General features: G+C 43.7%; 6 protein-coding genes, 1 non-coding gene and 1 pseudogene across 27 annotated transcripts; 6 read left to right on the forward strand and 2 right to left on the reverse strand.

Annotated features, from left to right (window-relative positions):
• The first annotated feature begins 24879 nt into the window (after nt 1-24879).
• On the forward strand, nt 24880-26030 carry LOC114509753 (glyceraldehyde-3-phosphate dehydrogenase-like). Its single transcript, XM_028528261.2, has one exon. It carries the CDS (start codon nt 24950-24952, stop codon nt 25949-25951), a length of 1002 nt encoding a protein of 333 aa, XP_028384062.1. The 5' UTR covers nt 24880-24949; the 3' UTR covers nt 25952-26030.
• A 16697-nt stretch (nt 26031-42727) lies between these two features.
• On the forward strand, nt 42728-58846 carry CEP20 (centrosomal protein 20). 9 transcript variants are annotated; one of them, XR_004902055.1, is made up of 6 exons: nt 42728-42808; nt 45808-46005; nt 49357-49441; nt 52435-52571; nt 55521-57343; nt 58235-58846. XR_004902055.1 is itself a non-coding variant. In XM_028521395.2 (6 exons), exons 1-5 carry the CDS (start codon nt 42781-42783, stop codon nt 57307-57309), a joined length of 525 nt encoding a protein of 174 aa, XP_028377196.1. In that variant the 5' UTR covers nt 42728-42780; the 3' UTR covers nt 57310-57343; nt 57868-58846. The 9 variants fall into 9 exon arrangements, 8 of the variants coding, with proteins under 8 accessions (XP_028377196.1, XP_035876792.1, XP_035876788.1 ...); XM_028521395.2 differs by having other exon boundaries at nt 57233-57343; nt 57868-58846; XM_036020899.1 differs by having other exon boundaries at nt 57233-57343.
• Nucleotides 53914-54017, forward strand: LOC114513954. The gene has a single exon (XR_003685890.1). It is a non-coding gene; the product is annotated as a U6 spliceosomal RNA (small nuclear RNA).
• Nucleotides 58847-64961: 6115 nt separating the features above from the next.
• On the forward strand, nt 64962-182497 carry MYH11 (myosin heavy chain 11). 4 transcript variants are annotated; one of them, XM_028520326.2, is made up of 42 exons: nt 64962-65102; nt 78526-78887; nt 92051-92207; nt 115428-115455; nt 129299-129401; nt 131057-131077; nt 133289-133381; nt 136073-136136; nt 138017-138115; nt 141487-141630; nt 144191-144286; nt 146437-146555; nt 147333-147485; nt 148415-148588; nt 149550-149723; nt 151191-151305; nt 151864-152057; nt 153487-153608; nt 153716-153785; nt 153950-154110; nt 155420-155528; nt 157211-157342; nt 157439-157645; nt 158767-158904; nt 159932-160055; nt 160395-160566; nt 162128-162340; nt 163504-163648; nt 166422-166628; nt 168087-168191; nt 168281-168433; nt 168665-168913; nt 170479-170691; nt 171017-171229; nt 171462-171623; nt 172044-172172; nt 172498-172586; nt 172952-173075; nt 173432-173640; nt 174555-174663; nt 174739-174911; nt 181902-182497. In XM_028520326.2, the coding sequence occupies exons 2-42, from the start codon at nt 78543-78545 to the stop codon at nt 182038-182040; spliced, it is 5946 nt and encodes a 1981-aa protein (XP_028376127.1). In that variant the 5' UTR covers nt 64962-65102; nt 78526-78542; the 3' UTR covers nt 182041-182497. The 4 variants fall into 4 exon arrangements, with proteins under 4 accessions (XP_028376127.1, XP_028376136.1, XP_035876793.1 ...); XM_036020900.1 differs by lacking the exon at nt 64962-65102 and adding an exon at nt 178964-179002 and having other exon boundaries at nt 78543-78887; nt 181902-182033; XM_028520335.2 differs by lacking the exon at nt 131057-131077 and having other exon boundaries at nt 65019-65102.
• LOC114503020 lies at nt 112041-113362 on the forward strand (annotated as a pseudogene).
• A 1153-nt stretch (nt 182498-183650) lies between the features above and the next one.
• Nucleotides 183651-221687, reverse strand: NDE1 (nudE neurodevelopment protein 1). 5 transcript variants are annotated; one of them, XM_028520347.2, is made up of 9 exons: nt 221590-221687; nt 214665-214790; nt 208521-208674; nt 203908-204056; nt 190176-190312; nt 188364-188543; nt 186906-186997; nt 185715-185866; nt 183651-184914 (listed from the first exon to the last, which is right to left on the reverse strand). In XM_028520347.2, the coding sequence occupies exons 2-9, from the start codon at nt 214748-214750 to the stop codon at nt 184821-184823; spliced, it is 1044 nt and encodes a 347-aa protein (XP_028376148.1). In that variant the 5' UTR covers nt 214751-214790; nt 221590-221687; the 3' UTR covers nt 183651-184820. The 5 variants fall into 5 exon arrangements, with proteins under 5 accessions (XP_028376148.1, XP_028376157.1, XP_035876796.1 ...); XM_028520356.2 differs by having other exon boundaries at nt 183651-185041; nt 221590-221685; XM_036020903.1 differs by lacking the exon at nt 221590-221687 and adding an exon at nt 221530-221553.
• Nucleotides 221688-225889: 4202 nt separating this feature from the next.
• Nucleotides 225890-269372, forward strand: MARF1 (meiosis regulator and mRNA stability factor 1). Of its 6 annotated transcripts, none has more exons than XM_028516520.2 (27): nt 225891-226019; nt 229386-229587; nt 231894-232589; nt 233321-233489; nt 234346-234572; nt 235856-235973; nt 240579-240751; nt 242195-242620; nt 242823-242980; nt 243058-243216; nt 244459-244600; nt 245292-245470; nt 246628-246708; nt 248970-249206; nt 249336-249455; nt 250164-250339; nt 252089-252309; nt 253050-253192; nt 253366-253499; nt 254616-254818; nt 255709-255936; nt 259143-259373; nt 261445-261657; nt 263044-263104; nt 263191-263289; nt 264915-265085; nt 266837-269181. In XM_028516520.2, exons 2-27 carry the CDS (start codon nt 229444-229446, stop codon nt 267079-267081), a joined length of 5154 nt encoding a protein of 1717 aa, XP_028372321.1. In that variant the 5' UTR covers nt 225891-226019; nt 229386-229443; the 3' UTR covers nt 267082-269181. The 6 variants fall into 6 exon arrangements, with proteins under 6 accessions (XP_028372337.1, XP_028372321.1, XP_035876800.1 ...); XM_028516513.2 differs by having other exon boundaries at nt 225905-226019; nt 242192-242620; nt 266837-269372; XM_036020908.1 differs by having other exon boundaries at nt 225905-226019; nt 231894-232043; nt 242192-242620.
• A 9115-nt stretch (nt 269373-278487) lies between these two features.
• On the reverse strand, nt 278488-378535 carry BMERB1 (bMERB domain containing 1). The gene is made up of 6 exons (XM_028517259.2): nt 378267-378535; nt 322330-322453; nt 289774-289847; nt 283727-283841; nt 282351-282433; nt 278488-280189 (listed from the first exon to the last, which is right to left on the reverse strand). Exons 1-6 carry the CDS (start codon nt 378370-378372, stop codon nt 280077-280079), a joined length of 615 nt encoding a protein of 204 aa, XP_028373060.1. The 5' UTR covers nt 378373-378535; the 3' UTR covers nt 278488-280076.
• Nucleotides 378536-406911: the final 28376 nt, after the last annotated feature.

Here is a 406911-nt window from a genome sequence, read left to right on the forward strand (position 1 = left end):
GTAGTTACATGGTTCTTCACACACACACACACACACACACACACTTTAAAATTTATTGACCTGGGTGCTTAAGGTTGCTGTACTTTACAAAAGTTATACCTTATATTAAAATTTAAAATAGAGCTGTAGCTGGTGTGGCTCACTGGACTGAGTGCTAGCCTGTGAACCAAAGGCTCCCCATTTGTTTCCCAGTCAGGGCAGATGCCTGGGTTGTGGGCCAGATCCCCAGTAGGGGGCACTTGAGAGGTAACCACACATTGGTGTTTCCCTCCCTTATCCTATGTCTAAAAATAAATAAAATCATTTTTTAAAGATTTTATTTATTTATTTTTAGAGAGGGAAGGGAGGGAGAAAGAAAGAGAGAGAGAAACATCAATGTACGGTTGCTGGGGGTCATGGCCTGCAACCCAGGCACATACCCTGACTGGGAATCGAACCTGCGACACTTTGGTTTCCAACCCGCGCTCAATCCACTGAGCTATGCCAGCCAGGGCAAAATCATTTTTTAATGTACATAGAAAATAAATAAATTAAATAAAAATATCATTGGGGCCGACCACATGCCAGACACTCTATTAGGTGCTGTAGACACAGCAGTGCACAAAACAAAGGTCACTGTCCCTGTGAGGAGGACACAGAGGACACACCAAACAAATGAGTGTACCTTTTCCCCCCACTTTAGTGAGAGGGAAGTCCTGAGAATTTGAAGGAAAAGTTCTAGGGGATTCCCAGGGAAGAGCCTCTACACTGGTTCAGAAGAGCAACACAACAAGCCATCATATGGTTGTGAGAAATAAAAGGCAGAAATAAAATAGAGTCACTAGAGCTGAGCTGCTAAATTCCTAAAACCAAGGAGGTTGAAGCCTAAGGAAATAGTTCTATTCTTGTTTGAACTATTCTAGGAACTTAATCGGTTGAACTCTCCAGTCCTGCATTAATACCTGGATACATAGCATTAGCCAAAAGGTCTGTTACATTTCTTTCTGGAAAATAAAAGACACATTTTTTCTTTCTCACCAAGAACTATTGATTTGGATATTTTCAGTATGTTGACTATCTTCCACTAGTGGATTCTAGTGGGTACAGGTCAGGGGTGCTGCTAAACATCTTCCAATGCATAAGACGGTTCCACAGCAAAGAATTATTTAGCCAAAATGTGAATAGTACCAAGAAACTTCACAGACCACTTTTGACAAGTTAAATCACCTTCACAGCACCTTCTCCATACAATGCACAAATCTTTTTTGGCATTTCAGTTGCATTTTTACCTTTCTTGAAATAATAAAGCATAATACACTGAAAATGTTGCGTATTTTCTTCCATCTTCAATATTAAAATGGCTGCACAAAATTCACCAATTTTGATAAGTTTTTTAAAAATGGACACTGAGAAGGACAATTCTGGTCAAGACAGCAGCATAGGTAAACACAGCTCAGCTCCTTACACAACCACACCAAAATTATGACTAAAATATAGACCAACCATTACTAAGAACTATCAGAAAGAGAGTTTAATGGAAGTCTGACAACTATGAAACTAAAGAAACCACCTCCATCCAGACTAGTAGGAGGGGTGGAGACATGGAATGGGCTGGTCCCATATCCACATGTGGTGGATAAAAATTCAGGAGGGATATCTCATGAGCAAGGAGTCCCTTTCCCATACCAGTCCCCCCAGCCCAGGGTTCCAGTGCCAGGCAGATAAGTCCCCATAACTTCTGGCTGCAAAAACCAGCAGAGATTGAGTCAGTGGAAGAAACTCTGGAGTCCCAAGCAGTTCACCCTAAAGAATACACATGCAAACTAACTCAGGTATACTCCCTCTGAGTTCCAGCACCATGGGGGTAGCAGCTTAAAGGCACCAGTGGCACACAGGGAGAAATTGAAGTGTCTGGCATCGAGGTGAGAGCTGAGGGACAGTTTTCTCCCAAACAGAAAAGCAGGTAGAGGCCATTGCCACTTTTCTGAGCTCTCCCCACATAGAGCCATAGAGCCAGCAGGTGGGTGCCATATCTGAGACTCCATCAACTTGGCTAATACTGTTTGCCCTACCCTGGAGATCCTCTGAGACTTCCATCTCACCCAACTTGGGAGCCCATCCAAACTATTAACCATGATTTTTCCATATCAATGGCTGAACTTGGCTCATGCTGCACAACTTTCTAAATCCTATCAAACAAGCAACAGTTAAGTGGCCCCCAGCCTAGCACTAGCAGCATCCAGCCTAGGTTCACAGCTTGGCTTCCCCTGGTAACCTCCAAGCCCAGCACAAGTAGCAGCCATCTCAGATGCTTTATAGCTCATGCAGAGTGGCCCTGGACAGAGCACAGGTGGGGGCTGGCCTCGGCCTGCACCATCCAGGGAAACCTCACAGCCTGCACAACCAGTGGACAGCTACAGATCACATTGGAGCACCAACACCCTGCACCTACGCAGCTGATCCTCCACAGAGAGAGGAGGTTCGTGGTCTGTGGTCACAGCCAATTCTTGCAGCTGACTGTCCTGGGTAAATCCCTCCCATTGACCTTCTAACAACAATCAAGGCTCAACCACAAGAGGAGGGTGTACTCAGCCCACACGAAGGGTGCACCTCAAGTACCCAGCTCAGGTGATAGGGGAGGCTGTGTCACTGGACCCTACAGGACACCTACATTAGGCCACACTACCAAGACATGGAGTCATAGCAGCTCTACCTAATGCATAGAAACAAACACAGGGAGGCTGCCAAAATGAAGAAACAAAGAAAAATGGCCCAAATGAAAGAACAGATCAAAACTCCAGAAAAAGAAATAAACAAAATGGAGATAAGCAATCGATCAGATGCAGAGCTCAAAACTGGTTATTAGGATGCTCAAGGAACTTAGTGAGGTCCTCACTAAGCATAAAAAAGATCCAGTCAGAAATTAAGGTAACACTAATTGAAATAAAGAACAGTTTACAGGGAAATAATAGTATGGTGAATGAAGCTGAGAATCAAATCAATGATTTGGAACATAAGGAAGCAAAAAACAACCAATCAGAACAATAAGAATAAAAAAGAAAAAAAATGAGAATAGTGTTGGCAGCTTCTGGGATGACTTCAAGCATTTCAACACTCGTATCATAGGGGTGGCAGAAGGAGAAGAGGAAGAGCAAGAAATCGGAAAGCTATTTGAAAAAAATAATGGAAGACAACTTCCCTAATTTGGTGAAGGAAATAGAAATAAACATACAACTCCAGGAAGGACAGAGTCTCATACAACATGAATGCAAAACAAGCCCACTCCAAGAAACATCATAATTAAAACACCAAAGTTTAAAGATAAAGATGGAATCTTAAAAGAAGCAAGAGAAAATAAGTTAGTTACCTGTAGGGGAGTTCCCATAAAACTGTATGCTGATCATCAAAAGAAACTTTGTGGGCTAGAAGGGACTGGCAAGAAATATGTAAAGTCATGAAAAGTAGAGACCTACAGCTAAGACTGCTGTACCCAGCAAAGACATCATTTAAAATCAAAGGGCAGATAAAGAGCTTCCCAGACAAGAAAAAACTAAAGGAGTTCATCATCACCGAAACATTGTTATATGAAATGTTAAAGGGATTTATTTAAGAAAAAGAAGAAAATCAAAATTATGAACAATAAAATGGCAATAAATACATACCTGTCAACAACTGAATCTCAAAAACAAGCTAAATAAACAAGAAGAACAGAGACAGAATCATGGATACAGAGAGCATTTTGATGGTTGCCAGGTGGGAGGGGGTTTCGGGGAATTGGTGAAGAGGTGAGGGGATTAAGAAGTACAAATAGGGAGTTACAGAATAGCCTTGAGGATGTAAGTACAGTACAGGAAGTAGAGTAGCCAAAGAATTTATACACATGACCCATGGACCTGAACAATGGTGGCAGGATTGCCAGAGGGAGTAGATGTATTGTGTGGAGGGGGGCAAAGGGGGAAAAACTGAGACAACTGTAATACTATAATCAATAAAATATAATTTAAAAAATAAAATAAAATGAATGCAGATATGACAACTGTCACAACATGATCTAACAAAATTGTTTTGAATGAAGTTAAAGACAACTAAGCATATTAGAGCCATTGTATGGAAAAAAATGAAACAAAATTTTTGGCCAACAAAATACATCAGACCTCCAGGTAACCCTCTGATTACCCAAGAAGGACTAAAGAAAGAGCGTTCATGTATCCAGACCTCCTGACCTCCAGGAGCCAGACCACCAGCCAGGCAGAGGATTTTCATCTCAGACCAGGCCAGAGGCTAAGAATGCAGGACTGATTCTTCTCAAGAGTGCCCTGTTTACTACTAGAACTCCTAGCTTTTCTTTCTTCTTCGGAACACTGTGTACTGCTTAGTTGTGTTTCCAGTATGCAGACTGCCTAAGGCCCTTAAAAACACCTTTATCATTTATTTCTACCCAAAGTCTCAGGCTCTCTTTGAGTCTGTTCCGGAGTTTCCAATTCTTTCTTTCAACCACGACAATGAATAATAACTGTCAGTGCTTATTGAGCATGTATGCTGTGCCAGGCACTGTGCAGCCTCACTGCTTGCCTGCCACAACCCTATGCATCAGGGACTATGACTCTTGATTTTACAGAGAGAGATGGAGACTCACAGAAGTTAAGGGCTCACTCAAGGTCACTAGCTGGTGGGTGGCAACATGGATTTTGAACTCAAGAGCCCTACTCTTCTCTGCTGAGTCCATAGGATCATCAAAGAAGGTCTTTGACAATGGAGAAACTGAGAGGCCAGGACTGAACTGATAGGACCAGGTTCCTTAAAGACCAGAAAGGCAGCCTCTGTGAGGACCAGCGGCTTTCCAACGGTGCTACTTGGCCCGTAGACTCTCCAAGGGTCATGTGCAAGGATAGGGTTTTTGTTCCTATTTTTGTTTAGCTTTTTATCATACGTACTTTCAACTGTAAAGAAAAGTAGAAAGAGCTGTGCTCTTTCTTTTTAACAAAGCTGTGCTCACGGCCCAACTTCAACAATTGTTACCACTTTGCCATTTTCATCCTTTCCTACACATATAAACTATATTAATTTCCTTTTTTGGAACCATTTCAAAGTAATTAGACTTCATGACATTTTACCCCTAAATATTCCAATTAAGTATCTCTAAGAGATCATGAATACCCATTACATCAGCGTCACACTTAACAAAGTTCTCTATCAGTCTAATACCCAATTTATATGCTGATTTACCCTATTTGACCAAAAGGTTTTCTTTGTTTTTTTTTTTAAAACTGATGTTTTCAAGGTGCCTGATTGTTTTTAGCCCAATCAGAGAAGCCCACCAGGGACAAGCCGGTATTCTGACAAAGCCAGAATCTTTATAAAGAAGGAGAGCAAAGGTCAGAGCAATTATGGGATGCCTTACCAAAGGAAGGGGGGAAAATCAGTTATCAGGGAATTTGGGGAAGGGTCAGGTTTTGGTGAAGTTTCTGAAAAGCAGGGTTTTGACGGGCTTAAAGGAAAACAGGGCTGTGAGTAAAGGGTTGCTGTCACTGGGACTAAAGAGTAGGCCCTGGGTCCTGTTTCCCTGAAACCACAAAGTTGAATAAATGTGGACCATTGTGTTCAGAAGCTCTGTAGTTGGGTTGGCAATCAAGGCAGCTTCTTGGTCTCTAAGTGACTTCGACCTTGCAGACGAGAGAAAGGTATTTCATTTGTGCCGATATAATTTCAAATTGCACCGTTTCTGATCATCTATGATTTTAGAGAATAGCTTACCAGTGAATGAGAAAGCAGCAGTTGCTCAGAGAAGCCGGACACTCTGGCACACTACAGCTGCAGAGTCCTTTGCGGCCAGCTTTACCTGTGCCTGTTACTCCAGCGTGAAACATAGCCCGGCTGTTTCACTGTCTCAGTCAGATCCAATTTCTATTTTCTCGCCATTCAGGATCATGCACTGCATTTAGTTGTTTTGTCTCTTAAGGGGCTTTTAATCTAGAACAGACCCCCCCCCACCTTTTTTTTGAAATTGTTTATTCTATTATAGTTGTCCTATTTTTTCCCCTCCCTCCCCTTTTTTTTCTTGACATTGTCCTATTGAAGAGACCAAGCCAGTTAGTTATACAGGAGAATATCCCACATTCTGGATTTCTCCTTTTGTATCTTCATTGGCATTGTTTAATTTATTCTTCTGTTCCCCATTTATTTTCTATAAACTTTAAACCTAAAGGTTTGGTTGGATACAGGTTAGTTAACATTCTTTCCAGAACAGGTGCTCTTAGCAAGGATGGTGTTAAGAGGACCTATTTCCATGTAGGTTCACCATCCATCCCACTCTTAGATATTTAACCAAGAGAAATGAAAGCAGACTCTACACAAAGACTTGCACTTGGATGAGTACAGCGGCATGATTCATCACAGCCCAAACTGGACACGCCTGAATCTCCACCAGCAGGCGAATGAGAAACAACTTTCTGTATATCAGTACACTGACTACTACTCGGCAACAAAAAGGGACTACACCTTCCAGGGCCTCTGAATCATTATGCTGAGTGAAATGAACTACATGCAAAGAACTACATATTGTATACAGTGACAGAAAGTGGGCCAGTGGCTACCTAGAGGTGAGGGTAAAGGGGGGTGTACTGCAATTGGGCATGAAGGAATTTTCTGGAATGATGGAAATTTTCTTTCTATGTCTTGGATGTGGTGGAGATTACATGGTCGTATACATTTGTCAGAACTCATCAAAGTAGATACTTTAAACGTGTAGGTTGTATCATATTAAATTGTATCTCAATAGAAGAGAAAAGGAGAGAATCTGTTTAGATCTCAGCTCGTGTGCCTCCTCTCCCCTAAAATGGATTTGCCTGAGAAAGTGCCTGAGGTCGAAGGTGCTCCCTCCTTCACCACTGTCCTTCCTCCACTTCACGAAAACAGTGCAGTGCTCCCCACTCATGCAGAAACATACTAAGGTGCCACACGTTACAGTGTAGAAACCTGGATGCCCAACAAAGGCTTAGTGTGAAATAACAATGTGTAGCTAGGAAAGAGAATTACCCTAAAGACTGGATAACAAATCCTTTTGCAGTTCCCATGGTTTCTATTTTGCTTTCAACCAACTTGAAATCACCTGCACTGCTTGTCAGGTGATGGATCCTTACAGACAATTTCTGACAATGGATCAGAATGTGATGTGTGGTGAATCAGAGGGGAGTTCAATCATGTATGACCTTGAATTACTTAGCTGTAACAAAATTTCCACTCTGGTCTCCTGTTTACGTGTAAAACATTTCTTACTATTGGCTTCTATAAAAACAAAAAATTGGAACAGTGCTTCTTCCAAATTCTGTCCCATTCCAGCAATAAGTAGTATTCATCCACAGATAAATAAAACTGGAAAACTACACAAAAAATAACTAGCCCCATTCAACTCATTAAAGGACTCTCTTAGAATAAGGCAGACTTTTTAATGTATAGCAATTACTAATCACAATGTTTTGATCAACTATACAATAATGATCTTTGTAATGATAATTCAGAAAAATTTAACACTTAGAGCCTTATGAATATAAGATGACTTTCAAAATTAGAGCCTTGGGAAATCAGGACATATATATATATATGACTTTATATATGCATTTTTGTTACACAGAAGTATGATCAGGTAATGTATTTTAAAAAGAATTTCAAGTATACTACAGTAGGATAGAAGTGTGTGGGTAAAGTGAAATGGAAATAAAAGTTCAAGGAGAAAAAAGAATGAGATAAAATTTCCAACAGTTAAGGAAATTTCTTGTATTTTTACCACAAAAATTTCCATATATTTTCATAATGTGTAACTATGGTCACAGATTTTTTTTTAAATAATGACAGTAGATATATTTAAAAGTGTGAAGTAAGGTCATATTCTAAAATGTTGGTATTGTATAATTGGGAAACTAGACTTTGCAACTATTTAAACTTAAACCAATTTTAGATGTCAACTTAAAATGTGCAAGGAAAGGACACATAGTTCTTAGAAACTCTTTTAGGAGAAACACAAGTGAAATACTTGAAGATCAGGAAACAGGACCATTTGTTTGTCTACTGAGCAGTAACTGTGTGCAAGGCAAAACGCTCAAGAGCGAGACCGGCAGGGCTCCTGCAGCTGGCACCTGATGAGTAACAAACAAGCGTAAACAAAGGAAAAGAGCCAATGTCCGAAACTGACTATACGTTGAAGAACACAATAGATGTAATAGAGAGCTCCTTGGGTGAGACGCAGTGTATGGGGAAGAGTGGCAGATGGGTTGGTCAAGGTAAGTCTCACAGAGGAAGTGACATCTGAGCTGAGACCTAAATGCCGCAGGTGTCAGCAACCAGTAAATCTGGGAAAGAGAGTGTCAGGCTGAAGAAACAAGTGCAAGACCCCATGGCGGGAACAAGCACGGTGTGTTCCAGGAATAGACAGAAGATGCTTGTGGCAGAAACGCGGTGAGCAGGAGAAGTATAGAGAAGGCAAGCTGGGGTCTTATAGGCTGTGCGGCATGGAGTCTGAATTTTATTCTAAAGATGATAGGAATCTTTTAGAATAGAGTTTCTCAACCTCTACCCTAATTAACATTTGGCCCAGATAATTCTCTGTGAAGGGGGTTGTCCTGAACCCTGTATCATTCCTGTCCTCTACTCACTAGCTGCCAACAGCATCCCACTTCAGCTGTGACAACCAAAAATGTCTCCAGACACCGCCAACCATCCCTGGGGGGCGGGGAGGCAATCCGTCCCTATAACGGGATATTGCACAGCCACCGGTAATGGCGATGCCAGGCTACATCTGATGAACAGGATGACACCCATGACCCCGCGGAGGCGTGGCATAATGAACACACTTTATTTCTGTTCCCTCCCATAACCTCCCTGAAACAACCTTCGAGGAATAAGGAAGGTCAAAGTTAATGAGGAAAAGGAAAATGGGAGAGGAAACATCAGCTGAACGGTGCCAACAAAATTTTAGAAGGTGGAAAGCAAGTGGTTAGCAAACCAGCAGAAGACAGAGATGGAAACAAGCTAATCCCTACCATGGAAGCCAGAGGCGGCTGGGAGACTGAAAAGTTCAGTTACCTGTGGAGGCTCTGATGAGCTGTGTGGAAGTCAGTATAGGGACAAGGTTGGGTTCTTCCCACCCCATAGAGCAGGTGACTACCTCTTTCTGAGCCGCAGCATAAGACAAAAAGTTTTAGAGAGTCTTTATTTGGGAAGGGGCACACGGAGGGTGGAATGAATCATGGAACTGAAAACCAGGGGAGTAAGGAGAGTGTACCTAGGAATGGTGAGATTCCCAAGCTTTTGAACTATGTGTATTTTTAAAAACCATGTGCACATATTTTTTCAAACAAAAAATAATTAAGATTTTTAAATCAGTATATCATCATTATTCAAACATTGAAACCATAAGAAGGTACACAATGGAAAGTCTCCCTCCCACTTCTGTGTTCAATCACATAATCCCAACCCTCTCCAACAGGTAACTGCTGTTATTAGCTTCTCATCTCTGCTTCCAGAATTCTTTTTTACCCCACCCCGTCCCTTCCAGAATTCTTCATACATAGGTCTGTAACGTATTATTTCCTGCTGGTATGGTCTGAATATTTGTGCCCCTCCCCCCACCAAATTCATATGTTGAAATACTAGCGCCTGATGTGATGGTATTGGGGGTGGGGCCTTTGGGGTGCTATGTGTAGAAAGCAGATGAATGAGAGTAATGCTTTTAGAAAAGAAACCTCAGAAGAGAAGAGCTCCCTGGCCCCTTCCACCATGTGAGGACATAGGGAGAACACAACTGTGCTGGGGCCTTGATCTTAGACCAGCCTCCAGAACTCTGAGTATAAATGTATGTTGTTTATAAGCTACCCAGTCCATGGCATTTTGTTATAGCAGCCTGAGCAGACTAAGACACCTCTCTTCTCAAAATAAATACCACAGACCCTGCATCTTTTTGACAAAAGTTTCTCCCAAGACTCCTTGCATACAAGGCGAGGACACATGGGCCCAGTGGCTGTGCTCCTTTCATCCAGAAGAAGCTGAGTCTGCAAATCCTACAAGTGCTGGTGAAGAGACATCTCTGAGGAGACGTTCTTCAGTGTTACACTGTGTTCTCTCCAGAGCCCTTTTTTTTTTAACTTTTGATCATCATTTATTAGCTTACAAAGAGCCAGGCTCTGTAATATGCTAAGCACTTTCTATACTTGGCCTATTTTGTCTTTTCACTCCTCCCAGCAAACAAGAGCCCAGGCAGCCATTGGTTATAGGAGGCACAATGCCTAAGGCCCTGATACTTCTAGAATCCCATCCAACTGTTGTAATTCTTTTAAACTCAGAGGAAAAAAAATAAATATAACCCTGCCTGTATTATATTCATCACTTTAGCAACACAATCATAAAATATAGTTTAGATTTCTTCTTTTTAAATGGAGAAATGTGGCCTGGCCAGCAGCCCTGCAAGGTGGGTATTATTGTCACATGATTTATTCAGGGGAGCAAACTGAAGTCTGAGAAGTGACTTGACCAGGCCTAGGGAACCTTAAAGCTCTCATGCTTGGCCACTAAGCTAAAAGGGCTCTTGATCAACACTTTACCTCCAGGGGATGTTTGTGGCTGGAGCTGGACATGCATGGAGATTTATCCTGGAAGAAGATTTAGAGGAGATTTGATACAGTCTTTGAATATTTCAGGGGCTGTCATGTGGAAAAAAGATTAGCCCTGTTTTCTATTGCTCCTGAGAATAGAATGGAGCTGGAATACTAGGTGGAGTGAGGCTGCAGAAAAGCAGGCTTTGGCCCAGTGATACAACGCACTTGCTGGAAGTAACGAGAACCCTGTCAGTGGTGATTTATCCTGAAAACCAAAAGGGGGAAGTTTGAGCCCAGACCCCGACAAGAAAATAACTGGAGAGGATTGCTGCCTTGGGATGGAACTTGGATGAAAACAAAATGAACTTTTATGCCCCTTTTAACTTTAAAATTCTATAGCTGCAAATATTAGTTCAGCAGTTTAGGGAAGTTGGGATCCTCCCCACCTCCACCCTGATTTTATCAGTCCTAACTGAGCTGTCTCATCCACTATTGGTGGCAGTATAAACAGGTACAGTCTTTTTGGAAGAGCCATTGGTAGTACCTATTACTATTTAGACTGTTCATACCTTTTGACTTAGCAGTTCTATATGAAAGAATCTATTCTATAATATAAGTGCACAAATATGGAAAGGTATTTGTCCAAGGGTGTTGACCCACAGTATGGTTGTAACAGTAAAAGTTTGGCGACAACCTAAGTGTCCCTCAGAAGGAGACTGGTTAAGTGAATGACGATACGCGGTAGACATGTCATGCACTGTATTAATGATCCAGGCTCTGCTGTAGGCCCTAAGGATCCAAACGTGAGCATGAGTGACAAAGCCCCCCAAGCTGTGGACGTCTTCCTTGGTGGGGAGGATGTCACCCAATAAGCAAACATACTTTGTGAGTAAATCACACTGTATTAGAAGTTAGTAAGGGCTGTGTTGAGAACTTGGGAATGTAAGGTAGAAGTGGGTTACAATTTTAAGTTGGGTTAAACCGTACCCAGAAGGCCCTAGAAGAACAATAGCTATTGTTCATTTTAGTCCTGCAGTTAACAAAAGCTCACAAAACATTTATCTACAAAAGATACCTAAAAGCATTTCAGCCTGCAAATGAAGAGTGGGAGGACTTGGACTCTGGTGACTCTTTTATCTGCCTCCCCTGAAAGGAGTCAAAACATCTCAGCTAAGGGCAAGGTCCCCTGCCTGAATGTCCTGTTTGCCTGGGCGCCTTTGTAGCAATCTGCTCAAATGTTTCCATCGCTTTAACTGTGGGTGGGATGCTCCTCAGCTCCCTTTTGTCCTTGATGAAGGCCTACAGGGCCTCCTCCATTAGGCAATGATGAAGCCTTTGATGTGGTGAGGTTCCTCCCTGGACAACAGGTTATTAGTCAGCAACTCCTTATTCTACGCATTTATTCTGAGTCTTGGACAGAGGCTGATGGGAGATACCAAAGAGAGGGAGGTGCTTGCTTTCCCCGACTCCAAGCAAGACTTAACTAGTTCCCTCATGGCACTGGCCTCATGAGGGTAACAGGCGTCTATTAACTGGTTTAGATGTCACCCGAAGCAGAGAAAGCAGCTCCTTCACAGGGACAAGAGAAAAATAAATTTCTACACAAAGCAGAAAATAACCACCCCAGAAGAGATCAATAAAGTCCCAAAGGGATGATGAGCAAAAGCTTCCCTGGCACCCAGGACGCTGCTGGTGGGCCTGGAGGAGATCCAGTTGGGGGTTAACACAGGAACTGGGGGATGGTGTCCTAGCAGAGGGCACAGCAAAGAAAAACATGTGGAGGTTGCTAACAGTGGAGCATATTCAAACTGTTCTAAGTAGTTCCTTTGTTTGAAGCATAGACATAAAGAAAAGAATAAATAATATAATAACGAACATTCACTCTGCTTTTACTATGTGGCTGCAGCATTGAAAACACTTTCTACTCCATCTAATCTTCACAACAATCCTGTAAGGAGGTATATGAGGATCCCATCTTGATAGGTGAGCAAACAGAGGCAAAGGTAGATTGATAATTTGCTCATTTGTAGTAAGAAATTTGTAAAACACCACTGCCAACAACAGTGATAAGCACGATAATCAGCTGCTATTGATTGATTGCTAAGCACTCCACTGAGCTCTGGACATTCTTCCTCCTCTGATCTGACCTTCACTGTCCAGATGAGGAAACTTAGGCTTGGGCAGGAGTAAAATTTTTGTGTACTATTGAAGCTAAGTTGTCACTAATTCTAACTAGATTGTTATAAATTAAGATGTTAATTATAATTTCCAAGGCAATTACTAAGAAAATAACTGAAAATGTAAAGTAAAATGCATGACAAGGGACTCCATGTGGCACACTAGGAAATATCTATCTAACATAGAAGAGGATGTAATGGAAAAATTGAGGAATAAAAAGATATGATATATAGAAAACAAATACCAGAAGTAAGTCCTTACTTATGAGTAATCATATTACATGTAAATGGATTAAACTCTCCAATTAAACATCAGATTGCCAGAATGAATAAAATAACACGAACTGGGCCCTGGCTGGCATAGCTCAGTGGATTGAGCGCGGGTTGGAAACCAAAGTGTCTCAGGTTTGATTCCCAGCCAGGGTGCATGCCTGTGTTGCAGGCCATAACCCTCAGCAACCACACATTGATGTTTCTCTCTCTCTCTCTATCTCCCTCCCTTCCCTCTCTAAAAATAAATAAATAAAAATCTTTAAAAAAAAAGAAATATACATTAAAAAAAAACACGAACCAACTATATGTTCACTTTAGATCCAGATCCAAAGACACAAATAGATTGAAAGTGAAAGGACAGAAAAAGATATTCCATGCAAATAGTAGCCAAAAATAAAGTTGGAATGGTTATATTAATATCATACAAATAAGCTTTAAATCAAAAATTGTTACAATCAAAAAGAGGCCAAAGAAGGGCATTATATAATCATAAAAGGGTAGACCCATCAAGAATATATAACAGGGTAGGGGTGGAGGGATTGTGGAAAAAAAAAAAAGAAAGAAACAAAAGAGACAGACAACAGTGTGGCGATTGCCGGGTGAGGGGGATGTGAGGGGAAGCAGAGAAAGGTATAGGGGGAATAAATGGTGAAGAATGGAAACTTGATTTGGGGTGGTGAACGCACAATACAGTGTGCAGATGATGTGTTGTGGAATTGTGCACCTGAAACCTGTATTACTTTGTTAACTGGTGTCACTCCAATAAAGTCAATAAAAAGAAAAAATAGAAGCTATAACAATTATAAATATGCATGTACCCAAAAAGAGCCCTGAAGTATATGAAGCAAAAACTGACAGAATTAAAGGAAAAATAGACAGTACAACTATTATAGTTGGAGACTTCAAAACCTTCAATAACAGATAGAACTACTAGATCAAATATAAGTAAAGAAACAGAAGAATTGAACAACACTATAAAGCAACTAAACCTAACAGACATATTTACAACATTCCTCTCAAAACAATCAGAATATACATCTTTTCTCATACACATGAAACATTTTCTAGGATAGCCCATATGTTAGGCCACAAAACAAGTCCTAATAAATTTTTAAAAGATTGAAACTACATGAGTATCTTTTCCAGTTACAATAAAATGAAACAGAAGAAAGAATGGAAAATTCACAAATATATGCAAGTTGAACATCATACTTTTAAACAAACAATGGATTAAAAAAGACTTCACATGGGAGATTAGAAGATACTTTGAAATGAATGAAAAGAAAACTACAATGCACCAAAATTTATAGCTGTAAACACATTAAAAATGAAAGAACTCAAACTAATACCCTAAATTTCCACTTTAAAGAATGAAAGAAGAAAACTTGAACTATACCCAAGCAAGCAGAAGGAAGGAAGTGATGAAGCTTAGAGTGAAAATCCACAGAACAGAGAATACAAAAACAATGGAGGGGCTCAACAAACACAAAAGTTGGTTCATTATTTGAGAAGAATAAAACTGAAAGACTTCCAGCTAGACTGACTAAGAAAAGAAGAGAGAAGACTCAAATGGCTAAAGTCAGAAAGTAAAGTGGGACAATTGCTACCAACCTTCCAAAAATACAAAAGAAATACTAATTGTATTCCAGCAACTGAAGTATCCTAGACAAAATGGACAAATTCCTAGAAACACACAAATTGCCAAAACTAAGTAAATAGTAAATGTGAATGGACCTATACTAGTAAAAAAGATTGAATTAGTAATATAAATTTTATTTTATTTATTTTTTTAATCCCCAATGAGGACTTTTTTTCACTGCTCCTAGAGAAAGAGAGAAGGGGGAGAGAGAGAGAGAAATATCAATGTGTGAAAGAAATCAGTTGCCTCCCATACCTGCCCAGACAGGTGATTATACACACCAGAACAGGGATGGACCTGCAACCTAGGCAAGTGCCCCGATCGGGAATGGAACCCAAACCCTTCAGTTACAGGATGATGCTCCCACCAACTGAGCCACACCAGTCAGGGCAGTAATATATAATTTTTAATTCCTATAAAGAAAATCCCAGGGCCAGATGGCTTCACTGGTGAATCCTACCAAGCACTTAAGAATTAGTACCAATGTTTCTTAAACTTTTCCAAAAATATAAGAGACCAGCATTACCTTGAAACCACAGCCAGATAAAGTCACCATGAGAAAAGAAAACTAAAGACCACTACTTCTTTTAAATATAGATGCAAAAATGCTCAGCAAAATACTATCATATCCAATCCATGGATTATACATCATGATCTAATGAGTTCATTTCAGGAATGCAAAGGTGATTCAGTATTTTAAAAGTTAATCATTGTCATATACTACATTAATAGAATGAAGAGGACAAAAGACCACAATGAACATCTCAACTGATGCAGAAAAAAGGCCTTTGATGAAATTTAACAACCTTTCATGATAAAGATACTCAACAACTAAGACTAGAGGGGAAATTTTCAATATAATAAGGGACCTATATGAAAAACCCACATGACCCCTGGCTGGCGTAGCTCAGTGGATTGAGCTTGGGCTACGAACCAAAGTGTCACAGGTTCAATTCCCAGCCAGGGCACATGCCTGGGTTGCAGGCCATGGCCCCCAGCAACCACACATTGATGTTTCTCTCTCTCTCTCTCTTTCTCTCTCCATTCCCTCTCTAAAAAAATAAATAAAATATTTTCTTAAAAAAAGGAAAAACCCACATGATAATGCAATGATGAAGACTTAAAGCTTCCCCCCTAAGACCAGGAACAAGACAAAGATGCCTGCTTTTTGTTACCTCTATTCAGCGTTGTAATTGAATGCTCTAAAATATTGGTTTGCTTGTTATTCAGGTATGGTGAAGCCAACAGATCAGGAGATGACTGCCATCGTCTTGAAAAGATAGTTTATCAGCTTGTCTTGGTTCATGCTGTAAACTTTGCTAAAATCTCTGAAAGGTCCACAAACCTTAAACAAGCAGCATCTGGCCTCAGTGTGCTCTGTACCTCTTGCTAAGCAGCCATAAGCCTGGCAGTAGTGGCAACTGGCCTCAGTTTGCAGCTTGTCCCTTCCCAGGCATCTCCAAACCCAACAAAACTGGCAAATATCTGCAGATCATGTTGTAGTTCATGCTGAGTGGCCCTGGGCAGGTCATGAACAGTAGCTGAACTTGGCTTGCACCTCTTGATAGGTCCCAGAGCCAGTGTACCCAGTGGACAGCTTCAGACAATGCTGGAGCACCACCCAACCACCTACAGGAACAATACACTCAAGGGGCAGATTTGGTGGACATCAGAGCCTGCTGAAGTAAGTCCTGATTCTTGGGTAGGGTCCATGCACAGGAGCTTCTTTACTGTAATCACAGCCTGTCTTTGCAGCCAACTGCCTGGGGGGTCCAATCCCCCTTGCCAGGGTCCAGCCTTGGCAGGGTCTCAGGGTTCCCGAAGGATGCACAACTCAGGAGAAGCGAATGAAGTGAGACACTGGGTGAGGTGCCAGAGGACAGCCAGGCTTTTTGGGCCCAACTGACTCACCGAGAAGAATCAATTTTTATTTTTATAGGGGAGGTTACACAACATTCAATGCATAGTGTGATTATTAAAACAGAAACAGTTATAGAAATAATTTTGAAAAATATAGAAGGTTTTACAGATCAGTCATGTTAAACAAAGAAATAACTGAAAAGTACAGGAGGTCCCACAGATCAACCATATTAAACAAAGGTTATTTTGACCAAGAAGGTCATTAATCAGATAGCCAACAAAGCTATATGGGCACAAACTTTCAGGTGCCAATTAGTTAGTAACTAAGTGTCTATTAAGATTCTAGGGATTGGTCTAAATTAAAAGGGTGCAAGGGGTGATTTATAGGTTATATAGAAATTAGCTATTGTCTGTTGAAGTTAGATTTGTCTAGGTTAGGTAACTGGTTTCCTGCCCAGGTCTTTTGATTTATACATCTTTGGGGACCATGTTTTGTATTCATTTCCATGTATTGAGATTATTATTTTCAAATAGAATTCCTTGCTTCTTTACATTCATGTCCAGGGTATGGGAGGGGTAGTGGCTCTAATAAACCTTAAGCTTTTAAGTGGTGACTCCTTAAGAAACATTCCTAGCAACAGCTTCCTCCAGTGTTCTGGAAGTTGGTCTGCCCATAGTTTAATTTGTCCTTAACTTCCCAGGTGGGGGAAATAGGCAGCATTAGGGTTGTTAGGGATTTCTATTCTGTGGTCAGCAAATTATTTCACACAGAATCAAAGGCATCATGCAGATTTGTTTTTATAATGCACAGGTATCTAAAAATCCCACCACCTATTGCTAGCAGGGACAGGCAGACAGGAAGAGATAGACAGGAGATCTGGCCACAGTCACCTGTGCTGTGCAAATGCATCTCATCTGACCTGACTGTGTCAAGGGTCAGCTGTTGCTCGGCTCCCAACACCCTCCCATTTACATGGCAATAGCAATCAAAGTTCAAGTACAACAGGAGAGTGCACAAAGCACACATGGTGGGGGGTCTCACCAGGAGATCCCCACTTCAGTGATGAGGGAGGCTGTGCCACTGGGCCCCACGGAAAACCTACTACATAAGGCTTCTCTACCAAGACTGGGAGATGTAGCAGCTCTACCTAACACATAGAAACAAACACAAGGAGGCAGCCAAAGTGAAGAGAGAAAAAAATGTCCAAATTGAAAGAGTAGAACAAAACTCCAGGAAAAGAAGTAAACAAAATGGAGACAAGCAAGCTACTAGATGCTGAGTTCAAAACACTGGTTCCAAAGATGCTCAACAAACTTAGGGGAGGAATAGATTGACTCAGTGAGAACTTCAACAGAGAGATGGGCAACATAAAAATAGAGATAGAAAACATAAATAGATCAGTCAGCAATGAAGAATACAATAACAGTAATGAATACACTAGAAGGAATCAACAGCAGATTAGATGAAGCAGAGGATTGAATCAGTGATTTGGAAGATAAGGTAGGAGGAAATACCAATCAGAACAGCAAAAAAAAAAAGGTCCCCCCAAGTGAGGACCATATAAGGAGTCTCTGGGACAACTTCAAGCACACCAAATATTCTCATCAGGGGGTGCCAGAAGGAGAAGAGAGAAAGCAAGAAACTGAAAACCTATTTGAAAAAATAATGACAGAAAACTTCCCTAACTTGGCAAAGAAAATAAACACCCAAGTCCAGGAAGCACAGATAGTCCCAAAAATGAACCTGAAGAGGCCCACACCAAGACACATCATAATTAAAATGCCGATGGTTGAAGACAAAGAGAATCTGAAAATCAGTAAAAGAAAAGCAGTTAGTGACCTACAAGGGAGCTCCCACAAGACTGTCAGCTGATTTCTTAACAAAAGCTTTGCAGGCCAGAAGGGATTAGCATGAAATATTCAAATTGATGAAGAGCAGGGACCTATAACCAATACTACTCTATCCAGCAAAGCTATCATTTAGAATGGAAGGGCAGATAAAGAGCTTCCTAGACAAGTAAAAGCTAAAGGAGTTCATCACCACCACCCCAGTACTAAGGGGCCTTCTTTAAGAAGAAGGAAAAAGGACCAAAAATATGAATAATAAAACAACACTAAATACATATCTATCAATAATTACTTTAAATGCAAATGGATTAAATGTTCCAATCAAAAGACATATGCAGCCTGAATGGATAACAAAACAAGATCTTTACATATGCTGTCTACAAGAGACTCACTTCAGATTTAAATGCACCCAGACTGAAAGTAAAGAGATGGAAAAAGATATTTCATGAAAATTGAAATTAAAAAAAAACCACTGGGATAGCAATACTTATACCAGACAAGAGAGACTTTAAAATAAAGGCTATTACAAGAGACAAAAAAGGACCCAGCAATTCCACTTCTGGTTATTTATCCAAAGAAACCCAAAACACTAAGTTGAAAAGACTTATACTGTACCTTTATATGTTCATTGCAGCATTATTTACAATAGCCAAGATACGGAAGCAACCTAAGTGCCCATTAATGGACAATTGGATAAAGAAGAAATGGTATAGCCCTGGCTGATGTGGCTCAGTGGACTGAGCACCAGACTGCTAAGCAAAAGGTCACTGGTTCAATTCCCAGTCAGGGCACATGCCAGGGTTGCAGGCCAGGTCCCCAGTAGGAGGCATGTGAGAAGCAACCATACATTGATGTTTCTCTCCCTCTCTTTCTCTCTCCCTTCTCCTCTCTCTAAAAATAAATAAATAAAATCTTTTTTGAAAAGAAATGGTACATATACATTATGGAATATTACTCAACCATTAAAAAGAATGAAATCTTGCCATTTGCAACATCATGTACAAATCTATAGGATACTGGGCTGAGTGAAATAAGTCAAACACAGAAAGACAAATACCATATGATTTCACTTATACATAGAATATAAAGAACAAAATAAATGGACAAACAAAACCAAAACAGACTCACAAATACAGAAAACATCTGATGGTTGCCAGAAAGAAGGGGTGTTGGGAAAAGGGTAAAAAAAGGTGAAGAGATTAGGAAGTACAAATTGTCAGATGTTACAGAATAGTCACAGGGATGTAAATTAAAGCACAGGGAATATAGTCAGTAGTAATTTAATAACTATGTATGGTGTCAGATGGGTACTAGACTTATTGGAGTGATGATTTTGTAAGTTATATACATGTCTAATCACTGGGTTACATGCCTGAAATTAATATTGAATGTCACCTGTAATTTGAAAATAAAAATTATTTAAAAAACAAAGTAAAACATTAACCTGTAAAAAGAAGATAGTTTACTATACTCACAGATCCCAAGATAAGGGAGCATGTCATGCCATGGTGATGGGAGCACACAAGAAACACTGGGGTTGGTAAGGAAGCAGGGGGTTAAGGGAAAACTGTGGGTTAGAACATTATTGGAGTTTGAAAGTGAAGGAATGGGAGACTTAGGGTAAGCAGGCTTAGGATTGGCTAGTTTAAATAATTTAGGCAGGGTCTGGGGGATAGGGACTGTCCCTAGGTCTCTGAACCTGACCCCTAAAAACTATAAAATGTTGCTGAAAAAAAATAAAGAAGGCCTAAATAGATAGAAGGACATCCCGTATCTATAGATTGGAAGACAATGTTGTTAAGATAGCAATGCAACACAAGAGCCATCTATAGATTCAGTGCCATCCCTATGTCCTTTTTTACAGACATAGAAAAGGCAAAACTAAATTTATATGGTATTGCAAGGGACCCTGAACAGCCAAAATGATCTTGGAAAAGAAGAAATTTGGGAGACTCCAACTTTGTGATTTAAAACTTACTACATAGTTCCTACAATCAAACATTGTGGTATAAGTGTTAAGGATAGACATATAGATCAATGGGCTAAAGTTGAGATTCTGTACACACATCTATGGTCAAATGATTTTTGACAAGAGTGCCAACCATTTATGAGGGTGGGGGAAATAATCTCTTCAACCAATGATCCTGGGAAAACTAGGTATTTACATGCAAAAGAAGGAGGTAAGGCATTGAGCTTACATCATATACAAAATGTAACTCAAAAGGGATTAACAACCTAAATATAAAAGTTAAAACTATAAAATACTTAGAAGAAAATCTAGAGGCAAATCTTCATATCTTGGATTTGGCAATGGTTTCTTAAATATAACACCAAAGGTGCAAACAATAACAATAAAAGTATGTAAATTAGATTTATCAGAATTAAACACACCTGTGCACCAAACAACACCATCAAGAGAATGAAAAGACTACCTACAAAGTGAAAGAAATTATTTGCAAATGATGTATCTGATAAGACTCAAATACTCAGAATATGAAAAGAACTTTTACAACTCAACAATAACAACAATAAAAAAACACAACAAAAACTCAAATTAAAAATGAGCCAAGACTTTGAATAGATATTTCTCTAAAGAAGATATTCACATGGCCAACAAGCACCTGAAAACAAGATCAATATCATTAGTCAATAGAAAAAGGCAAATAAAGACATACTGTGATGATCACACTGTAAGGTATATAAATGTAGAATCACTATGTTGTATACCTGAAACTTTCAACTATACTATAATAAACAAACACACACATAAGATGCCACTTCAGACACTATGATGACTATAACAAAAAGGAAAAAGAAAAAACAAGCACTGATAAGGATGTGGAGAAATTTAAACCTTTATAGTTTGCTAATAATTATATAAAATAATGTAGTCTCTGTGCAAAACAGTTTGACAGTTCTTCAAAAAGGTAAATATAGAATCACCATATGACCCAGCAATTCCAGGCCTAGGTATACACCTGAGAACTGAAAATACGTGTTCACAAATGTTCACAGCCACATTATTCATAATAATCCCAAAGTTGAAGCAACTCAAATATCCATCAGTTGGTGAATGGACAAATAATATTGTCTATCCTTACAATGGAATAGTATTCAGTGATAAAATGGAATTAAGTACTGGTATATGCTACAATTTGGATGAACCTTGAAAACATGCAAAGTGAAAGAACCCAGACATAAAAGGCCACATATTTTATTAATGCATTTGTACAAAATACCCAGAAAAGGCCAACCCAAAGAAATAGAAAGTAGATTGGTGCTTGTCAGATCTGGTGGGTGGGGGCAGGGGGAATGGAGAGTGGTTGCTTAATGGAGTGATACAAATGCTCTGGAATTGAGAGTGGTGTTAGTTACACAACATTGTCAAAGTGCTAAAGCCACTTAATTATATACCTTTATTTATGTATTTTTTAATTGTAGTAGTTTTTAAAAAATAGTTTGTTTATTTATTTTCAGAGAAGGGGAAAGGAGAGAGAAAGAGAATGAGAGAAACATCAATGTTCAAGAGAAATATTAGTTGGTTGCATCTTGTATGCCCCCAACCAGAGACCTGGCCTGCAACCCAGACATATTCCCTGACAGGGAATCGAACCAGTGACCTTTCAGTTCACAGGCTGGCCAGTGCTCAATCCACTGAGGCACACCAGCCAGGGCTGATTGTATACTTATAAATGGTGATTTTTATATTATATGGATTTTACCTCAATAAATTTTAAAAAATGAATAGAAATGGGACCCAATTCATAAAAATGGGATGTGAGAGAGCTTCGCTATATATTTCTAGGAAAATTCTGTATAAATGTTTTGCATAATGTTCTTGTAAATGTTCTATAGAATTTAATTTGAACCCAACTTTAATTTGACATTTAGACTATGTTGTTCAAGGGTCGAAAGTATTTGAAACAAAGACAGATGGAAAATACATTTTTAAAGTTCTCATTGTGTCAGTTTCTTATAAAAGATGGCCATAGGGATTTCTGGCCAAGATGGAGGCATAGGTAGACACAGTGTGCCTCCTCACACAACCAAAAGAAGGACAACAATTCAAAAACAAAAAACAACCATAACTAACAGAAAACCTAACTGTATGGAAGTCTGACAACCAAGGAGTTAAAGAAGAAACATTCATCCAGATGGTTAGGAGGGGTGGAGTCGGGCAGCAGGGTGGGGAGGACACATGGCACAGCGGTGGCTGGAGAACCAGTGCGGGCAAGGCAGTGGCTGATGGACCCAGCAAGGCAGCGGCTGGTGGAGCCAGCAGTCCCATATTTGTGCACAAATAAACTGGGAGGAACAACTGGGGAGCTGGATGGACCACATAACCCAGGGTCCCAGCATGGGGAAATAAAGCCTCAAACCACTGATTGAAAATACCTGTAGGTGTTGAGGTGGCAGCAGGAGAAACTCCCAGCCTCACAGGAGAGTTCGTTGGAGAGACCCACAGGGTCCTCGAACGCACACAAACCCACCCACACAGGAATCAGCACCAGAAGGGCCCAGTTTGCTTGTGGGAAGTGGGGGAAGTTTCCACTGAAATCCAGCAGAGAGCGGAGTAAGCGCAATTGTCCCTCTCCTACCCCTTCCTCACAGACAGGTCACAACACAGTGACCTGGGTTACCCCTCCCGGTGAATACCTAACGCTCCACCCCTCACTACATAACAGGCACGTTGAGACAAAAAAAAAAAAAAATGGCCCAAAAGAAAGAACAGATCAAAGCCCCAGAAAAAATACAAGTGATCAAGAGATAGCCAACCTATCAGATGCACAGTTCAAAACTATGGTAGTCAGGATGCTCACAGAATTGGTTGAATTTAGTTGCAAATTAGATGAAAAAATGAAGGCTACGCTAAGTGAAGTAAGGAAAATGTACAGGGAACCAACAGTGAAGGGAAGGAAACTGGGACTCAGATCAGCAGTGTGGAAGGAAGGAAGAAAGAAACATCCAACCAGAAAAGAATGAAGAAACAAAAATTCAAAAAAGTGAGGAGAGGCTTAGGAACCTTAAGGACATCTTTAAATGTTCCAACTCCAAATTATAGGGGTACCAGAAGGAGAAGAGGAAGAGCAACAAGTGGAAAAATTATTTGAACAAATAATAAAGGAGAACTTCCCCAATCTGGCAAAGGAAATAGACATACAGGAAGTCCAGGAAGCTCAGAGAGTCCCAAAGAAGCTGGACCCAAGGAGGAACACACCAAGGCACATCATAATTACATTAGCCAAGGTAAAAACGAAGGAGAGAATCCTAGAAGCAGCAAGAAATAAGGGGATGGTAACTACAAAGGAGTTCCCATCAGACTGTCAGCTGATTTCTCAAAACAGATCTTGCAGGCAAGAAGGGGCTGGAAAGAAGTATTCCAAGTCATGAAAGGCAAGGACCTCCATCCAAGATTGGTCTATCCAGCTAAGCTTTCATTTAGAATGGAAGGGCAGATAAAGTGCTTCTCAGATAAGGTGAAATTAAAGGAGTTCATCATCACCAAGTCCTCATTATATGAAATGTTAAAGGATTTATCTAAGAAAAAGAAGATAAAAATATGAACAGTAAAATGACAGCAAACTCACAATTATTAACAACCACACCTAAAACAAAACCAAACTAAACAAACAACTAGAACAGGAACAGAACCACACAAATGGAGATCACATGGAAGGTTAGCAACAGGGGAGTGGGAGCAAGAGAGAGGGGGAAAAAGTACAGTGAATAAGTAGCATAAATGGTAGGTAGAAAATAGACAGGGGAAGGGAAAGACTAGTATAGGAAATGTAAAGCCAAAGAACTTATATGTGTGACCTGTGGGCATGAACTAAAGGGGGGAATGTGGGTGGGAGGGGGTGGGCAGGTGAGAGGAGAGTGAAGGGGGGAAATGGAACAACTGTAATAGCATAATCAACAAAATATATTGAAAAAAAGATAGCCATATAGCTGATTTTCAGTCCCACACAACCCAGTATTCCCTCCCCAGAGCTGGACTAAGTGAATGCAAATTTGGTTTCACAGCTGAAGCATTTAGATACTTCAAAAGGTAGCATTACTGGTCTCACTTGGACTGCAGGGTCTAGTTCTAGCTCATAGGGCTCGTTGTCCTCACTGTATCCAGATTTCCTCCCAGAGGAGGCCAGTACTTTTGGGTGGCATTCAGTTTCTCTTTTGTCTCCAACTGATTGACTGTTTTTTCTGTACCACTTAATTTTTCCAACTACAAATAGAATAAAGGCATTATCCTAAAAAAGTGTTTATTATGCATTAGCTAATTGTAGCCACAACATTGCAGGTAGGTATTATTGCACTCTCCATTTTACAGATGGAGATGTCAAAGGCTAAGAGAAGTACAACAATTCACCCAAGATTATATAACTAGTTAGTATTCACACCCAGTTCCAAGGGATAACAGGGCTTGTGCAGATAACCAGGACCCTGCAACAGTGTCTAAGGTGGGAAATTAGCACTGTAAGGGGATCAGGGATGTGTTTTCAAGAATATTATCAAGAGGCTCTCTGCTCCTCCTGTTCAACAGGCAGCCGCATCTTTCTGCACAGTGCCAGCCTCAACCCTGAGACACGATGGTGAAGATTAGAGTGAACAGATTTGGCTGTATTGGGCGCCTGGTCACCAGGACTGCCTTTTACTCTGGCAAAGTGGATGTTGTCACCATCAATGACCCTTTCATTGACCTCAACTACATTGTCTACATGTTCCAGTATGATTCAACTCACAGCAAGTTCAAAGGCACAGTCAAGGTTGAGAATGGGAAGCTTGTCATCAATGGAAAGTCCATCTGCATCTTCCAGGAGCAAGATCCTGCCAACATCAAATGGGGTGATGCTGGTGCTGAATATGTTGTGGAGTCCACTGGTATCTTCACCACCATGGAGAAGGCTGGGACTCACTTGAAGGGTGGAGCTAAGAGGGTCATCATCTCTGCCCCTTCTGTGGATGCCCCCATGTTTGTGATGGGTGTGAACTGTGACAAGTATGACAACTCCATGAAGATTGTCAGCAATGCTTCCTGTAACACCAGCTGCCTGGCCCCCCTGGCCAAGGGCACCCATGACAACTTTGGCATCGTGGAGGGACTCATGACCACAGTCCATGCCATCACTGCCACCCAAAAGACTGTGGATAGGCCCTCTGTCAAACTGTGGTATTACAGACAAGGGGCTGCCCAGAACACCATCTCTGCTTCCACTGGTGCTGCCCAGGCTGTGGGCAAGGTCATCCTTGAGCTGAACAGGAAGCTCACTGGCATGGCCTTCCGTGTTCCCACCCCCAATGTGTTGGTTGTGGATCTGACCTGCCACCTGGAGAAAGCTGCCAAACACAATGACATCAAGAAGGTAGTGAAGCAGGCATCAGAGGGCCCCCTCAAGGTCATCCTGGGCTATACCGAGGACCAGGTGGTCTCCTGCAACTTTAACAGTGACACCCACTCCTCCACCTTCAATACCAGGGCTGGCATTGCCCTCAATGACCACTTTGTCAAGCTCATTTCCTGGTATGACAATGAATTTGGCTATAGCAACAAAGTGGTAGACCTTGTGGTCTACATGGTTTCCAAGGAATAAGAACCCAATGGACCACCAGACCCAGCAACAGGAAGAGACCCTCAGCTGCAGGGAAGTCCTTGCCCCAAATCTATCCCCCCCTGCACTGAGAATCTCCTGACCTCTGGTTTCTATCCTAGACCCCATGAAGAGGGAGGGGCTTAGGGAGCCCTGCCTTGTCATGCACCATCAATAAAGTTCACTGCACCCCCCCCCCAAAAAAAAGAATATTATCAAGAGCCCTAGCTGCTGTGGTTTAGTGAATTCAGCACCTGCCTGCAAACCAAGAGGTTGCCAGTTTGATTCCTGGCCAGGACACATGGCTGGGTTACAGACTTGGTCTCCAGTTGGGGGAGAGTGAGAGGCAACAGATCCATGTATCTCTTGCACACTGATGTTTCTCTCCCTTTCTTTCTCCCTTCCTTCCCCCTTCTCTAAAAGTAAATGAATAAAATATTTTTTCAAAAAGAGAGAAAGAGAATATTATCAAGAGACAACAAAGCAGGGTGACTACCCAGATGTAACCTTGCCAGGCTGGGTTCAAAACTGACTCTACCACTTCTGGTCAAGATGGAGGTGTAGGTGGACACACTTTGCCTCCTTGCACAACCATAAGAAGGTTCACAACTAACCTCAAAACAAAATACAACCAGCACTGCCAGAAAATAGAACTGTATCGAAGTCCAACAACCAAGGATTTAAAGAAGAAATATTCATCCAGACGTGTAGGAGGGGCAGGGACAGGGCAGAAAGGATGCCTTGGGGCTATGGTGATGCAGCAGTGGTGGTGGCTAGTGGAATGGGTGGTCTCCCGTTCAAGTGTGGTGTATGAAGACCAGGAGGGACACCTGGAGAGCAAGCCATCCCAGTCGCAGGCCAGACCACACAGCTCAGGGTTACAGCACCAGGAGTAGAGCCTCATAATTTCTGGCTGTAAAAGCCAGTGGTGTTTGGGACAGTGGAAGAAATAGCCAGTCTCTCAGGAGAGTCTGTTTAAAGGACTCACATGGCCCTAGAACATATGCAAACCCACTCACTCTGGGATTCAGCACCAGGGCAGCAGCTAGAAGGGTGCCAGTCACATATGGGAAGTTGGGAAAGTGACTGGAAACAGGGTGAAAGCCAAGCAAGTGGTATTGTTCCCTCCTCAACCCCTCCCCAACCTCTCCCCCACACACAGTGCCACAAAGCTTCGAAGTGGGTTGCCCTGCTCTGGTGAATACCGAAGGCTCCACCCCTTACAATGTAGCAGGTGCACCAGAAACAAACACAGGGAGGTCGCAAAATTGAGAAGACAAAGAAGTATGGCCCAAATGAAAGAACAGGTCAAAAATCCAGAAAAAGAATTATGCAAAACGGAGATAGCCAACCTATCAGAAGCAGAGTTCTAAACACTGGTGATCAAGATGCTTAAAGACCTCACTGAGTGTGGCAACAACATAAAGGTAGAAATGAAGTTTATATTAAGTGAAATAAAGAAAAATCTACAGGGAATCAACAGTGAAGGGAAGGAAGCTGGGGTTCAAATCAATGATTTAGAACATAACGAAGAAATAAGCAGTCGACCAGTACAGAATGAAGAAACAAGAATTCAAAAAAACAAGGAGAGAATTAGAAGATTCTGGGACATCTCCAAATGTGTCAACATGCAAATCATAGGGATGCCAGAAGGAGGAGAAGAAGAAGAAAAGCAAGAAATTGAAAAGTTTTTTTGAAAAATAATGAAAGAAAACTTCTCTAATTTGGCAAAGGAAATAGACATACAAGTCCAGGAAGCACAGTGAGTCCCAAACAAGTTGGGCCAAGGAGGGCAACACCAAGACACATCATAATTAAAATGCCAAAGGTTAAAGATAAAGAAAGTATCTTAAAAGCAGCAAGAGAGAAGGAGACAGTTACCTACAAAGGAGTTCCCATAAGACTATCAGCTGATTTCTCAAAAGACACTTTGCAGGCTAGAAGGGGCTGGAAAGAAGCATTCAAAATTATGAAAGGCAAGGACCTACAACCAAGACTACTCTATCCAGCAAAGCTATCATTTAGAATGGAAGAGAAGATAAAGTGCTTCCCAGACAAAGTAAAGCTAAAGAAGTTCATCATCACCAAGCCCTTATTACATGAAATGTTAAAGGGACTTACTTAAGAAGAAGAAGATCAAAACTATGAATGGTAAAATGACAACTCACAAGTATCAACAACTGAATCTAAAAAATCAAAAACAGAAACTAAACAAACAAATAGAACAGGAACAGAATCATAGAAATGGAGATCACATGGAGGGTTATCAATGGGGAAGGGTGGAGAACGGGGGAAAGGTACAGAGATTAAGAAACATAATTAGCCCCTGGCTGGCATAGCTCAGTGGATTGAGCATGGGCTGTGAACCAAAGCATCACAGGTTCGATTCCCAGTCAGGGCACATACCTGGGTTGCAGGCCACAGATGTCAGCAACCGCACATTGATGCTTTTCTCTCTCTCTCTTTCTCCCTTCCCTCTCTAAAAATAAATAAATAAAATCTTTTTAAAAACTTTAAAAAAGTAACATAATTAGTAGGTACAAAATAGACAGGGGGAGGTTAGAAGTAGTATAGGAAATGGAGAAGCCGAAGAATTTATATGCAAAACAAATGGGCATAAACTAAAAGGGGGAATTGCTGGAGGGAAGGGGGTGCTGGGCAGAGGGGAGTAAAGGGAGAAAAATTGGACAACTGTAATAGCATAACCAATAAAATATACTTAAGAAAAACAAAAACCAGGCCCTTTGATTCTACAAACCTAAAAGTGGCTGATTCAATTCCCAGCCAGGGCATGTACCTGGGTTTCAGGACAAGTCTGTGGTTGGGTACATGTGAGAGGCAACTGATTGATGTTTCTTTCACACATAGATGTTTCTATCCCTCTCTTTCTCTCTTCCTTCCCCTCTGTCTAAAAATAAATAAATTAAATATTTTTTTAAAAACACTGGCTCTACCATAAATCACCTGTGTGACCTTGAACAAGGTACTTGACCCTTAGCTCTGTTTTTTTCTTTTTTCATTTTTAGTTTTTATGTACTTATTTTTTAGACAGAGAAGAAGGGAAGGAGAGAGGGAGAGAAATATAGATGTGGGAGAGAAACATCAGTCGGTTGCCTCTTCCACATAACCAACTCAGACATGTACCCTCTCCAGGAATTGAACTGGTGACCTTTCAGTTTGCAGGACAATGCCCAACCCACTGAGCTACAATGGGTTGGAGGTCAGAAAGGAAAGGGAAGCCCTAACTGGAACAAAGACTTGGAAAATTGGAAGAGATATTACAGAAGGTGTCATCCTTACTGTTCATTCTATTCTAACATGAAAACGTCCTCATTGCCCTGGCTGGGGTGACTCAGTGGACTGAACGCCAGCCTGCACATCGAAAGGTCGCCAGTTTGATTCCACCCAGGCTCCATGCCTGGGTTGCTCACCAGGTCCCCGGTTGGGTATGTGTGAGAGGAAACTGATTAATGTTTCTCTCCTCTTTCTCCCTTTCTTCCCCTCTCTTTAAAAATAAATAAATAATAAAACCTTTTAAAAAAAGAAGTCCTGATTGTACGGATCGGTGAGATCATGACAACAACCACAAATTATAGGTTTATCTAGTCAGTCAGAATATTGAATAAACTGTCCACTTGCTAAGTGGATGAAACTGAAAACCTTGGACCTGGTATCAGACTGTTTGAATATGGCCAGGCATCTGTCCAGCTGTCTGACCTTGGGTTAGTTACTTTGCCTCCCTAAACCTTGGTTTCCTCATGCCATCGTTAAATCAGGATAACAATAGTATGATCTCTTGGAATGTTGTGAGGACTGCATTAAATGATGTATGCAAAAATGTTTCACACTGTATCTAGCATAGAGATCTGTACTTTCACAAATAAGACACTACTGTTTTTAGGATTGTGCCCAGGACAACAACCGCAAATTGTTGCAAATAAATTGCAAATAAAGATGGTAGCATTTTCCTTCTTAACAAATCTAAAAGGAATTCGAATTCCCCTGGGATTAGGACCTATCCCTTTGAATCAGCAGTTCAGATTTGGTTGCCATAGTTTCGAGGGCTGTGAATGGCATGCCACATTTTCAAAAGTTGCTTTGACTTGTCTGAAAAGATACTGTTTTTATAAACGGGCTGTCCCCAGTTTGTAAAATCCATCTCTGGATGTTTTCCATCTATTCTCCACAGCCTCTCGCTGTAGCTCCCCTAAGAAAAGGCACACTGACCAGGAAGAAAGTGACTAAACCTTGATAAGGGACATTTACTCTTTTGACCTCAACTCACAAACACATTTCAGCAAGAGTTACCTCAGGAATTCCCTAATTCCTTACCCTTTAGGTAATCAAGGCTTTCAATAAAGTTATGGCCTATTCCTCTATCAAAAAGAAATAACTACCCTGGCAGGGCAGCTCATCAGAGCATCACCCTGGTCCAAGGGTCAGGGCACATACAAGAACCTAACAAGCAATGAAACAATGAGTGGAACAAGAAACCGATGTTTCTCTCATTCTCTCTCCCCTCCTCTCTTTCTCTAAAAATCAATACATAAACTTAAAAAAAAAAACTGACCCAAATGGAGTCACTGTGCAAAGCTGTAGGAGGGTACAACCAGGGGGCCCCCAAAAGAAGGATTTGTAATGGGGTCCAGAACTCAAGGTGTCCAGGAAATATTAGAAAGATATATAGGATGTCCTCGCCCTACACCACAGGTGTGAGTTGGGGGAAGGGTCACAAGGAGCAGGGCCATAGAGAGCTGTTTTGCATAGGAACAGCTTGGCAACTAACCTCTGGTGTGGTCATTTAATACATCTATAACCTTTAACTGGTTGCATAGATATGTTAAATAGCTATGGCCATGCTCTAAGCCAGGGGGATGGAAGGAATTTCCCCCCAAGATGTAACTGGGAGGCAACTCCCCTTAGTTACAGCACCTGTGTGAGAGCTTGGAGATGATTGGCTCCACGACATGGGGCCACCCTGCCCAGACTCATGATGGCAGCCCAGTAAAGCTGGAAGGATATGGGAGTACAGGCAAGTGTAGCCAATTGTGGGAGGAGTCGGAAATGGGGCTGCAAAGGAAGATTGGCACGGGGATTTAAACCCAGACTCAGCAGCCATTGAAGGGAGGACCATGCAGCTGTGGCAGTGAGGAGAACCAAGCACTTTTGGCAGAGTGGGGACCCCCTGCAGCCATAAGAAGAATCACCATGCAGCTTTAGCTGGAGATCCAGGTGACAGCTGATGGTGCTGGGAACCGAGGGAGGCCTCCCAGCCGAGCACGGATTACTGGGAAGAACCAGGGGCTGCCTGAGCCACGGACTTCTATTTCTTTTCCTGAGATATGGTACTCCAGACTGGGCAAAGGGGGGAAGGAAGAACTGTGTGTGTTTGTGGGTGTTTTAAGGGACTTTGAGATTTTGATGAAGACATTAAGTCATTACTCTTAAGTCTGTATAACTTGAATAAATAATTCCTTTCCTTTTTACCAATCTCTAACATGGAGAGCTATAATTCTCTGGCTTAGGGAAAGGTGAACCTAGTACAGGGGGACCCTAGGAGAAGGGAGGATCAATTCAGTAGCATTCAGTAGCTCTTCCCTGGCGGCCAATCAGGGAAAACCATGGGAGACCACATGTGCAGTAGCTTTAAAGTAATACAACTACTGTACATGCACAGTAAAGCCCACCAAAACTAGCCAGGAAGGATCCGCCCTGTAAGAATAGAGTCCCTCCAGCCTATGAGGTCAATCTCTGCTTGGAGTTGGCATGCTCCCATGTTCTCTGCTCTAAACTCTGGGTGTTCGGTTCAATTCTTTGTCCCAATCACCAAGAACCTGGTTACCTGTACCCACCTGTCACAAAGCCACACAAAGACTTAATACCTAACCTAACTGCAATTTTAACCTCTCCCAAGAGGTGGGGTATGGAATTTTAAACCAATCAATCTGGAATTTCCTGGTCTGCACTAGTGAGGTAATCTGCCTAATACCACTCCTCTCTGCCCCTAAGGGAAGGTAAACTTGCCTGATATAATTCATTCTTTTAACTTTTAATCCCACCCTCTTTCTGCCTATATAAATTTTTACTTTCTACATGAGAATGTCATTTTTACCTGGTGAATCTGTTTTACTTTCTCTAAAGGACTGACATTAATATCCACTGCCTCCACCCCCGCCCTCCAAAATCCACTTTAAAGCCTCCCACACGACAGTGTTCCAATGTGAGAACTACGTATAAGCCACAGTGCAGAGGCTGGGACCTCTATCTCCATAGGTTCCATTCCTCAGTCTCTACAACAGAGAGAAGGGGCAGCTCCACCACTCATAGTCTAATCATTTTGGGCCACTTAGTTCTCTGAGTGTCAGTCTCAACTGTGAAATAAGCTGCCCTGCAGGACTTTATTCATTGTCATTCTATACATATTTGTTATACCAGAGATGAGCAAGATAAGCATAGTTTCTGTCCTGCAAAGCAGTCCGGTGTGGACATCGGACAGGAAAAAAGGAGTCAGAGATAGGCAGCTGCCACAGCCACGGTGCAGGGTGGGGCAACTCTGGGGAATTCCGAGGGTGGCTGTGTGCTTACTGTGCCTGCTGCTCTCCAGGTGCAATGCAGGGAACCTTCTTTGCTCTGGAATTGCTGACTGATGAAACACCCTCCATAACCTTGGTAAGTATTACAGTTCCGTGACTAATTGATTGAGATCAACACACAGGAAATTTATTAGAGAGGGTTCTTGGGAGAACACTTAGGGAGATGGTTTGAAAAAAGGGCTGAGAAAGTTTAATGGCTGCACAGTATTAGCCTACCCACTCAGGAAGCTTCCAAGTTGAGGGCATCCCAAAGAATTGTCCTAAATTGAGGTGAGAAGACCAGCCTTTATACCCCAACAGGAACCAGGTATAGAAGTGGTCTGCCCCCAAGAAGAATGCCTTGGGTATGGAAGCTTGGGGGAGGTTGGGTGTGGTACATTTCTACTGGAAAGTCTTATTTTATTTCTATATCCCTCCTTTCCCAGTTCCTCCCTCTAAAATAGATCTAAGAAGAGGAATCTAATCTAGCCAGGGAAGGTTTAGGAAGAAGTAAGATATAAACTCAGACCTGAAGAAGTAGAAATTAGCTAGGAAGGGAGAAGACAGAACATAAGGAAGTTCCTAGGCTGAGGGAAGAGCACATGCAAAGGCCCAGCAGGAAGGGAAGGAGGAGAAAGAGGACATGCCTCTTATTTCAGGATAAAATAGCTGAATATGGTCAGTGGATTTGGGGTCCAGTCCCAACTCTGCCATTTACTCAGTGTTCTTAAACTCTTCAAATCTCAGCTTCTCTGTAAATGGGGATGATAATAATACCTGCCTCCCAGTTGTTTTTATGGTGAGGTGAGATAACACATGCATCATAAATGTTGCTGTGTCTATTGCTCAGAAAATAATAATAGTTGATGTGTTTGTTAATAATACACCTCTTACCTAGAAAAATTAAAGAAGCATTTGGGAGTCAGCAATTTTTTCTTAGTAATCAAATTAGATAATTTAAGCTTGTGGACCATGTGGTCTCTGTTCTAAATCTTCAACTCTTGTAGTGTAAAAGTACCCACAGACCATGCATCAGAAAACGTGTTCCGGACCTCCAGCCAAGATGGAGGCATAGGTAGACACACCGTGCCTCCTCACACAACCAAGATAGTGACAACAACCATTTAGAAACAGAATAACAACCAGAACTGACAGAAAAGTGAACTGCATGGAAGTCAGACAACCAAGAAGTTAAAATAGACCCTTTCATCCAGGCCAGTAGGAGGGGTGGGGTCGGGAAGCCAGGCGGAGAAGGGCTGAGTGGCACAAAGAGTGTTGGGACTGGGTGTGTAAGACTGCAGGGGCAGATCCTGAGCACGCAAGTGCAAACCCCAACCCAGGGGTGGCAACCAGCAGGCCCAGCAAGGCTACGATTGTGAAGCAAGGCACTGAGCACAACCCAGGGTCCTAGCACTGGGAAATAGAGCCTTGGGGCACTGATTGAAAACACCTGTGGGCGTGAGGCGCAGGGAGAGACTCCCAGCCTCACAGAAGAGGTCATTGGAGAGAACCACGGGGTGCACAAGTCCACTCACACAGCAATCAGCACCAGAAAGGTCCAGTTTGCTTGGGGGAATCGGCAGAAGGGACTGAAATCAGCAGAGAGTGGAGCAAGCGCCATTGTTCCCTCTTGGACCCCACCCCCACATACAGCGTCACAACCCAGCAACTAGGGTGCCCCGCCCTGGTGAACATCTAAGGCTCCTCCCCTCAACGTAACAGGTGCAACCAGACCAAAAAAAAAAAAAAGAAAAGAAAAGAGAGAGAGAGAGAGAGAGAGAGAGAGAGGTGGCTCAAACAGAAGAACAAATGAAAGCCCCAGAACCCATCCTTTTAAGCAACTGAGAGATAGCCAACCTATCAGATGCACAGTTCAAAACACTGGTGATTCAGATGCACAGAATTAGTTGAATTTGGTTGCAAATTAGATGAAAAAAATGAAGGAAAATGCACAGGGAACTAATAGGGATGGAATGAAAGCTGTGTCTCACATCAATGGAGTGGACCAGAAAGAAGAAACAACCACACAGAAAAGAATGAAGAAATAAGAATTCAAAAAAATGAGGGGAGGCTTAGGAACCTCCAGGACATCTTTAAACATTCCAACATCCAAATTATAGGGGTACCAGAAGGAGAAAAGGAAGAGCAACAAGTGGAAAAGTTATTTGAACAAACAATAAAGGAGAACTTCCCCAATCTGGCAAAGGAAATAGACGTCCAAGAAGCTCAGAGAGTCCCAAAGAAGCTGGACCCAAGGAGGAACACACCAAGGCACATCATAATTACATTAACCAAGGTAAAAATGAAGGAGAGAATCCTAGAAGCAGCAAGGAATAAGGGGATGGTAACTACAAAGGAGTTCCCATCAGACTGTCAGCTGATTTCTCAAAACAGATCTTGCAGGCAAGAAGGGGCTGGAAAGAAGTATTCCAAGTCATGAAAGGCAAGGACCTCCATCCAAGATTGGTCTATCCAGGTAAGCTTTCATTTAGAATGGAAGGGCAGATAAAGTGCTTCTCAAATAAGCTCAAGTTAAAGGAGTTCATCATCACCAAGTCCTCATTATGTGAAATGTTAAAGGGACTTATCTAAGGAAAAAAGATTAAAAACATGTATAGTAAAATGACAGCAAACTCACAATTATTAACAACCACACCTAAAACAAAACCAAACTAAGCAAACAACTAGAACAGGAACAGAACCAGAAATGGAGATCACATGGAGGGTTAGCAACAGGGGGTGGGAGGAGGAGAGGGGGGAAAAAGTATGGAGAATAAGTAGCATAAATGGTAGGTGGAAAATAGACAGGGGGAGGTCAAGAATAGTATGAGAAATATAGAAGCTAAAGAACTTATGACATATGGACATAACTAGAGGGGGGAATGTGGATGGGGGAGGGTGTGCAGGGTGGAGGGGGATGGAGGGTGGGTAATGGGACAGCTGTAATAGCATAATCAATAAAATATTTTTTAAAAAGAAAGAAAACGTGTTCCAATAAGACTTTACTTATAGAAACAGGAAGCAGTTACATTTGCCAGTTCCCCACACTCAGATTATAAAACAGCAAAACAAGGCCCTGTGGTTTGAGATTTCAGGCCCCTTCACTATATACTCTTTCTCCACTTACATGGAACATTCTCTGTAAACATGAGTTACATAGATCTGCGCTGATTTACAAAATGGCATAGCAATAAAACAAAAAGTGAGACGCAATGATAGAATCTCCATTTTGTCATCTTAAGAGTTTGTGACTTCAGATTCCATGCAGTTCATGAACAGCCATTTTTCCATTTTGAAATGATCCTGTGTCAAGAAGCTGATGCTCATAACTTCAGTGATGAGGAAATATAATTGTCCTAGTTGGGTCTTGTTATGGGAGAAACTCCCAGAAATGCAGCTCTTCTCACCAATGCAGTAAAGAATTATAGATCAGTGTCTATAAGCACACAAGCAAGGTTTATTGGTAATCCATTCTTGTTCTCTTGGGAGAGAATGAGTCTAGCTAAGGTGGAGGTAGGTAGGTGAAAGGCATAGGTTCAGCGTAAAGCAGGGTAAGGGTGGCAAGGGCAGGGGTGGCAAAAGCAAGACAGCAAGAGCCTTTGTTCTGAGGATTTACATAATTGGTGGGGTGGGGGAGGGTGAAGTTACATATTGATAGGTAAAGATGGTGCTAGCTTTCCAGGACTGGGTGTGAATACCCAAAGGTATTAATGGGCTTCCTCCTTTAGGTACTATTGGCCCTTTCTGGCCTTCTAGGCCTTAGGATGAAAGCATAGTTTCAAAGGCTTTCTTTCCCAGATAATGGAAAAGATACACAGAATTTCAGGGACTATTGAGTCAGTGGGTGGGGCATGTATCCCTCCTCCTCCCTGCCTTGGTTTGCTATATATCCTTCCTAACAGTCTAACACAAAAAGCAGAATCTGAGACAAGGATTTACTCGCAAACAGTTTATTTTGAGAAGAATTCTGGGAAATTGGAATGAGGAAACTGAGAGTGAAAGAGGAAAGGAGGTGTAGCCAATGCAATGGTGTGTTGTTGAGCTGGTTACCACTCTGGGCACTAGGGCTCAATCCCGTTGGAGACTGTCAGAATGTACTGGGACGTGGAGGACCTAAACCATCACCTGTGCTGGAACAAAGAAGGTGTGAGTCACTGGCAGAATACCTGACCTCCAGGTTCCCTACTGAGGCATCGTTCCAGCTTCCTGCTGGAAACCAGTGAAGTCCTCACTGCCCCTCCCCTCTCCCTCGAGCTTTTCCCAGAAACAAGGCCCATAAATCTCTCAGACTTTCTTTCCCCCAATCTGTCATCCCTGACCAGAAGACACTGTCTTGCAAACAACTATATCCTGGACACCTGGGACAGATCAGCAGGGTGACTCACTCTCCCCAGAGGGTGTGCCACACACCCTTAAAAACCCTCCTACCCTTTCCTTTGCCACTGCTGTTTGCTTAGACTTAATCTGCCAGATTGCAATGTCCCACCTCGAATAACAGCCCTTAATTAGAGTTTTTTTAGCTTCCGGTCCTTTCTTAGCCACCTTGGCTACCTAACAGAGACCCCCTAAGGAACAATGTAGAATATGTGTCAAAAATGTCCACCTGAGGTATGACCTGTCCACTGATACCCATCAGTCAAGGGAGGTGTTAACTTTCTCACATTTTAAGAATGAAGCTTGTCGAGGTACAAAGGCAGTCAAGAGCACCTACACATAGCTCGTTGTGCACAGTAAAGCATGCACACAATTAGAAATTTGAATTGAAATTATCCTATGGATTGAAAAATGTCTTTCTCTAACCACTGACTCTTAGTCATCCAGTCTTCCTTCATAGGACCAATTTTTGTTTGTACTTTCTTGTATATCTTCTCAGAGGTAGCCCATGTATAGGAAAATAAATACTTAGTATTTCCCATTTCTTTAAATCATTGGTGACATACTACACAATGTTTACTGGACTGTGTTTTTTAAAATTTATATCTATGTGTTGACGGGAGAGACCTGGTTCTTCTTGCTGACGCATGTAAAGAATTACAGATCAGCACATCTATTAGTGTGCAATCAGTTTATTAGTGATCCATTCCCATGCAAGAGAACAGGACTAGCTAGAGTAGGGGGTTGAAGAGCAAAGGTTCAGGGCAAATCAGGGCAGCAAAAGTAAGAGGGACTGAAAACCAGGGTGGCAAGCCCCCAGGTGGCCTAAGTCCTGATATCCAGAGAGCCAAGGGCGCCAATAGCACCCCGAGCGCACCTGAGTCCCTCAGAGAGAGTGAGTCCTTTGTTCTGAGGACTTATAAAGTTGGTGGGTTAGGAGAAAAAAGGTACATATTGATTAACAGGTAAATGTGGTGCCAGCTTTCCTGGGGGAGGGTATGTGACTACCCAAACGTGGGTATGTGTGGGGGTCTGTTAGCCTAAATCCTTATCTTTTCCAGACTCTATTTGTTCAACCAATAAAACAAATATGTGACAGGAGACAGTTAACTAAAACTGGGGTACTTTCCCAAAGTTTTTTATGGGCCATAAAAAACTCCATAAGCATTTCAAAAGCACTCCATAAGCAAGTCTATAAGCATTAGGGACTTCCTCCTGAAACGGATAGTGACCAGAGTTTTTATATGAGCTTCTTCTTTGTGCACCGTGGATCCTCTCCCACAGTCTTGAAATAAAAACACAGTTTCAAGGCTGTCTTTCCCAGATAGCGGAAATGCTACATAGAATTTCAAGGACTTCCCTCCTTCCTTGTTAATGTAGTGTTTCTTGTGACGTTGGAACACCTGGCAATATTATAGGACCAAGCTCAGGACTGCTGAGTTAGCATGTGAAACGTCTCCCTCCTTCTCCCTGCATCAGTTTACTATTCATTCTACCTAAGTGCTAAAAAGGTGTTTCCTAGCAACCAGGATGCTGGGCGCTGGCCAGTAATAGCAGTGCAGTCTAAGAGTTCTTCCTATGCTGTCTTCTGCCTCATATGCATCTTGCTGACAATTACATACATGTGTTTAGAACTCCTTCTTCTTTGTAATGACCATGTAATATTTCATTTATGGCTCTACTTTAATTTACTTAACCAGTCTCTTTACTGATGATATTGGTATTTCCAACAATTTTTTAAAAGTCAAACTGATTGAAGTATACATGCAGTAAAATTTACCCACTAAGTGTACAGCTCTATCAATTGTGGGAAACACATACAATCGTGTAGTCACAGCCAAGATATAGAACACTTCCATCACTCCAAAAATTTCTTTCTCACCCTGGCCTGGTGGCTCAGTTGGTTGGAGCATCGTCCCATACACCAAAAGGTTGCAGGTTTGATTCATGGTCAGAGCACATACCGAGATTTTGGGATCACTAGTGGGGGTGTGTACGAGAGGCAACTGATTGATGTTTCTCTTACATGGATGTTTCTCTCCATCTCTCTCTCCTTTCCTCTCTCTAAGCATATCCTTGGGTGAGAATTAAAAGAAAATTCTCTCTAGTGAACCTTTGTAGTCAGCTCCCTTCATTCATCCTCAGCTTGGCAATCATTGATCTGCTTTTAGATCTTATACTTTGTCTTTTCCAAAATGTCACATAAATTGAATCATATAGGATGTAGCCTTTAAGTTTTCTTTTTTCCTTTCTTTTTCTGAGAGAGGGAGAGAAACATCGATGTAAGAGAGAAACATCAATTGGTTGCTTTTTCTTTTAAAAAAATTATTGGTTTTTATTTTTTTAATTCTCATCCAAGGACATTTTTCATTGCTTTCTTTTGGGGGGGGGGGGTGGGGAGAACATCAATGTGAGAGAGAAACATTGACTAGCTGCCTTCTCATACATGCCCTGACTGAGGATTGAAACTGTAACCTGGGTATGTGCCCTGACCAGGAATGGAACCAACTGAGCTATACAGGCCAGGGCTGCCTTTTCTTACATGCCTTGACCTGGGACCAAACCCACAACCCAGGCATGTGCCCCAACCAGGAACCGAACCAGCAACCTTCGCCCCACCCTGCGGGACAATGCCCAACCAACTGAGCCACACAGGCCAAGGTACGTCTTGTTTCTTTCACTAACACAACACATTTGCGATTCATCCATTTTGTTGCATTCATGGTTGCTTCCTTTTTATTACTGATTGATATTTCTTGGCGCATATAAAGGGGGACCCCCTCCAAAAAACAGAATTATTTTCTGGAGGACAGGCCCCTTGTACTACAGGCTTCCCCCACTAGGTGCGTGTTCTAGAAACCCATCTGTATCAGTGTACCAGCTGGCATTGTTGTGAGAGGCTTCAGTGAATTTTTCATGAAGATTTGTTCAATGAGTTTGTGCATTTCATGATGGGTGACTTATGAGCGCACCTACCTACACTGTGCTGAGTGCTCAGCAGTTTTTGACCAAAAACAGCCTGACCCCCATGCCTCACCCTCCCTATTCACCAGATCTCACCATAAGCGACATTTTTTATGTTTGTTTCCCCAGATGAGAAAAATTCCTTGAAGGGAAATGTTTTGCCAATGTGGAAGAGGTGAAACAAAAAACAGCAGAAGCACTAAAAATATCAAAATCAATGAGTTCCAAAACTGTTTTGAGCAGTGGAAAAAACATCTTGATAGGTGTAGTACATCCATCAAATGGAGAGTCACCTACTTTGAAGGTGACTGAAGTTGAAACATGTAAGAATACATACACAATTTCTTGTCCTGGCCAAGTAGCCCAAATGTTTGGAAGGTTGTCTCGATATGCCAAGGTTGTGGGTTCAATTCCCAGTCAGGGCACACACAAGAATCAGCCAATGAATATGTAAATTGATGGAACAATAAATCGATGTTTCTCTCTCTCACTCTCTCTCTAAAATCAATATACAAAAAATAAATAAATCCACCATTTTTAATAAATTAATTCTGTGTTTTGGGGGTCCTTCCTTGTACATCAGAGCTAGTTTATAACCATTCACCAAGTGGAAAACAACTTGGTGGATGGGTCATTTCCAGTTGTGGTAATTATGAATAAATCTGTTATTACTGCATACTGCCTTTTGTATGGACATAAATTTTTATTTCTCTTGTGTAAACACCTTGGAGTGGGATTTCTGGGTTGTATGGTAAGTACATGTTTGACTTAATAAGCAGTTACAAAACTGATTTTCAAAGTGGCTAATACTACTTTGTTTTCCCACCAGCAAGCTACAAGCATTCCCTAGCATTGGGTCTCACTGTCAGTTGTTTTCACTTCAGCCATTCTGACAGATAGATAGGCTTTCCTACCATACACGGTGCTACAGTGAATACTCTTATAGACATATCCTTCATAACTAGATGTGAATATATCCGTAATATACATTCTTAAAACCAGAATTCATGGATCAAAGGGTGTGGAAAGTTGAATAGGTATTGCTAAACAGCCTTCTGAGAAGGTGGGGCTGATTTACCCTCCTACCAGTGGGAATGGTAATACGTGTTTCCCCACATCCTCACCAACACAGTGTATTACCCAATTTCAGAACATGGTTCTAGATGAAATTTTATTTTAGATGATTGCTGTGTGAGTATCTACCTCATCGAGTTGTTGATGAGGACTTAAAGTAAAGCTTTTAGAGCAGTGCCTGCCACACACAGAGCAGTAATGACTGTTAGTTATTGGATGACTGCTACTACTAATCAATCCCATTTTTATCCCGGTGTGTCTGTCTCTCTGTCTGTCTCTCTCTGTCTGTCTCTCTCTCTCTCTCTCTCCTGAGTTCCTCATCAGTATATGCAGGAATGCTTTTCTCTGAATAGCTCATTTTGCCGTGTGGAATGTAGTTAATCCTTTTAAATCTCGGTAGAGGCTGGCCAGGAAGTTAGGCCTTGTGGATTTTAAAGAACAAGGAAGGATCTTACTAATGTAATGGCAGATCTGTGTTCCAGGTCAAAATTAACCTAGTATGGAACAGGAATGGATTCCTCTACTTTAAAATAGTTTTCAAACTTTTTGACTGGTACGCACTTGAAGAAGTACACCACAAATCAAAATACACATATATAACCCAAACAAAAATTTGAAAAAACAACATTGTTTTCTATTAATTCCATTCCATTTTATTGAAAATATGCTCATTGGAATCCACTAATTGATAGATTTCAGAAGCTACTATTGGGTTCAGGCCAGCAGTTTAAAGAGCACTGTTCTAGGACTGAAGTCATTGATACTGGCCTTCTTGGCAACACAACTGGAATCACAGACACACTCAGTTTTGGGGGCATTCTTCCCACGTTCCTTTGTCTTAACTACCTTCGGCTCCTGGAGCTTGTACATTCATCAGTGATTTTCACAAATAGGCCTTGGCCGGGTAGCTCAGTTGGTTAGAGCATTATCCTGATAACACCAAGGTTGTGGGTTCAGACCCGGTCAGGGCACATGCAAGAATCAACCAATAAATGCATGAATAAGTGGGACAACAAATGGATGCTTCTCTCTCTCTCCCTCAAATCAGTTTTTTTAAAAGTTAAAAAATTTTTTTAAAGTTTTTTTTAAATTACTTTCACAAATAACTCTTGGACTCCTTATGTATTTCCTAGTACTACTAACAGTGGTAGAAAACAGGCATTGAAGAGAAGAGGCCTGAATTCAAACCTCGCCACCACCATTTGCTGGTGATTTTGGTGAAGTCTCGTCAGTCATCAAAGATGCAGTTTTCTCCTGTGTAAAATGGGAGTAATACTAGAAAAATCAATGAACTAACCTGTGTAAAGCATTTAACAGTGTCAGGCTCAGAGTAAGTACTCATTAGAGTGGTTCTCAAGGTGTGATCCCCAGACCGGCAGCATTAGCGTCACTTGGACCTCACCCCGGATTCACTGAATCAGAATTTACTCCAGGGTTATCTGTTTTAACAAGTCTTCCTGATGTTTTTGATGCATGCTCAAGCTTGAGAACCTCAGGCTTAATATATGGTAATGAGTAACAATTAGTACTCGAGAGTGCAGAGCCCTGCAGCGGGCAGATCACGAAAAGCTTACTGAGCTAATAATAAAGTGAAGCACTAAGGTGCCAGTGGCACCCACAGGTAAAGGCTGGGACCTGCCTCAGTCCCCGGCTCCTCCTCCCTCTTCAGGGACCGCCTAGGGCGTCGGATGATTGTTGGGGATCCCCACCCACGCACCCGCGGAGCGCGTAGACTGAGAGGGGCGGGACTGGGCGGGGCGAGAGCTGTGTGTTTATTGGCTACAGGCCACGCCGCCTAGCGGGCTGCGCGTGCGCGAGGTGGAGGCGCGCCCCTGGCGGCCGTTAAAAATGGCGACTGTCAGCGACCTGAAGGCTGGTGAGTGAGAATGGGAGGCTTGCCAGGTAGGATGCATCTGGTCTGCAGCCTGTGAAAAGGATGGGACGAAAGGAGGATGAGCGGAGCAGTAGTCAGCTTTGCCGGGTGGTCGCTCTGTGGCGCCGGGGCCTGCGGAGCCGCGGAGCCGCGGCGCCAGGGCCCTGTGAGGGAAGGGGTTTCACAGGACAAATGTTTAACCGTTTTGGTGTTGGAGCAGGAGTCGCACGACCTGCAGGTACCTGAGAGGTCTGCAGTCCTGCACCTTGGTCTTCTGACGCATTTTTCTAGACCTTGACTGAAGCCGAGGCCTTGGCCAAGATCTTTCACGCAGGGCTGATATTTACAGCATCCACAACCATTTTTGGTGTTGGGCACAATCCTGAGCCATTTGGTTGTGTCTCCCACTACATCCTTACAACCTGGGAGGTAGTTCCCGATTTTCCGTCGGGAAAACTAGAGGTAGAAAGTTGCCTGGCTTGGCCTGGCCATTCTGTCTTTTTCGGAAAAGTCCCACAAAATGAGAGCCCTTAAGCTGATATTTGTACACCGTTAGTTTGGACGCAGATGTCCAGACAGGTAGTAGTAATGATAGTTATCAGTGACCGAACTTTATACGTCAGGTACTGCCCAGCCCATCTGCTATCTAACTGATTGCATGTAACCACCCTATGCCCATTACATAGGTTAGGGAATTGAGGTGCTGAGGGGTGAAATAGCTCACCCAAAGTGCTCCAGCTGTAAAGAGGCAGAGTGTGCGAACTAGATAACGCTGCACCGGAGCTCAAGTCTTAATCACTGGGTGATACTGCTGCTCCGTTAAAAACCAGTTCCAGTTTTCAGGGAAGGTGGGGCCTAAGTCAGTCAGTCATAGAGATTTGGCTGGGAGGGGTTGAGTGTCTTTGAATTGAACCACTGATGTAAATGTAGGCTTGTAGCCCTGGGCTAGTGAACAGTCAAAAATGGCACGCCATTATCCACAAGAACAGACTTAGCATGAACTGAAGAACCCTCTCCCTAGGAAACATGTCACACATGGTATTGAATACAACTTGAGAGGACTTGGAGACTTAGGGATATAAGCCAGATTAAGAACCTCTTTCTGAAGTTGTTATGTTACAGTGTTTTAAGCACAGTGATAGAGGGGAGGGCAACATAATACAGAACCCTGGAAGAACTTTGGGAATTAGGGCTCCCTACATCTGTGTAGGGCTTTGTGTTCAAGAGAAACCCAATGAAAATGTTTTATGAGCATTTACCTTTTTAAAGCACTTTCACATTTTCCCACTTCGCTTTGTCCTGTCTCTGAGAGGTAGAAGTCATGTTGGAGAAGATGACCGAGGCCCAAGTTGGTGATCTACCTCTGGGGTGGTGATGATATGTGCCAGGTTTCTTAAGTCCAGCTTCATTAAAGTCACTTCTCTGCTGACTTGGAGGCTGTGTTCTGTAAATACAGAGTAATTGGGACAAGGTCTTTGCCAGTGGGGAAAAAAGTATTTCCATGTAATTTCAAAGATGGAATTAGAGAACAGGGTTTCTTTCAGTTATGATCCCAAGAATATAAGGTTGTACCTTTCTTTTATGAGCCTGTTACCAAGTCTGATTTGGTGGTAACTGTGTACTTAACATACCTGCAGGAAGATTGAAGTAATGATTTTAAAATAAGGGGTAAGAAAGGTTAGAGTCTATCTAGATCTCTTTAATTGTATGACCAGGTTTTTGTTGTTATTTATCAAAGCTTAAAAAATATTTATGTTCCTGAGCTCCCTTTATGAATTTTCATTATTGTGTACTTATCTGGTGCCTTTGACAGGGGATAGCACATTATTCTACTATATTACACCCAGTAGTATGCAGCACTATATTATAATACTCCTAGGCAGCATTTATTGAGCTCTTACTGTGTCCTAGGCACTAAGGGTGAAATGTGTTGATTCTCTGGATTTGTTATTTAGTCATTAGGGACAATTTGAAAAAAGAAGGTTCCATACCCCTCCAAGGGATGGTGCCAGTTCAGCCCTATGCCTGTACTCTCCTTACTAGTATTCATTGTTAATCTCATTATCACAACTACTGATATTTGTAATAACAACCCTTGCCTATTAAGTTAGGTTACATTCAGCATATATATCCCCAATTTCTCAAGATGGCTATGATATACTCTGTGTTAGATTCCTAACTAGGCTTAAAATTTCAAACTCCTATTGTTTTGGGGAATTAACTCATAATTGTTCTTAAAAAACAAAAACAGCCCTGGCTGGTGTGGCTCAGTGGATTGAGTGCCAGCCTGTGTACCAAAAGGTCGCTGGTTCCATTCCCAGTCAGGGTACTTGCCTGGGTTGTGGGCCAGGTCCCCAGTTGGGGGCATATGAGAGGCAACCGATCAATGTTTCTCTCATACATTGATGTTTCTCTCCCTCTCCCTTCCCCTCTCTCTAAAAAGTAAATAAATACAATTTTTAAAAAACCCCACCTTTTCATTCAGAATGGGCCATTCCCCAAGAGTTCTAGATATCAAAGGTTTTTATATAAAATACAGTACACATCCTTCCTTTTATGGAATGTACTTGTAGTCTTTAGTCACCTTTCTAGACCAAAGGGTTTTAGTGATACAGAGCCTGTCTGCAGCGACAAACACTCTGGAAAATATATGAGACACTGGGGGTTAAGTTGAGGTCCCAGTATGCTGACTGTAGTTCTGTCCCCCCCTTTTTTCCTCACCGAAGAATGTGTATCAGACTGGAGCCTGTGTCAGTGACGATGTTGGAAGGAAACTTGAATTTGCTTAAATATATTAAAATAGTAAATCATTGAACTTGGGAACTTTATTCTTTTTACAAGCATGGCTTGCGATAGCTAATGTGATAATTGTTCAGCTCATCGCAGTGTTTAGATTGAAAGCTGCTGTTAGGACGTTGACCTTTTAAACCCTTTTCTTTCAAGTAAATCTAGAAATGACAATTTTTTCTACAATTGAAGCATTAATGTTTTATATTTAACAGTTTTAAAGGATACCTTGGAAAAAAGGGGAGTCTTAGGGCATTTAAAAGCGAGAATTCGAGCCGAAGTTTTCAATGCCCTAGATGATGAAAATGAACCCCGACCAACATTGTCTCATGAAAACCTTCTTATTAATGAATTAATTCGGGAGTATTTGGAATTCAACAAATATAAGTATACAGCGTCTGTCCTCATAGCAGGTAAGAGATTATTGTTAGTCATCTGAGACAAAATCTGCTTCTTCCCTTCCACCAATAAGAAAATATTTAGCTTGGAAATCTAATTCCATTATGAAACAGTGTCACCTGAGTAACTGGAACATAGAAATCACACAGGCTCTTTCCATTCCTTAAACAAGTTCTCATGAGGCTTGTATTCTAGGGGAAGATGAATAACTAAATAAGCACTTATACTAGCTGTATACTTTGAAAAATCATACATAATTTTTGATACTGAGAATAAATAATTGTTTATATTTTATCTTGTTTGCTGCCAGTCTTTTCTCCTATGGATATGCTTTAAAAATACACATTTAATGTGTGTATAAAACATGTGCACATATTCTTTATTTAAAAATATAAAACATTGGAGATAAAACCTCAAAATATTACTACTGTATATTGGTTAGGGATATGTACAAATGTACATAAAATCATGGTTTTTAATTTAAAAAGGTTTAGGAAGGTAAACTCCAAATTCATTCTCATGATGAGAGAGAGAGAAATGGTATTGGGGGTGGGGAGTTAAAGATAACTTTATCTGTTAAATTTTATTTCTTAAGAAAGAAAGTAAGAAAACTGGAAGGATATCCAGTAGTCAAGGTAGGCATTACTTCTGGGCTGGGGGTAGAAATAAGATTGGGAAGATGATCAAAAGCACCTTGAATATTGAAGGGGATCAAAAAAACCCCTGGAATTTATTTATAAAAAATTGTGTATTCTTAAATGTTTAAACTTCAGTTACCTTCAAATTGCTCTCCATGTGATGCATTTTGAACTCATCAATTTTGATGCTTTTTAGTACTTCTGATGTTTTTTTGTTTTACTTCTTTCCACATCGGCAAAACATTTCTCTTTGAGGAACTTTTTCATCTGGGGAAACAAAACAAAAACTCAAGGGGTGATCAGGTGAATAGGGAGGGTGGGTCACAGGGATCATGCTGTTTTTGGTCAAAAACTGCTGAATACTCAGCAGTGTGGGCAGGTAGGCTCATAAATCACTTATCATGAAATGGGCAAACGTGTTGAGTGTTCAAAAAAAATTTCACTGAAGCCAAATGCAGCCTCTCACAACAACACCAGTTGGTACACTGATACAGGTGGGTTCCTAGCAGGGGAGGCCTACCTGTCCTCCAGAAGATAATTCTGGTTTTTTGGGAGGTCCCCTCTCTTACAGGGTGGGGCAAAAGTAGGTTTACAGTTGTGACTATGTGAAAGTTTATTCTTATTTAATACATTTTTAAAAATCCTCACTCAAGGATATATTTATTAATTAAAACAATTTAAAAAAAATTTTAATCTTAGAGGGGAAGAGAAAGCAAAAGAGAGGTAAAGAAACATCAAAGTGAAGAAACATCAAAGAAACATTAATTAGCTGCCTTCTGTAAAGTACTCTGACTGGGGGCTGAACCTGCCACTCAGGCATGTGCCCTGAGTAGGAATTAAACTGGAAAACTTTAGAATTGCTGGACACTGCCCAACCAACTGAATCACACCAGCCAGGGTTATTGATTTTATAGAGAGAGGAAGGGAGAGAGGAACATCGATCAGTTGCTTCCCATAAGTGCCCTGACCAAATAGAACCTGCAAGGTTTTGGTGTACGGGATCATGCTCCAACCAACTGAGCCAGGTGGCCAGGGCAACAGAGTTTATTCTTGTATTATTATTTACTAATTATTGTATTATTTTCCATGTGAACAACTGTAAGCCTACTTTTGCCCTATCCTGTACATCCTTTGATTTCCTCATTTAAGTTTTAATTTGTGCTTTAAAACCATTTCATGTCTTTGAGATGTGCCTGGTCAAGGAAAAGAGATCCTGATGTAGATTTTGAAAGAGAGAATGAATTCATCGATGCCAGAACTTTCCATTACAGATCTTTTATTTAACATTAAGTATATATCTTAACTGAATAAAGACTGATGATTTTCATTGGTTTAAGAATCTTTAATCTCAGTATCTCTACTTTCCTCCATTTGTTACAGATGTCTACATAATACCATTAATACTCAGAAAAGAAGATTATGAAAATGTCATTCATTAGTTATCTTGGACTTGAGCTCCCCTAGAACGAAATATAGTGACAATAGTCAAGTTTCATGTTAAATGCCTTGGATTTTTTTTAAAAAATCTGAGGTATAAGTAACATCCAATAAACTTTACTTTTTTAGTATAAAGTTCTATGGATTTTGCCAAGTGCATACTGTTTGTGTAACTACCACCACAGTTGCAATATAGAACATTTCCATCACACACCCCCACACACACTTTTCTGTGCCCCTTTGTGGTCAGCTTCTTTGCCTACCCTTCACCCCTAGCAGCCACTGATGTGTTCTTACCTGTGCCTATCATTTGCCTTTTCTAGATTGTCCTATGAATGGAACCATATAGGATGTTGACTTGAGTTGACGTCTTTCCTCTTAGCATAATGCATTTGAGACTCAGTCATGTTGATATTTTTCCCTCCCTGTATAGTGTTCCATTGTGTCACTTGACAGACATTTGGGTTGTTTCTAGTTTTCACAGTTATGAATCAAATTGTCATAAACATTCACCAAAGGTTTTTGTGTGAAGATATGTTTTAATTTCTCTTGGTAAAGAGCTAAGGCTGGGATTACAGGGTTGTGTGTTTTAAGTATGTGCTTCCTTGGATAAGAAACGGCTCAACTGTTTTTCAAAGTGGCTGTACCATTTTTGCTCTACTACCAGCAAAGTATGAGATTTCCAGTTGCCCTGTTTCTTTGCCAGCATTTAATATTCGGGTTAATTTTATTTTTAGAATTAAATGGATATTTAATCCTAAAATGGGTATTGGTGCTGTTGTGTGTTTAATTCACAGGCTTCTCAGAAATAGATTTATGAAACCTAGTATTGTAGTTTAAATGTGGAAACAGTGTTTTCCTAACCAAGAATTAGTTATAAATGAATTTATGTTGAATTGTATTAAGTTATATATTTAACAAAATATTTTGGAAGTCATATAATCTTAAGTTGGATCTGCCATCATTATTTTCCAAATTTGAAAAATGTGTATATCTGGTGTGTTTCTTACCAAAGTCATACTTGCTTTTTATTTTTTAATTTTACTTACTGATTTTTTTTAAGACAGAGGAAGGGAGAGGGGAGAGAGAGAGAGAAAAAAACATTAATTTGTTGTTCCACTTATTTATGCATTCATTGATTGATTTTTGTATGTGGCCTGACCAGGGATCAGACCTGCAGCTGTGGTGTGTTGGGACGACATTCTAACTGACTGAGCTGCCCTGTCAGGGCCCGTATTTGCTTTTGAGATTCATAAAGATGCAGTATTTTCTTGATTATTTTTCCCACAGAATCTGGTCAACCTGTAGTTCCATTGGACAGGCAATTTCTCATCCGTGAACTGAACGCATTTGAAGAGTCAAAGGATAATACAATGTAAGAATATTTTAAAAATAAACTGTCAGATATTGTTGTTTTGGTCACGGTCTTATAGGGGTGGTTTTATTTTATTTTAATCCAGCAGGTATGTAGTTGGGTCCAGTGTGTGTCTAGCACTGCACCAAATTGAAGGTACCAGCAGTAACAGAGTCAGGTCAAATCCCTGTCCTCTGGAGCTAAAATTCCTGTGGTTTCAGAGGAGTGAACAGCCCTACCTCTTTCCAAGGGTCACTCTTTGCTTCTTGATTCATCCTTTTTTTTCCCTGATGCTTTTGCTTTATCAGCTATTTTTTCCCTCAGATTTAACTCTTCCTCCCTACTACTTCCTTCACTACAACTTAGAAATGTACTCAGATCTCTCTTCTCTTAAAAAAAAACAAGTAAAAAAAAACAACCCGATCAACTTCCAACCCCAGCCTACTGCTCAGTCTCCTTTTTACCACTGAACCTATGGAAAATCAACCTTCTCCTTTTATTTTATTGCCCGCTCTGTGATCCTCCCTGTATCTTAAAATCTCCCCTCACTGTTTACAAAAAACTATACCCTTAAAAAGAAGAGTAACCACTTTCTAGTAATTTCTTAGTGCTTTTCCTACTTCAATGTTTCTTAAACTTTTTCCAGAGGATCCCTACATACCCCCCGCCCCCACAAAAAAAATTGTATATAGGCACCTGGGAATATAGCTCAAAGATAGTCTTTTCCTAGCAAGAAATTTCTTGTTTTCTCTTTCAAAAAAGTATGAATTTTTTTCATTCTACTTCATGGTGTAGTTGTTTTACCATTAAAATGTTTTAAATGACATACCAGTTAAAAAGCTACTTTACAGTTTATAAACTTTTGTGTGAAATTATTCCAGGATCATATGCTACCTTTGTCCTGTAGTTTGTACCAAGTCTCTAGCACCAAGAATGGGAATGTATATACAAGATCCAATAGAAGTAAGGCTTCCTTGAGTGTGATTGGTAGGGTAATAATATGGGTGTATAGTTTTAATTTGAGCACTTCACCTAAAACGTCATATGGTGTGCTTGAGTATGATATAGTTATATTACAGAATTACCTGCTTATGATTTTGTAATAAAAGATTTTTATGTAATAACTAAGGGGCATTATTTGTGCCGGACCCCCTATATTTTCAATTTGAGAAGCTCAGTTTGAGTTTCTCCAGCATTTTATAATAATGACTGCACTCTTTCTTAAAACATTTTTTGTCACTTCTCTTTTGTGACCCTTTACTGTCTTGATTTTCTTGTCTCCCTAATGGTATTCTCAGTTTCTTTTTTAAATTTTATTTACTTATTTTTTAGAGAGAGGGGGAGGGAGGAAGAAAGGGGGAGAGAGACATTGATAGGTTGCCTCTCACATGCATTCCGACCAGGGACAGAACCTACAACCTAGGCATGTGCCCTGACCAGGAATCAAACTGACAGCCTTAGAGAGAAAACACCCAGCCAACTGAGCTACACTGCTCAGGGCTCAGTTTCTTCATTGGCTCCTTTGGGGTTCCTGTAAATTGTGGGCACGCCCAGAGTTTTGTCCTTTTCTTCTTGTCCCCTTGCCCATTTTTCTAAGTATTGAGCCTTTGATGATACCTCCATGCTGGGTGACTCACACAGTGAGGCCACAGTGCTGTAATGGCCTAGTCTCTGAAGTTGCACAGTGCTTTACTTAAATGTCTTCCTTGATTCATTACAGGTGAGTGTAGCCCACACTCAAGGGGAGGGCAATTAGGCACCAGCTGATTATCAGAACAAATATAAATTTAGAATGTTGAACTAAACTTAGGAAACTTCTAAAAATGTGAATTCCCACCTTTTAAAGGAATGTCATAATTTAAACTGTTTTACCTGCTAGTTAGTAAATAGATATCTCAAAAAGCATCAATTTATTAAATTGGATTCTCAATTATGAGGTTGGAAGCGAAGGAAAACATTTCTGTTGTACCTCTCTTTATTGTCAGTAGAGCAACTTCTCTTTGTGCAAGGGTACAATATAAACCCCAGGCAGTGTGTTATAAAGGAAAGAATATGGGACTTGGGGTTCAAGTACACAATTTACTTACTAAGGGAATCTCAAGCAGATTCTCTTTGAGCTGTGGTTTTCTCATTTTTAAGTTCAGGATGATGATTATGACACCACAAGGTGAGGATAAACTGAAGAGGCAAACATGTTTTGTAGCTATAAAATAGCTTTTAAAATATTCTTACCCAACTCCTACAGAGCTACATACCATTTAATATATGCTAGGTACAGTTCCAAACACTTGACTTTTATTAACACATTTAGTCCATAACAACTCTCTGAGGTAGGGACTATAATTACCCTCAATTATAGAGGAGGAAACATTTATGACATAGGCTGGGGACACTAAGAATCTTGCTGAGGTCAAGTGGCAAAGCCAAGATTTGAACCAGGCAGTGTGTCTTTTGGGATATAAGACCTTCTCTAGGCAAGGATTTGTTAACACCATAAGTGCTGATTGAATACCTGTTGGGTATCAGACAATATTAGGTACTGAGAAATTTTATTTTGGGCTTTGGAGCTTGAAAGCGAAATTCCTGTGTATTGATTGAAATCGTATTACAGTCAGATGAAGTTTAAGTTGTTATTTTCTTCTCTGAGTTTTAAAATGGTCTTGAGAGTTAAACAGTGCTCTTAAATTCTTTTTTAAGATTGTATTAATTTATTTTTAGAGAGTGGGAAAGGGAGGGAGAAAAACATTGACTGCTGCCTCTTACACACCCCCAGCTGGGGACCTGGTCTGCAATCCAGGCATGTGCCTCTGCTGGGAATCGAACCAGCAACCCTTTAGTTTGCAGGCCAGTGCTCAGTGCACTGAGCCACACCAGCCAGGACAGTACTCTTAAATTTTAAATCTAGTGAATTGCTTGGCTATTTTGGTGCCAGAGGCCACCTTTTAAAACACAGTTATTTTAAGCTTTTCCTATTTATGCAAATTTAATTGCTTTTGTTTTTCTTCCTGCCATAGACCTCTTTTATATGGGATTTTAGCTCACTTCTTGCATGGAATTAAGGATGGCATCCAAAATACATTTCTGAAAGGATCTTCACTTCAGCCTCCACATCCAAATCTTGGTAGACAACCTAGTGGAAGAAAGCAAATGGGTATGTGTTTTCTGAGATCTATCATTTAGCTATCAGCAAGTATATTTTCTTCTTAAATATTTTTTATCTTTGGAAGAGTTTTTCCTGAGCTTTTGAGTTTAATTCCATTTACATCTAATATAGTTTTAACCATTGTTATTTATCCTCCAAAAAACAAAATGCTTTTTGGAAAAAGAATCTTGGGGGAGGCAGGTGGATGACTGGACAAAATTTTAAGATATTATTTATGTACAGAAGTATTGAAAATGCTGATTTTCATATAAATTTGTACTTTCTGGAGCAGCTCAGTCCTTAGCATACTGAATAAATAGCTTTTTATTGAGTCATCAGATTTTTTTTTTTAAGATTAAAAAATGCAAAGTTGTTGAACACAGGTCAGAGGTTTATGTGTCCTCTGCATTTTCAGGATATGGTACTTTTTGTGTTCAGTGGTGGGTATCTACAACTAAAAAAATCTTAGGAGAATAGTCCACATTTCTTTAAGAATGTTTACTCTATAAATGAGATTTCAATTGCTTTGATTACATCAGCAATAGGACCTCAATTTGATAATCTGAACTAAATGGTTTAGAGCTCATTGTGTCCTCCTATGGGAGAGAGTTGATCTTTCTCTTTAAGGACAATCAGACAGCTGATTATCAAAACAAATATAAATTTTGAATGTTGAAATAAACTTTTAGGAAACATCTAAAATGTGAATTGCCTTTTGTAGTTTTCCGAGGCTTCTGTAGGCAATATTGATTATGTTAAATATTAGCTTAAGATCTGAAAGTTGGTGGCCTTTTTGAGGTTATTTATGACTTCACTAGGAGTTATCCTTCTACATATCTTAGAATTCTGAGCTGGATGGAACATTGGAAAGGAAATCACTCCCAGCTACTTAGTTTACTAATGAGAAAACCAAGACTAAGAGGTGAATGACTCATCTAAAGGTTGTAGCTGATCATTTTTAGCAGCATCAGCACCTCTGATTGCCATTCCTGTAACTTTTCCATTTAAAGAATATGGGGTTTTCCTAGTTCCTTTTCAAGGATTGGGTAAGGAACTGTCATTAGTGTCTGAAAAACCAAAACACAAGTACATGAATAAATCTCTAAACATTCAAATGATATCATGTAAAATGCCCTTTACCCTCTTCCCTCTTGCCTCTTCCTAACTCCCCAATTGCTCTGCCTTCTATAGAAGGTACCTCTGTTAGCAACTTGGTGGTTATTCTTCAGGACTCATTTCTGTGTATTTGAGGCAAAAGTAGGTTTACAGTTGTTAGTATGGAAAATAATACAATAATTAATAAATAATAGTATAAAAATAAACAGTTTCATGGACTCACACCTGTAAACCTACTTTTGCCTCACCCTGTATAGTAAAACTGGAACAGTACAGAGAGGATTAGCATGGCTCCTGCTCAAGGACAACACTCAAATTCGTGAGGTGTTCCAGATTTTTGTTCCTTTAGATATGAGGGAGAAATAAAGGCTTTTCCAGACAAACAAAAACTGGGAGAATTTATCACTGCAAGATAGGCATTACAAGAAATGAAAGGAGCTCTTCTACATGAAACAAAAAAAACAAGTATAAAAAATTTTGCGTTAAGATGACAAACAGAAGCAGGAAATTCCAACTCCTTTTCAGAATAGGGTATTAAACACTTAATTATAACACAAAGGTTAAAGGGGGAAAAGCATTTTTTAAAAAACCCCTTTGTGCTCCTTAGTCTCCTTGATGCCAGCATTCCAGTGGTGAGTGCTGTCTGTTCCAAAGCTCCCTCCTTCAGTGTATGTAAAAGCTGTGTTGCTAACAGTTAACGTTATGAGAATTTTATATAACTTCTAAACACTAATCTCAAAGAAAAATAGGCACTGGATAGAAAATGCAAGAATAGGCAGTGAATTGATATGTTGGGCCTGGGGAATGGGTATGGGTCATTAGAGACTGGAGAAAGAAACTTCACATTTGTAACCCTTTTCAACTTCCTTTTGAATTTTGAACCATGCGTCACTGCATTAGTATTTAAAAAATAATTAGACTTTATAATACAGGGGTATGCAAAAGTAGATAAGAACTCCATGCCAAAGTGTGCTTGAGTATAGCAAGTAGACAACAAGAATGTATAAATAATAAAGGCTGGCAGTTTGAGCACTTACAACATTGTGCCCAAGTGCACTGTGCCCCTGTGACATTCCTTTGAGTTAATAAAGCTATTGTGGTCATAACCTGCATGTCTTTTTCCTTACAAACTGTAAACCCACTTTTGCTTACCCCTTTATGCACACTCAACTGTACATGTTATTCTACAACTTGCTACTTTTTTACTTGTCAACATGTAGATCTACTTCTCCCTCATTTTCAACTTTGTGTAGTATCCATAGTATTGCTAATCATGCTTTACTGATATACTTTTGTGTTTTTTATTTTTTGCTTTTACAGCATTGCAGTGTAGCATTACTTCTTTGTTCACACAAGTATTTCTCGTGTGGATGCTTAGAAGTAGAATTGCTGATGCAAACCATATGTGTACTTAAAATAGTCTAATACTGCCTAATTTTTCTCCCAAAGGCCTTTACCAGTTTATGTTTACCACGAATAAATGATAACACTGGTTCCCCTATTTCATTGTTACCAGTGGATATTGTACACATTAACACTTATTAACACAGCAAACCCATTGCATTTGTATTTTCAGTTCCAGGAGGAGATACAGCCTTTTAAGAAATAACGTTTGTGACTTGTAAGCTTTTTATAATTAATCTCCTTAATGTTCCTGGCTAATGACTAATAAGAAAGTTATAGGTAATATAATAATTTCTTAACTGATTTCTCCGAGATGAAGGTCATGGATTAAATATTGGTAGTAATTAATATAAAAGATATCACAGTGAGCAAGGTGGAATGGGGGGGTGGAAAGAATGAGAGAGTGCATTATTTACTTTGGGTCCTTTCTGTATAAAGTGCCAGAGACATCAGAGACTCAAGTTCCAGTCAATGAAGCTTTGGGTGCCTATTCTGTGGAAAGCTCTGTGGAAGATTCAGAAATGAGGATGACTGCTGAACCAATAGAAGAACAGTGATTTTGCGAATTCTTTTTCTTGATCATCAAAAATTTTCTTGGCCTCTTTGTGCAATGACTTATGAATTGTTAGCCACAAACTGCATTATGTTCTATTAATATATTTAAGCATTCCATTTCCTTTTTCAACTCTAGTTTACTGTTTGAAGGACACTTAAGTTTTATTTCACAACATTGACAAGGTTATGATGTTGAAATAATTATTCTTCAGATTACAGTACCTTATCTCTACATAAGCTCATCCAGCTGAAATGTAAAACAGTAAACTTAAATTCTCTTTTATTTGAAAACAAGCCCAAAGCATGCCAACATGAAAGCACTTTTTTCAAAGTGCTGAAAAAAATGAAGAGAGTGTGTATAGACACATTTACCTTTGAAATAGTAGCCACTTCATCTATGCTGCTGCTATTGGTGTTTGTTGTATTAGAGGCAAAGTAGTTGCTATAGATAAAAGACCAGATACTTTATAATATACAAAATGATTATTAGCTCAACTTTATGCACATATGTGAAGAAGTACATCAATAACATACATTTTTTAATAATGCTTTTCTAGAAAACCTAAAATGGTTGTCCTAAAGATACTGTTTTCTTTTGTCCAGTAAAGCTGCCTAAAATTGAGGGAGATTGTTTTTCATGTGTGAACCAGACCTGTAGTAGTAATTACATTATTTCTGAGGATGACCAGCTCTGAATTAATAATACTGTGTGTATAATCAAATTGTCTTCAGAATTAGAAAATCCAGTATGTGTTTTTGGTGCTAAAATTACATTTCTAACAACTTGTCTAAATTTGTATTTTTCTCATGTTATAAAAAATATCATTAAAAAGTGTTATTTTTTCAGTTGTATTAAGTGGTTCACATTTTCTTAGGAATTAAGTTTGTGCATTTCATTGTTGTCACATTAGATACTAAATTTCTTCAGGTTCTTTTAATCTAGAACACTTCTGCCTCTTTCCTTTTCCCCCACATGACAGAAGAGATTGAGCAGAAGTGACCAGGGCCCCTTGTTTACTATTGTGGGGGCACAGTGGGTGGTCACAGGGCCTGTGGGCTCCTGAACTCTCATGGAACTTTATTGTTTTGTTTTTGGCTGAGGAACTTTTTCTACAATTTCTTGGAGAGTTTCTGATTTGGGCAGGAAAATGTAAACTGTGCTAGTTTTCTTCTTGCCACAAGAGGGTGTGGCTGGGAGGCATTTCTGAAGAAAGTTGGGTGGTTTTTTTTTTTATTTTAATTGAAGAGCTCTGAAATTCCTCAAAATGCTAATTAAACACCCTGTCCTTTCTTGTGAATTCCATTTGTTGCATGTAATGTAAGAGAAGTTTGTAGTGCTTACCAGTGGGATCACTCCAGGGGGTACTCTATTAAAAAAAAAAAATCAAGAAAAATTTTTGAGTAATTAGTCGCTAGTACTAAACATTTCTGATGTTTTTCAATAGTGTTTAAAAATTTGTTTTTTCATTGTCCAAAACCATCTAAAGAACTCATACAATATTAAATATTAACATCCTGAAATATATATAGCTATGACTGCCTACCGCCTATTTTAATTTGGGATAAGCATTGACATTCATTTCTGTTAATTTCAGATGGCCACCTAAGCAAAGAGAAGGGGAAAAATACTAATATTGAAAATCTTCATATTTCTCAAACTGTGAAGAGATGATATTTCCATTTGAGGCATCTTTTATCTTAAAATTGTATGTATTAAATAACTTATTTATTTTCTTGTTACCAAACTGCATCACTAATATTCATACTTTGTAGAAATTTGAGTTTCTGCAAAATATTTAGTCTTTCGTATTTTACTGCATTTGTGAATAAAAGCGAACTCTCTCATCTAGCTTTTTGGATTTGACTTGAAAGAAAATATATTGTTTTTAGGAAGTATTTTAAAGGTCCTTATATTTATGAGAAATGAAAGGGTTTTGTAGTACACTATACATTCTTCCAAAAATAATCCAGATCCTTATAGCCATATCATCTGCTCGTTAGCATGGTACATTAATTAAATTTACTTCAGGCTGGAATTAAGTAGGTTTGTAGAAAAATTCATGTTTTAAAAAAAAAGATCAAAGCCAGAAAAAAACTAAAATTTCTATAAAGTTATCCTTTTCTTTATAATTAGCTATTTTTCAGATAACCATTTATGATTAAAGTATCTGAATTACTACCGAAATTTGAACTTTGAAACTAGGTAACAATGTACTTTTTCTTTCCTTAGATCATTTTGGCTTCTACTGGAAGATTTAATTAAAATGTAGAGGGGGAACTAATTCTTTTAATTTTGCTGTAAGTAAAACAAAGAGTTTATTTTACTGCACGAAGAATGTGGAATCAGCATGAAGAGACAGGCTTTAGGAGAATGCTAGAAAGTACCTTTTAAAAGTTGGCATTGTTTAACCTCCATGTGGCCTTCAGTTATGCAATTATAAGAAGAGCTATGAAAGGACCAACCCCCTGATTCTTTGGGCTCTGAAAGTTATTAAATGTCCATTTTTATTCTTGAGATAGAAAAATAGTAAGAGCCATTGTAGTGTTATCTCTCACGTGCTATTTTGATACTTATTAAGGTATTTTTTTAAATGTAGAGTCTATAGACTGATTTCACTGAAAACTGACTGTTAATGGTAGGCACCTGAGTGGCAGAAGCCCTAGGTGTATTCAGAACACAACTGCATGGGTGCCAGAACGCTGACAACATTTAGCTTAGACTCCTCCCATAGGGATGGTGATGGGCTATAGTGAAGAGATCCCCTTAACTATACTTCACAAGTCAGAGGGTTTTGAGAAGCCCTGTTGGTGGGCTAAAATTACAATACATATATGAGAGAGAGAACTATTCCAAGGGCTTATTTTCATTTTCAAATGAAATCTGTAGTATCTGATTATAATTACTAACCCTATTGTATATGGGAATATAAATATCTGAATTTTTCTCAGAGGACTTGGTTTACATCCAAAGATGTTGGCAGTGGACACTAAGTTTACCTCAGGAATTGCAATCATGCAGCACTAGATTAAGAAAAAATGCTGGAGTTTAGCATTTTAGATACTGATAAAAATGACCAAAATAGAAACTAAACAGAATTGTCACATGTAGTCCACTGTAGTTTCATAAGCGTTATCCTATAACTTGTTTGTACCCAGGCAACTTTTGTACTTTTGATGTAACATGTAATAAAAAAACATTAAGCAATTCACCTTTGTGCAGAGGATGTTTGTATGATTGTTGTCATCAAAGGTGTTTACCAGAAGCTGGGGATGGCTCCCCAGGCCTTCCTTTGGGACCTCCAGCAACCGAGCTGTTGGAGAGTATAGAGTAAAGCTGAGGAAGGGGAGCTTTTCCTGGTGTATGTGCCGGCTCACCTTGGGACAGTAGCTCTTTGTAGAGTGGCAGTGGTGGGGGCTGATGGTATCAGACTCTGGGAGTGAGCAATATAAAAATCGGTGGGGCCATGTGTGGTTTTATTTAGTACTTTATTTTTATATTTGGTAAAGGGAAAAACCACCTACTTTCAAAATACTGTGGGATTATGGTAATCCACAAAGGAGGATCTTGGGCTAAGAAAATCCGCTCTAGAAATTTCTGTACTCAGCATTTTTTCAACACTGTCAATTCTTAGTCCAGTAATTTAAAAAAATGCATGGACTGAGACATTTAAAAAAATAAAGGAAAAGAAAGACAAATATAAATCCAGAGGACCCATCAAGTTATTCTCATAAACTAATTAGTACATCATTGCTGGTGGTTTTCATGGGCTTGTTGAGAGACGTTATCTTCCAAAAATGCAGGGGGAAAGTTGGATTTTCACAAAAATAGTATGAGTTGGAACTAAAGAGGGACTTGGGAAAAGCGGAAATTTAAAACTTGGGCAATCTAAACACTCATAGCAGGAGCGGAGGTGTCTTTGAAGATGATAAATTTGAGTTTAGCATATATGTTTGCATAGAATAAACTAATAGCTTTATAATTATGTGCAAGAACACATTTGTATATGACTCACATGCCTGTATGATTATGTAAAATCTGATGTGTTCTTTCAACCTAAATCCAAGTATACACGAAGGATTAACATTTGTGAGAATATGCCTTTAAAGGGATTTAGAACAATGCTTCCCAGCCACTTGGTATTTGATTTTTGTAATAACTTCTGCAAGGACTGTGTGGCCTTCATTATTTTTTTAAATGAAAGGTAAAACTACCTTTTAAAAAACACAGACTATATTTTTAGAGCAGTTTTAGATTCACAGCAAAACTGAGAGGAAGGTACAGAGATTTCCCATATACCCTGCTGGTTCTCCCACACATACATAGTTTCCCCCATCAACATACCCTACCAGAATGGTATACAAGGTCTGTCTAGAATGTAGCCAGCCATATAATATGAAAAACAGACATTGAAAAAGATACAAGATAAAGAAACATTGTACATAGGACAATGATACCTCAGTCCCCTTTAAAGTAGGCACCTTGGAACCTCACACAGTTCTCCCAATGGCCATCAGCTACTCCATCGTATTTTCCTGAATTACACTGCTGGTCTGAAATTTCTTTCCTTTCAAGGGGGATTTTAGTTTTGGGAAAAGCCAGAAGTGGCAGGGTGCCAAATCTGGGCTGTAGGGGGCTGAGTCACCTGGGTGATTTGATGACACGTCATTACTACCCAAAGTCTATAGCTTACTTTAGGGTCACGCTTGCTGGTGTACATTCAGTGGGTTTGAACAAATGTATAATGACTTGTATCCTCCATTAAGGTGTCATACAGAGTAATTTCACTGCCCTAAAAATCTCTTCTTCTGCGTATTCATCCCTCCCCTCAACCCCAGGCAACCTCTGATCTTTTTACTGTACCCATAGTTTTTGCCTTTTCCAAAATGTTTTATCATTAGAATCATACAGTATGTAACCTTTTCAGACTGACTTCTTTCACTTGGTCATATACATTTAAGGTTCCTCAATGTCCTTTCATGGCTTGATAGCTCATTTATTTTAGTGCCAAATGATATTCTATCACCTGAATGTACCACAATTTATCCATTCACCTACTGAAGGACATCTTGATTGTTTCCAAGTTTTATCAATTATGAGAAAGCTACTGTAAACATCTGTGTGCAGGTTTTAGTATGGATATTAGGTTTCAGCTTATTTGGGTAAGTTCTAAGGAACATAATTTGCTGGGTCATATGGTAAGAATATCTTCAGTTTTGTAAGAAACCGGAAAACTACTTTTTTGAAAATCTTAGGGTCCTTCCTGATAGAAGTAAAGAATGTGGAGTTACCAAGACACCAGCGTTGGAAATTGGTAATGAAGAGCATTGCAGGTTACTGCACAGTGTAACTTGTACCTGGAGAGGCATGGGTCTGTCATGAGTGAAACAGAAGTGCTTTGTGCAGGAGAGTTGTAGTGGAGCGGATCTCTCAGTGAGGAACGACGTCCCTTTATTCAAAGAAGGCAGAGTGCTGTGCGAACCTTGAGCTGGATGACTTGAGTGCTGATACACTTTTAAATACATTGTGAAGCACATGCAGGAGTAAACCAGTCTTGGACCCAATCTTTGATAATTTTAAAAGCTAGAGGGGATTACACTTTGGAGCTTTTTTAAGTCAGTGACAAATAACAAAGCTACCTGATAAAAAAAGACTCAAAGTGAAAAATTTCTCCTCTGCCATCTTGTTTCATGAGTTCAAGGGAAGTCCCATTACGTGGCACCCCACAGAAAAGACATGCCAGAGAAAAATGTACTCGAGCTCTCAGCTGAAAAAACATTTTTTAAAAAGTAACTTTTTGTGTCCCCCAATATTAAAATAACTGGATTTTTGAGCCATGAGGAATAAAACGGAGGTATCTGATTTAATTATTATAACTGCACTTTTGAAGAGTCAAACATCTGAGTTTCTGCATTAGACAGATATTTATAGAATGTTATGTGCACATACGGTTGTTCCTGAATACTTCTAGAATGTACCGGCAAGGTATGAAATGCTTTATATAAACCCTTCATATGTCATATTTAACAGCCCAGTAGGTAGTTGAGGCAAAGATTCTAACCATTTGTGCTTTTCCTTGAGAAAATGAGTTCAGAGAGGTTCGTGGATAATCCTAAAGCTGCGGGCTGGTGCTCAGCAGATCACGAGTTAAAAACCTCAGACTTTGCATCAGACAGGTGGGCGGGGTTTGAATTCCTGCCCCACAACTAACTAGCTGTGCTACCTTAGCCAGTTACTTAACTCACCAAACCTGGTTTCTTAACAGCAAAATGCATGGGCACTTTTTAAATTTATTTTTTATTGATTTTAGGGGGAGGAGCAGGGAAAAATATCAACAAGTTGTTCCACCCACTCATGCACTCATTGGTCATTTCTTGTGTGTGCCCTGCCCAGGGATGGAACCAGCAACCTTGGCATATCTGGATGATGCTCTAACTAACTGGGGTGGGGGTTAGGGGGGATTTTTTAAAGTACCTACTTCAGTAGGTGAGACAATGCAGTAAAATTCAGTGTTTCCTTACCAAGTTCTTTAAAGAATCAAGTGCAGCCCCTTGGAAAGTGCCCATGGTAATGCCTCTGGTAAAAATGCCACTTCTGCCCTGGCTGGTGTGGCTCAGTGGATCAAGTGCGGGCCTGCAAACCGAACGGTCGCTTGATTTCCAGTCAGGGCACATACCAGGTCCCCAGTTGGGGGCATATGAGAGGCAAGTGATCCGTATATCTCTGGCACATTGATGTTTCCCTCTCTCCCTTCCTCTCTCTCTAAAAATAAATAAGTAAAATCTTAAAAAATGTAGCTTCCTACTCTGAGGCCAAAAAGACAGCCTGCCCTGGATTATCTTTCCACTATGGGGCACGGGGGTAGGGGTGGAGAGAGGGTGGCAGTAGTGATCAGCTTAGTTTCCCTCCCCTTCCTTCTCTGCTCCAAGGCATTTCTGTGCGAATGCAGGGACAATTTCCATTCCTTTTAGAGTCTAACATTAAAAGGCACGTGGGGAAGCAGCCCATTCATCATTTTCTGAAGAACTTTACCCCTAGCTTCCCCGGCCAGCTGAATACTGTCTCGACTCCATGATTTAGACCCATTGGTGGACAGGGGGCTGGGCTTGGGTGGTTTTTTTGTGGGAGGGGTGGGGGTTGAAAAACAGGTGCTGGGAGGATGAGGAAGGACCAGGAGGGACTGGAAGCCTGTAGGCAAATTGAGGACAGAACAGGCTCTCACTCACCATTGTGTCCCTGAGGCCTGGTGCCACTTGGTTTCATGTTTGTTGGGAATAATAGCAACTAACAGGAAGCAACGTAAGATGTTCAGTTTACATGGATCATCTCAAGGACTCTTTACAAATAGCCAGGAATAGCTGATGTTCTTCCCATATTACATACAGGTAGGGAAACCAAGACAGGGTTTACCTGTTACTTGCCAATGGTCACAGGTAGAAATTGGCACTGGCAGATTCAAACTCAACTCTCCTGGGCATTTTCCTCTGGAATCTCTCCGGAGGTGAATCATGGCAATGGTGGGCTCCAGTCCTAGTGAGAGCTGGGGCCCTCCTCTGGGACTTCGGTTTTCTCATCTGCAAAATGGGGGTATTAATAAAGACCTCCCCCCATCACCTGCCTTGGTTACCTGGGGAGGGTTTGTGGAATAAGATGGGGAATATGCCAAGCACTGAGCCTCTCAAGGGTCTTCAACTCCTGAACCCTCTCCCCAAACCGACTGGCTGGAAAGTGGCTGGAACCCACGTGGGGCTGGGTCTCTGCGCCAAGCAGAAAGATCCCCTTCCCATCCCGCCTGGCAGGCGCTGCCGCGGGCCACGGGGTGAATACCAGGTGAGCTTGATGTTGGAAGGATGGGGTAGGGACAAAGGGGGTCTGCAATGCAGAGCTGTCATCTGCGGCCCCTCCCGCACGCAGGGCCCAGCCGGAGGCCTCTCTGCACCATATTTAGTCAGGGGGAGCGGGCAGCCCCGGGCTGGTATGCGGCGCCGGGAATTCCGCAGGCAGGAACCCGCGCCTGCCCTTTTTGGGTTGTCTCCCGCCCAGCGCCCCCAGCCCGCCCGCCTGCCTGCCTCGCCCGGGGAAGGCGGACGAGCTGGACCGGGAACTTCGGAGTCCGTGCCGAGCGGGGAGCGGGGCGTCCGGGCTGCCGCGGGTCCCCGGCCTGGCGTGGGGCCAGCCCACCACCGCGGCTTCCTTTTATGGCCTGTGTGCGTGCGTGTGACCGAGGGGAGAGAGACCGGGGAAGATGGAGGGCCAGGCAGAGGGAGAGGGAGAGAGGTTGCAGCCAGAGGCACAGAGAGCGTGAGACGCAGCGGAGGGACTCAGGCTGGAGACAGTGAGTCGTGTGAGAAACAGTGATGGACAGAGTGACAGAAAGAAACTGTGATGGAGAGACAGTGTCAGACAATGAATGGGGAGAGAGAAAGAGAGAGATAAGTGGTAGTGGTACGAAAAGGGAGACGTGCAGTAAAAATTTAGCTGCTTCTTTTGCAAGAATTTCTTGGGACAGATAGAGGCAGTTGAAGGGAACTTGCAAGGGGGCGAGGTCCCACCTGGGGTCCCACCGCATTGTCTTTCGATCCTGACGTGCACCTGGCAAATTACAGCACTTAATTATCACACACGTTTCAGCTGCGGGCACCGGGGACCTGAGGAGGGAACCGATTTGCCTTAGGTCACACAGGCAGTGAAAGGAGCAGCCGGGGATCTGAAGTGGCAACAGTGGGTTTCTTTTTTCTCGTGGGTGGGGGGTCGGGATGGCAAGTTGGGAAAAGTAAAAACTTCCTCTTCCCGCACAATTCCCAGCAGTCTAAGGCTTCTGCCTTGCACTTCGAAAAGTCCGAAAAATCCCCCTTTTCTACCCTTTGTGCAGGACAGCCTACTCCCTTTCCAAATAGCGCGGGCAAATAAAATAGGGAGTGGGGCGGGGACGAGTCAACTGGATCCCCAGGGATGGGAAGCGGTTAAAGCCCCTTCGGCTGAAATTGACCCAGGGAAGCAATTTTCAAGCATGCCCCATAGATGCTGGCCACTCGACCTCTTTCTCTAGGACCCGGAGTCTCGGTGATTGTCCCGGAGCCGGGGTGGGGAGGGGCAGGAGGTGGTAGTGGTGATGAAACACTTGTCCTAACGCTTTTGCGCGGCGTGACCTTGCCCAGAGCCTCTGCCTTGCCCCTGCTTATCTGCCCCAGGTGCGCCCTTCTCTGAGCGCCGCTGGTGCGCCAGAGGGCCTGGACAAAAGCCCCGCTTCTCCAGCCCTGCAGGGGGCGCTGCGGTTGGAGCAGTGCGGGACCCTCCCCCACTCCGCCCTTCTGGGCGGCCTCCCCCTTCCCACCCGCGGGTAGCTCCGGGTCTATAAAGAGAGGCATCTCATGTGAGCCAGGAGATTTGGACGCCCCTGCCTGGGAGGTGTACCAGATCTGAGCTCTCCATCCACCTTCTCCGTTATCTCCCACAGTGAGAAATCTGTAAGTAGTGTGGCATGGTGGGGGGCGGGGAGGGGAATTGGATCTGGGGTTTAAAGGTCTTCCAGGGCATCCAGTAGCTGGGGAGCAGTGAGGTGTATCCCTTGTCCTCCTCTTAGGGACTATGGTGAAAGGGTGTGGGTTCACAATTTTTATTTCTTTCTGTCCCATCACCTTAGATTTTCCCCAAACCAGCAGTGATAAGTAGCACTTTGAGGGTACTTTTGAAAGATGACAGACAGTGCCTGGGCCCAATTCCAGTTATACTAGATTCTCCAAAAACACTTAAAAATAAAGAGAGTGTTGCTATGAGGGAAATCTGGGAGATGTGCTTCCTTGCAAATCTCAGACAGAGGTCCAGCCTCCACAGCCAGGCTTCTAGCTTTTATTCTAGGCAGAAAAAGACTGCAGCAGAATGTCACTCAAAAGTCATTTCTATCACATAGTCACACCAAGTGTCACTTCACGTCGACTTGGAAGCACTGTTTAGTTCTGCTGATAAGGCATTAACTCAGTTAAAAACACGTAGGCACATATTATTCAGAGAGGGCAGTGTTTTTCATCAGTTCAGAGGATGTGCTTGTTGATAACCCGGGAGAGACAGGCTGGTTATGATCCAGTTCATTTATTACATCTCAGTTTCCTTCCAGACCCCCTCCCTCCAAACTTTAAAAATTTATCCAGGTTGACCCCAGGGGCCTCAAATACCCAAACCAATGCCAAAGTTGGCACTTGCCTCCATGACCTGTGGGTGCATTATGTAAGGTTACACTGGGATTTTTCACAAAGCAGCCAGTACAAAGTTACTGTCATGCCCCACAAAGTGGGCAAAGTAAGTAAAAGTGTGGCTACTGCCTGTTGTAAGTTTTCTCCTCGCACAGAGAGCTGGTGGGGATTTTGCTGCTTGAGGAAAGGCACCATTCAAAGCCACACCTGTTAAGCAGTAAAAGAAAATATTTAGAAACCAAGGACAGGGAGCAATTAGCTAGAGCATTAAGAACTCATAGACTAAATTGCAAATTGGCCAGGGTTTGGCAAAGGGAAGGCAGGACAGCTGTTAGCAAACTGCTTTACATAGTTTTGTTTGTTGCAGTCTTCTCGGGTTGTTTGGTTTTCTTAAGGCTCCTATTTAAGAGAGGGCTCTTAAAGATGCCATCTAATAACGAAAGTCATTAGATGGCAATGTAGAAAATAGGATATTGAACATCTGTGGAAGGAAAAGCGGTCTTTCCTCAATGCTTTCCCATTGAAGTCACTGCCAGTGATGGAGCACGCATGTGCCAGGCACTGTAGCAGTGCTCGACTCGCTGCATCTTATTTAATTATTGCAACCACCTTTTAAGGGAAGCACTATGATGCCTGATGAATATGCAAGGCAGCTGAGGCTCAGAAAGGTTCAGTAGCTTGCTCAGGGTGGCATAGCTAGCTGGTGGTGGAGCCCATGCCAGGGTCTGTCTGGCGCCAAGTCTCTACCCTTGACCCCACCATCTTTTTTTTCTTTATCATGAACAAAAACAGTTGGAGTCAGGCTTCTGATGGGACCAAACATTTCCAAGAAAGCGAGTGTTTGTCATCTCTTCGAAGGAAACATAAACTGACATTTTGCGAATTTAAAATAAAAGGCCCTATTTGTCCCCCTTGGCATGATAATCAACCTGCCTGATGACCTTAGGTGGGCTCCCATCCCAAGGGTCCAAAATATGAACTAGCTGGGCCTTCTTTGAGAAGCTTCTGAGGCCTGCCCTGTAAACACCATGTTTTTTTTTTTATTTTCGTGTCTGAAATAGATGTGTTATTCCGTACAAGGTAGTTGTTATCATTACTTTTCTGTGCGAGGGCTGAGATTGAGGCATACATGCCCATTTATGGTAGCGTTTTCCATGAGGCCATCCCTAGTGCCCTGGCAAATGAGCCTTGTATTGCAGCTTTGTTGGTTGGGACTCTGGGGATTTCTCTGCCCTTGTCCTTCCCGGTCAGGACTAAGTGGAGGAGCCGGGAGGAGAAGGCACTTGGGAGGAAAGAGGAATTCATTTTTCCTACTCCTCTCTTATTTGGGAGCTTTACTTGGGGGCAGGGGTAGGGATTGTCTTCTTTCCTCAGTACAATGGATCCAAGCAGGTGGATTTACACTTTTGGCACAATTGCGTAATTCTCAAATCAGATATAGATGAGATTTTTCTGGAAAGCCAAGTCCAGTTTTAAATTCATTGGAATCCTAGACTGTCACAAGCAAATTTAGGAATCATCAACCTTTAGAAGGTTTGGGCCTTCCTAAACCTCAGTTTTCCTATCTGTAAAATGGAGCTAATGAGGACAGCTATCAGTAGAGCACTTTTGCCAGACAACATGCTAAATCCTTCACAGGCATCATTTACAGTCTTCCCAACCACCTTTTGGAGTAGATGCTATTATTATGAGTGCTGTTTTACAAATGTGGAGTCTGAATAACTCGCTCAAGATAACTCGACTAGCCAATGAGGATTCTACAAGCTAGCTCTAACTCCAGAGCCTAAGGGATCACCCTGTTGGGAGGATTAGATGAGATAATGTCCATGAAAGGCTGAGCACAGTGCCCCTGGTCAACTCAGCAGATGGTTACCTACAACATATTGCACATGACCAGAGACTGTAAGGTCCTTGCTCAATGTGGCACAGCTGGTACCTGGTAGAACCAGGAAGCCTGTTGTGTGGTCTTTCCAAAAAGAAGAAATTTATTCCTAATTTTCTTTTTGTGTAATCTCTTTTTGTAAACCCAATTCTTACTTGAGCTAAAGGTGGTGAATGGAATCTTCCATTTTAATACAGCCACACTTCCTCGCCTGTGTCAGGAACAGTACAGATTCCAAGCTGTTGGCACACTTGTGACTCACTTTGGGTTAGTGGAAGCAGCATGTCTGGCTTTCACAGTGGCTCCTTCTGCTCTCTGAGGTCTCCTCCCTCTCCCCCTTCAAACACATTTAACTGTGGCCACACGATGGAGGTGAGGACGAGTCGGGAGAAGACGACCAAGCAGGAATCTGAAAGAACTTCGGAGTGGGATCAGAGATGCAGGAAGGAGTGAATGCTGCCTGTTGTATCTGCGGGAGGAAGTTAGGTGTCTCCGACTTACATCAGCGATTCAGGGGCTTGAGAATCAGCCCTCTTTAATGGCTCTAAGACAGGGCCATAGGGGACACCACCAGCTCACTTGTGTAGACGTGCATCCCCCCTTCACTGGTGGAGCATGCAGCCAGTGACGCAGGTGCTCAGAAGGGGCCAGCTTCTGAGACCACTAGGGTCATTATAGCCCTTCCCCACTCTCCAGGTAGAATGCCTTTCTCCCTGGCCCCATCCCCTCCACCCCCCATCTCTACACGTTATCGTGGTTCATGTATTCTGGTGCTTCCTTCTAAAATGTTTCTCTGTCAGATTTTTCTTTTACACAGATATGGGCATTTGTAAATTAAGTTTTTCCACATAATTATGTATTTTCCACATCTTTCCATAGCAGCACATTTTGAGGGTTTTCTTTTTTTCGGCTACACTACACTATTGCATGGATGGACAGCATCTTATTGAAATAACCCCTTATTGAAACATACCAGTTTCACTCTTCATTTCTCATAAACAGGATTCCAGGGAATATCCTTGGTTATCTATTTTTATCTAATTATGTCAGGTTATCTGCAGAATAAGTTCCCAGCAATACAATTGCTAAGTTAAAGACCAGGTATGCTTACAATGGATAGATATTGCTGAAGGGTCTCCTAAGGACTCTGTAAGTTTAGACTTCTAATGGTCACACAGGAGACCAGACATTGATTTTTAAGCTGTGCTGTGCCAGAGCGGTAAGACACAAAATACAACGGGGCTTTAGGGCCAGAAATGATCAGTTCTCTCTCTACCCAAAGCATCCTCCATAGGAGTTGTTAACACACCTCTTGCTAACCAAGCTCTCTTCGCAGGGAGGAAAAAAAATAATTTAGCTTTACTAATTAAAAGAACTGGCTTCTGGAGTTACTCTAAAAACAGTATTCAAATGACTTAGACAGATGTTATAAGGTAACGCTAAAGTAGCACATTCACCACTAACCTTTATCCTGTTAAGGTGAGGTCAGGCTTCTGTGGTAGGATAGGGGAGGTGATTTTGGAAGATGGCGAGGGGGTGTGGTTGGTGAGGAAGTGGCTGTCCGGCCAGGCCATGGACCAAAGAGGAGATTTTCTACTAAGAAGGGACTGAGTTTCAGACAGATTTGGATGCAAATCCTAGCTCCAACTTTTACAAGAGAAGGCCCTCAGTTTACTTTCTGGACCTTGGTAGCATTGTAGGAATAGTAAATAATGCCCACCTTGCTGAACACTTATGAGGCATGGTGAGATGATGTATATAATAAATTGCCTTGCCTGATACCCCATGAAGAGAAGAGTCCCAGTAACTATAACAGCTGTTATCAATAACAGATTTGGAGTCCCAGCTGCCTTGTAGGCATAGTTTGGGGCTCAGAGAATGGATGCACCTAGGGAGTCCAGTCCCTCTCCTGCTTCCCTCTGTACACTTGGCTCCTCCCACGCCTGGGCCAGGCCTTGAATTAATTTCTTCACTTCAGATTTCGGCTGGTGGGTTGTGTTCTAGAGCAGGTCCAGAGGCTTTCATTTTGCCTGTGTGGCATTTACAATGTGCAGTGATTTCACTGTTGGGGTGGGTGTTTTGTACCTAAATTGAGACTTCCAGATCTTTTGAAAATCTGGCATACAGGGCCCACATCCAGGGACCACATCCAGAGCCCTCAAATTGCCACCCTCTTTGGAGAGGGCGAGAGGGCTCTGCTCAGCCACCTCCAGCCTGGGTCACTTTCACTGTGCATTGCTCACCTGACCCTGGAGGCATTGGAGCCTGTGTTCAGAATCTTGCACCAGTGGCTTAGCAGTAAAATCCTGAGGTAGGCAGTTGACCAGGCCTCATGATTTACAAATCTATATTCTTTAGGCTCTGGAGTATTTTATTTTTCATTAATGCAGAATCAAAAGAGGCAAGGCCTTTACCCCTGAGTTCCTCTGGGGAAAATAAAACCAATGCTAAAACAAACTAAAGCAGCTGAACATTCTCAGTTGGTCCAATTTCAATCCTTTGGTCAAGAATCACAGATACTATAAAATATTAGAGCTAGACCAGCCCATTCTTTTCTTCCAAATGAAAAACCTAAGGCGCAGAGAGGAAGAGTGACTTGCTCAGAGTCACCCAGCGAGTTTGGAGGAGATCTGGGACTTGTAACCCTGTGGTCTTACAGAGGCTAACAAACAGCTTGTTTGTGCGCAAGGAATGAAGGAGTGCGTTGTTGGTGAGGAAGCCAGGACTCTGTGTGGGCCTGATACACACAGCTGGGTCAAACATCGTTAACGCCAACAGTGACGGAGTCCTTTGCTTTCATGAGAGTGTTCAAGAGCAGCCCTTGATCATGAAGTGTACTTAGTATTCATCAGTCCTATGTCGTAATCTGGATGCAGCCTTTCAGCCCCCAGAGCTGATGCAAGGCATGCGCAGGGCAGGGGGAGCAGAGAAGGGGCTTGGAGAGGAAGAAACAAGGTGTTGGGTGTCCTCCTTTAGCCTGGCCACCTGGGCAGGCGCTCCTGTCTGATCTAATGTGACCTTCCACAGTTGACATTCCAGGCTGGTGTTGACTAAGTAGCGACTGTCCTCAGCTTTGTTTTTCCCAAGAGAGCCTGTCTTTTTACTCTAAAGTGGTGGTTCTTGCTGGGGACAGTTTTGCACCCCCAGGGGAGGCAGTGTCTGGAGATGTCTGGAGACGTGACCAGGGGGAGAGTATGCTCCAGCATCTAGTGGGTGGAGACCGGAGATGTTGCATTGCACAGGACAGCACCCTGCCCCCTCCCTTCAAAGGATTATCCAGCCCCAGTGTCAATAGTCTTAAGATCAGAAAACCCTACTCTAAATTAAAGACCATAGCAGGGAGCAGCAGGCCAAGTTTTGCTTCCCTTTAGCGCAGGGGAAATTCTATCACAGGACTGTGGTCTCTGATCTCTGTGGTAATTTTTTAAAAATATACTTTATTGATTATGCTATTCTAGTTGTCCCAAATTTTCCCCCCTTCTCCCCCTCTGCCCGGTACCTCCATTCTCTTCAGCAATCACTCCCTTCGTTCATCTGCTGCAATTTCACAAGCTAGTTTTCATTCAGCTCTAGGCCACACCTAGTGCCTGATTGTCCACTACTCCAAATTTGGAAAACCCAAGGTTCTGGGTGCATGCTGAGGCAAGTCCTTAAATTAATAAACCTGCATTACCCAGGGCCCTCACACTGCCAAGTCCCACCGAGGACCTGTCACATGTGTGCCTGTATTTCCTTCAGGCCTCAAGGTCTCTGCGTGTTTCCAAGAAGGGAGACAAAACAGGAAAGATCTTTTTGAAAATATATTTTTGTGAGATTTCATCATAACTAGCTGTGCCATGATGGCCAACTTACTTAACCTCTCTGTGCCTCTGTTTCCTCGTCTGTAATCCAGCAGTAATGGTACCTCTCCCGAGGGTTTTGAGGGGATTAAATGAGATAAAGGTGGCAGTCAATAAAATTTAGCAACTATAATTACTAATATTCTATTATTAATTTGTTAGGCTTGCTGAATGCTCTCAAGGGCAAACCTGTGGGATTGCATCTGTGTTTAACGGGAAAAGAGGTCTGTGGCCACAGGTTTTGGGGAGCTCTGGGTTCAAAGGAGTGAAGTAGCTTTTTTTTCTCAGGCCCTGATAGGTGTTCTGCCTCCCCATGATGGAGAGGGGATATGGATTTGACCACAGAACTGGTTTTTTTCATTAAAGAATGTCTCACCCTCCCTGAATCCCACCCCATCCCCAAATATTCCAAGGAATTAGGGTTCCAAGGAGCACACTCTGGCAACCGCCTTCCTAGGGTGAAGCCAAGCTCCTCTTTCCTTTTCCTTCTTTCCCGTGACCAAAGCAGATGTCACACATCCTAACTGCCACAGGCATCAAAGTCCTGGAGGCAGGCCAGCTTCTCTCTCTCCTTTTCTGGATGGAGACCCACTCTTTGCACTTGATCTTGTTTGTGTTTCTGGATCCTGGATTAGACAGGGTTCCTGGCCATGGGGATTCCTGTGTTCTTTTATTTATTTATTTTTTTGGTTGTATTTTGTTGTTTTCCTGACTTTTAAGGCAGCTCACCAACATTGCACTGAGAAAGAGCCCATTGAGTTCTCGTGATGCTGGGAACAAATAAAACACTTGTCCTGACCCTCTTGAGAATAATCAGCTACCATTTAAAGACTTTTTATTGATTGAGTAATAATATAGCCATACTTAATACTGCTGAACTATACAAATAAATTGTTAAGGTGGTAAATTTTGTGTTCTGTGTATTTTAGCATAATTAAAGATTAAAAGGAAAAAGAAAGAAAACCAAAAATTTTCATGGAAGTGTTCTTTGTATCCAGAAAAGAGGCCCATACCTTGGCCGTGCAGCTGATCCGGTTTTCACAAAGTGCACACACCCACGCAGCAGGCACTCAGGTTAAGAAACAGGACATCGGCCCGCAAGCCTCCTCACGACCCACCCTTCCAATCTGACACCTGATGTGTATCACCGTCAGTTAGTTTGACCTGGTCTTGAACCTCTTATAAACAGAGTCACACAGTATATCCTTCCTGTATCTGCCTTCTCAAGTGTGTTTGTGAGATTTGTTTTTATTGTGGTGTGCAATTGATTTGGGTCCCATTTTGAATGTTTATCATGTGTTGTTATGTGCTAGGTGCCTTAAAGGATCAGTTCATTTATTGCAAATACTCCACTGAGCTTCTGATGAGCCCATCAAGCTTATGTGGGAGGCAGAAGAGTATAGTATGCAATGAGACCCGGGTTCAAATGCCAGCTCTGACACTTTTTTGCTGTGTGACTTGAGGTAGATTCCTTCCCCTTTCCGAGCTTTTGTTGTCATATCTGTAAGGTGGAGCGTATGGTAAAACCTAACTGCAGAGGCTGTGGTGATGTTACTTGGTGATCCTGCACGTGAAGGCTTTAGCCTAGGGCCTGGGAGGGTCCTTGAGTGTTAATGTCATGGTTGCTGTCCAGAACACTCAGCTCTAGGTTTGACATACAGGCCAAATGGGAGATGGTGCAACATTGACAATGCCTACAAGTGGGAGATAGTTTTAAAAAGTTTTATAGCAAACTTTTTCCTTTTAAGTAAAAATGTCAAACATGCAAAAGTAGGCAGAACAGTGAAAGCATTTATCAACACCTGAGCTAATTTCGTTTCCTCTCCAGCCCCTTTCATTTCTCCCCTGCCCTGTTTTGATATAAACCTCAGGTTTGTGATTTCCTCTCAGTATTTCCAAACCTCTCTGAAAGGAAAGGATTCTCTAAACAGATGAAATCACAGTACTGTTTTCCCACCAAAGAATTTCACAAATTCCCTAATATAAAATATAGTGAGTCAATGTTCAAATTTCTCTGATTATCTCATAAATTTAGGAGTGCTTGTTAAATAAAACTTTTTTTTGTGACAACTACATTTAACTCCTTAAAGCTTTCCCTTTAAGAGGTAGCTTTTAAAAATATATATTTATTTATTTATTTTTAGAGAGGGAAGGGAAGGAGAAAGAGAGAGAGAAAGAAATATCAATGTGTGGTTGCTGGGGGTCATGGCCTGCAACCCAGGCATGTGCCCTGACTGGGAATGGAACCTGCGATGCTTTGGTTCGCAGCCTGTGCTCAATCCATTGAGCTACGCCAGCCAGGGCTAAGGGGTAGCTTTTTAAAAAATGCAATATATACCTTTATTTGTGATTTTTGCTTCCCTGTATGTGTATGTGGGTGTTGGGGTAAAGGGAAGTTCTTTCCCTGCCTTTGTTAGTGCTAATCTTTTGTTGTACTCATTTGGCTTTTTCATTAGGAAACACTTCAAACATATGCAAAAGGAGAGAATGGTACGACACCCACCATCCTCTCTGTGGGTGCCTGGCATTCAACTTCAGTCGTTTTCATAACTGAAGTAATTTTCATTTCATCGCCACCAGCCTCTCATTTCTCTTATGTGTCCTAAGTCCTTTCTAATCTATAGGTTCCTTTTCTCTTCTCTTCTCTTCTCTTCTCTTCTCTTCTCTTCTCTTCTCTTCTCTTCTCTTTTCTTTTCTTTTCTTTTCTTTTCTTTTCTTTCTCTTTGTCCACTAAAGAAACTGAGTCATTTGTCCTATGCTTCCCCACTGTTTGGACTACATTGCATGCCCACGACGCTATTTAGCATGTTCCCTGTGCCCTGCATTTTCCATAAACAGGCATTAGATCAGGGGCTTCATCAGCTTCTGCACCCCATCTTCTCTTGCTTTTTGTAAGAACATTTCACTGGTTGTGGTAGCACTTCCTACGGCATCCCATCTGGGGACACATAATACCTGATCAACTCTTTGTGGGATATTAAGATTAATTAGTATGTGTAGGTGGTGCCAGCCTGGTGCATCCACTAGAAAGTTCTCCATCTGCTTTTCCCCAACTCCACGGGTCTGAAAGTGCAGACCCCAGACCAGCATCCATAGCCTCCCCTGGGAACTTGATAGACAAGTGCAAATCTCTGGGCTCATCCCAGACCTACTGACTTAGAAGCTCAGGGGATGGGCCCAGGCCTGGGTGATTTCACAACCCTCCATCATTGCCAAGGCCCATTATTTATTAGGGGTTACAAAATCACTGCATTCTGGCTTTAGTGTTTCATCTACATTTATTAGCTGGAATTCTACTAATAGTGAAAGTGGAGTAAGGGAAGAAAGCTGTTAGGCTTATTAAGTCACAAGAGAAATTAAAAAACAGTTTTTAATTGAATTTATTGGGGTGATATTAGATAACAAAAAATACAGGAAATATGATTGTTAAACCCAGGACAATGTATGTTCTCTACTATTCTTTATTTCTCTTTTTTGAGTAATGGAAGCAATTATCAGATTTAGGGAATGATTTGCTCATTTCTCTATCTTTTAAAAAAATGAGTTACTAGATCTGGTCTCCCAGGAGAAATAACCATTCCTCTGAGCAAATCAGCTTCTTGTTTTTATTAGTGCTATTTTCACTCCCAAACCAGAAAAGTAGGAATTGGAGCATCTGCCCCTCTAATTTAGCCTTGCAAAGTCCTCATTTCAGGACTAGCTCCAGGGCCCATTCATGAGTAATGGAGCTTACTTCATCTCCATGGGACTTGGGGCCCAGGCATGAGGATTATCTTGGTGAATTCAAAGGCACTGTGGATTGTCTTTTGCATCAACCACACAGCATGTCCTGGTGGCTGTACACCCTCACTCAGCCTGCACCTTAGTTCTTGGTGCACAGCAGCAGTGGCTGGAGGAGGGGAGATGGGGCCCGCTGGAGGAGGCAGGTGAGAGCAGATGTCGTCAGGGCAGGGCAGGGCAGGGCAACTTCTCCAGGTGTGGTCACAGGGTCTGGAATGGGCCACTGGATGGGCCTATAAAAAGCTTGCTGCCTCAGCACCCGCCTCGTGGACACACCTGAACAATAAGATAGAGAAGCTGCCATAAATGAGCTACCCCTGTGGAGAGGACATTTAATGACTTTAAAAAAATAAAAACAGGCTTCTCCTTGTCAGATATTTTAGTTACCCTGAGGAACAATTTGTATAAGAAAGATGGAATCACTGCTTTGGTCCCCACCACACCCCCACTTTCTCTACCAGTTTTCAAAATAATGGATTTGTTCCCTAGGATCTTACAAACATGCCTGTGAATTTTTTTAATCATTATGAGCTCATGGATTTGAACATTGTCACCTTTCAACTCTTCTGTATTCTTCTTACTGATATTCAAACTGTCCTATATTTGACCAGATAGAATCACAGTTTCATATTTTAGTATGCAGTTTTCTAGACTTTTAAAAGTGTATACACATACACATATAAACTTACAAGGAAGAGTCTATTATAAATATTTTAACCAGCTGTATTAATCTATATATAGTAGAGCTCACTAATTTAAAAAATGTCTCCACTGAGTTATCTGTCTCCACAGCTGTGCAGTCATGTAATCAGCATCGTAATCAGGGTACAGGACATTCTCAACACCCTGCAAGGCCCTTCGTGACTCTTGGTGGTCAGTTTCCTCTTCGGTTCCCGGCAACTAGGATCTGCTTTCTGTCACCACAGTTTTTGCCTTTTCCAGACCTCCCTTAAGTGGAGGAACAGAGCACATAGGCTTTTCCGTTTGGCTTCTTCCACTAAGCATAATGCTTTTGAGTTTCATCTATTTTATGGTGCAGTTCGTTTCTTTGTATTGCTGAGTATTCCATTTATATGTATTTTCAACTTAGAAATATATCCTAAGTATAACTGTATGGCCAACAGTTACCTACTGTATGATTTCATTTATATGAAATGTCAGAAGAGGTGGATCTTTGGAGACAGGCAGGTTAGTGGTTGCCAGGGGTTGGGGGTGGGACAGGGAGTGACCGGCTGTAGATGGGCACAAGGGAACCCTTTTAGGGGTGATGAGACTGTTCCAACATTTATCATAATAATGGATGCACAATATTTAATTTTATTAAAATCATTGAATTGTACATTTTATTTTTTAAATATATTTTCTTGATTATGCTATTACAATTGTCCCAGTGTTTCTCCCTCTGCTGCCCTCTACCCAGTACACCCCTTACCTCCAGCAATCCCTCCCCTGAGTTCATGTCTGTGGGTCAACATATAAGTTCTTTGGGTTCTCCATTTCCTATACTATTCTTAACCTCCTTCTGTCTATTTTGTATCTACTAATTATGCTTCTTAACTCCTGAACCTTTTCCCCATTCTCCCCTTCCCCCTCCCAGCTGATAACCCTCGAAATGGTCTCCATATCTATGATTCTGTTCCCATTCTGGTTGTTTACTTTTTTAGAATCAGTTCTTCCCTGGTGTTGAATCCCGGAGTGGGTGGGTTTGCATGCATTTTAAGATCATGCAGGACCTTAAAGCAGAGTTTCCTGAAAATCTGGCAGTTTCTTCTGCTGCCACAACCCTCACTGCTTTTTGTAGCCAGATGTTATGGGGGTTTATCTTTGGGGTGCTGGAACCCTGGGGTGGGATCACTTGCTCCCAAGGTATCCCTCTGAATTTCTATCCACCAAATGTGAATGTGAGATCATCCCATTCTGCTGCTGCCTCTCCCCACCACATGGTGTTTCCATGCCTCTCTGCCTATCTCAGTGACTCTGCCCTTCCTACCTGTCTGGATGAATGTGGCTTCTTTAAATCCTTGGTTGTGGGGCGTCCATACAGCTTGATTTTTCTGATGGTTCTGGGTATTATTTGTTTTGAGATTGAGTTCTAATTCTTTTTATGGTTGTTTGAGGAAGTGAAGCATGTCTACCTACACCTCCATGTTGACCAGAAGTCTGAATTTTAAATTTTCAATGAGAATGTTATAACTGGTAAATGACACTTTAATAAATACGACAGCATAGATGGAACTGGAAAGCATTATACTAAGCGAAATAAGCCAGGCGGTGAGGGACAAATACCATATGATCTCACCTTTAACAGGAGCCTAATCAACAAAACGAACAAGCAAGCAAAATATAACCAAAGACACTGAAATTGAGAGTAGGCTGACAGTGACCAGAGAGGAGAGGGGAGGGAATTTCAGGGGAAAAGGGTGGAGGGTTTGCAGGAACAAGTATACAGGATACATGGTCAATAATAAGGAGGGGTGGAAACGGGAGGGAGGTGGGGAGGGCTGGGGGGTGGCTTGGGATGGGGGAAAAGGCAGGAAACTGTACTTGAACAATTAAAATTTTAAAAATGAAAAAAACAAATAAGTGTATTAAAAATATATTTAGTAAACAAATATCCATAGCTGGAAGTTTCAGTGAATTATAGCATTCTATTGATGGGATGCTCTATGTTATTTAACAAGGCACCCACCCACTGAAGGCCATTTAGATTGCTGTAGGTTTGGCTGTTCTGAAAAGCACTACAATGTACATTCTTACACATCTGTTAGCACTTAACTGTTCCCTTAGGCTAGATTTCTAGAAATGCAATCGCAGGCTAAGGGGTATGCACAGATTTTAAGGCCCTTCCATCCTGAGGGCAGTGTGTGCAGGGGCCCAGCCTCTACTCTTGACAACACGGGAATTATCAATAGTTTTACTTCTTGCCTCTTAACCCCTGCATAGTATTTTGCCACATGAAAGTACCATGGTTTATGTATTTGGTGCCATGCTGATGAACAATAGGCAGTAGCGCAGATGTTTTTCAGAAGGGCCTGGTTGTTTCCATTCTTTGACAATGTAAACAGTACTGCAGGGGACATCCTTATACTTGGTCAGACGTTTCTTCAGACTGTGATTTCAGACATGGAGGGGTGAGGGCTTCGTCTGTTGTTAGGGCTTAGTTTTGGTCCAATTCTGACCCTATTGCCTTATTCTTCAGGGGACCAACCAGGCACCATGGCACAGAAAGGCCAGCTCAGTGACGATGAGAAGTTCCTCTTTGTGGACAAAAACTTTATCAACAGCCCAGTGGCCCAGGCTGACTGGGCCGCCAAGAAGCTGGTCTGGGTCCCTTCAGAGAAGCAGGGTTTTGAGGCGGCCAGCATCAAGGAGGAGAAGGGAGATGAGGTGATCGTGGAGCTGGTGGAGAATGGCAAGAAGGTGACAGTTGGCAAGGATGACATCCAGAAGATGAACCCGCCCAAGTTCTCCAAGGTGGAGGACATGGCAGAGCTGACTTGCCTCAACGAAGCCTCCGTGCTGCACAACCTGAGGGAGAGGTACTTCTCAGGACTCATATATGTGAGTATCTTGGGGCAGCCAGTCCCTTCTCTCTGGCTTCCTGTACTCCTAAGGGAAGAGAGAGGTTTAGAGATACGTTCAGGGTGCAGGTTGGGAAGCAAAAGGTCTCATTGAGGGTGGCCATATGGTGAGATAGAATCATTCAGACCTGGGTTCAAATCTCAGTCCTGCCCTTCCTAGTTCTGTGACATTGAACAGGTTATTTTACCACTTGAAGCCTCAGTTTTTCTATCTGTAGCATGGGGATAATTACCCTTTCCACGTGAAGGTGGTGCAAAGATTCCACATGATCACATATGCCAAGTGCCAAGGCGTATGGTAAACACTCAACATATTTCAGTGAAGTAGTTCTCTGCCCTTTCTCCATCTTGGAAATAAAGATCTCATAACCTCCTTGAGAAGGCTGCCCACCCTGGCAGCCAGCTGCGAGGGAGACATGGGGATCTGGCTAGGTTCTGTGGAGGCCCTCCCTGTCACAAATGGGAATGCCCAGATTGGACCTGGACCCAGTTGAATGTGCAGATCAGAGTGGACAGAGCTGCACTGTCCAATATGGTAGCCACTGGCCACATGTGGCTAACTAAATTTAGTTGTAAATTAAACATCAATATTTCAAAATTCATTTCTTCAGTTGTGCTGGCCACATGTCAAGTGCCCCACAGCCACCTGTGGGTAGTGGTGCCGCACTGGATAGGCCTAGTGTAAAACATTTCCATCGTCACAGAAAGCTCTGTTCGACTAGATGGTGGGGTTGGGCAACTCAGATGGCACAGATTCCTTGTGGGGCTGGACCAGCTTTCCACGACACAGAGGGGCGTGGTAGCCCTGTGATGCCAGTCTGGTGAGCGGCGGGTCCCCCAGCCCGCCTTTGTCTGTCTTCCCTCTGAGAAAGGGTATGCTAATCCCTTAGGCAAATTACCTAATTTCTATCAAATTTCACCTCCTGCTCTGCGAAATGAACACAAGGATAATAACAGCCTCACAGGGCAATTAATCTAAAAAGAAAGTACTTGGCATGCCTCCTAGCACCTTGTAGGTGCTCAAAATGCTAGGTGGTGGTGTTATTGCTGGCTCTGTTGTTGTTGCCGTCATCCTCGTTATCACCAGTCAGATGTTCTTGGCTCCTTTGTAAACTCGTGGGAACGGGCACTTCCATCATGCCCTCTGGTCCTGCCCTTTATATTTTGCCATGTGAAAATTACAAAAAGCCCTTTGTCATCTCTAAAAATGTCCTGCTGACTTTTTTTCCTAATTAGGAAAACAAGACACATTCACTACAGAAGACTTGGAAAATTTAGAAAAGCCCAGCAAACACAAACCACTCCCCTCAGATAACAGCTGTTAAGAAGTTGGTGTCATTGGTGTCTTTCTTTGTGACAGTGGTTCATGTTTGCATATTTAAAACCCTCTGCACGTCAGTGAGTGACCTCTTTTTTCCATGTACAAGTCAGTGCTGAGCATCCCACATCTCAGTCATAACTCCCCTGTCCCAACATCCTTTTAAGGACTGTGTAATCTATCCCATGCATGTACCATCCTTGCTTATCCATTCTTCTAATGGATAGTTCAGAGGGGGGTTCAGTGGCTTTAAAAAAAAAGATTTTATTTATTTATTTTTAGACAGGGGAAGAGAGGGAGAAAGAGAGGGAGAGAAACATCAATGTATGGTTGCCTCTCGCACATTCCCTACTGGGGACCTGGCCCACAACCCAGGCATGTGCCCTGACTGGGAATCGAACTGGTGACCCTTTGGTTTGCAGGCTGGCACTCACACCAGCCAAGGCTCAGTGGCTTTTTTAAGAGCCTTGGGAGAACAGGGGAGTAGCTCATAATTACATGAATTCCTCCTCTAATCCAGGTTCTAGCTCTTGCCATACTTTATCTGAATAAAAATGCTTGTCCCATGTTACAAGAGAGCAAGCTGAAAGGCTCAGGGTGCTAAAGGCCATCCTCACTTCCCTAGCTAAGCAGAGGAAGTCCCTTTTGTCCAAGGTACTCCTTTTATGAAAATATTATCAACCTGGGCTGTCAGTATGGGACAGTTGCTTCAAAGGACACCGGTTTGCAGGGAGCTGCAGGGAAAACTGGGCTCCTTCAGGACCAGGTCTCTCGTCTAACATGTGGCACCTCTGTGGAGGAAAGTTGAGGACAGGCCAATGCATGAATCTCACCTGCTGTCCTCTGACATAGTATTTGAGTCCAAAATAGAAATCAGTGAAAGAAAATGAGGGGTTTATGATGGTCCCAAGACCCAGAATATCTTCTGACAGCAGACTAAACACTGAATCAAAGCTTCAAATTCCTGCTATGCTTCTCTGGACAGATTAGATGAAAAAAGTGTTTCAGCCTCATGACCACATGCCTTCTCCTGTCTTGATCCTTTCTGGTCTATTTAATCACTTAAATAGAAACCGTTGCCCATGATGAAGAAAACAAAGAAGGGGAGGGCAAGTTACTCTGCCAGCACATGATTACAGAAGGCTAACACGTGGGAAGCAGGGTGATGCTAAGGCAGCTGGGCATGCCCAACTTTGAAACCCTTGGTGACGAAGAGAACTTTCCCCTCTGTTCTGTAAGGCTCACCTTAAATGATGCACTTTTAAGAAGGTCCTGGCAGTCGTCTTGTCCTCTGGGATCTGGAAGAATCTGTAGGAGCCAGAGGGTCCTGGCTCCTTATCTTAGAGATACAAATTTGGGGCTCAGCCATGTCCAGTGACTTGCCTGAGCTGCCGCAGCAGCAGTCCGTGGCACATGTGGGTCATGAATGTAGTTCTGACTCCTGGGCCAGCATTCCATTGCTCTTCTGGATGGGTCACTGGCTGGGTTCTCTCTGCCTGGACTATTTCATGACTATGGAGCAATCAGCTCTGTCCCTGGTATTGGCTGGGGGATAGGACAAAGGTTTCAGGTGGCAGGAGCTTGATGAAGATGTCGTCTTGCCTGTGCTGGTACCGTGCCAAGTCCCCCACAGCCCATCTCATCCATTATGATCCCTTGTGAGAGCAAAGCTTAGGTCCCACCCTGCCTATGCAATGACTGAGGTGGAGAGGTGGCGTGACTCACCTGGGAAGGGACCTGGGTCAGACTCAAGCCTGCCCCATTGTCAAGTGTGTGTGCTCTTCTCTCTCCTGCCCCCTGTCTTTGGGGTGCTGAGCAGTCACAGCACCCAGCCCTGGCCCCAAGGCTGCCTTTTTACTAAGGGAAGAAAGATAAGACACACTAGGTGCAAATATACAATGTGGATTCTGAAATGATAAATGGGTAAAGAAAGGGTGTTATATCCGAACAATGGAATGTTATTCAGCTTCAACAAAGAAGGAAATCCTGTCATGTGCAACAATGTGGATGAACCTGAGGACAGGAGGCTGTGTGAAACAAGCCAGATACAGAAGGGTACATACTGCCTGATCCCACTTATAGGAGGAATCTGAAACAGTCGCTCAGAGAATCTACGAGTGGGACAGTGGTTGCCAGGGGCTGGCAGAGGAGGAAATGGAATTGCTAATCAATGGGCATGGAGTCCAGTTAAACATAAACAAGGTGAATAAACTCTAGAGGTCGCTGTACAAACTGTGCCTACAGTCAACCACACTGTGTTGTGCACTTAGCATGAGATCCACCCTCTAGACCAATGTTTAAGTGTTCTTACTAAAAAAAAAATTTTTACCCTAAAACATGGGATCCTAAACTCAGTGCCTATGAATGGGAGTTGGGGAGTTTGTCAGTCTCCTGACATTTAAGGAAAAGTTTGTGCATAATGTACATTTTTTTGCTGGGCAGAGGGGGCCTTAGCTTCCATTGCACTTTCAAAGGAGCCTTGCTATCCCCAGGACAATGATGGCAGCTACTATTCATTTAACTTTTACTATGTTAAGAGTTTATACTAATGTATTATTATTTTCACTATTTTTTGTGTAAGAGAGATTTACTATTATTGAGCCCCATTTTTGCACATGAAGAGACTGAGACTTAGAAAATTTAAATAAATTGATGAGAAACAGCTGGGTCTTAAACCCAGAAAGGCTGGCCCTAGACAATTGCTTTTAGCTGCTGTCTCATTTAATTCTTCCAAGGAACCTGTAAGACAGTGGCTACTACTCCATTTTAGAGACCAGGCCACTGAAGTTCAGATGTGCTCAGTTGTCTCACTGCAAGTTGGTAGAGCTGGGGTTCAAATGAGATCCATCTGCCTCTAGGGTGGAGTGAGTACTTATGATGGCAAAGGGCCCTAGGGTGACAGGATGCTCAGAGCAGGTGATATGTGTGGGCTGGGGCAGGTGGGCATGGTGCCACAGGTGTCATTAACTTTGAGTTGGGCAAGCTTTAAGTGAACAGAAGGAAGGAATCAAACCTTTTATTATGATTTCTTGAGCACCTACTAGGTGCTAAACCAGAGATCACAAGCTATTGGCCCAGAGTGATTGAAAAAATTGAGTTAATTTGACATATCAAGGAGGAAAGAGAAAAGAAAAAGAAGGGAAAGGAAGAGGAAGGAAGAGGAGGGAAGGGAGGATCTCAGTTTCAGGCACTGCTTGAAATAGCAGAGGACCTGGCACCTCTGGACCCAGGCCACCAGGTAACAGTCCCTTTTAGATGGGCTGTGTGTACTCCATTTTTCTGCAAGCCCCACAACTCCCTGTCATCTCCCATAGTCTGGGGCTGTGTGTTGGTGGCCATTGATCACTATGCCTATCTTTTTTTCCCTCATACCTGGCCCATTTCACTCATATCTTACCTGCTTGGTCCATGTAGACAGTGGGACATTCCATCCTGCACTGAGCCTCTGGGATTTGGAACATGATCAAGAGAGCAAAGGGGATGTACCTTCCTGTTCACTGGGACTCCAAGTCCAAATTCCCCACCCATAAACCCAAAAGGAAGTTTTCCTTGTTCTGATTCCACTGTTCTGGGAAGACCATGGGGTAAGGAGAGGCATTCCTTCCAAACTCCAGCAGCTGATGAGGTTTTCATCTTAGACTCCTGGCCCAGTGATCTTAGCCTTCTCTGGAAGGAGTTTCTGCCCAGGGCCTCTGGGAACAAGCTGTGAGCAGAGGATTCCTGGGTGCCAGAGGGTCCTGGAGTGTGCAGAGAAAATACAATTGGAGGCTGCCTATTGTTGAGCCCATGAACCAGTTATCTATACCTTTCAAGTTGTTGTTGCTTCAAAAACCTTCTCCAGGAACACAAGGCATCTATGCAAATATCACAGGAGAATATTTAAAATAAGAAGCATGCATCATAAAATGCCAGGGCCTCTGCCTCTTTAAAGAGCCCCAACCCTATTCCCTGGAGTTACATCTGATTATTAGGGTCATGTACACATATGTACACATATAACCAATATAACCCCCCAAATCATTTCAGGTATTCCTTGCAGCTTCCTTTTCTCACCCAATCACATCTTGCGGCTCTTTCTCTGTCTTTTAATACTGATTTAGTCAGTTAAAATATGTTTTGACTAGGTACTACATGCAACCATTAAATAAAATAGCATGTAGATCAGCAATATGGAACTTGTGGTCAAGATAGTGGCATAGGCAGACATGGCTTGCCTCTTCACACACCCACATCAAAATTACAACTAAAACATAGAACAACAATCATTCAAGAATGTCAGAAATCGAGTTAAATGGAAATCTGACAACTATGAAATTAAAGAAACCTCATCCATCCAGACTGGTAGGAGGGATGCAAATGTGGAATGGGTTGGTCCCTCACCCATGTATGGTAGATAAAAATTTGGGCAAGATATCTCCAGATCAAGGAGTCCCAGCCTCACATGAGGCCCCCTAGCCCAGGGTTTCAGTGCCAGGAAGATAAGTCCCCACAACTTATAACCAGTTGCAAAAACCCGTGGGGATTGAATCAGTGCAAAAAACTCCTGGAGCCTCAAGCAGTTTCTCTTAAAGAACTCACACATGGACTCACCTACTCAAACTCACTCCCTCTGAGCTCCAGCATGGGTAGCAGCTTGAAAGGCACCAGTAGCATACAGGGAGAAAGTGAAGTGTCTGGCATCAAGTTGAGCAGAGGCCACTGTCCACTTTCTGAACCCTCCCCGCACAGAGCCAGTGGGCTGGTGCCATGTCTGAGACTCCACCAACCTGGCTAACACTGTTTGCCTCACCCTAGAGATCCTCAGAGATTCTACCACACCCAACTTACAGGCCCACTCAAGTTGCTTTTCCATATGAATGGCTGGTCTTGGCTTATGCTTCACAATTTCCTAAATCCTGTCAAACAAGCAACAGCTGACCTCAGTGAGCCCCAGACCAGGCACTAGCAACAGCCATCCTAGATTCACAGTTTGGCTTTGCCTGGGAATCTCCAGGCCCAGTACAAGTAGCAGCCATCTCAGATTACTCTATATATAGCTCATGCAGGGTGGTACTGGGCAGAACACAGTGGGGGATGACCTTGGCCTGCACCACCCAGGAAACCCCAGGGCCAACACACCCAGTGGACAGATGCAGACCACATCAGAGTACCACTACCTTGCCCCTGCACAGCTGATCCTCCATGGAGGATGGAAGTTGGTAGTCAGTGATCACAGCCAGTCCTTGTACCTGACTGGCCTGGGTAAATCCCTACCATTGATCTGCCAACAGCAACCAAGGCTCAGCTACAAGAGGAGGGTGTACCTTGAGAACCCAGCTAGGGGAGACTGTGCCACTGGATCCTATAGGACACCTGCTACATTAGGCCACACTACCAAGACAGGGAGTCATAGCAGCTCCACCTAATACACAGAAACAAACACAGGGAAGCTGCCAAAATGAGGAGACAAAGTAACATGGACCAAATAAAAGGAAAGATCAAGACTCCAGAAACAGAGCTAACCAAAATGGAGATAAGCAATTTATCAGATGCAGAGTTCAAACACTGGTTACAAGGGTGCTCAAGGAACTTAGTGTAGACCTGAGCAGCATAAAAAAGATTTAGTCAGAAATGAAGACTACACTAATTTAAATAAAGAACAGTTTATAGGGAAATGACAGTAGAGTGGATGAAGCCAAGAATCATATCAATGATTTGGAACATAAGGAAGCAAAAAACAACCAATCAGAACAACAAGAAGAAAAAAAGATCCAAAAAAATTAGGATAGTATAAGCAGCATCTGGAACAACATCAAGAAGTTCAACGTTTGCATCATAGGCGTTCCAGAAGGAAAAGAGCAAGAAATTGGAAATCTATTTGAAAAAATAATGAAAGAAAACTTCCTTAATTTGGTGAAGGAAATAGACATGCAAGTCCAGGAAGCAGAGAGAGTCCCAAACAAGATGGATGCAGAAAGGCCCACTCCAAATACATAATTAAAATGCCCAAGGTAAAAGATAAAGAGAGAATCTTTTTTAAAAAGTGTATTTTTAGGTGAGGGCTCCATAGCTCAGGGGTTAGAGCACTGGTCTTGTAAAAAGTGTATTTTATTGATCATGCTATTACATTTGTCTCATTTTCTTCTCTCCTTTATTCCCCTCTGCCCTGCACAACCCCTCCCACCAGCATTCCCCCCCACCTTAGTTCATGTCCATGGGTCATACATAAAAGTTCTTTGGCTTCTCCATTTCCTATATTATTCTTAACCTTCTCCTATCTGTTTCTACCTACCATTGATGCTTCTTATTCCCCATACCTTTTCCCCCATTGATTACCCTCTGTGTGATCTCCATTTCTGTGATTCTCTTCCTGTTCTAGTTGTTTGCTTAGTTTGTTTTTGTTTTTGTTTTTGTGGGTTTTAGTTTGTTGTTGATAATTGTGAATTTGTTGTCATTTTACTGTTCATAGTTTTGATCATCTTCTTTTTCTTAGATGAGTCCCTTTAACATTTCATATAATAAGGACTTGGTGAAGAGGAACTCCTTTAACTTGACCTTATCTGGGAAGCACTTTATTTGCCCTTCCATTCTAAATGGATAGAGTAATCTTGGATGTAGGTCCTTGCCTTTCATGACTTCAAATACTTCTTTCCAGCCCCTTCTTGCCTGTAAGATTTCTTTTGAGAAATCAGCTGATAGTCTTATGAGAATTCCTTTGTAGGTAACTGTCTTTTTCTTTTGCTGCTTTTAAGATTCTCTCCTTATCTTTAATCTTGGCTAATGTAATTATGATGTGCCTTCGTGTGTGCTTCCTTAGGTCCAACTTCTTTGGGACTCTGTGAGCTTCCTGGACTTCCTGGAAGTTTATTTCTTTTGCCAGATTGGGGAAGTTCTCCTTCATTTTTTTTCAAATAAGTTTTCAATTTCTTGCTCTTCCTCTTCTCCTTCTGGCACCTCTATGATTTAGAAGTTGGAACATTTAAAGTTGTCCCAGAAATTCCTGAGCCTCTCCTCATTTTTTTGAATTCTTATTTCTTCATTCTGTTCTGGTTGAATATTTATTTCTTTCTTCTGCTACAAATCATTGATTTTAGTCCCTATTTTCTTCTGTTCACTGTTGTTTCCCTGCATATTTTTCTTTATTTCACTTTGTATAGCCTTCACTTTTTCCTCTATTTTGTGACCATACTCAACCATATCTGTGGGCATCCTGATTAGCAGTGTTTTGAACTCTGCTTCTGATAGATTGGCTATCTCTTCATCACTTAGTTCTGTTTTTGGAACTCTGATCTGTTCTTTCATTGGACCATATTTTTTGTTATGGTGCACCTGTTACATAGTAAGGGGTGGAGCCTTAGGTATTCACCAGGGTGGAGCAACCCACCCTGTGGGTTGTATTATGGCACTGTATGTGGGGGAGGGGTCAGAGAGGGAACAATGCTGCTTGCTCAGCTCTCGGCTTTCAGTCACCTCCCCTGCTACCCACAAGCAAATTGGGCCCTTCTGTGCTGATTCCCAGGTGGGTGGGTTTGTATACACTCTAGGACCCTATGGGTCTCTCCAACAAACTCTCCTGTGAGGCTGGGAGTTTCTCCCACTGCCACAACCCCCACAGATTTTTATAGCCAGAGTTTTTGAGGCTTAATTTCCCCACACTTGAACCCTAGGTTGTGTGATCTATTTTGCCTGCAATTGTTCCTCCCAGTTTATCTGCACACAAATATAGAACCACCTGACTGGCCAGCTGCTACCTTGCTATGTGTCCTCTCTGCCCTGGCTGCCCATTTCTGCCCCTCCTACCAGTCTGAATGAATGTTTCTTCTTTAACTCCTTGGTCATCAGACTTCCATACAGTTTGATTTTCTGGCAGTGCTGGGTGGAGGGGGACAAAGGGTGAAAAATTGGGACAAGTGTAATACCATAATTAACAAAATATAATTTAAAAATAAAATAAAATAGCATCTAAAGGCATTTAGAACTTTTTATTTTATCCCCATTCTTCACCTTTCAGTTCCCCTCCTTAGAAAAACCATAGTCACTAAGTTCAGGCCTAGCTGATATGGCTCAGTGGATTAAGTACTGGCCTGTGAACCAAAGGGTCACTGGTTCAATTCCCAGTCAAGGCACATGCCTGGGTTGCAGGCCAGGTCAGAGCCCCAGTAGAGGACACATGAGAGGAAACCACACATTGATGTTTCTCTCCCTTTCTCCCTCCCTTCCTCTCTCTCTAAAAATAAATAAATAAAGTATTTTTTAGAAAAGGAGAAAAACCATAGTCACAAATTTCAAATGCAGCCTTCCAACTATATTTTATAAACAGGCAAATATATGTATATTGGTTTATGCAAACATATATATGCATTATATATGTTATTTTTAATGGCAGTTTGCCATAACTGGTGAACGTTTAGGTGATTTCTAGTCCTTTTTGCTATTAAAATGAAAGCTGCAGCAAAAGTGTGTTTTTGATGGACTATGTCTGTCCCTAGACAGAGATTCACAAAGTTGTGACATTGCAGTACAATTGGTAAGGAAAATGTAGTTACCCATCATTTTATAGATGGAGGAAAGTTGTCAACTCAAGTCATACAGGTAATGAGGGCAATGCTGAGACCACACCCAGGCCTGTGTGACTTCAAGCCTGAATTCTTTCCACCTCCCACCACTGTTCCTTATTTCTGCTGGAGCTGTGGGAGCAGCCCGTGCTCAGGGCTGCAAGGCTGCCCATATAAAGTGTCAGGGAAAAACTTGAGTCCTTTCCTAATACGGTCACAAGAGGGAAGCCCTGGGCCTGCAGCTGGGACCTGCTGGTGGTGGCACTGAGCCCTGAGATGCAGACTGGGACAGGGGAAGCTGGGATATTGAAACCTCTGAACTTGACCATCTGGAAAGGAGTTTGTGGGGACCTGTGGCAGACACACGGCCAACTATAGGTGGGCTGGTTCAGGCAAGGTTAACCATGGTTGAACACAGGAGGTGGAACCTCCAGATTCCAAAGCCCAACCAATCTTCCTCTCAGATCCTTGTACTTTGAAAAGGTTTGCTGAACTGAACAGAGGTTTGGATCTGCTTAGAAGCCTGGATTAAGTGCTTGCTTGCGCATAACTCTAGGAGGTGTCCCAGCAAACAGGAAGAGAGTAAGAGTCCTCCTTCAGAAGCTGGTGATAAAGTTGGGAAGGTCACGTGTTCCTTTTCTGTTTTATTCATTTTGTTAAGCAGATATCTACTGAGTGTCTGCCATGTGCCTGGCCCTGTGCTAGGTGCTGGAGTAGGATGGTGTGCAGCTCACAGTGAGGAGGTGGCAATTAGGCTTACTCCTGAAAAAGGAGATGGCAATGGCTCTGGGAGGATGAGGGTAGGGGGAAGGCATTTCAGGTAGAGGGAACAGTATGTGTGAAGGTTCCAAGGTGGCAAAGTTTACATCATCATGAAAGAAAGGGAGAATAGTATATGTAGTCAACTAACATTACTTGAATGCCTGCTCTATACCAAGCACTGTGTTAAATGCCTCATGAGTGCTATGTTCATAGATAATAGCAACCTTACGAGGGAGCTGCTATTACATCCCTCCCCATCTTGCAGATGAAGATAACTGAGGCTCAGGGAGGTTAAGAGACTTGCCCAGTGTCACAAGTCTAGAAGGAGCAGAATGAGAGTTCAAACCAAGTCCCCAGTACTCAGTTCTGTACCACTTACTATCTCCAGGTCAAAGACTTGGGGTAGTGTGGTTTGGGCTGTAAGTAACACCTACATTCTAAAAAAGGGCATGGCAGCTGGCAGTGGGTGTGGCCCTGAGTGGGGCACATGTAGAATTGAGACCTGGAGGAGGCATCACAGGGCCTGGCTGACCTTCGTTCAAATGATCAGGCCTTTCTTGGCACTTGCTCTGTGGGAGGCTGCATGCTGGTGCCCAGGACACAGATGACTAGGGCACACAGCTCCTGCCCTGAAACAACTTCACCACTCCCTCAAGAAACATGTACTGAGCACCTGCTGTGTGCTGGCCCAGTGCAAAGCCCCCGGTCACAGAGATGTAGGCAGCACTGCACCTGCTCCAGGGAAGACTTGTAATGTACTTACCTGTCAGCATTCATTTAGCAAACATTTAGTGAGCACCTACTATAAGCCAAGGCCTGTGCAGGAACTGAACAGGAAGAAGAGGAGGCTCCCTGCCATCGGATACTTGTGGCTGTTGTCTGTGGGTGGGTCAGAGGGTCTCCAGGCAGACTCATCGGGCTGGGTGTGGGTCCTGCACCCTCTTCACTTACCTCTCACCATCACTTTTTTGCTCCTTTAGGCACCAGCAACACTGAATTGCTTGCGCCAAACAGCAGACCGTACCCCTGCCCCATTTTTTACTTTTCCATCTTTGGCCTGATTCCTTTGTGTCCTTGCTACCCCTGAGCTGAAAACCTTCTTGTCTATTAAGACACTACAGGAAGCACCTCCCCCTTGAAGTTTTCCTGAGCACCCCCAATGTGAGTTAGGGCCCTGTTTTCTTGTCTCCCCTAATCTTTTGGGCTCCGTTGCTGCTCTTATGATGTTATTTTTAAATGTCCTCATCCCCCTTCTGATCTGTGGGCTCTTTGAGGGCAGGAGGTACTGCTGATTTATTTATCTCCAGCATCTAGCTTAGACCTGGTATACTGTAGGTGCTCAATAAACAGTTGGTGGATGTTTAGACATTCTTAACCTTTTCAAGGGAATTGTGAGAACCTATGCGATTATTTCCTCCCTTGCCACCTATCCTGTATCTTTAAAAATATCCCATCTACCACCTACTTCCTGGCCTATCACACAGGGTTGTCTCTTAGCAGATTGAACCCCCAGGGGTCCTCCCACTGTCCACTCAGTTGTAGCTATGACTGAAAGCTCCTTGAGGGCAAGACATTGTATTTTTTGTTTTCTACTACACCCTCAGAACCTTGCACAGTGTCTGGGACAGACACATTGAGTGGATGAATGGATGAATGAATGAATGAATGTTTGATTGTTTCTGTAGAACGAACATAAGTCGGACAGCCAAGTGGACAGTGCTCACACCTAGTAGTGAACTGTGCTGGGCTTGCTGCTGCCAAGGTCTCATTTAGTGACTCTGGTCAAGTTGCTTATTCTCTCTGGTGTTTGTTCTGAATGTAACCCCAAAATAGAATACCTGCTTCTCTTCCTTTAGTCACTTCTCGAGGAGTTGAAGGGAGGATATGCTTCATGACCATCAGAGCCTTGGGCAACACTAACACTATCATTTGGGGAAAGCAGCTCCTGTGGGACAGGTTGGAGCTTGTCTCCTGAGCTGCGACTTCAACCCATGGGAAGATGGGATGTACAATAGGAAACAGTAATGACGATGAGTCCCTTACACATGCACAGAGAGGGGGGTTGCCGAGTGCCTTCCCATCCCTTTCCCTGTTCTGATTATTTTCAGATGCTCCTATGAACTTGGTAGGGCAGGACAACTATTGTTTTAATTATGGTAAAAATCCATATAACATAAAATTCACCATTTTAACCAGTTTAAAGGGTAGAATTCAGTGGTATTTAGCACACTGTAGGTGGCCTAGAAATTCAGTCCTGCCTGCTGCTTCTCTTTCCCCACACTCAGCTTATCAGTGATGCCACAGAGTTCCCATTAGGGCTCCGAGCCTCAGTTTCCCCATTTCTAAAATGAATATGAGTGCATCTGCTGATAGTGCTACTGTGAAGATGGAGCAAGAGCATGGCACACAGTGGGGCTCAGTGAATGCAGGCTGTGATGGGTGTTGTCCTGCCCACATCCCGTGGGCTGCATGTACAAGCTCTGCTCCTTGCCATGTTCCGGAAGTAAGCTTGGGTTCTCTGTTTGGCAGACGTACTCTGGCCTCTTCTGTGTGGTGATCAATCCCTACAAGCAACTGCCCATCTACTCAGAGAAGATCGTTGAAATGTACAAGGGAAAGAAGAGGCACGAGATGCCGCCCCACATCTATGCCATCGCTGACACGGCCTACCGGAGCATGCTGCAAGGTGAGTTGGCCTTGAGGGTGCAGGGGAGGCCTGGTCACAGTTCTCCTTCTGGGGAGCCCACCAAGGGGCTTAGGGCCACCTCCAGAGACTGCTGCTCTGCCCAGGCCCCTCCTGTCCTGCCCACCTACTGTTCTCGCCAAGAATGTGGAGTTTGGCAGGCAGCACTGGGCGACAGGAGGGCTGTGACTGAAAAAGGGAAAAAAGCAAGCTGAACATCTGTGTTTGCAGCCAGGAGGGTGAGAGCGGAGAGCTTGGGCAAATAGGGGCATGCGCCCTCGCTGGCTCCAGCTCCAGCTCTCAGTCCCGCTGGCTGCCCGAGGCCCTGGCCAGGCCATTTGTCTGGAAATGGTATAATGCTCTCACCTTGGAAGGGAAGAGGATGGTACCAGCTCTGGGGCTGAGCCAACCAGCTCCAAATTCGCAACCAGGTATCATTCAGTGCCCGTGAGATTGTTGGCAAATGTCTTCTCCTCTCCAGCCTCAGTTTCCTCATCTGTTAAAAGGGGGTGATAGTATCCATCTTGCAGTGGGTTGTGAAGACTGTAAATGCAGGTTTTTCCAAACTAAAGACCTTTGCACATTCTCTCCACATTTATGTGTCATTATTATTAAAATTCATTGAGGTAAAACATATATATGGCAGAATATGTAAGTACACAAATTTAAAGTATCCAAACTAAAATTAATTTTTACATGACTGAAGTTGTGTCATCACTACCCAGACCAAGGTGTAAAATATTTCCAGAAAGTTTACTCAAGCCGCTTCCCAGTAATACCTCCTCAGCACCCCTAGAGTAACTGCTATTCTGACTTTTGCCATCATCAATTTTGCGTGCTCTTAAACTTCATATAAATTATATCCTTATATAATTAACTAAATATTTTTCTTATAAGCTCCCTCCCCCCAGAACCTATCTCAGACTAAGCAAAAAACAGCAGTAGCCCTGGCCGGGGGGCTCAGTTGCTTAGAACACAAAAGGTTGCTTGTTCGATCCCCAGTTGGGGCATGTATGGGAGGCAACCAATAGATGTTTCTCTGTCTCCCTCTCCTTCCCTTCCTCACTCTCTAAAAATCAATAAGCCTATTTTTGGGTGAGGATTAAAAAAAACCCCAGAAGTATACAATATAGTAAGAGCATGAATACTAGAACAGGTCTACCTGTGTTCAAATTCCAGCTCTGCCACTCATTAGCTGTGTGACCTTGAGCAAGCTACTTTCCCTCTCTGTGCCCCTGTTTCCTATTTATAAAAGAGGATTACAATAACCGTGACCTACCTGCTAGGGCTGATGGGAAGATTAAATGAACTATTGTGTACAAAGTGATTAGAATAGGCCTGGTACTTGGTAAAAACTCACTAAGTGTAAGTTATTATCATCATCATCATGCACATAACCTGATGTTGGACATAACCAGCCATATATATAAATTTTTTCCAAATACACATTGAAAATAATATATAACTATTAAAATAAAAAGTATTAATCTGAGTGGCACCTAGAATTACCTTGCCATTTGTGCTTCATGCAGTGCTTGATGTGGCAAAAGCTTGAAAAGTGGACGTTTGCTATTGCAGGGCTTCTTCACAGCCCCTATTTGAATAGGACTTTGGGTCAAGGCACACATCCCTTTGACACAAACACACACATTCACTCTTAGTTAATCTTCAGCACAATTCTGTGAAGTAGGGTTGATGTTTCCACCTACAGTTTACAGCAGGGACAACTGAGTCTCCGAACATGTCTGGAAACCCAGGTCATGACCAAGTGGGGCAAGTGTGGTTCAACAGTAAAAAAATCAACCAATATAATAGTGTAAAGAAGAAAAAACACCTGATAATATTAACTGATGCAGTCAAAGCATTTGCCAAAATTCAATATCAATTTATGATCAAAACTGCCAGAAAACTAGGAATAGGAAAGAATTTTATCAACTTGGTAAAAGGCATCTGCCAAAAAAAACTACATCTAACATCATACTTAGTAGTGAAAGTCAATGCTTTTCCCTTTACCTTGAGTAACAAGGTAAAGATGTCCATTCTCACTCCCCCATTCAATATTGTACTAGAAGTCCTAGCCAATGCAATAAGGTAAGAAAAAGAAACAGAGGCATCTCTAAACTATGACCTTTCCCTGTTCAATTCCTTTGGTCTTGTCTCAGCAAATTCCTCAGAGTTGAGCCCTTGCTTTTCTCATTAAAGTGCTTTGGTTACATAGTAAAAAGAGCAGCACCCAGCCCAGTGTCCATCAGTAGATGAGTGGATAAAACAACTATGGAACATTTACACAATGGAATACTACTTGCCGTAAACAAGAAAATTTTACCCTTTGCAACATATGGGTGGACCTGGAGAACATTATGCTAAGTCAAATAAGCCAGTCAGAGAAAGACAAACACCACATGATTTTACTCATATGTGGAATCTAATGAACAAACTGAACTAACAAGGAAAATGGGACTGACTCATGGATGGAGGGTTGGAGGACAGCTAGTAGGGGTGGGAAGGTTAGGAGGTGGACGGGTTAAGCAAAAAGGAAAAAGAACTCATGGACATGGACAGCAGTGTGGTGATGCTGAGGGGAGAGGAGTGTAAGGGAACTAAATAGTAATGGAAAAATACAATAAAGATTAAATAAAATTAAAAAATTAAAAAGCAAAAACTAAATAAAAATAGTAGCATCAATCTTTGGAGTGGGATGAGAGGGTTTTCATTTCTACAAATGGTTCTCGTCTAAGATATAGGAGTTCTCCTGTCCTTGCCCTTGCCAGAGGGCTACAGAAAATGTCTATGGTAGTTTTAAAGCTGAGCACAATTGTTATGTGATTGTTCAGTGTGACGAGTCCAGAGGTGGCAAACTGGTCCCTGGTGGTGGATCCAGCCCTCAGGTAAGTTTGGCTTGGTCCACATAGAGTTTTAAGGATATTTGAATTAGTCACTAACTTTTAAAAATTGGGAGAGTGTACCTAAACATCCAGGCTTCTAGGTTGTTTTGAAAATACAACTGGAATACCTGGCAACACTGGGCCTATGTTTCCCCAAGTCAGCCTCCTCTTTGAAGGCATGTGGGTTCTGCAGTTCCCAGCCCTCAACTGGCCTGGTGAACTTGTTTGTGTTAATTGCCCAGCCCCTGCATTTGACTTTGCAACCCTGGGGACCCACTTCTGGAAACTCCTAAGGGGAGGGATCCCAGGTGTGCCTAGGAGATACTCTCCCAGATAGAGGGGCTTAGGTAGAAGTGCACCCAGTTTCTGAGAGAGTCAGCCAGACCCCATGAGTACAGCCTGAGTCAGACCACTCCAGATAGAAGACTGCCATAACTTCCAAAGACCAGCTGATGGTGCCTCACAAGGAGGGTTGAGGAGGCATAGTCTCAGGTTGTAAAGTGTTAGGTATGTGTCTTTGTTTAAAAACTCCTTTGTGGTCTCCCTTTTATGTAAAAATATAAAATGGTGGTTCACACACCTCTTTGGGAAGCTGAACATCACAAAGTTACAGTGTATCATTTGGGGTGCTTTTGGTTTCAGGAAACATAGTGATAGGAATTCATTATCTTACATAACAAGAAGTCCGAAGATTGATGATTTCAGAGTTTGTTAATTCAGTAGCTCAAAAACTAATTTCTTTGGAATTTTCTTGGCTTCTTCCTCATGGTTACAAGGTGGCAGCCACAGCTCCAGATATCATCATGTGATAATATCCAAAAACATGGAGGAAGTGGAGGATTAAATTTTTTCCTGTGTCTCTTCTTTATCAAGGAGGAAAGCCTTTTTCAGAAACTCTTCAGCAGGCCCCCTCTTACATTAATTAGCTAAAACTTGGTCACATGACAACCTTTAAACCAGTCATTGACAAAGGAGACTAGGATGTTCATGACTGATTTGGACCATTCCTGGTTCTTTCCCAGAGTTGAGGGAATTCCTGCTAAGCACACTTCACCTGAAAATCAGAATGAAATAAAATTCCGTTAGCGATGGGAAAAGGTGTGTGTGTGTGTGTGTATGACTGGTAGGCACTGCCACAGTGTTCTTAAAAAATATGTGTATAACTTTAAAACAGAAAACTTTAATATTACATTTTTATTCTAGAAAAATTAAAGCATATTAAAGGAAAAGGGAACACACAGCACCCATAATTCTATCACCCAGAGATCGCCACCATTGACATTTTGGTATGCAACCTTTTATACACTGAGCTGAATGGCGTGAAATGAAGGAGGTTTTGAGTATCTGAAAATAACTCGTTCCAGAAAACGTATCACTTAAAACAGGGGCCAGAGTTTTACTGTCAGTACCAAGGAGGAAGAAGGTTTTGATAAGGCTTGAAAAATGACATTGCAAATTATAAACATAGTTTTATTTTATCTTACATGCAACGGGAATTTGGTGGTAATTGCTACAGGATGCTAATTTTTAGATTGAGTATAACATTAATTAAGGGTTGGTTTTTGTTTGTTTGTTTTTTATCTTATCTTTTTCTTGGAGAAAATCACGAGAAAGCATAATACAGCATTCTTCATATCATGCTTGATTTCTGTAAGAGGGTAATTTTTACAGGCTGACTCAAGGATCGCCAGTTTCCCAAGGTCTTTTCACATCTGCAGTGTTCTGCAGTCTCTCAGAACCCCCACTCTGTTATGGTTCATGATGACTCTCTGATACTTTTCTCCTGGCCTTTCCAAGCTCGCTGACTTTGTGAAACTCTTCACCTTCAGGAAAATGGGCAGTTTTGCGGGGTTGTCACTTTATTTTGTGTCTGTGTCGTGGTGGACGCTGACACTCAGCAATCAGCAAGGTGAAGCCATTGTGTCAGTGGGGGTGGTGGTGCCTTTGTGGGGTCTGATTCCTAAGTGGTTGGCTCATGGAAATGTATTTTTGTGCCATGATGACTTTTGCTTCATAGACAGCCTCCCAACTGTTGAGCAGTGATGACAGGCCCTCTGTTTTTATACATTTTATTCCTTTTCCGCTCTATGTTTTCCAGTCACAAAATTATCTAGTGAAACATAAAGTTACTTAGAAATCTTGACATGCTTTGAACCCCAAGAGAAAATGACAACCATGGGCACACAGGTCCATAAAAAAGATAAGCTCTTTATTTTTTTAAGATTTTATTTACTTATTTTTAGAGAGAGGGGAAGGGAGAGAGAAAGAAAGAGAGGGAGAGGAACATCAATGTGTGGTTGCTTCTCAAATGGCCTCCATTAGGGACTTGGCCTGCAACCCAGGCATGTGCCCTGACTGGGAATTGAACCAGCAACCCTTTGGTTCTCAGCCCTCGCTCAATCCACTGAGCTACACCAGCCAGGGCATTTATTTAGTTTAAGTGGTAATTAACAACTGCTGCATATGCATTCATTTTGGTGTTCTCTGGTGCTTTCTGGCAAACTTGTGATAATAGACTTTAATGAAAAAAATCCAAAGAATCATGGAGACAAATGTAAGCTTGGAAAAATTTTTTTCTTTTTCTTTTTAATTTTTTTTGTTAACACTGATACAGATGTTCCCAACCCCCCCCCCCCCCCCGCCCTCCACCACCACTACCACTTTGCCTGCCTGCACCCATTCCCCACCCTCCCTTCCCTCTGGCCCCCAATTTTTTTCTATGAAGTGGGAATTTTGTTTGGCCAAGGAACACATAGACCCACTTTGTGACTCCTTCGAGCAATGTTGCTGTCCCAGGCTGCAAAGTCACTGGACTGAGATCCACACTGGGCTTTCTGTCTGGTTGGAGAGGTGCCGCTAGCAGCTGTGGCTCCCTCCTCTGGTCCTGTGTGGAAGAAGAAAGGGTGTGAAGAGGTGAGGTTGGGAGGGGTGGATGGCACAGTTAATGAATACAGAAATTAATTACATGGACTTTAAATTCCCGAGACCCCATAAACTCCATCAGACCCTCAAACATCATCCTTGTCTGTTCATCATTGTCTCTCCAGCACATTTACTGGTACCTGGCATATAGTAGCTGCTCGGTTAGTATTTGTTAATGAATGAATGAAAAACTATTAAAGTTTTTTAAAGAAGAGAATGGGTCAGGATGGGTGGGGGGGGTGGTCTGAGAAGGATTGGGCTTTATAAGCCTTGAAGGATGGTTTACAAGGATGGGATCAGGAACTATGGGATGGGATGGTGCAGAGGTGAGAATGGGTGTGAAGATAACAGAGGCCAGTCTGAAGATGCTTACCTGTAGACTGCAGTGGGGAACTCAGTGCTCTAGGCTTAAGCCTTTGCTGCCTTGGGGGAGTTGGGAACATAGGAAGAGCTTTCTAAGACATAGTTCACTGACACCCCTTCCCAAAAGGAAACCAAACCCCTTAGAGGAGAAGGGGATGAGAAAAGTAGACATTTAAAATGTGTCATATCTATATGTGCATGTGTAAATTATGTCGTGTTTATTTTAAAAAAATATTCCCATGTTTTCTTGTTTATTTTTGGAGAGATAATGCATTCAAATTCAAAAGGTGAAAAATTTCCCCTCAACCCTTGTGCACCAGGCCCTGAGTTCACCTTCCCAGAGACAGTCATGGTTTCCAGCTTATTAGGTATTCTAGAGCGTGTTTTACGCATGCGAGCGGATACAGGTGTGATCCCCCCTCCAAAGGTGGCAGTCCACATGCACTGCTCTGCACTGGGCTGGTCTCCCAAGTCAGCGCCTAAAGAGGCTCCCTGTTCCCTTTTCAGTTTTCATTTTTACTAAGGTGTGCATGAAAATGATTTCAAGTCAAATAATTCCTCAAGGCTTGTTAAGAAAAATAGCCCTCTTTTGCTGCTGCTCTAATTTCCTCTTCTCCAGGGATAACCCATATCAACTCTTTTTTGCTGATATCTTAATCTTTCCCAATTTTAGGCATTACTTATCGACTTCTCAATCATGAAAGATTAGGGTTTAGCTCACTCACCTCCTTGCTTTGTCCTTACTGCCTCTTCCTGACACACACATGTGTGCACACAGACACACATGCCCCATCTCAGAAACTCCCAATATAGTTTTATATTAACTTTGACAGATTCTGTACTCTGGCCGGGGAGATGCCATTCACAGCTGAGCTCTGTACTTTCTCAGGATTACTTTTCCTATGCAACCTCTTCCTTTCCCTAGAGTTAGTAATTGTCCTTTTGGTCCAACTTGGTTTTCTATGCACTTAATCACAAATTCTACCCCCAGTTCTCCTTCTAAATGCATTACTCTCCTTTTAATATGTCCAGGAATATGTTGGGGATCCTACTGATATTCTTACCTTAAAGGCAATTGCCCCTGGGGCCTTCCACCTGCCCTGGGTGCCCTCTATGAATGTAGCTGACATCTGAGATCTTCCTTATCACCCTTGGAATTCCCTTCAGTGCTGTCGTGGTGGATCCCTGTTTCCCAGTTTCCATGTCTTCCTCTTGCTTGATTTTCCCTCTTGTTTAAACAGAGCCCCTTCTCTAGCAGTTTCTCAAGAAAGGATGTATGTGAGGCAAATTGAGATCTTATCTGAAAGATTTGATGCTTCCTTTATATTTAAGGGATAGTTCAGCTGGGTTTAAAATTGTAAGCATGAAAATAGTTTTCTTTCAGAACTTTAAAGGCATTGCGTCATTGCTTTCTAGCTTCAGTTTTATTTTTGAGAAGATAAAAACCAATCTGTGTCTTACTATGCCTTTGTGTGTGATGAGTTCTATGCCTCCTCCCTTTTTGGAAGCTTTCAAACTCTTGTTTCTCCCCTTAAGATGATGCAATTTGTCATGGTCTGTTTTAACCCATTGTGATGGAGACTCAGGGGACCCTCTTAATCTGTAAACTCATATCTTTAAATTTTGGTAAATTTTTGTGAGTTATTTCCTTGATGACTCATTTCTCTCTGTATCCTCTGTTCTATTTTTCTAGAAGTCTTCTTATTTCTATAATGGAACTCCTGGACCATTCCTATCATTTTCATCTCTTTCTCTTGTCTCTTTGTACTCTTTATCTTTTTTATTCTATTTTCAGGGCAATTACTTCAACTTTATCTTACAGCCCTTTCATTGAGTTTTTAATTCCTGCTATGATTTTTTTTAATTTCTAAGAATTCTGTTTCGTTTTCTGAATATTTCTTTCAAAAAAGCATTCCTTTTCCATGTAAGGGGATGTCCTTTTTCTTGGAGGATGCTTCTCCATGCATAGTTTCTCTTTCCTCCAAGGTGCACATTTTCTTACCTGTTTTAAAGTCTGTCTGTCATATTAGTGGCTTCTTCAGGTGTCTGGTGAATCTTGGCTCTCCATCCATCTGCAATGCTTTAGTGCATGGGCCCCCAGAGGTGAAGGAAGCGCTGTGCTGGCGGGAGGAGCTTGCTGCCGATGAGCTAGGCCATAGTGTGGTGGAGCTGGGCCATTCCGTTGGGCCGCTTCTGATAAGTCTTTCAGTCTTTTTTCTTGGACTAACAAATGCTTCAGAGAAGACTTGTGCAATCTTCTGTCTTCAGAATAAAGAAAGATCTGCCTACCAATATTTTTTGGGTCCATTTGAGAAGAGGATGAGGGTTCTAAACTATGGAATCTATACACTATTCTCTTTCTTTCAGTATGGTCTCTGATGCCCCCCAGGACAGAGATGCTTTATTTAACTCTCTCCAGAGACTAAATTTGCCTCCTCTGTGGACTGTGGCAGGCCAGTCGCTTGGCTTCAGGGAGTGTAGAAGATACCTGGAGTGTCTAGCAGCTTCTCCAACAGACTTTCAACCAACTCTTAGGTTTTCATGTCCTCCTTCACCCTCTCTTGCAGGGGCCCCAGATGCTAATTGCTGAGGGTGGGACCCGAGCAGAAGATTCCATGGTGGAAGTGGGTTGCTTTTCAGCTGTCCCCACTGCCAGCTTAGACTTCTTTCTTGGGACAGCCATTACCTGTCCTGCTTTCTGGCTTCCAAGGTTGTGTTGCTGGCCCCTCCTCTCCAGTTTATCTGAACTGATTCATGTGTTTTTGAAAAAATACCTTTACTGCCATTTTAGTAAGATTTGGGGAGGGAGGAGCACTGAAACCCTGTGTTAACCCTGCTGTCCTTCAATGGGAACTCCCTCATACCTTCTTTTCCAAAGAAGTGAATGTGAGGATAGTGGGTTTCATTGTGTGCTTCCTATACACTCAGGGCTTTACAGGACTATCCTCAGTGTGTCCTGATACAACCCTACAAGGCAGACAGGATCAGATTAGGATCTTTACAATGAAGCCCTGAAATTGTTGCGGTGCCTGCTTATGTAATCCAGAACAAAAACAGTACTAAATTATAAAGTCAGGAAGGCCAATAAAGTTCTAATTTTTCCCCATTACATTTACATTGATGGTTTTTAGGAAGGAGCAAATATGGTTGATGTTCCCTGCCTTTGTTTATGTGCATGTGGGCCCATGTTTACATGACTTGTCAGGTAATCCAATACTGGAGGCAGGTGCTGTTATTAGCCCTATTTTATAACTGGGGAAACTGACGCTCAGAGAGGTGAAGAACTTGCCGAAGTTCTTCGGCACACACATCAGTGTGAGAGCCAGATTTGAGCTCCATTTATCTGACTCCCAAGCCTGAGGTTTGCTAAGTTGGTCGGTCATGCTGAGCTGGTACACAGCGCCCCCTATGGACTTATGGAAGGCTGTTTGTTCCTGCAGGTCTGCCTTCCTACATCTCAGGGTATTGAAGGAAGGATCAGCACTCAAGAAGCTGGAGTTATTTAACTTCGATAAATTAGCATGATGAATGTGGATAAAGCACATTTTCCTGACAAGAGCCACCCATGGGTCCCTGGGATGGGGGGCGGGGCGGGGCAGTGGTTGTGAAAGGCGGATAAGATTTCATTCTGATGTGTTGAGTGGAGCTAACAGGATTTGTCGCCCTGTGCAAGATAGGGACAGGAGTGTTTTGTCCTCACCTAATTAGCACCAAATGGCCACTCTCAGGGGGATTTAAAAAAGAAACAACAGCTCCAGGCCTTTATCAGCTCAAGCTCTTGGCTGAACCCTCTCCAAGCTGGAGAGAAGTCTGGTAGGTGGGAGGATCCAAACTAATCTTTGCAAATTCCCACACCCAGCTGGATCCCTCTGTCCACGGTCCCCTGGTTCATGCTCACTGAACTCCATGCTCACGGAACTCCCCAGAGGCTGCTCATACACGGGGCAGAGAGAGGAAGGGCACTGATGCCTGACTGGGCTCACTGCTCTATAAGTCCCACGTGGCTCTGCCCTTGCTGGCACCCTGCAGGACAGCCTCCTCCTTTGACAGGTTGAGGACACTGAGGCTCAGGGCACCAAGTGACTTGGCCCCAGAGCTGAGTGTCATACCTAGAGGTATCACCTTTGGCCATCCTCGAAATGTTTTCTCTTCTCTCCAAGACCATGTGCTGTCAGCCCCATTTAAGAGCTGAGGAAACTGAGGCCCCAAAAGGCTAAGGAATTGGCTCAGCCCTTATCATTAGAAAGGGTTAAGCTTGGTCTAATACTCTGTCCAACTGCTGTCCTCTCTAACCACTTCACAGGCCTAGTTTTAGACGGCGGTCATGACAGCAATGGTGGTGATGATAATAACAATTACGGAGCTCTTGTACGTGCCATCGGTAAATTTTAAGCTCTTGGTGTAGCCGGTCTCATTTCATCATTTCCATAACATTGAAGAGTATGGATTTTTAGCTCTGATTTCCTTGCAAGGAAATGATGCTCTGAGGGGCAAAGTGTCTTGTCCAAAAGGTGGAACCAGCAAGTAATTCCAAGTCATTCGTCTCCAGAGACTGTGTCCACAGTGCAGCCCCAGGCAGGAGACCAGTTGCATGCTCTTTCTGCCTCTCGGAGGTTTTGCAGTAGCTGTCAGCTCTGTTCCGACCTGGTAGAGGTGAGGGGTGGTGTTGGCCCCATCTGTCTGGCTCAGTGTTGGTTGAGGCAAGGGGAGGGGCTGGTTGGTGCTCTGAGTGATCACCAGAAGCTCACACTCTTTGGCAGGAGATGATGAAGAGCCTTGTATGGACTGCCCATGGTGTCTTACACAGATGGATGGGGGAGAACTAAGGAGAATTCATTTTTAAAAATAAGCAGTAAATATTGAGTTGAAGAGGAAGGCATGTTTAGGGGACTGGATTCAGGAAGCTCTGGCTGACACTTGGTGAGGACATGTTTCTCATGTAATGCATGTATCCCAGCCTCCCTCTGTCTCCTCCCCACCTCAGAGGGCATCTGGCCCCGCAGTCCCTTTTTATTTGACTCTGTTGATTGAGGACCCACTGTGGGGGTCTTGTTGGGGGTACAGTGTGGGATGGTAGATATTAATCAAATCATCCCACAAATTCATGTGCTATGGAGGAGAGGCCCAGAGTGCTGGGAAGTGGACCCTTGGGGCCTGTCCTAGGCTGTGAGGACAGGGGAAGCCTCCTAGGGAGGTGACGTGTGAGCTCAATAAGGGAACTGATATGGGATCCATGAGGTTGTGGGCCTGGGTCAGGGAGAAGGGAGATTGTGACAGTGGGAGCTGAGTCCCAAGAGGCCAGCAGGACAATACTGGTCCCCATGTACCGTATGCCTTCTCAACTGGCTGGTCCTCTCTTAAAGGATTCCCAGGCCCTGTGTAGGTCTGGAAAGTTCTTACTGGGGTCCAGCACAAGCCCTCAGAGCATCTCTGCGTACCCAGATACTCAACTCTTCTGGGGACAGGAAGGTTAGGAAAAGGGAAGGGCCCTGACCTACAGAGCAGTGGTTAGGGCATGGGCTCTTGAGCAGGATTTGAATCCCAGCTCTGCCTCAGTCTCCTCATTTGCCCTGTGAGAATTATAACTGTGCCTTCCCCAGTTGTGAGGGTTGATTGAGACAGTGCACGGGGAACATGGTGCCTGGTCAGGGCAAGTGCAGCAGGCGTTAGCTGTCATTTGTCGAGGGTCTGAGGCTGAGGCCCAGCACTGACATCCACTTTGGGTCTGGAGCTGTCTGGCCATCTGCCCTTGGGTGCGGTATAGGTAGGGAGGCACATTCTGCACCCAGAGGAGGCTGTGTTCTTCATTCCTCACTGGCTGGGGCGGGGGGGGATAGCAGTGACCCACAGGGACATGGGATTTGCCACCTCCCTTTCACTGGGTCCCACAGCAGCCTGGCACAGGAAGGAAGAGAAGCAGTGAGCCTGGGTCTGTTCAGTTTTCTCCTTTTATGGTCAGCCTGCAGGCCTCTGGCTCCTCAGCCATAAACCATGAGCTGGTGTTTGGGACTGGGCCGAAATAGCTGGTCTGTGGGGAGCTGGCGTCTCCTGAGAGTCTTCAGGGCTGCTGTGGGGGAGGGCCCGCCAGAGCCCTTCATCTCCTCAAAGCTCACATGCAGAAGTGCACATCCGAAGCCAGACTCCCAATCCGGGAGAAGAAGGGAGGAAGGCACATTTAGGGGTGGGTGTGACACAAAGCCAGGGCTCTGGGCCCAGAAACTCAACAGACAGAGGCCATGTGGAGGATGTCCCCAGCTCCAGCCCCGCACAGCTCTGTTGGTTTCTTTCCTGCTCTGACCTGCTGCGTCCCAGACCCTGTGCTTGGGATGCTGAGTCTCCTCCGTGTCTCCTGGGGATGCCTATGCACCCTCCGGGAGGCAGCTCAGTTGTCACTTCAGCTGTGAAGACTTTGTCTCTCAGGGAGCATCAGAATGAATGCTACCTTCTGCAGCGCTTCGAGCGTGTCTCCCATACACAGTCAGAACCTCTCAGAAGCAGAGGCTAAGTAGGTCCCGGTGAACTTTGTGTTTCCTGGCACATGATAGGGCCCTGTAACGTGTTTGCTGAGTGACTCTGTGGATACAGGAACAAGGGTTTACCATGGCTGCTGTCTCAGATGCCTTTGAGAGAGACTGATTGATTCAAATCTACAAGCGCTTACTGAGTACCTGCTTACTGTACCTCATGTCTTATTCTTGGCACCTGGGATGACCTTGACCTTCAGGAGTTCATTGGTAAGTTAGGGGTAGCATTAAAAGCAGTTTTGTAACTGTTGGAAAATGAATAGATCTGTGTAAATTTTTCAGGAATCAGATTTCTTGATTCATAGATAGTATAAAATTGACTTAGTATTTGTTTAAAAAGCTTTATTATGGTATAATTTATGTACAATAAATAAATCCATTTTAGGCCTGGCTGGTGTGACTCAGTGCCGGCCTGTGAACCAAAGGTCGCTGGTTGGATTCCCAGTCAGGGCACATGCCTGGGTTGTGGGCCAGGTCCCCAGTGTGGGGCATAAGAGAGGTAACCACACACTGGTGTTTTTCTCCCTCTCTTTCTCCTTCCCTTCCCCTCTCTCTAAAAATAAATAAATAAAATCTTTTTTAAAAATTCATTTTAAGTGTACAATTCATGGTTATTTGTGAATTTACAGGGTAATGCAGCCATCACCATAATCTAATTTTATCTTTTATCATCTCAAAAAGAAATCTTATGCCCATTTGTGGTCACTTTTCACTCCCACCCCCGAGTCCAGGCAATCAGTACTGCCCTTTCTGTCTCTCTAGCTTCGCCTATTCTGGACATTTGATGTAAATGGAGAGTGAAGGATACAATATATGGTTCTTTGTGACTGTCTTCTTCTACTTAGTGAAATGTCTTCAAAGTTCATCTGTGTCATAGTGTCTGTCAGTGCTTCACCCCTTTTTATGGCTGAGTAATATTTCATCGTATGGATAAGTCACATTTGTTTATCCTTTTACCAGTTGATGGACATTTTATTGTTTTGACTTTTTGGTTATTATAAATAATTTTAAGTAGCGTAATTTTTCCTAAGATGGAAAAGAAAAGCTCTGTCATATGATGGATAAGTTATTGATTACCATTCCAAATAATCAGTACCCTTGCCACCTAAAAAGTATTGAGGTGAAACAATGATCACAGTGAGGTTAAGTCCCACCGTGGGGGGAACATTCAGACTATGGGATCCAGGGCCGCCATTAGGCCAAGAGGCACCTTTATAAAAGTAGAAAAAGACACCCCTTTCTCAAGGCACTTTCCCCCCATCTGCTGGAAGATTGTTGTAATAAACCTGCACACCAACAGTGACCAACATGAATGGTCCCTCCATGGAGTTACTCAGTGTACAACTTATACCACTGTCCCTGGCAGCCCAGAGGGGGTGTGCAGTAGAAAGGCCCCCAACTTGGCTCTAGGGCGCTACGGTGTCAGAGAAAGTATCACAGAGGAAGTGACTCTCATGATGCCATTTCAAGAATGGGTTAGGGCATGTGCCCCAAAGAACTGAAAACAGGCCTTCAAGCAAGAACGTGTACTAGAATACTCATAGCTCCACTTACCACTGCAGCCAACACATAGAAACAACCCAAGTGTCTACTGATGGAATATTATTGGGCCATAAAAAAGAATGAAGTTCTGAAACATGTTAGGACAGGGATGAACCTCAAAGGAATCGTGCTCACTGAAAGAAGCCAGACACAAAAGGCCATATGTTATATTGTTGTATTTGTGTGAAATGTCTAAAACAGGTAGATCCAGAGAGACAGAAAGCAGGTTGGGGGTTGCCAGGCATTATGTGGAGTCAGACTGGAGAGTGACTGCTTAATAGGTGTGGGGTTTTATGTTGGGCTGATGTGAATATTTTGGTACTACATAGAGGGATTAGCTGCACAAACTGGGAATGTAGTGCAGGCCACTGACGTGTTCACTTTACATGGTTCCTTTTATGTTATGGGAATTTCACCTCACTGGAAAAAAGAAAAAGAAAAAAGGGAATGGAGTAAGCAGGAGGAGAAGTGGTGGAGAGGATGCTTCGGGCGGGAAAATGCAGTGTGTGCAAAAACCGGTAGGGGGCGGCGGCAAACTGCTTTGCATGTTCAGAGAACTTTGCTGCCTTGTGTCAGACACAAGCTCGGGCTCAGGAAAGACCAGAGGTCTCCAGGAAATCAATTTCCAGGGCTCCACATGGGTCAGCAAGCAGTACCCGCACTGAGCCTTTCTTCTGCCCACAGTCAGAGCCTGTGAGCTTCCCACGCTGGGAGGCCATATGTTTCCGATGGGAATGTCCAGGCCAGAGGTCCCCCGGTCACTCCCAGCACAGAGCCACCCTGGCAGCTTCCAAGCCTCCCCCTTGAGCCTGCTCCCCCTCCTGGGGACCTGTGAGGAAAGGCCTCAGGACAAGCCTCTGACCCTGTAAATCTTGTGTGCTGTGGGAGGCCTTCCCAAGGTTGCTGGGAAAGCCTGCCTCTCTCCCCAAAGCAGGTGGAGCAAGATAGCTTATCCGTCTGTCAGTCTCAAAATCACTCCTTAAAATAGTAGAAGGTGTCTGGGCCAGCCCCAGGCATTCTCTGTCTGCCTGGGTTCTGATCACAGGGTCTCGGTTCCTCCATCCTCTTGCCCCTCTGGCCCTTCCTAAATCAGTCTTTAACTGGTTTTCTGTTTTGCTCTGTTCCCATGTAGATCTCCCTCTGGGTGGAAGGTGGAGGCACAAGTATGCACATTCCCTGGATTCTAGCACAGGGAGCTGCTGGCAGTGCCAACACACAGGTGCCTCCCACCTACAGGAAGGGTAACGCTGACTTCTGTCTCTCTCCAGTGTACTGGGGAGACGAAAGGTTTAATGTCTTCTTGTTTTTATCCTGAAGGAAGTGCCACCAGTGCACGAGTGTGGCTTTCTGAGGAAGGCGAAGCAATGCCGTGGCAAAAAGCAAGGGCTTCGGTGTCATGCAGACCCTGGGCTTGAGACCCAGCCTGCCACCTCCTGGCTGTGTGGCCGTGGTCATTTTCTAGAGCTGCTGTACAAATTGCTGCAAACTTGGTGCCTTCAAGCAACAGGAATTTGTTCTCTTACAGTTCTGGGAGCCAGGGGTCCGAAGTCAAGGTGTTAGCAGGGTTGCTTCTTTCTGGGCACTGTGAGGGAGGGTCCAGCCCACGCCTGTCTCCTGGCTCAGGTGTTGCCTGCGGTCCTTGGTGTTCCTCGGCTTGTAGACACATCACTTCCATCTCCACCTCCTTCGCCACATGGCCTTCTCCCTGTGTCACTCCCTCTTCTTTCTCTTATAAATGAGGACACCGGCCATCAACTTAGGTCCTACCCTAAAACCAGGATGATCTTATCTGGAGATCTTTAATTATGTTTGTAAGATCTTTATTCTAAATAAGGTCACCTTCTGAGTTTCTGAGTGGATATATCTTTTGGGGCCACAGTTCAACCCACTGCCATGACCTTGGGAAAGTGGCCTCACTTCTGTGCTCTCTTTTCCTCATCTGTTAAATGGGGCTGATGCCAGAGCCCACCTCAGGGGCTGCTGTGGAAATTCAAGGGGTCGCCATGTACAAGAGGGGCTTAGCCCAGACCCATGGTACAGTGAGTGGCGGCTGTTTCTTATCTCTCTTTCCTAAGCTTTATGGTTATAAAGGTATCCTCAGGAGCGATACAGGCTATTTTTATGTTGACCGTTTTTGGTGGGTTGAGGGAACGTCTATACAGACTCGTCGCACAAACACCACCGGGATAAAAGATGGAGAGAAAGTGAGTGTCCTCCCTTCCTGTCTGTCCCTCGGGCTCTGTCTGCTCTGTTGCCAGTAACAAGAGTGGGTTCATAATATATCTGACACATAGGTAAGTATTTGAGGGTGTGTGTGTGTGTGTGTGTGTGTGTTCTTTTTAAAGCATAAAAGGTATAATGAAATATTCCCTAACCTTTTCCATTGTAACTTAATGTATCTTGGAGAATGTTCTGCATCAGTCCATGAAGATTCTTTTCAATGGCTGCCTCATGTGCCTTTTCTTTGACTGTACCAGAATGTATTTCACTGGCCTACAGGTGGTAGGCTGGTTAAATGGCTTATTTCTGGTCTTTTGCTTTCACTGATGTTATTGCAGAGACCAGCTTATGTGTCTCTCTTTGGGCACACATGGGGGGATCCCTGCTGTGGGTGTTTCTGAGGGGTTGTGGGCAGCCCGGGCATCATAGCAGGGGCAGGGGGTGTGCGCCTAATGGCAGTCAATGCAGCTGGACTGGAAGACAGGACTGTGTGGTGATGGAGAGTTCCCTCCTCTGTCCTGCATGTCCCCATGGCCCTGCTCCCTGCAAGGGCCTCCCCTTGGCCATCAGCTCAGAGATCAGTCTTACCTGAGGGGCATCTCTCCACACCCCTGAACATGAGCCTCAGAGGCAGATGTCACCCAAGGTGGAAAAAGTAAGAGTGAGAATGAGAAATTAAATAGCCTTTTGGCTCATCTGCCTTTTGTTCTGAGGATGTAGCCCAACTGAATCATCAAGTCACCAGAATGTCCATCTGTAATCTGAGGGAAGAGACAGAATTGGTTGGAGGTGGGCATAGGATCCTTGGAGTTTCCCTGGTCATCTCCTTCATCTTGCCCCAGGGTGGCCTGATCTTCCTTATATGGTGGACATTCCCTGATCTAGACATGCCCATTACTGTCCTCTCTGGTCCCCAGTGAACACAGGCATTGCCTTCTCCCATCCCATTTATCCATCTATCCATCCATCCATCATTCCATCTAATCAATATAATTGAGCACCTACTATGTGCCAGGTACTAAAGCTACAATGTTAAACAAAATGGACAAGCCAGCTCTTCCCCGATAAAACTCGCTTTCTAGAGTAGAGAGAAGGCCAAATATGAGGTCATTCCAGATGGTTCTAAGTGGTGTGAAAGAAAGAAACAGGTTAATTTTCGGGTATGGCATGCACTCCAGTGAACAGAATTAAAAAGGCCTCTCTGGGAATAGAAGCCCTTGAGATGATGGGAAAGAATCAGCTATGGTAACAGCTGGGGGAAGAGTATTCTCTGTGAAGAGCAGGTAGCTGTTTAGACGCTGAATGTGTATGTATGTGTGGGATGGGGGGAGGTACTGGTGATGAGAGAGTGGTGCCAATGAGGCAGGCAGGTGGGGGACATCTTACCAGACCTCATAGGCCATGGCTGGGAGATTGAGGACCACCAGGACTCACCAGCTGGTTTTCTGACTTCGGGTGGTGGGCACCCAATGCAATATACAGACCATGTATCATAGATATGTATACTTGAAACCTATATGATCTTATTAACCAGTGTCACCCCAATAAATCGAATAAGAAAGAAGATTCCTCTACTGCAATGCAATACCGCCTCACACCCATTGGAAGGGCAGCTATCAAAAACCAGAAAGCAATGTGCTGGTGAGGGTGTGGAGGAACTGGAACCCCGGGGCACTGCTGGAGGGAATGTAAAATGGTGCAGCCACTATGGAAAACAGTGTGGCAACTTCCCAAAAAGTTAAGCAGAAAAACCATATAATCCAGCTGTCCTGATCATGTAGTCAAAAGAAGTGAAAGCAGGGATTTAACCGATGTTTTTACACCCATGTTCTTAGCAGCACCATTCACAACGGCTATGAGGTGGAAGCAACCCAAGAGTCCATCAACAGATGAATAGACAAGCAAAATGCAGTAGACTCGTACACTGGAATATTACTCAACCCTAAAAAGAAAGGTCATTCTGACACAAGGATGAACCTTGGGGATAGCATGCTAAATAACATAAGCCAGTCACAAAAGGGCACCTACTGTATGATTCTACTTAGATGGGGTTTCTACAGTTAAATTCATAGAGGCTGAATGTGGAATGGTGGTTGCCGGGGGCTGGGGAAAGGGAGAATGGGGAGTTAGTGTTTCACGGGTATGGCGTTTCACTCTGGCAGGATGAACAAAGTTCTGGAGATGGACGGTGGTGATGGTTGCACAACAGTGTGAATGTGCTCAGTGCCACTGCGTTGTACACTTAAAAATGGTCACAATGGTAAATTTTATGTTATGTATATCTACCACAGTGTTTTAACTTTACACGAGGAAAGGCTGCCCTGTGAGAATGGCGTGGGGCACAGGTAGAGCAGGGAGATGGGGGAGGAGGATCTGGGCCAAGAGCTGTGGTTCTTAGACCAGGTGCAGCAGCAGTGAAGCGACAAGTCTACAGATTTGAGATCCAGTTCTTGGGAAGCAGACCCTTCCATCCTGGAGGCCACTTCCTGCCCTGGTTTCGTTCTTCCCACCTTAGAGGTTAGCACAGCTGCTCCCCTAGCCTGGGCAGTAGTCCTCACTCCTTCCTTTGCCTGGTCCCTGCTGGCCTCCCCAAGCTGCCTGGTCCCCCAGTGCCTTCCTTCATCCCCCTGGAGCCTGAGCCCCTCTGGACCTATGTTCCATTTCCTGTGCACTGTCTTGGAAAAGCAGAAAGAGCCCAGGCTCTGACTCACAATGCTTCAAAACCCAGGTTGGTCATTGAAGTGTCTGTGAGACTTTGAGCTACCAAACCTCAGCCTCCTCAGCCCTGAAAGAGTCTGCATCAAAGGCCACACATGGGACGTGCCAGACAGTGTGTCTGGACCACAGTAGGTGTTCAATAAATAGTATGTGTTGGATTCAGATCCTGCCTCATCCATGTACTAGCTCTGTAATTGTGGGCGAGTTTTAAAATTTCTTTGTGCCTCAGTTTCTTCATCCATAATATGGAAATAAAAAGTATATTCCATAGGATGTGTGAGGGTTGAATGAGTAATACAAGTAAATGCTTAAAACAATGTGAGGCACAGAGGAGGTGCTAAGTGTTAAATACTATCATGTGGTAGTTTCGGGACCTAGCATAGTGTTGAATACCTGGTAGGTGCTATAAAAGTATTTGTTGAATGAATGAATGAGTCTATTTTTTCTGTGTATATTGAGCTTCTGCATCAAGGAGCTCATGTCTTCTAGGTTTGGGGTTGGCATTTTTCAAAGCTCACCAAGCTAAACTTTCTCTGTGTCAGGATTTAGGGCTTGGGGGCTAGGGTTCCAGGAGCAGGGGGATGTGGGGGACAGGACAGGATGCTTCTGTCTGTGACGGGTCTGTGGTTTTGTGGGACAGAGACACAAGCAGAGACAAGAGCACAGGGGCGGTGGTACTCTGGAGATGGAGCATTGCCTCTGCCTTGGGAATGGGCAGGAACCAGTGACAGCTCCAGAGTTTCTGGGAGGGGCTTGGAGGCAGCAGTGGATTATTTGAGGAGACTGGTGCGGGGGCTTATTTCTTTGAGTGATGTTGACTATCTGCGATAGTTCGGGAGTGCTGACAGAGACTTACAGTCAAGACAGCCCCTGGCTCCCTCACAGTGGGGAAGCTTCCTGGAAGATGTGTCATCTTTGAGACTGGGAGACCAGGAAGTAGTCAGGGAAAGAAGAGAAAGGCCTTCTATGCAGAGGGAAGAGCCTGAACAGAGACGCATGGGATGTGTTCAGGGGTTGTCTCAGGGGTGTTGTTAGGGTATTAAGAGTGAGGGAGGTAGAGGTGCCAAGGCTGGGGAGGTGGGCAGCAGCCAGTCATGGGAGGCTTAGGAGTTAAGTTAACATGCTCAGGAGTTTGGGCCTTATCTAAGGTCAGTGGGGAGCCAAGCAAAGACTTAAAAACAGTTCTTTAGCCTTTTGGTGCTCTCTGGGCAGCACCATGGTGGTAGGTGAGAACAAGCGCCTTATGAAAGGCTGCAAAAAAGGAGCCAAGAAGAAAGTGGCTGATCCATTTTATAAGGAAGATGGCTATGATGCAAAAGCAACAGCTTTGTTCAATGTAAGAAATATGCGAAACACACTAGTCATAAGAACTCAAGGAACCAAAATTGCATCTGATGGTCTCAAGGGTCTTTGTTTTTTGTTTTGTTTTGTTTTGTTTTGTTTTTGAAGTGAGGCTAGCTGATCCGCAGAATGATAAAGTTGCATTAGAAAATTCAGGTTATTTACTGAGGATGTTCAGGGCAAATCTGTCTGCCTGACTTCTAGGGCGTGGATCTTACCCATGACAAAATGTGCTCCATGGTCAAAAACAGGCAGACCATGACTGAAGCTCACATTGATGTTAAGACTACCCATGGTTATTTGCTTTGTTCATTCTGTGTTGGTTTTACTGGAAAATGAAACAATCATATTCAGAAGACCTCTAATGCTCAGCTTCAACAGGTGCACCAAATCCGGAAGAAGATGTTAGAAATCATTATCTGAGGGGTGCAGACAAGTGACTTGAAAGAAGTCAATAAATTGATTCCACTCAATTTATTGGAAAATATGGAGAAAAGTCTTGCCAGTCTATTTACTCCATGATGTCTTTGTTAGAAAAGTCAAAATGCTGAAAAAGTCTGAGTTTAAACTGGGAAAACTTATGGAGCTGCATGGTAGGGTTCACAGCTCTGGAAAAGCTACTAGGTGCTGAGGTTGAATGAGCTGATGGATCTGAGCTCCCAGACCAAGAATCTGTTTAAAATTCAGACATTTAATAGTGACAATTTAAAAATTCTATTTATAATTTTATTTTATTTGTTAAAGATTTTATTTATTTATTTTTAGAGAGGGGAAGGGAGGGAGAAAGAGAGGAAGAGAAACATCAATGTGTGGTTGCCTCCTGAGCTCCCCCTACTGGGGACCTGGCCCACAACCCAGACATGTGCTCCAACTGGGGATCGAACCAACAACCCTTTGGTTTACAGTCAGCGCTCAGGTCACTGAATCACACCAGCCAGGGCTCTATTTGTGATTTTTTGAAAAGCTACTTAAAATTTGCATTCCAAAAATTCACCTATTTTAAGTGTAAAATTCAATGGTATTCAGTAAAAGGACAGAATTCTGTAAGCATCATCACAAATTGAGAACCCCAAATGATCCTTTGTGCTCATGTGCAGTAACACCGTCGCTGCCCCTAAAACCCCACAGCAAACACTAATCTGTTGTCTCAATGGATTTGCCTGCTCTGGACATTTGATGTAAATGGAATCATATGATCATATGATATGTGGTCTTTGTGTCTGACTTCTTTTACTTAGCATAACGTTTTTGAGGGGCATCCAGGTTGTAGCACGAATCAGTACTTCATTGCTTTTATGGCTGAATAATATTCCATGGCATGGCTATTCAACATTTTGTTTATCTGGTCATCAGTTGATGGACATCTGGGTTATTTCCAATTTTCAGTCTTTATGATGATGTTGCTGGAAACATTCACTTGTAAATCTTGTAGGATATGTTTTCAGGGCTCTTGGGTAGATTCCTAGGAGTAGAATTACTGGGTAATATGGCAAGTTTATGTTTACATGTTTAAGAAACATCCAAAGTGGAAGAAACTTGGAGAAGGGTTTTACAAGATCGAAGGAGACCTTCGATCCTGAGGGGCGGAGCTCTGTAATGGTGGAGATGGAGCTGAGGAATGGTCTGGAGAAATGCTTGCTGCTTTGCCGTTGTCCACCAGTAGATATGATGCTCTGATTTCTCAGTTATGGTTGATTGGTTGATGATTAAAGGTGTTGGTAACTCTCCCCGTGTCCATCATAGAGGAGGAAACAGGCTCCAGGTCCTGGCTCCACCCTCTGAGGCCACTTTGTGAGATGATTGGTAATGCCTTCTTGATCACTTTGAATCTCACGATGCCCACTATATCTGCCAGGATTCTCTGGTAGTGAGCAACAGAGTCTGACTTGGCACCTAATCTAGGGAAGGAATTTGTGGAGAAGCGTCTGAGAGCTCACAGATGGGATGGGAAGACTGGGAGCCAGCCTCAGGAAATGACGAAACTGCTTGGGCTCAGGGGACAGGCTGTGAGACCCCCTCAGGGCTGTGTCCACCACTGTCATTCCCTGTCCTAGATCCAGCTTGGAGGACCTGATTGACACAGCCTGGGACCCATTCTTGCTTCGTGCCTAGGGGAGCTGGAGGGTCAGCCCCACCAAGACTGTACATGGTGGCAGGGGCAGGGAAGGGGTCATGTCTCCTAAAGGAACACAGGATGGTCTTCCTGGAAGAAGAGGGAACACTAGATGCTGGATTTAAAAAAAAAAAACCAGTGTCCACTACCCCATATTCCAGATGAAGGAACTGAGGCATGGAGAGGTTAAAAATTCTTGCCCAGGGCCACAGAGCTGGGAAGTGACGAAATGGATCCCAGTCTTTCTGGGTCCAAAGTCTGTGTTCTGTCTGGGACAGAATCTGGGCATAGTGGCTGTCCCAGGACCCCCAGAGCTGGTGGGGCTGGGAAGGTCACTGCCTCCTGAACAAGCCAGATTCTAGAATCTTTCTTTGGCTGCCCCCATGACCTTGGGGTCAGGAGGAGTATCTAAAAGAGCCCTGCTGCCCTCTTGGCTTTGGTCTTGTCTGCTATGACCTGGGCAATGAGCCCAGCTGACCCCTTGTCACCGTAGTGAGGCCAGTGTGCAAGGGCTTAGAATGGGAGGTCCAGGGGGCCCAGGCTCTCAGCCCAGAGCTACTGCTAACTCACGGCTCTCTTTCCATTCTGTTCTCAGATCGAGAGGACCAGTCCATCCTGTGCACGTAAGTGGAGCTGCTTTTTCTTCTGTTTTTCTGAGTTGAAATTCAACCTATTACATAAAGAAGAAGGTCTATGAGGGCAAGGCTCTTTGATTTGTTTGCCATCCCAAGCACCTTGCCTCATAGCTCATTAGAGAGTGGTGCTCCCTAGATATTTTGCTGAACAAATGCTCTTGTTCTGAGTCAGGCACACCTACATTGTCAATGATACCTGGTGCCATCTTGTTTTGCACGGCCCCCCACTTTTAAACTAGCATTTATTGAGCACTTACTGTGTACCAGGCCCTGAACTAAACACTTTATGTGCAGAATTGCATCTAATTGCAGATGCCATCTCTGTGGGTAAGGAAGTCTTGGCTTGTATTAAAAAGTGCCACTTTATAATTTCACAATTAACAACTATATCTGTACAATATTTGCTGTTTCATGTCATTGTTTTTGAGGACTTGAGTACATGGTCAGAAGATATTAACTCAACTTAGAATCATTCAGAGAATCTTCACCATTCAGGAAAATCCCTCCTGTGGTAGGCAGAATAATGCCCCCGCACCCCCCAGAGATCTCCACATCCTAATTAATCCCTGGGACCTGTGATTATGTCAGGTTACATGGCATTGGGGGGTGGGAATGAAGGTTGCAGTTGGTAGTAGGGTTGCCAGTCAGGTGACCTTAAAGTAGAGAGATGATTCTGGACTATTCAGGTGGGCCCAGTGTAGTCACAAAGTCATTAAAACTAGAAAAAGGAGGCAGAGGAAGAGAGTGAGGCAGTGATGAATGTGAGAAACACTTGGCCTAAGATTACTGGCTTTGAAGATGGAAGGTGTCTAAGGTGATGGGCAAGGTGGAGAATAGCTCTGGAAGCGGAACAAGGCAAGAAAACGGGCTCCCCCCTTGTGCTCCCAGAGAGAAACACAGCCCTATTGACAGCTTGGTTTTAGTTCAGTAAGATCCACGTCAGACATCTGACCCCCAGAAGTTGTGTGTGTGTTGTTTTAAGCCACTAAGTGTGTGGTAATGTGTTGCAGCAGCAAAGGGAGACTAATACACCACCCTATACCCACTCCTGCCACAACTCATTGTGTATTTAACAGATTTAATGGGCCAGGCCCCCTGATGAATTGTAGGCATGAACCAAAAATAAACGTGATCCCTCAAGAGGGAAGATAGCCACCAGGACAATTATCACACACGTCTCTTGTGTGCTATTTGAATTTACCATTTGACCCTGTGAAGGCACCACCTTTCAGAAACTTTTATAAAATACGTACACATTTTTTAAAAATCAGCCAGGTAACTCTGTAATTACAAACTATGAAAATATTGAAAATATGAAGAATGGAACATGTAAGGAACTAGGAAGATGCATAAATAGGAGGAGTTATAATAAGGAGAACAGAAAGTCTTACCCAGAGAAGTGACATTTCAGCAGAGATGACAAAGAAAAGGGGGAAAGAGTTTCCATCATGTGCAAAGGTCCTAAATTCAGATGGACCATGTTCTCTCTGAGAAACAGGTCTGTTTGTGAGAGAATGCCCCCTAGCAAAAGTTCTCTGGGGGAGAAGAGCCATTGCCAGACCTCTAGGTTGTAAACCCAAGGGCCAGTTGAAACCAAGCAAACACTGTTAATATGTGAAAAGGACCAGGTGTAATATAGTAGGGAGTCGTGGGGAGCGTGGTGAAGTGGCCCATTTGAGGGGGCAGCAGCTATTTCTCTCCAGCCCACTATTGCCATAGGGGAGTGCAGGCCCAGTGTCTCCAGACACCCCTACATTTCAATAGAAGCTGGCAATCTAGTTGTTTTTTTTAATGTGAAATCTCCAATTTTTTAACATTAATACCTAATTTGCATGAACACACACAGAGCACCATTCAGATAAATTCTATCTGTGGGCTCGCTTTGGTCAGTGGGCCACCTTGTTTACAACCCTTGTCCCAGAGCTTTGGGCCTGGAAGTATCCTCAGAGATATTTCCTGCCACACACACAGCAGTTAGTTGCAGGCATTGCAAGAAATTTTCATGGAGCATCTAAATCTGGAATGATTCACTTTATTTGAAATGAAAGTAGATTCAAGTCGGTCTCAGTAACAATGCTCCCTGTCATTCACTTGTATTCCAAATATCGCTTTGAGTGGGAGGGAAAAGGGCAGGGCGATGAACATGGTAGGGCATTGGATCACACGCAGCCAGGCTGGTTATGGCCAGTGTGAGTTGTGTGTCAGGGTGGCTGTGGCCCTGACAAGTGGGGTTCAGCACTGGGGTCTCAGTTGCACACGTCGCTGAGGAGAAACCAGCATGTTCTTCAGGAAGAAGACAAACACCTGCCTACCTAGTGCTGGTGAGGTCACTGCTGATGGACAATGTGTGCCAGAGTGAGGGCGAGAACGGGACAGGGGACCCTGCCAGTCCCCCCTCGGGGCTCGTTCCATGCCCCCCTTACAGTGTGGGTGTCTGGCCACGCCAAGCATGCTCTCTCTCCTGCATTGTCTGTGTTGCACACTCAGGGTCCCTGTGTCTAGTTGACGTTTATACACAGGTGGTGCAGTCCAGGGATCGTGCGTACAAAGCCATGGATGCATTACTTTAAGGCCGTCTTAAGGGATTTTTCAATGTTAACTTTCTGTGGTTTTGATGACTTATATGCTGTTAGTACCCAACCTCCATGTCAAAGAAGACTCCACTTCTCTGCTCATGTCTTTAGGGACAACCTCTCTAGAACCTAGGTGCATTCGTGGCAGGGGCCTTGGGATGTCAGTAGATCATGTCACTGAGAGACGGTAAAGTGGGGGTTAAAGCCACACCATCCAGGTTGCAGTCCTGGCTCTGCCCCTCACTAGCTTGGATCTTCAGCCACAAAATGTAACCTCTTCATGGCTCCCCATGCTCACCTATAAAGTGGGGAAGTGTGGGGATGAAAATGGTATTTGATTCCTAGGCCTGTTGTGAGGATTACGTGAATAGTAATATGTATATGTATATATTTAAATGAGTGTATACATGTATGTATAAATGAGTATATGTATACTTACATAAATGTGTGTGTGTGTGTGTATCTGACTAAGTATCAAGCTCTGTAAGACACCATACATGACTTACAGGGCTTGGCTTGGCTCTCAGCCAGGTGAGCTATTATTATCATGTGTGTCCTGGAAGAATAGAGGCAAAAACCCATGGATCAAGTTCAATCACCTCATTTTTCATAAAGGAGATCAGAAAGGTTAGGAGATTTTCCCAGAGGCACACAGCAAGTATTTGTAAATAGTGAGACTTGGAGCTAAATTTCTTGAGACCAGGTAAGGGCCCAGCCCTCCTTTGTTGGCCTTTAACAATGAGCAACAACCCCAACTGACCCCCGTCCCGCCATGGACTGTGGACAACAGGGACTGACGAATGGCTTGCATCCTCTGTATTTAGCGCATAGATTTAGGGAAAGCAGATCTGCAGCCTGCCTAGAGTAAAGAGAAAGAGCCAGCCTTGGGCAGGATTTGGGAGAAAAGTTTCAGGTGGGAGCAACAAGGGCCAAGAACCTGAGTTAGTGACACAGTTGCCTTTCGAGGGACAGAAGGTCCAAGCGGCTTGTGCAGGGAGAAAGGAGGTGGGTGGGAGGGTGTGGTAAGGGAGATGGTCATGCAGGGCCTGGCAGGTGGGGGAGAGTGTAGACCAGAGGTAGAACAGACCTCTGACCATTCAGGGAGGCCAGAAGTGCCCCTTGGGGGCATACATGCACTGATCCTCTCAGGTCTGGGGGTGCTTGCACAAGTCACCTGGACACAGCACTCCCCACTTGTGTCACTCCGACTCTGTGGCAAGAAACACTGGTCTCAGGCCATTGTCCTTTCCAAGGTAGGTGACTCAGGACACTCCCCCAGGGCCAGCATCAACTCTTATGAAACTGGGGCTTCTGAGGGCTTTGCATCGGGTGCTTCACTCAAGGGCTGCATTGCCTCCCAACAAGGCCCTCCCCACCATCCCTTTCATTCTGTCTTTGAAAAACCACTTTCTGGTAAAGGCCTGCAGGATTTTAAAAGGTTTTTTTTTGGTCATACAGCACAGTTTTACAAGGACACAGATATCTCAAGAGGGCCGCAGCTGTAGTTAGGGGGTAAGGCATGGATCTGGGTTCCATTCCTGAGTGTCAGCAATGTGTTCTTGGGCAAGTTGGTTAAGTCTGCAAGCCTCAGTCTCCTCATCTGTACAATGGGGATAATAATTGTTTCTGCCTCTGAGGGCTGTTGGGAGAATTGAAGGAGCAAGGCAGGGAAGAACTGAGCACAGTTCCAAGCACCTACTAGGTGCCCCATAATTGTTAGCTGGTGTTCCAAGGCAGTGGTGGTGGTGGCCAGTACTAGCTGCAGTTCTGCTGGGCCTTGCTTGTGGGAGGCTCTGTATGCAGGAGAGAAACCCAGGCTTAGGGATCAGAATGCCGGCTGTGCGGGAACCTCTGCAGGCACAGCTCTGGGGATCCCCGAGTTAGAGCTCTGTGAAGAGTCGAGTTGTTGTGCTAGAGACCATCTGTGACACGTTTCCCTCCCGTTTACACACATCCCTTTTGAATGGCTGCTAATGCTCCACGGAGCTATTGAACCACTTAACCAGATTCCAGGTGTTGGATTTGGGGGTCATTTTCAATTTTACCCTCTAATGATTTTTGTTGGCAGACCTTTTCCTGCAAATTCCTCTGCTTGTTTCTTTGAAGATAGGTTCCCAAGGAGCAGGATCACAAAAGCCAAGGCCGTGCGTGGCGAATCAGGGTCCTGCTTCAGGAGTTCCGTTTGAGGATTCATGTGGCTGACTTGGGCATGGAGTGGACGGAGCAGGACACGGGCTGTGACTCCCCAACCTCCTTTGCCTGGCACCGTGGTGATGATTTTGGCTGTATAGGCACATTATTATTAGATTAATAGTGCTCTTTAAATGCAATCACCTTTTAAGAAATGAAATCTTTATCTTGAAATAATTTTAGGTTTACAAAATATGTCAGAGAGAGTGCAGTGAGCTCCCATGCCCCATTCAAGTGTCAGTTTCCCGTGACATCACCATCTGACATCACCGTGGTACACGTCTCACAGTCGGGCCCCAGCACCGGTGCCTGACTACTAATTAAACTGCAGACTTTATTTATATTTCACTAGACTCCCCCCAGTATCCTCTTCCTGCTCCATGACCCCATCCAGAATACCACGTTCCATTCAGTTGTCCTGTCTCCATAGGCCTGTTTGCTGTGACAGATTCTCAGACTCCCCTTGTTCTGTATGACCTTGACCATGTTGACGAGGGCAGGGCAGGGATTTAGCAGAACGTGCTCAGTTTGGTTTGTCTGACGTTCTCGTCACTACTCAGGGTTGTAGGTTTTACAGAAGAATGGCGCAGAGTGAGGTGCCTTCTTCGTCACATCTCGGGAGTTCATGATACTCGCATGACATCCACGTGATATTGATGTGACCCATCACTAGTGATGTCAGCCTTCATCGCCTGGTTGGGGCTGTGTCTGCCAGCCTCTCTGCTTCAGTTTCCTTCTGTGGTGTCATCCAAGGTAGTGATGTCTGGGAAAATCACTGTTTTACCGTTCAGGTTTCCAGGGTGGGGCAAAAGTAGGTTTATAGTTGTTAGTATGGAAAATAATACAATAATTAATAATAATAGAATAAACTTTGTTTTCTGTACTCACAACTGTAAACTTCCTGGTGCCCCAGCCTGTGCATTTTCTGACCATGTGCTGCCTGAAACATCTCGGGTACCCCTGGTACGGGACCTGCCAGACCTCTGTCCCTAACGTGGCAGCACATCAGTCCCTGCGCACCTGGTTGAAGAGACCAATGACCCAGATAAGCCCCAGACTCTTGATGCCATGGCTTGTGTTGGAACTGGAAAAACCTGTGTTTTTTTTTAGTGTCTTGGCATTTAGTGTCTTGCATTTTATTTATTTAGTGTCTTGGCATTTGTGAGGCAGCTGGACCAGCCAGTGAGCTGGCAGGAGTGGAAACGCTCATTATGCGTCATCCACACAGAGGATGCTGAAGGCCTATGAAGTCCGAGCTGTACATACCTCTCTGTTTCAGGGTGGAAAGAGGGCTTGGTGGGTGGGGCTCTGGAAGGGGGTGTCAGGGAATAGTCTCCTCTGTCAGAGGAAGGGGCCTGGAGCTGCCCATTTGGGAGTTCGAAAGGGGTGAGAACCGTGAGCTGGAGGAGCAATGGAGGACCCTGTAGATTCTGATTAATATTTTGCTGTGAGAGTGTCTGGCTCTTCCCCCAAATGTCTGACCCATCAGTGCAGCCTGCGGTAGAAAGATTTCTGGGTTAGCTGGTGTCTACAGGAGTGGACCAGGTGACCAGGAGGTTTCCTGGTCTTAGTTTCTGGGGATCCTGGGCTGGCAGTGAGCCCACCCTGGGCCAGGGTCCTCTGCATGTTAGCTGACTCTTGGTTGAGGAAGTGAAGTGGTGGGGGCATTCGGGTCCCTTTCACTCCCAAGGAGTGCTGTGACAATACTTGGAGGCCCCGAGCAAGGCCATGTGAAGCTCCAGGACAGGCCAGATTTTCATTCTGGAGGCAGCCAGTGCCCCAGACAGAACAAACAGCACAGAGTCCCGGGCTGAGCTCTGCCACGTCCTCACGGTGTGACCTGCAGAAAATGCTTAGCACAGCGCCTGATAACACACACACATGTTCTTTTAACCTCCGACTGATACTTAGCATTTCAAAAAAGGCAACAAATCATGTTATAAACAGAGTTATCAACAGATATTAACTGTAACTGGCATTCTTTCTAGACTTTTGCTGCTCCAGCTTTTGCTATGTGTTTACAGTTGTGAATGACGAGTTCTGAGTTGAAGTGCTAAGGAGTTCTTATCGCCTTGCATGAAACTGGAGCCTGCTATCTGCTTCTCAAATGTGCTTTTCCAGCCTTTTTCCTCAATGTTCCTTATAACAAGCTCCCAAGGTCAAAAGGACAGACTTGGACAATAAATATTTATTCTGCACCTACTGGTGCCAGGAGGTGCTAGGCCCCAGGGGTCTTGGGGGTGAACCAGATAAATAAAAATTTTGGATGGTTATGGTTATTATGAAGATAGTGAAATGCACTGATGGAAGAGTTGGACAGTTTGTAGTTAGTTTGATATTGATGTATAGAGAAAACTGGAAAATAATAAAACAAGGTAATTATTCCAGAGAAAACTAAAGCAGGATAGAGGAAAAGTTACAGTGGATGAAGTGTCCCCACTGCGTGTAGTGTTTCTGTCATCTTTATAGTGCAAATCCCAAGTGCTGATCTGACCAGAAATAGTGTTTGTGACCAGATTACCTCTATGGGGAAGAGGCGAGGGTTGAATGGGAGCTGAATTCCCCTTCTCTGTGGTGAGAAATCAACATTTGATGCTTAACAGTGAACGATCAGAGCAAATGATGTGATGCCACTTCGGTGGGTGGTTGTAAATGCCAAGACAAGTTGCTGACCTGGTGCTTCCTGCCTTTCCAGCATCTAGAAGCCACCTACAGCCCTTGGCTCGTGGCCCCTTCCTCCACATTTAAAGCCAGTTTGTAGCAGCAACAAATCTCTTTCTCTGGCTCTCCAACCAGCCTTTTATAAGGACCCTTCTGTAATCACATTGGGTAACTAGGATAACCTAAGATAATCACCCAATCTCCAGACCCTAAATTTAATCATAGCTGCAAAGTCCATTTTGCCATGGAAGATGACGTAGTTTCATGTTCTGTGATTAGGATGTGGACATCTTTGAGAGGGCACATTATTTGGGCAACCTGAGAGCCAGGCCCATGTGTGAGCCACGTGTTATGTGCCAAGGTACCTGGGTAGAAAAATGACAGTGCTCATTTACATCTGTAGAAGAATAGCGTTGCTCAACCATCATCTATTGAGTGAATGAATTCAGCATGGTGGCAGAAGGGAGTAGGGTGGAATGTGCCTCACAGACAGCTTCATAGCTGTGTGGCCCTCCACCAGTGGCTTAACCTCTCTGAGATGAGTTTATGGAGAGGCTCCAAGGGTGAAGACGAACCCACCCTTCCCTCACTCCCAACACCTACATCAACACCAGGTTCTGCTTCCTCTAAAACAGCATGGTCTAGTAGGACTTTTCTGTGATGGCTGCTGAGCTCTGGAAACATGACTAATGTAGCCAAGGAATTGGAGTTTTATTATTTAATTTTAGTTCATTTAAATAGCCACCTATGACTAGTGGCTCCTGCACTGGACAGTGTGGCCTAAAATATTTCTCACCTCTGTCCACTCCTCAGATTCCATTGCCTCTCCCTAATTCATTTAATGTCTGAGCCTCAGTTTCCCTGCTTGTAAAAAGGGTTCAGTAGGTGTTCCACTGGGCGGCTGTTGCAGGGACGAAAGGAGTGAGTTCATGGAAGAGAAGAATGAGAAGTGAGCTCATGGAAGAGTTCATGAGAAGAATGCCACTGCCTGGTGGCCGGCACCCAGTAAGGATCAGCTGCTGGAACAGTGATCACTATGTACTTACTACATTGTCCCCCCTGTAATCTGGTCTGCGCCCTGCAGCTTGATTTCTTCCCCACCGGTTCTCAACGCCCATCCCCTACTGAAGTGGTTTCCTGTACTCACTAGAGTGGCATTGACACTTCTTACTCCGGCCTAGAAGGGTGTTTGTGATCCAGCCTAACCTTTCTTCCCTCATCACTCACTGCCGTCCTCCTCCCTCCGACCCTCCAGCTGCACCGGCCCCTTTTTGTTCCCACGTGTGTCCTGCGTTTCCTGACAGTGTCCCTTTGTCCCTGCTGCCTGGTGCTCTCTTACCTTGGTTCTTCCCATGGCACTGCTTTGCATCTTTCAGGGCCCAGCTCCTCCTCAGCTGTGCCATCAACAGCCGGCCCCTCGCCTCAGTACTCTCAATCCTGTTACCCTGATAAAGTGATAATAGCCACCTCAAATGGTCTTGATTATTTATTCATTTCCTTCTCTAGTGCCTGCCTCCCTCCTGGAATGTATGCTCATGGTGGAGGGGGACACTCCTTGTCTGCTGTCCACCAGCACACTGCCCTGCTCGTAGCCAGTTCTCAGTAATAAGGAGGCATTTGGCCAGTGTGAAAAGGCAAATCCCCAAAATCATTAAACTGTTATTTGAAAGTACATTTGGTCACCTCTGACCCACCAACAGCTTAGCTGTCCTTATTAAATTTTATCTTGGCCGTTGCTAAAATCAGCCAAAGTGACTTGAGGATCTACAAGTTGATAGCAGGGTATAAGCTTTTGGAAATAATCAGTGATCAAGGTAAGCCAGGTTGGGACTAACAGTTTGCTACAGGTGATTGGCAGCTGAGGTACTAACAATTGAATGGATGTCGTTGTTAGGCACGAGTTCCGTTGGTCCAGCGTGAAGTTCCTCCAGTGCGAACAAGTCTCAGGCCCTGGCTGCGGGACTAGTACATCGAGGGGCCCTGGGTCAAGAGAAAGCTGTGTGCTCACAGAGTACCTGTGTGTGCTGCATGGGAGGGGTTAAGGGAGAAGGAGTGTGGTGGGCACATGAGATTAGAGAACAGTGTGTGGGGTCTCCTAGGTCCTGGGAATGAGTTTGATCTTTAATCTAAAATGGACAGGAAAGAGCTGGAAGGCTCTGCCAGCACTCAGCAAACTCAGATCAGTGAGCCACATTTGGTGCCTGTCTGTATTTTTGTAATTAAAGTTTTATTGGAACTTTAGAACATGCCCATTGTTTATACATTTCCTTTCATGCTACAAAGGCAGAGCTGAGTAGTTGGGATAGAATGTGTGACACGCAAAGCCTAAAATATTTACTGTCTGGCCCTTCAAAGAAATGGTGTGCTGGCACCTGGCTTAACAGTGGGGAAAAATTATATAATTTATATTTTAATGATAGTATGAATTGAATGTTGAAGGTAATGATCTAAACAGAACATATAAGTATTAGGGGAAAATAGTAAGTAATAATATCTAACATCTTTGTGTACCTGGCTTTGTTCTAAATGTTTTATATATATATATTCACCTGTTTAATCCTTATAATAATCATAAGAGCTTTTATTATACTCATTTTATAGATAGGAAACTGAGACATGGGAGTAGTTCAATGACTTGCTCAAGGTCACACAGGTAACTGGCAGAGCAGGGGTCCGAACTCAGGCACTCAGGTCCTGGAGCTCATTGTGCTATTTTGCTTATTGATGCTGCAGGGGAAGGACGTGTGAGGGAGCTGGAGGCAGTATTCAGAATGGCAGTGCTTAACTGGGCTTTGTAGGGTATGTAGGAGTTGGATAGCACAGATGCCAGAAGACTTTGCCATCTGTAGGGGTGGGAATCACATGAGGACCAGGGACTGAACAGCTCTGAGATTCAGAGCCAGTTTGGCTTTACTATCAAGGACAGACCATCAGCTGAAATGAACTTGGGAATGGTGTTCAACCCTGGGAGCCAGCACCAGCTACTTAATTCATTAAGTTATGCAATAGAAAAATGCAGTGCCCCTTGTTTAAAAATCATTACAAATTTCGCCCTGGCTGGCGTAGCTCAGTGGATTGAGCGTGGGCTGCGAACCAGAGTGTCGCAGGTTCGATTCCCAGTCAGGCCACATACCTGGGTTGCAGGCCACGGCCCCCAGCAACTGCACATTGATATTTCTCTCTCTCTCTCTCTCTCTCTTTCTCCTCCCTTCCCTCTCTAAAAAATAAATAAATAAAATCTTTTTAAAAATCATTACAAATTTCTAGATGGCTATAAGGGCATTAATCAAGCACTGGACCCTCCTCGGGGAGATCCCTGTGGAACTGCCCAGGTCACACACCCGTAAAGCCTGCTCTGCATGGGGCTGAGGGCTGAGGAGCCACTGGGTAGCTCCTCCCAGCCTCTGGCACTGAACTGACTCAAAAGACTTGGTGGTATGGTGATTACAAGGCCATACAGCTGTCTATTGTCATGAATCCAGGTCTTCCTCCAGGAGGAGGGGCCTGGGCTCTAAATCCCCTAAGAAACAGGACAGAGGATTAGGGTGCTCAGACCAGGAAGGTATTTTCACCCCCAGAGTCAGAGGCCAAAAAAGCAAAGATGAATGTTTCTGAAGCAGCCCTGAGTACATCAATCTTCAGACACCCTGAGCCTGGAGCTTGCGGTGTTTTCTTTGGCAGAACCTCCCAGGACAATTTATTTTTATCAATAGAACTTGGAAACTGTGGAGCCAAGCAGCCCACATGGGGAGAAGCAGATTCCCAGAGCCTGTGTCCCACTTCCCCTCCCCTACAAGGTGGAAGACCAGGCCACAGTCACACTGTCGTGCCAATGTCTTCGTTGTGGAAGCGAGGAGGCAGGAGACATTGAGGGCAAAGGTGGGAAATGAGAAAACCGGGGGAAAGGGAAGACGGGCGGTACTGATCCCGGGGCACTGTGTGCTCTGCTGTCTCCCTGACTCTTGTCTTGGATCTGAATGGGCTCAGACCACCTACAGCGGTTGGCTACACTGAAATTGTCTCCTTCCTCCTGCTCTGGTCAGAGGCCGGCCCCTCCAGTTTGGGCAGACGTCTGCCAAGTGTTCTCACATTAGCCTGATTGAGTCATTCATATTTAGGTGTAAGTGACTGGGTGGCTTGGTTTTTTAGTCCCTGGTTACATTTTCAAAGAGCCTATTGAGGTAAGTGAAGGCACCCGGAATGTACGGATAACTCTTTGGTGAAGTGGTGTCAGAGCTTTGCTCTGTCTTTCCTGCATTCCACCCCCTTTTCTCACTTATCAAAATAAAATGTGAGCTCAGGCATCAAGGAGGCCCACGTTCAAATCTCACGCCTTCTCCTTTTCCTGTCTGTGTGACAGCAGGAGCAGTCAGAACCTAACACTTTGCTTCAGCTCTCTGAGCCTCAGTTTCCCTAGGTGGGTGACAGGGATAGTCAATAACTCTTCCCTTAGGTTGTCAGGACTACGTGAACAGATTTGTGAGGCCAATGCCTCATGTGGAATAACCCTTCAACAAATATCAATTCCTCTTCCCTCCCTTCCTCTGGTCCTAGAAAGTAAGCTCCTAGAGGGTTGGGCCTGTGTCATGAAATCACTCGTTAAAATGTAGTAAGAGTTCTGATTGCATTGGAATTAGAGACCTGACTTTCCAATTCTGCCCTGACCTTGCTGTGTGGCCTAGGGCAAGTTGTTTACCCTCTCTGGGCTAGCATTCCTCTTCTGTAATAACATGGATATGTCCTACCTTCAGGACTGCGAGTAAGAGAGAGAATGCATGTGAAACTCACAGGGTCTCTGCTCCCCCTTCAAAGTCCATTCTCTCCTTAAAATTTAAGAACAGTTTATTATTTTGGGACTTGGTTTTACCTCCCATTCCCATTTCACAAGGTGCCTCTGAGGCCATGTGGAATGATGTGGCCTTTGGGAATAAAGACCGCTGGGGAGGGACAGACAGTGCTGGAGACTTTTCTTTGTTCCTGGCGATCAGACCCTTGATTTCTGGACTGAGGGGCCTGTCGGACTGGATCCAGCAATTAAAGGCACATGCTGCTTCTTTCTTTCTTTCTTTTTCTTTTTAACCATGAGCAAAGTTATTAATGGGCTCTTGGCAGAGCAAATTAATTTTTTTACTTCCTAATTAGGAAGAGGAGCAGAGACCACACTAGCACTGGTGGCATTTGGTTCAGCAGGGAGAACCTTGAGCTGACCTCAGGGTGGACAAATTCTCTTCCAGACTTAAAAAAATGGTCTCTTTTCAGAATATGCCTTTCAGAATATTCAGTGAGCTCAGAAAATGAGAGAGTGTGGACAAAGAAAGTAAACACACACACACACACACACACACACACAGAAAATGGGAGGAGAGGACACGAAAGAAGAAGGTTGGGTTGAGGCCGTGTCTGTCCCTCTCGCTAGGAGTGGTGGGAGTCAGAGACAGGGTCTGAACTCTTGTGTGAGCCTTCAGATCCCACCACAATGGTCTCCAGTGGCCAAGAGAGGCAGATGGCTCAAAAAGGCCAGCTGGGTTAAAAAAAAAAATCTACCCTCATATTTTAGGAATACTCTTGATAAGACAGTGCCCTGCTAATCTAAACTTATCCGCCTTTTACACCTCAGCATGAATTACTTCCATGAGGTTCACCCTTTGACACTGAGCTAACCACCTGACCATCGAAGTAGGGTTCTCCGGGGGACAAAGGGGCTTCATCTGTCCAGGAGCTAATGGGATACCCAGTCTTTTTCTTCTGGTAGGGGAGTTTCTAAAGTTTTTACCGTAGGTCCCGACACCGTGAGAGATACTTATGTCCTTTCTGGAAAGCTGCCTCTTGCCTAATTTTTCCACCTCTAACAAAGCTGCTGATATCTTGTAAGTAGAGAAGTCTCAGTAAAACTATTCTGTATGAACCCTGAAGTAAAATCTATGGACTTGGCGATAATGATGTGTCAGTACAGGTCCATCGCTTTGACAAACGTATCTCGCTGGTGGAGGTGTTGAGCATCGGGGGTGGGGGTGTGTGCATGTGGGGGCACAGAGGGATGTGGGAACTCTGTGTACTTCTCACTCCATTCTGCTTTGAACCTAAAACTGCTCTAAAATACACAATCTGTTTTTTTTTAATTCCAAATAAGCCTAAGTTTGGACCTTGGTAGGAAAACTCTGGTTTTCTCTTTCACCCTTTTCAGCTGAATTCTTTTGTGCATACTCCCTCTTGGGAGTAGACTGAGATACTGGTCTGGGGTTTGAGGCCTAGCCTGCCGTCTGCCGCAGTGGGAATTTGGGCAAGTCCCTTCCCTGCAGATAGCCTCAGTTTCCCCATTTGGCAAATGGCATGGAGCTGCAGAAAGGCACCCACAGAACACCCATGTAGGACTATCTCCAGTGGGACACTGTCCCCATTTCTTTCAGAGGTGAGTCCGGAGCTGGGAAAACGGAGAACACCAAGAAAGTCATCCAGTACCTGGCTGTGGTGGCTTCCTCCCACAAGGGCAAGAAGGACACGAGCATCACGGTGAGTGGCAGTCTCTGGCTGGTGGCTGTGCCTTAGCAGAGGGGTGTCCGGGCTCATGGCCTGACTGAGCTGCGGACAAGCACTGTTAAAGAGGGCCAGGACTCAGCATTGTAAACACTCAGGTCCCTGTTTAACTGTCTCTTCCCCTGACGGCTCACAACAGGGATCTTTTTCTGCCTGGGGGGTGGCATTTGGGTCTGGGCAAGCCCTTGCGTCAGCCAGGGTCATCGTCTGAGGGATCCTGTTTTGTGAAATGGGAGGAGCCCTCTCCCTGCCACAGTGAGGAGTCTTGCTTTCCATCAGGGTTTCTCCACAGTGGCACCAGTGCTACTTTAGACCAGATAATTCTGTACTATGAGGCATCTTATGCACTATAGGGTGTTTAGCAGCATCCCTGGCCTCTTCCCACTAGATGCTGGTAGCAACTCCTCCCTCAGGGTGACAACCAAATATGTCTCCTGACACTGCCTGGTGTCTTCTAGGGGGCACAGTCACTGTGACTGGGAGCCATGGCTTTGTGGGAGTCTGTGAACCCCCTAGTGTGTGGCACCCCTGCCATTCCTCAACATGTCCCTCTGACAGGGCCCCAGGGGATGTACCGCTGTCACTCAGCATGTGAGCTTCGGTCCAGTGCCAGTGACTGAGCCTCTGTCCTGTGCCAGGCTCTGCCAGATGTGCTCAAGCAATGAGTCCGAGAAATGCTGTCATTCTAGGCACTGAGCTCCCAGACACATGGGAAACAGGGGGCATCGTCAAGTAACCATACAGATAACCCCATGGTGACTCAGTTTGATTAAGGGCTTCAAAGAAAAGGAAAAGCAGATTTCTAGAATGATCCCTTCTTGGGTCCATCCTTCTCTTCCTTCTCCTCCTCCAGCCCTGCCTCATCTGTCCCAGAGGAGGGGACAAGCAATGGGGCTGTTGAAGGACCTTTCCAGCACCTCTGTTGAGGGTTTGGGGCAGGAGAGATGGCAGAATGGAGGCCTGACAATGGGTTGGGTGTCATTGGTTCCTACTATTCTGACTTGCTTCTGGTGCTCAGAGGCGGCTCTGGAGTAGCCACGAAGACCAGCTTGTCTAGAGGCACTCAAAGGTCCAGGGTCGGCACTGGTGTTAGCTTCAGGAATCTCCCTCCCTCAAACAAATGCAGAACACCTAAGGTCTGGCATTTCTGAACTGCCTCTGGCATTCTGTAGAGTGAGAGACAGCCCCAAGGTTTGCGTGCCAGTTGACCACTGCTTCCCACAGCCTTTCCTTTCCCTAGAACAGTAAGAATTAGAAATAATACGACTTAACAATAATGACTGATCTTTATCAAGCGCACACTGTGGTGCTGAGCCCTTCTTTCTCTGCACATGTAAACACGGCTCAGACAAGATGTCATCTGATACGGCCTTAAAGATCCCACCGTGGCCCCTGCAGTTACAGACACCTTTGAAACATCTGGGTCTATAAGAGATTAGAAATGGGAGTGAGCAAAACAGAGGAAGAAAGAGAATCAAAGAGAAGTTGCTGCTGCCCTGGTTACCTTGGGGAATGCAGGCTGCCGGGGGCGGGCGGGGCAGGGGACTGAAATCATCTATTCTCCAGCTCCTGGTGTATGTGTGATTGAAATAACACTGACATTTGTTTTATACTGTATTGTTCAACCACAGCAAGGCCCATCTCTTGCCTACGTGAGTAACTGGGAGTGTTTTCCTGGTGTGTACGGGAGGCACGGAGTGTATTTAGATCTGCATGGTCCTGTTGCACCCACTGAGCCCCATAGTTGACAGTAGAGTGGGCTAGCCCCCAAGTTTCACAACCCAAACCAACAAATGCACCGAAATACTACTGTCCCGCGGGTGTCCGATGCCAGTGCAGGGCGTGGGGACACATTTGCCACCCACAGGACTCCCATGGGAATCCCTAGGATCTCCTCCAGCCTGTAATGGATTTTCCCAGTTCAGAATGAGTCCCCCACCCTCCCCACGAATGTGTCCACTACCTGGAATGCCCTAGGATCATCCAACCCATCTGGTTGAATGTTTCAGGATTATGTGGCCCTAAAGCTTCCCTGGCTTGACTGACAGTCAGTTAATGGCTCTGCTGTGGCATGCCTCCTTCCCTCCGCCCTGCCATCATCCCTGTACTTCTCCCTGAGCCATGTCCCCTATGCACTGGTGTGTCCTCATGCATGTGTGTGCAGTGCGTGTCTCTCTTTGCATGCTGATTGCTTGACCTGAGGCTCCAGAGACAGGAGTCTTGGGGTTTGCGATGCACTAGCTTTGGTGGCACGGTAAGGCCCCAGCTATGCAACACACAACCAGGTCTTACTTGGACCTCTGCATCTGTAAACTCATGTCTAACCCAGAGCTTCAGGGGCTGGCACATGGGTCTCAGCCTGGATGAGAGCCTCAGAGGTCCCAGTGCACTAGGATCACACTCAGTGCATCTTAGTTAGACCCTGGGCAGCAGTGCCATGGATGGGTCAGGAGAATCAGGATTCTGGTTGAGATCTGCTCCTGTGTGACCTCAGCCAAGACACTTAACTTCTCTGCGCCACAGTCTCATCCATAAAGTGAGCGCTTTGGACCAGATCCCCATGTTTAAAGCTCTCCTGAGAAGGACATTTTGACCCCACCAGCTGGAATTCCCATTCTAGAAAGGGAACTTTTTGTGAGGTATTGGGACCCCAAGTTTGTACTGACAAAAAGATCTTTTATTAGAGTTCTTCCCACTAGCCAAGGAAAGCCCATGACTCTTGTCATAAATTCCTACAAGCCACAGTTCCAGGAGATTCCACCTGTGGCTGGATTTTCACAGAGATAAGACTTCAGTTCCATCTTCTTTGGAAGCTGTAAAGGAGGAAGACGTGTGAATAGACACAGAAGTAAATAGTAGCTTCCTGTTTTGTCCATTAGGGACAGCAACACAATGTCCTCCTGGTACCAGAGGAATAGGAGGAAAATTGTGCTCGCTCTTTCCCCCTTAGAGCCTTCCCCGGCTTCTTTTTAGCCCAGTGCTACTGCCCTGAAAAAGGGGAGCAGGGGCATCAGCAGACAGAACCAGGAGGAAACCCTCAGAGCTCACCACTTCCCAGCGAGACCTGCAGGAGGTTGGACAGGGAGGCCTCTGGCTAGTCTGCAGCCACCGTTTTTTGGGGCTAGGCAAGGAGCAGCTCCTCGCTTCCCAGCATGACTTACCTCGTTGGCCCTTTCCTGCCACATTTAATCACATGACTGCATTTGTGCACAGGAGCCCCCAAGAGAGGGCCAGTGGGCTGTGTACAGTCTCAGCTGCATTTAACCTGATGAATGGAGCTCAGGCAACCTGCTTTGTAGCTTTGGTCTGCCGTCTGTTAAAAGTATTCCTGGTGGGTTTTGCGCATTCCTTACTTGTCTTGCACAGGAGCCCTCAGAAAACTAGTCCACAAAAGGAAAAATGGCAACTTAAGAAAAAAATTGCACTAAAACCATCAGGAGTGGCTTAGCTTGAAGACGGTTGCTTCTTAAACACAAACAGCAACAGGACTGCCTCCCATCAGCAGTAGTGCGGGTCTGCACAACTCCAGGAGTGCCACTCACTGTGATGTAAATGACGCCCCGGTGTTGGGCGATGCAGCTGTTCTGAGTGGCAGTGATATTGCATGAATGAGCAGGCCCCATCTAGGGAAAAGTGACCGTCCTAGGGAAGAGAAGCCCTAGCTACCAAAGAGCTCAGCCAGTTGCTTCTCTTCTGAAACCCTGGAGTAAGTCTGGACATTCGCATTGTGGTCTCAGAGCGGGTAGGTGATAGGATAGAGAACCTGTGGGTTAAGGGCTGAGTTTTGGGGCAACATCCATCTAGGGCAGAACTATCAGTGCTTGGGTCTCTTTCTCCAATAACTAGATATGAATGAATTTTAGGGTGAGCTGGAAAAGCAGCTTCTACAAGCAAACCCCATTCTGGAGGCCTTTGGCAATGCGAAAACAGTGAAGAACGACAACTCCTCCCGATTCGTAAGTAGCCAAGCCACATGGGTTTTCTGGGAAAGGCTCAGGTCCTATGGTGTCATCTCTTGCCTGGGAAAGCAGAGTCTGTGTTTGCAAGGGGAGTCTGGGATGGAAGGGACAGAGGCATACATCACACATTTTGCTCTGTGTTTTCAGTCCTGTCTTGACCTTACAAACCTACGGGGGCTCACTTCTTCCTTCCTTCCATCATTCACCAAATATTCATTGAGAATCTATTGTGAGATACCCTGTTAGACATTTGACATTCATGATTGATTCAATAAATATTTATGAGCACCTAATATGTGCTGGATACTTATATCCAATACTTATTTATTTGGCAAAACACAAATTGAGCACCTATTTGGTACCAGGCACATACATCCTTCATGAACATTTATTAAGCACTTGCTGTATACTGTCATTCTGGTAGGTATTTTTATATACACCATTATCTTGGTTTTTTAAATTTGCTCAGTTAATTTTTAGTAAGCACCTACTGTGTATCAGATACTGAACTAGGCTCACAGGACCATGGCAAACAGTTCAGATGTAATTACAGCCTTCATGAAGTTTGCAGTCTAGCTGGGGAGCTGACAGTCAACGAGGCAGGAGGTGCCACCTTCCCACACACGCTTCCACAGGCTTCCAGGGCCTCTCCTTTCTCACTAGGGCCTAATGGGCAGTTGGTGACACCCAGACAAAAATTATTTTTTTTGTACAAACTAAATGGTGGCTTCCATAGGAGGGTCAGAAAGATATGTTAAAGAGGGGATTCTGAGGAAACATTGAGGATTTTGGCAATATGAGGGATGCTGGTTAGGATGTCACATGATTGGGGTCCTCTGCTAACTTGTGGGTGCCCCTCTTAACTGTCAATCGCTGGGGTGGAACCCTGTGAAAAACTCTCTGTGGAGACCTCTGCTCAGCATTCCTGTGTCCTCCCTGCTCACACAGGGGTCCCCAGCCCTGCCCCCCTCAAGACCCACTTTTTATAACAAATAACTATGCAATGTCCACTTCCCTTTCCCAAAATTAGAGTTATAGGTAACATCACTTACTATGCACATCAGGTAAAAACGAGTCAGCATAATGACTTAACTGCAATGTGAAGGGGAAATAAAACAGAACAATTCATAATTAAAATGCAAATTTCAGCATATCAGCGCTCAGGCCTCAAGACCTAAGAAAACACAGTGAAGTAGTTGTACATTTGCATTCAATCCATAATCACCAGGCCTGTGACCACTGCAGGCACAGACGGAGACAGGGTGCCGGTGTCTGGGGATGTGTGCCTGGGAGGGGGTTCCAAAATGATGACATAGTCTTGGGAAAGCTCTCGACCAAAGAACAACTTGCTCTAGAGTTACATGGATGTGACATTCTTATATTAAAACAACATTTAAAATTTTTGCAAGTTTTTATCTGAAACAGGGTTAGGTTCTAGTAGAGGTCAGCTAATGCCAAACAGGTTTTCCACTCCCGTGAATGTTAGACAGCAGTTTTGAAAGTCACAGGGGATGAGAGCAATGCTTGGTGTCTGGGGTTCTCCTGGCCAGTGTAGGGTGCTTAGCATCCTTGGCCCCTGTCCACTACAAAACAGCAGCCCCCACCATCATGTGACACCCCAATCAGCCACTCCCCCAGATTTCCAAAATCCTCCTGGGAGATGTGCTGCCTTCACTGAGAAGCACTGCATGTTCGTACTGCAGTCCAGTACCACATTTCTAGACATCATAAAGGAGAGCACAGAGTTAACCCATAAAAGGTTCTCTGCTCGTGGGTGCCCATGCTTTCTTGGGAGGAAGGGAGAGGAATGCACACAGGACTGGCAGGTCCTCTGTTACAGTTGCAATGGCTTTGGCTGTCCCAATCACTCTCCCATTTACTTCCTGACGGAGAAAGTGTAGGGCTTTTGTCGAGGCCTGAGCAAGCCTAGGGGACGTGTCCACACAGGGGAACATCTCCCACCATTTAAATCATGGTGGGAGGAAAGGGTGCGATCCTTTGTCAGCTACTGAAAAAGCAGGTAAAGGGTGGGGCCACGGGATGGTTTTGTGGTTCATCTGAGGCAGAGGCAGGTACATTGGGCATCTTCTCCTGGGAAGGAGATCTGATGAGTCCCAGGGCCGGGCACGTGGCCCAGACCCACACACAGAGCCTCCCATGCAAGTCCTGCTTGGATAGTGTGGCTCTGGAGTCACCATTCATGCTCATTGGTTCCAAAGAGGGGGTTTAGTTTGCATCTGGATGAACTTGAGCCTGACTCATCATGGAGGACCCAGCATGTTTCTAGGCAGGTGGCAGATGGGGAGCCCTCCAGCCACTGGAAGTGACAAAACATGACTTCTCCTCATGGCTCCTCCTCCTAGGAGTGCTATTAGATTGGGCAGCTCTCTCGGCCTCAGTTTTTCCACCTTTCAAGTGGGAATAGGTATGATGGGCTGAGGGTCATTGCAAGAGCCAAGTGGAATTGACTTGTGCAAGTGTTTTGTAAGTTCCTGTGTTGCGGTGAGTCCTTGGATCATCCCAATTCAGAGACGGTGGTTCCCTCCAACAAGTTGCCCTGTGAGACTCTGAGCCTGTGGGGTTGCGCCAGCCCACATTCTCCCTGCCATCTCCTTGCCCACCTGTCTGCAGGGATGGGTGAGGGGCTGAGGCCCAGGAACTGACCATAAACTGTTTTCCTGTTGGCAGGGCAAATTCATCCGCATCAACTTCGATGTCACTGGTTACATCGTGGGAGCCAACATTGAGACCTGTATCCTTTGCTGAGCCTGGACCACATGGGAGCCCTGCCTAGCCAACCTCCTTCCCAGAGCCTGAGGGGGCCCAAAAAAAGGCATAAGAGTTGCCTCTCTGTCCCCAGACTCTTGGGTTTCTCCCAGAACAAATTTTCCTATGGGTCTCACTCCCTTAATAGCAGGCATTGTGATGTGGTGGTCCCTGGGTTTGAACCCCAAACAGCCTGCATTTCATTCTGTGTGGACCTCTCCTTAGCTGAGTGACCTTGGGCCAGTTACTTGACCTTTCTGTGCTTCATCAGTGAACTCAGGATAACAGTACACCTATCTCGTAAAGCTGTTGGAAGAATAAAGTGAACCAATTCACGTAAAGCTCTCTCTCAGAGCCATGCCAGATGTAGAGTAAGGGTTGTCCATTGTGTGATCTTCACTTCATCCTTTTGAAGCCATGATCCAAGGCCAAACCCAGGACCCCTTGTTCTCCTTAGAGAACTGATTTGTGACTGGCTGCAGCCCACAGATAGGAATTTGGCAGAAACAGAGCTTTCCCAGAGGAATGGTCATGCTGCAAAGGATGCAAAGAGCATCTCGTGAGACTCTGGCAGGTGAAGTGGAGGCAAGTTAGAAATTTCTGGACTTGGGGACCACATCTAGGGCTTAGTAACTGATCAGTACAGAAGCATTACAGGTGCCATTCAGGCTCAAGGACATTATATTTTCATGGCTTGTGGAGCATTTGTTTGGCAATGACAGGACCCGGGGGAGTGTTTTGGTTGCATTCTGGTGCTCTGGATAAGAGGAAGACTGGAATGGCATGGGTCTGAGTCCAGGTCTCAGCTCTGCCATATTAGCTGTCGGGCTTTGGGCAAGTCACTTCATCTTTTTGAGGCTCAGTTTTGCCACCTGTAAAATGGGAATGAACAGCACCTACTTATGGAGCTGTATGTAACTTGCAGTTAAATGAAATGATGTGCATGGCCCTTGGCATGGTGCTTGGCCCAAAGTGTGCCTCTGACACATGATGGCTGTGATATTATTGTTATAACCTTTTCTTAAGGGCCCACAAGAGGTGATGTGTACCCCTTTATTCCATCTGGTACAAGAGCCCAGTGACGAATGTGCCCTCCCCCACCATCCTCAAGGGTCTCCATGCTTACCTCCCCTACCTCCCACTGCAGAACAGCTCATCTTAGATTAATTAGCAGGGTGTGTTTACAGTCTCCCTTCCAAGGCTGGGTCAAGGTCACTCTGCCAGGGCTGGCACCCAGTCTCTGAAGCCCAGCCCCTTGGCTGGGGTAATTTGGCCACCACAGGCACCTAGCTTTGCCACTTCCTAGTTGTGTGCTCTTGGGAGATAATGTCCCTCCTGAGTTTTGTCCTTCCCATAGTTTCCCTGTATGGAAAATGCAAATATTATTCACACTTACTTCCTAGGATAGTTTGTGAGGGTTAAATGAGATAATGCATACAAAATGCTTTAAAATGGGGGTTACTAAGTCATAGAGGGGTAATTATTTTTACTCTGAAACATCTCAGGACAGCTCACTCTGCAGCAGAGTTGGTGATGGTTGTTGGGTCTTTGGCTCCTATCTTTTCATGCTTTTTCTTTTCCCTCCATTCCCCTCACTTTTCTCAGGGCTGGGGGACTGCCAGTGTCACCCAGTGGTCTCATTAAGGGACCTGAGTCAGAACTAGAGGGTCAACCTGCATGAGTCAGGCATGGATGGCTTGACTCGGCCACCTCTCGAAGGCTCCTCAGAACTCTCTGGAGAGTCTCTCCGGGTCCTGGAGATTTCCCCTCCAGCAGCTAATGTGACAGGGATTGGAAAGGAAGGTTGGGTTCCTGCAAAGGAAACAGCCACGGTATCCCCAGAATTCTTAACTTCTCCCAAACCAGATCTGCTAGAAAAGTCACGGGCGATTCGCCAAGCCAGGGATGAGAGGACGTTCCACATCTTTTACTATATGATTGCTGGAGCCAAGGACAAGATGAAAAGTAAGTGACCAGCAAGGGCGAGAGTTGGGAGATTTCAGCTCTCCCTTTCATCATAATCTGGGGTCAATTCATCAGCTCTTAAAACAGGGCTGACATCCTGCCAAGGGAAAGAACTGTGTCTTCGGGTGGTAGATGCAGCCTTTCTCATCTCCTTGCAGTGAGAAGTGTGCCTTTTTTTCAGCCATTCTCATGTACTGAGCACCTGCTATGTGACATGGTAGACATCCAGTCCAATTAGACATCAAATAACTAATCAAGTCCAATTAGACTTGAAGACGTCAGGTTCAATTGGACAATCTGTGTTCAATCTGTGCCTTCCAGGAAGGGAGAAAAACAGTTGCTATATTTGCCAGTTTATAAAACCTGCAAGTATATAAGACACAATTTTTTTTAAGAAATTTGGAGGGGAAGTGTAACTAAGCAATTTTTATTATACAAGGTCTGTCCAGAAAGTATCCAGCCATGTAATATGAAGAATAGAGGTTATTGAAAAACATACAAGAAACATTGTACATAGATAGGACAGTGATGCCTCAGTCCCCTTCAAAGTAGGCACCTTGGGACCTCACACAGTTCTTCCAATCGCCATCAGCTGCACTGTCATATTTTCCTGAATCTCATCAACAGCCTGAAATCTTTCCCCTTTCAAAGATGATTTTAGTTTTGGGAAAAGCCAGAAATCATGGGGTGCCAAATCTGGGCTGTAGGGGAGCTGAGTCACCTGGAGTTGCAAAAAACTCTGCACGAGATGTGATGCATGAGTGGGCACATAGTTGGGATGATGCTACCAATCACCAGTTGCCCATAGCTGTGGCCTTCTGAATCATCTGAATAGTTTCTATGGAGGAACATTCAAGCTTAATGCAAAATGTGATGCAGATCCGTTGCTCTACTCGCTCAGTCATTTTGAATGTGATAGCCACACGGTACACATGCTCACTCAGCAGCGTCTACCACCCCCGCTGACTAGTACAGTGAAGTCATCATTGTTCACACATGCACATTCCAGTCCACTCTCCTTGGCTGCCAGGTTACATGGATGTCACACAAACCATTCTCGTTATATTAACAATGGTGGACTTTTTCCAGACAGACCTCGTATATCTTTTGAAAGAGTCCTTGAAGTGGTTTCATAGGGCAGAGTTCAATAAACTTTCTGTAAAGGACTAAGTAATAAATCTTTTAGGCTTTTCGAAGACCACATGGTTTCTGTCACAACCTCTTGGTTCTACCATTGAACATAATGCAAAAACAGCCATAGACAATACATGAATCAACGGGCACAGCTGCATTACAATAAAACTTTATTTATAAAAATAGGTATACTGATCTTTGTTTCAAGAAATTATTTTTTGCATATAAACAATATACTCTATGCCATATTCCATTAGGAAATGGTATGTTCTAGACATGTAGTAATCTACTAATTCTTAAAAGAATATGTAAACCACCTGGCTGAAAAAAGAAACATACCAATGACTATAGGTACAGGGCATGGTCTACATTCTAGTACTAAGTCTAAGTCTAAAACTTTAGGAGAAAAGTACAAACTTAGCTTCCTACCAGTTTTGTGGCCCAGGGTTAGCTTATTTTGGTTAAGAATTAGGTGTGTTGCAATATGTCACCACTAGGGGAGGCAGCATTTGTTATTGCTTCTGGATGCTTGGTCTGGAGCAATTTTGGATAAAAAGCAGGATGCTGAATGGATGCTATACACCTGCAAGTAGGTAAATTCGTAGTTACAGTGCAGACACTGTGAGGTGGCCTGGGAAGAAATGTTCATGTCCCTCCTCCTCCTATTTAACATCAAAGTCACCAGCTTGGTGGTTTGGTAACCTGGGTCTCAGTTGTGTGTTCTGCCACTGGTCTTCCAGAAATTGGGCAAGGATATGGCCAACCACTAAGATTCCAAGGAACCGTTTGTATTCTTGCTGATAGATCTGGGAAGAGGTTAGGTTTTTAGAGAAAAGAAAATATTTAAAAATGTATTCATAGTCTGGATAATGAGGTCTTGGCAACAATGTAAATTTCTTGTGACTTTAATCAGGCATTTCAGCTAATCCAAGGGCTCCAGTTAACTGGCATCTTGGGTCAATTTAGCCTTGAGTTTATTAAGTAGCTTCCAAGTGACTTCCCCATAAAAGACCTTGAAAACAAAAGTATCTCACCGACTTCCCTCCAAAAGTATAATAAAATCCAGCCTAAAATCCAACCCAAAATCCATATAATTGGATTATCTGGAATAAAATCCAGAAAGTCCAATCTTCCAATGAAGGATACTTGATGTATTTGAGGGTGATATAAAAGTAAGAAAAACAGAAGCAATTATAAAATTGGGGGGAAAGGGGCAGTGGCTGAACACCAACAAAGATATATAACCATAATCTTACAAAAAATGATGTTAAATAGATATAGTAATATACACAGGGAGTTGGCAAATGTTTTTGCTAAAGGGCCAGTTAATAAATATTTTAGTCTTTGGGGACCACCACATGGTCACTGTTGCAACTATTCAACTCTGCCTTTGTAGCATGAAAGCAGCCATAGATAGTAGACAAAGAAATAAGAGTAGCTGTGTTTCAACAAAACTTTATTTACAGAACCAACCAGCAGACCAGATTTGCCAAACCCGATATAAACTTTGTCTATTGATTCAACTGGATATAGTTGGAGGAGAGGGAGGGTGGTGTGAGAGCTCAGTCTTTACCCACCATACTAGGAAGTCAACAGAGAATATATCAAATTTTGACATGTTCAGAAATATCCTATAATACACATACAAACATAATAATATATATTCTAAGCTTATCATATGTAGGGGTCATGGTAACTACCAGAAGAAACAGCTAAAAGAGATAAAAGCAGTTATTGTGGGGTAAGGTAGGAGTTGGAGAAGAGGTGGGACAGGGAATATATTTTTATTATAAACCTTTGCTAATAATTGATTTTAAAAATTTGTGTACAAGTATGATTTTATTTTATAAAATACAATAAATGGGTAAGTGAAGATTGACCTAACTTTTCAGACATCTCTGTTCCTGAAGGCAGGGTGCCTTTGGACAACTGAGATAAATGTGTCCCTTCTTCCGGGCAAATGCAGCCCCATGTCAGGGGTCGTGGCTTAGCCAGTGGAGTGAAGGCTGAATTTCAGCTGTCAGGTACCCTGGGGGAGTGTGCAACCTGCACTGCTATGTGAGGCCAGTGATGGCCGGCAAAGCCATCTATGAGATGCAGAAGGAAGGTTTTAAACCATCCAAGTCTTAGGAAAGGAAAAGAAATTATGATGGCCCACGCCCTTTACCAGGTTCCTGTCTGGTGTTCAAAGTAGTGGTGTGCCTTCCTGACCACACCCCCTCTTTCTCTCCATCCAGATGACTTGCTATTGGAGGGCTTCAACAACTACACGTTCCTCTCCAATGGCTACGTGCCCATCCCAGCTGCCCAGGATGATGAGATGTTCCAGGAAACCTTGGAGGCCATGGGGATCATGGGCTTCAGTGAAGAAGAGCAGCTGTGTAAGTCCTCACACCTTGAGTCTGGGGGCTGGCGGGAAGACCTGGATTCAAGCTCTTGGTTCCACTGGAACCAGGTAGGGATTCTTCTCTGGTCAGGATTCATTTCTGCTCTCTGAATTCCCCAAATGCTCAAAAAAAGAGAAGGAAAATGAGTATTACTTTAGGTGATTTATTGGTGTTTTTTAAAAGTAGTTGTATACATTAGGGCTCTTTCAGTTATAGATGACCCAAATTATCTTTAGCAAAAGGGAAAATGATTCACTCAGAGCTAAAAAAAATAGTTCAGGGATACTGGACTCAGGTACAGGGAGTTCTAGGGGCTCAAAGTATATCTCTAGAACCTGGTCTCTCGACAACATTAATTTTATGTAGGCTGTAGCTTCTTGGCAGCAACATGGCTGCTATAGCTCCAGCCCTTACATTCTTGGGTTTAGATCCAACAGAAAAGAGTAGAATGGATTTTCTATTTGAGTTCCTAAATGAAATCTGATTGACTCTTATTGGTTGCCCTAGGATGATGTTCATAAAGCTGAGCTATCATTGTAGCCAGGTTGTAGAAAGTTCTGGGTAGCTTAGGTCTCTGTTCCATTCCTGGACCTGGAGATAGAGAGGTAGTTGACTTCATCAACAACATGTGAGCAGCCCTGACCTGTGTGGCTTAGTTGGTTGGGAGTCATCCCACAAAGCAAAATCTCACCAATTTGATTCCTTGTCAGGGAACATGCTTGGGGTGTGGGCCCGGTCCCCAGTTCAGGTACATTCAAGAGGCAGCCAATCAATGTGTCTCTCACACATCAATGTTTCTCTTTTTTTCTCCCTCCCTGCCCCTTTGTTTAAAAATGAACAAATAAAATCTTTTAAAAAATAACATGTAGGCAGAGTATATGGGAGAGAGAATAATTGAGGTGGTGGGTTTACTTTGGCTCTTCCTGGAAAGACAGTTCTGATAACAGACCAATATTGATGAGTATCATCAACCAGTGACCAAGAAGCACATTTACCCCTGAGAATAGGACAGTTCAATGAGATACTCTTGGTCTCCACGGTGTGCTTCAAGGAACACTTTTCCTTCTGGGTTAGCTGGGCCCCGTTGTTCAAGGTTATTCTCCGTTGGGAACTCCATGGTGAGATTGTGGAAAATTTTCCTTCCTTCCCATGCCCCTTTGATGCCCCAGAACAGCGCTGGGCTGCTGAAATGCAGCTACAGGGAGGGGCGGTTCCTCCTGAGATAAACTGGGGCCCAGGAAAAGAAGGTTTCGTGGGTCATTTGACAAATGGACAGTGTTTGTGGATTTTGGCCAGGGCTGCACATCAGAATCCAATGTTAACAGCACCCCCTTCTGAATGACATGGTTCTCCAAGAATAATTCATTTTATTTGGGACATGAGTCAGTTTTGCTTCTAATCTTTTGCTTTAAAAAAATACAACTAACAAGTAAGTACCTGCTATGTTTAGCTACGTGCTAAAATCCCCCTCCCCTTTTGTAATGTACCATTATATCCAGTTTAATTTAAATAATAAAGAACTGGAACAAACTAAAATATTGATCTATGGAGGATTTATTAAGTTATTGCTTGACCTTATTAAAGAGAATGATGGAGCCATTTAAATTGTTTTAGAGAAACACTGGCTTTTGTGGAAATGCTTGTATTTAAAGTGAAGACATCAGGTGACAAAGCAGTGTGCTAGGCATTACCTATGCATCATTTCATCACAGCACACGAGGTTGCCATTGCCCCTGGTCTGCAGATGAGAAGTGAAGGGACTCGCTCAAGGACACACAGTGGGTTACTGGTGGAGCTAGGACTCACTCTCAGGGGTTGTGGACTGCCAAGCCCTATTTTATGACTCACTGTGCTCTGTTTTTGTCTTTGGGATGGTGGTTTTTGTCCTTTAAACTCTTTTAAAAATCTGTGTCAGAGTCAAGGTATGGGAACCAAGGTTACAGGGAGCCTGGTATATTATAAAATGCAGAGTCACATCCTTATCAATGACGCAGAATCCCACCCTCAGACATAAGTGAACAAGTGTGGCTGTGTTCCAATAAAACTTTATTTAGCCCTGGCTGGGTAGTGCTTAGTTGTTAGAGTGTCGTCCCAATACGCCAAGGTTGCAGGTTCAATCCCCAGTCAGGGCACACACAAGAATCAGACAGTGATTATACCAATAAGGGGAACAACAAATCAGTATTTCTCTTTCTCTCCCTCTTCCTTTCTCTTTCTCACTAAAATCAGTAACTTAAAAAAAATTTTTTTAACTTTATTTAAAATGGCAGGCAGTAGGCTAGGTTTGGTCCACGGACTGCAGTTTGCCCTTGCCATGCAGTGTGGTATTCCATTTTAGCACAAGGTTTTTAGCAGTTGTCTGAAAATGTTCTCCCCTGTCAGGGTTTCTCCCCCATTAGCAGGGAGCTGGGGTGTTGGGCTTTCTCCTGAAAGCTCAGCATTGACTCTGTTTGGGAGAAAGATGTGGGCCGTCCGATGACCTTCAGACTCCAAACCGCCAGCACACCTTGGTGTTGATGGCCGTGTCTTCTCCGCTCTTCTCCCCTCGCCGCAGCCATATTGAAGGTGGTGTCGTCCGTCCTGCAGCTCGGCAATATCGTCTTCAAGAAGGAAAGAAACACGGACCAGGCGTCCATGCCGGATAACACAGGTGCCGCCCGCCTCTGCCCAGCGACTTGGGTGACGGAGGGAGGGTCACATTTGGTCTTTGGTTGTTTTCCTGGGTGAGATGGTTCATGGTATTAACAAGAGCTAAACTGAGTTATTTTCACTGACTCCTCTCTCTCTCTCTCTCTCTCTCTCTCTCTCTCAACTTTTCACTGCTAAAGATCTATGGTGGGAAGTTCTGGAATCAGTGTGGGGGAAAAGAACTAATAGCTTTAGCTCAGGAAGGGTCTTTAGGGAGCACCCATTCTAAAAGCTCCCACTCATATGTCTTGTTTAACAAACAGTTTTCCCTGTGGACTACATGCCAGGCCCCGAGATACAGAGGCAAACAAGACAGGAACAGCCCCACTTCTTACAGCATGTGCAGTCTTGCCTGGGAGATGGTGCTCCAGCTTCCCTGCAAACCGAAATGCTGGATAAAACATAAGATGCCCAGTTACACTTGAAAGACAGATAAACAACAAACACTTTTTAATTTAGTATTGGAATTAAATTATAGAATTATAATATATTATAGAACATAGAATTATATTCCCAAATGTCACCTAGGACATACTTACAATCAGAAGTGTTAGTTGTTTGCCTGACATTCAAGTTTAACTCAGCATCCTCTATTTTTTTTTAATCTGAATCCGACAGCCCTACCTGCAGATGAGCAGTGTTTCACGTTCTGAAAAGGTCACCTGGCTACCACTGGTGGCTGAGCCAGGAGGATGACTAGGTCCCCAGCTCGCCTGCCTCTGCGGCCTCCACACGGGCCGCAGGCTGTGGGTTGTGTTGCTCTTGCAGCCCCTGGTCCTCCCCTCCCTTAGGCCTGCCAGCCATTCCCCACGCGCTCCACTCCGGGCCTGGCGAGTTACCCTCTGAGAGAGACCTTCAGGGAAAGAGAAGCCCCCAAAGCACCCTCGCACAGAGATGGGGGGAGATCCTAAAACCACTCCATTTTATCGCCCACCTTGCACGCGCAAACTATCGTGCAGCACTAGTCTTCATGTTGATGGGGATTATGTTTTAGAGAAAGCTTTTAGATGCAGAAATGCACATATTGGTGTCACAAGAACACGGGAGTCCAGCGTCCAGAACAGATGTTCGTGAATATTTTCTGATACCTCTTTGTCTTCAAAGCGAAGTGGGATGGTGCAGATAATGCTGCTGGCCCCTCCCTGTTCTCCCTGCTGGGTGCCCTCTCCTCCCTGCACCTCCGGGCAACCAGTGGCTCTTCACTGCGAACCTTCAGCCTTACATTTGTACTGTCACTCACTTGTATGGGAACAATGTATAGTGTTGCTCTGTGTGTTTTTAATTGAGATAAATGATGTCCCACTGAAGACATCATTCTTCAACTTGATTTTTTTTCTGTTCTTTACTCACCATTGTCTAAATCAGGGTTTCTCAACAGTAGCAACACCTACGGAGACAACTAAAAAATGTCTCCAGACTCGGCCAAATGTCTGTCCCATGGGGGCAAAGCCATCCCCCCTGAGAACCACTGGCCGAGAGAGAAGGAGAAAAAGGGAAGTCACTCCTTCAACTGCTATTTGGTTTTCCATCTTATGGAAATACCTTGATATGTTTGCTCCCATATTAATGGACATCGAAGCTGTTTCCAATATTGTATCACTACAAGCAATGCTGCAACCATATCTTGGAATAGTGGAACGAATATTTATTGAATAGTTAACTGTGTGTCAGGCACTTTCAATACCTTACCTCATTGAACCCTGTCATAGTCCCACAGGATACTGAGTAGGTGACTCTGTTTATAAGTCAAGAAAAACAAGACTCCAGGAAGCTGAATGGCTTTTCCAAAATCACGTGGCTGGGAAGTGGGAAGAGGGCAAGGGCTTGAACCTAGAACCATCTGACCTTATACCTCAGCAGGAGCACACCTCCACCCCACCCCTGTCATTGCCTCTTAGCAAAACACTGGGGTGAGGTTGCTAATGACAGCAGTTTTTAGGACTTCTTATGCTATGTTCACTACGATCATGCTCCATCTCTCAAAAAAAAAATACCACAAAAAAACCACAACCCAACAATGTATATACAAACCACAGACATCCCACATGATGTGCCTTTCTTTCCAAGGCTTCTCTTTGTGATGCACTTACTATGCTTCTTTTCTCCACCCAGCCGCTCAGAAAGTGTGTCACCTCATGGGGATTAACGTGACAGATTTCACCAGATGCATCCTTACCCCGCGCATCAAAGTCGGGCGAGATGTGGTACAGAAAGCGCAGACAAAAGAACAGGTAATGATGCACTTGCCATTTATTCCTGCAGAATCCTCCATCCATCTCTTCATCCATCCACTATCTACCCATCCATCCATTTGTGTATCTGTTCATCCATCCATCCATCCCTGCACCCATCCGTCCACCTTAGCCCATTCATCCATCATGTCTCCATTCCCCTATTCATCTATCCACCTGTGCACTTAGCCATCAGTTCACTTATCTTTCCATACAGGTAATTACACATCCATCCATTCATCCATTTATACATCATCAATCCATTTATCCATCTTCTTCCCCATCTGTCCGTATCTTTATTCCTCACCTGTCCAACACTAGAATATTCGAAGTCCATGTCAGGTTTTAAGAATACAATACTGACCAAGAGCTGCAGAGTCCTTCACTCATGACCTCATCCTGATCTCTTAGGTGTAGGGACAAAGTCTGACCTAAAAGATTTGTCTTTGGAAATGACCATGTACCCTTTCCGGAGGCAGGACTGACCACCTCCTGCTGGCCCCTGGGATGGAACAGGCTCCTCTCTGTTGCAGGTCTCTCTGCTGGGTGTTGACTTACCCACACGGTCATTCCGTAGATCTGACCACGCTGTTCCTTACTGATCCTTTGTGCTGGTTGCAGAGATGGTGTTGTTTCCTTGTTTGGCTATTTGTTGGTTTGTTTGTTTTTTAAGGACTTACTATAAGTAGGAGAAGAATAAAAAACCTGAGTCATCAGCTGGATTCTTGGGAAAACGCAGCCTGTGGGGAATGACTGTGCTCCCTTGCTCCCCCACAGGCAGACTTTGCCATAGAGGCTCTGGCCAAGGCCACTTTCGAGCGCCTTTTCCGCTGGATCCTCAGCCGTGTGAATAAAGCCCTGGACAAGACGCACCGGCAAGGAGCTTCGTTCCTGGGAATCCTGGACATTGCTGGATTTGAGATCTTTGAGGTACGGTTTGATGGGATGACAACAGGCATGGACTTGGCTTTCTGGGATGAAGAAGCTTCCCCTTGGAGAATTCATTATTTTGGAGGGAGGCAGGCAGATGGCTGCTGCAGGGTGGGAGGCTATCTAGTTTAGGTTAGATCATCGAGGGTGGATGAGACAAACTCAACAGGGAATGTGCTGGTTTGTGAAACGGAGAAGGCCGGAGGTCCAGCTGCATCCAACAAGCAGGACTTGATCTCCTGCCATCTCCCCCACCGTCCTCCACTCCGGCTCCATTCTCAAGCAGGCTACCCTCATGGTGGCCAGATGGCTGCCACAGCTCTCAAGGGCCGCTCAGCTACTGTGGCAGTTCCAGCCAGTCCCAACCGCTTCCAACAGTTCCAGTCAAAACCTTGGTATTGAGTCTCATCAACTCCTACTGGAGGAGGGCCGTGTGGTCACCTCAGAGCCAGGCACTATTTTGAGGGTCTTGCCTTCCTTCACATGGCTATGGGATCTCACTCCCATGGGTTGGGGGGAAGTTCTCAATGAAATGGAAAGTCTTGAGACTAACAGATCATCCAAAATCTATCTATATGGAATTACTCCTTCTTCAAGCCTCGGTTTCTACATCTGCAAAATGGGGAGTGATAGAGTATCCTACCTTATTATTCTTCCCACAAATCATTGTGCAGATGCAGGAGATAAGCATCCTTAAAACAATGTATAAGCAGACCCTGTGTGTGGCATGGGAATTGGTAAATTCTGCCAGCCCCTGTGAACTCTAGGCAGCCTTTGCTGGGGCCTAACCACTCTCTGGGTGCTGAAACGGCAGAACAGGCTCTTGTGGAAAGGGTGTCAAGCCCTGGGGCTCTCTGTTGGGGGGGACCCCGAGCCCTCTGACTTCATCCATGATGCTCACGGGGCCTCCCTCACTGTCCTGTGCTCAGGTGAACTCTTTCGAGCAGCTGTGCATCAACTACACCAACGAGAAGCTGCAGCAGCTCTTCAACCACACGATGTTCATCCTGGAGCAGGAGGAGTACCAGCGCGAGGGCATCGAGTGGAACTTCATCGACTTTGGGCTGGACCTGCAGCCCTGCATCGAGCTCATCGAGCGGCCGGTGAGGGCCCACGTCACACTCGCATGCGTGTGGCCTCTTGCAGTCGGCATGTGGACCCTGCTCTCTCTCCGTCTGTGCACGCTTCCCCCAGCACTGAGTCCTTGTGAACCCAGTCATACTCTCTCTTAACCCACATTACAAATCAAAGGTATTTTCTTCTTAAAGTTCTTCTTCCCTTCCTCCCTTGCTTCCCTTCCCCTCTTTCCCATTCATTTATTTCCAACGTCGGTAGTCTTTGTTTTGTTCACTGATGTGTCCCAAACTGGTAGAACTGTGCACATAGTAGTTGCCCCATAAACGATTGTTGAATGACTATTTGTTGAGTAGCTACTATGTGCCAGCCCCTCTTGAGGGTCTAGGGATATAACTGTGAATGAGATGAACTTGGTCCCTGCCCTCCTGGTGGAGTAGAAAGCAAAACCAGACAAATAAAGCAACTGAACTCCTGATAAAGCCAGCGTGGAGAACGATTCAGGGAGGCCTGTTTTGCCCAGAGAAGTCAAGAAACACTTCCCATCTCTGAGTTCAAAAAGCGAAGACCATCGCAGCAGAGGGAATGGCATGTGCAAATTAGGCTGTGCTCGTGACACCTTAGTTTAGACTGTCTCCCACAGGGAAGCACTTTGCCAAAAGGAACCCTGAGGTGCATTTATGTATGAAGCCGGAAGTGTGAAATCTTTGTGATGTTGTGGTGCTGCCCACCAGGGGGCAACAGCAAACACGTTCTGTTGTTGGTGCCCACTCTTGTACCAGTGCTGGTCCATTGGACACACAACTTGGGGATGTGTTTTGCCGGGAGGGGACCAAAATGACAAGGGCATAAATCCATCTTTAATATGTAGGCAGATATGGTAACAGAGCTCGGGGGCTGCCTGCACGTGGGTTTGGGTGGCCAGCTTTTCCTGGCGATACTGACGCCTAGGCGCCCGGGCTGTGCTCCCGCCCTTCTTGTCCTCCCCAGAACAACCCTCCAGGCGTGCTGGCCCTGCTGGACGAGGAGTGCTGGTTCCCCAAGGCCACAGACACGTCTTTCGTGGAGAAGCTGTGCACGGAGCAGGGCAACCACCCCAAGTTTCAGAAGCCCAAGCAGCTCAAGGACAAAACCGAGTTCTCCATCATCCACTATGCTGGGAAGGTACCAGTGGAATGTCCCAGAGCCCTCTCTGTGCCAGGGAACTCAGGAGGGATGCTCAGAGCAGGGATGCCTTAGGAATGGCAGAACCCAAAGGCGTCTGGTGTAAACCAAATCCCAAGCGAGGCCTGTTTATGGTTTGTCTAAGCATCTGTAAGGGAGAAGATACATACACTCCATCCATGGTGGCCAGGCAGTTCTTCTTGTACATACTCTAAATCCTTCCTGCTGCAAGTTAAACCCAACAGGAAGAGCCGGCCAGAAAAGAGTGACCAATATACCTAATTCTGGCCTCAACAGGAATCTCCCTTATCGTGGCCTTAGGTTTGCAATTGCCAGCCAGCTCTGTGATGGTTGTCACCATCGTCATTGTTAAATGCTCCTGCTCCTCCTCGTCATCATCATCATGCCATGGCTGTTAATGTGCAGGATCTCCCCCTGTGGCTTCTGAGGGCCCTGGATGATGTGGAAAGACTCGGCTTGGTCCGGCTTACAGAACCTTACAGTGTTCTATTGACTCTCCAGTATCCCCAGTGCATGATAGGAGCAGGCAGTGCCCTAAGCCAGGGGTTGGCAAGATACAGCCCACGCACCACCTCTGACCCACAGCCTGTTTCTGTGAGTCAAGTTTTACTGGCACACGGCCACACACACGTGGGTGCACGACATCATGGCTGCCTTTAATCTGTGACGACAGAGCTGAGTAGTTGTGAGACTGCACGGCCTACAGAATGAAAATATTTACTGCCTCGGCCTTTACCAAAAAACATTTGCCCACTTCTCCCCTGTACTCAAGGGGGCTCCTGTTCCTTTAGGTATCTAGAGGTGACGCTTTCTTTACCCCACTTTATGAGTGGTTTCTTTTTAGTCCCCTTTCGGATCAGGCCCAGCCATCACCAGAACAGCCTGAGTCCCATAATAACCCACTAGAGAGATCTTACTGGTTCCTTCCATTTCATAGTCACTATCATGAAATGAAAGCTTTGGCCATGGTTATTAGTCAGGCCAGGTATTATATATCTGTGTATCAAAATCTCCAAGTTACAAAACATAGGCTCATCATAGAGGGGAGAAGAGGTCTCCAAACTAATTTCAAAACAAGAATTGTTGTCAGGCTTTCTCTAGAGGCGGGGAGAACTTCGGGTGTGATGGAGGGTGTTTGCCAGCAGCAAAGCTCTTCCCCTTTCGGATGGCATAGGCATCATTCCAGACCCCGGAGGAAGGGGGCTGCCAGAGAAGCATTGTTGGGAGAATGCAAGGCATAGAGATGAGGCCTCTGTGCACAGGGCCCTTTAAATCCTGATCTGCTGGTCTCTTCACTGGAGTTTATGGATTCCCATCATGGCAGCTGCTAATGCCACTTCCTCTCTGACCTTGGGAGATCTGGAAGGGAAACAGGAGGACTTGGGCCCTGCCCTTAGTTCAGAACTGAAGCAGGAGCACCTGACCCTGGCGGGTGGTTCTTGGCAGGTGGACTACAACGCCACCGCCTGGCTGACCAAGAACATGGACCCGCTGAATGACAACGTGACCGCCCTCCTCAATGCCTCCTCAGACAAGTTTGTGGCTGACCTGTGGAAGGATGGTAAGGCCCTGCCTGCTGGAGCTGGACAGCTGAACATGCAGGGCCCCCCCCCTCCTTCCACTGCCCTGATGCCCACGCCTGCTCCCCAGAGGGGCTGGCCTGTGTCAGGCTGCAGGGGAGGGCAGGGTTGGCAGGTGCTAGTGACGTCTTGTTGACACATTCAACCACTTCCTGAGTGGTCACCTCTGAGTCCCTCAACCCCACACCTAGAACCCAGAGAGAAGGTACTGAGATCAGGGTAATGATGGAGGAAATAGTATCTGAGGCATGGTGAGTTAGAGCACCCCCATCTGGAGTCAGAAAGACTGCACCTCTGTCTCGTCTCTGTCATACACTTTCTGTCACTCAGGAGCTCTCAGGATTCCCCAAATAGATAATAGCTGGAGGCGATTCCACATGCCTCCCCTTCCCTATAGCTAGAGGAAGGGCCTTGGCGGCAGAGGAAAGAATGGGGGACCCAGGGTCTCTACCCTCCAGGCCTGGTTGTCTGGCCTGTTGCAAGGGTGGAGGGCCCCTGGGTAGGCCAGAGGCTGATGCTGCCCTTCATGTGCCCCACAGTGGACCGTATTGTGGGGCTGGACCAGATGGCCAAGATGACAGAGAGCTCGCTGCCCAGCGCCTCCAAGACCAAGAAGGGCATGTTCCGCACGGTGGGGCAGCTGTACAAGGAGCAGCTGGGGAAGCTGATGACCACGCTGCGCAACACCACACCTAACTTTGTGCGCTGCATCATCCCCAACCATGAGAAAAGGGTGAGGCGCCCACCGGTTCTGCAGGTTGTCACAGCGTGCCCTTGGGGCATCATCAGGCTGTGTGGGGGAGGGGAAGGCCGAGGGGATGGAGGGGCAAGAAGGAAGCCTGACCTTCTACCCCAAGGTAACCATCCGGCATGGGTGGAAGGTTGTCTGAATTTGGTACCTGTTCCCCATCCTGGAGGCAAAACAAGACAGGGAGGAAGGGCAACTGTCCAGAGACTTGCAGCCCTGGAATTACTGCACAGGGTATCAGTTACTCATTAACTCATTATTCCAGTTGATATTTACTGTGTTCCTACCTGTGCCAGGTGCTGGAATACAATGCTGGATAAATTGTCACCCTTGCCTGCAGGTTTCTTATAGCTTAGGGCAGGGATGCCCAGCTGGCAATGGTTGTGCCTGCTATCCAGGGGACATTTGGCTGTGTCTGGGCACATCTGTAGTTGTCATAACTGGGAGGGGACTGCTACAGGCATCCAGTGCATAGAGGCCGGGGATGCTGCTAAACATCCTACAGTGCACAGGACAGCCCCACAGCAGAGAATTGTCCTGCCCAGTATGTCAGCAGCGCTGACACTGTGGGAGATCCGTGGGAGAGGCAGGCACACAAGCTGGAATCCGTGATGCACTGTGGCAAATTACGGGAACTCCAAACAGCTGGGGCTCCCACTCCACCATCTCAGGGCTGAGGGAAAGCTACTTAGAGAATGTGAACTTGGAGTGGCATTATCTTGTTGAAGTGGAGGGCAGGGTGGAGAGGGCATCCTAGGCAGAGGGGCCAGTAAAACAAAAGTGTGGAGGTAATAAAGGATCTTGGCAAGAAAACACGAGGTAGGCGGTTTCACATTGCTGTGTGATGGTGTGAGGCAGGGGCTGGGAAGAGATGGAGCTGAATCGGTCATCAGGGGCTGGATCATGGGGCTCCTTGTGGGGTGGCCAGAGCTTGGCCTTCCTTCTGTGATACCACTGGGGCTTCTCAAAGCGGGGGGCATGTTATGATCAGGTTTGCATTTTAGAAACCAAATGAGGGAACGAGTGGACAGGACTAGGGGTGAGAAGATCAGGTGGGAGGCTGTGGTGGCTGTCTGGGCAAGAGAAGACCATGACAAGTGGACAGCAGTGATGATAGCCAGTGGAGAGAAGTGGGTGGCCTGGGAGATAAGTGGGAGGTAGGAGCTATAGAGCTGGTGGTGGACAGAAAATAAGGACGCGGGAGGGGACAAGGGAGCCCTCGGTTTCTAGCTACATGATGCTAATACCACCAAATACAAACGAGTTGTTACCTGGACCCTCACCTAGACCTCACCTGGTGCCTCTGTTTATTCCTGGTGGCCTGGTGAGAAGGGTCACCCAGGCCTGAGACTCGGGGGCCTGCTGCTCCCTGACTCCCAGACCTGGTGGTCCATTGCCCCTTCTGCCTCTGCAGTCTGGCAAGCTGGATGCGTTTCTAGTGCTGGAGCAGCTGCGGTGCAACGGGGTGTTAGAAGGCATCCGCATCTGCCGCCAGGGCTTCCCCAACAGGATTGTCTTCCAGGAGTTCCGCCAACGGTGAGCCTGCTGGTGCGGGCATAGTTAGGGTGGTGGGTGAGTGGGGCCATCAGAGGCAGGAACGAAGGACAAGCTCTCGGTTGGTGACTCCTGCCCTGTGTCTCAAGGTACGAGATCCTGGCTGCAAACGCCATTCCGAAAGGCTTCATGGATGGGAAGCAGGCCTGCATCCTCATGGTGAGCCTACCCCCACCCCTGCCCCAGAAACCCAGCTACAAACCTCCCAGGCTCTGGTGGCACTGCCAGGAGCTGCTTTGGAGGTGACCTTCCTCAAACAGGCTTAACCCCTGGCCACAAGGTACGGCTGAGAACGGGAATTCTTGTCCCCCTTCCTTCTATAGATCAAAGCTCTAGAACTCGACCCCAACTTGTACAGGATTGGACAGAGCAAAATCTTCTTCAGAACCGGGGTCCTGGCCCACCTGGAGGAGGAACGTGACTTGAAGATCACTGATGTCATCATGGCTTTCCAGGCCATGTGTCGCGGCTACCTGGCTAGGAAGTAAGGACCCGCCCACTCTCACCTCCCCACAAACACAGATGGGGAACACAATTTTCAGGAGGCTTTTTGGCCCCATGTTCTGATTCCCCAAGCTAAGAGGCCATCTGCTGTAAGATGCTCCCACAGATTGAGTGACCGCTTTTTCCAGGGCGGGGGAAGAAATGCTATGTTTTAATATGTGCACTAATATAAGAGCAGGTGAGAAGGAGTTAGGACCTTGGCTCTGGAATTTTAGATCTGAGTTCTCATCCTCGCTCCCCCACGTATGTGCCGATAGACCTTGGGCAAGTTACTCTACCTCCCTGAGCCTCGGGTCTCTCCCCTGGAAAAGAACATATTCATTCCTGCCTGGAATTCGTTCTGAGGAGTCAATGAAATACTGCCAGGAGAGGGTTGAGGACAGTGCCTGCTTATCATTAAGTGGCCGAGGAAAGAGCACTTAGCTGGACCTATAGCCTTATGTCCAAATGACAGGGTCTTGGGAGATCTGATACCCCTTCTGTTTTGGGAAGCCTGGGGGCCGTGTGAGGGTTAGACCCCTAAAATGAGAGCATGGGCTGGTGGAGTAGCTCTGTCCAGGGCGCATGTTGTCATGAGGTACGGATCACAGTCATCTGCAGAGCCCTGCTCGTGTCAAGCTGATTCAGTGCCAAGGGGACCCGGGATGGCCAAGGCCACACTGGGATGCTCTTGGTCCAGGGACAGACCTAAACTTAAGTTTCATAACTAACTTCTCCGTTGCCACCCTTCCCACCTCCAGACTAACCAGGGCAGTTTTATTCTCCAAGTTCACCCGCATACAAGATGGCAGAGAGGAGGGTGGTATGCACTGTCGTGTGGCTTCTCAAACCCAATAGCCCTTCAACAGTAAGAGTGCTAGTTCTATGTCAGTTTGGGACTCCTAAAATATACCCAGGAAGGAGCAGGTTTGTCGGCTCTGGGGAAGACCTGGCACGGCTGGGTGTGTGCAGCGCCCCCTAGGAATGGTGTCGTGCAGACTATTTCCCCGACGTCTGGATCACAGCTCTGGTTGCAGGGCATTCTGTGGGCCTTGGGTCTTCCACGCCCTCTTGCCTCCATATTACCTGAGTGGTCTGTGCCCAGACGATATACCTGGGCTGGTGCTCAGAGCTTCTGGAAGAAACTGAGCTGGAGAGAAGGGGAGAGTGTTCCTGTACAAGTCACAAAATCTCAAGTACAGGAGACATGCTTTGCTTTAGGATGATTCAGGGCAAGACGCTATGACAACACGGTGAGACTTGTGTTGTGCCAGCCAGGACTCCTCTCAGCTCCCTGTCCCTCTCCCCAGGGCCTTTGCCAAGAGGCAGCAGCAGCTGACAGCCATGAAGGTGATTCAGAGGAACTGCGCCGCCTACCTCAAGCTGCGGAATTGGCAGTGGTGGAGGCTCTTCACCAAGGTGGGTGCTCCGGGCCCCACCCACCTTCTCAGGACCCCCAGACCTGTTCTTCACTCCAGATGCTCTGGTTGTGGGACTGGAGATGGGTGACAGCGGGTGTGCTCCTGAGGACTTGAGATCAAACTGTGCCTGTTGACGAGTCTCCGGGCCAGTGAGGTGCATCTGAAGAAGGCCCACCTTCTCTGGCACATGGGTTACAGCCATGACCTTAACACAGGGCCAGAGAATTTCCATCACCACAAGGATTTCTCACAGCGTGCTTTTATAGCCACACCCACTGCCTTCCATGGCCACACCCACTGCCTTCCCTAGCCACCTTCATTTCCTTTCATAGTCCCTGGTAAGCACTGTCCATTTCCATTTCTAAAATTTTGTCATCTCAAGAATGTTATGTAAATGAGGTCATGCAGTGTGTCACCTTTTGAGACTGGCTTTTTTTTTTTTTTCACTTAACACCATTTTTGGGAGATCCATCCAGGCAGTTACATGTATCAATTGTTTGATTCTCTGGATATAACTTGTGCTTGCAGCATCGCTGCTGAAACATACCAATTGCGCCAAGACACGCTCTGTTGCAACAGACACGGTTTCCTCCTATGTGCCATTAAGTGTGTAAATCAGCACACATCTTTCTCCTTCAGCAAATATTTATGAAGCACCTGTTGTGCACCAGGCATGCACAGGTGCTGTGGGGATACAGCCGTGAACAGACAGCACAGGCTCTGGCCTCGTGAATATTCTGGTGGAGTGGGGGAGCAGACCATGAGCAGATACTCACAGGAACAAATAGATAATGGCAAACTAGGGTGAACGTGTGAAGAAGTCACAGTGTGTGTGACAGGGGCTTTCCTAGAGCCAGGCCGGGGCTCGAGCACAGGAGTCAAGAGTCAGCCCGGTAATGAACAACAAGGGCGAGCAGCTTTTTGAAATGTTCATCTTGTCTACAGCCATACCTCCCTGAACGCGGTCAATCTCATCTGAAATGCTCATCCCTATAGATCCAACTTCTTAAAAACTGACTTAAGAAAGCCACCTGTGATCAAGAAAATCAGGAATTAGAGATGTTTATTGTGGCCTGGTTTGTAACAGCAAATTTCCAATGTCTAGCCCAGACAGGCTGCTTACTTCGGTATGGCTCTTCCATTCATGTGGGTTACCTTGTTTTCAGTAATAAAAGTACATAACATTGGCAGCATGATCTCCAGTATATTTTTTTAATGTATAGGAAAAAAGACTGGAAGGAAATGCTAACAATGTTAATAATGATCTTGATAGGGAGGTGGGAGGTGGAGGTTTATTTCCTTTTCTCCCTGGAAGGAACCATAACAACTTGTAGCAGATGTGACTAAACAGGAGGAGGGGGAGTTTTCTCCTTTCATTGTACACCTTTTTCTGTTGCCCTAATATAGGGTGTCTCAACCTCATACTATCGATATTTCAAGGTGCATGATTCTGTGTTGCACATTCTAGGATGTTTAGCGACATCTCTGGGATCTACCCACTAGATGCCAATAGCATCCCCTACCCCAGCTGTGACAGCTGAAACTGTCTCTGAAAATTGCCAAATGTCCCCATGGGGTGGAGTAAAGCTGTCCCTGGCTAAGAAGCCCTGATATGATTTATTACAAGATGGTATCCCTCATGCCAGAAAAATAAATGATGGGCTGACTGTGTGTGTGCAGGTGAAGCCCCTGCTGCAGGTGACACGGCAGGAGGAGGAGATGCAGGCCAAGGAGGAGGAGCTGCAGAAGATCAAGGACCGGCAGCAGAAGGCAGAGACTGAGCTCAAGGAGCTGGAGCAGAAGCACTCACAGGTACTGGGCCGGGACCATGCCGGGCCGCAGAGGGAGGGCCAGATGCCTGCTCCTGGGGGACTCACTGGCTGCCTCCCACCCCCCACTGGCATGCAGCTGGCCGAGGAGAAGAACCTGCTTCAGGAGCAGCTGCAGGCAGAGACAGAGCTGTACGCCGAGGCTGAGGAGATGCGGGTCCGGCTAGCGGCCAAGAAGCAGGAGCTGGAGGAGATCCTGCATGAGATGGAGGCCCGCCTGGAGGAGGAGGAAGACCGGGGCCAGCAGCTGCAGGCAGAAAAGAAGAAGATGGCCCAGCAGATGCTGGTAAGGCACTGCAGTGGCCACCCCGGGTGGATACCAAGTCACCTGACCCTCACTGCAGGCCTGTGAGGTGCATTGGGGAGGTAGAGACCAAGGCTTGGAGAGGAATGACCATCTGCCCACACAGGTCCCCTCTAAATCCCACTCTGCCCCACCTTTCACGTGCTTTTGTTTTTTGTCCTAATAGCAATCTGTGTGAGGGGTAATTATATTGTTGCAGAACAAAACACCCAAAATAAACATTTATTTCACACAGTCAGGAATCTGACAGTGGCCTAGCTAAATGGGTCTGGCTCAGCATCTTTCATGAAGTTACAGTCAGGAGGTCAGCCGGGGCTGCAGTCATCTGAAGGCTTGACCGGGGCTGGAGGACCCGCTTCCCTGGGCCTCCCTGTATGGCTGTGGGCAGGAGGCCTCGGGTCCTCACCATGTGGGCTTCTCCGTGCGGCTGCTTGAGCATCTTTACAACATGGTGGCTGGTTTCCCCAAGAAGGGGCGAATCAAGAGAGAGAACAGCAGAAGAAGCCACAGTGCCTTTTTTTAATTAATTTTTTTCTTTTATTAATTCTAAAGAGATGGGAAGGGAGGAAGAAAGAGAGGGAGAAAAATATGACGTGAGAGAGGATCAGTGATCGGTTGCCTCTTGCCTACACCCCTACTGGGGACCAAACCCACAACCCAGGCATGTGCCCTAACTGGGAATCGAACCCGTGACCTTTCAGTTTGCAGGATGACACCCAACCAACTGAGCCACAGTGGTCAGAGTACCAGAGTACCTTTTATAATGCTGATGTTACACTCCACCATTTCTTCTAGATTTGGTCAGAAGCAAGTCACTAAGTCCTGTCCACACTCAAAGGGAGAGGAATTAGGCTCCACCTTTGAAAGGAAGAGTGTAATGTGGGGTTGCATTCAAAACCACCATGGTACCTACTGTCCCCATTTTACAGATGAGGAGACTGAGGCTCTGTGAAGCAAAGTGGCCTGCTCAAACCTTTGTTTCCAATGAAAGAAGACTGCAGAGCACTGGGGGTCAACAGGCCCATCCTCTGTGTCAGTCAGTTGCTGGGGCTCCATGAGAATGAGTTTTAAGCAAGGATGTCATTCTTTCTTTTCCCATGAAGGACCTGGAGGAACAGCTGGAGGAGGAGGAAGCTGCAAGGCAGAAGCTACAACTTGAGAAGGTCACAGCTGAGGCCAAGATCAAGAAACTGGAGGATGACATCCTGGTCATGGATGATCAGAACAATAAACTGTCAAAGGTGAGTGGAGCTGAGCATCTGCGTTCTAACGACAAGCTCACCAGGGACACAGATGCCAGATTATTTCCCTTTTTAGCCAAATAAAAGGTACTGAAGGCCAAGCAAAGTGACGAGATGGCGTCATGACGGCCATCTGGATGCAGGGCTGCCACGGAGCCAGTCCCGGCAACACCGTGACCAGTGGAACCCCCAAGTTGGGCAAAGGAGGCAAACATGCCTGAGACTCTGGGCCCTCCCCCACTTTCTCATGGACCATGTCCAGTTAGGAATGGGGTGACCAGCTGTCCTGGTTTGCCTCGGATGGAGGGGTTTGGGATGTGGAACGTCAGCACCAAAACCAGACAGGTCCCAGTGCAAAAGAGGATGGGTAGGTCACCCTAGCCAATTGCCTCTAACCGGCCCCACCGGGGACAGGCTCCTTTCAGTCCTTTCAGCTAGATGTCAGCAGAGCGCCTGCCACGAGCCAGGCCCTCTGAGGGGCCAGGGAATGTATGGTAGGGAGGACCATGCCCTTGTGGGGCTTACACTCTATTGGTACAGCAAATAGATCATCATACACATAACCATTAATTACCATTTGTGATCAGGATTCTGAAGGAGGTGTCCCCCATATTATGAGAAGAGAACTAGGAGCAGAAGTAGGTTATTCAGGGAAGGCTTCCTGGAGGAAGTGACCTTTAAGTGGAAACCTAAAGACTGAGGAGCAGTTACAGGGAGAGGGGGCAGAGGTGCATTCCATCTATGCAAAGGCCCTGAGGTAGGCAGGAAGAGCTGGCACACGATAGGAGGGGGAGGAGGGCCCCATTGGCTGGAACCATTGAAGTATGAGGGGAGGGGAGGCATGAGATGAGCAGTGGCCACCTTTTGGAAGTTAAAGCACTTCTCTTCACCATTTTAAACTCTAGTCTGTATTCGGTTATAACGGGGGCTTTCCTTTCAACTGTTCATCTGAAATTACTAAAAGTGAGACATAGATCCTGGAGAAAGAATGAAAACTAACAGTATTTCTTTTTCTTTCCCCCCAAAGGAACGAAAACTCCTTGAAGAGAGGATTAGTGATTTAACGACGAATCTTGCAGAAGAGGAAGAAAAGGCCAAGAATCTTACCAAGCTGAAAAACAAGCACGAATCTATGATTTCAGAACTGGAAGGTAAACCAGCTACCCAAAGAGGCTTTGAACCAGTATTTTAAAACCAGGAGAATCAGAGAGATTTTAGAATAGCAGATTATTCTGAGGATGATAAACCTTCTCCAGGCTCCCCTGTCACCCTTAGTTGACAAACGTGAATAATCAAAGGGGCTTTGCACCATCAGGACTGACTAGCCGTCGTTGGGATGGTGGCGCAGGCATGACTGCCACCAGCGAGGGAGGTGTGTGCGTGTGTGTGTGCGTGAATTTCCTCTGTGCGAGTGCCTGAGCAGAAAGGCCCATCCTCCAGGAGTCTTTCTGGTGGCTTCCACCTCCTGAAGGGCCCCTGGCTTTGTCTAGTGCGGCTGAAGAAAGAGGAGAAGAACCGGCAGGAGCTGGAGAAGCTGAAACGGAAGCTGGAGGGAGAGGCCAGCGACTTCCACGAGCAGATCGCCGACCTGCAGGCGCAGATCGCTGAGCTCAAGATGCAGCTGGCCAAGAAGGAGGAGGAGCTGCAGGCGGCCCTGGCCAGGTAGTGAGGCCATGGCCTGTGTGTTCCCAGGCCCCTGTCAATCTGTGGCAGCCCCAGTCTTCCTCTTCTTCCAGGCAGGCCTCCATCTCATGCAAGGCATCCCCAGGCCAGGCCTTCTAGAACACCGGAAGACCTGCTTGCACCTCCAGAGCCATGCCTTTGACTTTTCTCCCTTCCCTCCAAACTCATCCCTCTTTGTGTCTCCCATGGTGTCTGTCTTTGGATGCCTAGTCCTTTCTCATCCACACCCCAGTCCTGCATTCCCAGTTGGGCACGGGGCCCTTCCATGGCATCTCACACGCCACCTGTTTGAGGCTGGAATGACCCTCCTCTCCCTCAGGCCCTCCTTTGTGAACTCCAGTCTCCTCCCTGGCCTTTGCCCACCCTGCTCCTCCCACAGCCAGCAGGCAGCAGCCCTGAGAGTCTGCCAGCCCTTTGACACGCGGCCCTCCTCCCAGCTCCGAGCTGGCTTCACCCTAGTGGCCTCACACTGGGAATATTACTTGTTTGCTGTGTGCTAAGCTCTTTTTTAAGCAGTATCTTCACAGATACTGAGCCAGGTGTACTGCCAATTCTCTTTCACGGAGGAGGAGGAGGCTGGGCCAGGGGAGGCGAGGGAACGTGTGACTGTCATCCAGCTTTTGAGAGGCAGAGCTGGGATCCGAGCCCCAGAGCAGTCTGATCGAGTTCCCTGGCCAGCTCTGTCTGTGCTGCATGACACTTAGAGTGGTCGACTGGAAACATCGCTCTGGATCGTGAACCTGCTCCAAAAACTCTGCTGGCTTGTGCAGGAGAAGCCAGGTCTTTGCCTGGCTCTCACAGTGCCCACCCTCTGCAGTCTGACCCCAGCCCAGCCATTGTGCTTCCTCCCTGCTGCTGCCCCTTCAGTGAGGTAGCAGTCGCCGTGCTCACCTCGCCCAGCCCCGTGGAATCTTGCCTCTGTGCATCCCTCATGCTGCTCCCTCCCACCCGTCATGGGCACAACTAGAGGCCAACCCTCCCATGCAGCAGGAGGGAGCTCCCTCCATGAAACGCCCAGCTCCATGGCACTTGGACATGCTGCTCACGTCCCGCCTGACCCGTGCTCACTGCACCTTCCAGACCGGGCGCCCTGGCTTCCACCTGGCCCCACGCAGGGCCTGGCCCAGGGCCTCGCATGCAGCAGGCACTCACTCACTCACTCACTGTTTGAGCAAAGGGAAGAAAGAACAAACAAGTAGTTACCAAGGAGGAATAATTAATTGTCCAATGTTCAGAAAGCAACTATTAAGCCCTTCTGTGAATTAGGCACCGTGCTAGCCTGGGACCAGTGTTTTGCAGTCACACACGCACAGGCAACCGTGACCTATTTTTTGTCAGACGTTGAAACGCATCATCTTATGTAAATCTCCAAGCAGCCCAGTGCCACAAGAGGGGGTCCACTGTGTATTGGGGCTGTGGACAGAGCATGGTTTGGTGTCTGGAGCACTACTGCTTGGTGTCAGAAAACAATTTGGGGCATGAGTGAGACAGCAGAGGCTTGGGACCCTGGCGTCTTATTCCAGTGACCTCTCGCTGGCAGGCTTGACGATGAGATTGCTCAGAAGAACAATGCCTTGAAGAAGATCCGGGAGCTGGAGGGTCACATCTCAGACCTGCAGGAGGACCTGGACTCAGAACGGGCTGCAAGAAACAAGGCTGAGAAGCAGAAGCGAGACCTGGGGGAGGAGCTGGAGGCACTGAAGACAGAGCTGGAGGACACCCTGGACAGCACGGCCACCCAGCAGGAGCTCCGGTGAGGGGGCCCGCTGTCCCTCTGCGCCGATGGGAGGGCTGGTGTGGAAGGAGTGAGCCCCAGCAAATCCTAAGCTACCGGGTTCCGCAGGCCCTACATCCACTGTCCTGCTTCCATTTTCCTGTAACTGACATAAGTGCACTTATTTTTAATCTTACTGTTTCCCATCACAATAGTGGGACGTAGAGAATGATTTGAAAACTGTAGAAAAGCAGACACCACAAACATGCCCTTAGTTCCCCACTGTTAACAATACCTTTTGGGGTATTTCCTTCCTGCCCTTTCACATGTGTTCATATGTGTACACGTGTGTAAGTAGATTGCCTCCAGCTCCAGCTGCCAAGTGTGTGTATCTAAGTTTTGTGTTAAAGTTTTAAAATAACACCAGACTGTTTTTTTTTAATTTAAGATTCACAGCAGGTAATCACACAGACAACAAAACAGCTACAGGTCACCTGCTAGAAAATGAATGCTGTCTTTATCAAAACGAGGTTGTTTCTCATTCAATAAACACCCAAATGTAATTTGAGAGCATGTGTGTCAGGTGCTGTGCTAACATTGAGATTTACCTCCCACACTTTGGGGTTTGTGCTGCAGCGCTTACCTGTGCCCACAAGCCAGCACATTATTCTGTTCCCTTCCTACCTGGCCAACAGTACAGAAAAGCTCAGTGCAGTATTTAAAGGCATGGGCTCAGAGTCAGACTATTTCCTGTCCTACATACAGGAGTTGTCACAACACCTGGAAGCTGCTTACCTTCTCTTAGTCTAGTTTCCTCATCTGTAAAATGGAAATCATAATACATGTGCCTCTTAGGGTCATTCTGAATATTATGAGATGATGTATTAAAGAACTTAGGTCAGGACCTGGCATACAGTAAGTGCTCACTAAGTATGAGCGAATATTAGTATTTCAAGAACATTTTGCAATTCTTTCAACAATATTTTGTGTATTTGCTGGCCCTGAGAAATTCTAGGCAGGTAAGATACTCCTTATTTTGCAGCTGAGGAAATTCCAGGTCCAGAGAGGTTAGGTGACTCACCTGAGGTCACACAGCTAGGAATAGGTGGTGATGGGAACGTGGGCCCCGGGTCCTTTGCCCAGCACTGTCTGAGGTGAGCCCCATCCCACCCCAGTTGCCATGACTGTGTCTTCCTGTCCAGGGCCAAGAGGGAGCAGGAGGTGACGGTGCTGAAGAAGGCCCTGGATGAGGAGACGCGATCCCACGAGGCCCAGGTCCAGGAGATGAGGCAGAAGCACACACAGGCAGTGGAGGAGCTCACTGAGCAGCTGGAGCAGTTCAAGAGGGTGAGTGATCGATCTGTCAGTAGCTTCAGATGACTCCATACCAGGGTCTGTACTAAGACGAGTAACAGGCTACACAAGATTCTACTGATAATGACAGCAGCCAGCATTTGTGGCAAATAATCTTCACACCACCCTGAGACAGGTCCTGCTAAGCCCATTTTACACATGAAGAAAGACAATATCCTTGTATTTCATTTCCGGGGGAGAGTTTTTTAACTTGAGACATCCTGCTACCCTAACATCCGAATTAATTATATGGCCCTCAGTGCTGTGGTTTCCCCACATCCCTGCACTAAGTCCCCCAGAAACTAGACTAAATGGGTGCAGCTTTCCCTAGATGTGGTGGGAGTTTGCATCTGTTTAAGCAGCTTTCTGTGAGCTAGGTCACTTCCTCTTCATCAGACTCTCAACATCTGCTGTAATTCCACTGATATTAGCCGTTCCTTATGCAGCACTGGTTATAGGCCAGACACGGTTCCAAGATTTTACAAACACTCATTTAATTTTACCTGTGACCTCTGTAGATCTCCGGGCCCCACACTCTGAAAGGCGCTGTGCAAGACTGAGCTCCCCTCACTCTCCAAATGATTGAGGACACTTGTCCATATCCCCTGGTCACCTGTCACATGGGATCTGAATACCAATCTTCAACGTTTCATCAGGTCTTTAGATATTTCACACCAATGAGCTTTTGCTAATTACAACAACATATTTCCCCTTTCGATTGGCTTCCCTTTTCAATGTTCACAAGTTATATAATTTGCACCCAGATGGGCTATTCCCACCTTCTGAAATGTGCTCCAGGCAGCAGTGAGGTGTGTGTGTCCCCTTAGACTCTGCGGATGGAAGAGTGGGGCCCCAGGAAGGGTAACTGACCGTCCTCATGCCAGAGGGTCATCAGAGCGGGGCTGGGGCTGGAAGTCAGGCCCCCAGTTCGCGGCCAGGCCAGGCCTGTTTGGACTGACTCAGCTGCTAACGTCGGCAGCAGACAGCATCCGTTTCTGACTCCTGTGCACGTCTCAGGTGCGCTGAAAAAGAGCACCGCCTGTATTTTACCTCTAACGACTTTGGTACAGACTTGGAGCCCGGGTCCCATACAGTTGTTGAGAAAATTTTTATCATCATCCCTACCTAGTCTCCCCTTACACATGTGTGGTTCTGCCACAGTTTTGGGGTCTTTGGCTGGGCTAAGGCTTTAGGGGAGCCCAAACCCCCCAGGGTCCATGTCAGCCTGCACTGTTTCCCCGAGACGCACCTCGTCCCTGAGGTGCTGACAGCTCCGCTGTGCCTGGGACAGAGGAATGGCATCTCTGAGGCTGCCCAGACACTGCATGACACCTTCCTGGGGACTGCAGGAAAGCCAAGCATTGCTCTCTCTGTCCTTGGGACCCACAGATGTGGACTCCGGCCCTCGGGGTCCATGTGTTGTAGATGCGATAAACAAAATTCACACGGACTACAGAAGTCCTGTGGAGAAGAAGGGACAGCACAGCCACTCTCTGAGTGACAGACAGCCCCAACCCCTGCCCGGACAGGCTTTTATTGCTTTTCTGGGCACATTACATCAAAGATAGTCCTCATTTACTATGCACAGGTTTGCTTTAGGTGGTTACCTTTTACAGATAACAAAGGAGAGGAAGTTGCTAATTACTACAAAGAAAAAGGATATTTGCAAATGCAAAGGAAAAGGTGGTTGAACTGGTTACACTTGTCCTTAGGAGGTTTAGCATAGATTTTAGGAAGTTACTCTAAAGATATGCAGTAAACATTTGCTGCCTCAATTCAGGGTGAGGGAGCAAAAAGCAAGCCTCATAGCAGCCTAGATACAATGTAGGCCTGATTTCTCGAAAGCCCATCCATGGGTTTGGCTTCCTGTGTGCTGACTCGTACCTGTCAGTTTTCCCATAGGGCTGGGCTACATTTGCCACGCCATGTGGAACAGTTTCCTATAACCCACACACTTTTCTCTTGCTTCTTTCCCCACCCCATCCTCCAGCCCAGGAAAAAGCCCCCTCCATTCCGCTGCTTTTGCCCCAAACACTACTTTTTTTTCCTTAGGGAAATTGACATGCCTACAGGTGCTGGTTAGATAAAATGACTTTCTCTTAACTATCACCAAAAAAGCAGTGTGCATTTGATGATAAATGTGATATATAATAGGGAGTGGTGGGGACTAGGGCCAAGTGGGGTGTGGCTGCCCCATCTATAGGACCAGCTACTACTCAGAACCAGCAGATAACTGCCTTGGAGGAAGGCAAGACTCTTGCTCCCAGATATTCAGTTTGCTTTTTGGAAAATCAGAATTAGTGAGGTGTATGCAGTAAAATTCACCACTTTCAAGTGTATAGCTCAATGAACTTTGACAAATGTATGCATCTGAGTAATCACCACTGGTCATAATATAGGACATTAGAATATTTAACAGAGAAGCTGAAGTCCACCGTTTTATGACACTTCTTTATTAAAATGTTGGCAACTTATTTTTCAAAAAGTAATGAAGGGTCCCATGGGACACGACAGCAGGCTGGCTGCAGCCCACATGCGATGCCAGTTTGTCGGATGCCCTTTAGGAACACAGAATCCGAAGTCTCCCTGTGATTCTGTGTTCCCCAGCCTGCCATGTCCCTCCCCTGAGGACTGGCAGAGGTCCCTGGACCCACCTAGGGGAGGGGAAAGGACAGAGGCAGACTCCTCAACTACAGAGGTTCCCATCTTACAACATCCTCCCAGCCACGGCTGTAACGCCTTCCCTCCCCTCTGCTCCTTGGGCCAGGCCAAGGCCAACCTGGACAAGAACAAGCAGACGCTGGAGAAGGAGAACGCAGACCTGGCGGGTGAGTTGCGGGTCCTGAACCAGGCCAAGCAGGAGGTGGAGCACAAGAAGAAGAAGCTGGAGGTGCAACTGCAGGAACTGCAGTCCAAGTGCAGTGACGGGGAGCGGGCCCGCGCCGAGCTCAACGACAAGGTCCACAAGCTGCAGGTGAGGTGGCAGCACAGGGACACCTGTGTTGCCCAGTCTGCAAGGGATGCAGTGCTTCTGGCTAACCAAAGCCTCTCTTGCTGCAAAGCAACTCGGTTTCCTCTAGTTACATTCCCAGGGAGATGAGATGCTCACCCTAGCCAACGTAATCATTAAGAGCCTTCATCCATTCATTCTACAAGTGTTTACTGAGTGCCTGCTCTAGGCCAGGCATGTGCTCGATCCTGAGATACTGACGTAACAGTGGGGAAGAAGACAGACACTGTTCTTGCCCCAGGAGATCACTAGCCTAGTGGAGGGAAAGGCATTGATAATCACAAAAATGAGTATGAAAAGATGCTGGAGAGGGGTGGCACTTAATGTAATAAGTACACATCACAAGGGGGCCTGGCCTCTGGGAGGAGTCGGAAAGGCTTCCTGAAGGATGTACGGCCTGACAGACAAGGTAGACAGAACGGCACGTGCAAAGGCCCCCTTGTAAGTAGGAAACTAGATCACATAAGGCCAGCACTCGATCTAACAGGACTAGCTGGAAGAGGCAGGTTGTGGCCAGGTGACACAGGGCCTGCCTTCGAGGCCCTGTGACAGGTATATTGGTCTTTACTCTGGGAGGGGAAGCCATTGGTGGGTTTTGAGCTGGGGAATGACATGGTCTGTTTATCTTTGGTCTTATTTAGCTTTGAAGAGACATTTGGCCCTCTTTTCCCTTCCTGGGATGTAGCCCAACTTTTGATAAATATTTAATGTGCTAATAGCCAGGGGTGAGAGAGCAGGGGAAGCATTAAATATGATTTTTTCCACATGTAGTTGAGATCAGGGGTTTTGCTATCCTAATACAAGCAATGTCCTGGAGAAGTGGAGTCGAGATATTTATGTCCTCATTGTCCACATGAAGAGGACAGATGGTAGGCTGATGATCTCCAAAAGGACCTGTTCAGAGATACCAGGGGCGGGGGTAAAAGCAGAGAAAGTGGTAGAGGACTTTTTACCTCTAGTGTCTGCACCCTTCCTTTGGCCATAAGGGTCAGCAAAAGGGCAAAGAGTAGGTGTGAGGGAGAAAGGTGCTGGGGACAGGGCCCCTTGGAAGCAAAGGTGCCATCTGCTTCCCCTTTTCCAACTCTAGGGAGGGGGCGAGTCCAGAGCATCTCTCAGCATCTGGAGTGTTAGACCTACTGCTCCATCTTTGCCAACCTCGGCAAGGATCCAGGACAATTTCACAGAACCAGTACCCAGTCAATAAAGTCTGGGGCTTTAACATGTCCTTAGAACTGGGGTTCCCAACATGTAGGCAATGCCCTTCCCTTGGGGGCCACCATGATCAGGCCCCATGGCTCATGGGTATTTCTCAACCAATGGATGCCACAAGTGGGTGGTATCACGTGAGTAAAAAGTGCTCCTCTTACTGAAAGAGGATCCTGTTCTAGAGGTTCCAACTAACCACTCTTTTGGCACCCTCAGAATGAAGTAGAAAGTGTTACAGGGATGCTCAACGAGGCGGAAGGGAAGGCGATCAAACTGGCCAAAGATGTGGCATCCCTGGGGTCCCAGCTCCAGGACACGCAGGTGGGTATCCAGTCACGTCATCTGGAGGGACCTGGAGCACAGCCTTCCTGGGGGTGGTGCCCTGGGACTTTCATGTGTCCTTTCTGTAGGAGCTGCTTCAAGAAGAAACGCGGCAGAAGCTCAATGTGTCCACCAAACTACGCCAGCTGGAGGATGAGAGGAACAGCCTGCAGGACCAGCTGGATGAGGAGATAGAGGCCAAGCAGAATCTTGAGCGCCACATCTCAACTCTGAACATCCAGGTGCTGGCTGTGTGCCCTTGTTTTTCTGGGCCTAAGGCCTCCGGGGTAGATCAGGGGATCTGATTCATGCTGTAGCAGATTGGTGCCCTTTTGCTTGGCTCACTGGCTCCCCCTGCTGTTGAATTTCTTCAATGAGCAGAAGGTGGTCCTTTGCTTCTCAGGGTCTGGGGGAACGGGAAGGGAATCACTCACTGCCCTCCTCTCACCCCACCTCCAACCCTGCCATCTTAGCTCTCTGATTCAAAGAAGAAGCTGCAGGACTTTGCCAGCACCGTGGAGTCCCTGGAAGAGGGCAAGAAGAGGTTCCAGAAGGAAATTGAAGGCCTCACCCAGCAGTATGAAGAGAAGGCAGCTGCTTATGACAAACTGGAAAAGACCAAGAACAGGCTTCAGCAGGAGCTGGACGACCTGCTTGTCGATTTGGACAACCAGCGGCAACTGGTGTCCAACCTGGAAAAGAAGCAGAAGAAGTTTGACCAGGTAGGGGCTGCAGGGCCCTGCCCTGCTCACCGATGCTGGCTGGGAGAGTCGGGTCTGTGCGGCGTCCGGTGTGGCTGCTGTATCGGTGACCCTGCAGAGCTAGCGTGCTTCGGTGACCGTGAGACAGCAGGACTCCTAGGTCAGAGTGAGGAGAGTGGCAGTCTTGAAGGCTGTGACGTTTCCTGGTGCCACCACCACGAGGGCCATCTGCACACCCAGTCACATGCCTCAGTTTTGGGCCCCCAAAAGGAATGAGGTTTATTTATTTATTTTATTCACTCTGAAAGTAGTTATTGAGTGCCTACTGAGTATTCCAAGTAATTTAAAGTTTCTACCCATTAAATACTTTTCCCTAACATTTCATTACAAAGAATTGCAAGCACGCAGCGAAACTGGAAACACTATACAGTGAACACCTGTATCCCCACCACCTGGATTCGATTACTTAACCATTCACCATTCACCATACTCACTTTATCACATAATTATTTCTCTGGATGAACTCTGGATGACATCTCTGGATAAGATATGAACCTGTCATTCATATCTTATTTTTTGGATGCATTTCAAAGCAAATTATTGACACCTATATATACTTCCCCCTCAATACCTCAGCATCGTAGAGTAGGTTTTCTTTATAATATAATTTTGCTTCTTTTGAGGTAAAACTTACAAGAAAATGCACAGATCTCAAGGGTACACTCACTGAGTTCTGATACATGCATTTATACCTGTATGACCCAAATCCCTAAGTACCAACTTTTAATATATGTTACTTAGACTTAGTAAATAAGATTTGGTTTGCAAGTGACTCAGGGTTATCCTAAAAATCAATTGGAAGACTGTACTGGGAAGCGTGGGTGTTCTGAGTCCCCAGCTGGACTCAGAGTATGGGGCTCCTGACTGGCATGCCGACTCCCCTTTTCCACCAGACCAGCCGTCCCTTCTCTGTGCCGTCAGCTGGTCCTCACTGCGAGGGCCTGAGGTCCCTTTGATCACAGACCCGTCACACAGTGTAGGTGTGTGTGTCGACTGTGCTGTTGGGGATCCCCTGTTACTCACCTGTCTTTGCTGAAAGGTAGAAGTCTGGTTTTGGCACGTTACGTATATAATATGCTGCTCTCAGAAGGTGAGATGAACGTTAGTTTGGAGTGTTCTTTGAACTGCTTCTTCAAGCAAAGGGATAAGTGTGCACAGATCCACTGACACCCTCACCACTCCCCTGCTATCGCTCACGGGGCACTTTTGAGAGCTAGCTACTTGTGGCCATGAAACAAGAACAGAGTAATTGGCCTGCAGCAAGATTCAATGTCACTTTGACCTCAGCAGTATGTTCTAACCAACATGGGCAGCATTAGTACTTTCAAAACATCAGACTCAGCAGATGCTGGCTCTGCATTAGGTGACCTAGAAGTCAGAAAGCAAGCTCCATTATAAATGATTTCCACAGATTTCTGAATTATACCTACACCTAGAAAAATATGGCAGGGCTCAAGGCTTTGCAGTGATATGCAGCTGAACCTCGGCATGCCTAGAGGTCAGTCACCTCTTCTGTTGTGTTGTAGTTGTTGGCAGAGGAGAAAAACATCTCTTCCAAATACGCGGATGAAAGGGATAGAGCTGAGGCAGAAGCCAGGGAAAAGGAAACCAAGGCCTTGTCCCTGGCGCGGGCCCTTGAAGAGGCCTTGGAAGCCAAAGAGGAACTTGAGAGGACCAACAAAATGCTCAAAGCTGAGATGGAGGACCTGGTTAGCTCCAAGGATGACGTAGGCAAGAACGTAAGTCGCTCTTCATCATCCTTGCTTGTCTGCATTTCATCAGACGCCCATTCAGTCCACGGGGGCTTGGCTCTGTGAGTCTTTCACGTGAAGTGGTAAATGGGGATGGCAGGCGGTCCCTTGGGCTGGGGCAAAGATGGGGCCTGGCTGGGAACAGTAGTTGGGGCTGGGGTCAGAGTCAAGGGACCTGAGAGGAAGGCTCTGGCCGAGACTCCTGGTCGTCCATCCTGTGGGGGCAAAACCCATCTCCCTGACCCGAATGAGCTGCCTGTCCCTGTGGTTGCTGGGCAACCACATGTTCACAAAGTCAACCCTCATGTAAAAGGTCCACGAGCTGGAGAAGTCCAAGCGGGCCCTGGAAACCCAGATGGAGGAGATGAAGACCCAGCTGGAAGAGCTGGAGGATGAGCTGCAGGCGACGGAAGATGCCAAGCTGCGGCTTGAGGTCAACATGCAGGCCCTCAAGGGCCAGTTTGAGCGCGATCTCCAGGCCCGGGATGAGCAGAATGAAGAGAAGAGGAGGCAGCTACAGAGGCAGGTAATCCATGTCAGGGGAAGTCAGTGAATGGGGAACTGGGAACTGGGGTGGCCTGTTTCCTTCCTTCTATCGCCACTTCCTGGCCTTAGGGAGACTCTTCTCCTCTGCAACCTGGAGATGAGAAAAAACCCACCTTGCAGGTGGCTGTGCACAGTGAATGCTGGGTGGGCAGGGAGAGGACCTCCAGGAGGCGGTCCAGCCCAGCAGTGCACAATCTCTCTTCCTCGCTCAGCTCCACGAGTATGAGACGGAACTGGAAGACGAGCGAAAGCAGCGTGCCCTGGCCACTGCAGCCAAGAAGAAGCTGGAAGGGGACCTGAAAGACCTGGAGCTGCAGGCCGACTCAGCCATCAAGGGGAGGGAGGAAGCCATCAAGCAGCTGCGCAAACTGCAGGTGGGTGGTGGTCTGAGTGCAGGGTGCTGGCGTAGGGAGGGGATGCTCCCCCCAGGCTGGGAAAGTCAGGTCAGCAGCAGCGGGAGGACTCAGGCCTCTCCCTGCCACTGGTGCCTGTTCAGCTGGTGTTTTCTACCACCTTTGCTTCAGGGGGCTGTGTCCTGCCTGGGGTCGGACACTGTCATCAGGCATTTGGACAAAGCCCTCAGTTCACATCGTCGTTTCTTAGGCAGGCCTGTTGGGCCCCTCCAGAATGGCACCCCCTTATGACCACCTGGCCACCTAGGGCTGAAGGCAGCACCTGTGCAACAGGGACTCCCTGTGATTAATCACAGAAAATCCTAGGGGTTGGCGTGGAAATATAATTTGGGCAGCAGAACTTGGGTAAGGGCAGCTTGTCCTTCCTGTTGACTCACGCAGGCTCAGATGAAGGACTTCCAGAGAGAGCTGGAAGATGCCCGTGCCTCCAGAGACGAAATCTTTGCCACGGCCAAGGAGAACGAAAAGAAAGCCAAGAGCTTAGAAGCAGACCTCATGCAGCTACAGGAGGTAAAGCCTTCTTCTCACTCTGAGTGCCTCAGATGGGGCTGTGGTGGCAGCAACCCCTGGCATCCAGGTTGTACATCCACAGCTTTCCCTCCTTCATCCAGCCTTCCACATGGGGGGCCCCATAGTTAGGGCCTGGAATGACACCGGGTTTTCTCCGTTGACATGTCTGCAGGGCCTCCTGAGCTCAGAGGCGGAGTAGCCATTTCCAAGGGTGGCCACAGAGACAGCTGGGGGCCTGGTGAGGAGCAGGGTGGATTCTAGGGTGAGGGTCAGCCCTTCCCTGGCAGACAGCAGGTTTCCTTCCTCCCCACCCCCCACCATCCAGGATCTAGCGGCGGCTGAGAGGGCTCGCAAACAGGCAGACCTGGAGAAGGAGGAACTGGCCGAGGAGCTGGCCAGCAGTGTGTCGGGAAGGTATGAAACAGCACGGGGACAAAGGGGGATCGGAGACTCAGACAAGGGACAGGCAACTCACAGGAGAGCGTCATAGCCCCTCAGTCTCGGGGTTTTCACATGGTGGGAACAGGGGGCATCTGGGGACACCAGGGAGGAGAGAGCTGGTCCTCACCCCAGGCCTGGCTTTGCTGACTCCAACTGACTATGAGTCCAGGTTCCCCACTTCCAGCTGTGAGATTTCGGACAAGTCTCCACACCTCTCTGAGCCTCGGTTTCCTCAGTTATAAATGAGGTCAACCCTGAGGCACTGCTCCTCCAAGGAGAGGGAGTTTTCTAAGCCCGGGGAAGGCTGAAGGCCTCAGACACGGCTGTACTTCCCATAGGAACACGCTCCAGGACGAGAAGCGCCGCCTGGAGGCCCGGATCGCGCAGCTGGAAGAGGAGCTGGAGGAAGAGCAAGGCAACATGGAGGCCATGAGTGACCGCGTCCGGAAGGCGACACAGCAGGTGGGGGCTGGAGCAGGGCAGGGCTGCTGGGATGGTGGGCCTGGGCACCAGAACAGCACATGCCTCGGGTCCACCCGGTAACAGGCTGCAGTTTAAAACGTCCCGCTCTGGCTCAGGACAGGCATCGCAGGCTCTGTGTGCCAGGCTCAGGAGAGCAGGGACCCTGAGTGGCACTGGGACACTGCCTGGATGAGCTAAGTGTTAAAGGATGAGCAGGAAGAAGCTGGTGGATGGAGAGGGAGGGGGACTCCTGGGTGCAGCAGCCAACAAAGGCTGAAGACAGCAGGAGAAGTTGGTCAGTTCAGGGCACACCCCAGGCTTCTGTGTCCTCCACTCACCTCCACCCTCCTCCCCAGGCTGAGCAGCTCAACAATGAGCTGGCCACGGAGCGCAGCGCAGCCCAGAAGAACGAGAGTGCTCGGCAGCAGCTGGAGCGGCAGAACAAGGAGCTCCGGAGCAAGCTGCAGGAGATGGAGGGGGCAGTCAAGTCCAAGTTCAAATCCACCATCGCAGCACTGGAGGCCAAAATCGCACAGCTGGAGGAGCAGGTCGAGCAGGAGGCAAGGTATGGTGGGACCCACGCTCCAGTGACAGCCTGCCTGCCCGTGACTGCTGGGAGATGTCGGGGTCGGTTAGCCTCTCCAGACAGTGGTTGAGGTTATGAAATAGCCTCAGTGGTACCCACGCTGCGGCTGTACTGGGAGAACTGAGTGAGAACGCAGGACAGGGCTCTACCTGTACCTGGCCCAGGGGAAGCCCTGGGAATGTCAGCTGCCCCCAGTAAGTAGCATTCCCTGGAGCACATGTGGCTTTTCCTAACCTAAATTTGCAGGATGTCATGTTAATGATACACAAAAAGTCCAAATCAACAACCCATTTAGCACACAGATAGGGGGAGGCTTCTCAGTTTAGTGATGGGTCCCTGAGCTGTAAGTTCACAGCACATGGTGACCATCAGGTTGTAAGGATCCTGACCCATTCTCCTTTTCTGTCTGGTAGTGGCTTCACCGACAACTAATTCATACAATCCTCCCATTCAATGTGTGCAGCTGCATGGCTTTCAGTGTATTCCTGAATGGGTCCACCCTCACACAGTCAACCGCAGAACATTTGCATCCCCTCAGTAAGAAACCCTGTGCCTCTCGGCCACCACCCTCTATTTCCCAGCCCCACCCCCAGCCCTGAGCACCCACTGACCTACGTTCTGTGCCCTTGTCTCTTCTGGACAGTTTGTGTACACAGAAGCACATGAGGCCTTTATGACTGGCTTCGCTCACTGAGAACATGTTCTCAAGTTCACCCATGTTACAGCAGGTGTCAGTGCCTCACTGCTTTTTATGGACAAATCCTAGTCTTCTGTCTGACGGGTGTGTGGAATAAGCCCTGACTGGGAGCTCAGGAAAAGTGCCCAAGTGGGCAAGACGCTGGTCTGGTTTACCTATCGACTGCAGAACCATCCTCCTCCCTCCTTGTGCGCAGAGACAAACAGGCGGTCGCCAAGTCCCTGAAGCAGAAGGACAAGAAGCTGAAGGAGGTCCTGCTGCAAGTGGAGGACGAGCGCAAGGCAGCTGAGCAGTACAAGGAGCAGGTACCCTGACGCCTTGGGCCTCTCCCGGGATGCCTCCCACAAGCACCCCCTGACCCTCGGGCCTCTCCTCGACAGGCAGAGAAAGGAAATGCAAAGGTCAAACAACTCAAGAGGCAGCTGGAGGAGGCGGAGGAGGAGTCCCAGCGCATCAACGCCAACCGCAGGAAGCTGCAGCGGGAGCTGGACGAGGCCACGGAGAGCAACGAGGCCATGGGCCGCGAGGTGAACGCACTCAAGAGCAAGCTCAGGTGAGGTTGCCCCTCCTGGGGCGGGGGGCCGCTCTCTCAGGCTGGGCGCTCAGGTTGGCCTGAGATGCCCACTGTGACTCAGTGTGTCATCGAAAAAGGCTCCCTTTCCCCAAAGCCCTCGCTTCTTTCCAAGGCCCTTCCTGTTCCTCACCTTCCATGAAGGCCCTGCCTCTAGGGAGCTTACTGTCTGTTCTTCAACGACCTCCGCCCATCCTCCTGGTGAGGAGGAAGGAGGGCGAGAGGCAGTTTCCCTGAACCTTCTCTTCTGGCCTTTTCCTTCACCACCTTTCTCTAGCTCAGAGTTCCTTGGCACTCTTGATGTTTGGGGCTGGATTATTCTTTTGTTTTTATCGCAGGGACTGGCCTATATATGGCAGGATGCTGAGCAGCATCCCTGGTCTCTACCCACCAGCTACAGTGGCACTCCCAGCAGTTGTGACAACTGAGAATGTCTCCAGACACTGCCAGATGCCCCCTGGGGGTACAGTCAGCCAAGGTTGAGGACCTCGCCCTGACCACACTGAGGGCTGTTCTCTCTCCCGCACCCCTGTAATCTCTGGGTCTGAAGACTATCCCATGTCTGCGCAGGTGACCATCCTGCCGCTCGGGGCTCCTTCCCACCCCACTGCCCACCTGGTTCCCTAAAGGTTTAGCTCTGAGCTTCCTGCCACATTCTCTCACACCCCTCCAGCCTCTCAAGTCCTTGACCTTCAAGCATCTCATCACATGCCTGCTGCCACCTTCCTGTCTCCTGGGACCTTCATTCCATCTTCTAGCAGCCCCTATCGACTCCTTACCAGCATCTAGCCCACGCTCAGTGGCAGCCAGCAGCCTTTCGCACATCCTTAGTACCCTGGGCCCCTCCTGCTCTGTTGTCCTCACTTGGTTAAAACATAACCCTCATTTAACCCAACTTCCCGCCTTCAGCTCCAAGTGGTGTGAGAAAAGCTAACACTGTGCTGGCACTTCCCTCTGGGAATTCCCGATGGCTAACACCGAGGGACCCCCCTCAGTGCTGCCCGCACCTCAGCCTCCCACTGTCTTAGATACCTGCTTCTCCTCTTCCCTCTAAAATTACCATCTCCACCCAACCTCAGCTGATGACCTTACTTCCTATTTAACTGAAAAACAGAAACAATCAAGAAACAAAAATAAGCTCTGACTGCCCCATCAGCCTACCTCTGTGCAAATTTCTTCTTTTCCCCGTTTCTGTGCTGAACTACCCAGCACCTAAGGCCTGCCAGACCTTCCTCCCTGTTTACTCCAGGACGTTGCTCCAGAAATTCCCACCTTTCCCTCGTGCAGTGTCTTCCCTCTCATGGAGTCATTGCATCAGCTGAACAATGCTCTTAGCCTCACTCCCCTCCTCATCTTCACCACACGCTCTAGCCCCGTGGTCAGTCCGTGGTCCTCACCAACTCCGCAGCACCACGTGCTACTACTGTCCGTCACTCTCCTCAATGTACTTTCTTCACTGCGCTTCCGGGACACCAGCCTCACCTGCTTTCCTTCCTACTCCCTGGCTCCTTTCATGTCCCACACCGGTACCCCAGCTCCAGGCCTGCTTGCCGAGGGCCTGCCCCAGGGCGCCGTCTTGGTTCCCTCTTCCTGTCCATCTCCGCTCACTCCTCCCTTGGTGATCTCAGCCAGCCCTGCAGCCTTACAGTTCCGTCTACAGCTACTGACTCCCTAGTTTTTTCCTGGAACTCCAGACCCGGCTTGGCATTCCCATTCAGTATCTAATGGGCAGCTCACACCTTACAGGCCCCAACCCAAGCCTTGATTTGAACCTCGTCACCCCCAAACCAGCTCCTCTCCCAGTCCTCCCCAGCTCAACAAATGGAATGATAGTTGCCACTAACCCAGGCCACAAACCTTGTGGTCATTCTTTATATTTCTCCCTCCCTCATTCCCTACATCCAATCTATCAGAAAACCTGGTCCATTCCCTTAAAAACACCATGTATCAAGAAGCCAACCTCTTCTTGCCACCCTGGTCCATGCCACCATCTCCTCCCATCTACATAACTTCTGCAGCTTCTCACAGGCCTCCCTGCTTACGTGCCGTGCCCCTTACAGTCTGCTTTCAACACAGCCACCAGAGGAATCCTGTTTAAATAAAGTTGGGCCATGTCCCTCCTTTGCTTGGACCCTCCAGTGGCTTCCACCTCCCTCAGAGCCAAAGCGATGTCTTTGCAATGGCCGGTTCCACTAGGTCCTTCGGGATCTCTGTCTGCTGCCTCCTAAACTACTTCTTGACCTCTTCACACTCCGCTTCGGGGCCTCGGCTGTACCTGTGGCTGCAGTGCTCTTCCCCAGATCTCCCCCCGCCTTCAGATGTTTACCCATTTCTGCTACCCTCTCTACAATTTCCGACCCTACTCCCTACAGTTCTCCTCTCCTACCCCCTGTCACCATGTAACCTGCTATTTATTGTACTTATTCATGATCTGTTCTCACTCTCACCTGCAGGCCCATGAGCATAGAGCTTTTGTCTGGTGATTCATCCCCAGTGTCTGGGGTTGTGCTGGGCAGAGTAAAACTTCAGTCATTCAGTCAGAGATGTTCCTCTAACCTTAGTCATTCTCAGCCACCTTTGCCTCTTACTGCCTGAGCTATTGTTGACTTAATTATTTTCTTCAAAATGAACTGTGTTAATAATACATTACCACCCCTCATACTGTTAACACCAGCATCAATAGGTCCCATGCAATTACATACAGTGAAAACAATAGTGAGTTCTGGCCATTATGGCCACAAATTGACGACCTTAAGGCCTAATTCTCAGTTAAAAAGTAAGTGACAAAACACATGAGCACCAAATAGACTTTCTTTGACAAAATCAGACATATTTTAAGAGCTGAAAAGGGAGTACCTTTCTGATTGTACATTCAGTTATCCAATGGCATGTCCAGGAACCCTCTGAAATCACCTGGCCTGTAGACTCCAGACTTTGAGAACCACTGCATGAGACAAGGAGAAAGCCCAAACCCCTTTCAGAAGCCGGTTCAGGGTACTGGGATTCAGGAAGGAGCCCCAGCCCAGCATAGTGAGGGGCTTATGGGTCCCTGATGGAAGAGAAACCAGGCCTAATCTCTCAGGTCTAGCAGGGGCTTGGGAGCAGGCCCCAGGCTGGCTGTCAGTGGAGGAGAGCTGTCCTCACCACATGGACCCCCAGAGTACGCTCTGCTGGTGGTGGCGCTCCTCAGTGCTGGGCTGAGTGGTGGGAAGTCGTCAGCCACTCCCGCTCTCGCCCCTTTGCTGTCACTACTCCCGTTTCTCAGGACACGCTGCACACCCTGTGTCGGTTCTCCCCTAGACAACTGACCCTTCTCGGGCCACACACGCCTGTACTGAACCACTTATACAGTCCTAACGTGAACATACACAGAATGCAAGTTGAGGATGCGTCATGTTTTCTGCCTTCTCGGAGTCTCCTAGATGTACAAAAAACTAAAATCAAGCATAGCTTTTCTCCAAATGGAGCTTTTCATGAGGTCAGCAAGTCTAGCCATCTCCTCGGAGGAACTGCAAACAAGTTTCATAGTTGTATCAGCCAGGTAACTCTCCACACAAGGGTCAGCCTCCTAGAGCCTGACCAATGTCCCCATCATGTGCACGTCGCCAGAAGGGGCTACCCAAGGAGTCCATCTCTACCTTCTTGCTATAGGCAAAAAAGGCAACGAAGACCAAGTAATAACTAAGTGAGATTTTGCAGCAGGTTCTCTGTCTGAGACTCTGTTCCCACGTGGATCTTTCAACTAGCTTACGCACGTGCCTTTGCCTTCCTGAACAGGTCTGCAGAATGGGAGGAAGCCTGTTGTGCTCTTAAAAGCAGCTCAGGACAGAAATTTGCTTTTTCATAAAAAAAAAGTAGCTTGTCCTTTTGTGCAACAGCCTGGGCTTCAGGTGCTTCACTGGAAGGTTGACTGAAAAGGGCCTGTAATTATTTAATTGAAGCACATGCCTCCATGACTGAAAAGGCACTTAAATGGGCCCCCTCCTGTCCGTCTGATGATAACCAGCAAGGACTCTCTCCTCTCTCTGTTTCAGAGGCCCCCTCCCCCAGGAAGCTCTGCAGTGACTCACCAGGTATCACGCCTTCAGCTTCACTGCGGCTCCTATGTGTTACACTCAGTCTCCATTTCCTTTCTGCCCATCGCACCCTCCCTGCCCCTGTTTGGGCCCTTGCAAATTTCTGCGATTCCTGCAAAATCTGAAGGCTTAGGCATCTTAGTTCAAAACCGTCTTTCATCACAATGAAGATCAACACAAGACCTCATGTCTGGACCCATTCCCCTCCTCTACTTCTGCTTTGGCATGACATGGCACCAAATGTGTCCTTTTCACTGTGTGTTGACGAGAATTTAGAGGCTGTGTCACTTAGAGTGTTCTTACCTGCATAAGAGGGCCTCTCTCACACTGACTGTTAGGGCCTCTAGGCTGTGCTGTCCTCCCGCGTCCGGCCGAGACATTGCACTGCTCAGGCACGACCGCTCCACAGTGTGGGCACGTCCCTGGAGAATGGCTTCAGTTGGGCGGGTCTAGTTCACGGATCAGAATTAACAAAGCACAGGTTCATGGTACCCCAGCCCAGAAATCTGTCCCCCCTCGCTGGGCATTCACAGACTTATCTGCAAAGAAAGTAAGAGCTCCCCATGATGCCTTACAAGCGCGGGGGCTTTGTCAGGCTTCAGCACGGCCTGGCGCCTAACTGCATTTTCAGCGTTCAAGGGTGGACGTGGGCTACCACACAGAGCTGTGCAGAGTCCTGGCAGAGCCCTTTCCAGAAGTCTCACAGGCACATACTCGGACTGGGGAAGGGATACACAAGACTCTGGGAAGCACATGGGGCCCTTCCCAAGACAGAGTTAAGAGGCCTTGACTTCTCTGGGGTTCTGACAACTTTTTCATACTTAAAGTTAGGCAACTGGAGCCTGGTTTTCCTCTCATTCTCCTTGGGAGGCCAAGCAAGCCCTGGCTTGTGCCTGCTTCTCTTTTAAAGAATCTCAGCTTTGCTGTCACTTCCCAAATGCTTAAAGCCAGATGAGGTCTTGGCAGGAGCTTTTAGGCTTTAAGACACACAGCTTTCGAAATGCTCCTGCCAGCTCACTGGGATCATAGGATTAGCTGAATTCTAGGGTTGGCTGGAGCAGCAGGTGCTTATACCCCAGTGCTGGTTCCTGGTGTGCCAACAGCACTCTGAACAAGTTCTCTGAGTCCACAAACAGAATCCAAATTCTCCAGGACCAGACCCTTTAAGAAAACCTTTAGAGGGGGTCCCTTACTTCCTGTGACAGACATAGCCCGTGTCAACCTTTGCATAGGATTTGAAACCATTTCCTTCAAGAAAGACACCTGAATCAGAACAAATGGGCTCATGGGACTGGAGCCCAAGCAGGGGACTTACAGTGAGTGACTCAGGGCAGTTTCGTCCTTAGATCAAGACAACCCATTTATCAATTAAATTCTTCTAGCCAACAAATTCAGACTCCTCCAGGAAGCAGAGTGCCCAGGGCCTGCAAGCACAGGGAGGCACTGTTCCCTGGCCCCAGGCCACCCCACTAATTGAGGTACAAGTAGGAGAGAGCTGCCTGGGCTGCTGCTCCTCCCCCAGGGCTGAGACCTGACTGTCACCCAAATTCTTAGAAGTCTTTTAAGGTTGCTGCTAGAGAGAGAGAGAGAGAGTAATGGAAATTTAGTTGTGATGGAGCAGGAGGCCTAGAGGGTCCCCTGACGTGAATGAGGCTGGCCTGAGTCTAGCTGGGAGCAGATACACCTTCAAGCATTTACTCCTGACCTCTGTTCCTTGGGAATACCATCCAGTGGGTTTTCCCAGCCTGGGTTCCTCCCACCCTCGGACCCCAATCTGTCCAGATGCCCATTCTCAGCAGGTCAGGACTTTCTGAGCCTTACGCCTCCACTCTTAACCTGTCCAGGATGTCCCTGACTACAATATCAGTAACTGGGATGGGCCCACCTTCGTGGCTTTTTTGTCCAGGCTTTGTGTGGTCAAGCGGGTTGTTTTTCTTACAAAAAGTCCACTTTCTTCTTAGACATCCTAAAACGATTTAAGACCTGATCTCTGAATCAGGTCAAAACAAGGCCGGGTGGCCATAGCCCAGCACAATTATGTTGGGGTCACTGAAAAGGAGGCAAACATTTTTCCCAACCATTAGGTGCAAGTAGAGAAACTTTTCCTCCTCCTGCCTGCCCTGCCTCCTATGCAGAGCCTCACTTCAGATAGCCAGGGTCACCTGAGGGTAACTCAGGCGTCAGGCAAGACAGAGGAGATGGGAATGGTAAGCACAGAAAGGTGTCCTACCAACTAGAGCTAAAATACACTTTGGATTAACACATTCGACTTACTTTTCTAACAAAGTCATGGTTCCATGATAAGCCCAGCGTGGCGGCTGCCATGGTGAGCAAAACACGGATGAGACCCCCACCCTGGAGTAACTCAGTGTGAGAATTCTACCCCACAAGAGCTGGGGGTGCTGTGCTGCCTTTAACCCGAGAGCAGCCTTCCAGCATCTGCACAGTGACCTCTTTCCCTCTCGGGGCTGACCTTAATGTCCATTTTCACCTTCTTCCAATTGAAAACCTAAAACCCTTGCCTTTTTTTTTTTAACCTCTGAAGGCAAGGTGTAGAATGAGAACACACATTTCTCCTTCATACCTACGCTACAGTGTATGAATAAACCCATCAGGACGTGGTCACCGTAGCAGTCCAGAATCCTGTGCATTGTCCAATGACCAGGCCAGGCATTTTTTTTTTTTAAGCCAGCAGTCCTGCTCTGAAGAACCTACCCCACCACCACCCCTTCCAGCTGATCCAATGTAACCGTACCTTGCAACTGGTCAAGATTGTTGACTTCAACCTCAGTATTTGTGTCTCAAATATTTGATTTTTGCCCCATTTAAAAAACCTTTTACAATCTCAAGGGAGACTTCTGTTCTAAAGAAATGTGTGTTTTCTTAAAACCCACAGGCGAGGAAACGAGACCTCTTTTGTTCCCTCTAGAAGGTCTGGAGGTGGAGGACGTAGGGTTATTGAAAATGCAGACGGATCGGAGGAGGAAATGGATGCTCGTGATGCGGACTTCAACGGAACCAAAGCCAGTGAATAGACAACATGCTGGAAACAAAACAAGACGGCCCCCAGTGGACTCTGCTTAGCACCGTCTAAAGCCGTTTTCAAATTCCAAACATCACAGACACCCCTCACGATGAACATAAAAAAACACCACCCTGGGTTCAGGGTATCAATTTAATTTTTGAATTGTGTACCAAATGAGAGACGCCGACAGGAGACACAGACACACCCCGCCCTGCCCCCAGTCAACGAGTTGTGCAGAGGTTTTGAGTTTTTAGAAAAATATATCCATGGTAACTTAATCACTGGCAACTTAGTTTGCATAAATGGGGAGAAAGTCACCGAAATGGGTGCCACTGCCCGCACCCCACCCCCCACTCCCAAGCCATCCCCCAACCTGTGAGTAGGACCTTGTTTGAGAATTCTTTCCCCATCCTGGTTACCGCACCTCAGATGCACACAGTTCACCAAGACCAAGTGCCTTCCATAGCCACCTGAATTAAAAAGGAGACACTGCTCGAATGGATAAGAGCAGGAATGTTACACTGTTTTATATGCACCCAGACTGTATTTAAGGACACCCTCACAATAAATAAAAGGTTATAAATCACTGGAATGTAGTCAGTTTTTCTTTGTTTTCTACAGAGTGCAAGAACGTTCTCATTTAATCCTCACAGCAACCCTATGAAGTCAAGGTTATTTCATAAAAGGAGAAACTGAGGCCCAGGGAGGTGAAATAAACTGTCCAGGCTCCCACCTGGCAAAAAGAACAGAGATGCTAAATGAATCTGTGTGAGGGGCTTCTCCAACCACAAGGTGGGCAGCCCGAGGCTCAGGGAGGAGGAACATAACCAGGAAGAACATCTTTATCCATCAAAACCAGTATGTATGTAAAGTAAAGAATACAACGTTTCCACCCTGGCTGGCATAGCTCAGTGGATTGAGCGCGGGCTGGGAACCAAAGTGTCCCAGGTTCGATTCCCAGCCAGGGTACATTCCTGGGTTGCAGGCCATAACCCCCAGCAACCACACATTGATATTTCTCTCTCTCTGTCTCTCTCTCTCCATCTCCCTCCCTTCCCTCCCTAAAAATAAATAAAATCTTTAAAAAAAAAGAATATGTTTCCCTGAATTTTTAAGTTAAAAACAAGACTTCACCCAACAAGAATTAACAAACTTTGTAAAGGTCAGAGAGTAAATATTTTAGTTTATGTATGGTCTCTGTCACAGATTCATTTTCTTTGAAACAACCCTTTAAAAACACACTCAAAAAAACATTCTTCATGCTGGGGCCGTAAGAAACCAGGCTTGGGCCCTTCCCTTCCTCAGCTTGAGTGTTCCAGACAGATTCCTCGCTGCAGTTCAACTCAAACCATGCCTCGACCCCGTGGGCTCCAGTGGGTTTGAGAGGAGCGTGGACAGGGAAACCCCAAAGGCTCAGCTGAAAGACCGAATGCTCACACACCCTGAACTGGACGCAGACATATCTCAAATACAGTTCTAGGGAGCTGACTTGAAGGGAAATGTTTAAAAGGTAGGTTTTTAAATATTTAGTTACTTGGTTAAAAAACAGAAGTCTTTTACCACCATATGGACAAACACAGAAGAACACAGCAGCATTTACTGACCATCACCACACACTAGTTGACAATTAGTTTCTCTTGATTTTATTGTTCTTTTAAAAAAATAAAAGTACATCTTTTTACCAATACAGGTTAGCATGTTTCTAGGGTAATGAACCAGGCACTGAAGTTTAATTCTCCGTAGAATTTCAGTAGCACTTGAAAAGTCCTATTTTCAAATCTGGGATACTTTTGCTGTTCTTTTGGAAAAATAATTTAGTAACAACAGGAAGCTTGTTAAGCTACATACATACTCCTGAATTCATGTCTTCTTTTCACTTGAGACCGAAAGCGTGAGACAGCAGTTCACAACAAGCAGTGATGAGCATATACACTGTCCAGGCTGAAAATCCTGTGTTCGTTTCTTCTTTGACAAGGAGGCTTCCAACAACAATCCTGGGGGTTTAACCTTATGTGAAGGACACCCTGATTATTTCGTTATGGCCTTGAATGAAATCCTATTCTTAAAGGCTGCATTTCCAAGGCCACTCCATCCCAATGACCGTGAGGGTCCTGAAGCGGAGGTCACCCCCCTGCCAGGGATGTGGCTCAGGACAACTAACAGTTGGAACAGATCTAAAAAGGACAGATTTTCCACTAATCTGGTCCCCACAAAATGTGCCCTGAAACTCAAGCACTCCTCTAAAAGCTTCAACGAGAGGCAGGTGAAAAAGTATGGAAGGTGCACTACACCCATTTCAATAAGCACGTGCATAGTCTACTCTCCACTCCTAGACATGATTTCAGGGCACAGATCCTCGCTGTGCCAAACAATGTTGGGAGACTTTGTTCTAGAAGAAAGCTCCAGCTGAGGGGGGGCTGGGGTGAACCTGAGGTGGGCTCAGGTCCCTCTTGAAAGGCGTCTTCAGACATTAAAAACACCTCTCAAGGCCAATCAGGACTTGGGCCAGCTCACAATGATGGGGTAGCCTCAGCACCCACACCTCAGAGCCTTTTCCAGAGGGTCCGGTCTGTCTCTGTCCTCCTGCAGCACACCAACAGGGAGGCTGGGGACTAGGAAACATTTCACAGGGTCAACCGCCAGGGGCCACAGGCGACTGCCTCAGTCAGTGGCTAGTGGGACTGCTCGCCCATATTTCTCGAACTTAAAAAAAAAAAAACCTAGTGTGAAGAGGGGAAGAAAAGTAACAGCTCCTGCACAGACACCAGTGGCTTCGCTTCTGTGGATTTCCTAAAGCAACATCTTGACTACACCCTGGGCTGATGGCAGCGACGGTGAGGACAGATTTGAAGCTGGCTTCCCAAACTCCAGGCGTTTTCCCGACCTTCAGACAGAGCAAACCAAATTAAGCAGACATTACAGCTGCTACAGATTGACTACCATCGGGCCCACAGTTATAAGAGTGAATATCAAGAGTCAGGAGCTGTGTCACTGCGTCTCAATTTTCTCTCCTGTGAAATGAAGAAAAGGACACTGGCTGTCTAGCTCTCACATTCCCAAGGCCACACAAAAAGCCCAGGTGCAGAAGACCCTCTAAAAAACCCACTTTAAAGGTCCAGAAGTTATGTGCATGCCACGGAAAACGATTCTTCACTTCCTGTCATCTTTCTGCCATGGACCCACCAAATGTATGTGGCTTGGGGTCCAGTCAGATGGTGGCACATCTGAGCAGTTACTGACACTGGAAGCTGCCCTGAGTTTCTTCAGGGAAGAAAAGAAATGAAGCCATTAGAGGTCAGCTCTGTTCTCCAATCCAGTGACTGGCTTTAGGATTCTAGTCTGGCTGGAATTTAGTGCCAGTTTCCAGAAGGTTCTAAAGGTTTTTTAAAAAAAGAAAAAAAAGGAAAATATCCTCTTCTGGAGGAAGCTGTGTTGAAGCTCAAGTCCCAAACAAGTGATTTATACAGGACATCCTCACAGTGTGACCAGGAGCTGGGGCTGCAGGATCTGAATAAACACGAGCCTCTCCTTGGCCGTTTGCCCAAACAGAAGACACCACCTAACTCTGTCTGGAGAGATGGGGTAGAGGATTGGGTTCACTGACAAAATCCTACAACGTTTAAAAAATGGCTTTTGTTCAGAAGTTAGAGGCTCCCAATGGAAGTGACGGCAAAAGGTACTGACCCCTTATCACCCAGAGGCACGCCGGTGCTGCTTGGCCGTCTGTCACTGCCATCTCTGTTCTTGCTCCCCCGCCCTGAGGGGGGTCCACTTGCTCGGTTTGGGGACTGCTCGTACACGAAGTTCCGGCAGGACGCAAGTTTGGACTCCAGTGCCTGGAGAGAAATATGCTTTCACCTCTCAAGTTAAAGATAAGAACCCTGCTCTCTCCCTGGAACCTGCATGCAGACAGGAACCTAAAACAGCATGTGGTGCACTGGAATTCCAAAACAGGGCCCCAATCCAATGCCCATCCAACTCTTAGACCCACTGGTCTAAGATATTTTGCTGCTTCCTAGAAAATCACTAACCCTACTAATTATCCAACTCTGCCTATGGGAAATATGAAATCAACTTGGGGGATCACTCCCTTTTGTTTACCTTGTTAAACATGCAGAGAGAGGCATGATTAAACAAGGACTCTGCCTTGCTGTGCACAGACCCACAAAAGCCAAAAGGGCACTGAAATGCCCCCAGGCTTCTCTATACTCTAGCTGTGCAACATATTAAAGCAGAGACCTGTTTATGTATCAGGAAACCAGACAACCAAAAGCCCAAAATGAAAACATAAGAAAGAAGTTTCAAGCTCCTATTAAACCACAGCTCTGGATGCATAGGTTCTGGTGGACGACAAACTGGCCAGAGTTAAGTTATGTGGCCTTCCAAGCATCACCTTTATAAATAAAAGGAGTAACTACAAAGAATACCTATGTGTGTCTTAAGCACAAAATCAGAATCCTTCCCTGTAATTAATATAAAACCTATCAAGTTACCTACCCTAGGCTTTCAAGATTTTCTCTTTAACTCCCTGAGAAATAAAAAGAGAGAAGGCAATTTTCAAATGTTTTAGTTTTTTCAAGTTAAGAAAGTAAAGTCACAGAGACCATCCAAACTTCCCAAATTCCAAGGGAAAAGGGTACAGGAAAGACAGATCTCCCTAGGGATCAAAGGGATGAGACACAGAGTCTGGGTTCTGGGGGTTTGTCAATGACCAGGGCCACAGAAGCTCCTGTGATTCTGAGGGACGCAACTAACCTGGAGCTACACCTAGAACTCATGCACTCTTGGTTAGAGGGTAAGGTCACCCCTCGCAGCTCTCCTGAAGGCCAGGCCAGAAGCCACACCCAGCCCCAGGGAGGCGCCAGCCGGTCTTACCCCTACTTTCCGCAGCAGGTCTCCCACGATGTTGAGGGCTGATATCCTGGCCGAAGGAGTGAGGGGAGTCCCACCTATGGAGTCATCGAGACCTGGGTGCACAAAAGGAAGCACATGCAACACCAACTCTCAGTCACAAGTCTGTGCAAAACCCCAGGGGTAGGCAAAGGAAGGCACTCTTGCCTTGGATTCTGAATGCTGCTCTGTTTCATTCAATAATTAACTGTCTCGCAGTAAGAGTCTATTTGATGACCAAACTTTAGCAGCCTTATAATACCTATATTAAACATGGATCTTTACTGGTTGTTACTCTATTACAACAAAATCAACCCAAGTCTCCTGAAATCCCAGGAATTCTGTCTAGCTAATCAACATGAAGAGCCTCTATGCCAACCACATTTGTACGGGTTCTACTCAACAAAGCCTCTCTCCTGAAAGCAGGACCCAGGGACCAGCCGCACAGGATCACTTGGGCACAGGTTAGAAATGCATCTCAGACCCTGCCCATGCTGCTGAATGTGAGGTGCATTTGACAGGACGCCCAGCTGACTCTTGTGCTTGCTAAAGTGTGGAAAACACCGCCCTAGGCTGGGATTCTGGAAATCTTATCAGTCTCTTCACCCCAGGGGACAAGCTAAGGGATAAGGCAATACACAGTAGTGTGAGCCCCGAAGCCAGCCTGCCTGGGCTTGAATCCCAATTCTGCCACTCCCCAGCTGGGTGACAAACCCTCAACTCAGAGCCTCAGTCTCCTCATCCATCGAATGGGAGTATCACCTTCATTACTTGCACCCTGGGCCTTGGTGAGAATACAGTGAAGTTTTATATATATGTATATATACACACACGTGTGTATATATATATATATATATATATACACACACACACACACATATATACATGTAAAGCATTTTAAGGACAGTGACTGAGCACTCAATAACTGTCTATTATTATCCGCTAATGAGTGACCCTGAAGAATCTCAGAGTTATTCAGTCAGGAGAGGAGAAGGGCTGGGGTGAAACTCAAATTCTTCATTGTTTACAACATAACACAAGTTACACTGGCTCCCTTTCTAGTAGAATACATTACTGGACCCACACACTTTTTACTGGTTACTGAAATTTAAAATCTGGCAGTGTTCATACTCAACAAGAGGGTTTCTGGTAAAGAATGGAACTGTCTGCTGCTGCTGGGTCCACATTTCTTGTGGTAGGAGCACAGCCCCCTCTAGATGGGGCTTCTGTTTTCCAGTACGCCACAGACTCCACTGTTCTCTACTGCCTCACAGCCAAGAGGCTCTTCTCACTTACCTCAATGCTCTGACCGAATAGCTTCCCCATTTGCTCCCTGCTGCCTAGTCTGGTCTGATTTCTCTCTTACTCAGTTCCCACGCTGGGTTCTCACCCAGCAAAGCTTTGTAAAGCAAAGAAAGTCCCCCCAACTCTCATTCCCCTTACCACGTCTGAATGTCCCTGGTGTGGTGAAGCTAGAGCTGGGTCCCCGATGAGCCATGGGGGTGGATGGCAAGGAGCTGGTGGCCTGCACCGCTGTGTCTGTCCTTTCAGCTTCCACCGAGCTGGGCATGGGGGTTCTGGGTTTCTCCTGCTTTTGCTGCACAGCCAATTCCTGACGCAAATCTGGGCCAGGAAAAGGATTCAGGTTAAGTCCTTGCTTTGGGTGATGGGGGAGGGGAAAAAGGAGAGGATGTATCAGCAGCAGATACCGGTCAAGCAAAAGAAGCATCAGGATGAGAAACCCCAGGTGGAAACCCTGAACAACATGAAACCCACAGGATACTGCCTAGCAGTCTTGTAAAAGTACATGACTTTTCTTTTGAGTAACAACAAAGAGGTTTTTAAAAATTTAACTATGGCAGCCCTGACTGGTGTGGCTCAGTGGATTGGGCATTGTCCTGCAAATTGAAAGGTCAACCAGTTTAATTCCAGGTCAGGGTACACACCTGGGTTGTGGACCAGGTCCCCCATGGGGGGAAGCTGATCAATGTTTCCCCCCCTTTCTTTCTCCCTCTTATTCTCTCTCTAAAAATAGTAAGTAAAATCTTTAAAAAAATAAACTATAGCAGTGATACACTAATGCTTTTATTGTTTCAAAAAAATTTTAATGTGGCAGGGTATGTAGAATACTACGTGAAAAAATATGCTTCCCCAACTCATCCCCAAATGCTCCTCTTCACTTGTAATCACTGTACCACGGAGATCTTACCAATCTTTTTCTCTGCATTTTCATACATGCACTTTATACGGCGGGGGGGGGGGGGGGGGGGGGGGCAAAAGGGGATTTATAGTTGTATGTATTGAAAATAATATAATAATCAATAATAGTATAAGAATAAACTGTTTTGCATACTAACAACTGTAAATTCCTACTTTTCTCCCACCTTGTATGTGATTATTTATTAAGCATCTAATGCAAATAATTTTTTATTTAGCACAAACAGAAACATCCATCTGTCTATGACTTATCTTTCTCCCTGTGGTGTTATGTCCTAACAAGTGTTCTGCAACCACATTTATATCTACACCTTGCTAGTCTCAACAAATGCTTAACATTCCTCAAAATAAGTCTATGCAATTGGGAGTAAAAAGGAGAAAACTGTATATGAACAATGATTAAAAAATTAATAAATAAATAAGTCTATGCAATTTATTTAACCACTTCCTTACTGATGGGCCTTTAGGAACAACTACCCTTTAAACTTGAGTTTTTCTTTTTAATCTCCCTTCTGTTGGCCACACATTAGAAACTAAGTTAATGTTACAAACAAATAATTGAAACTCTTAAAAAAATCTCTTATGACATTAGAGCATCCAACTTGGATGATGCACTAATGTCATACTAGTCTGAAAGCACTGCCTCGAACTGCCAGCTTCCAAACAGCAAATGCTGATGATGTTCCAAGCTACATGTATCAGCTGCCACCAAATCACAAGAATAAGGGACTAGCTGGCAATTCTATCAACAGGAATTTCCCCCCCCACAAAACTCCTGGGCTCCTTCTGAACATTAGGCTGGTGGTGGGTTTAAATACCCACAGGGGGTCTTACCAGGCTGAACATCTGACATTCTCAGCAAGGGGTGGGAACCAAGGCTCGAGCTTGCTCAGTGTGGTCCCACACCCTCCAGCCAGAGAGCCTGTGTGCCAAGCAGGGTGCAGATTTCCAGCAAGGGGAACACCAGACAATGCTCTCAAGCGGGGAGAGGGGACAATGCTGGTGAGGGCATGCGGAACAATGCCCAGGCCTCCTGACCTCTGGCTTCATCCTTCAGTCTCTGAACGGATTCTAGGAGATTCTCCTTCTCATCAAGCTCGCTCTCCAGGAAGGCATTTCTCTCAATGGCTTGATTCAAACGCTGCTCGAAGTCTTCCAGAGACATAATTGTGGCCCTGGGGAAGAGAAAAGCAAAGCTGTTCAAGAGAGCGATCGGCAACATCCATCTGGTACCTACACATCTGGGGGACCAGAAGGGTCCGATGGATGAGGGCATGTGCCCCAGCACTGGCACTTCCTAGATACCACAGACCTGAGCAACCCCTTAGTCTTCTGGGATCCCGGTTGGTTCTTTACCTCCAGAATGGGCACTGTCTTAGCTCATGAGGTGCACAAGGCTGTGCTGAGGATTAAATGAGATAATGTGCATACAAAATTTAGCAGTCAGCCAAGACCTTATTAGGACCACATACAGGGCCCAGTCAATGCCAACGGTTCCACCTTCTCCTGAAGACACACATGACACAGTATTCAGACTATCCTACTAAAATGCACATGCAATGTAATAACATGCACTCTAAAAAGCAGAAGAGACCATCTTTAATTCTGAACATAAGAAGTTCAAAATGCTCCACCCTAGCCCAGCTGCTCCATTAACAACCACTTCTTGTGAACAGGGTAGACATTTCACTGGAACGCTGTATTACAGACACTGAGAAGTGCTGTAGTAAAGAAATCTGTTAAGTCTGAGGCACAGAAAAGGTAGCCAGCAGTTTTCCTCATACGCAGCGTGTGGGTAGTACTAGTGCCTCCACAGAGTGTTGGGGGTGGGGTGGGAACAACCACAGTCATACAGGAAGCATGCAACAGATGTTACACACCTAAGTGCTCAACAAGTGTCAGCAATTTTTATTACTGACCCCATGTTTGTCTCCAGAAGACCTTTAACATTCTGTTCATTGTGGCTCATGGAGATCAGAAGCACAGATGAGAATGGAATCCAGGAGTTAACACCTGGCTCTTCCACATAAGACTAGCTAAGTGTCCTTGGGTAACTTAATATCTCTGGGCATTCAACAGCAAGGGGATAGATTCACTGACTTATTCAACATATCCTACCATGTCCAGGTTATGTACTATTAGTACCTACCCTCAAAGGGTCTCAGAAGTAAATAAAAGTTACCAGGAGTGCCTGAAGAAAAACAACAAAGAAAAACTACAACACTGGAATCCGTTAAAATGGCCCTAAGGCTGACATGTCAAACAACAACAAAAAAGATCAAATACACGTGAGAATTTCATTTGTGATAAAGGTGGCATCATAATAATTGATGAAATATGGCTAGTTCAGTTCTAGGTTTGAGGACTACTGGGTAGCCACCTGAAAATGAAGTTAATATTGGGTCCCCACCTGGTACTGTACCCTCCAGAAAAATTCCACCTGTATCAGAAATTTAAACTCAGTATTTGGTCAAAATCTACTGCTGGCTTCTGGAATGCCAGAGAACTCTGAAAACCAACTTCAGAGATATTTCTGGCATTGCAGAACCTGTGTGGACCAATGACTATGTAACAGGTAAATGCATAAAGAAAATGTAATACATAGATGCAATGGAATATTATGCAGCCTTGAAAAGGAGGAAATCCTGTTTCACACACACTACAATATAGATGGGCCTCAGGGACATTATGCTAAGAGACCAGGACAGTCACAAAACAACAAATACTGTATGGTTCCATTTATATGCAGTGTCTAAGGTGGTCAAAATCACAGAAACAGAAAGTAGAAAGGTAACTACCAAGGGCTGGAGTGAAAAGGGAGAATTAGCATTTGGTGGATTTCGAGTTCCAGTGTTGCAAGATGAAAAGTTCTGGATATCTGTTACATAATAGTGTGAATACAGATAACACTCCTGAACATTATACTTAAAAATGGTTAAGATAGTAAATCTGACATTACCACACACACACAAAAAATAAGGTCTATGCAATAACAACACATAAAAGAACAATTACATTAAATCTATTTTAATCTTTGTAGAACTTTTAGGTATATTAAATAATATAACCTTTAAGGAATGTATTTAACTTTTAATTACTTCCAGTTGGGCGCTAGGTAATCCAGAGTTATCCCCTCCTCAGTTCACTATGAGCCATTCAGTTTTACAGAGGTCCAGCACAGGGTCCATGACAAGCAAATTGCCAATGGTGCTGAAAAATTATTGTTCTGCAGCAGACTGTTTAATTTTCCAAATACAACAATTAAAATTTTATAGTAAATTTGTAATGTTTTAAGGATTTTTTTTAAAGTAAAAGTTTAGGTTTCCAAAACCTTGTTCACTGTATTGGGTTGGCCAAAAAGTTTGGTTGGCTTTTTCTGTAAGATGGCTGTAGTAGCACTTAGCTGTCTTTAACTTCATTCAAACAATTCCGTTAGACTGTACTGGTACAGGTGTCATATGAGCATGCATTTTAAAAAAATCAAAACTGGTGAATTTTTGTATAGCCATTTTAATATTGAAGATGGACGAAAATATGCAACATTTCTGGCATATTATGCTTTATTATTTCAAGAAAGGTAAAAACACAACTGAAATGCAAGAAAAGATTTGTGCAGTGTATGGAGAAGGTGCTGTGACTGATCGAATGTGTCAAAAGTGGTTTGTAAGGCTTTATAATGGAGGTTTCTCACTGGAAGATGCTCCACAGTCGGGTACACCAGTTGAAGTTGATTGTCATCAAATGGAGACATTAACTGAGAACAATCAATGTTCTACCAGATGGGAGATAACTGACATACTTGAAATAATCAAAATCAATAAAGCTATTGGTGAAAATGAAAAATGTGTCCTTTATTTTACCAAATAAACTAAACAGACTCTTTGGTCAACCCAATATAATGATGATTTGGACCTCTATCCCAACTGATTTTAACATTCAACTATTCAACAAATGGCCAAAATGAGAACCAATGCAACTTAGTAAAAGAAAAAGAAAAGAAAAGAACGAACATCAAAATTACAACTAAATTAGAGTACAACCATCATTCAGAACTGCCTCACATCTAGCTGAATGGAAGTCCTACAACTAAGGCTATTTAGAAGAAGCCACCTTGAGAATGGTAGGAGGGACAGAGATGCAGAATGGGCTGGTCCCACTCCCACATGTGGCAGGTAAAAATCAGGAGGGAGCTCTGGCCCAGTGACTGAGTTGGTTGGAGCATCACCCTGTACACCAAAGGTTGCTGAGGTTCAATTCCCAGTCAGGGCACATACCTGGGTTGCGGACTCAATCCCCAGTCAAGGCATGTTTAGGAGGCAACCAATTGATGTTTCACATTTCTCTTTCGCATCGATGTCTCTCTCTCTCTCTTTCTCTTCCCCTCCCTCCCACTCACCCTCCCTCCTCTCTCTAAAATTGGTGGACATCTCCTCAGGTGAGGATTTAAAAATAATAATAATAAAATTGAGAGGGCTATCTTGGTTGTGGAGACACCCCTGAGGAGTAAGGGGTTCCAGCCTCATACCAGCCTCCCAGCCCAGGGTTCCAGTCCTAGGAAGAGAAGTCTCATAACTTCTAGCTCTAAAAACCAGCAGAGACTGTGGCTGAGTGAGACGGAGGGCTTCTAGAGTCCCAGATGTTCCCCTTAAAGAAACTGCAGGGACTCGCTCCAACTCTCTCTGACATTCAGCATTGGGGCAGCAGCTCAAAGGGTACTAGGGACATATAGGGAGGAACTGAATTATCCAGCATCAGGGAGAGAGCTGGAGAGGCAGTTTTCTACCAGATGAAGTCCTGGCAGAGGCTGCTGCTCTTTTGCTGGACCCTCCCCAACAGAGGTGGCAGGTGGTGCTATATCTGAGTCTCTATCAACCAGGCTAACACCATTCCCCTACCCTGGTGATTCCCTGAGGCTCTGCCCCACCCAACTTGTGGGTCCACCCAAGCTGTTTCCAGTGCCTTTTCCATACAAATGGCCTGTCTAGACTCACGCTTCATATTTTCCTAAAATCTTTCAAACAAGTAGCATCTAGCCTTGGTGTGCCCTATACCTGCTGTTAAGTGGCCCCAGGCCTGGCACTAGCAGCAGCCCACCTAGGTTTGAAACGTGGCCTCCCCTACACACCTCAAAGCCCAGTACAAGTAGCAGCCATGTGCAGAATGCTTTGTAGCTCATGCCAGGAGGCCCCAGGCAGAACACTGCCAGTCACTGACCTTGGCCTACACCTCCTGGAAGGCCTCAAAGCCACTGCCCCCAGTGGACAGATTCAAATCACATCAAAGCACCACCCAAACACCACCACAAATGACACACTCAAGAGGCAGACTCAGAAGGCTCCAGAGCCATTCTGAAGTAAGTCCTGCTCCATGGCGTCAGCCTCTACACAACTGATCCTCCAAAGTGGTCCCAGCCAGTCCTTACAGCTAACTGACCTGGGGGTAAATCCCTCTCATTGATGTGCCAGCAGCAATGAAGGATCACCTACAACAGGAGAGTGTACACACCCTACATGGGGTGGGGGTGGGGGAGATAGGCACCTGGAGTGTCCAGCTCGGGCGAACAGAGAGGCTGCACCACTGGGCCCTGCAGGACACCTACTACATTAGGCCACTCTACCAAGCCTGGGAGTCATAGCAACTCTACTCAGTACATAGAAACAAACATAGGGAGGCTGCCAAAATGAGACACAGAAACATGTCCCAAATGAAAGAACAGAACAAAACTCCAGGAAAAAAAAAAAAAACTAAACTAAACAAAATGGAGACAAGCAATCTACTAGATGCAGAGTGCAAAACACTGGTGACAAGGATGCTCAATGAACTTAGTGAGAACTTCAACAGTATAAAAGAAAACATAACAACCATAAAAAAGAACCAGTCAGAAATGATGGATACACTAACAGAAATGAAGAATAATTTACACGGAATCGAGCAGATGAAGCTAACAGCTGAATCAGTAATTTGGAATATAAAGAAGTAAAAAACAGCCCTGGCTGGCGTAGCTCAGTGGATTGAGCGCGGGCTGGGAACCAAAGTGTCCCAGGTTCAATTCCCAGCCAGGGTACATTTCTGGGTTGCAGGCCATAACCCCCAGCAACTGCACATTGATATTTCTCTCCCTCTCTCACTCTCTCTCTCTCTCCCCCCTTCCCTCCCTAAAAATAAACAAATAAAATCTTAAAAAAAAAAGATTAAAAAAAAAAGAAGTAAAAAACACCCAATCAGGACAGCTAAAAGAAAAAAGAATTAAAAAAAAATGAAGACAATGTAAGAAGCCTCTGGGACAACTTCAAGAGCACCAATATTCACATCATGAGGGTGTCAGAAGGAGAAGACAGAGAGCAAGAAATTGAAAACCTATTTGAAAAAAATGACAGAAAACTTCCATAACCTGGTAAAGGAAATAGACATACAAATCCCGGATGCACAGAGTCCCAAACAAGATGAACCCAAAGTGGCCCACACTAAGACACATCATAATTAACATGCCAAAGGTTAAAGACAAAGAGAAAATCTTAAAAGCAGCAAGATAAAAGCAGTTAAGTTATCCACACAGGAGCCCACATAGGACTGTCAGCTGATTTCTCAACAGAAGCATTTCAGAACAGAAGACCCTGGCAAGAAATATTCAGAGTGATAAAAAGCAAGGACCTACAAACAAGATTACTCTACCCAGCAAAGCTATCATTTAGAACTGATAGAAGAGACAGATAAAGAACTTCCCAGACAAGAAAAAGCTAAAGGAGTATTAACCAAACCAGTATTATTACATGAAATGTTAAATGGTCTTCTTTAAAAAGAAAAAAAATCAAAAGTAATAACAATAAAATAGCAATACATACTATCTAGCAACAAGTGAATCTAAAAAAACAAAATGAACAAGCAGAACAGAAACACACTCATAGAATATTTTCATGGTTGTCAGGTGGGAGCAGGGTTGAGGTAATAATGTGTGAAAGGGTGAAGGAATTAAGTAGTACAAATTCATAGTTACAGAACAGTCATAGGGTTGTAAAGTACATCTTAGGGAATATAGTCAATAATATTCTAATAACTATGTATGGTGTCAAATGGGTACAGGATATATTGGGATGATCACTTAGCAAGTTATATAATGTCTCATTACTAGGGTTCCCCTGAAACTAAGATAATATTTTATACTAATTGTAATTAAAACTAAAAAGTGATTAAAATAGAAATAAACCTGAAAAAAAAACAGAAAGAAAAAATTAGAAAATATAAAAATACTACTGGAAGGAAACATAAGCTAATTGCTTTATAACTTGGGACTGTAGAAAGACCTTCTAACTATAACTGACCAATAAAAATTTGACTACATAGAAATCAGGTAACTTAAAAAAAAAGAAATACAATAGACAAATTTGGAAGACAAAAAATAAACTCCAAATATTTTAAATTTGTATCACAGACAAAAAAGATAAAAAGATCTCCTAGATACTGATGAAAGAACAACCCACTTTAAAAACAGGCAAGATGAACAAAGTTCATTAAAAAAATCAGAATCCTTAAATATAAGAAAAGGAGCTCAAGTTCACTCACTTCACAAATGCACCGATCTGTCACCTATCAGACTGGAGGAAACCCAAAGTCTGAAAACCACACCGTTAGTGAAGCCATTTAGAAAACAGGGGCCTACTGCACACATAGCTATTGGGAATGTAAACTGGCACAACTAAGTAGAGAACAGGGCAATAACTACCAAAACCACATACGCACAGGTGTTTCACCCAGCAATTTCACTTCTGGAAACTTACTCTACAGATACATACATCTGTCCAAGCAATGCTCACCACTCATTAAAGCAATTCTTATCTCTGCAAAAAAATGGAAATGAAGCAGATATCCATCCACAGGGGACTGGATAAATTATTATGTATTACCCAATACAATGCCAACCACACAGTGTAATATTATGCACCTGGATGGGGGCGGGAGATAAAAAGACAGGAAGATCTGCAAGATCTATTGATATGTGAAAAAGCAAGATGTACGACAATGTGTATAAAATGCTCATTTGTTTAAAAAAAAAAGGACAGGAATAATATGAATTTCTATTTTCAATTGCTCGAGTTTGCATGAAAAACTGTACCCCTCTGTATGTTATTTTTGAACCACAAGAATGTATAATCTCTTCATGGTAGACTTCATTATTAGTCCCAACTCTTTACCCTCCCTGCATCTACACCCTTGCCATGGCCTCACTGTGGGTGTAATGTACCTTCTCACCCCTTGACATGGCTTGGCCTACTTGACATGACCTGCTTTGATCAATGATTTATGAGTGGGACCAATGGTATGCCAGTGGCTTGCCAGAAATCACAATATACTATAAAGTCACAGTAATCAAGTCATTATTATAGGAAACCTATAATAATGGCAAATATAGCCCAGCCCTACGGGAAAGCCCACAGGCGTGTCGTGTTGGCACACAGGACGCCAAACCTACGGATTGACTGGCTTTCCCGTGGGAAACCAGGCCTGCACTACACCTAGGCTGCTGTGAGGCTTGCTCTTGCTAAAACTCTCTCACCCTGTGCTGAAGCTGCAAATGCTTACTACATATCCTTAAAGTAACTTCCTGAAGTCTGTGCTAATTCTCCCAAGGGGGGAGTGTAACCAGGCCAATTGCTCTTATCATTCCCTTGCATTTGCAACATTTTTTCCTTGTTAATCTGTAAGAAGCATCAGTAACATCCTTTCCTTTGTTATCTGTAAAAAGTAATCACCTAAAGCAAACCTGAGCATAATGAATGAGAACCTTCTTTGATGTATGCTATTAGAAAGCAGTAAAAGCCTGTCCAGGCAAGGGTCGAGGTGCTCTCCCTTTCAGAGAGTGGCCGTGCTGTCCCTTTTTCTCCACAGGACTCAATAGTCCATGTGAATTTGTTTGGTCTCATCCACAACACCACAGACACTGCTGGCCAGAGCCCGCATCAATTACTGTGTTGGTATAGTAATTCACAAATTATACACTGGACCAAAATATAGAATCCAGAATTAGATCCCAGGATATATGAGAGGTTCTTACAAAACAGAGTTGAGTTCACTTCAGTGGGAAAAAGATGAGAATTTAGCCTACTTCAAGAAAAAAGGAAAAGCTCAAATAAACAATTTAACTTTATACCTAAAGGAACCAGAAAAAGAAAAACTGAAGCCCAAAGTTAGAAGGAAGGAAATAATAAATATCTGATCAAAAATAAATGAAAGAGACACTAAAAAGACAATAGAAAATCAATGAAACTAAGAGCTGGTTCTTTGAAAAGATAAATTGACAAACCTTTAGCCAGACTAACCAGGAAATAAAGATTGTTATCAAATAAAGTTAAAATGAAAGAAGTTACAACTGGCAGAAATACAAAAAATTATAAGAAACTACCACAAACAATTACACACCAACAAATCGGACAACTTAAAAGAAAAGGATAAAGTCCTAGAAATATATAATCTTCCAAGACTGAATCAGAAGAAAAAGGAAATCTGAACAGACTTATTCCTGTTAAAAAGACTGAGTCAGCAATCAAATGCCTCACAACAAGCAAAAGTCCTGGACCAGCAAGCTTCTCAGGTAATTTCTACCAAACATTCAAAGAAGATTTAATAACTATCCTTCTTAAACATTTCCAAAACATTAAAGAGTAAGGAAATCTTCCAAACTTACTGTATGAGGTCAGCATTACCCAAATACCAAAAGGAGACAAGGCCAGCACAGAGAAAGAAATTACAAACCAATATCCTTAATACACATACATGCATCCTGGCTGCTGTGGCTCAGTGGACTGAGTGCTGACGTGTGAACTGAAAAGTCACCAGTTCAATAACCAGCCAGGGCACATGCCTGGGTTGTGGGCCAGGTTCCTAGTCAGGGGCATGCAAGAGGCAGCCGATGGATGTATCTCTCACACTTCAATATTTCTCTCCCTTTCTTTCTCTCTCCCTTCCCCTTTCTCTAAAAATAAATAAATAAAATCCTTAAAACAAACAAAAAAAGATCATACACCATGATCAAGTGGGAGTTGTTCCTGGGAATGCAAGGATGCTTCAACACCTCCAAATTAATCCATATGATATATCACCTTAACAAAATGAAAGATAAATATCATATGATCATCAATAGATGCAGAAAAAGTACTTGACAAAAATTCCATTTATGGTGGAAACACTCTCAAAAAGTGGGTAGACAGGGAACATACCTCAACGTAATAATGACCATATATGACAAGCCCACAGCTCATACTCAATGGTGAAAAGCTGAAAGCTTTTTTTAAAGATTAGGAACAAAACAAGGATTCCCACTCTCATCCCTTTTTTCCAACACAGTATTGGAAGTCCTAGCCACAGCAATTAGGTAAGAAAAATTAAACGCATCCAAATTAAAAAGGAAGAAATAAAGTTTTCAATATTTGCAGATGACATGACACTATATACATGCATAGAGAACCCAAAATCATCCACCAAAAACCTGTTAGAACTAGTAAATGAATTCAGTAAAGTTGCAGAATATAAAATCAATATAACTTCTGTATACTAATAACAAACTATCACAAAGAGAAATTAAGAAAACAATCTGATTTACAACTGCATCAGAAAAAAAATACCTAAGAGTAACTTTAACCAAGGAGGTGAAAACCTGTTCACTGAAAACTATCACACACTGATGAAAGAAAGTGAAGAAGACACAAACAAATGGAAAGACATTCCTTGGTCATGGATTGCAAAAATTAATATTCTTAAAATATTAATTCTACCCAAAGCAATCTAGAGATTCAACACAACCTCTATCAAAATTCCAATTGTATTTTGCACAGAACTAAAATAAATAATTCTAAAATTTGTTGGAACCACATAAGACACTGAATGGCCAAAGCAATCTTTGGAGAAAGAAGAACAAACCTGAAGGTATCACACTATCTGATATCAAACCATACAAGGCTATAGTAATCAAAACAGCATGATACTGTCACAAAAACAGACACACAGATTAATGGAACAGAAATAAACCCACACCTATATGGTCAATTAATCTATGACAAAGGAGGCAAGAATATACAATGGGGTAAAGATAGTCTCTTCAATAAATAGTGCTGGGAAAATTGGACAGATACATGCAAGAGAGAGAAACTAGATCACTTTCTTACATAATGTGCAAAGAAAAACTCAAAATGGATTAAAGACTTAAATTTAAGACCTGAAACCATAAATCTAGAAGAACAGTAATAAACTCCTAACATCACTTATTTTGGATATGTCTCCTAGGACAGGGAAACAAAAGAAAAAATAAACAAATGGGACTATACTAAACTAAAAAGTTTTTCCATAGCGAGGAAAACTATCAGTAAAACGATAAGACAACCTACTGAATGGGAGAAGACATTTTCCAATAACACGTCAAATAAGGGGTTAGTATCCAAAAATATAAGGAACTCATGCAACATCCAAAAAACAAACAAACTGATTAAAAAAGGGTGGAGGACCTGAATAGACATCTCTCTAAAAAGGACATACAGGTAGGATGACTGACACATGAAAAGATGCTCAACATCATTTACCATCAGGAAAATGCAAATTAAAACCACACTGAGGTCTCACCTCACACCTGTCAGTATGGCCATCATCAGTAAATCGACAGACAATAAATTCTGGCGAGATTGTGGAGAAATGGGAACCCTTGTGTCCTGTTGATGGGATTGTAAAACAGTAGAACCATCATGGAAAAGAGAATGGAAATTCTTCAAAAAGTTAAATACAAAACTACTATATAACCCAGCAACTCTACTTGTGGGTATTTATCCAAAAAAATCCAAAACACTAATTCAAAAAGATGCATGCACCCCTATGTTCACTGCAGCATTACTCACAATAACCAAGACATGGAAGCAACCTAAGTGTCCATGGATAGAGTAGTGGATAAGGAAGATACAGAGAACAAACTGATGGTTGCCACATGGGAAGGAGGTTGGGGGTTGGCTGAAAAAGGGTAAAGGATTAAAAAGTACAAATTACCAGTTACAAAATAGTCACAGGGATGTAAAGCACAGCATAAGGAACACAGTCAATATTTTAATAACTATGTATGGTGTCAGATGGGCACTAGAATTATCAGGGGGATCACTTCACTCGTTATATAAATGTCTAATCACTATGCTGTAAACCTGTAACTAATATTGTATGTTGACTGTAATTGAAAAATTAAAAAAAAAAATGTGTACTAAAAGGCCAAAACATCATAAAATTAACACTAAGGAACGTACTACTACTTTGCTATATTTATGCTGGTATTTACAGATTTTCTTTCTGAATAAACACATTGTTATCAGTGATCCAAAGCAACACAAAATGTGGAAGGACATTAATCACTAAAAACTATTTTAAGGCTTGAATTACCTAATCTGTTCACCTTTGGTCATTAAAGTGATCTGATATCTGCCAGAGGTAAGTTTTCTTTGATGCCCAATAAATCAAGAACAATCTTGATAATATGATTAATTAGTGCAGGAGTACTTTGTCTTTGCACCTATTTCAAGGCATTTTTCTTTTTATGAATAGAATTGGCAGATAACTGAGGAAAAACTAGGGCTTTACAGCCACGGCCTACATTTTAGGGTTGGTACCTTGGAGTGCAATAATGATCTTTCACAAAATGTCCTGTGGAACTACTATCAAAGATGGAATTTTTGTTGGATGAATCCTCATCCAAGCAAGTATATATTTACATCTGTGAGCTCATAAAATGGGCAACGAGTTTCTAGAGACCTGGTGAAGCCACACAGGACTAGCCAGAGAGTTACAGGAATGATGTGTACTTGAGCTAATGATGTACTTGTATACTTCCTCCAGTTATTTAGAACCTCACTCCTCTGCTTAATTTACATGTTTACAATCAGAAAATCTATGAGTGAATAAAAACACTGCAGTGCATCCAGACAATGGAATGTTACTCAGTGCTAAAAAGAAATGAGTTATGAATAAGGCATGGGAGAACCTGAAATGTATGTTACTGAATGAAGAAGCCAATACAAAAAGGCTACATACTCTTTAAGTTCAATGATATCACATTCTGGAAAAGGCAAAACCATGGAGACAGTAAGAAGATGAGTGGCTAAGAGGAGTTAGGGGAGCGAGGGGTGAATAAGCAGAGCACAGAGGAATTTTAGGGCAGCAAAACAAACTAGTCTGTAGGGTACCACAAAGACAGAAACACATCATCATACATTTGTTCAAACCCACAGAATGTCCACCACCAAACATGAACCTTAATGTAAAGTGTGGACTCTGGGTGACAATGATGTGTCAGTGTAGGTTCACTGATTGTGCTGTTCTGGTGGGGATGTCCATAGTGGGAAGTTTGTACCTGTGTGGGAACAGGGTATATATGGAAACTCTCTGTACTTTTCTCTCAATATTGCTGTGAACCTTAAACTGCTTTTTAAAAAAAAAAGTCTGTTTAAAAGAATTTTAGCCCTGGCCAAGTAGCTCAGTTGGTTAGAGTATTGTCCCAACACACCAAGGTTGCAGGTTCAATCCCCAGTCAGGGCACATACAAGAAGCAACCAATGAATGCATAAATACGTGGAACAGCAAATCAATGTTTCTCTCTCTTTCTCCTTTCCTCTCTAAAATCAATAAATAAAAATGTTAATTTTTTTCTAAATGAAGGCAAATGAAAACATTTTCAGATAAACTCAAACCAGGAGAACTCACTGTCAGCACACGTGCACTACAAGAATCCTAAGGGAAGTTCTCCAAGCTGAAGGGAAATGATACCGGAGAGAAACCCAGATCCTCAGAAAAGGAGTAAACCAGAAATGGTAAATATGGACATGAATATAAAAGGCTATCTTTTTACACTCTTAATTTCTTTAAAATGCACTTGGCTTTTTAAAGCAAAATTTACAACATGTTGTGGAATCCACAGCATTTGTAAATGTAGTAATAGCTATTACAACCATAGCATAAAGGTTGAAGAAGGTAAATGAAACTATAAGGTTGCAGGGTTGTTGCATTTTATCAGAAGTGATATGATTATTAACTAACTAGACGGAAAAGTTCAGCATATATAGTGTGAGTCCTAAAAAAACCACCAAACAATATAAGAAACTGCAGGAGCAATGCAAAGGTTCCGTGTCTTAATAGGTGCGGGAGTTACATGAATATACACACTTGTCCAAACTGCTGAAGTGTGCAGGTAACATTTGTGCATGCCACTGTATGTAATTTTTATCAAAAAATTTTAAAATGTTTTCCTAAAAAAAAAGCACCTGGCTCTGTATAGTTATTCAATAAATGTTAGTTTTACTACTGTTAGTATTCTGCTAAATAATAGAATATCAATTTAAGAAGTACTGTTTTTGAACAGGCTTCTTTCCTTCTTACCTTAGGGCCTTATTTAAGTCGCACATGCTTGTCCTTCTTCCTGGAACCTTCTCACCTCCCACTCTTCCCCTGAATAACGCCTATGCACCCCTTGTTCTTCGTCTCCATGGCATTTCCTTTGGGAAGCCTTGCCAGACACTCTCTCACCAATGGCCAAATTAAGATATCCTGTCACTTGCCCCTGTGACATCCTGGACTTACTGCTGTAATTAAGTTGCGCGTATTGGCCTATGAGACTGTGCAATCCATAAGGGCACTGGCTCGGTTTCACTCACTGCTGGATTCTCTAATTCTCAAAGCAGGGCCTGGGTCCCAGGGTGCTGGAGGCAAAAGGCAGCGACAAAAGGCTCCAAGACCTGTTTCCTCCACCCTGACGTACCGTTTCGCTCTCTCCAAGTCATCATTTGCTTGCTCCAGCTCTCGGATGTATTTCTGCAGCTGATCTTTAATGGCCTTTGTCTGGGCTAGGTCATCCTCTAAGGCGGAGATCTGCCGGTAGCCTTCGGAATGCTGCGCCTCAAACTTCTCCTGAATGACAAAATCAACAGTGAGTGAACGATTTAAGACTTCTGATCAGCTCTAGTTATCTCCCCCTTCCGTGCCATCTCCTTAAAACACTGAAGGCACTCCTGTTGTAGCAGACACATGTTGTTTTTTAGACACTGAGTTTCCATTCCCCCCATTCTCCAGTCTGCCAGCACCCTGACTTCTTTCGGGGAGTTACCTCTGTCATCACAGGGACTTCGTGGGACCAGTCCTCCCATCACACTCACTGAAGAAGCTTCAGCCTTCCTCTCCCACCCTCCTGCCACAGCCAGGGAAGGTGCCTAACTGCAGTCCACAGAATCTTTTCTCCACAGATGTGGACTCTTAAGTCTGTGACAGAGGAAGGCAAAACGGGGCTCTGTCGTCCGGAGTGCTTCCTGTCTCCCAGCTCCCGCAGCATCTTGTATCTTGCCTCCTCTCAAACCTGCCTTTGCAGCCTCTGGTGTCAAGAAGCACCCAACTATCTTCAAAGCAATCACTTTGCTCAAGGTGTCCACAGCCATAGAAAGCCACATAAACCTCTCCAAGCCTCGTCCATGAGGGCAATATGATTCCATGTCACATGACATCCCTGGATCACAAAGAGAACATCAGGGAGCACAATGAGTTTGGCTGCATGTGCCACACAATAAGGGCAGGACATCATGTACTTAGTCTGACAATTGTTCTGACTTTGTGATCCAGAACACTCCCCCTGCAGCATGGGGAAGTTAGAAGAACTTCTGGACCTCTGGGAGAGGGGAGAAAGGAAGGAAGGGAGGGAGGAAAAGAGCAAAAAGAGGAAAAAACCCTGTTATAAATTATGAAAGGAAGCTTGGTACTTTCCAAGATCTAGCAGCTAACATTTATCATTTACTACACGGCAGCCTCTGGGTTCAGTAGGCTAATTACACTGCCTCATTTTTTTTTTATTTATTTTTAGAGAGGGAAGGGAGAGAGAGAGAGAGAGAGAGATAAACATCAATGTGCAGTTGCTGGGAGTCATGGCCTGCAATCCAGGCATGTACCCTGACTGGGAATCGAACCTGCGACACTTTGGTGCGCAGCCCGAGCTCAATCCACTGAGCTATGCCAGCCAGGGTTACACTGCCTCATTTAATGCCATGCTCAGAGATGTGGGGACTGAGGTTCAGTTATTGAATTAGCCCAAAGACAACTGGTAGCAAATAACTGAGCCAAGATCCAACCTGGGCCACCTGGGCTTGTTCTCTTGAAAGAAAAGAAAAACAACTATGATAAACTGCCCTCACCACTTCAGGCCAGGTGATATAGGTGTCAATCTCTCTCCCTTTTTCCTTCCTTCTCCCCCTCCCTCCATCTTCACCAAACACCCTTACTACACTTCCTTCATCCACACACATGAAAGAAAACACCCACTTCCCACAGGAAAGGCCGAAGTCTAATCAGAAAGTTAAGAAAAACAAGCACACTCCTGCCTTTTCTTTACCCAGTTGAGTAAACAAAGCTGTTGCTAGAATGATGTAATGGTGTCTAGGTCAGAGAGGCGTGGACAGTCAGTGTGAAGGGCAACGCCCACAGAAGATCAGATTTGCAGGGTGAGGACATGGAGGGCATTCCACGTGCTCAGCCTGCTGTGTCCCCTGATACTCCGCTTCCTGTCCGTGAGCAGAAGAGGCGCCCCCCCGAGGCAAGCAGGGCCTGTGCACAGCCAATTCCCAGGCATGGCTCTGAGGGCCCCACACCCTTTAGGTGGGTGCACCTCCAGATAAAATGAGAAGGTGCAGAATCCTAGGTTATTAACCTAAATTCAAACTCAGGTTCTCAGAAGATGCAGTTAACGGGCTTCTCCACCAGCGTAATGATTCAAAGGATGTCCTTTGAACTTGTGGACATGAAAAGCTGTTGCTCACATGTTGTGCTTTCATTTGGGGCTAATTATAATGAGCTGTCAGCTGATGGAGGCATCAATAGATGCTCTGTCTGATCCCTTACAGGCTTTTTTATTCAACTTGTGATGAATAAGCCTGTTATCAAGAGGCTTATTCAGTTGAATACATTTCTCTTAGGTGACAAATAAGGGCTGGTGGCACTTTGGGTATTTCTATTTCTTTCCTTGTTCTATGCTCTAAGTCTCATGGATCTGTCACATGGTTGGAATGAAGGTCTTCTACAGGTTCAAAGGCTCAGTTTTGAAGCCGTTACTTACTTAGTAATAGCTTGATATTTATTCAGCGTCCATGGAGGACCCCCTTCCCTTTCTAAATCAGTGGCCATACCACTGATCTTCTTTCCCTAGTTTTCCATCTCTGAGTCCTCTTAAATTTAAGAACTATAAGTTCTCAATGTCTATGGCAGGGATCAAATACTCATGCCTGCAGGAGTCAGGCTGTTAACAAAATGCGTGAAGTGGGCCATGTGTAAGAATAGAGAAGGTGACACTTATCCTTCAGTGCTGGAGGTGGGGGATGGGGGTCACAGTGGTAGGGGCTGGGGTGAACTGGAGAATGCTTGCTCTGTCTAAGCAATCACCACTCGGCCTTTTGCTGCTATGGAAGAATGAAGGCCTTGTGTGTCCAGATCTGCCACCACTCAAAGGAAATCGGAATTCCAGATTTTTACAGCCTTACAACTTCAAACGTTGATATTAAAGATACAAATTTTACTATCAAAAGAATAAACTGTAAATAAACCCCCAACTCTAGTTACTAATAACATGTTGAAGTATGTATTTACCAGGCAGTGTCTAGATGCGTGCACTTCACTTTGAAATGCATCAAATCGTAAGACAGATTGATGGATGCACAGATACGTAATAAAAAGTATGGCAAAGGTTACTGGTAGAGCTGGGGTGGCAGATATACAGGTGTTTACTGGAAAATTCTTTCAACTTTGCTGTGTGCTTAAAAATCTTCATGATAAATGTTGAATAAAAACCACCACCGGCAGAGCAAACAGCATCTATGGGCCAGACTGATCTGCAGACAGTTACTTTGGACTCTGTCGTCTACAACATAAAGGCTTGACTTCTACTCCTCAGCTTCCAAGGTCTTTGGGGTCTTTCTTCTGTCCCTCCCCATCTCTCAATCCCCAATCCATTTTTCAGTCTCACTTCTTCCCATGTATCAGTAAAGCAGGACTCTCAAGGTCCACTTGACACTCATCCTTGACCATGTCTGTGGCAGGTCCAGATGAACTCTTTATCAATCCTGGGCACCAAGCTGCTAGCTCTACACACCCCCTGCCCACCCACCCCATCTTCAAACAACAGCTCAAGTCCCTCCCCAGTGGTTCCAAGAAGCTGTTTCCAACCCATGTAGGCCCTTCTCTCTCAGGAGGATCTCATGGTCAGTAATACGCAACTTAGCATCTTTTCCCTAAGTGCTTCGTGGGGTGAGGTTTGTCTTCCCCAAGGAGCTTCCAGAGAGCCAGCAGCACATCTCTTTCCACCACACCCTGCCCTGGCCCACACTGTGGGGCCTGGGCACTTTCCCAAGGCAGATCATCGAAATTTACATGGGAGCTTTATTAAAAAGAGAGATAAATGAAAAGACATGCAGCCAGTGCTGAGGCCACACCCAGACTTAATGAGAACGGGAGTCTCAGAGCGGGAGTCTCAGAACGGGGGTGGATTCTGGCCTGTCTGGTGTTTACGAAGCTGGTGAGGTGATCTGCCTGGCAGTGAGGACCGGCAGCCACAGTTTCTAGGGAGCAGGGTTACACTCAGTGATCACGTGCTAAGCCCTGCGGAAGATCCAAGAAGGCAGTCTTTACCCTTTTAGAGCAGTGCTTCTCCAGATACTCAGCCATGTCTGCAGGTATTTTTGGCTGTTACACCTGGGAGAAGGGCTGCCACTGGCATCTAGTGGGTGGAGACCAGGGATTCTGCTAAACATCCTACAATGCAAAACTCAGCCCTTACAATGAAGAACTGGCCTCAAATGTCAATCCTGTCCAGGTTGAGGAACCTGCTGGCACTGTCCAGCAGAACTTTCTGTTATGACGGAAACATTCTCCAGCCTCTCTGTCCAATAATGAGACCCACTACAGACATACGGCTACAGAGCACTTGAAATGTGGCCAGTATAACTGCAGAATTGAATTTTTACTTATTTTATTTTAATTAATTTAAATGTCAATAGCCACTTGTGCCTAGAGGCTACCACGCTGGACAGTATAACCCTGGACCTTATAATACAACGATCAACAATTCTAGGAACACTCCACACTCTAAAACTGTTCACTTTGCACATGCTTTATTAGGTTATTATAGACAATCCAAGAATGGCTCTGGGGACATGTGTGTGACCTGCTTCTCACAGAGCTCCTGAGACATAAACAGTTTAACTACTACATCCACCCAACAAGCCTGGTGGTGGGAGTGAGCCCAGGGCACAGCCCCCCGCTCTGCAGGACTCCCTTTCCCAGTCACACACGCCACACTAGAAGCCTGTCACTACCTGAGTGCATTTCCTCTCGCCCCCTCACCTTGATGGTTTCTAGCTCCATGCGAAGGCGGTTATTTTCTGACAGGAGGTCCCTGTTCCTGGTTTCAATTTGTTGTAGCTGTGTCTCCAATTCAGCTTCATATTCTCGGCTCCCCTCCTGGAACTCTCGGAGCTCTTCTTGTGTATTCTCTGCCCTACAGCAGAATTCCCAGATGTCAAATAAGAATATACTGAGCATTTACATGATGCTAAGTCTTATACATAAATCAGTGCTTTATTCAATTACCTTTTAAGGCACAAAGTATCATTATCCTCATGTTACAAATGAAAAGATGAGGTTTAGACAAGATGAATGACTTGTCTCAAGGTCACACAGGAAATCAGAAATAGAGCTTGGACCTGAACTCAAGAATGCATGGAGCCAGAGACATTTCTTAATCAATTCACTCTTCATTCTTTCATTCAACATATATGTTTGAGCCTAACATGTAGTAATATACTTTGGATTATGTATCTTCTTCACATTTATTTATAAGTAGAAGTTTGATTATTTATAACACGTCCCTTATCACACCACTATAATGTGTCCATAAAGAAGATAAAAATCGACTTCTAGCAAGATGGAGGAATAGGTGGACGCACCGTACCTCCTCGCACAACCAAGATTAGAACAACAATAATTTACAGTCAGAATAATGCCCAGATCCGGCAGAGGATTTATCTGAATGGAAGTCGGGCAACTAAGAAGTTGAAGTAGACGCATTCATCCAGACGGGCAGGAGAAGACGAGCCGGGCAGGCGCAGGGCTGGCTTGGGTCGAGGGCACGCGGAGGTCGGGGAAAGTTTGGCGCGAAATTGGCGCGACAGCCATCCGGGGTGCAAGAACGCAGCAGTGATCCCTGAGTAGTACACAAGCTGCGGCAGGCAGACCCAGAGGGGTTAGCGATTGTGGACCAGGGCAGAACTCGCAGCCCGGGAGCCCAGAGAAGGGTCTGAGTCCAGGAGAACGGAACTATCGCCATTGTTTTCTCCCGTCCCCACCCCCACATATAACGTCACAATCTAGCGACTGGGGTGCCCAGCCCCAGTGAACACCTAAGGCTCCGCCCCCCACCGTAACAAGAGCAACCAGACCAGGAAAAAAAAAAAAAAAGGAGAGACAGGGGAAAAACATGTTTTCAATAGAGCAGATCAGTCCCCCAGGACTCATCCTTTTGAGCAACCAAGAAATAGCCAATCTATCAGATGCGCAGTTCAAAACACTGGTGATCAGAAAGCTCACAGAATTGGTTGATTTGGGGCGCAATTTAGATGAAAGGATGCAGGTTACCATAAAAGAGATGCAGGAAGATACGCGGGGGAGAGCCAATAGTGAAAGGAAGGAATATGAATCTCAAAACAATACAGTGGACCAGAAGGAAGATAGAATCAACCAAGCAGGAAAGCATGATGAAATAAGAACTCAAAAAATCAAGGAAAAGATTAAGAGCATCCAAGACACCTTTAAACGTTCCAATATCCGAATTATAGGGGTACCAGAATCGGAAGGGGAAAAGCAACAAATTGAGCACATATTTGAACAAATAATAAAGGAGAACTTCCCCAATCTGGCAAAGGAAATAGTCTTCCAAGAAATCCAAGAAGCTCAGAGAGCCCCAAAGAAGTTGGACCCAAGAAGGAACACTCCAAGGCACATCATAATTACATTAGCCAAGGCAAAAACGAAGGAGAGAATCCTAGAAGCAGAAAGAGATAAGGAGACAGTAACCTACAAAGGAGTTCCCATCAGACTGTCAGCTGATTTCTCAAGAGACCTTACAGGCAAGAAGGGGCTGGAAAGAAGTATTCCAAGTCATGAAAGGCAAGGACCTACATTCCAGATTGCTCTATTCAGCAAAGCTTTCATTTAGAATGGAAGGGCAGACAACGTGCTTCTCAGATAAGGTCAAGTTAAAGGAGTTCATCATCACCAAGCCCTCATTTTATGAAATGCTAAAGGGACTTATCTAAGAAAAGAAGATAAAGGAAAGACATGTATATTAAAAGGACAGCAAACTCACAAATATTAACAACCACACCTAAAGCAAAACCAAAAGAAACTAAGTAAACAATTAGAACAGGAACAGAACCACAGAAATGGAGGGCACATGGAGAGTTAGCAGCAGTGGGGTGGGAGGAGGAGAGGGGGAAAAGGTATAGAGAATAAGTAGCATAGAATGTAGGTTGAAAATAGATAGGGGGAGGGCAAGAATAGTACGGGAAATGCAGAAACTAAAGAACTCATAAGTATGATACATGGACATGAACTAAATGGGGGAAATGTGGGTGGGAGGGGGGTACAGGGGGGAGGGGAGAGAAGGGGGGAAATGGGACAACTGTAATAGCATAATCAATAAAATATATTTTAAAAAAAGAAGATAAAAATCATGCCTATAGAACAAAATATACAACTTTAACACGGACAATGAAGACATCAAATTTGTTAAAGATTTTGCTTATCTTGGTTTAGTCATCAATTCAAATGGAGACTGCAGCCAAGAAATTGAGAAGGCTGAGACTCAAAAGAATTAGGAATGGCCATCAAGAACAAAGATGTATCATTAGATACTAAGGCTAAGATCATCCACACCTTTGTATTCCCAATTATTGATACTATGTACAGATGTGAAAGTTGGACAGTGAAGGCGGTCGACAGTAAAAAAACCGACTCACGTAAAATGTGGTGTTGGAGGAGAGCTATACAGATACTCTGGACCACCAGAAAGACTATCAGGTGGCTCCTAGAGCAGATTACATCTTGAAACATCGCTGGAGGCAAAAATGACAAAACTGAGGCTACTTTAGACACATCACAAGAAACAAGATTCTTTGGAAAAGACAATAACCCTGGGCCAAGATGGAGGCATAGGTAGACACACTGTGCCTCCTTGCACAACCAAGATAGGGACAACAACAATTTAGAAACAGAGTAACAACCAGAACTGATAGAAAACTGATCTGAATGGAAGTCAGACAACCAAGAAGTTAAAATAGACACGTTCATCCAGAACAGTAGGAGGGGTGGAGTTGGGCAGCCAGTATGGGTTGGAGTGCGGACAACAGTGAGCATTTGGACCGGGCATGTAAGGCATCGGCAGGGAACGCAAGACTGCAGGGGGCAGACCCCAAGCGTGCAAGCGGCAGCTGGCAGACCCCAGCTGAGGAGTGGCAACTGGCAGACCCAGCAAGGTGGCAACTGTGAAGCAAGGCACTACACTCAACCCAGGATCACAGCGCTGGGAAGTAGAGCCTTGGGGCACTGATTGAAAGCACCTGTGAGGGTTGAGGCACAGGGAGAAACTCCCAGCCTGACAGGAAAGGTCCTTGGAAAGTCCCACAGGGTGCACAAACCCACCCACATGGGAATTGGAACCACAGGGGCCCAGTTTGCTGGGGGGGAAGCAGAGGAAGGGACTGAGGTTCGACAGAGAGCGGAGCAAGCACCATTGTTCCCTCTCGGGCATCCCCCCACATACGTCACAACCCAGCAACTGGGGTGGCTCTGCCCCTCATATGTAACAGGCATGACCAGACCAAAGGAGGGGAAAAAAAGTTTGGCTCAAACAGAATTGAAAGCCTCACAACCAGTACTTTTAAGTGACCAAGAGATAGCCAATCTATCAGATGCACAGTTCAAAACACTGGTGATCAGGAAGCTCACACAATTGGTTGATTTTGGTCGCAAATTAGATGAAAAAAATGAAGGCTACAACAAGTGAAATGACGGAAAATGCACAGGGAACCAATAGTGATGGAATGAAAGCTGGGTCTCACATCAGTGGAGTGTACCAGAAGGAAGAAAGAAACAACCAAACAGAAAAGAATGAAGAAATAAGAATTCAAAAAAATGAGGAGACGCTTAGGAACCTCCAGGACATCTTTAAACAATCCAACATCCGAATTATAAGGGTACCAGAAGGAGAAGAGGAAGAGCAACCAGTGGAAAACTTATTTGAACAAATAATAAAGGAGAACTTCCCCAATCTCGCAAAGGAAATAGACTTCCAGGAAATCCAGGAAGCTCAGAGAGTCCCAACGAAGTTTAACCCAAGAAGGAACACACCAAGGCACATCATAACTACATTAGCCAAGGTAAAAAAGAAGGAGAGAATCCTAGAAGCAGCAAGAGATAAGGAGACAGTAACCTACAAAGGAGTTCCCATCAGACTGTCAGCTGATTTCTCAAGAGACCTTACAGGCAAGAAGGGGCTGGAAAGAAGTATTCCAAGTCATGAAAGGCAAGGACCTACATTCCAGATTGCTCTATTCAGCAAAGCTTTCATTTAGAATGGAAGGGCAGATAAAGTGCTTCTCAGATAAGCTCAAGTTAAAGGAGTTCATCATCACCAAGCCCTTATTTTATGAAATGTTAAAGGGACTTATCTAAGAAAAAGAAGATAAAAAACATGTATAGTAAAATGACAGCAAACTCACAATTATTAACAACCACACCTAAAACAAAAACCAAAAGAAACTAAGCAAACAACTAGAACAGGAACAGAACCACAGAAATGGAGATTACATGGAGGGTTAGCAACAGGGGAATGGGAGGAGGAGAGAGGGGGGAAAAGGTATGGAGAATAAGTAGCATAGATGGTAGGTAAAAAATAGACGGGGAAGGCAAGAATAGAATGTGAAAGGTAGAAGCTAAAGAACTTTTGACACATGGACATGAACTAAAGGGGGGGAATGTGGGTGGGAGAGGGTATGCAGGGTGGAGGGGAATGAAGGGGGGAAATGGGACAACTGTAATAGCATAATCAATAAAATATATTTTTAAAAATTTAAGATAAAATCAAATCCAAACAATGAAGATATGAGTGGAAACCTAGGCCCAACAGGACTAACGCACCATCCAAAGTCTGAAGATACGGAGTTTTGAGAGAACTGAATTTAACTCAGTTACTGGCCGACTTCACTCAGGTCAAGAGCAAATAAGCAACCCGATGTTCTCATGTGACTTGCCTACATAAGTGTCAAGATATCATTTGACTTGTCCCCAATGAATATATGGCTTGGTTCTGTCATCAAAATTTTATTCACACAGGAACAAGTATAAAGGACACATGGACAAAAACTAGGGGGGGGTAGAAATGGGAGGGAGGTGGGGAGGAATGGGTGGATGGGCTGGGATGGCAGTAAAGGACAGAAAACTGTACTTCAACAACTATTAAAATAAAATTTTAAAAAATTTTATTTACCAAAAGTACAATGAGGTGTACAGGAGATAAATATCAATTATATCTCAATAAAACTGGAAGAAAGGAACCCAATAAAATAAAATAAAAATGAAAATTTTGGGGTGGGGAGAGATAATAACCCTGGGGAAAACAGAAGGCAGCAGGAAAAGAGGAAGGCCAAACATCAGACGGACTGACTCCATAAAAGAAGCCATAGGCTTGAATCTGTAGGAGCTGAGTAGGTTGGCTGAGGACAGGATATTGTGGACATCACTAACAGAGTTGGAACCAACTTAATGGCAGGTAAGACACACATAAAGTGTCCTTACCCCATCCCAAATACCCAGTTCTAGCTGCTCAATCCTTAAAACACAAGGGACATTTTGTTTTTTAACACCAGCCTGAGTTTAACCTTAAGTCAAACTAAGAACAAAGAAATTTGATGAACTGGAATATGACTTCCACGAGGAGATTATGAGTCCATGAGAAATAAAAGAAACAGTGCTGAACACATACACACACACGACTCCCAGATATGAGCACTGAAACACTGGTTTCAGGTTTTATAATCTGTAACAACCCATTCTGCTAGGCACAGGGAGTTCCTTCCTCACACACAAAGCACTGACCAGATATGGCATCCCAGAAGTGATAAAACTCTGACACAAAATAAGATGGGAAGTAGTAGTTTGCTCAGGACCACAGGCTTTGGAGTTTAAATTCTAGCTCTGCATCTTACTGGCTGTGTGACCTGGCAAATTACTTGTCTTCACTGAGGCTCAGTTTCCTCATTTGTACAATGTGTTGATAATGGTTGTTTCATAGGGCAGTTTTGAGATTTAACTGAGATAATATATGCTAAGCCTTCACAGTGCTTCTCACATAATATGCCCCAACCCACCGCACAAAATGAATGCTGCTATCATTACGGGAAGAAAAGACAGCATGAACTTTGGTGAACTGACCTTTGCTTGTAGGTCATTGCCAGATCTTTCCAATAGTTAGCATCTTCTTCCTCAGAGCCGAACGTCTTCCCAGAGTCCTCCATCATGAAAACGGGAGAAGAGGTCACTCTTCTTATTGCATAGTGTCTAGGAAAGAAAGTTTTAACATTATTATTCTGGTTAAATAGCTGAACATTATTGGGGGAGAAAATTCCTGAACTTTACATTGGATTAAATGATAAAACATTGCCAAAACACTAAAACTAAACCAAGACAAGATACAGCCCACCTTCATGTTTCATTCCATGGAGAGAGAAAACTGTCAGGATTTGCTGACTTACCACATTGGGAAGAGGGGAAATAAGGAAAAGATGGAGGTAAGGACATCTTCTGGGGTTCTAGCTTGGGCAACAGGGTGCCAACACTGCCCCCATCACCAGAGATGCAGAAATGCAGAACATCAGAAGGAAAATCTTCAGGGCTCAGGGATAATGACCCAAGTTTGGGACATTATTAGTCTGACATGCCCATGGCACATCTAGATGCGACACTGAATCTGAAACTCGGGTCAAGTCTGGGCTAACAATGCAAATTTAAGAGTCATGAGTTTAAAGCTGGTACTTCCCTCTCTTGTGATGGAACCACTGGAGGATCTAATGAGGACTATTTATTGAATTCTGAGGAATGCCAGTATTTGAAAGGGGGGCAAGGAAAGAAATGGTAATCGGAGGAGAGAGGAGAAACAAAGAGAAATAAGAATCAGGAAGAGTCAGCTGTCCTGGAGTAGATAGTTTCAAGGGGGAAAGGGAAACATTCTACAGTATCCATGAAACAGAGAAGGTGGTAAGATAAGGATTGGAAAACATCCACCAGACTTAGCAAAATGTTGGTCACTGGTAATGTGAGCAAGAATAGTTTCAGCACAGTGGAGGAGGGAGGAGAAATAAACTGGGTGGAGAATTATGTAGGAGGTAAGGAAGAGAAAGCCCACGGGATTTTGGAGAACTGGGTGTGAGAAGAAAAGGAGACAAATTTGACAGTAGCTAAAAGGGAGTGGAAGATAGGGCCTTGGCTTTGAGGACTTTGAGATATCCAGAGCAGAGGTTAGGAAACATATTCTACTCTATACTACATATTCTATAAACAGTTGTCAGTTTATAGACTCCCGCTGATAGAGCCTTTGGATGTAACAGCTTATTTTCTGAATTTATGTAAGGCTCTGAGCCCATTGAAAGGTCATCAGGAATCCAAATTAGATGCTTCCAAGGTCCCTTCCTTCCTTCCTTCAAGAGAGCTTACAGTCTGCAGTATGTGTCCTTGGGAACAAAAGAATGAACACACCCCTCACTTTGCAAGGCATAACCAACAAGCTATATTTTGGGCTAACTGTAAAAGACATTCAGCTAAATATGTTAGTGATGGCACAGACACAATCACCAACTTCTGGATCCTGGGCAGAAGTTGAATAATACCTATACTCAAGCACAGCACTTATTGCTAACTCTGCATTTGCTACTACCTGTATGTGTATCTTCTTTCTCTCCTAATTTCTCTCCCTTTCCTAATTGGAGAAAGTATGCCCTGTGCCCTCACACCTACCCCCTTCTGGAGAACAGTTTCTCTGAAAACTTGATCTAAGTAGAGAAGCCAAATGGTACAGAAAGCTGTCAACTATTAATTTTTTTTCCAGGTCAGAATTCCTTCTTCCATCTTTCTGTAATAGCACCCAAATATTCCCTTGGGGGAACTGACCCTACACTCACCCCATGAGGTTCAGAGGAACTTGACATCACCTTTTGTATCTGAGAGAAGGCACATGACTACTCATGCCACCAGCATCAGTAACTGGCTCCGGGGTGGGCCTAACCAACGCTGAGCCAATGAAAGGGATCAGCCTCACGCAAGCTGAACAAATCATTGGCTCAGGTGTGGACTTAACTCAAGCTGAGCCAACAATAAGTGGGCCTAACTCAAGGTAAGCCAGTAAGTGTCCAGAACCAGACCTTTCGCAGAGCTTTCAAGAAACAAACTCTTTAGAAGTGTTAACTAACGTTACTGTAATAATCACTTTGCTATATACATTGATACATATATAAAATCATCATGTGGTACACCTTAAATTTACACAATGTCATATGTCAATTATATCCATAAAGCTTGGGGGAAAAGAAAGACACGAACTCCCTTTTCCCGCTAGGATTTGTTAGATAGCAGGAGGTAAGCCCAGAGTGCCAGCCCTCATTCTACCATGAGAGGAGACAGCCTGAGAAAGAGGAGACGGCCTGAGAAAGTGGGACCAAGAGGTGGAGAGACTGGGTCCTGATGATATTGTTTGAGCACCCAGATCCAGCTGTCCCTAATTTATGATTATGAGAAAGAATGTACTCCCCATCTTGACTGTACCAGTTAGGGTTGGATCTCTGTCACAAGAGAGTTCTAATTCATACATGGAGTGATAGATCTTGTTTGCTGGAAATAAATAGAATGGAGTACCTACAGTAAATAACAGTAATTAAGATGGTGACAGGTAAGAATAAACCTGGGTATGGTGCTCCCTGCTCAGGCCATAAGCTCTAGTGAGTCCAGATTGCAGCTAATATGTAGTCACCAAACCAACGTCTATAGTGTCCAGAGCACAGAGCCCATACAACTCTATGTGACTGAGCACTGTGTGGCCACTAACGGTCTTATTAAGGACAAGTGCATGGCACGGGAGGAAGTCTGAGTACAGTCGGGTGAGAAAGTGAGGAACTAGGAACAATGAATGTACACTGACTTTTTCTGCTGTTTGGAAAAAGATCGTGTACAAGGTTCAACATAATTAGTCCCTGTCACTTCTTTTAAACATTTCACACCCTCCTACCCCTCCCCTTTCTTAGGCTCCAGCTACACCACCTTCTTCTTGTTCCTTGAACACACCAAGCTCACCCTACCTCAGGGCCTTTGCATTTGCTGTTCTCTCTGCCTGGAATGCTTTTCCTTCAGATCTCTTCTCAGCAGGTTTCCATCTTGCCATTCAGATCTCAGCTAAAACGTCTTCCACAGAGAGACCTTATTTGAATACCAGCAAATACCCACTTCAGCCCTTCACTATCATAACCCTTGCTTTGTTACTTTATATGTTTTGTTTTTGTTTATCTTCCCTTACTGGAATGTCAGTTATTAAACACAGGGACCTTCTCTGTCTTTTATAACCTCCAAACCTAGAATAATGTCTGGCATCTAACAGGCATTTAATAAACGCTGTGGAATGAATGCACATAGGGGAAGACAGAGATTGGCCACTAGCTAGAAGGGAATATGACATTAAGGAAGGCAAAAAGCAAGAAGCCCTCTGAAGGTTAGTTTATAAATTACATCTGTAAATCCTACAATGCTTATCAGGATGGGGAAAACCTCTCCAGCACCTGAGTACCATCTGCTTAATGGGAAGGAATGGGAGGAGAGGATACCATGTTTGAAACTACCTCTTCCCCCAATTTTTACATGATAAAGAGTATCTGATGTAGTTACTGGAGTTTAATAACCTTCATCCTGCACTCTTATGACAGATGAGTTTATTAAAAGGACTTCTTAAAACAGTTACCATGGCCAGTGAGCCTTAAAACTGAACCCTCAGGAAAGAAATGAATTTGTCATGTTTTAGGAGGCCCTTCCGCTGTAGGAAGGGTTCTAATTATAACCATGCTGATAGGAGGGATCTGGTTTTTGGACTTCAGGTTCTGGGGAGAAACTATGCAGACACCTGGGCTTATGTCACAGCTTGTACAATCTCTGACTCCAACTAAAGGGCAAAAACTACAGGCCTGGCATTTCAACCAAATGCCTTGCATTTTAAAAAACAATCTTTAGGGAAGAAAAAATATATACTACAGGCCAAGAGAGAAGAAGTAATAGCTGAACTTCACTATCTTTTGAAAAGGCAGTCTTAAAAATATAAGTTTTCCTTTGCCATATGAAAGTGTCTCAGAAAGTTCTAATGTGAATTATTCTTCACAGAAAGCAGGTAAGATGACTTGCAGAGTTTCCCTTCTCCCAGCATTACCTATTGAACTTTACCATCCCCTTCTATTTGTTATGTGCTGGGCGTTTAACAAGTCAGCTTCAAACAACTTTATCCCTTTTTAGCCATTCAACTGTAAGATTAAGCAAGACAACCATTTGCATTCTTAGAAGACGCTGGAGCAGAAATGCTGTATCTTGGGCATCTCCTTTGGTGCAAGTGAACAGCAGTGGCAAACCAGACCCAGGGCAAGGGCGGGGGTGCAGGGGGTTGTCTTTAAATTCAAGCTTGAGGTCTCCCTGGGGTTGTAAACAGACTGATTAGAAGTCAAATTCACTTATTCATTTGGCCCACAGTCTTTTAAAAGGCACTGTGACAAGAAGATGTTAACTCTTGTTAACAGTATATACAACTTTGTACCCACTATCTTAAAAACAGATACTGCATGCATTTATTTCACTTGTGCTACAGACATTCAATCTCTTAACTTGTGTGCTCAATACACTATTACATCATCATGCCCTAGCATCATGGGCAAATCCAATGGGTACCTCAACTGTAGGTGACACAACATGCAAGAAAGAACAAACCAGGGCAAGAGGTTTGAAAAGTATCTATTTTCTGTAACTTAGATCTACTATTCCTACAAAAAACGTGTTTCACTATATGTTTTTACCAGGTTTTCTATGATTAAACTTAATAGAAAAGTCTGAAAACACACTTGAAACAAATGCCTTTGATTTCAAAACTAGAAAAAACAATCTCTCTTGGCTCCCCTGTGAGTGAAGAAAGCTGGGGCATGCTGGTCAGGATGCAATACACACCTATAAACCATCAGGAATTAACTCACCGTCCTCTCCACCCCAACCTTGGGCCAACCCCTTCCCAATCAAAACAAACAGAAGAGCTGAAGGGAAAGGAACGGAGAGAAAGGTGCCAAATGACAGCACATGCTCCAACAGCTTCTATGTTATGAAGCAAGCTTTGCACTTTGCAGAAGTGACATCACTGGGGCAAGATTAGTCAGGAATCAGCAAGTCTAGCTTCTGTCTTTGTGCTTTCAAAGTCTATAATGATCAGTTTAAGAAACAGGCATGCAAGGACAAACATGCAAGGTTGTACATCATCATTCACAGATGTGGAAATGAGAGAAACTGTCCACAGAGGGCTGATTGGAAAACTATGCAGTTGTTAAAAAGAAGTATATGTACTAAAATGCAAGAAAGGACACTATTTTTATTCACAAATCTATCTCCCTCTTTGCATACAAAGGGTCTGGGAAGATGTACCAGAATGTGGGTAAAGCCGGCACTAAGATGAGAACTTGCACCTGACACACTACCATATACATTGATTTTTACAGTAAGCACATACTGCTTTTGACATTTTAACCCAGACAAAAATACAGAATAGCTATTGTTCCGGGATAATTTTATTCTACAGAACCAAAATGCCAGGGAAAGTTTTCCCCTCCTCCATCCCTTTTCCAACATATCTGAACACCTATTAAATGCCTGGCACAGCTAGGAGAGACAGATACAAAGCACCTAACATCAGCACTGGGTGCAAACACAGCACTAGTGGCTGACACCAACTTTCCATACACCAGTGTGTTCATGTTAGGAAATTATCTTGTGAGGAAAGGGAGTGTAAATTCTCTGGCTCACATGTTCTAAGGCAAAAGAACATTCTTATCCAAAATGGTATAAAATATACCAACCAGAGGCCCCTGAAACACTAAGGGCACAGAATCAGATCATCTGGACCTAAGCCTACACAAAAGACACACTTAGAGGAAAGATCTAAGTTTCCAAACTGGTTATCAGTGTGTATTTGGGTGATATCAGGTAACAAGTGTCTCTGGGAGTCACTGGGATTCAATCTCTCTTCAAAGCATCCTACCCATGTCCTAAAATGCCATCGTATCCTAGAATACACAAACAAAAATAGCACGGAAAACACAAATATCTGCCCAGCACATGCTACAAAGGCCATTTCTTGTTAAAATGGTCCTCAGGCAACAAGTACAATAGAAAAGGCACAAGCTGGTACAAACCCTTGGACAAAGAAGTGAGGGAAGTTCAGACCCTCAGGAGGCAGAGAACCTGAGATGACTGAAGAAGATAATGCAGCTTCCCCAAAAGCGGTGTCAAGGGGCTGGTGGAGTTTCCCAGGACCTCAGAGAGATACGTAAGCCCAGCCACTGCATTCAAGCTGTAGAATAAGCGTTTTCATCCTGTATCCAATCCGTCCCCAAAGTGCTGTCAGGGGAAATCTGAACCACCCTGCAGCAGAGACCTGAGAAACGCGGGGCGGGGGGGGGGGGTTACGGTCCAAACAAGTTCCCAAAGGGAGGGAGGTGGAGGAAGAAGGAAAGAGGTTTTTGGAAAGAGGCCTGCAATGAGGGTGAAAACAGGGTGGGGTAGTGGGCAAGAAAGAGTGCTAAGAGGAATGACGGGAAGACTGGGGCAGCAGAAGAAAAGGGGGTGGCGGGGTTTGAGGAGGGGCAGAAACGGGGTGGGAAAAGAGACTAGGGGGGGTCACGGAAGGGAGTTTCGGATAGGAGGGGACAGTAGGGCAGAGTATCGGGGCTGTGAGGACTGGAGACGAGAGGGGCAAAAGGACCAAGGAAGTCAAGGAGAGGAGGGCAGCAAGAAAAAGAAAGTTGGCAAAGGCAAGGAACCGGGCGCGAGTACACAAGGGTGGCAAAGCACGAAGTTAGGAAGGGGGGCTCCAGAAAAGCGGGATTTTCGAGTCCAGCGCCCGAGACCGGCGGAGTCCGGGCAGACGGAAAGCGACGCGCAAGCTAGGGGAGCCGCAGGGTCTCTGCCTGGGGTCCCGAGAGTGCATCTGGCGGCGGAGCGGGGCAGAAGAGTTTCCTACCGGCAGCGACGGTTCCCCAGCAGCCCTCACCCCCGGTAGCCGCTGCAGTTCCGCACTTACCCGGGCTCGGGCAACGAAGGCTAGCGGCTACCGCAACAGCAGCGGCAACAGAGGGCGGTGCGGCCCAGACCTCTGGCCCTCGCCCCCGCCCTTGCGCTCGCAGCCTGCGTTGCTCATTGGCTGCTGCGCCACGGGACCGCGTCCGCCTAGGCCAATCAGAGAAGAGCAGCGCGATTTGGAAACTTTTTTTTTCCAGGGTCCAGCCGCGGCGCGGCCACGCGGCGTCCCTGAGACCGGAGAGGGCTTGGGCTGCTGGGCGGGGACCTGGCCTGCCTTTGAGGATGCTGGTTGCTCCCCGGAATGGGCTTGGACTTGCGGCGCCAATACACTTAAAGAAAATACGACTCCCTCTCCTTGATAGTGATTGCATTTTCCCGTTCTAGCATTTTGCCCAAATCAGAGAAAAGGACAAAGATTCAGGTCCGCTTTGGCTAAGCAATGGCCCGTGTTCTTCCCACTCCCTTGCACCCTAAATAAAATTTTCAACATTATACCTTCTTCGAAGGTAGCAAAATTTAGTGCATAAGACTTTGGTTTCAAGCCTATCTTTGAATCCTAACTCTGCCCCTTACTAGCTGCATGATCTTGGGCAAGGTACTCGATGTGACTTAGTTTCCTTATCTATAAAATAGGGTTCCTGACAGGGTTTGTAAAACAGAGTCTAATACATAAAGTATAATCTATGTATTTGCTAAGTGATCATGATTTTTTTAAATTGGTTATGTGTGTTAGGCACAATGCTGACTTCTTGGGTTTTCTCATTTAATTCTCACAGCAATCCTAATTGTTCACCAATGATTATTTAATGAAGACTCGTGCTCAAAGCACAGTAAATGTCAGCCAAGATGCCTATCATCAAAGAACTTATGGTATCAAAAAAGACACACTAAACCAGCAAACAGAAAAAGTAAAATAATTCAGACTTTAATAAGTGCTATGAATAATGCAATGTCATGTGATAGAAAAGGACCAAGAAGGAGTCAGTTCAGATAAAATGGTCAGGGAAGGCCACTCCAGGAGATGACAATGGAGCTGAGACCAAGAAAATGAGAACCACAGGAAACATTTTTGTTGTCCTCATTTTAAAGGTGTGAAACAAAGGTGTAGGAAGTTAATGTGTTGCCCAAGGTCTCACAATTAATAAATAAGAAATCAGACTAAAGCTGGGTCTGTTTGGTGCCTACGTTTGTGTTTTTCAGCACTACACTAGGGGCAAAAAGATCTTACGTATTTTGAAGATTCCAACCACATTCAGAATCCCACCTGTCTCCCTGCAATGGTTAAGAATGACCTTTCTCTAATTCTCTCTTGTTTTGACTCCTCACTAGTTCCTGAAGAAGTTCAGAGACACAAAAGGGAACCACCACCTACATTAACAGGGTTAAGGAAAGTACCAAAATGTCTTCTGGGAAAACTTCTATGCTGGTCACAGATGCTAATAAACCATTGCTTTCTCTTGACACATTTGCTCTTAGGCTTTCGTTCATTGCAGAATTTTACTGACCCTCACCATTGTGTGATGTTTCTGGACAGGGAACAATTATCCCAGTTTACAGATAAACTGAAGCACTAATTGATGAGATATCAATCTGAAATAGCCCTGATCAAGTCATGTCAACTAGTTGGCTTTCTTCTCTTTTTAGAATAATTAGTTAATTTACTTATTTATTTATTTGAGGGGAAGGTAGGGAGAAAGAAAGGGAAAGAAACACCAATGCTAGAGAGAAACATCAATCAGTTGCCCCTTGCCCATGCCCCAACTAGGGTCCCAGCCTATGACCCAGGTATGTGCCCTGACCAGGAATTTAACTGCTGACCCGCTTTGCAGGACGACCGACTGACCAACTAAGCCACACCAGCCAGGGCAACTAGTTGGCTTTCAATTTTGTTCATTTTCCTTTTTTTAAAAAGAGAGAGGACATTGAAATGATTGTCATTATTAAACTTGTCTTTAGAACTGGAGTTTAGGTAAATGTCATTAGATAAAACCTTGAAAATGAAGGGGAATTTTTGGTGTACTTTAAAACTTTATGCTCTCTTTACTCAACTTTTTCCCTCTAGTGTTCAGATATGAATGAGCGGAGAACTCGGTTTCTCTTAAGTCATTCCATCATACTTTATCATTTCAAAACTGTACACTTAACCTAACACAGAAGAGAAGTTGCTGCAGGAGAAACTCCTTTGGTAGCAGCCAGGTTAATCTAAGAGCTGAATTGAATGTAAAGCATTGTAGCTGCTTAAACAGCACAAAAACAACCCTCATCCTTGTTTCATAAACATGACGATTATAATTTAGACAAGGAAAAAAACTGAAAGTTACTCTTACTCTCTAATGAAAGAGTTTGCCCAGCAAAGGAATAGATTAACAGAGGCTATATTTAAGAAAACATATCTGAAGGAAAATGGTAAAGCACTTCTTTCACAAATAACAAATTATTTTTAGGTTCATAATTATCTGGTATACTCTACATAGGCTAGCATTCTGCAGAAAACAGTAAAATTGCATTTCTTTAAAAATTATTTGTAATTCAGACTTTTCATTAGTGTTACATTTCATATGATTTATTCATTTTTATTTACTGCATTTACTGCATATTTATTTAACCTGTTGGAACCAGGCACAACTCTAGTTTTGAAAGAATGCCAAACAAAGTCAAACAAAATGTGTCTGCTCTTTATTATCTTCTGTGGCTAATAAATTTTACTTTAAAGATTTTTTAAAAATCCAATGTTTCCTTCTTTATGCTTTCAGTTAATATGGTCTGTGTTCAGAGATATTCAACTAGAATAAGGAAAAAGAAAAACACCACTAAAGAGGAGCATATTTGGTACTTAAACAAATAAAATAAACAAGCTGGGAACAGAGTTGCTTTACCATCTGTTCTAATTCCTACTTGGAAAATACCACACAGACACAATGAAGATTTACTCAGCAGTAATAAATACCTAAGTGTGTGTGTGTACACACACGTCATCTGCCTACTGGAAAATGAAATTCAAGCACAAAGGATTCTTCAGCTATGTGTTTGATCTTGCCCTCCGTAATACATGTCTACCAGGATGTATTAGCTTCCCCTGAAATTCACCCCACCGACTGGGAATTGCCTAGTGCAATTGACTCACACTGAAGACTCATGCGGTGTGGGCGTCTATACACCTTTTTTGACAATTTCTAGTTATTGATTCTTCCGCAAAGTGAATCTGTTTCTTGGCAATAAACCTTTCTAGAGTATGCAGCTGGCACATCCTAAACGATATCTAGATTTAAATACGAGATTCGTGCTTTGTTTTTCTAATTTGCAACAGGAACTAGTGAGCCGCTGGCAGGTTTGCAAATGACCATTGTGCTTACTGAGTTAAAAAAAATATTTTTTAATCTCAGGTAAAAGATTTTGGGGTGAAGGGGAGGCGGGGGGACCAAACAAGAGTTACCTATCCACCTAAAATACATGCTGTTATTTGCTCCACAAGGCTTTTTCAAGTACAAGATCGACTTTTTGCTCGCCCAGCCTGTCACTGGAAAAGTTGTTGACTTATAACAAGCTCCAGCCCAGGGCTTTTAAAAATCACGTTTTCTCACTTAAGTCACGAGGATTCCTTGGTTGTTGGTGACAACATCCAGCCTAGTCCTAGAACACTTTGTTTTTGCTTGGTCATAAGCCTGCGAGAAACCCTGCCGGCCCGAAGGACTTGGAGGTTAGCTCGGTTGGCACTTTTTTTCCCCACTCGCCACTAGGCTGCACTAGATTAAGTATGCTGTGAAAAATATGCGTCATTTAAATTTTTTTTAAGTAGAATCATCACGTGACAAGAAGAGACCGAGAGAGGATGGAGAGACAGCGACACAGAAAGAGAGGAGTAAGAGAGAAAACCACAAGGTTCGGGTTTTACATCGAAATCCGATTTAAACCTCCTTTCCTCAAAAGACCGAAAGAACTGCGTTGTATTAAATCCTGGTTGGCAGGTTTTATTCCCTCGATTCCACTTCAAAACTCCCTAATTCCCTGCTCTTAGATTCCTTCCGCTCCACAACGATAAGCCAGAGTTAAGGCCTCCTTAAACTGGAGGTTTTCGCCAAAAAAGCCGGGGCCGCCCCTGGGGAAGATCTCTATTTAAAGGTTTATCGGGAGGGGACTGAGCCTGACGAGGCTGCAGGGCCGCGAGGCCCCGCCCCCCCCGGATTCCCAGCACTCCCCGCGCGGAGAGGGCATGGCGGCGAGGGAGGGGTGGAGGAAGGGGCGGAGCGAGGGAAAGAAAAGGGCGTCGGTTTTACGACTGGGGCGGTGCGGTACGGAAGCGGAAGTGGAGGGCGCGCTTGGCGGTGGCGGCGGCGGGGGCTGCGGAGTCGGGAATCAAAACAAAGGGCCTGGAGGGGCGGGGGGGAAGGCGGCGGGGTCGGAATGTGAGCGAAGGTGGAGCTGGTCGCTGAGGTGAGTGTGCTGGCACCGCTGGGAACTAGTCCAGGATGGGCCCATTGCTCTTGGGCCACCAGGCTGGAGGAAAGACAGTGTCTCCGCCCTTCCCCTGCCTTTTGCTGGCCGGGATGCAGAGGGTTGGCTAGTCTCAGGGGAAGGACTGAGACCCACCAGTCATGCCCCTACTAAAAGTTCGGGTTGTCTCCCTTTCGTGTCCGTTCACAACTGTCACTGCTTCGCCGCTGCTATACTTTGCGGGTGTTTGGTTCCCCGCCCGCACCTTTCTCCGTGCCCCCGGTGGGGCCCTCCAGGTATGGAGAGCAACCTTTCCAGAGGAGTTTGCACAGATAGGAAGGCGAGGCGGGTGTATTTGCAACCCTTCCTTGCCCTCACCCCGCTGAGCACTATGCATGCTCCTCAGTTTTTCAACACTGGGGTGTGCAGCCTCTGGTTTTAAGGATAGTGTTGAATTTTCTGAGGGCTTGAGCCACTCCCACTTAACTGTAACGCCACACCTTGATAACACCTTTTAGAGTTTCCCAAGCACCTTTCTGGTATTACCAAGAGCTTTCTAGTTACAGTTATACCTTTTCAACTTCCTAACATCTCTGAGCAGAAAATACTCTCTTGCATAGAGGGAGATTGAAACCTTAACGGTCTTCCTAGACATTCATGGAACTTCTCATTCGTTGAGCTATTATCGATATGTGCTAGATGCAGGAGATACAAAAATGGGTAAGAAAACATGATCTCTACTGTCGCGGGGTTTATTCAGGTGGCGGAGACAGAAAATAAAGCAAATAAACAAGGCAATTTTAGAAGAGTATGAAAAAAAGAAGTAATGAGATGAGGTGGTATAGGGGTTAAGGACTAGATGGGGTGTTAAGAGAAAGTCACTGCTAAACTTCTATTACGATTGTCTTATTTAATCCAAACAACAGCCCTGTGACGGTACTACTATTATTATAAGGCACATTTTACAGATGGAATCTGAGGTTTGAGAGCATGTGAGTTATCCAAAGGTTCACAGAGAGGAAGCTGCAGAATTGGCGAGCAATATGCAGACAGTCTGACTTCCAAATCTGTGCTTTCAAACACTATCTGAATTGCTCAGAGAGTCCAAGAGATAATGGCAGAAATGAGACTTAAAGTCAAATCAAACAAAACTTGCTTTAGCTCTCTAAGTTACTTAGTGGCATTCCCAGGAGTATGTGGGAAAATTTCCAGGTGCAGGCCACTAACAAGCTAATACGTGTGTACTCTCTATTGCTGTGTTGAGCAATACAAAAGGTACCTTGGTGTAGTAGAAAGAAGTGGGTAAGCCTAGTTTGCTCTCTAATTGTGTGGTCTTGGGCAAGTTACAGAACTTCAGGAACTTCTGTTTTCTCCTCTGTAAGATGTGGCCAGTCTCTCGCAAGTCTGTAATCACAGATTTACTGTGGAAAAAAATTTACATAACTGGATCTTATTGTCTGGTTGGTCTCATCATTGTGTCCCTGTGCCAAGCATAGGCCTGCTACATAGCAAATAATAAGTAAATATTTGCTGAACGCAGAAATAATGTTAGATAAAAATGCCTATTAAACTCTGTTGTACTCTACTTGTCAGCCCATTTTCAGGACTGGCCTTGAAGAAGTTTGCAGGAACATGTTGAAGTTGTGTATATCATGAACATCCAAATTCTTATGATCTAGAGGAGATTGTGGGGAAATACAAAAGTTGTATTTAAGAGGAAAAACAAGTAGCATAATTTACTAACATTATGGCAGTTAACTTCATCTCTGTCTTCAAATTAACTCCTAATTGTAAACACCTAGGTAAAATACAAATATTTACTACTTTAGTATATACTGAGCAGCCAGGCCCTGTGCTTGGCACGGGTGATATGTTGGTAAAAACAAACAGATGGTGGGCTCTTTAGTGTTTTTCACCCTCAGTAATGCTGTGAGGTGAACAGAGGAGAAATTAGCTACACTTTTCAGAGGTAGAACCAAAAATTCATTGGGGTTTTCTAGCTTCGACATAAGTGCCAAACAGTAAATATCTTAGGCTTTGTAGGCCATATAGTCTCTGTTACAAATACTTAAGTCTGTAATTGTGTAAAAATCAGCCATACACAGGACTTAAACCAAAAGAGAGTGGACACTTCAATTTCATACAGTTTTATCATAAAACAGTATTGTTTTTTTATAAGAGTTTAAAAATGTCAGATAGTTCAAAAGCCATTTAAATACAAGCAGTGGGCTGGTTTTGGGTGGTGAGCCATAGTTTGCCTACCCCTGCTTTATGTGATCAGCTGTCTTATACCATAAATATGGTACTTGTACAGTCATCTCTCCCCTCACCCTCCTTTGTAAATGTTAAAACTGCCTGAAATGAGGATCTTATGAGAGGGATAGCTAAAAGGAGTTCTTTTCTGTATGCCCAGGTTAAATTTCTGAGAGATAAATTAATAACCTTAAAATGGCCACTGGAGTTAAGAGTAGGTGATTATTGGAGTATGATAGCGAGGACTTGGAAATGAGATTCAGTTGTCCTCAGCATTGATAGGCTGCCTTCATGCCCAGTAGCTATTATTGATTTTATCTATTTTTATTGTACTGTTTAAGTGTTGTTACATTGTAGTAGGTATACCATATATGTGACTTGAGATTCCTGTGTTAGATTTTTTGTTGGTAGCAGATTGCACTTTCATAATAAGCAAACTAGACATTGGTTTGATTCGTTCTGTGTCAAAATCAAAATCAAAGTCTGCAGAGGTCACATGATCTGGAACTTTCATACTCATCAAAGACACAGTGGGATAAGTTGCTCTTAAATCAGTTTGAAAATCTTACATAATTGGTTATGAGGACATGCAGTAATTCTTTTATGAAAATTACGTGCTCTCTGCTGTTAACTCTCACAAGTAATCTTTAGGGCAAGATGGTTGAGAAGAAGTAAAAACTATAGAAAAAGTCTCCTCAGGGCTGGAGGAGATTGTTAGAGACTCTAGATAAGTGATGAGAAGAAGTTTTACTCAGGGACAGGCAGATGTTCAAGATTTGTCTAGTACTTCACTCAAGTATGGCTGTTTATAGAAAAGAAATAGTGCTCATCCAGAGTTTGTTTTTATTGGAAGTATAGAACATGAGGAGTGGAAGACGAGAGAATATTTAAAAATCAGGTTGATAGAGTCAGAATTTAAGCTTACATAAGCAGTCAGCCAAATTTACCAAATTTTAGTAACATGTAATATTCTTTGAAAGCTGTTATACTTTTGTTCCGTATGATTTGTCTTGTTGGGAGCCATTGCACCATAAATATAGTTGCAGCCTCATATTTTAATAGTAAAATTTGAACTTATGCATATAAGTAACATTAAAATCTCATTCTTAACAGGGTGGAAGAATGAAAGAAAAGAATGATGAAAGAATGTTGAACAGTTTTGTGTGGCTGTATGATGGAAGAAAACGGAACTGAGAACTCCTGCAGTAGAACGCTTGGATGGCTTCAACAAGATAATGATGCTAAGCCATGGCTTTGGAAATTCTCTAATTGCTTTTCTCGTCCTGAGCAGACATTGCCACTTAGTCCCCAAACGGTAACTATGTGCAAGACTATGGACATAGAAATTCCCGGTGCAAATAAATGAGTGCTCCCTCTGGGGCAGTCTCTCTCCCTGGAGTCTGTGCTAAGTTTTCCTTGTATCTTATATTACTTCTTGTAGCACATTATTAATAATTCCTGACTCAATGAGAGCATAATTTTTTAACACCTGTACTTCATTCTAAGTAACAGTAGATGCTTTATTTTTATTTTTTTAAGATTTTATTTATTTTTAGAGTGGGGGGAGGGAGGGAGGGAGGGAGAGAGAGAAATATCAATGTCCAAGAGAAATATCAACCAGTTGCCTCTCACACGCCCCCCTCCTGAGGACCTGGCCCACAAGCCAGGTCTGTGCCCTGACTGGGAACTGAACTGGTAACCCTTTGGTTTGCAGGACAATACCCAGCCCACTGAGCCACACCAGTCAGGGCAACAGTAGATGCTTTAAATATTTGATGTTAACATTTTTGGAAGAAGTGTTTCTCATTAAAGTCACAGATTCCAAAGATAAAATCCACCTGGTAGAATAAAATTGGAGGAAAGTATAAAATAGATTTTATATAACAGTAGCATTCCAACAGTAGCCTGAGTTTTGAGTCTTATAATCAAGGAAAGATTGATGGGACCTTATTGACAGTCTTTTTCTGTTCAAATTCTCTTGGGTATTTAAATATGTCTCTAACTTCTTCCTGTGCCTTTTCGTAGTGATTTTGACTTTTTCTGATTTCATTTCATGTATAACATTACCACCTTTCTATTTCTTTTTTTGCTGTTATACTTGGGATTTAAATGAGACTTTGTGATGAATGTATGTAAAGGTATTAATACTAACATTTTTAAAAAGTCAAACACCCTGTCTTCTTCAGGTCATCATTATATAGTTATCTTTGTTGTATGGCATCAGTAATTTGGGTCATTTCAGAAATGTTTTACTTTAGGGACAGCAAGGGTTGGCAGCTCATGCAAGCTTTCCTGGGATGGCAGATCTGGCCCTCATGAAATCACATGATACAGAAACTTGGTTTTTGTCAATGGCATCTAGAATTGAGTATGTTCAAAGGGACCAACTCACAATAACCCTGCTTATAAGAGCCAAATCTATATAAATCAGAATTCCAGTGTGTTCATTTCCAACGTGAACTATAATTACCAAAAGGGCAGAATAAATTGCTTGTTGGATTGTTAGCCCATTGCTATTACCTCCCTTTTAGGCAGAGTCTAAGTGAAAATCCAGATTTCTCCTGGATGAGTATAGACTCACAGCATAAGGAATGAAATCATAGCAGTCAGATGGACCCTGCTATGCTCCAAAGGATGAGCATGTCTTAAACACTACATAAGGGCATTGTCTTCATCTTAATGGTGCCTACAGTCAGTCCACAAAAGCTCTTGATCAGTTAGATCTCCTTTCAGGGGTGGGGGACTCTGCTGAGAGCTTTATGTGCATGCTGTTATTTTATTGTTCTAACAACTGTAGAAGGTATATCCTGTTGTTCCCAACTGAAGGATGAGGTAACAGAAGTTAGAGAGGTTAAGTAACTACTCAAGGTCATCAAACTGTTGAGTACCCCATGCAAACCCAGGTCTGACACCACTGCCATGCGGCAGCCTTTATAAATGTGTTGGCCTCCTGTGTCTGTTGGAGGAATATGACAAATTATTTCTCTTGTACCTTTTCCCAGTTTTCTAAGTACTCTTAACTTTTTTCACTGGCTATAGAATAATTGTTGGCATTATGACTTTAGGTCATGATATCCTTGGGTTTGCTAAATGTCATCAGCAGCACATTTATAGACTTTTCCACAAATGGGTCACTTGGGGAGATGGCTGAGCATGTCATCCATATTGTTTGGCATCTTCTCTGGAGGACATTATTAAAACCTGCGAGAACTATTAAGTATTTTACTCAAAGCACTTTGCTTGTAAGCCATCTTTATTGAATATTGTTTGTGACTCTTGTTTCATGCCACCTGTTTTGTCTTCAGAAGACACTGTGAGGCAAGGGAAAGTTATCAGAGGGAGGTAACTGAGACATTGGTGGTTAACATGGCTTGCTGAACACCCTTCCCCTAGTCTCTTAAAATTTAGGAAGAACACAGTCTTAACTTTGGTTGTCTTTCCATGTTCACCTCCTACAGACTTCTGAAGAATGCCCCTGGTTTCAGCTGCTATTTCATTTTGCTTTGTCATGATCAGAGTGATATAAACAGGATTTCCATTGTTGAACACAATAGGATGTAACCAGATGTATCACTGGCCTCATAAAATTGACTGATGTTCTGATTTTTTTTTTCCCCTCAGAAAGATTACATGGAGAACAAGAAAGTTGCTGTGGAATTAAAGGATGTACCATCTCCCCTCCATGCTGGCTCTAAACTTTTTCCAGCAGTTCCACTTCCAGATACTCACTCTCTTCAGCAAACTAAAACACAGCTTCCAACTGTCCCCAAAGTAAGCTGCTGTGCTCGTTGCACTAATGAACCCTCCACTTCACCAATGCATTTTGGCGGTGGTGGTGGCAGCGGTGGCGGTGGCGGAGGTACTGGTAGCTTGATTCACACGGGCACACTCTTAGATTCGAAAAGCACCAGGACAATCACATGTCAGGTAGGGTCAGGATTTGCTTTCCAGTCTGCGTCTTCACTCCAGAATGCCTTAGCTAGGAACAATATGGCCAGCATTGCAAATGACTTTCCCAGCATGTGTCTAGAAAGTAATCTCTCTTCCTGCCAACACCTGCCCTGTTGTGGAAAGCTCCATTTCCAGTCATGCCATGGTAACGTGCACAAGCTGCATCAGTTCCCTGCTGTCCAGGGCTGTACCTCCCCAGGCTATCTCCCCTGTTCTGATTTCTCAAGTGGGGCTCCAGGGCACATGGAAGAGCACATTTCCCAGTCGGAGCTAACGCCTCACTTGTGCACCAACTCTTTGCACCTAAATGTGGTCCCTCCGGTGTGTCTGAAGGGCTCCCTTTACTGCGAAGACTGTCTAAACAAGGTTTGTATCTCTTTATTTGTTATATTGGGGGCAGCTGAGGTTTAAGGAATGATATTTTTAAAGTGGGTATGTCTTGAAAATCTTTATTGTGCATAGGGTTGAAGAACCTTCCATGATATAGCTCTCTCCCCGTGAGCATAACTTCTGGTGGTCCTGAAGAAGCAAAGGGGAGGGACCATTCAGATAGGTAGAGGGTAATTATTTATATAGTTTATGCTCTTTGGGCCTCTTATAGTCTGTTTTCTGAATTTGAACCTAGTTCAGCAAAGCCTCAGGTTCTGTTTTGTCCTTCAAGGTAGAGGCATGATTGTGATTTCATATAACCAGTATTCACACTACATGGATGTATTCATGTAATGTAGGTAACTGCATGTTGTCCTTTTGTAGTAATTTGGGGAGCTTGGAACTTGGTCCAGTCCACCTGTGTTAAAGTGAAGACTTTAATTCCCTTTATGTAAAGTGTGTCTGAGGTCTCCATGGAAGCAGACACATACCCCAGGTCTGTAAAGGTCTGATCTTGTGACTGTCTTCCCTGACCATTTCAAGCTACTTGTTGAAGTGAGTTTATGAATTGAACACTAGTAGTTCTAGGAAAGATGATTTGAGAAGACATTTTATTAGAGGCTAGCAGTTGGAAAGGAGAAACACTTAGGATGTGTTTTCAGTTGTATATAACTGTAGGTTCTGAAATGATGTACCTGAAACCTTTTTTTCTAAAAATTTTAAAACAGCCGGCAAGAAATAGTATAATTGCTGCTGCTAAAGTCTGGCCAAATATACCACCTCCAAATACACAAACTGCACCTGTTACTATTCCTCTGTGTAATGGCTGTGGAACCAAAGGGAAGGAGACCACATTGTTATTGGCAACTGGTCTAGACAAAGCTGCTTCGAAATTTGGTAAATGACAATGTGGTATAAAATATGCATATTTAAATAGTTTTCAATATCTGATACTAACTCTGCATTTAATTGCCTTTAAAAGAGTTCTAGTGGTTCTAAAGCTACTGTGTATGTGAGTCTCCATTTTTATCTCTTGGTAAATTAAAAAAAAAAATTTTACAGATGAGTAAGTCATTTGCTCTTTATATTGGGCTGAGGCTAGTTGAGATCAGAAGCTGTGTATAGAAAAATGGGGAGTATGTTAATTGTTTACTCTCTAGAAGGACTTAGTATTTAGAAAGATTTAGTACTGGCTAGTGAAAAATGATATTTGAAAACCTAAGAGCATTTCTCCCAAACATAATTAATGTGGTATTTTATTTATTGAAAATATTTTTAAAATATTAAGTCAGATGTTAATGCCACACTAAAAATTATTTAAAATCAAGGACAGTGAAAACCTCATCTTTCGTCACCTTTTCATTATTCTTTCATGCTGAGTAGATAGACAAACATGAGTGGAGCGTGAGAATCAGGTCCCAGAGCTGCAGTGTCCATTCATCTGTGTGTTAGTATTCAGAGATGCATAGGTGGTCAGCATGAGAATGGCTTGTGTTTTGTGAGGGATTACTGTGGGCTTAAAGTAACTTGACCTTTAGATTTGTCCTCTCCTGAAAAATAGGAATAATTACTGGAGATATACTGTGGCAGCTTAGGGGTGGTTTGTTTTATTAGATCAAACAGTGAGGTATAGTTAAAATTAATATCCACAATAATTTTGTTTTTCTACCACTGAGAATGATAGGTAGCTATCTATTTAATTTTACCATTTCTCTTTCATTATGCATAATTCAAACTGTTAACATTTCTTAAGGGTCACCAGAAGTTGCACTAGCTGGACAGGTGCTGGAAAACTTACCCCCCATTGGAGTTTTTTGGGATATTGAAAACTGCTCAGTTCCCTCTGGCCGCTCAGCCTCTGCTGTTGTACATAGAATCCGTGAGAAGTTTTTTAAAGGCCACAGAGAAGCAGAATTCATTTGTGTGTGTGACATCAGTAAAGAAAACAAAGAAGTGATTCAAGAGCTTAATAATTGCCAGGTAAAAAAAAAAGTTAATCTATGGTAGTTTAGTTAATTTATGGTAGTATAGGTACATGTGATTTTTTTTAAGAATTTTCAGAACTTGTTCAATAATGTGCATTTGTGCTAAGTTTGCAAATAAAGGAAATTAGCAAAAGGTTATTGCTAAAGTACAGTAAGTCCTTACTTAATGTTGTCAGTAGGTTCTGCAGCTGCAAGTGAAATGACATTTAATGAAAAACCATCACCATAGGCCAATTGGCATAAACAAGAATTAAGTTCCTACAGCATCTTATCAGTGTTATAACAAAATGTCATTAAACAAAATAACTTTGTTATTTGAGGGCCCGCTGTAGTAGGAATCATTTAATCAAGTCTGATTTATCGATAATGCTGCTTATATGTGACTAGTGCTACCAGTTTAATGGTTTCATATGTATCACTTTCTTTGATTTTTCATAAATGCTCTGTGAACAAGGATTTATTATTTAAAATTTACAAATGAAACTGAGGGCCCCCAAGTAGTTAAGCAGTTGTCTTAAGATCACATAGCCAGTATGTAGATGAATTAGGATTTAAATCCAGATTGACCCCAAAGCCTGATCTCTTGAATTGGAACAAGAAGCCAGTTCTTTTAACTCTTAAGACAAGTAATTCCATTGATATTGCCACATTGATGCCTAAAATTACATATTTATGTTCTTCATAAAAACCAATAATTCTATTGTATATTGCATGTAGTTGCAGCACCTTTCAAAACAAACCATTCTTGCTTTGTAGACTGTTACATGTGAGCCTGATAACTTTAATAGGAGTAAACATATTTTAGCTCCCTGGGGACTAGGTTTCTCTCCTCTCCCACCATCTAACCCCAGATCCTGAAAGCCATGGATGATGTGTACACAGCATTGACAAATGACTTCAAGTACAGCCTGAAATCTAATTACGTATCAAATCTCTGTCACTCCCAAATTGTTGGCAAAAGCGATTGTGAGAGCTCATATAATAACTCCTTCAAATTTCACTTCCTTTCCTCTGCCTGTTTTCTGTAAGGGGCATGGATAAAGTGCAAAAGCAAAAGATGAGAGATGAGAGCAGGAGTAACAATGGAACCAGCTAATTCTTATGGAGAGCTAAATTTGAAATTATTGCGATCTGGTTGTAGTTTTTTCCATTTCGAGTTTGCAATAATAACAACGAAAGAGTTTCTTTCCTCAAAGACAGTCCATTAAGTTGTAGGCAGAAGGTGTGAGTTTCTCACCTCAGTCTTTGGTCATTTGTCCTTATTATAAATTAATGCAGGTAACTGTTGCCCACATCAATGCTACTGCGAAGAATGCTGCTGATGATAAACTCCGCCAGAGTCTCCGAAGGTTTGCAAATACCCACACTGCCCCAGCCACTGTGGTTCTTGTGTCGAGTAAGTATGGAAACATCTGCTCATTTCAGCTAAACACACTGTTTGGGAATTATCATAGAAGACAGACACATTAAAGTAAAATGTAGTTCTAAGAGGCTGAAATACATAAGGTGTATTTATGCTTATCTCTGAGAACTGTTCAGGGAGGAAAAATGGGTCTAAGTGGATTACTGTATTTTCTCCTTGGAACTTGAGAAAGGATTCTTGTGGGGCCGAGTTTATTAAAGAAAACATAATTTTGTTAAAAAAAGAAAGAGAATGTAATTTTATATATTGTATTTTTTTTCTGTTACAATTTGTCCCCCTTATACCCTCTTTCACCTCCTCCCACTCCTCTCCCCACTCAGTCACCACACTGTTGTCCAGGTCTGTGAGTCCTTTTTCTTTTTTGCTCAATCCCTTCACCTCCCAGCACCACCCACCCCCACCTCAGAGCTGTCATCCTATTCTCCATTTATGAGTCTGTCTCTGTTTTGCTTGTTTATTCAGTTTGGTCATTAGATTCCACATATGAGTGAGAACATGCGGTATTTCTCTACTCTGACTGGCTTATTTCACTTAGTATGATGTTCTCCAGGTCCATCTGTACTGTCACAAAGGGTAAAATTTTCTTCCTTTTTATAGCTGAGTAGTATTCCATGTGTAAATGTACCATAGCTCTTTTATCAACTCATCTACTGATGGACACTTGGGCTGTTTCCAAATCTTGGTGATTGTAAATAACACTACAGTGAGGATAGTGGAGTTTACATTCTTTCAAATTAGCATTTTAGGTTTCTTTAGAGAAATTCCCAGAAGTAGAATCACTGGATCATAGGCAGTTCCACTTTTAATTTTTTGAGGTAACACCATACTGCTTTCCACAGTGGCTGCACCAGTCTGCATTCCCACCAACAATGCACAAGGCTTCCCCTTTCTCCACATCCCCACTAGCATGTTTTGTTTGTTGGTTTATTAGTGATAGCTATTTTGACAGGTGTGTGGTGATATTTCATTGTGGTTTTAATTCTCTGATGCTTTGCTTAGTGCCGTTGAGCATCTTTTCATGTCTATTGGCCCTCTCTATGTCCTCTTTGGAGAAGTGTCTATTAAGATTCCTTGGTCCATTTTTTAATTGGATTGTTTATTTTTTGTGTGTGTTAAGTTTTATAAGTTATTTATAAATTTTGGATATTAACCCCTTATCAGATGTATCGATGAATATGTTCTCCTTCTTAGTGGGTTGTCTTTTTATTTTGTTGATGGTTTCCTTTGCTATGCAAAACCTTTTTATTTTGATGTAGTCCCATTGTTTGTTTCCCTTGCCTGAGGAGATACATCAGGAAAAATATTGCTACAAGCAATGTCTAAGATTTTACTGCCTGTGTTTTCATTCAGGATTTTTATGGGTTCAAGTCTAACATATAAGTCTTTAATCCATTTTCTAAAATATATTTTATTGATTATGCTATTACAGTTGTCCTAGTTTTTCCCCATTTGCTCTGCTCTGCCCGGTACCCCCATTCCCTCCAGCAATACTCCTTCCCTTATTTCATGTCCATGAGTCATGCATGTAACTTCTTTGGCTTCTCCATTTCCTATATTGTTGTTAACATCCCTCTGTCTATTTTGTACCTACCATGTATGCTTCTTATTCCCTGTATCTTTTCCCCCATTCTCTTCCCTCCCCCTACCCACTGATAGCCCTCCATTGTGATCTCCATTTCTGTGATTCTGTTCCTATTCTGGTTGTTTGCTTAGTTTGTTTTTCTAGATTCAGTTATTGATAGTTAGGAATTTGTTGCCATTTTAATGTTCATAGTTTTGATCTTTTTTTTTCTTAAGTAAGTTCCTTTAACATTTCATGTGATACTGGCTTGGTGATGATGAACTCCTTTAGCTTTACCTTGTCTGGAAGCACTTTATCTGCCCTCCCATTCTAAATCATAGCTTTGCTAAGCAGAGTAATCTAGGTTGTAGGTCCTTGCTTTTTATCACTTTGAATGCTTCTTGCCAGTCCTTTCTTGCCTGCAAATTTTCTTTTGAGAAATCAGCTGACAGTCTTATGAGAATTCCTTTGTAGATAACTTTCTGTTTTCTCTTGCTGCTTTTAAGATTCTCTCTTTATCTTTAACCTTTGGCATTTTAATTATGATGTACCTTGGTATGTTCTTCCTTGGGTCCAACTTGCTTGGGAGACTCTGCTTCCTGGACTTATATGTCTGTTTCCCTTGTCCAATTAGGGATGTTTTCTTTCATTATTTTTTCAAATAAGTTTTCAATTTTTTGGTCTTCCTCTTCTCCTTCTGGCATCCCTATGATTCAAATGTTGGTACATTTGGAAATGTCCCAGAGGCACCTTATACTGTCCTTGTTTTTTTTTTTTTTTTTAATTCTTTTTTCTTCTTGCTGTTCTGGTTGAATGCTTATTTCTTCCTTGTGTTCCAAATTGTTGATTTGAATCCCGACTTCATCCCCTCCTCTGTTGATTCCCTGTAGATTTTTTGTTATTTTAGTGTAACCTTCATTTTTGCCTGGGTCTTTTTTATGTTGTTGCCATACTGAATGAGTTCTTTGAGCATCCTGATCACCAGTGTTTTGAACTCTGCATCAGATAGGTTGGTTATCTCTGTTTCTTTTTGTTCTTTTTCTGGGGTTTTGTTCTGTTCTTTCATTTGGGCCATATTTCTTTGTCTTCTCAATTTGGCAGCCTCCCTGTGTTTTGTTTTTTTGTATTAGGTAGAGCCACTTTGACTCCCTGTCTTAGTAGCATGGACTGTTGTTGAAAAGGCACCTATAACAGTATAGGGCAGAGCCTTAGGTACCTGTCAGGATAGGGCAACCTGCGTCACTGCTTTGTGGCTCTCTGTTGGGAGAGGGCTTGGAGAGGGGACAGTACTGCTGCCTGGCTTCTGAAGATTTGCCCAGCACTCACCCTGTGTTACTGGTGCCCTTCCAGCTGTTACCCTGGTGCTGAATTCCAGAGGGGCTGGGTCTGCATATGTTTTAATTCCATGTGAGCCCTTTAAGCAAAGTTTCCTAAAAATCTGGTGTTTCTTCCAGTCCCCCAACCCCCACTGGTTTTTACAGCCATGTGTTATCAGGATTTATGTTCCTAGTTATGGAACCCTGGGCTGTGCTGTCTGGCTTGGGGTTGGGATCGCTTCCTCCCATATTCCTCCTGATTTTAATCCACCTCACATGAATGTGGGACCATTCCTTCCACACCACCACATCTCTGCCCCTCTCCACCCATTTCTGCATCTCGGCCCCTCCTACCCATCTTGTGGAATGTAGCTTCTTTAAATCCTTGGTTGTTGGACTTCCATACAGCTCGATTTCCTGACAGTTCTGGGTGTTACTTGTTTTGAGATCTAGTTGTAATTCTCTCTGTGGTTGTGTGAGGAGGCAAAGTATGTCTGCCTACGCCTCCATCTTGGCCAGAAGTCAGGAAAATCTTTCCAATAAAATCTTTCCAGGTTGTCCTATAGCCACATCACTCCCACCTTCACAAATCATTCCCCTGGGTCTTTAATCTGTTTTGAATTTGTTGTATGTGATGTAAGAAAGTGGGCTGGTTTCATTTTTCTGTATATGTCTGTGCAATTTTCCCAAAACCATTTATTGAATAAACTATCTTTAGCCCATTATGTGTGCTTCCTTCATCTGTCAAATATTAATTGACTATAAAGGTATGTGTTTATTTCAGGTCTCTCTGTTCTGTTCCATTGATCTGTATGTCTGTTTTTATGCCAATACCATCCTGTTTTGAATACAGTGGTCCTAATAGTATAGTTTGATATTAGTGTGATTCCTCCAACTTTGTTCTTCTTTCTCAAGCTTGCTGTTCTATTTGGAGTCATTTTGGTTCCATGTAAGTTTTTGAAGTATTTGTTCTAGTTCTGTGAAATGTGTCATTGGAATCTTGATAGGAATTGCATTGAATCTATAGATTGCTTTGTGTAGACGTTTTAATGATGTAAATGCTTCCTATCCATGAACATGGTGTGCACTTCCACTTATTTGTTTCTTCTTTAATTTCTTTCTTCAGCATCTTATAATTTTCCAAGTACAGGTCTTTTACATCCTTGGTTAAGTTTATTCCTAGATATCTAACTCTTTTTGAAGCACTTGTGAGTAGGATTGTTTTCTTAATTTCCCTCTCTGTTCGTGATTGGCATATAAAAATGTTACTTTTGTATCTTGCTAGTTTACTGAATTCATTTATCAGTTCTAGTAGTTTCTTGGTAGAATCTTTAGGGCTCTCTGTGTACAATATTATGTCATCTATAATTTATTTTTCACCCTGGGCCCAATGTTGCTAATCTTAAAAATCTAAGAAGAGTAATTTCCAGAGTTTCCACTCCCCATATATTAATATTTGTTCCCTGTTACTAATATAAGCAACATGTGTCTTTGGGTTTGGTATAAGTATATGGTAAAATTGTCTTACTGTGTGAATTCGTCTCATATGAAATGTGTTCCTGTTCTAGAAAGGGAGAGGGGAACAACTTTGAATACAGTCCAGCCATTCCTTTCTTTCTAGTACATATCAGCAGTGTTGTCTGTGTCTGGCAAGTGTTTCTAATGTTTGGGGATGGGTTTGGGTTGTACCTTTTCTTTCAGCTGATGTCAATTTTGCCTTGGAACTTAGTGACCTGAGACACAGACATGGTTTCCACATAATTTTGATCCATAAAAACCAGGCCTCAGAAGCACTGTTGCATCATGCTAACGAACTGATCAGATTTGAAGAGTTCATTTCCGACCTGCCCCCCAGGTCACCACTAAAAATGCCAGTAAGTGAGTTTGCATTCTTTTTGCTGTATTCCAGCATTAGGTTAGGGAGGCTGAAGACAACCCTTAACAAAGGGGTCTTCAAGCCTAGGGAAGGCTCTTCTTTATAAGAGACTGGCCAGATTTTGATGTAAGGCTTAGAAACTTTAGTTCTTCTCTGACAAATTTACAGAGACTTGATATGTATGAATGTTGTTTTTATTTTTTTAAATGTCATAGGGAATGGACTTAGATTCACCTTACCAATAGCCACTTGCCAATGTCTCCAAAGCTAGCAATGCTTTGTGTCAGGTGGATAGAAGTAATGGAATAAGTTCCATTGGATGGAGTTCCATTGGATGGAGTTCCATTGGATGGAGTTCCATTGGATAGAACTTATGGATAGGAATAATGGAATAAGAGTTATCACTCCTGTGCTTCCAAGTGTTTTGGGTAAAGGACGTGGTGATGGTTTATACTTACTGGTATGTTTGAAGTCAGATAAACAAAATAATTGGACAGTTTTTAGGTATTTAAACAGTAAGCTCCCAGCAGGCCTCTAAGCCTGTTTTCTGTAGCTATACTCCCTATCATGCACATGCACAGTTCGGTGATTACTACACCTGTAGCTTTTTAAGCCACATGATAGGAGAATGTGAGCATATTGCCAGCGAGATGAGCATTTCTGATAGTCTTGATTTGAGATAGGAATGTTTACTGCAATGCTGAGCTGTGTTTAAGTTGCTTAGAGAATATTTTTGTAATTCTTAAAGAAATAGTAATGATGGAGAGGAGCTATAGTGTAGATGAAGCAGCAGAGCAGGCAATCCCATAATTAAGTGCAATTTTAATATAATTAAATAACTTTAGAGTTACAGAAATGCTTTAGAAATTATCTCACTCAAACTTCTTATTTTAGGGAGAGACAGCACTTAGAAAAAGTAAGCAATTCATTAGAGGTTACACGGCATGATCATAGCAGAGCAAAAACTGGACCCAGGGCCCCTGATCCAAGCACTTGAGCTAGTAGTCCACCTGCATTCCCTGATACCCAAGGCAAGCCAAGATTAAACGCATGCTAAGGACTGTCTACGCTTGGAGATACTAGAGTCTCGCCCTACTTCAGTCTTTGATGCCAGCCTCTTAGTTTATTTTTGTCATTATTCAGTAGTTTTTAGTCTTTTGGTGATGGCTACATTTTTCTCCCTTCTGTTTCAATTTGCAGGAAAAAAGACATTATTCACAACATTAAATCTTGCCAGTCTCAGTTACTAGAGTGATAACTTCAGATACATTTCTCTTTTTCTGTGTTTTAGTCTAAGTAAGTTCACCTTCTCCCATGTAAATCATTACCTCTCCTCCAAGGTCACTAGCTTGTTGGAGCTCACTCACTGTTGTACTTAGTTTGTAATTGAATGTGTGCCCTTGAGTTAACCTGTTGTAACACTTCTCCTCTGTGTCAGCAGTGCCACACTCTGCTCTATGTTTATAACCTACCAGCAAATAAAGATGGCAAGAGCATCAGCAATAGGCTCAGACGCCTGTCCGATAATTGTGGTGGGAAAGTGCTGAGCATCACAGGCTGCAGTGCAATCCTCCGCTTCATAAACCAAGATAGTGCAGAACGGGCTCAGAAGCGAATGGAAAACGAAGATGTCTTTGGGAATAGGATCATTGTGTCATTCACTCCTAAAAATAGAGAACTCTGTGAAACAAATAGTACAAATGCAATTACTGATAAAGTGAAGTCTCCCAAAAAACTAAAGATTCCAAAATTGTGCCTCATCAAAGATGCAAGTGAGCAATCTTCCAGTGCCAAAGCCTTGCCTGGAAAAGGGTCACAGGCAAATTCTGGATCTGCTGCAAAAAACACAAATGTGAAAAGTTTACAGGTAATTGTGATACCTCTTGCTTTCTGAAGTTTATGGTAGGTTTGGTTTCTTTATCTCTTTTATAGACCCGCTTGCTTTTGGTGTGTCCTTTTTTTTTTCCCCCCTGTTTTTGATGACACTCAAAGCCAAATGATTTCTGTGTGGGTTCTGACACACCCTGGGTACTTAAATTTGCAAATTCTCTGTGCTTGTCTCTCTTAAGGAGTTGTGCCGTATGGAGTCAAAGACTGGCACTAGAAACAGTGAATCCCAGCAGGGTAACCTGAGGCTGGTGGCACCTTCTCACAGAAACTCCAGTGTAGTAGCGCCCACACTGAAAAATTCCGGGATGGCAGAATCCGTTTACAAAACTCTTCCGAAGTAGGTTGAATTACTCTCTCATAGTTGCTTCTCCAATGTGAAGGAAAACAAATGACCTCTGATTTTCCCTCCATTAGAAAAGAGAACCTCAGTGCCCGGAGTGTTACCAGCTCTCCTGTAGAGAAAAAAAACAAAGAGGAAACTTTGTTCCAAGTGAGTTACCCATCTGCTTTTAGCAAGTTGATTGCATCTAGGCAAGTCAGTCCTCTTCTCACATCTCCGTCTTGGTCTTCTCGGTAAGTCCAGCTTCTTGATCCATGTGGTGGTTATTTGTGATAGAAAGGATGATATGTTTGTTTAAAAGAGGTCAAATAATACAGAAGCACATAAAGTAAAAGAGAAGTCTCTCATTTCTTCTCTCCTAGCCGGCTCCCTTTCTTCAAGTAATCTTAGCTAATATTGGGGGCAGTGCTTCTCACTATCTTTCCCTCCTCCCTGCGGACATCAGTAAGCAGAGGTCCGAGAAAGAAGCTTGTCCTGGAGTTCCTGACTAATAATGGGGAACACTTTAAGATGTCCTTGCCATTTTCTTATTTCTTCATCATGTTGAGGAATAAGCCCCAACTGGACATGCATTGGTTAATTCTTATTCATAGGATAAATACATGAAGTAAGGATCTCTGTTAACACTTACCTTATAAGCTTTCTAAACTCACACTGAATAATTCTGGAGGCTTGGAAGACAGAAGGATCCATAAGGGCATGTTGCATCCCATGAGCTTCTTCTAGCTTTATAGGTGTTCTGCTGAGTGGGTGAAGAGTCACAATACAAGGTGACTTTGGACCTGTAAAATTACATTTAAAAATTCATACAAAATTTCTTTTTTTTATGTGGAGAAGAAATGTAGCATATGAGCAAGAATATCTAGCTTTTTCAAAGCTGAGGGAGATTAAATGACTAACAGTGGTATTACATACTAATTTCCTAGGAATAAATGCCCAAAGTGGAAAATTAATTGCTACCTTTAGTTTTAAATTATCCAATGAAAGAATATTTCATATTAAATACTTTACTGGTTGTTAATATGGGTTCAACAGATAGTACTTTAGACAATAAGTCTAAATCAGTATATGTTGAAATCAAAAATACATTTGAGCCCTGGCTGGTGTGGCTCTGTGGGTTGAGTGATGGCCTGCAAACTAAAATGTCGTCAGTTCAAATCCCAGGCAGGGCACATGCCTGGGTTGCAGACCAGATCCCCAACTGGAAGCATGGGAGAGGCAACCGATTGATATTTCTCTCCCACATTGATGGTTCTCTCCCTTTCCTTTTCCCTCCCTTACCCCGTCTCTGAAAATAAAGAAATACACATTTGAAAATCAAATTGCATTGTGGCAAGCTCTATGTGTAGTTTCAAACAAAGCCTAAATTATATAAACTAAATAGGATAACGTTAAAAAAATAACTTCATTATGTTTGTCTTAAGCAGGAGTATATCTCCAAACCTTTTAAACAGAGTGTCCCCTTTTGTTTTCAGTGTTGCAAATTCAAGCACTGGTGCTGACTGCTCAGACCCATTTGCAAATGGTGCTGACATTCAGGTCAGCAACATAGACTACAGGTTGTCCCGGAAGGAGCTGCAACAGCTCATGCAGGAAGCATTTTCCAGGCATGGCAAGGTAACCTTTCATTCACTCTTGTTCTTGCATTTGTTTTACCCTTTGCTGACATTTCAAATCGAGAGAACTTAATTGAACACCATAACCACAGCCGGAATAGAAGTGTTACTTAATGGGTGTGAACTCCCTCCCTTGGTCTGCTCTTGGTAGTGCCATACATTCTGTTGTTGGGACACAGCCCCAGAGAGCAAGAAATTAGCAGAGAAGCACTTCTGGTCATGGGCAGAGATTTAAATGACACTTTGAGAAATAAAACACTGATGGCTTTTAGCTTTGGCTGCTAAAATCCAGAAATAGGATTCTAAAATAATGTTGGCTGTCTTTGGTAGTATCTTACTGTATCTGATTCAGTTTTTAGGTGCAGTTTGCTAAAAAAAAAAAAAAAATGAGCCTTTTCCAGATTCTTAAAATGATTATGCTCCAAGTTTTTGCAGGGTCGGAAAAAGACTTCTAAACACCTTGCATGCATTGGCCTCTGAGCCTGTGTCAGAGACCTGTGTGTGCCCAACCACACAGGCAGGCCAGACCAGTGCCATGTCCCTGAAGGTCACTCATCCTAGATCACTTAGTGCAGACAAGTTCCCTCACTTCACTGAAGTCCACACATGTGTCCCTTAATGATTCATCTTCAGTTTTGAAATTATAAGGTTCCCGGTGGACATAGCATCTGTTTTCCCTCTCACTGTTGTAGGTGAAGAGTATTGAGCTCAGCCCCCACACAGATTATCAGCTCAAGGCTGTTGTTCAGATGGAAAACTTACAAGAAGCAATCAGTGCGGTGAATAGCCTCCACAGATACAAAATTGGCAGCAAGAAGATCGTGGTCTCACTTGCCACAGGAGCTGCTAATAAATCACTCTCTCTACTGAGGTAAAAAGCAAAGAAAAGCCATTTATTTTAGGAAATAACATTTTGGCCCTGACACAATTTTGTAAATTATAAAAATAGATTTTATCACAATGTCAACCCTCTGTGGTGATTACACATGCAATAATGCTTAGTCTGAACTGATGGAGTTAGAAATAAGCTGGGTAGAATAATTTAACTCTTGTTCAAGTCATTAACCAAAGGTGAAGCACAGCCTAAATTTGGCAGGCACTTTAGGAGGGAAAAAATACACTACATATCCAGAACAGCTTCTAAAAATAGTAGACCTTGGCAGTAGAAGTCCATGAGCCTGGAAGGTCTGAAATACTACTTTCCAATCTTAGTATAAGGTGGATTAATCTATAAAGTGTAGATTGCAAGCTCTTAACTTGTAGATGTGTCCATAATGTCAACTAGACACTGAGCCCCATAATTCTCATTACAAATATATCAATTTTAGGAGTCTGGTGAAGGTTTTATTGGGGATAAGCTTCCTTCACTCTTCCTGTTTTGAGTCTAGTAAAATAGGACTCACTCTTGAATATCTGTTTGGATTCTTAAAGATCTTTTCTCTGATGTGTATTTCATTGTTAATAAATTGTTTTTCCCCCTTCGAGTAAAATTAATACTTGTGTAAGAAAGTTTGGAAGTTCAGAAACAAAAGAAATAAGGGAGGGAAAATCATCCACAGTCCTTGGCTCAAAGGCAATCACTCTTTAACAGTTTGGCTTCTTATTTTCCCTTTAAATGTTTTTAGTGGCTTTTTGTGTTTTAAAACCATAGTTGAGATGGTATCATATTCAATTACATATCCTCAACTACAGGAATTCTACTCCCATATCTCTGACATATAAACCACCATGTAGCAGGAGACATTCAAGCTATTCTGCCTTCTGCTCTGAATTAACAAGGTGTTAGTCTTACTGAGTAGTTAGTAGAAAGCCCTGTGCTTGAGTCAGAGAAGCATCCCAGTGTGTTACTTAATACTCTTTAATTGCCTTGTCCCTAAAGTCCTTATTCAAATTTTTCTGGAAAATACATTTTGACACATCAGAAACTGGTAAATTTGTTTTGTGTGTACATTATTATTAGTCAGTTGTACAGACTTGTTGATTCCCAACAGCATTTATTCTCTGACTGATTAAGATTTTGTCTTACAGTGCAGAAACCATGTCTGTTCTTCAGGATGCTCCCGCCTGTTGTCTGCCTCTTTTAAAATTTACAGATATCTATGAAAAAAAGTAAGTTAGGTTTATTTTTTCATTGACCCAATCAATACTGATTCATTTCTTCCATAATGCCACTATTGATTGGTGATTGGCATAAAACTGTGTAGAAGCTCTTAAGGAACTTAAGCAGCCTGATGGAGGAAGTAAGACAAAGACAGCAGTGTTCAGATTTACATTTTCATGTTAACATACATTTTTTAAAACTTCTTTCATTTTTAGCAAATTTAGATCTCAGTCCCCAAAATGGTACTTTCATTTTTTTCTAGCTGACTGATCAATTTTGTTATTTATCAAGTGAAAATTTCAAGCACCTTCTGGACTGTAAGCTCCATGACGACGAGGTCTGGATCTGTCCTAACACCATAACTTCAGTACCCAGCACATAATAGATGCTCATCGAGTATCAGTGGAGTGAAAGGTGGAGGCTCTGTGGACAATGCAGAGCTGGGAAGGACACAGCCTTTGTCCTTGAGGAGCTTATGTCTGGAAGGGAAAGGAAAACACAAATTATTACTAGAACAAAGAAAACTGTCATTAAAAGGAAAATGTAAGGATACAGAAGATGGAAAGAATAGGGGCTTGCCCATTTATGTGAATAATGGGAATCCTGAGGTTTGGGAGGAATGAGGGGAGGGGAAGGATGTGGTGGCAGGAACCATGCTTCAGGGAGACTTCGATGGCAGTCGTGCCTGAGACGGAGTGGAGAGGGGAGAGGGCTGCCGCAGTCCCAGTTCAGAGCAGGTGCTGTTGGAACAGAAGGAACCATATACCACAGAAGGTCAATTATTGGTAAGGCAGGTCTTGGTAACTAGTTTTATATAGTAGGCAAGGTAAAAAGTAGAGGTCAGTTTGATTTCTCAGTTTTTTTGCACTGGATGACTGGGAAGGTGGTCTTATGGTTAAACTGTAAATAGGGAAATAGAAAACCTGTTCAAGAGGTACAACAAGTTTTTGAACTTGGTTTTAGACATAGCATGAGTTTTAGGGAGCTGTTGGAATATCTGGGTAGAGAGTTCAGTTCATCCTCTGCACATTTGGAGGATGTCCCTCGGGAAAGAAGTTGGCTCTCAAGAGAAAGCAGCTATTTGCCTAAAGGTGACCATGAAAGACATGAGAACAGATAAGATCAGAGAAGAGGGAGGAGAAACAAAGAAGGGCAGAAATGTGTGGAATGCCACTTGGAACAGGAAATGGTTGAAAACCCAGAGGCGAGAATGTTACCAGGTGTGGGGATGGCTCGTCCGTTCCCCATCGAGGGAACTGAGGCAGTGGTGTGAGGTTTGGGGAGGAGGGGGAGGAGAAGGAGGCTGCCGGTGACTTGAAAGCCATCACTAAAGCATCTTGTGGATTAAATCCTGGAGGGAACAGTTGACAGACTTGATGATGAAATAGCAGAAGGAACTCCAGAGAGGCCAGGTGTTTTCATTATTGGGAAGACAGGGGTGTACAAGACAGAGTGAGAACATGAAGGAGAATGTGCCTCTTCAGGAGTGGGACATAGTAGGAGTGAAGGTGAGAGGGTGTGAGACCAGCTTTGGTAGAGGGGAAATCTGAGCATATGTGTAGGGTACTGGGAAGAAACCATTAGAGCAGCTGTAATTTAATGAACACTTACTATGTGCCAAGCTCTCTCATATATAATCACATTTAATCCTTAAATTCATCACTGTGAGGTAGGTCACCCCATTTTACAAATGGAAAAACTGAGTCCCAAACTGGTTATGTAACTCGACTGGGGTCACACAGATTGCGTCAGAATAGAAACTCAAATCTGTCTGCCCTGATTCAAAGCCTGTGCCTTTAAGCTCCAAGTATGAAAGACATATCAGGAGGAGAAGTGAGGGGCCCAGTCTCGGAAGTACGTATGGGTCATCAGGTTGAAGCGTAAGTAAGACGAGGTGGTAGCTGGAAAGGCACACACCTCTACTGAAGGAGCAGAGCAGAGATAGTGAGAGTTAATGTAGAGGGGTTCGAGGTGAAGGGGAGCCAAGTCAAGAGGTCATACCAGATAGCTTTCCATTTCAGAAAATTAGGTGAGGCATATATGGAAACTCCGTGGGGGTTAAGGGATAGCTACTAAATGATGTAACCATAATGGGCAGTGAGCCGAGAGGACCTGAAAGAGTGGTGAATGAATTTGTGGTAGAATTATTCCAGTTTTACCTTTGAAGAGACAGGTACTATTCTTGGTTGTAGCTCTTAAACAGGATAGGTGTTTGTGTATAATCAAAGAAAAACATTCTAAGTCAGCATCTTTTATTCCTTGGTTTTAGGTTTGGACACAAATTGAATGTGTCAGATTTATATAAATTAACAGACACAGTTGCAATCCGTGAACATGGAAATGGAAGACTGGTGTGTCTCTTACCCAGCAGTCAAGCTCGACAGAGCCCACTGGGGTCTTCCCAGTCCCATGATGGCTCCTCAACAAATTGCAGCCCAATTATATTTGAAGAGTTAGAATATCATGAGCCTGTCTGCAGACAGCATTGTCTCAATAAGGATTTCAGGTATATCACCTGTTTCCCTTCAGAAATAATTCTTTTGTATAAGATCATGGTATAGCTTCTTAGAATTACCTTGCTACTGTTTAGTCTACTAGGAAATGTCAGCTGACTGTTTCATTTTATTTTCTGCAGTGAACATGAATTTGATCCCGACTATTACGAGATTCCTTTTGTGATTCTCTCTTTGAAGACATTTGGGCCCCAGGTTCATAGTCTCCTGCAGACACATGAGGGCACCGTGCCTTTATTAAGGTGAACATGTCCGAACCATTGTGACTTGATGGCTTAGTTCTCCTCTTTATAGAAAATCTCCCTCCCTGTCCACACCTCTCCCCAAGCAAGTATTGTAGAATGCTTCATCTTGGCCATCCCTCACCTTGTAGTCAGTTAAAGTATATCAAAAATGGGTCCATTCCCTTGGTATTTCAACAAGAAAATTTTTGTTTGTGCTAAATTTCAGAAACAAACACAAGTAGGACAGTTTCCTCTCCACAGAGAAGAGATTATAAGTGCTATAATAGAAGTGGGCACAGTGCTGCAAGAGTACACACAAGCCAAACAGTTGTAGATTTCAAAATTTGAGAGAGAAAAGTATTCTTCAGAAGCCCATTTAACCACACCATCGGTCATCTGGTAGAGAGTACAGAGGCCAGTGCAGGATTAAGTTGCCTTAAGGCCTATAATACATTAAAGCAAATGAATAACTGACTTGGAATTCAGTTGCCTTATTTTCAAACCCTTCTGCTGGAAAATTGTCCAGGAATTTCTAGTACCATCAGAATGCGTCATAGAGGTAAATTCCACAGTGACTGGCTACCTGCGACCTTAATTTTAACTCCATACCCAGATTATGGGCATTTAAACAAATTATTAATAGATATGTTAAAATAAAGACCTGTTTAGCAGGTGCTTTGCTTCTCCATTATTTTAATTAACCTTTTTTTTTTTTTTCAACTTCAGCTTTCCAGATTGTTATGCTGCAGAGTTTGGTGAACTAGAAATACTGCTGGAAAGCCGAAGGGGTGTTCCCTTAGAACACCTCATCACCTGTGTTCCAGGAGTAAACATTGCCACTGCACAGAATGGTGTCAAAGTGGTGAAATGGATTCACAACAAGCCCCCTCCTCCAAACACAGGTAGTGGGTCAGGTGTTTGGTCCTTCTGGGCCTCCATGTAGTGAGAGAAGGCTGTTGGCCTTTATCTTAAATGAATATGAAGGACCATGGGTATATCCTTTGATTTTTTTTTTTTTAATGGCTCTCTAAAGTACAAAGGTTTGGCAGAACTAGACTTTTTGAAAGTACCAGCATATATTATGTAAAAAGTTTAAAACCCAAATTCCTCAGTTAAAGATCTCTAGCCAGCTCATTTTATGAAGCGCTTTTTTTTTTATGAAGCTTTTCAGCTTGACAGTTTACCGTCCTTTTTAAAATAGTTTCGAGTATTTGGAGGAAAATCTCTTGAGTCCAGATTTACCTTAGAAATTCATTTTGTCTCACATTTCTGACTTTGATAAATGTGAAAACAGATTTAACTTTAAATGACCAGGACATTTGGATTTGGGTTAGTTTCTGAGTTGTGGTCATTGCCTGAGTTGCAGATGTCTAACCCTGCTACCTGTGAACAACACTTGAAGTTGTTGCCTTCATGCTTCCCCTTCCTTCTCTTTAGCTCTCAGTACTTCCTCCTTTTCTCCCCCCACCTCCCTCTGCCCTGTGGGAAGAAAGGTGTGAATAACCAGGGAGCTGTACTTGTATCAAAGCTTCTTACCTACCTCCTGCCGTTCACCTCAGTTCTAGACCACTCTGGGTCCTGTTATGTTTTTGCTGTTAAAACTTGTTAATTATATGAACAGTCAAGGTAAATGTAAAAACCAGTATCTTAATTTTATATCATGCTAGTTTTACATTATTGCTTCCTGTGGTTTCCTAGGCAATATTCTCAGCTTCTTTATGGATTAATAAGGCTATTCTGCGCTACCTGCTTGATGACCATTTATATGGGTTGGCCAAAAAGTGTATAGCACTTAGTTGTCTTTAACTTCATTTAAAACAATTTTGTTAGATTGTGTTATCACAACTGTCATATCAGCATGCATTAAAAAATAATACAAAAAATTGGTGAATTTTTGTGTAGCCATTTGAATATTGGAGATGAAAGAAAATGTGCAGCATTTTTGGCATATTATGCTTTATTATTTTAAGAAGGGTAAAAATGTAACTGAAATGCAAATATTTTTGTGCAGTGTATAGAGAATGTGCTATAACTGGTCAAACGTGTCCAAAGTGGTTTGCGAAGTTTCATGCCAGAGATTTCTCGCTGGACAGTACTCTACAGTCATGTAGACCAGTTGAAGTTGATAGCAATCAAATCGAAACATTGATTGGAAACAATGGTATACCATGCAGGAGATAGTTGACATACTCAGAATATCCAAATCAATAATATATTGGTGAAATAAAAAATGTATTTTTTATTTTATGGAAAAAACTAAATGGACTTTTTGGCCAACCCAGTAACTTTGTTCCCATGGGAAAGTATGTTCTACATGACCAAATTACAAGTGGATCTTTGAAATACAGCCAGTTTATAAGCTGGGAACTTCCTGTGTCTTTTCACTTCTGCTTTAAGTTAACATTGGTGAATTATGCTTTACTTTGGCAACTTGACTTTGGGAAGTAGTGGGAAAGTCTTTGCCAGCCCATAAATAAGTTGGGCTAGCCTGTTAATAGTATGGAACTTGAGTATAGGAGTTGAGAAATAAGACAGCTAGTTGGTCTTGTTTGTTTGGTTCTGACTGAGCTCAGGCAAGGGAGTGCAGGCTAGTTACCTTCTTCTCTTTCAGCTTTATGCCTTATGCATGTTGTTCTCTCCCTACTGTCTAGACCCTTGGCTTCTACGTTCTAAAAGTCCTGTAGGTAACCCCCAGCTGATCCAGTTCAGTAGAGAAGTGATTGACTTACTGAAGAGCCAACCATCCTGTGTCATACGGATCAATAATTTCATCCCATCTTATCACCATCATTTTGCAAAGCAGTGCCGGGTATCAGACTATGGATATTCCAAGCTGATTGACTTATTAGAAGCAGTGCCTCATGTGTTACAGGTAAGAAATGCTAAGGGATTATTGTTTAAAGATGGGAATATTTATGACTCTGGTTACTGCAGCCAAAGAACCAGGACAGCTAATCACCTAATTAATTCCTAAGAAGTCAATTCAGAGCAAAACACCCAGTACAGGCCTTCTTTGGAATGCAGAAAACATACACAGGGTGCCTTCTTAATCTTTTAGAAAGCTATGAGCTTCCAACTTAAAGTCCTTGGAGTACTGAGGGTTGTTTTCTTTCTAATCTCTGTAGACTGACCTTTGTCTTCCTAGCATATACTTTTCCAGAATTGTTCGCTATTACATGAGAATTGCTGTGAATATGCGCTTACCTTTCTTATAAATGAGTTGATGACCAGTTACTGGGCTGGAGCCTGGCATGGGTTCCTAAGAGGTCTTTGCCTATTAATTTTTATTATTATAATGGTAAAACGGTCTTAAAAACTTAAGCTATCCTTTAGAAACAAAATTATTTACCCAGACTGATAACTTGTTTTTCGTTTCTCTACTCCTGACTATTTGGGAAGAGTATGCATGGGGTGGGGGGTACCAGGCCCTTGAGCGGTTGTTCATGTTGATGGTTTACAGTTAGTTGACCTGCCTGTGTTTCCAGATGCAGATCTCACACACAAAGCGAGCTGTTCTCTGGGGCACTAACAGAGAGAGAAAAGCCAGCAATGAGAAAGTGGTTATCTGCCAAGGTTTTAGGAGTATAAATAATCCCTGTGTTTGATTTGCAGATTCTTGGAATGGGCTCCAAACGTTTGTTGACCCTTACGCACAGGGCCCAGGTGAAGCGCTTTACTCAGGATTTACTAAAACTTCTCAAATCCCAAGCCAGCAAACAGGTCATTGTGAGAGAATTCTCGCAGGCTTATCATTGGTGAGTTGATGAGAAGAAAAAATATGAAAGCAACTATTTTAAAACACTTTTCTTTCCCCAAATTGCAAATAATTATCTAACTTTTCTGTGGAACATTCTTTTGGAAAACTTATAAAGTTATTCTGACAAGTGATAGTTCTCATTTTTTATCTATTTCCTTGGTTAAAATCTAGGTGTTTCTCAAAGGACTGGGAAGTCACTGAATATGGGGTTTGTGAGTTGATTGATATCTTATCAGAGATTCCAGACACAACCATCTGCCTGTCCCAACAGGATAACGAAATGGTGATTAGTATGCCCAAAAGAGGTATGTTGACTGGAAGTAAGCGGTCTGTTTCAGTGGTCGTTTTAACCTGGAATCACGCAAGGGATGCACCTTTCTCCACCTTGTCCATGATTCCTGAAGATTCCATGGAAAGTGCAGTGTGAAAATAGCTCTGTTATGCAGTGGGTTCCTAGGCTCTTCAAGTAGGTGGAACCACTTGTTGAGAAGAAAAGCAAGCTAGTTGTTTAGGGGAAAAAGCATAGCCATTCTTACAAGGCCTCTTTAGCCTGTCTATGGCTGTTCATGCCACAGTTATACAGTCAAGAGTCAGTGACCATGCTGTTGCTTATCTTTCTTTAACTCTGAGAAACTTTACTATGCACACTTAGGAAGGAAAGAAAACTCCAATCAATGTTCTGTTTTAGTTTTCATATTTGAGTAGTTCCAGTTGACGTCTGGGAGAAGAGATAGATAAGTCTACATACGGTCTCATTCTCCCACTGTTGCTGATCAGTGCTTCTGTTACATTGTGCCCCCACACAACACTGATACCCACGAAATCATAGTATTTCAAAGATGCAGTGAGCCACATCAGCCCTTTTCTAATTATAGTTTAAAAATTAATAGAAACAAAATTGTAATTTTAAACTTTTTCTCCTATCTTTTTGTTAAACTTTGGATACCTGGTAATCTCTTCTGCTAGCAATTTTAAGCGAGGATCAGATGAATAAACAAAAAGCATGTGAATATTCAGAAGTGTGATTTCATAGAAATAATTTCTAGATTTTTCAGGTATAGAGGCCTGTATATGTGTCATGTTTATATATGGGGTAGAGATGCGAGACGGGGTGGGGAGTAGCTAGAGAAATTATTTCTGGCTTATAAAATGACGTTAGATAGGTATGTATGTGTGTGTACATGCATTTCATTGTGTACATAATAGTGTCCTGACTTCCTGGTGTTCTGTTCTTGAATGGTTTGAAACCATCTTCAAAGAGAGAGGAGTGTGTTTGTTTTGGGTTGTGTGTATTTGGAAGGCAAAGATAATAATATCTCTTATAATCCATGCATAAGACTAACTACAGATACAACATTAAACACAAATGGGTAGAAGAAGATTGTGATTTGTGTGTTTGGTTTTTTGTTGTCTTTTTAAAGAACGCACCCAGGATGAAATAGAAAGGACAAAACAGTTCTCCCAGGATGTCGTTGACTTGTTGCGGCACCAGCCCCATTTCCGGATGCCCTTCAATAAGTTCATACCCTCTTACCATCACCACTTTGGCCGGCAGTGCAAACTCTCACACTATGGGTTTACCAAACTACTTGAACTTTTTGAAGCCATACCCGATATTCTACAAGTAAGGGAAGACATCATATTTTTTTGAATGATATGTAGGGAAATTTTATTTCATTTTCCTGAAAAGTAGGGAGTTACGAAGGAAGTTATGAAATAGGATGAAAATTTGAAGTATTTCTGACAGAGAAGCTATGTTGTTGGCTTATTAGTATTTAGGTAAATGTGGTTTTTGTCATTCAATATAGAAATAAATCATTGTTCAAACTTGTTTTAGGATAATTATTGAGAAAAGATTAGCCCTGGCTGGTGTGGCTTAGTGGATAGAGCACCAGCCTGTGAACTAAAGGGTCCTTAATTTGATTCTCAGTCAGGGCACATGCCTGGGTTGTGGGCAGGTTCCCAGGAGGGGGCACACAAGAGGCAACCACATTGTTTCTGTCTCTCCTTCCCTCCCCCTCTCTAAATAAATGAATAAATAAATAAATAAGTGCTTTTAAAAAAGATTAAATACTTTAAATTTTTAAGTTGAATATTCTTTCATTAGCTCCATACTTTCTAAATCTGTTATGTTGGAGGGGGAAATGAGTACATGAGGTGATACAAATGCTTAGCTTATAAATCACTGGTAACTTAAACCAGATTTGTATTATCGACTTTTATTTATTTTACCATTTTTGACCCTAAAAGGGCTTTTTACATTTTAAAATAATTTTTGTGGTAAGCTACACATTACCTACTAAACTATTTTTAAATGTACAGTTCAGTTGTGTTAAATATATTGACATTGTTGTTCAAGTTCCAGAACTTTTTAATCTTTCAAAATTGAAAATGTATTCATTAAACAATACTAAAATGCTTTTTAGTTACTAATTGTATACATTTTCACACCATTTAATTCCATGAACAATCATAACTTTTTCAGTGTTCCTTTCCTCCTGTGTGTTTCCCAAGGTATTGGAATGTGGAGAAGAAAAAATCCTCACTTTGACAGAGGTAGAACGATTCAAAGCTCTAGCTGCTCAGTTTGTTAAACTCCTTCGGTCTCAAAAAGATAACTGTCTTATGATGTCAGATTTGCTCACAGAATATGCTAAAACTTTTGGTTACGCATTTCGTCTCCAAGACTATGACGTCAGTTCAATTTCAGCTTTAACACAGAAACTCTGCCATGTTGTGAAGGTAAACAGAATTTTTTTTCCATGAAGTAACACTTGCAGCATAATCTCCATTGGGGTGTTCACGTGTACTGTAGCATTTCTGGAGTTACACGTCGCACTACTTACTGTTTCACAACTTGCTTTGTGTGCCATTAATATCTTTGGAGGGCTATAGAACGTGATTTAGGTTTGGCAGTGTAGATCTTTGGCCTTGCCTTTGTATGTTTATTAGTGGCCTTGCCAAAATAATGTCTTCTTGAACTAATGATGTCACTGTTTTATCCCAGGGTGTTTATTCTCTGTTGTATCAGTTTTAGTACTACTGACCCAAAGTTGGATCCTTCTAAATAGGTCTTCATCTCTGAAGTTTTGAGGAGATGCAGTTACAGATCTCTTCTCCCTTCCAGATTTTGACTCACTTAAGGAGTAGGTGTAGGAGCAAGCTAGGACTGAGAATTGCCTTTTTTGCTGGTAATGCTGGATTGGGTAGGGTCCCTCCCTGCTCTTCCCCACCCTGCACTGAACTGAGCTTCCCAGTCCCAGGCAGAGCAGCTGGAGGATTTTCAGGCTGCATTCACTGTAGAACTAAGAAAACTCACTACAGAGAGGAAGAAATGGAAAGGAAAACATACAAAGTGGTGGCAGCTGCCATCACAGGTCTGGAAAGAATCTATGTTCTCGGTCAAAGAAGGAAAAAGCTTCACAGGAGACCAGTATGTAACTGCTGGAGAGTAGGACAAACATTAGGTAGGTGTGGACACTGGAGACAAAGGAGGAGAAATGGCCAGCAGCATCACATACTACTGAGAGGGCAGGTGAGACCAGGGCTAACGTGACCTTTGGACCTAGCTAAGTAAGCATGTCTGAGAGCTGCTGAGAAGGATCTGTTCAAGAAAGAAGATAAATATACAAAGACGAGAAAGGGTGATGGGTGCAGGCCCTGACGAGGCAGGAGTTGTGGGAGTTGTCATTCAGGGGAAGGAGAGACAGCTCAGATATTGGTATGTTTATTTTGATAAAAGGGAAGGGAGGTCGAGTGGATGCAGATATAGGTAAATTTGATGTTTGTCACCAGGAAAAGGAGGAAGTTACCTTCCAAGAGCTATTTTTCTGTCAAGTAGATGGTGGGAGCAACTCCTTAGAGGAAGAAAGAGACAGGATTCAGGATTGAAGAGCATGGAGAAGGTCTGAAATTGTCATGGTGGTAAGTGGGAGAGTGACCAGGAAACCAGGCAGGGATGCTGGGAGTCTGGAGACCTCACTGGAAATCTGCTCTTACATTTGCTCTGGAGAAAATAGTGGCATGGCTGCTTAGGTGCGGCTCCAGGAAAGCAGGTTGTTGGGTTCCAGGTGACACTTTGCCAGGTGGGAACAACGAAAAGGCTTGGGGACAAAGGAGTTTAGAGGATTGACATGAATGTTAATGAAGTAATGGCCCATCAATGCCAAGATGGATAAAAGAGGGGAGAAATAGGAGTCATTGCTGGTGAAGTTGCAGAAAGGTCATCGAATCTCTTTCTTTTCTCCCTCCCAAAGTTTGCTCTAGGCTTCCATTTGCATGCAGGATACATGGGAGGTTTGAATGAGTTATTTTGGAAGTGGGCAGTGACAAGATCCCAAGTGTGACCCTGAGGAAGGGAGTCTGGGGTAGACTCAAGTAGAAAGGATGTCACTGGAGATGAGGCAGTTGAGACACTGAAAGGCCATGGTGTGGGACAGGCCCCTCTGGATGCTCAGTCACCCAGGACGATGGCAGCAGTGGGCTTGGTAGAGAGGAAGTCTTTAAACTACGACCACGAACTTTGATGAGTGAGGATGAATGATTGGGAAGCTGGGTTCTGAGCAATGGAGACAGGAAAAGATGGGAGAGGCTGTCCTAGCTGCACACTAGAATCCCCCAGGAGCTTCTGGGAAATGCCAGTGTCTAGACTTTACCTCTGCCCCTGAGATTCTTATGTAGCTCGAGTGCTCTGAGCATTGGCATTATTTAATAAGCTCCTTGGGTGATTCTAATGTGTAGCCAGGGTTAAGAATTAAGAGATGTACCTAAGTAGCATCAAAGGAGTGGATTTTTGCTTTTTTTCCTTAAAATGCTAGAGTAGTAATAATGGTCTGGGCATCTAAGATGACTTGAATTCCCCTGGGATGTACATCTGTTGATTGATTAAACCTCATGTCCTCAGAGGAAATGTGTAGTATAAATCTCCACAAACCCATAATCTTGATAAGCGGAATGGGGGCGGGAGGGCCAGCTGTACCTACCGGTCTCTCCTACCTTGGGTCTAGGTAAATGTCAGAACCAAAGACACTGGGGGTATTAGGTTCTCTCCTCAAGTGCCACTCACCTCTTTCTGCCTCTGAGGACCTAAGCTGAAGGCCAGAAAAAGGGAAAAACAGCTGTAATAGTAAATACTGGTTTGCCTGCCAAACCTAAGCAGTGTGTATACTGAAGCTCTGCCTGTTTTTACTTTCAGTGAAGGCTCAATTCAGACTCGTCCACCCCTGCCCAAGGCCTGTGGGTCTCGGTCGCCCACTGCTTGTTCTTTTGCATGTTTGGTCCCCAAATGGTAACCTGAGTCCTTTTTGCAAAGTTTCCCTCCCAGTGTGCTTACAAATGGAAATCCTTTATCTTCTTGAGAATCTGAAAGAACGGAGAAGTAGACATGTACTCAGACCTGAAAATGCCAGCTTTTTGCCAAGTAATGATAGATTAGAAGAATGCAGCTTTCCTTGCAGTTAGAGTGGGCACTGTAGTCAGAGTGGGCTTTCTGTCACCTCCCCAGTCCAGCTCCTGGGACACACACGTGGGCAAAGTTATGTCTGTAGAGCAGCCCTTTGGAGTGTCACCCACAGTGTAGCCACCCCCAGCCCAGCCCAGCCACTTTAATTCACACTCTCGGATCAGTGGATGCCAACTGGCTAGTCTTATTTCCTTCCCTTAGCAGGCAGTGGAAAGAATATCCTAAGAGAGGGGGTGTTATTGATGGAAGTTTCTGGTTATGGACCAACAGGAAGGGAGAGAATAATTTCTGCCCCATCTCACTTGAAGTGTTGGAGTAGTACCCCAGCGAAAATGAAAACAACCCCACTCAATTTACTTTAGTCTAAGAGTAAGAATTAGAAGTTTTTCCTCTATGGATCTCATTAGCAAAAATGAAACTAGCTGAGCTGGGTGTGACCCAGGTTGTCTCCTGAGTTTGGATACATTTGAATTCTTGTCTTCTCCAGGTTACTGATACGGAATCTGGCAAACAGATCCAGCTGGTCAACCGCAAGTCCCTGCGCTCTCTTACTGCCCAGTTGCTGGTATTGTTGATGTCTTGGGAAGGAGACACCTATCTTTCTGTTGATGAGCTCAAGAGACATTATGAAGCTGCCCATAGCACGCCTCTCAACCCCCTTGAATATGGATACATGACCTTCCCTGAACTTCTGAAGAGTCTGCCTTACTTAGTTGAGGTATAAGTGCTAATGGTTGCTTAGAGCCATTGTAATGAAACTTAAATTGGGTATTTCTGGATGACCCTGTGGTCTAGGTTAGGTGTACAGCTGGAAAGGGACCAGTTGGTCATTTTGTGGTTGAACAAACAGAGGCTTAGGGAGGTGCAGGCACCCTGCCCTGGCCTCCTGGTCCTTGACCTTGGGTACTCTTATTCTGCACGAGGCTGGGTATTGCTATTGTTAACCTCTCTCTGAATTACAGGGGTTATATGGCAGCTCCATGTGACTGATCAATCAGATGCAGGTCAAAAAGGAAGACTGACTTGCGGTCACCCAGGTAGCTTTTCAAGAATGGCACTTCATGATTAAAAGAATTGCCAGAGAATACATAGAGAAGGTCCTAGAAAAAAATGATCAAAATTGACTTGTTAAAAATTAGACCAATTACCATAAAAATATCCAAAGTATCATACTTAGGTCCATTGAAATTTTACTGCTGAAAAAGGCACCAGGACCAGGTAAGTTAATAATTGGGTTTTAACCAACCCTCAAAGAACAGATAGCTCCAATTTCTTAAAAAGTACTATAAGCCATTTGAAAAAAAAAGATGCAAGCTCACTACTTCATTTTATGAAGCCAGATAACTTGAATACCAAAAACCTAATATGGTCACCCAAAAGAAAGTGATTCTAGATGGGATACTAACCAATAAAATCCAGCAATGTACAAAAAGAATAATATTCCAATGTTCTTATATAACCATGTGATTGATAATTAAATAAGAAGTATTGACAGAAAAATCTCTCCTTGGCCAAACTTTAGTTGGGCTCCCCTGAGCAGCCTTCTAAACCAGACCTTAACCTTGGGTGTCAGTAATGATGTCTTAGGAATTTTCCACCCACCAACACTCTCCCTCCTTCCTTGGCTACAAATCTCCATTTTTCTTCGTTATACACTTGATCCTTGAATAACATGGGGATTAAGGGAGTCACCACCAACCCCTGTCCCCCACAGTCAAAAATCTGCATATCACTTTCCACTTCCCAAAGACTAAAGACTTAAGTTGTCCCTTAGTACCCACAGGGGAGTAGTTCCAGGACACACACAGATACCAAAATCCACAGACGTGTATCTGCTATGTAAAAGGGCACAGATCAGTGCATACAGCCAGCTCTCTGCACCTGCAGACTCCCAGCCACAGATCAAAGCCAGAGCGGTACCCAGTGAAAAACACCTACATATAAGTGGACCCGTGCAATTCAAACCTGTGTTGTTTAAGGGTCAGGTATATTTGAAAATGAGCCCAATTCTATACAGAGGTTTTTTCTTTTCCCCATTGCAGTCATTCCTAAACAAAAACTATTTTTACCACTTTAACTGTTGTCAAGCTCTAGCTTTCTTTTACAATATCAAATTGCACATTTTCTGAACTCTGTTAACCATCTATAATGTGAGTACTACTTCTGGGCATGTAAATGGGTGTTCAAGATGGAAGATTTTCTGTACCAGGTGAGGTGGGCAGATGTCCCTTTTCTTGCAGAATCTCTGTGCACGGTAAAGATCCTGAAAAGGTTTATGGTAAGGAAGTTGGCTTACTTACTTGAGAACAGGAGAGCTTTGGGCTATTTTCCCATGCTGATTTTGCTGTTGTTTTTTAAAACATTGCTAATGTCCTCCTGCACCACCATGTTCTTTGGAACACCACTTTGGGTGATGAGGTTTAGTGGCCTGGGTCCCCAGGTCTGATGAAGCTCTGCCTACCTAAGCACTTGCCTCCACCCTTCATACCGGCTTGTTTGAGGCCACAGGTTTGCCAGTTTTCTTCCCTTCTGACACAGTATTTCTCCAGACCGCTGCCTTTTTAGACTTGCAAATAGAATTCAAGTTTGCTCAAGGCTTCATCTTTTTGTGGGGGCAGTGCAGGGAATTCCTTGAATGAATTCCTCCCCCTTCTTGGCTTATTGTCCGTTTTCAAGTTGACTAGTCAAGGTGCCTAGCACCTTGTCGTGCTCAGCTGGAGGCCCTCACTTCTGGGGTGGGGGGCAGTCATTCTGGAAGTGTCTAATGCTGCGTTTTTCTCTTGGGCCAGGTTTTCACTAATGATAAGACAGAGGAGTGTGTGAAGCTCACAAGTCTGTATTTGTTTGCCAAGAATGTGCGGTCTTTACTTCATACTTACCACTACCAGCAGCTTTTCCTTCATGAATTTTCTGTGGCCTATACCAAATATGTCGGAGAAACACTGCAACCCAAGACTTACGGCTACAGTAGTATCGAGGAGCTCCTAGGAGCAATCCCACAGGTGGGTGTTTTCTGAGCTTCTTGGAGAGCCACAGGCCTACTCTCCTGAACAGAGCGAGGAAATGTCAGGCATTTTGAACAGCGCCTTTCATAACATACAGTTTGCATAAGGTGAATGACTTTAGCATTTTCCCCTCATTCTGCAAACCTTTATTGAATTCCCATATGCTAGGTGAGTAAGTCCTAGACCGCCCTCAGGAAGGTGTTGGGTAATGGAGGTTTAGGACACCCCCACAGGTGATGAGTCAGTGCCAGTGCAGTAAAGAGTGGGTGCACTGAGAAGAGCTGTGGGCAGGTCGAGGTTGTGTGGGAGTTAACCATGTGGTGAAGCGGGGGAGAGGGCAGTCCAGGTAGAGGGGATGGCGTGAGCAGATGCCTGACAGTGAGGTAAGAGCTCAGTTACGGGGCCCTTTGCTGCTCCAGGTTAGGAGCTACACTCAGTGAGGAGCAAGGAGAGGAGCTGTAGGTCTGCATGTGAAAAACAGCACCGTCACTGCTGTGCACAGTAGACTTGAGAGAAACCGGAGGGGAAGAAGGCGCTTGGCCAGGACTCCGGCTATCGCCCAGGTCAGGGTGAGAGTTGTCCAGGGGCTGAGCCTGAGTGAAAATCTTTTTTTTTTTTTTAATCTTTCTATTTTTTTTTAAGATTTTATTTATTTATTTTTAGAGAGGGAAAGGAGGGAGAAAGAGAGAGAGAGAGAGAGAGAGAAACATCAATGTGCGGTTGCTGGAGGCCGCGGCCTGCATCCCAGGCATGTGCCCTGACTGGGAATCGAACCTGCGGCACTTTAGTTCGCAGCCCATGCTCAATCCACTGAGCTATGCCAGCCAGGGCTCTGAGTGAAAATCTTAGAGGGAGAAGGGTAGGTAGGGCACATAGCGGCTGACATCAGGGGCTTGGTGACGAATGCCTGTGGGAGCGCTCCAGGAGCCCAGGGCTGGGCTACAGAGGTGGAGAGCAGCATCATTAGGGAGAGGACTTTGTTTTAGGGTTAGGATAATGAACTTAGTTTGGGGCATCTGGGAAATCTCCATTAATTCTTTTGGGTGTCTTTAGTTTCTGGGAAAAATAGTAAGGGCTGTCATGTGAGAATTATCTTCATTTATAGACCAGAACTGGTGTTTGGAAGACAATCTTTTTAAAAGCCATAAAGAATATTTTTAAAGCTGAGTGTCACGATCTTTAGACTGCACAGCTTTTTATACGGGACATGTTTCTGCAAGCCTCTGTTGCTTTAAAAAAAAGGTAAAGAGAGAGTATAGAAAATTTTTTTCTTGGCATTAATCCAGTTCTAAATTCTAGTATGTTTAAGGTAGACACAGGTCACATTATTCCCGAATTTTAGGTCTTTTCCATTGCTTAACCAGTAGTATGTCTTGTGTGCAGGTGGTCTGGATAAAAGGACATGGTCAGAAGAGGATCGTAGTGTTAAAAAATGACATGAAAAGTAAGTAAGCACCCATCCCTGACCCCTTCAGAAATCCTGGTTCTATCACTGACTTCTCCCTCTGACAGGTGCTCTTTGCCCTCTAGGTCATTTGAGTTCAAACTTGCCCTCAGCTACTGAGCATATTCCGGAGGTGCCTAAATCTTGCACAGGCTCGGAAATTGAACTTGGAGCAGATGGAGATGGTAAGAGAGGAGAGATAAAGCAAAGCTGATGAAATTCTAGGAGAAGCGGCTTGGAGTAGGGACGGGGTAGGAGAGATGTCAGTGGGTCATTTTCATTTACTAAAGTATTCATTCATACATTTTTTTAAAGTATGTGGTTAGTAACAGAAAAAACTGGCCTACATTTGATAGCATTTTATAGTTGACTGGTTAAGGTTCTTAAGGGATGTTGGCACTCCCAAGATGACATGTCAACCCAGTTCAGATATTAAAGGAAAAAATTATTCTGACACTCTTGTTAAACAGTAGTTCCTGACTATTGCAAGGGGTTCAACTCTGCTGCACTAGGGGAGAGCGATCAAGCTCAACTCCGAATATAACAAGGACAGTGGGGATTTATGGTCAAGGAGCAGAGTGCGGTGTCAGTGGATGGGAAATTACCTGGAAGGAGACTTCAGGGTCAGGGGGTTTCTAGCCCAACTGACTCAAGAGGATTGTTGCTGAAGGCAGACCGAGGACTTAGACGTCGCAGTGGTGGAGTGCTGGTTGAGTGACTTGATCAGGTAGTGTGGCTGGAGGATTCACAATAAACTGCCCAAGATGTTTGCTAAGACTCAGCAAGGACAGGACAGATATGGAAAGCCAAGGTCAAGGTCTAGTGGAGATGGGGGCTAAGAAGAGCCTGACTAAAGTTGGGTCAAGGAGAGTCTTTGTCACAGGACATCCCTGGGACAGACTTGATGGTAATTCGTTAACATTACTCCAAACAACATGGAGTCACTTAGATTTTACGTGGACCATCTTCGTAGATAGAAATCAGCTCACTTGCATTCTATAGCAATTTTACCTTTATTGAGACTTTTGAATCCATTGCTGTGTATGACAGTTTTATCTTAATTGGACTATGCAAGTCATTAGATAGTGTTACTGTGTTCTGTGTTTATAACTCAGTTATGCAACATTTTACATTTTATAGTGTACCTTAAAGTAACTCGTCTCTCAGATGTCAGAACAACCTTCGGGAGTAGTTATCTACATTCTACAAATGAGGAGCAAAAACTCCCAGAGGTGCCCTGACTGGTGTGGCTCAGTGGGTTGGGCATTGTCCCACAAACTGAAAGGTCACCAATTCGATTCCCAGTCCAGGCATGTGCCTGGATTGTGGGCCAGGTCCCCAGTAAGGGGTGCGAGAGGCAACCACACATTGATGTTTCTCTCCCTCTCTGTTTCCCTCCCTTCCCTTCTCTCTAAAAATAAATAAAATCTTTAAAGTTCCCAGAGGTTAAGTAGCTTACTCAAGATCCTTCAGCTAGGAAGCGACAGAATTTGGATCCAAGTCTTGTAATGCTGAGCTTTGCTCCTTTAACTACTTTTTACCCTCTCTAAGGGTGTGTTATTTCCTTTCTTAAGAAGCTGACTGTGGAGCCCTTTTTCTCTGATGGGGCCCTGGGGAGATCCTGGCCTGTGGCATTTCACTTACCAAAGAGAGAGACCCAGATCTTTCTGTTAATGGCTCTTTTTAACCCTTGATTTCTGAGTACATTCTGATGTTTTTCATCTTTTAAGGCTTCGAAAGAAAGCCTCAGGCACAGACTCGTGGTGGACTGCTGTCCTGAGTCGAGTCACAGCCTGCCTTCTCTGTCCAGGGCCCTGTCCCACGGAGCAGGAGCTTCTCCGCCTGACCAGCGACTCCCCCGTGGACCTCCTCTGTGCGCCTGTCCCTTCCTGCCTGCCGTCCCCTCAGCTGAGGCCAGACCCTGTTGTCCTTCAGTCTGCTGATCTCATTCAGTTTGAGGAACACCCCCAAGAGCCTTCTGGTAGGATGTTCTACATTTTGGGCTTAAAGAATAAAATCATCATGCCAGTATATTCCATGTTTGATAGAGGTGGGGAGAAACTATACTTTCCCAGGCACAAAATACCTGTGCTGATTATTTAGGACCCTCTTTTTCTGTTAAGGTTCCTCCAAAATTGGGCTTACAGCCCAAGCTGACTTGGGGAGCAAGCAAGGGGGAGTGATGGAGAGTCATGAGGAGTCACGTAGCTAAGCTGGAAAGGAGGCACCCTCGTCACCAGATATACATGTCACCTGTTGCAGATTGTCCAGAATGACTCCAGAGGGTGCAGGGCTTTACGAGGGTTTGAGTTGGGGAGGGAGGGGGCAGCCTTTGTCTTGACTCCAGACTCTGCACAGGGATCAGAGAAGGAAGAGAAAGCTGACAGGGTTGAGCGCTGATGAGGCCGGCACTGCCTGGCTCTCACTGTGCACTGACCCTGCACTGGGGCTGACAGATTCAGGCACATTTAGTTCCCACCTCGGCTCTGTAGGTTAGGTGACAGGCGTAGCTAGCATCATGACTGGAGATGAATTTGGCTCTCGGCTGCCTGGCTAGGGAGTGGCAAAGTTAGGCTTGAACCCAAGGCCTGTTGTCTTTCTGCTGTATCACCTGACCTGAGAGGATGGCTCACCTGCTCTGATGAGGAATTTCCCTTGTCATCTTCACTGTTGTGACCAGACCTTTCCCGCCCTGCTGATGCAGCTTTCCAGGAGACCACAGAGACAGCCTCTCCTGACCACTGGGTGAATTTCACAGCCCTTAGTCTTCTCATGCAGCATTCGCACTGTTGCCCAGGGAAAGAACTGAGGCTGTTTATCTGGAAAATAGGAGACGGGGGACCATACACCTGGCTTCTGATACTAGAAGATCCAGCCCCTGGAATGCATGGCTAGAGCTGGTGGCAGATTGATATTAGCTCTTCCGTGGGGCTGTAGGCTTGGTGCATTTAATACACACGAGTCACACTATGCATCAGCCATTCCCGTGTGACAAGAGAGAGAAAATAATTGGAATGGTGTGGGCAGTTCTGTCTCCCACTCCCCTCACTGAGTGTGTCAGCCTGAGAAGGGAGCTGGGTCTATGCCGTCCCCTCCACGACCCTCACCTTCTGTGTGCCTTTGGTAAGAGAGCCCTTTGCACACACGGGAGTCGAGTGTATGACAGTACATCTCTTCTGAGCATGTGGCTCTGTGGATTCAGCAGATTAACACCTGCGGCTCTACCAGAGAAAGAGCACCTGCTGCACTGCAGGAAAACCAGCTGCATTTGACTTCCTGGATTTTCTAGGGCAGTTATACCTCTGCCACTCTCCTCTTACTTCCCACCCTGACCTTACATCCACACGACAGAAGGTCCTCTGTCAAAGGAATGGCCCTGGATGCCCTCCTGGTCTGAAGGTCTGTAAGTCACATGTGGCTTATGGATCCTTAACTACTTGACAGAGAATGAATGGGCAGAGAATCCAAAGTGGAAAGAAAATGTTTTTTTGCACTGATTTGTAGCCAAAAGTGAAGATCTCTAGTACTTTATAATCCAAGGGAGAGCTAAGATGTAGTTTATAGATATTTGACTGTGACATGTAATGGCCACACAGCTATATGTAAATGGGGACATGGGTGTGACATTTGGGGGGTTATTTTTAAATAATTTTTTGTGAAAATATGAGAAACTGAAAACTAATACTTCTTACAGGTTTAAAATTGAACCTCTTTGCTTTTCTGTGTTTACAGAAATTATGATTTTAAATCAAGAAAAGAACATTGATATTCCAGTACCGGTAAATAACAAAAAGCCGACCTCTGACTCCAGCTCCTCCTGCGTCTCAGCCGAGGCCCCTGTGCCTCCCTGTCCCTCCTCAGAAACCCCAGAGTCGCAGCTCAGCAAGGACCCTGTGGAAAGCCCAGCCAAAAAGCAACCCAAAAATAGAGTAAAATTGGCAGCCAACTTTTCCTTTGCACCTGTAACCAAGCTTTGACTCGTTTTGAACATAGAATTAAGATGGGAAAACACTGTCTGATTCCGCACACAAAAGTGGGCTCAAAAAACCCAGCCTTTGCTGTTTTAGTGAAAACCCCCTAAAAGCCACTCCTTTCATCTTTAGATGTATTCCATAATGTTTTGTTCCTTTTACATTGAACACAGCTTTGAGCTGAAGTTTTTCTTTTCTTTTTTTTTCACCCCACTTCTTTAAAGGAAAAAAAAACTTCTGGTATTTGTTAAAGAATTCTTAATATATTTTACCAAATTTTTCTTAATTATTATGAAATAGACCCAGTGTTCTATGAAGGAAGGTGTTCCATAAGAAGGAAGCAGTAAGAACTCAGCTGGAGGAAGTAGCTTTACTTCCATTAAGCCACATCGGTGGTATAATCCTCTGCGTAGCATAATGTAGTCTCTAAGCCTTTGCTTACTGGTATTTTCAGACAGTATCAATTATATGCATGATGTGTCTCGAAGCAAAGCCTGTTCAGTGACCCTGCGTGTTCACACACTGAAGAAGGGTGGGCCGGGAGGTAAGGATGTATTTCCAGGTTGGATGTGAAAGGTCCTGGTTTCCATGTGACTTGTAAGAGTGCCTTGTTTTTTATTTAACTATGTCTGTAGTTGACAAATGTGGTTTCATCGCAAAATTTTTAAGTGTTTCCATTTTGGGGTTCCATTTAGGAGCTTTCTAGAAAGTTGAGGATGATTTAAGCTTCCCTTTTATGTCAGGTTCCAGTCTGATGTACCTTACGTAAAGGAAGAGGAGATGGTCTGGTGTCATGAATTTAAAGTCAGCATTTGAAGTCCAACACACATAATTGTGTGTCAAGAGGCAGTGTTGGGAAGAGTGTCTGATTTTCTACAATATGCAATGCATAAATTACAGATCAGGGGCGGTATTGATACTCTTTCCACTGGGAACACTCAGAAATTCTATGTAAACATATAAAGGCCAAGGTTGATCAACTTAATGCTGGTTTTGGCAGTTGGGAAGCTTTAAGTGTGTATAATATTTGTGTGTCTGGAGTGTCTACTTTAACTCAGTCACTTCTCACTGCTGGAAGCATGTTCAGGTTTTTGTGGTATCTGATGTTGGTATTCGGGAAAAGCCAGCCTTTAAGAGAGCACTGCCCTGTGGAATGACCTTCGCCCCGAGGTGGCTGAGGCAGACTGGTGGTCCCTCACCCCTCCTGGAGAAGCCTGACATTTACAATGGGTTGTATTTGTTGGGTAGTAGGCGGATGCATTCATAGAGCAGACAGAGCCTGTTGGCAAAAGGTCTTCCACTTGTTAGATGGTTTCTTTTGGGGAAATGTTTATATTTTGTAATTTCTGGAAAGCCAGAAAATGGGCTCTGATTTTATAGCCAGCATTTTGATAAAATGCCACAAAATAAGGGCTATAAAGAGATTTTTACAAGTTAGGTTTTTGTTCCCCAAATCTTTTCTATGAAGCCAGTGATTCCCATTTCTCAAGACATAGCCCCAATCAAGATGGAACTGCACTGGAAAAGCCTTCTAAGCATGGTGGCACTCTGCGAATCCCTCCGAAGGCATTTCCTCTACAGACAGTGTGACAGGAAGTGCAGTGCAAATGTGCGATTTTTTAAAAGAAGCTTTTAAACAATGTGATATAGTTAGTGTTGAGTAATCAGTTGCCTTATTCTGAGATTTCATAAGGCTGAGTTTGCACACTTGGACTTTAGTTTTGCTCTCATGTAAAGAACTGTGGATTTTAAAAACATAAGTCACGAGGAACCATTACAAGTCACAAGGAACAGTCTCAAAGAGCAGCTTCTTTGGGTGGCAAACAGAGAAGAGACTGAAGCCACGTGCTCTTGTGTGAGTGTGGCCGCACCGCGCGCTGGAGTCGCCCGGGACGCGTGTGTGACTCTGTCACTTGCTGTCTGAAGATAGGGAAGTACAGCCGATGTTCGTTGTGTTCGTGATGTATTCTGCAATGGCCAGTCAATTGCTATCTATTTTTTTATCCAGAGGCTTAATTAAATGATGTGACAAGATGATGTATCAGAATTAAGACAATGAAATTCTTTATTTCTGGGTGGAAAGATGTACCAGACTAGATTTATCTTTAAAAAAAAAAGATGTAAGTTATCACCAAAACCCCTTTTCCCGTCTTGCACTGTTTGTTTTGGAAGGGGCTTGGGGGAAAGATGTTTTTCTCAACTGTCTACTTTGTTTGGACACTTTTTTTGTGGTTCAAGTGCTGTTTTGTGTGTTGGGACCAAACAGTTGTCAATAAACGTTACAAGCAAGCATCCAATCTGTTTTCCAAGTGTGTGTGAGAGGTGAGGGATTATAAACCAGTCTAGTTGTGTCATCTTTTCATTTTGCTTCCGCCAGCTTTTCGCCCTTTCTGAAAATCTGAGATGGAACACAGATTGGTCTGACATTTTGGAGACCCTTTTAATTTGGCATCCAGCCCTGGCAGGTGACTGAATATGGGTCCTTTGTGTTCAGGGCCCTCCAGGGTTTCCAGCCTAGTTCAGTTACAATCACGTGTGGGGAAAATACAATAACCACAAAATGCTCCAGTTATAAAACTAGGATAATTACTAGGCTCTCCCCCTGTGAGAGAAATCCATTTTGCAGGCTGCCTTGGTCTTGGTCGCTGCAGGCATGCTTTCTGAGTAAGTCCGCTTAGAGAACACTTCTGTCATAAATTTCCATTGCGAAGCTCTTGCCCTGAGGCTATTACCGCTCACCCCTTGTATGAATCTGAAAGGACCTGGAAGAGACTTGGGCGTTTGGGTAAATTGCCTCTTAATGAACTGCAGTTTTTAAAAGACCAACATTAAGAAACTTGAAGACCTTTGGAAATCCTTTCAAAACATCTCTTGTGGTAGCAAACTTGCAGCAAAGCTTGAGCTGCCACCGTGCCCCTCTAGAGCAGGACAGGGAGGTTTTGTAGGTCTTAGTTTAGGGTTTGAAATGGGGATTCATGTTTATCCTTGTGTGTTTCCCATCCCGTCTGGAGAAGGTAGCTTAGAAGATGGCTGAGTAAAAGCAGATTTGTCCATGAGAGGAGATACAATCTAGGACCTGCCTCCACATGTGCAGTTAACCCTATCTGTCTCCCCATCGCAAGGAGCATCGTGCTTTGAGATCTCTCTGGTTTCCAGCCGCTCCAGTGTGCAAAGACTGAGTCGTGGCTCAGGAGCATCCCTGCTTCCTCCCACACCAGTGACCTGCTATGGCCTCTTGCTGTGCAGATTGGGACAGGTCACATAATAAGCTCTGGGGCTGGGGGAGGAAGACCCCAATCACTGCCCCATAAACGAGTTAGCGTGGTCCTCACCACTGCTTTACCTGGCCTCGCACTCTCCCAACATTGCTTTCCATTGGGCCTGAGCAACAGCTGGCCCATCTCCCACTGCTAATGTGATTACACCAACCTCTTCTGACTCGACTCTAGGGAGAGATGCAGAGATGACAGATCCAATTTGCTTGTTTGAGTTAATACTTCCAGGGCAGGTGTGTCGAGTCTGTTTCCTGGGAGAGTTCTAGTCTTTCTCTGGGAGGTAGGCAGCCCTGGGGAACAGCCTAGGTTGGAATGTGAGAACACCAGTTGCCTTTGGGACGAATTTGGCAAGCTATATAACAGCAGGAAGAGAGAACCCCCCTCTTCAGGTGGGTGGGACAAGATGAACTTTCCTCAAGAAGATGATAAGAATTCACATTTTCTTGGAAGGGAGAATTTGGAAATGGGGAGCTTAGGGCACAGAGGAAAAGAGGAAGAAACAACTGTAGGTGGAAGCTAAGTAACTGGCGCCACAGTGGAGAAACAGCCAGGAGCACAGCTGAGGTTGGGGTGCCGCACCATCTCTTCCCCCTGCTGCAGGCAGCTCATGCGAAGGCCTTGTCCCCTCCCTACTGTGCCTGAAAGCCTTCCCAGACGCAGAGCCAGGCTTGGACTCTGAGGCCTGACCCCTGCTGACCCTCCACAACCTCCCTCCTCTCCCAACTGAGGGCCCCAGGTTTTGTTGGCTGTCAGCTGCAAATCCTAGAGGCGACCCACAGTTTACTGCCATGAGGGCTTCAAAATGACAGCTTAGTTCCTTGAGCCAGCAAGGAGAACCTCCCTCCACTCAGCTAATCAAGGAAGTAACTGCCCCCCCCCCACCATCATCTTCTGTTAGTCAGAAGCAAGTCACAGGCCCCACCTTCTAGATGATCCATAGGTTGATGAATGAGTTAGTGATTGGCACAGGAGGCCTAAAACATCCTATCCAGCTTCCAACATGGGGGAAAGGGGGTCTGAGCTTAAGCTTCTGAAAGCCAACAACCAAGTGTCAAAGCTGAAAGGGCCCTTAAATACAGCTAGACCAAGCCACCCTGCACCTTCACACTGGGTTACAGATAGGGAAAGTAAGGCTGGAAAGGCCGAGCCACTGCCCAAGTCACTCTGTGGCATAGCCAGGCTGGAGGCCCTGATCTACACAGCTCCCAAGTCCAGTCTTTACTGAGGCTCCCACAGGGTGTTGGGCTCTGAGGCAGGTGTGGGCACACCAATGAGTAAGGTGTGGGCCCAGCTGTGCCTTGCCGCCTTCCCTGTGGCAGCAGGACTTGGGACTGGGCAGGAAGACCCCTCGGTGGCAGTGGTTCTCAGATCAGAGACTACATCTCATCACCAAGGAAACCTGTTTAAAATGCAGGCTGCCTACTAAAACCCCTGGCCTGCACTCTTCAAAACCGTCAGTCATGAAAGACAGAAATGACTGGAAGAGATTAGAGGTGTGGCAATGAAAAACACTTGTTCTTGGGCCAAATCTGAAATAGAGGAGGAGGAGAGTTGCCATAATGCAAATTATTGGGAGAGCTGATAAAATGTAAATACTAGTTAAAATATTGCATCACTGGAATGTGAAAGAGAACACCGGTGCTCTTCAGTACATGCTGTAGGATTTAAGGGTGATGTGACATTATGTCTGCAACTGAAGTCTTAATGTCACACATGTCTGGCCCAGCAAGTGATTCTGGGACGGGCCTGGGACTGTTTAAAACAACAGGCCCAAAATGGAGTCACTTATGCTAAGTCCCACAACATCAGACTGAGACTTCATTACAGTTCTGCCTCTTCCAGAAATGGAACCTTAAGCCAGTGCATCAGGAATCACCCAGTCAGCCCAAGTTAGGCCATCTGCCTGATAAACCCCTGCCATCTCCAACAAGGAACATTAGCATAACCCGGTGATAACCAATTCACTTTTTTGCTGAGTGTAATAACCTTCTCAGTTCTGCTCCCTTCTGCCTATTAAAGTCTTTCATTGCACAGCCCTTCGGAGCTCCTTTCTATCTGCTACATTGGATGCTCCCCAACTTGAATCGATTTTTGCTCAAATAAACTCAAAATTTTAATGTGCCTTAGTTTACATTTCCACACCACCCAAGCCAGGCCCGGGAGATTCCATGCTGAAATTTGTGTTGAATTTGCTAGAGTGTTACTCTGGGAAGCCAGGGAGGCCGGAAGTTGGGAGCTGTTGCCACAGGCTCTACGTGGAGACTCTGCCAGAGGACAAAGCCAGCCAAGGGAGGTGGAAGGGACAGGTGGAAAAGCACCAAGTCCAGGTGACATTGTGTGATACTCTAGATCCAGGACATCCCAGCCCAGGAGCCAAAAAAATGCCCTTATTCTTTGCCTGTTTGACTTGAGTTTTGGTCACTTATAACCCAGAGAATGGTTGGAGCAAGTCCACAACTGTTCATCAAACCCAAGTGTGGGGCAGCTGATTTTTCTGTGGGAGGAGGAGTAATGAGCCACAGATATCTTCGCAGTCGAGAAAAATCTTCGTGGGTGGGAGGCGAGCCCTGAGCTGGCTAGCAGCACAGCTGAGGTTCCTGGGCCTGTAGGGGGCGCCTATAGTTGAGGGTAGCCAAAGGCTTTAGGGGGCCCCATTGTTCCACTAAAGCGGGAAGGAGGAGAGGCCCCGGGGACCGGGTGAGCCAAATGGCGGCTGGTGGCAGAGCTGGTGGAAATGGGGAATCTAAGCATTAGGCTTCACTGTTCTGAGTGGCTGTGATGTAACTCCCTTCCACCTCCATAAACGTCTGGAAGGTTGGCTTTGGGTTCCAAGGCTCTGTGCAGCGTGGCTTCCATGGTGAGTGGAGAACAGGGGCCCAGTTCGACCTGGGACTCAGCAGGAGTTGAGGGAGGGGGCGACCTTGGGAACAGATGTGAGGGGTGCAGAGACCTGGTGGGGGCCCAGTCGGGGTCAGGGGTGACTGTGGGACCGCACACCCCAGGGAAGGTGCAGGCATCTTGAGGTAGTGCCTGGAATGGGGATCACAACATTGTCACACTGCAGCAAGTTCCTGTGTCTGCTCACTGTCACCTTCGTGAGGGCAGGACCGGGAAGGACTTCCTCATCTTTTCCTCCCTAGCCCCCAGCCCCAGGCCCTCTAAGACCCTCAGCCTTTTGATTCCACAGCTTCCTACATTTAGATTTAACCCATAATAATCGATTTTAATACGTGTCTTGTTCTATACCCTTCCTACACACACATAAAAAAACAACAGAATTATCTTCTGGAGGGCTGGCCCCTGGTAGCACAGGCTTCCCTATTACATGGGTGTTCTAGGAACCCATCTGTGTCAGTGTACCAGCTGGCATTGCTGTGAGAGGCTGCATTTGGCTTCAGTGAATGTTTTGTGATGTCTCTGCAGCGCATTTGCCCATTTCATGATGGATGATTTACAAGCGCACCTGCCCACACCCCACTGAGTGTTCAGTGGTTTTTGACCAAAAACAGCATAACCTCTGTGCCACACCCTCCCAATTCACCATTTCCCTGCATGAAAAAAAAGTCCTCGAAGGGAAACAGTTTGAGAATATGGAAGAGGTGAAGTAAAAAACAGCAGAAGCACTAAAACACATCAAAATCAACAAGTTCAAAAACCGTTTTGAGCAGTGGAAACATCTCGATAGGTGTATTACATCAAATGGAGAGCACTTGAAGGTGACTGAAGTTTTAACATGTTAAGAATAAGTGCACAATTTTTTATAAATAAATTCTGCTTTCTGAGGGGGTGCTCCCTTGTATTGTCTCCTTTAATCCTCCCATTGTTTCTCCGTGTTGTCAGTCTGGGCTTCCACAGGGAGCGCTGCGGCTGGGGTTTAACTCAGGCAGGCTGACTTCAAGCCCCACTCCTGTCACTTTTTCAGCTGCTTTCCCTCATGCTGATCCTGCTGGTCAGGGGGCTTTGTTCAGACTTAACACTGGTGAGGAGGCCTCTCCTTGTCTTTCTTTGATGGCCTTGTCTCTCACTAGCATATGAGTTGCACAAAGGCAGGACCACCCCTGTCTGATTCATCTCTGTGTTACCCATTACCTAATGCCACTCTTGGAAATAACTCATGAACAAATGGAAAAATGACCTGACATTTTCCTCAAGCCAGGTTTCTCTGATGCCCACCCACCTATCCTACTGGTGGCAGGCATTTGGGTCTTGGCTGGTAGCTCTGGGCAGGTTCTGACTGCTTCTTCTCAAGCTGCAGAGGAGCTGAGCTATGAGCTCTGTGCAGCCACCCTGGACTGTTAAGGTTTGTGAGAGGCTCAGCTACTGCTGGAGTGGCCATGAATCACTAAGTGAGTTCAGCTCCACAAGGAATGAAGTGGTGATGCTGCTGGAATTAGAAATGAGAAATAAATACCCTGGGTCTGGCTCTCACCCTGCTCTCAGACTTAAGTCCTGGCTCTGACACTTACATGCTGTGTGACCTTGGGCTAATCAATCACTTCCCCTCTCTAAGCCTCAGTTTCCCTATCTGCCAAATAGAGGTGATGATCCCTCCCTCTCTCCTATGAAACGGTGGGTGAGGGAGCACTCCCCTGCCTGATGCGTCTGGCTCTCACGCCAGCACCTTGCTGAAACTGCTCACGCCAACCCCATTCTACCGCAGAGTCCCGTGGACCCTTTTTGTAAAGTTCTTAGAGTCACTTGACCTCTGGGTCAAGTTGGATGTTGCGGGACACACTGTCCTTGACACTCAGTGTTTCTTCTTCCTCCCCAGCTGCTTCCACTCATTTTGTTCTCTTAACCCCAGAGAGAGGCACAGGAGAGTTATACACTGAGAAGCAACACCCCTGGTTAACTCTGCACATTAGGAGTGTCACTTTGGCCTCAAAGTAGCACACAGGTAGATGAGAGGAAAAGCTGGCATGGAATCTGAGTTCTTGGCATGGGGACTAACATGTCAAAGTCCAGGAGAGGGGCCAACAGAGAACATGGCAAGAACACAGAACCCAAAGAATCCTTCTGTGGCCACAGCACAGAGGGACCCAGGTGAGCAGGTGGGATAAGGAAAGGGATGTAGGAAGGGGCCAGATCAGAGAGGGCCTTTAAGCCACACGTAAGAACATGGATTTCACCCCATGGTGGTGGGAATGGTTTTACAGAGGGGATGACAGTTGGGTTCCCATAAAGGAAATCGCCTGGCCACAGTGTGGAGAACGACCGATGCCAAGGAGGCCCGTTAAGAAGCTCCTGCGGTTCGCCAAGCCAAAGATGGAGGCCGTGCTAGGGAGGGGTGGTGTAGACATAGTCTACAGAAATTTAGGAGGCAGATGCTGAAGGCTTGGAAATTGTGTGGGTGGGTGTGAGGAAGAATACAAAAGTCAAGGGCAAGTCCTAGGATAATGTTGAGCAACTGGATGGTATGTTTTCCTGAGATGAAAAGCACACGGAACTTAGGACAGGGGTCAGCCAACTTTTTCTTAAAGGGCCAGAGAGTAAATATTTTAGGATTTGTAAGCCAGGTGGTCTCTGCCACACTACTCAGCTGCTGTTGTAGCACAAAAGCAGTTACAGACGATACCTCCAAAAATGCGCTTGGTTGTGCCAATAAAACTTAATTTACAAAAACAAGTGGTGGGCTGGTTTGCGGACCCATATTTTAGGATATGTCACATTTGATGTGCCTACTCTGGATCCAGATGGAGATCTTCAGGAAGCAGTTGAAGGTGTGGGTCTGAGTGTAGGAGAAAGTTCTGGGCCAAAGAGAGAAGCCAGGAGCAGTCGGAGTGCGGATGGCCATCCAAGACCAGGAGAGCGGGAGAGCAGAATGTTCAGGGCCAGGTCCTGAGCAGAGGAAGAGAGTTTTAAAAGACTGGATAAATGTTGTTCTGAGCAGTGGGAGGTACACCTAGGGAGGGGAGCATCCTGGAAGTCCAGTGTGTGGCGACACGGCACAGAGAGCTAGGGCAGCATGAGGGCTGGCGTGCATCAGGGGATGTAAATGAGGGTGTCTTTTTGGCATATGGATTATTTCAAGCTACAGGCCATTGAGAACCAGCAGATGCAAGCAAAGGTCTAAAAACAGGGGCATCTTTACAAAGGAAATTTCCATGTATAAAGGAAGTAGAAATTCCCATTTGTAAAAGGGGTCTCCTTCTCCCATACCAGGAAGAGGACACTCTTACCCATGGAGAAGGCAGGACTTACATCTGCACAACAAACCTCACTAAACAACACTTGTCTACCGTCCCAATCACCTTCCCGTAACTTGCCTTTTCCTCTCGCCCCCCCACCCCCGCCCCAGAATCCCCAGAAACCTTTTTCCTTTCTTTTAGCCTAAGATGGTACAGAAGCCCAAGCCCTAACCTCCTCTTTGTGTTACTCATTGCTGGCTGCCCCCGTGTCCATGAGGGAGGCATAAGGTAACAAACTTCTCTGCTTCACTCTCGTTTGTCTGTCTTTGGACGGGCTCAGTTACAGAGCCCTGGCTGGAGAACCCAAGATGGGTAAAGAAAAAGATTTTTTCCTTTATATAAACAAATGGTGACATCCCTAGTGAGAGGGATTGGTGACAAGAGAGTGGCAGAAACCAGATTACAATAGGTTGAAGAGGGAGTTAGAGATGAGAAAAATGGAGATAGTAAGATGATGAAGGAGTCTCAAAAAGACCCCGTGGAGATGTAGAGAAGAGAAGGTGGTGGCTGCTCAGGAAGTTGGAACGTAGGGTTGTTTGTTTTTTAACGGAAGAGGTTTGTTTAAATGCTGGTGGGAAGAGACAGGACCATTGAGGTTACAGGGGATGGATGCTGAATGGTGGTCCCACCGCTAAGTTATCCATGGGAACTTGGATAGCTTCCTCTTCTGTAATGTGAAAGTAACAGTAGGGTCTCCCTTTAGGGATTGATGTGAGGAGCAAAAGAGAAAATGTGGGTGCATGGCTCAGTGCAGAGCGATAAGCTCTCAACAAGTGTTACTCTGGTTATTATCCTTCCCTTCCCCTCCCCGGCTTCCAAAAGGGGCAAGTCCAGGCACGTAGGTCCTGAGGTCTGCAAGGCTTCCCAGTTTTTTGGACAGCCCTAATGATCTGGGAGTATCTTGGATTATTACTTTCTTCTGCTCTTCTGTAAAAGCCTATACAAATGGTGTTTTGTTTTAAAAAAAATCAATAGGAATAGCAGGAACATAAGTTAGGCCTACCCCAGGGTCCTGCAGATGCATTACAGGCAGGATTTGATGGTTTCAATTGTCTTTGGCTCATTAAATTGGTGAATGGCTGCTCTTTAATTGGTCTGAGGTCAGGCCTTCCAGACCCCTTGCAGCCCGAGTTTTTATTGCAAGTGTGAGAAGCATCTGTGTAGTGGGTTGCATAGCCTTCCCCCCAAAATTCAAGTCTACTTTCTCTTTCAGTATGTGACCTTATTGGAAATAAGGTCTTTGCAGAAGTAATTAAGGGAAGACTCAAGATGAGATAATCCAGGATTTAGGGTGGGCCCTAAATCCAACGGCTGGTGTCCTTATAAAAAGAGGTGTAGACACAGATACGCCTACAGAGGAAAAGGTCGTCCCAAGATGGAGGAAGAGGCTGGAAGAGGCAAGGAAGAATTCTTCCCTAGAACCTCAGAGGGAACATGGCCCTGCCGACACTTTGATTTCTGATGTCTGGACTCCAGGCTGTGAGGATAATTTTCTGTTGTTTAAAGCCACCCTGATTCAAGTAATATGTTATGGCAGCCCTAGAAAGCTCTTAAAGCTTGACTTCACGCTGGGTCTTGGGCAAGGAAGGAGGACACAGCGTTCATGGAGGCCGGTGTGGTGGCCTTGGCAGTGGCCTCAGGGAGCCCCTTCAGCTTCAGACTGGCAGGACGCGGCATGCAGACCAAAGCTGGGACTAAAGCGGAAACACATCTGAGACAGAGTGTGGGGGGGGGGGGGAGGGCGGGGAGTGCTGTCCCCTGGGAACAGTCATCGACCCAAGACTCAGGTCCTCAGTCCCAGAGGTTTTGTGTCAACTCCGAAGTGCCTGTGATTTGGCAGACATTCAAATTTACTCTTAATTTATAAATATCTTTTTAAATGCAACTCATTAGTGGTCCAAGAACTTTACTTCTAGGAGTTTATCTCAAGGAAAAATCAGGAAGTCAGATGAAGCTTTATCCTCAAGATGTTTATCATAATATTTATAATGCTGAAAAACCATAAACAGCCTAAGTGTCTAATAATGAGAAAATAGTTAGACAAATTATGGTATATCCAGAAGATTACTGAGCAGTCACTGTAAATATTTATGACAAGGGTTTAATGTTTACAAATAGCTTTTAATGATGTGGGAGAATGATAGTGATATAATGCTAAGTGAGAAGAGAAAACTGGTTATAAAGTGGTACAGCATAATGCCAATCACTTAAAAAACGCATTTAAAAAACTAAAAGGAATTATCCCAAAATGTCAGAGTGGTCTCTAGTTGGAGGAATTGTGGGTGTTAAAAAAAGAACTGCAAACCCCAAAAAGTTCTTTCTAGTTTCTATACTTTTAAAGTGACTTCCTATGTATGTGAATCACTTCCATAGTCAAGAGAAAAGTAAAAACTTAAAAAATGCTGTGTACGTGGTTTCCATTTTTATTTTCTTCAGTGGATGATTGCACATCAGCAAATCTTCAGTTATGCTAACTACTGAGGCCGGTCACGACACACACGTACAGAGAGGTCACATGGGCTGTGCCGAGCTGGCGATAGCATATGTACATCAAGTTACACAGGTGGAATTGTTAGGCTGGTTAAAATACACCACCAAATGATGGGACACAGTTGGGTCAGGCCACCTCTCCTGCCTGCTGCTGTTGTTTACAGAGGTCTGTGTGTTAGGCTGGTGAGTGAGGTCCTGCTGGCACTCCTCCTGGTGGCCTCTGGGGCGAGGGGAGAGCTCCTGGGTCAGCATTGGCTCTGGGGTCCCCTGTTTGTCTGCCCTTGCCTTAGTGTTGGTGCCTCCAGGGTTCTGCTACCTCTTCTGAGCCCTGGGTGTGCCCCAGCCAAGGCCCCCATCCCCTCTGCTCCACATACCTGGGGCAGCCATTGCCAGGGAAGGAAGAACCAAGAGTGAATTGTCATGCTCCTGATGTGACTCGTGCCCAGACACGGGGGGAGGAAGCAGGAGATGTGACCATGACACCACGCACAAGCTCACTCTAGAGATGAGCCCTCTGTGTCTTGAAGGTACGTAGGCTGTGTGGAGCCCTCCAGGGTACAGCCCCTGGGAGAGGACAGATGGGGGGTGGGAGCTGTGCCCCCTGAGGCAGGCCTGACAGCAGAGCTAGTAAGGTGGATGGGGGATGTGTCCAACATGGTGCTAGATTGTTGAAAAGTCACAACTGTACACACCTGGGGTCGTGCCCCTCTCCAAGTCATTTGCATGGTGGGTTAGATACAGCTAGATAGAAGTGGAGATATACTTTTTTGAGGAAGGACCTTTCCTGGTGGTTGGATAAAAGGTAAGACAGACTCCTGGGTTCGGCATGCTCTGGGGAGGGCCATGCGACAGTGAGGGACTCCCTATTGCTACACTCTGTACAGGGCGGCCGGGCCCGCCCGCTGCACCCAGCCCCTGGCGGCAGTCACAGGCTTGCCTTCAACCCCTTCCGCCTTTGAGAGCTCTTGGGCCCCAGTGAAATGGGGGCTATGAAGACAAGTGGATGGGAGGGCGGTCCCCATGGCCCCGGGGGTACCCCACATGAGGGCTACATGATATTGCACTGGGTGGCCCCACAGCAATCCTTGATGAGCGCCAGCCCGGTCTTGGCCACTGTGGGCTTGCTAGGTGGGGGTTCTGCTTTCTTCTCGGCTCGGGAGCCTGCAGGAGGGTAGGAGCACAAAGAAAGAAAGGGAAGAAGGGAGAGAGGGAGAAGTGAGGTAAGGAGAGCCCTGACCATCTGCAGCCCCAGTCCCACCCCACCCCCTAGCCAGACTTTGCTTTACCTCCACAGATCAGGTGATGTGGAGAGCTGGCATGTATTTTATATGGTCACACTGACTGTTCCCACTTCCCTATCAGTAACCTGGCTTTCAGTCCTCAGCTTCCGGCCACAGCTTTAAACTTTATTCTGTTCAGTTCTCCTTGCCATTGTACAATATCTACCAAGACTATCACAGGGTCTGGCATTTACATTGGTGAATGTATAGATGGGAATTTTGTTCAAGTCACTTTAGTCTGAGGGCTCACATCTTTTAATTCGGGAAAATGCTCATTCAATAGCTTTTAAGATACCTCTGCCATTCATTCTCTTATCTCTTTCTTTGGAATGTGTATTAGATGTAAGTTGGGCCTTCTTATTCTATCTTCCATGTTTTATTCTGTGTCTTTCATATTTTCTATCATTTTGTCTCTGTGATTCATTCTGGGTAATTTCCTCAGCTGTGTCTTCCAATTTATGAATCCTCCCTTTGATTGTATCTCTGAAGTTAATCTGCTGAGTTTTTACTTCATTGAGAATACTTTTTTAGAAAGCTAATTGTTAAATCTACTATTCTCTTTTCATAGCATCCTACTCTTTCATTTTGTGTTGTTCTTCTCTTATCTCTTTAATAATTTTACATATACTTATTGTCTCTTTTAGATAGCCTGTTACTTCTAGTTCTTGGGAAGACAGACCTTCTCTTTTCTCTTTGTTGCAACTACAGACCCCTCTCATGGTGGTTCAATTCTTCGTTGGTTTTACATTTTTATTGAGAACTTATCTTCATGGGGATTATTTTATCTGTGAACTGTACATTATAGAATGCTGAAGGGTCCATACTGAGCAATGTTGCATTTGCTTTGCTGGGATCTCAGAGATTTCACTGGTTTTAGATCAGTTTTAATTTTTCAACTTGGGTTTCCAACACCAGATAAGTAGTATAAATTTGGACCCCACATGCGGCCCCTTGAATGTGGTGTGGGCTTGGCATTTTGATTTCTTGCCAGGATTCTTTTTTCTGTTTTCCTAGTAAGATTTCTAGCCCCCTTCACTCTGATACCTCTGATGTCCCTGTGGCTACAGGAGTGGGCATGTGACACAGATTGGCCAATCACATCATCTCAGCCTTGTGATAATAGTGATGGGCCTAGGAGGTGGGGCCATGAACCAAGAAAGGCCAGTTAGAATCGTTCCCTGAGACTTATATACTTAGATACCAGAAGAGAGAATCTGTGGTGTTGCCTTGCCGCTGCCAAGTTTTGGTTGTGGAGTTCTGGCCCCATGGAAAAGACCCAGGTAGTAGGAGAAAACTGAAGCTAACACACAAAGAGGGGCATGGATGAGAAATGGGAGGAAAGCAAGGGTTTCACAGTGTCCAGTCCCCGAAGCCCTGGTTCTTGTTGCCATTCTTCCAAATCCCCTTTTTGCTAGAGACAGTTTGAATTGGGCATCCATTTTTATAACTGAGCACAACCTCACAGGAGCAGCAAAGAGAAGACAGTCCCTTGACAGCAGGACCCGTGCTCACCTTAATATGCTGATGAACATGAAGGCCCTGCATAGAGAGAGCCAAATGTGCAGCATTTCCCAAACTTATTTCACACAAAACCCTTTATGCTCTGAGGATCTTGTGAGGCTAATATTCTGAGAAGCATAACTCTGGCTCCACTGCCAGAAATTCCAAGAACTCCCTGAGCCTCAGTTCCCACCTCTGAGCCACCTGCTCCTCCTATGAAACACACCAAACTATCTTAGAGAATGGCATCTGCTGCCAGAACTGGCTACATAGTTTGTAGAACCCAATGCAAAATGAAAATGCAAGGCCCCTTGTTCCAAAATTCTTAAGAATTTTAAGACAGCAACAGTGGAACATTGATGCAATCCCAGCACCCTTCCAGACACGGGTTGCACAGCAACAAAGCTGCCCCTGCCTGCCACCATCCTGTGCACAAGTTTGATCTCTAATAAATACTTTGTTGTGCCTTCTCCAGGACCCAGACCTCTTTTCAATTTCCCTTTCTCTTGGATGGGATGAGAAGAAATCATGTATGCACTCACTGGCTGGAGATTTGGTTACTTTGTCCAGAGGTTTTAACTTGATTCTCAGGAAATCAGCCATTTCCTTGTCCTCTTCTTGCTCCCTGTAAGGACAGATGTATAAAGACAAGAGGAAAGTAGAGTAAGCAAGGAGAGCATCAAGAAACCAATGAAATGAGGCAAGAGGTTTCAATGTGTGGAGCATGTAACAGGCTTTGTGAATGGTGTGTATACGTTGTTGCATGTTATGTATGAATGGTACACATACAGTGGTATGTGTTATATATGTAAGTAGATACATGCATGCTGTGTGGATGGTACTTGAGTGTTGTGTTATATGTGGGTGGAGTGCATATGTTTTTTGTGTTATATGTGTATGGTATTTGTATGTTGTGTTTGATGAACTTGCTTTGAAGCAGACACGGACCAACAATAGAGTAAACACCTACCCAGAGTATGGGTGAGACCCCATAGCAGAGACAAGAACATTACAGGACCCAATCTCCCTGCCAGGGGTTCAGTGAGCTGGGCAACACCTCTTCTGACCTTGTGCCTTTAAGTCACCCCACATATGTGTGCTTCCACAAGATACATGGCAGGTCTCAGAGGTCAAGTCATCTCAGCTCTTCCAAGGGTCCTCAGGAGCAAAGGCAGTTTGCTCCTGACTGAGCTGGGCAAGGTGCATCCCAGGGGCCTGGGATGACCCAAGAAGACACAGAGAATAAAGAGGAAGTTGCCCTCTGGTACTGAAGAGGCCCATGAGGCCATCTCCTTATGCAGGGCTCCAAAGGCTTTGCTCCAGGATAAGAATATTCAAGGATCAACATTCATGCTTCCTAAGCCCAGCCTCCTCCTGAGTCTTCAGGTGCACAATGGCTCCAGGGCCCACGGTTGTCCAGATCCAGGTGGTGGGTGTGTCAGCCAATAGGAGACCCTGAAGGGGCATGGGAACCACCAATGAGAGGGGGGAAAATAGAATAATGCTGGGAAGTGAATAGGGCAGGCAAGGAAAAAAGTCAGTACAGGGAACAGAGTTGCTATAGAAGCCAACAGAAGTTTCTAGAAGTTGCCTTGATGACTTGAGAGAAAGTTCAGTGAAGAAAGTGTGTAGGAAGCACCATTGTGGGTTATTTTCCCCTGCCCACTTCCTGGAATGATGTTCAATGGAGGTCCACTGTTCGTAAGACTTCGTAAGCTGGATTTGAGTTTCTCCTGAATGTGAAATGAATTCTCAGGCCAGAAGGCTGGGTTCATTTGGGTCCAGTGTTTGGGGACCGTTTGGTGAGGCCATGACTGTTAGGCAAGGCTGTGAGTCCCAGGAGCAGATGATGGGTTTGGAAGGAAGCTGAAGGCTGTGTTTCAACAGGCTAGTACATGGGGACACACCGCCCACTCACCTTAACCGCTCGACCTCTGCGTCATCCACCAGAAAGTCTCTCTTCTGCACCAGTCTGTGGATCTTCTGGATAAGCTCATCCTCTCTCTGCTTCTGCAGCTTGGTTTTTTCTTTTTCTGGGAAGAAGGAAACATCAACAAAGAAAAATTGCCTGAAACTGTTGAAAGGACTTGAGTTCAAGGGGCCAGGGTTGGAATCCTGGCCCTACCATTTTACTATCTTGGTGAACTTGGAGAAGCAATTTGACCTCCTTGAGCTTCAGTTTCTTCCTCTGTAAAATACAACCAGTGAGGCTTAAATGCAGGGACGTTAGTAAATGACAGCACAGAGCTCAGATGTGGTGAATGCTCAGTAAACAGTAATAATGCAGTAAAGGGGTCCTGCCGACGAAGGCAGAGGGTGAGAAGGGCTCAGTGGGGCTGCTGGGAGGGAAATACTCCATGGCAAGGGCAAAACCAATCTGTCAGATGAAAAGCTTTCATGCTGACGGCATCAGACCTGTCCCAGGTACCAAGGGTTAGAATGTCCAAGAGAAAACAAAAGACCCAGGGCTGGGAATGAGGACTGAGAAAACTAGGAGGGCAGACACATAAACCCACTTCAGCTCCCTCTGCTCAGACGATAAAAACACAGGCAGCTTGTCTGCCTGCCTGCCTGCCTAGGACAGGTGCTGCCAATTTCCTCTAGGTTTGGAGAAAAAAATCAAAGGTGAAGGGAATATCATCATTAGATAAGAGAGAAAATTGACTTCTCCCATTAATCAGAAGGGGGAGTGGAGAAGGGGGTGGAATTTCTAGCAACCTCTGGACCTCTGGCCATTGCTACCCTAACAACAGAAGCATCACTCTTCCCACAGTGGATGCTATGGATTCCCCAAATCACTTGTCAGCAATGCAGGGTGTCTCCCAGCCCTCAGTAGGTAAGTTAACAGCACCCACAGCCTCGCCAGAGGACCCTGCTTGCTCAGCTCTCTCAGGGGGTCCGTAATGACTTGTAGGTCCCCAAGAAGTGACAAATCTCCCTTCCCAAGATAGTTGCCCTGTTTTCTATCTCCTTCCAGTTTTCGGCATCCCCCAGCCTCCCAGACACTCAGCTGCAGCCCTCCATGGGTACAACTGCTCCTAGCAACTCACGGGAGAAGCCTCCTGCTCAAAGTGGTATGTGCCAGCTTCCATACCAGTTACTCACCCAAGTCTCTCCACCTCACTGGCCAATGCAGTTCACCTGCATGTATGTGTCATATACCCTTCCTGCCAGTATCCCCTACCTGCCTCCAGGCCCCATCCACCTGCTCATTGGCATCACCTACCTGCCCACATGCCCCACTGACCTACCTGCAGGCACTACCACTTGATTGGTGATGTGACCCTTTTCTTTCCAACATCACCCACCTACTTGCCATCGGGAACCATCAGCTTACCAACTTTACCCACTGCTTGCTGGCATCACACAGCTGATTCCTACCATCCTTGCCAATGTGACCCTCTACCTTGCTGCTCATCCCAACCAGCACATCTCGTTAGCCCCCGCTGCCACCACCCGCTCCCTCGACCACATCGTGGCCTCCAAACTGGTTTCCCTGGGCTGTAGTCCCTATCACAACTGTGAGCCCTCCCTGTAGAACCGATGCCCAAGCTCCTACCCCTCCTAGCTGTGTGACTCTGGGCACAAATGCTTAAGTGCCCACCAGTTTAACTATTTACTGAACCAGGTACAAAAAAAAAAACCACACAAATACCTATTTAATGAAGGTAAAGCAAATCATACAACATAAATGTGCAATGGTAAGTGCTGAATAAATTAAAATCTATTATATTCTCATGAGCTTTTTGTTTTCATTTCATCTCACTTTCTCAATTTTGACACTATTGATGTTTGTGCTGGATAATTCTTTATCGTGGGAGCTGTCCTGTGCATCGTAGGATGTTCAGCAGCACCTCTGGCCTCCACCCACTCATGCCAGAAGCACTTCCTCCCCCAGGAGTGACAACCAAGCTGTCAGCAGATTGTCCAATGCCCCTTGGGTAGCAAAACTGCTCCTGGAATCACTGGTTTAAACCTCCCCGATAACACTGAGAGGGAGATACCATTTCTATGTCCGGGGGAAGGTGACAGGACCTCTACAGCCAGCTGTAAGATAGCGGTGGTGACAGTTGTGTGGGTGGGGCGGGGGGAGTGAGGCATCTTGGCTTGTCTTTAAGGAGCCCTCAAGTCAGGGAGGGTCCTACGTGTTCTTCCCCATCCCAGACCTGGTACAATATTTTTTGACCTTGGCTGGTGAAACATGATTCTCTTGCCCATCCAGTGCTCTCTTTCCTTAATCTTTTTATTGATGTGCTGCCTGAGCATCATTTTTTTTTTCCAGCTAAATTCAGCACCAGTCCAGGGAATAGCCAGAAGACTCTTAACAACGAGTCAGGGAAGAAAGTGAGGAGAGGTGAAGAGGAATGCAGGAGAGGAAGGAAAACATTAATACCTGAATTTCCACATAAAAGTGACTAGAACAATGCAATTTCCTGGAGAATCAATGGGGCTGGGACTGCTGTTAGGCATTAGGCTCTGTTGCCAGCTGGCCCTAGGACCTGTGTGACCCACGTTTCCAGCAGGGCAGCCCGTGGCATTTCGGTAGGAACACGATCTTCACACGGAACTGCCTGCCCCCGCCCCCCCCCCCCCCCCCCCCGCCCCGGGCTGCAAGTTTCAGCATCCCTGGCCTCTACCCACTGAGTATCAGGACTGAGTTCCTCTGTATTGAAACTTTTGGTGTTTTCTTCATTGTGGATTTTTGGGCATTAATTTGATATCTTAATATTGCCTTAAAACATTATTTATCCTGATTACTGAAATGTTTGTGCTCCAGCAGAGTGCCTTGTTTTCCTCACCCTAGCCTGGGTCCTGGTGAGTCGTACACCACAGTGACTGTGGCAACAAAGCAACGTTGCCGCCCTGCCCTGCCCCCGCCCACTTCCACATGCGCTCTAGAGGCTGCGGTGGCCCCAGTTGGAGGTGGCTCAGGTGGCCTTGGCTGCCCTGGTGACCACACATTCACATCTTCTTTGCCTTGGTGGCTTCCACACGTCCTGATGAGTGAACAATGGGCTCTGGGAATTCTTCCTCCTAAGAGGGAGATGCCAACCCATGTGGAGTCTGTTAGAGTCTCCTGGGAAGTTGGAGGCCCTGAGAATTTGGGCTGTCATGTGGGAAGATCATGGAGAAGAGATGGAGTGGGTTTGCCTGGCTCATATGCTAGAGCAACAAAATGGAACAAGCACCCAAATGAGAGAGAGACGGGGAGGGGAGGGGGCCAAGGGGAGAAGAAGAGGGAGAGGAAGAGGGAGAAAAGGAGAAAGAGGAGAAGGGAAGGAGGGAGGAGGGACCAAAGGAGAGAGGGAGAAGGGGAGGAGGGAAAGACAGAGAGAGACCCAAAAACATTCCAACAGCTTTCCTTTTCTGGTTCCAGACTCTTGTGAGGTTGGGCAGAGCTTCATGCCTGTGTTGGGATAAACCATGTTACCCACCACCTCCCCAAATGTTATGTCTGCCCTATTTGGAAATAGGATCTTTGCAGAGGTCCTTAGTTAAGATGAGGCCATACTCATGAGGGTGGGCCCTTAATGCAATGACTGGTGTCCTTATAAGAAGAGAGGACACACAGAGGCTTACGCAAAGGAGGCCATGACGGCAGAGGCAGAGATTGGAGTGAGCCTTCTACCAGCCAAGGAACTCAAAGATTGCCAGGAGCCCCAGGAACTGGAAGAGGCAAGAAAGGATTCTTCCAGAGTCCCGGCCTGCTGAACTGTGAAAGAATCCATTTCTGTTGTTCGAAGCCACTAAGTGTATGGGAACTGGTGGTGGCAGCCCAAGGACACTAACACAGTGCCCTGGGCTGCAGGGGTCTCCGCTGTCCCTGCAGCAATGGCCTGTTTCTCTTCCGTGCTTACATCAGCCTGCAGGGGTTGTGTACCCTTTAGCCATGTACCCCAGGTGGGGAAGACGGAGCCTATAAAAGGAGAAACTTGCACTGGCTTGGTGCCTCTCAATCCTGGCTGCTCCTCACAATCATAAGAAGGGCTTTTAAATGACCAGTGCCAGAGCCCCACATGAACTGAATCAGAATTTCAAATGGGTAGTGTCTGGATTCGCCTATATTTTCCCCTCATTCTTTCAGTTTTATGTTCAACATTTTCCTTTCTGTAGTGATAGTCTCATTGAGATAGAACTCACATAGCATACAATTCACCCTTTCAAAGTGTTATTCAGTTATGCAACCACCACTACAACTAATTGTAGGACATTTTAATCACTTCCAAAAGAAACCTCAGACCCATTAGCTGTCATCACCCGCTCTCAATGAGGATTGTGCACTCGCTCACATTCCCAGGGCCGGCCTGCAGAGGGCGCAACGCCTAATGTATGCTCATCACAGCAGTGGTATCTGAAAGTTCCGCTGTGGTTGCCACACCACCATCAAAACAAGAATGTGCCGAATGCTTCTATTCTTTGCGTTTGTGATCCCGTGTTACGTCATGGTGTTATTAGTCACAATGACCATGAGAGGGTGGCAGTATTGGCTTTATTTTACAGACAAGGAATTTAAAGCTTAGAGAAATTAAGTTGCCCCATGAAGATCATCTAGCTGGCCATCCCGGATTCAAACCCAGGTCACTGGACTCTAAAGTAGTGCTTCTTAGGCAGGGGACAATATGCCCACCCCACCCCCACCACAGACCAGGAAATATATGGCAACATCTGGAGACATTTTGGGTTGTCACAACTGGAAGAGAGGGGAATTCTACAGGCATATCGTGGGCAGAGGCCCAGGGATGATGCTAGATTCTGTAATGCACAGGAAAGGCTCCTGTCCCAACAGAGAATTAGCCAGCACCTAGTGTCCCTAGTGCTGAAGCATTAAGAGCAATGCCCTGTTCTAAAGTGTGTTGTGTTGCACTTTTAGCTCAATAAAATGTATCCACTGGATGTCAGGCCATCTCTTTCTACTAACCTGTGAGCTCCTTAAATTAGGGAATCATTTTCTGTTCACCACTGCATGCCTATCACCAGCAGCAATGGAGCCTCTTGAGGTATACTTAGTGAACCGATAGACTGGCAAAAGCATTCGAGTAAAGGCCAGTGAGGGCGTGCCACGTGGTCTGTGCTGCTCCTTGCCAAAGCCGGGGCAAGGTTCCAGAGGCAGACATGTGTTTGTTCCTTCAATACACTTTCCTCTCAGCACCCGTCAGGCCCTCATCTCTGCCCGCAAGGAGCAAGGAGTTTTCAGAGGGATATGTATGAGTCAACAGGCAATTATCTGATAAGTACTTTGATAAGAATAACTCCTGGGAGGGCACTTAACCCAGCCTGGATGGGGAGGGAAGGCTTTCTTGGGAGAAGGGGTGACCTGAAGGATAGGTAGAAATTTGTTTAATAATAATAATTTATTAAGCCCTTACTGTAGGATGGGAAATATGCTAAGCACTCTATGTTTTTTTTTTCCATTTGTTAATCCCACAACCCTATGAGGTAAATACCACTATTATCCCAGTTTACAGATGAAGAAATTAAATTTTAGTAAAGTGACTTAACTTGCCCAAGGTCATGGCATTATTAAGTGACAGGCCTAGGTTTGACTCCACAGTCAGCTTGTAACCACCATGCTCTACCTGTTCCCAAGCAGGATAATAACAGTGGCCATTGCTCATACTTACTGGACTTTTACTTTGGACCAGATATCAAGCTAAGCACATGGCTTGCATTGTTTCATTTGCCACAGGGAGATCTATGGCCAATGAGCTAGGTACTTTTACTATTACCACCCCATTTTCAGTGGAGAAACTGAGCCTCAGTAGAGATAAAGTGACTTGCCCAAGGTCAAGGAATTGGAACTTGAACCCAGGTCTGCCTGACACAGAATTGTGTTTGGATCATGTGATCAGGGAGCACCGGGTTGCACGAATGAGGTCATGCTAGCAGAGCAGATGAGCACTGTCTTCCCTGAGGACAGGTGGGGAAGGCTGGGGGCTCTGAGCAGCTGGAGTCCCAGATGGTTACCTGGGATGGCGACCAAGTTCTGCAGCTCCTGCTTCAGGTCCATGATGTCATTGCACAGCTGAATGTCATCCATCCTGGGGAAACAGGACACCGCACCACAGCAGGTTACATCTAAAAACATTCTCCACCCTGAGCATGACCCCAATAGCAACAAAGAATCTGCAGGAGGGGATTGGCCTTTGTAAAGGCCACACATGCTCTTAATAGAAGTTTTCCCCCAAAAGAAGAAAAACGAAGGTTGCCTCTTACCTCACTACTTATTATAGCACCTTGATGGTGTTCCTCCCAGTCTTCGTGTGCCTAGCTTTTGTTTGCTTATAAGAGCAAGCTCATGTGGCAGGTTCAGTGTACTCTTTTATTAGCTTGTTGTTAAAATTTTTAAACATTATACAAATTCACAGCATAGAGAAAATCTCTATTCTTCAGAGATAACTATTTTCAACAGTTTAGTACCCATTCCTCCAGATTTTAAAAAGTGTTTATGCTTCTACTATCATATATCATGTCATTGTTCTTATACAAAAACATTCTGCAATTTTTTTAACTTAATGATATATCATGGGCATCTTTTCATATCCGTACATGCAAATCTGCTCATTTGTAATGGTTGTGTACTATTACATTGTGTTGATATACAGTGATTTACTTAAATATTCCCATATTCATAGGCATTTGGGTTGTTTCCTGATACATTTTAGGAGAAATTTCTAAAAAAAGAAATTCCTAGAAATGTAATTGCTGGTTAAGTAACATGAACATGTACATTTTAATAGCAATTTCCAAATTGCCTACCAACAGTGTGAGAGGACGTTCAATCCCATAATCCCAGTAATTGGGTTGCATGTACAATTTTGTGTATGTACTATAGTTTTGCATGTGTCTGCTACAATATTAACTCATCTTACTACAAACAATATTTTTGCAATGCCTGCCTGGAATTTCACTGATTGATTTATCAAGTCTGTTTTCATTATGCCTGTATCTTAATTTAAAATAGGTGGGTTTTTCAGGCTATTTGCACTATTTTTACAGCCACTGTAGGATGAACATGGATTCATGTAAGGCTTCTTCTTCATGTTGGATTATTTGGTGTGGGGGCTATAGAATCTGAGTACAAAGGGCTTGGCATGTTTATGGCAATTGAGGCATATTATCAGATTGTCTCCCCTTGAGTGGGGTGTATGCCTTCATTCCATATGTCTTTCTTGAGCATTTACTATGTTCACCACTGTACGGGCTCCAGGGATAGAGTGGCCTCTCCTGCACACATGAGCTGGAATTTTGGCAGAGAAGACAGCAGGTGAACACAAATACAATAAAACATTGGACGTTATGAAAAAGAATAAAGCAAGAGAGGGGATGGAGTGGGCCAGTTTGGACACAGCATCCTACTGTCCCAGGAAGAGACAGAGGGAAGCATTAATATTCTCAAAGGGCTCAACTCTGTCCACACAGCATATGAGGGTGGGACCATGGACAGAAATCAACTCATCTGAGTCCATCGATCTGCCTTCTTCCACGGTGTCTTTGCCAAGAACCTGGTCTGTTGCCTCTCTATTAAGAAGTGTCATCTGCAGACCAGCTTGAAGCCCCTTGCCCTTTGTGGGTCAAGAATTGCCCATGTTACTTATCCTAATCCCAGCATCCCAGCTTTTAGGACAAAAGGCAGGAACATCTCACTTGCCAGAGGCACGACAACCATTTGTCAAGCCCTGTCCTAGAATGTCCTAGCAGGTGGCAGCTGCCTCGGATGAGCTTGGAGAATTGCCAGAAGGGTACAAACTGTTCCCATGGGTTCCTATCAGTGATTGTCCAACTGGTGGAGCTCCCAGACCCTTTTCCACAGCTAGCATGCAAATCAGGCTACATCCGTGCTCTTAATGAGGACAATTTTGGTCCCTGGGGATGTTTGACAATGTCTGGAGACATATTCGGTTATTACAATGGATGTGTGTGGAGATTCCTTCAGGCATCTAGTGGGTAAAGTCCAGAGATGCTGCTCAGCACCCTACAATGAGCAGGACAGCCCCCTCAAAAGTCAATCATGCTAAAGTTAAGAAATCTGGAGCTGTAACCATGGAATTGACACAGGTCCTAACTGATCATTTTTGAGAGATGAGAGAAGGAAAGATGGCAAAAGGAACAAAAGAGAGATGCTCTGGATGGTGTGACTCAGTACATTGAATGCTGGCTTTCGAACCAAAGGGTTGCCAATTCAATTCCCAGTCATGGCACATGCCTGGGTTACAGGCCAGGTCCCCAGTAGGGGGCGTGTGAGAGGCAACCTCACATGGATGTTTCTCTGTCTCTTTCTCCCTCCCTTCCTTTCTAACAATAAACAAATAAAAATCTTTAAATTAAAAATAAAGAAAGAGACAAGTAGTGGTTAGAAGCAAGAGTACTGACACCAAACAGCTGTAGTTCGAAGGGTCCATGTGCCAGTAATTTAACATCTCTGAATCTCTTTCCTCATCTATAAAATAGGAATTATAATAGTACTTATTCTAGGATGATTATGCATGTCAAACACTGAGCATGTGCCTGGTACATACACAGTAAAATGTTTCATAAATGGTACCTATTATTATCATTTACTGTTAGACAGAAACAGGGAGAAAAAGAGAGAAAAATGCTACAGGACAAGCAGCTTATTTGACAAGTAGAACTAACATGTTCAATCTTTTTAAAAAAGCTTTGATTGATTATATTTCTTTATAAAAATTTTTAATTATTTTATCCTTGTTCAAGTATAGTTGTCTGAATTTACCCCCCACCATTCTTATCTGATTGTAGAACAGATCCCTGATTGCTGCAGAAATTTGAGAAAATACAAACAAATACAAAGAAAGAACATAAACTTATGCACAACCTTGACCACGTGCACCCAGGTGTCACTGTTCCACTCCAAGTGTTTCAGTGTATTTCACACCAATTTTTTCATACATGTAACCCAGGTGTAACAGACTTGCTCTGGCTGGCCTCAGTCCTCACCCTCTGTCCATCTCAGAACTGCACTGAGCATGATTCTGAGTCCTCCCAAACACATCCGAATCCATCACACATTAACAAGCAAAATGGGATCCCGAGGTTCTCACGAGGAGTCATGCTGCAGAACACCATAAAAATCCCTATTGGACAGCACTGTGGTTTTCCTCAGGTCTTGCTGCCACCTTCCCATCTTTTTTCTTTCTCTCTCTTCCTCTTCCAAATGCCTCACAAAGTAGGATCCTTTGTGGTCTTTGACTTACAAACCTCAGCTGGCAAAAGCAAATCCTAGTGTTGCTGCACAGCCTCCCAGGGAAGAAGCTTGTTCCCCTGACCCTGGTCCCCCACACACTCTGTCTATCAGAGTATTCACCTAATAAAACATCAGGGTTTATTTTTTTTTTAATATGGAGGGATGGGTTCCACCACTAAGGGAAGTAAAAAAAATCAACAAATAGAAGTTAAGCAATGTGCACAAAGTCCCACACTGATAAGTGGATGTTGGGAGTTAGCCCACATTTGTGTTCTTGACCACTTCACTATGGTGTCTCCTGTCCATGTGGCTGTATGAGTTGCCACTGACATGGTTGGTTGCCCACAGAACTGACCTCCCTCCTCTGCCTTCCTCCAGAGCCCTGATTTGTTTAGGAGGCAATGTCTCCAGCTCCTGATGGAAGCCAGTTATCTTAGTCTGTTTAGGATGCTATAATAAAAATACCATAGATCAAGTGGCTAAACAGCAAACATTGATATCTCAGATCTGAAGGGCTGGGGAGTCCAAGATCAAGGCGTCAGCTGATTTGGCTCCTGGTGAGGACTCACTTCCTGATTTGCAGATAACTGCCTTCTTGGTATATTCTCACATGGTGGAGAAGGAGCTCTCTCTTGCCTTTTCGATAAGGACACTAATCTCACTCATGAGGGCTTTACCCTCATGGCCTATCATCTCTCAAAGGCCCCACTTCTTAATACCATCCCACTGGAGATTAGGGCTTCAACATATGAATTTGGAGGGAGGGGAGACACTTTTAGTTTATAGCACCACTCATGGCAATCCCATTTGCCTTTGCTGGACAGGCACTCTTCAAAGCTCCCTTGCAGGTGAAAGTAGCCATGAAACCCACTTTGGGTAATGGGATGGGCCAATGGGTCTGCTAGGGAGGCTTCTGTGAAAGGTGATTAGAGTCTTAGGTGCTACCCCTCATGGTCCTGAAGCTGTTGCAGGCACTGCTGAGGATGGCATGAGGGAATGAGGAAAGAGCTGCTGCCTGATGACACCATGCTGACCCCTCAGACCACTTGCATCTGGACTTCCCACACGAACATTACATGTCTTTATGATTTAAGTAGAGTGGCCAACCATCTTGGTTCTCCTGGGACTATCCCAGTTTTAGCATGGACAGCTCCATGTCCTGGAAAGCCCCTGAGTCTTAAGCAAACTGGAACAGTTGGTCACCGAAGATTTCACACACTATTAAGCATTCACTGCAGTGTTATTTCCAATAGCCAAGATCTGGAAGCAACCTAAATGCCCATCAACAGATGGGTGGATAAAAAGTCTGTGGTACATACATACAATGGAGTATTACTTGGCCATTAAAAGAATAAAATCTTACCTTTTGTGTCAGCATAGATGGACCTGGAAGGTATTTATACAGAATCATCTAACCAATATGCTATATACCTAAAACTAATACAAAATATTGAATGTAAACTGTAATTTTAAAAACATTTAAAAAGGCACTATTAATCAGATGTTCTGTTACTTGCAGCTGAAGACACGCTCACTGATATGTGTATGTGAATATGTGCATTTTTAATAAAAGGTCAAAACATACATACATAGGCCCTGCTCCTTGTGAGCATCGCACCATGACAATTTTCCAATGCCATTAAATACACTGAAATAGTTCATGCAAAGTATTTTCAAAGCTTGGTGGGAACTTTTGAATAAGCCACGTTAATCGTTCTCGGCACAATTAACATTCTTGGCTGCCAGCTTGTTCCACAGAGAGAGATGTCATCTCCAAGAAACTGATCACTGCAGGGAGGAAAAGAAAGCCAGCCTGTCATTTGCATCTCAGCCTTTCACACTGGGACAATGAAGAAAGTGGGTCATTTTACCAGCTTGGGGAGGGGCGAGGCAATGAGGGTCTGTCAGAAGACTAGTGCTGCTGTTTTACAAGATTTCTTTAAAAATGACATGGTCTGGGGCCTAGTGGAAAACCAACAGAGACCACAATGGGAAGGTCTAGCAGAATGACAGAGGAAATGACTGACTTTTTAAAATAATCTTTATTTGGATCCTTTTTTCACAAATTGTGGATGCACTGGATGTCTGGGGATGGGTGTGAAGAGGAAGAAACATCTGGTTGTAGAGACGGAGCATTGGGCTGGGATGTGATGCATGGGTCTGAGATTGAGCCCCACTGCAAACCTCCTCTATAACTAAAAGAAAAATTCTGATTTTCTATACACGCCTCACTTCTGATGCCAAAAGTGTGGGTTCTGCCTACCAAGCAATTCTTTAATTCTCAGTGGACACCAACAGGGTGTCTGCAGTCTAACTCAGCTCCAGTGCTCACGGCCAGAGTTAGTGCAGACCCCACAGCCTATGGACGCAGTCCCACTTCAGGTGCCGACCACAAGTCCAGGCCCCCGGGGACTTCTGACCAACTCACTGTGAACTGGGGTTCTCCATGACCCTTCTTCAGGTTCAGCAATTTGCTAGAACTGCTTATAAGACTCATGAAAATATTTACCTGTATTCACTAATTCATTATAAAGAACATTACGAAGGATACAGATGAATGGCCAAATGAAAAGGAACACAGGGCAAGGTACAGGGAAGGCGTATGGAGCTCCATACCCCCCTAGGTGTGTCACCCTCCCAACATCTCCATGTGCTCACCAGTGTGGAAGCTCCCCAAACACCCTATCTTGGGCATTTTTATGAGGCTACATTACATAGGGATGATGGATCATTCCCTCCCGAGAATGGAAGATGAGGCTGCGAGTTCCATGCTTCTAATTGTGCCTTGGTCTTTCTGGTGACCGGACCCCATCCTGCACCTGTCTAGGGGTCCCAGCCGCCTCTTACCTCCTTCACATACAAAAAGACACTCTGGCCACTGGAAATTCCCAGAATCTTGTGTCAGGAACAAGAGTCAAAGAACAAATTGAATGAAAGATGTTTCTAGCACACTTAGTCAGGAAATCATGAGACTTTTAGGGACTCTTTGCCAGGAACTTGGGGCAAAGCCCAAATATATTTCTTATTAGACCACAATGACTTTGAGCTAGCCATTCCCCTCCCCAGACCTCTGTTTCCTTGTGTATAAAAGGAAAGGCTTTAATGATCTCTGGAGCCCTGTTCTGTGAGCACATAGATGGATTAAAATGCTTTAGATCCAGCCAGACCTAAGGGTGGATCTCAGTACCACCGTTCATTGACTATACAACTTGGGCAAGTCCCACACTGCTCTGGGTCTCACGGTTGAAAGAAATAATACCTTTGCCTCAGGGTTTTGTGAAAATGAAATAAGCTTATGTGTGGGGAGCAGGCAGTCCCAGGCTTGGTACATACATAAGAAAGACTATTTCCATCCGCCTGTCCACCCTGGGTAAGGAGGTGCCCTGCTAGGCTGTCCACTGGCAGACACCCCTGAAAAATCTTAGCCAACATTTCTACATCAAAGGATTAATCTCTCTTTTGTGTGCTATTTCAACTTCCTCAGACCTAATGGCACTGAGACGATGAACGTGTACATTTGTTTAGTGTTCTTGGATTAATGAACTTAAACGCTCTCCATGAGGCAGGATCAGTGTTGAGACAGCTCCAGGGAGCCCGTGAGCTCAGCCATCTCTCAGCATCACGCTGGGGACCGAGGGAGCAGAGAGGTGCCTGCTGTGGGCTCAGGTGACTCACCTCTGAAAGGGACAGCTTTGTGACACATTACTGAAGACCATGCTGTCTGCTTTCTCCCTGTGGCACGAGTCTGGTCTGTGTGTTGACTGGCTTCTCCCTTGTGTAAGCAGACCCTCATTTCTGGATGTGACACTGTTCCCAAAAGCATGTCACCTCCCTCAAGCACAGATTATTTCCCTCCACCAGAAGTGTTCTAGATTAACTCTGTTTTGACTCATCCGAGAAAGAAAATTACCAACACTGAAAAACTCCTCAAGCTGAACACTCATGGTTTCTGCCCTTTCTGTGTGTATGTTACATACCAATTAAATTTTACCTGGAATAATTACCTGGAGCAATTACATATTGCTTAGTGTTGTTTCAAACTGAAAAGGGTACTGTTGGTCTTTTAAAATTATATAAATATTATATAAATATGGCCTCCCTGTAAAAAAGTGAAACACAGAAATATAATCACAGCTGGCATTTATTAATGTTTTTATACTATCAGTGCCAGGCTCTGGGCCAAGCATTTTACACAAATCATCTCAACTCTCACAGCAACCCTGTGAGTTGAGCACTATTACTACCATCCCTTGGATGGTGTTAGGAGCATGCTCAGGCCACAGAGTAAGTGATAGGAACTTGAACCCTGGCAGTCTGATCTTTCTCCCGGGGGTTATGAAAGTCCCACATGGTGGTTGGAGTTCAGGGGAGACAGAAATCAGAGTAGTTTGGGGGAAGGCTTCTCAGCTTGAGGTTCCGCTTACAGGAAGGGGACAATCTGGATGGCCAGGGAGGAGGGTACCGAGCACTCAAGTGGAGGAGACAGCTTAGCCAAACACTGGCTGTGGAAAGTGGTGTGGTATCCCTGGGCAAGTGCCAGTGAAGAGACCACCCAAGTAGGACGTGTTGTGACACACAGATCGAGGTTATGAAGGACTTAACACAGGAGCCATCCTAGGTTCCCGAGTGAGAGCACTCTGTCTGTGAAAGTCAGTGTGGGGGAAACGGTGGCCGTCACATGTGCACCAAGGAGCAAGAGCATCTTCATTCTGAACTTCTCCTTAAAGAGCTCAAAGGAACTCCTGGAAGATGTGTTTGCTCATGAATTTTCAGCAGGATTGATAAATTATGGCCCATGGCCCAAATTTGGTTCCTGCTTTGGTATACAACCCATGAGGTGAGACTTGTTTTTGCATTTATAAATAGTTGAGAGAAAAAAATAAAAAGAAAAACATTTCTGGACACATTAAAATTGTATGAAATTCAAAGTTCAGTGTCTATAAATTTTGTTTTATTGGAATGCAGCCATGCCCATTCATTTATGTATCATCATCTTTGGCTGCTTTTGTGCTGCAATAGCAGAGTTGAGTAGTTGTGACAGAGACCATATGGCCAGCAAAACCTAAACTCCTTACTAGCTGGCCCTTCGTAGAAACATTTTGTTGGGTCCTGATCTTCAGAAAGAACCGTAGGAAATAAATCAGAGACTAACCAAGTTGCTGGAGCTGGAAGAACTTTCACCTTCTAAAGATAAAGAAATCAACGTATGGAGTGGGGAATACTGATCATTGATTCATTAATTTGCTAACTCATTCAATAAGTCAACCATCCAGAAAACACTTACTGAGCACTTAGTGTGTGTCGGGCTTTCTGACTCAATTTTCACTTCCAAGAGACATCAGAAATCGAAGCCAGCTACCAAGGCCACATGGCAAGACAACAGGGCTCTCCCCAGCTCCACAGCTTTGACCGAAGGTCCAGAGCCCCCTGTCCACCTTCTTTTCTGGGCTCCAGTGGGGAGTGGGGCTGTGCCCAGTGCATACGTGGTTGGCCAACAGATTTCCCGCAGGCACCTGCTGATGCAATCTGGCCGTTTCTGCGACAGCATTTGTCCTTCATACCCTTCGCTTCACTGAAGGAGATATTAAGTTTTGTGATTTCATTTCTTAGTTTCTACTTTTATCCCCCAATTGCTTGCCAAGATAGTGCCTAGACTGAGACATATAAGTCATCCCATTGAATGGCTCAGTGAGCTATGAAGGGGAGAGAGGGTCTGGCTCTGAGTTTCCCGAATCCTCACCCTGAGGCCCTGGGCTGAGTGACCCACAAAGAATTAAAGATGTGGACAAAGATTAGGCTCCAAACAAGTGACAGAGAGGGGGAGGGGGAGAAAGAAGGAGGAGGAGAAGAAGGTGGACATGGAAGAGGAGGAGGAAAGTAGGAGGGAAAGGGAAAGGAGGAGAGGGGAGGGAAAGGGAGGGAAGAGAAGAGAAAGGCAGGGAAAAGAAAAAAGGAAATAACATAAATGTCCAATAACATGACATTGGTTACATATATAATTTTATAACTATACAAGGAAAACTCAACAACCATTTAAAAATAATTGCAGCCTTGGCCAGGTGGCTCAGTTGGTTGGAGTGTCATCCCATATACCAAAAGGTTGCAGGTTCGATCCCCAGTCAGGGCACATGTACACAGGTTGTGGGTTCGCTCTGTGGTCAGGGCGTGTATGGGAGGCAACTAATCGATGTTTCTTTCTCACATCAATATCTCTCTCTCTCAAATCAATAAACATATTCTTGGGTGAGAGAAAAGTTATTGCTGACCAGCTTGTAATATTTTCTCGAAAGAAAATTGAGAAATGTAGAAAATATAAGTGAGAGTAAAATAAAATTGAGAAAATACGGTCAGCATAGACCAAGTGAGGTAAGTCACTAAGGTGATAGGGCTGACAGATTTAGCAAATAATAACACAGGGCACCCAGTTATATTTGAATTTAAGGTAAATATCAAATCATTTTAGTATAAAGATGCCCCTATGCAATATTTAGATCATATTTATACTAAAAAATGATTCATTGTTTATCTGAAATTCAGGTCTAACTGGGTATCCTTTGTTTTCTCTGGCAATCCTGTGAGATAAGGGAGACCAGACTTTCAAAATCAGCCTCATTTTCTAAGCAGCGTTAGCCCAGGAAGCCTGTTTTGTGCTTGGGGAGGAGGAAAGTCTGCAGGCCAGCGTGGTGGGAGTAACAGCCAGTCTCCCAGCCTCATTCCTCTCCTTTTCCACAGGAGAGCCCTCCTATGACAAGTTTCTAGTGATGTGGGACTTTGAGAAGACAGCAATAAAAAGCTCCAAGGAGAATTAACAAAAACGGCCAGTGGACTGACTGATGGGAATAGAAAATTGGGGAGGATTTTTGGGAACATATGTCAAGGGACTTGAAAACCTTTAAACTCTTTAGTGACTCCATTTCTAGAATCTCATCCTAAGGAGATCGTTAGGGGTACCCTAAAGATTTAGCTATGATTATGTGCAATATAGCCTAGTTTGCAATAGCAAAACAAAAAAACAAAAAACTGGAAGCAACCTCAATGTCCAACAATAATAGAGAATTGCTTAAATAGAGCATGGTACATATGCACAATGGAATTCCACACAGGCACTAGGAATGATGCTCAGAAGAGATGTTATTGATATTTTTAAAAGCTGGTTAAAATATTTTTTAATTTATTATTTTTTTAGCAGGGGGGGTAAAGAAGGGAGAAAGGGAGAGAAACTAGATGTGAGAAAAACATCAATTAGTTGCCCCCACTGGGGAATGAACCCACAACCTAGGCTTGTTCCTTGATGGGGAAATAAACCAGCAACTTTTCTCTTTGATGACAGCCAACAAACTGAGCCATGCTGGCCAGTGCTGGTTAAGAAAGCTTGATCCAGCCCTGGCCAGGTTGCTCAGTTGGTTGGAGTGTCATCCCATACACCAAAAAAGTTTGCGAGTTCAATCCCCAATCAGGGCACATACCTAGGTTGTGAGTTCCATCCCTGGTTGGGATGCATATGGGAGGCAATCGATGGATGTTTCTTTCTCACATAGATGTTTCTTTTTCACATCCATGTTTTATTCTCTCTCTCTAAAATCAATAAACATAAACATATCCTTGAGTGAAAATTAAAAAATGCATATTGGTCCAATTTTGCGGTCCAAGTACATATATATGTATAGGAAAAAAGTTGTGAGACTGCATTCAAAATATTACCGTGATTATCATGAACAAATTTTTATTTCTCTCATTTGCTTCCTTGTAGCGTAATTTTTTTATAACATGCATGTATTATATGGATAATTTTTAACAGTTTTTGTTTTTTGTTTTAAATTACCATGAGCCACCCCTTTCCTCAGAGGTGAGCACAGCTGATCTTGGTACTGCAGCCACGGCAGCAGAAGCCCCTCCTTGCCCTTGTCTTGGCAGCCTCACTCCAGCCACAGAGCTCCCGTTTGGGCTAGCAGCCCACCTGCAAGCTTGTATGGATCCCCACCTGCATCCTTCAAGCCTTTGCTCCCTTCAACTGCCTTTCCCATCCCAGAACACCTTTGTGTCAGACTAATTCCTGTGCATCCTTCAAGACAACAGCACCCACTCTGGAGCCTGTGTGATGTTCCCAGGCTCGATCAGCTCCTCCTCCTACCCGCTGCCCCAGCCTCCTGATAGTCATCCAGGCACCTATGTTTCTTTGTACATGGACTAGGTGCCCTTTAAGGGACTTTGCCTCTTCCCTCTGTGGTTCTAGCATGTCACCCATGCCTGACACATCACGGTAAATAAGTGATGAAGAAAGACAAGCTGACAGGCGAGTGAGGGGGAGTACACACAGTCCTGGATTTTTACTGAAACAAGGCCTCCAGACTACAAGTGCAGGTAGAAAATTTTCAGATCCGTGATAGAGACCCCACGAGGACAAGAGCATCAATCAAAGGCAGTGAGTGAGTCACCCCCAGAGAAATCCAATTAAACATTGTAATTCAAGTGATCCTGCTTTGCAAGCTGCTATCAATACAGTTTCTATTCTGAGCCCTCTCAGCACTGGGGCCCTCCTGTGCCTTGCATTCTCCAGTACCTGCTGAGTTCATCCCAGTGCGACGTCTCCCCTCCCAAACCCCCCTCCCCACCCCCACACCCATCTCTCACTCTCTGTCATGCCAACACCGACAAAAGCTAACACTCATTTGAACACTGGGCCTCGCACTGTTTCACTTAATTCTCACAATCTGCAGGGCAGGTGTTATCATTAGAACTTTATAGAAGGTTCAGAGACATTAAGTAAATCACCTAAGGTCATACAGCTGGCAAGTAATAAAGGCAAGATTTGAAAAAAGACAGTCTGACTCCAGAGCCCTGACTATTACCAAACAAACTGGATAGAGGTGCTACCTACATACACCAAGTTGTCCCCTTCTGTTCCAGCACCCCATCCTTGGCCTCATCCTTGCAGTCAGGAGCCTTGTAAAATGCTTGCAAACTATGGCTGTTCCAGAGGGGTTGGCTTTCTTACAGGATGGCTTCAGCCCCTTCTCATAGTTTCCATTAGCCCTCAAAATATTTTAAAATGTTTTTGAGATGGACAGTAGACATCTCCCCCATGTCATGTCACATATAATAAAAACTTGGTAGAAAATCATACTATTTTGACTGATCTATACCACCCAAGCTGAGCAAAAAACATGCACCTGCTACTGCAAATGCAACTTCCAGACAAATCCCCTATCCTTCCTTGTGAACAGATTGCTGGCACCAAGCCCCTAACTGTACAGAAATTCTAAAGCTGTCATTTCTTTCAACTGAGGGGGAAAAAGCTTAGAAACACAATCTGCATGCCTCAAACTCCAGGTAAGGCTCCCCTGCCCCTCTTCCCACCCATTCCCACGTAGCCTATGGATTGCGCCCGCCCCCCCCCCCCCCCCCCCCCCGCTGGGAACATAGCCTCACTCCTACCAAGGCCCCAGCCATCAGCATCCTTTCCTGCGCCAGGAGCTATCTATAAGACCCACCCACAGCTCCCATCACACTCACTGTGCCTTCAGAAACAGATCTGTTTTTGATAATAACCAAGTTGACATTTAAATCAACCTGTGTTTACTCAGCACCCCTGATTAGTGACCTCCTTTCTATGGGAGCAGGATCCTAGGGCTTGGTGGACCATAAAAAAACAACAAGAATCCCCCCTGCTAGGTGCCCCAAAGCCCAGGCAGGGTAGGATTATAATTAGTGGTTCTCTGGCAAATATTTATCTACAGGCTGGGAGGGAAGGGAAGGGGTAGAAGACTTGGTCTGTATTATTTGCCAAACTCCATGGTTTAATACTCCCTACAGACAAGCAAGAGTCGTCCTGAAATTCAACATCACTGGCTGGAATGAACAGGTGGGAAAATTTGGGGGTGCCTCTTTAACATTCTTTAAATACTTATTCAACTTTTTTTTTAGAAGAAAAGCTGAGCACTGTGAGAAAAAGGTTACCATTGGTGACAGTGATAATGATGGTGATGGTGACGATAATGATATGATGATGGTGGTGATGATAATGATAATGGCGATTTTAGCTATGATTTATTCAGAATTTACCATTTGCTAGGCATAGGTGCTTTATAAAGATTATCTCAGTTTTTCCTCATAAGGGTTATTCCACCCTTTGAGGTACATACTGTGCGATCCTCTCTCTTTTACAGATGAAGATCCTGCAGCTCAAAGGGGTCGAGGGGCTCAAACAGAAGCATACAACTAGTTAAGTGGTGAAGCCTGGGTACTAATCCGAGTAGTCTGACTTGGGTGTCCATATTAAGGCAGCAAGGAGCCTCTCCTTTTTGTACTATGACACCCAGCACTGACACTAATTCAGTATATTCCTCTCCCAAAAAACAAAAATTCTGCAGATAGCAAACCTCACTATACTTAGACCACCTATTGTCATTCACACATGGCCCTTGGGGCAGGGGAGGTCTTGCTCCTAGAATGGGCTAAAGTTGGAATTTTCCAGTGCTCAGTATCCAAACTCTAGTCCTGGGGAACTGCTCATGTGTCCGTTGTTACTAGAGAAGTCAGACAAGGAAGCACACCCTCTTCCTCAGGTTCAGCCAACAAAAAGCTCTTGCCCAAGACCTTGACCAATGAGTTAATGACACAGGGATGAAAGGATAGTGAAGCTGGACCTGTGGTGTATAACAACACTCACAATGGCGTCCTGGCCAGATTGGTTTTGTGGTCAAGCCTCTGGAGCCTTCTTGATTCCTATCTACTTTCTAAACCTGGTCCTTCAGACTCCCTTTGATTCCAGGGGCCCCTATCCCACCGCTAGCTTTCCAGTAAATCCTTTGTTTTGCCTGAGTCAGAGTTGATTTCTGTTGCTTGCAGCCAAGAACACCAACCAAAAAAAGCCTCTCTCCCAAGTAGCTCCTGACAACCACACAAGTCCTCCCTCTGAGGGAACTGCGGATGGGGACAATATTCTCCATCTTATGTCACCCTAGTGAGCCTGTAGCACCATATATGAATTGGTATCTGGCTTATTTGCCCCTTAACTCAGTTCCAGACAGAAAGACATCAGTAAAAGAATGTTAGAAATGACTTATTATTAGATTGAAACTTGTGTTGGGTGTTTTGGGGGATGAATTAAAGAAAGAGGGTATTTACTCTGGACTGGATGTTGCCAGAAGGGGGGATGATTCTCTGACAGGGCGTTTTAATAATTCTCACCTCTATAGTGATGAGAACACAGTAAGGAAGCAGCAGTCACTGTTATGGACCAAGTTACAGAGATGCTTGGTTTTGTTGTTTAGGCAATGTCCCTGTCCTTCTTTGCTTTCAGATACACTTGGGAAGTTTTCTTGATTGATCACAGTCTCAGAATGGCCTTGTCTGATGTTGGCAATTGACAGAATTATTGTTCAACAGGGGAACACGTTGGCCTTGCTGTGAGTCCTGGGCCAGCTCCTGGCTGCCCAGGGCTGCTCTTCCCTTTCTCACAGAGGGGGGACTAATTTATCTACTTCTCATCTCCCCATAAGTAATTATGAGAACCTTGACTCTAGGGACCAGTCTTACCCATTTTTGTCTTCTCTCACAGTGCCCAGCATGGTGCCTGGCACACAGAAGTTCTCCATGATCTTGATGATCATGATGACTTCTGCGTGGCGCTGTGATGATCTTGCCAGAGCATATTTTCAAAATTTAAAAATGTGACTCATACAAATAGATAATGAACATTTGTCAAAAAAAATTTAAGACATTAATGAAGGAACCCGTAAGATGGTAAACCTCATTCCCAGAGCATTTAAGGAACTGGATTCATTGACACTTTTTTTTTAAATTTTTATTTATTTACTTTTTTAGAGAGGGAATGGAGGGAGAAAGAGAGAGAGAGAGGAACATCAATGTGCGGTTGCTGAGGGTCATGGCCTGCAACCCAGGCATGTACCCTGACTAGGAATCAAACCTGCGACACTTTGGTTCTCAGCCCACTCAATCCACTGAGCTACACCAGCCAGGGCCATTGACACTTTTTAATGACAATCTTAAAATAAGATGGCTAGATTAAATAGAAAGCTGGTTAACAGCCTCAAGGCTAATAAAAGCATTACCTTTAGGGCTAGCCTTTCTACTGGATAAAATCTAAAATTCACTAGGAACCCCTGAATTTGTAGTTGGCTGAGCAGAAATGTGGGTGGCATCTGAATTGAGGGCAGTCTTGTGGGAGTGAGCCCTGAAACTTGCAAGATCAGGCCTTAACTCCAAGTAGATGGTGTCATAATTGAACTGAATTATTGGATATCCAGTTGGTGTCACAGAATCAGAGCATTAGTGTGGAAAAGCAACATATATTTAGTGTCAGAAGAAAACCACCTCTGGTGTCAGAAGTGGTGATAAAGTTCATTTGTATATCAGGACACACAAAATGAGAGCCACCCCAGTGGCTGGGCCCATGTCATAGATTTAAGCCTAAGTCCACCTAGGCCCTGGTCTAGGAGCTCATTTGGTTAGAGAGTTGTCTCAACATGCCTAGTCTGTGGGTTCAATCCCTGGTCAGGTACATACAAGAATCAGCCAATGAATTCATAAATAAGTGGAAGTAACATCAATAAATTTTTAAAAATTTAACTTAAATGTTAGCCTGTACTTACAGAAAATACCTGAAACACCTGTTGAGAAAACCTGACATACAGCAATCACAATCCTCCAACTCAGCTTCCGCTAGTTTAGCCTACCCTAGAAAATAGGACCTTCTAGCCTTAGAAGGAGATCCCCCTAGCCAATCATGCCCTGTTTCCACGTTGCATCTCCTAAGGGTCTGTAAAACTCACTCTTGCCCAAAATCCCTGAGGAAGAGTGCTTCATTGTTTGTGAAACACTGTACTACTCCAATCCATGGATTGTTTTCCCTGGGATCAAGGACATCAAACTTGTTACTAAATTGTGTTAGTTTTGTCGTCTGATGGTGGTGTCAGAAAACACCACACAAAAGAGTTTCAAAGAAGTTAAATAACTTGCCCAAAGTCACCCAGCTGAAAACACCCCAGGTGGGACACTAACTCTTTCACAAGCAAAGCCCTTCACCTCAGTCACCCTATGTGCTGCCTCTGGCTGTGCCTACTATCTCCCACCACCCACCAGAGATGACAGCCACATGCCCCTGGCTCAGTGTGGCTAAGTAAGTGTTTCCTAATCATCAGGCATTTGCGTATCACTCTAGAAATGTCTACCAGATCTCATGCCCTCTCCACTATTATTTATTCAATAGTTTTCTTTACATTGACTACTTTTTATATAAAATTCCAAAATATATAGCCTCTTACAGCACCGTAAGTGAAAAACCAATATTTTTCCTTAAAAGACATAAATTCTGGCCAGGTGGCTCAGTTGGTTAGAGTGTCATCCCAATATGCTAAAATTGTGGGTTCAATACCTGGTCAGGGCACATACAAGAATCAACCAAAAAATGTATAAATGAGTGGAACAAACACATTGATGTTTCTCTCTCTCTCTCTCTCTCTCTATATATATATATATATATATATATATAAACAAAACAAATACAACTAAAAGACAAGAAAATAAGTTCTTAAGTTCTTAATTAATAAATTCTTAATTAATGTTTTCCCAAATATATTGTACTACCTAAAATCATCCCAGCACGTACCCCAGTTCCAACAAAGGTCACTCAGCCAAGTCTCAGCCAGGTGCCACTTCTGAGTCTAATCCTCTTTCAGTCGCAGCGTGGATCCCTGACCGTGTTTCTGGTTAACTATATCAGGGCAGCAAGCAGAGAGGAACTGAAACTTTCTCGAGATGGCTCAATGAGACCGAAGGGGAAACCAACCAGAGTGATGACAGACAACAGATGGTCAGAGGGCTGACTCCTCCAGGCAATTAATGATGCCTTGGGCAAGACTCCCTGAACCGAATCACCAGAGCACGCTCGGACTGAAGCAGACCTACTCTAAGTTGTCCTAGGAGCAGATGGAGTTTTCCCCCAGAACCACTCAAGGCCAGTTATAGAGGGCCTAAGAGGCAGCGCAAACACTTGCAGACATGAATGGACTAGCAGTGGATAATCCCCATCTTCAAGGTGGAAGGAGGTACAGAGTTCCCTTTTCATGATCCGGTACAGCTCACAAACTCCATTGGGAGAAACCTCATATCAACCCAAAATGTCAGTTTATTCAGGCATTTTCTGAAGTGTTGCTTTCAAAGTGAAATTTAGATCTCATTCTATAAAGGGACAATTTTTGCCTTGGCTCAAACTCTAGCTTCAAAAACTCTTTCACAGGTTGCAAGAAAGACTTACCCAAGAATTCTCATAGCTAATATGTAGGGGGTACTTATAAAGGGCTGGGCTCTATACTAAGTTATTCTCTTGCATTATTTCACTTAATATTCACTCCAGCTCTATAAAGTGTGAACTGATATTACAGCATTTGTACAGATGAGGGACCTGAAGCCTAAAGTTTTTACAGTAATTCAGTTCTAGAGCTGGGAATACATTTCTGCGCTGTCTGGCTCCAGAATCACTTTTATCACTATTACACTCTAATCCCAAAACCCCTCAGTGAAGCACCCCAGAAATTCCATGTCTCCCAACTCTTGGCTTCCTCACTTGATTGCTTTGAAAAGTAAAAATAAAAAAGGAGATCGTGTGTTGGTTTTCAGAGGTCAAGAACAGGAGAACTGAAATGGAGAGAATTAAAAGCGATCATTGTTGAATAAATTTCACTTCTGGGTATAAGCTTTCAGAAAGCTTACCATTGTAATTTTCTTGGTAAATATAGATTTCGATGATGGATGTGATAATGAAGACAGCAGATGGCATCAGAACTCTCATACACCACAGGAGACCACAACATACATTTCACTCTGATTCTGATCACGATTCTAACCTAATGGAGCAAGACGTACCTATTGCTGTGAGAGAAGACAGGCCAACACAGGGCAGATTTTATACCTTTTGTCTGAGGCCAATTGGATCAAGGAAAAAAACGTGTTCTGAAAATAAGATGAGTCATCTCTGAGCAGCTGATGGACACCAGGATTCTTCTACTTCACCCAGGGAAGAGGTTAGGGCAGTGGTCCCCAACCTTTCTGTCACTAGGGACAGGTTCTGTGGAAGACAATTTTTCCTGCTGTGCATCCTGGCTCCTAACAGGCCACAGACCAGTACAGGTCCACAGACCTGGGGGGCTGGGGTTCCCTGGGTTAGGGGATGTCTGTGCAATGGGGTTTGGGGGAGAACCCCAACTGCTTTGAAAATTCTCAGTGGCCGGGCCACACCCTGGACCAATTAAATCAGACTCTAGGAGTAAGACCCAGGCATCAGCATTTTCTTTTCAAACTTTCCAGGTGATTCCAGTGTGATTGCTTGACTCCAGGTGAGTCAGAATTAAGAACCAGTGGTCTCGGGGGAACTGGCAACCTAGTGAAAAATGGGCAAGTTTCACTGCCTCCAGTCTCTGGCTGCTATCAGCCAGGGTTCAGTCAGGGAGGCAGAACCACCAGAGTTATGGGGCAAGGGATGAGCTGTAGGAATTAGATTTCCACAATCATGGGAGGAACAGAGCAGTCACCACCCAGGTGCTCTGACAAGTCAGGCACCTGCAGTCAGCAATGTGGGGCTACAGAGGGAAAGCAGGTGCACAGATCTATGGGAGGCTGTTGCCTAGTTTGCCAAGTGTCTGGAAGACATGGGGGTGGCCATTGGTCATCAGACCTGGTGGTCAGGAGAAAAACTGGAGGGAAAGAGGAAGAGAGTGAGGACAAGCTGGAACCTCTGTGGCCCTGTCTGGTTACCTCCAGTCTGACCAGGTGCCCTCAAAGAGTAAACACCAGTGCTTCCCTTCTGCCTCCCAGGTCACCCACCTTTAACCTGGACCAGACAGGAAAGGGATTGTAGGAAAGAGTCCTCAGCATAGCTAAGTTTTTAATAGAACATTCCAGCACAAATTAGAAGGAACAGAAATCCACTCAAGCTCACTTGATGAAAAGATAGTTTAGTAAAGGTGTAAGAAAATGGGGGTAAATGTTACTACCTTAACAGCTGGTACCCAAATTTATCTTGGGGAAGAAATCATTTTTGCTTAGAATCATACCTTGACAAACAGCTGGGGTAGTGGTCCTGAGAGTTCCAGAAAGTTTTGGTGCCATAGAAGAGAGTGGAATTGCTCCGCATAAGACAGGGTGAGGACTCTGTCTTACTTGGAATGAGGTAACATAGCTGACATAAAGAAGAGCAAGGAAGTTGGTGAGACTGGGCTCCGTGGGTGGAAAAAGGCAAAGAAAAAAGGAACTGTCTTGGTACAGGGTAGTAAAAAAGACCTTGTTAGCCAGAAATGTCAAATGTGGATTTTAGAATTGTTTGCTATAAAGAGCTCAATGCAACCCTTTCTGTGGTCTTTAGTTCTGTGACTCCTCAAGTGACCTGTAGGGATAGCATAGTGCTTTATGTTATTTTGCTGCAATGGAAACTGGTAAAGCATATAAATTTCATACCCACATGGAGTAGGGGACAGAACTCAGGAAACCAAGGCTAGAAGCAGAGAAGACCTGAGAATGGAACCCCCTGGAAATTCACAGACATTTTAGTGGTGGATTTAGATTTCCCCAGGCTGTGGCAACATGGGCGGGAGGCATTTCTCCAAAGAGTCTGGAGAGTGTCTTGTCTTATACTCAACATAGCGTCTTGTGGACAGGCACAGTTCACCTGGGCTGCTTGGGGACTGGAACAGAAGTGTCATGGCCAGGTTCATTCTCTGCTTTGGGGGGCCATGTCTCTCTTGTTTGCTAGTCTTGAAACAGATGTGCTATCCATTTCCTTCCCTCCAAAGATAGCTTTCTCTGCTCATCCACAGTCTTTGGTTTGCAAATCTCCCATCACCTAACTGTCCCAATCTTTTTGTAGCCCAGGAGACAGGCTCTGATTGGCCCAGGCTGAAACAATCTGGACCAATCAGCTCTGGCTAGAGGAAAAGTGTGAGTGAGAAAGGTGGAAACCCCTCATACCCCAGGGCTGACTCTCTAAGGAGGAGCAGTGGGTAGAGAGGTAATGATTGACAACGGATGAACACAGCAAAGCTAAGCCCTGCGGTCAGCTGCTGGAGCTAGAATCCCAGCCTTACTAATTCTTAGCTGGGTGATCTTGGGCAAGTCTCTCAATATCTGTGAAATTCAATTTCCTCATCTGTCAAATTGGCTCATAATAGTATCTGCTATGAGGATGAAATCAGGAGATCTATATAAAAATTAAGCACCATATTTGGCACATGCAAGAGCTCAAGAGACGTTAGATGAAAATAATAATGACAATGACTTTAAGAACTGACTATAACATCTCAGCTCCTGTTCTCCTATCTCACTGTCCATCTGAAGCTTCCATCTATCACACAAAAGTCATCCAGCTTTGTCTCCTCTCCTGGACACCAATGGGGCAGAGCCTTCACCCGTACTGTTCATTGCTCCATTCCCTGGACCTGGCACATGGTAATCCTACCATAGATGCTTGTTGAAGGAAGGAATAAATAAATGCTCAAATATTCCCAGGTATTCCCAGGAAAACTCATTACATCCCAAGATTCCAACTTTTTAAAGCTCCAAGTATTTGGAAAGGCCTCTCTCATGCAGAGATAGGAATCTGATTCACCGTGGCATCTGCTCCCGTTCCACATAAAAGGAACAAATTCCCTCTTCCACACAGCAACCCTTTGCTGTTTCAGGAAAGATCCCCTGTGCCCTTTGAGACTTCTCCTCTCCAGTCCTACATCCTTGCCATGGGAGAGATCTTCACACCACCCTTCAATCTCCTCCCTTCTCCTATGTTCCTTCTGCAAAATAAGTTACCTACTACCAAAAATCAAGAACCTGGGCCCAATGTGTGCTCTTACGAATGCGTTTGTTAATTTCCAAACTCAATTTCTTCTTGAAAGAAAGGAATATATAATGAGCAGCTACATTATGGCAGGCACTTAATATACATGGTCTCTTTTATTCCTTACAACCACTCTTGAGATATTGGATGCATTCCCATCTGATAGATGAGACATCTGAGGCTCAGAGAGGTGAAGGTATTTGTCTGAGATTGCAGAACCTGTAAAGGTCAGAGCTAGAATTCAAATGTAAATGTAGTCTAATATGGAGCATGGGAAGGTTTCTCTTTTTTTATCAGAAAGCAACCCTGTCAAAGACCACGACATCCAGTAATGAGAAAAAGGCTGTCCTGCCTTTGGCAGAACCCAACCAGAGATGTCTTAGATGGACCTAATCAAATTCAAAACCTCTGAGAATTTTAGGAGGCTGAAGACAGAGGCCAAGAGTGGGCCAGAATTCTAAGAGAAAAAAACAACAACTATGTAACTGATCACTTAATGAAGAGCAGCCAATTAAATAATGTGAAAGATGTAAATCAGGATATTGTCTTAATGAGTGACTAGGGCTAGCTATGTTTATGTAGACCCAAAGCACCAAGGTATCTCTGCCAAATTATTTATCTTTCCTCCATCCCATTTCTGTTTGAGCATCCTGTCCCAGAAATATCAAGACAGAGCTGGTTCTTACCTGACAAGAAATGTGGAAATGAGGCCCAGCCTAGCACTATCTGATTCTGGACTAAGCACAGAGCAAAAAACTGAGCCCTCAGTTGAGACCATGAAGTGATACAGACAAGCACTTCTCAACCTCTGCTGCCACTCAAGTCAGCAATTTTCCAGAAATAAGCAGTCAGGCCCCTGTACATGCATATTGAGTCTCTAGCTCTCTCGCTCTCTCTCTCTCTCTCTGTCTCTGTCTCTCTGTCTCTCTGTCTCTCTCTCTCTCTGCTTTTTCTTTGGGGGATTTCAAAGAGTGATGACAGTTCAGCATGAGATGAAGCTACGCTTGTTCTCTAACGTGTCTGATCCTCGAAGTGGCCATCTCTGTCACTGTCACTGGGAGTCCAGCTCTGGGCTTGGCCCGTAAATGAATGTGTAGCCACTGGTCAGCTGAACAGTGTCTCTCAAAGACATCTGTGTCCTTATCCCTGGAATCTGTGAATATGTTATATGGAAAAAGTGATCTTAAGGGGGTGATTAAATTAAGGAACTTGAGGTGGGAGCTTATCCTGGATTATCCAGGTGGGCCCTAAATATAATCACAAGTACCCTCATGAGAGGAAAACAGAGGGAGTTTTGACACAGAGGAGAGGAGGGGATGTGATGATATGAGCAGAGAGAGAGATTTGGAGACTTCATTTTCCAAATGAAGAGACGGAGGAAGGGACCACAAGCCAGGGAATGCAAGAAAGGCAGCTTTAGATGCTGGGGAGATCAAGCCTCCAGAAGGGAACCTGGTCCCACAGACACCTGGAGGTCAGTGAAACCAGTTTCAGACTTCTGGCCTCCAGAACTATAAGGGAATAAGTGTGTATTACTTTAAGACATCAACTTTGTGGTAGTTTGTTAGAGCAGCCACAGGAAACTCATAGACTCAGTGAAGTGTCTATAATGCAAGCTGCTGTGTTGTGCTGTCACTCTGTGGGAATACTGTGGACTGGACCCACAATCTACCCTAACCATCAGAGGGCCAGGCATCTCTCGATACCCAGACCAGCCAGCTCCAGGAGAACCCTCGCAATGGGTCAGACCCTGGAAAAGCAAGGAAATGACTGTTGCTCATTTATTAGGTAAATATTCATGGACCACCTACTCTGAGTTTGGCCATATGCTGGGTGCTGCTGACATCATTGGGAGTGAACACACCTCAGTGTCTACCCTCCTCAAGGCCAGCATCTAGTAGGTGAGGCAAATGTTGACCACATACACCAATGAACATAGATTTATAAATGGAGGGAAAGGCTTTTAAGGAAAAGATCATGGTTATAAATATAGGGGAGGACACAGACTGGGAAGCGCTGGGAAGGCTTCCCTTTGGAAATGTCCTGGGATCTGGGTCCTGCAGGGAGAGGGAAAGTAGACCAGGCAAAGAGGTTGGACTGGAGGAGGGGGTACAAGCAGAGGGAACAGCAGGGACAAAAAGATCCCAATGGCAGGAGGCGCCTGGAAGGTGGGGGACCCGTGAGGGTAGAGAGCAGGGGTGGGGTCTGTGAGTGAAAAATGGGTGAAGAACAGAAGAGGAGAGAACAGGTGGGAATGGACCAGGCAAAACCTCATAGGCGTTATCATACTAACAAATTCTAGAATATGTTTAAAGCTGGGAGCTGTGGTCTGATGTGCATTTTGAGAAGTTCCTTCTGGCTGCTGTGTCCCCCTGGCTTGGAGGGCAGCAAGGAGGCTCTTGAGATTCAAGACAGCAATTGGAATGTGGAGTTGGGTGGCAGCCACAGAGATGGAGAAAAGTGGGCTGTGAGAAACTGTTTTAGGAGCTAAAACTGACCCAATTTGAGGGTGGATGGAATCTGCCAGGTGGCAAATTGGGAGGGGTCAAGGGTGGCGTCTAATTTTGTAATCTGGGGTTTAAATGGATAGAGATTGTAGTGCTGAGTCATTTGCTGAGCTAAGTTTGGAGGGGAGGGGTATAGGGGGAAGGGGGATCATGAGCTTGGATTTGGACATGCTGAGTTTGATGTACCTGAGACACGTCAGTGAAGGCATCAGATATCATAAACTTCCCCTTCTTAGCATTTCTTTCTCAATAATGTGTTCGTGTCCAAAAAGACAAATGCTGTATGATTTCACTTCCATGAGGTACTTAGCATAGTCACGTTCATAGAGACAGAAAGTAGAATGGTGATTGCCAAGGGCTGGGGAAGAGGGAAATGATTAATCAGTACCATTTCAGTTTTGTAAGTTGAAAAGAATTCTGAAAATGGACAGTGGTGATGGTTGCACAACATTACAAATATTCTTACTACCAATGAACTGTGCACTTAAAATGGGTCCAATGATAAATGTTGTGTTAGGTGTATTTATTACAACAAAAACACTGGAAGAAATACAGGGGTGGGCAAAAGTAGGTTTACAGTTGTGAGTATACAAAAGACAGTTTATTCTTTTATTTTTAAAAGATTTTTATTTATTTATTTTCAGAGAAAGGGAGGGAGAAGGAGAGGGAGATAAACATCAATGTGCAGTTGCCTTGTATTATTTGTTAATTGTTGTATTATTTTCCATACAAACAACTGTAAACTTACTTTTTCCCATGCCTGTATGAGTGTGTTTGTGTGTATGTGTTTGTGAACTACATTAAAAAGTGTGCATAAAATACATATATACAGCTTATGGAACAGTAAACAGTTACATTTCCATCATCCAGCTTAAATAGTAACCTGTACATGCCCCTTAGAAACTCCGGTATACTCCCTCCCCCTGTATTTTTCTCATTCCCTCAGAGGTAAGCCTCATGCTGAGTTTGTGCTAATGCTTTTTATTTGTAAAGTTATCCATCCCCATGTGAATGCCTGTACAATTATATTTGTTAGTTTTGCATATTTGACCTTTACATAAATTTTTTGCTCAACATCTTGGTTTTGAGGTTCATCCATGTTAATCCCCACAGTGTGCTCATTTTTCACTGTTCCATAGTATTCCATGGTATGCCTAGACCACAACTGATTTGTCCTTTTCTACCGCTGATGAACATTTGAATTTCAAGTTTTTTGCAGTTATGAACATTCTGGAATACGCTTCCTGGTGTTCATGTGTGAGAGGTGCTTCAGGGAAATGATGCCCAATAAAACTTGCTGTGATGGTGGAAATACTCGACAAAAATGTGTGCTTTCCTGTGGGTGCCCACTAACCACAACTGACTAATGAACACTTGAAATGTGGCCAAGACTACTGAAGGACTGCATCTTAAATTTCATTTAATTTAAATTGAAATAGACACATGAGGCTAGTACTTACCCCATTATACAAACCAGTTTTAGGGAATACACAGGAAAGAAACTCCTGGATATAAAGTAAGAACATGTTCATCTTTACTTGATAATGAAGTATCAGAACTATTTTACCAAAACAGTGGGCCAATTTTCCTTTATCTTAATCACTAGGAAGTGATTAAGATCTTTGCTAGACAGATAAAGTATTCAGATGGAAATTTCTAAGAATAAATGGGGCTGTATTAGTCAGGGTTATCCAGAGAAACAGAACCAAGAGGATATATATATATATATATAGAGAGAGAGAGAGAGAGAGAGGGAGAGAGAGAGATGAATTGTTATCAGGAATTGACTCACAGGATTACTGAGGCTCACAGGATTAAGGAGAAGCCCAAGATCTATAGTTGGCAAGCTGGAGATGCAAGAGAGAGGATGACGTAAATTTTAGTCCAAAAGCCAGCAGGTTCAAGACCCAAGAGGAGTAAATTTTTCAGTTCAAATCCAAAGGCAGGAAAGATGGGTGTTCCAGCTCAGCAGTCAGGCAGGCAAAGTTCCCTCTTACTCAACCCTTTTGTTATATTCAGGTCTTCAACTGATGGATGAGGCCCAACCACACTGGAAAGGGCAACCTGCTTTTCTCAGTCTGCAGGTTCACATGTTAATTTCACTCAGAAACACTTCATGGACTCACCCAGACTAACATTTGGCTAAATGTCTGAGCACCCCATGACCCAGTCAAGTTGACACAATATTGAGCATCACAAGAGCCTAATATGATGACTTCCCTCCCAGCTCACCAGAACTCAGGAGTTTCAGAGGAGATCCTTGGAGTCAAGAGAATGCAATACAGTTATAAGTAAGACAGAGCTCCCAGAGAGAAGAATCTCCTTTCTTGAAGCTTGTTCTGAGTGCAAAGGCAAGTTGGAATGGCAGAAGCTTGTCCAGTGGGGGACACGTCTTTCTCCTTTCATCAGCCCAGATCCCCACCTCACCCCTACCTCCCAGTATGCCTAGAAATCCAGGAGGGCCTTTCTTCTCTCTATCTCGCCAACACTTTCCTTTTCTCTTGAGGCTTCCTTCCCTCCCGCCCAGCGTCCCAAATATATTGTATATTTTGTCCAAAACAAATTGCTTTTTAGATTTTCTACAATTAAAGGCATCACTTCCCACCTGATATGTACGGAGGCTCTGGCAATGACGACCTGTTCTAAGGAGATGCTATTTAAAACCCAGAGTGCAACCAGTGTGACTCAGAACTCCCAAACGTGGCTGAGAGGTGTCAAGTTCCAGAAACGCACATGTTTCATTGTGCCCCTGGCTTGAAGCTTTTCCTAACAGACTTCAGAATTATCAGATCATTAAAGGGAAAAGAAAAATGCAAGTGTATAAAAAATTTAAGTAATATTATAATAAAGTCAGGGTCCCGGGATAGAATTGGACTTGATGGCTGGAGAGCCACTCCTCAGCTTCTCAGGAAAGGAGCGTTTTCTGGGTTTTCTCTGGCTATGACTAAGCCCCCGTGACCCTCTACCCTCCCTCAAAGCACAGAGTTAACAGTTAAAAGAGAAGGGAATTTTGATTTGCTTACTTCCTAGAAAAGAGCCACCTCCTTTCATGAGTCCTCTCTTTTCATCTCTTGCTACAACACTGCCAGGGAAACAATTTGTCCCACTATACAGATGGGTAAAACTGAAGCTGGAGCAGTGCCAAGGGTTTGCTCCAGGCCACATAGTTAGTGAGAAGAACTGGCACTGAAAACCAGTTGAGAGACTCCATAGCATGGACTCTGGACCCAGAATACCTGGGTGACAGCACTGTCTATTTAATGGAACCTGTGCAACCCTGAGTAAATTACTGACCTCTCTCTGCCTCAATTTCCTCATCTATAAAATGGAAGCGTGTTGTCCGCTTAGGTGGTTGTACTGAGTATTAAGTGAATCAATGCATGTTAAACGCTTAGAACATTCTTCAGCATAGCAAGTATTTGAAAAGCTGCTATTCACAACTCAGGCACTTACTACCACTCCACCCTAAATCTCTTCCAGGTTCTAGGGCCTGACCTCTTCACCACACTTTGTACTTCTTCGTAAAATGAATTCACTGAGGTCCCAGCCCAGGCTCTGAAAATATTGGTACTCAAGGGCCATGCTCCTGAAATCTGTCCTTTGCAGGCATCTCCCTTGCTGCAGCAATTCAGACTCATGGATAAAAAGCCACCACTGCCCAGAGCAAGCTGAAAGAGAGCGCACACTATCCCTTTTGTGAAAATCCAGCAAGCGGTATAAAATGAAGATAACCACCTCCCACTGTTGTTCAGAGGCCAAAGATTCCTAATTATCTGAAACCCAGATAAACAGCAAGATCAGGATATAGAGAGAATGCAGAAGAGCTGAGGCGGGCAACCGCAGGGGGAGTTATGAAAACCTAATGGTGTGATTCAATGCTGGAATTAGGGTGAGAAAATGATTCTGAGGTTGTTGACAGCCTCCAAAGGACAGGATGGTGAGAGGCAGGGAGCTGGGGCAGCAGTGGGAGGGACCAGGAGGTGGGCGTGCAGGAGGGTCAAGGATGGAGCAAAGCAGGCATCAAGCTTTATCTCCTGGACATTTGACGTCTATTACTGGGGTAGTTTTGTGATACTGAGGGCTTTTTGACTCATTCAAATGAAGCTCATAAAATTTCCTCACTTCAAGAGAGAGAGAGCTGTAAATGCTATTTAGCAACTTGGAAACCAGAGGACAAGTGAAGGAAAGACAATGAGAGAAGATGCACTGTGTGTGCAGAATGCGGACATGTGCCAACTGGGGTGACTCATAACCCTTTTCTGAACCTGACCTCACGGGCCTTATCCAGGGCAAGCAGGGATGCTGCAGGTGCTCCTGATTTGTCCTTCCATTGATGAGCACTTTCTGTAGATTATATAAAATGTGCATGAGGGGTTTAGCACAGGGCTGGGCCCAAGTAAGGGCTCAATAAATGTTGACTGTTGTGGTCCCCGAGGACCCCTGTAGGAATAGGACACTACAGCAAACCTTAACTTTCCAAGCTGGAGCTCATTATTTTCAGCTCCAAACAAATCATTTATCTACAGAGAAAGGGTACACAACAGCCCTAAGCCATATTCAGTAGAATCCTCTTCATTTCCACTACACTTAATTCAAGATGCTGGAACAAGGCAAAACCCAATGTGGGGTTGCAGGATTGTGGACATCTAACCAGGAGTTTGTTTGTACATTCTAGAAGAGCTGGGCAAAGAGAAAAGGGGTCCTTGTGTTGGGAATAAAGATAATAAACTAGGGTTAAGTGTTCTGCCTCTGGGATAGACACCTGGGGTTCAAATCCTAGTTCTCCTTCATACTAGCTGGTGGCCCCAAACAAGCTATTTTTACTTCCTTAATTTCAGTTTCCTTACCCATATAGAAGAAGGAATAGAGCCCAACCCCTCAGGGTTCTTGTGACAATTCAATTAACTAAAGTAAGTGAGCTAATGCACACCTCACAGGTAGCATGTGTGCAGCATATCAGTACCCTTGATAAACAGCATTTCTTAGCATTCTGTCATGTGCCCAAGGTCACAGACCAAGGACATGGGAGAGTCAGGATGACCCCTGACCCCACTTCTCATGAGTTCACCCTGTTCCCTAGGAATGGGGAAATACCCCTCTTCTATTTCCTTACAGTTCTGACAAGGACATGGAGAATCATCAGAGGCTGTGAGTCCCAGAAGAAAGAGCAAGGCCAGAAAAGGGAAACCCATGAAAGAATAATACTAAACATTGGGTGTGTTGGGACAGCAGCCATTAGACCCATTCTTAAAAGAGTCGACACAGCAGGAGACTGCAAAGGTGAGAAGACACCCTCAACCATGAAATGTAGTCTGACTCACACAGTCTCCATGGGAGCCGATGGATATTAACGTGATGACTTCAGAGCAGGTATGACAAAACCAATCTCACCCCAGTTATTACAGCTACAGTCACTGGGACTGTTTTAGCCAAAAGCTGTCACATTTCTGTCACTCATTTGAGCCAGTAAACAGTACGGTCTAAAATTCTATTTCTCCTCTTTACTCTATGGAGAAGGTTTTGTGTGTGCACACACACATGCCAGAGTGTAAAAGGAAGTTGTTGGGGTAAGAATGGAGTGTGAAAGAAAAATTTATTGCGCAATCAGCAAATATTAATTGCTTAATAAGTGCCAGGTTCTGTTCAATATCCTGGGGAATACAACAGTGAGGAAGATGGATAAAATTCCTCCCCTCGTGGTTCTTATATTCTTTAAGGAATTATCTTGATAGATATGTTCAGAGCTTCTTCCTTCCTTCCCTCCTTCCTTCCTTCCTTCCTTCCTTCCTTCCTTCCTTCCTTCCTTGTTTCCTTCCTTCCTTTGTTTCCTTCCTTCCTCCTCCCTCCCTCTCTCCTTCCTTTCTTTCTTCCTTCCACCCCTCATTCATTCATTTAATAAATACTCTGGAGTCAGAGTGCATTCTAGCTTGGGTACTTACTAGCTAATGCAACTTTGGGAAAATTTCTTATCCTCTAATACCCTCTTCTCTAAAATGGAAACAAGAATAAGACCCATCTACACAATATGAAATATCCAGGGAATTGAATTTAAGAATAGCCCACACCCAGTCTTTTTACTCTGGGAGGCCGAAGGTGATGGATGAGGCTTTTGTCCAGGTCTGAATAGGCTGTGATCTCTACCCCAGCCATCTTAGAGTCCATCATATACCTCTGAGATTGATGAGGTGGGTGCACCTCCAGGCAAGGCTACATACTATATCAGGCTGGACCTGGGCAGTGGAGGCAGCATCATTATTCACTGCTGTCTGAGGGCTGCTAGGGAGACTCTGGGTGCCTGGAAGCTGGCCAGTGCCCTGGAGAATGTCTCCAAGCCCTTTTCTATATCTTGGCCACACTGACATCCTTCTGTGTCCTTTAGATAATTTGATTTATTCAAGCATCTACTATTGACATTTGTCCATAAGTAGTTAGACTCACGGGCATGATGGGGAAATTCAGTGAGGTCACAAGTCAAGAGTTTAGTGCAGTGCTTGTCCCAGAGCTACAGCTTACATGTTAGCTATTGCTGTCATTGCGCACTAGCTATGTGCTAGGCATGTTAATGCAGGCATGGTGTCTGCATACTCACACACACAATGTAGAAGTCAATAAGTGCAAAGAGACAGCCTTTGTTCCTGCAGCAGCAAAAGCAAACTCTGGCCCCTATTAAGCACCTGCAGGTTTCTGAACTTAAAGCAGAATTCATGTTCTCTGCCTTCCTTTTAAAACACATGGAGGATATTTAAATGCCAGTGATGTGCTTTTTAAAAGATTTTATTTATTTTTTAGAGAGAGTAGGGAGAAAGAAAGAGAGGGAGGTTAAATATCAATGTGCAAGAAAAACATCACTCGGTTGCCTTTTACATGTCCCTAACTGAGGACCTGGCCTACAACCCAGGCATGTGCCCTGACCAGTAATTGAACCTGCAACCTTTCGTTTGTGACACAATGCCCAACCCACTGAGCTACACCAGTCAGAGCTCCAATTTTATGGTTTTGATGTTAGAAACAATCTGGAGATAAGAACAGTACCTTAGTTATAGTTTTAGAACAGAGCATAAATACTGTACTCTGTGAGAACCAAAAAAGTAAAAACTGGAAACAGAAAAATAGAAAACAGATGCAAAAGCAAGGCCCAGACACTAATTTAATCATCTTTTATAAGAGGGAATTAATACTTCCTGATGAATGTTTATATATAAATAAAAGAATAGTCATAAAGCTATCCACCAGAATTAATAAAAACCAACCCTATTAACACAGGTCACTTCTATAAATTAGAATTAAGGATAAAATGGAGGAAGATGTTTAATTTTCACAAATATGGGATGTATTATTTATAGACTATGATAATCCCAAACCTTGTTGCCACTGAACTCTCAGTTATTCCACACTCACCAAAACGCTGGGAGTTGATGATCCCCTGCAACCCAACATCATCCATAAGGAAGAGCAGCATGGAGATTTCAGCATTTCCCCAGATCCTATACCTGGATTATCACTGTTTCTTGTTTGGGGTGACTGTACCCATTACTTGAATTCAGCAACTGCTGAGATACAGGTGAGCCCCAAGTCTGTATTTCTAGTTCAGTGGTTTTCCCTACACTTCACACTCAGAAACGAAACTTCCTGCCACTGATCTTGACTTGGGTAATCCCCGGGCACCTCAAAGTCATTATGTCTGATCTTGGCAACCTTGGTTGTTGGAACCACCTGACTTAATAGAACATGTGGTCTGAGTTGATATTTCTCCCACACATACAATACTTCAAATTATTTTATTTTAAAAAAATGTGGGGACAGAAGGATTGTTTCTAAACCCTTATGTATTGGTTATCTTATTCTCAGATGAAAGGGAGGATGTTTCTTATCTGTGAAGTGGAATATGTTCTAGAACCTTCCTCTGAGGGCTCCTGTGAGAAGGGATTGTGCATGTGCTCTCAACACAGGGAATGGCCCATGCAGAGAGCTACATAAATGGCAGTTGTTAATATTGCAGTCCATTTTGTGGGGTGAGAGAAGTCATATAATGTAGCTGTGAGAATATGGGTTTTGAAAGCAGGAGGAGCTGGGTCTGACTCCTAACCACCCCATCTTCCCCTTTACTAGCTGGAAGGTTCTGAGCAAGTTAACTTCCCTGAGCCTCAGTCTTCTCATCTGCAAAATGAGATTATCCTATAACTGGCCTCATGGAGTTGACAGAAATCAATGATAGAATGTGTAAGAGGCACTTAGCACATGCCCAGAGGGTGTGATGTTGCTGCTTCTTTAAGTGGAGTTTGTGTTGTGAGTTGACAGGCAATACAGGAAATTTTCCTCTTAAATTGTCTGTTTTTGTTTTGTTTTGTTTTTAAACTCTCAGTTTATCTGCCAGTGCTCAATTTTAAAATTAGTTTCTCTTGAAAGACTACCTGTAATTCCTCAGGAATGCGCTGCTCTGTAGACAACAGATTTTCAAGTCATCTGACTCTGAGGTTGCTAATGACCCCAGAAGAGAAGCATTATTATTTTTCCCCATTTGCAAATGAAGGAACTGAAGCTCAGAGAGGCTAAGTAAACTGCTCTAGCTCATCCAGCTTTGGTGTTTTGTTTTGTTTTGTTTTTGGTTTTGTTTTTTAACTCAGGTCTAGCTGAATGTAGAGTGTGTGCTTTACCAACACCAGCACAGGGAACCACCTCTGGTGCTGTCTCTGTCTCTCTCTTCCATTTCTCTTCACGATCATAACAGAAAGAGCTTAGGCTTTGCTGTCAGACTGACCTGAATTCAATCTCAACTATCATAAAACACAAGACTATGATACCTACTTCTCTAGGCCGTAGTGAGAATTAAATGAGATTTTTTTAAATGTACCTAATGTCTTTATCACAGTGCCTGACATGCAGCAAGAAACAGTAAATGTTAGCTTCTAGGGTATCCTCTGCCTGAAACCCCCTTCCTTTTCTTGGCTGCTTCCTCAGACACTCACATAAACCTGAGCTCTGACTCCCGTCGAACCAAAACTTCCCGGAGACGCTGGATTTTCGCCATCTCCAGCTCGATCTCCTCTGGCATCATGGTTGTCTCTGCCATGGAGATGATGTCCAGCTGATCTGTGTGGGAGACACAAAATGCAGCTGTCAAGACCCTGAGTCTGCATGGGTTTGCAAGAATTCCCTCATTCTGGGGAACTGCCTCAATCCAGTGACCTTCATCCATGGCCAAGGCACACTGATCTCAGACTGCTCTGCAAATGTTTGTGTGTGAGAAAGCCCTTTTGATACTGGAAAACGCATTTTGTGTGGGAACCACGGTATTTACGATGGCAAGCAGAGGTTCAGGTGGGCTCACCAAAACCTGCTCAGGATTGTACAGGAGGCCTTGACAGCCCCTGACTGTTCCCAGCTCCTGAGCCTCTGCTCCCCTTGACCACGGTCACTTTGCCCTGTCCTGGCCTCCAAGACCTGGTTTGGCTTTAGACAGAAGAAAGTTGTATAATAATTATTTTATAGTAATACTATTTCTTATTATCTTATAGAAACACTAAGTAATGTAAGTAATAGCAATATGAAATAATATGTTTGTTGTAGAAACTTCAGACAATACAGATAGGCTAAAAAGAACAAGGTAAAAAGTCGTCCATATCCACACTGCCCAAAGAGAACCATCACCCACATTTTAATGGACATTCTTTCTGTCTGCCTTATAGTTATAGAGTTAGTATATATATTGCCACGTGTAAAAAACATATATACTACAACCATATATATTACCACATATACATTATCATAGTTATAGAGAAAGATACTACATTTCCTCATATATGCATGTGTATTAGTTTTCTTGGGCTACCATAATAAAATACCAGAGGCTGGGCAGCTTAAAGAACAGACATTTATTTTCTCACAGTTCTGGAGGCTGAAAGTCCCAGACTAGGCCTGGCAGGGTCAGTTCTGGTGAGAGATCTCTTCTTGGCTTGTAGACAGCCCCTTCTTGCCATGGCCTCACGTGGCCTTTCTTTATGCACAGAGAGAGAGGGTGCTCTGGAATCTCTTCTTAGAAGGATACTAATCCTATATGATCAGGGCCCCACCCTTATGATTTCATTTAACCTCTAATCAGCCATAGTGGGTATTAGGGCTTCAATATATGAATTAAGGTAAAGGGCATAGACATGCAGTCCATAACAGTATGTGTGTGTGTGTGTGTGTGTGTGTACACTATATATACACACACACCATATTTTGCCATGTATAATGTGCACCCATGTTTTTGTGTGCATTTATGTGGTATTATTATACTCATTATTATACCCATGGTATGTAATCATTATACCCATGTATAATGTGCATCCTTATTTTTCCCTCAAAAATTTAGACAAAAAATGTACATCATGCATGGCAAAATATGGTGTGTGTGTATATATATACACACATGTGTACACACACACACACACACACATAATCTATACCGAAGGTATCCAGTCATATAATATGAAAAACAGAAACATTTATTGAAGAAGATACAAGATATAAGAAACATTGTACATAGGAAAATGATGCCTCAGTCCCCCTCAAAGTAGCACCTTGGGACCTCACACAGCTCTCCCAATCTCCATCAGCTGCTCCGTCATATTTTCCTGAATCTCATCAATGGTTTCAAATATCTTTCCTTTCAAAGGTGATTTTAGTTTTGGAAAAGCCAAAAGTCACAGGGTGCCAAATCTGGGCTGTAGGGGGCTGAGTCACCTGGGTGATTTGATGTTTCATGAAAAAACACTTCACAAGATGTGATGCATGAGTGGGCACATTGTCCTGACAAAGCTGCCAATCACCAGATGCCCATAGCTGAGGCCTTCTGAATCATCCAAATAGTTTCCGCAGAGGAGTGTCCAAGCTTAATGCAAAATCGGATGCAGATTCATTGCTCTACTTGCTCAGTCATTTGAATGTGACGGCCACCCAGTACACATGCTCACTCAATGGCGTCTACCACCCCCACTGACTAGTACAGTGAACTCATCACTATTCACACATGCACATTCCAGTCCACTGTCCTTGGCTGCGAAGTTACATCGGTGTCATGCAAACTGTTCTCATTATATTAACAATGGCTGGACTTTTTCCAGACAGACCTCATATAAGTGTGTGTGTGTGTATTTTACGCTATATATTTCCATTAACATTTTGGTGTATATTCTTCCAATGTGTATGTGTATGTATATTAACATATATTAGTATATATATTAATTTATATATTATATATTATAAAGTGATGCCCATATATAGGGCATTATGCTCTATGTGTATAATATACATACACACACATATGCAAGTATTTTTTAATTGAAGATATCCAACATACAACACTATGTGAATTCATGTACTCCCATGTTCATTGCAGCATTATTCACAGTAGCCAAGGTATGGAAACAACCTAACTGACCATCAATAAATGCAGTATACATACACAGCAAAGTATTATTCAGCCATGGAAATGTAGGATATTCTGCCAAAACATGGATGGGACCTTCAGTACATGATGTTAAGTGAGATAAGTCAGAGAGAGAAAGATGAGTACTGCATGATCCCACTTATATGTGGAATCCAAAAAAGTCAAATTCATAAAAAGCAGAGATGGTTACCAGGGGAGGGAGGGGTGGGCATAAAACTGGTGTTCAAAGGTACAAACTTGAAACAAGTAATAAATAGAATTATTTACCTGTACACCAAAATATTAGTAGTTAATATATGTGTATATACATATGTGTACATATGTGTACACACACATATAATGATATACATATAAATTCATCATTTTGTAGGTCTGGTTTTTGCTGCACTGTATAAAGTCAGAGTCTCACATTTTATTACCTGACAACACGTCATGAGCATTTCTGCACGTCCTTGGATGTTCTTGCTCAGTAGCAGGGAGAAAGGCTGTGTAGTTTTCTATTTATGGCAGTATCATGAATCACTTCTCCAACCTGCAGACAGGTTGTTTTCTGTTTTCCCCTGCTATGAACAGCCCTGTGATGAGCATGGTCAAAGCTAAATCTCTGTGTGCATTGAAGACATTCCTTTATTTCCAGAGGGAATGCCTGTGTTGTAAAAGATGCTTTTCCCAGGGACGGAAGGAGATGTAGGGGAGGGGATTTTCTCACTCTACTCTAAGACCAAATCACATCACTCACACCTGCTAACTCATCTCACACCTGGCCCCTCAGTTCTGCTACCCTGCATTTGTTTTTTTCTTTACATCCCAGTAAGTGATTGAAAAGCTGCTTTCTCTCAACCTGTCTCTCTTCTGCACCCTGGAGCCCTGGCTAGTCTGCCTGCCTAGGTACTGTGATTTGCAGACTTCCCTAAGCCAGCTCCTGCCTGCTTGGATCTCAGAATAGGGTGCGCTCCCAAAAGCCCAGGCAACTGCTTTGTCACCTGTGGAAAACTATTCACCCTGAGTCCTTCACCAGACATCAGATTTTGGTAAATTTCATACCTTTCACATTCCTACCCCCCAACACATTCGTTCCATAGCTGAAACTACCTGCTTCACCCTCCACCAATGAAAAGGCCTGGTCTGAGGAAGGACTAAAGGAAAAAAAAAGATTAAAACATTAATATTAACTGAGCATTACTGTGTACTGGGCTCCAACTAGGCTGGAGGAATAGCTTCAAGGAGCACCAACCCTGGGCACAGGGCAATATAGGGTTGTGGTGACTTGGGAATGGGAAATAGAGAGTGTTCTGAAATCAGGTGGCCTGGATTTGAGTCTCAGCTCTGCCTGCCACCAGCTATATGGCCTTGGACAGTGAGTTAACCTCTCATGACTCAGTTTCATCCTTTGTAATATGAGGATACTGACACCCAGCTACCCAGGGGAGTGTGAGAACTGAATTAACAGAGGCACGCCATGCTCAATGCATGGTCACTATTACCTTTGTTATCACCACTGGGCCCACTCTGCTGTGCCAGCTCTTTATCCTCACTACAAGCCAGCACGAAAAGGATGTTCTCTTTTTTTACAAATAAGGAAAGAAAAGCTCAAAGCCGCGTGCATGTTTGCCTCCAAAATACACACTCCTTGCCTCGTCACCAGCATCCTTTGTCCACACAAGCATTCCAAGTCCAATACCCCTATTTGTTCACATCTACGAGTCCCAGGGCTGCTGTAACAAATCACCACAAACCGAGTGGCTAAAACACAGGAATGTCTCCCTTTACAGTTCTGGAGGACAAAGTCCCAAATCAAGGTGTCAGCAGGGTCACACTTCCTCTAAGGTTTCTAGAGGAGGATCCTTCCTTGCTTCTTCCAGACCCTGGTGGCTCTTGCCATCTTTGGCTTGTGGCAGAATCGCTCCCACCTCTGCCTTCATTTCACAAGACTTTCTTCCCTGCAGCTCTGAGTCCTCTGTCCTTTTCTGTCTCATTGGACTTGGGGCCCGCCCTGGTCCAGTATGATCTCATTTCAATCTTTATTTTAATTGCCTCTGCAAAGACTCTATTTCTAAATAAGGTCTGAGGTTCTGGGTAGATATGAATTTTGAAAGAGCACTATTTAGCCCACTACAGAAGAGTGGTCACAGGCTTACAAGCTGCCTGACAGTGATGTCACACTCTTCAAGAGCTTTAGTCACTGCACAAGGAGCACAGCCCTGGCTTGAAGCGGCAGGGATCCCAGGAAGTGGCCCAGGGGATGGGGCGTGGTGACAACCAGCTGAGAGCCAGAGTCAGAGATCCTTATCTGAGGCCACTCGCCAGCTATCTGTCCTTGAATGAGCCTCTTTTACCACTTAGCTTCACTTTCTTATTTGCAAAATGGACTTCAATAGCTCCCGTGTGTTATACTGGGCTGGAGGCTTTATATGTATTATCTCATTTAATCACAATTTTACAAATGATGAATCTGAAGCTTCATCATTTGAAGGAAAGTGAGTTGTCCAACATCGCATAACTAGAATATTGGACAGACAGAATTCAAACCCAGGTCTGTCTCTCCGTCTGTGTCTTTCTCTCTCTTTCCCTTAACCACAATGCAAAGCCTCCAGGTGAAGGTTGAATGCAGTTGAGGATGCAAAAGCTCATTGTTAACAACCCCACAGATATAAATGGGTTTCCCACATCATGGTTCAGATGGGCAACCTGATTTCCATGGGACAGATAATGAAAATGGTAAAACACCCTGGGACAAAGTGAGTGACAAGAGAATTAATCACACCCCATCGACTGGCATTTTACCTCTGTCCTCGGGGGAGGGTGGAGGGATGGCACTGCCAGGCTCCAGGCGCTGAGATGAACATTTAGCTTTGACTTTGGGCAGAGAATGAGGCTGATGGATACCTCTATTAGAGTCTTTCTCACGGATGCTTTCTTTCCCCTGGAGAAAGGAGTGAAGCCTAGATCTCAAGTCAGATATATGAATTAACTGGAATCCTTTTTTGTAGTAAGCACTCTGTGCCAGGTGCTTTGCTAAGCTTATTATAAGCCATATCTCATTTACTCTTCACATCACTCGAGGTCCGGGATTAGCAGGCTACGACCAAGAGCCAAATCCAGTCCCTGGCATGATTTTGTAGGTAAAGTCTTACTGGAACACTGGCCATGCTCACTCACCTATTATTTATGCCTGCTTTTGCACCACCACAGCAGAATTTGGCAACTGCAACAGAGACAGTGGGGCCCACAAAACCTCATGTATCTACTACCTAGCCCTCTACAGAAAAAGTTTACCAACCCCTGTTCTAGATGATAGATGCTGTAATTTCTCCAGTTTAAAAGTTGAAAAAGAGAATAGGTTTACCCAGTAACAATAATAGCTAACATTTATTGAGCATTTGTCACATGCCAGGATCTGATTCTCAAAATAGCCCTGGGTGGTAAACACTGGTAGCGTCCCCATCTCACACATGAGTCATTTTAGGCTCAGGAAGAGGAGTAAGTGATGGGGCTGAGATGTAACCCCAGATTCATCCTACTCCAAAACCCTTGTTGTAGTCAGTCATATTCATTTGAGTACTCTCTCCCCACTTACGACTTACCATCCTCATCTTAACAATGGAGGGAACTGAATATTTTCTACTGCATTAGGTACATGGAGAGTAGCTGTTCTCAACCATTAGCAGGCATGGTGACCACCTGGGGAGCTTGTTAAAAAGGCAAGCATCTGACAGCTGCCAATGGATGTGTCCATGAGGAAGACAAATCCTGGGAGAAAGACAGACAGCATTTCAGCCTGGCTAGAGAAGAGAGTCTCTGGGAGGCTCTACTGCATCTTTCCAAGCAGAGCCCAGCTGCTATGTAGACAGGCACAGCACTAAGGCACAGAAGTCCTCAGGGCTCCAACTGCCATTGCTATCACTGAGCTTCCAGGAGCTGAGTCACTTCTGGGGGAAGAAGCAGCTAAATCCATCTTTTTATCCCCAAATGCCACGCCAGGGATATGCGTGCCTCGTGAGTGCTGCAGCACCAGCAAACAAGAGCCAAGCACTGGGCATGACCAGGATGTGCCAGCAGGCTTAGTCCCTTATCTCGAAAATTTGAAGCTACCCAGAGAAGGGGCAGCAGCAGCATTGACATGAATCAGGGCTGACAATGATCTATAATAGAGCCTTGTAATTTAAATATAACTGAGAAGGGTAAACCTGCTGGGAGCCAAAGAGAAGTCTTCCCTGGTCTATCGATTCCAACCATGGGTCACAGTGGGAATGTAAGCCCAAGGTCCTCTGGAAAAACCCCTACTTTTGTTTCTGCTTCATAACTTGATGCACCTGGAATGTGCTCCCGAGTGCACTCATTTAAACATTTACTGTGAGCCAAGCACTATCTCATCACGCTCCTAAATACCTTGGCAGGTGGGTATTCATCATCATCACCCTCCCTTTATAGATTAAGAAGATGAGGCTGAGAGAGATCACAAGTGATTGGCCAAAATCACTCAACCTGTGAGTGGCAGAGCTGGGACTCAGACCCAGGTCTCCATGATTCTTTTCTAAAGCCCACATCATAGGTTAAAGGGCAACAGAACAGCATTTCCAAAACCTCAGTCACTGCACAGAATTCATTACAGCCATGTACCATCTGTTGTAAACTGAATGTTTGCATCCTCCCACACAAGTTCAGTTGTTGAAATCCTAACCCCCAATGTGATGGTATTAGGAGGTGGGAGTTTGAGAGGTAATTAGGTCAATAAGGTCAAGAGGCTGGGGCCCTCATGATGAAGAAAAGACACAAGAGCTAGCTTCCTCTCTCTGTTCTTCTCAGGGCAAGGACACAGCAAGAAGGCAGCCATCTACAAACCAGCAGGAGGGTCCTCACCAAACACTGGATCTGCCAGTGCCTTGATCTTGGACCTTCCAAAGCCTCCAGACCTGTGAGAAATAAATGTCTGTTGTTTAAGCCACCTAAATCTATGGTATTTTGTTACAGCAGCCCAGGCAGACTAATCCACTATCCATGCTATCGTTCACTCAATATTTCTTTACGCTGACTGCAAATGAAACTCAAATAAACTCCTTAAAGAGAATTTCATATCACATCTATAAAAATAAGTTCCTATCACTTGGTATAATTAGAAAATATCCATAAAAATAAATTCAATGGAACCTAAGTGATGTTATCAAATTCTGACTAAACACTAGCCTGCTCAAGACTCAGATTGAAGCCTAAAGTTTGTTTCTTAACAAGATGGATTAGCAAGTATTAGCAAGTTAGCAAGTACTAGAGAGGCATTAAAAACAAATTAGCAAATTGAGGCTTTCTTCTCCGGTAATCATAAAGGCTGATAACGGAAAAGAGAGTAATTTTCCTGCAATGTAATCCAATGTTGTTTGATGCTCAAAGCACTTGAGTACTAGAGCCCCCTTCCACCTCCTGGGAAAGCTGCTGTAGAAAGGAATCCCAGCCCTTAGAGTTGGGAGAGTCTTCGAGGGCCATTAAGTCAGCCTCACAGGCGGGTGAAATAGGATGCGGAAGAACACAGCAGGAGGCAGTTCCTAAGGCCCTGTGACAAACAGCAGTGGGACCCAACTCTTGAGTTCTCACTGGAAATTGCATGAGAGCTCAGGCCTGAAGGGCAATTATCAACCGTTTGTCAAGGTTTTCATCCAAAAGTGAATCAGCCCTTTTGAGTCATTATGTCAAACCAGCTCATATCACCGAGGTAATTCAATGAAGGTGGAACCATTCATTTCAGCCCCACACCATTTATTCAGTGTCCAGTACCCTAAATCATCTTCAGCAGGACATGCGGGAGAAGGGCCACAGTGGCTGCCTTGGAGGATGAGGGGAACTGGGGGTCAGTGTTGAGGAGAATCACCTTCCGTCTAATGGGCCCTTTTCTACTGCTTGAATATTTAAATAAACTTTTTACTTTGGAATAATTTTAGATTACTAGGAAAGTTGCAGGGATGCTACAGTGATTCCCTGCACACCCTTCACTTGGTTCCCACCACTGTTAACACCACCAAGACGCTGATGCTGGTGCATTACTGCTAGCTGTATTGTTTAAAATTTTACCATGGCAGGTGTTACCTATTCAAGACAGATTTAAAATAAAGAAAAAGAGAGAAAAGAAAAAGTTGGTGTGCGCAGACACTGTGGGAACCAAATAAGCCCTTGAAGATGGCAAGTGAAGGGGGCAGTTATGAGCATGGACTTTAGGGTCTCAGGGCCAGCTCTCATGCTGACCTTGGTCTCCTTTGATGACTCTGGCCTCAGAGTCATCATCTGCAACATCGGGACAATCATACACATCTCTTAGGTAATTTATGTAAGTGCCAGGCACACAGAAACTTCTCTCCATAACTCTCCCACTCCCTTATTTATTTAAATGAAAAATAAGAGCAAATATTACCTGTTTTTGTTCTTTTTGCAAAAAGGTATTTGCTCTTACTTTTCATTTAGGTAAATATACATTGAAAACCTGTTTGAACCTTTATGAAAACCAGATACTGCTCTAAGCAACAGGAATGACCCAAAACAGACAAAACCTATGCCTTTGTAGAGTTGAACTCCTGGCACGTGGCTTCCATATCACAGGGTAAACTTGCTTCAGGGCTCTGTGCCATTGGCTCATCAGCTGCTTACCCTTGACAGTAGATTTGGACAGATTCTGGTTCAAGTTCTGGCTCTACCACCAGTTTGTGATTTGGACACATTACTTAATATTCCCAAGTCTCACTTCTGTCTTCTGTAAAATGGGACAGTAACTCCTACCTCATAGTTTTTGCTGCTATGGAGATAAAATAAAATAGTGTATCAAGTGCTTGGCACAACACCTGAGCATGACACAGAGTGGTCAGTATCATTCTTACTACCATCACATTTCCTTTCCCTAGAAGAAGCCAGACTAACATGGGGTGAACACAACATCAGGATCATCAGATCTGGAGAACATCAGACTCTGGTCATTTGGGCCATTGCTCTGTCCCTCTAGATAAGGCTGCAGTCCTCCTGCTCTGACAGACCTATGTCTGCTCTGAAAGGTGGGTCCAGAGGGGGCCTCACCACCCCTCTGTCAAGGACCCAGTCCCTTGGCTCACTACCTGAAGTATGCACAGGCACGTCTTCCCAGCATCAATGCAGCAGAGAGTCTAACCAGCGGGAGATACAGCTGAGTCCCAATTACTGGGAAGCAGATATCCTGAAGCATTTCAAAGGCTCCTGGTGACACCCCAGCTTTTATTGTCATCAATCATTCATGTAGGGAAGAAACTCATTTCAACCCCCAAACATCTTATTATGGAATATACCAAGCATCTTGCCTTCTCACTATAATGTTAACATAATGGGAAATGGCCCGTTGCTTTTAATGAGTCACCATTTCTCAAGAAAATGAAGTAACTGCTTTTAATTCAGATGCTCCTGGCTGCTCCATTGGCCCCAGCCTGCCTCGTGAGGGAGAATGCTGCTGGGTACTGGGAGTGATCATACCTCCTGTGGCCCAGTGCCTTCCCATACATAATGTCTCTTTATTTTCACAGTCAACCCTGCAAGGAAGGTTTTGCAGCTGAGGAAACACTTGCCTCTGAATCTTGGTCATGGTTATTATTCTCTAATGTGACTTGGAGGAAGGTTTTTTAGCTTCTCCAAGTTTCTATTTTCTCAGCCATATCTCACTTGTCCAAGGTCACAAAAGTAATTAGAAGAATGCACAATCAGCAGTGGGGTTAAGAAACAGGAGCTGCAGTTGAGCCAACTTGGGTTTAAATCCTGGCTTTGCTTCTTTCTATCCACTGACCTTTGGCACATACCTTGACCTTTCTAAGCCTCAGTTTCCTTATCTGTACAGTTGGGATAAGGAAGTACAATGTGAGATCATATGAAGACTCACTCCTAAAGCTCAGGAACCAAAGCTAAAGCAAGAGTTTTATCTCACCCCCACACAGCAGCTTCTGACACTTTGTTCCTGCCTGGGTTTTCCACCATCGGCACCACTCACATTTGGAGCCCGGTCATTCTTTGCTGTAGGGGCCATCCTGCACATTGCAGGGTATTTAGCAGCACTCAGGCCTCTACCCACTAGATACTGATAGCATCCTCCCACCAACATATTTGAAAATGTTTTAGACTAAAACATTTAGACTGGTTTAGACTAAAACATAAAACTGGTTTAGACCCACTTTTTCAGTAGTGTTTTCCTGGGAACACCTTAATTCCTGTTGGCCATATAAAGTAACATATTCACAGTTCCCGTGGATTAGGATGTAGACATCTTTATGAAGCCATTATTCAGCCTCTTACAGTCTACATAATAGAAAAGGCCCAAAAAATCCTGCTGTGGAGGATCCCAGGATGGGGTCATTTGATAATGGTGAAGTTTCTAACTTTCAAAGTTTCTAACCTTAAGGGTAGAAACTATGATCTGTAGGGAGGGATGTAGGTTCACTGAAGAAAGTAGGACAATCAAGCAGTGAGACTGCCATCCTGCTCACTGGGCATTGTCCACACCACCCGGCACAGCGCCAGTGGCCACAGCACAGCATCACTTGGCCGATAGCACAACTCAGGTCAGAATGTTGGCTCTGCCCCTTACTGGCTTGTGCCCCCCAAAAAGTTGTTTAAATTCTCTGAGTTTCCCTTTTCTCACTTGTGAAGTGAGTCAAATAATCTTTGCTTGCCATATTTGTTCATTCCATAGTAGCTATTTGCATAGTTGGTAAGTGGGTTATGCAACCTTCTCCTCCCTCAGTACCCATCACCTATTAAATGGGGATAATAATACAAGTTACTCATTGGTTGTGGTGAGGGCTGAATGAGATATTGTATGCAATGTTAGTCTATCATAAGAAGAGAGTGAGGTCTTGGTCAATGTCAACTGTCATAATCATCATCACCATTATCACCATCACCAACACAACCATCATGATCATCACCCATCATTACAATCACCATTTAATCATCATCATTATAACCATCAAAGGAGAAAGCAGCCAACCTCAGACTTCCACCACAGCTGGAGCTGGGGATAGAAAAGGAAAGAGCAGATCAGTCCCTGGCCCAACCTTCCCTCCCTTCCCAGAACTCCCTTCACTGGGAACACCCAACCTCATACACTTCTCCATACCATGCCTTCCTAAGGAGAATGAGAAGCACCAAAAGTTGTGTATCTCAACTGCATCATCCACAAAACCAGCATAGGCAGGAGTGAAGAGCAGGTGGGGCGGGGAGGTATGATATTAAAGCACAGTCAAACGTCAGTTCTCAAATGTCTCCCTTCTTGAACAATTTGGCTCTTGACCAAATTGTTCATGGAAAAAAGTCTCAGTTGTTGAACCAAACTTCAGTTCTTGGCCCAACAAAGCTTTCACAATGATACAGTCAACCTTTCACAACCAATACTCCAGTTCTTGAACTTAATTTGTTCAGTTTGCAATAGAAGGGATAGAAAAAGAGGGAAGGGAGGATAATCCTACTTCACTAATCAAGGGAAGGCTTGGGAAATGGGGAAAAATGTAAAGTTTTATTGAAAACTATCACCAAGACAAAGAAGTAGCAAACCCATCCTTAAACCTGTTCAACAACAATGAAGTATTTCACTTCAGGCAAATGTTAAAACAGCAAAAACAAACCTCATTGGGTGGGTTTTTAGTGAGACAGAGGCCCAGTGAGCCTGAAGCAAGTTCTAGTGAAGCAAAGAGACACAAGAGAGCAAGAACCCCAGAACAGCTACCTGATCTTTACATGCAAGGGGACCCCCTTCCAAACAACAGCCCTCCATCCCTCCTCTCCATATTCAGTCATCAGTAGCTCTCAACATTAAAGGTAAGTTCTACCTGTAATGGCATGTACATAAATTTTTATTTTTTACTGTACACCATTTCCTTTTTGTTAAGTTTTCATTTATATTTCATGTCCTTTTATTTTTTCATTTTTATTTATAGATTAAACCATACATTAGACATGTACTATATATAAAAAAGGTTAAAACAGGAAATCATTTGGGGGTCTAGAATGGATCAATTCAATATATATTATTTCTGAGGAAAAAAAATGATTCCATTTTTGAACAAATTGCTTCTTGAACAGCCTACCGGTATGAATTAAGTTTGAGAACTGAGGTTTACTGTAATGGAAATGAACCTTTAAACAAATATTCCAGAATATTATCCTTCAGGGAATCCTCTTGGAATGTTTTATACTTCTAATAACGCCAACATTTCTCAAGCCTTTTAAAACTTTTTGTAGACTCCCATATGACTGCTAAATCCTTTCTGAAATAAAGAGAAATATTAATAAACAATCTCTTCTTTGACAATTGCTTTCAAATCAGTTTACGAGCTAATCAAGAACAGCAGTTTAGCATATTTACATTCACATGATTTGATTACCCACTTTATTTGCACAACTTGGCTCAGAATGACTGTAGTGGTTTCAAACAATCAAATTCCCTCTCCACCAAAGGTTTATCACCACTGCAGATGTTCCTCAGGCTTCAGCACAGACTGGGGCTGCGTTCCCAGGAGGAGCCCCAGAAAGGTGTTATTTGAATAATCTGGGTGTTACCTCCAGGGTGGGCTTTAAAGGAGAGACACATAAACTTCTAGCAGTTTATTTAACAATCTATAATGGTATTTTTTAATCCCTTGCTGTCCTCACCCCAACACTTCTAAATGACCTTCAGTGAGTCACCAAACTGCTCCGTCATATTTCTGAGGTCCTTTGAGGCCATACAAAAGAATAAAGTATTCTTCCTAATTCAGAGGAAATTGTTGGAGGTGCTAAATTAAAACTGTGGAAATCAATAATCCTGAATTAACAAAAGATAATTGTCCAATTAAAATTGAATAAACAACTAATGTTTTTCATCACTTCTACAGGCTCACCTTATTATTCAAGTTTCATTTTTTCAAAACTATTCTCCAGCCCTGCAATCTCAGGCTTCATGAATATAGATAGATAATTATGAATCTATCCTGAGCTGTGATTCATGATCTTTATTAAGATTCCTTAACACTTCCAGTTTACAAGCCAATTCAGAAGTAAGCAAAGGGCTTGGGTCATGCAAGAATGGACAGAGAACCAGACGGTACTGCTTTAAACCATGCTTGGTGGGGCTAAAATGATCAGAATCTGAAGGAAAATATATTGGAACTGTCTTAAGTAATATTTCAGTTTTTAAAAATTGCTTAGCCTGGAAATCTTGTGGTTCATTTCATCCTTCACTGGCTGGAAAATTAACTGGGGAGATAAACTGCTTAGAGAACATTATTTTCATTCAGAAAGTTTGAGACTGGGGAATAGTATGGGATAAATGGGGGTGGTTCAGGGTATGCTTTGGGATACTTGAGGATCAGAGAAAACCAACCAGAGGCTTGTGTATGGGCTACATGCAAGCATGGACAGGTCAAGTTCAATGTTCACCAACACAGACTGCAAGCTGGGAAGCCAGAGGAAGAGTTGGATCGTGGCAGAAGAGGGGAGGCAAATGTGGAACTGGAGATGCAGGGCTGAAGTCCAGCATGAGAAGATGAGGCCTTAGACAGACAGATCAATCACAAAGGGAAAAGCATTGGGTCTGGAAATACTAAGGGATTTTTAAAAAACTAACTAAAGACCATACTTTGTTCAGATTTCCTTGGTTTTTACCTAACATTCTTTTGCTGTCCCAGGATACTACATGACACTTAATAGTAATATCCCATAGGCTCCTCTTGGCTGTGACAGTTTCTCAGACTGTCACTCGTTTTTGCTGACCTTGACAGTTGAGGAGTATTCATCAGATATTTTATAGAATGCCCCTCCATTGGGATTTGTCTGATGTTTTTCTGAAGATCAGAATGGGGAGATGGGTTTGAGAGAGAAAGACCACAGAGGGAAATTGCCGTTCTCATCACCTTCTATCAAGGGCACACACTGTGAGATGACTTGTCACTGTTGATGTTGAACTGAACACCTGGCTGAGTAGTGTTTGTCGGTTTACTGCAGTGCACAGTCATTCTCCCCACTACACCTTCCCATTTTTGTCCTCTTTGGAAGAAAGTCACTAAGCACAGCACACACTTACAAGGTGGGGAGTTAAATGCACTTCCATGAGTGCAGAGCAGGGAATTATTTTTATAATTAGAAAAAATAAACCCTCTTGAAAAGATGAAGAGGATCACATGCCAGTAGAGCAGAAACCCAGGACTATGCCAATACAGCAGAAACCCAGAACTTCTGTGTGTCCCAGCTGGAACTGAAGGTGTAGCAAACACCAGCTCCCCCAGCAATTCTGCAAGAGAGGCAAAATCTGAGTGTTCAAGTCCAAGGGTCAGCCTAGCTTCAGAAAAGGAAGACACTAAAAAACAAAAACAAAAAATGGAGCACAAAAGCAAGGTAAAGTTTCAGCTAGCTGGGATAATTTTCCTAGGCACTGATTTTTATTTTCCCTGCATCCCTATTGAAAGCTCAGGGCTCTGCCCCATTGGGTGGTCCTTCTTCTGTGGAACCTTGAGCAAGTGACATTTGTATGTCACTTCTCAAGGGGGCCTCATATGTCATTCGAGGGCTCTTTGTTTATTCAACATAACTACCATACACCAGGCAATATTCTAGGAGCTAGGCATACAGAAATGGAACATCCATCCTAGTGGGAAAGAGGGATGGCAGGTAAAAAGATCATCTTTCCAACCATGTTTTTTGACAAGGTCTGAACGTGGAAAGAGGGAATTCAAGGAATCCATCTTCCTGGAAGAGAGCGTGGCATACAAAGGGGGGCAGTAATTTTCCTGGGGATTGCTCTTAATAATTTCCTTGCTAATATTAATCATGGTCTTACTTTGTACCCTGATTCCCATAAGGACAGGCCATGAGAAGAAAAAGTCTCAAAGTGAGTCAACGATTAACTTTGAGGGAAATTCTGAAGGGACAACTAGTTCTCCCTAGACTATTGAATCATGCCCAAATTGTTTTAAACAAGGTGTTTATAAACCTAAGTAAGAAATTATCCTCGATTGTTCCCATAAAAGAATTCATGAATCAGTTACAACAGGCTGAATTATTGGCAGACTTTCCCATGCCTGTTCCTTACCCATAGATACAAAGGGTCTTTCAAGAAAACAAGAAAAAACTATATAGACCCCTACCCACAGCCCAGGGATACCCATGGGTAGCATATTAGATTAATGGCAAATTATGGTATCCCCCAAAAGGAGCTAATAGTCTCCAGAGGGTTCCAGATGCCCCATTGCCTTATACAGGAGCATATAATGAGGGTGGCATTAGAATGGTCAATAAGGATGGAGTCCAAGTGCCTTCTAATAGTCTAAATTTCATGGAAAGGCTAGCTCGAAGCAGACCTCCCTGGTGTTTATTAACTAAGGAACAAAAAAGGTTTAGTGTAGCTGGATTTCCTGTTTATCTCTTCTTACATGTTTGTCTTGGTGATTAAAAGGTGGTGGGATTGTTAGACCCCCGTATCTCAGGTGTATTGATTCGCATAATTCCAATGAAGTTGTATAAAATAATTTCTTGACCAAAGAACAAAATCCCCTCTAATGAAATAGCCCCTGAATGTCTAAAAGTTATTGGAGTAACAGCCCCACCTTTACCTTGAATAAGAATATATATCAAGTAGAATTAGACAGGCAAAGAAATAAGAAAAGCTGGTTAGCTATTACAAACTAAGCACGTAGAAACAGTTACCAGGGAGTCAGAGTCCATGGTGCATAGAGAAACATTTTAGACAGAAAAGGTAAATAGCTAAGTTAGACATCACAAAGGCCTTATAGTAAATTTCCTATAACCTCTACTCAATCTAGTGTATCCTTTTGCCCCATGACAAATTCTGAGAACTTTAATAAACAATAAGACATTCAAATTCTGTACGTACAGCTATTTCTAATTGTCTGATTTATGGCTCTCCTGGTCAAAATAATCTTTGTTTAATATAACTGAATCTATGGGAATTTTTGTATTTTTCCTGGTTACCTTTGTATTGATTTTTTTTCTGCTTCACCTAACCACAAATGTTAATCACTGCTAAAGATGAAAGTATAAAAACCTGCTTGTACTTGCAATAAATGGAACAGAGCATCACTGTCCTCTGAGGTGTGTTGTCATCTGTCTCCCATCGCCGACACTTTACCCACCTTTCAGGAACCCCTGGACCCAGCTATGGCCGGGCTGCAGCAATAAACAATATCCTTTAAGTTAACAAAACTATGCAGAGAGTAAAATACAATTATGGGCTGGAAAGCGATTGACAGGTGACTCCTTCAGAGAGTGGGAGCAGGGTAGACATCTCTGAGACAGTGACATTTGAGCTGACCTTGAATGACCAAAAGGAGCAGGCTTGGGAAGAAGGAAGAATGCTGCAAGCAGATGGAATTGCAAATGCAGAAGCCCTGAGATGGACTGGGCTTCCTGTTTGAGAACAGAGAGAAGGTCACTGGGAGGAGCAAACTGAAAAAGGGAAAGAATGTTATAGGATGGAGAGACAGGAAGGGACCAGATGATGCTGGGACTGTAGTTGTGCTGAAAAATTTGGATTTTATTCCCAGTGGTTGACAAACAGTCTTAAGCAGGGGAGTGATGAGACAGAAGGTACTTTTAAAAGTCACCATCTCCCATGGGAGAGTGCACTGCTAAGGAAGCAAGCATAGAAGGAGGAAGACTAGCCTCTTGCTATGACTTCAGAAAGCTGTTGAAGGGTTACATGCATGACACTATGTGCAAAGGGCTTCATCTAGGGCCTGGTCATAGCAAGTAATCAACAGATGCAATGAAATAAAATAAATACAATCAATAGACACACTACTGCGGTAATGCAGATGCTCACCACCCTTCCAACTTAGCCACAGCTGTCTCTGCAGCTCCCACTCTCCGCGGATCTTTGCAGAGGATGGGACAGCCCCACAGACAGGGCTGACTGGCCTGGGGAGTGACAGACAAGTTGCAGGGAGGCAGGGTGTTTGGGGGCACACATGCCTAGGCACACAAGATGGGGTCTGGAACACCAGCCTGGGCCTCATGTATCTATCCCTGGAGTGTGTCCTGAGAGTTCCCTGCCAGGGGTAAGAATATGCCACCCCAAATTATGCCACTATGGCAAAAGAATTATTTTGAGCTGAAAGCAGTTGAGGGGAAAAGATACAAGAAAAGCTCTCTGCCTGGCCCTATTTGCCTAAAAGCAGGACATAAATTTGTAAACCTGTCTCCTCTCCCTCAATACCAGGAAGGAAGTTAGTCGCTTAACAGCTATAGATCCTTAGCCTGAAGATAGCACGAGAGGAATCTACACCACAAATTTACTAACTAGTCCTTATCTTCCATTAGTTTCTCCCATATGGTTTCTTTCCCATAAGAAAATCAAAGTTCTTTTTCTTTGTCTTGTCACTTCTCTAAAAATGTATTCTTTTGTTAAGACGCTTATGTAAGCCCAAGTACTAACCATCTTTACCACCCATTGCTGAGTGCTCCCATTTTTATGTGCAAGGTACAAGTGAATAAACTTGTTTGTTTTTCTCTTGTTAATTTGTCTTTTGCCATTCTAATTTATAAGTCCCCGGCAAGAGAGCCTCAGATGGGTAGAGGAAAAGGCTTTTTTGTTCCCTTCCCCACACCTGTTTGGCATCTCTTAAAATGGTGAGTACATATAACCCAGAGCCACAATCTTGATTTGGGAAAGGGTGATGAAAAGGGTGGATCTGAACTAGGTCACTAAGAATAAAATAAAACCAGGGTCAGAATGAAGCATACCGTGGGATAAACTTGAGGTGGTAAAATTATATTTGGGGAGAGGCAGAAAAAGATTGTGCTGTGGGGAGGTGCAGGGTAAACTGTCAGCAATACCCAGTGAGCTTGGAAAACTGATATAGGAATCATGGAAAGCGCACATCAGGAAACAGCTATTTGGAGCCCAGCTAGAAGTCTGGGCTCTGTCTGCCTTTACTGGGGCGGCGAGTGGCTGAGCCAGAATACTAGCTATTCAAGTCACTGCTCCCCCTAAACGGAATCTGAATCAACTGAGTGCTGTGCATCCAGGCCACCCGACTGCAGAGAAAATGAAAAATAAACCTTTCTGTAGCTCTGGGTTTGCCAAGCTCAGGTCTGCTCTGAGAGAAACTGGAACCTGCAAAAGGAATTTTACCAAAGGGAAGACAAGCAATTCCCTCCAGAAAAGGGGGTGTGAGTGGCAATTTCCTGCTCCTGGCATCAACTCCACTCATTTTGTTCAGGGCATTTAGATTTAAATGTCACAGCGTGATTGATGTCTCCAATGTGGAGGGGACATTTGCTGATTCTGCCTCCCAGAATACGTTTGCCTTTCTTTGGAATAGGACCACTATGACCAAACTCTGGGCACCACTCCCAGGACTTGGGGGTTATGGGGCTGACTTCACTGGGGTATGGAGTTCTGTTTCCCCAGCCACTGGGGCTGGTTCAGGTGGGCATGCGGCCCAAATAAAACACAAGTAATCAGGTCTAGAACTTCTGTATGAACTCTCAGGGGAAGAGAAATGCTCTGCCTGGTTTCCAGCTGAACCCAAACCTGCTCTCACATAGAGCCTGAGAGCAAACCTTCACGGAGAAGAGAAGAAATAAAAAGAAACAGATGAGGTACCTTGAGCCCCTGGGTCACCCACCCCTAGAGTGAGATATCCCAGGGTATTCTCTTTTTGCATAAGTGGCTTGAGTTTTCCGTGACTTGCAACCAAGAGAGTCACACAAATACTCTACATCTTCTACAAGAAATGTGTAAGGAGGAGCAGGAGAGGGTGGAAATGCCTCTGGGGCAGCAGGGCTGTGGACCCAGGCAGTCCCCTGTCTCTCCCTGCTTGGAGTCAGAACGCCAATGCAGCCATCTCCTAAAGCATGGCCTGCAAACTCCAGCCCAAGGGCCAGCTCCAGCTCCCTGCCTGTTTTTGTGCAGCCTGGGAGGTAAGAATTGTTTTTAAGTTTTTCAATGGTCAGAAAAAAAGTCAAAAGGGAAATAATAGATCATGATGTCAAAGGTATACAAAATTCCAATGTCAGCGCCCATAAATAAAGCTTTATTGGAACACAGCCATGCCCATTTGTCTGTGTCTTGGTTAGGGCTGCTTTCACACTGCAGCAGAGTTGAAGAGTTGGGACAGAGACCATATGGCCTCAAAGACAAAAATATTTACTATTAGTTCTTCAAGAAAAGGTTTTCAGACTCCTGTAGTTAAGGATTCTTTAGACATCCAGGAAAAGAGATTCTGTAATTTGCCTTTTATAAACCAGGCCTTTAAGTTCCAAACTTATTATACTGATAAACTTAGTAAAATGATTGATTTTTATTGCCAGGTAATTAGCAGAATTGCTAATTATTTACATAAGATTATTTAGAAGAAATAATCTTATAAACCAAAAATGACATCTAGAGCCCTGGCTGGTGTGGCTCAGTGGATTGAGTGCTGTCCTGCGAACCAAAGGGCTGCTGGTTCTATTCCTAGTCAGGGCACATGCTTGGGTTGTGGGCCAGGTCCCCAGTTGGGGGCATGTGAGAGGCAACCATACATTGATGTTTCTCTTCCTCTTTTCTTCCCTTCCCTGCTCTCTAAAAACAAGTCTTTCTTTTTCCTTCCCTGGCTGGTACGGCTCAGTGGATTGAGCACCAGCCTGGGAACTGAAGGGTTGAGGGTTCAGTTCCCAGTCAGGGCACATGCCTGGGTTGCGGGCCAATGTTTCTCTCCCTTTCTTTCTCCCTCCCTTCCCTTCTCTCTAAAAGTAAATAAATAAAATCTAAAAATAAATAAAAATAAAAATAAATCTTTTTTTTTAATGAAAAAAAAAATGCTATCTACAACTTAAGTAATAATCCCAAAAGCAGTAGCAGTGACATCATCAATTTTAGCAATGGTTACTTAGCCCTATTTTCCCATAATCACAAACCCTTTCTTTCATGCATCTTGAATCTTTTTTGCATAATCTGAGAAATAATCTAAACCATAATTGAAATGAACTTTATAGTAAGAATAATAATAGACATTATTTACAAGCCTTTACCATTTGCCAAGTAGAGTTCTGAGCATTTTTATATTAACATATTAAATGGTCTCAATACCATATATTATATGCCCTTTGGTAGATGTGAAAACCAAGGCACAGAGGTAGGTGAAGTAATTTGCCAAAAGTCACATAGCCTGCAAATGCTGGGGCCAGGATTCAAACCCCAATGATCTGGCCCCCTAACCTGGACCTTGCTTTGGAGTACACCATGTCAGCTTTATTTAAACAAAGGAAGAGTTAACAAGATTTCACTGTAGTTGGTAGCACAATACAGCATGATTTTTTTTAAAAAAAAACATAGAATACCACCTTTTCTGAGAAACGTCTTTTCTCTAACCAGTCACATGGTCATGTTCAGATGTTCAGACAAGAATACTCCCACCCTTCCCTAATCTCCCACGTCTGACTGGACTAGGCATAAACATCTGACCCAGCGAATCAAGAGGCTTCTTCCCTGAGACTTGGGTATTAAGAGTAAGATTCCAACCTGAATCTAACTGGTGTCTTAAAACCTAGTAGCTGTTTGCCACAAGTTTTAAAAACCAAAGAAAGTGACTTCTATGACAGAAGAATGAAGGAGACAGAAAGGGAAAGACAAAGAGGAGAAAGGGAGGTGGAGGAAGGGACCTCTTGGCTCCTAAGATGCTCTGATCCCTCTCTGAATTCCAGTGGAACTCCATCCTTGGGTTCGTGAGACACCCCAGTGATGGTTAATTTAATGTTTCACAGATTAAACACTGTTTCTGGGTGTGTCTGTGAGGGTGTTTCCAGATGAGATGAGCATTCGAATGGGTGGATTTTTGTAAAGTAGATCACCTTCCCCAAAGTGGGCAGTCAGTATCCAATCTGTTGAGGGACTGACTAGAATAAAAGGCCTTAAGAAGGAGAAATTCATCCCTTTTTTTTACATATCTCACTTATTGAGCTGGGACATCTCACCTTATTTTCTCCTGCCCTCAGACTGGTATTTATATCATCAGCTTCCCTGGTTCTCAGGCCTTCCTCCAGACTCACACTGAATTTCCCTAGCAGGTCGTGAGAATTCTCAGCCTCCATTATCACATGAGCCAAGTCCTCATAATAAATCTTCTTTGTATATATATATATATCTCCCACTGGTTTTCTCTGGAGAACCCTAACTAACACAGCCCCAGACTCCTTAAACAATATCTCCCTTTGGCTAAGCCAAACGGATATCAGGGACCTACAACCCAAAGAATCCTTGAGGATAGCCTAAGGGCAAAACAATCTTCCAGTTTCCAGAGTGTCTGAATCATCAGCATGAGCCTCTCAAGCAATGGATTTGCCAGATTTATAAGTATTCCTCTAGCTGTACACTGTAGGCCAGCTCTTAAGAATCACTGGCCTGCGGGTGGAAGGACTAGTTGAACATGACTGAAGTGGGGCATAGGACAATCTGGGTGTCATCAAATTGGTTTTAGGCTCCAGTTTAGTGTTTATTGTTGTTTATTTACTTCCTTTACAATTCCTGTAAAGAAAACAAACATTTCCTCATTTGTCTCTGATGAAACAACGAGAAATGGCAGTTTATACTTGGGATGGGGCTGGGGAAGATAAACAGTGTCTCACAACCAATTACTGAAATGACTGAAATGCATAGAAAATGCAGTTGCATAGTTTCCTCATAAGTCACATTGTTCAAGGTGCAAATGAATCAGAGACCATTTAAATGCTTCTCTGAAGAAATTAAGCAAGTAGGATAATAAAAAAGTTAAGTGATGGCTGAAAAGACAAAGTCTGCCCCATTTGTTATCGTGGCATCATTTGCCTAGCAGGCCTATGCCTTTGTTAAACATGACTGCCATTTTATTCTTCTGAGCTCATCCCCAGGACTGGAAATTACTGGAAGCAAGAATGGAACTAACCACTTCCTACAGCCAAAGGCAGACAATAACACTGGACCAAATTGCAGCCTCATGTTACAACCCCCCAACAGCCCAGGAGCCTCACAACAGCACTCCCACCACTTTTTAATCCAATTATAATCCAACTTTCTGGTCACTACCCAACTTCCATGCCACCAAAGCTGTTTCTAGTGGCTTTCCCATACAAATGGCTTGTCTTGGCCCATTCTTCAGATTTTCCTATATTCTCTCAAACAAGCAACATCTAGCTTCACCAAACCACGTACCCCTTGCTAAGTTGCCTCAGGTACAGTACTATCAGCATCTGGCCTTGGTCCACAGCTTAGCCTCTCCTGGGCACCTCTAATACCAACACAAGTAGCAGCCATGTGCAGATCACTTTGTAGCTAATGCTGTGTGACACTGGACAGAACACAGGCAGTGGCTGATCCTGGACATGCCAAAAGCAATCAAGGCCCAACTATAAGAGGAGGGTGTACACAGCCCACACAGTGGGCACACCTTGAGTGCCCAGCTTGGGTAATACAAGAGGCTATACCACTGGACCCTACAGGACACCTACTACATTAGGCCATGCTACCAAGCCTGGGAGATATTGTAGCTCTACCTAGTACATAAAAACAAATACAAGGAGGCTTCCAAAGCAAGGAGACAATGAAACATGGCTGAAATGAAAGAACAAAATAAAACTCCAGGATAGAGAATTGAGCATAATGGGGACAAGCACTCTACTACATGCAGATTTCAAAACAGTGGTTATAAGGATGCTCAAGGAACTTAGTGGGGACTTCACTAAGAAAAGATCCAGTCAGAAATGAAGGATACACTAATCAAAATAAAGAACAATTTACAGGGAATCCACAGTAGAGTGGATGAAGCCGAGAATCAACTAATGATTTGGAACATAAAGAAGCAAGAAACAACCAATCAGAACAGCAAGAAGAAAAAAGATTTTTAAAATGAGGATAGTATAAGGGGCCTCTGGGGCAACTTCAAGTGTACCAACATCCACATCATAGGGGTGCTGGAAGGAGAAGAGAAAGAGCAAGAAATTGGAAACCTATTTGGAAAAAAAAAAAGAAAACTTCCCTAACTTGGTGAAGGAAATATGCATGCAAGTTCAGGAAGTACAGAGAGTCCCAAACAAGATGGACTCAAGGAGGCACATGCTAAGACAGATCATCATTAAAATGCCAAAGGTTAAATACAAAGAATCTTAAAAGCAGCAAGAGAAAAGCAGTTTGTTACCTACAAGGGAACCCCCACTAGGCTGTCAGCTGATTTCTCAAGAGAAACTTTGCAGGCTAAAAGAGATGGGCAAGAAATATTCAAAGTGATGAAAAGCAAGGACCTACAACCAATATTACTGTATCCGGCAAAGCTATCATTTAGAATCAAGGGACATATAAAGAACTTCTCAGACAGGAAAAAGCTAAAGGAGTTTATCATCACCAAACCAGTACTGAAATGTTAAAGAGTCTTCTTTAAGAAGAAGATCAAATATGTGAACAATAAAATGGCAATAAATGCATACATATCTATTAACAGTAGAATCTAAAAAACAAAATAAACAAACAAGCAGAAAAGAAACAGAATCATAGGTACAGAGAACATTTTGATGGTTGCCAGATGAGGAGGTGAGGGGGATGAGTGAAAAAGGTGAGGGGATTAAGAAGTACCAATTGGTAGTTACAGAGTAGTCATAGGGATATAAAGTACAGCATAGGGGGTAGAGTAGCCAGAGAACATATATGCATGACTCTTGGACATGAACAATAGGAATTGCCTGAGGGAGTGGGGAGGTCTGGTTGGAGAGGGGAAAAAAGGGGAAAATTTGGGACAACCATAATAGCATAAATAATAAAGTATAATAAAACAAAAAAATAGATATATGGAATGCAGCTAAGGCAGTGCTGAGAGGGAAATTTACAGCACTAAATATTCACATTATAAAAGAGGAAATTTCTCAAATCAATAATCTAAGTTCCTACCTCAAAAATTAAAAAAAAGAAAAAGAATAGAAAATAAATTCAAAGATGTAGAAGGAAGGAAATAATAAAGATAAGAGCAAAAACCAATGAAACCAAAACCAGCTAAACAATAGGAAAAGAAAACAATGAAACAAAAACCTAATTCTTCAAAAAAAAATCAACAAATTTGATAACCTCTAGCAAAACCAACAAAGAAGAGAGAAGACACAAATCACCCATATCAGGAATGAAATAGGGTATGTCTCTGTAGAATTCTGTAGCCATTAAAAAGATAATAAAGGAATACTGCAAACAACTTCACACGTAGAAATTTTACAGCTTAGAAGAATAAAATAGTTCGGCAGTTTCTTACAAAGCTAAATATGTGCTTCCGTGTACCTCAGCAATTGCACTCATGGGTATTTATTCCAGAGAAATTAAAACTATTTTTCACACACAAAAATTGTATGAGTGTTCATAGCAGCTTTATTCAGAATTTCCCCAAGCTGAAAACAATCCGGATGTCCTCCAACAGGTAAAACGAACTGCGGCATGTGCACACTATGGAATACTACTCAGCAATAAAAGGAACCAACTATTGATATCTGCAATGCCATGGATAGATTTTGAGAGAATTATGGTGACTGAAAAAAGATAACCTCAGAAGGTTACATACTGTATGTTTCCATTTATATAATATTCTTGAGATGACAAAATTATGGAAATGGAGAACTGATTAGGAGTTGCCAGGGACTGAGTCAGGGAAAGTAACTGTGGTTATAAAATTAGCATGAAGGATCCCTGTGATGGACTGTTCTGTATCTTGGCCATAGTGTGCTCACACAAATCTACCCATATGATAAAACTGTATAGAACTAATCACAGGCACAGACATACAGGCAAATGCATGTAAATCTGGGGAAATCTAAATAATGCCAATGGATTGTATCTAAGTCAATTTTCTGCTTGTGATATTAACCTACAGTTATGCAAAATATTACCATTGGGTGAAAGGTAGACAGACATCTCTATTATTTCTTATAACTGCGTGCAAACTACAATGATCTAAAAATAACATGTAAAAGAAAAGACAAGACACAGACTGAAAAGACACTTATACACAAATATATAAAATATAAATAATACCTATGAAACTGACTATATAATAGGAAACAAAATGGCAAAAGGATATGAAGTAAGCATTCACAGAAAGAAAACTCAATTATCCAGGAAATCTAGGAAAAGACTTTAAATTCATTGGTAGTCAATTCAAATGAAAAAATAAAATAACAAATGTCATTTCACACTCATCAGATTTGCAAACTTTTAACAGCTTCGATAGCTTGTGCTCATTTGTTGTGGATGTAAACAAATGGCAACTCACAGTCTGCTGGGATGGTGAGATCTGTACAGTCACAGCTGAGTGGCAATTTGGCGATGTTTATTAAAAACTGAAGTTGTGCATACTGTCTGCCCACTTCCACCTCTGGATAAATACACCACTTAAGCTCTTGCTTCTGTGCCCCCCCAAAAACACATAAGGTGGCCATGACAGTAGTGTTCATTTGATAATAGAGAAAAATTGAAGATAACCTATATATTATTAATAGACATTGCTTGAAGAATTAGTTGTTTATTCATATAAATACTTTGAATAGTTCAAAGAAATGATCTATATGTATCAACATGCATAAACCCTGAAAGCATAATGTTTAGTGGCAAAAACAAATGGTAAAAGGATATGCATAAATGTCACATGTTGTTTATGTGTGAATACACAATGCAATGAAAACAAAAACACATGGATGAGAAAAGTACATATTAATCTCCTGATAGAGATCACTTCTGGAAAGGAACAGGATTAAAGATGGATCTTCTGCTACATCTTTAAGGTTCTTTTTTTAAAACTGATTTGAAGTAAAGGTCTTAGCATTGGTCAAATCTGAGTAGTAGATACAAAAGTGTTAGATTTTCATCTATGCCAGTCTTATGCCTGAAATTTAAAAAAATAAAAGCACAAACAGAAAGAACCCCAAGTTTGCTCCATGAGGCTGGGTCATGCCTACATCTGGAAACTCAGCTTTAGGATGAAACAGCCTTGCTGCTAAGGCAGTTGCATCACTAGGAGCAAGAGCTGGAGTTGGGGGTAGGGTGGGGAAGAGGGAAAAAAGAAGTGGGGTGGCTTTCCCTGCATGAAGTAGCCCCCCAAACCATGGGGGACATATTCTAAGACCTCCAAGCGGATACCTAAAACAGCAGATAGTATCGAACCCTATATATACTATGCTTTTTCCTATTTATTCATACCTATGATGAAGTTTATTTTATAAATTAGGCACAGTAAGAGATTAACAAAAATAACTAATAATAAAATAGAACAATTATAATCATGTATTGCAATAAAAATTATGTGAATGTGGTCTATCTCTGTCTCAAAACATCTTAATGCACTGTACTCACATTTTCGCATACAGGAAGCACTTCACAGCTTTTCGCTGGTGTGTCTGAATTGCCAGCATCACTACTCTAGCACTTGGGGCCAATATTTGGTAAAATAAAGGTGACTGGAACACTGTGTTGCCGAGACAGATTTGTTAACCAAGATGGCTACTATGTGACCAATGGTCAGGAAGCAGCGTGGGCAGCATGGAGACAAGATTCCCATCAGGGGTGAGACAGCACAAGATTTTGTCACATTACATAGAATAGCTTGCAATTTAAAACTTATGAATTGTTTATTTCTGGAAATTTCCATGTAATATTTTCAGGCCATGGTTGGTTGTGAGTAATTGAAACAGTAAGCAAAACCCTCAGATAAGGGAAGTTTACTGTATAGTCTCTGGAAGTGGCATCTTTTGGGGAACATTTAAGATGAGAGTTATTATGATAGAAATACATTAGAGGAGATTGTGTGAAAGCCAAGATCAGGCTGTCAATGGTGAGGCCAGAAAAGGTAGTGAAAGAGAAACACTTTTTTATGCCCCCTGCCTCACCTCATATATCCTCCTGCCAGGCTCCCAGGCTCACCCACTCTTCCTGCTGGGACCCGGCTATACTTCTGCCGTAACAGTGGCTCAAAGAATACCTTCAAAGGTACTTCCAAGGCCCCGCCACCCATAACACTATGGGAAGCTAGGACCTGGCTCCTGTCATTGGATTTGGAATGGCATTTCCCCTCCACCTCAGGATTTCTCACCCTCAGCACTGTTGGCACTTGGAGACAAATAAGCTTTTGTTGGGGAGTAGGGGGGCTGTCCTGTACTTTGGAAGAGCTTTAGCAGCATCCCTGGCCTGTATCCATTAGATACCAGTAGCAAACCCTCAAACCCAGTTGTGACAGTTAAAAATGTCTCCAGACTTGCCAAATGTCCCCTGGGGGGCCAAATCAGCTCTGTTGAGAACCACTGCTCCAGGGGAGATGCACGATGCAGTCACTGAGGTTTTGGTGCAGGCAGCCTGCCCCGCTTCGGTTCCAGCAATAGGTCATGTCCAGGATGCTCACTCATCTTCTTCACCTTGCCTTTCCATACATGTCACAAATGAAGTCTTTGTAGTTCATGAAAAGGTTTCCCAAATGGTTTCTCTCCAACAAATCAGTTATTCTGCACTTTAAGTGGAAACGAATGGGCCTCCCAGACGCTTTCCAGCTTTTGAAACTCCCTGCAGTTGCATGTTTACAGGCAAAGTGAGGCTCACTGGGGATGACTCTACACGGTTTAAGAATCTTGTGCTGCCTGGTGCACTGGCTTCCATGTCTGAATTATTTGACATCTGGCAACAGGAGGACTGAGTCCAGTGCGTATCTCCCCTGACTAATGTCTTAGAATCAATAACCTGAGTCACTGTGCCTGACATTTACTTGCACAGCACCCTCCTTAAAAACGTGCTATATTTATTCATTTTCCAATTGCTTCTCCTCTTTCCATATCCCAGTGAATTAAATGTCTGTGCCCAAGCCCCTGGAACCTTCTCTCAAACCCTCCGTCCAGACTGCTTTCTGCTTCTGTTCACTCTGTTTCCTCCTCCAGGGCCACTCCCTCTCCCCGACTCCTCTCCCAGGTAAAGCCTTCTGTTCTACAGGTCCCACCGTTTCTCTAACTGCCCTCCTCTACCCCAGACCTGGTCCCCCAGCCATGTGATCTCACAGCACCTTGGACTTACAGCTGTCAGGTTGAGCAAATAAAAAATATGGGATGCTTATGTAACTCTCATTTCAGAAAACAAAAATTTTAGTGTATGACCCAAATATTGCATGGGAAATACTTATACTTAAAATATTTATTTGTTGTTTATCTGAAAGTCAAAGTCAAGTGAGTATTTTTATCTGGCAACCCCACCTGGACTTCTCCTTCAGAACACTTGCTGCAGGCGGAAATTATATATATTTTGTATGTGATTAGCCCTATGAGGGCAATGAATGGATGTGTTTCTCACCTGTTTTATTCCTGGCTCGTGGCACTAAGTTTTGGGCACACAGGGCAAAGCATGAACTCTGATAGGTGAATGGATGAGTATGAGAATGAAGGAGGAAAGACTGGTAGTATTTATATCATCAGAATTTTGTATCACTGAATCTAATCACTTATTTGACTGATCAGTTGTTTTGCTCCACAAAGATTTATCAAACATCTACTTGTGTCAGATGCTGTGGTGGAGACTGGGGACTCAAAGAGAAATAGGTCATGACTTCCACCCTCAGAAGAAGGGAGTGGCCCAGACAAGAAAGTCAGCCTTTATCATACAGTGTGATTAGCACTACATTACAGAGGAATCACTGGGCAATACGTTTTGTCCCCAGGAGCCACAGGAGAGAGCGCTATTCAACCTGTGTCAGGAAATGTTTTCAAGAAAGCAGGAAGCCTGAACTATTTATTGAAGAATAAGTAGGAGTTAGCTGGTCACAGATGTGGAAACCAGGGTTCCAGAAGGAGGGGGCAACCTGAATCAAAGCTTGGAGGCAGGACAGACTCTGAGCCCTCCTGCCAGTGGTGAGGACAACTGGATCAAAGGTCCTACTGGGCTTGTGAAGGGAGAGGAAGCTAGAGAGACAGGCTGCTACTGGGTCACCTAAGGAATTTAGCTTCATCCTAAAGGCAATTATGAACTCTTCATGGATTTAAGCAGGGAGTCATATTTCACTGTGGGAAATGCTTCTGTCAATTATTTGGAGGACCCAGGAGACAAGATACAACTGGAGGAAAGAATCAGAAATGTTAAGTGGATTGTTGAGGTCAAATAGTTAATTTAGAAATAAACGAGGACTGAAACCAAAGTATTCTGATTCCCAGTCTGCTGCTTCTCCCTCTACTGCACCATGTTGCCTTCAAATAATGACATTTTCTTCCTGCCTCAAGTTAAGAAGTTTTAATTTAGTTTTTAATTTAGTCTCAAAAAGAATTCCATAAAATGAATTCACACTTATGTATCGTTCACATTCCAAACCTAGCTGAATGCATATAACTCAGCAATTCCACTCTTAAGTATTTATTTAGAGAAATAATGGGACAGATGTGCAGATACGAAAAAGATATTTATTGCAGCATTATTTATACGACCAAATATGTTAAATGGCCTAAATATCCATCAACAGGGAATTGGTTGAGTATACCCAGACTTAGGAAAATTATGCAACCATCGAAAGAATGAAATACTAGGTCTCCGTATTACTGACTTAGAAAGATGTTGATGATACATTATTTGAGTGAAAAAAATTAAGCTCTGTTTAATACACACACTACAATTCACTTTATTAAAAAATACAAGTTCATATATTTCCAAAAAAAGCCTGGAAAGGCATACACCTAATACGATGGCAGCTTGAAGTTGGGGAATGGCTTTTATTTTCCACTTTTTTACAATTCTGTATTGCTTGAGTTTTTATAATGAGTATGTCTTCAAGAACACTTTTTTAAAAGCTGACTGATGGTATCTATGCAATAAATGCCACTAAATTACTTCGGTCTCTAAGTCTCAGCCACATGAAGAAAAAGGAAAATGTCAACTTGATTAGCCAGAATTGCTACAAAGAATAGTTGGATGTTAACTACAGCCCTTTCAGAGAACACAGTGGCAAAGTCAGGCCAGAGGCTTCCTGGCTTTGTTACACAGGTTAAATGCCTTGTGTGTCAAAGGTGTATTCCTTAAAACAAAGCTGTTTTCTGTTTTAACATCTAGTTACCATTAGTACTACTTTGTTGATTTAGTTACCATGCATCCAATATACCAGCTCATTCTTAATAAATATGTTTCCCTTCTGGGGCAGCAGCCACTCCCAGCATCACAGTACCTGACCGGCAGGCGGAGGGTGGAGGGGTGACCAGATATATTCTTCACCATTGTGTAGCAAATTCCTTCTTAACCCTTGCAATCTCCCTACCATAGGTAATGGTAGGGTGACCAACTGATGGTTTCCTGGGGCATGAGACTTCTCAGTGATAGACTTGGGACAGTCCCAGACAAACCAAGATGCTTGCGCACCCTGGTAGTGCCCATTTTTGCATATTTTTTTCAGATGACTTATTTTTTCTATTCTTCCCCTATTCATTGTTGCAAGAGATTTTTAATGCTACAGAGCCCATGGGAGTGATTCCTCACAACATACTCATTTTAACCAAATCGTACCAACTGAACAGTTTCTCTGTTCAAAGGAGGCCTTCCAAATGGAATTTCCTAATTGTTGATTTCCATTTCCCCTGCTCAGTCCTTCAGGAAGTTCATGGTATAATCTAGATCCTGTAGCTTAACACCAAGTCATTTGGGATCATAAACCTAAGGCCTATCCCCAGAGATTTGAATCTCTAATCGGATTGGGCAGTGGCCAGGGTGGGGGTGGGGGGTGGAGTGTCCAGACACAGGTGACTTTAATGTGGGCCAGGGGAAAGAAACTGATGCAAGAGAGACAGGTAGGGCTGGAAACATGACAGTTCTTCTTAGTGCTCTCCAAAGGCTGGTTTGAGAAGGGCTCATTAGCACATTCAGGCTTCACCACTCTGCAACCAAAGCAGTTAATATTTAATCATTAGCTATGGCTAGGCTTTTAATGATTACAGGGTAGAAAACAGAATGAAAAAATCAGTTAGGTATAAGTAGAGCATCATAACTTTTGATACTGTGGTCTGCTTTGGGTATAGCTGCATTTTTGAAATATGTTTAAACATATATACTACATGCCCCTATCATTTCAACATAAAGGAATGGAAATTAATTTTTAAAACTTTTTTTGATAGTTTTAAAAGACGGTTGAGATTACAAAAGACCCTCTACTAGAAGACAAAGTTGTTGTTTTTTTTATCCTAGATGCAAGGTTTCATTATTTTAGATTACCTCCACTGTTTTTAGAATAGTAGAACCTTAGTAAAAGTCTTTGACTGACTTAAGTTGGTCTGGTAGTGTTGGAAAAACAGGGTTAGCCATTATTCAATTAGCATCAAGTCAGGCTTTAGGAGTTAGAGAACTTCATATTTCTTCTTTTTAAATTGCGATTTAAAATAGGGGTACCCGCTATTTCTTTTTTTTACAGAAAAAAATTATTTTTAAATATATTTTACTGATTATGCTATTACAGCTGTCCCATTATCATCCCTTTATTCCCCTCTGCCCTGCACCCCACCCTACCAGCATTCTCCCCCCTTAGTTCATATCCATGAGTTGTACATATAAGTTCTTTGGTTTCTCCATTTCCCATACTATTCTTAACCTCCACCTGTCTATTTTCTACCTACCATTTATGCTTCTTATTCCCTGTACCTTTTCCCCTGTTATCCCCCCTTCACCTCCCCACTGATAACTCTCCATGTGATCTCCATTTCTCTGATTCTGTTCCTATACTAGTTGTTACTTAGTTTGTTTTTGTTTTTTTTTAGGTTCGTTTGTTGATAGCTGTGAGTTTATTGTCATTTTACTCCTCATATTTTGATCTTCTTTTTCTTAGATAAGTTTCTTTAACATTTCATATAAGGGCTGGGTGATGATGAACTCCTTTAACTTGACCTTATCTGAGAAGCACTTTCTCTGCCCTTCCATTCTAAATGAAAGAGCTTTGCTGGACAGAGCAATCTTGGATGCAGGTCCTTGCCTTTCATGACTTGGAATACTTCAGTCTAGCCCCTTCTTGCCTGGAAGGTTTTTTTTTTTTTTCCAGAAATTAGCTGATAGTCTGATGGGAACTCCTTTGTAGGTAACTGTCTCCTTTTCTTTTGCTGCTTTCAAGATTCACTCCTTATCTTTAGTCTTGAGTAATGTAATTATGATGAGCCTTCGTGTGTGCTTCCTTGGGTCCAACTTCTTTGGGACTCTCTGAGCTTCCTGGACTTCCTAGAAGTCTATTTCCTTTGCCAGATTGGGAAGTTCTCCTTTATTTTTTAAAATAAGTTTTCAATTTCTTGCTGTTGCTCTTCTTCTTCTGACACCCCTGTGATTTAGATGTTGGAAGGAGAACATTTCAGATGAAATGTTTAAAGTTGTCATGGAGTTTCCTAAGCTTCTTTTCATTTCTTTGAATTCTTGTTTCTTCATTCTGTTCCAGTTGAATGTTTATTTCTTCCTTTTGCTCCAAACCATTGATTTGAGTCCCAGTTTCCTTCCCTTCACTATTGGTTCCCTATACATTGTCCTTTATTTCACTTTTCCTAGCCTTCACTTTTTCCTCTATTTTGCAACCATACTCAACCATTTCTGTGAACATCCTGATTACTAGTGTTTTGAACTGTGCATCTAATAGGTTGGCTATCTCTTCATCACTTAGTTGTATTTTTTCTGCAGCTTTGATATATTCTCTCATTTGGGCCATTTTTTTTTTTGGTCTCAGCATGCCTGTTACGTAGTAAGAGGTGGAACCTTAGGTATTCGCCAGAGTGGGGCAACCCACATGGGTACATTGTGGCACTGTATGTGGGGGAGGGGTCTGAAAATAAAACAGGTATGATCCCTACTGTAGCTGAATTGAGGGAAAACAAACAATAATGATGTGATTGGAAAAGAAAACAGTGTGCTCTGGGAAGGTCTTTTTTCAGTGCAATCAGGGAAGGTCTTTTTCAGGCATTGATATTTGAGACCTAAAAGTGTGAGAAGGAGGAGTTCACCAGGTGAGCAAGGAGAGAATCCAGCAAAAATTCCCAGGAGAACTGTTTCCCACCCCAGGAACTCAAAGCAAAGCAAGCCAAGTGGGCAAGGACCCAGGTGAGGCTGGAATGTAAGATAGACAGGATGCCCTTTCATTTGTGAAATGAAAACATATCAGAACAAACTAATTTAAATTGCATATTAATTGTTCTTTTTTCTTTGTGTCTGCATTGTACTTGGTTCATGTGTTTACCACGGGCTGGTATGTGCCATTAAATCTTTGTAACTCACTCCGTCACCAGACAGGGATCTCCTTGCAGGAAACAACTCGGCCTTATTCATCTCATTTTCCTTCCCTTCCTCAGTAGCTAGCAGTGCCATTTACACAAAATGAATCAAAATATGTGTTTGCTGAATCAGATTAGACTTTCTGTTATATCCCATTCTCATTACTGTACCTCCAAATTATGAGTTACACCTAATTTGTCAAGCATTATTTTCCCTTAAGCTACCACTTCTCACAAGCTCTGAGCTGTATACAGCTCTGCCTGAAGGCTTCCTCCATTCACACTCTAAAAGAACGCTCTCTCTCTTCAATCCATATGGAAGGAAGTGTACCCTAACACAGTAAAGACATGTGAGAAAAGGGGCCAGATTCCAAAATGTGATTTGTCTCTCTTTTAGAAGCATGATTCAGGGGAGGAGAAGGTGAGGGGGAGGGGAGGTAGAAAAGAGGAAGAAAGGCAGAGGAAGACCTTAAAGGATGTTCTCAGTGGTTATCTGAGGTTGGCAGTATTCTTTTAAAGATTGATTGATTTTTTTTATTTTTTATTTTTTTTTATTTTTAGAGACGGAAGGGAGGGAGAATAAGAGAGAGAGAGAGAGAAAGAGAGACACCAATGTGTGGTTGCTGGGGGCCGTGGCCTGCAACCCAGGCATGTGCCCTGACTGGGAGTCGAACCTGAGATACTTTGGTTTGCAGCCCGTGCTCAATCCACTGAGCTACGCCAGCCAGGCAATTGATTTTTAAAGACAGGGTAAGAGAGGGAGAAAGAGAGAGAGAGAAACATCTGTGAGTTGCTTCTCCTATGCGCCCTGACCTGGGACCTAGGCATGTGCTTTGGCATCAAACCAGTGATCTTTAGGTTTGCAGGAAAACACCCAACCAACTGACCCACACTGGTCAGGGCAGCAGGATTCTTTTAAATGACATATGTTCTCTATTATAATCTTTCACATTAAAAATTATGAGCATTAACCCTCTTATTATCAGATTAAAAGCACTAGTTATTTTTATTAAAGAGGAAAAAACAGTTTCACTCCTTCGTGGTCATCTGTAGAGGGATATCATTCTACAAACATCCATTGTCCTATCTCTGGGTAAGGCACTTCCATTGTATTTCCATGGGACAGTACACCTAGCCAAGAGTTGGGTACTGATCTAGCTGAGCCAGCATACATTTTCTACATTCTGGCTGTGTTTGGCTTTGACCTTGTCTTGGCTCCCCACAACCACCATTCAGAACTTCTCACTCACAGAGCTTGTCCTGTGGCCAGGAGGGTATACTGTACTGGCCAAGTTTAGTTGCAAAGGTCAATATTGGGAGGAGGCACTAGGATCTGTGAAATCTTGTAGGGTTCAGCTCGCTTTTTATAGGTTCTAATTTTGAGGGGTTTCACACGTAGGAGGTAGGCTTATTTGCAAGCAATATATATCAACTCTGGTTAACTCAAAGATTTTTTCTCTGTCCTCTCTTGGGTATTTGAATCTTGAGCACAGTGTCCCAGCAGTACAAATCAGTGGGGCTGATTCAGCCTGATGACAGAGCCCTGAACTTCACGCCACCTGGAACTTTACAGTAGTCACATTTCCTCTTCCTTTTAAGGCATGTTATTTAGCCTTTTCTTTGATTCTGGAAGGATTACATGTCTCCAATAAACTCCTTTTTTCTTCTTAAGCTTCCTGTGCTTTGCAAGCTTATTTAAATACGATCTACACCAAGACATATACAGAGTGGCCTGGAATCTGCCATCATGCATAGGCATAAATAAAATAAAAGTTGCATAAATAATACTCATCTTTCATACTTTAGCTGAATCTTTATAGTTTCTCTTCTTTTTTGTTTTTTACATTCTGGCTGATTTGAAGTCTCATCAATGGGTTTCCCCACACTTGGATAGCCTCTGAGTTATCCAGAGTCAACTTTTGTTGCTTGCAAATAATCCTATCTCTTGTGTGTGTAAACCTCCAAAATGAGTACATACAAACCCTGCAAACTTCTCTTGGATAGTGCATTCCCCTTAGCTACAGGACAAGCTCTGTGAGCAAAAAGCCAGTGAGTAATGGTTGGGAGAAGCCAAACATAAGAGCCAGAACGTTCTCCTCCTACAGCAGTCCAAAAGTCAGTTGTGATCTGACCACCTTTTACATGTCTGTCATTTGTCTGGGCCAGGGATCCACAAGTCTGCAGGCCAACCCTCTTACTGCCAGTTTTTACATACTTCATGAGCTAAGAACGGCTTCTACATTTCTAAATGGTTGGAAAAAAACAAAAGAAGAGTAGTATTTCATGACAGGAAAATCATATGAAATGCAAATTTCAGTGTCCATAAATAAAATTTATAAAGAACACAGCCATTCCATTGGTTCATATATTCATCTATGGCAGTTTTGGGGTTACAGTGGTAGAGCTGAGTAGTTTTAACAGAGATCAATGGTCTGAAAGCTTAAAATATTTACCCTCTAGTCCTGTTCAGAAAAAAGTTTGCCGACTTATGGCCTAAGCAGTAGAGTGAGATTAAAAATGAAGTTAAGGCTTGGTCCCTGTTCTAAAGGACCAGTCAGCTGGAGATAAGACAATCCCCCATTTGATGGAAACAAAGCAAGGACAAGTAAGCATTATACTGTACAGGATGCAGGAAGTATAACAGGTCAAAAATGTAGGAGTTCTGCAAAAGAAGAGGTTCAGTGGAAAGAACGGGGGTTTCTGGAGGAGGTATGGTTGGAACCATTGGCAACTCCTGAGTTCCTGGGTAGGAGAATCTTGGAGACAGTAATTTCATTGGGGACTTGAAGTTATATTTATTTGCACTTTCCTTTACATGGGGCAGGGGTGGGGGTAAGAATCAATTACCATATCACATAAAGAGAGTATGGAAAGCAGGGAAATGAATGGACTCTCCACCCAGGAAAAATAGGATCAAGTTTAAGCAGAAAGGAAGAAAGAAGGGAAGATATGGCACAAGAAGAGAATAATAATAACGGCAACAACAATAATAGCAGCTAACATTTATCAGGCTCTTTTCATGCACTGGGTACCAAGTTCAAAGCCCTACAGGCATTGTACTAGACCATCTTGCGTGGCGTGGGCCCAGCTCCCACTCGAAGATGCACAGGACCCACACCCACAGATAGGTTCTCCTGTGGGGAATTAGGCCTGCAATGTACCTAGGCTGCTATGAGTCTTGCTTTTTGCTAAAACTCCCTCACCCTGAATTGAGGACATTTACTGCAAAGCAACTTCCTAAAAACCATGCTAAACCTTCCAAGGAAGTGTAACCAGTCCAACTACTTTGCCTTTTCATTTGCAAATATCCCTCTTCTGTGACGTGATTAGCAGCATTGGCTCCTTTGTTTTCTGTAAAAGGTAACTCCCTAAAGCGAATCTGTGCATAGTAAATGAGGACCATCTTGTAATGGGCGGAGAAACCCAATAAAGGCCTGTCATGGCGGAAGCCAAGGCTTTTGTTCCCCTTTGGAGAAAAGCCATGCTGTCCCTTTTCCTCCACTGAACTCAGTAATCTGTGTGAATGTCTCATTTCATCCATAATGATGCGGACACTGCGGGCCAGTGTCTGCATTAAGGCATTATCTCATTGAATACTCTCAAAAACTGTATGAGATAGGTACATATTATCCCCATTTTATAGATGAGGATGTGAAGGAGACCAATGTAACTGCATCAGGGGTGCATGGAGGGAAATAAGGTTGGATTGGGAGGAAGAGATGTGGATGATGGAGGGTAGGGAAGACGAGGCTGAGTGTATTATATTCCAATCAAAATGTAAAAAACAACCAACAAAATATAATAGAGGAGTTTGTAATTGGCATCAGAAGTGAGGGAAGTTTTTGTGAAAGGGAGGGGTGGGCCGAAGGGAGAGTGGAAAAAACACTGGTCAACCACAGAGTGGACAGAACCAAGGGCAGGAGGCAGGTTTCCTGCACCAGCGGAGATATGCAATATGCATCAGCTGATGAAAGACGCCTGCAGTCAAGAACTCTTCGTTCTTGACTAAATTTCACCCAGCAATTTTCAAACTTAGGATAGTCCTCCCTTTTTCTTAGAAAACCCACTAACAGCTGCTGTTCCTCAGAACACGATTTAGAAACGCTATCTTCAAGAAAAGGCCCACAGTCACACGAGGGATCATTTATTGGACAATGAGCATCCAGATGGCTGATTTTATAAACGCAGCAAAAAGGCAAATGGCTACATGGATTTCCATCTTTAAATCCTGCCTCCAATGTGCTCCTTTGTGGAGTCACCAGATCTTTATACACCTAGCAGCGGCATGCACCAAGCTAGGAAGTAATCGAACACCAAGGGTGTTAGACTCACTAGCCAACTTCAAGCTGCTTGGCTTTATTCTTAGATCATAGAAATGGCAGCTGAGTAAATACTGTAAAATCAAGATACCTAATTCCAATCCCACAGAGGCCAAAGTAATTTCTCTTCCAAGACCATTTTTAGAAGCTTGTTAACTGCTTGCCCAGTATCCCTACCTCCCCAGGAAGTGAAGCAACTTTCTTCAGTTGCTTAGGAATCAAATACCTCGATGCAATTGGCAAATGTGTGTTGAATCACTACTGTATGCCACGCTCAGTGTGAACAGCCAGCGTGGTCTTTGAGAGGCAGATCCATTTACCAGGCAGAGTTAGCAGCTGTCAGCCACAGGATGATTTGGTAGTGACCCTGCACTTAAAATATATATATTATAAATACAAGTTGTAATATAAATATTACAAAAGTATATATATGTGGGATATATATGTGATAATTTTAGTTTGCAGAGCAGCTAAATGGGTAAACAGCAAGTACTGGATTTACCCACTGTCAGCTTCATTCAAGCTGAACATCTGGCTGATGCTGTGAAAAGTCAATATAGTATCCAGCATTTGGCATCAAGAGATGGTTATCTGGATAATTTACAGGCTTAATTTTCCATCCTTTTCCAGTCTTCTCTGGACTCCCTGTTTTCAAGCCAAGCCTTTTAATAGACCATGTTTCATTGGAAGACATTTTCTTCTCTAAAGGATAATTTTCTTAACTCTTAAAAATTTAGTAGCTTTCTTTGTGTTTGAAAACTGTGGTTAATTAAGAACCTGAATTCTCATTGCTTTCTCTTCAGGACAGCATGTGGGTAATGTAGGGAGGGAAAGCGCTTCAGTGGAAAACTGCATGGTCTAGAGGTCACCTCTCCGGGTTGCCCAACCCTGGTCTTTTGTTGTCTTTGCAGTGTTTTACAACTCTGTAAGTAGTAGGGAACTGATAACAACATGAAAATAACTCTTTTACTCCTACAGATCCTCTCCTGTCTAGTAGAGATCCAATTGCCTTCCCTCTCCTTCATGTAAAACTCAGTTTTACTTTCATTTGCCCCCTCTTTCAATATTCCTGATCTATAACTCAGTCTGTTTAGATTCTTTTGAATCAGTTGTCACACCTACCTGGTTCCTACACTGATTTAACAGAATAAAATCTTTGACATGCTTTCATTGTTATATCCCTGTGAGTCATGATTTTACCTTTTTTTCTGAAAAGTATCTTTTAATAGCAACACAGGAAGATACATTAGTTCTTTTCCCATATTCCCTTAAATATGGCTTTGTTTCCTGCTCCCTTCCCCATTAGAACTATGGGTGAAGTTCTACTACAGCCCATATATTTTCAGGTAGTACTAGGCTGTTTCTTTGAAAAATGAATTAGGTAATGGATAATTATTTTTTCTAAATACAGTGTATTGTGTTTCCTTTCTTCAGTAAAGGAGCTAAATTAACAGAGCAGCTGGTCTACCAAATACAGGTTATGCACCTCTCCATCCATGACAAATTCTTGAATAATGGCTGCTAATAATAATAGCAATAGTATCTTTTGTATTTAGAAATGGATGACTAATCTAGGGCAACAGGACCCACGCATTGAATTGTTTTCCCAAGAGCAATGACAAATTTGCAGTTGAGGATTTAATCATTCATTTTGCTGAGAGCTTTCAGGTGTTGGCCATTACGATCTGGAAAAGAAAGTCCTTTATTAGGAAGGGAACTCTTTTGACTTAGTTGTTTTAGAATATGCAGGATAAGTGGCTTCAAGTTCTACTGCTACTACCTAGCTTGAGCACTTGAGAAAATCAATTTCCCTTTGGACAAGGCAGGGATGCAGAGGCGGGGGGGTTCCTAATTCATTTGTAAGGGAGAGAAAAGAATGGGATAATTGTGTTAAAAGCTATTCATGGGATTCTAATGTGCAAACTGAGTTGAGAACTGCACAAAACTAGATCATCCCCAGAGATAATTTGTATCCTATGTCCTATAGATGCAATAGAAGCAATCAAACATAAACATACAGACATATATGTACACATCTATACTTAAAAAAAGGCCATTTAAGAACATTTAAAAAAAACAACCAGACATTCTTTCTCTCCACCCCACCAAAAAAAGTGCTCATTTCAGTTTGTAAAAATTAAGATGTCATCTGTCACCTGGTGTGCTCTACTGTCTTGGTCTGTGCTCTACTTTAATTATTGTCTGTGCACTCTTTGGGGTGGTAATAAAGAAAAAATGGTCAGTCCTTGGACACAGATAATGTTTCAGAGAAAGTTTAGAGTCAACAGTCTCTTGGTCAACATAAATCCCTCTCACTTTGGTAGCAGAGCTAAGGGCTGTTGTTTGAAACGTATTTCTATCCATCTACCTGAGGCATTTTCTTTGTTATAAGTGAAAACGACATTTTCTTCTTTACTTCAATTTGCAGTAAGTAGAAACCTTCCCCAGGCAGAAATGCCTTGAAGAAAATCAAATCCATTTTGCATGGGGAGATTTCTTTATGCTTCAGAGAACCCATAATCACGTTTCTCTTGGCTTAATCCTGAGCACATCCAACACAGTTTTTATTGCCAGTGCTGTGTGTGTGTGTGTGCATACAGAAAACTGTGAGAGATCTGGAGGAAAGGAGGACGGAAACCTAGGGGCCAAGATGAAGAGATGAAATAGGAAAATTCTTTGAACCTGTCTGCATCATAAAACTAGAGCATCTGTATCAAAATAAGATTAGACTTGATCAGTGGCTCTCAAATGGGGACAATTTTGCTCTTCTAAGGGACATTTGGCAATATCTGGAGACATTTTTGGTTGTCACAACTGGGCAGGGGAGGGGGTTGTGGTGGTATTATTGGCATTTAGTGGGTAGGTGCTGCTAAACATCCTATAATGCAAAGCACAGGCCCTCATAATACAGAATTATTCTGTCCAAAACGTTGGTGGCAATAGTGCCAAGGTTAAGACAGACTCCAAATGTCCTTCCAACCCTAAAATGCTGAGTTGCTAAAGCATAATTTCCAGTCCCAAATAAGAAGTCTATTGCTGCACACTGAATTGTAACCCCCAAAATCCAGATGTTGAAGCCCTAATCTTCAATGTCACTCTATTTGGAGATAAGACCTATAAGGCGGTAATTGTGGTTGAGTTCATCAAAACAAGGCATTAATGAATAGGACTAATGTCCTAATAAGAAACACCAGAGTACTCTCTCTCTCTCTCTTTCTCTCTCTATCTCAAGTATGCATGCATGAGCCCTCACCCTCCGTCTCTCCCTCCCCCCCTTCCTCCCCTCCCTTTTTCTCCCTCTCTCCCTCTCTCTTCATGTTCTCGCACAAGAGGTCATGTGAGCACACAATGAGAAGGCAGCCTCCTACAAGCCAAGAGAAGAGGCTCAGAATAAAACCTCCCTCACTAGTATCTTGATCCTGCCCTGCCAGCCTCCAGAACTATGAGAAATAAATTTCTGTTGTTGGAGTCACCTGACCTATGGTATTATGATGTGGCTGACTAAGCAGACTAGTATAGCTATTTACAGTAATCACCACTGCTAACATATTCTTATTTGTTTACTATATGCTATCCACTGTGCAAAAAATTACATATACCTTATCGCACTTACTCCACAACATGCCCCTGTGAGGTGGGAATTACTATTATTATCCATAGAGAAGAGTAAATGAAGGCCCAGAGACATCACATAACTAACCTAAAATCAACCAAGTTAGTTAGAGGGAGAGGTCAGCTTTGAACCCAAGCAGCCTAACGCCTAGTTAAAAATTTATGTATTTGATTACCACAAGATACCACCTTCCAAAACTGTCTGTCTACTTGTAATTATAAACTTCAAGGAAAGAGAATAAAGAAGAGGATTGGGGCTGGATAAAATTGCTAGAGAATGTGGAAGTCAAAGATCTCTGTATTTTCCTCAAAAAGTCAAACATCAAATTACCACATGGCCCAGAAATTCCACTCCTAGGTATATTCCCAAAAGAATTAAAAATATGAGCTACATCTAATTAAAGAGCTTCTGTACAGCTAAAGAAAACATCAGCAAAATAAAAAGGAAACCAAACATATGGGAAATTATTTTTGCCAATGATACCATGGACAAGGGTTTGATCTCCAAAATATATAAAGAATTCACATAAATCCACACCAGGAAGACAGACAACCCAATTAAAAATTGGGCAAAGGACCTGAACAGACACTTCTCCAAGGAGGACATACAGAGGGCCCATAGACATATGAAAGGATGCTCAACAACACTAGCCATCAGAGAGATGCAAATTAAAAGCTGTATCTCATTGTGAGGGGGTATCTCATTGGCACCTTTCATAAACAAATGAAAGACCATCATAAACAAATCAACAAATGCTGGCCAGGATGTGGAGAAAAGGGAACCCTAGTGCACTGCTGGTGGGAATGCAGACTGATGCAGCCACTATGGAAAACAGTATGTAATTTCCTCAAAAAACTAAAAATGGAACTGCCTTTTGACCCAGCAATTCCACTGCTGGGATTATACCCTAAGAATCCTGAAACACCAATTCAAAAGAACATATGCACCCCAATGTTCATAGTAGCATTATTTACAATAATCAAATGCTGGAAACAGCCTGAATGCCCGTCAGTAAATGATTAGATCAAAAAACTGAGGTACATTTACACAATGGAATACTATGCAGAGGACCGAAAGAAGGAGCTCCTACCCTTCCATGCCATGCCATGGTGGCATGGATGGGACAGGAGAGCATTATGCTAAGTGAAATAAGCCAGGCGGTGAAAGACAAACACCATATGATTTCACCTATAAGTGGAACCTAATCCACAAAACAAACAAGCGAGCAAAATAGAACCAGAGACATGGAAATAAAGAACAAACTGACAATAACTAGGGGGGAGATGAGAGAGGAATAATAGGGGAAAGGAGAAGAAGAGTCAAGTCAAGGAACATGTATAAAGAACCCATGGACAAGGACAATGGGTGGGGGAGGATTGAGGTACGGGGGTGGGCAGCATAGGGGAGAGCAATGGGGGAAAAGTGGAGACAACTGTAATTGAACGATAATTTTTTTTTAAAAAACAGGCACTCAAACAAATATGTGTTCACCAATATTTATAGCAGCACTATTCATAATAGCCAAAAGGTAGAAACAACCTAAATGTCCATTAACTGATAAATGGACAAAACGAAATGTGGCCTATTCATCAATGGAATATTATTGAGCCATTAAAAGAAATGTACTGATACTGGCTTCAACACAGTTGAACCTAAAAAACATTAAGCTAAGTGAAAGCAGCCAGACACAAAATATCACATATAGTATGATTTCATTTATGTGAATAATCAAAACAGGTAAATTCAGACATAAAGCAGTAGCTGCCAGACTCTAGGGAAGGGTGCATGGGGAGGGGCTGCTTAACGGGAATGGGGTTTCCTTTGGGGGTGAAGAAATGCCTTGGAAGTAGATAGAGGAGATGACCCCACACTGTGAAGGAGCTAGATGCCATTGAATTACACACTTTGAAATGGTCACGGGTTAATTTCATGGTCTTGAATTTTACCTCAATAAAAATATCTCTATCTCAATAGAGAAGAAAAACATATAAAGCTAACCTAGTCCTGGCTTTGGATAAGCATTTGAGAAATAAAGCCCTGCTATGAGGCAGAACTGATCCCTAGGCAAGCAAACCTCTTAGCTCCTAGAAACCTGCTAGGCTGCTATTCTGGATGTTGGAAGTCAATTGCCCTGGTTGTAACCACCAAGACGTGCCCTGGGGATGCCCTCCCTATGTCCATTTGAACGGGATCAAGGTGAATGGATCCTGCAGTGGTGGGAAGCTGGTCTCCGGCATTAACACAGCACTGCAAACACGGTGTGGGTGAAATCATCTCACCTGGCCTGCTGGGTGTTGAAGAACCAAATGGAGCCAAAATGGAAATAATTTAAGCACTTTGGTTCCTTATCAAAATCATAGCCACTGTAAGAGCCACTGCTAAAAGCATTTCATCCCTGGTGTAGGGACTAGGCAAATCTCAAGCTTTCAGTTCTCTTAATTCCTTCCTGGACTGAGGAGGGTGCTATAGAAGAAATGTTTATGTTCCCTGTCCCCAAATTCGTACATTAAAATCTAATGCCCAGTGTGATGGTATGAGTAGGTTGGGACCCTTAGGAGGTGATATTCACCCATGCAGGTGGGACCCTCAGAAATGAAATTAATGCCCTTATTAAAGACCTCAGAGAGCTCCCTCACCTCTCCAGCCATGTAAGGACACAGTTACAAGACAGTCCAGAAACACGAAGTCTTCACTAGACACTGAATCTGCTGGTGCCTTAATCTTGGATTTCCAACTTCCAAACTGTGAGAAATAAATTCCTGTTGTTTATAAGCCACCCCATCTATGGTCTTCTGTTATAGTAGCCCAAACAGACTAAGACAAAGGGGTATAACCACAGGAAAAAAAACCATGGAGTTAAGGAAAAACTGGTTTGTTCCTTCCTCTGCTCATTATTGCCAGCTTCTCAAATTTCTCCCTGAGACCAGGACTGAGAAACAGTTGAGAGGGAACTGTTTCATTCTTCAGCCCTGGGGACCACCAGGAGAGAGCTAGCAGGGGGAACTACAATGAGAGAAGCTCTAGATGAGAATGGTCAGCACTGTGACAAACCAGATCTTTAAAATAGGGCCACACAACCTATTTGAGATGCCTTTCCCTTTTGAAGATAGGAAATACGAGTGGAATGTAATATAGTTGGAAGCTTACAAATAACTGTAGAGGGAAAGGCATGGACTTTTTAACCAAACAGTCTTATAGTTAAATTCCTTCTCTATTGATTAATGGGACAAGATTTTCATCTCTCTGCTTCTGGATTTACACACACACACACACACACACACACACACACTGATCCATCTATATTATATGTACTAGAGACAGATTGACAGAGAATTTTGTTTTACAAAAGTGAGATCCTATTACATACATTTTCCTGAATCTCATTTTCCCCTCAGTAATACCTCTAAGACAACTGTTATTAATCTAATTTATTCCTTTTTAATGTCACCATAACATTTCATAGTAGATGAACAATAATTTATTCAACCATTTCACTGATAATCCTTCATTTTTGTCCAGGTTTTTCTTCTTTCTCTCTCTTTTTTTTTTGTGCATATCTTTGTATGCTGCTGTTTTTATTTCCATTGGATAGAGTCCCAGGAGTCAGACTGTTGGGTCAAAGTATATGAGTATTTTAAATTTTAACAGATATTATGTAATTGCTTTCCCAAAAGGCTGGAAGACTCAACAGTCCCACCAGCAGCATTTAAGATGACTGTTCTCTGCATGAAATTAAAAGGCCTTTTAATAGTCCAGTACATTCAATGTGACCATGCTGTTTTTGTTTCCATTATTCCAGAAAGTAGTGACTGACTGTGAATGGTGTGCCCCACCTCTGCTGACATCTAAGAATCAAAAAACATGGCACAGGGAAAGCACCTGGCCCAGCCTACACCCATCACAGCATTCTCAGTGTGCGGCCAGTTTGCAATAATGGCACCTGTTGCCGTTACTTTGTATCTGATCTGAAATTCTCAAGCCTTTTCCAGGAAGCAGGAAAGCAAGAATGTGAATCGAGCTGCAGCATCAGGAACAAACCATCTAAACCAGGAAATGAGCAAACGATTGGGACCAAGACTCCAAATAACTACATTTATTCTTCAGCTGGATGGCATCGAAGGTTTACAAAACATTATTAAATCATTTGCACCTCAGTCTTTGTGGATTAACAGCCACCACATTCCACAACTCTTGATCGAATGAGAGGCTTCCAAGTGCTGGGCAGTGTGGTAAGCACCAGGCATCCAGCATTTAGCAGTGAATATGTCACACAGGGTCTCAGTGGTCATGGCACTTTGAGGAAGACAGAATCAAATCATTGCCCTTGGGTTAGCCCACAACATTTGGTTTGACCCTGTTAGGACTCATCTTCTCACCAGCCTGCAAAAACATGCCTGTAACAAAATGAATTAATTTCTGGACAACATTTAGCTAAGAGGGCATTAGGGTCAGCAAACTGACCTGCGTTCTGTTTCTGAAGGACTTAGAGGGACAGCATCCTCTGTTGGTCCTTTGGTTTTGTATAATTGGAAATAGGGATTATTCCCAGTAGAGCTTTCCTCCCCAGCTTTATTTAGGTGTAATTGACCAATAAAATTATTAAGATATTTAAAGTATACATTGTGGTAGTTTGCACAGATATTGTGAAAGTCTCCCCCCATCTAGCTAATGAACACATCCATCACTTCATATATTTACCTTTATTTGCATGTGAGAACATCTAAGTTCTCACCCTCAGACCGTATTTATCTTATAACTGATAGTTTGTACCTTTTTATTTTTTAAACCAACTTCTCCCTGTTTTCCTCATCCTCCACCCTGGCAACCAACCACTCAGTTTTCTATTCTGTTTCTGTGAGTTTTTCTTTTCTTCTTTCTTGTGATTTAGGCGTGAGTGATTATTTAGTTGTAGTTTAGCTTTCTTATTTAGTTCGGAGCGTATGAGGGAGTACAATGAGGTGAAGGATGAGGGATTCTTTTCTTCCTTCCTTCCTTCCTCTTTTCTTTTTCTTTCTTCTCTTCTTTCCTCTTCCTCTTCCTTCCTTCCTTCCTTCTCCTCCTTCTCTTCCTTCCTTCCTTCCTTCCTTCCTTCCTCCTTCCTTCCTTTCTTTCCCTTTCTTTCTTTCTTTCTTTCTTTCTTCTTTCTTTCTTTCTTCTTTTTTTCTCTTCCTTTCTTTGTTTCTACATAAAAGTGATAACCATGCAGTGTTTGTCTTTTTCCTTCAGACTTATTTCACTTAGCATAATGCTCTCAAGGTCCATCCATGTTGTTGAAAATAACAAATGGCAGGATTTCCTTCTTTCTCATGGCTGATAACATTCCAATGTATCTACCACCCACATCTTTATTCATTCATTTGTTGGTGGACTAGTAAGTTGTTTCTGTATCTTGGCTATTGTCAATACTGTTGTAATGAACATGGGAGTGCAGATTTCTCACTTCCTTTGCATGTATACCCAGAAGTGGGATAGCTGGATCATATGATAATTCTGTTTTTACCAGTAGACCTTAAATCACCTGAAGACACAGACTAGATACATCTTAATCAAAGCACTACTGTGCTCCTAAGAGCTTAGCACAATACCTGGCATAAGGGGGCCCTCAGTAAATATGGATTGAATGGATGAGTGAGTGAATGGATGGATGGATAAGCAGATGGATGGGTAAGCAGATGAATGAATGCTTTACTTCTTTGTGAATTTAAAATGAACACAATAATTACTGTCATGCACTCTGATCATTTTCCAAGTTGGATCTTAGGGAATCCAGACATACTTAGGGAATCCATCTTGTTAATGTAGTTGCTGTTCATGTGTTATTCATGTAAATATGCTCCTGGAAGCCCTAGTATGGTGCATCCTGAACCGTTGTGTCTTGCTCCATCCTTACCAGCTCTAGCCCTACCCTGGAGTGAGTCCTTAACCTGTTTTCCTACTTCAGAGGGGGATGGTGACTTCTGTTCTTTGCCCTTTCTTGTGAAGGGTAACTTAGAAAACTAAGTTAGAAGTATGAACTGGAGAGTGCTATACAAATGTGAAGAGTCATTGTTATTCCTTCTTCCAAACCCATGAACCCTGAACCTCCTTGAACCCAAATGAAAGTGAGAGTGGGCAGCGCTGATGCTGATGCACTTAAATCCCTAAGACCCCAGACTTACAACCCTGTTATTTCCCACCTAGCACATTGTCTGCACTTAGAAGACCTTCTTTCTTTCCCATCTATAATCAACTGCTAATATTTTATTCCTTCCATATATCTGACTAGCTCTTTCCTCCCAACCCACTGCCACTAATTTAGACCCCAGCTCATGTGAACCCATGATCAGATGATTTCAAAGCCCTCCTGGTTGGTCTTACCCCCCAGGGCCCCTGCACTTCCACCCAGTCTGCAAACACTGTTAGACAGTCATCCTAAAATGGCATTCTCTGTCTCTTGTCCTGTAGTGGCTCCATACAGACTGTCATTTTTAATCTCTCCAGTCTAGTGACCCTGCTCAACCAACCGTACACTTCATGCTCTCCTCCACTGTAGCCAAGTTCGTGCATGCCTCTGACGACCTACACAAGCCCGTGTTGTCACCTCCATTCTTTTCCTGAGGTTGGTCCACCCACTTGAACTTTTCCTTTTCTACAGTTGTTTCAATACTACCAGATAAAGCCCGTTTTATGTCCTTGTCTATCAATATCCTCATCAACACCATCACCACCATTTACTGAGAGCAGCAGGCTCCGTGCAAGGGCTTTCACTCATTGTCTCACTGAATCTTCTTCATTACCTATGAGGCACATCTTGTTATTGTCTCTACTTTATAAATAAGAAAACTGGAATTCAGAGAGGTTAAGTAATCAGCCCAAAATAACACAGCTAATACATAGTAAAACCAGGATTCAAATGCAGGCAGAGCTCCCACTCAGAAAAACTAGACTATTCTGCCCCACTGTTGTCCATGAAGTCTTTCTTGATCACCCAAGGGATGCCTTTCTCTGTGAAGCTACAAGTTTTCTTCACAACACAAAGGGTCTTCCCACTGCATATCTGTAAATGTCTTCAAGTTCCCATCCTAGTTTCACCCTGAAAGTACTTTGACATTCGTTGTAAGATGTAATCCTCAAGTTTACAAGGGACGTGTTTGTAATGGGAAAGGAAACTAATGACCAGAGAATGGAATTAGTACTAAGACACATGGAAAACTGTCCAAATGACTGTATCTGTCTATATAAATGGCAACCTCAGTGAATCCCAGAAAATAAGAAAGAATTAAGTCACTTATGCTGGGTCCAAGTTCCAGCTCTATCACTTATTAGCAGAGTAACATTGGCTTAACCTCCTGAGTCTCAGTTTGCTCACCTGTAAAACAGAGCATAAATGATTCCATTGCACTGCCCATCAGGGTGTGTTATAAGGAGTAAATCAGAGGACTATGTTAACATACGCACTGAACAGGCACATGGGAAGTGCCCACTGCATATTATTTCTTATAATCAGCCTCTTCTACTTCCTGCAGAATCATTGTTTTTGCTCCTTTAACAGACCTTGTCTATAGACATATTTTCTCTAAAAAATTATTATTATTAACAAATGTGACTCTATTCTAGGAATCTGATCCTTAGCTGCATTCCCGGACCCTGCAAGAAATGGGGAGTTGAGCCATCTTGTATTCAGCCTCCTGTGAACTAACACTGGACCCTGAAATGCACTCACCACCTGCTCTTGTCTTCCTAACTCTTTTAGAACTGAGGAAGCATTTCTGATCCATTTGCAGTTCCAAGGTCAAATGTGCTGTTTCATATCTATCTTCATAGGTGCTATTCCCTCTGCCTGGAACGCTGTTCCCCCCAATCAGAGAGGAAATATGTTTCATCTTTTCAGTCTACTTCAAGAGTCACTTCATCTCCCAGCCCCCAGAACCATCCCTCAGTGCTGCCACTTGGACCTAGTATAAGTCTGTATTATTATATGAATTATACCTGTTCATTAAAGATTTTTTTATTCCACTTTAAAAAGATAATTCAATAACATTTTTTTATTGTGGCAAAATACATGTAACATAAAATTTGTCATCTTAGCCATTTCTAAGTGTCTAGTTCAATGGTGTGAAGTACATTTCTATTTTTCCGATGAGGAAACCGAAGTCTAGGGATGTTAGATAACTGGCTAAGAAGCAGTAGGAAGAAGACTGGAACCCAGACAGCCTTGAGGGTAGAGTCTGGGTCTTCTTCATCTCTTCACCTCTGAGGCTAGCACACAGTAGGGCCTCAAGCATGCTGAATAAGTGAAGAGTGAAGGAATAAATGGACTATAGGGTAAGCATCCTTGGGGGAGCTTTCTGAGCAATGTTCTGAAAGGCAACACTAAAAGAGCCTCCATCTGGTCTCCAAACTGTGGACTTACCCAGGTAATAGATGATTCACATGAGTGGTCCAGACAGACCCAAGTTCCCTGACAGAGAGCCAAGGGGAAATAAACAAGAAAAAATGCTAATATGTGGACCTGGCCTTGAGGATCTTCACCTCCCAACCTGGGGCTGGCAGCTTATCTGAAATGCCCTTCTCTCCTCTCCTCACCTCCTGAAACCCTGCTTAGCCTCCAGGACTGGTTGCAACACTCTTCCTTGCAGGCACGCTGGAGTCCCCTAAACAGAGCCAATCTCTTCTTCTTGTTTCCCACTTGTACCTTCACTTAGTGTTTGTTTCATTTTGCTGGTAGTATAAATGATGGTGTTCTCTGCATCTGTGTCCCCACACTTCCCCAAATCTGTAAGCTCCTTAAGAATGGGGACTGTATCTTATTGTATCTCTAATCTCTGCAGCATCTAGCACTGTGCTGGGAACATACATTGGCCAGGAACAGTTGGAGTCAAAGAGGGCTAGGATCGGGCTCCAGCTATGCCACTTACTAGCTTTGTGGCCGTCAGCAAGTTTCTTAACCTCCCTAGGCCTCAGTTTCCTCAAATGTAAAAGGAGAATAAGAATTCCATTGACCTAATGGACTTGTTATGATAATTTAATAAGCTCCTGCTCATAGCTAAAACTCATTAACTTCTATTATTATTAATAAGTGTTTAATACTTAATCCAAGACCAAGAACAGGCACAGTGAATTTTTCCTTCAATTAACACATAAGAAGGAAATGCTTGCAAAAATGAAACTTAAAGTTGTGGACAAGCACAGAGAAAAGTAAATAACTGGTTTTGTTAGAAATTCATACTAGATACTATCATATTCATAATCTTCACATTCCTGCTACTAGAGTTCCTGCAATAAGTTCACAGCCAGGTGTCTATCTAGGCCTGGTGCAGAGACTGCACACCTCCTAAACTTTAACCCAATGCCCAGCCTCCCAGAAGACAGCCCACACCCCTTGTCACACATGTCACACTCAAGGAAATTCCTATGACTTATCCAAAATGGGATTGATTAGGAAGGGACCAGGGACTACAGACAAGGATGAGTACAGTGATCACCTCTTGCCCTCTATGGTTATTCTCCATCCAGTAGCCCATGTGACCTTTTAAAAACAAAAACAGTTCATGTTAGTCTCAAGTTCAACAATTGTCAGCAGCTTCCCCTACCATCAGAATAAACTGTATACTTTTTTTAAACCACAATCTATAAGGCCCTACCTACTACGGCTCTTCTCTGATTCACCTCTACCCTCACCCCTGACTCTCTGAGTTCCAGCCACCCTGGCCATCTGTCTCTTCCTCTAACACATCAAGGCCCTTTGTACTTGCTGCCTGGATCCCTGACATTTAGTTGGTAAAATGTCACCATCTTAGAGAAACATTTGCTGACCATGGATGGGAAATATCCCTCCCCTATTAATTTCCATGTAACACGTATTAGCTAAACTGCAGTATTTGTTTGCTTATGTGTTAGCTGGCACCTTCACTCCCAGCCTGTGTCCTGCTTTTCCCTGAACAGTAGATGCTCGGACAGTAGCCCTGTCTGTCTTGCCCCACACCGTATCTGCAGCCCCCAGAACACTGCCTGGCACTTACAAAGCACTGGATGAATAAATGAGGGTTGGGGAGCAGATTACAGTGATTTTTTACTTTTTGTTTTTATATTTCAGGTGAATTTGAATTTTTTAAATAAAGTACATACAGTACTTCAGCAATAAGAACAAAAGAAAACTGCCAAAACAAAATAAAATTTAAGTAATAAAATTAGCATATTTAATCAAACAGATGAAAGTAACACAAAACCTTTCCCAATAATCTACACTAGAAATCGCTAGAAATTCATATCCACACTGTTTATTAAACCTGAAACATTAACCAATTTAATGATCTGCCTGCAAATTAGAATACAACCCTAGACTTTTAAATAATAGTCGTATCTCCTGGTCTCATAGTAAGATTGCTGTTTGAGCTTCCCTCTTTATTCCAATCTCCTACTCACAGCACAGTTATTTCTACCTCTCTGCTTTTGCCAATGCTGAGGACTCGCACAGAATTTCCCTCCCATTTCCCCTGTCCAAAATCTTGATCATCCTTTAAGCCACAATCAAATCTATCAATAAATAACCATAACCAACAGTACTTTAAAAAACCTCTGTGCTTTGTCAAAAAGCACCTTGTCTTTGTGTATCCCTCAATTAATTACAGTTGGTAGGAAGCAATATTTTTATATATCTAACCACACTGAAAGGTCACTAAACATTTTGCCACTGAGTAAAAAAAATCACTGCTAGTGGAGAAATGCGGTCAAAGGCAGATGGGAGCAATTGCTTAGAATCTTTCTCAAATGAGAAAATACCAGGTGGTTTTCAAGGGTTCAAAAACCATGTCCCACACTTTCCCATGGGGGAAGATGATATACATAATGATTTTTATATAATATATATGATCATTACTTGGATTTTACCAAAAAAAAGGGATGCAAGGAAAAACTGACTGCCAAGCTTGGAATAATCACCTCCAATGCTATTGGGCACCATCCATTTATGTCCTATATGACAACCATTCAGCACTGATTGTGTGCTGACAGTATGCCAGGTACTGAGTAAATTCATTACATACACTATCTCATTTAATCCTCCCAACCTCCCAAAGTGGTTATTATTATCCTATTGGAAGAGATCGTTGAGAAGATACAACTGCCCGTTTTGACCCTTGAGCTGGATAGAGGCTCCTCACGCCATCCTCTGCCCTTGGAGTTGCACTCTGCCCACTGTTCCCATACTGGGAGCTATGGCAAGGATGTATCCTTGAGAAAGTAAGGCATGGTTGAGACCATCTGGACAATATATGTGACTGAGACCCATTAAGGCCTCTCTATAAACTTTAAGATTCTGGTGGGTGAGTATGAAGATCTACTCTGCTTGTGGTGCCCAAGAAAGCCTTGTAGGTAAGTTGTCTGGCTTATTAACCCTGGCACCTATCTATCTGGAGTGGCTGGCTTTGTCTTCAGCCTCTCCTTGCCGTTTGTATACTGCGGCCAGGAAGCTCCCAAGGTTTTAAACCAAAATAGTCCCATTTTACAGATGAGGCACAGAGAGGTTCAGCAATTTTCCCAGACTGAAAAAGCAACAAAGTGTTAGAGCCAGTTTGGAGCCATTTTGCCTGACTTCTAAACCCCCATTCTTTACTACTGTACTGTACATTTCTTCTATCTAAAAACTACAGTTAGCATTCATGGTAGCAATTAATATAACCTTAACTAAAAATTACCAGTTCTAGAATACCTCCCCCTTTTCAATTCTTTTTAAGTAACACAAATTCGGTGTTCAACATAAAATGTTTAAAATTGTGTAGAAGTTAAACAGAGCCTGTCTTCTTTTTAATGGGTCTCTCTTTTTCTCCAGCATTTCATGCATTGCAATGTTGACTTGACAATTGTTACTCCATAGAATTGATAGTCCTAATTTTCACACTTCATTAATAAACAAATGGAGGCCCTAGATGTTATGGGGTAGACACAGATCCCCTGGGAATTGAGAGGGAATTCCAATTAAGCCTACCAAAAAATGCCAAGCTGTGGACAAGAAGTGAGAGATCAAAACATGCTAAAGGTAACAACCCCAGATTTAAAGGTCAAAAGTGGGACTCTAGGCCAGTGCTTTAAGAAGATTTGAAGTCTGAATAGGCAAAAAACAGATTTGTAGGTCCATGCAAAACTAGTTCAGAAACTATGGTCTTACCTTTGAATAGCATGCAGGAGTCAGAGTCTCCCATGGTTTGGCATGCAGAGAACAAGAACACCTTTCTACCAGGCTTTTAAACCGTTGGCAGCCTAGACTTAGAAGTACAGAAATTTCAGGAGTTCAAATGCTATAAATTGGGTGTTCACTGCAATTTTTATACATGTTTGGAAATTTTCCCAATACAATGGTAAGAAAATCAAAGGGGGACTTATTGGAAGTTATCAGGGAACTGAGAAACATTGCAGTTTTAGTCCAAAGTGTTGCTTTATGTAATTCTTTGCAAAGGATAAAAGCAGGTTCCTTCTACAGGTTCAGTAATAAAATAATTGAAGCAGCCAATATATATTGAGCACTTATCTTGAGCTCTGCATATATTGTCTTAGTGAATATTCACAATTAAGCTATGAGGTAGGTAACTATTATTATCCCCATTTCAGAGAATGGAGGCAGACCGAGGTTTAGAAATATGCCAAAGTCGTCATACAGCCAGTAAGGGATGGGGCCAGGATTTAAACCCAGGGCTTATTTGAATATAGCTCCTGTTCTGCACATTCTTTCAAGGCCACTATGAGCTCCAGAGACCACCAGGGCCACCACATACTTATAAAATGACTAAGTATGTTCTAGAACTCCCTCAAAAGATTTCAAAAGTTTCCTGAAAACATGAAAGTACTAAATAAACCTTCATGTTAAAAACAGAAAGGGGTTTTGGGGTCCAACAAACGGCGGTTCAAATCCTGGCCTTTGCCGCTTAGGTCCCATCACCGAGAAAGCCCTAGTTTTTCATCTCTGGAGATTGTAGGGACTGGATGAGATGGTGTATTTGAAGTTCTTCCACAGCACCTGGTACATGGTGACCTATCAATAAAAGGCAGCTGCTGTGGGTATTATTTTCAGCTTGTAGGAAGCAGAGACCCTCAGACCTGCTGTCATGCCCAAGTACCAAAGCCAAAGGGTTTTGAAAAGATGAAACAGGAGGAAAGGCCGAGATTTTAAAAGGAGACAAAAAGGGAAAGAAGGAGAGAGGTTAAGAGCACAATGGGTTCCAGGCACAAAACTAAGTCAGTTGATTGTGATTTCAACTTGAATCCCTGAGAACCTGAATACTGCTGAGCCATTCTAGGAAGATTTGCTAAATTTGTAATCACAGGCAGGAAAAAAGCGTGTGCACGCGCGTGCACACACACACACACACACACACACACACTCTTCTACCGGGTGAAGGAAGAAAAAGAGCAGATTCACAATAGTTTTGTACACGTAGCTCTGAGATTGGTGCTGATGGTAACCCAGGGCCAAGGCAGGAGCTGAAGTTCCTGGCGCCGGGAGAGAGGGCCTTTCCCAGCCCAGCAGGAGGCACCGTCTAGAGCAAGCAATGCAAGGGCAGGGACACTGGGAAGCTTTCTGGGTTTGCACAAATGTCTGGTGACCCTGGAGTCTCTGCGGCTGCCTCCATACTTTGAGGGCAAGAGTTTCATTCAACTATTTTGTCCTATTCATTAAAAACAAAAATCCTTGGTTTATTTGGATGTGCTGTTGACCCCAAAATACCGGAGAGAGTACGAGCAAACACAGTGGGTCGGCTTCAGAACTACCTTCTAGGATTGCACACAAACCAAAGACTTGGAGTCAAGGGAGAAAGGAGAGAGTGTGCACGGGTTAACCTTCCCCTAACCCTTTCCTTCCCACCAGCAGTCCAAGAGAAGGCAGGGAAGAAACGCTGGGCATTTCAAGTGTGCCTTAAACCCCGTGCCAGTGGGTAAAGGCACAGCGGAAACCCAGCGGACACTCCCCCCTCTCTAGGGACGTGGGCGCTTTCCAGGACGGTCCAACGGCCCCTGCGTCCTAGCGCATCCTGGGCGGAGAATGGACTCTCCTCTCTCGCCAGCGGGAAAGACCCTACTTTCTAGGACTAGCCGCGCGCTTACGGATCCTGCACTCCTGAGTCCACCCTAGGCTCTCCGCTCTGTGCCCTGTGATTTCCCGAGCCTCCAAGTGCAGCCCAGCCCAGAGGGTCCCCTTTTGTTCCTGGGAGAGCGCGTCGCAGAGCTGTGCATCCCCCTTCTGCACTGAAAGCCGCGCTGCGGGGGCGCTTTCCTTGGTCCGCTCCCTACGGTCCCCGCGTCCCGCGACCACCGGCTACAGCACACGGATCCCCAACTGTCACCTCCTTCCTGGGAAATACTCACTTCTCCCCAGTCCCTCCGCTTTCCACGCCGTCTCCTCCACCGCTCCATAGCGCCTCAGGGGCTTCTCAGCTTCCAGATGGGTAGATAAAGATTGCTTTAACTCCATCTCTTATCCCCGCGGGCAGGTCGATGGTTCTCCCCTTACTCCATCCCCGCTGTGGACGGTCGGGAGGGAGGCGGCTCCAGCCAGCAGCGTTTTAAGGGGCCGGGCGCGCGTGACGCTGCTCCATCTCTTCCGCTGCTAGGGCCTTGGAGGGCTGACTGGTACCCAGGAAGGGGGAGGGATGCAGGGCGCATGCGCAATGGGGCTTGGGGGCTGGGTAGAGAGAAAAAGAGATGATAACTCTAAGGAACAATAAAAACAACTAAAATAGAACCAAACCAAAGGAAGAACAAGACCCCTGCCCATACTGGAGCCTGTGGCAATGTTTTGCATGGGGCTGCCACTGCGTTTAGCTGGTGATATGTCCGCGGGCTGCTAGGTTTGGAATTTATGAGCCCAACTCTATCTGTGGGTGGGCGATGGATCCATCTTTGTGGGGAGTGTACAGAAGTGTGAATGTGGACCAGGATCCGTGAGTTCTGTGCTTGGCTGAGTGTGTGTGTGTGTGTGTGTGTGAGAGAGAGAGAGAGAGAGAGGAGAGAGAGAGAATCTCTGTTGCATCTGCGTGTGTAGTTTGAATGTGAAATGGGATAGTCTGTGTGCGGGTGCCTGTGCCAACTCTGTATGTGTTTGCATGAACTTGAGAGAAACATAAAAATATTTGGGACACAAGTATAAAAAGCCGTTTGGAACATAGATCTATTACTGCCCAGAAACCCAGGGTTTTATCTTACAAAGTATGGCAGCATTAAAAGCACAAAGTAAAATCAGAAGCTTGAATTATAAAAATTAGTAGCATTTATTGAATGCTACTAAGTGTTTAGGTACCTAAACACTAGTACCTAAGTGTACTAAACACTTTCCAATAAGTCTGTGAAACAGATACTGTTTGGTTGGCTTTGTTTTACAGAGGATGAAACTGAGTTGTAAAAAGATCAAGTTTTTTGCCCAAAGTCTCACACTTACCAACTGGCCTGTCAGCACTTGAAGCCAGACTTAGGCTTCTTACTAGGTGACTCCCTGGACTGACAGGTGTTGTATTTTATAAGGTGGGGGAGGGTAAATAGAACATGGGGTATTTGTTCGTTGTTTTTAAGATGTCATATGGGGCAAGTTTTGGTGTCCGCGTGGCTCATGGAAGTATAAAATGGCCCAGCTCTTTAAGAAAATGATTTAGCAACTGGTAGCAAGAGTCTTTAAAAGCTATTGTTAATAATCAACTTCAAAATAGCTCCAGGGTACATAAAGATGATGATCTTTTTGGTGCAATTCCAGTTGAAATTCCAATAGGAAATAGAATTTATTTTAAAAATTTGACTTCTAGATGGGCTATAGTCCACTAGGAACCATACAATAGAAAACAACTTTTATTTGAAAACAACTTATCACTTTGTAATTTTGACCCAACCCCTTCATGGACCATTTTTGTTAATAAATATCAAAATGTAAAAAATAAAAATAAAAATAAACTTTGACAAGCTGACCCTAAAATTAAGTGGAAGAACAAAGGCTGGGAATAGGGAAGACAATGGCGAAGAAAATAAACAAGGTACTTAACTACCAGATACTAACTTTATTATAAAGCCTAAGACATAAGAAGAAAATTAAGATTTCCAAAACAGACCTACACATATTTGGAAAGTTTATATATGAAAGAGGAAGCATTATAAATCAGCACAGAAAGAATAGACTAGTCAATAAATGATGCTGAAATATTTGTCTAACCAAATGGAAAACTAAAATAAAAATTATACCCTTATATTTTCCATCATACACACACACAAATTCCAGATGGATTAAAGACCTAAATGAGAAAAGCAAATATTTTTAAATTTTGTAAGATAGTATGAAAGAATGCCTTTATTATTTTGAGGTGGAAGCATATTTTAAAACACAAATCCTAAAGAAAAATATTAATGTTTGACTGCATTAAATTTTTTATTGTGGTAAAATCCACATAAGATGAAACATTTTGAAGTGAACAATTTAATGGAGTTGTACTTTCACAATGCTGTACAACCACCAACCCTGTCTAGTTCCAAAACCTTTCACCACCATTAAGTGCAAACCCATATCCGTTAAGCAGTTAACCTCCTTTCCCCACTCCTTCCATGCCCTGGCAACCACCCATCCTTTCCTTCTCTATGGACTTACATATCCTGGATATTTCAATGAAAGGAATCATACAACATGTGACCTTTTGTGTCTGGCCGCTTTCACTTGGCATACTGTTTTTTAAGGTTCATCCACACTGTATCATGGATCAGTACTTCACTTCTTTTCGGGGGTGAATAATATTCCTTTGTGTGAATACCCCACATTTTGTTTATCCATTCACCCATTGATGGACATTTGGGTTGTTTCTATTTTTTGGCTACTGTGAATAGTGTTGCTATGAACATTTGTATGCAGGTATTGGTTTGGGTGCCTATTCTAAAGGCTGGGCTGTATGGCAAATCCATGTTTAATGTTTTGAGAACCACCAAACTGTTATCCATAATGGCTGAACCATTTTACATTCCCACCAGCACAATGGATCCATTTCTCCACATCCTCACTAATGTTTATTGTACTGTTTCTATGATTATAGCCACAGCATTAAAAAAGATCAACAAAATGAATGAATCTTATAGACCCAGTACTAAACAAAAAAAGCCAGATGCAGAAGATTACATACTGAATAATTTCGAAAACAGGTAAACTTTAGTAAGTCAGAATAATGGTTACTTTTAAGGGGTACTGAATGGGAAACAATGTGAGGAGATGCTTATTGAAATGCTAGAAATGTGTGATCTGACTGGTGATATATCAGGATATGTGTGTATAGTTACATATATATGTACATCTATAGGTATATAGAGGTATGGAGAGAGAGATAGGGATAGATATAAGTATTTATTAGGATTGTCATTTAGGATGTATGCCCTTTACTGTATAGAAATTATATCCCAATATAAAAAAATTAAATTAAAGGGTATAACCCTTAATAAAAGGTAGTTGATGAGTTCAGGGGTCTTTGTCATTACTTTCTTTACCTTTCTGTATGTTGAAATATTGTGTGTGTGTTTTTAAGGAAGTAAAGAAAAAATAGGCAGATTTGCTGTATCTAATAATTCTACTCCTGGTAATCTACCCTAAGAAATATTTGAAATACTAAAAAATACTTACACACAATGTATTTCTTATAATTTATATAAAATGTGGGAAACCAGGAAAAGTCTAATATCCTGCCAAAGAGAAATGGCTAATTAAATTATGGCATGCGTGCAATGTAACACTGTATACTTATTTAAAATGATGCTCACAAAGAGTTGGAAATGCCATGGGAAAAACATTACAACACAATATTAATCAAGGCATAAGAAGAGAAGTAGGATACATACCATAAAGTATGGGCTATTAGTTTTGATCTTTTGTTTAAGATCAACTGTACACTGTAACCTCAGTCATACTAATTACTTCATAGAACAATGATAAAAATTAAATTAAAAATACTATGATTTCAAATTTGTTATACAGTCACATATGTATACATATTCAATCAAAGAAAACACTGACCTGGCAGAGTAGCTCAGTTGGTTAGAGTGTCGTCCCAACACACCAAGGTTGCAGATTTAATCCTTGGTCAGGGTACACACAAGAAGCAACCAATGAGTGTATAAATAAGTGGAACAACTAATCTCTCTCTTCCTCCCTCTCTCCCTCCCTCCCTCCCTGTTTCTCTCTCTCTCCCTTTCCCCTTCCTCTCCAGGAAGGAAGGAAGGAAGGATGGAAGGAAGGAAGGGAGGGAGGGAGGGAGGGAGGAAGGGGAGGAGGGACGGGAGAAGGAGGGGAGAGGGAGGGAGGGAGGGAGGGAGGGAGGGGAGAGGGAGGGAGGGAGGAAGACTGAAATGACACACACCAAGATATTTATAGTAACTACCTGTGAATGTTGAAATAATAAATGTTTTACTTGAATTCTCCAATGTTCCTACAAGGTATATATATTACTTTTATGATCAGGAAAAGTAAATAATGTTTTTAATGCATGGAAAATAAAAAGATTAGAAATAAATACATGAAAATATTAACAGTGGTTGTTTCTAAGAGTTGAGATTTGGGGGGAAATCTTTTCCTCTCTAGTTTTCTGAATTTTCCAACATCTATATGTTGTTTCATCATCCAAAAGTGAATAAATTCTGTTTCTAAAAATGTGTGAGTAATACAATGCTGTAATCCTAGATGACAAAACCATCCCTGCCAAGCAGTGCCCAGAACCCTGTCTGTTTGCATTAGTTGAGGGTGATAATGCTTCAAGTTCAATAACTGGCTGAAGTAACCATCTGCGTGGAATTATTAAGTGGCTCTCATAGGCCTGGCTTGTCATCCTGGCTCAGTGCCTCCCCACTCTGCTGGGAAGGCCAAGGACTCAGAGGGATGCTGGATGATCACAAAGGGCCAGGCAGCAGGGGCCAGTGCAAGACACACTTATAACTGTCATTTTGGTTGATTGAAAGGGAAAATAACACAATATCACCTTGGTAATGTGATACTTTATCCAGCATGTTGACAATTTCAAATGTGCATGACATTGAGCTTATCAGAATAGCATGGTTTTCAAAAACACAGGCTTTGAAATCTGGCGGACTGCGTCCCAGTCCTGACTCTGCACCCTGCCAGCTGTGTGACCCTGTGTGACACATCACAATCTCTCTAAGTCTCACTTTCTTTGTCTTAAAAACTCAAATGGCACTACTTAGACCAGAGGACTGTCGTGAGGATTAGGTGAGATAATGCTGCACAGCAATAAAAGAACTCAATACAGGTACACTAGATGTTTTCATTGTTATTATTATTACATCATATTGGCCGATGTTCTGAATTTTGACCTTTCAGGAATATAACAGTTGAAGTCTATTGAAATGACATTGAGTAGAGAAATTGAACCCATCATACGTTGCTGGTGGAAATGTATAATGGTGCAGCCACTTTGGAAGACAGTCTGGCAGATTCTCCGAAGGGCAACATAGCTACCATATAATCCAGCAGTTTCACTCCTCCATATATATCCAAGAGAAATGAAAAATACATCCACACAAAAACCTGTGCATGGATGCTCATAGCAGCATTATTCACTACAGCCAAAAAAGTAGAAACAACTCAGGTGTCCATTAACTGGTCACATTGATGGTCACATGAATGACATGTGGCAATCCTTACAAAGGAACACTATGTGACAATAAAAAGAAATGAAATACTGACACATGCTACAAAATGGATAACCTTGAAAACACTGTAAGTGAAAGATGCCTGCCATAGTAGATGACATACTATATGATTCTTTTATATGAAATGTTTAAAACTGTAGCTACAGAAAGAAGCATAACTATAGAAAATCTATGGAGAAAGAAAAGTTAGTGGTTGCCTAGGGCAGGAGGTGAGGAAAGATGGGAGAAACAGCATACAGCCAAAAGGCATGGAGTTTCTTTTGGGGATGGTGAAAATATTCTAAAATTGATTGCAATGATAGTTCAATAACTCAAGCAAAATACTAAAAACCATTGAAATGTACTCTTTAAAGGGGTGGTTTTTGTAGCATGTAAATAATATCTCAATAAAGCTGCTACCCAAAAAATGGCATTGAGTGATGTTTAAACATTTAACTCACAATGCAACATCACGAGGTGGACAAAACCACTGGGGCCGGTCTGTGCAGTCAGCCAGCGGGGAATCTCAGGGGTCTGGCCACACAATCCAAACCTGCCCTGGTCCTGGCTGGGGTCTGGCTTCACTTGACAGTGATTGTCCATTCCAGCTTGTGTGTTGAAGGGAATCACTTGAGGTCCTATAGGCGACTGGAATCTGCAGAAAAGCACCAGTGATTCCAGGAGTCCCCCAGGTAATCTCTGCCTTGTACTGGCCCAATTCAGAAAAATTAGTCTGAGGAATCAGCTCCCATCCATCATCACCCCCATCCCTCTCTCCCAATGAATGTTTATTGTGTCCAGCATTATCATGGGTTTCACTGAATTAGCCATTTTGCAACTAGCTAATAGGCTATCTGTAAGCAAGACTATATTTATACTTCTGTATCTGGCAGTGATTGTAAAAGTTTAAATTGTACAAATGTATGCGTGAAAAAAACATCAGGAAGGCTATTTCCTGTCCCCATGATGTGCCTTTTGTTCTGTTTTAAATCGTGGAGAAAGGGGAGGCGAGTGGGCGTGGACACACTCATATTGTTCAAACTCTTTTTACCCTCACAAAACATGACCCTTCCCTAAAACCCCTAATTTCTCATAATAAATCATTCTTTTACAAAAGCATATCATTTATCAGTTTTGTCTCTCTTTGATTCCTGGAAAAAGTTTAGAAACTCAGAAATATTTGAAGGAAAGAAGTTGCTATCCATTTAAACGAACTGCCCCCATAATTGGGATGGTTGCATGCCTTGTGTTCCAGCTGAATCACAGCCTGCCAATCACGCACAGTGCTTATAGAAACAGTGGAGCAAACAGAGGAACTCATCTGTGTTTCAATGAAAAGCCTAATGCAGGGCGGGGTGGGGGAGCGGGGCATCTTCCAGTGACTCAAAGAACTGTGAAAAGTGTTGCTGCTAGAAAGTGAGAATTCTAGAAATCATGACTCGCATGAGAAGAAGAAATATTAATTTTAAGATTTGGAAAAGAAAGTTCTAGAGGGTAAGACCAGAGCTCTGAGGCCAGCCTGCCTCAGTGAAGATTCTGACGCCATGCTTGTTAGCCATAGCACCTTGAATCAACTGCTGAAGCTCTCCAAGGAGCAGTTTCCTCCTATAAAATGGGGTTATCTATGTAACATACTTAGCACCGTGCAGAGAATATTCAATAAATGTCATTTATTATTATAATTACTATCATAATTTGAAATTAAAAGTTGACTTAAGTGTTATGCTGTTATCACTAAATATTAAGATCATCCTTACATAAATTCTAGAGTATTTAACTCTGTGATGTCATGACATTCATCATAATAATATTTCTAATTTTACAGATTCCTCCAATGAAGATCGTTAGCAGATATGTTATAGTTTTATAGATGAAGAGTCTCGGGAAGCACCAGAAGACACTCACAAAGAAGGCCTAGAAAACTCAAAAATCAGACCCGGTTGCCTGTCTCAGGCACTGTCCAGGAGCCTGCCCCACGCCCACTGTTCTGCAAAGCAGCTGGTATTCATGCATCAAGACAAACACTGAAGCAGAACCACACACTTTCAACAATGTGGAGTTCGGATTATCACAGCTCTCTTCTCTCATCAAAGCTGGGATATTTTGTTGGTTTGTTCGGTTTGTGAAGCTTATGATCAATATCTTAGAAGGATATAGTCTTCATAAAACAAATATGGATGTGTTTCTTGGTTGTCTCAAGTAAATACAGATGGATACAATAGATCAAATGTGTCAATAAACCTTCTTTCCTGCTGTAGGGAAAAGTGAACATGGAATTCAGCATGTAAGTATGAGCTGGGGTTTTAGTATTTCATTTCTATGACAATGAAATAACATATTAGTTTCCAACACACATAAGACATATTGCTAAAATTTTAGTGGGCACACAGAAACATTACTATGGAGCAGAGTGATGGACAACATGGACTCTCAAGACAGACCACCTAGGTCCTAGCTCCACCACTTACTGGTTGCATGACCTTGGGCAGTAACTTCCCCTTCGTTCTACTGAATCTGCTCTCATTCCTGATGGCCTGTTTGTTGCCATATCCTGTAGCTTCTTTTCAGTGGTCATCCTGTTTAATCTCTCCAAAAACAGGGAATGCTGTGGGCCAGTCCCTGCTCTAAACATTCACCCCTCCTGGCTTCCAGGACAGTAATCTCTCCTGGGTCTCCTGGTCTCTACTCCTACTATTGCAGCCCTCCTTTTGTAACTGGAAAAGGCACTGGCATTTGGGCTGCCTGTCACTACCAAACCCAATAAGCAATGACAGTGATTGCATCTTTGTGAGCACTTTATTCAGATGGCCAGTGATCTGAGAAGATGGTGGGTTTGTACCCTAACAGACCATCTTGTCTTTTCTTTCCAGGCCAGACCTTTTATAAGGGGTTTGGGGGTGGGGGAATAAACAAGGTACAGTGGGGGCTTTGAGATTCAGAAGCGTCAACATTCTTGTCCTGGGAAGTTAGCTGTTTCTAGGGGAGGGTGGTCATCTCTGTCACCCTGGAACACAAAGACCCAGATGCCTCCAGATGTCCCCAGGTGGTAATTTCTAGCAGTGCCCCAGGAGGTCAGCTATTTTCCTAGGAGCCAGGGTGGGCCTTATCTGCAGTTTCCGAAACAAAAGCTTTAACATACACATTACTTGCTAGACTTATCTTTTTACCATAAGCTAAAATGTTCCAAGTCTTGAGTCCCTTATCACTTTCTCCATCTCTGTCACAAGCTCTTTCTCCATCACTCACCCACTTCAGTTATGGTTCCTCAGTGTTGATGCCCTTTCACGTTTTCATTCTTCTTGCCTTCCTAGTTAAACCTATTTTTTGTTGTGGCTTCAACACCAGTGGCTTGCGAGCACCATCTCCAGCCCCAGTCCGTCTCCTGTGTATTTCCACCTACATCTTGGAAATACCCAACTTTGGGAAAACTGACAGGAGAGGAGTGGATTTGGAAGAGAAAATAAAGTTAATGAGAGTTCCAGGAAGCACACTATGTGTTGCTCTTTAAGAAGGCTTAGGGGATAGAAAAGAAGCTGAGGAAATATATGTTCAAGGCTTAGGACCTGAAATCCTGCATCTGTAAGAGAGCAGAGAGCTGGCGCTTCTGCACGAAGTGCTCAGTGAGTGGGATCAGGTGTTTGGCTGTGCCAGGGAAGTTATTATGAGTGGAGCCAAGCCTGCGTGCCTATATAGGGTGGGGAGAAAGCATGAGAAAAATCCCCAGGGCACGTGGGACTATCCTTCTATTACGGCACTTTCTTATTTACTTTTTTTTTTAAGCAGACATGTATGGAGCAGTTACTATGTTCTGAGCACTTTGCAAGACTTACCCTGCTTCACTCTATACTCTAAAGAACATCCTGTGAGACGGGGCCTGTAGCTCAAAGCAGTTCAGTGAATTGCTAGCTCCTAAGTAGCAGGACCTGCATTCAATCTCAGCCAGCCAGTCTGAGCCCAAACGCTTAACCACAATCCACATATCCTCTCAAAGCTTTCCTTTCTTCTCAAGGGATCACCATGGTAATAGCCAGGAGGAGGATTTGTAACCTCAGCCTGAACATGTTCAAAATAATACTTATAGTCCCCCAAAATCTGCTTCTCCTAGATTCAAAATATCTGATTTATCATCAGTACCTGACCCTCCAATACTTCACACTCTCCCCCACTTGTGGTCAGTCGACAAATCCTATTGACCCAACCTTGGAGAGCTCTCCCAAAGGCAGTTGTTCTCCCCATGCCCACTCCCTTGCTCCAGCTCAGTTCTGCATCATCTTTGCCCTTTGAATATTGCACCAACGTTCTTTTCTGGGTTTTCCCCACTGGAGACCATTCTCCACACTGCTTCTAAAATTACCTTTTAAACACACACACACACACACACACACACACACACCCCAATGACACTCTTGTGCTAAAAAAATAGAAAAGAAAAAGAAAAAAAGCAAACCCTCCACTGGCTTCCTGCTACCTGCAGAATAATTTCTATAACAAATTTCCTTGGTTTGGGGGACAATCAGATTATTCCCAATTTCTTACGATTATCAACAAAACTGTGAGGAGTCTTGCAGTTAAATCTTTGGAGCTCTCCTTTATTCCCTTAGGATAAATTCCTTGAAGCGCTGTATCAAAAGATATGTACATTGTCAAAGGCATTTGGTGCCTGTTACTAAGCTATCCTCCAGAAATGTCATGCCAAGTTATAATCACCAGAAATGTGCACAATTTATTATAATTTACCTCTTGACATGAATATACCCATGGAGTAGAAATGTGTTCTATTCACTCTTTTTAATCCTCACCTGTGGATATGTTTACTGATTTTAGAGAGAGAGGAAGGAAGAGAGAGAGAAAGAAATGTCAATGTGAAAGAGAAACATCAATCGGTTGTCTCCTGTGCATGCCCCAACAGGAGATCGAACCCTAAACCTAGGTGTGTGTCCTGACCGGGAAGCAGACCTGCAACATTTTTGGTGTATGGGACAATGCACCAACCAACTGAGCCACCCAGTCAGGGATGTCCCATTCAATTTTGAATAATCAGAGCTGGAATATCTAATGGCATGTGGTAGAGAATCAGCAAATGTTTGTTGAATGAATGAATGAACTGAGAAAACAGAAGAAAAGTCCATTAAATGCTCCCTAATTTGCATCTAGCTTAAATAATCATATAACACAACTGTTGTATGTAATGTCTATATCTCTCCACTCTTTCATGTGGAATTGAATTAATAGCATCCTTTGCACACAGGGCTGATATTTCTGGACACTCCATGGTACTGCTCCATCCTGGGAGCAAAACCCTTGCATCCTATCCATAATTACTGTGTATATACAGACCCAATCTTAGACTCTTCAGTATTCCATCATCAGTGCAGGTCCTCACTGGATCAGGTCAGGTCCTCTCTGGAAGAGGGTTGACATAAACTAAATAACAAAATGAGCAAAGAGGTGCTGAATGTTCTCAAATCTCTCTTTCCAGATGTGTATATGCAACTCACTGCTGGGCAACTCCATTAGAATAAATATCTCCGAAGTACCTCAAATTCAAAATCCATCCTCTAAAACCTGTCTTCTGTATTCCCTACCACAGTTGGGACACTTTTGTTCCAGCCAGCCATTCAAGCCAAAAAGTTCGTATTTAGACCTATACATCTTGCTGATATCACCTAGGTAAATCTAAATTTATTGACCAATAGTCTATCCCTTTATTTCTATTTCTACTACAATTTGGGAACTAATTTGGGCTCAAATGATCTCTCCCCTGGACAGACCAATATTCATTTAACATCTACTGTTTCAATAAGCATTTCTTAGCACCTGTGCTGTGCCAGATAAACATGGGTTATCTGTACAGGTTGCCAGGGTGCAGCCACGAAGAAGCACATTCATTAGCTGGCAGAAACTGTGGGCTGATGCAGGTGGCCACGGCATTATATATCACCCTCTTGGAATCCACTTTGAATACCAGCATCTTAAAAGCTCTGAGTCCCTTCCGTTTTCTGCAACCCTGTGTTTCCCACACTTCTTTGAACAAAGAACGCTTTTGTCAGGTAACAGCTACCAGGTTCTTAAAAACATATCCCACAAAGTATGTACTGGAAGATTCTCATGAAAAGGAATATAAAACTTCCAGCCAAGGACTGGTTCTATTTATTTCCTCAGGGATATTCTGTTTTGCTAGGTTCTGTCTAAAAACAAGCCACATTTGTTAATATATGATTTCCCCATTTTGTCAATCAAATATGCATGGAACTCAACATCTGCAAAGAGTCTTGTGACAGAGGAAAGCAACAAACGCTGAGGAGCACTGATTTAGATGAAGAGGGTGACAAATAAGGCTTCCTGGAAGAGGTGACATCTGAGTTCAGTTTTGAGGGGTGAACAGGAGTTAATCAGGTGAAGAGCAAAAGGTTTCCAGGCAGCTGCAACAACAAGTGCAAAAGCACGAATATGTGAGTCTAATGAGTTTGGAGAATTCCAACAAAAATAGCTATGTGACTCTGAGAGCTTGCTCTATGCCTGGCTCGGTGCTAAGGGCGCATTAGAAGCCTATGTGACACAGCTTCTGTTATCTACCTCCCCACACTCGAGCCTTAAAAAAAACCCAGATGACGACACAGCCTCAGTGAGGTAAAGTTCATTTCCTAAAGTCACGTTGGTGCTGTATATGGAACCCAAATCTGTAGAACACTAAGGTCCATGCGCTCACCACTGAGATATCCTGCAATTAAGCTGTAATAGAGGTGCAATTCAAGGACTGGGCCAGGTAGAAAGACCCACAACTGCCTGTTAAGTCAAAGGAATTTGGGCATGACCCAGAAGGTCCCAGGGGAGCACTGAAGGAACCATTGACTTTAATGAGTGATTTAAACCAGGGTGTAGACATAGTCGGTACTTCCAAAAGGTTGTCTGATGGACTGGAGAGAATGGGGTGAAGGGGTGGAAGTGACATAAAACTAGAGATCATGTGTATCTTTTAAGATGCTTTGCTTTAAGTAACAAGAAACCAAATTCACCGTGGTTTAAACAATACTGAGAAACTGTCGACTACAGTAACAGAAAAGCCAGTACAAGGCAGGCTTCTGGCATAGGCTCATCCAGACAATTCTCTGAGCCTCTCTCAGTGATACTCTCCTCTTTCTGTGCCCTTCAAGCTAATAAAATGGTTCGAGCAGCTCGACTCCTCATATCTGTATTAGCACCCCAAACAAAAATGAGAGAATACCTTTGTCCTGGTTTTCCCAGCAAAAAGGTTAGGAGATTCACTCTAATTGGACTACTGCAGATCACATGGTCATTCTGAACCCACCTCTGTAGCTAGGGGCAGGAAATGCACTGACCCCTGCACCTCAGTCATGTGCTCTACCCCTTAAGCCAGGAGTGAGATCCCTTTCATAAGGGTCCACAAACAGAAACTGAGAGTGGTAGGGAAGAAGGGTGGAATGCTTGTGGAGAGGCATCCGACAACTTCACTACACCATGCCCATTGGTTCATTATATAAAGGCCATAGCACAGAATCTTGTCTGTATTTGTGGACACACAATACCTGGTAGCTGTAATTTGCTAGAGTCTGTCCTTAGAGACCATAAGGAAACTGAGAGAAGGATTCTTCTCTTACTCAGCTCTGCCATCCCTCGTGGCTAGCATAGCATCTGGGGCATGGACAGCTTAAATATGTGTTGACTTAATGTTAATGATTAGAATAAAAATACAAGTGATAAAGTTATAGAAATTATTTCTACAAGGTAACACAAGGATTGCATGACATCAGGGACTATAAAAACAAACTGTTGCTGGTCCACACCATTAATAAGACCAACAAGCTGGAAACAGCTGGATTACAGACCTGGGTTAAAAGCGGAATGTGTTCCAAGACATATGTTCTGCTTCACTTGGCTTCAGTGTGGACAGTAAGATAATCAATCTTTTTCTTTTTCCCCCTTAAATCTATTCAAGAAGTATCCCTTGTGCATACAATATGTGATCCCATATTACCTGGGAAAATACATTTAAAGAGAAAGCCTGATCTAACCTATCCTTTTGTGGACCTTAAGAATCAACCTCCAGCCCTGGCTGGTGTAGCTCAGTGGATTGAGCACGGGCCTGCGAACCAAAGCGACAGGTTCAATTCCCAGTCTAGGGCACATGCCTGGGTTGTGGGCCAGGTCCCCATTAGGGGGATGCAAGAGGCAACCACACATTGATGTTTCGTCCCCTCTCTTTCTCTTTCCCTTCCCCTCTCTCTAAAAAATAAGTAAATAAATAAAATCTTTATTAAAAAAAAGAATCAACCTCCATTTAAAAGATGCTACTATAGATTATGCCAGGCAGTGTCAAGCTGTCACATATGTGATCTCATTTAATCCTGAATAAATTAAGGTTGTAAAAGGTTAAGTAAGCTCCTTACCCAGGATCACACAACTAGTAAATAAAAACTGAGGTGCAGAGAAGCACATGCCTCAGAATCACTCTTCTTGTTATTAGAAAAGATTTCCTTTCATAAACCTCAGAGACTTTACAAGGGAAATATTGGATTACTGCAATATGACTCATCAGCCCAATTTAATATTACCTATTCATTACAATGTAATGATTCTTGCATAACAAAGAACATGCTGTTGTAGTTCTCCCTCTGGCTCTGTAGCAGCCATACATAGATCACAGAACTAAAAACGTAGGCTAATTATATGACCTATGTACGCAATCAATATTAAGACAATTTTTAACTGTTCACAGTTGTGTGGTTGAAAATATATGGTCTAATTTTGGTTAGCAGTGGCATCTAGGTAATGCTGACTCAGAAGGAAAACATTTGTTGTTGCCATGAGGAGTGGAATAGAAAAGCTGAATCACACTGCACCACATCAAATGTTACCACTATTAATATAATGCGCTAACTAGTGAGGAAGATGAAATTAGACCACCTCTGACCAACGGCTTCATCATTACATCAACAGTCAAATGCAGGAAATATTGTTACAGCACCGTATTACTTCACTATATTATATTCATCATCGACTAAGCTTATCATTAACGTGGTCTTCTGGTTAATGCCACCAGCATAGTGTACCATCGAAAACAGGGGTTGCAAACTCAAATGCGTACAGGGGCCAGGCAGGGGATGGAAATGAGCATACCGGGCAGGTTGTAAGACAGTTGGAGTGAAATCTACAGTGAGCCATCTAGTGAAGGCAGATACTACAGCTCAGTGAAGGACCACTGTAACCAGGTGACCAGATCATCCACCTTTTCAAGAGATGTTAGAAACCTAGATTTAATTTTTAAAATTTTTTTTTCAATTACAGTTTGCATTCAATATTATTTTGTATCAGTTTCAGGTATACAGCATAGTGGTTAAACCCAGATTTTTAATGAAATTTTTTTAAGTCTTCAAACCTTGTGGGCACCATCCAAAGCACTCTGTAGGTCAGATTTGGCCTTTGGTTTGCAACTGCCCATCCATAATGTCAAAGAAATTTTATTTTAGCCATTGGGGGTAGGGGTCAGGGTGGGGAGAAGATGAGTTAGGAAAAAGACAGAAGCAACCACACCTAGTTTATTGTTGAATAAGCAACTCTTGACTTCTTTGGGATATTGAGATTTTCATTTTCACTGGCATCCAAAATTATAACCAGAACAACAATGGACTTTATGAAAGTGTTTATCCTTGTGCTGTCTATAGCCTCACACTTAGCATAGTAAAGAAACACACTTTTTAAATAGCACCTGCTCTTTGAGTCTATATGGAAGAAAATAAATTGTAGGTCTTGAAAAATGTGAAATTAATCTAAGCAGCATCTACTCAGCCCAAGGGTCGCCACTGCTTGGGCTACTTTTGCCTTTTTCCTCCAACAAAAGGCCTGTTTTGAAAGACTTGTATTCCAGACTGCGTGTGTCAAGTAATATTTACTTGTAATCAAACTAAGAAAAGAATTACTCTCTGAGCTTCCACAGCTCCAGCTGAATGCCTGCGTGGCCCTGCTACCAACAAATGTTTACTGTGGAAAGCTGGAAACACGGCAGACCAGCATGACTATTTCTTTTAAACCTGGGAAGTGTCTGGAAACTTCATTCATTCTCTTCTTCAGCACGGATTTCAGGAATGCTTTTTATTTCCTTATCTATTCAACAAATATTTAGTCTAAGCTCTTGTCCCTTCTCACCCGCTCTACTTCTCTGCAGACATCTAACTCTCTTCTCCCATTCCTACCACATTCTCTGTTGTTTATGGTCATGGTAGAATTTGCCAATGTGACCAGCCAACTATTACTCTATGGAAGACATAGAATCTAGAAGAGACTAGACAGGTTCTGAAAGGTCACTCTGCCAGCACAACCTGTAGTGAAAGAACACATCACAACTATGACAATCAACTGCTTAATGTCCTAAATTTTACTTCACAACTGGAATTTCCCAGCTGTGTTGTCTACATTAACCAGTTTAACTAAACAATGACAAAAATATCTGTCTCACCTTATGCTGTGATATTTTGGATTCTTTTTTTTTTTTAAGTCAGACGGAGAGCTCCTGGATGGCAGTGGCATAGGAGAATAATGAACTCGCCCTCACCTGCGAGCAAACTCAAATATACGGGTATATAGACAGCAATTACTCCTGTGAGATGACTGAGCCCTGAATGAACAGCTTCTGGCAACAAACAAGAGAAGCAGATGGAACAGAACAGGCTGGGAAGCCTGGGAAGCCCCCTGGGAGCTGTGGGAACTCTCCAGGCCCGAGGAACTGGTGGCCCACTGTTTCCATTCCCCTGCACTTACACAGGGTGAGCATAAGCTCTAATGGGGCTTTGGCCTACCTGCAAGACTACCACTGCTAGTTCCCAGGTACATTGCCTGGAGCCTTTTGCCTCCAAACTAAGGGAGCAAGCAAGGACAACAGTGTGTCACCACACTCACTTGGCCTCCAGGCTGCAAGCTGCTCCTCCCAGCAGGCACATGCCCCAGGCACCATATATGCACGCTGAGCTCCAAGTGGCTTCCCAAAACTACTCAGCACACATAGCTTGTGCACAGAACTTGCTTCTTCATGGGACCACTCTCAGTACAACCAACAAGAGATAGATGTATAAGAGAAGACTCAAGAGCCTTGGGAGCTCTCTGAGGACTTCAGGAATTCTCCAGGGTCAGAGGGGCTGGTGAGTGCCATTGTTTCTGTCCTGCTCCACCTGCATGGGATGGGTAGGGGCTCTCTTCAGATACTCTGGCCCACCCTGAGTGAATTTCAGCCAGAACAAAGGAAACAGACAGATCAGCAGGGTGTTACTGCATGCATATTTCTTCCCCACCTGTAACCTCTCCAGCTCAGTAGACCAGTGCCCAGTATGCCTTAGGCACCTGCTAGGCTCCTACCATCCTTCCACAACCACCTGACACACACATCTTACACAGAACCCACTTGTACATAAGGCAACATTTCCAAGACTAGAAGAGACCGTCATTTGTGTCTAATTCATATAAACAAACATAGAAAGTCAAACAAAATAAAAAGACAGAAGAATATATGTCAAATGAAAGAAAAAGAAAAATCACCAGGAAAAAAAACCCCTAATGAAATGGAAATAGTTTGTGTGATAAAGAATTCAAAGAAACAATCATAAGGATGCTCACCAATCTTGAGACTGAAATAGAAGAACTTAGGGAGAACTTCAACAGAGTTAGAAATTATAAGAAAAAACGAAGCAGACATGAAGAATACAATAACTGAAAAGAAAGAATACAATAACTGAAATTAGAAGTACATTGGGAGGTATCAAAAGCAGATTAGCTATCACAGAAGAATGCATCAAAGACCCGAAAAAATCAAGCAATCAGAACAGCAGACAAAAAAGAATTTTATAAAATGAAGATAGTTGAAGGGACCACTGGGTGAACATCAAGTGCTCGAACACACACATTCTAGGGATCCCAGGAGATGAAAGAGAGAAAGGAACAGAAACTTTATTTAAAGATATAATGGCTGAGACTTTCCTAAACTGGGAAAGAAAACAAACATTCAGGTCCAGAAGGCACAGAGATGAAATCAAAGAGAGACCCACACCAAGACATACTATAATTAAAGTGGAAGAAGTTCAAAATAAAGAGGCAATCTTTTTAAAAATATATATTTATTTATTTTTAGAGAGGGGAAGGGAGGGAAAAAGAGAGGGAAACATCAATGTGTGGTTGCCTCTCATGCATCCCCTACTGGGGACCTGGCCCGCAACCCAGGTACATGCTCTAACTGGGGATCAAACCTACGGCCCTTTGGTTTACAAGCTGGCACTCAATCCACTGAGCCACACCAGCCAGGCCTAAAGAGACAATCTTGAAGAAAGCAAGAGTTACATATAAAGGAAACCCTACAAGGCAGGGTGTCAAACTCATTTTCACCAGGGACCACATCAGCCTCATGGTTGCCTTCAAAGGGCTGACTTTAATTTCAACTCCTTAACAGTTAAGGAGTCATTACATTTACACAGTCCTAAAATTATTTCGGCCCTTTGAAGGCAACCTCAAGGCTGTTGTAGCCCCAGGTTAAAATGGATTTGACACCCCTGCTATAAGGCTATCAGCTGATTTCTCAGAAACAAGTTCACAGGCCAGAGGGAGTAGGAGGACATCTTTAAAGTGTTGAAAGAAAGAACCTACAACCTGGAATAATTTATCCAGCAAGGTTATCACTCAGAATTGAAAGAAAGATAGAGTTTCCTGGACAAGCAAAAACTAAAGGAGTTCATCACCATTAATGCAACTTTTTAAAGGGTCTTCTTTAAGCAGAAAATGAGAGGCCATAGCTACTTATATATCCATCTATATATATATATATATATACATATCTATATCTATAGATAGATGATAGATAGATAAATAGATAGATAGATCCCTGGTTGGGTGGTTCAGTTGGTTAGAGTGTAGTCCCAATACACAAATGTTGCTACTTTGATCTCCAGTCAGGGCACATACAAGAATCAACCAATGAATGAATGTATAAATAAGCAAAACAACAAATTGATGTTTCTCTCTCCCCCTTCCTCTCTCTCTCTAAAAATCAATCAACCAATAAACAATTTTTTTTAAATAAGAAAGGGAAAAGCCTCACAGGTAAAGTCAAATATTCAATAAATTCAGCAAATCAGACATTTTAAAAGCTGCTATGCACCCAACAGAGGAGTACCTAAATATATAAAGCAATCGTTAATGGTTATAATGGGAAAAATCTACAGTAATAAATAATAGTATGAGATTTTTAACACCCCACTCACATCAAAGGATAAACCATCTAGACAAAAAATTAATAAGGAAATAATGTCCTTAGATGTCAATTAGATGAGAGCTATTTAATAGACATTTAGAGGTCATTTCATACAGAAACTGCAGAGTACAATTTTTTTAAGTGAACATGGAACAATCTCCAGGATAGATCACTTAATAGGCCATAAAACAAGCCTCAATAAATTCAAGAAGATTGAAGTCATCTTTTCTGACCATAACGGTATGAAAGTAGAAAAAAAATGTCAAATATATCCAAATCAAAAAGTACTGCAGTGAAAAACAAACACACTCCTGTCCACCACCCAACACTCCAACTTCTGGGCCTGGTCTCCTGCCCACCTCTCCTGTCTGCCCAAACCATTCCTGCTGAAGAAGAATTGTGCACGGGACACTGCATGTCCCAAAGTTGGGGCCAGAAAAGACAAAGCTTTGTCTGCATTCCCAGGTGTGAATCTAGTTTGGCAACCATTTGTATGGCCACATAGATTTCCCCTCCCAGAATTCTTCAATTCTCCCTGCTTTTCATTTTCCAGGATAACATGATATATCATTGGATTAATGTACCATTCACCTAGATTTGAACACATTATCTTCATGTTTTCATTGTCATGATATGGTAATAAACTTCTCTGTGTCTTTTCTTCTTTTGAATTATCTCTTTGGGATACATTCCCAAGAGACTGATTATTATGCTAGAAGCTATGCCCACTTTATAACTGGTGACATCTACTACTTTCCAAAAGGGGACGATTCAATTTATTCTCCCATCAGCAGTGTATGAGTATATTAGTCTCATCACATTCTTACTCACATGTGTATGTAAAAAACTTCTAGTTGACCTGTCATTTCTATCTTCTTCTATCCTGTGGAAGGCTGAACTTGCTTAGGCTCCAGTTTTCCTTTTGAGATAAGAGTCTCTGATACATGCTATAGTTATCTATTTGAGAAGTCAAAAAATTTTTAATTAATGTTTAAATAAACTATTTCTGATTTATGGTCTTCATTCATTCAATCAACAATACCTATTGAGCGCCCATCATGTGCCAGGTGTTTTTCTGAGAGCTTGGGACACATCAGTGAGCAAAAGAAAGAATCCTGCCCTCCTGGAGCTTTCAGAAAGGGAGTGGTAGAGACATGCATTAAGTAATTGATATAGTAAATAAGTAAACTATATGGGATGGTAGAAGGCATTATGTGTTATAGAAAAATAAAGCAGAGTAGAATAAGGAGGATTGGAGAGTATGAGGGGGTGGATGCTGATGACAATTTTAGCCAGGATGGTTGGAGTAAACCTTATTGAGAAGATTCATTTGGGCAAAGACTTGAATAAGATAATAAATACTGAGGGAGCTGGCCATGAGGGTATCATTGAGAAAAGGCAGTGCAAAGGCCCTGTGGTATCCCATCTCCAAGATGGCCCCTAATACTCCTTGCCCAGTATCCATGCCCTTGAGGGCTGGATTTAGAAGAGAATGGAATAAAATGTGACAGCAGTGAACGAGTGTGCCTTGAAAACTAAGTCAGGAAAGGCATGTGTTGGTGTTCTCTGGCATGCTCTTTCTCTCTCTTGGACCTCTCACTCTGGGGAAAGCCATATTGGGAGCTGCCCTACGGAGAGGTTCATCTGGTGCAAAACAGAGGTCTCCAGCCAACAGCCACGTAAGTTTGGAAGCTTGGCCCCCAGCCCCAGTCAGGTCTTCTTTGTAGACTGCAGCCCCAGCTGATATTCTAACTGCAACGTGTTGAGAGACCCTGAGCCAGAACCACCCAGCTAAGGACTCCGGGACCCCAGACCTGTAGACACTTGGGAGATAATAAATGTCTGTGGTTTTAGTCACATTTTGGGTAATGTGTTATACCACAATAGATAACTAATACAGACCCTAAAGCAAGAGTGTGCTGGGAGAATGTGAGGAAGAGAGAAAAGTGGTAGGAATTGAGGACTGAGGGCCAAGGCAGGGAGGTATGCTGGGACCTCCAGAACGCCGTTAGAATCTTGGCTTCTCCTTGGAGTGAGATGGAGAGGCATTGCAAGTGTTAGTTGTCATAGGAGTGACCTGAGATGACTTACAGATCAGGCAACTGAAAAAGGAAGGATTTTTAGCACTTTATAATGATCTTGTATTCATGCTAATTCAGAAAAGCTTTTACTTTTTTCTCCCCTGCCTCTGGTTTCTGTCCTTGATTATTATGCTCACTGCCTAATGTCTCCACTCAAGTCTTCCTTGGCTATTTTAACCACAACCTTCGAGCAAATCATATATGCTAGTGTCCTTCATATCTCACAACCTCTCTCCATGGACCAATGCAGAAACAATGCTTTGGATGCTGCCTGACTCCAGCAGGGCTATTTTTAAACCTTTGTAAAACCCAGACACTCTTCCTTTCAAAGATTATGCCACATAACACCAAACACATTAAAATGTACCCACCTCCCACATTACATTTCATATAGATGATATAATTATATGCATTGAACTGCAGATGATTGACGAACATTAAATTCTATTTTAAAGACATTTAAACTCACTTATTTCCTGAGATTTCTTTTTTGTATTTTGAAGTCATACCGTGTGTGCGTGTGTGTGTGTGTGTGTGTGTGTACACATTTCAGGTTTCAAATGGTTTTATAAATCCTTAAGAAGCACTGTGTTTACAGTGCCCAAAAGATAAAACATCCTATGACGACGCTATTTATATCCTAGAGGACAGGCTTTCTCAGCTTGCTGTGCCTGACATTTGGGGCCAAATCACTCTCTGGTGGGGCCGCCCTGCGCACTGCAGGGTGTTCAGCAGCGTTTGTGCCCTGCACGCACCAGGTGCTAGTAGCCCTGCCCCCATGGTTGTAACAACTGCCACACATTCCCTGGGTGTAGGCTTGCCAGATAAAATATAGAACTTTCAGTTAAATTTAAATTTCAGATAAGTAATACATAACTTTTATTCATATGTCCAAAATGCAATATTTGCAATGTACTTGGAAAGTACTTGTTGTTTATCTGAAATTTAAATTCAGCTGGATGTCCTGTACTTTTATTTGCTCCATTCGGCAGCCCCACCTGGAGAGCAAAATCAGCCCTCGCCGAAAACCACTGCTCTCACACTCAGTTCTCATCCCCCGCCTTTCCTCTCCTTCCTCCTCCACATGCTTAAAGTGTAATGGCATATTACTTATTTCATTAACTAACCAAGTCAAAGACATCTACTTTCTTCAGCTTCAGGAAGTTTCTATTCATGACTACAATTCATGCCAATGTCAGTACTGATTTAGAGAGAAATCAGCCAACGAACATTACTTGAATTCCTCTGAGCAAGGCATTGGGAGGGAGGGATACAACAGAAATCTAAAATGTAGTCCTTAACCTCAACTAGCATCAGTTTGTTAGGAGAAAAGATAGTACACGTGAGATGACTTACAATACAAAATAATATACAATTAAGTGCTGGAGTGTGTGGTACAGACTACAAATGTGCTAAGAGTCAGGGGAAAGAAGTGGAATAAAAGCCAGTGCAGGCAGGGATGTCTTCATGGCATAGAGGTTGGGGCTGGGCTTTGCAAACCAGTGGTAAAATATAGGCCCTAGTCAGACAGATAGGTTGTTTAGAGCATCATCCTGATACACCAAGGTCGCCAAGGTCACAGGTTCGATCCCCAGTCAGGGCAAATACAAGAATCAAACAATGAATCCATAAATAAGTGGAGCAACAAATAGATGCTTATCTCTCTCTCTGTGTCTCTTTCTCTCAAATCAATCAATAAATAAGTTAATTTAAAAATATATAGAATGGGTACTCAGTTCAAGAAATACTTGCTGAATAAATGAATAAATAAAGGAATGAGTAGTAGGTCCGATAGTGAATTACCGACTTGAGTTTCCCACCGCCATCTATTGGAACATGGCCTTCCCCAGCCCTGGTAGCTCAGGAGAAGTAAGATACAGTTTTTAGAAGTGGGGACAGTAGGGTAGATAACCCAGAAGTCAGTCAATATTAGCTTTTTGATTTCAAAAGAAACTTTGGAAACTCATCGTGGAAAGATGACTTTTAAATAGCTCTTACAGTCAGAAAACTTAGCTCTGAGTATCTAAAGTCAAGTCCCAAAGGGCTCAGGGCATAAACTTTCTACAATGATTAATAGATTTGTGAAGAATAAATAAAGAGTCAGCTGGTCCTAGTACAGTGGTGCCTACAATTAATTGACTACAGCCAGTTACAGATTTCTTTGTTCTTTCTCCACTCTCACTGCTTCACTTGACTAAAAAAAAAAAAAAAAAAAAGGGCCTGGCTTGTTAGAGCAACGTCCCAATAAGCCAAGGTTGTGGGTTTGATCTCAGGTCAGGGCACATGCAAATTAACCAATGAATGCATAAATAAGTGGAGAGAATGCATAAATAACCCTGGCTGGTGTGGCTCAGTGGATTGAATGCTGGCCTATGAACCAAAGGGTCCCCAGTTCAATTCCCAGTCAGGGCACATGCCTGTGTGTTGTGGGCCAGGTCTCCAGTAGGGGGCACTCAAGAAGCAACCACACATTGATGTTTCTCTCCCTTTTCCTGTCTCTCTAAAAATAAACAAAACCTTTTTTAAAAAAATAATTGTTTAAAAAAATAAGTGGAGCAACAGATCAGTGTTTCTCTCTCTCTCCCTTCCTCTCTCTCTAAAATCAATTTTTAAAAAAGAATAAATGAAGAGTCAGATTACCTTGCCCTGAGATATGATTTCTGAACAGGGGAAGGTGAGATGGAAGCAGTAAGACTGAGGAGAAAGGTCCCTGGGGCTGGAAAGGAAGAGATCAGGTCTGGAGAGACTGCTTGGAGAAATCATGAGGCAGCACTGAAAGCCCTGCCCTTCCCCCTCCCCCACCCCTCCCCAGTTTCTGTGTAGTGAACACTGCACCTCACCTGCAAAGGAGAGCTAGGTCAAGGCTCACAGATCACCCAAGTCACTGCCTAAGCCAACAGCAGCTTTGGCCAATGTCCCAAAGTTACATGGATGAGAGTTCTCACTGTCCTTCCAACAAGACAGACACTTCTGTGGCTCAGACGTGGCCCAGAAATTGCCCTGTGTGGAGAAATCCTATTTCCCCTGGGATAGGACAGAAAGGAAAGCCTTCAGAGCCCATACAGACTGGAGACAGCACGAGGACAAAATACTAAGATAGCCCCCACCCAACCCCCCAAAGTTTGATTAATATATATAATTTAAATCAAAAAGAGGCAAGGACTCCTGGTCAGTGTGACTCTGTTGGAGCATCATCCTATGCACCAAAAGGTCACAAGTCAAGGAACATACCTAGGTTGTTGGTTCAATCCCTGGTCAGGGCATATAGGAGAGGCAACCAATCAATCTTGCTCTCTCATATCAGTGTTTCTCTTTCTTTCTCTCTCTCTCCCCCTCCCTCCCTCCTCCTACTCCTTCTCTCTCTCTCTAAAATCAATAAACACATTTTTTTAAAAAAGAGGCAAAGACACAGCATGCTACAAGGGGACACACAAGCAAATGTCAGACATTCTGAGGGGACCACAAAGAAAGCAGTCTATCGCAGAGGAAGAAGCACAGTGAAGAGTTATACATACATTGTCAATTTCACTTTTAACATTTGTCTGTACCTTTCACCACTCTTTCTACACACATTTAAAAATTGCCTCCTCTAGCCTTCACCTTACAATTGACTATTTTTTTAACATAGTGAAAAGTTTTTTATTTCTTCAGGTAAAGGTATAATTGCTCCACACTGATGAGAAATGACTCAAGATGTACATACTGTTCTTCATAATTTCTCCCAGAGAATAAAATAAACTGCTTTGAAATCATTCGCTCAATTCAAAAATTTCACACATCACCTGTAAGAAATTCTCTAATACTATTCATTATTGACCAAAAGCCTGGAAATTGTAGTTTACCTTAGCATTATTTATCACCAAGGGACAAAAACAGTGTGTAAAAATTTGATGGATTATAATTTCTGCTTGGTAGGTTTATATCTTACAGTTTGGTATATCAATCTAATATGCCATGTCCCTTTATTAAGCCCTATAAATATTATTAAGTATTTTCACTGGCGTTCAACCCAAGCATAAACTAACTTTTCCTACTTTCCTTTAGTAGCAGTGAAATAAAACAGCCCAAATGCACGAGGACCCTCACCGACACACACTCTTCCCTCCAGGAGCACTGTCCTGGTCTCCCATTTAGAGGCCTGCTAGCGAAGAAATCAAGTTCTGCTATCGAAGAACAGGGAATATTTTCACTTTGGTTTAGTAGTTAGTTTTTATTTCAAGTTTCTAATTGACAACCCTTACACAGAAGACACTCAGATAGAATGACACGTGAAAATTTAACGCACTTGAAACCTGAGCTCTACACGTAATTTATTTCATTCGTTCTATCCCTGTCAAATTACAGAACTAACAGCTAAGTGTTGTGTACAAGGAAGGGAATTCCAGCTCCTATGCCCCAAATCAACTTCCTGACAGCTACTTATTATTCCTATTATATTCGTAATAGTTTGATTATAATACTGAAACAACAGGACGGAGATATACAGAAAGGCTCACCACACAAAGACCTAATGTGATCTTGAGGCACATGTGTATGTAACATTCATAACCAGAATAAATGTGTAAATGTTTGCTAAACTCAGCTCCATAACAACCCAACATACTTTTCAAATACATATCCTCAGTTCCTTCACTGAATAATTTTGGGGAACTCTGCTTCGGTCAACACAAAAGTAAATAATTTAAGTTGCAAAAGAAGAAATTAGTGGTCTCCAGGCCAAAGGAGCACGTGAGCACTACAAGGTAGAAAATGCAGCTTCAGTAACTGAAGTTGAAGCTCAAAGTTGCCTGTGACAAGAGGATCTTAACCCTGCATCTTTTTCCTCCTTATGCTCAAAAGGAATGGTTTTCAAGAAGTCACTTGGGAATGATTTCAATTCTAAATTTTCAGCTCAATGAGTACATACATACATAGAAAATAGACCAAACATTTGGAAGAATTCAGTAAGTGACAAAGAACACACACACACAAACAGAGGACAACTATTATCTCAATCTAAAGCAAAGGCATAAATCTTGTATTTGCAATAAAGATGATAAGGGAAGATTAGAGGATGTAAATCTCATTTTCTTTACATATTTCCCAGAATATTTGTACCACCAACAACACAAAAAAGCTAGTCATTTGCTGTACTTAACTAAAACTCATTTTTCATACATACTAAATCATATTATATCAAAAATTTTATATACACATAGTATACATAAAATTTAAACTTAAAAATGAAGCAACTGAATCCTTCCCACACAAAATCTGTGACCAGCATTTGGGCTCCGTGGCTCAAGGGGCTAGGTCTCACGCACAATAGCACCAGTACAGTTTCCACCGTGGATACTACAAAGCCAGCACCCAACATGCAGGTGCCTGACTGACTGTTTGGCTTTGGGATAGAGGTACCGTACCAATCACCATGACCGAGTTCTTCACTAAGAAGCTTTATCAACTCTTGTCATATCTCAGCAGCAAAAGGGCTTCCAGTCTAACTGGAATCAATTCTCAGCCCCAACGGTCACAGAATTCACATCATACATATTTCATCCACTGTCAACCTAAAGTGGAAATGCAGTTAGTTCTGTTATTTGGCAATTATCTAGCTACCTGGCTGAATTCCCATTTTCAGATCAGAGAGGTTTGGGATCCTATAGAGAGGCTGAGGAGTAGGAGGGGCCAACAGCCTATCAGGGGCCCAGCAAGTAATGTTGAGTGTAATTCTGTGACAGCTGTGAGCTGGTGGTTATTTCCCATGGACAACCACACTGCAGAAACTACAAATTATCAAATATTAGCATGCATAAACAAGGGGGTACTCGCTCCCCAGAGAAACAGGACCAATAGGATGCATAGATAGATGCATTGAAAGAATTGGTCACATGAATATGGAGGCAAGTCCCAGGGTCTGCAAGGTGAATCACAGACTGGAGACTCAGGAGAACCAATGGATTCCTTCCAGTCTGTGTCTGAAGGCCTGAGAACCAGGAGAACTGGTGTTGTATTTCCTACCTGAAGGCCACCAGGCTTGAGGCCCAGGAAGAGCCAATGTTTCAGTTCAAGTCTGAAGGTAGGAAAAGAGCCAATATCCCAGTTTATGGGCAGGAAGAGTTTTCTTAGTTGGGACAGGGTCAGCCTTTTTGTTGTATTTAAGCCTTCAACTGATTGGACAAGGCCCAGCCACATTAGGAAGAGCAATCTGCTTGACTCAGTCTACCGATTCACATGTTAATCTCACCCCAAAACACCTTCAGAAAAACACCCAGAATGTTTGATCAAACACCCAGGCAACCCATAACCCAGTCAACTTGACACATAAAATCACCATCACAAAAGGTTTAGTGGCTTGAAAAAGACTTAACTACCATGATTTCACCCAATTCTCAAAACAAACACTTCAGCCTAGTAGAACCAGGGAAAAGAGTAAAGAGATGGCTTCTGAGGGACATGTGCAAGTTGGGCCTGGGGAACCAAAGCCCACGAGTCACAACCATCCCCAAGAAAACGCAATTTCCTGGGCCTGGGGTCGAAACAGGTAGAGGCTGTGCCTGTAACAGTGGGGAAATGTAGCCCACCCGACATTGCTTTTGACATTGTTTCTGTAAGTGCTGACTCTGACTAATACGCAATTATAAGTAAACAGCTGGTTTGTATAAGAATCCTAGGAGCTACAGAAGATAGACTCCCACCTTCAGGCATCCAACTGCAGGAGATTTGCTGACCTTCAACAGCGAAGCTGGGATGACTAAAGCAGGATGACGCACACCGGACGTCACCTGCCTTTTTGGAATGGACTGTGTGCTCGTCTGCACGTAGAAAACTTTTCTATCCCTTCACTTGATCTCTCTGTTCTGTTCCCCTCTCCCTCCTTGTAAAAACCTCTGCCTCCACTGAGATGTGAAAATGGGCTTTGAGACGTGAGTCCCCACATCTTCCAGGTGGCTGGCATCTGCAAATAAACCACTTTCCTTCACATTGGCACCTGCCTCTCGAGTATTGGCTTTCGTAGCAGCAGGCAGCCAGTCGGACCTGCTTTCGGTTACATGCCAAGCTTGACAGGACAGCTGCCTGCATATGAGATGAAAATGGAAGGGCAATTAGGCCAGACTACTCAGCACCAGTCCAGAGACAAAAAGCAGCAAATAAATCCATAAACTACCATAATTCATTCAACAGGGTTACGGAGTTTCTGCCATGCACTGGATGCTGTGCTGGACATTTCAGATACGAATATGAATTAAGAAATGTATCCTTCCCCCCAGAAGCTCATCATCTGGTAGCAAACACCATATGCAAACAGAAAATAGTCACGCATTCTGGAAAGTTCACATGGCAATGATCTTTGCCAGGCTGATTTGAGTCCAACGGGAAGTGGACAGCACAATGTAGTGTATTTGATGCCTTCTGCCCAAAATACACCCTCTTTTCTCCACTCCCTCCCACCATGGCCATAATTCCTGAAATTCTATCCAGATCTGTGTTAACAATAAAAAAAAAACTCAGCCTGAAAGACTGTTATCCTAAACCTACTTTTCTATGTCTAGCTGAAATCACCCACAGGAAAAGAACAGGTGTTTTGAGAGGTGAGGAATGAAACAAGAACTAATTCGGAAGATAGAGCACTATAGCCAGAAAGAATGCAGGGAAATAGCACCTAGGGACAGGAGGTGATCTCTGAAAAGAAAGGGAAAAGGCAAATTCAAAATGTTTAGGCATGAGAATCCATTAACTTCCTAATTTCAAATGGAAGTTGTCTCCAGAATGTTGACTCACTTCAAAATTCTCCCTAGGTCTGATTCTTCCCCCTTTTCTTTCCCCAGAGGGAAGAAGAGACCCAATGAGGGGTCTCTGCCACCATCTCCCCAAGGAACAGCTATCATGTCCCTTATATGCTCTGGTCCCTAACCTGACCACAATTACTCTGCTTTCCTGGAGTGTTTGGGTGGTCATGGTTTGGGGGTGGTGGGGCAGGGTTGGGTGGTGAGCGGTGGTGGAAAACTGAAGAGGGTTTGATAGGGCCATATGCCAGAAAAAGAGG

This window comes from Phyllostomus discolor, chromosome 3 (assembly GCF_004126475.2).
Source record: "Phyllostomus discolor isolate MPI-MPIP mPhyDis1 chromosome 3, mPhyDis1.pri.v3, whole genome shotgun sequence".
Taxonomy (NCBI): Eukaryota; Metazoa; Chordata; class Mammalia; order Chiroptera; family Phyllostomidae; genus Phyllostomus; species Phyllostomus discolor.

What these genes read in the sequence shown, in the direction of transcription:
- MYH11 (XM_028520326.2), top strand. Translation starts at nt 78,543, where the DNA reads ATGGCACAGAAAGGCCAGCTCAGTGACGATGAGAAGTTCCTCTTTGTG. An exon ending in GTCCATGCCGGATAACACAG is followed by an intron (nt 144,287 to 146,436) that starts GTGCCGCCCGCC and finishes TTCTCCACCCAG; the next exon opens with CCGCTCAGAAAGTGTGTCAC. An exon ending in AGGATGACGTAGGCAAGAAC is followed by an intron (nt 170,692 to 171,016) that starts GTAAGTCGCTCT and finishes CTCATGTAAAAG; the next exon opens with GTCCACGAGCTGGAGAAGTC.
- BMERB1 (XM_028517259.2), bottom strand. Translation starts at nt 378,372, where the DNA reads ATGGAGTTAAAGCAATCTTTATCTACCCATCTGGAAGCTGAGAAGCCC. An exon ending in GAGTCAGAGCTCAGGTTTAT is followed by an intron (nt 289,848 to 322,329) that starts GTGAGTGTCTGA and finishes CTGTTTCCCCAG; the next exon opens with GATGGATGACATTCAGCTGT. An exon ending in GAACTTGGTCGCCATCCCAG is followed by an intron (nt 283,842 to 289,773) that starts GTAACCATCTGG and finishes CCTTCTTCCCAG; the next exon opens with AAAAAGAAAAAACCAAGCTG.
- NDE1 (XM_036020902.1), bottom strand. An exon ending in GCAATGACCTACAAGCAAAG is followed by an intron (nt 208,675 to 214,664) that starts GTCAGTTCACCA and finishes ATTCTGCTGTAG; the next exon opens with GGCAGAGAATACACAAGAAG. An exon ending in ACCAGGGACATTCAGACGTG is followed by an intron (nt 186,998 to 188,363) that starts GTAAGGGGAATG and finishes TTGTGCACCCAG; the next exon opens with GTCTCGATGACTCCATAGGT.
- LOC114509753 (XM_028528261.2), top strand. Translation starts at nt 24,950, where the DNA reads ATGGTGAAGATTAGAGTGAACAGATTTGGCTGTATTGGGCGCCTGGTC.
- CEP20 (XM_036020895.1), top strand. Translation starts at nt 42,781, where the DNA reads ATGGCGACTGTCAGCGACCTGAAGGCTG. An exon ending in AGCGTCTGTCCTCATAGCAG is followed by an intron (nt 46,006 to 49,356) that starts GTAAGAGATTAT and finishes TTTTTCCCACAG; the next exon opens with AATCTGGTCAACCTGTAGTT. An exon ending in TAGTGGAAGAAAGCAAATGG is followed by an intron (nt 52,572 to 55,520) that starts GTATGTGTTTTC and finishes TTCTGTATAAAG; the next exon opens with TGCCAGAGACATCAGAGACT.
- MARF1 (XM_028516513.2), top strand. Translation starts at nt 229,444, where the DNA reads ATGATGGAAGAAAACGGAACTGAGAACTCCTGCAGTAGAACGCTTGGA. An exon ending in AAGAGCTTAATAATTGCCAG is followed by an intron (nt 234,573 to 235,855) that starts GTAAAAAAAAAA and finishes AAATTAATGCAG; the next exon opens with GTAACTGTTGCCCACATCAA. An exon ending in GTTTACAAAACTCTTCCGAA is followed by an intron (nt 242,981 to 243,057) that starts GTAGGTTGAATT and finishes TCCCTCCATTAG; the next exon opens with AAAAGAGAACCTCAGTGCCC.